The 576716-nt window shown below is 42.8% G+C and overlaps 1 protein-coding gene across 1 annotated transcript; it reads left to right on the plus strand.

Annotated features, from left to right (window-relative positions):
• Positions 1-61261: 61261 nt before the first annotated feature.
• ADAMTS20 (ADAM metallopeptidase with thrombospondin type 1 motif 20) lies at positions 61262-473145 on the plus strand. Its single transcript, XM_075855030.1, has 39 exons — positions 61262-61380; positions 84170-84525; positions 107383-107548; positions 169899-170155; positions 188729-188812; positions 190382-190506; positions 193955-193995; positions 197885-197990; positions 223814-223960; positions 251403-251544; positions 255805-255909; positions 260852-260997; positions 262465-262646; positions 262744-262880; positions 269113-269230; positions 306735-306830; positions 308816-308982; positions 309830-309962; positions 310238-310364; positions 312465-312675; positions 313387-313551; positions 316848-317012; positions 327947-328070; positions 329303-329424; positions 338284-338448; positions 338535-338831; positions 342422-342583; positions 362886-363062; positions 435751-435915; positions 458220-458393; positions 458631-458801; positions 459372-459572; positions 461641-461770; positions 469037-469128; positions 469584-469678; positions 470709-470842; positions 471235-471326; positions 471425-471529; positions 472522-473145. Exons 1-39 carry the CDS (start codon positions 61290-61292, stop codon positions 472615-472617), a joined length of 5769 nt encoding a protein of 1922 aa, XP_075711145.1. The 5' UTR covers positions 61262-61289; the 3' UTR covers positions 472618-473145.
• Positions 473146-576716: the final 103571 nt, after the last annotated feature.

The raw sequence follows: 576716 nt of genomic DNA on the forward strand, positions 1-576716 counted from the left end.
CGGCCACTAATTTTAACCATTTTATTGATAATAAAAAAGCCGTCATCGAAGTAGTCCTCCAATCCGAAGTAATCCAACCTCCGAACCAGTTAAAAAAACCCAAACACACAAAAAAATTAGTAACCTATAACAAAGCAAAGCAATTACATACACACACACACACACACACACACACACACACACATCTTTTTGGGGTTGAAGGTATGTTCGTACAAGGATACTTACTGCTGGGGCCCTGTATCTAAGTATATCATATAAAATGTTTTCATATTCACTGTCTAGTTTGTGCCTTTATACCATGACCGCTCGGGTTGCACCGCAAAGAGGCCCACTAAGGCTCTGTCGCCCGAGGGCCCCACTAAACCTGGAGCCGGCCCTGCTCCCATCACAGTCTCAAGAGCATAGATCAGATACCAGGATACGGGCCGTTACACGAGGAGAGCCGGACAGGGTCGTAGAAGGACATCAACCCATTAGCAGGACCATATCTACTCCTTTGTGCATAGGGGAACAGGGGGAGTAATGCATCTTGCAGCTCAATCAGCATTCACCAGAGAATTCCAAAATTGAAGGGTCCGCCATTGGCATTCCGTTCTCTCCATAGATAAGAGCAGGTTCACACTGAGCACGTGACAGATTTGAAAAACTCTGGACACACCCTGGTGAACGTTATTCTGCCTGCAACATCATCCAGAAAACCAGTTTAGCATATCCTTGGAGGATCGCACAAACCTCCATGTGATAGCCAGACTGCTGTTAGGTCCCGGGGTGAAATCCCCAGAGCTATTGTCAGACCTTTCGCTGGTGAGATGGGCCCCTTGTTTTCTCTTGGTGCAGGACAATGCCTGGCCTCATGTGGCCCAAGTGTGTAGGCACTTCATGGATGATGAAGGCACTGATGCCAGACTGGCCCTCACATTCTCTAGTCCTGAATCCAATTGAGAACCTCTGAGACTTTATGAATCAGTGCATCCGACACCGCCAAGTTGCGCCCTAGACTGTCCAGGAACTCATTGATGCCCTGATCCATCTGTCTCGTTAGGAGCATACCCAAATGTTGTCCGGGGTGCATACAGGCATGTGGTGGCCCATACACACTACTAAGCCACATTATAAGTTAAGCACAGTAGAAGGAAGTCGGCACCACTCTCAATCTTCACAGCATGGAACAGGCAGATAGATGCAAGTGGAGTCAGGGTTTCCTCATTTAAGCAAACTTCGGGCGGTGCTCAGCATAAAAACAGACAGTCTTGTAGTATAATATAGATGAAAGAAATGAAAATGCGGCACTCACCCGTTTGCAAATCTTTTTAACTTTATTGTGTCACCTTGGCGAGGATAAAACCTGGTCAGAAGAAGCGCAATCTCCAGCGCGAAACAGGCTGTAACCTACAACTAGCTGTCCTCCCTGTAATGCTTTTATCCTCGCCAAGGTGACACAATAAAGTTAAAAAGATTTGCAAACGGGTGAGTGCCGCATTTTCATTTCTTTCATCTATATTATACCACATTATAAGTTGCCGTGTAAACAAAGTAAACAAATTTAGCGTGGTGTCCACCATTGAAACAGCCCTGGGCTGTTTCAATGGTGGATGTCACGCTGTATTATTTTATTCTATGTGCCTATTTTTAAAGCTCGCTTGTGAGTATAATAAACCCACTTTGGATGATTTACCTGCTGTGAAGGCGTTATTGCATTATTCCTATATCCCTCTTTACGTCGAACTGCTAGAGCACAATAAATGTTTTGCATTATATATGACTTTTGAAGAATTTGGACACTGGTTCTTTTACCTAATTTACTGCTCCTATTTTATATATATGTTTGTATATTGTGTTATTGGATATAAAACTATTATTGATAAAAAAAACTATAATTACTTATTGTTCAAACATCCAGTGGTGCGAAAACCTCTCAGACCATTAGTGAAAATGCTTATTTTTTTGCATTCTTTTCTCTCATATACTTGACAAGTTTGTTTAAAATCCAGCATAATTTGAGAATGTTCCAAAGAGTATCTTGTGATGTTACTGAATACTTGGTTAAGGTCAGATGACTGTAGAGGGAAGTCCTTGACAGTCAGTGATCCTCACTCTTCTTTGATCTTCAAGCAGTTCTAGCAAAGCTTTGACGTGCGCTTTTGTCATTATCATACTAAAGTATGTATTGTTCTCCATAAAGATCCAAACCAGTGTGATTAGCATCTACAGAATAAAGTGGTCCTTTTGCTTTGTCAATGTGTAGTCGATAAAGTGCAGGTGTCCAATTGCAGAGTAGGCAAAAAATTCAGCAGAGTGGAGTATTACCACCACCATGGTTTCCTGTTGTTTTGATACACTGGTATTGTAAGGTGGTAGAGGTTGGGGCAAGATGGGATGTCATGGAAAAAGATGAAACGAAGCAGGAACTTAGTGTGCCATTAAACTCTACATTGCATTTTAAAATATATACACTTCTTTTGCCGGTGCTTATGGTGCACATGGCCACAAAAATTCCCACTCTTGGAGGTACAAAAATTGGTCACGATATATACTGTATCTTCTCGCTTTTGAGAGGCACAGACTTAGTTACGATTCAGGCAGACCAGATGGTTGGCTTGTTCTGGTGTGACCGGCAGATACAGGGTCAAGGACACCCCTCCTGGATATAAGGGCCATCTGCTTGGGCCGAGGAGGCTAAAAGATGGTGTCTGTGTAGTTCAGTACTCCTAGTGCCCCTTTTTAATTGGGGGTTGCTGGCTAAACGGCACACGGCCCCACAGGTTTCCACATAAATTGACTCCCCCCTCCTTAGTCTTGCACTACTGCTGACCACTGTTGTTACACTTTCCTTTGACTGTCTTGGGGCCACGTCTCCGCTGTGTCCCCTTCACCACCCAGGCAAGTTATCCATACAGTGGTGCCTCACACACCACCCCTGCTCGCTGTTCAGGACCTGTTGTGGAAGGAAGAAGAATACAAACGTAACAACAACAATAACATGTAACAGCGGGTCAATAGCACTTAAAGGCGCGGTACGCCATATATGTACCAAATATATGTATAAGGTTATGGTGGTCAGTTTTAGGCCATGCTGCTTCCCCTTTTATTCTGGGGATTCAATTTGTCTTCTGTTCATTGCCTCAAACTTGGATTAATCTATTAATAGGACTTGTCCAACAACCCCAGCAAGAAATTACACGCAAAGCAATGCAAAGGAACAACATTTGCAACAATTAGAATGATGTTTCTCATGAAAGTTTTTCATGTTTTTCGATGCATTTTTTTTTGCCCGCAGCCATTGAATCTAATGCAAGGACCGTGGGCAAAAATGCAGTAAAAAAATGTTCAGAAACAAGCGCCGCATGTTTTTCTGCCTCCCTTTGATTTCAATAGGAGGTCAGGGTCGGAGTCACGGCAAGAAAGAACATGACCCTTTTTTTCCTTCGAGCGGCCAATATCAATGGGGGGGGGGGTAATTTTAGCAGTTTTTTGGTGCTGATTCCAACAGGGATTGACCTAATAAGCATTGATCGCTGAAATCAGCGTGTCCGTCACTTCATTACACTGCCCTCAGACAAGGCATCATAAATATAGTTAGGTGCAGAATTATTTGGACAGTGACACGTTTTAGCATTTTAGCTGTTCACCAAAACATATTGAATATACAGTTATATAATCAATACGGGCTTAAAGTGCAGACTCTCAGATTTAATTTGAGTGTATTCACATCCTAATTTGAGGAAGGGTTTAGGAACTACACCCCTTTTTTTCAAGGGACCGAAGGTAATTGGACAATTATCTCAAAAGCTATTTAATGGACTGCATGGGCTATCCCCTCGTTAATCCTTCATCAATTAAGCAGGTAAAAGGTCTGGAGTTGATTCCAGGTGTGGCATTTTCATTTGGAAGCTGTTGCTGTGAACCCGCAACATGAGGTCAAAGGAGATCTCAATGCAAGTGAAACAGACCATCGTTAGGCTGAAAAAAATAAAGAAATCCATCAGAGAGATAGCCCAAATGTTAGGAGTGGTCAAATCAACAGTTTAGTACATTCTTGAAAAAAAAGCGCGCTAGTGGATTCGTGGACTCAAAAAGGCCTGGATGTCCACGGAAGACAACAGTGGTGGATGATTGCAGAATCCTTTCCATGGTGAAGAAAATCCCTTCACAACATCTACCCGAGTGAAGAACACTCTCCTGGAAGTAGGTGTATCAGTATCTAATTTTACCATAAAGAGAAGACTTCATAAGCACAAATACAGAGGGTTCACCACAAGTTGCAAACCATTAATCAGCCTCAAAAATAGAAAGACCGGATTAGACTTTGCCAAACAACATTTAGAGAAGCCAGCCCAGTTCTGGAACAGCATTCTTTGGACAGAGTAAACTAAGATCAACCTGTACCAGAATAATGGGAGGAAGAAAGTATGGAGAAGGCTTGGAATGGCTCATGAACACATCCTCTGTAAAACATGGTGGAGGCAGTGTGATAGCATGGGCATGCATTAGCTGCCAAAGGCACTAGGTCACTTGTGTTTATTGATGAATGTGACTGAAGACAGAAGCAGCCGGATGAATTCTGAAGTGTTCAGGGATATACTTTTTGCTCAGATTCAACCAAATGCAACAAGGTGGATTGGATGTCGCTTCACAGTACAGATGGACAATGACCCAAAACATACTGCGAAGGCAACCCAGGAGTTTTTTAAGGCAAAAAAGTGGAATATTCTGTAATGGCCAAGTCAATCACCAGATCTCAACCCGATCGAGCATGCATTTCACTTGCTTAAGACAAAACTTAAGGCAGAAAGGCCCACAAACAATCAACAACTGAAGACAGCTGCAGTAAAGGCCTGGCAAAGCATCACAAAGGAGGAAACCCAGTGTTTGGTGATGTCCATGGGTTCCAGACTTCAGGCAGTCATTGCTTGCAAAGGATTCTCTACAAAATATTAATATTTATTTATAGTAATGTTAATTTGTCCAATTACTTTTGAGCCCCTGAAATGAAGAGGCTGTGTAGAAAAATAATTGCAATTACTAAATGTTTCACAGGATATTTTTGTTCAACCCCTTGAATTAAACCAGAAAGTCTATGTCACGGTCACAGGGTATGTGGACCCACTAGGCCGCTCCGCCGTACCGGAGAGGCAGCTGACCAGATCTCAGTCTATACGAAAGTCTACAGCAGTTTGTAACACTGAACTAGTCCAGACAGTGGCTGTGGCTTCAGCACGGATGGAGGTCGGTGCAGCAGGTTGCACCAGACTTGGCGGGCAGTACAAGACGTGGCAGAAGACACTGGACGTGGCAAACGACAGCAGGTGCAGTAGGACACGACTCCAACACTAATAGGCACAGGAACAAGGACACAGCACGGGATACAGGAACAGGTAACAGGCCACGGGTAACAACTGGAACAGGAAACACTAAGGGACCATTTGCAAGACAGACTTGGGATAAATGAACAACGCTCAGGCAAGGATCAAAAGGGCTGGGGCCTTCTTATAGACCAGGAAATCATGTGTGTTGATGATGATGATTTTAATGTGCGCGCGCTGGCCCTTTAAGAACGGGCACAAGCGTGCGCGCATACACTACGGGACACAGCGGAACGGAGCGGAAGTGAGCGCTGGCGTCTCCTAGGAAGGAGATGGGGACCAGCGCTCACAGATCCATGGCTGCGGGCATAGGGAGGTTAGTGAACCCAACTGCCCGCGGCCATGGACACTACAGTCTACACTTCAATTGCATCTTAGTTGTTTCATTTCAAATCCAATTTGGTGGCATGCAGAGCCAAAATCATAAAGATTGTGCCACTGTCCAAATAATTCTGGACCTAACTGTATATGACAGATCCTCTTTAAGAAGTCGCGCACTGTGCACTGGCTTCTATTATATTCTTGCAGCGATGGTGGCTAGGTGCAGAGGGGTACATTGGCCGCAGCAGCAATATGAGCGGCCTACAGGTGGTGTATATACGCAGCTGACAAAGGATGTCTCAAGTTGCTCCTGACTGATTCCACATTCTGTGGGGCTGTTGAGGAATCTCACGTCACAAGTGTCAGTTATGTAAATTGCATGTGGATTCATGTCCTACATAACCGCAGTTAGTCACATATGACCTCCTAGCAATCACACACTGGACAGTGTGTCAGTCACATATCGTCCCCCTAAATGCCATATACATAAATCACAGGGCCCAGCCAGTACTATATAAATCAACACCAGGCCCCTGTCTGCCATATTTAGGCACCCGTCAGCCAGATTCAGGCTCTTGCCCATCAGATACCTCTCCCCGTCATGTTCACAATGTCTCCCTAGCATGTAGGGTCACTTAACAAACTTCCACCAACCTAGGCACTCTCGGAGGAGTGCCCAGCCTATCTTTTGCAGACAAAGGCTCTGGCTTCTCCTGTAGCAAGCTCCATTCTAGTACTAGACACCAGGATCCAGGAGACATTGCTAGGCTATATTCTACCTGCGGCATCTCAGGCTCGAGGGTTGTGGTTTTCTCTCCAGTGATTGCATAACTCTACCAGTGCTGGCGTCAACCTGGAATCCTCACTCACCCCCTAGTTTTATGCCTAGGGTAACCGCAAGCCCCTGTACTCACAAGTGGAACTAGTGTAACCAGAAAAGTGTTCCGACCAGGAAATGTGAGCCTGAATATTAGTTCCTACACGAAGCCGCACTTTACAGCATTTTACCAACACTTGCTATTGGTCAATAATTATTACCGGCACTGGCCTCTAGGGACCTGCCCCTTCCTGTATTGCCTGAGCGTTGTTGTAGTTTACCTATGTTCGTCTCTGCAAATTGTGCCTTAAGTGTTTTTCAGTTCCCAGTGTTCCCATACCCGCTACCTGTATCCTGTGCTATCCTGGTACTAGTGCCGTTGAGAGTTGGAGTCATGTTGTGCTGAGTACTACACCTGCCTTGTTACACCATGCCTGGTGTCTGCCTGCCGCCGAAGTCCCATCCGAGCCTATCTTGCTACTGTCTGAAGTTACCACAGGTACACCTATTCGAACTATTGACTTTGACTTGTATCCTGTTGGCCAGCTGCCATACCGTCAAGGCGTTACGACCCAGTGGGTCCATGCACCCCACGTGACACTATGTTTGTATTCCCCAGTTTCTTAAACCTTAATGTTGTGATGCTATTTGTAAAATATTAGGATGCTCCAAATTAGAGGCTGATGCAACAATTAAAAAATTCTAACACCACTATTTATGAATAAGAATGATTGAATACACAGTGGCTATTTTGTTAACATGGAAAGATTTACTAAATGACGTGGTCTGCCAACCACTGTAAGTCATGAATTCCATGAAACAAAGAACTTGTGTCATTGCTCTTTCAAGTCACAGTCTCATTGTATGTGCAAGAATGGTTATGTGTTGCTAAACAACTCTAGATCATACAATTACTCACTAAAGTCACTAACAAATAAATTAGATTTATTGGATGATTACAGCAAAGTTTAGCATCAGCACTGGGGTTACTTGTTAGTGGGTTATGATGAAAATCCCTGAATTATGTAACTGTAATACTCATGAGCGCAAAAGCTAGTTATCTAGGGTTATTATTCTAACATTTTTAATTGGAGTAAAAGTAAAAATATATGAGAATCCTAAAATCATACTTTTGGAATTGACCTGCTTAAAATAATTAAAAAAAAGAAACATACTCTTCTCACAGAAGCATCACAGCTTCTGTTCATAAATTAGGCAGCTATGAGGGATCTGTTTTTTGTATTGATCCTAACTAATCATATCTGCAGACTTCACTATTTTTGTCAAAAATACCATAACCCCTGATGGAAAGGGAAAAACTGCAATATGAATAGCGCCTAACTTCCTTTATTTTTCATATTGTTTCACATATCTGAGTTATCCTGATCTGGGGGACAAGAACTAATGTGATGAAATAGCCCAACTTCTCACAGACCATAAAGTGGTTGTCTTATGACAAGAACCCTTTTCCATATGCCTTGATTAGAACATATGAGTGCCATAGAGGCTTGTTTTAATGATTAAGATTTTTAAATATACATAAAATGTACTAAGCCAGGTAAGTGAACCAAATAAAGTAGGAAATTATGGCAAGCACAGTAGTCTATACAAAAACATAACCTTTAATCTGTGAATTCTTATTTCAAGACATCTTTAGTCAGTAGTATAACAGACTAGAATATATAAAGCGATTCTCTATTTTGCAAGTGTTTATAAAAACTTGTCAATTATATAATTTCTGAAGAATGCACATGAATATGCAAACAATTGAATGTCTGAGTGCAGGGGAAGAAATTTGTACTTTTACTAATAGAAAATTCTTGCACATATGACATCTTTCAATAGACATAGCATCGAAGAATGAAGTTCATAGATAAGGCACAGTAGCAGTTATCTCCATAAATGTACACATTTAAATAGGGATGTTTTGGGGTGCAAACTATTGCCTAAATATAATACATGCTGACCAACAATGTGGGGACAAGTCTGTAAGAACAGCTGCAATGAAGAATAGACATCAGAAAAATAGAAACATACCTTAAAACATCTGGAGCACTTTGTGAGTCAACTTTGATCATATAGACTTGACAGGTGGCAGCAATTTTTCTTGAATCACATTTAGATCTATAGTGTTGATGTCATATTTTTGATTGCCACGTATAAAGCAACCCATTTGTTGTTCCATTAGGCACTGTATTTTAGGATAATAGTTTAAATATTTTAACCCCTTAATGACCAGCCTATTTTAAACCTTAATGACCAAGCCATTTTTCATTTTTTACGTTTTTCCATCGTTGCATTCCAAGAGCTATAACTTTTTTATTTTTGTGTCGACATAGCTATATAAGGTCTTGTTTTTTGCGGGACAAGTTGTATTTTTTAATAGCACCATTTTGAGGTACATATTATTTATTGATTAACTTTTATGAACTTTTTTTGTGGAGGAATAGAAAAAAATCTGAAATTTCGCCACTCTTTTTTGCGTCCTAAATCTACGCCATTTGCGTGTGGTATAAATAACACATTAAGTTTATTCAGCGGGTTGTTACGATTGCAACGATACCAAATTTGTATAGATTTTGTATGTTTTACTACTTTTACACCGTAAAAACCCTTTTTTTTTCAAAATTATTAGTTTTTGTGTCTCCATATTTGAAGAGCCATAACTTTTTTATTGTTCCGCCGATGCAGTTGTTTGAGGGCTTTGTTTTTGCGGGAAGACTTGTAGTTTTTATTGGTACAATTTTGGAGTAGATGCGACTTTTTGATCACATTTTTTTAAAGTCAGGATTCACAGAAAACAGCAATTTTTCCATAGTTTTTTATTACATTTTTTACGGCGTTCACCGTGCGGGTTAAATAATGTAATAGATTTGTAGTTTGGGTCATTACGGACGCGGCAATACCAAATATGCGTAACTTTTTTACTTTATTTTGTTTTTTTAATAGTAAAGCAGTTTATATAATGGGAAAAAGTGGGTTTTTCATTTTTTTTCACTTTTTTTTTTTATTAACTTTATTAAACTTTTTTTTTACTTTTTTACTAGTCCCACTAGGGGACTTTAATATGCGATTCTCCGATCGCTATTATAATACACTGCAATACTTTTGCAGGCATCTGCTAGGTCATGCCTCCGGCATGATCTAGCAGGCATTCGCTCCAGGCAGACCTGGGGGCCTTTATTAGGCCCTCGGCTGCCATTAGAGACACAGACACTCGGCGATCGTATCGCCGGGTGTCGGTGGGAGAGAGAGGGAGCTCCCTCCCTCTCTCCAAAACCACTCAGATGCGGTGCACGCTATTGCGCACCGCATCTGAAGGGTTAAACGGGTGAGATCGATACTAATATCGATCTCACCCGGCAGAGCAGGGACGACCCCAGCCCTCAGCTGCCTCTGGCAGCGGAGAGCAGGGAGATTTGACGCTCCCTGCTCTGTTTACTTTATCCTGATGCAGTGCCGTAAAAAGGCTAATGCTTCAGAATAAAGCCCGTTAGTGGCCGCCGTTAAAAGGCGTATTGGCGGTCACAACGGGTTAAATTGTCAACAACATTTTATGCGAAGTTTGCATCAATAAAAATGAGATCCATCTATCTACCTTAAAGAGGCTCTGTCACCACATTATAAGTGCCCTATCTCCTACATAATCTGATCGGGGCTGTAATGTAGATAACAGTGGTTTTTATTTTGAAAAACGATAATTTTTGAGCAAGTTATGAGCAATTTTAGATTTATGCTAATTACTTTCTTAATGACCAACTGGCTGTGTTTTTACTTTTTACCAACTGGGTGTTGTGAAGAGAAGTGTATGACGCTGACCAATCAGTGGCTAATCAGTGTCCTACACTTTGTTCCAGCCCAGCTTCTATCACTGCACAATCACACTGTAACAATGGGCTGGAACAATGAGAAGTGTATGACGCTGATTGGTTACTGATTCGTCAGCGTCATACACTCCTCTGTACAACGCCCAGTTGGTAAAAAGTAAAAACACGCCCAGTTGTCTATTAAGAAATTAATTAGCATAAATCTAAAATTGCTCATAACTTGCTCAAAAATGATAGTTTTTCAAAATAAAAACTACTGTTATCTACATTACAGTGCCGATCAGATTATGTAGAAGATAGGGCACTTATAATGTGGTGACAGAGCCTCTTTAAGAACAAAATGTACAGTGCTATTAGAAACCTAAGGATAGGCCATCAATGTTCTAGTTCTGGAGAACTCCTTTAAAATGGTAATTTTACTTCAGATTCTATTTATATTTGGACACTTCTGAAAATTTTTAGAACCATCGATGCATTGGTTCTAAATCTAATATGGAAAGGTAAATAGTCAAGACTAAAACTATCTTATCTCCAATGTCCGATGAAAAAAAAAAAAGGGGGGCCTTGCGGTTCCGAAGAAAAAGCCGAAAAGAAACTAAGCAGCTGAGCGCTCACACGAGCGCTTCTTTTTTTTATATCTGTTAGTTACCTATACACTTTCATTTGAGTTCAGTAGAGTTTGAGCTCCACGGTCATACTTATTACACAAATAGTATCTTTTACTTATGTTAAAGATTAATCTCCTGTACTTTACGGAGTTGATTCTAGAGGTACAGGATAATGAGAAAATAATGGTTAAACTGCACATGACATTAATCACTAATTAGAGTAGGAAATTCTCCTTGAAGAATTGTGATATATGTCATGAAGATGTTGGGGATACTTTTTACTATCTAGCTGGGATGCAATCTTGAAAATAAACCTCACAAATTACATTCAATGCAACTTGGACTGTTTCTCAGTGGTTTACAGTGTATTGGCTATACTACACACCAACGTTTTTAGAAAGTGAGACATGGAAAATGTGCTAGCTGTTTACTAACTCTGCATTACAGAGTTACTGCACTTGAAGAGATATATCAGAAGTTTTAAATGGTGGTGTCCGGTAACTAAAACCCCCACAATTGCTGAAACAGAGGTGCAGCTGAGTGCTCTGCACCTTTGGTTGTGATCGACGCTCTGCGTCTATAGGGCCCGTCTTCAGCCTAACGAAGAACGATGATCTCAGGATATGTTGAGACAAGAGGAAAGGTAAGAAAGGACACATCTGTTATCCTGCTCAATAATTGCAGCATCAAAATTGCATGACATAGAGAGAGCTCCTGCTGACAGTTCTTTGATGCCCTTGACACAATTCTGGGGTATCAGTGGGTTACCATGTAACTCTGATAATAATAATTAAGCAATAATGCTTAGGATACTAAGTATTCCACACGTGATGGATTGCATTCATGTATAATATCAATCAAGTGGAAGTTCTGCATAAAGTTGAAATAGGGCTCGTAATACTAGTGGGATTCACTGGTTAGTGTCACCCACTATTACTACCTCCTTTATCTTAAGGTTATGCCTAGCTCCCCTACCTTGTCCTTGTATTGACGCTATCTAATCGTTTTTCCGCTAAGTGTGCGTGTGTACGCAGATTCACGACACAATAGTATAATAAAAGCAATATTTATTAATACAAATTATATATACTATTGTACGAATACTACACGTGCCACAGTACCAGCACAATATATTACAATACTATACTAACACCCACCCACTTAACTAAACATACATACAAGTTACAATACACTCATGCTTCTGTGACCAAGCCCCACCTGGCTCTAACTGTCCCTTTTACTAGTGGGTTGAATACTAGGGGAAATCTGTTGAACAGGGAAGGGAAATGGTTACCAAAGAAAGTAGTGGTTTGAGAAGGGTAGGAGAGAGAGGGGGGGGGATACTTAGCAGTGCATGGGGTCCGTGGTATAAAGAGGTCTGTTGGTGTCTGGTGAGCAGGAAGTAAGAGCATGGCTGTCGCCTCACTTATACCTTGTCCGTGCATGTCTGTATGACATCACATGCTCATGCATGTGCAAGAGGGGGGTCATGGGACTGTTAATGGCTCCCCCTATTGAGTGTAAAAGGCAAGGGAAACAAAGGAAATCTTTTGCTTCCCCCAGAATCTCATTACCTGGTGAGGGGGGAGGGAAGGCAGTGGGAATGCATTGGATGTGTACCCGGTCTTCTCACCCCACCCCCGGAGGATAGGAATACAAACCTATTTCTGGAGGAATATCTACACTCACTTGTACATAGATATAAGTATATAAAACACTTCCCTTTACAATCTCCCTGTTGTCGGGAACAGGACAATGAAATTTGTGGATGTTTTTGTCAGTCTGTATTTACACCCTCAACCGCACTTGTTATTGGTAATGGTCAGAGGCAGACAGAGACTACAGAGGGCCCTTGTGCAAAGAATGTGCCTGGGCCCCCCATAACTTCTCCATGCCCGGGCGCATATAAAACTGTACAAAGCTATATTGCACATTTTATTACTAGTTTAAAACACAAGTAACGCACATAAATAATGTGACTGAATAACACCCCCATACTGTTACTGAATAAAAAACACTATACAAAGACCAATATTACCACCATATAGCGACCATATAGTGGTAGATGCCAGTTATACCCAGGAGCTCTACAGACCATATAAGTGATTACAGCACATTTATATCTTGTGACTCACAGGTGATGTTTCCTGTGATCAGAGTCGTTTACTTTCCCTTTTCTTCTCCATACGGCCCAGACCACTGTGGCCGCCTGTATATTGTCACACATTCCCCCTCCCCTTGTATATAGTGCTACACAGCCTCCTTCCCCTTGTATATAGTGATACACAGTCCCCCCTCCCCTTGTATATAGTGCCACGCAGCCCCCCACCCCTTGTAAATAGTGCCACACAGCCCCATCCCCTTGTATATAGTACCACACAGCTCCCTCCCCCTGTATATAGTGTCACACATCTCCCTCCTCTCCTTGTATATAGTGACAGCCCCCCTCCCCTTGTATATAGTGCCACACAGCTCCCTTGCCCTGTATATAGTGTCACACAGCCCCCTCCCCTGTATATAGTGCCACATAGCTCCCTCCCCCTGTATTTAGTGTCACACAGCACCCTCCTCCCCTTCTATATAGTGACACACAGCCACCCTCCTCTTGTATATAGGGCCACACAGTTCCCCCTCCCCTTGTATATAGTGTCACAGCTCTCTTCCTCTTGTATATTGTCGCACACCCCCCTTTCCTTGTATATAGTGCCACACAGCTCCCCCTCCCCTTGTATATAGTGCCACACAGCGATACCCACCCATTTCTGGTAGTTCCACTTAGCTTCGCCCTTCTACTTACCTTGCCCCGTTCTCTTTTCAGGGCATGCACAATCCCGGTAATCTTGTCATGCTTTATTTGGATGGAGGCTCGATTCTCAGACCGTAGATAAAGCTTCTCCACGATATCCTCTTCCTCACTGAAGTCTAGCAGGTTCAGTTTGGTGCCAAACCCAAGAGGGATCATCTGGAGTCTTACAGGAGCATCTGGGCAGATATCGAGCCTCTACTCAGTGGTGGCTGGAGTTCTTCCTTTCTACTACATCGATACCTGGGGCAATACAAAAAAGGTACAATGCTCCTTGGAGGAGTATTTCTCTTCCAGTGCAATTAGTTGCACAGATAGTGTAGTAGAGATATTTCACTCGGTAACAACACCAATACCCTTGACCCATGTATAAGAGGGTATTGGGTTAACCTTCATCTCACAGGACCCCTTGGTATCTCATAACTGGTGTCTAAGCACCTGGTCCTAACTACCTTGGCAGAGGATCGAATCCTCCTTCTTTCAACATCCATCTGTACAGACAGATATGGATGGCTGCCATTATAGGTTAAGATATTTGAGGGGAGCTGTGGATGAAGCACTGTTTTGTGATTCTTCACAATTCTCAGGTTTGTGGAACTATATCTCTGTCTTACCAAACCCAATATCTTAAAATCAAGATATGGGTGTAATGCCAGGGTTACCTCCCCATGTCACACCCAGATAGCATAAATACATATTACTGATAACCAGGGATATATCACAAAAGAATCTGTGAAGGAACCACAAAATGAAAACACAAATGAAAACAAAAGGACAACTGGGGACAAGCACAATAGACCCAGGGCCGTATTTACCACTAGGCACTGGGGGTGCAGTGCCTAGGGCGGCTCCTTGCAGGGGGCGGGCCCAATTGAGTAATGCAATTTATTTATTATTATTTTTTTTTACAACCCCTTCCCTTGCTCCCCGCAGAACTGACAAGTAAAAAGGGGGTTGGGAGGGAGCTCACGTACGGTCCGTAAAACAGAGATTAGAAATGTTCCTTCCTACCCTCTGCTGTGCGAAGTGAGTGCTGTTTGGTGGAGCAGCCGGTGGCTTCTGTCTGCTCCACCAATCAGTAATGTCTGTCCTGCACACAGACTCAGCTCCTCTCTCCTCTGCTGCTGCCACAGTGATACCTCCAGATTCTGGTAACACAGAGGCGTAGCTAGGTTCTCCAGCACCCGGGGAAAAGATTTAGTTTGGCGCCCCCCCAACCTCTTTCCTGACATCTCCTTCCCCCTTGCCATGTTTGTTTTCTCTACCAATCAATGACGTGTCATTTCCACATTTCTTTTTATGTAACTCGAGCATAAAAACATTTGTACATTTTACAAGCAATATAGTTCTATACACAACACCAGAATAGTGCTTAGTACATAAATACAACACCAGCACAAATACAGCTCAATTTAGTGCAACCCCTGCCGTATAGGTTTGCACTAATTTGTTTCCAGCTCCCAGCATGGCCCGAACAATGGTAAGGATATGCTGGGAGTTGCTGTTTCACAAAAAAATAAATCATATCATAATCATACCACCCATCATCTCGCTGCAGATCATACAGTGACTACAGTACTGATTAGAAAAAAGAGAGATCAGCAGCACATCACAGTCCCAGAGAGCATTCGCAGGGAGTTATTAAACGGAAAGGAATTTTTCAGTCGGTGCAGGCAGTGTCGAGTTGCAGCCAAAGCAACTCCAAAACAGGCAAAGAAGGTAGAAAAACCGCAGCACAATGTTATCCAAGTACAAAATAAGGTGTCTTTATTTCACCAAAACAGCGACGTTTCGACCCCAAGGGTCTTTCTCAAGCCTTGGGGTCGAAACGTCGCTGTTTTGGTTAAATAAGGACACCTTATTTTGTACTTGGATAACGTTGTACTGCTGTTTTTCTACCTTCTTTTACAGTACTGATTAGAGGCAGAATAAACATTTATATTAAGTGACTCACCGGTGACATCTCAGATTCTAGTTCTTTTTCTCCATCCAATCCAGACCTCTATGATGACTTCTCCCGGTCACAGCCCATATCTGCAGTTTGCCGCTCAGATGTCTTCAGCTTCTCACTTTTCCAACATTTCTACAACTATAAACAAAGATAAAGCTCTCATTATACCACACACTACACACCTAAATATAATATCGCCATGCACTGCACCTCTAATTATAGCACCATACACTGTGTCCCCCCACACACACCGTGCCTCCTGTAGGTAGTGCCTGCCATAGAGCCCCTGTAGATAGTGCCCCCCCATAGATCCCCCTGTAGATAGTGCCCCCATATAGCCCACCCCTGTATATAGTGTCCCACAAATAGCTCCCCCTATAGTGCTCTACAGATAGCCCACCCCTGTATATAGCCCCCCTGTAGATATAGTCCACCCCTGTATATAGTGCTCCACATATAGTCCACCCCCGTATATAGTACTCCACAGATAGCCTACCCCTGTATATAGCCCCCTGTAGATATATCCCACCTATGCATATAGTGTTCCATAGATAGCCTACCCCTGTATATAGCCCGTTGTAGATATAGCCCACCCCTGTATATAGTGCTCCACAGATAGCCCACCCATGTATATAGCCCCCTGTAGATATATCCCACCTATGCATATAGTGTTCCATAGATAGCCCACCCCTGTACATAGCCCCCTGTAGATATAGCCCACCCCTGTATATAGTGCTCCACAGATAGCCCACCCCTGTATATAGCCCCCCCTGTAGATATAGCCCACCCCTGTATATAGTGCTCCACAGATAGCCCACCCCTATATATAGCACCCCCGTAGATAAAGCCCCCCCAGTAGATAAATCCCCCCTGTAGATAAAGCACCCCCCTGTAGATAAAGCCACACACTTTTTTATTACGATAAAATAACAAACTATTCAAACTCACCTTAATCCCGTTCCAGCGCTGTCCAGCATCAATGGAGACCTGCTCTCTTCTGCTCAGGTCTCCTGGGGTTGAACGAAGCGTCTATGAAAGGCGCTGATGGCAGGGCAGAATGACTTTCCCTGTCATACAGCGCCTTTCAATGACGCAAGCTGCGCAAAGTATCGCGCCGCTTCACTTGTAGAAAGGCGCTGAATGGCCGGGCACGGAACATACCTGGCCATTCATTGCTTCTAATTGTACCTGTGTCCTATAGACGCAGGTACAATTATAGTGCAGGAGAGGGTGGCGCTGGTGCCCCCCTCTAAGTAATAAATAATAGCGCCATACACTGCACCTCTAATTATAATAGCACCATACACTGTGTCCCCCCACACACCGTCCCTCCTGTAGATAGTGCCTGCCATAGAGCCCCTGTAGATAGTGCCCCCATATAGCCCACCCCTGTATATAGTGTCCCACAAATAGCTCCCCCCCCTATAGTGCTCTACAGATAGCCCACCCCTGTATATAGCCCCCCTGTAGATATAGTCCACCCCTGTATATAGTGCTCCACATATAGTCCACCCCCGTATATAGTACTCCACAGATAGCCCACCACTGTATATAGCCCCCTGTAGATATAGCCCACCCCTGTATATAGTGCTCCACAGATAGCCCACCCATGTATATAGCCCCATGTAGATATAGCCCACCCCTGTATATAGTGCTCCACAGATAGCTAACCCATGTATATAGCCCCCTGTAGATATATCCCACCTATGCATATAGTGTTCCATAGATAGCCCACCCATGTATATAGCCCCCTGTAGATATAGCCCCCCGTAGATAAAGCCCCCCGGTAGATAAATCCCCCCGTAGATAAAGCACCCCCCTGTAGATAAAGCCACACACTTTTTTATTATGATAAAATAACAAACTATTCAAACTCACCTTAATCCCGTTCCAGCGCTGACAGCAGCAATGGAGACCTGCTCTCTTCTGCTCAGGTCTCCTGGGGTTGAACGAAGCTTCTATGAAAGGCGCTGATGGCAGGGCATAATGACTTTCCCTGTCATACAGTGCCTTTCAATGATGCAAGCGGCGCAAAGTATCGCGCCGCTTCACTTGTAGAAAGGCGCTGAATGGCCGGGCACGAAACGTACCCGGCCATTCATTGCTTCTAATTGTAACTGTGTCCTATAGACACAGGTACAATTATAGTGCAGGAGAGAGTGGCGCTGGTGCCCCCCTCTAAGTTTCGCCCGGGGCACATGTTCCACCTGCCCCCCTAGCTACGCCCCTGGGTAAGAGCAGCAGCTGTAGTGTAATCCATGTTAGTTTATGTTCTGTGTGAGGGAAGAGGGAGCTATAAATTATATCTATGAGAGGATGGGGTCTTCTGTATAGATCGATTTTGTGGGGCTGGGGAGACTTGGTTATAAGTGTTATGTGTGGGGATTCTGTATAGATCGATTTTGTGGGGGAGAGGACATTGCTCTAAATGTTAGGAGTGTGGGGGGATTCTTTATAAATCTATTTGGGGGGGGGGGGATTTCTGTATAGTTTATGTTGTAGTGTAAGAGCTTATTTGTTAAGGATCTGCCAGGCACAGCTTCTGTATCCACACCCATAGGTAATCAGTCTGCACCTGCTTCTATGTCTGTGAGACTGACTCCATCTTCCACCACTCAGGATGGCAGGCTTAGGAGTGGGAGAGCCTATCACAGCCTGGCCAGTCGGAGCTAGCTCCCGCCCTCTGTCTATTTATACCTGCCTTTCCTGTTCCTCCTTTGCTTGTGATTCTTCTCTGCTGGTTTCCTGGCCCTGCTGCAGCTTCTGTACTATTTGACCCTGCTTCATATGACCCTGGCTTACTGACTACTCTTCTGCTCTGCGTTTGGTACCTCGTACACTCCTGGTTTGACTCGGCTCGTTCACCACTCTTGTTGCTCACGGTGTTGCCGTGGGCAACTGCCCCATTCCCCTTTGTTCTGTGTTTCCTTGTCTGGTTGTCTGTCGTGCACTTACTGAGTGTAGGGACCGTCGCCCAGTTGTACCCCGTCGCCTAGGGCGGGTCGTTGCAAGTAGGCAAGGACTGAGTGGCGGGTAGATTAGGGCTCACTTGTCTGTTTCCCTATCCCTGTCATTACATTATTATAAATTATATGTGGGAGAGGGGAACTTGGCTACAAATGTTATGTATGGGCGAGAAAGGATTCTTTACAGATAATTTTTGTGGGGGAGAGCAACTTGATTATATGGATAGGAAAGCACAGGGCAGAAACACTGCGTAAAACTACACCGCAGGGAATACCACCTGAAAAACCGCACCAAATTTTGGTGCAGTTTTTCGTGTGGCATATCCGCTAAGGAAAGAATGCAGAAATAATTAAAAAAAAAAGGCTTAGACTTACTCCCGGCCATAGTCATAGCGACGCGTATTCTGTTCTGAGCCCTACCCGGCCTCCTGCGCTCAGAACAGAATACGCGTTGCTATGGCCGGGAGTAAGTATAAGCTTTTTTTTTTTCTTACTTGAGATTTTTGTGGCGGAATCGCGTTTTTACTGCAACACATATATGTGTTGCGGGTTTTACCTCCCATTGAATTCAATGGGTAAAACTCACAATACAAGAGCAGCGATTCCACAGCATAAATTTACATGCTGCAGATTTTTTTAAAAACGCACTGCAGGTCAAGTTATAAACGGTTTCTGTGTAACGTGTGAACTGACGCACGTGTTGCAGCCATATTGCAGTTTTTGCTGCATTTAATTTTGTGAAAGTTGCAGCAAAATATGAACGCAACGTGTGAATACATCCTAAATAAAATGTGTGGCGGAGCGGTGCTTAGTTATAGCTTGCTTGTGTGGGGGACGTCATTTTGGCATTAGTACAACATATGCATCAATTTCAATGTTTTCCTATCAGACATTTTGAAATGTTTGCAAGGTTGCGCACAACTTTATTTTCTCATAGCGTTATCTAGTCACTGTATGACGGTATTATTCAGTCACTGTGTGGAGGTGTTATTTAGTTACTTTATGGTGGTTTAATTCAGTCACTGTTTGGAGGTATTAGTTAATGTATGGCGGTGTTATTTAGTCACTGTATGGCGGTGTTATTTTATTTAGTCACTGTATGGCAGTGTTATTTAGTCACTGTATGGAGGTATTATTCAGTCACTGTATGGTGGTGTTATCCAGTCACTATATGGCGGTATTATTTAATCACTGTATGGTGGTATTATTCAATCACTGTATGGTGGTATTATTCAGTCACTGTATGGTGATGTTTTCTAGTCTGGGAATGATGGTATTAACTAGTCACTGTATGGTGGTGTTATCCAGTCATGGTATGTTGGTGTTATTCATTCACAGTATTGTGGTGTTATCTAGTCTTTATGATGTGGTGTTATCTAGTGACAGTATGGTGATATTATTCAGTCAGTGTATGGTGGTATTATTCAGTCAGTGTATGGAGGTATTATTCAGCCACTGTATGGTGGTGTTATCCAGTCAAGGTACACTACCGTTCAAAAGTTTGGGGTCACCCAGACAATTTTGTGTTTTCCATGAAAACTCACACTTATATTTATCAAATGAGTTGCAAAATGACTAGAAAATATAGTCAAGACATTGACAAGGTTAGAAATAATGATTTTTATTTCAAATAATAATTTTCTCCTTCAAACTTTGCTTTCGTCAAAGAATGCTCCATTTGCAGCAATTACAGCATTGTAGACTTTTGGCATTCTAGCTGTTAATTTGCTGAGTTAATCGGGAGAAATTTCACCCCATGCTTCCAGAAGCCCCTCCCACAAGTTGGATTGGCTTGATGGGCACTTCTTGCGTACCATACGGTCAAGCTGCTCCCACAACAGCTCTATGGGGTTGAGATCTGGTGACTGCACTGGCCACTCCATTACAGATAGAATACCAGCTGCCTGCTTCTTCCCTAAATAGTTCTTGCATAATTTGGAGGTGCGCTTTGGGTCATTGTCCTGTTGTAGGATGAAATTGGCTCCAATCAAGCGCTGTCCACAGGGTATGGCATGGCGTTGCAAAATGGAGTGATAGCCTTCCTTATTCAAAATCCCTTTTACTTTTTACAAATCTCCCACTTTACCAGCACCAAAGCAACCCCTGACCATCACATTACTTCCACCATGCTTGACAGATGGCGTCAGGCACTCTTCCAGCATCTTTTCAGTTGTTCTGCGTCTCACAAATGTTCTTCGATTCGTCTGTCCATAACACTTTTTTCCAATCTTCCTCTGTCCAATGTCTGTGTGCTTTTGCCCATATTAATCTTTTCCTTTTATTAGCCAGTCTCAGATATGGCTTTTTCTTTGCCACTCTGCCCTGAAGGCCAGCATCCCGGAGTCGCCTCTTCACTGTAGACGTTGACACTGGCGTTTTGCGGGTACTATTTAATGAAGCTGCCAGTTGAGGACCTGTGAGGCGTCTATTTCTCAAACTAGAGACTCTAATGTACTTGTCTTGTTGCTCAGTTGTGCAACGGGGCCTCCCACTTCTCTTTCTACTCTGGTTAGAGCCTGTTTGTGCTGTCCTCTGAAGGGAGTAGTACACACCGTTGTAGGAAATCTTCAATTTCTTGGCAATTTCTCGCATGGAATAGCCTTCATTTCTAAGAACAAGAATGGACTGTCGAGTTTCACATGAAAGCTCTCTTTTTCTAGCCATTTTGAGAGTTTAATCGAACCCACAAATGTAATGCTCCAGATTCTCAACTAGCTCAAAGGAAGCTCAGTTTTATAGCTCCTCTAAACAGCAAAACTGTTTACAGCGGTGCTAACATAATTGCACAAGGGTTTTCAAGTGTTTTCTAATCATCCATTAGCCTTATAACAGAGTTAGCAAACACAATGTACCATTAGAACACTGGAGTGATGGTTGCTGGAAATGGGCCTCTATACACCTATGTAGATATTGCATTAAAAACCAGACGTTTGCAGCTAGAATAGTCATTTAGCACATTAACAATGTATAGAGTGTATTTCTGATTAATTATATGTTATCTTCATTGAAAAAACTGTGCTTTTCTTGCAAAAATAAGGAAATTTCTAAGTGACCCTAAACTTTTGAACGGTAGTGTATGTTGCTGTTATTCATTCACAGTATCGTGGTGTTATCCAGTCATTATAATGTGGTGTTATCTAGTGTCAGTATGGTGGTATTATTCAGTCAGTGTATGCTGGTATTATTCAGTTAGTGTATGGAGGTATTATTAAGTCACTGTATGGTGGTATTATTCAGTCACTGTATGGAGGTATTATTCAGTCAGTATATGGCGGTATTATCTAGTCACAGGTTAGGGTAGGGATAATCTATGTATGCAAATCCCCGTCTCTTGTACAGCATAGTGTGGCCTGTATTTCCCAGTAGAACTCATGCGTTTTGGGGAACACAGTACTCACCACCTGACACCAGGACCAGGCTGTGCACTAGGCATCAATGCCAAGTGTAAATTTCACTATGAGTGGCATTCACATTTATCAATCGTGTCACTGATAACAAATAGGCCCCATGTACACAAACGTGTTTTTGCAGCCGCTTTAATGTCTATGGACCCATGCACACGACCATGGTTTCCACGGTCCGTGCATTGCCTGGGAGCCTTGACCGCAAAAAGATAGGACATGTCTTATTACGACTGTATTTTACGGTCCAGGCTCATTGAAACTAATGCACACGGCCATGTGCACGGCCCGCGATTTGCGGGTGGCCTGCGGATGACACTCCGCGGCCGTCCGAGCCGCAAATCATGGGCCGTGCACACCACTATGGTCATATGTATGAGCCTTTATATTTACATCACAATTGCAGAGCAACGATAAACAAAGCTTTTATCATTGATCTTCTCCTTTGTTAACAATGAACAAGTATCATTATAATTTAGTCAGAAACTAGCAAATCATGATGATAATTGTCTTAAGTAAATGGGCCTTTAATAGGGGCTGTGAAAGTGATTAGAATATGTTTAAAAGATAACATTTTGCATGGACTCCATTTTGTATGGTAGGCGTCCATTTTGAGTCGTTGGAATCCATCTTTTGGCCTGAAGGAGCCATCTTGAGATTAATAAGTAAAAAGTAAATGTCAGCAGATGTCTTGACGCAATTCTATGTTATGTGTTCTTGAATTGAATGTTTTATTACTCTTGTAAGGAGCAGATCAAATAGCCTTGGCCGAATGAACAATGACATTGTTTACCATGAGGGAAGGGGATTCAGCCCTCTGTTTAAATGATTTAAACTTATCTACAGTCTCCATTCTCTAGTGAGATAAGAAGTAGAGACAAATTAACTTGTGTCTCTGAAATGTGTGTCTTCCCATGGGACAAGGTTCAGGCCTCCTGGGGCTTGGAGGGTGAAGAATTATTATAATGCATTGAAATATTCTCATTGGCTGAATCAGAGTCATTATCATATTGTAGATGATTGGCTGAAACCAAAGCCTACACCTTTCCTGTTATTTATACTTATATACTTGTTTGGATCAATAAAGATCAGAGAAGGATTTTGAGCATACAAGCATGGTCTCTTGTGTCATCTTTTCTCTCAGATATATATATATCTATTACCTATGATTTGGAAACTGGATAAATCACTGGAGGGCGGGTATCGGTTGACATCCCATTACAAATTTCAGTCTAATATATTTTGGCCCATGATTGCGTTAACAGTTTTTGGTGCCGAAACCCGGGAGATTGCTCGTCTGATACGCTGTCGCTGGAGGCCTGACGGCATTTGCATCAGTGAATATCAAAAACCGGCCGGTACGTAAGAAGTTTATTCTTACAAACATGGTTCACTCATTCATTGCCGAGGCCGGAATTAGCGGTCATGACGTCACATCTCCTGATACGCAGTGTTTATTCAGCAGGTATGTTGAAAGCTTTTAGTGTGATGAATGATTGCAGATACGTACGTTATCTTGAGTTGTTGTACAGATGTGTGAATCTTGGAGGTTCACGGTATGGGAGAATTTTTGCCGGCATTGAACATTGAAATTGTAACATTGAAATTGTTAAGATTGTGAGAACAGAAGATGTAAGGAGTGAATGCGTGACCCCCTCCTGTGAAATGTGATGACGTAGGGAAAAAAAAAGAGAAACTTGTGTAGAAGTAGTGTGAATCCATGGCGAACATCTGTCTGTGTAAGATGAGGAAGCTGAATGCTGTGTAGTGAACCTTTAATGAACTGTGAATTGTTATAGGTCTGTTCAAAATTTTATTTTTGATTATTTGGCTGTTGTGTAGAAACTGTTAAGGATCAAAGGGGAATGTTTTCCTGTTGCCTGCTTGATCTACGATAGTGTGACGGGGACGCCTGGCTCGGCGTGGTACTATGTGTCCGTAGGTGACACAATCTGTCCGTAGGTGGCAGAATTTGTCCGTAGGTGACAAAGGTTGGTTGGATATTCGTAGGTAATATCCTGTAGTACTTTTAGTACCACAAGGACTTCTGCGGTTAAGTCCTGATAATGGAGAACGTGGAGAGCAGAGCAACAGGGGAAGCGCCGTAGTGTGACGTACAGCCAAAGATTATTGTGACAAACAGGGGAAGACGCTATAACAACTAAAAGGGGTTCTGTAATAATCAGGTTCTTTGTAATAATAGGTTCTTTGTCAGGATTGTAGTAGTCAAATGAATATATATGAAAGTGCATGTGAGACGTGTTACATAGTTACATAGTTACATAGTTAGTACGGCTGAAAAAAGACACATGTCCATCAAGTGTTATGTGGGTGTATGTACCATTACCCAGTGCAATAGGGGAAACTTTGAATGTTGTTTTGAATAATCATTGATACACTTTTAGCACACACTGCCAGCTTGTAATATTATGTGTAAGGGTCCTTAACAACCAGTTGTATGCATTGTCAGACTGGCATAAATTGGGAATAAGTACAGACTGATTTCTAGCACGCATTTGATAATCTGGTATGGACTTTTGACGTAGTATAACATCCAAGTCAGTCTGTATTATTATGAGACCGCTGGAAATGAATACCGTTGTAACATAACAATCTGTGTTCAAAGCAAAGAATGACCCACATGTGTCGTAGTAGTATAACTACCTACACAATTACTGTGGACATTGGTATTGGCACACACCCGAGGCCCTTAAAGAAATAATCACCAACATACATAGCAAATCCCCAGACTACAGCCCACAGAGTGAATGGCTGAGTGGGGAGGATGAGAAATGTGATCAAATTAGTTGATTGTTCAAAAATATAGGTGGATGTTAATAAATGGCTGCTTGTGAATACATAGAGACAGAAAATGAATCTGGAGTGCTGCATATAAGGAATTGATGATGACAAATATAGATTGTGACGGGGAGGGGCTGTGTGATATAACATGTGTGATATAACGTGTGCAGTGTGAAGTCTGAGAAGCAGACTGATATAAGCTTATATATAGAGCATGGACTGATGAGACAAGTGATTACAATATTGCACTGATTTTAGATCTATATTGTATGTTCTTATTTTTAATAGCAGTACTGTATAAAAGTTTTAGTGTTTTGTGTGTAGGGTTAAATTGGAGTCATTTTAGAAAAGCATTGGCCTGAAGAAAAGGGGGGTTATATGTGAGAGACAGGAGAAAGCTGCTCGCTGGTTGCAGTGGTTAGGAATGTTTCTTATCTTTGCGCATGCTCTGTTGTCCGTAAGTACCGAGTGTGTAAAATATTATGTCAGAATTTGTCTGCATAAAAGATTAAAGTTACGCTGCATATTTATGTGTTATGATGTGATAAGATTTAATGTCGTAATGTTTTTAACTTAATTCAAATGAATTAAAATACAGATATTGTGAGACATGAGGTCTTGAAGATGTATGTACCCCTACTGTTCCCTACTCCCACATATAGTTTATTGGTTTGCAGTAATTAATATTAGCAGATATATTATTTTCTGTTTTATTGGATAAAGAATTATAGTTGTTTTTACATATGCATAGGAAGTGCTATAGTACTGACTAAATGTCATTTTTGAAAATGTATGAGGTTTTAAAAGTAAATGGTTGCAAGGTATCTAAAAGAACATGCTGTTTTGCCAGGAGAAAGTCACTTTTGTTTTAGGCTATTGTGTATTATAGGGGGCCAAACGAGTGCCGCACAGATAGAGTGCCCAACCTTATTAGGTTGAGATATGTAGTTTTGAACCCTGCTACATTACTTTCGCAGAGTCCAAAAAGGGGGAGTAGTGAGGGGACTGATCAGGTACAATTTTATTTTGTTTGGAATTAATGAATTTGGTTTGAGGAGGTCTACAAAATGTATATGAGACCCCAATGAGTAATCCAGATTAAATGTGTATGAGAGTAACCTAAATTTTGAATTTTTTTTGTATGTAGATTTTTCCAGAATGGTAAATATGGCACTGGGTATGCTGTGCTGTAGTCTCCACCCAATATGAGGTATTGTGTAAGAGACCATCCCCCTCCAGCAAATTTACACAGGAGGCGAGGTGACGTCACTCACAGATGAGTCTTTACAGATTTAGTTGGGAAGGAGGTGAAATTTTATGCCAGATTTTTTGTCAAAATATTTTTATTGTGGTATTAATCAGGTATCTATAGGATCTGATGGGGGTGGGATTCTCAAGTGTTCTGGATTATCAGATGAGTGTGGAGAAGTGTATAACATTTGTTTTTATTTTTGAGAATGAAGACGCCACCCCTTTGAAATGTTCTATCTATATGTGATATGGGTTTTTAATGTCAATTTGTAATGTAGAAATACTTCATACAGTATGTACAAGACAGGATACGAGGCACAAGGTAAATTACCCAGAAACCACTCTCACCTTCTTGTTCATCTCAAGGAGCGGAGCTGGAGGTGCTCGCTGAGGCTTGTAACCTGGCAGAAGGTAGGACGGCCGACATTTACACTGACTCTAGGTATGCTTTTGGCATCGCCCACAATTATTGGTCCATTGGTAGTAGGACCTTTGTTGGATCATCGGGTAAGCCAATTGAGAGCGTAAGAGATGACAGACCTGACAACAAGCGTATGTGCAGCCAGGTGTCAGTAAATTGGCTTGTCCCTGGATACAATAATGCCACCACTAGGTTTGTAGCAGCCTGCATGATGTGCGCACGGCATGACATAGGTAAAACAGCAAAGGTACCTGTGAAAAGTGCAGCCCGGCCAGATTACCCGTCCCAGCGACTGCAGAACATACAACTACCCGAGGTAGAAGTGTATGACAATGTGCTCGTGTATGTAGACCTGTTCTCAGGCAGGCCTGAAGCCTGGCCGGTATCTGCCCCACTGCAGACGTTGTGTGTAGTGACAGGGGAATAGTGTTCTCCTAAGTATTGAACTGGTGTTTGTACATTGATAAGATATCAGCAGTTCTCCAGATGATATCCCAAATTATCTGATTAAGATCAATTAATGATTATGCGATGAAAAAGATTGTTCTCCACGGGAAGTGTTCAACTGGGAGCGGAAGGCGTGAAAACCAGATTCTCACAGAATGTGGACGTATAGGGGTAGGTGAACCGGTAGCACCCAAGGCACTCTTGATGGCACTTGTATTGATGGTATGTGGCCTCACATATGCCCCAAGACTGCAAGGATCGACGTGGTAAGATCTAATTGGTATGTCCCAGGCTTTACAGCTGATGCTGCTAAATTCTGTTAGAGCTGTTTGATTTGCCTACAGAACAGTCCTGGCAGACCGGTGCCAACCTTATCATACCCGCCTCCCACATATAGAACAGACCTTGAGAGGCCTTCCCAGGTAGAACAAACCAGAGTAGGAAAAAATTGGTTTGAGACACTTGTCAGATAAAACGTATGGTATCTGTGAATATTTCTGTGAGTTGGAGCTGTTAAAGGTAATCAGCTGAGAATAAGGTATAAATCCTGCTGAAAAGAGTAACACCAAGTGCAAATGCAATGTAGCCAGTAAATACATATTTTCTAGGTGCACTGTCCGGTGGAACAGAGAAGTTTTTCTTAAATAAAGGTGTTTGTTTGATATAATTTAAGGGTATGACATTGTTATTGTATGTACATATGTGATGTTATCACCAGATCAAGCATTTATTTTAACAATTGACAAGGGTTGGGTCCCCAGCAAGTGCCAGTAAACATGAACTAGAAGACTTAATATGATGAACTCCATCACTGAGATGCGGCAGGCGTTGCCTGAGCCAGTACAACACATTTGTCATGAACTGACGGCAGGCTCACAATTCTAAGCAGCCGCCAAGACAAGTAACTTGCCAGAGGAAGAGGACAGATATGGAGGGTTTGTGGTAGTCACAATAAAACTCCACTAATCCGTCTACGTGGGATCTCACCCCAGGCTCACAGCATGCGGTGCTATGTACAGTCCGGTGACGTATACTAAAAGAGACGGTGTCTGACAGATGAGAAGGACCAAACCAAGTCCTGATGACATCAGCAAAGTTCAAAGTAAAGACCAAAGACCTGAGTGAATCCGTTAGCAGTAGCAGAAGACAGAAGAAGAAGAGGACGATGATGTACAGGACTTGCAATGAACTGATCGGACCCAAAACCTGAGGGTGATAGCATGAGATTGGTGATAGCATTATATTATTAATTGAGGCCCTATTGTTTATATTGTCTGAGGTTTATAATGTATGTAAACATGCCACGGTACTGTAAATTACGATCTGTGGAGGTATGAGATGAAGGTCACTGGTTGTTGTCACTCATAAGTAAGGAGTACATGGCAGCAATGAGAGCCCGGAGGTTATGTTACCCGGGTGTCTTTAGGTTTGAGGAAGATGCTGCCCATGACTTGTTATATCTACAGGGGTAAAAGTCATATTAGGACAGTAAGTGACAGTGCGACAATTATGACCAATACAAGTACCGTAGAGGAGAAGTTTGGATTATTGCCAATATTAGTAGGTTTAACAGTAAAAAATGCTCATAATATAGAGAAAGTGGCCGACAGATTGGACACTGTTACAGATTATGTGTTTGATGTTTTGAATGCTGCCCAAGGGGGGATGTGCATGTGCCAAGTAGTTGATACAGCCTGTTGCCATTATATAGACCCTACTGGCATTATGCAGGACAAGTATGACCGTAAATAAAGCTGAGAAAATAAAGGAAGAGTTCAGGAAAGCCAATTCTAAAGATGATTGCAACCTGGAGTGGCCGGATTGGTTGTCATGGCTCAATCCCTCTAACTGGTTTAAGGGTGTTGGGGGATGGGTAATGGGTCTGCTCCAGAGTGTCCTGCAGGTTTATTATGTATTGCATTATATTTGCTTCTGAGGCTCATATTTTGAGGCCTGACAAAACTTTGGCAATGCTTCGCAGCAAAGGTTAAAATTATTACCCGCCATACTGGATCCTTTGATCAAGTGTACCCTATGAGTGAAACAATTATGGGAAGGAATTTTGTTGAAATGACCAGGGGATGAGGTGAAACGGTTAGGTAAGTCCTCAAGGGGGGATAAGCCCTCCTTTAAGTACCTGGCGTGGATGCAAAATTTCCTCATATAAACAAAAGGAGGGAAATGTGAAAGTGATTAGAATATGTTTAAAAGATAACATTTTGCATGGACTCCATTTTGTATGGTAGGCGTCCATTTTGGGTCGTTGGAATCCATCTTTTGGCCTGAAGGAGCCATCTTGAGATTAATAAGTAAAAAGTAAATGTCAGCAGATGTCTTGACGCAATTCTATGTTATGTGTTCTTGAATTGAATGTTTTATTACTCTTGTAAGGAGCAGATCAAATAGCCTTGGCCGAATGAACAATGACATTGTTTACCATGAGGGAAGGGGATTCAGCCCTCTGTTTAAATGATTTAAACTGATCTACAGTCTCCATTCTCTAGTGAGATAAGAAGTAGAGACAAATTAACTTGTGTCTCTGAAATGTGTGTTTTCCCATGGGACAAGGTTCAGGCCACCTGGGGCTTGGAGGGTGAAGAATTATTATAATGCATTGAAATATTCTCATTGGCTGAATCAGAGTCATTATCATATTGTAGATGATTGGCTGAAACCAAAGCCTACACCTTTCCTGTCATTTATACTTATATACTTGTTTGGATCAATAAAGATCAGAGAAGGATTTTGAGCATACAAGCATGGTCTCTTGTGTCATCTTTTCTCTTAGATATATATCTATTACCTATGATTTGGAAACTGGATAAATCACTGGAGGGCGGGTATCGGTTGACATACCCATTACAAATTTCAGTCTAATATATTTTGGCGCATGATTGCATTAACAGGGGTGTATTCCGGTTTAGTGCCTAGGGTAGTGTGAGCTGTAAATACAGCTCTGAATAGATCACAAACAAACAGTACAGACATCAAACAGATAACACCTAACTGTAAACCTGTAATTTAAGGCCTACTTAAAATTCACACCAAAACTCCTCCCCAGTTGTGGTTGGTCATTTTGACCCTTCAGCGCATGGTGAAGCACATAAGGCTGTCATAAGACTCTCATGCAGCCATTTTGTCCTTTCCTAAATCCACCATTTGATGTAATGTGGACATTTTATATTGTCATTTCGCTAGGCTTTCCACGGTTGCTTATGCCGTGGAAGTTCCTAGCAATATGTCCCATCTGACCACATTTAAAACATTTAACAGGACCACATTTCTTTGTACCAAAGACTTGCAGTACTTAGCAATATGGCCTGAGCCAGCACATGAAAAACATTTCATATGACATGCTTTGTTGGACTTAGGGCCGTCAACAGTGCATGATCTTTTAAAGTGCTGCATGGCTAGGGACGCACTTCTAATTATCGTGCGCTTACATTTGCATAACACTTTCATAACCGTGTTACCTTCAGGTCCAAGGGTGTGGTATACATGGCAACATGCACTTGCCCACAAAATTATGTGGGTAAAACAATCCGGGGGTTCAGGAGAAGAGTTTTTGACCATATTGGAAATATTAGACGCAAGGAAGATACATGTCTGGCTAGACATATGCGTGAGATGCATGATAATAGAGAGGAAGAGATAACATTCCAAATCATAGAGGTCATAAAACCATCTGGTCGAGGAGGAGATGTGGATAAACTCCTACTCCAGAAGGAATGTAGATGGATATATAGACTCCACACGTTGCGTCCTAAAGGAATTAATGACTATATGTCATTTACTAGTTTTATATGAACATATTTATTTAACTAGTCAAAGGACTGGTTAAAGACCTATTTCACAGAAAAAATGGAACTAACAGTAGCCAAGGACTTTATACATAAAAGTGGGGGTCATTATGGATCGGATGTGGTTCTCCAATCCAGGGACCTCCATCTATAGGGATGGACCATGTATGTCAAATCTCATCCATCCCCTTTGAAATTGTAGATGTGAAAATATAAAGTTTCTTGATTCGACTTATGCAATCTCTTAACTATACAACTGCGAATTTCTCACACTATTTTTGAGTGGATATTTAAATAAGATAAAAATAAATAATGTGGGAGGAAACACATATGTATCGATATTAAACATATATGCATCGACAGTAAACACATATGCATAGATAAGAAGAACATATGCATCGATAGTCTTTTTTAACAAACAAGTAAACCTGCACACACTAACAAATTAATTGCATCCCTCTTTACATATACAGGAATGTTGAGAATATAGGCACGGTTTGTTCATACCTGGAACGGCGTTGTATGTCTCGGTTTGGTACCGCCCCCAGCCCTTGCGTGGAGGGAGGGGGTGGCATCATTTGCACTGCTTGCCGTGCAGCTCGTCTATCCAATCCACTCCTTACACGTCATCTTGGAGAAGCCGGCCTAGCCGACGTATGATTGGACTAGTCGGACGAGCCCCCCTCTCAGGGGGAAAGGCATACGTAATAAGCTGAGCCTTATGATTGGCTGTGTTATGCTGAGAGGGGTGGACACTTCATCTTTTAAGGTGAAGCATCCTGCCGCCAACTGCGGCTAGCAAACTGGACCCCACGTTAAGGCATGATTCGATGCCTCTAATACATTGAGTATTAACATCATTAAAAAGATCTAAATCTGCAGGCCCCTGATGAATTGCGGCAGATATTAATATAAGTAATGAAACGTGTAGGGCTGACAATTGGTAGCTGAAAGATACAGGAGCTCTTAATAGGGTTACTATATAGTAGCCATTACTAACCATGCTCTAGTTAGCACTGAGCTGTCTGACTCATAAGTAGTGCAGTAAACTTGGATTGAGGAGCTGCACGAACATCTCAGCGTACTAGCTGAAGGGTAGTATACAGAGAACAATATCTCTGACTATACTGGCAGCATATTCGGAGTATAGGAAGAGGGGACACCTATCCCCTCTTGGATTTATTGCCTATGCATATTAGAGGTCTAGTTTGGAGATAAAATAACAATAACAATAAAAATAATAAAATTCTCAAAAATTAAAAATTAAAATATATCGAAACAAAATCCAGACTAGATTCACAAGCCTGTATCGTTTTGATATACCAATTTATCGTTACTTAAAGCATCAATGTAAGTGCAAAAGCACTAGCAGTAAACATTGTTATATCAGCATCAATTATATGCAGATACAATTTATGAATTGGATACATATAGTTACATGGTTACTGGAAATAATTTTGTATCCCTATAGATTAAAAATCAGTGAGCCTTCTGACCACATTTAAAACATTTAACAGGACCACATTTCTTTGTACCAAAGACTTGCAGTACTTAGCAATATGGCCTGAGCCAGCACATGCAAAACATTTAATATTACATGTTCTGTTGCACTTAGGGCCGTCAACAGTGCATGATCTTTTAAAGTGCTGCATGGCTAGGGACCCACTTCTAATTATCATGCGCTTACATTTGCGTAACACTTTCATAACCGTGTTACCTTCAGGTTTCTGGATCACAATTTGGGACATCTGATCCATCACTCTTTCTCCTCCCCCCTAACTTACAGTGGAATCAGGCCTCGACTTTAGTGACAAAGACAAGGCCGGTAACATTTTTGATATTTTGCATACTGGTTACCAATTGTGACCTAGCAGCAAGCTCATCATTCAACTTGGCAATGATCGCATCCGTAGACGCTGCCTTATCCTTTTTTTTTTTATTATTCTTTTATTTATATATTTGCAACATACAATAATATTAATTAATTACTTTACATTTTCATATATAAAACCCTATCCCTCCTTCCCCGAGGAGCATCCCAATAATTCTATACATTTCCAAAAGTCCCTCTTTCTCCTCCTCATTTTTTTTTCTTATCTGAGAGTGTGACGATCCATGGATCCCACATCTTCTTACATTTAGACCTTTTTTTAACCTCAGAACTACTGCTCAATTCATAGTCTATATTCTTCACTATATGATTTTTCCATTTCCATCTCCGGTCCCCCTGCTGCCATCCAATTTCATGCAATTATCAGGCGAACCAGAAACAATAATTTTTCCACCAACTCTTTAATTATGAACGTATTAGAAATCCAATCACATATTCCCAGCAACCAAATGGCTGGAGATCTAGGGATAATAATCTCGAATACCAACTCTATGTTATAAATCACCTCCATCCAAAACTTATGGACTCTTGGACACCAAAAAATTAGGTGGGTAAATCCCTCATCCTCCCTGCCACATCTGGTGCAGTTGGTACTCCCATCCTTATTAAATTTACCTAATTTCTTCAGAGTAAAGTACAATCTATTTATTATAAAAAATTGTGTTATCCTGTGATTATTATTAAGACATACTCTCAAGGATCTATCTCCAATCTCTACCCATTCCTCCTTTTTAATTTCACCCAATTCTCTCACCAATTTATCCTTATTATTCTTTCTATCCATTGTGTCCCTTTGTGCTCTATCTTTGTGTCCCTTCTAACTTTGTGTTCTAACTTCTCATTATTCAAACCGTGGAGAAAATTGTAGTGATCCCCTAATTTTACACCTCTTACGTGTTTTTTTTCCATACTTTACATAACATTTTAATAATTTCTGAGTCTCTTACTTTATACCTCAACATCCCTACTTCCAAGATTTCACAATGATTATAAGGAGCCTTATCACCATCCTCTAAAATTTTTCTTAAATGCGAGAATTTCTTCCACCTAGTAATAAACCAAAGTTGTCCAACCAAGTAGTAAACTCTAAAGGTGGTATCAATAACCCTCCTTCTTTCCTTCTAAAATAAGTAGGCTGAGCTTAGCCCTATGTTTTCTTCCTCCCCATATCAGATCCCTTACCAAACTCTCAATAATTTTAAACCATTTTTCCCACACCCAGATTGGACAGTTATTGAGCACATACAGGATCTGAGGCAGTGCTATCATTTTCAGCAAGGCAATCCTATCCGTCATTGATAATGGGAGCCTTTTCCAAAATTTTAAATCTTCCCCTCAATTTCTTTACCAGCGGAACAAGATTCAAATCAAAGTAACTGGATACATCCTGTGACACCATCACTCCCAAATATTTAAATGCCTCTCCTTTACCCACTACTTTAATTTTATCAAATCACATTTCCTCCTTCTCCAGAGGCATTATTATTGATTTTGTCCAATTAATCTGAAGTCCCGAAAGATCCCCAATTTTTTTAATTAATTGCATTATTCTCCTCAATGTGCGGGCAGGTCTATTTACATAAATTAAAATGTCATCTGCATAGAGAGATATCTTGTCGCTTCTCGCCCCACATCCAAATCCCTCTACTCCCTCATCCTGACGGATTTTACCTTATTTTCAAAGTTTCAATGACCAGAGCAAAGATGACTGGGGAGAGGGGACATCCCTGCCTCGTGCCCCGAGACAAAGAAAAGGATTCCGTTGGAACTCCGTTCACCAGGACCCTGGCTACAGGTTCCCTATATAGGGCCCTTACCCAGCTTATAAACCTACTTCCAAAACCATATTTTACCAACACTTCCCATAGGAAGGACCGGAGACGCTTTCACTGCGTCTAATGACAGGATGGAGCAGTCTCCACGTGTCTTATCTACTCCTAACTCCATATTACCAAACAGTTGGCGGATAATAGTTGATGTTGACTCCCCCGGCATAAAGCCACACTGGTCCTCCTTGACCAATGATGAAATAACTCCCGCCAAACGAAGAGACAGAATTTTGGCCAGGATCTTAACGTCCGTATTCAACAATGAAATCGGATGGTAAGTTCCAGGATCCAAAGCATTCTTCTCAGATTTCAAAATCAATATTATTAACGCCTCCCTCATAGAAGCAGGAAGACCAGGGCCCTCCAAAGTCTAATTAAAAATATCCACCAAGAGTGGAGCCACTATATGTCCATAGTTCTGATATATATCATATGGAAGGCCGTCAGGACCTGGTGTCTTAGATTTTGGTGATTTCCAAATCACCTCCATCACTTCCTCCACTGATATCTCCTTTTCCAATAGTCCTCTTTTTTCCTGTGTTAGAGAAGGTAATGAGATTTCACCCAAGTGTCCTTTAATTATATCCTGATCTGTCTGTGCCTCTGAAGTATACAGATGTTTATAGTGTCTATAAAATGTCCTGCCTTTCTCTTGTGCCCTATTTACCACTTTACCTTCCTGTGTTCTTATAGCTGGAATTATCGTGTGATTTTCCTTCCCCATAATCATATTACTCAGAAGCTTACCTGGTCTACCTCCCTCTACATATATTCTTTTATCCAAAAAATTTACCGACTTTGTGCCTTACGTAACAGCACTAACTCATGCACCCCACATGCCCCTCTCCAATCTTCCTTTGCACTTATATCTTTCCTCCTCTGATATTCCCTCTCAGAATTGTATTCCTCTATACTAGCCTGTTCTTCCTCTTTTCTAAATCTTCTTTTAGCCTGAACAATGTATCTCTTCAATAGCCCCCTCAAAAATGCTTTTAATGTATCCCAGACCACCCCCTTAACTGCTGTCCCCTGATTGAAGTTTAAATATTCCTTCAGTTAACTCTCTATTTCCTCATGTGTTGTTAATATGTCCATCCACTGAGGGTGTATACTTATCCGAGATACCCTAGATATATATTTTCCCAACTTTAGCTTCAACAATAAGGGGGAATGATCGGACACCGATCTAGGTTCGTATGTTATAGAATGTATTAATGAATAGGCTCCGGGGAACCCCAGAACCATATCTATCCTTGACAAAGTACCCCTAGACTTATTGTAACAAGAGTATTGTTCTAAATTGGGGTGCACCTCTCTCCAAAAATCCATCCAACCTATTTCTGTTATATACTTCTTAAGAGGGGTACAAATAGCCCTAGATTTTACGCTTCCAGACCTCACCCTGTCAAGTTCTTCATTAACTACGCAATTATAATCCCCTGCTACCAATAATGGAATCCCCCTTCTATATTCCATAAATTTATATAATATATTTAGCACATCCAATGAAAATGGGGGTGGGATATATATAAATGCTAATACTATTTCCTGGTGTAATGTCTGTGGCTGCGGGCTGTCAGCTCCAGCCTCCCGCTGACAGCCGCAGCCACGAGTTGGCAAGCGCTGGCCCCAGCCTCCTCCTCAGGAGACGCCAGCGCTCGCATCCACTCACCTCCGCCGGAGCCCACAGGGTGCGCGCGCACGCTCGTCCCCGCTCTTAAAGGGGCAGCGCGCGCACCGGACATCTTGAACGACCTTTGACCCGTGAGTACCCTGGGCTATAAGAGGGGTCCAGCCCCCTAGTTCGATGCCTGAGCGTTGTTAGTTTTCACAGTCTGTCTTGCAAATGGTCCCTTAGTGTTTCCCGTTCCTGTTGTTACCCGTACCTTGTTCCCCGTTCCTGTTTCCCGTGATTTGCCCTAGTATCAAGTCGTGCCACGTCCTGTGTCATCTGCCACATCCAGAGGAATCTGCCATGTCCTGTGTCATCTGCCACGTCCAGAGGAATCTGCCACGTCCTGTGTCATCTGCCACGTTTGGAGGAATCCGCCACGTCCTGTGTCGTCTGCCACGTCTGGAGGAATCCGCCACGTCCTGTGTCATCTGCCACGTCTGGAGGAATCCGCCACGTCCTGTGTCATCTGCCACGTCCGGAGGAATCCGCCACATCCTGTGTTATCTGCCACGTCCGGAGGAATCCGCCACGTCTGGCGCAACTTGCGGCTCCTGTGTCATCCGCCACGTTTGGCGCCATCTGCTGCACCCATCTCATCTGTGCCAGAGCTGCGGCCACCATCTGGACTATTCAGGTACCCTTGTGCGGGACATTGTATTTCTGGGGTGTCCTGTTGTTTGGCCAGCTGCCTCACCGCTGCGGCGGTACGGCCTAGTGGGTCCACTAACCCGCTCCGTGACAGTAGCAAGGCAGGCTCGGCTGGGACTAGGCAGCAAGTAGACGTCAGGCGTGGATTAGCAGGACAGGAGTGGAATACAGTACAGCACGACTACAGCTCAGCACGGCACTTGACCAGTATAGCACAGGATACAGGTACGGGGAACACTGGGAACTGGAAAACACTAGGAGACCATTTGCATAGACAAACTTTGGATACGACAAACAACGCTCAGGCATTGCAGGGAGGGGCACAGCCCTTCTTATAGCCCAGGGTGCTCTGGGAGCAATCAGCCCAATCTCCCACCTGCGTGCACTTTGGCTTCTTAAGTCTGGACTGAGCTCGCGAGCGTCACTGTAGAACAGGAGTGCCGTATGTGTAGACATCTCTGGAGAGAAGGGCGTCGACTGGATGGAGGGAGTTTGTGGTCAGCGACCACGGACGTTACAGTATCCCCCCGCTTATGCTCCCTCCTCTTGGGATCATAACGAGAGAGAATCCTCTTAATGTGGGTAGGAGCATTGAGATTCTCTTCTGGCTCCCAGGACCTCTCTTCTGGACCAAATCCCTTCCAATATACTAAGTAAAAGGTTCTTCCTCTTACTTTTTTAGTGTCCAGGATCTCCTTAACCTCAAAGGTGTCTGAAGGACCACAGGGCTAGGAGTATAGCGGTTCAGAACCACCGGCTTCAGAAGGGAGACATGGAAGGAGTTGTGGGTCTTGAGGGTAGGAGGCAGCCGAAGCTTGTAGGCGACAGGGTTGATTTGCTGTAGGATCTCGAAGGGTCCGAGGAACCTGGGAGCAAATTTGTATGATGGCACCCTTAGTCGGATATTCCTAGAGGACAGCCAGACCTTCGTGCCAGGGAGAAATTGAGGAGGTTCTCTTCTCCTTGTGTCAGCCTTCCGTTTCATGCGGTCGAATGGGGGATCGAGTCTGCTGCCAGATCTGCCGGAAGTCTTCTAAAAGTAGAGTCAGCCGCTGGTACCTCGGACGTATCGGGCACCGGGAGAGGAATTTGTGGGTGTTGGCCGTAGACAATGAAGAACGGTGTATTCCTTGTGGACTCGCTGGTGTGATTATTATATGAGAACTCAGCCCACGGAAGCAGCTGCACCCAGTCATCTTGCTGCTTGGAGATGAAGTGGTGTAGGTAGTTCTCCAAGATCTGATTGATCCTCTCGACCTGACCATTGGACTGAGGATGGTAGGCTGAGGAAAAGTCCAACATCACACTGAGGAGTCCGCAGAGGGCTCTCCAGAACTTTGAGGTGAACTGAACCCCCCGATCAGACACATAATGCCTCGGCAAGCAGTGCAGGTGGTAGATGTGTTGGATGAAAAGTTTGCCAGTTGAGGAGCATACGGAAGACCGGTTAGCGGAACGAAGTGGGCCATCTTTGAAAATCGGTCCACCACCACCCAGACAGTACTGCATCCCGCAGAGGGAGGCAGGTCCGTAACAAAGTCCATAGCTATATGCTGCCAGGGCGCATCGGGCACAGGCAATGGCTGGAGAAGGCCAGCAGGTCTGGAGTGAGCGACCTTGTTAGCTGCACACACTGAGCAGGAAGAAACAAAGTCCATAATGTTTTTGGGCAGCGTGGGCCACCAGAAAAGATGGGCAATCAGATCTCGAGTTTTACGGGTCCCCGCGTGACCTGCCAGTCTAGAGGAGTGTCCCCAGTGGAGGATTCTCCTTCTGTCAGCCAGGCGCACAAAGGTCCTCCCTGGAGGAATGTCACCAACTTGCAGGGGGTTTACAGAGACAATGCAAGACGGATCAATAATATTCTGTGGAATTTCCATGGTGTCCTCAGTTTCGAAAGATCTGGACAAGGCATCGGCCCTCACATTCTTGTCAGCCGGGCGATAATGGAGCTCAAACTGTAACCTGGTAAAGAATAGCAACCACCTGGCCTGACGAGGATTCAGCCGTTGGGCCGTCTGGAGATAGGTGAGATTCTTTTGGTCTGTAAAAATTAGGATGGGATGAGCTGCGCCCTCTAGTAGATGTCTCCACTCCTCCAGAGCCAATTTGATGGCCAGTAACTCCCGATCCCCAATCGAGTAGTTGCATTCTGCGTAAGAGAAGAGCTTAGAGAAATATCCACATACCATGTATTTGCCCTTGGAACTTCTCTGCAACAGGAGTGCACCAGCACCGACAGAGGAGGCGTCCACCTCCAACGAGAACTGTAGAGAAACATCTGGATGATGGAGGATAGAGGCTGACATGAAGGCACTCTTCAGGCTATTGAATGCGGACTCTGCCTCAGGAGTCCACACCTTGGTGTTCATGCCCTTCTTGGTGAGGTTAGAGATAGGAGAAGTTTGAGATGAACTACCTGTAAAAATTGGCGAATCCCAGAAAGCGCTGTATGGCCCTCAAGCCTTGAGGGCGTGGCCATTCAAGGACGGACTTTACCTTTTCAGGATCCATTTCGAGACCTCGATTCGAGATGATGTAGCCCATGAAGGGTAGAGCATCTTTCTCAAACACGCACTTCTCCAACTTGGCGTACAGACGATTCTCCCTTAACCGCAGCACAACTTGATGGACATGTCTCTGATGAGTCATAGTATCTGGAGAAATAATCAAGATGTCATCAAGATAGACTACTAATGTCAGACTGATTGGAATACTGGAAAAATCGGAAGGTCTGAAAACGGAATATCTGGAAAAATGGCTGCGTACTTCTTTTGGGGATGACACCTTCACACCATTATTTGCTATTGAGCGGGCTCACCGTGTGCCGACTCGCCCATTTCCACCTGGGCACCCACCGAGGCATATACTGGCTAAGTTACTAAACTATAAAGACCGGGATATTATTCAACGGAAAGCGAGGGAATGACAGGATCTGGTTATAAATGGTGGAAAAATGTCCATATTTACGGATTATTCAGCAGAAGTACAGCGTAAAAGAGCGAGATTTCTAGATGTCAAGAAGAGGCTGAGAAATCTTCAAGTGGCGTATTCTATGCTATACCCAGCGAAGTTGCGTGTCGCAGCTTTGGGAGGAATTCATTTTTTTTAAATCCGCAAGTGGCCATGCAATGGCTTGATGGACACGAGAGGCAACTATGTGTCAAGACGCCCTGAAATATGTTTCATATATCCTATTTTGCTGGTCATATATCCTGTATTTTGATTAATGAAATGTAAAGGAATGAATATGTGATCTAATCTGTTGCTATTTACTGGTCTCTCAGGCAGCACTGATGGGCTTTATTCCCTGCAAGTTTATTGTTATATTTTTAATGCAGGATACGTGTTAAGATAAAATGGTCATACGATCTGTACCATTCTATTGTGGTTTTGTATATTTCATCAGTAGGAATTTCAACGCCCACTCTCTCGGTGTTTATATGTGGGGTTTTCTTTTGGGGGGATTTTGGGAATAAAGTCGGCACCTAGTTGGATTGTACATCGCTGTTTACAGATGAGACATGTACGGCTAAATATTGTGTTTTATTCTAAATATGGCGAATTCAGTCAGATTTATTAGTTGGAATATTAGGGGAATGGCTGATGCCACAAAATGTCAGGCCATTTTTCAACTTATTAGTGAGCACCAGCCGGCGATTGTCTGTCTGCAAGAGACACATATGATAATTGAAAGATTACAACAGCTAAAGAGGAGGTGGGTGGGATTTAGTGGTCACTCTACATACTCAGTATATTCTAGGGGAGTACGTTTTTTAGTACATAAACAGATTCCATTTAATTGTCTGGATATGGAGGTGGACGCAGAAGGTCGATATATTTGTGTACTTTGTACCATATATTCAAAAATGTTTATAATAATATCTATATAAATACCTCCTCCTTTTTGTAATAGAGTCTTATTAAAGGCCATGTCTTTTGTGGCGGATAAACCAGGGATACCTTTGCTCCTACTCGGGGATTTCAATAATATTCTTGATTCCAACTGGGACAAATGTAGAGAGGGGGACAGGAGTGAAGGGAAGGTTGGGACTCCATTTGGTACATTGGTACAAGAAATAGGGTTGTTGGATATATGGAGATTACAACACCCTCGTGAACGGGAGTTTTCCTGCTGTTTATCCACGTATTCTTCTTTATCCCGTATAGATCTGGCCTTGGGGAATGAGGGTATGATGCCCTTAGTTAATCAGGTGGAGTATCTACCTAGAACGTTATCAGATCATTCTCCCATTAGGGTCACGGTTGATATTAATAACCAGAGTCCCCAACGCCCGAGAATCTGGAAGCTGAACCCTTTCTGGCTGACTTTGGTTGATGGGCAAGGTTTCATTGCCCAAAGGCTAGAGTACTATTTTCAAATTAATTATGGCTCTTCCTCTGTTCCCTATGTATGGGATGCAATGAAGGCGTATTCGAGAGGCCTGTTGATGCAGGCAATTAGCAGGCACAAAACAGCTACTAGGGTGGAGGATGCGAGATTACATGAAGAAATGAGTAAGGCCGAAGCGGCATTTATTTTAAATCCTACTGTGGTGCAGCAAATGAGTTTGCGAAGAGCACAAGAGGCACTTAATTTACATCTGTTAGCTGTAGCGAGCAGAAAACGGCAGTTTTTTGCATAGAATACCTTTGAAGAAGGAGAAAAGGATGGTCATATGCTAGCAGTGGTAGCAAAGGCACAACAGGGGGTAACACATATCACTGCTTTAAAAACGGCGGAGGGCCATTTAGTTACAGAGAACTTGGAAGTTGTAAAAGTTTTGAGAGACTTTTATTCAGACCTATATACCTCCAAGGTGCATCCATCTACATCTGATATTTATACATTCTTAAATAAAGCAGAGCTCCCTAAGCTGTCAGGAAGCGCCAAGGCACTTCTGGATTCTCCACTCACCCGTTGGAGGAACTGGAAGAAGCGGTCAAACAGATGGCTAATGATAAGGCACCTGGGGCGGACGGGCTACCAGTTGAAATTTATAAAAAATACTCTGAGGTGCTCTTGCCCAAATTATTAGAAGTATTTCATTATTCATTGGATTGTGGTTCTTTGCCGGCTTCTATTCAAGAAACCATTATTGTGGTCTTGCCGAAACCCGGGAAAGATCCTCAATTAGCTGATTCTTATCGACCGATTTCATTATTAACATCTGCCGTTAAGATTCTGGCAAAGGTATTAGCTCTGCGGTTGAATGGTGTTATTTCTACCATTATACACCCGGATCAGACCGGTTTTATGCCTGCTAGGTCGACAGACATGAATTTGAGACGTTTATTTTTTAATCTTCAGCTGAGTGCAGACAATGTAAGTGGAAGAGCCATTTTTTCACTGGACGCTGCCAAAGCGTTTGACAGTGTGGAATGGCAATATCTTTGGTGCACCTTGGAGGCTATGGGTTTTGGACCATCTTTTATAGCATGGATTAAGGTCTTGTATTCTTGCCCTACAGCCAGAATACAGGCAAATGGAGGATTGTCTCCCCGGTTTGCTCTTGAAAGAGGGACTAGACAGGGATGCCCATTATCGCCCCTCCTGTTTGCCGTGGCAGTAGAGCCCTTGGCAGCGCGCATACGTGTGTCAGACGATATTAAGGGCTTCTTGTATGGCTCGGTGCAAGAAAAGGTAGCGCTTTATGCAGATGATATGCTTCTATACTTGGGGGATGTGGGTAGCTCTCTGGCAGAAACAATATCCCTAATTGAGAAATTTGGGGCATTGTCTGGGTTTAAAATAAATTGGGATAAATCCCATCTGCTCCCTGTGGATTCAATGTGCTCTATACCAGAGGTGCATGAGGTACCTGTAGGACGCGTTAAACATCTTAAATATTTAGGGATCAAGATCTCGACCTCCCCTTCTGAATATGTTTCTCTCAATTTGCAACCCCTTCTGGTCAAATTTAAAATGAAAATAATGGCCTGGTGTAAATTACATCTGACAGTTGTGGGTAGGGTCAATCTTATTAAGATAATCCTAATGCCACAATTATTGTATATTTTACATAACTCCCCTGTATGGATCTCATTACGCAACTTTTATTATATTAATGCACTTTTTAGGGACCTAATATGGCGGAAGGGTCGATCAAGAATTAGATTAGAAATTCTACAGCGCGCAAAGCATGATGGTGGTTTGGCCCTACCCAACCCTTGGATATATTTTCTTGCCTCCCAATGTCAGCACTTTAAGGGGTGGGGGGAAATTTTATCAAAGGGATCCAATGGATCGATTCTACAGGCACAGTTTGGACCATCTGTTTTATTCTCAGTTTTGGAGGCAGGTCACTCTATGTTGGCGGGCAGGAATACGCCCACATATACACTAATGCGTAAAGTATGGGATAAGGTCCGAGCTATTAGAGATATGGGGGTTTGCACAATTTTTACACCTTTATGGGGGAATAAGGCACTTCCGGAATTCTTCTCTCTTGAAGGATTTGAGGGTTGGAAAGCAAGAGGCATCCTTTATGTCTCAACAGATCCAAGAGGAGTTTGAATTAGCTCGAAATTCCCTCTATCAATACTTACAGATAAGACATGCTTTTGATGCCCAGAAGAAGGCGGTGGATTTGGCAATACACGCAGATGGGGTGTTGTCTGTTTTACATACCGGGAGTGTTACATTGGGGGTTATTTCACATATTTATCAGTTGTTGATCAGTAAATTTTTTGATAAATACCCCCTGATGGCTTCTAAAAAATGGGAAAGAGATATGGGTACCATCTCTGAAGAACAATGGATAGATATTATGAAAGCAGTTCCGAATATTTCTCTTAGTGAGGCTGGGCGCCTTTCTCAAATATATATTATCCATAGAGTATACAGGACTCCTAAATTTATTTTTCATATTGGGGTAAGGAGTGATTCGAAATGCCCCAGATGCGCGGAAGAGGGGGCTGACCATATGCATATGTTGTGGTCCTGCCCACAGTTAACCACGTACTGGATGGATGTACTGAAGGTGATTCAGGAGGCCTATGGACCTGTGTTGCAAGGGACTCCTATGGAGTGCGTTTTGGGATGTATTATGGACACCCCACCCTCTACTTTGGAGCGGTTGGCTATTGTAAGGTTGCTATATATAGCTAGAAAACTGATTGCACTACATTGGATTCAAGGCGCCCCGCCGACTAGGAGCGAATTCATTGCAAAAGTGAATAAAATGATTGTATTGGAAAAGGTTGTCTATGTAAAGCGCAAAACGCTTAAAAAATTCGAATCCATATTGGGGCCATGGGTAGGGGTAATGGAATCTGTATTATAAAATTTATTCAGGGACTCTGTATGACCGCCAGCCTTTACACGGTATTGGGGTTATGTATATAGATGTTGGATAAGGAGAAGGGGGGAAATAGAGAGGATTAAATATCTGCCATATATTATATCTGTTTTGTATTATACATGCTTGTAGATGATTAAGCTACTTGACATTTGGAAAATGATCTGTCCCATGTACCTTGTATTTTGTGAATAACGTATTCGATATTTGGTACAATTTCTATTTCATATACTATCTAATTTGGAATTTTGTGATGGTGCCTGGGGGGAGGGTTTGGCATAGGGTTTGTTTAATATGTTTTGTACTATATAATTTTGAAACTTCAATAAAAAATTATCTGATTTAAAAAAAAAGATCGACTACTACACAAACATAGAGGAGGTCACGGAAGATTTCATTAACTAACTCCTAGAAGACTGCGAGAGCATTACACAGGCCGAAGGGCATTACTAGATATTCATAGTGTCCGTCACGGGTGTTAAATGCAGTCTTCCATTCGTCACCCCGGCGAATCCGGATTAGGTTGTAAGCCCCACTCAGGTCTAGTTTGGAAAAAATCTTGGCACCAAGTAGACGATCAAACTGTTCTGAGATTAATGGCAACGAATACTTATTTTTCAACGTGATTTGGATGAGACCCCGGTAGTCGATACAAGGACGCATGGAACCTTCCTTTTCCTTGACGAAGAAGAACCCAGCTTCTGCCGGGGAGAAAGATTTCCGTATGAAGCCCCTCTCCAAGTTCCCTTTAACCTAGGCGGACATGGACAAAGTCTCTGGCAAGGAGAGAGGATATACCCTACCACAGGTAAGGGATGCACCAGGAATCAGCTAGATAGGACAGTCATACGCGCAGTGTGGGGGCAGCGTCTCCGCCTCCCTCTTGTCCGAAAATGCAGCATAATAACCAGGTAATCCTGCCAATGACTGGGACAGAGGAGGCTGAGCCAAACGAATCTGTACCAGGCAACGGTTGTGACACTCGGGGCCCCACTGGAGTACCTCTCAAGAGTTCCAGTCCAGGACTGGGGCATGTAGTCGGAGCCAAGGCAGGCCCAGCAGCACGGTGTTAATGGCTTTGGACAAGACAAAGAACGAGAGGAGCTCGGAGTGGAGAGCTCCTACTTGGAGCCTCAGCGGCTTGGTCACAGCAATAACTGGGTCTGGCAGAGGTAGTCCATTCACAGATGCAACCACCAGCGGCCTCTCCAGAGGGGTAGTGGACAATTGGAGACGATCCACCAGATCTCTACGAATGAAATTAGCAGCGGATCCAGAGTGCAGATACGCAGAGAACCGATGTGTTTTCTCGGCGGACACTATGGTCACGGGGATGGATAATTTAGATGGAAGTCTTTCTTTACCCAAGGTTGTCTCTCCTACCAACCCTAGGCTTTGGGGCTTTTGGGGACACAGACGCACAAGATGGCCTCCGAGGCCGCAATATAGAGTCCCAAAGTGCATCTGCGTTGTCTCTCCTGGGTAGAAAGCTCACACTGGTTCATTCTCACAGAATCCTTAGGAGGGTCGGAATCAGAGGACAGCAGGGGTCGCTGCAAGGTAGAGACCGGACTAGGGAGGCCTCCCTCCCGACAAGCTTCTTGGAGCCGTTCTCGAATCCTTATATAAATCCGGGTGGCCAGAAGGATGAGGTCATCCAGGGTAGACGGTAGATCTTGAGCGGCAAGTTCGTCCTTAATCTTAGGAGACCGTCCCTGCCAGAATGTATCCACCAGGGCCTCATTGTTCCACAACAGTTCTCCCACCAGGGTGCAGAAGTGGATGGCGTACTCGCCCACGGAGGTGTCTCTTTGGTGTAGGTTCAGCAAGGAAGCCACTGCAGACGAGACTCATCCAGGCTCCTCAAACACTGTGCGAAATGTCCGGAGGAACCCCGGGTAGTCACGGGTCTCTGGTCCTTGTCTCTCTCCGATAGGATTCACCCATGCAAGGACCTTGCCAGTGAGGGGAGAGATAATGAATGCGACCCTTGCGCCATAAGACAAAAATGTCCTTGCATACAGGCTGAAGTGGATCTGGCACTGGTTCAAAAATCTAATACAGGTCCCTGCGTACTGTCACGTTGGGTTCGTGGACCCACTGGGCCGTGCCGCCTTGACGGTATGGCAGCTGGCCAACAGGGCGCAGGTCAGTCTATAGTTCATATAGTGTACCTGTGACAGCTCGGACAGTAGCAAGACAGGCTCGGCTGGGACTAGGCAGCAGGTAGACGTCAGGCGTGGATTAGCAGGACAGGCGTGGAATACAGCACAGCACAACTACAGCTCAGCACGGCACTTGACCAGTATAGCACAGGATACAGGTACGGGGTACACTGGGAACTGGAAAATACTAGGAGACCATTTGCACAGACAAACTTTGGATATGACAAACAATGCTCAGGCATTGCAGGGAGGCGCACAGCCCTTCTTATAGCCCAGGGTGCTCTAGGAGCAATCAGCACAATCTCCCACCTGCGTGCGCTTTGGCTTCTTAAGTCTGGACTGAGCTCGCAAGCGCACACTGGTGGTCACTGTGGAACAGGACGGCCGTATGTGCAGACATCTCTGGAGAGAAGGGCGTTGACTGGATGGAAGGAGTTTGTGGTCAGCGACCACGGACGTTACAGCTGCCAGGCCAATGGAGTTGACTTACTGTTGACTTACTGTTCCGACTTACTGAAAGGGGTTTTCCCGTCAGGGACATTTATGACATATCCACTGGATATCACTCTCTGTGATCTGGCTGATTTCCGACCATGAAGAAGAAAACCGCGTTGCTCGCTGCGCTACGCTGTTTCCGTAACTCCCATAGTAGTGAATGGCAGTTACGGAAGCAGCATAGCATGCGAGTTATGCTGTTTTCGTAACTACCATTCAGCTCTATGGGACTTACATAAAAAGCGTAGCTCAGCGAGCTACACTGTTTTCTTCTTCATGGTCAGGAATCACAAGCTTCAGCCACAGCACAAAGAGGTAGAACGGGGTTTAGGGGGCCCCATTCTAGAGATTGATCTGGGAACCGCACCTATCTGACATTTATGACATATCCTGTGGACATAATCCAAAAAATAAAGTATTTGAAGCAGCACAAATCCCGATATCAGGAGCGGTGTCACGCTCTAAAATCAGACAAACCCAGTCTGACATAATGTAATCCTCAGAAAAAGCATGGTTGAACAGCAGCACACGTCTCCCAAATTTCAATCAATATATTATTTTATTGGTCAAACATCCAGTAAAAAATGGCAAAGTTTCGACCCATGATAAGTGGAGGGTCTTTCTCAAGAGAAATTTGGGAGACGTGTGCTGCTGTTCAACCATGCTTTTTCTGAGGATATCCTGTGGATATAACATAAATGTCCTTGATGGGAAAACCCCTTTAAGTCACCTGACCTCACTTCAGACAGGTCTTATGTCTACACTACAGCTAAATTTCTACATTTAGGCCTCAGCTAAGTTAAAAAATTTTGGGTCAGGAGCAGGAGGAGTGCTGATGGAGCCATGTACTGTCATTCACTACTAGTGAATGAGGATGCGGCAGTCTGAGTGAGGAGGTCAGTGCGTGCCGGCCCGGGAGTGGACCAGTCCAGTCACCTGACCTGAGTCACCTGACTTCACGTCAGGTGACTGGACTGGTCCACTCCCGGGCCTGAATGCACTGGCCTCACTCAGATCGCCGCCATACTTGGCTCCATCCGCCTTCCTCCTGTGCCTAAATGTGAGTGAGTAGGGCGTACGGAGCCAAGCACAGAATGGAGGATACCAGTCCAGTCACCTGACCTCACATCACTGACGTGAGGTCAGGTGACTGGACTGTGCCGGCTCGGGAGTGGACCAGTCACCTGACATCATTTCACTGACGTGAGGTCAGGTGATTCAGGTCAGGTGACCGAACTGGTCCACTCTGGGGCCGGCACGCACTGACCTCACTCAGACCGCCGCCGTCATACTTGGCTCCATACGCCCTCCTCCTGCTCCTAAATGTAAATGAGTAGGGCGGACAGAGCGAAGTAGCAAATGACGCTTAGGCAGCGCGGTCTGAGTGAGGTCGGCCCAGACTAAATGATCTTGCGGGCCTTATACGGCCCGCGGGCCGGACGTTCCCCACTCCTGCCCTAGAACAAATACAGTTTGCAGCTCATAGATTCCTGCAAACTGAGTTATCTAATTATATACAAATCAGTAGCTATAGCTTTATATGCACTTATAACTTTAAGTATTATAACAGACAGTTTAAAAAAAAAGGCTTGCATATATCAGTACTATGTATTCTAAGTGTACTCCACTAGTTACTGAAAAACTGTGACCTACATTTCTCGGTGTTGCATTTGTACTGTAGCTGGCATTCTCACTAGCTGATACAACAGCTGCACTGTGCTGATAGAGCACCAGAAAGGGTGAAATCCATTGCTGCAGTTGGTGTTTCAGTCCTGACAGAATGTAAAAGAGTAATGCCAACTCTTGAATCAGATCCTTATTGCTTACTAAATAATTAATTTTTAGAGCACCATCTTTTACAGTTTTAACACGTGCTGAATTACTATAAACCATTTTTAGGTAATTTATAAGGGTTTTATTGTGTGCTTACCCTGTATAAGGAACGACATACAGTCTTGGTCAAGGTCATTTTATCTTTGTTGCTGGCCTTTATCCAGTAGTACTAGTCACAATTAATTTCTATGTAACTGTATTATTTATAAAGTTAATAAAAGTCTTATGCTAAACTGGAAATCCACAGGGTGCTCTTTGCATTATACCTACATTCATATAAAACATGTGATGATTTAATAAAAATCTGTGCGTGTAAGGGTATGTTCACACTGCCTATTTTCAGACGTAATTTGGGCGTTTTATGCCTCAAATTAAGCCTGAACAGACGGCTCCATTACGCCTACAAACATCTGCCCATTGCTTGCAATGGGTTTTACGATGTTCTGTTCAGACGAGGTGTAATTTTACGCGTCGCTGTTAAAAGACGGCGTGTAAAAAGACGCCCGCATCAAAGAAGTGCATGTCACTTCTTTGGACGTTTTAGGAGCCGTTTTTCATTGACTCCACTGAAAAACAGCTCCAATTACGTCTGTAATGGATGCCGCGAAAAAAGCGTGTACTTGCAAAAATGTCTGAAATTCAGGAGCTGTTTTTGCCTGAAAACAGCTCCGTAATTTCAGACGTTTTTGCTCACTGCGTGTGAACATACCCTTAAAGTTCCAACAACTTGTCAAAGATGATGACTTTATGAAACTGGCAACTAGTTTAGCAAGAATTCATAAATGTTAAAGGAAATAAATGGATCAAGGTATAACTCAAAATCAGTTTTGCAATATTACAAAAAACACATTATCAAAAGCTGCAAAATAGTATATCATACATGACCTGTTATAAGAACTTTGCCCTTAAAGAAGGAGTAGAATAGTAGATTTATCAATGTGCTCTAAGGCCCAATTTACACTTTGCAGTTTTAATGCAGTTTTTTCAGGCTATTTCTCTAGTAAGGAAAAGGAGGACTAAAATAAGGGAGACATAATATATAACACGCCTTCCGGACTAAAGGATGCCAATTTTAGCAAGACCAGATCTTGCTAAAAAGCGTGTGTGTCTTTAGTCCAAAAGGCTGATTATGCAAAGCTGGTGACATCACTCAGTCCATACTGGTAAATGTGAAAAATAAAGGTGTTTAAGACACTTAGCCTTTTAATAAACCACATTATGCACATTGTTGATACTGCTTGAGAAAGGCCCTTGCTGCCGGATGAAACGTTGCACTGTTTATCATTTTTTTCACTTGAAGTCGCTTGGTGTGAAGTGCTGCCTACCCTTTGAATTTCTAAATGTTTGGAACCGGAGGTCACGGTCCGGAGGCTTGCACCCTCTAAATCTTTACAAAGGCTTTATTACTTTTTTGTGCTGATCTTCTTTGTATTTTCTATGATCATTGCAGGGCAGTAAGGGGAGGCTTAATGTAATGTGCACACCAGATGCAGCTTCCTGTCAGAAGCTACAAAGGTATCACTGGAGCCTGGGGGAGGTTAGAAAACTACTGATCACCAGTCATAACCCCCTCAATTAACAGTCACTTTAGATATTATGTCAAGACTCACAAGCTATATTCAGCTCCTAAAAACCTTTCCTCAATAGGCTCGCACTTAGAGCGCTTTCATATGTAGTCATGGCAACCACCAGGGAAGCGGTAGTCTGAAAGTCAAGACTTTAGACATTGCTCCACACTGTGCTAACGCCTAAAATTAGACATCAGCACAGGCTAGGGAATGGAGCAGGCCGACAGGCACAGTTGATAACGTCTCTTACCAGCGTTAGTCCACCCACTACATTCTAAAGCGGCATCTAGAAGAAGAGTCATGGGGGGAATAGAGGCTGAGTGTTATTTTTTCTTTAAGCCACTCTTTAGCCCACTACATTGGGGACCCAGAATTACTATGCTGTCCAGGCTCTACACAGTTACTTTGACCTCTTTACTACCCAAGACCACCAGGGTAGTTGGCACTAACTTCTCAATTACCCTAGATTACCAGGGAAGCTGGCATTACCAATTCACTAACCTAAACCACCAGGGAAGTTGGCATGAAACCTTCCAGTGCCCTAGACCACCAGAAAAGATGACATTAAACACTCCAATGCCCTACAACAACAGGTATACTGGCAATAACCCCTTCTCTACCTCTAGAGAAGCTTGTAATAATCCAGTCACTGCCTTAGACCACCAGGGAGCAAGCAACTCACTATACTATACATAAAACATTTTTTTGTAAATCTGTGATTTTTTATTTAAAGCGAACATTACTACTTTGATATACGTTATCGATTGTGTTATATGCCCTTTTTACTAAGCAAAAAAAGAAATTCTAAAGAGCACTTTGTCCTGAGAGAGAGAGAGAAATCTATCGTGAGCATATTACTTACTTCCAGACATGCAGACACTTCTGCAGAAGTAACATGCAGAAAAGCAGCTACCGGAAATGGGTAAACCTTTACATAGGACATAATGTCCTATAAATAAAGCACACAAAATATAGTAAGTAACGTGAAGACAGCTTTCCTTTAATAACACTTGACTTGGCACGCAAGCTCACCCTTCGACCTCTGTTTCCCTCTTTAATCTTTGTACTGTACAATATGCATCTCCATGCACATACTCTGCACTAGATAAAGCAGTGTATGTACCTAGGACAGCAGGGCACACAGATGGCGCTGTGTATTGCGACTGTCACGATCCTTGGGTATCTGGACCCACTATGCCGCACCGCCGTGGCGGAGTAGCAGCTGGCCAAACAACAGTCTATAAAGTCTATGCAAAGTCTTAGCACAAGAGTACCTGTAATAGTCCAGACAGTAGCAGAGGCTTAGGCACAGATGGAACTTGAAGGTAGATGAAGCCACACGTGGTGGATGATATCAAGCATGGCAGATAACACCAGACGTGGTGTATGACAGCCGGCGTGACAGATGACACAACACGACTCAAACACTAGATAAGGCTCAGGAACAAATACAGCATGGGATACAGGTAGCAGATCATAGGAACACTGGGAACAGGATACGACTAAGGATCCATTTGCTAAGACTAACATGGGAATACACAACAATGCTCAGGCAAGAAGTGAAAGGGCAGGGCCCTTTTTATAGTCCAGGGTGATCTGGGGATAATTAATTAATTATTCTGCTTCCCAGGACCTCTCCTCAGGACCAAACCCTCTCCAGTCCACCAAATAGAAAGTCCTTACTCCCACCCTCTTGCAGTCCAGGATCTTCTTTACCTCAAACACATGTTTCAGGAGGGACACATGAAAGGAGTTGGAGATTCTGAGGGTAGGAGGCAGCTAAAGCTTATAGGAGACAGGGTTTATCTGTTGCAGGATCTCAAAGGGTTCCGAGGAACCTGAGAGCAAATTTGTATGAGGCACCTTCAAACTAATGTTCCTTGAGGACTGCCAGACTTTGGTTCCAGGAAGAAACGGAGGCGGCTCTCTTCTTTTTGTATCCACTTTTCCCTTCATGCGATTGACTGCTAGCAGAATAGAGGACCGGGTTCTCTGCCAGATTCGTAGAAAGTCCCCAAATGCAGAGTCAGCTCCGGGTACATGAGATGTAGCAGGAACAGGATGAGGAATTTGTTGATCTTGGCCGTAGACAATATAGAATGGCGTGGAAGTAGTGGACTCACTTGTGTGTTTGTTATACGAGAATTCGGCCCATGGAACAAGCTGTACCCAGTCATCATGCTGCAAGGAGATGAAGTGACGAAGATTATTCTCCATAATTTGGGTAATCCTCTCAACTTGATCATTGAACTGAGGATGGTAGGCCGAAGAAAAGTCCAATTTCATATCTAAGAGTTTAAAGAGGGCACTCCTGAATTTTGAGGTAAACTGAACCCCCCCCCCCCCCCTTGATCAGACACTATATGAGGGGGCAAGCCATGCAAGCGGAAGATGTGCAGAATGAAGAGATTTGCCAGTCGAGGAGCAGAAGGTAGGCCGGTCAGCAGAGTAAAATGTGTCATCTTCGGGAACCGATACACCACCACCCAGACAGTATTGCATCCTACTGAGGGAGGAAGATCTGTGACAAAGTCCATTGTAATACGCTGCCAGGGAACGTTGGGTACAGGCAGAGTTTGGAGCAGGCTTGGAGTAAGCAACCTTATTAGAAGTACATACAGTGCTGGAAGAGACAAAATCCACAATATCTTTGGGAAGCATGGGCCACCAGAAATGGCGAGCTATCATGTCTCGAGTCTTATGAACACCAGTGTGCCCAGCCAGTTTGGAGCTGTGTCCCCAGTGAAGGATTCTCCTCCTGTCTGCCAAACAAACAAAAGTCCTCCCCGGAGGGCTGTATCTAACTTGCAGGGGATTAGCAATAACAATGCAGGACGGGTCTATGATACATTGAGGGGTCTCCACAGTGTCCTCTGTTTCAAATGAGGCGTTCACTCATCCGTCCACCTTGGTACTTGTGCACTGCTTTCCATCATGTCCCAGGGTATGTGGCCTCTTCTTCCTATATATTAATATTAGCTAGGGTTAGGTTGAGTCCCTTGGCCATTAGTGCCTTTATGTATTGTTAGGGCTCTTTTAGTCTAGCTATTCATCACTGTTCACTAGTTAGGCAGCATTTTGATTATATGTGGGGTCTTGGCTATCCTGTGCCCACGTTTATCTTTTCTCCTGTGGGTTATTTTAGCGTGTGCTTTAGCCATTTTTGGATGGTTGACTCTGTGTGTTCATGGTCTGTTCCATCTGACCCTGCTGTATAAACTCTTCCGTGTATGGTTCCTTTTTTATCCTGTATTATGTGATTGTGTACTATATTTAATAAAGATTTTTGTATTCTTGTATATTATTGGTATACTATTTCTTTGAGGGTCATGTAACTTTTCTTTGATTCGCTTTTAGGTTGTCCTCTGTTTCAAATGACCTGGACAGGGCATCGGCCCCCACATTTTTGTCAGCGGGACGGTAGTGGAGCATAAACTGGAAACGGGTGAAGAACAGTGACCACCTGGCTTGACGGAGGTTTAGCCGTTGAGCCGACTGGAGATAGGTAAGATTCTTGTGGTCGGTGTATATCAGGTTCGGATGAACTGTGCCCTCTAGCAGATGTCTCCACTCCTCCAGTGCTAACTTGATGTCCTGTAAATTCCGATCGCCAATAGAGTAATTTCGCTCTACGAGAGAAAAAAGTCTAGAGTAATAGCCACACACTACTGCTTTTCCTTTCAAGCTTCTCTGTAACAGAAGTGAACCTGCACCAACAGAGGAAGCGTCCCTCTCCAACGAGAATTGTCGAGACACGTCAGGATGATGGAGGATAGAAAATGAAGTGAAGACACTCTTGAGGCTATTAAATGCTGATTCTGCCTCTGGAGTCCACACCTTGGCGTTCATACCTTTCTTATCAAGGGTAGAGATGGGAGCCGTCAGTGACGAGAAATTGCTGGTAGAAGTTAGAGAATCCCAAGAAACACTGTATGGACCGCAGGCACTGAGGACATGGTCATTCCAGGACGGACTTCACTTTCTCACGATCCATCTTGAGGCCCTGATCCGAGATGATGTAGCCCAGGAAGGGCAGGAATTTTTTTTTAAAAATGCACTTCTCCAGCTTGACATACAGACGATTTTCCCTTAATCGCAACAGAACTTGACGGACATGCCTCCGATGTGTCGTCGGATCTGGGGAGAAGATCAAAATATCATTGAGATAGACCACAACGCAGACATAGAGGAGATCTCAGAAGATATCATTCACAAATTCTTGGAAGACCGCGGGAGCGTTACACAGACAGAAGGGCATCACCAGGTATTCGTAGTGCCCATCTCGAGTGTTGAATGTCGTCTTCCACTTGTCACCTCGACGGATTTGGATCAAGTTGTAAGCCCCACGCAAGTCCAGTTTAGAGAAAATCCTGGCTCCTCGTATACGGTCAAATAATTCGGATATTAGTGGCAATGGGTATTTATTCTTAAATGTGATCTGGTTGAGACCATGGTAGTCAATGCAGGGTCGAAGAGATCCGTCTTTTGTTTTTAATGAAGAAGAACCCAGCTCTGGCCGAGGAGGAGGATTTTCGTATGAAGCCCCTCTCCAGATTCTCCTTGACATAGGCTGGTATGGACTGGGTCTCCAGCAAAGAGAGAGGGCACATCCGTCCACGGGGAAGGTGAAGCGTCTGGGACCAGTTCAATTGGACAGTTGTAAGACCGGTTTGGAGGAAACATCTCAGCCTCCTTCTTGCTGAAGACATCCGCAAACAGAGCAAAATGAGGAGGTAATCCTGCCTCTGACTGAGGCAGAGAAGGCTGGACAGGATGGATCTGTAACAGGCAAATGTGGAGACATTTGGAGCCCCATTGGAGAACTTCTCCGGAATGTAACCGGAGCCAAGGCAGACCCAGCAAAATAGGATTGACGGCTTTAGGGCAAGACAAAAAATTTAATCAGTTCAGTATGAAGGGCTACAACTTGGAGCTTCAGTGTCTTGGCCTCAGACACGATCGGATCGGGCAGAGGAAGTCCATTCACCGAGGCAACAGCCAGAAACATCTCGAGAAGGACTGTGGGCAACTGGAGATGACCCACTAGGTCTTGTTGGATAAAGTTTGCCGCGGACCCTGAGTCCAGTAGGCAGAGACCCGGTGCGTCTTCTCGCCAGACACTACGGTCACGGGAATGGACAGTTTGGGAGAGAAGTTTTTATTTGGAGCCATTCTGCCTAGGGTTGTCTCTCCAACCAATACTAGGCACTGGAGTTTTTGGGCTTCTGGGGACACAAACGCACAAAATGGCCTCCGAGGCCGAAATACAGACAGAGTCCCGAAGTGCGTCTGCCCTGTCTCTGCCGGGCTGACAATTTAAGCCGGTCCACTTGCATAGGCTCCTCTGGTGGAACAACTCATGAGGGCAGCAGGGGTTGCTGGAAAGTAGGAGCAAGCCCAGGGAATCTTCTGTCCCGGCGAACCTCTTGGGACCGTTCCAGGAACCTCATGTCAATCCGGGTGGCCTGAATAATGAGTCCCTGCCAAAATGCAGCCACCAAGGCCTCGTTGTTCCACGCCAGTTCTGCAGCCAGAGTATGAAACTAAATGGCGTACTCGCCCACGTAGATGTCAGCAGAGGTGCAGCTGCAGAAGAGACTCCCCCAGGTTCCTCAAATACTGTACGGAAAGTCTGTAAGAAACACTGTAAGTCACGGGTCTCTGGTCCCTGATGTTCCCAAATGGGGTTCGCCCATGCCAGGGCCTTGCCAATAAGGAGAGAGATTATGAAGGTGATCCTTGCATCATCAGAAGGAAAGGCCTTTGCATGCAGTCTGAAGTGGATCTGGCATTGGTTCAGAAATCCCCCGCAGGTCCTCGCGTCTCCGTCATAGTGAGGAGGTAGTGGCAGGGAGAATCGGGGATCAGCACTAGTATTGACAGGAGGTGTAGCAGGAGAAACAGTAGGAGCAACAGGAGCAGGTGCCGTGAAGGCTACAACTGGCATCCAGCCGATGCGCAATGGCGTTCACCACCTGGAGGAGTTGGTCCTGTCGTGACCTGAGTTCTCACATATCTACCTGCATGACTTGTGACGTCCTCATGGTCTTGGGTTGACCAGCGGGGTCCATGGCCTGAGCGTACTGTCACGATCTGTGGGTATGTGGACCCACGACGCCGCACCGCTGTAGCTGAGTAGCAGCTGGCCAAACAGTCTAAAAATTCTATACAAATTCCTAGCACAAGAGTACCTGAAATAGTCCAGACAGTGGCAGAGGCTTAGGCACAGATGGAACTTAAAGGTAGATGACGCAACACGTGGCGGATGATATCAGGCGTGTCAGATGACACCAGATGTGGTGTATGACAGCAGGCGTGACAGATGGCACAACACGACTCCAACACTACATAAGGCTCAGGAACAAATACAGCACGGGATACGGGATAGAGGTAGCAGGGCATGGGAACAGGATACTACTAAGGAACCATTTACTAAGACTAACATTGGAATACACAACAACGCTCAGGCAAGGTGTGAAAGGGTAGGGCCCTTTTTATAGACCAGGGAGATCAGAGTACAATTAATTAATATTTACATGTGCGCACGCTAGCCCTTTAAGGCCGGGAACGAGCACGCGCGCACCCTAGTGGTCACAGCAGGGTAGAGCGGATGCACGTGCTGACATCGGCAGGAGGAGAGAGGTCTGCGGTCACGGCTGTCAGCAGGTAAGGGGATGCGGCGGTACGCGACCCGTACAGTGTGCAGTAAAATGCATCATATTTGAACTGAAGGCGGTTACAATATTACCAATCAAGTGCTGCCCAATTTTTGTGGTAAATATTTTCCCAATAACACAGTTATAGCATATTAATAGGATCTAAGATAAATGTTTGAACGGTGGAAGTCCAACTGCTGGGATCCCCACAATCCCGAGAACAGTGGCCTTGAGTTCTCAGTCTGCATTTGTGGCCACCTATGCTTCAAATACTGAATGTAATTGAGTCTCGGAGACTCAAGTGCTCTATTTGAGACCCTCATATTGTGCTAGGTTGACCTCCAGTGAATTAGATGATACCCTATGCAAAACTTTTCATGACACTTCAATTACCCTTGTTAAGAAATCATGTTATTTTAAAGGGAACCTGTCACCAGCATTTCACCTATTAAACCTGGTGGTAGTGGGTGAAAAATCATTTATTTTTAATCTATAATTGTCTTCTTAGTCTGCTCTGTAGCTTTAGTATTTAGTTTTTTAGTGTTCCCACACCGTATGCTAATGAGCATAAAATAGTCATATCTTCGTTTGAAAATAATCAAATCTTCATTTGAAAAGAGTCACATCTTCATTCCTCAAGTCTTTCCGCGTTTACCGGCCTCCTTACTTTTGATTGGCAGCTCCTCGCCTTCCCCCAGGACACAAAATCCTACACTTGTGCATTGATGTCCTATTCTGGTGTGTGCACAAAGGGACACCGGATTATTACGATAAAAGGCGTGAAATGTTTGCAGACCGTTATTTACAGTCGCAGGAGGAGTTTAGGAGAGAGGATAACGGCAATTAACTTTTTATAGCAGTGGCCAGTGAGGGATAAGTAAAGTTCAATAGGTGAAATGCTGGTGACAGGTTTCCTTTAAGGTACCTTTCAGCTTTGCTAGTATATATTGACCAGTGGTACTGTATGTTGAGCATCTTTTAACTGGGGGTAATCCTTTAACTAATAGTAAGGCCGGTTTCCCACAGGAAACATGTTGACATTATTTCCCAGACCGAACACAGTTCAGGGAGGCGGGCTCCTAGCATCATAGTTATCTATGATGCTAGGAGTCCCTGCCTCCCCATGGGAATATTGTCCCGTACTGTAATCATGTTTTCAGTAAGGGACAATAGTCCCATGAGGGGCAGAGACTCCTAGCATCATAGATAACAATGAAGCTAGGAGCCCGCCTTCCTGAACTGTTTGGTCTGGGAAATACTGCCGACATACGGTCCGTATATCACGGACTGAACACGCCCATGTGAAACCGGCCTAAATTATATGATCATTGTTCTGCAGCTAGTACTCAGTGGTAAATTTAGTGTCCTGTAAGTGCTGGACAGTGGTACTATAAGGTGTTACCTTGGGATAAGGGCCAATGCAGATGTATCGAGGCACGAGATTTCGGGGCAACTTAACTGTACTAAGTTCATCTGGCCATAGCAGGAAAAACAAAATGCAGGACCCATAGAATGCAAGAGACTTGCACGAGCATGTTACGTCCGTAAAGGACGGAACATATTTTGTCCGCAAGTCCCGGACTGAACACAGTGCAGGGAGCCGTGCTCCTAGCATTAAAGTTATGTACAATGCTAGGAGTCCCTGCCTCGCTGCAGGACAACTGTCCCGTACTGTAATCATGTTTTCAGTACGGGACAGTATTTCCACGGAGAGGCAGGAACTCCTAGCATCGTACATAACTATGATGCTAGGAGCCCGGATCCCTGCACTGTGTTCGGTCCGGGACTTGCGGCCGAAATACGTTCCGTCCTTTACGGACGTAACATGCTGGTGTGAACCCAGCCTTAGCAGCAGCTCTCTACAACTCACTCTCTCTCCGCCAGCGCTCTCTCTGACACAGCCAGGTACCTCCTCTTTCACCTGAACATAGGTTGGTGGGAAGACTGACGTTTAATAGGTTCACTACGCAGCCATGCTGAAACATCCTGGTGCTGTTTTGGCGTGGCATAATTTAGCCAACATGGCATCTGCGGCGTACAATTTAGACCAAGCCAGTGAGACAACCATCAAACGCTTGTAATAATAAACATTGTTACAGTGCAGTAAACATCAGTAGCATAATATAAATACCAGCGGCCGGTCTTGGCCACTCCTCCCCTTGAACGTCACATAGGGGCTGAACACAGCACAGGAAATAAGGCATAAATAGCACATATTAAAGGCACAGTGCATAAATAAATGTACCGTACTTTGGCAAATGTACAAATATACAATTTAGCCAGCCCCCTTTAAGAGTTTGGGTTCTCCCCCACACTTTGTACAGTAGTATCCTGTAATTTTAGTGGTGACCCTTGTCATAATTGGGAACTCGGTCTAAAATTATGGTCCAGATAGAGACCCAGGTCAATACCCCTGTGCACCATGCCCACATGATAGCAAGTATACCTTACTTTCCTCTTCTTCAATATCATGCATGAATCTAATGCTATACTAGTGGTAGGTCCATGCATGAAGTGGCGGAAAGGTAGGGACACACACAGCGTAAGCACTGCAGATTTTTCGCAACGGATTTCATTGTGGAAAATCCACAGGGTGGTACAGTGGCAGCAGTGTGGATGAGATTTGACCAAATCTCATCCACACACAAAGTAAAATATCCGCTGAAAGCCTGTTCATAAATTGGCATGAGGCAGTTTTTTTTAATCCTTTGCCGTTTCCAGGACGGATGCACTGCGTAATTGTATGTGGCGTATCCGCCGTGTGTGCACTTACCCTTTGGTAGCTGTGGTGCATAAAGAGACCCTGGGCCAGTAGTAACAGCTTTAATAAGAAAGGTACCCTGTGTGACCACATAGGGGGGAATTTATTAAGTCTCAATTCAAAGAAAGTTGGAGGAAAATGCGCCTAATTTAACATGAGGTGCACGCCTCTTAATAAATCGGACGCATCCCTGACGCATAGACTGGAGTAGATTATGATCAATTTGTCAGGCCACAGATGACCCTGTCCCCTTTTGCTAAGCTTTTCCCACTTTTTTTTTTTAAAGAAAAGAGGCATGAGCGGTAGAAATGGATCAAAAATTGCACTTTTTACTGCAAATTGCGACTTGTGCACCGTTTGCAGCTTTTCTATACCAGAAAAATGGCATAAAAAAGTTAATAAATTCCTCCCACTGTTTGAACACTCTAAAGGTCAGCCACATATTTGTACCATGTCAGGATATTTCTATCTTAGGCATTTGTAGAATATCCACAGAACATGCCATACATGCCTGATAGGTCAGCGGCTGCTCTTCCCAAGTGAAATCAATGGAGAACACACTTGGCTCTCTCTGTAACTCCCATAGACCTCAACGAAGAGAGCCACGTGGCAACCTCTTCATTTAATGGATAAAAGTGGATTTGCAAGATAATCCGTGGCAGAAATTTTTGTCTGACCGTTGGAATTCTGCTGTGGATTTGCAGTTTCATTTGCTGCGGATCCAACACGCAGATTAGCGCCATTCAATGAGGCTAATCTGAGTGTCGATACAGACGCGTTTTTGCGCGGATACCGCACAAACAAGTAACATGTCAATTCTTATTTTCCTCAAACGTTTTAAATTCCACGTTCAGAAAATTGTATGATCAACAGGGCGGTTTCCTATTAAAATCTATGGGACGGTATTTGTGTGCGGTTTTCACGTGGATTTAAGTGCAGAATACATTGAAATCTAAATGAAAATCTGCTGTGTGAACATGGCTTTATTTTGCATGGAAATGTAGCATTACATGATGTCCATTCATATGAATGGGCGACCATGGTCCACTTTTTTCAAGGACTCTCCTCTCTCGCTTACAAAAGGATGACAAGAACAGAAACTCCCTTCCACCCTTCATGACAAAGTAACAATTCTGTATATGGAAACTGTCCATGTGAGGTGGTTTAGATGTAGTTATAATATATTATCACACCATGTTTATACAAGCAGGGAGTGAAGGAGCCTTGTGCAGCTGCACTGGTAGGAGTCTGTATGTGGGTCTTCGTGATAGATAGGCTCCCTTCCAGCAAGAGGGGCTATGATGTCGGCTTATGTCAGGGGCTGGCCAAAAGGCGGGCTTTGCTCTTTGATGTAGGGTCCTGGGATGGTCATAGAGGACGGAGGAGAAGTGTTGCTGGCACTCTGCCGCGGGTTCACACACACATGTACTCAGTGCAAGTCCCAGCTGTGGGAGCTGAAGACACTACAAGGAAGGGACAAGGACGAAGCGATGCGAGGGTGGCGGCAGCACTGGCGAGACTTTTGTGAGGGGCAAAAGAGAACGAGAGAGTCCGCACAGGCGCCCGAGCACTTGTGAGGGTTAGCCGGGGAGCCAAGGGGCGCAAGCTGGGGGAGAGCGACCGAGGAAGGGAGGGAAGTGAGGGGAAAAGAGGACCTTAGCCGTGGTCTTCTCTCACACAGACGGGAACATGCTGGGCGCACACTGGTTATCGGGACTCATCTGTCATCTCTGTTTCCTGCACATACGCTCCTGGGAAAACCGGCTTCACCCCAAGCAAGGTAATGCTACAAGTCACTGACAGCATGGGACTAACACCACCGGCCTGCATGTGGAGGCGGGCGACCCCAATGTACTGACCCGGGCCACCAACTACAAATGAATGGGAGTCAATGCCAACAACGCACACTGGGAGGCTGCTCAACGTGTATATAGATATGTGTATATACATAACAGCTACGTATAGAGCATGACATGAAATAACATAAATGATAGGGCTTCATAAATAGATCTGTCCCTTACGTGGTTCTCAAGGCAATTTTCACCTCAGAACATGTCATGTAGCTAAAAGTTTTGACGAGTCCTGTAATAAAGTCACCTGGAACTATGCGTAAAAGTGTCATTTCTGTGTTTGGTTTGCGCATTATACGCTACAACATGGCAGACCACTGACAGAATACGGTACAACTCAGGAAACCGACCCTAATGTGTGAAGTGAATAGGAGCAGTTGTGGTGTTCGTGACTATTCAAGCACCCCCTATTTCTATTATAAAACCCACATCAGATCTCTTGTTAGGTGTCCCAGAAAGTAGCATAATTCATTCATAAATATTGCGCCATTCTTATTCAGGGTGCAATGCATGTGCCCAATGTGTGAATCCAGACTGTGAACAAGGGATCTTAAGGTCAAGTCCATTTTATAAAGTGAAATCATTTGCCATTGATTTTTGCGCCTGGACCGCTGTGTGTGATGGTTTTAGCACCATCTGGAAATGTGCACAAATTTTTGTGAATCTGTTTGTTGTTTCGAAATGACGCTGATTGGGGTTAGAAATGATTTGTGAGAGCAATATTGTAAGGAAATGACCACTTTATTTTGTGGAAATGATTCGTTTATACGACATTAATCTGTCATGTTGGATTCTATGCAACATTGGTCGTCTGTTGGTTATGTCTATAGCCAGCTCTAGCCTTTGAATGAAGAAAGAGATTATTTTTTTAAGTAAGGCTGCGTTCACATCTGCGTCAGGGCTCCGTTCCGACGTTCCGTCAAAATTTTCCTTCGGAACGGACCCCTGTCTGACACAAACGGAAACCAGATCGGCTGCCAATGGTTTCCGTTTGTCTCCGTTGTGCAGGGGTTCTGTCGTTTTGACAGTCAGGGCTCCGTTCCGATGGAAAGCTCAGACGGAACGTCGGAACGGAGCGCTGACGCAGATGTGAACGCAGCCTAAATATGTTCCTCTGTTCTGGTATCATATTGATCTTATATAACATTGTATTCATTTGTGTCTTTTAGGCCTTGTTCACACAATGCAGATTTGCTGTAGATTTTACATGCATTTTTTTAAGCCAAAACCAGAATTAGATCTAGGAGAGGAAACACTTTAGGGCCTCACTTTATATATTTCTTCTGTTTATGCTCCATTTCTGGTTTTGGCTTAAAAAAAAAATACATATTGGCGGAAATATATCAAAACTGGCGCCAAGGAAAAGCAGAGTAGTTGCCCAATGCAGCCAATGAGATTTGACCTTTCATTTTTCAGAGGCCTTTTGGAAAATTAAAGCCGCAACCTACTCAGCTTTTCCTTTGCACCAGTTTTGATATATTTCCTCTATTGTGTAAGAATTAAAGTCAATAACAATGAATAAGTTATTGAAATTCACTCATAGGGAGTTCTTTTATGTATTGATTTGCTGAACATTTTTAACATTTCTTTGTTAGGTAACGGTATCAAAGTAACTATTGTCACATGGCGCTTTAGTAGTAGTACCCTTTGCAACAGCATTGTAATATACTAGGTACAATGCAGACCATCCACAAGCGCTAAAGGGTGAGGGTATGTTCACACGGCCTATTTTCGGCCGTTTTTCGAGCCGTAAACGCCCCAAAAATGGCCGCAAAAATCGGAAGCAGAACGCCTCCAAACATATGCCCATTGATTTCATTGTTCCAATGGGCCGTTTTTTTACGCGGTCGTTTTTAAAAACGGCCGTGTAAAAAAACGGCCGCGAAAAAGAAGTGCAGGTCACTTCTTGGGATGTTTTTGGAGCCGTTTTCCATTGTCTCTATAGAAAACAGCTCCAAAAACGCATCGAAAATCGCGAGTGGCTTAAAAAACGTCTGAAAATCAGGAGCTGTTTCCCTTGAAAACAGCTCCGTGTTTTCAGACGTTTTTTGCTAAGCGTGTGAACATACCCTTAGGCTGAGTTCACACAGAGTTTTTTTACGCGGAACCCGCGCCAAAAAACAGCCAAAAATGCCTCCCACTGATTTCAATGGGAGGCGGAGGCGTTTTTTTCCCGCGATCGGAATAACTGTCTCGCGGGAAAAAGAAGGGACATGCCCTATCTTCGGGCGTTTACGCCTCTGACATCCCATTGACACCAATGGGAGGCAGAGAAAGCGTATTTCAATGGGAGGCAGAGAAAGCGGCGTTTTATGCCCGTAGCGCTCAATGGCCGAGCGCGAAAAACGCAGCGAAAATTGGCGTGCAAGCAGAGGAAAATATGCTTCAAAATTCCAAACGGAATTTCGAGGCAGATTTTCCTCCTGCAAAAAACTCAGTGTGAACCCAGCCTAAGGCCGGATTCACACGAGCGTGTGCGTTTTGCGCGCGCAAAAGGCCCATAACAGCTCCGTGTGTCAACAGCATATGATGCGTAGCAGCCACTGTCATTATGACACTCTGTTTGTATGTTTGTAAACAGAAAAGCACGTGGTGCTTTTCTGTTTTCATTCATAGCTTTGACTACTGTAGCGCATATTGCGCGGCACACAGAAGTGCTTCCGTGTGCCGTGCGCGGTTTTCACGCACCCATTGACTTCAATGGGTGCGTGAGGCGCGAAAAACGGGCAAATATAGGACATGTCATGAGTTTTACGCAGCGGACACACGCTGCGTGAAAATCACAGTCAGTCTGAACGGCCCCATAGACTAATATAGGTCCGTGCGAGGCGCGTGAAAATTATGCGCGTTGCACGGACGTATTATACGTTCGTCTGAATAAGGCTGTGTTCACACAGAGTTTTTTTGCAGGAGGAAAATTCTGCCTCAAAATTCTGTTTGGGATTTTGAGGCAGATTTTGTCCTTCCTGCACGTCGTTTGCATTGAATGCTACGGGCAAATAACTCCATGAAATACGCTCTCTCTGCCTCCCATTGATGTCAATGGGAGGTCAGAGACGTAAACGCGCGAAGATAGGGCATGTCCCTTCTTTCTCGCGGGAGAAAACCGCCCCCGCCTCCCATTGAAATCAATGGTAGGCATTTTCGGCCGGTTTTTGACGAGTTTTGCGGAGCAGTTTCCGTGTGAACAGGCCCTAATTGTTCTTGCTGCATGTTTCTGCAATGCTTGCTTGTTGTTGGGGCTACTCGAAGTGACAGCAGGACTGCTACTGCTCATGTAACAAAACATCTGGTTAAAGTTTTGTGCAGTGGTGTTGAAATGTGTATGACTGATCAGACATACAGTGCCTTGTGAAAGTATTCACCCCCTTGGTGCTTTTCCTGTTTTGTTACATTACAACCTGAAGTTAAAATTAATTTTTTGGGGGGGGGGGGGGGGGGGGGTTTGTGCCATTTGATTTACGTAACACTTTGTAGGTGCAACATATTTTTTATTGTGACACAAACAATAACTGAGACTAAAAAAACCACTTTAATTTCAATACTTTGTGAATCCACCTTTTGCTGATACAAGTCTCTATGCATAAGTCTCTATTACCTTAGCACATCTAGACACTGGTATCTTTGCGCATACTTTCCGGCAAAACTGCTCCAACATAGCCGCCGGATCTCTGCTGTGTTGCATAGCAGGGACCCAGTGGCAATGCTTGCGATCAGAAAAATTTGTAATTGCGAGCATTTAACCCCTCAGATGCCGGTGTCAGATGTGACCACCAGCATCTAGGATTTTTCTGCCCCTTCCACTTTGGTGCCGGTCACCGGCTCCCGCCTTGCGAGCTCGCAAGAGCCATTGTACTCCTCTAGCAGCTGGGAGCCTTGTGAACGCTCCAAGCCCTGCTAGAGGAGGATTGCTATTGAGACCTGTGGCAGGTCTCAATAGCAATGCACTTTTTGCCATAGACTACAACACTGTAATATTACAGTCTATGGCATAAACGATCTAATGATCACAGGTTCAAGCCCCCTAGAGGGGCTAAATAAAAGTAAATTTTTTAAAAAAAAAGTTATTAAAAAAATGTAAAAATATAAAAATTAAAATCATCCCACTTTCCCTAGATCACATATAAAAATAAATAAACAATAATAAACATAAACACATTAGGTCTCCCCACGTCCGAAAATGCCCGAACTATAAAAATATTTATCCAGTACGGTGAACGGCATAGCTGGAAAAAAGGTAAAAATGGCAGACTCGCAGTTTTTTTTCCACTTCAACTCCCCAAAAAAATATAATAAAAAGTTATCGAAATGCCAGACATTCCCCAAAATGGTATTAATAAAAACGACGTCTTTCGACGTACAAAAATACGCCTTACACAGCTCTGTACACAGAAATATAAAAAAGTTACATGGGTCACAATATGGCGATGCAAAAAATCTTTAGTTTCTTGAAAGTGAAACCACAGCTTCCGTTTCAGTCACCATTGATATCAATGGTGACAGAAACCTCGCTAAGGGTTTCCGTTCGTCACCATTCTGGCAGGTTTCCGGTTTTCCGACGGAATCAGTAGCGCAGTCGACTTTGCTATTGATTCCGTCGTTAAAACGGAAACCTGCCAGAATGGTGACGAACGGAAACCATTAGCAATGTTTCCATCACCATTGATATCAATGGTGACTGAAACGGAAGCTGTGGTTTCACTTTCCGTTGCGGGGTTCACCCGACGGAAACCTCCGACGGAAGCCCGAAACAGAAAGCGAACACTGATGTGAATAGGCCCTAAGACTTGAACAACTTTGATTTATTTTTCAATAATTCCAAAAGGCTATACAGTTTTTATTTATTTATTTTTGTCGAAAAGACAGTATTTTCATAATAATGATTTATTTTAGAAAGAGAGTGAAGGTAAAGCCCTCATTGATGCCTTTTGGATTCATGGTATCCAACCTATGGATCCATCTTACTTCTTCTTTCATTAACAAATTGTACAAATTGCTCTTTCTAGGGCTTAGTTTGATTGCTTGTAGCACCCAAAATGTTAAGGTATGAGGCCCCGTGCACACGACCGTAAAATCGCCTGTAATTACGGGCCCATTCGTTTCTATTGCTGACAAACACATTCCCGTATATTTACGGGAAGGAGTCCGTACCATAGAAACTTTACGAAAAATATAGGGCATGTCCTATTTTTTTATTTTACGCACCGTGCTCCCATACCTTATAATGGGAGCACGGCTCTCCTCGGTAGGCCGTGTCTGTATTTAAGGGCCATAATTACGGGCACGGTCATGTGCATGGGGCCTTAGGGTCAACTTGATGATAATTTTTAACATGTCCTGCCAAAGGGGTCTCTTTTTTGGTATTGATAGTACTTATTCTTGTGTAGTTTTTCCTATATATAATTTTTTACAAAGGCACATATGACACCCTTTATACTTCTGTTGGTGGACTGTCTGATGTCATATTTTCTCCTATTTAATGGGCTTGGAAAATATTATTTTGTTCTATGCATGAAAACAACTGCTTTCTTTAGCCAGGTGCCAGTGGTTGTCTCTGGTCTAAGGTCTCTTGAAAAACTATGTGCTAACACATCCTTGAAATGATTTCCTCTCCTCAATGTAATTGTAGGGTTTGATGTTAATACTTCCTTTAATTCATTGTCAGCCAGCAATATGTTCCAGTGTTCTTTTAAGATCCCTTGTACTTTTTTCCCGCTTTCGAATCATATGTACCTATGGATCTTATAACTGTTTTTTTTTTAAAATAAAGTTCTTCTTTTCTTGACATGACGTCAGTCTTTTTACATTTGTTTTTATGAAATTGATGTAGGGCTAACTTCCTAGCAACAAAAATTAGGAGTGGGAGTGAATGAAAGGCCCCTTTGGAGCCATTTATTTTGTATATCAGTAAGAGGGAAAGATGACAAATTAAAAATTTGCAGTTAATTTTTTATTTGACTCTATTTTCCTACTTGGGAAAACCTTTATTTGTCCCTGTTTGAGTTGTATATGGCTGGTTTGGGGTATTCCCTAAAAAAGAGTGTTTTTGTGTCTACAATGTAGTCAATGATTGACTTTGAGGGACCAATTATTGTGAAAATTGTACGTACTATAAGGCCTTCCTTTATACAGTGGAGGAAATAAGTATTTGATCCCTTGCTAAATTTTGTAAGTTTGCCCACTGTCAAAATCATGAACAGTCTAGAATTTTTAGGCTAGGTTAATTTTACCAGTGAGAGATAGATTATATAAAAAAAAAAAAAGAAAATCACATTGTCAAAGTTATATATATTTATTTGCATTGTGCACAGAGAAATAAGTATTTGATCCCCTACAAACCATTAAGAGTTCAGCATCCTCCAGACCAGTTACACGCTCCAAATCAACTTGGTGCCTGCATTAAAGACAGCTGTCTTACATGGTCACCTGTATAAAAGACTCCTGTCCACAGACTCAATTAATCAGTCTGACTCTAACATCTACAACATGGGCAAGACCAAAGAGCTTTCTAAGGATGTCAGGGACAAGATCATAGACCTTCACAAGGCTGGAATGGGCTACAAAACCATAAGTAAGATGCTGGGTGAGAAGGAGACAACTGTTGGTGCAATAGTAAGAAAATGGAAGACATACAAAATGACTGTCAAACGACATAGATCTGGGGCTCCATGCAAAATCTCACCTCGTGGGGTATCCTTGATCCTGAGGAAGGTGAGAGCTCAGCCGAAAACTACACGGGAGGAACTTGTTAATGATCTCAAGGCAGCTGGGGCCACAGTCACCAAGAAAACCATTGGTAACACATTACGCCGTAAGGTTATGTTCACACGGCCTATTTACGGACGTAAATCGGGCGTTTTTGCCCCGAATTACGCCCGAAAATAGCGCCTCAATAGCGCTGACAAACATCTGCCCATTGAAAGCAATGGGCAGACGTTTGTCTGTTCACACGAGGCGTATATTTACGCGCCGCTAAATTGACGCCCGCGTAGAAGAAGTGACCTGTCACTTCTTTGGCCGTAATTGGAGCCGCTATTCATTGACTCCAATGAATAGCAGCGCTAATTACGGCCGTAATTGACGCGGCGTTCAAGCGCCTGCACATGCCGGTACGGCTGAAATTACGGGGATGTTTTCAGGCTGAAACATCCCCGTAATTTCAGCCGTTACGGACCCCCGCCGTGTGAACATACCCTAATGGATTAAAATCCTGCAGTGCCCGCAAGGTCCCCCTGCTCAAGAAGGCACATGTACAGGCCCATCTGAAGTTTGTAAATGAACATCTGGATGATTCTGAGAGTGATTGGGAGAAGGTGCTGTGGTCAGATGAGACTAAAATTGAGCTCTTTGGCATTAACTCAACTCGCCGTTTTTGGAGGAAGAGAAATGCTGCCTATGATCCAAAGAACACCGTCCCCACTGTCAAGCATGGCGGTGGAAACATTATGTTTTGGGGGTGTTTCTCTGCTAAGGGCACAGGACTACTTCACCGCATCAATGGGAGAATGGATGGAGCCATGTACCGTCAAATCCTGAGTGACAACCTCCTTCCCTCCACCAGGACATTAAAAATGGCTCGTGGCTGGGTCTTCCAGCACGACAATTAACCGAAACATACAGCCAAGGCAACAAAGGAGTGGCTCAAAAAGAAGCACATTAAGGTCATGGAGTGGCCTAGCCAGTCTCCAGACCTTAATCCCATCGAAAACTTATGGAGGGAGCTGAAGATCCGAGTTGCCAAGCGACAGCCTCGAAATCTTAATGATTTACAGATGATCTGCAAAGAGGAGTGGGCCAAAATTCCATCTAACATGTGTGCAAACCTCATAATCAACTACAAAAAACATCTGACTTCTGTGCTTGCCAACAAGGGTTTTGCCACCAAGTATTACGTCTTGTTTGCCAAAGGGATCAAATACTTATTTCTCTGTGCACAATGCAAATAAATATATATAATTTTGACAATGTGATTTTTTTTTATTTTTTTATATATAATCTATCTCTCACTGGTAAAATTAACCTAGCCTAAAAATTCTAGACTGTTCATGTCTTTGACAGTGGTACAAACTTACAAAATCAGCAAGGGATCAAATACTTATTTCCTTCACTGTATATTTCTTCTATTTAGGTTCCATTCCTGGCTTTGGCTTAAAAAATACACGCAAAATCTGCAGTAAATCTGCAACGTGTGAACAATGCAGAAATTTCTGCGATTGCCAATCAGTTCCATTCATCTGAATGGAACTTGTGCAAATCCATGCACCTACTGCAGAAACAACTCCATTCAGATGAATGGAACTGATTGGAAATCGCAGAAATTTCTGCAACAAAATGACTCATGTGTTACTGCGCCCTAAACTGTACATATCTGCTGTACCATTTATGGTATTGGGATGGGAATTTAATTATTTATGCTAAAATACAGTTTTTCATTTTTAACAAACAGTTTTTCCTCCTCTGTCCACAGTACATTCTCCTATTATTATTCTGTCTGTTCCAGAAGGTATTTAGCAAAATAACAAAGGGAGCAATGTTCATCTTTGAGAGTAGTATGTTCTCATTGCTATTGTTCCACATACACTGGTTTACCTTTCTTGCTTCAAGAGGTCTCATAAACACTGTCATTGGCCAGGACAACAAAGGCCTCCAGAGTCTTTACCATGAGATTTTTTTTCTGATCTCCTAGATAGTAAGGCCGGGATCCCACGGGACGGATACACTGCGTAAAAATCAGGCAGCCTGTCTGACCTGGAACCCGTAGGACTTTCCGGGCGAAAAATTGCACCACATTGAAATCCCGCTGCGGAGGAAAGAAGTTCATACTTACCCCCTCCCTCCTCTGACGTCCGCTCTGGCCTCCCTGGATGACGTTTCAGGCCATGTGACGCTGCAGCCTGTGATTGGCTGCAGCGGTTACATGGGATACAACGTCATCCCAAGAGGCCTGACTGCACAATGAAGGAGGGCGTTCTGGGTAAATATGATTTTTTTTCTTCCTTCCGTCATTGCGTTTTTTTCGGCGTAACTGCTGTGATTACTCCCCAAAAGTCACAATGCTTGGCTTTCTGTTACGGGTTTTGCGTCCAGATTGAATTCAATGGGGGAAAACCTGCAATGGAAATACATAAAAAAAGCAGCATAAATTGACATGCTGCGGAATTAAATTCTGCACCTCAGATCAATTTATTAACGTTTACGCTGCGTTTTAAAAAAAAAAAAAATCTCTTCCATTTTGCTGCTACTGTAAATACTGCGGAATTTCCTCACAGAATTCCGTTGCAGAAATTCTGCAGCGTTTACGCTACGTGGGAACCCGGCCTAACAGTGACTTTGAATTTTCTAGTTGCCTGACAAAGGATTGGTAAACCCCAAACTCTTGAACCCGAACAACTTCCATTTTTTTTATAAGGCATAACATGCTTTTACATACATCTATACTGCATGCTAGAATTTGGTAAAGAAGACACAAGTCCATGTATTTCATATGGGGCAAGGTCCTCAAACTCCCACTAATCACAAAAATGGATGTGGGTACTCAGGCACTCTCCAAACATGCTGTTCTTTTTAAATGTATTGCCATGTTTTTACTTCTGTTCTTCTGTATATCTGTTTCAGGGATCCCCCAGATATTGCCGTTACAGATTCAACAATTCTTACTAATAATCAAGTGTCATTGAAAAGAAAAATATTCACCTTACAACTACTGTGACACATGCAGAACTGTAGAAGGAGGTTGTAAGTCTACATGACTACCATTTAGGGTATGTGCACACGATAGCAGGCATTTACGTCTGAAAAGACAGATTGTTTTCAGGAGAAAACAGCTGCCTCGTTTCAGACGTAAATGCTCCTCCTCGCATTTTGCGAGGCTTCTCTGACAGCCGTAAATTTTGAGCTGTGCTTCATTGAGTTCAATGAAGAACGGCTCAAATTACGTCTGAAAGAAGTGTCCTGCATATAATGTATATAAGTGTCCTGCACTTCTTTTGACGAGGCTGTATTTTTACGCGTCGTCGTTTGACAGCTGTCAAACGACGACGCGTAAATGACAGGTTGTCTGCACACTACGTTGGCAAACCCATTCAAATGAATGGGCAGATGTTTGCCGACTTATTGTAGCCCTATTTTCAGACGTAAAACGAGGCATAATACGCCTCGTTTACGTCTGAAAATAGGTCGTGTGAACCCAGCCTTAGGGCCTTGGAAAAGCTGACTGCAACCTGTATAGACACTGTAAAAGACAAAATTAGTGGTTTTCATCCAGCATCTATTATCCATTTAACAGACCAAGGCAACTGAGGCAAGGCTGAATAGAATATATATTTTTTATTTTAGACAGAAATTCTCCTTAATGAGGACCTGTCACTAGGTCATATAAGTTGAACTAGTTTACTGACCTGAATAGTGCTTGTCTCCCTGATTACAGAGCTTTTTTTCAGTTTTTTTCCATATATATGGCTCACTGTTGTGTTGGCTCTCTTATGCTAATTTTATGTAGTTAGCTAACAGAGCGTGAACTACCCTCGAGCTGCCTTGTGCTGATTGATAGGAATCTAGCTCCATCCCAACACTAAGTACAGCAAATTAGCATATAGGGAGCCAACACAACAGTGGGCCACATATGTGGAAAAGCGGGGGGGGGGGGGGGGGGGGGTTTTGGGGGGGGGGGAGTAATGGGGTCCAGGAAAATAAAGAAAAACAGTGCTGGAATCAGGGAGACAAGCACTATTCAGGTCAGTTAACCAGTTCAACTTACATGACATAGTGACAGGTCCTCTTTAAAAAGATTTTATTATACATTTGTAGTAGAGGCGCCAAAACACTTATATAAAATATGCCTGCTGATGATTACATTTTGTATGTATGGGTCATGCAGTTGACTAACTAATCATGTCATATAGAATTCCAATATGCAAAAACAATATATTGAATTTTTAAAACATCTCTTAAATGTTGCCTCATACGTTTTTGTTTTTTTTAATAGTGAAATAAATCTTTTGCAAATAATGATCTTTTCACAAAGCTTCCTGGACAGGTTAGTAATAAGAGTTTAATATATCTGTCAGATCAGGTATTTAAACACTTTATTATGACCTCCATTGAACTTCCTTTGGATGTGTAGTCAGTGTTTGGTGTCTGTTGCTGGCACCTTCACTGATACCATAGCTGAACAGTGGAAACTACTGACATGGAGCTCCGCATTTGCTTAAATATGCACACTACTTGAGTTTTTGATTATTAACTTGTTAAACAATTTCAAGAGCTATAAAATCAGAGGCAAAAGCTATTTTTATCATCACATATTGTAAAAAAAAAAAAGTGTCGGGACAAAGATAATTCATATCATGTGATTATAAATAAAAGATATCAAATTGCTTAACCGTGTGCTCAGATCTTTTACAGAGGCAAACAGAGGCCCTGCGGCTTGGTATTACAGAGCCGTATGCATCGTTGGCCATAGTATTACAGAGATATTCTCCCCTATAAGCAATGCAAGGGGTTTTCTCATCACACAAATTGCTATGGAAGATACCGAAACATCCAAATTAGTGAATTCAGCTGTTTCCATATCTTTCATAGACTTTAAATAATTAATGAGGCTCTGTCACCAGATTATAAATGCTCTATCTCCTACATAATCTGATTGGCGCTGTAATGTAGATAACAACAGTGGTTTTTATTTTGAAAAACGATCATTTTTTAGCAAGTTATGAACAATTTTCGGTTTATGCTAATTCGTTTCTTAATAGACAACTGGGCGTTTTTTTACTTTTTACCAACTGGGCGTTGTAAAGAGAAGTGTATGACGCTGACCAATCAGTGACCAATCAGCAACATACTCTTCTCTTCATTCATGATTAGCTGAACTCACAGCACAGTGTGATCTCGCGAGGACCTAGGACTGTACTGCTTGTGATGAGTGGTCAGTGCTGTACCCGCCCATTACAGATAGGTTCACCAAGCTAATATATATATATATATATATATATATATATATTTATTTTATTTTTTTTCATATTTATGTGGCTATAATTCTCCCACATTAGGGTATAGATATTATCTTGTACTTTTGCACTTTATATTCTTGTGTGGTTCAGCATTTGGTCACCTTCCAGGTTTACTAGTTGCACATAATACATTTATACGGCTATTGTATTCTTTTGATATTGGCTCATATTGTCCCATTTGGATTCCTATTTGAGATTTCTGTCTGTGGTTTGCTTCCGGTTTCATTTTTACAGGTTTGCTGATTCTTTCTGTTTTTTTAAATGGTTTTATATTTTGTATGTAGTGTATAATAAAGTTTAGTCTTTTCATTCCCGTTTTTTCGCATCCCTTTCTTATTATTGTGTTCAATTTTGTACATGTGTTTTTTCCTCTCTCCTAGTATGCATATTTTTTGCATGTTACTTCAGCGCCCCATATAGAATTCTTTCCTACATAGTGGTGCCCATACGTCCCCATCTTTTTCACACTTCTCTTTACAACGCCCAGTTGGTATAAAGTAAAATAAACGCCCAGTTGTCTATTAAGAAACTAATTAGCATAAATCTAAAATTGTGCATAACTGTAATGATGGGGGTAGGGAAACGGACAAGTGAGCCCTAATCTACCCGCCACTCTGTCCCTGCCTACTTGCAACGACCCGCCCTAGGCGACGGGGTACAACTGGGCGACGGTCCCTACGCTCAGTAAGTGCACGAGACAAACAGACAAGGGTACACAAAGCTAAGGGAAATGGTGCAGTTGCCCACGGCAACACCGTGAGCAACAAGAGTGGTGAACGAGCCGAGTCAAACCAGGAGTGTACGAGGTACCAAACGCAGAGCAGTAGAGTAGTCAGAAAGCCAGGGTCAGTATGGAGCAGGATCAAATAGTCAGAAGCTGTAGCAGGGCCAGGAAACCACACGGGAAGAATCACAAGCAAAGGAGGAACAGGAAAGGCAGGTATAAATAGACAGAGGGCGGGAGCTAGCTCCGTCTGGCCAGGCTGCGATAGGCTCTCCCACTCCTAAGCCTGCCATCCTGAGTGGTGGAAGAAGGAGTCAGTCTCAAAGACATAGACTCAGGTGCAGACTGATTACCTATGGGCGTATACACAGAAGTTGTGCCTGGCAGATCCTTTACAGTACCCCCCCTTTTATGAGGGGCCACCGGACCCTTTCTAAGTGGACCTGGTTTATTGGGGAAACGAAGGTGGAACTTCCTGACCAATACCCCAGCGTGAACATCCCGGGCGGGTACCCAAGTCCTCTCCTCAGGCCCGTATCCTCTCCAATGGACCAGGTACTGGAGGGAGCCTTGAACCATCTTGCTGTCCACAATCTTGGCCACCTCGAATTCCACCCCCTCAGGGGTGAGAACGGGAACAGGAGGTTTCCTCGAGGGAGCCAAGGACGGGGAGCAGCGTTTAAGGAGGGAGGCATGAAACACGTTGTGTATTCGAAAAGATGGGGGCAACTCCAGTTGGAAGAAGACAGGATTGAGGACTTCAATGACCTTATACGGCCCTATAAACCGGGGAGCAAACTTCTTAGACGGGACCTTAAGGCGCAAGTTCCTAGAAGATAACCACACCAGATCCCCGACCATAAACAAGGGGTTAGCAGAACGTCTTCTATCAGCCTGAGTTTTTTGTACGCTCTGGGACGCCTCTAGGTTCTTCTGAACCTGGGCCCAGACTGTGCACAGTTCCCGATGAACGACCTCTACCTCGGGATTGTTGGAACTACCAGATGAAACGGAGGAGAACCGTGGATTAAACCCAAAATTACAGAAAAAGGGGGAGACCCCTGACGAGTTACTGACCCGGTTATTAAGGGAAAATTCGGCGAGGGGAATGAATGAGACCCAATCATATTGACAGTCAGAGATAAAACACCTTAAATATTGTTCTAGAGATTGATTAGTCCTCTCGGTTTGGCCATTAGTTTCAGGATGGAAGGCAGAGGAGAAGGACAGATCAATCTCCAACTTTTTACAGAAGGCTCTCCAAAACAATGAAACAAATTGTACCCCTCTGTCCGAAACAATATTGACAGGGACCCCATGGAGACGCAGGATGTGTTTGACAAACAAGGTAGCTAACGTCTTGGCATTGGGTAGTTTCTTGATGGGCACAAAGTGGCACATCTTACTGAAGCGGTCTACTACAACCCACACCACCGACTTGCCTTGAGATGGAGGCAAATCGGTGATAAAATCCATGGAGATATAGGTCCAAGGTCTCTGGGGAATGGGCAAAGAACGTAGTAAGCCCGCTGGTCGGGACCTGGGGGTCTTGGACCTAGCACAAACTTCACCTTAACGTCTTTAGGTAACCCAGGCCACCAATAGTTTCTGGCAATGAGGTGTTTGGTACCCAGGACGCCTGGATGACCAGATAGTGCGGAGTCATGATTTTCCCTAAGTACCCTTAGCCGGAATTGCAGGGGAACAAACAGCTTGTCCTCAGGAAGGTTCCCGGGAGCTGAACCTTGATCAGCCGCAATTTCAGAGACTAAATCAGAATCAATAGAAGAAATGATTATACCAGGAGGCAAAATACAAGCAGGATCTTCCTCCGAAGGAGGGCTGGCCATGAAGCTATGCGACAGTGCATCGGCCTTAATATTTTTAGACCCAGCCCTATAGGTAACCAAAAAGTTGAATCTGGTAAAAAATAGCGCCCATCGAGCTTGTCTCGGGTTTAGCCTCCGGGCAGATTCTAGGAAAACCATATTCTTGTGGTCGGTAAGAACCGTTACCTGGTGCCTAGCCCCCTCCAGGAAGTGGCGCCACTCTTCAAATGCCCATTTAATGGCTAAGAGTTCGCGGTTGCCAATATCATAGTTACTCCGAAAACTTCCTGGAGAAGTAGGCACAGGGACGGAGATGGGTGAGGGACCTGGTACCCTGGGACAAGACAGCCCCCACTCCCACCTCGGATGCGTCAACCTCCACGATAAATGGCTCCATTTGGTTGGGCTGAACCAGCACCGGGGCCGAGATAAAGCACTTCTTAAAGGAACAGTGTCATCACAAATTATTTTTTTATATGTTAAAGATGTTAGTGCTTTATTAAAAACATTTATATTCATTTGTGTGTTTGTGTTTTACTTTTTCTTATTTTTACACTTTTTCTTCCTTATGGGGGCTGTCATTTTTTGTTCCATTTCTGTCTGTGTCGATTAACGACACATACAGACATGGAATACGGCAGCCACAGTCCCATAGGGACTGCGAACGGCTCCCGTCCCATTGACTTCCGTGTACGGCGTCTGTGTGGGAACTGCGCATGCGCCGCTCCCACACAGTCCAATTCGAAATTGGCGCCGTCCGGCGCCATTTTCCTGTGGACCGGAAGTCGCGGCCGGACAGTAATATTACTACTTCCGGTCGCGGCTTCCGGATTTGTGCACTTGGACCAGCGGCAGCAAACGGAGCGGACGGGCCGGAGGGAGCCGCGGCGGCAGGAGCAGGTAAGAGATTTCAATGTATGTTCGTGTTTGTGTGTGTTTACTACTGTATGTAAACCTACTACACTGTGTGTTAGCTCAAAAAATGGCGACACACAGTGTAGGAGGTTACACCGTTCAAACCCCTCGTTTATCCCGGCACTAGCCAGGATAAAGGAGGGGGGGATGCTGAGAGCTCACTAGAGCGAGGGCTTTTAACCCAATGTTGCAATGCTGCAATTTTGGGAATAGCTCCATCTAGTGACCAAAAATGGGTAGTATTATAAATTAGAATTAATTTATAATATTTCCTGACTCGTGAAAAAAATAAAAAAAATTTGAACAATGTTTAATCACCCACACACTAAATGTTTAATTTAAAAAAAACAAACATGTTTTTCTGGCAACACATTCCCTTTAAGGACCTCAAAAGCCTGGACAGCCTCAGGAGGCCAGTGGAGGAGATCAGCACCTTTGCGAGTGAGGTCCGTAAGAGGCTTAGCGATGACCGAGAAGTTAGCAATAAATCTCCTGTAATAATTAGCGAACCCCAAGAAACACTGTAACGCCTTCAGGGAGGCAGGTTGGACCCATTCCGCCACAGCCTGGACCTTGGCGGGGTCCATGCGGAATTCATGAGAAGTGAGGATTTGACCCAAAAATGGTATCTCCTGGACCCCAAACACACATTTTTCGGTTTTCGCAAACAGTTTGTTTTCCCGAAGGACCTGGAGCACCTTCCTGACATGCTCAATGTGGGAGGACAGGTCCTTGGAAAACACCAGTATGTCATCAAGGTACACTACAAGAAATACCCCCAGGTAATCTCTTAAAATCTCATTTATGAAATTCTGGAAGACCGCGGGAGCATTACACAACCCAAAGGGCATGACGAGGTATTCGAAATGACCTTCGGGCGTGTTGAACGCAGTCTTCCACTCATCCCCCTCTTTGATGCGGATAAGGTTATACGCCCCCCGTAGATCAAACTTAGAGAACCACTGGGCCCCCTGAACCTGATTAAAGAGATCAGGAATCAAAGGAAGGGGATACTGGTTCCTTACAGTGACCTTATTCAAGTTACGGTAGTCAATGCATGGCCTAAGACCACCATCCTTCTTCCCTACGAAGAAGAAGCCAGCACCTACCGGAGAAGTAGGGGGGCGAATGTAACCCTTGGCCAGGCATTCCTGGATATACTCTCTCATGGCTTCACGTACGGGACAAGAAAGATTAAATATCCTACCCTTAGGGAGCTTAGCTCCTGGTACCCATTCGATAGCGCAATCGTATTCTCTATGAGGAGGTAACACTTCGGAGGCCTCCTTAGAGAAAACATCAGCGAAGTCCTGAACAAACTCAGGTAGCGTGTTCACCTCCTCAGGGGGAGAAATAGAATTAACAGAAAAACATGACGTCAAGCATTCATTACACCATTTGGTAAGCTCCCCAGTATTCCAGTCAAACGTGGGATTATGCAACTGCAACCAGGGAAGGCCTAAAACCAAATCGGACGATAAGCCCTGCATCAACAGTACAGAACACTGCTCCAAATGCATGGAGCCAACAAGGAGTTAAAAAACAGGGGTATGCTGTGTAAAATAACCATTAGCAAGAGGAGTGGAGTCGATACCCACTACCGGGACAGGTTTAGACAAATCAATCAAAGGCATAGCTAGAGACATAGCAAATTCCACAGACATGATATTAGCAGAAGACCCTGAATCCACGAAGGCACTGCCGGTGGCAGACCTACCACCAAAAGAGACCTGAAAGGGAAGCAAGATTTTATTACGTTTCATATTTACGGGAAATACCTGTGCGCCCAAGTGACCTCCCCGATGATCACTTAGGCGCGGAAGTTTTCCGGCTGCTTATTCTTACGCCTAGGACAGGTGTTCACTTGATGCTTGTCATCCCCACAATAGAAGCAGAGACCATTCTTCCTGCGGAACTCTCTACGTTGTCGGGGGGACACGGAGGCCCCGAGTTGCATAGGTACCTCCGAGTCTTCCGTGGAAGAGCGAAGCAACGGGACCTTGGGAGGCATCATGGGGGAGTCAGAGGGGAAAACACAAAAACTTTCAAGTTGTCGTTCCCTGAAACGTCGGTCAAGTCGTACCGCTAAAGCCATAACCTGGTCTAGGGAGTCAGAAGAGGGATAGCTATCTAGCAGGTCTTTCAGGGCGTTCGACAGACCCAACCTAAACTGGCACCTTAAGGCAGGATCATTCCACCGAGAAGCTACGCACCACTTCCTAAAGTCAGAACAATACTCCTCAACAGGTCTCTTACCCTGACGTAAGGTCACCAGCTGACTCTCGGCAAAGGCAGTCCTGTCAGTCTCGTCATAAATGAGTCAGAGAGCAGAAAAGAACAGATCAACGGAGGAAAGTTCAGGGGCGTCAGGAGCCAAGGAGAAGGCCCACTCTTGGGGCCCTTCCTGGAGCCGGGACATAATTATACCCACCCGCTGGCTCTCAGAACCTGAGGAGTGAGGCTTTAAGCGAAAGTAGAGCCTACAACTCTCCCGAAAGGAGAGAAAAGTCTTCCGGTCCCCTGATAACCGGTCAGGCAACTTGAGGTGGGGTTCAAGAGGTGAGGTGAGGGGCACTACCATGGTAGCGTCAGGCTGGTTGACCCTCTGAGCCAGGGCCTGGACCTGTAGGGAGAGACCCTGCATTTGCTGAGCCAGGGTCTCAAGGGGGTCCATAGTAGTGTCAGGGACCAGGGTAGACTAGGTATATGGGCTTGTGATTATGTAAAAATGGGGGTAGGGAAACGGACAAGTGAGCCCTAATCTACCCGCCACTCTGTCCCTGCCTACTTGCAACGACCCGCTCTAGGCGACGGGGTACAACTGGGCGACGGTCCCTACGCTCAGTAAGTGCACTAGACAAACAGACAAGGGTACACAAAGCTAAGGGAAATGGGGCAGTTGCCCACGGCAACACCGTGAGCAACAAGAGTGGTGAACGAGCCGAGTCAAACCAGGAGTGTACGAGGTACCAAACGCAGAGCAGGAGAGTAGTCAGTAAGCCAGGGTCAGTATGGAGCAGGATCAAATAGTCAGAAGCTATAGCAGGGCCAGGAAACCACACGGGAAGAATCACAAGCAAAGGAGGAATAGGAAAGGCAGGTATAAATAGACAGAGGGCGGGAGCTAGCTCCGTCTGGCCAGGCTGCGATAGGCTCTCCCACTCCTAAGCCTGCCATCCTGAGTGGTGGAAGAAGGAGTCAGTCTCAGAGACATAGACTCAGGTGCAGACTGATTACCTATGGGCGTATACACAGAAGTTGTGCCTGGCAGATCCTTTACAATAACTTTCTCAAAATTGATTGTTTTTCAAAATAAAAATCTACATTACAGCGCCGATCAGATTATGTACAATATAGGGCATTTATAATCTGGTGACAGAGCCTCTTTAAACACATAAATACATTTTCATCTTTCGTAAAATGGACCTACTAGGGTCATGTAACATACCAGGGCTGTAAAAGTGGGGCTATGACATTTATGCTGCCCCGTCTAAGGGCAGCCTAAAGAAGTGACAGACACACTGGTTTCAGAGTGCTGTCAGTCATTAATTAAAGAGGTTATCCAGGATTTTAAAATTGATAGCCTATCCTTGGGATAAATCATCAGTATTAGATTAGAGGGGGTCCAACTCTTGGGACTCACGCTAATTAGCTATTTGAAGGGTCTGTGGCACTTTTACATTTTTTTTACATGGATTTCTGTTCATGCTCGCACACGCCGTTACTTTCGTAGTGGCTGTGCAAGGTATTGCAGCACTATCTCATTCACTTGAATTGCACAACACTGCAAGCTTGAGTGCAAGTATATTCTTATATTCATGCCTCTCCCTCCCCCGCCCTTAAGCTGCTGCTTGACACTTTTTATCTTATACAAGGCAGCATAAATATGTGACAGATGCACTTCAATTCTATTATTCTAGTCCTTCACACGGCTATAAGAAATACATAGTAAAGATCTACAGAAAAGGTGACAACCAAGACACTTTTTATAATAGCTACACTAAAAAATGGTCCTGAGATGACTTTCATAAAGAAGGGCCATGTGTATCAATGGCATCATAACAGAAATGTTAGGAGCGAGTCGCGGCTGAATTATAATCGTCACAGTGCCAACTATACTATGCCATGAATTCTGGAGAATTGTCCCACCTCCTATAACTTTAAATGCTTCTACAACTACACTCATACTGTACAAGTTTTGTATTACATTGTGTTTACAGCAAAGATCTAATTTTATAGGTATCTAGTGGTTTTAATTAGGACATTTGGAAGCAATGCTGTTAAAATAATCTTGTAGCTGGAGCATGATTTTGTGTCTGTCATACAGATAACATAACTGTACCTACTGAATCAGAGGCGTAGTTAGGAGTTTAGCATGGGGGGGTGGGACACATCTGATTGGGCCCTAACCCATTGGGCTCCTCACACAGTATAATGACCCTTTAGTGGCCCCCACACAGTATAATGGCCCTATAGCTGCCCCACACAGTATAATGCCCTTATAGCTGCCCCACACAGTATAATGCCCTTATAGCTGCCACACACAGTATAATGCCCCTATAGTGCCTCCCCAAACAGGATAATGCCCCTAAAGCTGCCCCCACACAGTATAATACTCCTACAGGTGCCCCCACACAGTATAATGCCCCCATAATGCCTCCCACACAGTATAATGCCCCTATAGTGCCTCCCACACATTATGATACCCCCATAGCTTCCTTCAAACAGTATAATGCCCTCATTCCTGCTCCATACAGTATAATGCCCCCATAGCTGCCCCTACACATTATGATGCCCCCCAAATCTGCCACCATACAGTATATTTCACAATTGCACCCCCACATACCCAGTATAACGCCCCCTTATCTGCCACCACACACTATAATGCACCATAGTGCCTAATAAAGTAATAATAAAATATTTACCTATCACCGTTCCCATGACGAGTGGAGGAGATCCTTCTGCTCCTTTGCTCTGTGCAGTATGTGGCTCTGCGCAGACATGCGCGATGACATCACTACATCGCGCCTGTCTGCGTCGAGCCGCTCACAGTTGGTATTACATAGTGAATGCTGGAGCAATGAGCCATCAGCTCCCTGCTCCAGCATTGGATGTAACTGTATAATGCCCTCATAGCTGCCCAATACATTCTAATGCCCCCATAGCTGCCCCTACACAGTATAATGCCCCCAAATCTGCCACCATACAGTATATTTCCCATTGCGGCCCCTCATACCCAGTTTAATGCGCCCTTATCTGCCACCACACAGTATAATGCACCATAGTGACTAATAAAATAATAATAGCCGTCAGCTCCATGCTCCAGCATTGGATTCAACTGTATCTACGTCCTCAGGACGCAGATAAGTTGAAACCGGGACATGCCATCTCAGTGGGCCCTGGGCCAATGCCACCCCCAGGCTAGCTACGCCTCTGTACTGAATACATTTGAGTACTGTACAGGTATGGAAATCATTAACTTAAAGGGGTTGTCCACAAGGCCGTCCCTGTTCATATGATCTATTACAGCATATTGATAACATAGATGGGGGTCCCACACTTAGGATCCGTCCTATCCACCAAAATAAACAGCCGCTGCAAACGTCGGTTCTCACTTTGGAGAACTCAATATAACCATGTATTATGTGGTTTATTATGTAAAATGTGTCCTGATAATATGATGGACACACATGACAAGATCTAGACCTATTTATATCCCCTAGAAGTAAACAAGGAAGGTTCCTATTGAATGACTGCAAGCATAGATCTTGAAAAGTGTGAGGAATTGATACACAAAGTATATTGGAAAATTGTATAACCTTTCATTATACAAAGAATAATCATTATTTGATGAAGCCATAATACCACTTTAATGTTGTGGTTAAATTGTGGAGCAACATAATCTTTACGTTTTTAAATTATAAGCCTCTGAAAATGAATGACAAAAACATTTCTGGTGCATGCTGATTTTTATGCACCTTAGAGTTTTTCATGTTTTTATGATCTGTTATATATCCATGAACATACATGAACATATAAAATGTACAATATTTATATCCACTTGTTACACTGAACCTGTCTAAGGCCCAATGCACACGACTGTAAAAACGGCCATAATTCCGGGCCGTAATTATGGCCCGTAATTACGGGCCCATAGACTTCTATTGGCCACAGGTACCTTCCCGTTTGCTTACGGGAAGGTGCCCGGGCCGTTGAAAAATATAGAACATGTCCTATTTCAGGCTGTAATTACGGCACGGTCAGGCCCATAGAAGCCTATGGGGCTGCCGTAATTACGGGTGGCTACGTGTGTACACCCGTAATTACAGGAGCGTTGCTTCGCATGGTACTCACTGTCCAGTGGTAGTCACTGTCCAGGTTGCTGAAAGAGTTAAATGATCAGTGCTGAATAGAGAGAAGGGGCTGCACTGATCGGCAGTAACTCTTTCAGCACCCTGGACAGTGACTACCGCTGGACAGTGAGTACCATGCGTGGTGCTCACAATATAGATTTCTATTATTTCTTCAAAAACCCGCAACAACAAAAAAGTTCATACTTACCCAGAACTAACTGCTTCTTCCTCCAGTCCAGCCTCGTGGGATAACGTTTCATCCCATGTGAACGCTGCAGCCAATCACAAGCTGCAGCGGTCACATAGACTGCCGCGTCATCCAGGGAGGTCGGACTGAATGTCAAAAGAGGGAAGCGTCAACAAGACAATGGCCGGGGTACGTATGGACTTCTTTTTCTTTCCATCGCTGCGTTTCGCTGCGGAAACTCTGCCCGAAAGGGCTGCCCCTTCTCTCTATCCAGCACTGATAGAGCGAAGAGGCTTCCGATAAGAGCTGGATATAGAGAAGAGGCTGGCGATCAGTGCTGGATAGAGAAAAGGGGCTGCCGATTAGTGCAGTGCAATATCTCTACGTGTAAAGAGAAGCAGAGAAAACGGGTCCGTAAATACGGGTGGAATACGGGTAGCTACAGACCCGTATTTACGGGCACGGGCACGTAAATACAGGTTAAATACATGTGACAAAGGACCCGTATTTACGCCAGTATTTACGGGAGGGAAAAAATACGGACGTGTGCATGGGGCCTTAATCCATGTTTTAAAATGTTATAAATTTACTGCATATAATAATAATAATAATAATAATAATACTGTTTTCAATTTACTGCGTATAATAGCTATACAGCAGTTTTATGTTAGATAATTTCTAATTCATTATTCTTATTTTCCAGCAAGTTTTGTGAAAACACTTTCATCATATGAGATTGTCATACCATCTCGAGTAAACAATTTTGGACAAGTGTTCCCTCCCAACCAACATTTCAGAAGAAAGAAAAGAAGTCTAGAACCTCAAACTTTACAACCTGTTGTCAACAGGACATATTATCACATTGCTGCCTATGGCCAGCTCTTCCATTTTAACCTTACCAATGATGCAACCTTTATTGCGGATTCTTACAATGTTATCCATGTTGGAAACCAAAGCCATGTCCAGCTTGACTCCTCGGACCTCAAACATTGTTTCCACAGTGGGCATGTCAATGGTCTGGAGGCACATCTAGCTATATTAAGTCTCTGTGGCGGCATGGTAAGTTTATTAAAAAATATCTGCTTGCTTTTACAATTTATGTAGCAGAAAATGGTTATTGGGAAAGATTGCCTTTTTGTCAAAATACAAAACTTTTTGGGCATTCTTAAAGAGGCTCTGTCACCAGATTTTGCAACCCCTATCTGCGCTGCAATGTAGATTACAGTAAAGTTTTTATTTTTAAAAAACGAGCATTTTTGGCCAAGTTATGACCATTTTTGTATTTATGCAAATGAGGCTTGCAAAAGTACAACTGGGCGTGTTTACAGTAAAAGTACAACTGGGCGTGTATTATGTGCGTACATCGGGGCGTTTTTACTTCTTTTACTAGCTGGGCGTTAGGAATGGGAGTGTATGATGCTGACGAATCAGCATCATCCACTTCTGTTCGTTAACACTCAGCTTCTGGCAGTGCAGACACACAGCGTGTTCTCGAGAGATCACGCTGTGACGTCACTCACTTCCTGCCCCAGGTCCTGCATCGTGTCGGCCACATCGGCACCAGAGGCTACAGTTGATTCTGCAGCAGCATCAGCGTTTGCAGGTAAGTAGCTACATCGACTTACCTGCAAACGCCGATGCTGCTGCAGAATCAACTGTAGCCTCTGGTGCCGATGTGTCCTCGCTTGTCTGACACGATGCAAGACCTGGGGCAGGAAGTGAGTGACGACACAGCGTGATCTCTCGAGAACACGCTGTGTCTGCACTGCCAGAAGCTGGGCGTTCTGAAGAGAAGTGGATGATACTTCTCGTCAGAACGCCCAGCTAGTAAAAGAAGTAAACACGCCCAGATGTAACACACATAATACACGCCCAGTTGGACTTTTACTTTAAACACGCCCAGTTGGACTTTAGCAAGCCTCACTTGCATAAATACAAAAATGGTCATAACTTGGCCAAAAATGCTAGTTTTTAAAAAAATAAAAACGTTACTCTTATCTACATTGCAGCGCCGATCTGCTGCAATAGCAGATAGGGGTTGCAAAATCTGGTGACAGAGCCTCTTTAACTCATGACACTATTTTATTAACATTTGACAACCAAATAGCTAGTCATAGATTTTAGAGCATCGACAATGTATGAATATTTTCTTTCATTATATTTGAGTTAGAATGGATTTGTTTTGTAATATATAAACTTTAGTAATTTATAAACAATTGTTTTGTTCCTCCCTGTGCATCAGTCAAAATCTAAGGTTCCAAAAATAAAGTGAAAATTTCTCCTTTAACCCCTTAACGCTCAGTGACATACTATTCCGTCATGGAAACCGCCCTGTTCGCGCTCCATGACGGAATAGTATGTCACGGGAGTAACGGCCATTTCGGCCGTCCTCCCGACACATGCAGGAGCTGTGACAGCTGCTGTCTCGTACAGCAGCTGTCACAGCTCCTACAGCGGGGACCGATCGCTGTGTCCCCGCTGATTAACCCCTGAAAAGCCATGTTCAATAGCGATCACGGCTTTTTAGGGGTTAAGCTGCCATTGCCGGCCTGCTACACGATAGCGGCCGGCGATGGTGACTATGGCAACCGGACACCAAACAATGGCGTCCGGCTATGCCATCGACGGAAGCCTAGTGGGTCCTGACGAAGTCAGGACCCACTATGCTTGCTGTCAGTGAGTAGCTGACAGCTCTAATACACTGCACTACGCATGTAGTGCAGTGTATTAGATTATCGATGAGGGCCTCCTGCCCTTAAGTCCCCTAGTGGGACAAAGTAAAAAAGTTAAAAAAAGATGTGTAAAAATAAGAAAATAAAAGATTTAAAAGTAATAAAAGTAAAAATCCCCCCTTTTCCTTTATCAGTCCTTTATTATTCAAACCGGACATGGTGCCTAATAAAAAGGAGGGCTCAAAATCTACTAGGTGGTCCTTTGCTTCGGAGGCCGGTGCTTCAGTCCATTACCGCACTAGGGCCACATGTCGGATATTTCTCAAAACAGCAGAATCTGGGCAACAAATATTAAGTTGCGTTTCTCTGGTAAAACCTTTTGTGTTATAAAAAAAGTGATATAAAAAGGATTTTCTGACAAAAAAAAAAGTAGATTTCACCTCTACTTTGCTCTAAATTCCCGTGAAACACCTAAAGGGTTCATAAACTTTCTAAATGCTGTTGTGAATACTTTGAGGGGTCTAGTTTCTAAAATGGGGTGTTTGATAGGGATTTCTAATATATGGGCCCCTCAAAGCAACTTCAGAACTGAACTGGAACCTAAAAAAATAAATAAATTAGGCAATACTTTGCTTCTTACATTATACTGATAATGAGCCGTGCCCACACCGAGATGACCCCAGTTTTGACCGTTTGTATAAATGGAGACCCCTATTAGACCGTTTCAGTGCCCGGTTTTCCCAAGCATACACCCCCGAAAAGTGTATTTCTATTAATGAGTCTTTGGTACATTTTAAAGGGAGGGTTCAATTCCGCCAGTACTTGCCGGGTAAGAGGGCAAGGTATGGCGTAAAGATGTATAAGCTGCGCGAGAGAGCATCAGGGTATACCTACAAATTTAGGATATATGAAGGGAGGGACACCAGTGCTCAGCCCCCAGAATGCCCCCCCCTTACTGGGAGTTAATGCAAAAATTGTGTGGGATTTGGTGCACCCACTGCTGGACCAGGGTTACCACCTCTACCTGGATAATTTTTATACCAGCGTCCCACTCTTCAACTGCCTCGCTCCCAGAAGTCCTGCGGCATGCAGCACTGCTAGAAGAAATCTGAGAGGCCTCCCTAAGACTCTGCAGAGCAAACACTCAGAAGGGGTGAGAGCAGGCCACATTCTAGCAGCAACATGTTGTGTGTCAAGTACAAGGACAAGAGAGATGTCAAACCAGTACCCATGTACCTGTACGAGGTACCAGTACAGAGACCCCCAAACCAGACTGCATCCTGGACTACAATAGGTACATGGGAGGGGTGGACTTGTCAGATCAAGTCCTGAAGCCCTACAGCGCCATGCGGTGTGGTATAAGAAGCTGGCCGGGCACATCATACAGATGGCATTGTACAACGCGTACGTGCTACATCGATGTACAGGCCAGACGGGAACTTTCCTGGAATTTCAAGAGGTGGTTATCAAGAAACTAATTTTTAGGGACCAAGAAGGGGGGGCACCCAGTACTTCTGGAGGCGAGGCCACACGCATCGTACCAGGGCAACACTTTCCAGGAGAAGTTCCCCAAACTGGCAAGAAAGGAAAAAGTCAAAAAAGGTACAAAGTCTGCTATAAGAGGGGGATAAGGAAGGACACAATATATCAATGTGACACGTGTCCCGAAAAACTAAGGCTCCGTATGAAAGAGTGCTTCAAAATGTATCATACATCCCTTGATTTTTAATCTACCCCAGTTTTACTTACCCTGATGTACTCCGCACATCTTATCCCCCCTCGTCTTTCCCCTCTGAGCCTTGCTATGTGCCCAGGCAGCTGATTACAGCCACATGTAGGGAATTGACGTACCCATGAGAACACACATTACAGTTTATGGGGTGTCTGTCTCCGGTCAAAATGCTCACTACACCTCTAGATGAATGCCTTAAGGGTGTCGTTTTTAAAACAGGGTCACTTCTTGGGGGTTTCAACTGTACTGGTACCTCAGGGGCTTCTGCATACATGACTTTGCACCAAAAAATCCCCAGTAGGCCAAATGGTGGTCCTTTCCTTCTGAGCCCTCCCATGGGCCCAAACGGCAGTTTATCACCACAAATGGGGTACTGCCGCACTCAGGACAAATTGAGCAACAGAATGGGGTATTTTATTTCTTGTGAAAATTAGAAATTTTCAGCCAAAACTACATATTATTGGAATAAATAATTTTGTTTTAATTCCCAGCCATATTCAAATAAGTTCTGTGAAAAAACTGTGGGGTCAAAATGGTCACAACATCCATAAATGAATTCCTTGAGGGGTGTAGTTTCCAAAATGGGGTCACTTCTGGTGGGTTTCCATTGCTTTGATACCTCTGGGGCTCTGCAAATGCGACATGGCACCCGAAAACCAATCCAGCAAAATCTGGAGTCCAACAAACACATAGCACTCCTTTGCTTCTGAGCCCTCCCATGGGCCCAAACGGCAGTTTATCACCACAAAAGGGGTATTGCCGCACTAAGGACAAATTGGGCAACAAAATGGGGTATTTTATTCCCTGTGAAAATAAGACATTTTGATAAAAAAATGCCATCTTAATGGAAAAAATGTCATTTTTTTTATTTCACAGACCAATTCAAATAGGTGCTGTGAAAAAACTGTGTCGTCAAAATGATAACAACAACCATAACTGAATTCCTTGAGGGGTGTAGTTTCCAAAATGGGGTCACTTCTGGTGGGTTTCCATTGCTTTGATACCTCTGGGGCTCTGCAAATGCGACTTGGCACCCGAAAGACAATCCAGCAAAATCTGGACTCCAAAGAACAAATAGCGCTCCTTTCCTTCTGAGCCCTCCCGTGGGCCCAAACGACAGTTTATCACCACAAATGGGGTATTTCCGCTCTCAGGACAAATTGGGCAACAAAATGGCGTATTTTGTTCCCTGTGAAAATAGGAAATTTTGATCATAAATTACATCTTATTGGAAAAAATATCATATTTTTAATTTCACAGCCCAATTAAAATAGGTGCTGTGAAAAAACTGTGTGGTCAAAATGATAATAACAACCATAAATGAATTCCTTGAGGGGTGTAGTTTCCAAAATGGGTTCACTATTGGGGGATTCCTACTGTTTTGGCACCTCAACACCTCTTCAAACCTGGCATGCTGCCTAAAATATATTCTAATAAAAAGGAGGCCTCAAAATGCACTAGGTGCTTCTTTGCTTCTGGGGCTTGTGTTTTAGTCCACGAGCGCACTAGAGCCACATGTTGGACATTTCTAAAAACGTCATAATCTGGACAATACATATTTAGAAGTGTTTCTCTGGTAAAACCTTCCGTGTTACACAACAAAAATTGAATAAAATTGAAATTCAGCAAGAAAAATAAAATTTGCAAATTTCACCTCCACTTTGCTTTAATTCCTGTGAAATGCCTGAAGGGTTAAAAAACTTTCTAAATGCTGTTTTGAATACTTTGAGGTGTCTAGTTTTTAAAATGGGGTGTTTTATCGGGGTTTCTAATACATAGGCCCCTCAAAGCCACTTCAGAACTGAACAGGTACCTTAAAAAAAAGGCTTTTGAAATTTTCTTAAAAAAAAGAGAAATTGCTGTTTATGTTCTAAGCCTTGTAACGTCCAAGAAAAATAAAATAATGTTCAAAAAACTATACCAATCTAAAGTAGACATATGGGAAATGTGAACTAGTAACTATTTTGGGTGGTATAACCATCTGTTTTACAAGCAGATGCAGTTAAATTCTGAAAAATGCTATTTTTTATACATTTTCCCTAAATTTTGCAATTTTTCACCAATAAACACTGAATATATCGTCCAAATTTTACCACTAACATAAAGCCCAATGTGTCACGAGAAAACAATCTCAGAATCGCTTGGATAGGTTTAAGCATTCCGATGTTATTACCACACAAAGTGAAATATGTCAGATTTGAAAAATGGGCTCTGAGCCTTAAGGCCAAAACAAGGCTGCGTCCTTAAGGGGTTAAGTAAAAGGCCACTCACCAATCCAACACCCCAATGGGTGAGGTGGCGAGGTTACTTCTTGATTCTCGTACCAAGAAAAACTCAGTAAATGTAAAAATTTAGACACACCAACTCTCAAGACACCACCAAACTGTGAGATAAAATGACCACATGTGACTAAATATCATTTAAATAAACTAATTTAATAGCCTAAATTATTAATTTCTACAATAGATTACCACATCATATATTTAAATTAATTATCATAATACAAACATTAAAATATATCGTACAAAATAAATCCTAATAAATTGCATAGAAATATAATTTAATCAACCTTAGTTTATAGAATAAGAGTAAATGCCGCAGTTGTATGGAGTAACTGCACACACAAGTTGGTCGTATCCATGTTGGTTGAGATGCGCATCAGCGCCCAGATAAATTTGCTGCCCATCGTTGTGCACACTATCAAGTAGAAATAGAAATATTTTGAAGGACTGCGGCACAGCAGCGATTATCAGGACCTTTTTTAAAATTCTTGCGGCATTTACATTTGAACTAGAAATTATGTTTTAATACCATTTGATATAATTTTTCAGATTTTAATTTACATTTTTTCCTCCCCACGTTCCAAAAGCCATAACTTTTACATTTTGGCGTCGATATAGCCCTATGAGGGCTTGATTTTTGCGGGACGAGGTTTTCATGACATTATTATATCATATAATATTCTAGGAAACAGAAAAAAAATTCTTTGTGGAGTGGAAAATAAAAAAAACGATTCCTCCATTGTTTACTGCGCTTCGCTTTTACGGCATTCACCGTGCATTTAAAATGACATGTTAACTTTATTCTGTGTGTCAATTCAAATAGAGCGACACCAAATTTGTATAGTTTTTTTTATATTTTACTACTTTTACAACGAGAAAACGTAACTTTAAAAAATAACATTTATTTTGTGTTGCCAAACTTTTTTTATTTTCCATCGCTTGAGTCGTATGAGGGCATATTTTTTGTGGGACAAGTTTTTAATGGTATTATTTTGGGGTACATGCAAGTTTTTGATTACTTTTTATTCCATTTTTCTGTGGGAGATGAGCTGACCAAAAAACAGTGATTCTTGCGTTTTTACTTTTTTTTTTTTTTACGTTCACCGTGTGTGTTAAATAATGTTTTATTGGAATAGTTCATACTTTTACGGATGCGGAGATACCAATTATGTTTATTACTTTGTTTTTTTTACAATGCTTTAAAGGGAAAATGGGAAAGTTTTTTTTTTTTAACTTTGAATATTTTTTGTACGTATAAAAAAAAACTTTACTGATTGCATCGCGGGGTGGGGTGCACTGTCAGAGGGGGTCACCCCCTCTTTCTAATGCTTTAAATGTCACAGTCGCTCTTGACCGCGGCATCTAAAGGGTTAAACATGCGGGCATGCCGACACCCACATTGTATGGAGCAGGCTAATCCTGTGAGCTCCATACTTCTACCCAGCTATGATGTAAGTATACACCGGGAAGGGGTTAATATTATCACAGAGCCACCTTGTGTCAATACCAATCACCATTTGCATCATTTTCTACACCTACAATAATCCAAAAAATTAGGCCCCATTCACACGACCGTATTTTTCATCCGTAATTACGGACCCATTCATTTCTATGGGCTACGGACACCTTTCCGTATTTTTACGGATGAATGTCCGTGCCATAGAAATGATAAAACATGTCCTTTTTCTGTCCGTAATTACGTCCCGGACTCCCCATAGAAGTCTATGGGCGCTTCCGTAATTACGGACGGCTACGGATGTGCACCCGTAGCCATCCGTAATTACGGAAGCGTTGCTAGGTAACGCCAGGTTTCCAGATGTTGCATATCATTTGTGGTTTTCTTCTTTTTGCGGATCCGTACATGGATGCACTACGGACGGTATTTACGGACACCGTTCCGTATATGCGGATGATTTACGGGTGACTATAAATGACTACGGATCGGTATTTACGGACAGTATTTATGGATAGATGAATTCTACGGTTGTGTGCATGGGCCTTAGCCATTATCCAAGCCACTGTTTATAGCTGGCCTACATCTAATGTATGTTAAGAATTTCTGATTTGCAGACAATTGGGTATAATAGAGCACCCATAGGGATGTTTTATATTTGTAGATGAAAATTTTATCTGTGCATGATCATATATGTTTGTAATGGTACCTTCTAATGACTTTTCGATTATGCATCTTCCTCACAGTTTTCACCTGATGTCTATGGCCAACGTTAGAAGTGACACAAATGCAGAAAAAGGGCCTAAATAAAAAAAATTACTTTTTTAATACTTATTTTACTCAAATGTGTATTTCAGCCTGCAACATTATGGAGTGATGTTCACAGTTTTCAGATTTTGACCCTACCACATTCATTCTGCTTAGCTATGTACACTATATGGATGAAAGTATTGGGACACAGACACTTTACACCTACAGGTGCTTTTATGATATTCCATTCTACATCCATAGGCATTAATATAAAGTTAGTCCTCCCCTTTGCAGCTAAAACAGCTTCCACTCTTCTGGGAAGGCTTTCTACAATATTTTGGAGTGTGTCTTTGGGAATTCTTGCCCATTCATCCAGAAGTGCATTTATAAGGTTAGAAACTGATGTTTATCCCAAAGGTATTCAGTGGGGTTGAGGTCAGGGCTCTGTGCGGGCCAGTCAAGTTCTTCCACACCAAGCTCTCCCAACCATGCTTTTATGGACCTTTCTTTGTGCAGAGGGGCACAGTCATACTGGAACAGAATAGGGTTTTCCCCATACTATTCCCACAAAGTTGGAAGCATACAATTGTCCAAGATGTCTTGGTATGCTGAAGCATTAAGATTTCCCTTCACTGGAACTGAGTGGGCCAACCCCTGAAAAACAACCCCATAGCATTATCCTTCCTCCACCAAATTTTACAGTTGGCACAATGCAGTCAGGCAGGTAATGTTCTTCTGGAATTTGTCATACCCAGACTCGTCCAAATAACTGCCAGATAAAGAACTGTGATTCGTCAATCCACAGAACACGTTTCTACTGCTCCGGAGTCCAGTGGTGGTTCTTTACACCACTCCATCCGACGCTTGGCATTTTACCTGGTGATGTAAGGCTTGCATGCAGCTCCTGGCACACAGTTTTTGTGCAGATGTGCAGAAGTTAATGCCAGAGGAGGTTTGGAACTTTGCTGTTATTGTGTCAGCAGCGACTCTGTGACTTTTATTCACTATGTGCTTCAGCACTTGACGACCCTACTCTGTAACTTTACGTGGTCTTCCACTTTGTACTGGAGTTGCTGTGGTTTCTAAGTGCTTCCACTTTGCAATAATACAGATGAGACTGAAGGAAGCACCCAAATTCAGTGATTAAAGGTGGTTTTCCCATCTTTCCCATCTTGGAAATTTATGGCATATCCACAGGATATGCCATAAATGGGCCATAGATGCAGGTCCCACCTCTGGAACCCGCACCTGTCTCTAGAACGGGGCCCCCTAAACCCCGTTCTAGCTAACTCGGCTTCACTGCCTTCCGGCCACTTCCTGGTTAGGTGGTCGGGAGTTACGGAAACAGCCGAGAGCTCGCCATGCTACGCTGTTTCCGTAACTCCCATAGAAGTGAATGGCAGTTACTAAAACCGCAGAGCACAGCGAGCTACGCTGTTTCCGGAACTCAGTAGCTACGGAAACAGCGTAGCTCGCTGTGCTACGCTGTTTCCGGAACACCCATTCACTTCTATGGGAGTTACCGAAACTTTGTAGCTCAGTGAGCTCGGCTGTTTATGTAACTCCCGGCCACCTAACCAGGATGTGGGCAGGAAGCAGCGGGAGCCGAATAATCTAAAACGGGCTATCGGACCTTTATGGCAAATCCTATGGATATTCCATAAATGTCCAAGATGGGAAAACCCCTTTAAGAGGTGCCCCAATACTTTTGTCTATATAGTGTATGTATGTATATGAATATGTATGCGTATATACAGTGGAGGAAATAAGTATTTGATCCCTTGCTGATTTTGTAAGTTTGCCCACTGTCAAAGTCATGAACAGTCTAGAATTTTTAGGCTAGGTTAATTTCACCAGTGAGAGATAGATTATATATATATATTAAAAAAAAAAGAAAATCACATTGTCAAAATTATATATATTTATTTGCATTGTGCACAGAGAAATAAGTATTTGATCCCCTACCAACCATTAAGAGTTCAGCCTCCTCCAGACCAGTTACACGCTCCAAATCAACTTGGTGCCTGCATTAAAGACAGCTGTCTTACATGGTCACCTGTATAAAAGACTCCTGTCCACAGACTCAATTAATCAGTCTGACTCTAACCTCTACAACATGAGCTTTCTAAGGATGTCAGGGACAAGATCATAGACCTGCACAAGGCTGGAATGGGCTACAAAACCATAAGTAAGGCGCTGGGTGAGAAGGAGACAACTGTTGGTGCAATAGTAAGAAAATGGAAGACATACAAAATGACTGTCAATCGACATCGATCTGGGGCTCCTTGCAAAATCTCACCTCGTGGGGTATCCTTGATCCTGAGGAAGGTGAGAGCTCAGCTGAAAACTACACGGGGGGAACTTGTTAATGATCTCAAGGCAGCTGGGACCACAGTCACCAAGAAAACCATTGGTAACACATTACGCCGTAATGGATTAAAATCCTGCAGTGCCCGCAATGTCCCCCTGCTCAAGAAGGCACATGTACAGGCCCGTCTGAAGTTTGCAAATGAACATCTGGATGATTCTGAGAGTGATTGGGAGAAGGTGCTGTGGTCAGATGAGACTAAAATTGAGCTCTTTGGCATTAACTCAACTCGCCGTTTTTGGAGGAAGAGAAATGCTGCCTATGACCCAAAGAACACCGTCCCCACTGTCAAGCATGGAGGTGGAAACATTATGTTTTGGGGGTGTTTCTCTGCTAAGGGCACAGGACTACTTCACCGCATCAATGGGAGAATGGATGGAGCTATGTACCGTCAAATCCTGAGTGACAACCTCCTTCCCTCCACCAGGACATTAAAAATGGCTCGTGGCTGGGTCTTCCAGCACGACAATTACCCGAAACATACAGCCAAGGCAACAAAGGAGTGGCTCAAAAAGAAGCACATTAAGGTCATGGAGTGGCCTAGCCAGTCTCCAGACCTTAATCCCATCGAAAACTTATGGAGGGAGCTGAAGATCCGAGTTGCCAAGCGACAGCCTCGAAATCTTAATGATTTACAGATGATCTGCAAAGAGGAGTGGGCCAAAATTCCATCTAACATGTGTGCAAACCTCATCATCAACTACTGAAAATATCTGACTGCTGTGCTTGCCAACAAGGGTTTTGCCACCAAGTATTAAGTCTTGTTTGCCAAAGGGAACAAATACTTATTTCTCTGTGCACTATGCAAATAAATATATATAATTTTGACAATGTGATTTTTTTTTATTTTTTTTATATAATCTATCTCTCACTGGTAAAATTAACCTAGCCTAAAAATTCTAGACTGTTCATGTCTTTGACAGTGGGCAAACTTACAAGATCAGCAAGGGATCAAATACTTATTTCCTTCACTGTATGTGTGTGTGTGTGTGTGTGTGTGTGTGTGTGTGTGTGTGTGTGTGTGTGTGTGTGTGTATACATACAATGCTTCCTCTATTGACTGAAAGACTGGACTCAATAGAAAGTGTTTGAGCAAGTACACCGCTACATCGGCTTTCCGGATAAAGCCGAACAGAAACTAAGTGGCTCAGTGAGCGCTTCTGCTGCTTCGTTTTAGCGATTGGTGGGGGTCTCAAACTTCTGACATGTCACTATGAAATATCAGAAGTTTGTTGAACGTTTAGTAACAATTTAAACATTTCTATTTGTTTTATTATCACTTCTTTGTTTTCCAGTTCAGTGTTTTGCTACTACAGTAATCTAAATATAAAATGAAAATTTCAGCATGCACCTTGTTTTTTTAAATTCATTGTTAGGTATTTTTCTTAAAGGGACTCTGTCACCACATTATAAGTGCCCTGTCTCCTACATAAGGAGATGGGCGCTGTAATGTAGGTGACAGTAATGCTTTTTATTTAAAAAAACGATCTTTTTTCACAAAGTTAGCAGCGATTTAAGTTTATGCTAATGAGCTTTCTTAATGCCCAAGTGGGCGTACTTTTACTTTCGACCAAGTGGGCGTTGTACAGAGGAGTGCATGACGCTGACCAATCGGCATCATGCACTCCTCTCCATTCATTTACACTGCACTAGCGATATAGATATATCGCTATGTGCAGCCTCATACACAAGCCCTAACATTACTACAGTGTCCTGATAATGAATACACATGAAATCCAGCCTGGACGTCATGTGTACTCAGAATCCTGACACTTCTGAATCTTTTTTGTGAGATTCCAGCAACGGATACGAAATCTCGCGAGATCTCGGAACTAAACGAGATATGGTTTCACTTGCCGGAATCTCACAAAAAAAGAGTCAGAAGTGTCAGGATTCTGAGTACACATGACGTCGAGGCTGGATGGTCATGTGTATTCATTATCAGGACACTGTAGTAATGTTAGGGCTTGTGTATGAGGCTGCACATAGCGATATATCTATATCGCTAGTGCAGTGTAAATGAATGGAGAGGAGTGCATGATGCTGATTGGTTAGCGTCATGCACTCCTCTGTACAACGCCCACTTGGTCGAAAGTAAAAGTACGCCCACTTGGGCATTAAGAAAGCTCATTAGCATAAACTTAAATCGCTGCTAACTTTGTGAAAAAAGATCGTTTTTTTAAATAAAAAGCATTACTGTCACCTACATTACAGCGCCCATCTCCTTATGTAGGAGACAAGGCACTTATAATGTGGTGACAGAGCCTCTTTAATGTTGTGGTCCCTGCCAAATGATATTGCACCTGATGATTGTTTTGTGAGATGTTAAATAATCTAGCATTTAAAAGCTTAATGATATAAAATCTATAAATATGTTTACCCCGCTTCCTACAAAAGTACGTACCATTACTTCAGATTGCGGTCACCTAACTGCATTAGAATGTAATAGTAAGTCCTAGTGTTCATGCGGACACAGAAGCTGTGCGCGCACAATCGTGTGGGGAGTCTGGCTGTGATTGACATTTGTCACAAGTAGCGTTAGGTTTATTGTCAGGGATGTTCCTAGGTTGTAGGTCACAAAGAAGGGGAGAAGGGGATGTGAGGGGATCTGGATATGCAGGGAATGATTGTTGACGGTTACTACTGTGGGTTCTGTGCGGCCACAGTTGTTTTCTAGAACCAATAAATTTAAATAAAAATGTATCTTTAAATAAAGATATTTTTTTGATATTGGTTAGTGCTTTACTTGTACTATGGTATTTTGTACTTTTAGTATTGTTGTCTATATATGTCTTCATAGGTATTCTATATCCGGTATTGACGTATATGGATGTTATTGCTGAAACAGGTTTTCTGTCTGCCCTGGACTTTATAGGTATTGATATATATTTTGTTTTCTAGAACCAGCCTGTGGAAGGAGCTTTATTGAAATGACATATCTGTGAATTACATAGCAATTTTCACTCTGCACCAACCGTTGCACGTTAATAACAACAACAAAAAAAGACGTGGGGTCAAAAGGCTCACTACCCTCCTAGATGAATGCCGTGAGGGGTGTAATTTCCAAAATGAAATCACTACTTAACTGTACTAGTACCTTAAAAGCTGTTCAAACAAAATATGGCGCTTGAAAACCATTCAGGCAAAATCTGTGCTCCAATTGCAAATGGCGCTCCTTCCCTTCTGAGCCCTGCCATGTGTTCATGCAGCAGATTACGACAACATATGGGGTATTGCCAAAACGGGAGTGCTAGCAAAAGAAATTGCGGGGTGTGATTTTCCGATAACACAAGCGGAGTACAAAATATGGGGTGCTGAAATGGCAAATCTGTGAAAAAAATCTAATTTTCACTCTGCACCATCTTCAGCACATTATTATTTGTAAAACACCTGGTGGGTCAAAATGCTCACTTTACCCCTAGACGATTGCCTTGAGTGGTAAGGTTTCCAATATCCAGTTTATGACCACATGTTTGGTATTTCCGTACTCTGGAGAAGTTGCTTTACAAATGTTGGGGTGCTTTTCCTCATTTATTTGTTGAAAAAATAAAAATTTTGTGGTAAAGCTACATCTTATTGGAAAATAATGTAATTTTTCATTTTCACTGCCCAATTCTAATGAAATCTATGAAACACCTGTGGGGTCAAAATGCTCACTATACCCCTAGATGAATTCGTCAAAGGGTATAGTTTCCCAAATGGAGTCACTTTTGTGGGGTTTCCTTTGTTTCGGCACCACAAGACCTCTTCTAACCTGACATGGTGCCTGAAATATAATTTAAGAAAAGGAAGGCCCAAAAATCCTCTAGGTACTCCTCTGCTTCTGAGGCCGGTGTTTCAGTCCAGTAGCGCACTAGGGCCACATGTGGGATATTTCTAAAAACTTCAGAATCAGGGCAATAAATATTCAGTTGTGTTTCTCTGGTAAAAACCTTCAGTATTACAGGAAAAATGGATTAAAATGGAATTTCTACAAAAAAAAATGAAATTTGCAAATTTCCATTCCACTTTGCTTTAATTCCTGTGAAACGCATAAAGGGTTAAGAAACTTTCTAAATGCTGTTTTGAGTACTTTAAGGGGTGCATTTTTTAAAATGGGGTGATTTGTGGGGGTTCCTAATATATAAGGCCCTCAAAGCCACTTCAGAACTGAACTGGTCCCTAAAAAAAATAGACTTTTGAAATTTTCTTGAAAATTTGAGAAATTGCTGCTAAAATTATAAGCCTTGTAACGTCCTAAAAAAAATAAAAGGATGTTCAAAAAACGATGCCAATCTAAAGTAGACATATGGGAAATGTTAGCTAGTAACTATTTTGTGTGGTATAACTATCTGTCTTACAAGCAGATACATTTGAATTTAGAAAATGCAAATTTTTTGCAAATTTTCTCTAAATTTTGGTGTTTTCCACACAAAAATATTGAATATATCGACCAAGTTTTTTCACTAACTTAACCCCTTGAGTACCCAGCTCATTTTGGCCTTGAGGACCAGACCCATTTTTTCAAATCTGACATGTATCACTTTATGTGGTAATAACTCCGGAATGCTTTTACCTATCCAATTGATTCTGAGATTGTTTTCTCGTGACATATTGTACTTTAGTTTAGTGCAAAAATTTGGTCGATAAATTCATTGCTTATTTGTAAAAAACACCAACATTTAGCAAAAATATGAAGAAATTATGATTTTTCCAATTTTAAATGCATCTGCTTGTAAAACAGATGGTAATACCACACAAAATAGTTACCAATTAACATCTCCCATATGTCTACTTTATGTTTGCATCGTTTTTTGAACGCCCTTTTATTTTTCTATGACCTCACAAGGCTTAGAACTTTAGCAGCAATTTCTCATATTTTTAAGAAAATTTCAAAAAGCGATTTTTTCAGGGACCAGTTCAGTTCTGAAGTGGTTTTGAGTGCCCTATATATTAGAAACCCCCATAAAACACCCCATTTTGAAAACTGCACCCCTCAAAGTATCCAAAACAGCATTCAGAAAGTGTTTCAACCCTTTAGGCGTTTTACAGGAATTGAAGGAAAGTAGAGCTGAAATTTTCAAATTTCATTTTTTTTTACAAAATTCATATGTAATACATTTTTTTCTGTACCACAGAAGGTTTTACCTGAGAAACGCAACTCAATATTTATTGCCCAGATTCTGCAGTTTTTAGAAATATCCCACATGTGGCCCTAGTGCGCTAATGGACTGAAACACAGGCCTCAGAAGCAAAGGAGCACCTCTTGGATTTTGGGACCTCCTTTTTTCAGAATATATTTTACGCACCATGTCAGGTTTGAAGAGGTCTTATGGTGCCAAAACAGTGGAAACCCCCAAAAGTGACACCCATTTTTTAAACTACACCCCTCAGGGAATTTATCTAGGGGTATAGTTAGCATTTTGACCCCACAGGTATTTTGCTATATTTTCTGGAGTTAGTCTGTGAAAATGAAAATCTACTTTTTTTCTGGAAAAACGTAAAAATTTCTAATTTTTGCAAGAAATAAAGGAGAGAAAGCACCCCAACATTTGTAAAGCAATTTCTCGCGATTACGGAAATACCCCATATTTGGTAATAAACTGCTGTTTGGACCCACAGCAGGGCTCAGAAGGGAAGGACCCCCATTTGGATTTTGGAGCTCTGATTTTACTGGAATGGTTTTCAGTGCCGTGTCACGTTTGCAACGAACTGGAGGGACCTAAACAGTGGAATCCCCCCAAAAGTGACCCCATTTTGGAAACTATACCCCTCAAGGAATTTTTCTAGTGGTATAGTTATCATTTTGACCCCACAGGTTTTTTGCTGAATTTATTGGAATTAGTCTGTGAAGATGAAAAGAGACTTTTTTTTTGAAAAAACACAGAATTTTCTAATTTTTATAAGTAATAAAGGAGAAAAAGCACCTCAACATTTGTAAAGCAATTTCTCCTTATTACGGAAATACCCCATTATGTGGTAATAAACTGCTGTTTGGACCAATGGCAGGGCTCAGAAGGGACGGAGCACCATTTGGATTTTGCAGCTCAGATTTTGCTGAATTGGTTTCTGGGGGGCATGTCGCATTTGCAGAGTCCCTAAAGTACCAGTACAGTAGAAATTCCCCAGGTGTGATCCCAATTTGGAGACTATACAAAATTAAATTAGAGGTGTAGTGAGCATTTTGAGCCCTCAGGTGTTTTATAGATTTTATTAGAATTGGTCCGTGAAAATGAAAACATTTTTTTTTCCAATAACCTGTAGCTTTAGCTCAGAATTTTTCATTTCCACAAGGAATACAGGAGAAAAGACACCCCAAAATGTGTTACACAATTTCTCCTGATTACGAAAATACCCCATATGTGGTTGTAAACGGCTATTTGGACATACGGCAAGGGTCTAAACGGAAAAAGTGCAATTTCGTTTTTGGAGTGGAGATTTTACAAAATTAGTTTTTGACGCCATGTTGCATTGCGCTGAGGTACCAGTACAGTGAAAACTCCCGAGAAGTGACCCCATTTATTAAACTACACCCCTCAAGGAATTCATCTAGAAGTGTAGTGAGCATTTTGACCCCCAAAGGTTTTGCAGAAATTAGTGCACAGTGGATGTTGCAGATTGAAAATTGACATTTTCCACATATATGCTATTTCAGTGCCCAATGCGTTGGGCCCAGCTTGTACCACTGGAGACATACGCCCCATAAATTGTTAAGCGGTTCTCCAGAGTACGGTAATACCCCATATGTGGTCATAAACCGCTGTTTGGGCACACTGCCAGGCCCAGAAGGAGCGCCATTTGGCTTTTGGAGCGCAGATTTTGCTTGGTAGTAGTTTTGTTTAGTGTTTTACTGGTGTTTCAGTTTATAATGTGGGGGCATATGTAATCTGTGCGGAGTATATACATTTTTTGCGTGACACACTGTCGTTTTTATTGGTACCATGTTTGGCTACGCGCGACTTTTTGATCACTTTTTATTCCATTTTTTTTAAACAACGTGACCAAAAAAGGAAATTCTGCCATTGTTTTTTATGGTATTTTTTTTACGGTGTTCACCGTGCGGGATAAATAATATGATATTTTTTTAGGTCAGGCCGATACGAACGCGGCGATACCTATTATGTCTAGTTTTTGTCTTTTTTTTCATTTTTTTTCTAATTATAAAGGGCTTGATCAGGGAAACAAGGCGATTATTGTTTTTATTATGTAAAACTTGTATTAATTTATTTATCTAAAACTTTTTTTTTAAACTTTTTTTTCACTTTTTATTTTACACATACTAGGGGACTGGAAGATCTGATCTTCTGATCCCCTGTACAATACACTGCACTACTTCTGTATGTACTGATGTAGTGCAGTGTATTGTAACTGTCACTTTACAACTGACAGTTGAGCCTATTACGTCCTGCCTTGGGCAGGACCTAATAGGCTCCTGTACCTGGCAACCAGGAAGCCGTTGCTAGGCTTCCTGGTTGCCATTGCAACCATCAGAACCCCGCGATTTTTCGCGGGGGGGGGGGGGCAATGGGGTGCAGAGGGAGCCCCCTTCCTCTGTATCAATCACTTAAATGCCGCTGTCGCTATTGACAGCGGCATTTAAGGGGTTAAACTACAGCGATCGGAGAGGACAGTGATCGCTGTAGTTGCAGTGGGATGTCGGCTGTATATTACACAGCTCCTGTGCCCGCTTCATCCTCAGGGCGTTACTATACGCTCATTTTCGGGAAGGGGTTAATAAAAATAGTGTTTGTTTTTTTTACACCGCTTTCTCTGATCTCCTCACGTATCTCACAGAAGTGAGGAGATCAGAGAAAGTGACAGGAGCTTTCTCCTGCAGACGACGTCACAGACGGCTGTGATTGGTCAGTCTTCAGAGACTGACCAATCACAGCAATCGCCGGCATTGGGGACTGCTAATTGGTCCCCAGGACGGTAGCAGAGACGGTTAGCTGTCAATGACAGCTGCCGCCGCTGTTCTGTCACTATGTGATTTCACATAGTGACAGTTTATTCCTGCGCCGTAATAGTACGTCGAAGGTACGCTGGAATAAGCGGCCAGCGACGTACTATTACGTCGAAGGTACGCAAGGGGTTAAAGTACAATATGTCACGAGAAAACAATCTCAGAATCGCTTGGATAGGTAAAAGCATTCCAGAGTTATTACCACATAAAGTGACACATGTCAGATTTAAAAAATTAGATTGTGTCATAAGGTCCAAAAGTGGCTGCGTCCTTAAGGGGTTAAAGACGTCATATGTTACACAATGTACACATATTTGACATCCATAATCACAGGAGAATTAGAGGATTAAATTTTTGGTGTAAATATTTTTCATTGAACTACTATTTTAAAACATAGCATGAAACAAATTAGAGAAAAAATTATTTTTCTTCGTGTTTCTGACCATTTTTCCCTACAAAATGAATTGATATCCACTCCAATTTTAAACGATAAGAAAGCCCTATGTGATCTGCATAGAAGAAGCAAAACATTTTGGGGTAGACAAAGTAACAAAAAATAAATTTACCTTTTAGAATGCAGCATTTCAAAAGGTAAAAACACCTAAAGGGTTAACAAACTTATTAACCCCTTCCCGACATTTGACGTATCCATATGCCAAAGTCGGGTAGCGGAAGTATGGAACGGCTCACAGAGTGAACCCGCTCCATACGATGCCGATGTTGGCTGTATGTCAATAGCGACCGCTGCATTTAAATCGTTAGAAAGAGGGGGGCGACCCCCTCTAAAAGCTCATCGTGCCCCCCACAATGCAATCGCAGGGTGGCGATGGTTGCTATGGCTGCCTGGGGGCGTAATGAAGGCCTAATGAATACCTATTGTGCTCCCATTAAGTGCTGCCTCTGGCAGGGCTTAATAGAAGCTTGTCAGAATCACGATATACTGCAATATATTAGTATTGCAGTATATAGTGCAAGCGATCTAACGATCGCTGGTTGATGTCCCCTAGGGAAACGAATAAAAAAAGTAAAACTGAGTAAAATAAAGTTGTTTTGTTATGTAAAATAAATAAAAAATATTAAAAGTTAAAAAAAAAAATTTTTCCCCCTAGAGCATAGTAAAATAAATAAATAAACATAATTGTTATCGCCGCATCCGTAAAAGTCTGAACTATTACAATATATCATTATTTAACCCGCACGGTGAACGCTGTAAAAAAAAAAAATTGTGAACGCCAGAATCTCTATTTTTTGGTCACTTCATCTCCCACAAAAAATTAAATAAAAAGTGATCAAAACGTCACATTTACCCCAAAATGATGTCATTTAAAACTACAGCTTATCCCGCAAAAAATAAGCCCTTATACCACTTAATCGACGGAAAAATAAAAAAGTTATGCCTCTAAGAATTTGGCGACACAAAATAAATTCTCTTTTTTACACTTAGGTTTTTACTTGCAAAAGTAGTAAAATATAGAAAAAACTATATATATTTGGTATCGCCATAATCGTATTGACCCACAGAATAAAGTTAACATGTTGTTTTAATTGCACAGTGACTTCGGTAAAAACGAAGCGCAAAAAACAACGGAGGAATCGCTGTTTTTTTAATTTTCTACCCCACATATAATTTTTTCCCGTTTCCTAGTACATTATATTGCACAATAAATGGTGCTACGAAAAACTACAACTCGTCCCGCAAAAATCAAGCCTTCATAGGACTATATCAATGGAAAAATAAAAAAGTTATGGTTTTTGGAAGGTAGGGAGGAAAAAACGAAAATGAAAATCTGAAAAATGGCTGCGGCGGGTAGGGGTTAAATTGATTACAATTTGGAAATTTTCTTGAAAATGTAAAAAATTGCTGTTAAACTTATAACATTTCCAAAATAATAAAGACAAGTTCAAAATATTTGGTAAAGGTTATTTACTAATTTGTGTGATATAATTATCTGTTTTAAAACAGAAAATGAAAGTTTGAAAACTATAAATTTGTAAGAATTTTCGGTTGTCTTGTTTTTTTTTTTATAAACACAAAACGTATTAACCAAAATTACTACGAAAATAAAGTACAATGTGACACAAGAAATAATTTCAGAATCGCTTGGATCAATAGATTCATTACAAAATTAGGCTTTCACACCACATTTTTGCATTCTGTTGAAAGGTACGATTTTATTTTTTGGTAATATTTATCTTTAAAAGAGTATGGAAAAGGACACAAAAATTATGCAGGCTCCTGTTTACCTATTCTATTAAATTTGCCTTAGAAATCAATGGCAACAAGATAGGAATCCTGTTGCATGGTGTTGTAAAGCTATCCCTTTTTTTATCTTGGAAAAAAAACAAAACAGTGACTTTCAGCAGGATGCAAAAAACGTGGTGTGAACAGGGCCTTATTTCCACATAGAGTGACAGATGCTTGATTTAAAAAAAGAAAAAGGAGCTACGTCCTGAAGGCCAAAATCGACTGCATTAGGGGTTAATTGTAACATGCTTGGATAAATGTTTCCTGGATGTTTTTCAAAACACTCTTTAGTAGGCTCTGTTCACATCACTTATATGTGAATACTTTCAAAGTACCGTATGCACTGGGACACATACGCTGAACATAACCACATGCCCCCATTCACCCAATGGAGGCCAAAAGCTTTTTAGCCTTTATCTGCGTTATTTTTTTTTTTTAGTAAGCGCAGCCTTGGGCCTTATTCACACGAACGTGTCCATTTTGCGTGCGCAAAAAATGCTGCGTTTTGCGCGCGCAAAAGTTTAGTGTGGCATCTGTATATGGTATGTGGCTGCGTGATTTTCGCGCAGCCGGCATCATTATGATACTCTGTTTTTATGTTACAACAGAGTAAAGAAGGAGGGGCTTTTATGTTTCCCTTCACTTCTTTAACAACTGTAGCACGAATCACGAGCGTCACCCGGAAGTGCTTCCGTCTGCCGTGCAACGGCACCCTCTGACTTCAATGGGTGCGTGCTGCGCGAAACTCGGGCAAGTGTAGGACATGTCGTGAGTTTTACGCAGCGGACACACGCTGGGTGAAAATCACTGACAGTCTGAACGTCCCCATAGCCTAACATAGGTTCTTGCGACAAGTGTGACTTTCACGCGCTTTTCACGGACGTAATACGCGTTCGTGTGAATAAGGCCTTACGCTGAATATATACGTCGGGGAATACTCCACTTCCAATTTGCCCTGCATAGACAAGTTCAGATGTTGCAGAATTGAAAATCTACACAGAAAAATACCTTCAATTCAAATAAAAAACATGTTTTAAAATTCCATTCATGTGATGTAGAACATCTATTTTAGAATGGAGTACGGGAATTTCACATTTGCAGCATCTGTTGCAGATTTCCTGAAGAAATGTTATGTTTTCTGTGTCCCTGCAACCTTGTTGGAGCCCTAGAGGCAGTGAAAGTACCTGGTGATGAGCACCCTCCTGGCCCTGTCCCTGTCCTCCCAGTTATTTCAGCAGTGCCTCAGTCTACTGCTACTTCACAATCCACTGTTATGTAACGATGTAGTGAGACTGAAATGATACAGACACAACTTGGTGGAGAACCAGGATGGCTTTGGGAAAATATTTGAGATACGGAAGTTCTTCTCCCCTCTTCTCAATCCGCTTCTCATGGTTAAGCCCTCATTGCTATTTGTTGTGAAACTTCTGGAAATTAGTGTATTTAAAACAGCAAAGTATGAGAAAACCCAACTTAGTATTGATGTGTTTTTGTATACAATGTAAAACTTCTGTATTTAATAGTATGTGTATAGCATTGTCAGACGATCACTTCTGATCAATCATTAGGCCCCATGTACACGACATCTATCCCGAAATACTGTCCGTAAATACGGTCCGTATTGCATCAGTATTCCATACGTATATATGGATCCGTACAAAAAGAGGGAGGTTGCAAATGATGTCATCAACATGTTGCCTAGCAATGCTTCCGTAAATACGGACGGTTTACAGATGTACATCAGTAGACGTCCGTATTTATGGAACTCCCATAGACTTCTGTGGGAGAGTCCTTGCCGTAATTAGGCCCCATGTATGCGTCCATAAAATCACCCGTAATTACGGGCCCATTCATTTCTACGGCCGACCGACACCTTCCCGTATGTCTACGGGAGGGTGTCCGTGCCGTAGAAACCTGCGGAAAAAAATAGGACATGTCCTATTTTTTTATTTTACGGACCATGCTTATATACTTTATAATGGGAGCACGGGTCGTAAAAACGTCCGGTTGTCCGTGGCTGGCCGTGCCCGTAATTATGGGTCGTCATTATGAGCACGGTCGTGTGCATAAAGCCAAGATAAGGACAGGTTCTATAATTTTTTCAGCATGGACACCCATCAGTAAAAATACTGAAAGGTGTCCGTGGCCAATGGAAATGAATGGGTCCGTAATTACTGATGAAAAATACTGTCGTGTACATTGGGCCTGACTTTCCACCTTTTTACAACTGGATGGATGATTCAGTCTGCCATGTTTTTGAGTGGAACATTTGAATGAATGATTAAACGTTTGACTGATTTGGCAATGTGCCATCTGCTTTTAAAATCATATCCACATGCTAAATATGTTTATTATAGCATTCTAAAATTATTTATACAAAAACATTTTAATAACTAATGCTCTTTTAAACAAAATTATAACTGTATTGTCAGTGTGATTGTAATAAAAACATCAACTTTTTTCGTTGCATAGATTGGCACTTTTAAAGCACATGATGGGGAATATTTTTTAGAACCATTGATGAATTATGATGGTGAGGAGCATGAATATGAGCACAGCAAGCCACATCTTCTCTACAAAAGGAAACAAAAAACTGAGGATGATTCTGGAAAAGCAAATGCAAACTGTGATATATCAGGTACAGTTTTAATGGAGGATTACAATAAAACAAGTAATGGTACAGCCGTGTGAAATATGCACAGAACAATTCTTTCTGTGAATGCAAATAGACACATTTTTGAATAAAGTCTTAAAGTGAAAACCAAAAAGTTTTGTAAAGACCTTGCCTAAATCAGGAAATATAGTAATCTGCTCTAAAGTCTATTCTCTTCTATACAGACAATGCTTAATTCCACAATGATTGTTTTAGGTTTTAAGCTAAATATTATAAATCAACACAGTAAATATTTTACTGTCTTTCTTACTAGCTCTAATTGTAATCTCAATTATTCATTAATATGTTGTCACCATTGTTTACCAATGTATGCATCTTATTAATAAATGCAACACGGGCATGACAAATTTGGTCTCCAAAGTTCACAACTTGGCCACAAATGTAAAACATTATTTGCATAGTTGATCAGGTTGAAAAAAGACACCGGTCCATCAAGTTCAACCTATAATCCTACCGTGTTAATCCAGAGAAAGGCAAAACCCCCATGAGGTTGACGCCAATTGCCACATTATGGGAAAAACTCATCCCTGACTCCAAAATGGAAATCCAGAATAAATCCCAATGGATCAACATCCCATCTGCAGAATCTAGTACTCATAACCTGTAATACTATATTTTTCAAGGAAGGCATCAAGGCCCTTCTTGAATTTATTCAAAGAATCAACCATCACAACATCGTATGGCAGAGAGTGCCACAGTCTCACTGCTCTCACAGTAAAGAATCCCCGTCTGTGATGGTGGTGAAACCTTTTCTCCTCTAGACGTAGAGGATGCCCTCTTGTCCTTCTTACAGGCCTAGGTGTAAAAAAACTCTTTAGAAAAATCTCTGTATTGTCCAATTATACATTTGTACATTGTAATTAGATTGCCCCCTAAAGGGGATTTTACACTGTGCGATTATCATGCACACGAGCGTTCATATAACGCTCGTTGCCGATAATTGCGCTGTGTTAAAAGGGCAGCGATCAGCGGATGAACGAGCAAACTCGATCATCTGCTGGTCGTATCGTTTTAAAACAGTTAAATATTATCGTTATCGGCAGCACATGTTCCTGTGTAAACAGGAAGACGCGCTACCGACATGATAATGTATGGGGACGAGTGATCGGAGTAACGACCGCTAATCCCCATCCATAGCTCCGTGTGACAGGAGCAAACGAGCGCCGATCAACGACGTCTCGTTGATCGGCGCTCGCTGCATCGGCCGAATATCGGCCGGTGTAAAAGGCCCTTAAGCCGTCTTTTTTTTTTTATACTGAATAGCGCCAAGTTTGATAACCTTTCTGGGTACTGCAATCTGCCCATTCCCTTAATTACTTTGGTCGCACTTCTTTTTCACCCATTCTACTTCAGCAATGTCCTTATTATACACAGGTGCCCAAAATTGTACACAATATTCCTTGTGTTTTCTGACTAGTGATTTGTATAGAGGCAGAACTATATTCTTGTCTTGAGCATCTATGCCTCTTTTGATGCATCCCATCATTTTATTTGCCTTGGCAGCAGCTTCCTTGCACTGGTTGCTAATGGTAAATGTACTGTCCACCAATATCCCCAAATCTTTTCCAGTAGTAGTTTTACCAAGTGTTTTACCATTTAATGCATAATTGTAAAATCTGTTGCCTCTGCCCAAGTGCAGAACCTTACATTTATCCACATTAAACTTAATTTGCCATTTCTCTGCCCAAACCTCCAGCTTCCCCAAATCCCTCTGTAGTATTACATTAACCTCCTCTGTGTTGATTACTTTACAGAGCTTAGTATAATCTGCAAATACTGAATTTATACTCGGTAAACCTTCTACAGGGTAATTAATAAACATATTAACCCCTTAATGACCAGGCCATTTTGCGTGTTAATGACCAGGGATTATTTTTTGTTTTCTCACGGTCGCATTCCAAGAGTCGTAACTTTTTTTTTATTCCATCGACTTAGCCGTATAAGGGCTTGTTTTTTGCAGGACGAGTTGTATTTTTCAATTGCATCATTTTTGGATGCATATAATATATCAATTAACTTCTATTAACTTTATTTTAGCAGAGAATTAAAAATAAGCAGCTATTCCAGCATTGATTTTTACACAGTTTACTATGCAGCGTAAATAACCTGTAACCTTTATTCTATGGGTCGGGACAATTACGAGGATACCAATTATATAAAGGTTTTATGTTTTCCTACGTTTGCACAATAAAAACCCTTTCTCCAGTCAATGTGGCTGTACGTGGGCTTGATTTTTGCGGGCCAAGGTGTAGTTTTCATTAGTACTATTTTGGGATACATGGGACTTATTGAGTAACTTTTATTTTCTTTTTTTATTGGGGGTATGGGAGAAAAGAGAGAATTTTATCGTGTTTTTTGCGTTTTTCATCCGGCGGTTTAATCAATGTGTTAATTTTATTGTTTGCGTCGTTACGGTCACAGTGATACCATGTATGTATATGTGTTATTTGTTTTGACAATGTATACTTATTTTATTTTTACTTAATCTTTTTTTTTTTTTTTTTCATAAACTTTATTTAACTGCTTTACATTTTTTTTTTTTAGTCCTACCAGGGGACTTCACCATGCGATCTGCTGATCGCTTATATAATGCTTTGGTATACTTAGTATACCAAAGCATTATTGCCTGTCAGCGTAAAACTGACAGGCAATCTATTAGGCCATGCCTCTGGCAGTTACTGAAGGCAGACCTGGGGGCCTTTGTTAGCCCCCGGCTGCCATGGAAACCCAACGGCACCCCGCAATTTCTTTGCATCCCCCCCAATGTGTGACAGGGGGAGCTCACGCCCTCTGTTAAACACAGTGGATGCCAGTGTCGGTATTGACAGCAGCATCTAATGGGTTAAACTGCCGGAATCAGAGCGTGCTTCGATGGCGGCAGGAGCCATGCTGTGTATAACGACCGTGCTCCTGCCGCTGATCGCGTGGGTACAGTGACAGATATATCCGTCCTTATGCAGGAACTAGCTCCTGCATAGGACGGATATATTCGTCCTTCGTCGTAAAGGGGTTAAAAAGAAGAGGGCCCAATACTTAGCCTTGTGGAGCCCCACTGGTAACTGTGACCCACTCTGAGAATGTACCATTAATAACCACCCTCTGTTTTCTATCACTGAACCAGTTGTTGACCCAATTACACATATTTTCCCCCAGTCTCAGCATTTTCATTTTATATACCAACTTCTTAGTATCTAAACCATCTCTTAGAAAACCCTCAAGTATTTTACCCACAATGGAGGTTAAACTTACAGGCTCACTTTTTCATACAGAGCCCTGGTTTTTCGGGACATGTGTCACATTGATATATTGTGTCCTTCCTTATCCCACTCTTATAGCAGACTTTGCACCTCTTCTGACTTTTTTTTCCCTTCTTGCCAGTTTGGGGAACTTCTCCTGGAAAGTGTTGCCCTGGTACGATGCGTGTGGCCTCGCTTCCAGAAGTACTGGGAGCCCCCCTTCTTGGTCCCTAAATATTAGGTTCTTGATCACCACTTGGTACAATGCCATCTGTATGATGTGCACGGCCAGCTTCTTATACCACACCACATGGCGCTGTAGGGCTTCAGGACTTGCTCTGACAAGTCCACCTCTCCCTGTACCTATTGTAGTCCAGGATGCAGTCTGGTTTGGGGGGTCTCTGTACTGGTACCTCGTACAGGTACATGGGTACTGGTGTGGCCATGTATTGTTGTCAATACAAGGACATCTCTCTTGTCCTTGTACTTGACACACAATATGTTGCTGCTAGAATGTGCCCTGCTCACACCCCTTCTGAGTGTTTGCCCAAGCAGAGTCTTAGGGAGGCCTCTCTTCTAGTAGTGCCGCATGCCGCAGTACTTCTGGATGCGAGGCACTTTCAAGAGTGGGACGCTGGTATAAAAATTATCCAGGTAGAGGAGGTAACCCTGGTCCAGCAGTGGGAGCACCAAATCCCACACAATTTTTGTATAACTCCCAGTAAGGGTGGGGGGGGGCATTCTGGGGGCTGAATACTGGTGTCCTTCCCTTCATATTTCCTAAATTTGTAAGTATACCCTGATGCACTCTCGCACAGCTTATACATCTTCACGCTGTACCTTGCCCTCTTACTCGGCAGGTACTGGCGGAATTGAAGCCTCCCTTTAAAATGTACCAAGGACTCATCAATAGAAATACACTTCTCGGGGGTATATGCTTGGGAAAACAGGGCACTGAAATGGTCTAATAGGGGTCTCCGTTTATACAAACGGTCAAAACTGGGGTCATCTCGGGGTGGGCACTGCTCATTATCAGTATAATGTAAGAAGCAAAGTATTGCCTCATTTTTTATTTTTTTAGGTTCCAGTTCAGTTCTGAAGTTGCTTTGAGGGGCCTATATATTAGAAACCCCTATGAAACACCCCATTTTAGAAACTAGACCCCTCAAAGTATTCACAACAGCATTTAGAAAGTTTATTAACCCTTTAGGTGTTTCACAGGAATTTAGAACAAAGTAGAGGTGAAATTTACATTTATTTATTTTTTTGTCAGAAAATCCTTCTATTCAATTTTTTTCTGTAAAACAGAAGGTTTTACTAGAGAAACGCAACTCAATACTTATTTCCCAGATTCAGCAGTTTTGAGAAATATCCCACATGTGGCCCTAGTGTGGTAATGGACTGAAGAACCGGCCTCCGAAGCAAAGGAGCACCTAGTGGATTTTGAGGCCTCCTTTTTATTAGGCACCATATCCGGTTTGAAGAGGTCTTGTGGTGCCAAAACAGTGGAAACCCCCCAAAAGTGACCCTATTTTGGAAACTAGACCCCTTGAGGAATTCATTGTAGTTTTCATGGGGTGCATGCAACTTTTTGATCAGTTTTTATTCTATTTTTAAGAGGCGTGGTGACTCAAAAACAGCAATTCTACTATTGTTTTTTATTCTATTTTTTTTACAGCGTTCACCGTGCGCTATAAATGACATTCACTTTATTCTGCAGGGCGATACGATTACGGTGATAGCATATGTTTATAGATTTTTTTTATGTCTTATGGCGTTTGCACAACAAAATACTTTTTGTAAAAAATCATGTACTTTTTGTGTTGCCATATTCTAGGAGCCAGAACTTTTTTATTTTTCAATCAAGAAAGTGGACTTGAGGGCATGAGGCCCTGATTGCAATTCTAATACACTGCACTACATGAGTAGTGCAGTGTATTAGAGCTGTCAGCTACTCACTGACAGCAAGCATAGCGTGTCCTGGCTTCCGTAGATGGCATAGCCATTGTTAGGCGTCCGGTTGCCATAGCAACCATCGCTGCCCGCTATCATAGCGAACGGTATAGGACGACAGCTGTCACAGCTCCTGTATGTGTCGGGAAGACGGCCGAAATGGCCATTCCTCCTGTGACGTACTATTCCGTCATGGAGCGCAAACGGGATGGTTACCATGACGGAATAGTACGTCACTGAGCGTTAAGGGGTTAAGGCTGCTCTTCAATTCTTGCTGGGTTAAGCAGGTGACATTTAATGAGAATTTACATAATCCCAATTCATGTCATCTGACATACAGTAGAGAAAACGGCGTTTAATAGATTGGACTTTTCCTCATCCTCCTCCACCATTATACCCATATTATTTTTGAGAGGGCCAACACTTTCAGTTTTCAGTTTCTTATTATTTATGTATTTGAAAAATATTTTTTCAGGTTATTTCTACTTTCTTTGGCAACGAGTCTCTTTTTCAATCTTTGCTGCTTTTATTTGTCATTTACACAACTTATGTTTTTCTTTATAATTATTTGATGCCTCGTCACTACCGTCTTGCTTTAGTAGTTTGAACGCTTTTATCATTTATTGCCCCCTTTATTGTTTTATTTAATCACATCGGTTTCATCCTGTTCCTAGTTTGTTTATTCTGAGGTATATATTTTTCACAGGACCTATTTAAGAGGCTTTTAAAAATGTCCCATTTAGTTTGTGTATTTATATTTTTAAGGACATTGTCCCAGTTAATGCCCGTAAGGTCATCCTTTAGCCCATGAACATTAGCCTTTTTGAAGTTTAGTGTTGTTGTAGGTACTCTACCAAACATCGTATTAAAGGATACATGAAAACGTATTATGTTGGGGTCACTATTACCTAGGTGACCCCCAACCTGTACTCTTTATATCCTGTCTGGCCTATTGGTTAGAATTAGGCCTAGAAGTGCCCCCCCCCCCCTTTATATTAGGCTCAAAAGTAAGAAACCATAATGTATGACAAATTTTTAGTAATGGGAACATCTGGAAGGGATAAATATTATTTTCCAAGTCGTCTCCACAGCAACACACCTGAAATTGCCACCTCCTTATAGGGACAAGAAACAAAACACAGAGAATTTCAAAGCCCTACCCTTTCTTCCATCTGCTTTTTCCTATCAGAGGGCAGGCGTGGCAGAGATGCGCTGGGAGCTCTTTATGGAGCCCCTGATATCTTTATGTACCTGTGGCTATGGTGGGAGCCGGCATCCTGCTCTTCCTCCCGTTATAGGCAGCAGCCAGGTAACTGCAGGGAAGCTCTCCCCAGGAAAGATCCCCCCAGCGGCAGCTCGAAAATGGCTCAATGAGTGGTGGCATATTTGGACGACTATGATGCGCTCCTTCCGGTCATTCCGCTGTGATGCCGGGCGACAGAGCGCTGCAGAGGATCCACACTGCAGTGAGACACTGGCGGCACAATTTAAAAAGACTCTGCTGATCTGAGTTCTGTGGTGCTTCTGTTTTGAGTCCTCTAGTCTTTCAAGCGTGAACCCTCCAGCCAAACCGGGCTCTGAATCTGCAGTGCCCTCTTCTGCTTCTGGTCCAGTGAGTAACTTGTTTTAAGAGGTTCCATTTATGGAATACTTCTGATCGTTCTCTCTGTCATTGTATTTACAAGGAGAGAAGGATCCATCCAATACCGGTAAATCAAAGGTAAAAAAGTGCATAGGGCCTGTATTTCCGTATACTTGCAGTTTGATGGAGAGGCATACGGAGGTTTTTTTCCTGACAAATTATGAATCTGTCTGAAAAAAATGTAGCATGCTCCATTTCATGCTGCACTAGGCTCTGTTCACATCTATACATAGAAGGTTTACATGGAGGGTATTCTCTGGCGTATACTTCCGACGTATACCTCCGATGTATGCCACTGTATAGCCATAAAGTAGCGTACATCGGCCATTGGCCGCAATGTTAAAAATATATTGTGCGGAATACGTTCTTTTGCATTGGCTGATTGTATAGGAAAGTACAGTCTGCTGCACATTCCTATACAATAAAAAAAAATATGCCATCGCATACTACCCCGACGGAGGCCAAAAGGACTTATTTTTTGGCCTCTACTTAGGTGAGGTGCATACGCCAAACTTGTTCATATAGAGAGATGTGAACAGAGCCTAACTAAGTTTTGTTTTTTTCTTCACCTAGTGGCATTGCTGCTAGGGAATAATTTATGGCATACACAGTGATGTAAGTGTCAGGGTGTCTTAGGGGATATAGCACAGAACGTACAGCGTTAGGACGTTATGTGGTGTGTCGCATTTGATGTCCTGACGCTGTCCGGTACCAGGACCTTCTATTCGCCACAGCATCAGGACCTGAAGTGGCAGCCTATTAGGATGCGGGGTAGGCCCCAGAGGTCACAATAACGCCTCTACTGGGGTTATTGACAACTGTAAAGGCTACTAAATGCTTTGAAATCCATCTCATGCGGATTCTTATGCATGAGACTGAGTTAATTTAGAGCGAGAGGGCAGTACAGTACTACAGGTAACCGGCAATCCTGACTACTCCCAGTCTTTTTTTTTTTTTCCCTTTAATAAGCAAATCACAAAAAAGGAAACACAAAAAAAAGGAAGGAAACAGAGCACATCGTACATACATGCAGTGGATTTAAAACGTCTACACACCACTGTTAAAATGGCAGGTTTTTGTCATGTTACAAAGTCAGTACAAGATTAATCATTTCAGAACTTTAATGTGACCCATAATCTGTACAATTCCATTGAAAAATAAACTGAAAAATTTTAGGCTGGAAAAATAAAAACAAAAATAATGTGGTTGCATAAATATGCACACCTTAAACTAATACTTTGTTGAATTACCATTTGACTTTATGACAGCATTCAGTTTTTTTGGGTAGAAGTCTATAAGCATGGCACATCTTGACTTGGCAATTGTTGCCCACTCTTCCTTGCAAAAGCGCTCCAAATCTGTCAGATTGCAAGGGCATCTAGTATGTACAGCCCTCTTCATGTCACCCTGGGCTCTGGCTGGGCAATTCCAAAACTTGGCGCTTCTTCTGGTGAAGCCATTCTTTTGTTGATTTGGAGGAAGGCTTTGGGTCGTTGTCGTGCTGAAAGGTGAAATTCTTCTTCGTCTTCAGCTTTTTAGCAGAGGCCAGCAGGTTTTGTGCCAATATTGACTGATATTTGGAACTGTCCATAATTCCCTTCACCTTGACTAAAGTCCCAGTTCCAGTTGCAGAAAAACAGCTCCAAAGCATAATTCTGCCTCCACTATGCTTCACTGTGGGTAGGGTGTTCTTTTGGTGATGTGCAGTGTTGGCTTTGCGACAAACATACCTTTTGGAATTCTGGCCAAAAAGTTCAACTTTGGACTCATCTGACCATAACACGTTTTCCCACATGCTTTTGGCAGACTTGATGTAGGTCTTTGCTAAACATAGCCGGGCTTGGATGTTTTTCTTTGTTAGAAAAGGCTTCCGTCTTGCCACCCTACCCCACAGCCTAGACATAAGAAGAAAACGGGAGATTGTTGTCACATGCACTACACAACCAGTACTTGCCAGAAAGTCCTTCCCTCTCCTTTAATGTTGCTGTAGGCCTCTTGGTAGCCTCCCGGACCAATTTTCATCTTGACTTTTCATCATTTTTACGTCCAGTTCTTGGTAATGTCACTGTTGTGCCAAATGTAATCCACTTCCTGATTCCCGTCTACACTGTGTTCCATGGTATATCTAATGCCTTGGAAATTCTTTGGTACACTTCTCCTGACTGATGCCTTTCAACAATCCGATCCCTTTGATGTGTTGTAAGCTCTTTACGGACCATGGCTCTTGCTGTCACATGCAACAAAGAAAATGTCAGGAAAATCCTAATAGAACAGCTGAACTTTATATGAAGTTACTCAGTATCATTTTAAATAATGGCAGCTCTGTACTGACTACTATTTAACATGAGTTTGAATGTGGTAGGCTAATTCTGAACCCAACCACATTCCCAATTATAAGAGGGTGTTCACACTTATGCAACCACATTATTTTTGTTTTTTATTTTTATTTTTCCCCTCTAAATGATTTCAGTTTGTTTTTCAATGGAATTGTACAGATTATGGGTCACATTAAAGGTGGAAAAAGTTCTGAAATGATTCATCTTGTACTGACTTTGTAACATGACAAAAACTCGCATTACAACAGGGGTGTGTAGACTTTTTATATCCATGTATGTATGAAAAGTGGACAAGGCAGGACACACCACAGGGAGACACATAAGAACAAGTGTGTATAAGGGTATGTGCACACGAGAACTGTCTTTTACGTCTGAAAAGACAGACTGTTTTCAGGAGAAAACAGCTGCGTCATTTCGGACGTAAAAGCTCCTCCTCGCATTATGCGAGGCGTCTTTGACGCCGGTAATCTTGAGCTGTTCTTCATTGACTTCAATGAAGAACGTCTCAAATTACGTTGCAAAGAAGTGTCCTGCACGTCTGAAAATAGGTTGTGTGAACCCAGCCTTAGGAAGGATCAACAATGCAGTTAGTTATACTATATTAGATAAAGATGTAGAAACCCAAGGTTCCCAACATTTAAGTCTGCCTATGCTTATGATTGGAAGATAAGATTAGTTCACATTGCATATGATTATTGACCTTAGCACAAATTTCTGTTATAGAGGGAAATACAAGGGTACCTCTATAATACAAGGGTTCCTCTATAAGGTCAATATGAAGCAGGGGTAACTCTGGTGAAGGAATAAATGACATAGATGTAATGGTCGATATCATCTGGAAAACCGCAGTCCAGCAAGGTTGGATACGTGGACTGAACCACCAGACATGGGATAAAGTGCCTCTCTCTCCACATTCCCTCCTACACATCGGGGAATAATCAGGATAGATATGACATAACCTATCTAGGGTGAGATACCATCTCATATGCATCTTTTTTATTTGTTCTAAATGATTTATACAACGAGAGGTACGGGCTGACCAAATCAATGCCTTAGGCTTCATTCACATCTGCCTCAGGGCTCCGTTCCGACGTTCCGTTGGAGCTCTCCGTCGGAATGGAGCCCTGACTGGCACAAACTGAAACCATAGGTTTCCGTTTCCATCACCACTGATTTCAATGGTGACCGATCCGGTGCAAATGGTTTCAGTTTGTCTCCGTTGTGCAAGTGTTCCGTCGTTTTAACGGGATGAATACCGTAGACGACTACGGTGTTCATTATATTTGAATACGACTTTTATTATATTTTTAGATTTTTTACAACTTTTTTTACACTTTTTTTTCTTTAGTCCCATTAGGAAACTTGAAGGTCCAACTCGCTGATTTATTTTCTAATACATTTCACTACTTATGTAATGCAATATATTAAATCTGTCAGTCGTTCACTGACATCAAGCCGATTAGGCTCTGCCTCCGGGAGGCTTCCATAATGGCAGACCAGGAGGCCATTTTTAGGCCTCCTGTTGCCATAGCAGCAATCATCAGCCCTGCGATCACATTGCAGGGCTGCAGATTTGCTACAAACGACTAAGATGTCCCTGCTGTTACAGGAGGGTGTCAGCTGTAACATACAGCTGACACCCGCCGCTGATGACACGGGCTCAGCTTCTGAGCCTGCGCCATCTTGCTGTCGGTACCGGAAGCCTTTTGGGCCCAGCCTCCAGCCGGGGCCGGGAAGGCTTCCATACTTGGCAGACCGGGTGGCCAGTACTAGGCCTCCGGTTGCCATTGCAGCCACTGGCACCCCGGCGATTTTGTTGCTGGGGTGGCGATTTGCTGCAAACACCTTAACTGCAGCTATAGTTTTTTACGCTGCATTTAATGGGTTAATGGCGGGGATCGGAGCTAACTTCGATCCCCGCCATTACAGCACAGTGTTAGCTGTAACATTCAGCTAACACCTGGGGATGATCATGCCACCGACTCAGCTTCTGAGCCGGTGTCCTCCAATTGTCGTATGGATACAGCAAATTTCGGGAAGCACTAGCTTTCCAGGACGTATCCATACGACAAATGTCGGGAAGGGGTTATTCTTCAATTTACGTTTACAAAATCAACATCTCATATACCCTTTCTGGACATATCTTTGACTGGGGATGTTCGAAAAAAAATTGTTATTACTTCCTTGTTTCATAAGCCAACAGCAGGCAACACTATTTTAGACGCGTCACATTGCCACCATGTTCACACCATTAAATCCATACTGCAAGGGGAATTTGTCAGAGCAAGAACAGTATGTTCAAATAATGATGCCCTTTTTAAACAATGTCAATACATAGAATTAAAACTAACTAAGGCCCCATGCACACGACCGTAAAAACTCCCGTAATTACGGGCCCATAGACTTCTATTGGCCACGGGTACCTCCCCGTATGCTTACGGTAAGGCTATGGGGCTCCCGTAATTACGGGTGACTACGTGTGTGCACCCGTAATTACGGGAGCGTTGCTAGGCGACGTCAGTAAATAGTCACTGTCCAGGGTGCTGAAAGAGTTAAATGATCGGCAGTAACTATTTCAGCACCCTGGACAGTGGCTACTGATCACAATATAGATAAAGCTGTAAAAAAAAAAAAGACGTTCATACTTACCCAGAACTCCCTGCTTCTTCCTCCAGTCCGGCCTCCTGGGATGACGTTACAGCCCATGTGACCGCTCCAGCCAATCACAGGCCAATCACTGGCTGCAGCGGTCACATGGACTGCCGCGTCATCCAGGGAGGTCGGACTGGATGTCAAGAGAAGGACGCGTCTCCAAGACAACGGCCGGGTAAGTATGAATTTCTTTTACTTTTATTACGGAAAGGGCTGTCCCTTCTCTCTATCCTGCACTGATAGAGAGAAGGGCTGCTGATTAGTGCAGTGCTTTTTGCAACCAAAAACGTGTCCGTAAATACGGGTGGAATACTGGTGACACCGGACCCGTATTTACGGGCACGGGTCCGTAAATACTGGTGCAATACGGGTCGAATACGTGTGACCAAGGACCCGTATGTACACCAGTATTTACGGGTGGACAAAAATATGGTCGTGTGCATGGGGCCTAAGAGAGGCTATAAAAAATGGATGTTGAATAGAGTTGTCCACTATATAAAAAATAAGACCCAAGATTATCTTTTAGCAGAATTGTAATGGCAGGAAGGAGGTGAAGGGAAAGTGAGCCCTAATCTACCCACCGCCCTGTCCCTGCCTACTTGCAACGACCCGCCCTAGGCGACGAGGTACAACTGGGCGGCGGTCCCTACGCTGGCTAAGTGCACAGGAAGACAAACAGGGAACACGCAAGGGAAGGGGCAGTAGCCACGGAACGCCACGAGGAAACGGGGCGGCGAACGAACAGTCAGGACCAGGACGAAGTGAGTACACCCGAGCGGACACGGAGACAGAAGCAAGCCAGGGCAAGCAAAGCAGGTCAAGCAGAACTGCAGCAAGGCAGAAGCACGGCAGAAGCAGGCTGGAGCAAGCAGCAGTGGGGCCAGGAATCCAAAAGAATTACAAGCACTGAGGGAGAGCACAGGGCAGGTAATAAAGGGCAGGGGGCGGAGCTAACTCCGAGAGACCAGGCCGCGATAGGCTCTCCCACTCCTGAGCCTGCCACCCTGGTTGGTGGGAGAAGGTGTCAGTCGAACAGGTCTGGCCTCAGGTGTGGATTGATTAATCCCAGGAGTGTAGCTAGATGAAGTACCTGGCAGATCCCTAACAGTACTCCCCCTTTTATGAGGGGCCACCGGACCCTTACTAAGGGGACCCGGTTTAGTGGGGAAGAGGAGGTGGAACCTCCTGATCAATACCCCAGCGTGAACATCACGGGCAGGTACCCAAGTCCTCTCCTCCGGCCCGTATCCTCTCCAATGGACCAGGTACTGGAGGGAGCCCTGGACCATCCTACTGTCCATAATCTTGGCCACCTCGAATTCCACCCCCTCAGGGGTGAGAACGGGAACAGGAGGTATCCTCGAGGGGGACCAGGACGGGGAGCAGCGTTTAAGGAGGGAGGCATGGAAGACGTCATGTATGCGAAAGGATGGGGGGAGCTCCAGACGGAAGGATACAGGGTTGAGGACTTCAATGATCTTATAAGGTCCAATAAATCGGGGAGCAAACTTCCTGGACGGGACCTTAAGGCGCAAGTTCCTGGACGACAACCAGACCAAATCCCCGACGACAAACCGGGGGTTAGCAGAACGTCTACTATCCGCCTGAATCTTTTGTGCGCTCTGGGACGCCTCTAGGTTCTTCTGAACCTGGGCCCAGACAGTGCACAGTTCCCGATGAACCTCCTCTACCTCAGGATTATTGGAACAACCAGGGGAGACGGAGGAGAACCTAGGGTTAAACCCGAAATTACAGAAAAACGGGGAGACCCCTGACGAGTTACTGACCCGGTTATTCAGGGAAAATTCAGCAAGGGGAAGGAATGAGACCCAATCGAATTGACAGTCAGAGATGAAACACCTTAAATATTGTTCCAGGGATTGGTTGGTCCTTTCCGTTTGGCCATTGGTTTCGGGATGGAAGGCGGAGGAGAAGGACAGATCAATCTCCAACTTTTTACAAAAAGCTCTCCAAAATAAGGAAACAAATTGTACCCCTCTGTCAGAAACGATATTGACTGGGGCCCCATGGAGACGCAGGATGTGTTTCACAAACAAAGAAGCTAACGTCTTGGCGTTAGGTAGCTTCTTAAGGGGCACAAAGTGGCACATCTTGCTGAAGCGGTCGACTACCACCCACACCACCGACTTGCCCTGAGATGGAGGCAAATCGGTGATAAAATCCATGGAGATATGGGTCCAAGGTCTCTGGGGAATGGGCAAGGAACGTAGTAGGCCCGCAGGTCGGGACCTAGGGGTTTTGGACCTAGCGCAAACCTCACAAGCGGCGACGTAAGCCCTAACATCTTTAGGCAACCCAGGCCACCAATAGTTTCTGGTAATGAGGTGTTTGGTGCCCAGGATGCAAGGATGACCGGATAGAGCGGAGTCATGGTTTTCCCTGAGTACCCTCAGCCGGTATTGCAGGGGAACAAACAGTTTGTCCCCAGGGACGTTCCCGGGAGCTGCACCCTGATCAGCCGCGATATCAGAAGCTAAATCAGAATCCGTGGCAGAGACGATTATACCAGGGGGTAAAATACAAGCGGGATCCTTCTCGGAAGGAGGATTGGCCATGAAACTACGTGACAGAGCGTCAGCCTTAATATTCTTGGACCCAGCCCTATAGGTAACCAAGAAATTAAATCTGGTAAAGAATAGTGCCCACCGAGCTTGTCTAGGATTAAGCCTCCGGGCCGATTCTAGGAAAACCAGATTCTTGTGATCCGTAAGGACCGTTACCTGGTGTCTGGCCCCCTCCAGGAAGTGCCGCCACTCCTCAAAAGCCCATTTAATGGCTAGAAGTTCGCGGTTGCCAATATCATAGTTACTCTCCGTGGGCGAAAACTTCCTAGAGAAGTAAGCACAGGGGCGGAGATGGGTGAGGGAGCTGGTACCCTGGGACAGGACGGCCCCCACTCCCACCTCGGAAGCGTCAACCTCCACAATAAATGGCTCCTCTTGGTTGGGCTGAATCAGCACGGGGGCCGAGATAAAGCACTTCTTGAGAGTCTCAAAGGCCTGGACGGCCTCAGGGGGCCAATGGAGGACATCGGCACCCTTGCGGGTAAGGTCCGTAAGAGGCTTAGCGACGACCGAGAAGTTGGCAATAAATCTCCTGTAATAGTTGGCGAACCCTAAAAAACACTGTAACGCCTTAAGGGAGGCAGGTTGGACCCATTCCGCCACAGCTTGAACCTTGGCAGGGTCCATGCGGAATTCATGAGGAGTGAGGATTTGCCCTAAAAATGGTATCTCCTGTACCCCAAAGACACATTTTTCAGTCTTAGCAAACAGATTATTCTCCCGAAGGACCTGGAGCACCTTCCTGACATGCTCCACGTGGGAGGACCAGTCCTTGGAAAACACCAGTATGTCATCAAGGTACACAACAAGAAAATTACCCAGGTACTCTCTCAGGATTTCATTAATAAAATTCTGGAAGACAGCAGGGGCATTACACAACCCAAAGGGCATGACCAGGTATTCGAAATGACCCTCGGGTGTGTTGAACGCAGTTTTCCACTCATCCCCCTCTTTGATGCGGATAAGGTTATATGCCCCCCGTAGATCGAACTTAGAAAACCATTGGGCTCCCTGAACCTGATTAAAAAGATCCGGAATCAAAGGAAGTGGGTACTGGTTCCTTACGGTGACCTTATTCAGGTTACGATAATCAATGCACGGCCTAAGACCACCATCCTTCTTCCCCACGAAGAAGAAGCCAGCACCTACAGGAGAAGTCGAGGGGCGAATGAAACCCTTGGCTAGGCATTCTTGGATATACACCCTCATCGCTTCACTTTCAGGACATGAAAGATTAAATATCCTACCCTTAGGAAGCTTGGCACCAGGCACCAAATCGATGGCGCAATCGTAATCTCTATGGGGGGGCAACACCTCGGAGGCCTCCTTAGAAAACACATCGGCGAAGTCCTGAACAAACTCAGGAAGTGTGTTTACCTCCTCCCGGGGAGAAATAGAGTTAACAGAAAGACATGACATCAGACATTCATTACCCCATTTGGTGAGATCCCCAGTATTCCAATCAAATGTGGGATTATGCAACTGCAACCAGGGAAGGCCTAAAACCAGATCAGACGATAATCCCTGCATCACCAGTACAGAGCACTGCTCCAAATGCATGGAGCCAACCAGGAGTTCAAAAACAGGAGTATGCTGAGTAAAATAACCATTAGCAAGGGGTGTTGAGTCGATTCCTACTACAGGGATAGGATAAGGTAAATCAATACAAGGCATCTTTAGAGACATGGCAAATTCCACAGACATGATATTAGCAGATGAGCCAGAATCCACGAAAGCACTGCCCGTGGCAGACCGGCCAGCAAACGAGACCTGAAAGGGAAGCAAAATTTTATTGCGTTTCACATTAACGGGAAATACCTGTGCGCCCAAGTGACCTCCCCGATGATCACTTAGGCGCGGAAGTTTTCCGGCTTCTTATTCTTGCGCCTTGGACAGGTGTTCAGTAGATGCTTGTCGTCCCCACAGTAGAAGCAGAGACCATTCATTCTGCGAAACTCCCTACGTTGTCGAGGGGACATGGAGGCCCCGAGTTGCATAGGTACCTCCGAGTCCTCCGTGGAGGGGCGAGGAGACGGGACCTCGGGGGGAATCGCAGAAAAGTCAGAGGGGAGCACACTGAAGCGTTCTAGCTGACGTTCCCTGAGACGTCGGTCAAGTCGTACTGCTAGGGCCATAACCTGGTCAAGGGAGTCAGGCGAGGGGTAGCTAACCAGCAGATCCTTCAGGGCGTCAGATAATCCTAACCTAAACTGGCACCTTAGGGCCGGATCGTTCCACTGAGAAGCTACGCACCACTTCCTAAAATCAGAACAGTATTCCTCAACCGGTCTTCTACCCTGACGTAAGGTCACCAGCTGACTCTCGGCTAAAGCAGTCCTGTCAGTCTCGTCGTAAATGAGTCCGAGGGCAGAGAAAAAACGATCAACAGAGGAAAGTTCAGGGGCGTCAGGGGCCAAGGAGAAGGCCCACTCTTGGGGCCCTTCCTGGAGTCGGGATATGATGATACCCACCCGCTGGTTCTCGGAACCTGAGGAGTGGGGCTTTAGGCGGAAATACAGTCTGCAACTCTCCCGGAAGGAGAGAAACGTCTTACGGTCCCCTGAAAACCGGTCAGGTAACTTGAGGTCGGGTTCTAGAGGTGAGGTGAGGGGTACTACTAAAGCAGCGTCACCCTGATTGACCCTTTGGGCCAGGGCCTGGACCTGTAGGGAGAGGCCCTGCATCTGCTGGGTCAGGGTCTCAAGGGGGTCCATGATAGCGTCAGCGTAGGAGAAATGGTAGACTAGGTAAGGGCTTGTAATTATGTAATGGCAGGAAGGAGGTGAAGGGAAAGTGAGCCCTAATCTACCCACCGCCCTGTCCCTGCCTACTTGCAACGACCCGCCCTAGGCGACGAGGTACAACTGGGCGGCGGTCCCTACGCTGGCTAAGTGCACAGGAAGACAAACAGGGAACACGCAAGGGAAGGGGCAGTAGCCACGGAACGCCACGAGGAAACGGGGCGGCGAACGAACAGTCAGGACCAGGACGAAGTGAGTACACCCGAGCGGACACGGAGACAGAAGCAAGCCAGGGCAAGCAAAGCAGGTCAAGCAGAACTGCAGCAAGGCAGAAGCACGGCAGAAGCAGGCTGGAGCAAGCAGCAGTGGGGCCAGGAATCCAAAAGAATTACAAGCACTGAGGGAGAGCACAGGGCAGGTAATAAAGGGCAGGGGGCGGAGCTAACTCCGAGAGACCAGGCCGCGATAGGCTCTCCCACTCCTGAGCCTGCCACCCTGGTTGGTGGGAGAAGGTGTCAGTCGAACAGGTCTGGCCTCAGGTGTGGATTGATTAATCCCAAGAGTGTAGCTAGATGAAGTACCTGGCAGATCCCTAACAAGAATGTAGAAATAAGGATGGATGTCCTCCTGTTTCGTCCCCTGTGGTCTTTTCCATGGCTCACCGCTCCAATTATGAAGAGATTATTAACATTCTTAAAAAATATTTACCAATGTTGCATCAGGATATGATTTTAACATATATTATTGACCAAGGCTGTAGGTATGTTGCCAAAAGGGGGAACACATTAGATGACACCCTTTCCCCTAATGTCTACTCTTCTATCATTGCTAATAAGACGTGGTTGTCTCAAAAAGGATTTTCTAAGTGTGGAGGTAGTAGATGCAATGTGTGCAGATATGGAATTAGATAAAAGGCAAAAAACCACGGCGCCACTTGGTGTGGATCAAAGAAGGTGGATGTGAGACAAAGGAGGATAATAAATGCTCACCGTATAGTTATGAAAGTTGAGTTTGATGGGTTCCACAAGGTAGCTGCTGCCAGATCCGGGCCGGTTACCGAGTTGACCGCTAAGGTATAACGAATGTACGGAGGAAAAAATGGATCTATAATGGCGCCGCTGTGTGGTGAAGACAGGATGAATCCAGATGTCGGGTGATAATATAATAATGGTATTTATTGCTATGCAACGCGTTTCAACGCCGAACTGGCGTCTTCGTCAGGCATGTGGAATACAGAAGAAAAGGGGACACGTATATATACACACAAAGGGGGTCATCTGATTGGAGCCCATTCAGACAGGGCAAAAAAACCGCCAAAAATTCAAGAAGGTCAAAGTTCAAAGGTGCAATACATTAAAATAACAATTCATAGTAATTACACAGTAAAAACACAGTAAGAACAATAGGAAAGGTAAAAAGTGTGTTGTCCCTGTAGGGAACTATCAGTTTATTCATGAAATAAAAGGTATATGTATATATCGGGTGCTACAAACATTATCGGGTGATGAAAAAATTATATGTGTGGGACGGCAATGTTTTGTTGTTGCAAGGTAAGCTGATAATGTCAGAGGGGAATAAATGATGATCAAGTACTGAATGTTTTGTTTTAGGTGGTTTGTTTATTTATTTATTACTTTGATTTCAATCGTGGGATTAGAATGTGAGAAGTTACGTGTGCGGATTGGGTTTGTTATTGGTTGTCAGGGAGACCACCTACGCTACGGTGGCCGATGCGGTCCAACAGGAGATGGAACGCACGGTGAAGCGCAAAACGCCAGGGAAAGCCGGTCTCATGCAGCAAGAACAATAGGACGGGAGAGGAGGATGTGTTGCCGAGAAGGGATCGTAAGATATTGAAAGTAATGTGAGTAAAGAAATCTAATGCTTATAATGGCACAGTCTGACAGTGGTTTGTTTCAATGTTTATTTTAATAATTGATTTTAATAATTAGAAGGGGTTTACGTCTCTTGGGACAGATGGAGGGTTATGGGTGGGGGGGGGGGGGGAGGGGGTTGTGAAGTGGGCATAAAAGAGTGTTCATGGGGGCAATGTTTGAAAGGGTGGTTTCTTGCCTGGATGGACAATGCATACCGTATGTATTGTGTATTAATATTAATATTGACTCTTATGGTTGCTGAGAAGGGCGGAAGCCCTGACAGCATAAATTGCATAAAAGAGTGTTCATGGGGGCAATGTTTGAAAGGGTGGTTTCTTGCCTGGATGGACAATGCATACCGTATATATTGTGTATTAATATTAATATTGACTCTTATGGTTGCTGAGAAGGGCGGAAGCCCTAACAGCATAAATTGCAGTTTAGGGCATGAAGGTGGGTGTTGGTTGGAAATACGGCAACAAATTGTGTCTGCCGGGTCACCTAGTTACATACTTGGATAGTTGTACTGTACCGTATTTTTGGAGAACTTCAAGGTATCCCGAGGTATGTCTGAGGGATGTTTGAGAGTTAGTCTAAAGATGACTCTGTGATGTCGTTTAGACCAAATGGGTGTAGTGTGTTCATTTTAAAAATCCAGAAATTTTCCCTTTGTTTTAATTTGTTAAATCTGTTTGGGACGTCGGGGTGAATGTGTTCAATGGGTGTTACTGTAATTTTATTGGCCTTGCATTCGTGTGTCTGAGAAAAATGTTGAGATACACTATGTTTGAGGTACCCAGTGTTAATATTGAAACGGTGATTATTGATTCGGGTTCTTAAGCATTGGGTGGTTCTACCAATATACTGTAGTTGGCACGGGCATTCTAAGAGGTAAATGACATATGAGCTGCCGCAGTTAAGGAGTGTTTGAATTGTGAATGTCTCGTTAGTGACAGTGGAAGTGTAGTTGTATTTTTTGTGACTTATGGAGTTACAGCAAAGGCAACGTGAATGTCCACATTTGAAAGAGCCTTTGAGGTTAGAAAGAAAGTTTGTATGTGTTGTCAGAGAATTAGGAAGAACTGCAGCACAGACACAGATTTCAACAAAGAATGCGCAATCCTAGAAAAAAGATTCAAAGACAAATACTTTCCAATAAATCTTATAAAAGGTGCTAAATCCAAGGCCTCTGAACTCACACAAAATTCCTGTCTAAACCCACCCACGGTGAAACCCAAGTCTGGCCCTAGTAACTCCAACATCAACTTCATCACTACCTACAATAGAGGCAACAAAATGATCAGAAACATTCTCTCCAAACATTGGCACATCCTAAAAAATGACCCTCACTTGAAAGACACACTATCAGACAAACCTAATATTACATTCAGACGCTCCCTAACCCTCAAAAATATACTTGCTCCAAGCAGAACAAAGAAACATCTGACAACACATACAAACTTTCTTTCTAACCTCAAAGGCTCTTTCAAATGTGGACATTCACGTTGCCTTTGCTGTAACTCCATAAGTCACAAAAAATACAACTACACTTCCACTGTCACTAACGAGACATTCACAATTCAAACACTCCTTAACTGCGGCAGCTCATATGTCATTTACCTCTTAGAATGCCCGTGCCAACTACAGTATATTGGTAGAACCACCCAATGCTTAAGAACCCGAATCAATAATCACCGTTTCAATATTAACACTGGGTACCTCAAACATAGTGTATCTCGACATTTTTCTCAGACACACGAATGCAAGGCCAATAAAATTACAGTAACACCCATTGAACACATTCACCCCGACGTCCCAAACAGATTTAACAAATTAAAACAAAGGGAAAATTTCTGGATTTTTAAAATGAACACACTACACCCATTTGGTCTAAACGACATCACAGAGTCATCTTTAGACTAACTCTCAAACATCCCTCAGACATACCTCGGGATACCTTGAAGTTCTCCAAAAATACGGTACAGTACAACTATCCAAGTATGTAACTAGGTGACCCGGCAGACACAATTTGTTGCCGTATTTCCAACCAACACCCACCTTCATGCCCTAAACTGCAATTTATGCTGTTAGGGCTTCCGCCCTTCTCAGCAACCATAAGAGTCAATATTAATATTAATACACAATATATACGGTATGCATTGTCCATCCAGGCAAGAAACCACCCTTTCAAACATTGCCCCCATGAACACTCTTTTATGCAATTTATGCTGTCAGGGCTTCCGCCCTTCTCAGCAACCATAAGAGTCAATATTAATATTAATACACAATACATACGGTATGCATTGTCCATCCAGGCAAGAAACCACCCTTTCAAACATTGCCCCCATGAACACTCTTTTATGCCCACTTCACAACCCCCTCCCCCCCCCCCCCACCCATAACCCTCCATCTGTCCCAAGAGACGTAAACCCCTTCTAATTATTAAAATCAATTATTAAAATAAACATTGAAACAAACCACTGTCAGACTGTGCCATTATAAGCATTAGATTTCTTTACTCACATTACTTTCAATATCTTACGATCCCTTCTCGGCAACACATCCTCCTCTCCCGTCCTATTGTTCTTGCTGCATGAGACCGGCTTTCCCTGGCGTTTTGCGCTTCACCGTGCGTTCCATCTCCTGTTGGACCGCATCGGCCACCGTAGCGTAGGTGGTCTCCCTGACAACCAATAACAAACCCAATCCGCACACGTAACTTCTCACATTCTAATCCCACGATTGAAATCAAAGTAATAAATAAATAAACAAACCACCTAAAACAAAACATTCAGTACTTGATCATCATTTATTCCCCTCTGACATTATCAGCTTACCTTGCAACAACAAAACATTGCCGTCCCACACATATAATTTTTTCATCACCCGATAATGTTTGTAGCACCCGATATATACATATACCTTTTATTTCATGAATAAACTGATAGTTCCCTACAGGGACAACACACTTTTTACCTTTCCTATTGTTCTTACTGTGTTTTTACTGTGTAATTACTATGAATTGTTATTTTAATGTATTGCACCTTTGAACTTTGACCTTCTTGAATTTTTGGCGGTTTTTTTGCCCTGTCTGAATGGGCTCCAATCAGATGACCCCCTTTGTGTGTATATATACGTGTCCCCTTTTCTTCTGTATTCCACATGCCTGACGAAGACGCCAGTTCGGCGTTGAAACGCGTTGCATAGCAATAAATACCATTATTATATTATCACCCGACATCTGGATTCATCCTGTCTTCACCACACAGCGGCGCCATTATAGATCCATTTTTTCCTCCGTACATCAGATATGGAATTAAAACCAAAGATTTTTTTTTCCCAAAAAACCTAAGTCAAAATATAGTTCATAAATAGTGATATGCATTCTGTGATTTATGCCATCAACGGCATTAACCCCTAGGTGCATCAAGACGCAACTATACGTCCTGGTGGCCAGTGTCTTAGCGCACAACGATGGTTGTGATGGAGGCCAGACAACGGCATCCGGAAGCCAGACAACGGCCTCTGGGTCTGCCATGTATGGAAGCCTATGAGGACTAGCCTCTGGCTGGTCCTCGTGGACTTACTGTCAGAGTGACTACTGGGTAGTGTAATGTATTCTAGCAGCGATCAGTGCTGCAGGTAAAAAAAAGTGTTTTTTTTCCAATAATAAGTCTTTTATTATAGGAAAATAATTAAAACGTTAAAAAAACCGTACACATATTTGGTATCACCGCGTTCGTAACGACCCAAACTCTAAAACTATAATGTTATTTTTCCCGCACGGTGAACACCAAAAAAATAAATAAACTAAAAACAATGCCAGAAAATAGTACCAATAAAAACTACAACCCGTCCCGCAAAAAACAATGCCCTTACACAGCTTTTTTGACTGAAAAATAAAAAAGTTATGGCTCTCAGAATATGGTGACACAGAAAATAAATTATTTTATGAACAAGTGATTTTATTATGCAAACGCTGCAAAACATAAAAAAACTATATAAATATGGTATCGCCATAATCGTACCGACCCGCAGAATAAAGTAAAACTGTCATTTATAGCGCATAATGAACGCCGTAAGAAATAAAGAATTTAAAACGCCCAAATCATTGTTTTTTGGTCACCTTAGCTCTAAATAAAATGTAATAAAAAGTGATCGAAAAGTTGTATGTACCAAAAAATTGTACCAAGAAAAACTACAGCTCGTCCCGCCAATAATAAGCCCTTACAGTGCTCAATCGACTAAAAAATAAAAAAGTTATAGCTCTCAGAATGTGTTGATACAATTTTTTTTTCTTTAACGAATAGTTTTTTCTTTGTAAAAGTAGTAAAATATAAAAAAAAACTGTATACATTTGGTATCACCAAAACCATATTGACCCGCAGAATAAAGTTAAGTAGTTTTTTTTACCACACGGTGAAAGCGGTAAAAACGAAACCCAAAAAACAATGGAGGAATCACAGTTTTTTCCAATTTCACCCCGCAAAAGAATTTTATGTTTTTATGGTTTTCCAGTACATTATATGGTACTTTAAATTTTGTCAATAGAAACTACAACTCTTCCCACAAAAAAATAAGCCCTCCCACCACTCTATTGATGGAAAAATATAAAAGTAATGGCGTTTGGAATGCGGGGAGTGAAAAACTAAAATGGAAAACCAAAAAAGGATCAGTTCTGCAAGGGTTTATTAATTTTTAATAAAAAAACTATTATTACCACATGTGGGGTATTGTCATTCTCGGGAGAGATTGTGTTACAAATGTTGGGGTGCTTTTTCTCCTTTATGCCTTGTGAAAATGAAAAAATGCAACATTTTAGTGGACAAAAATGTTGATATTCATTTTCACGGCCTAATTTCACTAAATTCTGCAAAAAATAATCTGTAGGGTCAAAATGCTAAATATGCCCCTAGAAAAATTCCTTGAGGGGTGTAGTTTCCCAAATGGGGTCACTTTTGGGGTGTTTCCACTGTTTTGGTCCCTCCAGTGCATTGCAAAAACGACATGGCACTGAAAACCAATCCAGCAAAATCTGTGCTCCAAAATCCAAATGCCGCTCCTTCCCTTCTGAGCCCTGTTGTTGCTCCAAACAGCAGTTTATTACCACATATATGGGGTATTTCTGTAATCGGGAGAAGATGCTTTACAATGGTTGGGGTGCATTTTCTTCTTCATTCCTTGTAAATATTACACATTTCTATGTTTTTTCAGAAAAAAGTAGATTTTCATTTTCACAGACTGACTCCAATAAATATATCAAAATATCTGTGGGGTCAAAATGTTAAGTAGTTTCCAAAATGGGGTCACTGATATGGTGCCTAAAATATAATCTAAAAAAAAGCGGGCCCCAAAATCCTGTAGGTGCTCTTTTGCTTCTGAGGCTGGTGTTTCGGTCCATTAGGACACTGGGGCCACATGTGGGATATTTCCAATAAATTTTTATTGTGTTTCTTTGGTAAAACCTTCTGTGATACGGGAAAAAATGTATTACAAATGAATTTCGGCAAAAAAAATTAAAAAATTTAATTTGTCAATTTCCACTCTACGTTGCTTTATTTCCTGTGAAACGCCTAAGGGTTTAAGAAACTCTCTGAACTTTTTGAATACTTTGAGGGGTGCAGTTTTTAAAGTGGGATGATTTATCGGGGGATTCTAATATATAAGGCCCTCAAAGCCACTTCAGAACTAAACTCGTACGTGTAAAAATGGTCTCTTGAAATTTTCTCGAAAATGTAAGAAATTGCTGCTAACGTTCTAAACCTAGTAACGTCCTAGAAAAATAAAAGGACGTTCAAAAAATGATGCAAACATAAAGTAGACATATGGGAAATGTTAACTAGTGACTATTTTGTGTGGTATTACTATGTGTTTTACAAGCAGATCCATTTACATTTTAAAAAAAGTGCTAATTTTTGCAAATTTTCTCTAAATTTTGGTGTTTTTCTCGAATAAATATTGAATTTATCGACCAACTGTTTCCACTAACATAAAGTACAATATGTCATGAGAAAACAATCTCAGAATCGCTTGGATAGGTAGAAGCTTTCCCAAGTTCTTACCACATAAAGTGACACATGTCAGATTTGAAAAAATCGGCTCACAAGTCCAAAACAGGCTGCGTCCTAAAGTGGTTAAATGCAATCTAATTTATATAGGCTGCTCAATTAGAAAATGAAAAATTTGTATAGCGGAACACATATCGGATATAAATAAAAACTCATCCAACTCCACTGGTAATGCTAAACACTTTATAGATTAACATGGTAGTTCCCTTGAATTTTTTAGATTTTATGGATTGGGGCTTGTGAAGAGGCCAACAAGGGGGGTGGGGGGGATTGGAGGAAACACCTTCTTAACAGAGAGGCTTATTGGATCTGACAATTAGAAACTACATTTCCTAAAGGTCTCAATTGGAAAGGGGAGCTGCTTTACCCCTACTAAATCAATCTTAATATAGTCCCGTATCTCTGCATCTAAAATGTCACGTGAACAACCTACATTAATCTAACATTAAAGGGTTTGACCTGTATTCACATTGTATGTAAATGATATATATTTAAGGGCCAGTTCACACTGAGGTTTTTTTTACGCGTTTTTTTAAAATAACGCCAAAAATGCCTCCCATTGATTTCACTGGGAGACGGAGGCTTTTTTTCCCCGCGAGCGGAAAAACCTTCTCGCGGGAAAAAGAAGCAACATGTCCTGCATACAAAAAACTCCATGTGAACATAGCCTAAATGTGGTTTTTCTATACTGACAAGCCAGTACAAAATGTATAAACAGTCTATTTGCTTACTTTTTCATATCATGAAGTGAATAAGCGTTGAGCAATGAAAACTTTCTGTGCATTATCTAAACCTGTGTAGAGTTTAAGACTAGGAGAAGTCAGGATTGGCTAATTATGCTTTTAAAACACATGCATTAGTTGAGTGACTTATGCTATGAGTAAGAACATTTCTATTCGAAACGCGTGAGCATCTACATGCCTAACCTATGCTCTGCTTTGGATTTTAACTGTGATTAACAAATAAACGAAAAAAAATTACGGATGTGATGGAAGATTTCAAAAGTGCAACATGGGGCCCCACACTGTAAAGTTACATCCCTGGCCATACATCATCCGATCTAGCATCACATGGCAACACATAATACAGATCCGAAGGAAACTCCACGTGCTGCCGTAGAGTATTTTGCATGCAACTCTCCTGTGTTAATGAGACCTAACTACTCCTAAAGAGAAGTTTTTACAGAGAACTCTTTATATTAACCCCCTAAAAGTAACATTAAAACCCTACAAAAAATGTCACCTTTTTTTTTGTCCAGATTTTGAATTTATGTCTGAAGTAAATATAGTTGGCTCATAATTCAAAACGGAGTGCATTTTGGGGTAGATATAACGTATTGAAGACTTTTATGTTGTGGAGAATGGGCAAAAAAGCAAGATTTCTGGGTTTATTTTTAAGGCGTTCACTGTGCCGTATGAATAATATGTTAAAAATGGTTTAGTTAAACAAAAGTGTTTTTATTGTGAAAAAGTAGCAAAAAATAACAAAAACTATATATATTTGGTGTTATTATAATAACAACACCAAGTATATATAGTTTTTGTTATGTTTTACTACTTTTGCACAATAAAAACACTTTTGTTTAACGAAACCATTTTTAACATATTATTTATACGGCACAGTGAACGCCTTTTACTAAACCATTTTTTTTTTGTGTCACCGCATTCCAAGACCCATAGCATTTAATTTTTCTGTAGATGGGCCTGTTTTTTGTAGGACGACTTGAAATTTCCATTGGTACAATTTATGGGCACATAATACTTTTTATTCTTGTTAATGCATTGTGAGATTATCATAAAATAACTACTTTGGCATTTTTCTTTCGTTTTTTTATTTATACCCTTAAGGCCCAGTTCATACAGGAAAAAAGTGGCATGTCCTTTCTTGCCGCGGTTCCGACTCTGACCTCCTATTACCCTGAGAACTGCAAGTACTGTATATGCAGCTCCCACTACAACCTGCTCTAGCAACGGCTAAAACAGGCTTATGGCTGCGATCCTGGTCTTGTTTTATATCCAAGATCTAGAGCCTTTAGAGTAGAAGCTCAGTTACACTGCCCGAGCTGTAAGGACCTTTTCTTGCAGCCAGAGCACAGGATTACTGTTAGGAGGTTAAATTAGTGTAGTAGCAGCTATTGAATGGAGGCCTTAAAGGGGTTTTCCAGGTTTAAAAAAAATGGTGGCCTATCCTCTGGTTCCCAGAACCCCGCCGATCAGCTGTTTTGAAGGGGCAGTGGCGCTCTATGATTACTTCTTCCCCTTCATTCCTTATCTGTGTATTATTGACTTCTCCCATTCAAGTGAATTTGAGAAGGCTGTAAACTGTAAACCACCACTACAAGTGTGTCTGCAATTCACAGTAAGAGCAGGTTGAAATGAATGGGAAGCCGCGCTTGTACGAGTGACGTGGCTTCTTCAAAACAGCTGATCAATGGTGGGGCCCGGAGTCGGATCCCCACCAATTAGGTATTGATGGCCTATCCTGAGAATAGGCCATCAGTTTCTTAGGACTGGAAAACCCCTTTAAGAAAGTGCATGCTGTATGTAAAACAGTACATCCCTCTTCGCTGAGTGTCTAAAGCAGTTGTCCCTGTCTTCATGACAGATTAGAACAAACTTTTGCATCTGTTCTAACAGCATTTCCATATCATTCTGAACAGCTAATGAGAAACTATTTTTAGTTGCATTGCTATGCACAGCACAGCTACTTTTTCAGTTAGTTCACTTTTTTTGTCTGTTTTATGTCTACTAGAGAACAGGTTGACCTAGTTCTTTTTCTCCCTTTTATACTTTCAAAGAAAGAAGCAGTTATCAAAAAATGTTGAAATGTATTAAGATGTGGGAGAAATCAAACATGCAAGACTGTAAATAAAGGCCACTTCTTTGTTGTTCTCCTGCAAGCACCTCATAACAATTACTTACTGTGTATAAATAGGCTTTGTATGTGTAGTTCATTCCAATCATCTGATTTTTTTTTCATAAAATACTATAACGTTAGGAGACCCATGTTTAATGAGTAGTAATGTACAGAACTGTGCCTATCTTGTAGATATTTAAAAAAATCTCGTTTTTCATTTAAAAACGTTTCTGTAATGGCCGGAAGGAGGTGAAGGGAAAGTGAGCCCTAATCTACCCACCGCCCTGTCCCTGCCTACTTGCAACGACTCGCCCTAGGCGACGAGGTACAACTGGGCGGCGGTCCCTACGCTGTCTAAGTGCACAGGAAAACAAACAGGGAACATGCAAGGGAAGGGGCAGTAGCCACGGAACGCCACGAGGAAACGGAGCGGCGAACGGACAGTCAGGACCAGGACGAAGTGAGTACACCCAAGCGGGCAAGGAGACAGAAGCAAGCCAGGGGCAAAGCAAAGCAGGTCAAGCAGAACTGCAGCAAGGCAGAAGCACGGCAGAAGCAGGCTGGAGCAAGCAGCAGTGGGGCCAGGAATCCAAAAGAATTACAAGCACTGAGGGAGAGAACAGGGCAGGTAATAAAGGACAGGGGGCGGAGCTAACTCCGACAGACCAGGCCGCGATAGGCTCTCCCACTCCTGAGCCTGCCACCCTGGTTGGTGGGAGATGGTGTCAGTCGAACAGGTCTGGCCTCAGGTGTGGATTGATTAATCCCAGGAGTATACCTAGATGAAGTACCTGGCAGATCCCTAACAGTACTCCCCCTTTTATGAGGGGCCACCGGACCCTTACTAAGGGGACCCGGTTTAGTGGGGAAGAGAAGGTGGAACCTCCTGATCAATACCCCAGCGTGAACATCACGGGCAGGTACCCAAGTCCTCTCCTCCGGCCCGTATCCTCTCCAATGGACAAGGTACTGGAGGGAGCCCTGGACCATCCTACTGTCCATAATCTTGGCCACCTCGAATTCCACCCCCTCAGGGGTGAGAACGGGAACAGGAGGTATCCTCGAGGGGGACCAGGACGGGGAGCAGCGTTTAAGGAGGGAAGCATGGAAGACGTCATGTATGCGAAATGATGGGGGGAGCTCCAGACGGAAGGATACAGGGTTGAGGACTTCAATGATCTTATAAGGTCCAATAAATCGGGGAGCAAACTTCCTGGACGGGACCTTAAGGCGCAAGTTCCTGGACGACAACCAGACCAAATCCCCGACGACAAACCGGGGGTTAGCAGAACGTCTACTATCCGCCTGAATCTTTTGTGCGCTCTGGGACGCCTCTAGGTTCTTCTGAACCTGGGCCCAGACAGTGCACAGTTCCCGATGAACATCCTCTACCTCAGGATTATTGGAACAACCAGGGGAGACGGAGGAGAATCTTGGGTTAAACCCGAAATTACAGAAAAACGGGGAGACCCCTGACGAGTTACTGACCCGGTTATTCAAGGAAAATTCAGCAAGGGGAAGGAATGAGACCCAATCGAATTGACAGTCAGAGATGAAACACCTTAAATATTGTTCCAGGGATTGGTTGGTCCTTTCCGTTTGGCCATTAGTTTCGGGATGGAAGGCGGAGGAGAAGGACAGATCAATCTCCAACTTTTTACAAAAAGCTCTCCAAAATAAGGAAACAAATTGTACCCCTCTGTCAGAAACGATATTGACTGGGGCCCCATGGAGACGCAGAATGTGTTTCACAAACAAAGAAGCTAACGTCTTGGCGTTAGGTAGCTTCTTAAGGGGCACAAAGTGGCACATCTTGCTGAAGCGGTCGACTACCACCCACACCACCGACTTGCCCTGAGATGGAGGCAAATCGGTGATAAAATCCATGGAGATATGGGTCCAAGGTCTCTGGGGAATGGGCAAGGAACGTAGTAGGCCCGCAGGTCGGGACCTAGGGGTTTTGGACCTAGCGCAAACCTCACAAGCGGCGACGTAAGCCCTAACGTCTTTAGGCAACCCAGGCCACCAATAGTTTCTGGTAATGAGGTGTTTGGTGCCCAAGATGCCAGGATGACCAGATAGAGCGGAGTCATGGTTTTCCCTGAGTACCCTCAGCCGGTATTGCAGGGGAACAAACAGTTTGTCCCCAGGGACGTTCCCGGGAGCTGCACCCTGATCAGCCGCGATATCAGAAGCTAAATCAGAATCCGTGGCAGAGACGATTATACCAGGGGGTAAAATACAAGCAGGATCCTTCTCAGAAGGAGGATTGGCCATGAAACTACGTGACAGAGCATCAGCCTTAATATTCTTGGACCCAGCCCTATAGGTAACCAAGAAATTAAATCTGGTAAAGAATAGTGCCCACCGAGCTTGTCTAGGATTAAGCCTCCGGGCCGATTCTAGGAAAACAAGATTCTTGTGATCCGTAAGGACCGTTACCTGGTGTCTGGCCCCCTCCAGGAAGTGCCGCCACTCCTCAAAAGCCCATTTAATGGCTAGAAGTTCGCGGTTGCCAATATCATAGTTACTCTCCGTGGGCGAAAACTTCCTAGAGAAGTAAGCACAGGGGCGGAGATGGGTGAGGGAGCTGGTACCCTGGGACAAGACGGCCCCCACTCCCACCTCGGAAGCGTCAACCTCCACAATAAATGGCTCCTCTTGGTTGGGCTGAATCAGCACGGGGGCCGAGATAAAGCACTTCTTGAGGGTCTCAAAGGCCTGGACGGCCTCAGGGGGCCAATGGAGGACATCAGCACCCTTGCGGGTAAGGTCCGTAAGAGGCTTAGCGACGACCGAGAAGTTGGCAATAAATCTCCTGTAATAGTTGGCGAACCCTAAAAAACACTGTAACGCCTTAAGGGAGGCAGGTTGGACCCATTCCGCCACAGCCTGAACCTTGGCAGGGTCCATGCGGAATTCATGAGGAGTGAGGATTTGCCCTAAAAATGGTATCTCCTGTACCCCAAAGACACATTTTTCAGTCTTAGCAAACAGATTATTCTCCCGAAGGACCTGGAGCACCTTCCTGACATGCTCCACGTGGGAGGACCAGTCCTTGGAAAACACCAGTATGTCATCAAGGTACACAACAAGAAAATTACCCAGGTACTCTCTCAGGATTTCATTAATAAAATTCTGGAAGACAGCAGGGGCATTACACAACCCAAAGGGCATGACCAGGTATTCGAAATGACCCTCGGGTGTGTTGAACGCAGTTTTCCACTCATCCCCCTCTTTGATGCGGATAAGGTTATATGCCCCCCCGTAGATCGAACTTAGAAAACCATTGGGCTCCCTGAACCTGATTAAAAAGATCCGGAATCAAAGGAAGTGGGTACTGGTTCCTTACGGTGACCTTATTCAGGTTACGATAATCAATGCACGGCCTAAGACCACCATCCTTCTTCCCCACGAAGAAGAAGCCAGCACCTACAGGAGAAGTCGAGGGGCGAATGAAACCCTTGGCCAGGCATTCTTGGATATACACCCTCATGGCTTCACGTTCAGGACATGAAAGATTAAATATCCTACCCTTAGGAAGCTTGGCACCAGGCACCAAATCGATAGCGCAATCGTAATCTCTATGGGGGGGCAACACCTCGGAGGCCTCCTTAGAAAACACATCGGCGAAGTCCTGAACAAACTCAGGAAGCGTGTTTACCTCCTCCCGGGGAGAAATAGAGTTAACAGAAAGACATGACATAAGACATTCATTACCCCATTTGGTGAGATCCCCAGTATTCCAATCAAACGTGGGATTATGCAACTGCAACCAGGGAAGGCCTAAAACCAGATCAGACGATAATCCCTGCATCACCAGTACAGAGCACTGCTCCAAATGCATGGAGCCAACCAGGAGTTCAAAAACAGGAGTATGCTGAGTAAAATAACCATTAGCAAGGGGAGTTGAGTCGATTCCTACTACAGGGATAGGATAAGGTAAATCAATACAAGGCATCTTTAGAGACATAGCAAATTCCGCAGACATGATATTAGCAGATGACCCTGAATCCACGAAAGCACTGCCCGTGGCAGCCCGGCCAGCAAACGAGACCTGAAAGGGAAGCAAAATTTTATTGCGTTTCACATTAACGGGAAATACCTGTGCGCCCAAGTGACCTCCCCGATGATCACTTAGGCGCGGAAGTTTTCCGGCTTCTTATTCTTGCGCCTGGGACAGGTGTTCAGTAGATGCTTGTCGTCCCCACAGTAGAAGCAGAGACCATTCATTCTGCGAAACTCCCTACGTCGTCGAGGGGACATGGAGGCCCCGAGTTGCATAGGTACCTCCGAGTCCTCCGTGGAGGGGCGAGGAGACGGGACCTCGGGGGGGATCGCAGAAAAGTCAGAGGGGAGCACACTGAAGCGTTCTAGCTGACGTTCCCTGAGACGACGGTCAAGTCGTACTGCTAGGGCCATAACCTGGTCAAGGGAGTCAGACGAGGGGTAGCTAACCAGCAGATCCTTCAGGGCGTCAGATAATCCTAACCTAAACTGGCACCTTAGGGCCGGATCGTTCCACTGAGAAGCTACGCACCACTTCCTAAAATCAGAACAGTATTCCTCAACCGGTCTCCTACCCTGACGTAAGGTCACCAGCTGACTCTCGGCTAAGGCAGTCCTGTCAGTCTCGTCGTAAATGAGTCCGAGGGCAGAGAAAAAACGATCAACAGAGGAAAGTTCAGGGGCGTCAGGAGCCAAGGAGAAGGCCCACTCTTGGGGCCCTTCCTGGAGTCGGGATATGATGATACCCACCCGCTGGTTCTCGGAACCTGAGGAGTGGGGCTTTAGGCGGAAATACAGTCTGCAACTCTCCCGGAAGGAGAGAAACGTCTTACGGTCCCCTGAGAACCGGTCAGGTAACTTGAGGTCGGGTTCTAGAGGTGAGGTGAGGGGTACTACTAAAGCAGCGTCACCCTGATTGACCCTTTGGGCCAGGGCCTGGACCTGTAGGGAGAGGCCCTGCATCTGCTGGGCCAGGGTCTCAAGGGGGTCCATGATAGCGTCAGCGTAGGAGAAATGGTAGACTAGGTAAGGGCTTGTAATTATGTAATGGCCGGAAGGAGGTGAAGGGAAAGTGAGCCCTAATCTACCCACCGCCCTGTCCCTGCCTACTTGCAACGACTTGCCCTAGGCGACGAGGTACAACTGGGCGGCGGTCCCTACGCTGTCTAAGTGCACAGGAAAACAAACAGGGAACATGCAAGGGAAGGGGCAGTAGCCACGGAACGCCACGAGGAAACGGAGCGGCGAACGGACAGTCAGGACCAGGACGAAGTGAGTACACCCAAGCGGGCAAGGAGACAGAAGCAAGCCAGGGGCAAAGCAAAGCAGGTCAAGCAGAACTGCAGCAAGGCAGAAGCACGGCAGAAGCAGGCTGGAGCAAGCAGCAGTGGGGCCAGGAATCCAAAAGAATTACAAGCACTGAGGGAGAGAACAGGGCAGGTAATAAAGGACAGGGGGCGGAGCTAACTCCGACAGACCAGGCCGCGATAGGCTCTCCCACTCCTGAGCCTGCCACCCTGGTTGGTGGGAGATGGTGTCAGTCGAACAGGTCTGGCCTCAGGTGTGGATTGATTAATCCCAGGAGTATACCTAGATGAAGTACCTGGCAGATCCCTAACAGTTTCATGTCATTATTTATATACCCTTTGAGCTCTAAACACGATAAAAAAAAACTTCTGTTAGGTACATTTTATTACAAATTGGACAAATCATGTTAGAAAACTTGTTATGATTGTTGTGTAGACTTGTGTGCTTCTCTCCCTGCAGATAATCCCAGAGGACCTCATTAATCTTGAGATCAGATGAGGGCTCTGTGGAGACTATACTATCTGTTGCAGAACCTGTGTGTTATGCTCCTCGCCCAGTCCCAGCGGTGCACCCAGCAAGTGGCCTATATTCCACTAGTAGCTTCTTTTGAGCACCCAACGGCATATACAGTGAAGGAAATAAGTATTTGATCCCTTGCTGATTTTGTAAGTTTGCCCACTGTCAAAGTCATGAACAGTCTAGAATTTTTAGGCTAGGTTAATTTTACCAGTGAGAGATAGATTATATAAAAAAAAAAAAAAAAGAAAATCACATAGTCAAAATTATATATATTTATTTGCATTGTGCACAGAGTATTTGATCCCCTACCAACCATTAAGAGTTCAGCCTCCTCCAGACCAGTTACACGCTCCAAATCAACTTGGTGCCTGCATTAACCCCTTCCCTCTTTAGCCACTTTTGACCTTCCTGACCGAGCCTCATTTTTAAAATCTGACATGTGTCACTTTATGTGGTAATAACTCCGGAATGCTTTCACCTATCCAAGCAATTCTGAGATTGTTTTCTCGTGACACATTGGACTTTAAGTTACTGGCAAAATTTGCTCGATATGTTCAGTATTTAATTGTGAAAAACACCAAAATGTAGCGAAAAATTGCAAAAATGAGCATTTTTCTCAATTTAAATGTATCTGCTTGTAAGACAGGCAGTTATAACACACAAAATTGTTGCTAATTAACTTCCCCCATATCTCTACTTTAGATTGGCATTGTTTTTTGAACATCCTTTTATTTTTCTATGACATCACAAGGCTTAGAACTTTAGCAGCAATTTCTCACATTTTCAAGAAAATTTCAAAAGGCCATTTTTACAGGGGCCAGTTCAGTTGTGAAGTGGCTTTGAGGGCCTTATATATTAGAAACCCCCAAAAAGTCACCCCATTTTAAAAACTTCACCCCTCAAAGTATTCAAAACAGCATTTAGAAAATGTCTTAACCCTTTACACATGTCACAGGAATTAAAGCAAAGTAGAGGTGAAATTTACAAATGTCATATTTTTTTGCATAAATAAATTTTTAGTACAATTTTTTTTATAACACAGAAGGTTTTACCAGAGAAATGCAACTCAATATTTGTTGCCCAGTTTCTGCAGTTTTAGGAAATATCCCACATGTGGCCGTAGCGTGCTACTGGACTGAAGCATCGGCCTCAGAAGCAAAGGAACACCTAGTGGATTTTGGGGCTTTATTTTTGTTAGAATAAATTTTAGGCACCATGTCAGGTTTGAAGGGCTCTTGCGGTGCCAAAACAGTCAAAATCCCCCAAAAGTGACCCCATCTGGGAAACTACACACCTCAAGGATATTATCTAGGGGTACAGTGAGCATTTTGACCGCACAGGTTTTTTACAGAAATTATTGGAAGTAGGACGTGAAAATTAAAATTGACATTTTTTCAAAGAAAATGTAGGTTTAGCGATTTTTTTTCTAATTTCCACAAGGACTAAAGGAGAAAAAGCACAGTAAAATTTGTAAAGCAATTTCTCCCGAGTAAAACAATACCCCACATGTGGTAATAAACGGTTGTTTGGAGACACGGCAGGGCTGAGAAGGGAAAGAGCGCTATTTGGCTTTTGGAGCTTAAGTTTAGCAGGAATGGTTTGCGGAGGCCATGTCGCATTTACAAAGCCCCTGAGGGGACAAAACAGTGGAAACCCCCCACAAGTGACCCCATTTTGGAAACTACACCCATTGAGGAAATTATCTAGGGGTATAGTGAGCGTTTTGACCCAACAGGTTTTTTGCATAAATTATTGGAAGTAGGCCCTGAAAATGACAATCTAAATTTTTTCAAAGAAAATGTAGGTTTAGCTAATTTTTTCTCATTTCCACAAGGACTGAAGGAGAAAAAGCACCGTAAAATTTGTAAACCAATCTCTCCCGAATAAAACAATACCCCACATGTGGTAATAAACGGCTGTTTGGACACACGGCAGGGCTACGAAGGGATGGAGTGCCATTTGGCTTTTGGAGTTCACATTTAGCAGGAATGGTTTGCGGAGGCCATGTCACATTTACGAAGTCCCTGAGGAGACAAAACAGTGGAAACCCCCCACAAGTGACCCCATTTTGGAGACTACACCCATTGAGGAAATTATCTAGGGGTATAGTGAGCGATTTGACCCCACAGTTTTTTTGCAGAAATTATTGGAAGTAGGCCCTGAAAATAAAAATCAACATTTTTTCAAAGAAAATGTAGGTTTAGCTTATTTTTACTCATTTCCACAAGGACTGAAGGAGAAAAAGCATCACAAAATTTGTAAAGCAATTTCTCCCGAGTAAAACAATGCCCCACATGTGGTAATAAACGGCTGTTTGGAGACACGGCTTGGCTTAGAAGGGAAAGAGCGCTATTTGGCTTTTGGAGATCACATTGAGCAGGAATGGTTTGCGGCGGCCATGTCACATTTGCAAAGCCCCTGAGGGGAAAAAACAATGAAAACGCCCAAAAAGTGACACCATTTAGGAAACTACACCTCTTGAGGAATTCATCTAGGGGCGTAGTGAGCATTTTGACCCCACAGATGTTTCATAGAATTTATTAGAATTGGGCAGTGAAAATAGAAACAATCCTTTTTCTTCAATAAGACGTAGCTTTAGCGCAAATTTTTTCATTTTCGCAACAAATAAAGGAAAAAAAAGAACCCAACATTTGTAAAGCAATTTCTCCCGAGTACGGCAATACCCCATATCTGGTCATAAACTGCTGTTTGGGCACACGGCAGGGCTCAGAAGGGAAGGACCGCCATTTGGAGTGCAGATGTTGCTGGATTGGTTTCTGGGCGCCTGTGGGCCCAAAACAGTGGAAACCCCCCAGAAGTGACCCAATTTTGGAAACTACACCCCTGAATGCATTTACCTAGGGGTGTAGTGAGCATGTTAACCATGCAGGTGTTTTGTAGAAATTAGTGTGAACTCGATGTTGCAGAGTGAAAATGGGATTTTTTCCACAGATATGTGGACAATATGTGGTGCCCGGCTTGTGCCACCATAACAAGACAGCTCTCTAATTATTATGCTGGGTTTCCTGGTTTTAGAAACACCCTACATGTGGCCCTAATCTCTTGCCTGGACAGTCGACCAGGCTCAGGAGTGAAAGCGTACCATGTAAAATTGAGGCCTAATTTGGCGATTTACAAAGTATTGGTTCACAACTGCAGAGGCTCAGATGTGAAATAATAAAATAAACCCCTGGGAAGTGACCCCATTATGGAAACTGCACCCCTCAAGGCATTTATTAAGGGGTGTAGTGAGCATTTTCACCCCACAGGTCTTTTCCATAAATGAATGCGCTGTGGATGGTGCAAATTAAAAATTTATATTTTTCCCTAGATATGCCATTCAGTGGCAAATATGTCGTGCCCAGCTTATGCCACTGGAGACACACACCCCAAAAATTGCTAAAACGGTTCTCCCGGGTATGACGGTGCCATATATGTGGAAGGAAACTGCTGTTTGGGGACGCTGTAGGGTTCAGATGGGAGGAAACGCCATTTGGCTTTTGGAGCGTGGATTTTGCTTGGTAGTAGTTTTGTTTGGAGTCTTACTGGTGTTTCCGTTTATAATGTAGGGCATATGTAAGCCGGGCGGAGTATATAAGGGGCATAGTCAGGTGGTATAATAATGGGGTAAAAAAAAACAATAAAATGATCCATAGATGTGTGTTACGCTGTGACACAATCATTTCTGCACAGGCTGGTGTCGCACTGATATATGGCGTCCTTTATTATCCCCCTTTTGATCCACACTCCGCGCCTTTGTAGTTTGGGGAATTTTGCTAGGAAGTGTTGTCCTGGTATAATACGGGCACCGTCGCTTCCAGCGGATATGTTTGGTCCCTCCCTTTCCTGGTTCCCTAATTTTAGGTCCTTGATAAATCGCCTCTTCAAACAGAAGAAATGTTCCCCTCGGGCACAACTGCATATTTTTTTATTTCCTGACTTATTGGAGCCATAACTAATTTTATTTTTCATAGAAGTAGCGGTATGAGGGCTGGTTTGTTGCGGGACGACCTGTAGTTATTATTGGTACCATTTTGGGGTACATGCAACTTTTTGATCACCTTTTATCCTATTTTTTGGGATGCCAGGTAAACAAAAAAACGCAATTCTGGCACAGCTTTTTTCGTTTTTTTTTTATACAGCGTTCACCATGCGTTATAAATTACATGTTAACTTTATTCTGCGGGTCAGTACGATTCCGGCGATACCTATTTTATAGGACTTTTTTATGTTTTACAACTTTTTGCACAATAAAATTACTTTTGTAAAAAGAATGTATTTTTTCTGTCGCCAAGTTGTGAGAACCATAACTTTTTAATTTTTTTGTCGACGGAGGTGTATGAGGGCTTGTTTTTTGCGGGACGAGCTATAGTTTTTATAGGTACCATTTTTGGATACGTGCGACTTTTTGATCACTTTTTATTGTAACATTTGTAGGGCAAAGTGACTAAAAAACAGAAACTCTGGTAACGTTTTTTACGTTTTTTTTTACGCTGTTCACCGCGTGCAATAAATAATATAATATTTTGATACCTCAGGTCGTTACGGTCGCGGCGATACCAAATACATATGGTTTATTATTATTTTTCAATAATAAAGGACTTGATAAGAGTAAAAGGGGGATTGTGTTTTATTTGATTACTTGAAACTTTTATTGTTTTCAAACTTTTATTATTTGCACTTTTTTTTACACTTTTTTTACACTTTTTCTCAAGTCCCACTAGAGGACTTGAAGGTCCAACGGTCAGATTTATTTTTTTCTAATACATTGCACTACCTATGTAGTGCAATGTATTAGATCTGTCAGTCATTCACTGACAGCAAGCCGATTAGGCTTCGCCTCCCGGCGGGGCGTAAATCGGCTTCCGTAATGGCAGAGCAGGAGACCATTGTGTCTCCTGTTGCCATAACAGCAGTCGCCAGTCCTGATTGCCTGTCAGGGCTGGCGATCTGCTAGTAACCGCTACGATGAAGCAATCGCTTTCGATTGCTGCATCGAAGGGGTTAATGGCAGGGATCGGAGCTAGCTCCGGTTCCTGCCGTTACAGGTAGATGTCAGCTGTACAGTACAGCTGACTTCCACCGCTGATGACGCCGGATCAGCTCCTGACGCCATCTTGCCGGCAGCTACGGAAGCCGATCAGGCTCTGCCGCCGGGCGGATCTTGACCGGCTTCGGTGCTAGGGGTTCATTACTGGGGTTCCGATGAGCTGCAAACACCTTAAGTGCAGCGATCGCGTTTGAGCGCTGCACTTAAGGGGTTAATGGCGGGGATCGAAGCTAATTTCGGTCCCCGCCGTTACAGCCGGATGTCAGCTGTAAGATACAGCTGAGATCCGGTGATGATGGCACCGGCTCAGCTTCTGAGCCGGTCCCAAACATTCGGCGTAAATGTATGGCAAGATGCGGGAAGTCAATGCTTTCCATGACGTACATTTACGGCAAATGTCGGCTGTCTTAAATGGTCACCTGTATAAAAGACTCCTGTCCACAGACTCAATTAACTCTAACCTCTACAACATGGGCAAGACCAAAGAGCTTTCTAAGGATGTCAGGGACAAGATCAAAGACCTTCACAAGGCTGGAATGGGCTACAAAACCATAAGTAAGACGCTGGGTGAGAAGGAGACAACTGTTGGTGCAATAGTAAGAAAATGGAAGACATACAAAATGACTGTCAATCGACATCGATCTGGGGCTCCATGCAAAATCTCACCTCGTGGGGTATCCTTGATCCTGAGGAAGGTGAGAGCTCAGCCGAAAACTACACGGGGGGAACTTGTTAATGATGTCAAGGCAGCTGGGACCACAGTCACCAAGAAAACCATTGGTAACACATTACGCCGTAATGGATTAAAATCCTGCCAACAAAGGAGTGGCTCAAAAAGAAGCACATTAAGGTCATAAGAGTGGCCTAGCCAGTCTCCAGACCTTAATCCCATCGAAAACTTATGGAGGGAGCTGAAGATCCGAGTTGCCAAGCGACAGCCTCGAAATCTTAATGATTTACAGATGATCTGCAAAGAGAAGTGGGCCAAAATTCCATCTAACATGTGTGCAAACCTCATCATCAACTACAAAAAAGGTCTGACTGCTGTGCTTGCCAACAAGGGTTTTGCCACCAAGTATTAAGTCTTGTTTGGCAAAGGGATCAAATACTTATTTCTCTGTGCACAATGCAAATAAATATATACAGTATAATTTTGACTATGTGATTTTTTGTTTTTTTTTTAAATATAATCTATCTCTCACTGGTAAAATTAACCTAGCCTAAAAATTCTAGACTGTTCATGTCTTTGACAGTGGGCAAACTTACAAAATCAGCAAGGGATCAAATACTTATTTCCTTCGCTGTATCCTATTTTTGCCTCCCTATATCGCTGGAAGTGTTTTATCCCAATGGGAATCAAAATCGCATGTTTTTTGAAGATGTTATCTAAAACACACACATAGTTTATATTGGCCTCCTACATGTCATTTTCTTCTGTTAATACACAGTTAAGTCACATTATTATGACCACCAGCTAATATCCAGAGTAACCGCCGTGTGCAGCATGGACAGCAGCTAGACGGACTGGGAGTGATGCAATAAGATGCTGGTAGGTTGTCTCAGGTATCTGGAGCCATGCTGACTGCAGTGCATCCCACATTTGCTGGAGGGTGCGTGGGGGAGGATACATAGAGCGAACAAGACGATCGAGATGATCCCACAAATGCTCAATTGGGTTCAAGTCTGGTTAATATGGGGGCCAGGGAAATACTTGGAAGTCTTGGTCGTGCTCTTCCAAACACTGTTGGACATTTCTAGCCGTGTGACATGTGCATTGTCTTGCTGGAAGATTCCATCTGTGCCAGGGAAGACAAACAGAATGTATGGGTGGATGTGATCTGCAACGATGGATTCATACGAAAATCGGTTCAGAGTGCCTTCCACATGGATGAGTGGGCCCATAGAATGCCATGAAAAAATTTCCTAGACAATAAAGCTTGTGGTCTTCCAGCAATAGTTGCAGGGTGTTTGTTCTGTGATGTTTCTCGCCCGACATGCCAACGTCCATCCGTTCGATGAAGCAGAAAACGTGGCTCATCGAAGAAGTCAACCCTCTGTATACAGGATGCAAAGCAGCTGAATGTCAAAGAGTAAAATATTTAAATGTTTAGAAAGTTGCACCAAACACACTGATAGACATTTTTATTAAAGAAACAAACAAACAAACAAAAAAAAGCTATTTCAAAGGTGTACATAGCTTTAATACAGTGGAACAATTACATTTTGTTACATCAGATTACTGAACAGTGCCTGGTGTAAAGACTACACTTCCTAGAATAGACATCACCAGAGCAAGCCAGGAAACATTGAGCCAGCAAGGAATGATGAAAGATTTCAAGTGCAAAGATCGCAAAATGCTGCACTAGACTACAATACAGATATTATTCAACATATGTCATGTAATAAAAGTGTAAATTGCTCAACCTTTTATTCTATTTGTGAACAGTAAAATATTTTATTAAAAATGAAAGTACACCTAGTACTTGAGGAAGGATTGTAGACAATCACTTGCCACATGGGATGCTATACGAATCAGTTTGGAAGCTAGTCTCCTAACCTGAGCCTTCCCTATCCAGTATACATGCCCTTAAAAAAATTCAGATGGGTTTTTAAATGTGTTTTTGGCAGTTTGGAATTGTCTTGGTCACTATCAGTAGTTGAATAATGTTTTCTATCTGTAGAATCTGATTTAAACCAAATGTACCAAATATAGGTCCATATGAAGGACCTCTGTTAGTGTTATGTTACAGATATCTCACTTGGAGTACAGTGTGAGGGACAGCGTACAGTGTGAGGGAGGATTTACACGAGCGTGTGCGTTTTGCGTGCACAAAAAACGTGGCGTTTTGCGTGCGCAAAAGGCACTTAACAGCTCCGTGTGTCATCACCATATGATGCGCGGCTGCGTGATTTCCGCGCAGCCGCCATCATTATGACACTCTGTATGTTTGTAAACAGAAAAGCATGTGGTGCTTTTCTGTTTTCAATCATACTTTTTACTGCTATTGCGCGAATCACGCGCGTCCCACGGAAGTGCTTCCGCGTGGTGCGCGTGATTTACACGCACCCATTGACTTCAATGGGTGCGTGATGCGCGAGAAACGCAGAAATATAGGACATGTCGTGAGTTTTACGCAGCGGACACCTGCTGCGTAAAAACCACGGACTGTCTGCACGGCCCCATAGACTAATATAGGACCGTGCGAGGCGCGTGAAAATCACACGCGTTGCACGGACGTATATCACGTTCGTGTAAATCGGACCTAACCCAGAGTGATAGTGGTTAGCTATTTTAATTTTTAAAAACAACAACGACAATAATCAAACTATTATGGAGGCTGACAAGCAAAGATCACAGATTCTGAAATAATTATTTCTTCCTTTAACTTAAAATAATTAAAAATAAATACCTTGAAAAATAACTATAAGCAATCTTCTTTTATACATATGGTTTTTGACTTTGGCTATCTGGCAAAATGTTAATCTTGAGAGTGCTGTTCAGTATATTCATTCAGTAGATCTAGCTTACTATTATACTGCATATTCCTTTCTCTGGGCTTGAATGATCAGAACTATTCATGTAATTTGAAATTGAACTTGGTTGTGACATTTGCTGACCCGATCATTTTCATCCAAGTTCAGTCCTATCATTTTTACAATTTGAACAGGTGGTGCTGTCATAGTATCAGCTATAAAGAGATTGGTCAGGGTTAGTCACTGGTGCATATTACAGTAGATTTAATATGTTTCCTTAGTGGGTACACTTAAAGTATTTTATAATTCATTTTATATCGATCAGCCATAACATTAAAAACCCCTGGCTAATATTGTGTAGGTCCCACTCATGGTGCCAAAATAGCTCTGACCCATAAAGACATGACTCCACAAGCCGGTGAATGTGTCCTGTGGTATCTGACACCAAAATGCTAACAGCAAATTCTGTAAGGCATGTAAGTTGCGAGGTAGGGCCTCCATGGATCAGACTTCTTCCTGGGATGATACTTTGAAATCATCCTGAGACAACGTCATCCCAGTGTTAGGAAACGTCCATCCCTTTAAGATTACCATGACTACTAGTCTATCTTCGCGGCGGTTCTGGTTTTAGTTGTTGAGCCTATCTCACTTTTCTGTCTTTCTTCCTATCAGATTGAAGGGTCTGTTTTCTTTGCTTGTGATTTTCCTTGTTTCCATGTGTTTGCTCAAGCTACTCACTATACCCTCTACCTTTTGACTATTTGCACTTTTTGGACCTGGACTGAAGCTTGTCTCTGGATTACCCTCTGCTTACTGATTTGGACATTCTGCTCCTGGCTGGTTTTGACCTCTGCAATCCCTGATAGTCACAAGCTTTGTGATTTAGACTTTCTGTTTACCCTCTGGCTGTTTTATCTGTACTGGTAATGCCTGCATTGCACCTCTTATCCAACACCAAACACTGTTAACGCAACTTGGGTTCTATGCAGCAAAATCCATCCCGCCTTGCGGTGGGCTCTGGCGAAAACCATAGAGTAGCCTTAGATTCTGTTGATGAGAGTTGTGATGGATTTGGGGTGGCGGATTTATTTGCAAGCTCATTCCTGACAGTCTTCAGCAGCCTTTTGGGAATAGCTCACCTAGCAATTCCATAAAATTCCACCCTGAGAATGGCTCAACTGGTGATTCCATAACACCTAGTGGAGAGCAGCCAATGGGAGCCGGGACGTGACGCTATGGAAGTGCCAGGGGTGGGGAGTATTGCCTTTTTTTTTTTTTTAATTCTCTTTTCTTCTCTGCAGGGGCAAATCTGTCAAGAAATCTGTAACAGATCAAGCACGATTTGGTGCCGGAGTCCCCTGTAGAATCTGGATAAGATTTGCTGCTGAGTTTAATGATCCGTGTGAACTTAACCTTTAAAAATAAATTATAGAATTCTGTCTGCCTGTAGCCACCACAAAGGGGGAACTCATAGTGTACTTATTTATGCAGTACCTGTTGAAGTCAATGAGAGCAATATGAATACATATGCAGAAAACTCCCCCTAGTGACGACTTCTTGCAGCTTTCACTTCTCTATCGGGTGCTTCCATGTTTATGGCAAGTATGCTCTATGTGCAATGGGTGAAAGCAGTATTCTGAACTCTGTTACCACTGTAATAGAGGTAATCTCTCTAGTAGCTTCTCCTGTGATTAATTTACAAATAGAATGTTGTTTTGCCTGGAAATCTGCTTTACGCATGCAGCACTTTTATGCTTTTAGTTGTCACTTGCTCAGTCATAGTGTGTGAGCTATTCCTAAATCCTCAGACAGCATGTCTTGCCTGCACGTGTCCTGTAATGGTATGCTATGCAAGCGGCCAGATATCAGTGTCGTTTGCACGCCGGGAGACACGATACAGCACTTTTCAGTGCTGTCCGGCATTTACTATAAAATACGCAAACTGGGCTTAAGTCCTAAAATATATCAGAGGACCGTCTGTTTGCTTGTGTATCCAGAATTGTGGAATCTCTTTTTTTTTAATTTCATCTGTCAAAAAGAACAAAGAAATTCCCCATAGGCCAGTCTCACTTCATGGGTTTGCATTTCCCTAAATATCTTTAAAATTTGACAGAATTAGCATTTTTCACTTCAGATGTATTTAATGATTTGCGTGAGACACGAGCCACTGCAACGTTCTCCCTGCTCGACTGGCAGTGTGTCAGCCTTTCCAGAGTCGTGGTATACCTCATCTGCTTGAGCTGCACGTTTCCAGCCGCAGGATCAGGACCTGGCACGGCGAACAGCGTCACATCGTCTGGACCTTAAAGGGGTACTGATCCAGTGTTGCAGTGCTTGAATATCATCAACGACATCTGAAGAGAAAAATCTGAAAATGTTTCCTCTCAGACAAAATGCACAATTACTGTATGTACTACAGTGTTTTTTAAAAAAAGTTTCGAATGACAAACAAGTTTATTTGTTTTTGAAAGAATTGATAGTTTGTTTATAAAAACGTTTATTAAATTGACCAGAAATTATAGTCAGTACGCTAAATTCCATAATTTATTATCATGGTTATATCATAACTTTACATTCATTAAAGAATACTCACTTTGCAGCAGAGACAGCTTGACGCTATTCCTTTGGTCTAGTTTTAAAGATATTTCAGCCTTGGTGCTGTTTTGTGGCGTTTGTTACTGTTGTTTCCTGTGACTTTCCTTTGTCAGTCCCGTCTTTCGTATTGACTCGGCTTGATCTGACTTATCCATGTACCGCCTCTGATTCTGCCCTTGATTCCTGATTCTGATTACTGGACCTGATGTTGCCTATCTGTTACCGACCTGGATCTGTTTGACCACAAAACGGCTGAACCCTGCCATCTGCATCCTGAACGTCTATTGGGGACAGTCCTGGGGACTGCGACCTGGGATCTTAGCGGCAAAGTCCATATCTCCTTGTGTGGGTTAAGAGGCAAAGAGCGGGGGGTTCTTTAGACAACGCACCTAAGGTTAGCCTGTGCCAACTCAATAAATATCCCAGTCATTCGTTGTTCCTGCTGGCTGCCAAAATACTCCTGCTCTGTGCGCAACTCTACCAAGTCTGCATGGTGCCACTGAAGTCTCTTCCCACTATGCTGTGCTATTCTGCCTTACAATCTTCGAGACGTCATCCAAGTACTGACTATGTTAGCCAGGGACCAGCAACTAGGTATGGTCCTGAGCTTATAGTCTTATACGGAGCGTTACAGATGAAAATGTATGGTTTTGTTTATAACTGACAGCTGGTTCCAGGCCAGAAATTTCTAGCTGAATTCTTTTCTATACAACACATATGATCTTATGTTATAAAAACAGCACTGTGGGAAAGGGCTACAGCTGTATGTGCATGCCATGAATTTACATACGCTGGTTAAAGCAGAAGTAGTCCATATCGTTTGAAATGTTTCAGCTTTACATAGTTCAGATAAGTCCATTTTACTGAACTCTCTAGAAAGGCAGCAGTGAAATATCTTATCATTAATTAACGTCTGAAAACTTAAAGTATAAATAGGTAGTACCTTCCTTTTCTAATATATTCTATTAGCAAATGGCAGTATTTGGAGAAATAGTGGTAAAAACCCCTATGTAATATGCAAATAGAGGAATTCCTTTGATGATTTTCTCGCTATATTTTGCTTCATGCCATTTACAATTGTCAGTTGTCACACATTATCTGCGATAAATGCAGGCTCAAAATTAGATTAGCAACCTTACAGCAACTCAAATACCCTGCTGACTCTTCTTTATTTTATCTAGCAGGCCAGTTGAGTAACTTAAGGCCGTTTTAAATTTTTCGTACGAACGCTCGTTTCCGACCATTGCCATCGGCTAATCGGATCTTTTATGTAGCCCAAAAAATGGTCGCTAGTCGGTAGCACACTTCCCTGTGTAAATAGAGGGTGTGCTGCCGACTTTCGATTGGCGGTCGTTTAATGGGCAGAATTTCTGCCAGTGTAAAATGACCGTTACAATCATAGATTTCTACTGATCTCTACCCTTCACAACTCAGAATCGTATTTGACTCACTTTGTACAAATCACTTGTCTATTGGGATATGACTTCACCCATGACATTTCAAGGTCATTACACAGGCTGGTTCAGTAATTGTCAGGTTTTGAGTGGGTAGTAGCAGAGATGCCTCTGTCATATTGCCTATTTACCATTTATTTTACAATCTCCTAGATGCCACATTTTGGAGTAATTTAGGTCTACTATGCATATATAACTCATATGAATTCCTTCTTTCTTATATGAAACACTAGTAGTGGGTTAGATCTGATAAAGGTGCCAGTTAGTTAGTTAGTTAGTTAGTTAGTTAGTTAGTTAGTTAGTTAGTACGGCTGAAAAAAAGACACATGTCCATCAAGTTCAACCAAGGGAAGGGAAAAGGGAAGGAAAAATTTCTACACATAGGAGCTAATATTTTTTTGTTCTAGGAAATTATCTAACCCTTTTTTAAAGCCATCTACTGTCCCTGCTGTGACCAGCTCCTGCGGTAGGCTATTCCATAGATTCACAGTTCTCACTGTAAAGAAGCCTTGTCGCCTCTGCAGCTTGAACCTTTTTTTCTCCAGACGGAGGGAGTGCCCCCTTGTTTTTTGAGGGGGTTTTACAAGGAACAGGATTTCACCATATTTTTTGTATGTGCCATTAATATATTTATATAAGTTAATCATGTCCCCCCTTAGTCGTCTTTTTTTCAAGGCTAAATAAGTTTAATTCTTTCAATCTTTCCTCATAACTTAAATTCTCCATGCCCCTAATTAGCTTTGTTGCTCTTCTTTGTATTTTTTCCAACTCCAGGGCATCCTTTCTATGAACTGGAGCCCAGAACTGAACTGCATATTCTAGATGAGGCCTCACTAATGCTTTGTAAAGTGGTAATATTACATCCCTGTCCCGCGAGTCCATGCCTCTTTTAATACACGACAATATCCTGCTGGCCTTTGAAGCAGCTGATTGACACTGCATGCTGTTATTGAGTTTATGATTTACAAGTACACCCAGATCCTTCTCAACAAGTGAATCCGCCAGTGTAGCTCCCCCTAGGACATATGATGCATGCAGGTTGTTGGTACCCAGATGCATAACTTTACATTTATCTACATTAAACTTCATCTGCCAAGTGGACGCCCAAACACTTAGTTTGTTTAAATCTGCCTGTAATTCATGAACATCTTCCATAGTCTGAACTATATTACATAGCTTGGTGTCATCTGCAAAAATAGAAATAGTGCTATTAATCCCATCCTCTATATCATTAATAAATAAGTTGAATAATAGTGGTCCCAGCACTGAACCCTGGGGTACACCACTTATAACCGGTGACCATTCAGAGAAGGAATCATTGACCACAACTCTCTGGATACGGTCCTTGAGCCAATTCTCAATCCAATTACAAACTATATTTTCTAAACCTATAGTCCTTAATTTACCCATTAGGCGTCTATGGGGGACAGTGTCAAATGCCTTTGCAAAGTCCAAAAACACTAAATCCACAGCGGCCCCTCTGTCTAGACTTCTGCTCACCTCTTCATAAAAACAGATTAGGTTAGTTTGACAACTTCTGTCCTTAGTAAAACCGTGCTGGCTGTCACTTATAATGCTATTTATTGTCACATAATCCTGTATATAGTCCCTCAATAGCCCCTCAAACATTTTCCCCACGATGGATGTTAAGCTTACTGGTCTATAATTACCTGGGGAAGACCTAGAGCCCTTTTTGAAAATAGGCACCACATTTGCGCTGCGCCAGTCCCTTGGCACTATACCAGTCACTAGAGATTCTCTGAATATTATGAAAAGGGGGACAGAAATAACTGAACTAAGCTCTTTAAGAATTCTAGGGTGTAACCCATCTGGTCCCGGGGCCTTGTGCACATTTATTTTATTTTATTTAGCTTGGACCATCTCTACATTCATCCAATTCAGTATATCAACTGATATATTAACAGCACTGGCACTGGCTACATCAGCTGCTCTTTCTTCAGTTGTATATACAGAGCTAAAGAACCCATTTAGTAACTCTGCCTTCTCTTGATCCCCTGTGACCAACTCCCCACTACCATTATCTAGGGGTCCTACATGTTCAGACCTGGGCTTTTTTGCATTTATATACTTGAAGATTTTTTTGGGATTTGTTTTACTATCCTTGGCCACCTGCCTTTCATTTTGTATTTTTGCTAATTTTATTACATTTTTACAGATTTTATTAAGCTCTTTATATTTTACAAAGGCTACAGCTGTACCCTCAGATTTGTATTTTTTAAATGCCCTTTTTTTGTCATGTATTGCCCCTTTCACAGAAGGTGTAAGCCATGTGGGGTTTAATTTGAGTCGTTTATACTTGTTACCTATAGGAATAAATTTTGCACTATAATAACTCAAAGTAGATTTGAAAATCTCCCATTTATCATTTGTTCCATTATTTGACATTAGTTCTTCCCAGTCCATATCCTGAATTGCAGCCCTCATCCTGGGGAAATTGGCTTTCTTAAAATTAAATGTTTTTGCCCTCCCAGCCTGCGTTTGTTTTTTACAGTATAGGTAAAATGTAACTATATTATGATCACTGTTACCGAGGTTTTCACGAACATTGACATTCCCAACAAGATCTGCATTATTAGAAATGACCAGATCCAACAGAGCTTCACCTCTAGTCGGGTCTTCCACAAACTGGCCCATAAAATTTTCCTGCAACAGGTTGAGGAAATGTCTCCCCTTTGCAGTTGAAGCCGAACCATGACACCAATTAATATCCCGGAAATTAAAATCTCCCATTATCACTACAGTACAGTACCCGCCTGTGCAGCCTGCTCCATCTGTTTATATAGCTGAACATCCATCTTCTCAGTTATATTGGGGGGTCTATAGATTACACCAAAAGTAATCTTAATAAATACTCCTTAAATACTTAAAGGGAATGTGTTGCCAGAAAAACATGTTTTTTTTTTAAAAATTAAACATTTAGTGTGTGGGTGATTAAACATTGTTCACATTTTATTTATTTTTTTTGCACGAGCCAGGAAATATTATAAATTATTTCTAATTTATAATACTACCCATTTTTGGTCACTAGATGGAGCTGTTCCCAAAATTGCTGCATTGCAACATTGGGTTAAAAGCCCTCGCTCTAGTGAGCTCTCGGCATCCCCCCCTCCTTTATCCTGGCTAGTGCCGGGATAAACGAGGGGTTTGAACCTCCTACACTGTGTGTCGCCATTTTTTGAGCTAACCCACAGTGTAGTAGGTTTACATACAGTAGTAAACACACAAAAACACGAACATACATTGAAATCGCTTACCTGCTCCTGCCGCCGCGGCTCCCTCCGGCCCGTCCGCTCCGTTTGCTGTCGCTGGTGCAAGTGCATAAATCCGGAAGCCGCGACCGGAAGTAGTAATATTACTGTCCGGCCGCGACTTCCGGTCCACAGGAAAATGGCGCCGGACGGCGCCAATTTCGAATAGGACTGTGTGGGAGCGGCGCATGCGCAGTTCCCACACAGACGCCGTACACTGCAGTCAATGGGACGGGAGCCGTTCGCAGTCCCTATGGGACTGTGGCTGCCGTATTCCATGTCTGTATGTGTCGTTAATCGACAAACACAGAAATGGAACAAAAAATGGCAGCCCCCATAGGGAAGAAAAAGTGTAAAAATAAGAAAAAGTAAAACACAAACACACAAATGAATATAAACATTTTTAATAAAGCACTAACATCTTTAACATATAAAAAAATTATTTGTGATGACACTGTTCCTTTAATTAAATTTCTCTCCACCTCTGGATGGAGTAGCGCTTCTTGACTTCCTCTAATATATGTATTTCATATATATATATATATATATATATATATATATATATATATATATATATGTATATATATATGTATATATATATATATATATTTACATTTTTTCCGCACTGATCCATTACCACGCGGTGGAACTATTTTGGTCCCATTGGCTAGGAAGCAGCAACTTCAGCCATTGTGTGCCTTTCAACAGCGTTGTGCCTGGACACTGCACAACTTTCCCAGGTGAGGATAATTCTTAGGGTATGTTCACACGCACTGACCAAAACGTCTGAAAATACGGAGCTGTTTTCAGGCGAAAATAGCTCCTGATTTTCAGACGTTTTTGTAGCAACTCGCGTTTTTCGCGGCGTATTTTACGGCCGTTATTGGAGCTGATTTTCAATGGAGTCAAAGAAAAACACCTCCAAAAACGTCCCAAGTAGTGACATGCACTTCTTTTTCACCGGCGTCTTTTTACGCGCTGTATTTTTACAGCGACGCGTAAAATTAAAGTTTGTGGGAACAGAACACCATAAAACCCATTGAAAGTAATGGGCAGATGTTTGTAGGCGTATTAGGGGTGTTTTTTCCGGCGTAATTCGAAGAGTAAAATGCCCGAATTACGTCTGAAAACACTGCGTGTGAACATACCCTTACACCTGCATTTCTGTTCAGTATTGTTTTGGGATTCCACACCATGAGGTGCTTCTTCCTTTGATTTATTTCAGATATAAAATGAATGAAAGGGCAGCCATAAATTACACATCAACTAAAACCGGTATCCACAAAGCATAGACAAGAGCCTTAACTTTATTCTTTAACCCCTTAGAGAAAGACAGTTTAGGCCTTGTGGACACAGCCCATTTTTTTTTCAAATCAAACGTGTCACTTTGTGGTAATAACTTTGGAATGGTTTTACTTATCCAAGTGATTTTGTGATTATTTTCTCGTGAGACATTGTACTTTATGTTAGTGATAAAACTTGGTCAATACATTAAGTATTTATTTGTGAAAGAAAACCAAAATTTTTCTAAATTTAAATATATCTGCTTGTAAGACAGATAGCATTACCACCCAAAATAGTTACTAGTTAACATTTACCATATGTCCACTTTATGTTTGCATCATTTTTTGAATGTTGTTTTATTTTTCTAGGATGTTTCAAGGCTTATAACGTTAGCAGCAATTTCTCACATTTTCAAGAAAATTGCTAAAACCTATTTTTTAAAGACCAGTTTAGTTTTGAAGTAGCTTTGAGGGGCCTGTTTCCTAAGGGTTTAGGCGTTTCACAGTATTTCAAGCTAACTGGAAGAAATATTTACAAATTAATTTTTTTTTTGTAGAAATTAATTTTGAATCTATTTTTATTTCTGTAACACAGAAGCTTTTACCACAGAAATGGAACTTAATATTTATTGCCCAGATTCTGTAGTTTTTAGAAATGTACCACATGTGGCCCTAGTGTGCTACTGGACTCAAACACAGAAATGAAGGAGCATCTAGTGGATTTTAGGGCCTCCTTTTTATTAGATTATATTTTAGGCACTATGTCAAGTTTGAAGGGGTCTTGTGGTGCCAAAACATAGTAAACACCCCCAAATAGACACCATTTTGTTAACAACACCCCCAAGGAATTAATCTAGGGGTATAGTAAGCATTTTAACCCCACAAGTTTTTTTACTGAAATCACTGGATTAAGGCCTCATGTACACGACTGCATTTGCGTCCGTATACTATACACAATTGCGGATCTACAATTGCAGATAGTATAGAACACAAAAAATAAAAAAAATAGGACATATTATTTTAAGGACCGCAACTGCGGTCCGGGCTCATTGAAGTCAATGCACATCTTGTGTGTGCACGGTCCGTGATTGCGGATGGCCCGCGGATGACACTCTGTGGCTCATCCATGCTGTAATCATCAGAACGGGCATCAGGTAGCACTTTTACGGAAAGTGCTACCTGAAGCACTGTCTGAGCCTTGGTGCCATCCAACATTTTTTGAGCCCTAAGGGCATTCAGTTTCATGCACATAATAGATTTGTGTTATCACTTTTGGAATTTCTGTTAACACATAATTATTTTGCGTTTGATGGGAAATTCTATCACCATCTATTTTTAGGGTGGTGGGAAGACCCCTTTGTTTACACTGAAGATTGACTTATTTTACTTTTCACATTTTATTTTGTGGTAGGTATATTGATGATATTATTATATTATAGGATGGATGCAAGACATTGTTCTCGGAATTCAAGATTATACTCAATAATAACACAGTTGGGATGAAATTCACTCATGCGATTTACGAAAAATAAATTAGTTTTCATGACTTAAACATCTCTCTGGACCCTGGTGGCAGTGTCCATACTGTTATATTTCATAAGGCTACAGCTACAAACAGGTTTCTTTTACACTGGGAGAGCTTCCATCCACCTGCATTGAAGAAGGGAATCCCGATAGGACAATACTTGAGGGCTAAAAGAAACTGCTCAGATGAGCAGACCTTCCAATTAGAATGTGATAGATTATATATAATTTTTTTGGCATAAGGCTACCCCAAAAACAGCTTAGACAGGGCATATGCCAGGGCGAATGACAGAAGAACCTTCTCTATGGCAAGAGTAAAAAATCTATTACGTTTTCTTATAACATCAGATACATAGAGACCTTTGATATCTGTTCTTCTCAGGTTACCAACATCTTCCATGCTGATCCAGACTTAAGTGATGCTATTTCTGCCACCCCAAGCATCACGTATCGTAGAGGGAAAAACCTTCACAAATATTTTGTCCACAGTCCCTATTCTAGACAATCCATTTCACAAAGTACTTGGCTTCAATCTCCGGTTAAAGGGTCCCACCCATGTGGAATCCTTTTGTCCCCTTATGCCTGCCATCAAGAATTTTTGCAAACCTTTGGATGAGAAATCTTATGAAATTAGGCAATTTATCAATTGTCAGAGTAGTGGAGTAATCTATGTGGCAAAATGCCCATGCCCTAAATTATATGTGGGCAAGACTGTCCAAGAATTGAGGAGAAGAATTTCTAAGCACCTCAGCACGATAAATAAAAAAGAAGACACGCCTTTGTCGAGGCATATCAGATCTATACATGATGGTTATACCGGGTTACTCCAGTTTTGGGGTATCACCCAACTAAAACTGGTCCCAAGAGCTGGAAATTTGGATCGAAAACTTCTGCAGGAAGAAGCCTGTTGGATTCACCGACTAAGTACCATCAGTCAAAATGGGCTAAATGAACGCTTCACTTTTGTGACCTTCCTTTAACATAGTTACCCACCTCTGTGGCCCCGTCATAATAGAACATATATTTTTCCAATTATGCTGTAGGCCTTCTATCCTTAGTTTTTCCTGCTACTCACCTTGAGATGACGTTTACATCCAAATCATTAAAATTCTATCTAGTATAAAAATACTGAAAAACAAAATAAACTGTTTCTTTCCTGGTCCTCGTGGACTTAGAATTTAATCAATGTTCTGTGATGGAAAATCCTCCTTCCATCCCTTTTAACTTTCCCTCTTAAATCAGTTCCATCCCCTCCTATGCCTGGCTATCTAAATATACCTCATTCTCACTTGGTGCAATTGGCATATCCAGCATGGTGACAAGATATCACTGTTGCTTTCCAACTATTGGCAATGGCAGGCATATAGGAGTTTGAGTGTTAGACTTAGAACACTCATGTAATCTATTTCCATGATTTGGTAATATAGATAAAAATAGCCTCTAGGGACTAAGTCCCTGGGCATGCGCAGTACATTCTTTTTTTGGAGCATCTAAGTGCTTCAACATTCGCACTTGGCCAAATCTGACACTTATATATTGAATACACCTTTACAAAAGATGCACACATTGATTTGCGGGCTCCTAAGAACTGTGTCCCTGGGTATGCGCTATGCAATCACTTGTCTCTAAGTGTTTTGACATGCATATTTTGATCTATTCTGCTCTTGGGCGGTGAGAGCATCTATCACGATCTGGGCCGTACCGCCTTAGCGGTATAGCAGCTGGCCAAACGGGGTACAAAGTCAATGTCTATTGTTCGGATAAAGGTACCTGTGGCAATTCAGACAGTAGTGATGGTTTAGGCTCGGATGGAACTCTGGCAGCAGGCAGACAACAGGTGCGGATAAACACAGCGGGTGTAGTAGGCGACACAACACGACTCCAACTCAGTATAGCACAGGAACACGGGAAACAGGATACAGGTAGCAGGAACGGGAACACTGGAACTGGAAAACACTCAAGGAAATATTTGCAAGACAGACACTGGTAGATACAAACAGGCTCAGGCAATGCAGGGAGGGTCAGAGACCTTCTTATAGTCCAGGGTGATCTGGGAGCAATCAGCTCAATCTCACACATGTGTGCGCTCTGGCTCCTTAAGGCTGGACTGATCTCGCGAGCGCACCCTAGTGGTCACTGCGGAACAGGACGGCCGCATGTGCAGACATCTCTGGAGAGAAGGGCATCGACAGGATGGGAGGAGTTCGTGGTCAGCGACCACGGACATTGCAGCGTCTCTCACATTCATGCACATGCTCAGGCGGGGGTTCTCTGATTGGACAAACGTAGAGACTTCTGATTCGATGGCTCATATGTCCATCACACTTTACAAGGGCTTGACCCTCTGGACGGACTCCTATTGGCTATCCATAGGGACATATCCACTCACACGTCATTTGAATATTATAAATAGGGTAAGTTTGGAGCACGCCCTCATTAGCCCCAAAAAAAACCTGAGGACGCTACATGTGTAGCAAAACATGTCAGGGGGGCTGACTGTTTTTAATACAGTGCTCTGCTGACAGATTAAATATCATTGGACAGTGAGGGCACAGCGTACTGCAGCCGCTGGTTTAGACACAAACAAACACAAACTTGCTATCAACACAGTATAATTTAGGCATCGTGCCTTATAGGTTACTCACTGTGAGTTTGCATTAACCATCTTAACCCTTCCCGACATCTGCTGTATATATATGGAGCTGTCGCAAAGGGGTTCCCGCAAATCGTAGTACCATTACGTTGCGGTAATAGTGCAGGCTCAGAAGCGGGCCCGCACCAGCAGTATATTACTGCTGACACGCTCTGGTAACAGCCAAGACCGGAGCATTACTCTGATCCATCCGAATAACCCCTCAGATGCTGCGCTTAATAGAGAGCGCAGCATCAGGGGTTTTTACCCGACTGGCACCGCAGCGATGCTATGACAACCGGAGGCCAAATAAAACTATTATGTAATTTATCCCACACAGTGAACGCCGTAAAAAAAATAAATTAAAAACAACAGAATCCCTGTTTTTAGGTCACATCTCCTCCCAAATAATGGAATAAAAAGTGATCGAAAAGTCACATTTACTCCAAAATAGTACCAATAAAAACGAAAACCCGTCCCGCAAAAAAAATCCCTGACACAGCTTTGTTCATGCAAAAACAAAAAATAACGGGTCTTAGAATATGACTACACAAAAAACAAATGATTTTTAAAAAAAAAAAGTGATTTTGTTGTGTAAAAGCTGCAATACATGAAAAAAACGATGTAAATTTGGTATTGCCGTAGTCGTATCGACCTGCAGAATAAAGTTAACATGTAATTTATGGCGCACGGTGAATGCCGAAAAACCCCCAATGAAAAACTATTTCAGAATTGCTCGTTTTTGGTCATTTCCTCCTCCAAAAAATGAAATAAAAACTGATCAAAAAGCCTGTGTGTGCCAAAATTGTACCAATAAAATCGACAGCTTGTCTCGCAAAAAACAAGCCCACACTGCCCCATGAACTGAAAAATGAAACAGTTATGGCACTAGTAATGCTGTGATGAAAAAACATCCCGAAGTGCAGGCCGGAGGGGAACATTCCTTCAGTTTGAGGGCCATAGTATTTAGGAACTTGGAGGGGAAGGGACATAGCACATCTGCTGGAAGCGAGGGCGCCCGTATTATACCAGGGAAAACTTTCCCAGCAAAATTTCCCAAACTACAAAGGAGAAAAAGTCCCCAAAAGGTGCAGAGTGTTACAAAAGGGGATAAGAAAGGACGCGGTTTATCAGTGCGACACTGGCCTGTGCATAACGGATTACTTCACAGCGTATCACACATCCATAGATACTTTTATTATTTACTGGATTATTATACCCATTTATTAATCCCTGATTTACTCCGCACAGATTACATATGCCCCCACATTATAAACGGAAATACCAGTAATACTCAAACAAAACTACTACCAAGCAAAATCCATGTTCCAAATGCACTCCTTCCCTTCTTAGCCCTACAGTGTGCCCAAACAGCAGTTTACGTCCACATGTAAGACATTACCATACCCGGGAGAACCCGCTTAACAATTTATGGGGTAAGATTCTCCAGTGGCACAAGCTGGGCACAACATAGTGTGTGGTGAGTAGGCATATCAGTGGAAAAACTGCAATTTTCACTCTGAATAATCCACTGCGTATTAATTTTTGAAAAAGACCTATGGGGTCTAAATTCTCACTACACCCCTTGATTAATGCCTCGAGGGGTGTAGTTTCTAAAATGGGGTGACTTTTTTTTTTGGTACATCAGGGATTGGTACACCAGGGACATGGCATCCGTGAACCATTCAAGCAAAATCTACACTCCAAAAGTCAAATACCACTCCTTTTCTTCTGAACCCTCCCATATATGTAAACAGCAGTCTATAACCACATAAGTGGTATTACCATACTTGGAAGAAATTGCTTTACAAATGTTGGGGTGCTTTTTCTTCTTTATTCCTTGTGAAAAGGAAAAAATGTTGATCTAAAACGACATCTTATTGAAAAAAAAATGTTTTTGATTTTCACAGCTTAATTCTAATTAATTCAGCAAAAAACCTTTAGAGTCAAAATTCTCACTATACCCCTAGATGATTCCTCAAGGGGCTTAGTTTCTCAAATGGAGTCACTTTTGGGGTATTCCCACTAAAGTAGTACTACATGGGCTCAGCAAATGACCACCATTCCAAAATCCAAATGGCACTCCTACCCTTCTGAGCCCTACCATGTGTCCAAACAGCAGTTTATGACCACATATCAGGTATTGTTTTACACTGGAGAAATCGCTTTATAAATGTTGCAATGCTTTTTATCCTTTTGTCCTTGTGGAAATGAAAGAAAAAATAGCTAGACTTACATTTTCTTCCAATAATTTCTGCAAAAAAACTGTAGGGTCAAAATGCTCACTATACCCCTAAATAAATTCCTTGAGGGGGTGTAGTTTCCCAAATGGGTTAACTTTTAAAGGATTTCAGCAATTTTGGCACGACAGAGCTCTTCAAACATGACATGGTATCTAAAATATATTCTAATAAAAAGGAGGCCCCAAATTCACTAGGTGCACCTTTGCTTCTGAGGCCGGTGTTTCAGTCCATTAGCACACTAAGGCCACATGTGCGATATTTCTAAAAACTGCAGAATCTGGCCAAAAATATTGAGTTGCATTTCTCTGGTAAAACCTTCTGTGTTACAAAAAAATGGGATTAAAAATTAATTTCTGCCAAAAAAAATGAAATTTGTAAATTTCACCTCTAATTTACTTTACTTCCTGTGAAACGTCTTAAGGGTTAAGAAACTTTCTAAATCCTGTTTTGAATACTTTGAGGGGTGAAGTTTTAAAAATGGGGTGACTTATTGGGGATTTCTAATATATAAGGCCCTCTTAGCCACTTCTTAACTGAACTGGCCCCTGTAAAATTAGGCTTTCGAAATTTTCTTGAAAATGTGAGAAATTGCTGCTAAAGTTCTAAGCCTTGTAACATCCTAGAAAAATAAAAGGATGTTCAAAAAAACTATGCCAATCTAAAGTAGACATATGGGGGATGTTAATTAGTAACTATTTTGTGTTGTATAACTGCCTGTCTTACGAGCAGATACATTTAAATTTTGAAAAATGCAAATTCTTGAAATTTTTCGCTTCATGTTGGTGTTTTTCACAATTAAATACTGAATGTAAATGTTGCCGGTAACAAAGTCTAACTTGTCACTAGAAAACAAACTCAGAATCGCTTGCATAGGTAAAAGCATTCCGAAGTTATTACCACATAAAGTGAAACATGTCAGATTTGAGAATTGAGGCTCCGTCAGGAATGTTGGTGTGTGATTCGTTAATGTTGCTTTAAATAGTAAGAATAAATGTTATATATATAGTTTTTTTCTGTATAGGTAGTTGGGAAATAGCGCTTTTTCTTGCCTTTTGGCAAATAGTGTTTAGAATTTGCTCATGTGCCTGCCGACTACCAGGGTCTTTCTAGTGCTCTGTTCGTAATCACGGAGCGTGCACATGGCTACGATTGTGTGCATGAGGCCTTAGATCATGAAAATGAAAATAATTTTTTTTCTCAGAAAATATTTAATATTTATAAGGAATAAAGGAGAAAAAGCACCCCAACATTTGTAAATCAAATTTTCCCAAGTATGGTAATACCCCATATGTGTTCATAAACTGTGTTTGGGCACACAGCAGGTTTCAAAAAAGGAGTGCAATTTGGCTTTTGGAGCTAAAATGTAGCTGGATTGGTTTTTGAGTGCCATTTCAGATTTGCAAAACCAGTGGAAACCACCCAAAAGTGGCTTCATTTAGTAAACATTTTGACCCCACAGGGTTTTTTCTGAATTGAATTTTTTTTTCTTCATTTCCACAAAGGATTAAAGGAGAAAAATCACCCAATGATTTAAAAAGCAATTTCTCCCGAGTATGGCAATACCTCATATGTGGTCATAAACTGCTGTTTGGGCACACAGCAGGGCACAGGAGGGAAGTATCGCCATTGGGCTTTTGGAGCGCAGATTTTGCTGGATAGTGTTCAGGTGCCATGTTAGATTTGCAAACCCCTGAGGTTACACAGTACAGTGGAAAGCCCAGAGAAGTGACCCCGTTTTGGAAACTACAACTCCTCTAGGCATTTATCATTTGCCTGGACATGTGGCAAGGCTCAGGAGTGAAAGAGTACCATGTGCATTTGAGGCCTATTTTAGTGATTTATACAGCATTGGCCCAAATTTGCAGGGCTCTGAGGTCTAACAGTAAAGCAAACCCCATGTAGTGACCCCTATTTTAAAAACTACACCCCTTAAGGTATTTTTTTAAGGAGTGTAATGAGCATTTTGACCCCACAGTTTTGTTTCATTAGAGATGAATGCGCAGTGTATGGTGCAAAGTGAAAATTGCAATTTTCCCCTGATATGCGATTTTATTGCACAATATGTTGTGTCCAGTTTGTGCCACTGAAGGAAAATGCCTCATAAACGGATAACCAAGTTTTTCTGGGTATGGGAAAGACATATATGTGGACGTAAACTCCTGTTTAGGCACACTGAAGGGTTCAGAAGGGAGAGAGCACCATTTGGCTTTTGGAGCGCAGATTTTGCTTGGTAATAGTTCTGTTTGGGGTTTTACTGGTATTTCAGTTTATAATGTGGGTGCATATTTAAGCTGCGCGGAGTACATCAGGGCATAATAAGGTGGTATAATAATGGGGTAAATAAATAATAATTCACAGATATGTGTCCAGTGTCGCACTAATAAATGGTGCCCAATCTTATCCCCCTTTTGGAACACGCACTGCACCTTTTTTGTTGCCATATGCTGAAGGCCATAACTTTTTTATTTTTCACCGACGGAGCTGTGTGAGGGCTTATTTTTTGCGGAACTATCTGTAGTATTCATTGGTACCATTTTGAGGTACATGCGCTTTTTGTGCTCTCCCGGCCACTTAATTACTACATGGTCGAGTTACGGAAACAGCGTATCTCGCTGAGCTACGCTGTTTCCGTAACTCCCATAGTACTGAATGGCAGTTACGGAAGCAGCGTACCATGCGAGCTATGCTGTTTGCATAACTACTATTCACGTCTATGGGCGATATGGAAACAGCGTAACTCACTGAACTACGCTGTCTGCGCAACTCCCATAGTAGTGAATGCCAGTTATGGAAGCAGTGTAGAATGCGAGCGACGCTGTTTCCATAACTACTATTCAGTTCTATGAGAGTTACGGAAAGAGTGTAGCTCAGCGACTTACGCTTTTTCTGTAATTCGACCATGAAATGTGTCCGGGAGAGCACAGAAAGCTAGACCGGGGTTTCCGACCCCGCTATTCAGCACCGCATCTGAGGGGTTAAATATGATCGGAGAACACTGCTAGTGGTCTCCAATCATTGCCCTGAAGCCCGAGGCTGTTACTAACAGCACGGGCTTCAGCAGCACCCCGCACGATGCGGGGAAAGTTCTTCTGAAGTGGCAACGTGGAAACGCGTCGCTTCAGAAGAACTACACTGAACGGCCGACGTAAAAACACTATACGCCGATCGTTAAGGGGTTAAAGATCGTGTAAGAAAATACTTTTAAGAGAACCTTTCACCTGCCCATACATGTGCAGCTGAGTGCAGCATGTAATAGGTAGGACTTCACAAACCCTGTCTCACTTTACATTTTTTTTCCTATTTTCCTCCATTATTTACATATCGGTGCCATTATATTTGGTGCCCGATATGTAAATAAGCCCCTGAACTGTCTATGGGGCATTTCTATCTAACTAAATGGAATGGGGGCGTGATCTCTTCGCTCTGACACTGTCCAATCAGCTACGGAGTGTGTCAGGGTGGCTTGTGCTGTGTTCCCTCCCGCGAGAACACACACAGACTGGTTGTTCTGCAGAGAGCGCTCTCTCTGTCTGTGTGGGTTCTCCCGGCAGGGAACACAGCGCAAGCCTCCCTGACACTGTCCGTAACTGATTGGCCCAGTGTCAGAGCAAAGAGGTAACGCCCCCTTGCCATTTAGTTAGATAGAAACGCCCACAGTTCAAGGGCTTATTTACATATCGGGCGCCAAATATAATGGCACCGATATGTAAATAAAGGAGGAAGATAGGAAAAAAAATGTAAAGTGAGACAGTCTTTGTGAAGCCCTGCCCATTACATGCTGCACATGTATGGGCAGGTGAAAGGTTCCTTTTAAATATTAATTGTAATTTTTTTTTTATTACTTGTAAGTAGAGATAAGCGAACCAGGACAACCGAACCCGGTTTCGGTCCGAACATCGTGAAAAGTTCGGTTCGCAGCGAACCCGAACTTCACCGGGTTCGGCCGAACACGTTTTGACCGAACCCGGCTTATGAGTCACTGATTTTCCGGTACGCGACGTCAGGAGATAGTCACTGTCCAGGGTGCTGAAAGAGTTAAGCGATCGGCAGTAACTGTTTCAGCACCCTGGACAGTGACTTCCGATCACAATATACATTAACGTGTAAAAAAAAATAGAAGTTCCTACTTACCGATAACTCCCTGCTTCTTTCTCCAGTCCGACCTCCCGGGATGACGATTCAGTCCAAGTGACCGCTGCAGCCAATCACAGGCCAATCACAGGCTGCAGCCAATCACATGCCAATCCCAGGCTGCAGCGGTCACATGGACTACCGCGTCATCCAGGGAGGTCGGGCTGGATGCCGAAAGAGGGACGCGTCACCAAGGCAACGGTGACGCGTCCCTCTCTTGACATCCAGCCCGACATCCCTGGATGACGCGACAGTCCAGGTGACCGCGGCAGCATGTGATTGGCCTGTGATTGGCTGCAGTGGTCACATTGGCTGAAACGTCATCCAGGGATGTCGAGAGGGACGCGTCACCAAGGCAACGGCCGGGAGGCTGGACTGGAGGAAGAAGCAGGAAGTTCTCGGTAAGTACGAACGTCTTTTTTTATTTTTTTTTACAGGTTGCTCTAAATTGTGATCGGAATTCACTGTCCAGGGTGCTGAAAGAGTTACTGCCGTTCAGTTAACTCTTTCAGCACCCTGGACAGTGACTATTTACTGACGTCGCCTAGCAACGCTGCCGTAATGCCAGGTGCACACATGTAGCCACCCGTCATTACGGGAGCTCCATACACGATTTTTAATGGCTTTCTTGAATTACAGGTTCGGTCCGAATCGAATTTTTTCAAGAAATTCGGCGAACCAACCGAACCAAACTTATCATAAGTTCGCTCATCTCTACTTGTAAGTGTCACATCAAAACTTGTATTCATTTACCCAAAAAAAAGATCATAGCACATGTCTAATGTATATATTTTTTAGAACATATAAATGTTTGAAAGCTCAGTTCAATGGAAAACTTACAATCACCTGCCCATAACCTATAACTTTTTTTTTTATAGAATCTAAAATGAAGGCGGAGTTAGCATTATTACATGCTTCAAGCAGCTTTGAAGAAGATGTTATGTTTACAAACTCTGCACTTGCTGGAAATTTGCCACACAATGAGACAAAAGATGAAGGAAATATTTCACATATCAGACAAAAACGCTTTATTTCATATCCAAGATATGTAGAACTCATGGTTACAGCAGATGCAAAAATGGTGCGCCATCATGGCAGAAATCTACAGCACTACGTTTTAACTCTAATGTCAATTGTAAGTAATGATGATAACAAAGTCAACTGTGTGAATGTTTATTGAATATAAACACAGAAGCAGCAACCACTTAACAGTCACTAGTCTGTTTCCATCACTGTCCTTTATGACCACTGTTTATCAACATGCTTAAAGTGGTTGTCCTGGCACAGGGTTGGCTTATAATTCTGATGACCTGGATAGGTCATCAGTATATGATCGGTGGGAGTCCAACACCTGGACCCCACACCGATCAGATGCTCTGGCTGCTCTCCTCCTATTCAAGTGAAAAGGAGCAGAGTTGCAGTACTGCAGCACGGCCGGTATACAGTATACGGAGTCACCTGCTTCCGACACCAGCCACTGCATAACATCTGGTGTCCGAAGGCAACCGGAACAGCTGATCTGTGCGGGGTCCGTGTTTCGGACCCCCACTGATCATATACTGATGACCTATCCTGTGGGTAAATCATCAGTATGCAAAACCGCCCTGTGCCCAGACAACACCTTTTTACCAGTTTTCAAATTAGGATATTCATCCTATGAGCAACTTTCCATTTTGCTGTTATCTAATTTTGATTATTATTATTATCCATTAACCCCTTAACCCCTTTAGGACGCAGCCTGTTTTGGCCTTGTGGCACAGACGATTTTTTTCAAATTTGACGTGTCAATTTATGGGGTAATAATGTTTTTACCTATCCAAGCGATTCTGAGATTGTTTTCTCGTGACACATTGTACTTTATGTTAGTGGAAAAATTTGGTCGATAAATTCATTATTTATTCGTGAAAAACACCAAAATTTTTAGAAAATTAGCAAAAATTGTCATTTTTCTAAATGTAAATAGATCTGCTTGTAAAACAGATAGTAATACCACACAAAATAGTAACTAGTTAACATTTCCCATATGTCTACTTTATGTTTGCATCGTTTTTTGAACGTCCTTTTATTTTTCTAGAACGTTACAAGGTTTAGAACTTTATCAACAATTTCTCACATTTTCAAGAAAATTTTAAAAAGCTATTTTTACAGGGACCATTTCAGTTCTGAAGTGGCTTTGAGGGTCTTATATATTAGAAAGTCCCCATAAATCAGCCCATTTTATAAACTGCACCCCTCAAAGTATTCAAAACAGCATTCAGAACATTTCTTAACCCTTTAGGCGTTTCACAGGAAATAAAGCAAAGTAGAGGGGAAATTTACAAACTTTATTTATTTTGTTGCCGAAATTCATTTGTAATAAAAAAAATTCTGTAACACAGAAGGTTTTAACAGAGGAACGCAGTCAATATTTATTGCCCAGATTCTGCAGTTTTTAGAAATATCCCACATGTGGTCCTGAAGCAAATTAAATATACGATATATATAGGATTGTAGCATAAAGGTATGGGTGCTATTCTCAGACGAATCTTGACAAAAAACCTCAGCAGAGTTCAACCACAATCCGAAAGAAGAGGTAGCACTCCAGTGATATAGAAAAAGCCAAATTTTATTCACCTAACATACAAGCAACGTTTCACCTTCCCACTAAAGGGATTTTCAAGCCCAATGTGGTCCTAGTGTCCTAATGGACCAAAACACCGGCCTCAGAAGCAAAGGAGTGCCTACAGGATTTTGGGGTCTGCTTTTTTTTTTTTTTTTAGATTATACACTACCGTTCAAAATTTTAGGGTCACTTAGAAATTTCCTTATTTTTGCAAGAAAAGCACAATTTTTTTCAATGAAGATAACATTAAATTAATCAGAAATACACTCTATACATTGTTTATGTGCTAAATGACTATTCTAGCTGCAAATGTCTGGTTTTTAATGCAATATCTACATAGGTGTATAGAGGCCCATTTCCAGCAACCATCACTCCAGTGTTCTAATGGTACATTGTGTTTGCTAACTGTGTTAGAAGGCTAATGGATGATTAGAAAACACTTGAAAACCCTTGTGCAATTATGTTAGCACCGCTGTAAACAGTTTTGCTGTTTAGAGGAGCTATAAAACTGACCTTCCTTTGAGCTAGTTGAGAATCTGGAGCATTACATTTGTGGGTTCGATTAAACTCTCAAAATGGCTAGAAAAAGAGAACTTTCATGTGAAACTCGACAGTCTATTCTTGTTCTTAGAAATGAAGGCTATTCCATGTGAGAAATTGCCAAGAAACTGAAGATTTCTTAAAATGGTGTGTACTACTCCCTTCAGAGGACAGCACAAACAGGCTCTAACCAGAGTAGAAAGAGAAGTGGGAGGCCCCGCTGCACAACTGAGCAACAAGACAAGTACAGTAGAGTCTCTAGTTTGAGAAATAGACGCCTCACAGGTCCTCAAGTGGCAGCTTCATTAAATAGTACCCACAAAACGCCAGTGTCAACATCTACAGTGAAGAGGCGACTCCGGGATGCTGGCCTTCAGGGCAGAGTGGCAAAGAAAAAGCCATATCTGAGACTGGCTAATAAAAGGAAAAGATTAATATGGGCAAAAGCACACAGACATTGGACAGAGGAAGATTGGAAAAAAGTGTTATGGACAGACGAATCGAAGTTTGAGGTGTTTGGATCACACAGAAGAACATTTGTGAGACGCAGAACAACTGAAAAGATGCTGGAAGAGTGCCTGACGCCATATGTCAAGCATGGTGGAGGTAATGTGATGGTCTGGGGTTGCTTTGGTGCTGGTAAAGTGGGAGATTTGTACAAGGTAAAAGGGATTTTGAATAAGGAAGGCTATCACTGCATTTTGCAACGCCATGCCATACCCTGTGGACAGCGCTTGATTGGAGCCAATTTCATCCTACAACAGGACAATGACCCAAAGCACACCTCCAAATTATGCAAGAACTATTTAGGGAAGAAGCAGGCAGCTGCTATTCAATCTGTAATGGAGTGGCCAGCGCAGTCACCAGATCTCAACCACATAGAGCTGTTGTGGGAGCAGCTTGACCGTATGGTATGCAAGAAGTGCCCATCAAGCCAATCCAACTTGTGGGAGGGGCTTCTGGAAGCATGGGGTAAAATTTCTCCCGATTAACTCAGCAAATTAAAAGCTAGAATGCCAAAGGTCTGCAATGCTGTAATTGCTGCAAATGGAGCATTCTTTGACGAAAGCAAAGTTTGAAGAAGAAAATTATTATTTGAAATAAAAATCATTATTTCTAACCTTGTCAATGTCTTGACTATATTTCCTATTCATTTTGCAACTCATTTGATAAATATAAGTGTGAGTTTTCATGGAAAACACAAAACTGTCTGGGTGACCCCAAACTTTTGAACGGTAGTGTATTTTAGGCACCATGTCAGGTTTGAAGAGGCCTTGTGGTGCCAAAACAGTGGAAACCCCCCAAAAGTGACCTTATTTTGGAAACTACACCCCTCAAGGAATTTATCTAGTTGTATAGTTAACATTTTGACCCCACAGGTATTTTGCTATATTTATTGGAGTTAGTCTGTGAAAATGAAAATCTACTTTTGTTCTGAAAAAACATAGAAATGTGTAATATTTACAAGGAATAAAGAAAATGCACCCCAACATTTGTAAAGCATCTTCTCCCGATTACGGAAATACCCCATATGTGGTAATAAACTGCTGTTGGGATCCACAACAGGTCTCGGAAGGGAAGGAGCGCCATTTGGATTTTGGAGAGCAGATTTTGCTGGATTGGTTTTCAGTGCCATGAAGTCGCGTTTGCAATGCACTGGAGGTACCAAAACAGTGGAAACACCCCAAAAGTGACCCCATTTGGGAAACTACACCCTTTAAGGAATTTTTCTAGGGGTATAGTTAGCATGTTGATCCCACAGGTTTTTTGCAGAATTTAGTGGAATTAGGCCGTGAAAATGAATATCAACATTTTTGTCCACTAAAATGTTGACTTTTTTCATTTTCACAAGTGATAAAGGAGAAAACGCCACCCATCATTTGTAACGCAATCTCTCCCGAGAATGACAATACCCCCCATGTGGTAATAATTTTTTTGTTTTATTAGAAATTAATTAACCTTTGCGGGACTGATCCTTTTTTGCTTTTCCATTTTAGTTTTTCACTCCCCGCCTTCCAAACACCATAAGGGTATGTTCACACGACAGCGTCCGTAATGGCTGAAATTACGGGGATGTTTTCAGGAGGAAACATCCCCGTAATTTCAGCCGTAACGGCATGTGCAGGAGCTTGAACGACGCGTCAGTTACGGACGTAATTGGCGCTGCTATTCATTGGAGTCAATGAATAACGGCTCCAATTACGCCCAAAGAAGTGACAGGTCACTTCTTTGACGCGGGCGTCTATTTACGCGCCGTCATTTGACAGCGGCGCGTAAATATACGCCTCGTGTGAACAGACAAACGTCAGCCCATTGCTTTCAATGGGCAGATGTTTGTCAACGCTATCGAGGCGCATTTTTCGGACGTAATTCGGGGCAAAAACGCCCGAATTACGTCTGTAATTAGTGCGTGTGAACATACCCTAACTTTTGTATTTTTCCATCAATAGAGTGGTGTGGGGGCTTATTTTTTGCGGGAAGAGTTGTAGTTTCTATTGACACCATTTAAAGTACCATATAATGTACTGGGAAACTTAAAATAAAATTATTTGTGGGGTGAAATTGGAAATAACTGCTATTCCTCCATTGTTTTTTGGGTTTCGTTTTATGGCCTTCACCGTGCGGTAAAAAAGACAACTTTTTAGATTAACTTTTATTAACTTTTTTTGGGGGGGAATAGAAAAAAAACTGAAATTTCCCACACTTTTCTTTGCGTCCTAAACTTACGTTGTTTACCGTGTGGTATAAATAACACAATAACTATATTCAGCTGGTTGTTGTGATTACAACGACACCAAATTTGTATCGATTTTGTATGTTTTACTACTTTTAGGCTGGGTTCACACGACCATGTTACGTCCGTAATGTACGGAATGTTTTTCGGCCGGAAGACCCGGACCGAACACAGTGCAGGGAGCCGGGCTCCTAGCATCATAGTGATGTACGATGCTAGGAGTCCCTGCCTCGCTGCAGGACAACTGTCCCGTACTGTAATCATGATGACAGTACGGGACAGTAGTTCCACGCAGAAGCAGGGACTCCTAGCGTCGTACATCACTATGATGCTAGGAGCCCGGCTCCCTGCACTGTGTTCGGTCCGGGTCTTCCGGCCGAATTACGTTCCGTACATTACGGACGTAACATGGTCGTGTGAACCCAGCCTAAAAGTAGTAAAACATACAAAATCTATACAAATTTGGTGTCGTTGTAATCACAACAACCAGCTGAATATAGTTATTGTGTTATTTATACCACACGGTAAACAACGTAAGTTTAGGACGCAAAGAAAAGAGTGGGAAATTTCAGTTTTTTTTCTATTCCCCCCCAAAAAAAGTTAATAAAAGTTAATCTATAAATTCTACGTACCCGAAAATGGTGCTATTAAAAATTACAACTTGTCCCGCAAAAAATAAGGCCTTATATAGCTATGTCGACGCAAAAATAAAAAATTTATAGCTCTTTGAATGAGACGATGGAAAAACGTAAAAAATGGCTTGGTCATTAAGATCTAAAATAGACTGGTCATTAAAGTGTTAAGAACACAGCCTGTTTTGGCCTTAAGGAGACAGGTACGCTTTTTCAAACCTGACGTGTCAGTTTATGTGGTAATAACTCTGGAATGCCTTTATGTATCTAAGCGATTCTGAGATTGTTTTCTCGTGACACAATGTACTTTATGTTAGTTGTAAAATTTGGTCGATATATTCAGTGTTTATTTGTGAAAAACACCAAAATTCTGAGAAAATGTGTAAAAATTTTTATTTTTTAAATTTAAATGTATTTGCTTGTAAGACATAGATAGTAATACCACACAAAATAGTTACTAGTTAACAGTTCCCATATGTTTACTTTATGTTGGCATCGTTTTTTAAAAGTCCTTTTATATTTCTAGGACGTTACAAGGCTTCTAACTTTAGCAGCAATTTCTCACATTTTCAAGAAAATTTCAAAAGACTATATTTTCAGAGACTAGTTACGTTCTGAAGTGGCTTTGAGGGCCTTACATATTAGAAAATCCCCATAAATCACCCCATTTTAAATACTAGGCCCCTCATAGTATTCAAAACATCATTCAGAAAGTTTCTTAACCCTTTAGGCGTTTCACAGGAATTAAAGCAAAGTAGAGGTAAAAGTTAAAATGTTCATGTTTTTTTTGCCAAAATGTATTGGTAATACATTATTTTCTTTAACACAGAAAGTTTTACCAGAGAAACGCAACTCAATATTTATTGCCCAAATTCTGCAGTTTTTAGAAATATCTCACATGTGTCCCTAGTGAACTGAAATTATGGTCTCAGAAGCAAAGGAGCACCTAGTGGATTTTGGTGCCTTCTTTTTTTTAGAATATATTTTAGGCACCATGTCAGGTTTGAAGAGGTCTTGTGGTGCCAAAACAGTGGAAACCTCCCAAAAGTGAGCCCATTTTGGAAACTACACCACTTAAGAAATTTATCTAGTGGTATAGTTAGCATTTTGACCCCACAGCTTTTTTGCTAAACTTATTGGAATTAGTTTGTAAAAATGAAAATCTACTTTTTTCTAAAAAAAAAACGTAGAAATTTGTAATTTTTACAAGGAATAAAATGAGAAAATGCACCCCAACATTTGTAAAGCATCTTCCACCGATTACGGCAATGCCCCATATGTGGTAATAAACTGCTGTTTGGACCCACAGCAGGGCTCACTAGGGATGGAGCACCATTTGGAGCTTGGAGAGCAGATTTTGCTGGAATACTTTTCAGTGCCATTTCGTGTTTGCAACGCCCTGGAGGGACCAAAACTGTGGAAACCCCCCAAAAGTGACCCCATATTTCCCCAAAAATATGTAAGTTTTCTCCCAATTTTTATTTTCACAAGGGGTAATAGGAAAACAAACAACACAGAATTTGTTATACAATTTGTTACCCAAACGAGCGCTCAGTGGATGGTGCAAAGTGAAAATGGTATATGCCATTTTAGTTCACAATATGTTGTGCCCAGTTCGTACCACTGTAGACAAATACCTCAAACTGTTAAGCGGGTTTACCCGGGTATGACGACGCCATATATGTGGACGTAGGGCTGTAGGGACTGTTGTAGGGCACAGAAGGGAGGGAGCGCCATTTGGCTTTTGGAGCACAGATTTTGCTTAGTGGCAGTTGTTCTGTTTGGGGTTTTGCTGGTATTTCAGTTTATGATGTGGGGGCATATGTAAGCTGTGCGGAGTACATCATAGCATATTAAGAGGGTATAATAATGCGGTAAATAAATTATAATTCATAGATATGTGGCCAGTGTCACACTGATAAATAAAAAAATACTTATCCGCTTTTGGACACTCTGCACATTTTGCTTTGCCATATTCTGAGAGCCAGAACTTTTTTTTTTCTCCACCAGAGCTGTGTGAGGGCTTATTTGTTGCGGGACAATCTGTAGTTTTCATTGGTACCATTTTGGGGTACATGTGATTTTTTTGATCAGTTTTCATTTCCTCTTTTGGCAATCAAAGTGTCCATAAACAGCAATTCTGACGTTTTTTGTTTTTTTTTACGGTGTTCACCATGCACTATAAATGACAATTTTACCTTATTCTGCGGGTCAATACGATTACGACGATACCATGTGTATATAGTTTCTTTATGCTATGTAGCTGTCTGCACAATAAAATCACTTTTGTTTAAAATTATTTATTTTTTGTGTCGCCATATTCTGAAAGCCATAACTTTTTTATTTTTCCGTCAAAAATGCTGTGGACGGGTTTGTTTTTTTGCGGGACGGGTTGTAGTTTTTAATCGTATAATTTTGGGGTACATGCAACGTTTAGATAACTTTTTTTTATTCTGTTTTGGGAGGGGTAGTGACTAAAAAACTGAGATTCTGGAATAGTCTTTTATTTTATTTTTTTACGGTGTTCACCGTGCGGGTAAAATAGTGGGATATTTTTATCGTTCGGGTTGTTACGGACGCGATGATACCAAATATGTGTATTTTTTTTTTATGTTTTCTGTTTTTCCCTTTAATAAAAGACTTATTATGGGTAAAATGGCGATTATTGTTTCTTTAACGTGAAACTTTATTTTTTAACTTTTTTACAACATTTTTATTAACTTTTTTTTTGTCCCACTAGGGGACTTGAAGGGATGAAGCCCTGATCGCTGTTCTAATACACTGCACTACCTACATAGTGCAGTGTATTAGAGCTGTCAGCTGTTCACTGACTGCAAGCCTATTAGGTTTTGCCTCCCGTTGGGGCCTAGTAGGCTTCCATACTAGGAGGCCATTATTAGGCCTCCAGTTGCCATAGCAGCCATCTAACCACCTAGATGCAGCGATCGCTTTTGGTCGCAACACCTAAGGGGTTAATCGGCCGGATCAGAGCCTAGCTCTGGTCCTGGCCGTTAGGGCAGGATGTCAGCTGTGACAAACAGCAGACACCCGCGGGCATGGCAACCATCAGGGGTGCCGCCGTGCTTGAAACTACCTAGATGCAGCGATCGCTTTTGATTACTGCATCTAAGGGGTTAATTGGCCGGATTGGAGGCTAGCTCCTGTCCTAGCCGTTACAGCGGGGTGTCGGCTGTAATATACAGCCAACACCCAGCGGTGATGGCGCTGGCTCAGCTTCTGAGCCAGTTCCATCACATACACGTTCTCAAGGAGCTGTGATTGGTGAGTCTACTGTGACTTACCAATCACCGCGATCGCCGGCAGGGGACCAATCACAGCAGTCTTACTGTGCCTGTCACCTTGTGAGCCAGGGCGCACCGGTATGTCCCGGTGCCTTAAAGAACTGCAATACAGGACGTACTGGTACCGGTACCCCCGGCATCCACCTCTTACCGACAGCTGCGACCGCAGGACTGTGCATCCCCGCATGCTTCTACCTTCCCAGGGACACCGGAGCTCTCTGCTCTCTGGCTTCTCCTCCTCCTCCTCCTTGACTGTACCTGTAGTGTGCACCAGTAAAAATGTCCCCAACCTGACCTAAAAATGTATGCCAAATTGTTAGCGAACAGATTGAATAAACATCTCCCTAACTTAGTACATCCAGATCAGGTGGGATTCGTGCCTGGTCGGGAGGCGCGTGATAATACCCTTAAAACCTTTGATATTATCCATCATGCCCAGACTCACCACATCCCCCTCATGATTCTGTCTCTAGATGCCAAAAAGGCGTTTGACAGGATATCTTGGCCCGCCCTTCACCAAACTCTTCAACATATAGGACTCGAACCTTCCTTTGTGAGTAAAGTATGGCCCTTTATCATTTACGATCTGCCCAATTAAAAATAAACGGCTCCCTCTCTGCGCCATTTGCTATTCATAATGACACCAGGCAAGGCTGCCCTTATCCCCTTTGTTGTATGTCCTCGTTATGGAGTATCTCATGGCCTCTATTCGGAACAGCACGGATATTAACGGTATTCTCATAGGCGGGACAGAATATAAGTGCTCTGCATTTGCTGATGACCTATTGGTTTATCTCACGAACCCGTAAATATCTCTTCCCTCGTTGATGTCCGAGCTGTCCAGTTTTGGAACATGGTCCAATTTTAAGATTAACTTCTCCAAGTCTGAGGCTTTGAATGTCTCCCTCCCATCCGCAACACTATCACTCCTCAAAAGTAATTTCCCTTTCTCCTGGCCTGCTAAGGGTATAACATATTTGGGCGCACATATAAACTCTGATCTCTCACAACTGTTTGCCTATAACTTCGCCCCTTTACTAGCCAAATTTCGCACAGATCTCGCCTCTGGGCATAAAAGGGAATTCTCCTGGTTTGGCAGTATCAACATTATTAAAATGTCACTCCTCCCCAGGTTGCTGTACCTCCTGCAGACGATCCCTGTCTCCATCCCATCCTCTTATTGGCTATGTGTCCAACAATGTTTTGGATCCTTCATATGGCCAACGGGTCGTCCCCGTCTGAGTAGGACAATTCTTACTCGCTCCAGGGACGCGGGTGGGGTTGGTCTGCCGGACTGTTGGCTTTATTATCTGGCGTCGACTCTTGCTCGTGTTCTCGACTTCTTTCATAATCCTGACTCTAAACTTTGGGTTCGTCTGGCCGATCAGCTCTGCACTCGTCTACTCTGCCATGGATCTTGCCTGGTAATAGACAGACTCCCGCCTCCTTTGTTGTTCTCCATACCCTCTTTGCACTGCGGTCCTCTGGGGTTGGGGGCTCACTGGTTGACCCACTGGGTCCACTGACCCCTATTACTGACAACCCTGCCTTTCCTGCTGGGGAGGCGCGTCTTTCCTTCCTGGGTAGGTCTCCCGCCAATCCCATATTCTTCACTCAGGTCCTCTCTGATTCCTCTCTACTCCCCTTAGCCACTATCTGCCCAGCTGATACGCCTTCACCACGTCACATATTCGAATACGCCCAGTTAAAACATTTCTATAATGTTGTTAAGCGACAGGCACACCCTCACCGGCCACTTACTGACTTCGAGCGCTTAGGTGTCTCCACTCTGTCCCCTGCGCACGCCATTTCCATGCTCTATAAAATACGACTCTCCCAGCAATCCCCTCATCTCCCATCCTACTGCAGGGCTTGGGAGACAGAATTGAAAGCAACATTCTCCGATGCACAATGGAGACAATGTTTTTCCCTTTCCCAGAAAGCTTCGATAGCCATACGAGCTCAGGAAACTAGCTATAAAATTATTTCTAGGTGGTATCGGGTGCCCACTGCCCTGCATAAATGGTACCTGTCTGTATCCGACACGTGCTAGCGCTGTGGGGCAACAGGGGGAAGCATGTCTCATATTTGATGGAGTTGTCCCTCCTTACAGAGTTTCTGGGAGGCGGTTCTCCAAATTTTATTAGATGTCACTTGGGTCTTGGTCCCTAGCTCACCCGAGGCGGCCCTTCTATTCATGTTCCCTATGCCATTACCCATTTACAAACGCTGTCTACTTAGACACCTCCTCCAAGCTGCCAAATCAGTTATTCCCCGTAGGATGAGTGGTTCCAGGGGGTTGCCTTACTGCAGCGAATGGAGCACCTTCTGGCTCATTCTGCTGCTGCTTCTACCAGATACAAGGACTCTTGGTCTCCATGCCTTATGTTCCTTTCTTCTTCCACCTACTGGAATGTAGTGACTTGAGATGCACTCCATATCCTCTCCCATGGGACTTTCTCGGGGCGGGGACTACATACAGATGTATGGGGGTTTGCTTGTTCCAATCATGTTTCTGCAAGGTGCATAGCTGCTTCTTATTTACTCATGATAATCCGGAACCGGAGTCAAGTCTCACCATGAACCCGCCCCCCTTGTCTCTTCTTTGCCCTTGTTTGTTTCCCATTCTATCTTTTCCTTCTCCTTCCCTTCTTGTGTCTGTCTTAAATGGTCTTTCCATTTTATTTTATCAAAAATTGATGCCAGAGGTTTAGTGCGACGTTTCGGTCGTATATTAGACCTTCATCAGGCACTTGTATCTCCTGGTGTCTGGTTCATCCAGTCGTTGGCGCTGCGTAGATTAGTAGCAGTTCACTGCTTTCTTATGGCGCCATAAGAAAGCAGTAAACTGCTACTAATCTACGCAGCGCTAAACCTCAGGCATCAATTTTTGATAAAATAAAACCGAAAGATTTGCTAAAATCATCACTTTGTGTGCCGAATATTTCTTTACTACGTAATTGGGTTGGGACCCTATTCGTGCACCTACCGGATCTTGTGCGCTCTGAACCACTACATGTCTTAAATGGTCATCGGCTTCCTGTGATTGCGCTCACCCAGTATTGCCATTGCATTCTAGGACGTATGAGAAGCTGAACTGTGGTATTTTTATTCTCTCAAAAGCAATGCTCCTTTCTCCTTAGACTCCTATGGTACTTTGCGCTTTCTATAGGATGTGATGTTCACCCTCATGTTTGGGCTGTGCCCTCATCTGCCATGTTCTCTCTATTGTGGGGACACACTAACTGTGTTTGTACCTGTTTGTATTAAAACCAATAAAAATCTTTGAATATGAAAAAAAAAAAAAATGTCCCCAACCTATCCTTGCACACCCTGGTCCTTATAAGTGACCCTGCCCCTTTTCCCAGTTCCTGAGCAAAGTTTGACAAACCTAGTGCTATCCTGCGAAGGTTCCGTATCCTGTATTCTGAGTCTGTTAACTATTGGTATCCTGTATCCAGAGTCTGTTACCTGTTGGTATCCCGTGCCCTCTGGGTGCTTGCAGCAATCCGGCACCAGCGTGCTTCCAGCAATCCGGCACCAGCGTGCTTCCAGCAATCCAGCACCAGCGTGCTTCCAGCACCATCGTGCTTCTAGCAATTCGGCACCAGCTTGCTTCCAGCAATCTGGCACCAGCATGCTTCCATCAATCCGGCACCATTGTGCTTCCATCAATCCGGCACCAGCGTGCTTTCAGCAATCCGACACCAGCATGCTTCCAGCAATCCGGCACAAGCGTGCTTTCAGCAATCTGGCACCAGCATGCTTCCATCAATCCGGTACCAGCATGCTTCCTTCAATCCAGCACCAGCGTGCTTCCATCATTCCGGCACCAGCGTGCTTCCAGCAATCCGACATCAGCGTGCTTCCAGCAATCCGACACCAGCGTGCTTCCAGCAATCCGGCACCAGCGTGCTTCCAGCAATCCAGGACCAGCGTGCTTCCAGCATTTCGGCACCAGCGTGCTTCCAGCAATACGGCACCAGCCTGCTACCGGTAATCCAATTCCTGTCTACTACCACCAAGATACCATCTGTCTGTCTCTGCCTAGCTTCTTTTTGTCTAGCAGCTACTCCTTCGGGACCACCTCAGGAGCTAGCGACCTGGCAGTCTCCCCGCAGCGAAGACCAGATCCCTGTAGAGGGGTTAAAGGGTGACGACCGGGAGGATGCTTAGACAACTCCCCTAGAGGTGGCCCTACGCCGATCCGTAGCCCAGTGGGTCCAAAAACCTGCTGGTCGTGACACAATCCCCTTTAAAATGTGGTCCCTGGGGCAATCAGCCGATCGCCCGGGTCCTGCTCCCATCACACGGCAAACAGCTGATTTTGCCAGGGGAAGCCGTGGCCAGCCAGGCATTTCCTCTGTAGCGGCCGCTGCAGGGGAACTGTAGTGTTACATGGCAGCCATCCAGATGGATAACCGTCCTTGTAATACAAGGACACCTTGAGTCTGCCAGAATGGGAGCCTTTTGTTCAGAGAGTCTCTCCATTCTAGCTCATAGAGGGTGGTCCTGAGGAGGGAACCCCCATTTATGATGTCCATATGTCCTGATAGCATATAATATAACATCATGACATAATATAATAATCTAGTCCTCATGGGACAACCCCTTTAAATAAAATAAAACAATACATGTACAATTTTTCTAAACAATGATGAAAAAATATCTGCAAATAATGATTCTTATATATATGTATATATACACACACACACACACACACACACACACACACACACACACACACACACAAACATATATATATATATTTGTATATATATATTGCACAAAAAATAAAGGCCTTTAATTTTTAGTTTCATTAAGCAAGAATTCTGAAAAGCTAAGTATTTAGTATTAGTTGTGATAGGGAGGGGCTTCATCATTTGACACAACTAGTATTATTTTATATATTTTTATCAAGGTCTAAATCTGTGTCAAACTGATGTTCACTGAGTCCAAAAGAATGAAATCATCAAATGGAGGGCACACCCTCCATCTATACAGAACATGCGCACATCAACTTATCATTAGGGGGGATTCACACGAGCGTGTATTCGGTCCGTGCGGGCCGCGTTGTTTTCACACGCCACGCACAGACCAATACAAGTCTATGGGGCAGTACAGACAGTCCGTGCTTTTTGCGCAGCGTTTGTCAGCTGCGCAAAAAGCGCGACAGGTTCAATATCTCCGCGTATTTTGCGCATCACACACCCATTGAAGTCAATGGGTGCGTGAAAACCACGCAGGTCGCACGGAAGCACTTCCGTGCGAACCGACTGAAACAGCGCACCAGCTGTCAAAAGGATGAATGTAACCAGAAAAGCACCACGTGCTTTTCTGTTTCCAAACATCCAAATGGAGTGTCTTTGAGATGAGCGAACCTGGACAATCGAACCGAACTTCACCGGGTTCGGCCAAACTCGTTTTGGCCGAACCCGGCAAAAAAATTTCCGGTACGCGACGTCCGGAGATAGTCACTGTCCAGGGTGCTGAAAGAGTTAAACTGTTTCAGCACCATGGACAGTGACTACCGATCCCAATAAACATGAACCTGTAAAAAAAAACTAAGTTCTGACTTACCGATAACTCCCGGCTTCTTCCTCCAGTCTGACCTCCCGGGATGACAATTCAGTCCAAGTGAAAGCTCCAGCCAATTACAGGCCAAGCACAGGCTGCAGCGGTCACATGGACTGGCGCGTCATCCAGGGAGATGGGGCCCGATGTCGAGAGGCGCGTCACCAAGGACGCGTCACCAAGGCAACGGCCGGGAAGTTCTCGGTAAGTACGAACTTTTTCTTTTTTTTCAACAGGTTTTTCGATATTGTGTTCGGCATTCACTGTTGAGGGTGCTGAAATAGTTAGCTCTTTCAGCACCTTGGACAGTGACGGGCGTCGACTAGCCTCATCTCTATGATGGCGGCTGCGCGAAAATCACGCAGCCGCGCATCATACACGGATGACACACGCAGCTGTCAAATGGTTTTTGCACGCGCAAAACTCCGCGTTGTTTGCGCGCGCAAAAACGCAACGTCCGTCTGTATCTGCCCTTACAATGTAAACTTTTTTGTCATTGCACATGCAGGATGCAATAGGATCTAAAAGACTATTTGTGAATGAAACCATAAAAAATAGACCCTAGTGACAAGTGGGAGACAAAAAGTCAGCTCCAAACAGCAACAGCCTGATTCTGATGAATGTTGTAAGCCTTATCATAGGCTTTGTGGTTTCTCCATGTGTAAGCCCACTACATTTGAAATAGAATTCCATGGTTTATTTTCTGATACTAGTATGAGTAAATGGTTTCTATATATGGATGCTATGTTGTGTGCCAAGAGGAATGTTGTGTGATAGTTGATATGATCACTTGTGTTGAGCAGCCTGCACACACCCTCGTTTAAGAGTCTTTAAAAAATAAATAAAAAAAACTTGGTAATCTAAATCTGTTTTCTCTATACAAATAAAAATTACTAAATAATATAGTAAACTCATAAACAAGTTTCTATTCAACTGCATTATTAAAATGTGTCTCACATGTCATTTACAGAAATATGATTTATTTATTTCAAAACTAAAGACTAAGGCTATGTTCACACAGAGTTTTTTTGACGAGTTTTTTGACGCGGAAACAGCGCCAAAAAACTCGTCAAAAACGGCCCAAAAATGCCTCCCGTTGATTTCAATGGGAGGCGGGGGCGGTTTTCTCCCGCGAGCGGTAAAACCGCCTCGCGGGAGAAAGAAGTGACATTCCCTATCTTCGGGCGTTTCCGCCTCTGACCTCCCATTGACTTCAATGGCAGGTAGAGAAAGCGTATTTCGCTGCGTTTTATGCCCGCGGCTCTCAATAGCCGCGGGCGAAAAACGCAGCGAAAATCAGCGTGCAGGCAGAGGAAAATCTGCCTCAAACTTCCAAACGGGATTTTGAGGCAGAAATTCTCCCTGCAAAAAACTCTGTGTGAACATTTTTAGGGATACTTTGCGTATGTATTTTACCTTGGTAGCTGTATATCTTTATGGTCTTTAGGCTGGGTTCACACGACCTATTTTCAGACGTAAACGAGGCGTATTATGCCTCGTTTTACGTCTGAAAATAGGGCTACAATACGTTGGCAAACATCTGCCCATTCACTTGAATGGGTTTGCCGACGTATTGTGCAGACGACCTGTAATTTACGCGTCGTCGTTTGACAGCTGTCAAACGACGACGCGTAAATTGACTGCCTCGGCAAAGAAGTGTAGGACACTTCTTTGCAACGTAATTTGAGCCGTTCTTCATTGAACTCAATGAAGAGCAGCTCAAGATATACGAGCGTCACAGACGCCTCGTATATTACGAGGAGGAGCATTTACGGCTGAAACGACGCAGCTGTTTTCTTCTGAAAACAGGCTGTCATTTCAGCCGTAAAAGCCAGCTAGCGTGTGAACATACCCTCACTCTTTTAGGGTGTGTTCACACATTGTGGTTTTGCCCCGGTTTTTACTGCGTGGCCGAAAACCACAACGAAAAACGTATGCCTAGGTGAAAACGCATGCGTATGAGTAAACCCTTAGGCTGATACGCTGCATAAAAGTATGGAGCGTATCTGACTCTGAACTCGCAGCACATTTCAGCTGCAGAAAGGGGCGCTAAAAAAAACTGTTCATACTTACCCCGGCCCTAGTCATGGCGACGTGTCCCACCATTGATGTGCAGTCCGTTCTCCAGGGATTATGCTGCAGGCCATGTGACCTCTGCAGCCTGAAATGTCATCCCAGGAGACCCGCCCGAAGAAAAAAAGAAGAAAGCGTCGGGGTTGTAAGTATAAGCTTTTTTTTGTTTTCTAAGTTGCGATTTTTGCAGCGGAATCTCTGTGAATCAGCTGTAAAAGTCGCAACACTTGGCTATTTATTTGCAGGTTTTTCATCCCCATTGAATTCAATGGAGAAAACCCGCAACAGAAAAGCAACGAAAACGCAGCAAATATTGACGTGCTGCGGATTTAAAATCCACACAGCAGGTCAATTTATGAATGTTTTCTAAATCTCATTCACTTTGTGTCAACTGTAAATGCTGCGGAATTTCCGCACTGAATTCCATTTTGGGAATTCTGCAGCATTTACGCTATGTGGGAACCTGGCCTTAAGGTCTATTTCATTGCAGCTGAATTGCAGTAATTTGCAGATGTATCACATGTGTAGAGATTCAAATCCCCCTATAGACATAGGGGAAGATTTATTAAGACTGGCATTTCGTACACCAGTTTTAATCTGAAGCGTATTTGAGTAAAATGTGCCAAAGCATGCCTCTTAATAAATTTGGCGCATCTTGGGCTGTGCTCAAGCCAAAAAATAAAATCTATGGCTGCTATTAGCAGACATAGATTTTCTCCATTTTCTGGCTTTAAACAGAATGAATTTGTTGGACAGCTATCGTTCACGCCCCCTCCCGTTAAACCCTGCCCACTTTTCGTGCCACTTTTCAAAAGAGAAAAGTTGTCGATTTTAGCACATATTTACCTCTATGTCTTAACAGGAGATTTGGAGCTGTTTTAGAATAACTGAGCTGACATCTAAAAAAATATATAATGAAATTAATTAGCACAGAATATTGGACGTAAAATGACATGGTGTAAAGTTCCCTTTAACTACTTTAATTGTCATATGTCAAGTTTTTTCAGGTGATCAAATTGTTCACATTTAACAGCATAGCAGATCACCTGGTTTATCTTTATTGCCACCTTTATATACCCTGCACATTTATTATTTGTCTTATGTGTAAACTGTAATAAGTCATTAAGTTGAGATGACTGAGGCAGACAGGAGGGCCATCACAAGGCAAAATCAGATTGCATCAGACTTAAGACTGTAAGGGTATGTTCACACGGCAGGCTCCGTTACGGCTGAAATTACGGAGCTGTTTTCAGGAGAAAACAGCTCCGGCATTTCAGACTTAATGGCAAGTGCAGGCGCTTTTCGCTGCGTCCATTACGGACGTAATTGGAGCTGTTTTTCCATGGTGTCAATGGAAAACGGCTCCAATTACGTCTCAAGAAGTGACAGGCACTTCTTTGACGCGGGCATTAAAAAAAATGACCGTCAGCACAGAACATCGTAAAGCCCATTCAAATGAATGGGCAGATGTTTGCCGACGCTTTGGTGCCGTATTTTCGGACGTAATTCGAGGTTAAAACGCCCGAATTACGTCCGTAAATAGGGTGTGTGAACCCAGCCTCAATGTAATGTTAGAAAGCTAAGTATTTTACTTTGGCAGGCCAGGTCATTAAAGATATTATCCAACGACAACCCCTTTTAAGATTTATAACACATCATTCACACAGGTCATAAAAGTCAGATGGGGGTCCAATCTTTGGAACCCACTGCTGTTAACAAGAATGAGGGTCCCCAATTCCTTGTTCTTATCCAGAGAGCAAGACGAGAAAATCTCTATTCATAAAGCTGAATGGGAGTATCGGTAACAGTTGAGTGCAATCACTTTGTTTGTGTCGCTACCATTTTATGTGTACCATTACTTATAATCTGCCTGATGATTTATAAAAGTAAAATTTGTGTCGTCAGAGGACAATCCATTTTAATGTAAAGGAGTTGTCCATGACCGGACAACTGATGACCTATCCACCGGAAAGGTCTTCAGTATATGATCGGTGGGGGTCCGACACCCGAACACTGACCGACCAGCTGCCTCCAGCCGCCGGATGTTGTAAATGATTTGCAGTTGTTGGAGCTGGGAGCAGATGTCTCCGACCACTGCATAGCAGACGTTTTGAGGAACTTCAGCTCTGCTCCTTTTCACTTGAATAGGAGCATAGTTACCTAATAGTTGACTTGTCTAATGAGACACTTTTGGATTGTGACCAGTTAAGTTAACCATTTATCTAATCCATATTAAATTTTTTACTACTAGGTTGCTGCTATCTATAAAGATCCAAGCATTGGAAATCTCATAAATATCTTGATTATAAAGCTAATAGTAATTCACAATGAACAGGTATGATATTCATAATTGTTTTTGTTTTGAAGTTGTAATGGTGATTCTAAATTTCCCAGCAATAATATAATTGAATAGTAATATATAGTGCTGATTAGGACTGGGCAATTATGACCTAAATCAAAATCACGATTAATTGAACATGTAACCTTGATTACGATTATTGAACGATTATTTGGGCCACACCCCTTTTTTCATACCACTCCGCGTATTTGCATGCTACGCTATTGAATAAAAAATGTATCCCCTGAGCCTGCTGTATATAATATACCCCCTGACATTGCCCCCACACAGTATATTGTCCAATAGCTGCCCCCACACATTATAATGCCCCTACAACTACCCCAACACACAGTATAATACCCCTATAGTTGCCCTCCACACAGTATAATGCCCCCATTGCTGCCGCCACAGAGTATAATGCCCCCATAACGGTCCTCCACACCGTATAATGCCCCCATATCTGCCCTCCACACAGTAAAATGCCCCCATAACTGACCTCTACACAGTATAATGCCCCATAACTGCCCCCCCACAATGCCCATAACTACCCCCCCCCCCACAGTATAATGCCCCCATAGCTGCCTCTACATAGTATAATGCCCCTATAACTGACTTCCACACAATATAATGCCCCTATAGCTGTACCCCACACAGTATAAAGCGGCCCTCAATAGTGCCGGATAAAAATAATAATATACATACTCACCTAACCCCGTTCCAACGGCGAATGGAGATCTGCGTCAGGAGCACACAGTCGCGATGACGTCACTGCCTCGCGTCCGGCGATACATAGTGAATGGTAGAGTCCACTGCTCTACCAATGGATTAAACTGTATCTGCGTCCTGAAGATGCAGATACAGTTTAAACCGGGAAAAAAATAATTGATAAAACCGAAATTCGCAAGATGATGTTGATTAATTGCGCTGAATTTCTATTATTTTTTGATTAATTGCCCAGCCCTAGTGGTGATGTTTGAAAACAATAAATTATCTTCGAGGTTGTGCTAAGTCAAGGGGCCACATAACAAAAAAAACCAAAAAGGAGCCCTTGCTGGTGTCGGTTTGTGCCAACAAGCATTTTAAAAGTGTAAGGGTATGTTCACACGGCTTATTTTCGGCCGTTTTTCGGACCATAAATGTCCAAGAAACAGCCGAAAAATCGGAAGCAGAACGCATCCAAACATCTGCCCATTGATTTCAATGGGAAAAACTGTGTTCTGTTCCAACGGAAGTGCAGGTGACTTCTTGAGCCGTTTTTTGGAGCCGTTTTTCATTGACTCTATAGAAATACAGCTCCAAAGACGGCCGTAAAAAACGCAGCGAAAAACACGAGTGGCTTAAAAAACGTCTGAAAATCAGAAGCTGTTTTCCCTTAAAAACAGCTCTGTATTTTCTGACGTCTTTAATTTTGTGTGTGCACATGCCCTAAAGCCCTTCTACATGCCTTGTCAGAAGTAGTTGCATGATTTTCAGTGTACATGGGCTGCAGAGTAAATCAGAAACAATAATGCACCTGTGCTATATGTAACAGATTTTAAAAAATTTGTTATCTTTTGTATTGTACAGGATGGACCAGTAATCAGCTTCAATGCAGCTACAACACTTCATAATTTTTGTGTCTGGCAAAGAACACAAAATATTCCTGATGACTCTCATCCTTCCCACTATGATACGGCTGTTCTTCTTACCAGGTATCATTTATCAAATTGTGTTACCGATAAATTGTGTCACAATCTTTCCTTTTTGTATCTAAAGACATTTGAAAGTAATAGGTCTAGAAAATGTAAAAAATGCGCCAAATTTGTTTAAGTTTGGCGCAATTTTGATATTTGCACATTATTAGACACTTTAAGGCCGGATTCACACGAGCGTTGCGTTTTTGCGCGCGCAAACAACGCAGCGTTTTGCGCGCGCAAACACTATTTGACAGCTGCGAGTGTCATCCGTGTCTGATGCGCGGCTGCGTGATTTTCGTGCAGCCGGCATCATAGAGATGAGGCTTGTCGACGCCCGTCACTGTCCAAGGTGCTGAAAGAGCTAAATCTTTCAGCACCCTCGACAGTGAATGCCGAACACAACAGCGAAAAACCTGTTCAAAAAAAGATAAAGTTCCTACTTACCGAGAACTTCCCGGCCGTTGCCTTGGTGACGCGTCCTTGGTGACGCGTCCTTGGTGACGCGCCTCTCTTGACATCGAGCCCCACCTCCCTGGATGACGCGGCAGTCCAAGTGACCGCTGCAGCCTGTGATTGGCTGCAGCCTGTGCTTGGCCTGTGATTGGCTGGAGCTGTCACTTGAACTGAAGTGTCATCCCGGGAGGTCGGACTGCAGGAAGGAGACAGGAGTAATCGGTAAGTTAGAACTTCGTTTTTTTTTACATGTTCATGTATTTTGGGATCGCAAGTCACTGTCCATGGTGCTGAAACAGTTTAACTCTTTCAGCACCATGCACAGTGAATGTCTCCCGACGTCGCGGACCGGAATTTTTTTTGCCGGGTTCGGCCAAAACGAGTTTGGCCGAACCCGGTGAAGTTAGCTTCGGTTGTCGGGGTTCGCTAATCGCAAAGACACTCCGTTTGGATGTTCGGAAACAGAAAAGCACGTGGTGCTTTTCTGTTTACATTCATCCTTTTGACAGCTGTTGCGCAAACACGCAGTTCGCACGGAAGTGCTTCCGTGCGACATGCGTGGTTTTCACGCACCCATTGACTTCAATGGGTGCGTGATGCGTTGAAAACGCTGAATCAACGGACATGTCGTGAGTTTTTTGCAACGGAGCAACGCTGCGCAAAAAACGCTGCCATGTCTGCACGGCCCCATTGTCTAATATAGCTACGGGCAACGCACGTGAAAATCACGCGCGTTGCACGCGCGTATTTTACGTTCGTCTGAATAAGCCCTAAAAGTGTTTTACGGAAAGGGGGTGAGGCTTAGCAGGAAAAAAAATGGCACAAAATAAGCCATATCAAAACTTATAAGGAACAGAAAAGTGTCTAGCAGGTCATTCAAGATGCCGCAAAATTATCATGCAGCATCCACCACTACTAGTCTTTGTTTACGCTGTCTATTAGACAACATTAGTAATGTGGGCCAATGGTTTTTCATACTGTGCTTTTTTGTTCTATTGGGAATGTCATTACATGCAGTACATTATTTACTGCAATCATCAAATGACATCAACATCAATTTCTGAAAGTTTTCTTCACACTGTGGCATTTCTCTTCTTTATTATAACAGCATTTGTTGTGGTAATCAAATCTGAACAAATATGTGTATCTTGCATTCATTCTTTATATAGCAAACCCAACAGTATATAGTAACAATAACCAGGAGTACTCAAATGTTTCATTCATGCCTATCCCCATTTGTTCAGGGGTCGTTGCTAGTCCTAGTGGCTGGTAATCCACCTACCCTGTTTTGTAAGTAATGACATAACCTCTGAAATTCCTAGCTATTCCTAAATTTAAAAGGATATGGAGAAAAAAGTTTGAAAAAGCACCATACCTTCAGCATGCTGCGCTTTCATAAAAGTGCCTACATACACAGCATTTTGGTTTGTATTTTCATCAACTTAGATGTGAGTCAGACACACAGGACCCGCTCTAAGCCAAGCCGTCAGCCCAGCTGAACTGATGGAATTGGCTGTGAGAAAACAAAATAGCTACTATGTATACAGGATATATAGAAGCTGTATCATAAAATGTAAAAAATTTTTTTTAATAAAAGTCAATAAAAAAAATGCTTAAAAACACAAAAGACATTGATTTAATAATAATACAAAAAGTGTATATAGCCTTTAAAGAAGCTCTGTCACCAGATTTTGCAACCCCTATCTCCTATTGCAGCAGATCGGCGCTGCAATGGAGATAAGAGTAACGTTTCGTTTTTTTTAAAACAAGCATTTTTGGCCAAGTTATGACCATTTTTATATTTATGTAAATGAGGCTTTCTAAAGTACAACTGGGCGTGTTTACAGTAAAAGTACAACTGGGCGTGTATTGTGTTCGTTACATCGGGGCGTTTTTACTTCTTTTACTAGCTGGGCGTTGTGTATAGAAGTATCATCCACTTCTCTAAACAACGCCCAGCTTCTGACAGTGCAGACACAGCGTGTTCTCGAGAGATCACGCTGTGACGTTACTCACTTCCTGCCCCAGGTCCTGCATCGTGTCGGACGAGCGAGGACACATCGGCACCAGAGGCTACAGTTGATTCTGCAGCATCAGCGTTTGCAGGTAAGTCGATGTAGCTACTTACCTGCAAACGCTGATGCTGCTGCAGAATCAACTGTAGCCTCTGGTGCCGATGTGTCCTCGCTCGTCCGATACGATGCAGGACCTGGGGCAGGAAGTGAGTGACGTCACAGCGTGATCTCTCGAGAACACGCTGTGTCTGCACTGCCAGAAGCTGGGCGATGTTTAGAGAAGTGGATGATACTTCTATACACAACGCCTAGCTAGTAAAAGAAGTAAAAACGCCCCGATGTAACGAACACAATACACGCCCAGTTGTACTTTTACTGTAAACACGCCCAGTTGTACTTTAGAAAGCCTCATTTACATAAATATAAAAATGGTCATAACTTGGCCAAAAATGCTCTTTTTAAAAAAAACAAAAAACGTTACTCATCTCCATTGCAGCGCCGATCTGCTGCAATAGGAGATAGGGGTTGCAAAATCTGGTGACAGAGCCTCTTTAAGCACTTTGCTCTGAACTGGTATGATTTCAAATGGACGGCATAGAAAGATTGTTTGTAATGGTTTTAATGTCCGCTGAACATAAATGTAGCAGGCAGAAGAACTGAAGGCAATTGAGAAGGTAAAATGTATTAAAAACTTGTGATTATGCTATTATTCTAGTTTAAAATGTTGTTTCTAAGATGTAGGAGATTTTTGATTAATCTCAGAATCTACTAACCACTGCTCATAATGATATATTGCTAGTAGTAGGACTTCTGCAGTTATAGTGGAGATCAACTTTTACAGGATGGCAATGACTTTGGTACTATATTTTTTTTTTACTTTGTCCATGATTATGTTTAGACCCTTACTAATCAAGCCAGCAATAGTTTATCATACATATTACCTGTACTGACTACTGATGCATACTTCACTTTCTTTTGAACACTCTTTTCTATAGAGAAGATATATGCAGAGCCAGTAATAAGTGTGATACTTTAGGTAAGTGGTTATGTTTTTATGAGATATTTTATAGTGTTCTGGTTAGCAACTATCTGCTTCAAAAATTTAAAAGTTGGTTTTAGATAAGGCTTGATATAAATATAATAAAATAACCAACGTTTTCTTTTTCTTCTCACTTAGACGTTTCAAAGCGTGTTCTCACAGCCATATTTCCGGTCAATGCAGAGGCGTAGCTAGGTTCTCCAGCACCCGGGGCAAAAATTCAGTTTGGCGCCCCCCCCAACCTCTTTCCCGACATCTCCTTCCCCCTCGCCGTGTTTGTTTTCTCTACCAATCGACGTGTCATTTCTTTTCCACATTTCTTTTTATGTAACGCGAGCATAAAAACATTTGTACATTTTACAAGCAATATAGTTCTCTACACAATACCAGAATAGTGCTCAGTACATAAATACAGCTCCAGAACCAAGCTCATTACATATATACAGCACCAGCACGAATACAGCTCAATTTAGTGCAACCCCTGCCGTATAGGCATATACGGCGTAAAACTACAGCTCCCAACATGGCCCGAACCATGGTAAGGATATGCTGGGAGTTGCTGTTTCACAAAAAATAAATCCTATCATAATCATACCACCCATCATCTCGCTGCAGATCATACATTGACTATATTACTAATTAGAGGCAGAATAAACATTTACATTAAGTGACTCACCGGTGACGTCTCAGATTCTAGTTCTTTTTCTCCATTTGGTCCAGACCTCTATAATAACTTCTCCCGGTCACAGCCCATTTCTGCAGTTTGCCGCTTAGATGTCTTCAGCTTCTCACTTTTCCAACATTTCTACACCTATAAATAAAGATAAAGTTCTCATTATACCACACACTACGCCCCTAAATATAATAGCGCCATACACTGCACCTTTAATTATAATAGCACCATACACCGTGTCCCACACACACACACACACACACACACACTGTGCCCCCTGTAGATAGTGTCTGCCATAGAGCCCCCTGTAGATAGTGCCCCCATAGAGCCCCGTGTAGATAGTGCCCCCATATAGCCCACCCCTGTATATAGTGTCCCACAAATAACTCCCCCTATAGTGCTCTACAGATAGCCCACCCCTGTATATAGCCCCCTGTAGATATAGCCCACCCCTGTATATAGTGCTCCACAGATAGACCACCCCTGTATATAGCCCCCCTGTAGATATAGCCCACCCCTGTATATAGTTCTCCACATGTAGTCCACCCCTGTATATAGTGTTTCACAGATAGCCCACCCCTGTATATAGCCCCCTGTACATATATTCCACCCCTGTATATAGTGCTCCACTAGATAGTCCACCCCTGTATATAGTGCTCCACAGATAGCCCACCCCTGTATATACTATATATAGGGGTGGGCTATCTGTGAAGCACTATATACAGGGGTGGACTATATGTACAAGGGGGCTATATACAGGGGTGGGCTTTCTGTGGAGCACTATAGGGGGAGCTATTTGTGGGATACTATATACAGGGGTGGGCTATATCTACAGGGGGACTATATACAGGGGTGGGCTATATCTACAGGGGGGCTATATACAGGGGTGGGCGATCTATGGAGCACTATATACAGGGGTGGGCTATATCTACAGGGGGGCTATATACTATACTCCATAGATCGCCGACCCCTGTATATAGCCCCCCTGTAGCTATAGCCCACCCCTGTATATGGTGCTCCATAGATAACCCACCCCAGTATATAGCCCCCCCTGTAGAGACACCCCCCATAGATAAAGCCCCCCGCGTGTAGATAAATCCCCCCGTAGATAAAGTCCCCCGTAGATAAAGTCCCCCTTGTAGATAAAGGCCCCCTCGTGTAGACAAAGTCCCCCCTCCGTAGATAAAGTCCCCCCTGTACATACAACCACACACTTTTTTATTACAATAAAAAAAAAAAATTCTAACTCACCTTAATCCCGTTCCCCCGCCGGCCGGCAGCAATGGAGACCTGCTCTATTCTCCGCAGGTCTCCTGGGGGTTGAACGAAGCGTCTATGAAAGGCGCTGATTGGCTGAGCAGGATGACTTTCCCTGTCAATCAGTGCCTTTCCTCGACGGAAGCTTCACTGGTACAAAAGGTACCAGTATCTTCACTGGTGCAAAAGCGCTGAATAGCCGGGCACGGAACGTGCCCTGTCATTCATTGCTTCTAATTGTACCTGTGTCCTATAGACACAGGTACAATTATAGTGCAGGAAGAGGTGGCGCTGGCGCCCCCATCTAAGTTGCGCCCGGGGCACATGCCCCGTCTGCTCCCCCCCTAGCTACGCCCCATGGTCAATGTTTAGTCCATGTGAGCAGGTACCTTTAGAGCAAAGCAGGATAACCTTTCTGCTTTTCTCTAATGGGATTTGCTTCCATTTTTGGCAGGAAATATTTAGACCTAACATGGACTGAAAATATGGTTATGTGAGTGCTCCCTTAGACCTGGGCTACACTGAGACTTTTTGTAATACTATTGATTTTCTGTTAACTATCAAGCTACGGCTGCAGTTCAAAGAAATCCATTGAGTTGTAGGCAATCTTACACACATTAAATAAAAAAAATCAGTAGCACTACAAAAAGTCTCACTGTAGCTCCGGCCTTATCCTGACAATGCTAGAGTGGCTTTTAGCTAGGCACTCTCTGCATTTCATCTCTAATGTAATGTTGACAGCACTGCTATTGAATGTAACAGGACTATGTGACACTTGCACGCTATCATCCGATTACAGTCAGTGGAAGTGTCACTAATAGTAGTTTAAATATCTTTAGAAATACAGAGGTCTCCTAGCTGCACTGTATATGAAGGACATGTGGCAGGCACTGTATATGAGCAGTATGGAGATGGCACTGTGTTTTGGAGCTCTTTGTTTATCACTTTTTGTGGGGGGCAGTTGGCTGTCACTGTATGAGGTGCTGTGACTACCACTTCATTTGCTCTCTGTAGCTGCCACTGTTCGGGTATGTTCACACGGCTTAGCAAAATACGTCTGAAAATACGGAGCTGTTTTCCGGCGAAAACCGCTCCTGAATTTCAGACGTTTTTGTAGCAACTCACGTTTATCGCGGCGTATTTTACGGCCGTTATTGGAGCTGTTTTTCAATGGAGTCAATGAAAAACATCTCCAAAAATGTCCCAAGAAGTGACATGCACTTCTTTTTCGTGGCCATCTTTTTACACGCCGTAATTTGACATCGACACATAAAATTCAGGCTCGTGGGAACAGAACACCGTAAAACCCATTGAAAGCGCAGATGTTTGTAGGCGTATTAGGGGTGTTTTTTAAGGCGTAATTCGAGGCGCAAAACGCCCGAATTACATCTGAAAACACTGCGTGTGAACATACCCTTCGGCAAGCCATGAAAGCACTTAAAAAGACAGGACACAAAAATGTGCTGAAGTGTGCTGTAGGATACTGTCCCTATTTTGTCTATTTGAGAGATATGCTGTCACTTTTCCTATAATAGAGTGCACACGTGTAGCCTCCTCTCCGCTTCAAAGAGTGGACACCGGACATTGAATGTAATGTACTCTATTGGGATCTTAAGGACATGGGGGTTGACTATCACTGCTTTAAAATTACTAAAGGTTTTAGTGATACCCCACCAGCAACCATACAAATAATCTAAATCTCTGTAAATGTCAGAAAATGTACCATACAGTGTTTGTGGTGTACGATTTTGTATTTTATCAGGGTTATTTTATTTTACAAAAGAAAAAATGTGTCGTAAAAGATTGATCAATTCTACATAGTTTTTAAAAGATTCTTACACTCTTAAATGAGCTGTCATTTGTGAAGGACGTTGATTAAAGATAGACAACGATAATGATGTAAACTGGTAGAATAGTCAAATCAAGTATTTAAATATGTTTGCATTTGCATTACAGGATTAGCGGAACTAGGTACAATGTGTGACTCTCAACGGAGTTGCTCTATCAGCGAGGAAAATGGTTTAGGTGCTGCATTCACTATAGCACATGAACTGGGACATGTGTAAGTATTGTTTTCAGTTTCTTAACAAAAGCTACCTTCAATGCACATATGACTTATCAGATTTACTATTACTCTGGTTTCACACAAGCATAATATTTAGGACCACAAAACAAAGCCTGATCGCAGGTCCAAACTAACATTATCACAGGGGTCTATCATTTTGTTATTGTGGGTAATTAGACCTGCGGTTGGGCCAGGATTTGCAGCATTAATACGGAAGAAAAATACACCCATATTAAGCTTGTGTGCGACCAACGTTATTCTTCCTTACTGCTGACATATTAGTGCTTAAAGAGACTCTTTCACCTCGGAAAACCCCCCTAAACTACAGTAATCAGGAATCTAGCCTCAGAAAAAAATAAAGAAATACTGCTGTTTTCACACTGACCACTCAGCCCTCATAATAGGCAAACAGACCTGTTTTATAGAGGTCATCATCAGAGGATAGGATAAGGCTAGGTTCAGACCACGTTTTGAAATGTATGCATTTCTCCCCCCAAATAAGGTATACTGCTATACTGCTATTGACTGCCATTATGAAATACATATACCTGAAATGGGTTGACCAGTCCCTAAGAATTGTTGGCCTATCCTCAGGATATCTGACTCCGACTATCCACGCTGGCTGGTGAGCCTGACTGCCGGCCGTTGTTGCTTGGTACGCTCCCTGCCATTTATTCCCTCTGCCTGGAGTACTGCTGCAGGACCGCTGCGTTGCCTTTCATACTGGCCGGTGTGGCTGATAAACCATTGCCACTGCTGTGGGACACCTCCTCTGACCTCCTAGCTCCCTCGCTCCCGGTGTGGGCGACCATACACTGTGGGCCGGATGCTGCCTGGTTGCCATTGTTTTTGTTGCTGGGCATTGGGTTCTCTGAACCTGATTGCCATTTAATGCTCATGACTGCCATTTAATGTGCAACTCATACCCTCCACGGATCTGGTCATAACTTATATTGAACCATCTTTACGACTGGACACTAGGCCTCCTGGGAAGCTGACCGTGCCAACCAGAGAGGATAAGCAAGTGGATATTCTCCTGACACAGGACAGTTGACATACTACTGGAGAAGATTGGTGAGACACTCTATCTGTTCCTTTATTTTTTTCTACTTTCTGTCTGTTAATTTGGGACATGTTTTGGAGCTATATTTAACGATAGGTCCCATTTTAGGAAATCCGATCCATCTCTTATTTCATTTTTTTCTTTTGCCATGTATAGGCAGCTGTGTTTGCTCTTCTAAATGCATTATACATAAGCTTTAAGTATGGCTGGACAATGCCTGCAAAAAAAAGAAAGATAATGTACAGCAGGGACGCAAATCGTTGAGATCACAGGCAGAACAGGCTAAAAATAAAAATACCCCCTCTAGGATTGATAAATATCTAAATCCTACTCAACAGGACTGTGCCAAAATAATGAATACATCAGGCCTTGCTCCTTGTAAGAAATTTACATCTGAAAATGCAGAATTGGCCGTTAGAGTTGACGGTGATGGAGGAGGGGACATAGTCGGTTTGGACAGTAAAGGGGTTCATATGCATCAAAATATTGATACTATTTCAATGATAACGGTTCCGTGAATTCATGTATGCACAGCTTAGTCTTGTAATACATGTATTTAGTCACTAGCATGAGGGTATGCGGCCGGCTCCTCACTAATGAGCAATAGTGCCGACCCTGAAGTCAGTGAACATGGCGCGCACACTGCAGAGCGCCCAATGGTCTTTGTCTTCAGTGCCTGCCACTCATTAGTGCGGTGCCAGCCACATCACATCATGCTGATCACCTGGGCACAACAGTGGGTCCGCGTGATTAGGAGCGGGGCAATATTTGTAATACACAGTTCCGTTCTAATAGCAGAGATCTGAGAAACCTCTAATCCCTGACATTATCCCATTGAATCCCGCAATCAAAGCTGACTGCGTCATTTAAAGGGAAAATGAGAAAGGGGACCCCCTTTGATCAAATGACACAATCGAGGGACATACCTTATATGGATAGACAGCCCAGGGCTGTCTGACCATGTTTCCTAGGCAAACCAAGGAAAAGAGCTAGCACTCCGAAGTGGATACCAAAGAGTTTATGCACCCATATGTGCAAAGGATGCAACGTTTCAGCTGCTCAATGCAGCCTTTGTCAGGCAATGATACAGAGGTGTTCCAATACATTTATACAGCCCATAGTGGGTGGAGCAAAGAATCAATATTAACATATCATAAATAGCAAATGTAATAAAACTCAATGTTATAATCACAATAAAGTGCTCCAAAATAGACATCTAACATTGCTATGAGTATGAATCAAGACGTGTGTTCGTTTTGAATTTACATTTGTCGTTATTGCCGAAATACTATAAACACAACATGATCCCATGGGGTCTATACTCGGATCTGAAACCTAACCTCTTTCCTACTAATGCTGAATTTTTCTCTAGGTTCGAGGGTTTTGTCAAACAAATAAGTCCTCCATATAATCCTCTTAAATATTGAGCTCCTACAGAGGGAAATTGGGTTGGCAAATGATAAATTGAAGGATAGTGAACAGAAATTGCTGAGTATTATGGAATCAAGTGAATTACTTGGTTAAAAGGAATGGGTAGTCCAGCAGATGTCTAAATTCCAGATGGAACAAGAAGAAGCTAAAATACACAAATGGCACCGAGACTATGAGGACTATAGCACAGGGCATGTATACATTTGGCAAGCCAGTGAACACAAGGGGACTAAACCCAATCCTGATGGTAACAGGAGATCTGCTACAAATAAGAAATATGCTCGTTTGCAAACAACGATTGATTTTTTAAGCACAGATATGCTGAACCTGGAGGAGAAAAACATTGCACCAGAAGGGGCGGGAGACGTCACCCCCGAAAGTCTACGTACAAGAAGTGCAAGAACTATGAAGAATGTGGGACCACTGAGGAAGTAGAGCCAATACAACAGTTATTAGTGGTAAATATTTCCTCAGTTAATTTATCTCCTATACAAATATCATTACTTGGTTTCACGTCTATGGCGAATGTGGACCCACTGGGCCACTCCGCCGTAACGGAGTAGCAGCTGGCCAAACAACTGTCAATAACAGTCATTCTGTCGAGAGTACATGGATAGCTAGCTTGTGCTAATTTAAAGGAAGCTGGCTTTTACTGGATAATCGAAAGCTGGCTTGTACTGGATAATCAGAAGCTGGCTTGTGCCGGATAATTGGAAGCTGGCTTGTGCCGGATAACCGGAAGCTGGCTTGTGCTGGATAACTGGAAGCTGGCTTGTGCCGGACTATCGGAAGCAGGCTTGTGCTGGATAATTGGAAGCTGGCTTGTGCCGAACTATCGGACTTGCCTCGGCTACAGGACTCGGAATCTGTAGTCGTCACAGACACTGTACTTGACACAGTAACCGGACACAGATACTGAAGTGGACACGGACCCTGGACTTGGCACGGACACAGGGCACGGATACAGAAGTCTTCACGGACACTGGACTTGACACGGACACAGATACTGAAGTCGACAAGGACACTGGACTTGGCACGGACACAGATACTGATGTCGACAAGGACACTGGACTTGGCACGGATACAGGGTAATGCTATGGCACCTTTGCAAACTTACACGGGGTTAGACACAACATTGCTCAGGCAATGAGGAAGTTGGCAGAGTTTCGTTTAAAGTCCAGGGTGTGCTGGGATTGGAGCAGGGGCGTAACTAGGAAAGACTGGGCCCCATAGCAAACTTTTGACTGGGGCCCCCCCTCCCCTGGGTGTCACACAACCCCCCCCCCCTTGTAGATAGTGCCTTTTTTACAGCCCCCCCTGTAGATAACGCCATACAGCGCCCCCCGTGTAGATAACGCCATACAGCCCCCCCTGTAGATAACGCCATACAGCCCCCCTGTAGACTGTATGGCGTTATCTACAGGGGGGACTGTATGGCGTTACCTACAGAGGGGGACTGTATGGCGTTATCTACAGGGGGGACTGTGTGGCGTTATCTACAGGGGGACTGTATGGAGTTATCTACAGGGGGGACTGTGTGGCTTTATCTACAGGGGGGACTGTGTGGCGTTATCTACAGGGGGGGCTGTGTGGATTTATCTACAGGGGGGACTGTGTGGCGTTATCTACAAGGGGGACTGTAAGATACTGTAGATAACGCCACACAGTCCCCCCCTGTAGGGAACGCCATACAGCCCCCCCTGCAGGGAACGCCATACAGCGCCCCCCCTGCAGGGAACGCCATACAGCCCCCCCTGCAGGGAACTCCATACAGCCCCCCCTGCAGGGAACGCCATACAGCCCCCCCTGCAGGGAACGCCATACAGCGCCCCCTGCAGGGAACCCCATACAGCCCCCCTCTGCAGGGAACGCCATACAGCCCCCCTCTGCAGGGAACGCCATACAGCCCCCCTCTGCAGGGAACGCCATACAGCCCCCCCTGCAGGGAACGCCATACAGCCCCCCCTGCAGGGAACGCCATACAGCCCCCCCTGCAGGGAATGCCATACAGCCCCCCCCTGCAGGGAACGCCATACAGCCCCCCCTGGATACATGTCTTTTGTTTAATGGCAGAGCGGGGAGATACCTCCCTGCTCTGCTGTAGTGTTCAGTGGCGTCCCGCTGTAGCAGCCATAGCGGCTGCTAGCGGAGCCTGCGGCCATGGTGGGGGCCGCGGGCCCCGTAGCAGTCACTACGGCTGCTACGGCGGTAGTTACGCCACTGGATTGGAGCGATATTCCTAGTGCGTGCTGGCCCTTTAAAACCAGGAACGAGCGCGCGTGCGCACTCCCTATAGACACAAGCCGGAAGAGAGAGCAGTGTGCACCGGCGTCCCTGGGGAATGAGATGCCGGCGAAGTGCAAAACCTGCAGTTGCAGCTGCCAGTAAGATTGGGTAAGCAGGCTTTTCACTTGTTAAAGGGCTTTCTTACTGCCCAGTATCTTCTATGCACTGGTGCCAACTTGATATTGATTTGCATTCTTTTTTTAGGTCTCTTAAACTTAAAGTATGGTTTTCGGAACAGTTGCTACCTATTGCTCCAGTGATGCCTACAACTCATACAACGTGTTCCAAATTATTATGCACATTGGATTTAAGTGTCATAAACATTTAATTATTAGTTTTACAATTAAACTCATGGATGGTATCGTGTATTAGGGCTCTTTGGATCATTTTAATCAATCTCAGACACCTGCGATAATTAGTTTTCCAGGTGTGCCCAATCAAAGGAAAACTACTTAAGAAGGATGTTCCACATTATTAAGCAGGCCACAGGTTTCAAGCTATATGGGAAAGAAAAAGGATCTCTCTGCTGCCGAAAAGCGTGAAATAGTGCAATACCTTGGACAAGGTATGAAAACATTGGATATTTCAAGAAAACGTAGGCGTGATCATTGTACTGTGAAAAGATTTGTGGCTGATTCAGAGCACAGATGGATTCGTTCAGATAAAGGCATAATGAGGAAGGTTTCTGCCAGACAAATTAATAGGATTAGGAGAGCAGCTTCTACAATGCCATTGCAAAGCATCAAACGGGTATTTGAAGCTGCTGGTGCCTCTGGAGTCCCGCAAACCTCAAGGTGTAGGATCCTCCAGAGTTTTGCAAGTGTGCATAAAGCTATTATTCGGCCACCCCTAAACAATTCTCACAAGCAGAAACGGTTGCAGTGGCTCAGAAATCCATGAAGACTAATTTTAAAACCGTGTTGTTTACTGATGAGTGCCGTGAAACCCTGGATGGTCCAGATGGATGGAGAAGTGGATGGTTGGTGAATGGCCACCATGTCCCAACAAGGCTGCGACGTCAGCAAGGAGGTGACGGAGTCATGTTTTGGGCTGGAATCGTGGGTAGAGAGCTGGTAGGCCCCTTTAGGGTCCCTGACGGTGTGAAAATGACCTCTTCAAAGTACGTAGAGTTTATGACTGACCACTTTCTTCCGTGGTACAAAAAGAAGAACCGTGCCTTCCATGGCAAAAATATCTTCATGCATGACAATGCACCATCTCATGCTGCAAAGAATAACTCTGTGTCATTGGCTGCTATGGGCATAAAAGGAGAGAAACTCATGGTGTGGCCCCCATGTTCCCCTGACCTCATCCCTATTGAGAACCTTTGGAGCATCCTCAAGCAAAATATCTCTGAGGGTGGGAGGCAGTTCACATCAAAGCAGAAACTCTGGGAGGCTATTCTGACATCCTGCAAAGATATTCAAGCAGAAACTGTCCAAATAATCAGAAATTCAATGAATGCAAGAATTGTGAAGGTGATATCATAGAAGGGGTCCTATGTTAACATGTAACTTGGCCTGCTAAGTTTTTTTTGATTGAAAGAGCTTTTGATTTCTGTAAATATGACCTCCTGATGCTGCAAATTCAACAAATTACCATTTTAGTTCTCTTTACAACCTTTAAAATATTTGGATCTCTGCTGTGTATAATAATTTGAAACCCTGCATTTTGAGTTTTTTCAATAAAATACGCATACGCAAAATACGCATTATACTCCAACGGTTGATGGCTTGAAGATTATACTGAATGTCATTTGCATTGACTATTTAGGAAAATCAGCGAAAAATAACATTTGCATAATAATTTGGAACGCGGAGTAAGTTATGATGTGCCGGGTCTCTATATACAATTTCAGGAGTTATGTTTGTAGAAATTTGGACTATATAACAAAAAGTGATTTTAACCCCTTCCCGCTCCTTGACGTACTATTACGTCATGGCAGCTGTATCGTTCGCGCTCCATGCCGTAATAGTACGTCTCGGGAGTAACGGCCGTTTCGGCCGTCCTCCCGACACATACAGGAGCTGTGACGCTGCTGTCTTGTTCAGCAGCTGTCACAGCTCCTACAGCGGGGACCGATCGCTGTGTCCCCGCTGATTAACCCCTTAAAAGCCGCGTTCTATAGAGATCGCGGCTTTTTAGGGGTTAAGCTGCCATCGCCGGCCTGCTACGCGATAGCGGCCGGCGATGGTGACTATGGCAACCGGACACCAAACAATGGCGTCCGGCTATGCCATAGACGGAAGCCTAGTGGGTCCTGACAACGTCAGGACCCACTATGCTTGCTGTCAGTGAGTAGCTGACAGTTCTAATACACTGCACTACGCATGTAGTGCAGTGTATTAGAATAGCGATCAGGGCCTCCTGCCCTCATGTCCCCTAGTGGGACAAAGTAATAAAGTTAAAAAAAGATGTGTAAAAATAAGAAAATAAAAGATTTAAAACTATTAAAAGTAAAAATCCCCCTTTTTCCCTTATCAGTCCTTTATTATTAATAAAAATATATAAACAAACAAATAAACTATACATAATTGGTATCGCCGCGTCCGTAACGGCCTGAACTACAAAATTATTTCATTATTTATCCCGCACGGTGAACGCCGGAAAATAAAATAATAATAAACCGAACCACAATCACAATTCTTTGGTCACTTCACCTCCCAAAAAATGGAATAAAAAGAGATCAAAAAGTCGCATGTACCTAAAAATGGTGCTGATCGAAACTACAGTTCGTTACGCAAAAAATAAGTCCTTGCACGGCTTTATTGATTGAAAAATAAAAACGTTCTGGCTCTTAGAATAAGGTAACACAAAAAGTGAATGATTGTTTACAAAACGTATTTTATTGTGCAAACGCCATAAGACATAAAAAAAAACTATAAACATCTGGTATCGCCGTAATCGTATCGCCCCGCAGAATAAAGTGAATATGTCATTTATAGTGCACGGTGAACGCTGTAAAAAAAAACGAAAAAAAAAACAATCATACAATTGCTGTTTTTTAGTCACCACGCCACCTAAAAATAGAATAAAAACTGATCAAAAAGCCGCATGCACCCCAAGAAAACTGCAATGGATTCCTCAAGGGGTCTAGTTTCCAAATTGGGGTCACTTTTGGGGGGTTCCCAATGTTTTGGCACCACAAGACCTCTTCAAACCGGACATGGTGCCTAATAAAAAAGAGGCTTCAAAATCCACTAGGTGCTCCTTTGCTTCGGAGGCCGGTGCTTCAGTCCATTACCGCACTAGGGCCACATGTGGGATATTTCTCAAAACTGCAGAATCTGGGCAATAAGTATTAATTTGCGTTTCACTGATAAATCCTTTTGTGTTATAAAAAAAATGGTAGAAAGAGGATTTTCTGACAAAAAAAAATTTAAATTTCACCTCTACTTTGCTCTAAATTTTTGTGAAACACCTAAAGAGTTCATAAACTTTCTAAATGCTGTTGTGAATACTTTGAGGGGTCTAGTTTCTAAAATGGGGTATTTGATAGGGGTTTCTAATATATGGGCCCCTCAAAGCAACTTCAGAACTGAACTGGAACCTAAAAAAATAAATAAATGAGGCAATACCTCACTTCTTACATTATACTGATAATGAGCTGTGCCCACCCCGAGATGACCCCAGTTTTGACCGTTTGTATAAACGGAGACCCCTATTAGACCGTTCCAGTGCCCGGTTTTCCCAAGCATACACCCCCGAGAAGTGTATTTCTATTGATGAGTCCCTGGTACATTTTAAAGGGAGGGTTCAATTCCGCGAGTACCTGCCGGGTAAGAGGGCAAGGTATGGCGTGAAGATGTATAAGCTGTGAGAGTGCATCAGGGTATACCTACAGGTTTAGGATATATGAAGGAAAGGCCACCCCCAAACCAGACTGCATCCTGGACTACAATAGGTACATGGGAGGGATGGACTTGTAAGATCAAGCCCTGAAGCCCTACAGCGCCATGCGGTGTGGTATCAGAAGCTGGCCGGGCACATCATACAGATGGCATTGTACAATGCGTACATGCTACGTCGATGTGCAGGCCAGACGGGAACTTTCCTGGAATTTCAAGAGGTGATTATCAAGAACCTAATCTTTAGGGACCAAGAAGGGGGGGGGGCACCCAGTACTTCTGGAAGCGAGCCCACACGCATCGTACCAGGGCAACACTTTCCAGGAGAAGTTCCCCAAACTGGCAAGAAGGGAAAAAGTCAAAAGAGGTGCAAAGTCTGCTATAAGAGAGCGATAATGGATGACACAATATATCAATGTGACACATGTCCAGAATAACCAGAACTCTGTATGAAAGTGTTTTAAAATTTATCATACATCCCTTGGTTTAAAATTTACCCCAATTTTACTTACCCTGATGCACTCCACACAGCTTATCCCCCCTCGTCTTTCCCCTCTGAGCCCTGCTGTGTGTCCAGGCAGCTGATAACAGCCACATGTAGGGTATTGCCATACCCGGGAGAACCCACATTACAGTTTATGGGGTGTAGGTCTCCAGTCAAAATGCTCACTACACCTCTAGATGAATGCCTTAAGGGTGTAGTTTTTAAAACGAGGTCACTTCTTGCGGGTTTCAACTGTACTGGTACCTCAGGGGCTTCTGCATACATGACTTCGCACTAGAAAATCCCCAGTAGGCCAAATGGTGGTCCTTTCCTTCTGAGCCCTCCCATGGGCCCAAACGGCAGTTTATCACAACAAATGGTGTATTGCGGCACTCAAAACAAATTGCGCAACAGAATGGGGTATTTTGTTTCTTGTGAAAATAAGAAATTTTCAGCCAAAACTACATATTATTTGAAAAAAATAATTTTGTTTTCATTCCCAGCCCAATTCAAATAAGTTCTGTGAAAAAACTATGGGGTCAAAATGATAACAACAACCATAACTGAATTCCTTGAGGGGTGTAGTTTCCAAAATGGGGTCACTTCTGGTGGGTTTCCATTGCTTTGATACCTCTGGGGCTCTGCAAATGCGACATGGCACCCAAAAACCAAATCAGCAAAATCTGTACTCCAAAGAACACACAGCGCTCCTTCCCTTCTGAGGCCTCCCATGGGCCCAAACGGCAGTTTATTGCCACAAATGGGGTATTGCCACACTAAGGACAAATTGGGCAACAAAATGGGGTATTTTGTTCCCTGTGAAAATAAGAAATTTTGATCACAAATGATATTTTATTGGAAAAAATGAAATTTTTTTCATTTCAGAGCCCAATTCAAATACGTCATGTGAAAAAACTGTGCGGTCAAAATGGTAACAACAACCCTAAATGAATTCCTTGAGGGGTGTAGTTTCCAAAATGGGGTCACTATTGGGGGATTCCTACTGTTTTGACACCTCAACACCTCTTCAAACCTGGCATGCTGCCTAAAATATATTCTAATAAAAAAGAGGACTCAAAATGCACTAGGTGCTTCTTTGCTTCTAGGGCTTGTGTTTTAGTCTACGAGCGCAGTAGGGCCACATGTGGGACATTTCTAAAAACTGCAGAATCTGGACAATACATATTTAGTAGTGTTTCTCTGGTAAAACCTTCTGTGTTACAGAAAAAAAAATGAATAAAATTGAAATTCAGCAAGAAAAATGAAATTTGCAAATTTCACCTCCACTTTGCTTTAATTCCTGTGAAATGCCTGAAGGGTTAAAAAACTTTCTAAATGCTGTTTTTAATACTTTGAGGGGTCTAGTTTTTAAAATGGGGTGTTTTATCAGGGTTTCTAATACATAGGCCCCACAAAGCCACTTCAGAACTCAAGAGGTACCTTAAAAAAAAGGCTTTTGAAATTTTCTTAAAAATATGAGAAATTGCTGTTTATGTTCTAAGCCTTGTAACGTCCAAGAAAAATAAAAGAATGTTCAAAAAACGATGCCAATCTAAAGTAGACATATGGGAAATGTGAACTAGTAACTATTTTGGGTGGTATAACCGTCTGTTTTACAAGCAGATGCATTTAAATTCTGAAAAATTCAATTTTTTCAAAATTTTCTCTACATTTTGCAATTTTTCACCAATAAACACTGAATATATCGACCAAATTTTACCACGAACATGAAGCCCAATGTGTCACGAGAAAACAATCTCAGAATCGCTTGGGTAGCTTTAAGCATTCCGACGTTATTACCACATAAAGTGAAATATGTCAGATTTGAAAAATGGGCTCTGAGCCTTAAGGCCAAAACTAGGCTGCGTCCTTAAGGGGTTAACTCTGAAGCTCTAGAGGTCTTTATTACCTCTGTTTAAAAAAAGATTTATATCTTCAATCTAAGTTGGAAGTTCGGGCATTTGACACATCCCAATATGACAAATGATGAAATGTTGGCATTGCAGGAGTTGGTCCATAGCGACAATCTCGTCATTAAACCCGCTGACAAGGGGGACGCGATCATCGTTATGGACCGACAGATGCATGTTGACGAGATTGAAAGGTGTAACGTCTATGGCCACGGTCCATCCTTCTGACTTAAACCTTGACGGCCGTGGCCATGGACATCTTACCTGCATACAGCGTCGTCCTCCTGTGAGACACCGGCACTAACTTGCTTAGTCTTATAGGGCCAGTGCACGCATTTTGCAGGAAGTCTGCAATCTAGCCCATGATGCCCTGGGCTATAAAAAGTGCTCTGCCCTCTTGCTCTTTGCCAGAGCGTTGTTTGTTACCCATAGTTTGTCGTACTAATGGTCTTCCAGTTTCCCAGTGTACCTTGTTCCTGTATCCCGTATCCTGTTTCCGTGTTACCCAGTTCTAGTGCTGTGCTGTTGCCGTGCTGTGCTACAGTCTACGCTGGATTTGCTACGCCTCATCTGACGTCTTCCCGCCGCCTGGTCCAGGACGTGCCTGCCTCGCTACTGTCTACGTTGCCTCAAGTATCCTCGCTGAACTATTCAACTCTGTACTTACCTGTTTGGCCAGCTGCCATCCCGCTATGCGGTACGGCCCAGTGGTTCCACACCCCGCTTCATGATCGTACGCTTTGGCCATGGACTCCGCTGGTCAATTCAAAGGCTTGGCACCCTCCCAAGCCATGCAGGCGGACCTGCTGGATCTCCGAGCTAGGCAAGATCAGCTCCTTGTGGCAGTGGACTCTATGGCGCAGCAGCTAGGGATGCTAGTTGCTTCTCTTCCTGCCTCTATGCAAGTCCCTCAAGCCGATCCTCCTGTTACTCCTCCTGGCGGTTCCTATCCTGATCCTCGGTTCTCGCTGCCATTGCCCTCTTGGTTTGATGGAGACGCCAGTGCATGTCGGGGGTTTCTGAACCAATGCCACATTCATTTTACCCTGCACTCCTGAGCATTTCCGTCAGACGGAGCCAAGATAGCATTCATCATATCCCTCCTGACTGGCAAGGCCCTGGCATGGGCTAATCCTATCTGGGAACGTCAGGGACCCGAGACCCAAGATTTCCAGGGGTTCGTGCAAATATTCCAAACTGTTTTTGAGGAGCCAAGGGAGAGTCTCATCGGCAGCCACTTCCATCTTCAACCTTCGCCAAGGGGACACCTCCGTGGGCGAGAGCAATCCTGGAATAATGAGGCCTTGGTGGCATCCTTTTGGCATGGCCTGTTGTCTGAGATCAAGGACGAACTGGCCGCTCGAGACCTGCCTCCTGACTTGGACGACTTGATTCTGCTTGCCACTCGGATAGACGTAAGGCTGAGGGAGAGATCTCACAAGGCTTGTCAGGAGCGTCGGCGCCCTAGACTGGCGCCCAACTTCCAGCAACCTGTCTTGTCTGCTTCTATTGCTTTGCCCGAGGTCCCGATGCAAGTTGACCAACTAAAATTATCGGTCCAGGAGAAACAGCGCAGGTGCACCTCTGGACTTTGCTTATATTTCGGCCTCGCTGGCCATGTTGTGCGTCTGTGCCCTCAGAAGCCAAATAACCCCAGCGCCTAGGTTTGGTTGGAGATACAACCCTGGGTGTCAACACATTGAATCAAGAACTGTCTCCCAAACTATTAATTCCCGTAACCATCATTGCTGACGAGAGGTCCCATCCGGTCTCTGCCTTTCTGGACTCCGGCTCTGCAGCCAACTTCATCTGCCAAAACCTTGCGGATCTTCTTCAGTTGCCTACTATCCCGCTTGAAAGGCCGTTGATCGTTGCCTCGGTGGATGGACTACCATTGCCTGACCCAGTTGTGTCCGTAACCAAGCCGTTGAGACTCCAAGTGGGAGCCCTTCATGCTGAACTCATCGGCCCTGTTCGTCCTGTCCAAGGCCGTCAACCCTGTGCTGCTGGGTTTGCCTTGGCTCCGTTTGCACGCCCCTGTCCTGGATTGGAACTCTGGAGAGGCTCTCCAGTGGGGCCCGGGGTGTCTTGACCGCTGTCTGGGCCATGTTCAGTCACCACAGCCTGCCCCTCTTCGACCTTTGACAGGGTTGCCTTCTTGTTTCTCGATGTTCTCCGATGTCTTCAACAAAAAGGAGGGTGAGGCCTTGCCGCCACACCGGGCATATGATTGTCCGATCGACCTGGTTCCTGAATCGTCTCCTCCTCGTGGTGGAGTGTACCCTCTCTCTTTGCCAGAGACCCAGTCCATATCGGCCTACATTAAGGAGAACCTGGAGTGGGGTTTCATTCGTAAATCCTCATCCCCGGCCGGAGCGGGGTTCTTCTTTGTTAAGAAAAAAGATGGATCTCTACGACCTTGCTTTGACTACCGAGGCCTTAACCAGATCACGGTGAAGAACAGGTACCCTCTGCCTTCGATTTTTGAACTGCTTGAGCGCATACGGGGGCGAACATTTTTTCTAAACTGGACCTACAATCTGATCCGGATTAGTCGAGTTGACGATTGGAAGACTGCCTTTAATACGCGTGATGGGCACTACGAATACTTAGTTATGCCCTACGGCCTGTGTAACGCCCCCGCAGTATTTAAAGAATTTGACAATTACATTTTTCGTGATCCCCTTTATGTTTGTGTTGTGGTGTATCTTGATGACATTTTGATTTTTTCTCAAGATCCAGTAACTCATGTCATATCCGCCAGGTGTTGCTCCGTCTAAGAGAGAATCGCCTTTATGCCAAGCTGGAGAAGTGTGTATTTGAAAAGAAGTCTCTATCCTTCCTGGGCTATATTATCTCCGATCAGGGCCTCAAGATGGACCCCCAGAACGTAAAGGCTGTCCTGGAGTGGCCACGCCCCCAAGGCTTAAGGACCATACGACGCTTCCTAGGATTCTCCAACTTCTACCGGCTGTTCATCCCCAACATCTCATCTTTGACTGCTCCTATCTCCACCCTCACGAAAAAGGGTATGAATGCCAAAATGTGGACTCTGGAGGCTGAAGCCGCATTTGAATCCCTAAAAAAAGCTTTTACGTCTGCCTCCATTCTGTACCATCCTGATGTATACCTACAGTTTTCGTTAGAGGTGGACGCTTCCACGGTTGGTGCTGGTGCACTGTTGTTCCAGAGAGGATCGAATGGCAAGGCTGTGGTATGTGGCTACTATTCTAAGCTGTTTTCTTCCGCAGAGCACAACTACTCGATTGGGGATCGGGAGTTACTGGCCATTAAGCTGGCTCTGCAGGAGTGGAGACATCTACTGGAGGGCGCGGTTCATCCTATCCTGATCTTCAGCGATCACAAGAATTTGACCTACCTACAGACGGCCCAGCAGTTGAATGCTCGTCAAGCCAGGTGGTCGTTGTTCTTTGCTCGGTTCCGGTTCGAACTCCACTACCGACCTGCCGACAAGAATGTGAGGGCAGACGCCTTGTCTAGACCTTTTGAAACTGAGGATGCCATGGAATCTCCACAGAATATTATTAACCCATCCTGCATCTTCTCTGTGAATCCCCTGCAAGTTAGAGACATTCCTCTGGGAAGGACTTTTGTGCGTCTGGCTGACCAAGGAAGAATTCTTCACTGGGGTCACAGTTCTAAGCTGGCAGGTCACGTAGGTGCTCGTAAGACCCAAGATCTAATCACCCGTCAGTTCTGGTGGCCCACGCTACCCAAAGACGTTATGGACTTTGTCTCCTCATGCACGGTATGCACCACAAATAAAGTTGCTCACTCCAGACCTGCTGGCCTGCTCCAACCGCTGCCTGTGCCCATTGCCCCCTGGCAACATGTCGCTATGGACTTTGTCACGGATCTTCCTTCTTTTGCGACTTGCAGTGTGATCTGGGTGGTGGTGGATCGATTTTCCAAGATGGCTCATTTCACTCCCTTGACCGGCCTGCCGTCTGCTACGCGATTGGCTGACCTCTTCATACAACACATCTTCCGTCTGCACGGCTTGCCCCTGCATATTGTCTCGGACCGAGGGGTCCAGTTCACCTCGAAGTTTTGGAGAGCCCTCTGCGGCCTCCTCGGTTTAAAATTGGACTTCTCTTCAGCCTATCATCCCCAGTCCAATGGGCAAGTCGAGAGAGTTAACCTGATTATGGAGAACTATCTACGTCACTTTGTTTCCAGGCGCCATGATGATTGGGTGCAGTTGCTCCCGTGGGCAGAGTTCTCTTATAACAACCACACCAGTGAGTCGACCACATCCAGTCCATTCTTTATCGTCTACGGTCAGTATCCTCGTATACCTCTTCCTGTTTCTACTATGTCCCAGGTTCCTGCAGCCGACTCGACCTTCAGGGACTTTCTACAGATTTGAGAAAAAGAGCAAAAACCACGGCGCCACATGGTGTAGGTCAATAATTTAGGCGGGTGAAGGAAAGAAAAACCATGCTCCCAAACACCAGAGGTAAATTCGCATTAGTGGTCCACATATGCTGCTGCCAGATCCGAGCCGGTTTACAAAGGTGTCTGTGTCTCCCATGGCAGCCGGGGGCCTAATAAAGGCCCCCAGGTCTGCCTGTAATGAATGCCTGCTAGATCATGCCGCAGGCATGACGTAGCAGATGCCTGTCCGTTTTAAACGGACAGGCGGTAATACACCGCAATACAAAGTATTGTAGTGTATTATAATAGCGATCGCATAGTGAAGTCCCCTAGTGGGACTTGTAAAAAAGTAAAAAAAGTTTAATAAAGTTAATTTAAAAAAAATGAAAAACCCACTTTTTCCCCTTACAAACTGCTTTACTATTAAAAAAACAAAATAAAGTTAAAAAGTTACACATATTTGGTATTGCCGCGTCCTTGACGACCCCGACTATAAAGCTATGACAATACTTAACCCGCACGGTGAACGCCGTAAAAAATGAAATAAAAAACTATGGAAAAATGTTTTCTGTGAATCCTGACTTTAAAAAGATGTGATTAAAAAGTGATCAAAAAGTCGCATCTACTCCAAAATGGTACCAATAAAAACTACAAGTCTTCCCGCAAAAAAAAAGCCCTCATACAACTGCATCGGCGAAAAAATAAAAACGTTACGGCTCTTCAAATATGGAGACACAAAAACAAATAATTTTGAAAAAAAAGCGTTTTTACTGTGTAAAAGTAGTAAAACATACAAAAACTATACCAATTTGGTATCGTTGCAATCGTAACAATCCGCTGAATAAACTTATTGTGTTATTTATACCACACAGTAAACGGCGTAGATTTAGGACGCAAAAAAGAGTGGCGAAATGTCAGATTTTTTTCTATCCCCCCCCCACAAAAAAGTTAATAAAAGTTAATCAATAAATAATAAGTAACCTCAAAATGGTGCTATTAAAAAATACAACTTGTCCCGAAAAAAACAAGACCTTATACAGCTATGTCGACGCAAAAATAAAAAAGTTATAGCTCTTGGAATGCGACGATGGAAAAACGTAAAAAATAGCCTGGTCATTAAGGTCTAAAATAGGCTGGTCATTAAGGGGTTAAGCACTTTATTGTGATTATCTTTATTCATTGGCAATATGAACAGTATCTTTATGTATTTACACATTGAGTTTTATAACATTTGGTCTTTATGATATGTTAATATTGATTCTTTGCTCCACCCACTTTGGGCTATATTGGAACACCTCTATATCATTGCTTGACAAAGGCTGCATTGAGCAGCTGAGACATTGCATCCTTTGCCAATATGAACAAACCATTTGATATCCACTTTGGAGTGCTGCCTTTTCTCTGGTTTGTCTATGATTTTGGGATCTACAAGTCGGTTTCCTGGAGGCTGGCACCCTAATTGGACCTTCAGAGGTCTAATTTCTACTGTGCTGCTCCTACCTCTGGTGTGTGACCATGTTTCCTGTTGTTACTAAGGTATGCCTTAACAACTGCCTGTGTACTATCAGCACACAGGCTAATGTATTGTCACATAGATATATGCTAGTACATTAAAGTTAAAAATTAAAAATAACAGACTAAATTAATAAAGAAAAGTAATTTTAATTAAAAAAACCTGTAAGAAATATACAAATGCACATTTCTTACAATGAATGCACATTATTAAAATATAAGTCCCAAATAATAAAATAATATACACATATTTGGTATCATCGCAACTGTAATAACATACTGTAATGGCAGGAAGGAGGTGAAGGGAAAGTGAGCCCTAATCTACCCACCGCCCTGTCCCTGCCTACTTGCAACGACCCGCCCTAGGCGACGGGGTACAACTGGGCGGCGGTCCCTACGCTGTCTAAGTGCACGGGAGAACAAACAGGGAACACGCAAGGGAAGGGGCAGTAGCCACGGAACGCCGCGAGGAAACGGAGCGGTGAATGAGTAGTCAGGACCAGGATGAAGTGGAGTATACCAAAGTGAGCATGGAGAAGGAAGCAAGCCAGGGGCAAAGTAAAGCAGGTTAAGCGGAACTGCAGCAAGGCAGAAGCACGGCAGAAGCAGGCAGGAGCAAGCAGCAGTGAGGCCAGGAATCCAGAAGAATTACAAGCACTGAGGAAGAGAACACGGCAGGTAATAAAGGACAGGGGGCGGAGCTAACTCCGACTGACCAGGCCGCGATAGGCTCTCCCACTCCTGAGCCTGCCACCCTGGTTGGTGGGAGATGGTGTCAGTCGAACAGGTCTGGCCTCAGGTGTGGATTGATTAATCCCAGGAGTATACCTAGACGTAGTACCTGGCAGATCCCTAACAGTACTCCCCCTTTTATGAGGGGCCACCGGACCCTTACTAAGAGGACCCGGTTTAGTAGGGAAGAGAAGGTGGAACCTCCTGATCAATACCCCAGCGTGAACATCACGGGCAGGTACCCAAGTCCTCTCCTCCGGCCCATATCCTCTCCAATGGACCAGGTACTGGAGGGAGCCCTGGACCATCCTACTGTCCATAAACTTGGCCACCTCGAATTCCACCCCCTCAGGGGTGAGAACGGGAACAGGAGGTTTCCTCGAGGGGGACCAGGACGGGGAGCAGCGTTTAAGGAGGGAGGCATGGAAGACGTCATGTATGCGAAAGGATGGGGGCAGCTCCAGACGGAAGGATACAGGGTTGAGGACTTCAATGATCTTATAAGGTCCAATAAATCGGGGAGCAAACTTCCTGGACGGGACCTTAAGGCGCAAGTTCCTGGACGACAACCAGACCAAGTCCCCGACGACAAATCGGGGGTTAGCAGAACGTCTACTATCTGAGTCTTTTGTGCGCTCTGGGACGCCTCTAGGTTCTTCTGAACCTGGGCCCAGACAGTGCACAGTTCCCGATGAACATCCTCTACCTCAGGATTATTGGAACAACCAGGGGAAACGGAGGAGAACCTTGGGTTAAACCCGAAATTACAGAAAAACGGGGAGACCCCTGACGAGTTACTTACCCGGTTATTGAGGGAAAATTCAGCAAGGGGAAGGAATGAGACCCAGTCGAATTGACAGTCAGAGATGAAACACCTTAAATATTGTTCCAGGGATTGGTTAGTCCTTTCCGTTTGGCCATTAGTTTAGGGATGGAAGGCGGAGGAGAAGGACAGATCAATCTCCAACTTTTTACAAAAGGCTCTCCAAAATAAGGAAACAAATTGTACCCCTCTGTCAGAAACTATATTGACTGGGGCCCCATGGAGACGCAGGATGTGTTTCACAAACAAAGAAGCTAACGTCTTGGCGTTAGGTAGCTTCTTAAGGGGCACAAAGTGGCACATCTTGCTGAAGCGGTCTACTACCACCCACACCACCGACTTGCCCTGAGATGGACGCAAATCGGTGATAAAATCCATGGAGATATGTGTCCAAGGTCTCTGGGGAATGGGCAAGGAACGTAGTAGGCCCGCAGGTCGGGACCTAGGGGTTTTGGACCTAGCGCAAACCTCACAAGCGGCGACGTAAGCCCTAACGTCTTTAGGCAACCCAGGCCACCAATAGTTTCTGGTAATGAGGTGTTTGATGCCCAAGATGCCAGGATGACCAGATAGAGCGGAGTCATGGTTTTCCCTGAATACCCTTAGCCGGTATTGCAGGGGAACAAACAGTTTGTCCCCAGGGACGTTCCCGGGAGCTGCACCCTGATCAGCCGCGATATCAGAAGCTAAATCAGAATCCGTGGCAGAAACGATTATACCAGGGGGTAAAATACAAGCAGGATCCTTCTCGGAAGGAGGATTGGCCATGAAACTACGTGACAGAGCATCAGCCTTAATATTCTTGGACCCAGCCCTATAGGTAACCAAGAAATTAAATCTGGTAAAGAATAGTGCCCACCGAGCTTGTCTAGGATTAAGCCTCCGGCCCGATTCTAGGAAAACCAGATTCTTGTGATCCGTAAGGACCGTTACCTGGTGTCTGGCCCCCTCCAGGAAGTGCCGCCACTCTTCAAAAGCCCATTTAATGGCTAGAAGTTCGCGGTTGCCAATATCATAGTTACTCTCCGTGGGCGAAAACTTCCTAGAGAAGCACAGGAGCGGAGATGGGTGAGGGAGCTGGTACCCTGGGACAAGACGGCCCCCACTTCCACCTCGGATGCGTCAACCTCCACAATAAATGGCTCCTCTTGGTTGGGCTGAATCAGCACGGGGGCCGAGATAAAGCACTTCTTGAGGGTCTCAAAGGCCTGGACGGCCTCAAGGGGCCAATGGAGGACATCAGCACCCTTGCGAGTAAGGTCCGTAAGAGGCTTAGCGACGACCGAGAAGTTGGCAATAAATCTCCTGTAATAGTTGGCGAACCCTAAAAAACACTGTAACGCCTTAAGGGAGGCAGGTTGGACCCATTCCGCCACAGCCTGAACCTTGGCAGGGTCCATGCGGAATTCATGAGGAGTGAGGATTTGCCCTAAAAATGGTATCTCCTGTACCCCAAAGACACATTTTTCAGTCTTAGCAAACAGATTATTCTCCCGAAGGACCTGGAGCACCTTCCTGACATGCTCCACGTGGGAGGACCAGTCCTTGGAAAACACCAGTATGACATCAAGGTACACAACAAGAAAATTACCCAGGTAATCTCTCAGGATTTCATTAATAAAATTCTGGAAGACAGCAGGGGCATTACACAACCCAAAGGGCATGACCAGGTATTCGAAATGACCCTCGGGTGTGTTGAACACAGTTTTCCACTCATCCCCCTCTTTGATGCGGATAAGGTTATATGCCCGCCGTAGATCGAACTTAGAAAACCATTGGGCTCCCTGAACCTGATTAAAAAGATCCGGAATCAAAGGAAGAGGGTACTGGTTCCTTACGGTGACCTTATTCAGGTTACGATAATCAATGCACGGCCTAAGACCACCATCCTTCTTCCCCACGAAGAAGAAGCCAGCACCTACAGGAGAAGTCGAGGGGCGAATGAAACCCTTGGCCAGGCATTCTTGGATATACACCCTCATAGCTTCACGTTCAGGACATGAAAGATGAAATATCCTACCCTTAGGAAGCTTGGCACCAGGCACCAAATCGATGGCGCAATCGTAATCTCTATGGGGGGGCAACACCTCGGAGGCCTCCTTAGAAAACACATCGGCGAAGTCCTGAACAAACTCAGGAAGCGTGTTTACCTCCTCCCGGGGAGAAATAGAGTTAACAGAAAGACATGACATAAGACATTCACTACCCCATTTGGTGAGATCCCCAGTATTCCAATCAAACGTGGGATTATGCAACTGCAACCAGGGAAGACCTAATACCAGATCAGACGATAATCACCAGTACAGAGCACTGCTCCAAATGCATGGAGCCAACCAGGAGTTCAAAAACAGGAGTATGCTGAGTAAAATAACCATTAGCAAGGGGAGTTGAGTCGATACCTACTACAGGGATAGGATAAGGTAAATCAATAAAAGGCATCTTTAGAGACATAGCAAATTCCACAGACATGATATTAGCAGATGAGCCAGAATCCACGAAAGCACTGCCCGTGGCAGACCGGCCAGCAAACGAGACCTGAAAGGGAAGCAACATTTTATTGCGTTTCACATTAACGGGAAATACCTGTGCGCCCAAGTGACCTCCCCGATGATCACTTAGGCGCGGAAGTTTTCCGGCTTCTTATTCTTGCGCCTGGGACAGGTGTTCAGTAGATGCTTGTCGTCCCCACAGTAGAAGCAGAGACCATTCATTCTGCGAAACTCCCTACGTTGTCGAGGGGACATGGAGGCCCCGAGTTGCATAGGTACCTCCGAGTCCTCCGTGGAGGGGCGAGGAGACGGGACCTCGGGGGGATCGCAAAAAAGTCAGAGGGGAGCACATTGAAGCGTTCAAGCTGACGTTCCCTGAGACGTCGGTCAAGTCGTACTGCTAGGGCCATAACCTGGTCAAGGGAGTCAGAAGAGGGGTAGCTAACCAGCAGATCCTTCAGGGCGTCAGATAATCCTAACCTAAACTGGCACCTTAGGGCCGGATCGTTCCACTGAGAAGCTACGCACCACTTTCTAAAATCAGAACAGTATTCCTCAACCGGTCTCCTACCCTGACGTAAGGTCACCAGCTGACTCTCGGCTAAAGTAGTCCTGTCAGTCTCGTCGTAAATGAGTCCGAGGGCAGAGAAAAAACGATCAACAGAGGAAAGTTCAGGGGCGTCAGGAGCCAAGGAGAAGGCCCACTCTTGGGGCCCTTCCTGGAGTCGGGATATGATGATACCCACCCGCTGGTTCTCGGAACCTGAGGAGTGGGGTTTTAGGCGGAAATACAGTCTGCAACTCTCCCGGAAGGAGAGAAACGTCTTACGGTCCCCTGAGAACCGGTCAGGTAACTTGAGGTCGGGTTCTAGAGGTGAGGTGAGGGGTACTACTAAGGCAGCGTCACCCTGGTTGACCCTCTGGGCCAGGGCCTGGACCTATAGGGAGAGGCCCGGCATCTGCTGGGTGAGGGTCTCAAGGGGGTCCATGATAGCGTCAGCGTAGGAGAAATGGTAGACTAGGTAGGGGCTTGTAATTATTTATGGCAGGAAGGAGGTGAAGGGAAAGTGAGCCCTAATCTACCCACCGCCCTGTCCCTGCCTACTTGCAACGACCCGCCCTAGGCGACGGGGTACAACTGGGCGGCGGTCCCTACGCTGTCTAAGTGCACGGGAGAACAAACAGGGAACACGCAAGGGAAGGGGCAGTAGCCACGGAACGCCGCGAGGAAACGGAGCGGTGAATGAGTAGTCAGGACCAGGATGAAGTGGAGTATACCAAAGTGAGCACGGAGAAGGAAGCAAGCCAGGGGCAAAGCAAAGCAGGTTAAGCGGAACTGCAGCAAGGCAGAAGCACGGCAGAAGCAGGCTGGAGCAAGCAGCAGTGAGGCCAGGAATCCAGAAGAATTACAAGCACTGAGGAAGAGAACACGGCAGGTAATAAAGGACAGGGGGCGGAGCTAACTCTGACTGACCAGGCCGCGATAGGCTCTCCCACTCCTGAGCCTGCCACCCTGGTTGGTGGGAGATGGTGTCAGTCGAACAGGTCTGGCCTCAGGTGTGGATTGATTAATCCCAGGAGTATACCTAGACGTAGTACCTGGCAGATCCCTAACACATACACAACAAATTCATGGCGTTGTTTAAGACGGAATCGTGGACATGTTATTTGTTTTTTGTCCTTACCCACTGCTTCTGTACAAACTGATTAAACCAGTGTCTGTGGGAAGGGAATGGCCTGCCTGGGTGGAGCCAAGACTCATTCCTACCTAGTGTTAGCCTCCTAGGGGCAAGGGCCTATACCCATAGTTCTGCTTCCCTTAATGAATTTAACAAAAATGGATTTTACTTATAGCTCCTGTACTTAAAGAAGCCTAGTGAATACAGCTGGGACTGGAAAAACGCAGACCCCAGCTGTTTAACCCTTTAATCGCCATGTCCGTGACCGCGGCATGATCCAAGGAGACTCCCCTCTTTGATCATGTCACCGGAAACCCGGTGATGCGATAGGAGCCTGGTGGAACCCTCTGTAGTCAGCCCTGGAGACCTAGAAAGGACCCTAGCACTGTTTGTTCAGTATGTCTGCTGTCTGTCATTATTTAGCATAAAATATATTTTATTGCCTATAAAATACATGAAAACAAAAATTTTACACATACAAGGTATCTACATGGCCATAAAATCCTCAAGAATCAATTTAACAGGTTATTTAGCGTGGAACGTGAACGGGATAAAAAAAATATAAATAAAAAAAAAATTGCAAAAATAGTTTTTTAGTCATGCCACAAAAATAAATTACATATCTTACACAGTAAAAAAATTCTGCATAAAACAAGGCCTCATATAGCCACGTCAGTGAAAAAAAAAAAAAAAGTTATGGCTGCTGAAAGGCAAAGAGGCAACAAATAAAAAAGTTAGCAGCTCATTATGACTTTTCAGGCATGGTTATTAAGGGCTTAATATACAGTAGTTTATGAAAATGTACATCTTATATTTGCGCTGGAGTCCAATGATATTCACGCTCCCTCTTCTTCCCCCTGCCCCGCTGATTGGCACATTTCTCCCTATGCACGGTAAAAGGGAGAAATGTGTCAATCAATGGCTGGAGGGCTGGCGTAGCGTAAATATCATGCATATCATTGAACCCCGAGGCCTGCAGTGCTGGCCGCGTTCCGCAAATATAAGATGTAAGTTCCCAGAAACTACTGTACAATAACGAATAAGTGACAGACCTTGGAAATTAGCATGCATGTCACTACTATTGCTGCCCTCAGATAGGGCAACATAAAAATCTGACAAATCCACTTTAAGTTTTAAAGATAAGCCAATCTTCAAGAAATGTATTAATATGTAGTTGTTGGTTTAAAATTTTAAATTGCAGATTTTCATCTATTTATTTGTCTGAATTCAAATAGTGATGTCTTTATCACTTTTATTAGGGTATGTTTACACAAGTCGATATGATGCTGAAAATTCTGCAGCAAATTTGATCTAGATTCCAAAGGCAATCGTGTTTAAGTCTGTGTTGATTTTCAGCCCCCATTTACTGCTATGGATTGCACAGAGGGGATAGTAAAACACCATACTCACTTCCCCTGGCACTCCTGTAGCAACGTGGCCCTGCTTCCCTGGTTCTCTGTGCAGTGCATTGCATTTTATCCATTATGGCCGCTGGAACCTGTGATTGGCGTCAGGGCCGGCCTTTGGGTTGTGCGACCTGTGCCATTGCACAGGGCGCATCACTCCAGCACGTAAAGGGGGGGGGGGGGGGCGCTGTGCTGGCTCCCTTCCCCAGCTTGTGTTTCTGAAGCCCCCGGGCCCGGCGACTCTGCAGCTGCCTTTCCGCCCAGGCACTCCTTCTCTGCTCTCAGCTTAACTACCGCTGTAGCAGCCAGAGTGGCTGCTATGGGGCCGACGGAATACGGGGGCCCGTGCTGCCTACCGGGACAGGCCCGCCATGCCCGGTGGCGCCGCTAAGACTACTACAGTGGTAGCGACGCCACATTCCATAGTATCTGTGTCATCAGGATGCAGATACTATTGAGCACTATGGCAACGCAGGGAGGTATCTCCCTGCTCTGCCATTTACTAGGCTACAGGCCATTCGTGAAGATGTCACTGGATCACGCGGCCTACGCAAGGATCCCGTCGGCATTGTAAGGCAGCTCTGTTCGTCGCGTGAACAGGGCCTAGGTGAGTAACGTTTTTTTTTATTTGTTACGGGGCACTGTCTACAAGGGGGTGGTGGGAGCTGTATGGCACTGTCTGCAAGTGGGAAGTGGTGGGACTGTATGGCACTGTCTTAAAGGGGGAGGTGGGAGGCTGTATGGCGCTGTCTACAAAGGGGAGGTGGGGGCTGTATGGCGCTGTCTACAAGGGGGAGGTGGGGAGCTGTAAATATCTAGAAGGGGCTGTATGGCACAATCTACAGGGGGAACTATCTAAAAGGGGAAGGCTATGTGGCACCCAGGGGAGGGGAAGGGGGACATTATACTATGGGGGGGGGGGGCACTAAGATGGCATTATACTGTGTGAGGGCCAGTAAGGGGACATTATACTGTGTAGGGGCACTACAGGGGCAAAATACTGTGTGTGGCACTTAGGGGGCATTATATTGTGTGGGTACACTTAGAGGACAAAATACTGTGTCCTTAAAGGGGTTATAATATTTTATATTATTAAATATTATTATACTGTATGGGGCAGATATGGGGGCATTAAACTGTATGGGGGCATTATACTGTGGGGGGAACTAAAGGGGCATTAAACTGTGTGGGGGGCACTAAAGGGGGCATTATACTTTTTTATGGGCATTTTTTTATGTTGGGGTGTGCGCCGACAGAAAACTTTGCACGGGGCACCATCTAACCTAAGGATAGCCCTTATTGGCATCATCCCAGGAAACTGGCTGGGGGAGCAGGGGCGCAACGCAATGGGAGCACCAGGTGATGTTATTATTGTGGTTTTTTTTATTTTAAAGTGGAAAGGTGTTTTTTTTCTACTTCCTACTATTTGTAGCGGATTTTGACTTCCTCGTTGAACTCAATGGGGAAAATCTGTGACAAATATGAAAACTTTCCACAACATTCATTGGCATGCTGCAGATTTAAAAATTTGTATCGCAGGTAAATTTCTGCACAAAAGTTTTTTTGCGGTGCGTTGATGCGATTTTTTTAAAATCGAATCCACTTTGCTGCTACTGTAATATGCTGCAGATTTTTTGCTCGCAAATCTGGATCGAAGATCTGCAGCAATTCCGCTACATGTGAACGAGACCAAAGTGTTTATTGTCTTGCAAAATTGCATTTCATTATGTATTATTTATTCTTGTTACTTGCTTTCTAGATTCAACATGCCTCATGATGACAGCTCAAAGTGCAAAGACATAGGAATTAAAAATGAATTTCATGTGATGTCAGCAGTTTTAAGCTATGACACAAGCCCGTGGACCTGGTCTAAATGCAGTCAGAAATATATCACAGAGTTCCTAGAGTGAGTCATTTCACTTATCATATTCTAACAGTACTTATTCCTTTTTGGAATTTTGCTTTTTCTTTGTTGCAACGTCTTGTTTGTGAGTAGTTTATTTTACAAATTTCTATTTCTATTCTCTTGTAAGTTCTACTAAGTTATTTTACATAATTAGGCCCATATTGACAAGTAACCAGATTGAAGATAACATTTAGTTTAGATTCTGTGTAGTTTTCACTTGGTTGCAATTTTCCTTAGTTATGTAATAATAAGAATAAAAGGTTCATGTTCTAAAATTAACCAAGAGAGTGGAGGCCCAAGGCAAGTAACTCCATTGTCTGTTACATTTTTGGCCCAGTTTCTCCTTAAAGAGGCTCTGTCCCCACATTATAAGTGCCCTATCTCCTACATAAGGATATCGGCGCTATAATGTAGATGACAGCAGTGCTTTTTATTTAAAAAACCGATCTATTTTCACCACTTTATTAGTGATTTTAGCTTTATGCCAATGAGTGTTATGGCAGGAAGAAGGGGAAGGGGATAAGTGAGCCCTAATATACCCACCGCCCTGTCCCTGCCTACTTGCAACGACCCGCCCTAGGCGACGGGGTACAACTTGGCGGCGGTCCCTACGCTGACTAAGTGCTAGGGAATACAAACAGGGAACAAGCAAGGGAAGGGGCAGTAGCCCACGGAACACCGTGAGGAAACCAGAGTGGTCAACGAGCAGTCAGAATCAGGATGTCACAAAGTATACGAACGCAGAGCAAGAAGCAGGAAGCAAGCCGGGGTCAGAGCGAAGCAGGATAAGCGGCAACTGTAGCAAGGCTGAAGCAAGGCAGTAGCAGGCTGGAGCAAGGCTGTAGCAGAGCCAGGAAAAAAGGAAGAATCACAAGCAATGAGGAAGAGAAAACGGCAGGTATAAATGGACAGGGGGCGGAGCTAACTCCGACTGACCAGGCCGCGATAGGCTCTCCCACTCCTGAGCCTGCCACCCTGATTGGTGGGAGCCGGAGTCAGTCTAAGAGGTCCGGCCTCAGGTGTCGATTGATTAATCCTGGGAGTATCCACAGACGTAGTGCCTGGCAGATCCTTTACAGTACCCCCCCCCTTTTATGAGGGGCCACCGGACCCTTACTAAAAGGACCTGGTTTAGTGGGGAAGAGAAGATGGAACCTCCTGACCAATACCCTAGCGTGAACATCTCGAGCAGGTACCCAAGTCCTCTCCTCCGGCCCGTATCCTCTCCAATGGACCAGGTACTGGAGGGAGCCCTGGATCATCCTACTGTCCACAATCTTGGCCACCTCGAATTCCACCCCCTCAGGGGTGAGAATGGGAACAGGAGGTTTCCTCGAGGGGGACCAGGACGGGGAGCAGCGTTTAACGAGGGAGGCATGAAAGACGTCGTGTATGCGAAAGGATGGGGGCAGCTCCAGACGGAAGGATACAGGGTTGAGGACTTCAATGACCTTATAAGGCCCAATAAATCGGGGAGCAAACTTCCTGGACGGGACCTTAAGGCGCAAGTTCCTAGACGACAACCACACCAAATCCCCGACGACAAACCGGGGGTTAGCAGAACGTCTTCTATCAGCCTGAATTTTTTGTACGCTCTGGGACGCCTCTAGGTTCTTCTGAACCTGGGCCCAGACAGTGCACAGTTCCCGATGAACGACCTCTACCTCGGGATTATTGGAACTACCAGGAGAAACGGAGGAGAACCGTGGATTAAACCCGAAATTACAGAAAAACGGGGAGACCCCTGGCGAGTTACTGACCCGGTTATTCAGGGAAAATTCGGCGAGGGGAATGAATGAGACCCAATCAAATTGACAGAGATGAAACACCTTAAATATTGTTCCAGGGATTGATTAGTCCTCTCCGTTTGGCCATTAGTTTCGGGATGGAAGGCGGAGGAGAAGGACAGATCAATCTCCAACTTTTTACAAAAGGCTCTCCAAAATAATGAAACAAATTGTACCCCTCGGTCAGAAACTATATTGACTGGGACCCCATGGAGACGTAGAATGTGTTTAACAAACAAAGAAGCTAACGTCTTGGCGTTAGGTAGTTTCTTAAGGGGCACAAAGTGGCACATCTTGCTGAAGCGGTCTACTACCACCCACACCACTGACTTGCCTTGAGATGGAGGCAAATCGGTGATAAAATCCATGGAGATATGGGTCCAAGGTCTCTGGGGAATGGGCAAAGAACGTAGTAAGCCCGCAGGTCGGGACCTGGGGGTCTTAGACCTAGCACAAACCTCACAAGCGGCGACGTAAGCCCTAACGTCTTTAGGCAACCCAGGCCACCAATAGTTTCTGGTAATGAGGTGTTTGGTACCCAAGATGCCAGGATGACCAGATAGTGCGGAGTCATGGTTTTCCCTAGGTACCCTTAGCCGGTATTGCAGGGGGACTAACAACTTGTCCACAGTGAGGTTCCCGGGAGCTGAACCTTGATCAGCCGCAATATCAGACTAAATCAGAATCAGTGGCAGAAACGATTATACCAGGGGGTAAAATACAAGCAGGATCCTTCTCCGAAGGAGGATTGGCCATGAAGCCACGCGACAGTGCATCAGCCTTAATATTTTTGGACCCAGCCCTATAGGTAACCAAAAAATAGAATCTGGTAAAAAATAACGCCCATCGAGCTTGTCTCGGGTTTAGCCTCCGGGCCGATTCTAGGAAAACCAGATTCTTGTGGTCGGTAAGGACCGTTACCTGGTGCCTAGCCCCCTCCAGGAAGTGGCACCACTCTTCAAATGCCCATTTAATGGCTAAGAGTTTGCGGTTGCCAATATCATAGTTACTCTCAGTGGGCGAAAACTTCCTGGAGAAGTAGGCACAGGGACGAAGATGGGTGAGGGACCTGGTACCCTGGGACAAGACAGCCCCCACTCCCACCTCGGACGCGTCAACCTCCACGATAAATGGCTCCATTTGGTTGGGCTGAACCAGCACCGGGGCCGAGATAAAGCACTTCTTGAGGGTCTCAAAAGCCTGGACGGCCTCAGGAGGCCAGTGGAGGACATCAGCACCCTTGCGAGTGAGGTCCGTAAGAGGCTTAGCGACGACCGAGAAGTTGACAATAAATCTCCTGTAATAGTTAGCGAACCCCAAAAAACACTGTAGCGCCTTCAGGGAGGCAGGTTGGACCCATTCCGCCACAGCCTGAACCTTGGCAGGGTCCATGCGGAATTCATGAGGAGTGAGGATTTGACCCAAAAATGGTATCTCCTGTACCCCAAACACACATTTTTCGGTTTTCGCAAACAGATTATTTTCCCGGAGGACCTGGAGCACCTTCCTGACATGCTCCACGTGGGAGGACCAATCCTTGGAAAACACCAGTATGTCATCAAGGTACACTACAAGAAAAATTCCCAGGTAATCTCTCAGAATTTCATTAATAAAATTCTGGAAGACAGCAGGGGCATTACACAACCCAAAGGGCATGACCAGGTATTCGAAATGACCTTCGGGCGTGTTGAACGCAGTCTTCCACTCATCCCCCTCTTTGATGCGGAAAAGGGTATACGCCCCCCGTAGATCAAACTTAGAGAACCATTGGGCTTCCTGAACCTGATTAAAAAGATCCGGAATCAAAGGAAGGGGATACTGGTTCCTTACGGTGACCTTATTCAAGTTACGATAGTCAATGCACGGCCTAAGACCACCATCCTTCTTCCCCACGAAGAAGAAGCCAGCACCTACAGGAGAAGTAGAGGGGCGAATGAAACCCTTGGCCAGGCATTCTTGGATATATTCCCTCATGGCTTCACGTTCAGGACATGAAAGATTAAATATCCTACCCTTAGGAAGCTTAGCACCTGGTACCAAATCAATAGCGCAATCGTAATCTCTATGAGGGGGCAACACCTCGGAGGCCTTCCTTAGAGAAAACATCAGCGAAGTCCTGAACAAACTCAGGTAGCGTGTTTACCTCCTCACGGGGAGAAATAGAGTTAACCAAAAGACATGACGTCAGGCATTCACTACCCCATTTGGTGAGATCCCCAGTATTCCAATCAAACGTGGGATTATGCAACTGTAACCAGGGAAGACCTAATACCAGATCGGACTATAATCCCTGCATCAACAGTACAGAGCACTGCTCCAAATGCATGGAGCCAACAAGGAGTTCAAAAACAGGAGTATGCTGAGTAAAATAACCATTAGCAAGAGGAGTGGAGTCGATACCCACTACCGGGACAGGATTAGGCAAATCAATAAAAGGCATCTTTAGAGACATAGCAAATTCCACAGACATGATATTAGCAGATGAGCCGGAATCAACGAAGGCACTGCCGGTGGCAGACCGACCACCAAACGAGAGTTCCGCAGGAAGAATGGTCTCTGCTTCTATTGTGGGGATGACAAGCGTCAAGTGAACACCTGTCCTAGGCGTAAGAATATGCAGCCGGAAAACTTCCGCGCCTAAGTGATCATCGGGGAGGTCACTTGGGCGCACAGGTATTTCCCGTAAATATGAAACGTAATAAAATCTTCCTTCCCTTTCAGGTCTCTTTTGGTGGTAGGTCTGCTACCGGCAGTGCCTTCGTGGATTCAGGGTCGTCTGCTAATATCATGTCTGTGGAATTTGCTATGTCTCTAGCTATGCCTTTGATTGATTTGCCTAAACCTGTCCCGGTAGTGGGTATTGACTCCACTCCTCTTGCTAATGGTTATTTTACACAGCATACCCCTGTTTTTGAACTCCTTGTTGGCTCCATGCATTTGGAGCAGTGCTCTGTACTGTTGATGCAGGGATTATCGTCCGATTTGGTTTTAGGCCTTCCCTGGTTGCAGTTGCATAATCCCACGTTTGACTGGAATACTGGGGAGCTTACCAAATGGGGTAATGAATGCTTGACGTCATGTTTTTCTGTTAATTCTATTTCTCCCCCTGAGGAGGTGAACACGCTACCTGAGTTTGTTCAGGACTTCGCTGATGTTTTCTCTAAGGAGGCCTCCGAAGTGTTACCTCCTCATAGAGAATACGATTGCGCTATCGATTTGGTACCAGGAGCTAAACTCCCTAAGTGTAGGATATTTAATCTCTCTTGTCCCGAACGTGAAGCCATGAGAGAGTATATCCAGGAATGCCTGGCCAAGGGTTACATTCGCCCCTCTACTTCTCCGGTAGGTGCTGGCTTCTTCTTCGTGGGGAAGAAGGATGGTGGTCTTAGGCCATGCATTGACTACCGTAACTTGAATAAGGTCACTGTAAGGAACCAGTATCCCCTTCCTTTGATTCCTGATCTCTTTAATCAGGTTCAGGGGGCCCAATGGCTCTCTAAGTTTGATCTACGGGGTGCGTATAACCTTATCCGCATCAAAGAGGGGGATGAGTGGAAGACTGCGTTTAACACGCCCGAAGGTCATTTCGAATACCTCGTCATGCCCTTTGGGTTGTGTAATGCTCCCGCGGTCTTCCAGAATTTCATAAATGAGATTTTAAGAGATTATTTGGGGGCATTTCTTGTAGTGTACCTTGATGACATACTTGTGTTTTCCAAGGACTGGTCCTCCCACATTGAGCATGTCAGGAAGGTGCTCCAGGTCCTTCGGGAAAACAAACTGTTTGCGAAGACCGAAAAATGTGTGTTTGGGGTGCAGGAGATACCATTTTTGGGTCAAATCCTCACTCCTCATGAATTCCGCATGGACCCCGCCAAGGTCCAGGCTGTGGCGGAATGGGTCCAACCTGCCTCCCTGAAGGCGTTACAGTGCTTCTTGGGGTTCGCTAATTATTACAGGAGATTTATTGCTAACTTCTCGGTCATCGCTAAGCCTCTTACGGACCTCACTCGCAAGGGTGCTGATCTCCTCCACTGGCCTCCTCAGGCTGTCCAGGCTTTTGAGGCCCTTAAGAAGTGCTTTATTTCGGCCCCGGTGTTGGTTCAGCCCAACCAAATGGAGCCATTTATCGTGGAGGTTGACGCGTCCGAGGTGGGAGTGGGGGCTGTCTTGTCCCAGGGTACCAGGTCCCTCACCCATCTCCGTCCCTGTGCCTACTTTTCCAGGAAGTTTTCGCCCACTGAGAGTAACTATGATATTGGCAACCGCAAACTCTTAGCCATTAAATGGGCATTTAAAGAGTGGCGCCACTTCCTGAAGGGGGCTAGGCACCAGGTAACGGTCCTTACCGACCACAAGAATCTGGTTTTCCTAGAATCGGCCCGGAGGCTAAACCCGAGACAAGCTCGATGGGCGTTATTTTTTACCAGATTCTATTTTTTGGTTACCTATAGGGCTGGGTCTAAAAATATTAAGGCTGATGCACTGTCGCGTAGCTTCATGGCCAGCCCTCCTTCGGAGGAAGATCATGCTTGTATTTTGCCTCCAGGTATAATCATTTCCGCTATTGATTCTGATTGAGTCTCTGAAATTGCGGCTGATCAAGGTTCAGCTCCCGGGAGCCTTCCTGAGAACAAGCTGTTTGTTCCCCTGCAATTCCGGCTAAGGGTACTTAGGGAAAATCATGACTCTGCACTATCTGGCCATCCAGGCATCCTGGGTACCAAGCACCTCATTGCCAGAAACTATTGGTGGCCTGGGTTGCCTAAAGACGTTAAGGCCTACGTCGCCGCTTGTGAAGTTTGTGCTAGGTCCAAGACTCCCAAGTCCCGACCAGTGGGCTTACTATGTTCTTTGCCCATTCCCCAGAGACCTTGGAGTCATATCTCCATGGATTTTATCACCGATTTGCCTCCATCTCAAGGCAAGTCGGTGGTGTGGGTTGTAGTAGACCGCTTCAGTAAGATGTGCCACTTTGTGCCCCTCAAAAAATGACCCAATGCTAAGACGTTAGCTACCTTGTTTGTCAAACACATCCTGCGTCTCCATGGGGTCCCTGTCAATATTGTTTCTGATAGAGGGGTACAATTTGTTTCATTGTTTTGGAGAGCCTTCTGTAAAAAGTTGGAGATTGATCTGTCCTTCTCCTCTGCCTTCCATCCTGAAACTAATGGCCAAACTGAGAGGACTAATCAGTCTCTAGAACAATATTTAAGGTGTTTTATCTCTGACTGTCAATATGATTGGGTCTCATTTATTCCCCTCGCCGAATTTTCCCTTAATAACCGGGTCAGTAACTCGTCAGGGGTCTCCCCCTTTTTCTGTGATTTTGGGTTTAATCCACGGTTCTCTTCCGTTTTACCTGGTAGCTCCAACAATCCCGAGGTAGAGGTCGTTCATCGAGAACTGTGCACAGTCTGGGCTTAGGTTCAGAAGAACCTAGAGGCGTCCGAGAGCATACAAAAAACTCAGGCAGATAGAAAACGTTCTGCTAACCCCTTGTTTATGGTCGGGGATCTGGTGTGGCTATCGTCTAAAAATTTGCGCCTTAAGGTCCCGTCCAAGAAGTTTGCTCCCCGGTTTATAGGGCCGTACAAGGTCATTGAAGTCCTCAATCCTGTCTCCTTCCGACTGGAGTTGCCCCCATCTTTTCGAGTACACGACGTGTTCCATGCCTCCCTCCTTAAACGTTGCTCCCCGTCCTTGGCTCCATCGAGGAAACCTCCGGTCCCTGTTCTCACCGCTCGGGATGTTCACGCTGGGATATTGGTCAGGAGGTTTCACCTTCGTTTCCCCAGTAAACCAGGTCCACTTAGAAAGGGTCCGGTGGCCCCTCATAAAAGGGGGGGTACTGTAAAGGATCAGCCAGGCACAGCTTCGGGGTTAACGCCCATAGATAATCAGTCTGCACCTGCTTCTATGTCTGTGAGACTGACTCCATCTTCCACCACTCAGGGTGGCAGGCTTAGGAGTGGGAGAACCTATCACAGCCTGGCCAGACGGAGCTAGCTCCCGCCCTCTGTCTATTTATACCTGCCTTTCCTGTTCCTCCTTTGATTGTGATTCTTCTCTGCTGGTTTCCTGGCCCTGCTGCAGCTTCTGTACTATTTGACCCTGCTTCATATGACCCTGGCTCACTGACTACTCTTCTGCTCTGCGTTTGGTACCTCGTACACTCCTGGTTTGACTCGGCTCGTTCAACACTCTTGTTGCTCACGGTGTTGCCGTGGGCAACTGCCCCGTTTCCCTTTGTTCTGTGTTTCCTTGTCTGGTTGTCTGTCGTGCACTTACTGAGTGTAGGGACCGTCGCCCAGTTGTACCCCGTCGCCTAGGGCGGGTCGTTGCAAGTAGGCAGGGACTGAGTGGCGGGTAGATTAGGGCTCACTTGTCTGTTTCCCTATCCCTGTCATTACAGTTTCTGTGGTAGTTACAGCAGAGCAAGCGTAATCTCGCTGTAACCTGTCATCTACAGCGTAATCCCGCGAGATTACGCTTGCTCTGCAGAAACTACCACAGAAAAATGTAACGAAGTGCAGGGATTGTGAATAGACATCCCGTGGAATGTCTATTCACTGTCTAAACACTTTAGTGTTAATGTGTTCGTATAATACAGCTCATACTGATCTAAAAGGATCCCTATGCGCTGACTAAATGAATGGAGAGAAGTGTATGATGATGATTAGTTAGCGTCATACACTCCTCTGTACAGCGCCCACTTGGTCAATAGTAAAACACACCCAGTTGTCCATTGAGTAATGCATTAGCATAAAGCTAAAATCGCTAATAACGTAGTGAAAATAGATCGTTTTTTTTAAAATAAAAGCACTGTTGTCACCTACATTACAGCGCCGATCTCCTTATGTAGGAGATAGGACACTTATAATGTGGTGACAGAGCCTCTTTAAGTACTATATTTTTCCAAACTCCATTATTCGTCTCGTTAATATAGTGAATTGTTCAATACCCGGTACTTTATTGCATAACCAAGCTCTTATTATTAATAAACTATTTTTTTTCTCATTATATTTCTAGTTGCAGTGGAACACTTAACATCTGTTAAATCCCCAAGTGTTTCCCTAGTAGGATAGAGATCCACCTCCAATAAATATATTTTACCAATTAAATCATACACTTGTTGTCAGTAAGATTAAATATTGGGGCATTTCCAGAAAATGTGGAAAAAAAGACGCATCCAATTTTGGACAGCATGGACTGCTACAATCCTCTTGTCTACCAATTTTAAACAAAAACTTTAGGAAAAGTATAACCTATGAAGTATATTAAATTGAATAATTTATGATTAGAGACACCTTGGGAGTATTTCTAAAAATGATCCCACCTTTATTATCTCAATATCTCTAATATCTTTAATCCATTGTTGGTAAATCTTAAACATAAATTTGGCTACATTATGTCTTGTAAGCGCTTTATAGCACTTAGACAGCCTTTTTCCTTAAAGCTGTACCGACTAATAACTTTCACACTGCTGTCTACTCTGAACACCTGTTTATCAATTGATTTAATATAACCATGGCATATTTGATAGTAATAAAAATCAATTCTGAGGTATATCAAACTCTGCTCTTATACTCTCAAAACCTCTAATTTTACCATGAACAAACAGCTGCGACAACAACCCAACATCACCTTTTTTTCACCTAACAGTGTCTTCTGTTTTCCAAAATTCTTTATTATTATAATTATATTATTCCAAATATGTAATTATGAACTAGCCCTGAAAAATCCATACAAATTCTTAATCCAATGGCATACTTTATTAAGTGCATAACATAATGTGTATTTCTTAAAGTGCTAAGTGCCTAATTGTCATGATTCTAAAACTTAAAAACATTTTTTGAAGATTACCCACACTCTCTATTCTTAAAATAAACCTTCAAACAAAACAAAATGTTTCCTTTATAATCAAGTATTGAATTTCAGCAGCAATACAATAATATTTGATCTTAGGTAGAGACAAATCCCCTTTCTGTCGAGGTAAATAAAAAAAAATAAAAAATAAAAAGTTTCAAACTCACTCTATGCCCAACATATTATGTATTTAATTTTAGATTAATTAATTAAAGGGACACTCTTGCCATAGCTAAACTTTCCCATGTGTACCATTATGGTATTCCATGTGTCAGTCTCTCATCTGTTATTTTTTCTTGCTGCTTCTATCTCTAAATATCAGACTGGGATGGTTGCTTAGCAGCAGTGTGAATCAGGCTCTGTGACACAATTTCTCTACTTGAGTCTATGGAGGTCTATGTGTTACCCATCACAGTCTTCAGCAGTTCCTGTGCCACACTAGTTTTGTACAGGGGGGGGGGGGGACTTATATCATCAGCTACCACTGATACTAAGACAGGTTCCTGTCACACAGGTGTAACGTAGAAGAATATAGTGCAGCCTCCCTGTCTGTATTCTTGGTTTCTCAGCTTATTTAGGAGAATATAGAGAGAACGATAATCACATTGACCCCCAGCATGCAGAAATGGTATGGTCTTTAGCTTGTCATGTGATGCTGTACTGACTCTACATGGGATTGATAGCAAAGCAGAAAGGAAGAGAAAGCTGAGGAAATCTAAGAATCAAGCTGGAGGTTTTTTTTTTTTTTTTTAAAGCGCAGACAAGGCAGCAGCTCAAAAAGTAAGTACAGTATACATAAAAGAAGTGTAGAGTGTGTAATACAGTCAAGTGGGGAATGCAGACATGGAATGTTGTGTTTCCACTAGAGGTCTTCTTTAAATTTAAATATGTAGAAGACAACTAATGTTTTATTATTTTCTTGAAATGTTGTTGCTGTTTTAAAAAAAAAAAAAAAAAAACTTCCCTGGGGCTGCCAAATTCGAGGCACTTTATGCGTGCTTTATGGCAGTTTAAATGAGGGATTAATAGTCAGAAAAGAGTCAATAGACTAATACAATAGACTAGTCCCCAGTAAGAGAAGGATTACAGTGTGACAAAGGAAATTCCGTGTGTAAAGTGGTATCCTGCATTACCTAGTCCTCCAGCAATATAATAGAGCTTGCATTAACTTGCCCTCTAATAATAATAAGATTAATCTGCTGACCATTTCGTTGTCTACACAGGAATGCCGAAAAGTAAGTTGAAGAAAATAGGAAATGTCAGCCTATTTTGTGTGCTTCAGTTTCTGTGGCAGTGAGAAACCTGGAATTATTCAGATTTTTTTTATATGGATCACATAACAAAATAAACCATATTAAGAAAAATCAGCAAATTAAAAAAAATATATGTTTGTATTAAAATCCTGGTTTAAATTACATGACATTGTCTGATAATGCATTACCGTACTTTTAAACAAGCCAAAATATACACAAAAATATAGGTAGGTACTGTTTAAAAGCACTTACAAGGTGAAAGAGAGACCAGTAAAAAGTAGGGCTGGGAGATTAATTTAATCAGTTTGATTAATTCTCAAATTGGACGCCTCACAATTCTGTTTTTGGACAGAATCATTAAATTGATGCCTTCACAGCAGACTTGTGACGCTGCTGCTAGTGGGTGCATATCTCCAGCGCGCCATGATTCTCCAGGCTATATGGTGTTTATTTAGCCCTCTTGTTCATTAAGAATAATTAGAATTTCGAATGCCCCGCTCTATATAAACGCTACTGTGGCGCTTACGGGCATATTTCGGGGCATTTATGCCTCAAAAAAACCGCAGGTTTTTTATACGCCTCGTTTTCCAAAAACGCCACGTAAAAAGACGCCCGCAAAAAGAAGTGCATGTCACTACTTGAGACGTTTTTCATTGACTCTATAGAAAAACAGCTCCAAAAACGGCCGTAAAAACGCAGTGAAAATCGCGAGTGGCTTAAAAAACGTCTGAAAATCAGGAGTTGTTTTCCCTTGAAAACAGCTCCGTATTTTCAGACGTTTTTGATTTTGTGTGTGCACATACCCTAAGGGGGCCATGTACAAACCTGAGTGTCGCTGCAGTGTTTATGTGGAGCGACCCTCTGGTCAGCGGTTGCTAGAAGGATGGAGGGAGCCTTTTTTTAAACAAAGGAAAGCTGTCTTTTTCTTAAAGGGGTTGTACCAGGATATGTGAGAATTTTCTAATTGCTGGGGTCCCTACCGCTGGTACGCCCACCGATCACTAGTACAGGGGGTCCCGAACCACCTGTTCCTCCTCACTGCTCAACCGCAGTGAGTAGGACATTGAAGGGAGAGATGGTTGGCTGTTTCCATCTTTAACATAAACGTTGAATGAAGTGACAGGCGCATCCTCGACCTCTGGCGGTTCGGGACCCCCGTTTTTACGATCAGTGGGGGTCGCAGCTATGGGAACCCTAGCAATCAGAAAATGATCACCTATCCTGTCGATAGGTGATCATTTTTGCTTCTGAGAATACCCCTTTAATGAATGAGGGTTAAAAATATATAGCCTAGCCTGCTATCCTTGCCGCAGATGACACAGGAGTGAGGTGTGGACCGGTCTTTTACACTCAGCAGCCATTAAGCCACTGCAGTCTGCCAGGGAAATAGTGTAATGTTGGTACATTATGTAGACACATGGTATTATTATCTCCCAGTGGTCCTCAGCCGACACAGGGAGGTAATAGCAGACTTTAATGAACAGAGCTGTTCAGGTAAGTTGTTTTTTTTATCTAGAGTTAGGGTATGTTCACACGTACACGTTCGATACGCCTGAAATTACGGAGCTGTTTTCAGGAGAAAACAGCTCCGGAATTTCAGACGTAAAGGCAAGTGCAGGCGTTTTTCGCAGCGTCCATTACGGACGTAATTGGAGCTGTTCTTCTATGGAGTCAATGGATAACGGCTCCAATTACGTCCCAAGAAGTGACAGGCACTTCTTTGACGCGGGCGTCTTTTTTACGCGCCGTCTTTTGACAACGGCGCGTAAACAAAATGACCATCGGCACAGAACATCGTAAAGCCCATTCAAATGAATGGGCAGATGTTTGCCGGCGCATTGGAGCCGTATTTTCGGACGTAATTCCAGGTTAAAACGCCCGAATTACGTCCGTAAATAGGGTGTGTGAACCCAGCCTTAGTGGTAGCAATCTCTGCAAAGACAGACCAGCAGTACAGCCAGTTCCTTAACCCGTTTCCCGCTTTGGCCACTTTTAACATTCCTGACAGAGCCTTATTTTTCAAATCTGGCAAGTTTCAATTTATGTGGTAATAACTTCGGAATGCTTTTACCTATCCAAGTGATTCTGAGATTGTTTTCTCGTGACACAATGGACTTTATGTTACTGGCAAAATTTGCTTGGTACATTTAGTATTTAATTGTGAAAAAAATTGCATTTTTCTACATTTTAATGTATCTGCTTGTAAGTTAGGCGGTTATAAGACACAAAATTTTTGCTAATTAACATCCCCCATATGTCTACTTTAGATTGGCATAGTTTTTTTTGAACATCCTTTTATTTTTCTAGGACGTTACAAGGCTTAGAACTTTAGCAGCAATTTCTCACATTTTCAAGAAAATTTCAATAGGCTATTTTTTCAGGGACCAGTTCAGTTGTGAAGTGGCTTTTAGGGCCTCATATATTAGAAACCCCCAATAAGGCCCCATGCACACGACCGTAAAAAACGCCTGTAATTACGGACATAGACATCTATTGGCCACGGGTACCTTCCGTTTGCGTACGGCCCGGCCATTGAAAAATATAGAACATGTCCTATTTCAGGCCGTAATTACGGCACGGGCAGGCCCATAGAAGTCTATGGGGCTCCCGTAATTACGGGTGGCTACGTGTGAGCACCCGTCATTACGGGAGCGTTTCTAGGCGACATCAGGGGATTTCAATTTTTGAATAAACTGAAGCAGAGAAAATGGTGTCTGGCGATAATGTGTCCCTATTAAGGGGTTTGGACATGATTGTGACATAATTTCCAGCCCTCCTTTTTTTACGGGTCCGTAAATACGGGTGGAATACGGATGACAACGGACCCGTATTTATGGGCACGGGTCCGTACATATGGGTTAAATACGGGTTAAAAACATGTGACAAAGGACCCGTATTTACGGCCAGTATTTACGGGTGGGAAAAAATACAGTCGTGTGCATGGGTCCTAAGGCCCCATGCACACGAACGTAAAAACGTCCGTAATCACGGGCCGTAATTACGTCCCGTAATTACGGGCCCATAAACTTCTATTGGCCACGGGCACCTCCCCGTATGCTTACGGGAAGGTTACCGGGCCGTTGAAAAATATATAACATGTCCTATTTTAGGCCGTAATTACGGCACAGGCGGGCCCATAGAAGTCTATGGGGCTTCCGTAATTACGGGTGACTACGTGTGTGCACCCGTAATTACGGGAGCGTTGCTAGGCGACGTCAGTGGATAGTGACTGTCCAGGGTGCTGAAAGAGTTAAACGATCGGAAGTAACTCTTTCAGCACCCTGGACAGTGGCTACCGATCACAATATAGATCAACCTGTAAAAAAAAAAAGACGTTCATACTTACCCAGAACTCCCTGCTTCTTCCTCCAGTCCGGCCTCCTGGGATGACGTTACAGCCCATGTGACGGCTGCAGCCAATCACAGGCTGCAGCGGTCACATAGACTGACGCGTAATCCAGGGAGGTCGGGCTGGATGTCGAAAGAGGGACGTGTCACCAAGACAACAGCCGGGTAAGTATGAATTTTTTTTACTTTTACTGCGGAAAGGGCTGTCCCTTCTCTTTAGGCTGGGTTCACACGACCTATTTACGTACGTAATTCGGGCGTTTTAACCTCGAATTACGTCCGAAAATACGGCGCCGAAGCGCCGGCAAACATCTGCCCATTCATTAGAATGGGTTTTATGATGTACTGTACCGACGGTGATTTTTTTTACGTGCCACTGTTAAAAGACGGCACGTAAAAAAGACGCCCGTGTCAAAGAAGTGCATGTCCCTTCTTGGGACGTAATTCGAGCCGTTTTCCATTGACTCCATAGAAAAACAGCTCCAATTACGTCAGTAATGGACGCTGCGAAAAACGCCTGCACATGCCATTACGTCTGAAATTCAGGAGCTGTTTTCTCCTGAAAACAGCTCCGTAATTTCAGCCGTAACGGACGTGCACGTGTGAACCCAGCCTTATCCTGCACTGAGAGAGAGAAGGGCTGCCGATTAGTGCAGTGCAATTTTGCAGCGAAAACGTGCCCGTAAATACGGGTGGAATGTAACCTTTACTCGTAACATGTTTTAAAAAGTGTGCAAAACAAATGACACACTAGGACAAGACTGTTTACAACAAAAAAATCTTCCTTATCATGAAGGAGATATAATGCTCCATGCAATAAAACGTCAATTTTATATTGATGATATTAACATTTTTTGCAGAGTGTAAATGGTGCTCCAAATTATTTCAATGCGTGTGAGTTATCTTTTTCCCAGAAGGATAGATGTTAATATCTGTGGGGTAATGACCGCTCCTACCCTTTCCCTAGTTTGTTAAAGTCCTGTTCCGTTCCTATGACTGGGGACTGAGAAACCTCACTTGTTTCTTTCTTATAATTAGGCAATCAATCCTTGCCTGCTCCCTACGCGTTTCCTTGTGGCCAGAATTCTTCAGGGGAGATAAGGCCAGATAACCTCCTTGACAGGAGGCACGGATTAAGTTGGAGCTGTTTTGAAGTTTCGTTCTTCTGCAGTGGCAGGGATTCCTCATAGCACTTGTTTCCCAGTGTTGGAGTAAACGCTAGTTCCGGCGTATGACGCCATACGCCGGAACTAGCGTTTACTCCAGCAGATGGCCCTATTTTGGAAACTACACCCCTTGAGGAAATTATGTAGGGGTATAGTGAGCATTTTGACCACACAAATTTTTTGCAGAAATTATTGGAAGTAGGCCGTGAAAATTTAAATTTACATTCTTTCAATGAAAATGTAGGTTTAGCTAAAGGAGTAAAGGAGAAAAAGCATGCAACATTTGTAAAGTAATTTCTCCCGAGTAAAACAATACCCCACATGTGGTCATAAACGGCTGTTTAGACACACAGCAGGGCTTAGAAGGGAAAGAGCGCCATTTGGCTTTTGAAGCTCAAATTTAGCAGGAATAGTTTGCAGAGACCATGTCGCATTTGCAAAGCGCTGAGGGACAAAAATAGTGAAAACGCCCAAAAAGTGACTCCATTTAGGAAACTATACCCCTTGAGGAATTCATCTAGGGGTGTAGTGAGGATTTTGACAACACACATGTTTCATAGATTTTATTAGAATTGGGCAGTGAAAATAAAAACAATCCTTTTTCTTCAATAAGACATAGCTTTAGCGCAAAATTTTTTTATATTCCAGTATATCCCTCATGACAGCACTACAGGAGGTTGCCCTCTTGACCTCTGTAGGGACAGGAAGACAGAGAGGTTAAAAGGCCCCTCCCACCACCCACTTGCCAGTGTTCTTCCTGTCCCCACAAGGGTCAGGAGCAGAGAGCGTCGCTCCTGTATTAGTGCAGGAAAGAAACTCGGGCAGGGGGCAAGATCGGGGGGTCCGTGCACTCCCCCTTCTCTTCCCCCTAAAGCCCAGGCTAACACCCCTCATACGACGGGTCCCTTAGCTCCCTCCCTAAGACACCTACCGGAGGAATCCTAGGCAGGGTTCTGGTAGTGTGTGGGGGCTGGGGTTTCCCAAGCAGGCTTCGGCCGGACCGCGGACCAGGCGGGGACCGGCAGCTCCATAGGCATGGACGCACCGGCAGGGATCCTCGCTGCACCGCATAGCAAGCCTTAGCGCCGGCTATGGCGGCTGCACTCCAGGTACACGCTGGACGAATAGCCGACCGGATATGACGTCGGGCTACTTCCGGTCCGCGGCCATCTTGGAAGGCGGGAAATTCAAAACGCCCGCATTTAAAGGGACACGCACAGGTATGTAGTTAGAGCTGATAACTCTAACTTGGATTTATTTTTTGTGGATTGCACATTGCATTGCCTGTTACCTGTCGCGATATGGAACTTCCTCGTCCTGATGGAACTCCAGATATGTCCCAGGGTCACGTGAGTCTCACCCTTGGGGAAGGGTATGACCCCTTATGTATGTACGCCATACTTTACCTACCTTCTGTTTTCTCTAGGAAAAAGATTTCTCTCAGAGACAAACTGATAAAAAGAAGGTTAAAAAATGTGCGACTTGTGCAAAAAAATTGCCAGAGTCCCATAAAAAACAATTGTGTCAGGATTGTATTGCCAAAATACTAAAGGAGGAACAACCAACGTTCATGTCCGAACTTAGGACTATGATTCGTGAGGAAGTGGGTCAGTCAGTAGCCTCCCTCGCCCCTCCGCAAGAAACTCCCTCACACTCCCGGGCAAAAAGACCACAGATTGAAGTGGATCAAAAATATTGGCCTCCTTCTCAGGGGTCGGACTCTGAGCAGGAGTGCTATTACCTATCGGAAGATGAGTTAGAAGAAAGAGACGAACTCTTACCTTGAACTTCTTCCACTCAAGAGAAAAAAAATTTCTTCTCTTCCGAGATGGCGGATACCTTAATTCAAGCAATACGGGAAACTATGGATATTCCCGAAGAGGACCAACCACATACCATAGCGGAAAAGAAAACAAGGGTTTTTCCGGTAAACGAAAATCTTAAAAGAATGGTGACAACTGAATGGGAAGATTCAGAAAAAAGGCTCTTCATTTCAAGAGATTTTAAGAACAGACTTTTCTTTGATCCAGAAGACACTAAGCCTTGGGATGAAATCCCAAAAGTAGATGTCCCAGTCGCCAGGGTTGCTAAAAAAACCGCAATCCCTTTTGAAGATTCCTCTCAGTTGAGGGACGCCATGGACCGAAAGGCAGACGGACTACTGAAAAGAGCGTGGGAATCTTCCTCTGCCTTGATCTCAACTAATATCGCGGCCACATCAGTAGCAAGAGCAATGTTCATATGGCTAAACCAGCTAGAGACCCATTTGATGATGAAGACATCACGACAAGAGCTACTAGAATCTCTACCGTTACTAAAAATGGCAACCGGATTCTTAGTAGACGCTTCAGCGGAATCTATTAGATTTGCTGCCAGGAATGGGGCTCTCTCAAATTCTGCTAGAAGAGCATTATGGCTCAAAATGTGGTCAGGAGATACTAAGTCCAAAAACAAGTTGTGTTCTATCCCATTTACAGGGTCTCTGATGTTCGGTCCTCTCCTTGATAACATACTGGAGAGTGCAACTGATAGGAAAAAGGGGTTTCCTGAAGAGAAACCAAAAAAACCCCCTCAATTTGGAAGATTTCGCCAACAGAGGGATCCTACTTCACAGAACTACAGCGGGAAAGGGAAGTCCGGTCGCTGGAGTTACCCCAAAGGAAAAAGGGGTCGAGGATATCTCCTTAACCCAAATAATTCATTCCAGCCCTCAAAGCAATGACGCCAAGAGTGTGGGGGGAAGACTCCTACAATTTTATCACGAATGGTCGAGAATAACCCAGAACCCCTGGGTTCTAAAGATAATAGAAGAAGGATACAAAATAGAATTTTCCTCCATTCCTCCAGAGAAATTCCTAATAACCCATTACCAAGCAAAAGATCTTCATCAGATACTTATCCAGGACGTCCAGAAACTACTCAGATTGAGAGCCATTTCCCCAGTTCCCCACAACGAGATATGCAAGGGCCACTATTCGAAAATCTTCTTGGTCAAAAAACCAAACGGTTCCTACAGGACCATAATCAACCTGAAGGTCCTAAACAAATGGGTGAATTTTCGGAAATTCAAGATGGAGTCTATCAGATCGACTATTCCTCTAATAAGGGAAGAGGCATCAATGTGTACGATCGATTTAAAGGATGCGTATTATCACGTTCCTATCCAGAGATTCCTCAGATTCGCAATTCAGGACGGTCCTTCCATTCTCCACTTCCAGTTTGTCTGCCTCCCCTTTGGCCTTTCCTCCGCCCCCAGAATTTTTACAAAAATTATGGCAGAGATCATGGCATTCATAAGAAGTCAAGGTATAGTAATTATCCCATATCTAGACGACTTCTTGTTGACAGCAGATACTCCGGCTATCTTAGTCAGTCATCGGTCACAGGTTCTTTCCCTCCTACAAGAATTGGGATGGATAATCAACTTTCAGAAGTCGAGTCTTCCTCCCCAGAAACAGAAGGTCTTCTTAGGAGTACTGCTGGACTCCTCCCTTCAACATTCCTTCCTCCCAAGAGAGAAACAAATACTCCTACTGGCAGAAGTAAGAAAATTTTGGCGGAAAGACACCTGTTCCATAAGGGAATGTATGCGGATATTGAGAATGATGACGTCTTGCATCCAATCTATTCCATGGAGCCAATTTCACTCCAGACCCTTACAGAATCTGATCTTGTCCCGGTGGGATCGAAAACAAAACTCCCTGAATTTAAAAATTCAAATTTCCGAGACGGTGAAATCATCCCTCCTGTGGTGGCTCTGCACAAACAACATAGACAAGGGAGTCCCCTGGAGAACTTCTCCTTATGTAGTGATTACAACAGATGCCAGCAAACACGGCTGGGGGTCAGTAATCCAAGACCAACACTTTCAGGGCACATGGACTGGTCAAGTGAAGATGATGTCCTCAAACTTCAAAGAACTAAGAGCTGTATGGGAGACACTTATAAGAGCTTCACCCACCATAAAAGGGAAGCATATAAGAATTTTATCGGACAACACGACAGCGGTGTCCTTTCTTCGCCATCAAGGGGGAACAAGACACATTCTTCTTCAGGCCCTCTCTGCACAAATTTTCAGTTGGGCAGAAGAAAACGTCCTATCAGTCACGGCAGTCCATCAGCAGATTTCCTGAGTCGGGAAAAAGTAGACCCAGGAGAATGTTCCCAAACAAGGAAGTCTTTCGGTCCCTAACCCGAAATTGGGGTTATCCACAAATAGACCTATTTGCCACGAGGAAAAACACTCAAGTAGAGACATTTTTCTCCCTAAATCTCAGAGACAACCGATTGGGAGTAGATGCATTGTCCCATCACTCGGACATGGATCTGGCCTATGCCTTTCCTCCGTTTCCTCTAATACCAATGGTGTTAAGAAAAATCCAGGAAGATTTGACAAAGCTCATCATTATTCTTCCCTATTGGCCGAAAAGAAGTTGGTTTCCAATCGTACAATACCTAGCGTTGGAAGATCCTATCATGCTCCCAGTCAAGGAGAATCTTCTCTCCCAGGGTCCCTTATTCTTCCAGGGAATAGAGACTCTGAAATTGTCAGCCTGGATCCTGAAAGGCAGATCTTGAGGAACCACGGTCTGTCAGACGAGGTAATTTCAACTATCTTATCAAGTCATAAAGAAGTTACCTCTAAAATCTATCAAAGGATTTGGAAGAAATTCTGTTCCTGGCATGGAATCCCAGGACCAGATCCCTTTTCTCCCAACATTGCGAAAATCCTAGATTTTTTACAATCGGGATTCAAAAAGGACTTAGCCCTAGTACCTTAAAAGTACAGATTTCAGCCTTAGGTAATTTTTTTAACACTCCTCTGGCTGAACATCGGTGGATCAGAAGATTCACCCAAGCGGTCTATAAACTGAAACCTTCCCTAAAGAAGTCAGTTCCTACCTGGGATTTGAATGTGGTGTTAACAACTCTTTGTGAGCCCCCCTTTGAGCCGCTCGACGAAATTAGTATGCATTTTTTAACTCTAAAAGCTGCATTCTTAGTCGCTATTACTTCAGCAAGAAGGATTGGAGAAATCCAGTCTCTGTCAATCATAGAACCGTACCTAAAAGTACAAGAGGATAAGATCATCCTAAAGCTGGATACCTCATTTATCCCAAAGGTATCTACCGCTTTCCATAGAGAACAAGAAATAATTCTACCTTCCTTTTATCCAGATCCAAAAGACCAACAAGAAGAAAAATTCCATTGCCTGGATGTCAGGCGAACAATTCTTCAGTATCTGGATAGAACCTCCTCCTGGAGACAAGATAAAAATCTATTTGTCCTGTTTGGAGGAAAGAATAGAGGAAAGAAAGCCTCAAAAGGCTCTCTAGCGAGATGGGTAAAAACCACCATACAAGAAGCCTACAAGTCCCAAGGACTATGTGCCCCACAAGGCATCAGAGCCCATTCAACAAGGGCAGTAAAGAAGAGAAGCCTCTATGGACCAAATCTGCAGAGCTGCCACTTGGTCAAGCCATCATACGTTTTACAAACATTATAGACTCGATGTGCTGTCCGATACGGATTTAAGTTTTGGACGGAAAGTCCTTCAATCCATAGTCCCGCCCTGAGCATTATAATCTGGTATTGCTCCTGTAGTGCTGTCATGAGGGATGTACTGGAAAATAGCAATTAGACCTACCGGTAATTGTATTTCCAGGAATCCATCATGACAGCACCATTACATCCCTCCCTTATTGAATTCTGATTTGTGCATTTAACATGTCAGTTATTATCCCTAGAAATAAAATAGGGTTGCATCCATCCTGGTGTAGTAATTGAAAAACACTGGCAAGTGGGTGGTGGGAGGGGCCTTTTAACCTCTCTGTCTTCCTGTCCCTACAGAGGTCAAGAGGGCAACCTCCTGTAGTGCTGTCATGATGGATTCCTGGAAATACAATTACCGGTAGGTCTAATTGCTATTTTCTCCCCAAAAAAATAAGAAAAAGCACCACAACATTTGTAAAGCGATGTCTCCAGAGTACGGCAATACCCCATATGTGGTCTTAAACTGCTTTATGGGCACACGGCAGGGCTCAGAATGGAAGAAGCGCCATTTTGCTTTCCGAGTACAGATTTTGCTGGATTGGTTTCTAGTCGCTATGTAGCATTTGCAAAGCTCCTGTGGGACCAAAACAGTGGAAACCCCCCAGAAGTGACCCGATTTTGGAAACTACACCCCTCAAGGTATTCTCTTGGGGGTGTAGTGAGCATGTTAACCCCGCAGGTGTTTTGCTGAAATTAGTGTGCACTCGATGTTGCAGAGTGAAAATGGGATTTTTTTCCACAGATATGCCAATATGTGGTGCTCAGCTTGTGCCACCATAACAAGACAGCTCTCTAATTATTATGCTGTGTTTCCCGGTTTTAGAATCACCCTACATGGGGCACTAATCTTTTGCCTGGACATTCGATAGGGCTCAGGAGTGAAAGAGTACCCTGCAAAATTGAGACCTAATTTGGCGACTTACAAAGTATTGGTTCACAATTGCAGAGGCTCCAACGTGAAATAATAAAAGAAACCATTGAGAAGTGACCCCATTTTGGAAACTACACCCCTCAAAGCATTTATTAAGGGGTGTAGTGAGCATTTTCACCCCACAGGTCTTTTCCATAAATGATTGCGCTGCGGATGCTGCAAAGTAAAAATTTAGGTTTTTCCCCAGATATGCCATTTCAGTGGCAATTATGTCATGCCCAGCTTATGCCACTGGAGACACACACCCCAAAAATTGTTAAAAGGGTTCTCCCGGGTATGGCAATGCCATATATGTGCAGTAAACTGCTGTTTGGGCACGCTGTAGGGCTCAAAAGGGAGGGAGCACCATTTGGCTTTTGAAGCGTAGATTTTGCTTGGTCGTAGTTTTGTTTGGAGTTTTACTGGTATTTCAGTTTATAATGTGGGGGTACATGTAAGCTGCGCAGAGTACATCAGGGGCATAGTCAGGTGGTATAATAATGGGGTAAAAAAAACAATAAAATAATCTATAGATATTTGTTATTATGTGAAGCAATCCTTTATGCACAGGCCAGTGTCGCACTGATAAATGGTGTCCTTTCTTATCCCCCTTTTGGTCTACACTCCGCACCTTTGCCGTTTGGGGAATTTGCTGGGAAGTGTTGTCCTGGTATAATGCGGGCACCCTCGCTTCCAGCAGATATGTTTGGGCCTTCCCCTTCCTGGTTCCCTAATTGTAGGGCCTTGAAAAATCGCCTATTGAAACAGAAGAAATGTTCCCCTCGGGCCTGCACAACCGCATATTTCTGTTTCCTGACTTATTGGAGCCTTAACTAATTAAATTTTTTCATAGTTGTAGTGGTATGAGGGCTGTTTTTTGCTAGATGAGCTGTAGTTATTATTGGTACCAATTTGGGGTACATGCGACTTTTTGATCACTTTTTATCCTATTTTTTGGGAGGCAAGGTGGCCAAAAAACAGCAATTCTGGCACTGCTTTCTTTTTTTCATACACCATTCACCATGCACTATAAATTACATGTAAACGTTATCCTGTGGATCAGTACGATTCCGGCGATACCAAATTTATAGCACTTTTTTTATGTTTTACAACTGTTTGCACAATAAAATAATTTTTGTAAAAATAATGTATTTTTTTCTGTTGCCATGTTGTGAGAACCAGAACTTTTAAATTTTTTTGTCGACGGAGCTGTATGAGGGCTTGTTTTTTGCGAGACGAGCGTTAGTTTTTATAGGTACCATTTTTGGATACATGCGACTTTTTGATCACTTTTTATTTAAATTTTTGTAGGGCAAAGTGACCAAGAAACAGAAATTCTGGCATTGTTTTTTACGTTTTTTTTTACACCGTTCACCCTGTGGAATAAATAACATAATATTTTTATAGTTTAGGCCCATTCGGTCACGAGGATACCAAGTATGTATGGTTTATTTATAGTTTTCAATAATAAAGGACTTGATAGGGAAGAAAGGGCGATTGTGTTTTTTTTTATCACTTGAAACTTTTCTTATATTTTTTAAAACTTTTTTTCACTTTTTACACTTTTAATTTGTACCACTAGGGGACTTGAAGGTCCCACTGTCAGATTTTTTTTCTAATAAATTGCACTGCCCATGTAGTGCAAAGTATTGGATCTGTGAGTCATTGACTGACTACAAGCCGATTAGGCCTCGCCTCCGGGTGGGGCCTAATCGGCTTCCGTAATGGCAGAGCAGGAGGCTATTGTTCAAGAGGCTCTGTCACCAGATTTTGCAACCCCTATCTGCTATTGCAGCAGATAGGCGCTGCAATGTAGATTACAGTAACGTTTTTATTTTTTTAAAACGAGCATTTTTGGCCAAGTTATGACCATTTTTGTAGTTATGCAAATGAGGCTTGCAAAAGTCCAAGTGGGTGTGTTTAAAAGTAAAAGTCCAAGTGGTCGTGTATTATGTGCGTACATCGGGGTGTTTTTAATACTTTTACTAGCTGGGCGTTCTGATGAGAAGTATCATCCACTTCTCTTCAGAACGCCCAGCTTCTGCCAGATCACGCTGTGACGTCACTCACAGGTCCTGCATCGTGTCAGACGAGCGAGGACACATCGGCACCAGAGGCTACAGTTCATTCTGCAGCAGCATCAGCGTTTGCAGCTAAGTAGCTACATCGACTTACCTGCTAACGCCGATGCTGCTGCAGAATCAACTGAAGCCTCTGGTGCCGATGTGTCCTCGCTCGTCTGACACGATGCAGGACCTGTGAGTGACGTCACAGCGTGATCTGGCAGAAGCTAGGCGTTCTGAAGAGAAGTGGATGATACTTCTCGTCAGAGCGCCCAGCTAGTAAAAGTATTAAAAACGCCCCGATGTACGCACATAATACACGCCCACTTGGACTTTTACTTTTAAACACACCCACTTGGACTTTTGCAAGCCTCATTTGCATAACTACAAAAATGGTCATAACTTGGCCAAAAATGCTCGTTTTTTAAAAATAAAAACGTTACTGTAATCTACATTGCAGCGCCTATCTGCTGCAATAGCAGATAGGGGTTGCAAAATCTGGTGACAGAGCTTCTTTAAGCCTCCTGTTGCCATATTAGCAGTCGGCAGCACTGTGATTTCAGGGCAGAGCTGCCAATCTGCTGACAACCACAAAGATGCAGCGATCGCTTCATCTAAGGGGTTAATATCAGGGATTGGAGCTAGCTCCAGTTCCTGCTGTTACAGGTGGATGTCAGCTGTAACATATAGCTGACATCCACCGCTGATGACGCCGGCTCATCTCCTGAGCCCACGCCATCTTGCCGATGGCTACCGAAGCTCTTTAGGCCCCACCTCCGGGCAGGGACTGGAAGTTTTCCGTACTAGGCAGACCGGGAAGCCACTATTAAGCCTCCGGTTGCCATTGCAGCCACCGACATCCCAGCGATTTCATTTCTGGGGTGCCGATGAGCTTCACACACCTTAAATACAGCGATCGCTTTTGACCACTGCATTTAAGGGGTTAATGGCAGGCATCGAAGCTAACTTCGGTCCCTGCCATTACAACAGGCCGTCAGCTTTACGATACAGCTGTCATCCGGGGATGATGGCACCGACTCAGCTTCTGAGACGGTACCATCCATTTCTCGTAAGTATACCACGTTTTGCAGGAAGCACTGGCTTTCCATGACGTATACTTACGACAAATGTTGGGAAGGGGTTAAAGGTATTTTCCCATAAACATCATTTATCACCTATCCACAGCAATATGTATTTTTGGAACATACGATTTTTTGATTACTTTTTATTTCATTTTTTTTTTAGAGGTGACCAAAAAAGAAGATTCTTGTGTTTTAAATTTTATTTTTTTACGCCGTTCACCATGCGAGTTAAATAATGGTATATTGTAATACTTCAGACTTTTACAGACGCAGGGATGCCATTTTTTTAATTTTTTTTAATTTTTTACATTGAGCTTGGGGAAAAAATGGGAAAAGGGGTTTTTGGAATGATTTTTATTTTTTTTACACTCCTGAAAATGTATCTGACTTTTTTACACATTTTATAAGTTCCCCCAGAGCACTTGAACCAGCGATCGTTACATCGCTGGTATAATACACTGCAATGCTAATGTATTGCAGTATATTGTCATTTTTACAGGCTACTGCTATGCCCTGCCGGAGGCAGACAAAAGGCAGAGCTGGGGGCCTTCATTAGGTGATAAACATCGGCACCCCCCAATCGCATTGCGGGGTTGCCCATTGGGCAGTCAGAGGGGGGCCGTCCCTCTCCTAACGGTTTAAATGCTGTGGTCGCTATTGACCAGGGCATGGGTTTTCCCATGAGGGACATTTATGACATATCCACAGGATATCCTCAGAAAAAGCATGGTTGAAAAGCAGCACACGTCTCCCAAGTTTCAATCAATATGTCCTTTTATTGGTCAAACGCAGTATTTGTGCTCACGCTGACTCCCGGCCACTTTCTGATTACATGGTAGGAACATGGTCGGGAGTAATGGAAACAGCGTAACTTGCTGAGCTACGCTGTTTCCGTAACTCCCATAGGAGTGAATGGCAGTTACGGAAGCAGCGCAGCATGCGAGCTACGCTGTTTCCATAACTACTTTTTCAGTTCTATGGGAGTTATGGAAACAGCATAGCTCAGCGAGTTACGCTGTTTCCGTAACTCCTGACCATGAAATCAAATCAGTAAGTGGCCGGGTGTCAGCTTGAGCACAAAAAGCTAGAACGGGGATTAGGGGGCCCTGTTCTAGAGATAGGTGTGGGTCCCAGAGGTGGGACTCGCATCTATCTGACATTTATGACATGTGCTGTGGATATGTCATAAATGTCCCTCATGGGAAAACAGCTTTAACTAGTTAAACGGCCAGGAACAGTGCAATCGCTGTTCCTGGCCATTAGAGCAGCATGTCAGCTGTAAAACACATTCAATATCCTAAGCATGCTCAGCCCATTTAGTTAGGCTGTGCACTATGAGAAGGGTGGGGGATAGTGCTGCTTGCGCTGTAAGCCGTGACAAATCTCCCGGCTAATGCGCAGATACGGTGCCAGGACCAAGCTAAGTACATAAATACACCAGAACCAAGCTCAGTACATATGTACAACACCAGAACCAAGCACAGTACATATATACAACACCAGAACAAAGCTCAGGATATAAATACAGCACCAGAACAAAGCCCAGTACATATATACAATGAAAGAACCAAGCTCAGTACATAAATACAACACCAGGACCAAGCTCAGTACATATATATACAGTACCAGAACCAAGCTCCGTACATACATACAGTACCAGAATCAAGCTAAATAAATTTATACAGCAGCAGAACCAAGCTCAGTACATATATACAGCACAAGCACAAATACAGCTCAGTACATAGATCATTTGCAAATTCAGTTTAACCCCTGCCATATAAGTTTGTACGGCATAATATTACAGCTCGTAGTATAGCCTGAACAATGGTAAGGATATGTTCGGAGATGTTGTTTCACAAAAAATAACAATACACCAATCATCTCGCTGCAGATCATACAGTGACTACAGTGCTTATCAGAGATCTAGAAGCAAAACAATGTCCCTATATATTTTTCTCCTTTTAATTTTTTACAGTCACAGAGAGAATAAACATTTACATTTAGTCACTCACAGCTAGGATAACAAATGCATTCTTGCACAGACTAGCCCTACCAGTATCTATAGGGGCTAGTCTGTGCATAAATACATTTGTTGAACCCGATAGTGGTGGTTTATGGGCTTGAGAGATGAGATCATATATCATCACCATCAGTTTCTATATTGGATATAGGTCTATAAATGTTTCATTTATTATGCTGCATTCTGTCAAACGATGGGGTTCAATAAAGTAATATATACATTCTGTAAATAACCAGTATATATTATTAAGGATTTGCTGTGCATTGTGTTTTGTACTGAGCTGTAATAAGACTGAATAGAAGCCCACGAGGTCTCTTCTGTACCTCCACATCCCTCCAATTCCACATATATTTCTGATGTGTTATTATTTTAATTCAAATTTTCTTTATAGTACTGGTTATGGGGAATGTCTCCTTGATACGCCCAGTGGACGTGTGTATGACTTTTCAAATCAATTACCTGGTGTAATATACGATGCTAACAAGCAATGTGAGCTGATGTTTGGGAAAGGGTCACAAGTTTGTCCATATATGGTAAGTTTTTGATTTTATTTTTTACTTTCAGTTACTGTGGGGCAGCAATCTTATAAGTACGGATCCAAAAGGTTACTAAGACAAACAGCACAGAAACATATTGTGTTATTTGTCTAATACAACTTTCCAAAGAAAGTCTACCAGTCCCTCTAATGAGTCTGGTTTGTTCTTTCTACTCCGTTATTAGACTAATGGCACAATTTTTTGGTGCCCTTTGTCATGATGTAATTTTAATATGCCTTTCTTAACAGAGACAACATCTGAGCAATGACAATTTACGTATGAATGTTGCTTGAGTTTAATAGGTTAGGTATCAACTGGAGCTTCACTTTAATTTATCAGTCTATATTAACCACTTGTTGCAGACTCTAGAATTGATGATTAAAGTGTTTTTCCCCCTTTAAACTCCATATATGTATGTGTATAAAATGTTCAGTAACTTTATAATTGCATTGCATTATTTATATTGTACTAATCTGATAAGTTAGAGCATTTGCTATCTTAGTGTTTCTGGGAAGTGTAGTCTTTACACAATGCACTGTATAGCAATCTGATGAGGGTGAATTGCGGCCGCAAAAACACGTTCATGTGCATGTTTGTCAGCATTAATAAATACAAGCTTACTGAATCTCTGTACCACTATCATTTTTTGTTGCTGTACAGCAGAGTTACTGTAGTGCCTGGGACCTGTGTGGTTTCCATTAGATGAGACAATACAGGCCCCAGTTAATGCAGTAACTTCTCCATTTATTTACCCTCCTTGTTCCCGAGTCCTCTTCACCTCTGACATTACTGCACTGTGTCCTGACGCCATTCAAGTCTGAATTAATTTTGGATTCTGGTGGTCTGGATTTATTTTGGAGTCTGGTCTCGGGTCTGGATTTATTTTAGGAGTCTGAATTATTTTGAGGTCTAGTGTCTGAATTTTTTGGGGGTCTGGTCTGGAGTCTGAATTAATTTTGGTATCTAATTTTGATTAATTCTGGGATCTGGAATTTTGCAAAAATCATGGCAAAACCGTGACATTTTTGCTTTGGTTTTTCAAAAATTGTGTCAGAAAACAAAACGCAAAGAAAGGGCACACTAAAATCGCAGAAAGGCAGAGCTGCTACAACAGCTTTCTAATCTTTGGTACATACGGCATTGTGTTCCAGATTTTTTTTTTCCCCCAAAAGCAAGACTTTTAGGGGAGAACACCTTCGTAATAAAACGGGCAATGAAGCAACCACAATTTTTTTTAACGGATTCATATCTGACCTAAAAACTCTGTATGCCTCCATATGAAGTCAGAGTGCTATGGAAGCCATATTACAGCTTAGGGCCCATTCACCTCAGCGTTGTCTTTCCGTTCATCTGTTCCGGATAACCTTTCCGTCAGAGGAAAAGATGACCGGAAAGCTAAACAGAAACTATCGCTTCCGCTTGTATTACCATAGTTTTCTATGGCATTTTATCTCTTTCAGTTGGTTCCAGTGTGCCTCGGATTAGCTAGGTTTCTGTTTTTTACACACAAACAATAGCGTGGTCGACTACGCTATTGTTTCCATAAAAAGAAAACGGAAACCTAGCGGAACGGAAACAAACAGAAACAACTGAAGGAGAAAAAATACCATGAAATCAATGGTAATGCAAACGGAAGCGATAGTTTCTGTTTGGCTTTTTGTTCCTTTGATAGAAAGGTTGCATGAAAAGATAATTCTGATGTAAATAAGCCCTTAGTATAACTAAGAGCCAGAATATATCTGTGTTTATGAGCTCTTATTCAGTAACAGAAGACGTCTCTAGGCTACTCTTTTCTTCTCGTCCTACTACCTGCCCTAGTGACCCTATCCCCTTACACCTCGTCCAGTCCCTCTCCCTGGCTGTCACTAGTCATCTGACTAAAATATTTAACCTCTCTCTTTCTTCTGGAATCTTTCCCTCCTCTTTTTAAATATGCCGTTATAAACCCATTACTGAAAAAAACAACTCATGACCCATCCAGCGTTGTTAACTGCCAACCTGCCTCCCCTTCATCTACAAACTCCTGGAACGCCTGGACTACTGTCGCCTTATCCTCTATCTCTCTGCTTACTTCATTCTTGACCCCTTACAATCTGGTTTCCGCACACTACACACCACAGAAACTGCCCTTACTAAAGTCTCAAACGATCACTTGGCGGCTAAATCTAACGGCAAATACTTTCTCCTGATACTTCTGGATCTCACTGCAGCCTTTGACACTGTAGACCACCAACTCCTACCTAACCTGCTCCACTCTATTGGACTTAAGCTCTCACTTGTTTTTCCTCTTATCTGACCGCTCATTCAGTGTGTCATTTGCTGGTTCTACTTCTTCTCTTCCCTTTGCTATCAGGGTTCCTCAGGGATCAGTCCTAGGTCCGCTCCTCTTTTCTCTCTACACAACCCCTATTGGACAAACCATCAGCAGATTTCGCTTCCAGTACCATCTCTACGCTGATGACACCCAATTATATGCCTCTTCCCATGTCCGCTGTCTCTAACATCATATCCTCTCTCTATCTGAAACTGAATCTCTCTAAAAATGAGCTCCTTGAGTTCCCAAAATCTACTAACCTACCTAAACCTGATGTCTCCATCTCAGTGTGTGGCATTACCATAACTCCTAGGCAGCACGCCCGCTGTCTTGGTGTTATTTTTGACTGAGATCTTTCCTTTTCTTCACACATTCAATCACTTACACGCTCCTGTCACTTTCACCTCAAAACCATCTCCAGAATCTGCCCTTTTCTTACTATGGAAACAGCCAAAACCCTCATTGTTGCTCTAAATTCACTCTCGTCTTGACCACGGTCACTTATTACTAATTAGTCTTCCCCTCAATAAACTCTCCCCTCTCCAATCTATCCTTATTGCAGCAGCCAGGCTCACCTTTTTGACCAACCGCTACACCAACGCCTCTACCCTGTGCCAGTCACTTGCCCATTCCCTACAGAATTAAATTCAAACTTATTACTCTCACCTATAACGCTCTCCACAGTGCTGCACCTCCTTACTCATTGCTGTCTACCACCCTACTTGTGTTCTACGTTCTGCCAACGACCTTAGATTAACATCCTTCATAATCCAAGATTTTTCTCGTACAGCACCAGTCCTCTGGAATGTGCTACCCCAGACAATCAGATTAATTCCCAACATCCAAGTTTTAAACGTGCCCTGATCTATAACATTACCTAATCTGACTCCTTTCGCTGGCCCCCCTTTTGCATTAGTCATGAGAACCTGACCCCTTTATTCAGCAGTTTCCCCCACACTCCTTGCACCCTAATGCAGTTCATGTCTGTCATACGCAGACACTGGCTGGTGACCGGCTCATGCTTCTTTATGTGTACTACCTCATGTGTATAAAAGATGGCTGGACCATTGTACTGAACAAGCGCTTTTTACATTTTGTGTCTCCCTTATTTCCTCATAGATTGTAAGCTGTTGCGAGCAGGGTCCTCACTCCTCTTGTTTGAATTGTAAATGAGCTTTGTCACTATGTAATGTCTGATATTGTCTGTTCATGTTCCATCTAAATTGTAAAGTGCTGCGGAATATGTTGGCGCTATATAAATAAAGATTATTATTATTATTCATATGATGTATAAACAAATGTATACAGGGTGAGATTTTGGTTTTGTCTTAGCCGAAGAGGCAGAAAGGTGGCCCAAGCCGAATTTTTGCACCAGGGCCCATGCCCCTCTGCACCTCACTATGTAGAGTTGACAAACATGGTGGGAGAAAACATACAGAAAAATACCAGCAGAACCAAAAATACCTAAAATATTCAAGTTCAACATATAATTTTTGGCTGCACTACTCGAAATATACAGATGCCTACGGAATTATTGTGATTTTTTTTGTGATGAGGTACACTTTAAGGCCTAATTCACACGAGCGTGTTAAACGTCCATCGGACGGCCGTTGAAACAGCGGTCGTCCCACGGACTTATGTAATTGAATGTGCCCGGTCACACAGCCGTTGTTTCAACGGCCCGTGTGAAGGGTCCATGGTAAAATAGAACGTGTCCTATCTTTTCACGCATCATGCATCCCTCCATAGACTCTCATCTATGGGGGATGCGAGACATCGCGTTCTGCAGCGCCGAGCACGGATGCACCTCGGACGTGAAAAACTGTCGTTTTTCACGTCGGATTTGCGCATTGCTCGTGTAAATAAGGCCTAAGCATGAATACACTGCAAAATAGGGTAAATCTAAAGAAATGAAATAAATATTACATTTGTTTTTTAAACAGAAACAGTGCAAGCGCTTGTGGTGCACAAGTACAGAAGGAATGCATAAAGGATGTTTAACTCAACATATGCCTTTAGCTGATGGAAGTGATTGTGGTCCCGGAAAGGTATTAATCTTACATTTTCTTTTAGATAACAGAGCTCTTTAGTGACCCGTTAATTAGCACAGGCAGTGGGAGTCTCGCAATATAAAAACTGAAATCTCCGGGTTCTCCCACTTTTTTTTTAATAATTGAAGGGGTTTTCCGATTTTTTTTTTAAATGTAAATAAAGCTTGATGATTGTATAAAGTTGTACAACATTCTATAAAACTTTGTTTTAATTCTTTACTGTTTTTAAGATATCTTTGTTCTGTTAGTGAATGAAAACAACCTTTTGTACATCCAGAGGCTGAAAACCAGAACAGAATCTTGAGAGTTTTGTTACAATTTTATCCAGTATAGACAATTCTCTTCAAAATAAACACTTTGAACTATGGGCTGGCACATTTTGACTGCACTGATACAATGTCGCACACTATCAGGACAGGAGAGATATTTGTACTGCTGATCTGTTTAGCTCAAAGGGGATTGCCTAGAGTGGATACAGTCAACTGTGAGAAGTATTAGACATAGATCTTTTTTTCCATACAGAAAATAAGTGACCCTATTTAGGCCATAAAGTATGCTCTATACTCAGGTTGCTATTTTCACATGATGAATTAGATTTTTCACAAATATACATGTTCCAATCACAATGTAATGGAATTAAATCACAGCATATTTTCATGGAAGAATTAATTTGTTTAAGTAGAGAATAGAATAAAGTACCTTACAATTTACTGGGAAACTGAAAAAAAATATTGTTTGCGGGCTGAAATTGGAAAAAACTGTGATTCCTCCATTGTTATTTTTTTGGTTTCGTTTTTACGGCTTTCACCTTTCGGTGAAAACGACAACTTAACTTTATTCTGCGGCTCAATACAATTACGGTGATACCAAATTGATATTGATTTTTATATATATTACCACTTACAAAGAAAAAAATATTTGTTAAAAAAAATAGTTTTGTTTCACCACGTTCTGAGAGCCATAACTTTTTTATTTTTTCGTCGATTGAGCGGTGTGAGGGCTTATTTTTTGCGGGACAAACTGTAGTTTTTATTGATACAATATTTTGGGTACATACAACTTTTTGACCACTTTTTATAACATTTTTTTTAGATCTACGGTGATCAAAAAACAGCGATTTTGGTGGTTTAAATTTTTTGTTTTTTACGCCGTTCACCGTTTGAGTTAAATAATGGTATATTGTATTAATTCTGACTTTTACAGACGCAGCAATACCATTTTTGTTTATTTCTTTTATTTAAATTTTTTAGATTATTTTAGACATTTTTTTTTTAACCTTCAATATATATTGTTGTTTTTTTTTTCCACTATTAACTATATTTAACTTTTTTTTACGTACTTTATTAGCCCCCCTAGAGGATTTGAACCAGCGATTGTTAGAAACGCGGACACGGACGTGTCGGCGACTCACAGTGTGAGCAAGTAAGGGAAATGAAGGGGAAACAGCGCTCATACGAGCGCTGCACCCCCTTCAAAACAGCTGATTGGCGGGGGTCCCGGGAGTTGGGCCCCGACCCAACAGCTATCGATGGCCTATCCTGAGGATAGGCCATCAATGTTTAGGGACTGGACAACCCCTTTAAGCTTACTATGTGGTAGGCTTAGATACAGGGCCCATGAGACAGGATCCCACATCGCGTCATCCTGTCTGCTGGGCCCTGTATCTAAGCCAACTACATGGTAGACTTTGATACATGGCCCATGTGTGATCCTATCTGATGGGCCCTGTATCGAAGCCTACCACACGGTAGGCTTAGGTACAGGGCCCCAGCAGACAGTCATCTTATACTGTAAGATGACTGTCTGCTGGGTCATTGACTTGTCTGCGTCCTGTTGGGAACTGGTGTCTACCAACCCATTTAGTAAGAAGGACCTTTTTTTGTGTGTTTTTGAGTATATTTATGTCCCCCTTTTTTCTGTGTATTGCTTTTATGTGGGGAACGAAAAGTTCTAGCGTAGGACTCGCAAGACAGTGAGTGACCCTTGGCATTGGGTTTCGAGCTTGCGTATTTTTGGCCAAAATAACAACTAATACCGTCTGTTTTTCATGGATATGTTTACTATGTACATTTTTTTCAGGATGCAGCCAGGTCTTATAATGTGCCATTGTTTGGTGTGGTGGGCAGGGCAGCCCGCCTGATCTAATAGTAGGGGCGTGACAAATAGGCTGTGATCAAGATACGCTGTGTTGGTTGTGTGCAGTGATAACACTGAGCAGCCACTCCCCTCAAGACTAGTGGAAGTGGATATCACTATTTAATGCACCTGAGCTTTCTCCCTCTGTAGCATTTTTTACTTGTCTGCGTCCACATGGTAGGCTTAGGTACAGGGCCCCAGCAGACAGTCATCTTATACTGTAAGAGATTACTGTCTGCTGGGGTCCTGTATCTAAGCATCTTACCATAACCACATAATATCACTAATGCTTTTTTTTTTGCGTTTGTGTTTTTTTACAGTTTCGGTTGTTGGACTACGTCGGATTCGAGGACTACTTCGAATAAGGCTTTTTTTATCATCAATAAAATGGTTGTCGAGGATTTTTTTTATTTCAATAAAATATTTTTTCTATGTCTGTATTTTTTTTAAACTTTATTTCTACCTCCTTAGTAATTGCCGCTGGCTGATTGACAGGGTCCATTACTGAGGCGCGGCTAAGTGTTAGCCGATGCAGAGGCTTACCCCCATTATTACCCCTGTACCCACCACCACCAGGGGTGCCCGGAAAGAGTTGGATCGTACCCGGCTCTTCCCGGCACCCCTGGTGGAGGTGGGTACAGCGGTAATAATGGGGGGTTAGTGTTAGCCTCTTCACCAGCTAACATTAAGCCCCGCCATAGTAATGTACGCTGTCAATCAGCCAGCGGCCATTACTAAGGAGGTAGTAATAAAGTTTAAAAAAATACAAGGACATAGAAATAATATTTTATTGAAATTAAAAAAAAACACAACCCTCATTAATCATTTTATTGAGAATAAAAAAAACGCCGTCATCGAAGTAGTCCTCGAATCCGACGTAGTCCAACAACCGAACCTGTAAAACAACACAAACACACAAAAATTATTAGTAACACATGAAAAAGCAAAACAATTATTATTCTCTCCTTTCCTGGTCCAGCGCTGGAGCCTCAATGTCAGCGAGCTGGGCCCTATATCTAAGCCTATCATATGTGATACTGTCTGCTGAGCCACTGTATCTAATCCTATCCATAGCTATAGGGTTGTAGTGCTATAGATATGCTGTCTTTTATATATATATATATATATATATATATATATATATATATATATATACATACATACAGATGTAGCCGTCTTTATCTTGACTTTTAACGCATTAAATACACAGTGGCAAGATTCTTTATCTTGACTTTTTCAATGACTTTTGTTCTGTGATATCGATGGCTACATCCGTACACATAAACATACACGCATACACATGTTTTTTTGGGGGAGACATATGTATTGGGGCTATTTCCCCTGATGTTTTAAGACCTTAGTGACGCCCCTGGCTGCTAGTGCTGCATCGTTGGGTCACTGAAAGCTGCGGGCCGTTGGCCATGAGAGTTTTTGTTGGGGCCCAAGAAGAACTTTTGCATCGGGGCCGATGATGCTTTAGCTATGCCCCTGGGTAACACCTATATATAGATATCACAGGATCCACCACTGACAATTGGTGATGGATACAGCTCCACTCCTATCTCTTCCTGCACATTGATCTCTGCACAGGTCAGAGAGCATACCTAGAAATCTCTCCCATAGAAGTCAGTGACTCTCCTCTTGTTCACAGGTTCCTATGGTCCATGTGGCGGCTGTAAACCATATCTCTAAATGCTGTTAAAGAGAACTTTCCACTACCCCAGACATATTATAAGTGCTTCATCACAGACCCTGAGGTACTTTGAATTACCTGTCTAGCCTCCGCCATTCTGGAGAGATCGGTACCATTATTATTGGCGACCGATATATAAATTAGCCCCTGTACTGTCAGTGGGGCGTTCCTGGACATGAAAAGGGCAGTGGGGCGTGATAGTTAGCGCTCTGACACTGTGCAAACAGCTGCGGACAGTGTCAGACTGGCTTCTGCTCTGTGATCTCTCCCGTGAGATCACACTGTCTTCTCATCACTGGCTGACAGGAGCTGGAGAAATGGAAAGAGAAGGAGAGCGTGCATGCACACACACACACACACACACACACACAGCAGTGATCCACAGCACAGACGCCACTGCCGTCGCCGGGGAGGAGAGGCTAATGACGGCACTGATATCTCCAGAAAGGCCAGCAGCGCCTATAACCTGGTGCACTCCGCTACACATGTATGGGGGTAGTGAAAAATTCTCTTTAACATCAGTCCAGGCAAAATTGTTGCCCCCATAATCATGTACAGAAAATAGAATTTAAAAAAAATCGACATAAGAAAATAAAAACAGATTAGAAAAAAAGATTAGGTTTTACTATCTAGGTTTTAATTAGGAAATAAAATATAGGTTATACATTCACTTTAAGTTTTCTTTACATAAGCCAAGATATCCCTTAATTTAATCAAACAGGATATATGGATTTTATTGAGGTGGGTTCTTTGCTCGGTACCCTTCTATATTAGCCAAAGTGGAGAGCCACTGCTAAGAGCATTTGAATAGGCAGAATATAATGCAAAATTTTACTTGCAGTGGCCTCCGATAACAGTTGATTGCCTGGTTGTAGTGGCCAAACGGGTAGATATGAGCTGATCTCTGTAGTAAAAAAAACGTTAAAATCTGTTGAATATCCTAGTAAGTGGAAAATACATTTGTCAAATGAATACATTTCAAAAACCTCCAAAGTGAGGCTTGTTATGAGAGGTAAAATGCCATTGTAAATTAAGGGGTTAATAAGCAGCATTTGACAAAATCTTGACAAATCTTTATTACTGCATGTATTTTCTATTTCTTTTGAATAGCATTGCCATCGTGGCCTTTGTGTTGACAAAGTATCGAATAGCCGTCCTGTGGATGGTGAATGGGGACCTTGGGAACCTTACAGTTCATGTTCAAGAAGCTGTGGTGGCGGAATCAAAACATCTGCTAGATATTGCAATCAACCCGAGTAAGCTGTTAAACTATGTATTATTTGTATATAATAATATATTATATGTTTATATAATAATTGTTCTTATCCATAAATTTGGAAAAAAAAAAGATATATGATAAGAACAGCTAAACTTTTTGCCTCAGGGATGATAATGAGGAAAATGGGACTGTACTATTTTATCATCTGTTTTATTTATCTGGAATTCATTGTTATGCCTAATTAAATCATTTTTCATTATTGGGAGGCGAGAAGCAGAAACAGTAAAAAAAAAAAGGCTACAACAGCATAGAATAATCATGTGATGATTGTGCCAAATTAATGTCGACAGTTATGTAAATCTTTATATGAAGGAGAGTTTATCCAACTGATTATAAAAATTGACCAAGATATTAAAGCTAAGAAAAAAATTATTAATGCCTTTAGCAAGATGTAGTCAAATAAGTGCCCATAGTTGTTGAAATATATCAGTTTGGAAAACTTACAAAGACACTGCTGAGGTCTTTTTCACATAGTCATATTATGGCTGCATTTGTACAGAGCCATGATAGATCTATTATAGATGTTCATGAGACCTCTACTGTACATCCGTGTGCCTCTGATTTTTAGGAGTTGATACAGAGGTTTTTCTGTTGGATTCCATATGAATCTGACAGACAAAAAAATTGTGGGTTTTTCTATCGAATGCTGTATGTATAGAGGTATTCTCCCCTGGAATCATTGTTTCTAGGGAAGAATATCTCCGTACATATGGCACTTAACAGTGCCTGTACGGCAGTTCACGGATGCCCTATGGTCTCAATGTTGTACAGGCTCCGTGTAGCTCAGTTACAACTATTATTATTTCCAAATAAAGAAGACTTGGAATAGTGAAGCATTTTGAAAAGCATAACTACTAAAGTGGTTATCCCATTAGGACTTTTATAATGTTGCTTCTCCATACTTCTCCATTTGCCCTATTAGGACATGAGAACATCCACTTGGCAATCCTCTATTAGCCAGAAACAAATGACCACTGCAAAAAGCAGCTCTTGCTCTGGAGGAATTTTTCTGGGGTATTACATGATCACAAATTGGTTTCGGTGGGCACCACACAATGCTACATTTTTCATGCCAACCAGCAGCTTTCCTTAGTGTATCGCCTGGGGAACTGCTTTAGCAAAGGGGGTTTTCTTTATAAATCTTTAACAATGTGGTCATGAAAGCAAAAGATTTTGCATAGTTTAGGAACTTATATTATATTATTATTATTATTATTATTATTATTATTATTATTATTATTATTAGCAGAGGCAGTATTGCTATATCAACATTTGTTTTACTTGAAAGCCGTACATCAAATTCCCAATTCCTATTTTTAATACTAAATAAAGCCTGGAATTTACTTTACCGTTAATATTAACTTTTTCGTTATATACATTAACATTTTGTGGTTAAGTTTGTAGTAAACATTATATTTTTTTTATTACTGCAAATGTTTTGTAGGCCCAAAGATGGGGGAAAATATTGTGTGGGAAGAAGGATGAAGTTTCGATCTTGTAACACTGATTCTTGCCCCAAAGGAAAGAAAGATTTTAGAGATGTGCAGTGTTCTCAATTTGATGGCAAACATTTCAACATCAATGGTCTTACAACCAGTGTACGGTGGATCCCAAAATACAGTGGCAGTAAGAATAAATTGTGTCTTCTTCTGATTCTTAAGTGTAGAAAGGTAATTGAAGCAGAAGCTTCACAGTAACAGAGACTACATTTTTATTTGTACAGTTCTAATGAAAGATCGGTGCAAGCTGTTTTGTCGTGTTTCTGGGACATCGTCCTATTACCAGCTGAAGGACAGAGTTATAGATGGCACAATTTGTGGTCCTGAAACTGATGACCTTTGTGTTCAAGGATTATGCAGGGTATGTAATATTTTTTTTATAGAGACTGTTGTTTCATCTATTTCATACAATTTTATTAAATTGTATATATATATATATATATATATATATATATATATATATATATATAAAAAAGCAGGGGATTGGAGCAGCACTGTGAACAAATGCCTGACTAGGCTGGTGCAAAGCTTCAAAAATAAAGGAGTGACCTCTCCTTATGTGTTAGATATCCAAAAAAGAGAACGTGAAGCAGCACTCAAATAAAGTGAATTTATTCATCCAACATGGAACCACAACGTTTCACCTCCTCTATGAGGAGGTGAAACGTTGTGGTTCCATGTTGGATGAATAAATTCACTTTATTTGAGTATTTTAATTTGTAATATATATATATATATATATATATATATCCAAAAAAGAGAATGTGAAGCAGCACTCAAATAAAGTGAATTTATTCATCCAACATGGAACCACAACGTTTCACCTCCTCTATGAGGAGGTGAAACGTTGTGGTTCCATGTTGGATGAATAAATTCACTTTATTTGAGTGCTGCTTCACATTCTCTTTTTTGGATATATATATATATATATATATATATATATATTACAAATTAAAATACATCTTATCATGTTGATTAATATAATTCTGTGGAGTTTGCCAGTAGATATATTGATATTGTTAGAGAAAATAGAGAAGTAAAGTTACATTTGTGTAATTGTAACGTCCACAGCCGCGGACCGTCTTTCTTACCTGCCCCCCGACGGCCATGGGCGATTGAGTGCCGGGCGGCATCTCCCCCCTGAGGGATGGCGGCACTCCCTTCCGCATCGCCTCACTGGTTCCTGTAGGGTGCGCGCTCTCGCATCCGGCCTTAAAGGGACAGTGCATACACATGAGTAAAATCTGTAATTAGCCCATGATCACCCTGGACTATAAAAAGGGCTCTTCCCTTTCTCTCATTGCCTGAGCGTTGTTGTGTTTACCCATGTTAGTCTTAGGAAATGGTCCTATAGTGTTATCCTGTTCCCGTTGTTCCCGTGCCCTGCTACCTGTATCCCGTGCTATATCTGTTCCTGTGCCTTAACCTGTTGGAGTTGTGTTGTGCCACCAGTCACGCCTGCTGACATACACCATATCTGGTGTCTGCAAGTTCATCTGTGCCGAGCCTCCGTTACTGTCTGGACTATCAAAGGTACTCTTTTACTAGGACTGTTGTTTGGCCAGCTGCTTCTCCGCTACGGCGGTGTGGCCCAGTGGGTCTACATACCCACGGATCGTGACAGTACATTCAGGCTGGCTATGGACCCCGCAGGTCAACCCAAGACCATGACGACGTCTCAAGCCATACAGGCAGACATGCGAGACCTTCAGACACGACAAGGCCAACTCCTCCTGGCAGTGAACTCCATTGCACAGCGTCTGTATGCGCAAGTTGCATCCATCACGGCAACTGTTCCTGTTGGGTCGGCTGTTCCTCCTACTACACCTCCTGTCAGTACCGGTGCCAACTCCCGATTTTCGCTGCCACTACCTCCTCGACACGACAGAGATACAAGTACCTGCAGGGGATTTCTGAACCAGTGCCAGATACACTTTAGTCTGCATGACAGAGCATTTCCGTCCGATGGCGCAAGGATCGCTTTTATCGCCTATCTCCTTACTGGCAAGGCCCTAGCATGGGCAAATCCTATCTGGGAACGTCAGGAACCAGAGTCCCGTGACTTCCAGTGTTTCCTACAGACTTTTCACACAGTATTTGAGGGACCTGGACGAGTCTCGTCAGCAGCTGCATCTCTGTTGACCCTTCGCCAGGGAGACATCTCCGTGGGCGAGTACGCCATTCAGTTTCACACCCTGGCGGCAGAGCTGTCCTGGAACAACGAGGCCTTACTGGCTACCTTCTGGCAGGGACTGTCTTCCGAGATTAAAGACAAACTTGCCGCTCGTGATCTGCCACCTACCCTGGATGATCTCATTCTTCTTGTCACCCTGATTGACATGAGGATCCGGGAGCGATCCCAAGAAGTTCGTCGGAAGAGAAGATTCCCCAGAATGGCTCCTACTTTCCAGCAATCCCTGTTGTCCTCACCAGTTGTTCCACCAGAGTAGCCTATGCAGGTGGACCGGCTCAAATTGGCAGCCCAGAAGAAACAATGCAGACGCTCTTCGGGACTTTGTCTTTATTGCGGCTTTGGAGGCCATGTTGTACATTTGTGTCCTCAGAAGCCAAAAAAACTCCAATGCCTAGGATTAGTTGTAGAGACAACCCTAGGTGGAACAGTGCTGAATAAAAAATTATCTTCAAAACTGTCCATCCGCGTGACCATAGTGTCCGGCGAGAAGACGCACTATCTGGACTCTGGGTCCGCAGCAAACTTTTTCCAAAAAGACCTAGTGGATCTTCTCCAGTTACCCACAGTCCCTCTGGAGACGTCTTTGGCTGTTGCCTCAGTGAATGAACTGCCCCTGCCCGACCCGATTGCATCTGAAACCAAGCCGTTGAAGCTCCAAGTTGGAGCACTTTATACTGAACTTATTTTGTTTCTTGTTTTGCCTAAAGCCGTCAATTCTGTTTTACTGGGTCTGTCTTAGCTCCGATTACATGCCCCAGACCTGGACTGGAATTCCGGAGAGGTTCACCAATGGGGCTCCAAATGTCGCTGCCGCTGTCTGTTGCAGATCCATCCTGTCCAGCCTCCTGTGCCTCAGTCATTGGCAGGATTGCCCCCTCATTTCTCTCAGTTTGCGGATGTCTTCAGCAAGAAGGAGGCTGAGATGCTTCCCCCACACCAGGCTTATGACTGTCCTATTGAACTGGTTCTAAATACGTCCCCTCCCCGTGGACGGGTATAAGCTCTCTCTTTGCCAGAGACTCAGTCTATGCCAGTCTATATCAAGGAGAATCTGGAGAGGGGTTTCATACAAAAATCCTCCTCCAGGGCTGGGTTCTTCTTTGTCAAGAAAAGAGACGGATCTCTACAACCTTGCATTGACTACCATGGTCTCAATCAAATCACGGTCAAGAAAAAATATCCGTTGACACTAATTTCCGAACTATTTGACCGCACACGAGGAGCCAAGATTTTTTCTAAACTAGACTTGCGTGGGGCTTACAATTTGATCCGGATCCACCAGTGTGACGAACGGAAAACGGCATTCAACACTCGAGATGGGCACTATGAATACCTGTTAATGCCCTTCGGTCTGTGTAACGCTACCGCGGTCTTCCAAGAATTCATCTATGATATCTTCCGAGACCTCCTCTATGTCTGTGTTGTTGTCGATCTCGATGATATTCTGATTTTTTTTATCCAGATCCGACGACTCGTCGGAGGCATGTCCTTCAAGTTCTGTTGCGATTAAGGGAGAATCGTCTGTATGCCAAGCTGGAGTAGTGTATTTGTGAGAAGAATTCTCTACCCTTCCTGGGCTACATCATCTCGGATCAAGGCCTCAAGATGGATTATGAGAAGGTAAAGTCCATCCTGGAATCGCCACGTCCTCAAGGCCTGAGGTCCATACAGTGGTTTTTGGGATTCTCCAACATCTACCGGCAGTTTATCCCAAACTTCTCTTCACTGACGGCTCCCATCCCTACCTTCACCAAAAAAGGTATGAACGCCAAGGTGTGAACTCCAGAGGCAGAATCTGCATTCAATAGCCTTAAGAGTGCCTTCACGTCAGCCTCAACCCTCCATCATCCTGACGTATCTCGACAGTTTTCGTTAAAGGTGGACACCTCCTCTGTTGGTGCAGGTGCACTTCTGTTCCAGAGAGGTTCCAAAGGGAAGGCAGTCGTATGTGGCTTTTATTCTAGACTTTTTTCTTTCCCGCAGAGCGCAATTAATCTATTGGGGATCGGGAGTTACTGGCCATCAAATTGGCTCTGGAGGAGTGGAGACATCTACTAGAGGGAGCAGCTCACCCCATCCTGATATATACTGACCACAAGAACCTCACCTATACCCCCGTCAAGCCAGGTAGTCGCTGTTCTTCACCCGGTCCCAATTTGTTCTCCACTACCGTCCCACTTACAAAAATGTGAGGGCCTATGCCCTGTCCAGGTCAATTGAAACTGAGGACACCGTGCAGTCTCCACGAAGTATCATTGATCCATCCTGTATTTTTTCCTGTTAAACCTCTGCAAGTTAGAGACATCCCTCCGGGGAGGACTTTTGTGCGGTTGGCAGACAGGATGAGAATCCTTCGCTATGGGCACAGCTCCAAACTGGCTGGGCACACTGGTGCTCGTAAAACCCGAGATCTGATTGCCCGTCATGTCTGGTGGCCCACGCCGCCCAAAGATATTGTGGACTTTGTGTCGTCCTGCACTGTGTGTGCTTCCAACAAAGTTGCTCACTCCAAGCCTGCCAGTCTGCTCCAACCTCTGCCTGTGCCCAATTCTCCCTGGCAGCATATAGCAATGGACTTTGTCACAGACCTTCCATCCCCTGCAGGATATAATGCGGTCTGGGTGGTGGTGGACCGGTTCTCGACAATGGCTCATTTTTATCCTGCTGACCGGTATACCTTCTGCTCTTCGACTGGCTAACCTCTTCATCCAACACAGCTTCCAGTTGCATGGCTTGCCTCTTCATATCATGCCTGATCGGGGGTTTCAGTTCACGTCAAAATTCTGGAGAGCCCTCTGTAAACTCCTAGATGTGAAGTTGGACTTTTCTTCAGCCTACCTTCCCCAGTCAATGGCCAAGTCGAGAGTATTAACCAAATCATGGAGAATTATCCTCGCCAGTTCATCTCCACACAGCATGATGACTGAGTACAGCTACTTCCATGGGCCGAGTTCTCATACAACAACCACACAAGTGAGTCCACCAATTCCACACCATTCTACATTGTGTACGACCAACATCCAAAATTCTTCTTCTTGTTCTGGTTACATCCCAGGCACCCGCAGCCGACTCTACATTTAGAGACTTTCTACAGGTCTGGCAGCAAACTCGGTCCTCTATTCTGCAGGCAGTCGATCGCATGAAGCGAAAGGCGGATACTAGGAGAAGTGAGCCGCCTCAGTATCTGCCGGGTACCAAAGTCTGGCTGTCCTCAAGGAATATCCGCCTAAAGGTGCCTTCCTACAAGTTTGCTCCCAGGTTTCTCTGACCCTTTGAGATACTACAACAAATAAACCCTGTTTCCTATAACCTTCGGCTGCCTCCTACCCTCAGAATCCCCAACTCCTCTCATGTGTCCCTACTGAAGCCTGTGGTCCAGAACCGCTATAGTAAGACTCGTGGTCCCGCAGTGTTATCCAGCGGTTCATCTGACGTGTTTGAGGTGAAGGAGATCCTGGACTGCAAGAGGGTACGAGGAAGTACTTTTTATTTGGTGGATTTGGGTTTGGTCCAGAGGAGAGGTCCTGGGAGCCAGAGGAGAACCTCAATGCTCCTGCCCTCATTAAGAAGTTCCTCTCTCGCTCTGGTCCCAAGAAGAGCGGGCGTAAGAGGGGGGATACTGTAACGTCCACAGCCGCGGACCGTCGTTCTTACCTGCCCCCCGACGGCCGCCGCCATGGACGAGTGAGTGCCGGGCGGCATCTCCCTCCAGAGAGATGCAGTCACTCACTTACGCATCGCTGCACTGGTTCCCATAGGGTGCGGGCGCAAGCTCGCATCTAGCCTTAAAGGGGCAGTGCACACACATAAGTAAAATCTGTAATTAGCCCATGATCACCCTGGACTATAAAAAGAGCCCTGCCCTTTCACTCATTGCCTGAGCGTTGTTGTGTTTACCCATGTTAGTCTTAGCAAATGGTTCCTTAGTGTTATCCTGTTCCCGTTGTTCCCGTGCCCTGCTACCAGTATCCTGTATCCCGTGCTATATCTGTTCCTGTGCCTTAACCTGTTGGAGTCGTGTTGTACCACCGGTCACGCCTGCTGATATACACCACGTCTGGTGTCTGCAAGTTCATCTGTGCCAAGCCTCCGTTACTGTCTGCACAGAGGTACTCTTGTACTAGGACTGTTGTTTGGCCAGCTGCTGCTCCGCTACGGCGGTGCAACCTAGTGGGTCCACATACCAATGGATCGTGACAGTAATGAATGTAATACAGTTCATTGGCTAACTAAAATAATGATGATAGTAATATAGAGCAGTATATTTTTTTCTTTTTGTGCTTTACAGTTTCTAGACTCATTTAACCATTGATATGATGTATTCTTCTAGAGCGAATAGTCAAAATATGTCGTGTATGTTTTTATGAAAGAATAAAGCTGATTTAAAACTTTCTTTTAGCAAGCGGGCTGTGACCATGTTTTAAATTCCAAAGCAAGAAAAGATAAATGTGGTGTATGTGGGGGTGATAATTCTTCCTGTAAAACTGTAGCAGGTACCTTCACTAAAGCTCAGTATGGTAAGTAGATCAATGTCAATTTGAAAATGAATAACTAATGTCTGAAATACATATTAACTTAGGCTCTGTTCACATCTCCACTACAATTTTCATTATTCTGTTTTGTCAAAGGAACAGAATAACGGGAAAAACTGAAGCGCCAGAACCGTCACATGATGGAAATCAGTGGCGCCCGACAGAACCCATTGACCCATTGGGTTACGGATCTGTGACGGAGCCCCCAACGTAGATGTGATAAGACCCACATAGTGATGTACATGCTATTTCTTTTGATTACTTCCATGACCTGTGCTACATAATGTTCTTTTTTGCTTTAGCAGTGAAAGGGGTGAAGTGTAAAGTGTGGTTTATTTTTGCATCAGTAGTATGTTTAAAAACATAAAACTTTGTATCGTATGTTATTAGGGGAAATGGTGTCTTCCTTTTATTAACAATTTTTCAAATAAGAATACAATACAAAACGACTCTCTATCCCTACTCAACCACCCTCCTCCTCTCCTTCCCCCTCCCACCCTGAACCCTTGAAGATCTGCCTAAAAAAGTCCAGTTCCAATAAAACCTATGAGTCTCTGAAAAAGAGAAATCCAGCAGCAAGACAACAATGTCTGATGGACCACAGGAATTATGCAAAAATAGAAGTACATTTCTATCAAGATCCTACAGTACACTTGTTAAAGTATACATATTTAGACTCAACACAGCAAACAATATATATCCATCTCTTCAGAGACATGACAAAAGAAAAAAACATCAGCCAGTTCAGTCCCGCCACCCCTATGATCTTGGAAAATTTTTATCGAGAAGGAACGACCTTGACACTAGCCCCGGAATATCAAGGCATAAGGCCCAAAAGTCTTCCAATATATTAGTATTGCCTCTCTTTTAAGTTACATATTTAACAATTTTTAGCAAGTTATTCACTGTAAATTTAATCTCAGGCAAGCTAGGAAGATCAAAGATCTTTCAGTGAAAAGCCATAAGCTTCCGAGTCTGATTGTAATGATAGGGGTAGGGAAACGGACAAGTGAGCCCTAATCTACCCGCCACTCTGTCCCTGCCTACTTGCAACGACCCGCCCTAGGCGACGGGGTACAACTGGGCGGCGGTCCCTACGCTCAGTAAGTGCACGAGACAAACAGACAAGGGTACACAAAGCTAAGGGAAATGGGGCAGTTGCCCACGGCAACACCGTGAGCAACAAGAGAGGTGAACGAGCCGAGTCAAACCAGGAGTGTACGAGGTACCAAACGCAGAGCAGGAGAGTAGTCAGTAAGCCAGGGTCAGTATGGAGCAGGATCAAATAGTCAGAAGCTGTAGCTGGGCCAGGAAACCACACGAGAAGAATCACAAGCAAAGGAGGAACAGGAAAGGCAGGTATAAATAGACCGAGGGCGGGAGCTAGCTGAGTCTGGCCAGGCTGCGATAGGCTCTCCCACTGGAGTCAGTCTCAGAGACATAGACTCAGGTGCCGACTGATTACCTATGGGCGTTAACCCCGAAGCTGTGCTTGGCAGATCCTTTACACTGATATTTGAGTTGCAAGATCATTAGCCGTTGGCTCTCTCTTACAGGATTATTGGAAAGTTTTCTCAGTATAGAAGTAACAGGGTGCAAGGCACTAACAAAATACAAAATCAAATTGGAAAAAAAAAAGAATAAATATTCCTCTCTTCATCCCCCCTACTCTCCCACTATACCACATTTGCCATGTACCGAGGTCCATGGGTACCATATTTGCCAGAAATCGCGATTTTATTAGCTTTACACCAGTATATATACTCAAATGGGAGAGCTGAGTTAAAGAGGCTCTGTCACCAGATTTTGCAACCCCTATCTGCTATTGCAGCAGATAGGCGCTGCAATGTAGATTACAGTAACGTTTTTATTTTTAAAAAACGAGCATTTTTGGCCAAGTTATGACCATTTTTGTAGTTATGCAAATGAGGCTTGCAAAGGTCCAAGTGGGTGTGTTTAAAAGTAAAAGTCCAAGTGGGCGTGTATTATGTGCGTACATCGGGGCGTTTTTAATACTTTTACTAGCTGGGCGTTCTGATGAGAAGTATCATCCACTTCTCTTCAGAACGCCCAGCTTCTGCCAGATCACGCTGTGACGTCACTCACAGGCCCTGCATCGTGTCAGACGAGCGAGGACACATCGGCACCAGAGGCTACAGTTGATTCTGCAGCAGCATCGGCGTTTGCAGGTAAGTAGCTACATCGACTTACCTGCTAACGCCGATGCTGCTGCAGAATCAACTGAAGCCTCTGGTGCCGATGTGTCCTCGCTCGTCTGACACGATGCAGGACCTGTGAGTGACGTCACAGCGTGATCTGGCAGAAGCTGGGCGTTCTGAAGAGAAGTGGATGATACTTCTCATCAGAACGCCCAGCTAGTAAAAGTATTAAAAATGCCCCGATGTACGCACATAATACACACCCACTTGGACTTTTACTTTTAAACACACCCACTTGGACTTTTGCAAGCCTCATTTGCATAACTATAAAAATGGTCATAACTTGGCCAAAAATGCTCGTTTTTTAAAAATAAAAACGTTACTGTAATCTACATTGCAGCGCCTATCTGCTGCAATAGCAGATAGGGGTTGCAAAATCTGGTGACAGAGCCTCTTTAAAATATCCCTCCCATTCTGCCATATTAGGAGCTTTAACTCCTATCCCTTAGTCCTTATTACTTTCCTAGAAAAAAACAACAACTTCATTATTGACTGTTTTTCTAGGTCCCTTTAAGTATAAACTCTCCAAATCACTAAGTATACATACCATATAATTTTCCTGAACGATCACCAAACATCATTTTCCAGTATTCTTTAATCTCCCACATTCCCATATCATATGAACATTTTTTCCTTTAACCAGTTTACATTTTGGACATTCAGAGTTCCTATTTTTATTAAATATTGCAGTTCTATGAGGGGAGTAATATGTTCTATACAGTATATAAATTTTGGTAACCCTATATACTGGACTCTTTGACAAGTGGGGAAGACTCTTATAATTTTCTCTCATTGTTCCAATAGGACATCACCGAAATCGCTTTCCCATCTAGCTCTTACACCTCTTGGCAATTCCTGCCTCCTTTCTTTAGTCATCAATCTGTATAGTCTAGAAATTAGCCCTTTCATCTTAGTTTCTTTGAAGATAACGTCAACTTCAGTCAAAATCTGCATTAAGATAGAACGGTTGCTCCTAAAAAGAGATGCTCTGATCTGCAAATATTGTAAAATAACTCGTCGATGACAGCCCATATTCTAGACTTAGTTCTTCATATGAACGAATTACATTTTCCCTGTACAATTGTGAGAGTTTATCAATACCTTATTTAGCCAAAATGAGTATTGTAGATCAAAAAACTTTACCCAAATATTTGTACCTCCATATTAGGGCAATGTTCCATAACCTGTTGTTACCCACTTCATCCTTTAGTGCCCTCCATACTCTTTGTGCCATCAAGGATGTAGGGAACTGTGACAAGTCAGCCAATATTCCTGTTTCTAGTTATTCAATAACACTATACCTCCTCAGAAAAAGGAACTTGGGTGAAGACTGTGAGGAGGTTGAAACCTTGTGGGTGGAACTAGAAAGGGAGGTAAACACTGAAAAAATTACTTTTGGTGTAATCTATAGACCCCCCAATATAACTGAGGAGATGGAAGTTCAGCTATATAAACAGATGGAGCGGGCTGCACAGGCGGGTACTGTAGTAATAATGGGAGATTTTAATTTCCGGGATATTAATTGGTGTCATGGTTCGGCTTCAACTGCAAAGGGGAGACATTTCCTCAACCTGTTGCAGGAAAATTTTATGGGCCAGTTTGTGGAAGACCCGACTAGAGGTGAAGCTCTGTTGGATCTGGTCATTTCTAATAATGCAGATCTTGTTGGGAATGTCAATGTTCGTGAAAACCTCGGTAACAGTGATCACAATATAGTTACATTTTACCTATACTGTAAAAAACAAACGCAGGCTGGGAGGGCAAAAACATTTAATTTTAAGAAAGCCAATTTCCCCAGGATGAGGGCTGCAATTCAGGATATAGACTGGGAAGAACTAATGTCAATTAATGGAACAAATGATAAATGGGAGATTTTCAAATCTACTTTGAGTTATTATAGTGCAAAATTTATTCCTATAGGTAACAAGTATAAACGACTCAAATTAAACCCCACATGGCTTACACCTTCTGTGAAAGGGGCAATACATGACAAAAAAAGGGCATTTAAAAAATACAAATCTGAGGGTACAGATGTAGCCTTTGTAAAATATAAAGAGCTTAATAAAATCTGTAAAAATGTAATAAAATTAGCAAAAATACAAAATGAAAGGCAGGTGGCCAAGGATAGTAAAACAAATCCTAAAAAATTCTTCAAGCATATAAATGCAAAAAAGCCAAGGTCTGAACATGTAGGACCCCTAGATAATGGTAATGGGGAGTTGATCACAGGGGATCAAGAGAAGGCAGAGTTACTAAATGGGTTCTTTAGCTCTGTATATACAACAGAAGAAAGAGCAGCTCATGTAGCCGGTGCCAGTGCTGTTAATATATCGGCTGATATACTGAATTGGATGAATGTAGAGATGGTCCAAGCTAAATTAAATAAAATAAATGTGCACAAGGCTCCGGGACCAGATGGGTTACACCCTAGAATTCTTAAAGAGCTTAGTTCAGTTATTTCTGTCCCCCTTTTCATAATATTCAGAGAATCTCTAGTGACTGGTATAGTGCCAAGGGACTGGCGCAGGGCAAATGTGGTGCCTATTTTCAAAAAGGGCTCTAGGTCTTCCCCGGGTAATTATAGACCAGTAAGCTTAACATCCATCGTGGGGAAAATGTTTGAGGGGCTATTGAGGGACTATATACAGGATTATGTGACAATAAATAGCATTATAAGTGACAGCCAGCACGGTTTTACTAAGGACAGAAGTTGTCAAACTAACCTAATCTGTTTTTATGAAGAGGTGAGCAGAAGTCTAGACAGAATAGAGAGGGTTGGGCCCTTGGTAGTTGGCAGGTCTAATATACAAAATTGAAAACAAATGCCAAAGGCAGAGAAACCCTATTTCCCAACTACCGTTAAATTTGTTTAATAATCTTTATTGTGCTATTGCAGCAAACAGACATACAGACAAAAACAACACATAGGGTTAAAATTTTCAATGCATGGATAGGGATAATAGCCGTGCGTGGCTATGCTAATAAGCACGTGTGCCTGCCGTCTATATCGTCCGTGGTAGCAGTGTACCGTCTGAATAAACAGTAGCTATACCAGTGAACACATATGTCTATCGTCTGTATTTGCACCCAGACAGATTCAGCGGTCACTGAGACCAACAACGGATTGCTAGGTAGTTAGATTTTTAAATTGTTAAATAGTATTGCCCTAATTCCAGCATGTGTTAAAATAAAACAGAGAGCCCCCCCCGACATGTTTCGCTACATATGTAGCGTCCTCAGGGGTTCATGGGGCTACTGGCGGCGCGCCGAGAAACTCACAGTATTATGGGATTCCCAATGACGTATTAGGGGGGTGTGTAAGTAGATTGGACCAATGGCAATGAAGATGGGTGGGAACTGTCCGCCCACCACTTGAGTGGCAGCTATAGCTGCAAATGAACTGATCAGTAGTCCGAACGTCCAGATAAGAACGCCCACGCATGCGCACTAGGGCTTTAATGACTCTTATATTAATAGACCACCCGCAGGAGTCAAGATGTGTGAGTAGTAGTTTCTGTTCACATCTTATTAAAAATGCGAAGTTACTTATATTATTGTGCTAGAGACCAACGTATGAATAGAGAGATATATGAATAAACCGATCTATGTGCCGATCCGTGCTGTTATCAATGTCTAAAAATAGACTGTTGCGGAACAGATGAAGAATGCCGATGCATTCTCACACAACCGCAAAATATTTAGGGCGGAGATATGAAAACTATACAGAATGTACAGTAAAATATTGATGCCATTATAATAAAAAACACTGTAAACATGATTGTAATATCTACATGTGAAATGATTTCAAGCAGGCACATAATAAAGGAAAGAAATTCATATATAGTATACTACATGATACTCAAAAGCACAAACAAATACTTCTCAAAACTCTTGTGGATGGTTCTTTATTCATTGGATTTTAGATTTGAGGATACCCAAGATAAGACAAGGAGAATCGGAGTCCGCCAGAACTCAATAGTTGAACGTTGTCTGTAATTCTGTACAGTGTCTAATGCAGAAAGTGGACAGTATAGGAATAGAATCGTATTATGAACAAGTGCCGCTGCATTAGCGGCACTGAACTTCATATATTGATATAACAATCTCAGAGAAAAGCCGCAAATGTAAAACCTTCGTTAAGACCCAAAGGGCTGAGAGAATGAAAACGATGAATCCATCGTGCTTCCTCTTGCAATAACATGCGGTCTAAATTACCAGCTCTTGGTCCCAATTTCATCTGGGCAACACCCCAGAATTGAAGCAGCTTAGTATCGCCACCGTGTAGCTGGTGCATGTGTCTGGATAGTGTAGTGTCTTCTTTATGGTTGATAGTACTGAGATGTCTAGAAATTCTCCTTCTCAGTTCCTGTACGGTTTTACCCACGTATAGCTTGGGACAGGGGCATTTCACAATATATATTACCCCACTGCTCTGGCAGTTAATAAACTGCTTAATCGTATATACTTTCCCGTCAGATGGATTAGTAAAGGCTTTTGTCATAGGCATAAGAGGACAGAAGGAGCAACGACCACATGGGTGGGAGCCCCTGACTGGGGATTTTAGCCAGGTTTGTTGAGACTTGCGTTTGATAGAATAGTGACTATGCACCAGAAATTCTCGTAGGTTTTTTCCCCTACGATACGTAATACTTGGAGTTGCAGAAATGACCTTTTTAAGATCAGGGTCACTGGTGAGTATTGGCCAATGTTTTTTAAGGATGTCCACAACTTGAGAGGAGCAAACATCATATGTTCCAATGCAGCGTATGGCACTGGATGACTCAGTTCCATCTTGACTCCTGCGGGTGGTCTATTAATATAAGAGTCATTAAAGCCCTAGTGCGCATGCGTGGGCGTTCTTATCTGGACGTTCGGACTACTGATCAGTTCATTTGCAGCTATAGCTGCCACTCAAGTGGTGGGCGGACAGTTCCCACCCATCTTCATTGCCATTGGTCCAATCTACTTACACACCCCCCTAATACGTCATTGGGAATCCCATAATACTGTGAGTTTCTCGGCGCGCCGCCAGTAGCCCCATGAACCCCTGAGGACGCTACATATGTAGCGAAACATGTCGGGGGGGGCTCTCTGTTTTATTTTAACACATGCTGGAATTAGGGCAATACTATTTAACAATTTAAAAATCTAACTACCTAGCAATCCGTTGTTGGTCTCAGTGACCGCTGAATCTGTCTGGGTGCAAATACAGACGATAGACATATGTGTTCACTGGTATAGCTACTGTTTATTCAGACGGTACACTGCTACCACGGACGATATAGACGGCAGGCACACGTGCTTATTAGCATAGCCACGCACGGCTATTATCCCTATCCATGCATTGAAAATTTTAACCCTATGTGTTGTTTTTGTCTGTATGTCTGTTTGCTGCAATAGCACAATAAAGATTATTAACCAAATTTAACGGTAGTTGGGAAATAGGGTTTCTCTGCCTTTGGCATTTGTTTTCAATTTTGTATATTAGACCTGCCAACTACCAAGGGCCCAACCCTCTCTATTTTGTAACATTTGGGGTTAATTACCCTTCTTTCTTCTGGGCCCTGTCCACACTGCTGGGCATTTGATTATCTATTTGATACACCCAGGTTATGGCCGGCTTTTTATCCAAAAAGCCCAATCCAGAGAGCTTCATTGCTGAGGCTGCATATGTATTTACCAAAGAAAAGATTCCTTTACATCAATTCGATATGAACACAGCGTTCAAAGATTTACAAAAAACGTATCAGAAATTTATTCGATCCAGTTGGGAGATAGCAAGTCTAGAAACCTATATACAGCAGAAAATAGTATATAGAGGATTACGAATTAATATTACACCAAATTTATATCGGAATGACAGTACCTTTATTAAAGGCTGGGAAGATTTACTAACGGATAGCTCGCTTCGCATGCTTAGTTACCTCTTAGAATTTGAGAAACGCGATCATAATATAACTGCCGTTCAACTTGAAAAAGAAATTGAGGATATACAGATATTTAAATCCTCTCCAGAGTTCAGTGTATCTGAAATTAAGCTACAAAAAAACATTGAGAAAGTGCAAGGGGAAATAAAAGAACGTAAGCACCGCAAATACATCCGCGACTGCAGGGACTTCGATACAGGACAAGCATATACGTACAAAACACGTTTACAGCCCACATTTAAACAAACTACAGTCTACACAGATTTTTCAGAATCTGATACATCGGGTACTGATGACTCTAGACTACCCAGGGAGAACTTGAGACTGGGTACTAAACGTAAAATCAAGGTTAACAATAAAAACAACAAATATAATTTATCGAAGAGGACCTCCTCTGTATCTAGGTCCCCCACAAGAGACCCCTATCTTAATCAAGACGGGGGATGTACATCTACCAGCTTCCAAGCTACGTCCTCTACCTCTGGTACTTCACGTTCATTACGTTCTCAAAATACACTTCAGATGCCACATACTCTGGATGTGGAACAAGCAATCAGTGGAAACAATCCCAAGTTACCAAGCAGTACAATCACACCTATGACTCCCATTGCCTCTTTTCCTTTTTTAGGACTACCCAACCCGCGGTGGGGTCCGAAATAACAGCAAAAACTGGCTCATGTGACTCTAGGAGTGATAACATGCAGATATTCAATCTATCCTCTTTACACTTAGATCCCCACCAAGAAACCTTATTATGTAGGGGACTGTCATATACACCTGCACCTGCTTTTGATGACTTCGTCTGGTCAAAAGATATTAATCTTTTTGCTAGAAAACTAGCATTACACAAATATTTCAAAAATCTTACTCGAGATGGTACATCATATAGCCATGAGGAACTTAAAACCCTGAGAGATCTTGAAACTCTTTTGGAGGAAAATGAATTTGGAGCTGTGACTGCCACCGGCCCCTTCTCCTCCTTAAGACCAAAATCTAAACTTACTCCGCCATTTTCCCAGTATAGTCACATCGACATCTTTGTCAAAATGGTGTGTACTGACCTGGGGAAACTAAAAAATGAGAGATCTAGGGTCTTTGGGAACCTAAGCGCTAGCGAGAAATTGGCACTGGATGACTTATGTAATAACGAAGAGATAGTTCTAAAACCCTCCGATAAGGGTGGAAATGTGGTTGTGATGAACCGATTAGACTATGCGCAAATGGTTCATAAATTATTAGATGACACTACCACCTATGTCACAATGACAGGTAATCCCACTGATCGTTTTTTGGCCGAGCTACATCTCCTCCTCTCGGAGGCAAAAGATAAGAATCTAATAACAACAGATGAGTTCAAACGACTGTATAGCCCTAGCCCTACTATAGCTACCTTTTATGCCCTGCCCAAAATCCACAAGGCTGTACGTCCACCTCCCGGGAGACAAATCGTGTCGGGAAATGACAATCTCACACAGGGGATAAGCCTCTATGTGGACGAAATTTTGTCTCCGTTTGTCTCCTCTCTACCCTCCTTTTTAAGGGATACCAAGGACACTGTTGCCAGGATCCAGGAGATCCATGTCACACAAACCACTATACTTGCCACCATCGACGTTGAATCACTATACACCAACATTCAGCACCAATTAGGTTTAAACGCAGTTAAACACTTTCTAAGCACAAAAGGCATTCAATTTCATTTACACAATGATTTTGTTTTATCACTATTACAATTCCTTCTTACACACAATTTTTTTACTTTCGATAGGAAGTACTATAAACAAATTAAAGGCACGGCGATGGGGACTGTATGTGCACCCACTTATGCAAATTTATTTCTAGGGTGGTGGGAAGATACTATTGTTTTCACAGATACTTTACTTAATTTCACATCACATATTTTGTTTTGGGGGAGATTCATTGATGACATTCTCATCTTTTGGGATGGTGACACTGACTTATTCAATGATTTCGTTCTGACACTTAACAACAATGACATTGGCATGAGATTTACTCATGAAAAAAATAAGAGCGAGATTAATTTCCTTGACCTTACGATCTCCTTGGACCCTGGCGGCAGTGTCCATACCGACATATTTCGAAAAGCCACTGCCACAAATAGCCTTTTACATTGGCAGAGCCATCATCCATTACCTCTGAAAAGAGGAATACCAATAGGGCAGTATCTGAGAGCCAAAAGAAATTGTTCTGACGAACAATCTTTCCAGATCGAATGTGATACATTATACAACAAATTTGTGGCTCGTGGTTATCCAAAAAAATGGCTGCACAGGGCCTATGCTAGGGCTAGGGCTACCAATAGACAGAATTTGATCCAGAATAACGGGACTAACCCTGCTGGAACTGAGTCATCCAGTGCCATACGCTGCATTGGAACATATGATGTTTGCTCCTCTCAAGTTGTGGACATCCTTAAAAAACATTGGCCAATACTCACCAGTGACCCTGATCTTAAAAAGGTCATTTCTGCAACTCCAAGTATTACGTATCGTAGGGGAAAAAACCTACGAGAATTTCTGGTGCATAGTCACTATTCTATCAAACGCAAGTCTCAACAAACCTGGCTAAAATCCCCAGTCAGGGGCTCCCACCCATGTGGTCGTTGCTCCTTCTGTCCTCTTATGCCTATGACAAAAGCCTTTACTAATCCATCTGACGGGAAAGTATATACGATTAAGCAGTTTATTAACTGCCAGAGCAGTGGGGTAATATATATTGTGAAATGCCCCTGTCCCAAGCTATACGTGGGTAAAACCGTACAGGAACTGAGAAGGAGAATTTCTAGACATCTCAGTACTATCAACCATAAAGAAGACACTACACTATCCAGACACATGCACCAGCTACACGGTGGCGATACTAAGCTGCTTCAATTCTGGGGTGTTGCCCAGATGAAATTGGGACCAAGAGCTGGTAATTTAGACCGCATGTTATTGCAAGAGGAAGCACGATGGATTCATCGTTTTCATTCTCTCAGCCCTTTGGGTCTTAACGAAGGTTTTACATTTGCGGCTTTTCTCTGAGATTGTTATATCAATATATGAAGTTCAGTGCCGCTAATGCAGCGGCACTTGTTCATAATACGATTCTATTCCTATACTGTCCACTTTCTGCATTAGACACTGTACAGAATTACAGACAACGTTCAACTATTGAGTTCTGGCGGACTCCGATTCTCCTTGTCTTATCTTGGGTATCCTCAAATCTAAAATCCAATGAATAAAGAACCATCCACATGAGTTTTGAGAAGTATTTGTTTGTGCTTTTGAGTATCATGTAGTATACTATATATGAATTTCTTTCCTTTATTATGTGCCTGCTTGAAATCATTTCACATGTAGATATTACAATCATGTTTACAGTGTTTTTTATTATAATGGCATCAATATTTTACTGTACATTCTGTATAGTTTTCATATCTCCGCCCTAAATATTTTGCGGTTGTGTGAGAATGCATCGGCATTCTTCATCTGTTCCGCAACAGTCTATTTTTAGACATTGATAACAGCACGGATCGGCACATAGATCGGTTTATTCATATATCTCTCTATTCATGCGTTGGTCTCTAGCACAATAATATAAGTAACTTCGCATTTTTAATAAGATGTGAACAGAAACTACTACTCACACATCTTGACTCCTGCGGGTGGTCTATTAATATAAGAGTCATTAAAGCCCTAGTGCGCATGCGTGGGCGTTCTTATCTGGACGTTCGGACTACTGATCAGTTCATTTGCAGCTATAGCTGCCACTCAAGTGGTGGGCGGACAGTTCCCACCCATCTTCATTGCCATTGGTCCAATCTACTTACACACCCCCCTAATACGTCATTGGGAATCCCATAATACTGTGAGTTTCTCGGCGCGCCGCCAGTAGCCCCATGAACCCCTGAGGACGCTACATATGTAGCGAAACATGTCGGGGGGGGCTCTCTGTTTTATTTTAACACATGCTGGAATTAGGGCAATACTATTTAACAATTTAAAAATCTAACTACCTAGCAATCCGTTGTTGGTCTCAGTGACCGCTGAATCTGTCTGGGTGCAAATACAGACGATAGACATATGTGTTCACTGGTATAGCTACTGTTTATTCAGACGGTACACTGCTACCACGGACGATATAGACGGCAGGCACACGTGCTTATTAGCATAGCCACGCACGGCTATTATCCCTATCCATGCATTGAAAATTTTAACCCTATGTGTTGTTTTTGTCTGTATGTCTGTTTGCTGCAATAGCACAATAAAGATTATTAACCAAATTTAACGGTAGTTGGGAAATAGGGTTTCTCTGCCTTTGGCATTTGTTTTCAAGAAGTCTAGACAGAGGGGCCGCTGTGGATATAGTGTTTTTGGACTTTGCAAAGGCATTTGACACTGTCCCCCATAGACGCCTAATGGGTAAATTAACGACTATAGGTTTAGAAAATATAGTTTGTAATTGGATTGAGAATTGGCTCAAGGACCGTATCCAGAGAGTTGTGGTCAATGATTCCTTCTCTGAATGGTCACCGGTTATAAGTGGTGTACCCCAGGGTTCAGTGCTGGGACCACTATTATTCAACTTATTTATTAATGATATAGAGGAAGGGATTGATAGCACTATTTCTATTTTTGCAGATGACACCAAGCTATGTAATATAGTTCAGACTATGGAAGATGTTCATGAATTACAGGCAGATTTAAACAAACTAAGTGTTTGGGCGTCCACTTGGCAAATGAAGTTTAATGTAGATAAATGTAAAGTTATGCATCTGGGTACCAACAACCTGCATGCATCATATGTCCTAGGGGGCGCTACACTGGCGGATTCACTTGTTGAGAAGGATCTGGGTGTACTTGTAAATCATAAACTCAATAACAGCATGCAGTGTCAATCAGCTGCTTCAAAGGCCAGCAGGATATTGTCGTGTATTAAAAGAGGCATGGACTCGCGGGACAGGGATGTAATAATGCCACTTTACAAAGCATTAGTGAGGCCTCATCTAGAATATGCAGTTCAGTTCTGGGCTCCAGTTCATAGAAAGGATGCCCTGGAGTTGGAAAAAATACAAAGAAGAGCAACGAAGCTAATAAGGGGCATGGAGAATTTAAGTTATGAGGAAATATTGAAAGAATTAAACCTATTTAGCCTTGAAAAAAGACGACTAAGGGGGGACATGATTAACTTATATAAATATATTAATGGCACATACAAAAAATATGGTGATATCCTGTTCCTTGTAAAACCCGCTCAAAAAACAAGGGGGCACTCCCTCCGTCTGGAGAAAAAAAGGTTCAAGCTGCAGAGGCGACAAGGCTTCTTTACTGTGAGAACTGTGAATCTATGGAATAGCCTACCGCAGGAGCTGGTCACAGCAGGGACAGTAGATGGCTTTAAAAAAGGGTTAGATAATTTCCTAGAACAAAAAAATATTAGCTCCTATGTGTAGAAATTTTTCCTTCCCTTTTCCCTTCCCTTGGTTGAACTTGATGGACATGTGTCTTTTTTCAGCCGTACTAACTATGTAACTATGTAACTATGTAACTTACTCACTATAAGCTCTTTATAGACCATATTTTCTCTTCTCTCACAAATCATTTGTACTTGGGCTGCAATATAGAGTGATTTAACTACAGGGATAGCCATCCGCCCCCGAATCCACTGATCTTTGTAAATGACTCAATTTTATTCTCGGTTGTCTTCCTCTCCACACTAAGTCCCTAAATAGGCTTTCTATAATTCGAAATATTTGATCAGGTAACCGGATTGGACAGTTAGACATGACATACGACATAGAAGGTATTAATACAATTTTTAGAAGGGCTACTTTCCCCGCCCTATTCATCCTCAATTTAGACCATATCTTTACCTTGGTTCTCATTTTATGTATAAGTGGGATGATATTGTGTCTGCTATAACTGTCCAAATCCCTTGTAATATTTATACTGGGATATTTAAAAGAGTCATTCTCCTGAATTATCTGAATTCCATTATCATGGTGTAAAGGATCTGCCAGGCACAGCTTCTGTGTATACGCCCATAGGTAATCAGTCTGCACCTGCTTCTATGTCTGTGAGACTGACTCCATCTTCCACCACTCAGGATGGCAGGCTTAGGAGTGGGAGAGCCTATCACAGCCTGGCCAGACGGAGCTAGCTCCCGCCCTCTGTCTATTTATACCTGCCTTTCCTGTTCCTCTTTGCTTGTGATTCTTCTCGTGTGGTTTCCTGGCCCTGCTGCAGCTTCTGAACTATTTGACCCTTCTTCATACTTACCCTGGCTTACTGACTACTCTCCTGCTCTGCGTTTGGTACCTCGTACACTCCTGATTTGACTCGGCTTGTTCCCTACTCTCCTGCTCAGCGTTTGGTACCTCGTACACTCCTGGTTTGACTCGGCTCGTTCATCACTCTTGTTGCTCACGGTTTTGCCGTGGGCAACTGCCCCATTTCCCTTAGCTTTGTGTACCCTTGTCTGTTTGTCTGTCGTGCACTTACTGAGCGTAGGGACCGTTGCCCAGTTGTACCCCGTCGCCTAGGGCGGGTCGTTGCAAGTAGGCAGGGACTGAGTGGCGGGTAGATTAGGGCTCCTTTGTCTGTTTCCCTACCCCCATCATTACACATGGGGTTCAATTTCGGGAATCCAGAGGCAGCATAATTTATTTCCTCCAATTAATTTGTAACCCTGAGACTTCGCCAAACTCCCTCAATGTGTCGAATACCTTCCCAACTGACAGGTGGGTCCCCAAGAATAATAGAATATAATCGAATATCGTCTAAATCCCTCTATTTCCACATCCCCTCTTATTCGAGTGTCCGGTAGCTCTACTCCCAAGGCAAACAATAGGGGAGAAAGGGGACTTCCCTGTCTAATTCCCCTGGCAATCAGGAAGGCCTCCACCACTTTCCCATTAACCTCCAACTTGGCCCTTGGTTCAAAATATAATAATTTTATAATAATTTTATTATATTTACACAATTGATAAAGCAGTTATCAAAACCCATACCTTCCAACACCTCCCACAAATATGACCATTCAAGCGTATCAAAGACCTTGGCTGCATCCAAAGAGATAATCGACCATTGACCAGTATTATCTGGTTTGGACTGTATATTCATAAACAAACTTCTAATATTGGTTGATGTCGATTTTCCTTTAATAAATCCGGTCTGATCTCCATGTCCAGAACGGGCATAACAGCCAAGAGCCGATGTGCTAAAATTTTTGCAAGTAATTTAATATCTATATTTATCAGTGTTAAAGGACGGTATGAGTCAACACTTAAGGGATCTCTCTCTTTTTTAAGGATTAATATAATTAACGCCTCCGTCATATAGAGAGGACGTTTTTCCTCTTTAAATGCCATTTCTAACACCTCTCTGAGCATCCCCAAGCATTGCTCACTTAAGCACTGATAAATCTCAAATAGCAGTCCATCCAGCCCTGGTGACTTTCCTCCTGCAGATGTAGCCAAGGCCCTTTTCACTTCCTCCAGTGATAGCGGAGCATCCAAACTTGCTCTCTGCTCCTCTGAGAGTCTAGAGAATGGATTTTTCCCCAGAAAGGCCCTCGTCCCTTGTATTGGACATTTCAACTTAGTCTGGTAAAGGTCCTTGTAAAAAGATACAAAAATAGAGATTATCTCTGTTAGAGTTGCTCTCATAGGTAGATCAATTTCCAAGTATACATATATGTATTCCAATAAACGGCCGGAGAATAACCCAGACACACACAATGTTTGGTGTATCATGCAGATTTACTGCAAAAACATGAGTTTGAGGTTTATTTATCCCCTTGAGGACCAAGCTCATTTTGGCCTTCAGGACCAGACCCATTTTTTCAAATCTGACATGTCACTTTATGTGGCAATAGCTTGGGAATGCTTAGACCTATCACAGCAATTCTAAGATTGTTTTCTTGTGACTTATTGTACTTTATGATAGTGGAAAAATTTGGTCGATAAATTCAATATTTATTAGTGAACACAAAAATGTTGTGAAAAATTGCAAAAATTAGCATTTTTCTAAATTTAAATGTATCTGCTTGTAAGACAGATAGTAATACAACACAAAATTGTTGCTAATTAACATCCCCATATGTCTACTTTAGATTGGTATCGTGTTTTGAACATCCTTTTATTTTTCTAGGATATTACAAGACTTAGAACTTTAGCAGCAATTTCTCACATTTTCAAGAAAATTTCAAAAGGCTATTTTTACAGGGGCCAGTTCAGGTGTGAAGCGGCTTTTAGTGCTTTATATATTAGTAACCACCAATAACTCACCCCATTTTAAAAACTTCACCCCTCAAAGTATTCAAAACAGCATTTGGAAAGTTTCTTAACCCTTTAGACGTTTCACAGGAATTAAAGCAACGTAGAGGGGAAATTTTCAAATTTCATTTTTTTTTTTTCAGAAATTCATTTTTAATCTAATTTTTGTAACACAAAAGGTTTTACCAGAGAAATGCAACTCAATATTTAGGCAGTATCCCACATGTGGCCCTAGTGTGCTAATGGACTGAAACACCGGCCTCAGAAGCAAAGGAGCACCTAGTGGATTTTGGGCCTCCTTTTTATTAGAAAATATTTTAGGCACCATGTCAGGTTTGAAGGGCTGTTACAGTGCCAAAACAGTGGAAATCCCCCAAAAATGACCCCATTTGGGAAACTACACCCCTTCAGGAAATTATCTAGGGGTATAGTGAGCATTTTGACCCCGCAGGTGTTTTTCAGAAATTATTGAAAGTGGGCCGTGAAAATGAAAATCTACATTCTTTCGAAGAAAACGTAGATTTAGCTAATTTTTTTCTAATTTCCACAAGGACTAAAGGAGAAAAATGACTGCAGCATTTGTAAAGCAATTTCTCCCGAGTAAAACAGTACCCCAAATGTGGTAATAAACGGCTGTTTGGGCACACGGCAGAGCTTAGAATGGAAAGAGCGCCATTTGGCTTTTGGAGCTCAAATTTAGCAGGAATGGTTTGCAGAGGCCATGTCAATTTGCAAAGCCCCTAAGGGACCAAAACCGTGAAAACGCCAAAAAAGTGACTCCATTGAGAAAACTACACCCCTTGAAGAATCCATCTAGGGGTGTAGTGAGCATTTTGACCCCACAGGTGTTTCATAGATTTTATTAGAATTGGGCAGTGAAAATAAAAAAATTCCTTTTTCTTCAATAAGACGTAGTTTTAGCTCAAAATGTTTAATTTTCTCAACAAATAAAGGAAAAAAATAACCCCCAATACTTGTAAAGTAATTTCTCCCGAGCACGGCAGTACCCCACACGTAGTCTTAAACTGCTATTTGGGCACACAGTAGGGCTCAGAAGGGAAGGAGCGCCATTTGCTTTTGGAGTACAGATTTTGCTGCATTTGGTTTCTGTGCCCTATGTCGCATTTGCAAAGTCCCTGTGGGACCAAAACAGTGGATCCCCCCAGAAGTGACCCCAGTTTGGAAACAACACCCCTCAAGGTATTCACCTAGGCGTGTAGTGAGCATGTTAACCCTGCAGGTGTTTGCAACATCGATTGCACACTTATTTCTGCCATAGTGAAAATGGGATTTTTCCCATAGATATGCCAATATGTGGTGCCCGGCTTATGCCACCATAACAAGACTGGTCTCTAATTATTATGCTGTGTTTCCCAGTTTTAGAAACACCCTACATGTGGCCCTAATCTTTTTCCTGGACATTCGACCAGGCTCAGGAGTGAAAGAGTACCATGTAAAATTGAGGCCTGATTTGGCGACTTACAAAGTATTGGTTCACAATTGCAGAGGCTCTGATGTGAAATAATAAAAGAAACCCCTGAAAAGTCAAACCATTTTGGAAACTGCACCCCTCAAAGCATTTATTAAGGGGTGTAGTGAGCATTTTCACCCCACAGGTCTTTTCCATAAATGATTGCGCTGCAGAAGGTGCAAATTGAAATTTTTCCCTAGATATGCCAATTCAGTGTCAAATATGTTGTGCCCAGCTTGTGCCACTGGGGACACACACACCAAAAATTGTTAAAAGGGTTCTCCTGGGTATGGCGATGCCATATATGTGGAAGTAGACAGCTTTTTGTGCACACTGTAGGGCTCAGAAGGGGGGAGCGCCATTTGGCTTTTGGAGCGTGGATTTTGCTTGGTAATAGTTTTGTTTGGAGTCTTACTGGTGTTTCCGTTCATAATATGCACCATATGTGAGCTGGGCAGAGTACATCAGGGGCATAGTCAGGTGGTATAATAATAAGGTAAAAAAAATAATAAAATAATCCATAGATGTGTGTTAAGCTGTGAAGAATCCTTGCTGCGCAGGCCGGTGTCTCACTGATAAATGTCCTTCCTTATCCCCCTTTTGGTCTACACTCCGCACCTTTGCAGTTTGGGGAATTTTGCTGGGAAGGATTGTCCTGGTATAATATGGGCACCCTTGCTTCCAGCAGATATGTTTGGGCCCTCCCCTTCCTGGTTCCCTAATTTTAGGCCCCCGATAAATCGCCTCTTGAAACAGACTAAATGTTATCCTCAGGCTGCACAACTGGATATTTTTCTTTCCTCACTTATTGGAGCCTTAACTTATTTTATTTTTTCATAGAAGTAATGGTATGAGGCCTGCTTTTTTTGTGGGACGAGCTGTGGTTATTATTGGTACCATTTTGGGGTACATGCGACTTTTTGATCACTTTCTATCCTTTTTTTGGGAGGCAAGGTGACAAAAAAACAGCAATTCTGCCATAGTTTTTTAGTTTTTTTATACAGCGTTCACCATGCGTTATAAACTACATGTTACCTTTACTCTGCGGGTCAGTACGATTCCGGTGATATCAAATTTATAGCACTTTTTTATGTTTTACAACTTTTTGCACAATAAAATTACTTTTGTAAAGAGAATTTATTTTTTCTGTTGTGAGAGCCATAACTTTTTAATTTTTTCGTTAATAGAGCTGTATGAGGGCTTTTTTTTGCGAGACGAGTTATAGTTTTTATAGGTACCATTTTTGGATACATGCGACTTTTTGATCACTTTTTATTTCAATTTATGGAAGACAAAGTGACCAAAAAAACAGCAATTATGGCAGTATGTTTTAGTTGTTACACTAACTGTGTAGTGCAATGTATTGGAACTGTCAGTTCTTCACTAACAGCAAGCCGATCAGGCTCCGCCTTGGGCGGGGCATAATCGGCTTCCGTAATGGCAGACAGGAAGCCATTGTTAGGCCTCCTGTTGCCATAGTAGCAGTCGCCAGCCTTGCCATTGCATGGCAGGCTGCCGTTTTGCTGCAAACCGCTAAGATGCAGCGATCGCAATGGATCGCTGCATCGAAGGGGTTAATGGCAGGAATCGGAGCTAGCTCCGGTTCCTGCCGATAGATCGGGGTGTCCGCTGTAACATACAACGGACATCCACTGCTGATGACGCCGGCTCAGCTTCTGCGAGCGGGGCATAGGAGGCTTCCGTTGCTGGCAGACCGGGAGGTAAGTATTGGGCCTCCGATCGCCTTTGCAGCCACCGGCAACCCAGCGATCACGTTGCTGGGGCGCCAGTGGCTAAAAATTCCTCACATGCTGCGATCTCTATTGAACGCAGCATCTGAGGAGTTAATCGGCCGGATCGGATGCTAGCTCCGGTCCTGGCCGATACCTTAGGATGCCAGCTGTAACATACAGCTGGCACCTGGCTGTGAAGGTGCGGGCTCAGCTCCTGAGCTAGCTCCATCTCCATCACGTACAGTTACGTGGAAAGGCGTTAAGACACCAGTTTCCATCACGTTACTGTACGTGATTGGGCAGGAAGGGGTTATAACTTCCTGCTTTCAGTTAACAACCATCAACCAATCAGATAACAGTAGAATATATACATCACTTTTACTTAAAGTAAACTGCTTCACTATGTCTAGACTATCACATGATATTATCTATGTTCTGTATTTCTCAGGACTAAATTTTATGACATACATAACAATGTCATAAATAACAACAATGTTTTCTTATCTGTAGTATCTTAGGATGCCATGTGCATCCTGTTCTGCGTGGTCTTCTGCGTGGTGACTAGAATTATTTTCCTGTTTCACACAGTTTATTTCAAAACTGCTTATACAATGAATAGTCTTTAATTAATAGTTATTTTCATAATTTAAGAAAAAGCTATGATAGTAATAAACCTTAATCTCAATTAATCTTACATTTCCCCTCTTTTTGACAAAATACTGTATTCAACTATTCTGTCCCTATTGGACCCAATACCCCTATGGAAGTTCGGATCTTTCTATCCATTCCTTCATTAGTATAGTGGCCATTAGATGGGTAATCTACCTATCATGGGTTACAGTGGATACTGCAGTATGGCACGGATTAACACAGGTAGCCGTGAAAACTGTGGGATCATTAAACTTGCCTTGAGATCCTTTCCCACAGATCAGCTGTAAATCATTTATCTATAGAACAAATAAAGAATATTTCGGTCACACATGAGTCTATCCCTTCCTAACTCCTTCATACCCTACATAACTAAGTTAAAAAAAACTAGTGAGGTGTCTTATTTTCACAAAAGGTATAGCAATTAAAAGTGAGAAGTATAAGAGTAATTAAAATGACAATAATTGGGTGGAAAATCCAGTTGAAAATTCCTTTTGCTGTTATGGACCATCCCTTGAAGACATCATACCAATGATGTTGAGTATCAGTCTCTATCTTGGTTCCCAAATTGACAAGTCGCTCGCCAACAAAGTAGTGTATATCTGTCTCTCATTCAGCGTCTTATTCCTAATCTGCAAATGTTGCTCAAGCTGCTTTGTACAATTGATTATCTTATCATTTCCTCGAGAGAAAGAGTAATATTAGAATCAGGGTATGAATCAGGATGATAGTACAAGGTTACTTGTTGATTCAAGTTAGAAAGAAAAGAGAATGTTTCATTATTTCAAGTTAGATTAATAACATTAGACAAACATCCATAAAAAGGGTTAGCCAAATGAAACATACTAGTAGTTCTATGATCTGAAGTTACAATACAAACATATTGTGGATATACTTCTAGGAAAAACACAAAATCCATGGATTCAGCTATTGTGTTGTAATTATTACTACTATTTTGTCATCTATGAATTAGAAATAAACCTGTCATTTTCTGTGCTCCCGCTTTGATAACTGGGAGTTGTGAAAAATGCAACATTTTATCCTAGTTTCATTATATAGTGTCACTTGAATCAAGTTCCCTTTGGGTTCTATCAACATCCTTCCTGGAATCGTCTTTATCCCTCTTACAATGACCTTAACTACTTTACATTGGAAATTGGCTGAACATGTAAAATTGACTTGAGTTCGGTCATGTTTGGAGTTTATCCAACCCCATGTTCTTCTGCCAGTATTTGTTAAAGTATATCCTGGTGCATATAAATGTGTGTGTAGAAAGCAAAAACTAATGGTAGAGAGCCATATAATCAACTTCATTATGTTTCTTCACTGAGAGACTTTTTTGAGAAATCTTTTAAAGTGAGATGCGTGGATCCACGTTGGTTTACCTTCCACCTTTACAGACGTAGGTGTGATTAGTTGGACTTGGTAAGGACTGTCAAATGTGGGTTTCAGTGCTTTCCTGACGTGCCTCTTAATCGTCCCCCAATCTCCAGGCTCGAGAAAATGGGTACCTCTCATGTAGTCCGGATCTGGAATAGAACTAAAAATACTATGATGCACCTGTTGTAAATTCTTTTGTAATGCACCCACATATGTAGTCAAATATGAATGTAAATTCTGCAATTGCTGTGGAAAGTATAAGCCTGCCTTTGGTGGTCCACCAAACAACACTTCATAAGGACTCGAGCGCTATGCTGCTAGTTACCCTGAAGTGTCGGCTGTAACAAACAGCTGACACTGGCATCGTATGGAGCGGGTTCACTCCGTGAGCCCGTTTCATACATCCCCTACCCGACTTTGGCCTATGTATACGTCAAATGTCGGGAAGGGGTTAAAGCAGTCAGAGTGTCTTCTGGAAGGGAACCTGCAACTGTCATCCCTTTGGGTCCATAGCGAATGACCGCTTGGACTGCTGACGGTATGTCTGATCCCAGTAGGTTTACTGGGCATGTGTCTGAGACTAAAAGTTGTGCACAGAGGTCTACAGTGTCCTCCAGTCGAATCTTAAGTGGTTTAGTCTGTCTTAACGGATGTGTCACCCCTCTAAGTTCAGTTCCTGGTATTGTTACAGAAGTCACTAATTTTGGTGGCATGTCACGTTTTATGATCATTGTCCGGCTCGCCACAGTCTCTAAAATACATTTAATGTCATCCCCTGTTAGTAATGTCAGTTTCACTACTTGTTGACCTGGTATTGGGGAGACGATTATCACAGGGGACGACTGGTAGCTGCCACTTACCTAGTCTGAATCATTCCCGGCGACCTCAACTGCCTGGACTTGTACTTGAGGTGCTGGTCTGGTCGTCCGTCCCTTGGAGGGACAGTCTCTCTTCATATGTCCCTGTCCCCCACATCCAAAGCAAAGTCCTTTCTTTCTATACTCTTCCACATTTATCCTTGGCCTTTGCCTAAATCCTGTCTTAGGTTGAGTTCCACCCACATCAGCTGATGCTGTTATTTCTGGAGCTGTATTTACTGTCACCATTACAGGGATAGCTGATGGTCTAGCTTTGCTCTGCTTTTTCTTTAGAGCTTGTTCTTCTATTCCCCGTACTACTGCCAGAGTCTGTTCTATTGGGGCATACGTGCATTCTGGTCTTACTTCTAGTAATTTTTGTCTAATCTCTGTTCGGAGTCCGTTAATAAAACACGCTTTCATGATTCTAGCGTCCTGTCCTCTAGTCATATCAAAAGTCCTGGTCAGTAAATGTGCCTGTACATCTAGCATGGTATTTATCTACTGTTTCACCTGGATCTTGGAACTGTTAGGGATCTGCCAGGTACTACGTCTAGGTATACTCCTGGGATTAATCAATCCACACCTGAGGCCAGACCTGTTCGACTGACACCATCTCCCACCAACCAGGGTGGCAGACTCAGGATTGGGAGAGCCTATCGCGGCCTGGTCAGTCGGAGTTAGCTCCGCCCCCTGTCCTTTATTACCTGCCGTGTTCTCTTCCTCAGTGCTTGTAATTCTTCTGGATTCCTGGCCTCACTGCTGCTTGCTCCAGCCTGCTTCTGCCGTGCTTCTGCCTTGCTGCAGTTCCGCTTAACCTGCTTTGCTTTGCTTCCTTCTCCGTGCTCACTTTGGTATACTCCACTTCATCCTGGTCCTGACCACTCATTCACCGCTCCGTTTCCTCGCGGCGTTATGGCCCTAGCAGTACGACTTGACCGACGTCTCAGGGAACGTCCGCTTGAACGCTTCAATGTGCTCCCCTCTGACTTTTCTGCGATCCCCCCCGAGGTCCCGTCTCCTCGCCCCTCCACGGAGGACTCGGAGGTACCTATGCAACTTGGGGCCTCCATGTCCCCTCGACAACGTAGGGAGTTTCGCAGAATGAATGGTCTCTGCTTCTACTGTGGGGACGACAAGCATCTACTGAACACCTGTCCCAGGCGCAAGAATAAGAAGCCGGTAAACTTCCGTGCCTAAGTGATCATCGGGGAGGTCACTTGGGCGCACAGGTATTTCCCGTTAATGTGAAACGCAATAAAATTTTGCTTCCCTTTCAGGTCTCGTTTGCTGGCCGGTCTGCCACGGGCAGCGCTTTCGTGGATTCTGGCTCATCTGCTAATATCATGTCTGTGGAATTTGCTATGTCTCTAAAGATGCCTTTTATTGATTTACCTTATCCTATCCCTGTAGTAGGGATCGACTCAACTCCCCTTGCTAATGGTTATTTTACTCAGCATACTCCTGTTTTTGAACTCCTGGTTGGCTCCATGCATTTGGAGCAGTGCTCTGTACTGGTGATGCAGGGATTATCGTCTGATCTGGTATTAGGTCTTCCCTGGTTGCAGTTGCATAATCCCACGTTTGATTGGAATACTGGGGATCTCACCAAATGGGGTAGTGAATGTCTTATGTCATGTCTTTCTGTTAACTCTATTTCTCCCCGGGAGGAGGTAAACACGCTTCCTGAGTTTGTTCAGGACTTCGCCGATGTGTTTTCTAAGGAGGCCTCCGAGGTGTTGCCCCCGCCATAGAGATTACGATTGCGCCATCGATTTGGTGCCTGGTGCCAAGCTTCCTAAGGGTAGGATATTTAATCTTTCATGTCCTGAACGTGAAGCTATGAGGCTGTATATCCAAGAATGCCTGGCCAAGGGTTTCATTCGCCCCTCGACTGCTCCTGTAGGTGCTGGCTTCTTCTTCGTGGGGAAGAAGGATGGTGGTCTTAGGCCGTGCATTGATTATCGTAACCTGAATAAGGTCACCGTAAGGAACCAGTACCCTCTTCCTTTGATTCCGGATCTTTTTAATCAGGTTCAGGGAGCCCAATGGTTTTCTAAGTTCGATCTACGGGGGGCATATAACCTTATCCGCATCAAAGAGGGGGATGAGTGGAAAACTGCGTTCAACACACCCGAGGGTCATTTCGAATACCTGGTCATGCCCTTTGGGTTGTGTAATGCCCCTGCTGTCTTCCAGAATTTTATTAATGAAATCCTGAGAGATTACCTGGGTAATTTTCTTGTGTACCTTGATGACATACTGGTGTTTTCCAAGGACTGGTCCTCCCACGTGGAGCATGTCAGGAAGGTGCTCCAGGTCCTTCGGGAGAATAATCTGTTTGCTAAGACTGAAAAATGTGTCTTTGGGGTACAGGAGATACCATTTTTAGGGCAAATCCTCACTCCTCATGAATTCCGCATGGACCCTGCCAAGGTTCAGGCTGTGGCGGAATGGGTCCAACCTGCCTCCCTTAAGGCGTTACAGTGTTTTTTAGTGTTCGCCAACTATTACAGGAGATTTATTGCCAACTTCTCGGTCGTCGCTAAGCCTCTTACGGACTTTACTCGCAAGGGTGCTGATGTCCTCCATTGGCCCCTTGAGGCCGTCCAGGCCTTTGAGACCCTCAAGAAGTGCTTTATCTCGGCCCCCGTGCTGATTCAGCCCAACCAAGAGGAGCCATTTATTGTGGAGGTTGACGCATCCGAGGTGGGAGTGGGGGCCGTCTTGTCCCAGGGTACCAGCTCCCTCACCCATCTCCGCCCCTGTGCTTACTTCTCTAGGAAGTTTTCGCCCACGGAGAGTAACTATGATATTGGCAACCGCGAACTTCTAGCCATTAAATGGGCTTTTGAAGAGTGGCGGCACTTCCTGGAGGGGGCCAGACACCAGGTAACGGTCCTTACGGATCACAAGAATCTGGTTTTCCTAGAATCGGCCCGGAGGCTTAATCCTAGACAAGCTCGGTGGGCACTATTCTTTACCAGATTTAATTTCTTGGTTACCTATAGGGCTGGGTCCAAGAATATTAAGGCTGATGCTCTGTCACGTAGTTTCATGGCCAATCCTCCTTCCGAGAAGGATCCTGCTTGTATTTTACCCCCTGGTATTATCGTTTCTGCCACGGATTCTGATTTAGCTTCTGATATCGCGGCTGATCAGGGTGCAGCTCCCGGGAACGTCCCTGGGGACAAACTGTTTGTTCCCCTGCAATACCGGCTGAGGGTACTCAGGGAAAACCATGACTCCGCTCTATCTCGTCATCCTGGCATCTTGGGCACCAAACACCTCATTACCAGAAACGATTGGTGGCCTGGGTTGCCTAAAGACGTTAGGGCTTACGTCGCCGCTTGTGAGGTTTGCGCTAGGTCCAAAACCCCTAGGTCCCGACCTGCGGGCCTACTACATTCCTTGCCCTTTCCCCAGAGACCTTGGACCCATATCTCCATGGATTTTATCACCGATTTGCCTCCATCTCAGGGCAAGTCGGTGGTGTGGGTGGTAGTAGACCGCTTCAGCAAGATGTGCCACTTTGTGCCCCTTAAGAAGCTACCTAACGCCAAGACGTTAGCTTCTTTGTTTGTGAAACACATCCTGCGTCTCCATGGGGCCCCAGTCAATATCGTTTCTGACAGAGGGGTACAATTTGTTTCCTTATTTTGGAGAGCTTTTTGTAAAAAGTTGGAGATTGATCTGTCCTTCTCCTCCGCCTTCCATCCCGAAACTAATGGCCAAACGGAAAGGACTAACCAATCCCTGGAACAATATTTAAGGTGTTTCATCTCTGACTGTCAATTCGATTGGGTCTCATTCCTTCCCCTTGCTGAATTTTCCCTGAATAACCGGGTCAGTAACTCGTCAGGGGTCTCCCCGTTTTTCTGTAATTTCGGGTTTAACCCAAGGTTCTCCTCCGTTTCCCCTGGTTGTTCCAATAATCCTGAGGTAGAGGATGTTCATCGGGAACTGTGCACGGTCTGGGCCCAGGTTCAGAAGAACCTAGAGGCGTCCCAGAGCGCACAAAAGATTCAGGCGGATAGTAGACGTTCTGCTAACCCCCGGTTTGTCGTCGGGGATTTGGTCTGGTTGTCGTCCAGGAACTTGCGCCTTAAGGTCCCGTCCAGGAAGTTTGCTCCCCGATTTATTGGACCTTATAAGATCATTGAAGTCCTCAACCCTGTATCCTTCCGTCTGGAGCTGCCCCCATCCTTTCGCATACATGACGTCTTCCATGCCTCCCTCCTTAAACGCTGCTCCCCGTCCTGGTCCCCCTCGAGGAAACCTCCTGTTCCCGTTCTCACCCCTGAGGGGGTGGAATTCGAGGTGGCCAAGATTATGGACAGTAGGATGGTCCAGGGCTCCCTCCAGTACCTGGTCCATTGGAGAGGATACGGGCCGGAGGAGAGGACTTGGGTACCTGCCCGTGATGTTCACGCTGGGGTATTGATCAGGAGGTTCCACCTTCTCTTCCCTACTAAACCGGGTCCTCTTAGTAAGGGTCCGGTGGCCCCTCATAAAAGGGGGAGTACTGTTAGGGATCTGCCAGGTACTACGTCTAGGTATACTCCTGGGATTAATCAATCCACACCTGAGGCCAGACCTGTTCGACTGACACCATCTCCCACCAACCAGGGTGGCAGGCTCAGGAGTGGGAGAGCCTATCGCGGCCTGGTCAGTCGGAGTTAGCTCCGCCCCCTGTCCTTTATTACCTGCCATGTTCTCTTCCTCAGTGCTTGTAATTCTTCTGGATTCCTGGCCTCACTGCTGCTTGCTCCAGCCTGCTTCTGCCTTGCTTCTGCCTTGCTGCAGTTCCGCTTAACCTGCTTTGCTTTGCCCCTGGCTTGCTTCCTTCTCCGTGCTCACTTTGGTATACTCCACTTCATCCTGGTCCTGACCACTCATTCACCGCTCCGTTTCCTCGCGGTGTTCCGTGGCTACTGCCCCTTCTCTTGCGTGTTCCCTGTTTGTTCTCCCGTGCACTTAGACAGCGTAGGGACCGCCGCCCAGTTGTACCCCGTCGCCTAGGGCGGGTCGTTGCAAGTAGGCAGGGACAGGGCGGTGGGTAGATTAGGGCTCACTTTCCCTTCACCTCCTTCCTGCCATTACAGGAACGCTTCAGGAAATCCAAGTGACATATCATCACTCATCTGTCTGGCTAGGGCATGCAGCCTTTCTATAAAGTTCTGACCTGATTCTCTAGTCTTTTGGTCTCCTGGAGGGGGCTAATTTGCTCGGTTATTATATAACACATTCTGCACCCTGTTGGTAAAGGGCGATCCTGCAGCTATAGTGCAAAGTCTTGCCAAATCACTCCAACTGGCATCATCATTTTCTTGGATCCTGTGGAGCTATCTACAAAATCCTGTAGGATTTTTATAAGGGTCAGCCACTTTATCTGCCATCACAAGCTGCTCACTCTGACTCCAAGCCTTATACCAAGTAGTGGTTTCTATCTTGTCTGCTGCATCACCAGGCTGTGGCACCGTAGTGGTCTGTGTTATTACTGGATATACTGGGGCAGTGGAGGCTAATGCTTGTGGGTTGTACATTAACGATTCCTCATAAGGAGATAATTCCCCAAAATCTCCAACCATAAGGATCTGTGTATACATGGGGTTCTTAGCACCACAATATGGGCAGAATTTAGGACCATATGGTCTAGGCATAGCTGGACTCCTATTTTATAGCGCCTTCATTAGGGTGTCTGCTAGTCTGGTAGTCAGCGCTTTCTGTGGGACTTCATAATCTCTCCCCTGTTTTCCTGTCTGTAAAGTACAATCTGATTCACCCCAAACTCCCAAATCCTGACATTTCACACATACATTTGCATCCTGTTGGTTACAATATCCACTCCCATCCACACTCTCCCTGTCTCTTCTGCTCAGGGGTTATTGGTAAAGAAGGGTACAGAGAAGGTAAGGGACTAGTTATTTCTCCTGTTAGGAACAGGTTTGTAACAGGTTTAGGAGAGGTAATCGGCTTCAGAGAAGTAGCAGGAGGTTGACCTCTTGCTGCTGCAACCACTAGGGCCGGCATTGTGGCAACCAGTGTTGTCACTGTTCTCCCTCTCCTCCAGTATTCCTCCTCTAAATTTTAATGTTGCTTCTGTTGTTCATATTTCTCAGAAGTCTTAATCCATGCTCCTACTTGGTCTCCTAATTTTTTGATTGTCTATCCACCCGTCATTTTGGAGACTAAAGTTGCGCCATCTTTCTGCATCTAGGCATCCCTTAGAGGGCATTCCTGCATTCTTCAGTATTTTATCAGTGTCTATAACTGCCCATTTTCCATGTTCTTCCCTAACCGTGTCTGTGGCTGACATCTTTGGTGGTGTACCCTCAGTATGCTCTATTTCCGGTTGACGTCTTAGGTGGTGAACCCTCAGTCTACTCTATTTCTGGCTGACATCTTGGGTGGTGAACCCTCAGTCTGTTCTAGTTCTGACTTGGTAGGCAAGTTTCCCATAGCGATCAAATACTAGGGGTAGCGATCCCAGTTCTTGATCAATCCGCTATGTAAAATCTTTCGGTTTTGATCAATTACCAGAACCTGTTTCTGGGCTATAAGACACTGCACTGCTTTACGTTCCTGCCTAGCTTTCTTACGTATATACCGTCACAAAAATATGTGAATGTAAAAAAAAATAAAAGGATCCCTATTACAAACAACACACTTCCTGACCCAAGAAGCCCGTACTGGGTTCAACCTGTGAACTGCAGAGATACTATCTCTATACTATCAAAACGCCGGAGGGAGTGGTTACCCATCACTTCAAAAAGCCCCTGGGGTGAGATGGTTATACACAATTTGCCCGGACCTCAGATGAGCAGAGGTTTTAATCTCTTCTCATCTATTGGACGTTCGACTTCACAAGGATGACTATACTACACACAGAGAGCAAATACAATCAATCACTCAGTCAAACGCCTTGGTATTTCAAGCAGAGTTAGTAAAACAGCAATATTCAAAACAAAGGTATATCGACCTACCTTGAGATTCCCGATTCCTCCCTGGACTGACAAGGGACTTCCCACACAGAAAGGTAAGAGAAACAGACAAAGGCTCACTTACCCGGAGTTAGCATTCCCGTTCCGGGGGAAAGTTCCACTCCGTTCAGTCCATGAAGGCGTGACTGGGATATCTCGCTGTGCCTCCAAAGATGTTAGAGTTGCTCTCATAGGTAGATCAATTTCCAAGTATACATATATACATTCCAATATATGGCCGGAGGATAACCCAGACACACACAATGTTTGGTGTATCATGCAGATTTCCTGTAAAACCATGAGTTTGAGGTTTATTTATAACTTCCTGCTTTCAGTTAACAACCATCAACCAATCAGATAATTACATTAGTAGGATATGTACGTCACTTTTACTTAAAGTAAACTGCTTCACTATGTGTGGACTATCACATGATATTATCTATGTTCTGTATTTCTCAAAACTAAATTTTATGACATATAACAATGTCATAAATAACAACAATGTTTTCTTATCTGTTGTATCTTAGGATGCATTGTGCATCCTGTTCTGTGTGGTCTTCTGCGTGGTGACTAGAATTATTTTCCTGTTTCACACAGCTTATTTCAAAACTGCTTATGAGACAATTTTATACAATGAATATTCTTTAATTGATACAGTTATTTTGATAAATAAAGAAAAAGCTATAATCTTAATAAACCTTAATCTCAATTACTCTTACATCTTGTTCAGCTCTGTTACCACTCTATCATCTCTATACCTAATAGTATCAATGGTATTTTCAGGCACTTGGTTTTTAATAATTCCTGCTAACACCTTACCCGGGATACTACCCTCAACTGCAGCTCTATAGTTTATAAAACATTGTATTTTCAGTGCAATTTTCCGCTGATAATTTTCATAGCTTTTAACTGCACTTTGACATTCATCCAATCTAACCTAAGTAGGCTCTTCCACATAGGTTTTTTTCAGGGGTTTTAATTTTATCCTTCATTTCTTCTCCAACTATGTTACCAGTTTTTTTTAATATAAATCTTAATTTCCTTCGATATAATCCCCCTGAGATAGGCTTTAAATGTGTCCCAACTGATTAAGGTATGTGCTGTCGTATGATTGATTTGAAAGAATGCTACTATTTCCTATTTTACCTTATCATGACATTCTAGTAAAGATAACCAGGATAGATGTACCTCAAATCTAGCACGATGGGGACTAGCATCTAGCACACATGTCACAACAAAAGGTGCGTGGTCTGACAACCCTCTTACTTCATAATCATTGTTTTTAAATTTTTCGAACCAGGTATATGCTACCCAAACACATATCTATTCTTGAAGACGTAGTATGCGTCTTAGAGAAACAGGAATATTTCCGACATCGTGCCACCCAAATCTTTGAGCTAATTTATATAATGCTGACTGTTTGCCCTCATTCTTCCTATTCCCTAATTTATCTAACTTTGTGTGACATACATTATTAACCCCTTCCCGCTGCGGGCTTCCTAACAGCTTAATTTTTCAAATCTGACGTGTCACTTTATGTGGTAATAACTTTGGAATGCTATCCAAGCGATTTTGAGATTGTCTTCTCGTGATACATTGGACTTTATATTAGTGGTAAAAGTTGGTCATTACATTTAGTATTTCATTGTGAAAAACACCAAAATGTAGCAAAAATTTCCAAAAATAGGCATTTTTATAAATGCATCTGCTTGAAAAACAGATAGTAATACCACACCAAATAGTTACTAGATAATATTTCCTATATGTCTACTGTAGATTGGCATAGTTTTTTTAACATCCTTTGATTTTTCTAGGATGTTACAAGGCTTATAACTTTAGCAGCGATTTCCCCCGTTTTCCAGAAAATTTCAGTTCTGAAGTGGCTTTGAGGGGCCCATCATTTACAAACCCCCATAATTCACCCTATTTTAAAAACTGAACCCTCAAAGTATTCAAAACAGCATTTCAAAAGTTTATTAACCCTTTAGGCGTTTCACAGGAATTAAAGCAATGTGGAGGTGATATTTACAAATTTCATTTTTTTTTTTTGCAGAAATTCATTTTTTATCAATTTTTTTCAGTAATACAGAAGGTTTTACCAGAGAAATACAACTAAAAATAAATTATGCAGATTCTGCAGTTTTTATAAATATCCCACATGCGGCCCCACTGTGGTACTGAAGCACAGGCCTCAGAAGCAAAGGAGCACCTAGCAGATTTTGGGGCCTTCTTTTTATTGGATTATATTTTAGGCACAATGTCAGGTTTGAAGAGGTCTTGTGGTACCAAAACAAAGGAAACTCCCCAAAAATGTTTTTGGAAACTGAGACCAAAACAGTGAAAACGCCCAAAAAGTGACTCTATTTAGGAATCTACACCCCTTGAGGAATTTATCTAGCTGTATAGTGAGCATTTTGACCCCACAGGTGTTTCAAAAATGTTATTAGAATTGGGCTGTGAAAATAAAAAATTACATTTTTTCCAACATAATGTAGAATTTTTTTATTTCCACAAAAACTAAAGTAGAGAAAGCACCCCAACATTTGTAAAACAATTTCTCAGGAGTACGGCAATACCCCATATGTGGTCATAAACATCTGTTTGGACACACGGCAGGGCTCAGAAGGGAAGGAGCAGATTTGACATTCGGAGCACAAATTTAGCTAGAATGGTTTACGGAGGCCATGTCGCATTTGCAAAGCCCCTGAGGGGCCAAAACACCGGAAACCCAACACAAGTGACCTAATTTGGGAAAATACACCCTTCAAGGAAATTATCTAGGGGTATAGTGAGCATTTTTATCCCACAGGTTTTTTGCAGCAGTTATTGGAACTAGGCTGTGAAAATGAAAACCTAGATTTTTTTTCCAATAAAATGTAGGTTTAACTTTTTTTTTCATTAACACAATAACTAAAGAAGAAAAAGCACCACAAAATTTGTAAAGCAATTTCTTCCGAGTACGGCAATACCCCATATGCGGCCATAAACAGCTGTTTGGACACACGGCAGGGCTCAGAAGGAAAGGAGCGCCATTTGGATTTTCGAATGGTTTCCTGTAGTACTAGTACAGCCATGAAAATGAAAAATTCAATTATTTTCAAATAAGATGTAGTTTTAGATCAACATTTTTCATTTTCACAAGGAAAAAAGAAGAAAAAGCACCCCAACATTTGTAAAGCAATTTCTCCCGATTATGGTAATACCCCATATGTGGTTATAAACTGCTATTTAGACATATGTAACGGTTCAGAAGAAAAGGAGTGTTTTTTTACTTTTGGCGCATAGCTTTTGCTGAAATGGTAATCAGACACCATGTCGCATTCACAAAACCCTTGATGTACCACAAAATAAAAAAGTGACCCCCATATTACAAACTACACACTAAAGGCATTTATCAAGGTGTGTACTTAGCATTTAGACCCCACAGGTGTTTTTCAGAAATTAATACGCAGTAGATGATGCAAAGTGAATATTGCAATTTTCCACTGATCTGTGATTTTACTGCACAATATGTTGTGCTTAGCTTGTGCCACTGAAGAATCTTACCGCATAAATTGTTAAGCAGGTTCTCCCGGGTATGGCGATGCCATATATATGGACATAAACTGCTATTTGGGCACACTGTAGGACTTAGAAGGGAAGGAGTGCCATTTGGAGCAGGGATTTCGCTTGGTAGTAGTTTTGTTTGAGTTTTACTGAAATTTCAGTTTATAATGTGGGGGCATATGTAATCTGTGCGGAATACATCATGGCATAATTAAAGGGTATAATAATGGGGTAAATAATTAAACTATCTGTAAAGGATCTGCCAGACACAGCTTCTGTGTCGACGCCCGTGGTTAGTCAGTCTGCACCTGCTCCTACGTCGGATCGAGTGACCCCTCCTTCTACCAATCAGGCTGGGAGGCTGAGGAGTGGGAGAGCCTATCACAGCCTGGCCAGACGGAGCTAGCTCCTGCCCTCTGTCTATTTATACCTTCACTTCCTGTTCCTCCTTTGCCTGTGATTCTCCTGTTCCCTGGCTCTGCTGCTGCTGCTTGAACTATTTGTCCCTGCTTCATATTGACCCTGGCTTACTGACTACTCTCCTGCTCTGCGTTTGGTACCTCGTACACTCCAGGTTTGACTCGGCTCGTTCACTACTCTCCTGCTCTGCGTTTGGTACCTCGTACACTCCTGGTTTGACTCGGCTCGTTCACTTCTCTTGTTGCTCACGGTGTTGCCGTGGGCAACTGCCCCATTTCCCTTAGCTTCTGTGTACCCATGTCTGTTTGTCTGTCGTGCACTTATTGAGCGTAGGGACCGTCGCCCAGTTGTACGCCGTTGCCTAGGACGGGCCGTTGCAAGTAGGCAGGGACTGAGTGGCGGGTAGATTAGGGCTCACCTGTCTGTCTCCCTTTCCCTGTCATTACACTATCCATAGATGTTTGGTATGCTGTGAAGCAATCCGTTGTGCACAGGCCAGTGTCGCACTGATAAATGGTGTCCAGTCTTATCCCCCTTTTGTAACCCTCTGCACCTTTTGGGGACGTTTCCTCCTTTGTAGTTTGGCAAATTTTGCTGGGAAAGTGTTGCCCTGGTATAATACGGGCGCCCTCGCTTCCAGCAGATGTGCTATGTCCCTTCCCTTCCTAGTTCCTAAATATTAGGGCCCTGAAATTAAAGCAATGTTACCCTCTGTCCTGCACATCAGGATGTTTTTTCATCACTGCATTACTAGTGCTATACCTTTTTTATTTTTCAGTTGATGGAGCTGTGTGCGGGCTTGCTTTTTGCGAGACAAGCTGTAGATTTTAGTGGTACCATTTTGGGACACATACAGTACGACTTTTTGATCACTTTTTATTTCATTTTTTGGAGGAGCAAATGACCAAAAACAATCAATTCTGGAAATGTGTTTTGTTTCGGCATTCACCATGTGCCATAAATTACATGTTAACTTTATTCTGTCGGTCGATACGATTACGACAATACCAAATTTATATTGTTTTTTTCATGCATTGCAGCTTTTGCACAATAAAATCTAATTTTCTTTTTAAAAAAATCATTTGTTTTCTGTATTGCCATATTGTAAGCCCCATCATTTTTTTATTTTTGCGTGGTCAAAGCTGTGTTAGGGATTTTTTTTTTTGTGCGGGACCAGTTGTTTTTATGGGTACTATTTTGGGGTAAATGGGACTTTTTGATCACTCTTTATTCAATTTTTTGGGAGGAGATGTGACCTAAAAATAACCCCTCATACTGCATATCGACGGAAAAATAAAAAAGTTACGGCTCACAAAATAAATTTTATTTTTTTTACACAGCTTTTTCCTTGTTAAAGTGGTAAAATAGAAAAAAAACTATATAAATTTGGTATCACCCTAATTGTATTGAGCCGCAGAATAGAGTCAACATATAGTTTTAAATATACGGTGAATGCCGTAAAAACGAAGCGTAAAAAACTATGGAGGAATCGCTGTTTTTGTCATTTTTCACCCCACAAAGATTGTTTTTTTCCCATTTCTTAGTGCATTATATGGTACAATAAATAGTGCCATGAAAAACTACAAAGCGTCCCGCGAAAGTTAAGCCCTCCAAATTTTACGGCTGTCACCGTGTGGTAAAAATTACAACTTAACTTTATTCTGCTGCTCAATACGATTACGGTTATACCAAATTTATATAGTTTTTTTAAAAAATATTTTACTACTTTTACAAAGAAAAAATTATTTGTTAAAAAAAATGTTTTGGTTTCATCACATTCCGAGAGCCATAACTTTTTTTCTTTTTTTGACGATTGAGTGGTATGAGAGCTAATTTTCTGCTGGATGAGCTGTAGTTTTTATTGGTACCATTTTTTGATACATACGATTTTGGAGGTCTACTTTGTGTGTCAAATAATGTTATATTGTAATAGTTCAGACTTTTATGTATGCAGCAATACCAATTTTGTTTATTTTTTTTAATTTCTTACATTACTTTAGAGGAAACATAAGAAAGTACATTTTTACACTACTAAAAACATTATTCAACTTTTTTTCACATTGTATTAGTCCCCCTAGGGGACTTGAACCAGCGATACTAATGTATTGCAGTATATTGTCATTGGTACAGGCTTCTGTTAAGCTCTGCCAGAGGCATGCTTAACAGAGGCAGAGAGAAGGCAGACCTGGGGGCGTAATACACAGCTGACACCCACATCGTATGGAGCAGACTCAGCGCATGAGCCCACTCCATACATCACCCCCCCCCCCGCACCAGGATGTGCTATTAGGTCGTGGTGCGTGAAGGGGGTTAACATCTGGATCACTAAAGGATTCAGTCCCCACTATCCAGGTGGTATCCACTGATTGTTTCCCTGCTCAGGGAGATCTGTTGAGCAGTTGTCGGTGCCTCTGCTGCAATATTAGCCGGATGACATTCGTCCCAAGACATGATCTTGGCACATTAGGCAACACTAGGTACCTCCCTGCTTGTTTAGGTAGAATACAGTCAACATGTTGTCTGACCGAACCTTCAGATGTGTACCTCTTATTCTGTTCTGGAAGCGTAGCAAGGCCAGTCTCACCGCTTTCAATTCCCTGAAATTGGATGATATTTTGCTGTCCTGAAAGGACCATCGCCCCTGACTCTATACAGTATATCCTGAAGATGGCCATCCCAGCCCAGTTTGGAGCCATCTATAGTTAATATAATCCACTGGAGGGTAGTAAAGGATTTCCCTTTCAGAAGATTCCTGTTCACCAGCCACCATCTGTTTGCAAGCTTTGTTTTGGGAGAGATGAAAAATTCTCTTCACTAATCCGGCAGGGAGTCTGTCCCAAGATCTGAGGATCTCCACTTGAAGTGGTTTGAGATCAGCTTCTGCCCATGTCATTGCATCTATAGAGGCAGTCAGAAGGCCAAGGACCATCATTGCGTTCCTGATGGAGATAACAGGGGAGAATTGAAAATACTGCATGCTGGATGATCAGAATCTTTTCTGTCGGAAGAAAAACATTCATGGTTCTGGTGTCTATTTTAAGCCCCAGAAACGTGAGGGAGCTGCGTAGGGAGAGTAGAGACTTCTCCCAATTGATTATGTAGCCATGGTCTTCGAGATAGCTTGTGACGACTTGACATCAATGGGAGGCAGAGAAAGCTTATTTTGCTGCGTTTCTTGCCCGCAGCGCTCAATGGCCGCGAGCGAAAAACTCAGCGAAAATCGGCGTGCAGGCAGAGCAAAATCTGCCTCAAAATTTCAAACAGAATTTTGAGGTAGATTGTCTGCCTGCAAAAAACTCAGTGTGAACCCAGCCTATTAGTTGCACATAATAAGGAATGGTTTTCAACCTCTGGATATAAACAATATTTTTTCCAATCACTGATGGGAAGTAGAGTTCTTGCAATTTGTTAAAAATAGAAATTAGGAAGAGTAAAATAGAAATTGCAGATGTTTTCATTATACAATAAATAAGTGCATAAAATCAGGAAATCTCTTAACCTCTTTATTTGAGCCTTTTAAATGTGTTGTAGTTTGAAGCCATTCTTGCCATAAAAAATACTCAAACCCAGACATACCCTATTAAAGTAAAAAATGTATTCAGTCACTGTGTCATTAACGTCTTAAGGAAACCTATTCTCAACAGACTATTGAATAGAATAATCGAAAACTGATCCGCAAAAACTGACAGGAATAGGACCTATTCTGAATTTTGTGGATCCGGCACATGGATCCACAAAAGAAATGGATGTGTGCATGGCCCCATAGAAATGAATTGGGTCAGTGTGCTTTCCGTTAAAAAAACGGATAGCACACTGACGAAAATAACTGATGTGTGAATGAGCCGTAATGGTTTTGTGGATAAATAAAAACAAAATCAAGTTATTCTCATTTTATTTGGAAAAAATCCAAACTTAATCTACTATTGTTAATTTCTTGAATTCATGAATAGCAACTCAATATGCATTACCATTTCACAATGTTCAGCTATTAAATTATGGAACAATTTTGCGTTATTTGCTTTTTTAGGGTATAATATTATTGTGAAAATTCCTGCTGGGGCAACAAACATTGATGTACATCAGCATAGCTACTCCGGTCGACCGGATGATGACAACTACCTGGGTAAGTGTAAAAAAACATTTGTATTTGTTTATGTAGCAGTCACTATATGTAAATGTAAATGGTATAGTATTTGCCATAGCTTATCTATATAGAAAAAGCTGCAGGGCTTTTAAAATCTAATGATATGCATTTTAAATATTACCACTTCGTTTTGTACGGATCTGTCATAGGACTTACATACAGGTGAATGAGCCCCCTACTGTACCTCAGTATGGTTCCAATTTCATACGAAGTTATACAGTATATTTTTCTGTCGGATTCCGTTCAAAATCAGCATGTTCCATTGGACAATGCAAAATTGTCAGGTGCAAATCTTTTGTGAGTGCAATGCAATAGCAAAGAAACACAAAGAGCACTCTGCGGGCGTGAAGATATATACAAACATGAACATATGGATTAATTTAAAGAGGCTCTGTCCCCACATCATAAGTGCCCTATCTCCTACATAAGGAGATTGGCACTGTAATGTAGGTGACAGCAGTGCTTTTTATTTAGAAAAACAATATATTTTTACCACGTTAGGAGCGATTTTAGCTTTATTCTAATTCGTTTCTTAATGCCCAAGTGGGCGTGTTTTTACTTTAGACAAAGTGGGCATTGTACAGAGGAGTGTATGACGCTGACCAATCAGCGTCATGCACTTCTCCATTCATTTAGTAACCGCATAGTGACACTGCGTTGTTCACTATGTGCTGTCGTATACTGACATATTAACGTTACTGAAGTGTTTAGACAGTGACTAGACATTCCTTCCAGCCAGGACGGGATGTCTATTCACAATCCCTGCACTTCGTTAACGTTTGTTTGGTACTTACAGCGAAGCAAAGCGTAATCTCACTGTAACCTGTCATTTACAGCGAGATCTCGCGAGATTACGCTTTGCTCTGCTGTAAGTACCACAGAAACGTTAAAAAAGTGCCGGGATTGTGAATAGACATCCCGTCCTGGCTGGAAGGATTGTCTATTCACGGTCTAAACACTTCAGTAACGTTAATATGTCAGTATAAGACAGCACATAGTGAACAACGCAGTGTCACTATGCGCTGACTAAATTAATGGAGAAGTGCATGACGCTGATTGGTCACTGATTGGTCAGCGTCATACACTCCTCTGCACAACGCCCACTTGGTCTAAAGTAAAAACACGCCCACTTGGGCATTAAGAAACTAATTAGCATAAAGCTAAAATTGCTCCTAATGTGGTAAAAACAGATCTTTTTCTAAATAAAAAGCACTGCTGTCATCTACATTATAGCGCTGATCTCCTTATATAGGAGATAGGGCATTTATAATGTGGTGACAGAGTCTCTTTAAATTGCATTACTGCTATATATCTGAAGAACCATATTTATAAATGTGAGGCTCAAAGCGCACATTTTGATCAAAGTGTGTGGGCCCACCTGCCACGACAAGGTGACCTCATAGATGAGCCACTACACTACACATTATACCTGTACAATAAGAGACTCACCTCTCTCTTGGACCTAGGCCTACTAAATGAATTCAGGGTAGGTAGGAACCAGCTTTATTCTGCTCTAATTATAGAGTCCGATGGAGGATTTGTCCACTGCCATACTGGCTTTGTGCCAGTCTACATGAGCCCTTCAACAAAAAAAAAGTACTTTTGTTTTTTAAACATTTATTTTTATTGGGTTCAAATAGTAATTCATACAGTTAGCAATAAGATAGTTGCAGTGTTACATTGACCCATTAGAAGGGGATTACATAAAACAACAGTAACAATAAAAACTTATAAATGACCAAACTATGGTGACATAGTGAGAAAAATTTCCAATAAATATATGGAGTATGGTGCATATACATAAGCAATTATATAAGATCAGTGTTGGGGAGAGTAGCAATACACCGGAATGTACAAAAAAGTACTTTTTTATTGTACTGCTAATATATGGTAAGCAAACTTTGTTTCTAAAGTTGTTTCTACATATGTTACCATGTCTAACATATTGTCATGCTTTGTTTCAGCTCTGTCAGATGGTCAAGGAAATTTTGTTCTCAATGGAAATTTTGTAGTGAGCAGGTTTAAAAGAGAAATAAATGCCGGAGGTGCTGTATTGGAATATAGCGGTTCAGACAATGTAATAGAAAGAATAAATTGCACTGACCGTCTGGAAGAAGATTTAATTCTTCAGGTAAACTGGTTTGTAATTTAATTTGTGAACTAGGAACTGTAATTTGTTCCTTCCTCAGTGCAATTCTGTCATTATAAATATTGGCCCACATTTATTAATAATGGCATAGTGCGTCAATAAAATTGGAGAGGGTATTTGGTGAGAATTGCACCTAATTTATTAAAAGTCAAACACTTATAAATCTGATGTATTTAGAATTGGCTTTACACTTGCTATGAGCAGCCATACACTTTTGCCACTAATTTGCACGTTTTTAACCTTTTGCCTTTAAGAAAACTATAGCAATAATGTTGATTCATTGTAAAATGTGTGTAAAACAGATATTTTCTGCCAGTTAAAACATAATACATAGCATGAAATTAAAATTTAAGAAACCATCTTGATACCAAAATTCCATTCAGGAAGTTAAGGGTTCTGCTGGAGCGATATAGCGTCTAGAGGGCTTTGGAAAGGGCCATCCTTTCCTTTCTTTTGTATATTTTCTCCTCCTAAGGAACCGGTCCAATCTTCATCTTCCCTCTTTCTGGATTACAGGTGATGAAAACTGGTGCTATGAAGAGGGTAAAGGGAGAAAAGGACACTTTCCAAGTCCAATAGAGCCCTTAAGCTTGTGAGTGATTATTTACAGAGAAAACTTTCTTTTAAAGTTTCCAGTTATGCTATGCGTCACATGTTTTGACTAGATTTGTCAAGGCAGACATATCTTAATGTCATCAATATTTTCTTTACACTAAAAATCTATGGAGAATTTATTACCCTTATTGCTGTGATGTATGTGGTACAGTTTCATTTTGTTTTTTGAAGTAAAATATAAACATCAAATATTTACTTGGCAATCTGGTTCCAGATCTTATGCGTTGGCAATTTATACAATCCCGATGTTCGATATACATTCAATATTCCTATTATTGAGGACAAATTCAACCAATTTTCTTGGGGCAAGCATGGGCCATGGCAAGCCTGCAACAATATATGCCAAGGTAAAATACTGCAGAAAAAAATAAACTGTCAATGGAAAAAAACAATAAAACCTTAGTTTGTTTTAATGTTTTATATTTCGAAGTACAGATGGCAGCGAAGGTGGAAAGACAAGGCCAGAAGAAACAAAATACAAAACATTCTTACTTCTTTCATGATATAACATTTTATGGAATAGGATTTTATGCATATTCTTAATTATCTAAAATGTTTTACCATACAGAATCTTGTAATCTAGTATAAATAAAATGTTTGTTTTGGATGTTTCATATGATAGGTGTTCGAAAAAGAAAAGTGACCTGTCAGCGTAAAAGTGACCAATTCGTTGTTTCTGATCAAAGATGTGAATATTTGTCTCGTCCAGAGCCCATTACAGAGTCATGCAACCTAGATTGCCAGTTAAGGTAAATGTGTATTCTATATTCTTTATTCTGATACACAGTAATTGAGATATATATATATATATATGTATATATATATATATGTATATATATATACATATATATATATATATATATATATATATATATATATATATATATATATATATATATAATACACACACACACACACACACACACACACACCTGTAAGGATATTAAATTGTACTCAGTTTTCAATCATCCTAGATTGCAATTCATAAACATTCATGAGCATATTGTATATTCTAAGGAATGAATGCTAATTAGACGCCCTAAAGCAGAACTAATCTATTTTTAATATCTGTTTTTGTAATGATTATAACCAATCTCTATTATCAATATTTTGCATGTTGATCCTATACTATTATATTAGGCATTTTCATAAACAGTAATTTCCTTATATATTTTTATCATGATTGCTACGTTTTGTACAGCTCTGTTCACATAGCATCATGCCTTCTGTTCATAATGGAGCTATGGTAGCTAATGCGGATCCCTTTTCAAAAGGATCCTAAAAGATCCCAAAGACTTACAATGTGGTCCGTCAGGTTTACATCGGGGGTCTGGTATTTTTGACAGCAAGAATAACGCTGCATGTAACCACGTGTTTGCAGTAAAAAAGCAACGGAAACCTGACGCGAATAAAGAAAAGCCTGTGTGTATGTGTATTCCAATAATATGCATGTAAGGCTGTGGGTAATTCCAACTCCCTGCCATTGTCTTATAATCCATTAACCTGTCTAAGAAGTAGCAGGGGCAGACTGTCACAAACTGCTCTGTATGTGCTGATGGACAGAGTAGAAAGTAAACATTTTTACCATTCCCTTTATGTGTCGATTTTTTTTCAACTTGTAAAGTGAATTGTTCCACCAATAGATATATTAGGGAATTACTATTTTTGCAATCCTAGGTGAACATATAAAGAGGTTCTCTGCTTTGGAAATCTCTACTTATTAGAAGCATCCCCTCACAATAAGCAGATCACAGAGTGTCACCCTTCTGGAACTCCAGTGATCAGCTGTAATCAGTGGGGAAACATGTCAGTAAGTGTTCAAGTTCCCTGCAGCGCCACCACAGGAGAAATTACGTATTACACAGTTCCCATTCATATCAAAGGGTTGTCTGTATAATAAAGGACAGGAGAGGACCCTGAACAGATCCCACTCTATTAACTCAGAATTCACTAATAGGGTGAATTAAAACGTTTTTTTCAAACCAGACAACCACTTTAAGTTTTCAGTAGATTTTCTCAAATCTTAGAGGACTGCTAGCCACTGTAATTCATTTAAATATGCTTTCTGCAAGGCCATGTTCAAATGGTGAATTTGAGGAAAAATTTAATGTGGATTTGATCTCGCAGCAGAAATCTGAGGCTGACCCTGCCGTGGTTCTGTGAACAGATTAGCACACATATGCACGCGGTTAGCCGATTCTGTTTTTACGCGTAATACGCTGCTGAAACACGATCAAGTGGTGACATGTCAATGGTAGGTATTTTACAACCGGAATTCACACGAATTCCGATGCGGAAATTGTGTGGGACTCCTCGTCTTTTTCTTTGTATGAACAAGGCCTTAGGATACATTTTTAGCTTTAGGGCATGGCCAGACGTGGCGGAATTGCTGTGGAATTCCTCTGCGGACAGTCCGCAGTGGAATTCTCCAGCGGCCGTTCTTTACAGTTGTTTCAATACATTTTCTGGCAAGTCAGTTCAGACGATGCGGAAAACTCAGCTGCGGACCATAGGCTGCATTGTGGAATTTTCCCTCCGCATCATGCACTGACTGTTGCGGAGAAGAAGCAGAATTTCACTGCGGATTTCAGCCTTTGCAATGCAAAAACTGAAATCTGTGGCAAGTCCGCTGTGATTTCTGCAACGTCTGAATTACCTGTCAAATATGCAAATGCTGGTGCAGATTTGTTGCGTAAATGTCCCAAATCTGCACCAACATTTGCAGCGGAAAACCTCCGCCACGTCTGGTCGTGCCCTTATATTTATATGAATTTGTGTTGATGTTAGCAATGAGAGACAAGCTAACAGAGATAAATAATTCTGTTCTGTCTAATGGTTTTCGCCTAAAGGTGGTATGTTACTGGTAAAGGTGAATGTTCATCACAATGTGGACCTGGACATCGGTCGCTAAATGTGCACTGTATAAAATATTCTTCTGTAAGAGTTCTGACCACACCTGTAGAAGATAAATTTTGTATCAGCCAAACCAAGCCTCCAATCCGTGAACCTTGCCATGGAAACTGTCCTTCAGCCAGATGGCGGTATTCAGAATGGGCCCAGGTGAGGATACATTTGTGTCATATAGTTTTAAATTATAGTTAGCTACTATTCAAAAAATAGTAGAATACAATGCATTGCAGCATTGTGTCTATGCAAAAACAATAAGGGTATGTTCACTCGGCTTATTTTTGGCCGTTTTTCTGGCTGTAAACGCCCGAAAAACGGCAGAAAGATCGGAAGCAGAACGCCTCCAAACATCTGCTCATTGATTTAAAAATGGGAAAAATGGCGTTCTGCTCCGAAGGGCCGTTTTTTTACGCGTAAAAGAAGTGCAGGTCACTTCTTGGGAGGTTTTTGGAGCCATTTTTCATTGACTCTATAGAAAACAGCTCCAAAAACGGGCGTAAAAAACTCAGCGAAAAACGCTGTGAAAATCGCGAGTGGCTTAAAAAAACGTCTGAAAATCAGGAGCTGTTTTCCCTTGAGTTTACGTGTGAACATACCCTAAACGTGTTTTTATACAGCAGGTTTTTTTTTATGTGTGAACAAAATAATGGTGCCAGATATAAGGTATTTTTGTAAACTGCCTAAAAAGTATGCTACAATCGTAAATGCTAGCTACTCAACTAACCTTTATGCTACCTTTTACATTTATTTGACAACTAACATGTCATTATATTTTCTGATTACGGATTATGTTATTGAAAATGTCAATGCAGTACTTTGTCATTAATGAGATTAATATAAATTTGTTATCTGTGTAAATGGCAGTGCACTCAGAGCTGTGGAAGGGGAATGCAGACCAGAGAAGCTTATTGTTTGAACAACTTTGGTCATCGTTTGGCTGATAGAGAATGTGGTGAAGAGCATAAAGTTGTGACCCAGAGCTGTAATGAACATTCTTGCCCTGTTTGGACTACTAGTGAGTGGAGTGAGGTAATTGTAATTCAGATATTTTATATATATATATATATATATATATATATATATATATATATATATATATACTGTATTTTTAATATATTTTTATTTACTTTTAGTATTGCGCTGGTCATTGTATTTATATTTTTATTTGTGTTTTATTGTTCTTTATTGTTAAGTGTTTTTAAATATAACAGTGATATTTGTAATGTTTCTCATGTAATCACTATGTACTGTATGTTTGGTGGAGCTGTTGTCAATAACGAGTTTTTTTCTCAGGATCAATAAAGCAACTATCTATCTAGCTATTGTTGAAAAATCTAATATTTCAAGTCTGTTTACTCATTATTTTAGTATCAATGATTTTGTTCAGGAAAAATAGATATTATTTGGTTCGTTTTGGCTTAATTCACACAATGTCTGTGGTGCACAGTCGGCATATACAGTAAATCTCTTGCCTATATACTGACAGTTCCATAAACTTCAATGGGGTTTTTCATCATTTTTTATTAATGGGCATCAATGGATGATTGGGACTTGGATTCCCACTGATCAGCAGACCGCTTGGTGGCAGCTTGGTGGCAGTTCTGTGGATCATAGGCCATCAATCAAAAATCTTTGAAAATCTTCTTGGTATACGTTTGGCCAGTTTACAGTAGGTTCGGATTCCACAGCCCCAACTTCATTGAAAAGCATAGTATGACTCAGAGGTGGACACAGACTGCATAGGGCCCCTGTGCAAAGAATGTGCCTGGCCCCCCATAACCTAACCATGCCCACGTGCATATAAAACTATACAAATTTATATTACACATTTTAGTACTAGTTTATTGTAGCTGCCGTGCTACGCTGCTTCTGTAACTGCCATTCACTTCTATGGGAGTTACAGAAACAGTGTAGCTCAGCAAGATTTGCTGTTTTCGTAACTCCCGACCATTTTATAAGAAAGTGGCCAGGAGGCAGCAGGAGCCGAGTAAGGCAGAACAGGGTTTAGGGGGCCCCACTCTAGAGATAGGCGCAGGTCCCAGAGGTACGACCCGCATCTATCAGACATTTATGGCATATCCTGTGGATATTCCATGAATGTTGAAGAAGGGCAAACCCCTTTAACTGTCCACTGAGCTCCACTCCACTCCAAAAATTTTCTACAGACAGGGCAGCAACCACTACCTTCTAGTTCTTTTTATTTTCAGTCAGGCCTCTCAGCACACACAGCCACACAGTAAAAGCATCGGCAGGCTCAGGGGGCGGAGCAAGAAGAATTCTAATACTAATTGGCTAAGAAGCTCAGCGAACCAGTATTAGGCTTAATTTCAGCAGTGCCGCTATCCCGTATCAATAACTTGTCCGAAGATAGCGATGCTGCTTGTTAGGTGCGGCACAAAATCTGGTGGTCTTTGTCACCTAGTGAGCGTCTCTGTCAGGTGTTGCACTGCATCTGACAGTGATACTGGTTACTAGGTGACGAAGACCACCAGACAGAGCAAGCCTTGCCAGGCCCCTCCCTTACTAATAGGTTTTCTAAGTAATAGATCGGCGCAGCTGCACAGCAGACAGTGAGGCCCCCCTCCCACCCTGTGCACTTTCGGCAACTCACAGATTGGGCCCACTTCCTTAATATATGTTACTGTGAGTTGCCTAAAGTGCACAGCCGTGCCGATCTATTCACACAGCGTTTCGGTCAGCTGAGCGGGCCCCCACACCCTCCGGGCCCCTGTGCAGCCGAACTGGCTGCACTTGCGATATGTCTGCTCCTTGTATGACTATACATTTTAATAGAAGTGTGTAAAGCAACTGGTATACAATTTTTTTAAAGGCAATCTTTGACTGACGTATGCAACTGTATAGATTGTTTAAAATGATCCCGCTGAACTTAATTGGCGAACATGTTGGGTATTGTCACAAGTGATGACATGCAATATTTGAGCAGTAAAAGTTTGATTTTTCTTGACGTTTGCTAAATTTGATAATCGACAACAAAAGTCGAAGTGGTCTCCAAATCATCCCCAGTTTAGGCCTTATTTTTTTATGTGGAATAGAAGAAAATGTTGCAAATTTGGCAATCAGGTGTGCACCATTTAATAAATTTGGCACATATCACTCCACTTAGAAGAGTGAGGGTATGTTCACACGCACTGTTTTCAGACGTAATCCGGGGGTTTTACTCCTCGAATTACGCCTGAAAAAATGGCTCCATTACGCCTACAAACATCTGCCCATTGCTTTCAATGGGTTTTACGGTGTTCTATTCCCACGAGGTATTATTTTACGCGTCGCTGTCAAAATACAGAGCGTAAAAAGACGCCCGCGAAAAAGAAGTGCATGTAACTTCTCGGAACTTTTTGGAGCCGTTTTTCATTGACTCCATTGAAAAACAGCTCCTATAACGTGTAATGACAGGGTAGGGAGACAGACAGGTGAGCCCTAATCTACCCGCCACCCAGTCCCTGCCTACTTGCAGCGACCCGTCCTAAGCGACGGGGTACAACTGGGCGACGGTCCCTACGCTCAGTAAGTGCAAGACAGACAAACAGACAAGGGTACACAGAAGCTAGGGAAACGGGGCAGCTGCCCACGGAGACACCGTGAGCAACAAGAGTAGTGAACGAGCCGAGTCAAACCAGGAGAGAATGAGGTACAAAACGCTGAGCAGGAGAGTGGTCAGAAAGCCAAGGTCAATAGCAAGCAGAGGATGAGTAGTACAAACAGCAGCAGCAAGCCAGGAAACAAGCATAGAAGAATCACAGGCAAAGAAGGAACAGGAAAGGCAGGTATAAATAGACAGTGGGCGGGAGCTAGCTCCGTCTGGCCAGGCTGTGATAGGCTCTCCCACTCCTAAGCCTGCCATCCTGAGTGGTGGAAGATAGAGTCAGTCTCACAGACATAGGAGCAGGTGCAGACTGATTGCCCACGGGCGTCGACACAGAAGCTGTGTCTGGCAAATCCTTTACATAACGTCAGTAAAATACGCCGCAAAACACGCTACTTGTTACAAAAAACATTTGAAAATCACGAGCTGTTTTCGCCTGAAAACAGCTCCGTATTTTCAGACGTTTTTGGTCACTGCGTGTGAACATACCCTAAGTGTGGGCCATTATATTAATTGTCAATCATTTGGTATATTCTACTTTTTCTGTTTGCCAGCTAAAATGTTATGGTGCAGATTTCTAAAAGTGCACTATTGTCTGTATACCCTCTAATGTAGTAACTGACAACTGAGTCTACTAGTATTCTAGCTGTACTGTAACCATACTAGTAGTTTGGAAACTGCTATATTTACCACTGTATTTTCCCTGTTCCTTTTTTATTAGTGTCTTGTGACATGTGGAAAAGGAATGAGACGTCGACATGTAGCATGCATATTACGTGATGAACATATGAAAGACAATTATTGCAATTCAGACATGAAACCTGAATCTGTCAGCGCTTGTGAGCTTCAGGATTGTGCTTTTTGGCATGTTGGATCTTGGGGACAAGTAAGTATAAATTAAATAAATGTTTTCTAGGATACATTACGTCATTTCAAAAATAGAAACTGTGTATTTAATGCAAACCAGTGTAGCTATTGTTGCAATTTTCTCCCATAATTCATTTAATTATATAAATACATGATGCAATAAGTTCCATCTTCCTCACCTTCCAAATCAGAAATCTATCTTCAGTAATGTGGCAAATAGAAGACAGGGAGGAGGGAGATGCTGCTGCAGTTTTTCACTCAGTGTTTCAATAAAATAACATGTAGTGGTAAATGGCTATTGGATGCTGGAGCTGAGTAGATAATTGTTAGACAAACAGGCATAAACTACAGATAATCTGAATCGGGGACCAAGTCATAAAGTCTCTCAATAGACAATTAAATACTGGAAATACTGTATATTATAATGTATGGGCATGAGCAAAAGATGTCCCAGTGAATTATTAAGAATGTCGGCAAAATAAAATGGCCACTAGAAGTATACACTGCTAAAAGGAAACTATACGTACATAGACATCAGTGTAAATATTGTGTTCTTATAGCAACCTCTACAGATGTGAATTAGTAATTAACACCTTGAAGTCCAAGCCATTTTTTGTTTTGTTTTTTCGTTTTTGTTTTTTACTCCCCGCCTTCAAGAGCCATAACTTTTTTATTTTTCCTTTAATGGAATGGTGTGAAGGCTTATTTTTTGTGGGAGTATTTTGTGCACTATTTAAAGTACCATATAATATTCTGGGAAACTGAAAAAAAAAATGTTTTTGAGGTGAAATTGGAAAAAAAAACTACGATTCCTCCAGATTTTTGGGGGTTACGTTTCTACATCTTTCACCGTGCAGTAAAAACGACAACTTCACTTTATTCTGCTGGTCAATATGATAACAGTGAAAAAACTAATTGTTAAAAGAAAAATTGTGCACACAGCAGGACTCAGAAGTGAAGGAGCGCCATTTGGCTTTTAGAGTACAGATTTTGCTGGATTGGTTTCTGGTCGCTATGTCACATTTGCAAAGCCCCTGTGGGATCAAAACAGTAGAAACCCCCAGAACTGACCCCATTTTGGAAACTACACCCCTCAAGGTATTCACCTAGGGGTGTAGTGAGCATGTTAACTCTGCAGGTGTTTTGCAGAAATTAGTGTGCACTCGATGTTGCGGAGTGAAAATTAGATTTTTTTTTTCCATAGATATGCCAATATGTGGTGCCAAGCTTGTGCCACCATAACAAGACAAGCTCTCTAATTATTATGCTGTGTTTCCCGGTTTTAGAAATACCCTACATGTGGCCCTAATCTTTTGCCTGGACTATCAACAGGGCTCAGGAGTGAAAGAGTACCATGCGAAGTTGAGGACTAATTTCGTAATTTACACAGTATTGGTTCACAATGGCAGAGGCTCTGATGTGAAATAATAAAAAGAAACCCCTGGGAAGTGACCCCATTTTGGAAACTGCACCCCTCAAGGCATTTATTAAGAGGTGTATTTAGCATTTTCACTCCATAGGTCTTTTGCATAAATGATTGCGCTGCGGATGGTGGAAAGTAACATTTTGAATTTTTCCCTAGATGTGCCATTTCAGTGGCAAATATGTCATGCCCAGCTTGTGCCACTGGCGACACACACCCCAAAAATTGTTTAAAGAGTTCTCTCGGGTATGGCGATGCCATATATGTGGAAGTAAACTGCTGTTTAGGCACTCTGTAGGGCTCAAAAGGGAGGGAGCGCCATTTAGCTCTTGGAGCGTAGATTTTGCTTGGTAGCAGTTTTGTTTGAGTATTACTGGTATTTTAGTATGTGGGGGTACATGTTAGCTGGGCAGAGTACGTCAGGGGCATAGTCAGGTGATATAATAATGGGGTACACAATAAAATAATCCATAAATATTTGTTACGCTGTGAAGCAATCTCTTCTGCACAGGCCAGTGTCGCACTGATAAATGGTGTCCTTTCTTATCCCCTTTTGGTCCACACTCCGCACCTTTGCAGTTTGGGGAATTTTGCTGGGAAGTGTTGTCCTGGTAAAATACGGGCATCCTCGTTTGGGCCCTTCCCTTATTTTTAGGGCCTTGATAAATCGCCACTTGAAACAGAAGTGTTCCCTTCAGGCCTGCACAACTGCATATTTTTCCTTCCTGATTTATTGGAGCCTTAACTTATTTTATTTTTTCATAGACGTAGTGGTATGAGGGCTGTTTTTTGGCAGGACGAGCTGTAGTTATTATAGTTACCATTTTGGGGTACCTGCGACTTTTTGATCACTTTTTATCCTTTTTTTTTGGAGGCAAGGTGATCAAAAAAACAGCAATTCTGGAATAGTGTTTTAGTTTTTTTTTATATAGCATTCACCATGCGTTATAAATTACATGTTAACTTTATTCTGTGGGTCAATCCGATTCCGGCAATACCTAATTTATAGCACTTTTTTATGTTTTACAACTTTTTGCACAATAAAAGTACTTTTGTTAAAAGAATGTATTTTTTCTGTCGCCATGTTGTAAGAGCCATAACTGTTACATTTTTTTGTCGATGGAGCTCTATGAGGGCTTTTTTTTTTTTGCGAGACGAGCTATAGTTTATATAGGTACCATTTTTGGATACATGCGACTTTTTAATCACTTTTTATTTCAATGTTTGGAACACAAAGGGACCAGAAAAATTATTTCACTTCACGGGACAAATAACATAATATTTTTATAGTTCAGGTTGTTACGTACGAGGCAATACCAAATATGTATGTTTTTTTAAAATTATTTTTCAATAATAAATTACTTCATAAGGGAAAAAGGGCAATTGTGTTTTATTTCATTACTTGAAACTTTTATTTTTACTTTTTTGACACCTTTTTTGACACTTTCCTTTAGTCCCACTAGGGGACTTGAAAGTCCAACTGTTTGATTGATGTTCCAATACATTGCACTACCTAAGCCTTTCAGTTGTTCACTCCGCCTCCGGTCGGGGCCTTATTGGCTTCCGTAATGGCAGACAGGAGGCCATTGTTAGGCCTCCTGTTGCCATAGTCACAGTCGGCAGCAGGGCTGGCGATTTGCTACAAACCACTAAGATGCAGCGATTGCTTTGGATCGGCTGCATCTAAGGGGTTAATGGCAGGAATCGGAGCTAGGGGGTGCACCCACTGCTGATTACGCCGGCTCAGCTTCTAAACCGAAAGCTGAGCCGGTGCCATCTTGCCGATGGTACTGAAAACCTTTTAGGCCCCGCCTCCAAGCGGGGCATTGGAGGCTTCCATTGCTGGCAGACCAGGAGGCCAGTATTAGGCCTCCGGTTGCCATTGCAGCCACTGGCAACTCAGCGATCAGGTTGCTGGGGTGCCGGTGGCCTAGAGCCCTCACATGCTATGATCTCTATTGAACGCAGCATCTGAGGGGTTAACCGGCCGAATCGGAGGCTAGCTCCGGTCCTGGCCGTAACATCAGAGTGCCAGCTGTAACATACAGCTGGCACACGGCAGTGATGGTGCAGGCTCAGCTCCTGAGCCCGTACTATCACCGTGACATAATAGTACTGTGTTTTGCGGGAAGCCCTGCCCGACAGCGCAGTATATATACGGCAGATGTTGGTAGGGGGTTAAAATTATAAATTTGTGAAAAAATTTAAATTATATTTGTTTACACCTGCTTTGCATGAGTTCTTACAAAAATACTTACAACACCCCTTAATAAATACCTTAAGGGGTGTAGTTTTCAAAATGGGGTCATTTATGGTGGTTTCCATCATTCTGACACCTATGAGAAAACAAAATACTTCAAAATTTATACAATTATTATTACATTTAAGTCTTCTAAATTGCTCAAAATTTTATTTATTTTTTCGTGCTGCCAAAATAAGAGATGGAGTAAAGAGATGGAAATATATATTTATTTATTTTTTAATTGTACAGTATATATGAGGAAATATTACAGTTCAAAATAGGGAAACGTAAATTTTTACAAAACTTCATCAATTTTTGTATTTTTTAATTAATTTACGCAAACTCAAATAAAGTCCAACATGTGACGAAAAACCAATGTCAGAATTGCTTGGATATGCAAAACTATTGCAGAGTTAGGGTATGTGCACACGTAAACTGCATTTACGTTTGAAATTACGGAGCTGTTTTCAGGAGAAAACAGCTCCGTAATTTCAGACGTAATTGCTCGTCCTCGCATTTTGCGAGGCGTCATTGACGGCCGTAATTTAGAGCTGTTCTTCATTGAATTCAATGAAAAACGGCTCAAATTACGTCCAAAGAAGTGTCCTGCACTTCTTTGACGAGGCAGTCATTTTACGCGTCGTCGTTTGACAGCTGTCAAACGACGACGCGTAAATTACAGGTCGTCGGCACAATACGTCGGCAAACCTATTCAAATGAATGGGCAGAAGTTTGCCGACGTATTGGAGTCGTATTTTCAGGCGTAAATCGAGGCATAATACGCCTCGTTTACGCCTGAATATAGGTCGTGTGAACCCAGCCTTATTCTCTGATAAAGTCAGACATACCAGATTTTCCAAATCTGGCTTGGTCATTAAGGGTATGTGCACACACACTAATTACGTCCGTAATTGACGGACGTATTTCGGCCGCAAGTACCGGACCGAACTCAGTGCAGGGAGCCGGGCTCCTAGCATCAAAGTTATGTACGATGCTAGGAGTCCCTGCCTCTCCATGGAACTACTGTCCCGTACTGAAAACATGATTACAGTACGGGACAGTTGTCCTGCAGAGAGGCAGGGACTCCTAGCATCGTACATAACTATGATGCTAGGAGCCCGGCTCCCTGCACTGTGTTCAGTCCGGTACTTGCGGCCGAAATACGGTAAAATCGGCCATTCTGCCCGGCCGGTTTGCATAAAGTTTTGCATCCGTGCCGGGCCGGGCAGATCCAGTCAGTGACATCAGCGGCAACTCCTGAAGGGGAATCCCCATGTGTTCGGGGATTCCGCTTCAGGAGTTTCCCCTGATGTCACTGCCCAGATATGGACAGAGACATCAAGCGCTCTGTCCAGGAGCGGAATCCCCGAAAACACTGGGATTCCGCTCCTTCAAGGAGCTAAAGTGCGGCTAGCACATAGCAGAGCGGGGAGATGCACTCTGCGCTGTGAGGAGGAGGAGATAGAGTGCAAGCGCCGGGAAACCCGGCCATCACTCGGAACACATTCCGGTGATGGCCGTGTAATACCCGGCCCCATAGACTTCTATGGGAGCCGGGCGGCCGGGTACCCGGGCGAAGATAGAGCATGTCCTATTTTTTGACGGCCGGATTTCCCGGCCGTCAAAAAATCGGTCGTGTTAATAGCCCCATTAGGGGTCTATTATTCCTAATGCAGCCGGGTGCCGGCCGATTTATGAACGGCCTGCACCCGGCCGGGAAACCCTGCCGTGTGAATGAGGCCTTACTGTAGTCTGTGAGTCTGTGAACTTTTGCTCACCCAGCCGTTGCTATGGCAACGGATCCGTCAAAAACGGACGGCACACGGAAGCCTTCCGTGTGCCATCCGTTTTTTTCACTGACCCATTGACTTCTATGGGCCACACGGTCACTGAATCACTGAGCAAAGTAGGACATGCTCTACTTTGCACGGAACGGAACAACAGATCCGTTTAAATAACTGAAGTGTGTATGGGGCCATTGAAATGAATGGGTTCAGGGTGCTATCAGTGACAAAAACGGATCTCACCCTGAAGGAAAAAACTGTAGTGTGCATGAGGCCTTATACATGCTGGAGAATGCTATTGCCATGTATCAGATTACAGTTACAGTATATGTATCAGAGCTGTGTCTTCTAATGATCCCAGCACCTGTGTCCATCACATGACCAGGAACAGAATTTTAACAACTGAAAGTAAACAATAAATCTTCCTACTGGATGACAACAAGCAGAGATCTTGAAAACCATGTGGAATTAACATAGAAAGGAAAATTGGAAAATGTTATCTTTTAACCAGTTCAGGACCCAGTTATTTTGAGCCTTCCGGACCAGACACCGTTTAGCCCTTTCTAGCACGTGTTAGTTAAATGGCTATAACTTTTTTATTTGTTGTGCTAACGATGTGATTTTTGCAATGTTTTTTCCTTAGGTAATGCATGTTTCTGTTTTTTATCGTTATTATACACATCCTTTTTGGTATTTTAGAATTTTTATTCTTAAAGTTTGAAAATAATAGTAAAAAAATAAGCTTTTTTACATTTCAGCTATTTTTTTTTTTGGTAATAACATAGTTTTACCCTAAAATAGAACTTTTATTTGTGATCGTCATTGTCTACCGTAAATTTTAATATATTACATGTCTATATTAGGGTAATTGGGTCAGCGCTAGCGTTACAACAATGGTTGGCAGGGGGGGACATTTTTGGGGGGTGGGTATTTTATGTGTATTTATTACTAATTTTTTTTGCACTTTACTTTACTTTTATTTTTTTATTACTATGGTCTGTCCCTCAAAGATCAGAAAAGACCTTTGGGGGACTTTATATATATTTTTTCTTTCTTTTACGCCATGCTTTTCCACTGTAACTGGAGCTGCACAGCAGCCCCAGTTACAGGGGAAATCAGCCCTCTCATAGTGACGATTGACACTAATAGGGCTCTGCTGGGTCTAGTAAGACCCAGCAGCAGTCTGTCACCAACAGCACCCGGGGATCATGTGACCAGTCACATGAACACCGGGAGCAATAGAGTACAAGTGATCAGAGAACATAGAAGCAGCGTCCCCAGCAGTCACTGACATAGGTATTGCAATGTATTAGAACATCAAACAAACAGTTGGACCTTCAAGTCCCCTAGTGGGACTAAAGAAAAGTGTCAAAAAAAAGTGTCAAAAAAGTTAAAATAAAAGTGGTAAAAAAAACAATTGTTTAAAGTAATAAAAAAAAACACAATCGCCCTTTTTCCCTTATCAAGTCATTTATTATATAATAAAGCCATACATATTTGGTATCACTGCGACCGTAACGACCTGAACTATAAAAATATTATGTTATTTATTCCGCACAATGAATGCCGTAAAAAAACAAAACCTAAAAAATACTGACATAATTGCTATTTTTTGGTCACTTTGTCTTCCAAAAATTGAAATAAAAAGTGATCAAAAAGTCGCATGTACCCAAAAATGGTACCTATAAAAACTATACCTCGTCTCGCAAACAATAAGCCATCATACAGCTCCGTCGACGAAAAAATTAAAACGTTATGGCTCTCACAACTTGGCGACAGAAAAAATACATTCTCTTTACAAAAGTTATTTTATTGTGCAAAAAGTTGTATAACATAAAAAAATTGCTATAAATTAGGTGTCGCCAGAATCGGACTGACCCGCAGAATAAAGGTAACATGTAGTTTATAACGTATAGTGAACGCTGTATAAAAAATAAAAACTATGCCAGAATTGCAGTTTTTTTGGTCACCTTGCCTCCCAAAATATAGGATAAAAAGTCATCAAAAAGTCACATGTGCCCCAAAATGGTACTAATAATAACTACAGCTCGTCCCGCAAAAAATCAGCCTTCATACCACTACGTCTATGAAAAAATAAAATTAGTTAAGGCTCCAATAAGTCAGGAAAGAAAAAATATGCAGTTGTGCCGACCGGAGGGGAACATTTCTTCTGTTTCAAGTGGCGAATTATCAAGGCCCCTAAAATTAGGGAACCAGGAAGGGGAGGGCCCAAACATACCTGCTGGAAGCGAGGGTGCCCGTTTTATACCAGGACAACACTTTCCCAGCAAAATTCCCCAAACTGCAAAGGTGCCAAGTGTGGACCAAAAGGGGAATAAGTAAGGACCATGTATCAGTACGACACTGGCTTGTGCAGAAAGGATTGTGTCACAGCGTAACAAATATCTATGGATTATTTTATTGGTATTTTAACCCCATTATTATACCACCTGACTATGCCCCTTATATCCTCCGCCCGGCTTACATGTACCCCCACATTATAAACGAAAACACCAGTAAGACTGCAAACAAAACTACTACCAAGCAAAATCTACGCTCCAAAAGCCAAATGGTGCTCCCTCCCTTCTGAACCCTACAGGGTGCCCATCAGCAGTTTACTTCCACATAAATGGCATCGCCATACCCGGAAGAACCCTTTTAACAATTTTTGGGGTGTGTGTCTCCAGTGGCACAAGCTGGGCACGACATATTTGCCATTGAAATAGCATATCTAGGGAAAAATTGAAATTTTTACTTTGCACCTTCCGGAGTGCAATCATTCATGGAAATGACCTGTGGGGTGAAAATGCACACTACACCCCTTAATAAATGCCTTGAGGGGTGCAGCTTCCAAAATGGGGTCACTTCTCAGCAGTTTCTTTTATTATTTCACATCAGAGCCACTGCAATTGTGATCCAATACTTTGTAAATTCCCAAATTAGGCCTTAATTTTACATGGTACTGTTTCACTCCTGAGCCTGGTTGAATGTCCAGGCAAAAGATTAGTGCCCCATGTAGGGTGTTTCTAAAACCGGGAAACACAGCATAATAATAAGAGAGTGGTCTTGTTATGGTGGCACAAGCTGGGCACCACATATTGGCATATCTATAGAAAAAAATCCAGTTTTCACTCTGCAACATCGAATGCACACCAATTTCTGCCAATCACCTGCGGGGTTAATATGCTCACTACACCCCTAGGTGAATACCTTGACGCGTGTAGTTTCCAAAATGGGGTCACTTCTGGGGGGGATACACTGTTTTGGTCCCACGGGGACTTTGCAAATGCGACATAGCACCCATAAACCAATCCAGCAATATCTGTACTCCAAAAGCAAATGGTGCTCCTTCTCTTCCGAGCCCTACTGTGTGCCCAAACAGCAGTTTATGACCATATATGTGGTATTGCCGTACACAGGAGAAGTTGCTTTACAAGTGTTGTGGTGCTTTTTTTCATTTATTTGTTGAGAAAATGAAACATTTTCAGCTAAAACTACGTCTTATTGAAGAAAAATATTTTTTTTTAATTTTCACTGCCCAATTCTAATAAAATCTATGAAACACCTGTGGGGTCAAAATGCTCACTAAACCCCTAGATGAATTCCTCAAGGGGTGTAGTTTTGTGAATGGAATCACTTTTGGGGAGTTTCCACTGTACTGGTACCTTAGGAGCTTTGCAAAAGTGACATAGTGTCAAGAAACCAATCCAGCAAAATCTGTGCTCCAAAAGCCAAATGGCGCTCCTTCTCTTCAGATCCTTGCCGTGTGCCCAAACAGCAGTTTATGACCACAAATGGGGTATTGCCGTACTCCAGAGAAGTTGCTTTACAAATGTTGTTTTTTTTTTATTCCTTTATTTGTTGAGAAAATGAAAAATGTTGAGCTAAAGCTACGTCTTATTGGAAAAAAAGTATTTTTTTTATCTTCACTGCCAAATTCTAATAAAATCTATGAAACCCCTGTGGGTTCAAAATGCTCACTACACCCCTAGATGGATTCTTCAAGGGGTGTAGTTTCCTAAATGGAGTCACTTTTTTGATGTTTTCACTGTTTTGGTCCCTTAGGGGCTTTGCAAATGCGACGTGGTCTCCGCAAACCATTCCTGCTAAATTTGAGCTGAAAAAAACAAATGTCACTCTTTCCCTTCTAAGCCCTGCCGTGTGTCCAAACAACCGTTTATTACCACATGTGGGGTACTGTTTTACTCGGGAGAAATTGCTTTACAAATGTAGTGGTGCATTTTCTCCTTTTAGCCCTTGTGGAAATTAGAAAAAATTAGCTAAACCTACATTTTCTTTGAAAGAATGTAGATTTTCATTTTCACGGCCTACTTCCAATAATTTCTCCAAAAAACCTGCGGGGTCAAAATGCTCACTATACCCCTAGATAATTTCCTCAAGGGGTATAGTTTCCGAAATGGGGTCACTTTTGGGGGATTTCCACTGTTTTGGCGCCGCAAGAGCCTTTCAGACCCGACATGGTGCCTAAAATATTTTCTAATAAAAAAGGAGGCCCCAAAATCCTCTAGGTGCTCCTTTGCTTCTGAGGCTGGTGCTGCAGTCAATAAGTGCACTAGGGCCACATGTGGGGTATTTCTAAAAACTGCAGAATCTGGGCAATAGATATTGAGTTGCGTTTCTCTGGTAAAACTTTCTGTGTTACAAAAAAAATAGATGAAAAATTAATTTCTGCAAAAAAAAATTAGAAATTTGAAAATGTCACATCTACTTTGCCTTAATTCCTGTGAAACATCTAAAGGGTTAAGAAACTTTCTAAATGCTGTTTTGAATACTTTGAGGGGTGATGTTTTTAAAATGGGGTGACTTATCGAGGGTTTCTAATATATAAGGCCCTAAAATCCACTTCACAACTGAACTGGCCCCTGTAAAAATAGCCTTTTGAAATTTTCTTGAAAATGTGAGAAATTGCTTCTAAAGTTCTATGCCTTGTGATGTCATAGAAAAATAAAAGGATGTTCAAAAAACAATGCCAATCTAAAGTAGACATGTGGGAGATGTTAATTAGCAACAATTTTGTGTGGTATTACCATCTGTTTTACAAGCAGATACATATAAATTTAGAAAAATGCTAATTTTTGCAATTTTTCGCTACATTTTGGTGTTTTTCACAATTAAATACTTAATGTATCGAGCAAATTTTGCCAGTAACATAAAGTCCAATGTGTCACGAGAAAACAGTCTCAGAATCGCTTGGATAGGTAAAAGCATTCCGAAGTTATTACCACATAAAGTGAAACATGTCAGATTTGAAAAAATTGGCTGCGTCCTGAAGGCCAAAACAGGCTGTGTCCTGAAGGGGTTAATTGGATGTGTACCATTTGACTGTCCACATGGATATTCTTGGATATCCAAATTAGACGCCAGTTTGATCATTCGATAGTATATAGATTTAACTGCTGATGTGGAAACCGCTTTAAATGAGACATTTATGTTGTTTGTATAATTACAGTTTTGATACTAATTGTAAAAATATCCTTTAATAGTGTTCAGTTACTTGTGGACATGGCTACCAATTACGCACAGTAAAATGCAGTACAGAAAATTATGGGATTTCTTTGGATGAACGTGATTGCAATGCAGCTACTCGACCTACAGATGGCCAGGAAAGTATATTTTTTGTATTTTTTTTCTACAAAGACATGTAGAGTTACCAATTAATAGTATATATGAGTTCAAATTTGTCTAAATTAGTTTATACCAAATACGTTCTTACTTTTTTAAAAGCCTGTATTATGGTTAAAAAAGGGGTTCATCATTCATTCTTTCTAGAGCCATATGATACTGTGGCTCCCTATCTGCCAGGTGCATCTACTCAAATGCACAGGTGATTAACGCTACATGCACACGACCGTTGTTTTTGTCAGTGTGCTATCAATTTATTTTAACGGATAGCACACTGACCTATTCATTCCTATGGCTCAATGGACACTACCGTGTTTTTCACGTATCCGTTTGGGGTCCGTGGGACCGGGCCGCAGAATTCAGAGCAGCTCCTATTCCTGTCCGTGTTTGCGGCTTGGTCATGCCCATACAAATCTTTGGCAACGTGAAAACCACAGAGGGCACACGGATGTTGTCCGTGTATTGCGCACCTGTCCTTTACGGGTTACAAAATACAAATGGTCGTGTGCATGTTGCCTAAGGGTCTATTCACATGCAAGGGTTTGATGTTTTTGGTTGTTTTTCTTTAGATTGTGGCAAAACAACTGCTGTGGTTGTGCAACAATCATGGCAAATACGCAACAGTTTTGCATAACAGCACCATGCCATGTTTTTACGATGATTGTGGCAAAAAACAGCTACAAAACTGGTACGTGTAACTACGCCTTTAGCAATAAAGTCTGCGTTGTAGAACTAAATTTTGCACCTGCAATAGCACTGCCAATTGGTCTTTTTTTCAAATTTAAATGTTCTCTTTGGTTAGTTAATTTGTTCTTATAAGTAATTAGTTGTAAATTTAACATTTATTTAACTTTTTAACAATAATTTAGACCTTTTTTTTTTTTTTAAATCATTTAAAACTTTAATACTTAAAGGGGTTGTACCGGCATGTACAATTATCCCCTATCCAAAGGATAGGTGAGTATTGTCTGATCGCTGGGGGTACCACCGCTGGGAACCACACAGATCACGAGAACGTGGATCCCGTTCATCTTCACTGCACCCCCCCCCCCCCGCAGTACTTAGGAGCCTAAATGGAGCAGCGGTCAAGCATTCACCTACGGCTCCATTTAATGTCTATGGGACTGACATCAACAGCCGAGCGTTGAACTCTTATTAATTTTTTACTATTGGGATTTATAGTGTTTTTAATATATTATTGTTGTTATTTATGGTAGTCTTGTATCAACAGGACTGTGAAAGACTTCCTTGCCCAACACATTCCCGTGTATACCCAACTATTTCTCCCATAGATCAAATACAAAAGAACGCACAGTGGCGATATGGGTCATGGACGCCAGTAAGTGATATACAGTTTGTATTTAGTCTACAGTGAATACTTTACAGACATGTTTGCTCACTCTTGACATGACAGTCATACTGATTATTTCATGGTTTACATGTATAAATTATTGTCAAAACTAAACAAGTACTCACACTTATAATTTCCCCATTCAATGACATGATAGTTCAAACAGTTTTTTTTTTTAACCTATTGATAATTCATGCTTAAAGTGAATATCCTTTCTTGAATGCCATTTTTTTTTAAATTTAAATAAGTCACAAATTCTGTGCTAATTAATTTTCTAATTTATCTTTCTCAGTTATATAATTGGGGGGCACAGCACTATGGGTATAGGCCCTTGCGACTATTAGGCTGACACTAGGTAGTGTTGGCTCTACTCCAGACAAGCCATACCCCTTCCACAGACACTGGCTAAATCAGTTTTTACCTAGTGTCGGTTGGAGGCAGACTGGCTCTGTTTTCAGTTCTGCTGCTATTTTTTTTATTTTAGTTTTATTTATATATTTATTTTCTCTCCTTTAGCTGCAGGTGGTTTGTCAGCCTGTTCACAGCCTAGTCAACCACCTGTGAGTGCCGGGAAACCAGGCAATTCCCTGCACTGACTTCCACTCACCGCCAGTCACCAAACCTATTTTTTCCGCATCCGTAAAAGCAGTGCCAGTAACCCCACTATCAGTGCAAAGTTACTAAAGAAGTGACCCTGCGAACACACAAAGTCTATGGAGTATGAGTATAAAATTCACTCCACCACACCTCCCCCACTATGGGAATTCTATGAATTTTCCCCTGATGTACAGTATCCCATTAGTATTGATATCTATATACTAATTGCTATTCGTATCCCATAGTAGCCTTACAATGGAAGGTGAACCCTAATCTAGATGGAGGGGGGGGGAATCATTTAATAGGGAGCCGACAACTATCTGGAAAGTTATGGCTGCACAGTCTCCTTGTGAGGAGTTTCTTTCACTTTATGGCACACTAACCAGCTTTACACTGCCATTTTTGTATTTAAGTGTTTCCCATAGATGGGATGAGCGAGCCACATCCTGAGCTGCTCCCTGTATCATTGTGCCGCTCACGCCCTCAGCGCTACAGGCTGGGTTTTTTAATTTAGCATCCAGTCTGCAGCACCAGTTTTCCTTTTAGGAACAATTGATTTCTAAATGCTCAGTTTCCCCCTTTGTGCATCCATCTATTGCTGTGTAAGAACACCACCATTCCAGTATCAGATGTGGCACCCCTCAGTGACCCTCTTGAAAACAAGCGTGACTCCCAGTCCAAGTCTACTTTCGTGTCTGAAGGTTCTGCTCTGTGCCTAGTCTTTGAATCCACTTGGTTGAGTAAGGTTTACTCGGTTTGGAGTAAACAGTGGCGCCGTGGTATCCTGGAAGGTATTCCGCAATAGGTAATAAAAAAAATAATAATGTTTTTTCGTTAGGCTTCCCATGAGTTAGTTTGTTTTAATGCCCGCGTATCCGCTAATCTGATTGCCATGCGGCGTTCCATTAGGCTGAAATTTCAGGGCGGCCAACCAGGCTTCCAAAAAGGCCCTCATTGGCCTTCCTTTTGTTGGTGAAAGACTTTTTGGCAAGTGTCTGGCCGAAATGATTGTCAATGCTATAGACGGTAAGAGTTCTCCTTTGCCCCAGAACGTCTTGCTGGATCTTGACTTTCCAGGCAGTTCCATATACCCAGTTATACTCCGGACCTCTCCAAGGGGCAATTCTGTCGCATTGAAACAAGTCTTCGGCTTCTTTGGACAAATTGATTATCCTGCCCACTGAAATTCGTCAGGAGTTGCGCTGGTGGAAGACATCGGCGGTCATCAAGCTCAGATGGCCTTTCCTTCCCCTTCAGTGGCTTGTCATCTCAATGGATGCCAGTCTGCCTGGGTGAGTTGCAGTCTCCGACCTCATCACAGTCCATGGCACCTGATTGGCGAAATAGTCAAGTCCAAAGATCAATCTTCTGGAACTAAGGGCAATCTTACTGGCTCTTTTCCGTTGAACTCTCCTTCTCCAGGGTCATCCAGTCAGGATCCAGACCAACAACTCCAAGAGTCGGTTGGCTCTGTGGGAGTCTTCTCGGATTCTTCTTTGGGCAGAGAGCCATGTACCAGCGCTGTCAACAGTCCATATACCAGTAGTGGACAACTGGGCCACAGACTTTCTAAGTCGAGAGACCCAGGAGAGTGGTCACTTCCCCTAGATGTCTTTCATCACCTTTAGACGAAGTGTGGCACACCGGATGTGGATCTCTTTGCATTACATCTCAATCGCAAGGTTCCAACCCTACTTGGCCAGAGCAAGAAATCCCAAAGCCATCGTGGTCAATGCCCTCGTCACTCCCTTGGATGAGTTCTCCCTCCAGTATCTGTTCCCTACCCTTCCGCTCTTGCCAAAAGTGCTCAAGAGGAAAGCTGTTCCCGCAATACTTGTGGCGCTGGATTGGCCTCGTCGGGTCTGGTACGTTGATGGGGTCTAACTGCTCCCGGACGCAGCATGGCGCCTTCCCAGTCGAGCAAACCTCCTTTTCCAAGGTCCACTATTACGCTCCGCATTACGTCAGATGCATTTAAAAGCATGGCTGTATATGCCAAAGTTCTGTGGGCCCGATGTCTCTCCGAGCCAGTCATTCAGACGATTTTGAAAGCCAGAAAGCTGTCGTCAGCTAAGGTATACCATTGTACCTTGAAGGCTTATTTTACTTGGCGTAAACAGCGTATTTTCCATCCTACAGTATGTTATACTCTACACTTAGACTCAAGTTTTTTACTGCAATTAGGTCTTGATCTGGAAATTGGATTGTCTTTACTTAAGGGTCAGGTTTCTGCTCTGTCCATCTAATTGAGCAGGCACTGGCTGTCACGGTTTGTGGGTATGTGGGACCACTAGGCCGAACTGCCGTAGCAGGGAGGCAGCTGGCCAAACAACAGGAACCCCAGAAATACAAAGTCCCGCACAAGGGTACCTGGATAGTCCAGACAGTGGCCGCAGCTCTGGCACGGATGGAGGTGGGTGCAACAGGTATTCCTGACGTGGCGGATGACAGTAGGGGCCGCAGGTTGCACCAGATGTGGCGAATCCCTCTGGACGTGGCAGATGACACAGGACGTGGCAAGGCAACAGCAGGTGCAGTAGACACCACTCCAACTAGTATGCACAGGAACAAGAACACAGCACGTGATACAGGAACAGGTAACAGGGCACGGGTAACAACTGGAACGGGAAACACTAAGGGACCATTTGCAAGACAGACTTGGGAATAACTAACAACGCTCAGGCAAGGATCAGAAGGGCTGGGTCCTTCTTATAGACCAGGAAATCATGTGGTTGATAATGATGATTGTTTTACAGGCGCGCGCTGGCCCTTTAAGAACGGGCACGAGCGTGCGCGCGCACCCTTCGGGACACAGCAGATTGGTGCGGAAGTGAGCGCTGGCGTCTCCTAGGAAGGAGATGGGGACCAGCGCTCATGGATCCATGGCTGCGGGCGTCGGGAAGTGAGTAAACCCGACGGCCCATGGCCATGGACGCTACACTGGCCTTTCATTCTTCAATGAAGACTTTCGTGCAAAGAGTGTCTCATGCTGTTCCTTTTTTTCAGACAACCCACTGAGCCGTGTTATCTCAATTTGGTTTTGGAGGCTCTTCAGATTGCTCTCTTTGAACTTTAGCGTGATGTTTCGCTGCATTTACTCTCCTGAAAGGTGGCGTTCATCATAGCCGTCACCTCCATCAGAAGGGTTTTTTCGAATTAGCTGCCCTGTCCTACATGTCCCCCTTTTTGTTCATCCACAAGGGTAAGGTGATTTTCTGATCTGTGCTTTCCTCCCTGCCGAAAGACGTATGTATATCAACAAAGATATTGTTTTCCCTTCATTCTACTCTTCCTCTTCTTGTCCAAGGGAACATGCTTTACATTGCCCTGATGTGGTGAGAGCAGTCCACGTCTGCTTGACAGCAACTTCGTTGTTTCGGCACTCCGATTCTTTTTTTGTTGTTCCCGAGGAGCCACGCAAGGGCGCTGTGGCGTCCAAGGCCACCATTGCGTGTTGGATACGGTCTGTGATCTCGGAAGCCTATCGGTCCGAAGTTTAAGTTTCTCCCCTCCGGGCCCCTGACGATACTAAAAGGGCTGTTGGTCCCTCCTGTGTGGTCAGGCATCAAGCCTGGGTTGCGCAGGTTTGCAAGGCTGCTACCTGGGCTTCAGTGCACACCCTCACCAAGTTTTTCCAGATTCATTTCCTGGCCTCCTCTGATGCCAGTCTGGATCCCAAGGTGCTGCAAGCAGCTGTGCATTAGGCACGTCACATGGCTGCACCTTTTACTTTTTTTTATTCCCTCCTTCTGGGACTGCTTCATGGTGCTGTGTCCCCAATGATATAAATGACAAAATTGGATTTTTGTACTGACCATAAAATACTTCTCTCGTTGTATTTGATTGGGGGGACATAGATCTTGCCCTCTTTTTGGTTTGTTCCAGGCTGTTTGATTTTTTTCCTGGGATATATATGTTGTTGTTTTGTCTTTTCCATTGCTTTCTGTACAAATTGATTTAGCCAGTGTCATTGGGAGGGGTATGGCCTGCCTGAGTGGAGCCAACACTTCTTACCTAGTGTCAGCCTCCTAGAGGCCTATCGCCATGGTGTTGTGTTCCCCAATGAATACAACGATAAAAAGATTTTATGGGAAGTTCAAAAATTCTATTTTATAGCGGTTGAAGCTATTTTTGCTGATACAGAGCTTGAAATCACCTCAAAGACCTACATTTAAAACAAAACATTCAGGCTACCGTCATATGCCACTCAATAGTGCATGGGAGCTAACTGCATACTTTTATACATTGAACTCAATGACGAGGCATTGGAGCTCTGTATCAGAAAAACAGAGCTCAAAACACTTTAAGGTATATTAAAAAAATTAGCACAGAATTTTAGACCTGTAAAATACATGGTGATAAAAAACGGAGATTCACTGTAAATTAACTAAATTTATCACTTCTTTGCATGTATTAAATTGTATCGTTACATTTAAAGAGGCTCTGTCACCACATTATAAGTGCCCTATCTTGTACATAATGTAATCCGCGCTGTAATGTAGATTACAGCAGTCAGGGGCGTAGCTAAAGGCTCATGGGCCCCGATGCAAAAGTTCTTATTGGGGCATCCCCCCGCAAACTTCTCATGGCCAACGGTCCGCAGCTTTCAGCTGCATCGCTGGGTCTCCTAAGTGACCCACCAATGCAGCACTAGCAGCCAGGGGCGTCACTAAGGACTTAAAATGTCAGGGGAAATAGCCCCAATACATATGTTCCCCCCAAGAAAATGTGTGTGTGTATGTGTGTGTGTGTGTGTGTGTGTGTGTATAGGAGACAGCATATCTATAGCACTATGACCCTATAAACTATGGCTAGAATTAGATACAGTGGCTCAGCAGACAGAATCACAAATTATAGGATTAGATATAAGGCCCAGCAGACAGTATCACACATGATAGGATTAAATACAGTGGCCCAGCAGACAGTATCACACATGATAGGATTAGATACAGTGGCTCAGCAGACAGTATCACAAATGATTGGATTAGATATAGGGCCCAGCTCGCTGACATTGCGGCTCCAGCGCTGGACCCAGGAAATGTAAGAATAATAATTGTTTTGCTTTTTTATGTGTTACTAATTCTTTTTGTGTGTTTGTGTTCTTTTACAAGTTCGGTTGTTGGACTACTTCGGATTCGAGGACTACTTCAATGACAGCGTTTTTTTATTCTCAATAAAATGGTTAATGGTGGTTGTTATTTTATTTCAATAAAATATTTTTTCTATGTGCTTGTATTTTTTTAAACGTTATTCTTAACACCTTAGTAATGGCCGCTGGCTGATTGACAACCTCCATTACTAAGGCAGGGCTTAATGTTAGCAGGTGCAGAGGCTAACACTAACCCCCATTATTACCCCGGTACCCATCGCCACCAGGGGTACCGGGAAGAGCCGGGTGCGAAACAGTACCCAACCATCTGTAGTGACGGTCAGCCACCGGGGCGGCCGCAGGCTGGTAGTATTAGGCTGGGGAAGGCCAAAAACAGTGGCACTTCCCACCCTGGTAATGCTGCCTGCTGCTGTGTTGTATCTGGCTGGTTATGAAAATTGGGGGGGACCCACATCGTTCTTTTCAATTATTTTTTCTTTTAGTTTTTTTAAATGATGTAGGGTCCCCCACATTTTTCATAACCAGCCAGATACAATAAAGCAGCAGCAGGCAGCATTACCAGGATGGGAAGGGCTGCTGTTTCTGGGCGTTCCCATCCTGATAATACCAGCCTGCGGCCGCCCCATTGCCCAACCATCACTACAGATGGTCAAGTACTGGATCATACCCGGCTCTTCCCAGCAACCCTGGTGGCGGTGGGTACCGGGGTAATAATGGGGGTTAGTATTCTCCTCTGCACCGGCTAACACTAAGCCCGCCTTAGCAATGGACACTGTCAATCTGCCGGCGGCCATTATTAAGGCGGTAGTAATATAGTTTAAAAAAAACACAAAGACATAGAAAAAATATTTTATTGAAATAAAAAAAAAAACACACAACCCTCATTAACCATTTTATTGATAATAAAAAATGCCGTCATCGAAGTAGTCCTGGAATCCAACGTAGTCCACCGACCGAAACTGTAAGAAAACACAAAAAAAACTATTTACATCTGTTAGGCTTAGATACAGGGCCCATGTGTGATACTGTCTGTGGGACCCTGTATCTAAGCCTACCACAAGGTAGGCTTAGATACAGGGTACAGCAGACAGTAATCTTATACAGTATAAGATTACTGTGTGCTCGTGCCCTGTATCTAAACCTCCCGTTGGTAGGCTTAAATACAGGGCCCATCAGACAGGATCACACATGGGCCCTGTATCTAAGCCTACCATGTGTTTGGCTTAGATACAGGGCCCAGCAGACAGCATCACACAATCTGTGATCCTGTCTCATGGGCCCTCTAAGACTTCTACATTGTAGGCTTAAAGGGGTTGTCCAGTCCCTAAACATTGATGGCCTATCCTCAGGATAGGCCATCAATAGCTGATGGGTCGGGGTCCATCTCCCGGGACCCGCCAATCAGCTGTTTTGAAGGGGCCGCAGCACTCATACGAGAGCTGCTTCCCCTTCATTTCCCTTACTCGCTCACACTGTGAATCGCCGACACGGATTCACAGTGTGAGAAAGTGACCGGAATGAAGTGACCGTAATGAAGGGGAAACAGCTCTCGTACGAGTGCTGCAGCTTCTTCAAAACAGCTGATTGGAGTCGGACCCCGCCAATCAGCTTCAGCAGACAGGGATATTAATTTTACCCTCCTCTTCAGCCCCGGCGGAAGTTCTGTCCTGACTCTATCCAGGATCACGATGTTGTGCGCGGCGCATAGCGGTGTGACGTCATGCGCTGCACACAGCGCTGTGATGTCAGGACCTCTGCTGCGCTCCGAAACCAGGAAGGTAAGTACTGTCAGTTACTATAGTAACAGGGGCCCCCGGCCCGAGTTACTATAGTAACTCTTTATTGATGCTGCGACCCCTATAGCTACGCCACTGACAGCAGTGTTTTTTATTTAGAAAAACAATCATTTTTGACGGAGTTATGACCTATATTAGCTTTATGCCAATGAGTTTCTTAATGAACAACTGGGCGTGTTTTACTTTTTGGCCAAGTGGGTGTTGTACAGAGGAGTGTATGACGCTGACCAATTAGCGTCATACACTTCTCCCCATTCATTTATACAGCGCATAGCGATATAGCTATATTGCTATGTGCAGCCACATAAACACACTATAACGTTACTGCAGTGTCCTGACAATGAATATACATTACTTCCAGCCAGGACATGATGTTTATTCAGAATTTTGACACTTCGCTAACACAATCCCGACACGACACTACAGCACAGCAAGCGTAATCTAATTTGAAATGACAGTTTACAGCGTAATCTCGCGAGATTATGCTTCCTGTGCTGTAGTGTCGGGATTGTGTTAGAGAAGTGTTAGAATTCTGAATACACATCATGTCCTGGCTGGAGGTAATGTATATTCATTGTCAGGACATTGCAGTAACGTTATAGTGTGTTTATGTGGCTGCCCATAGCGATATATGAATGGGGATAAGTGTATGACGCTGATTGGTCACTGATTGGTCAACGTCATACACTCCTCTGTACAACGCCCACTTGGCCAAAAAGTAAAACACGCCCAGTTGTTCATTAAGAAACTCATTAGCATAAAGATAGTATAGGTCATAACTCCGTAAAAAATGATCGTTTTTCTAAATAAAAAAACACTGCTGTAATCTACATTACAGTGCCTATCACATCATGTACAATATAGGCCACTTATAATGTGGTGACAGAGCCTTTTTAAGCAGAAATCATATTGGATGTAATGATCCTGCTTCTCAGAGATCTCTGTACCTCATTTATCAAAAGGTCATAACAGAAAAAATTTCCCTGTTGACCACAGCAAAGAAATCTCTGTGCAGCTTTCTCTGTTCCAGAGCTGTAAAAGCTGCACTGTGATTAGTTGCTATGGGTAACCAGGATAGTTTTTCTGTTAGGCAGTTTTGAGAAATAAGGCCTATTGGGGGAAATTCACTAAGACTGGCGCACCATAGAAGAGGTGTGCCATTCCTCCAGTGCAACGTGTCCCAGATACATCCATCGGTAGGGTCTACCATGAAACTGCATTTAATATGTTAATTTCCACTTCTAATTTTTTATTGTCATTAAAAAAAATTATATACATGCATTTATTGTTTTTAAGACTAGTTTATCTAACTGATGATCATAAAATATTTTGTAACATTTTCAGTGTTCCGCTTCGTGTGGAAGAGGTAATCGTGCTCGCTATGTGAGCTGTAGAGATATGCTTGGTGGTGTGGCTGATGAGACCTTTTGTACCCATTTACCACGTCCACCTGAGGTTTCCAGTTGTTTTACATCCTGTGGAGAATGGAAGTCTGGAGATTGGTCCCCCGTAAGCAAATATAATGGTATAATTTTTCTTTTTTAAATTTTCCTTTACATTTTTCAGTTACATCTGTATAATTCTCTTGTGTCCAGTGCCCAGTGACTTGTGGAAAAGGAACTGTTATAAGACAAGTTGTTTGCACCAGTTACCATGGAAGAATTGATAATGAAAACTGTGATCCTGATACCAAACCTATAAAAGAGCAAGAGTGTAATATTGCACTATGCCAAACATTCAGCCAGTTTCCTGGTAATCATGAACATCCACTGAGATTTCCTTATCCTGAGAGCCCCCATAGATTTAGGGAGCATGATATAAGCAGCAAAGACAACCAGCGAAACAAGCCTACTAGTCACGAAAACCAATGGAGGACTGGACCATGGGGCGCAGTAAGAAATATTTTCCTTTGTAAAACACTTTTTGATGTATGCCTAGCTTACATTATATACAAGTTTTTATGCATATGTAAGTACAGCCACCAATGCAGCAATTTCCTGCAGGTTATGTCAAAATTTAATTATTTCCAGAGACAATGACAACACTGGTGTTTTTAATTATTCATGTATATGTATATATATATATATATATATATATATATATATATATATATATATATATATATATATATATATATATATAAATATATACACTACCATTCAAAAGTTTAGGGTCACTTAGAAATTTCCTTACTTTTGAAAGAAAAGCACAGTTTTTTTCAATGAAGAGAACATTAAATTAATCAGAAATACACTCTATACATTGTTAATGTGCTAAATGACTATTCTAGCTGCAAACGGCTGGTTTTTAATGCAATATCTACATAGGTGTATAGAGGCCCATTTCCAGCAACCATCACTCCAGTGTTCTAATGGTACATTGTGTTTGCTAACTGTGTTAGAAGGCTAATGGATGATTTAGAAAACACTTGAAAACCCTTGTGCAATTATGTTAGCACCGCTGTAAACAGTTTTGCTGTTTAGAGGAGTTATAAAACTGACCTTCCTTTGAGCTAGTTGAGAATCTGGAGCATTACATTTGTGGGTTCGATTAAACTCTCCAAATGGCTAGAAAAAGAGAGCTTTCATGTGAAACTCGGCAGTCTATTCCATGCGAGAAATTGCCAAGAAACTGAAGATTTCCTACAATGGTGTGTACTACTCCCTTCAGAGGACAGCACAAACAGGCTCTAACCAGAGTAGAAAGAGAAGTGGGAGGCCCCGCTGCACAACTGAGCAACAAGACAAGTACATTAGAGTCTCTAGTTTGAGAAATAGACGCCTCACAGGTCCTCAACTGGCAGCTTCATTAAATAGTACCCGCGAAACGCCAGTGTCAACGTCTACAGTGAAGAGGCGACTCCGGGATGATGGCCTTCAGGGCAGAGTGGCAAAGAAAAAGCCATATCTGAGACTGGCTAATAAAAGGAAAAGATTAATATGGGCAAAAGCACACAGACATTGGACAGAGGAAGATTGGAAAAAGTGTTATGGACAGACGAATCGAAGTTTGAGGTGTTTGGATCACACAGAAGAACATTTGTGAGATGCAGAACAACTGAAAAGATGCTGGAAGAGTGCCTGACGCCATCTGTCAAGCATTGTGGAGGTAATGTGATGGTCTGGGGTTGCTTTGGTGCTGGTAAAGTGGGAGATTTGTACAAGGTAAAAGGGATTTTGAATAAGGAAGGCTATTACTGCATTTTGCAACGCCATGCCATACCCTGTGGACAGCGCTTGATTGGAGCCAATTTCATCCTACAACAGGACAATGACCCAAAGCACACCTCCAAATTATGCAAGAACTATTTAGGGAAGAAGCAGGCAGCTGGTATTCTATCTGTAATGGAGTGGCCAGCGCAGTCACCAGATCTCAACCCCATAGAGCTGTTGTGGGAGCAGCTTGACCGTATGGTACGCAAGAAGTGCCCATCAAGCCATTCCAACTTGTGGGAGGGCCTTCTGGAAGCATGGGGTGAAATTTCTCCCGATTACCTCAGCAAATTAACAGCTAGAATCCCAAAGGTCTGCAATGCTGTAATAGCTGCAAATGGAGCATTCTTTGACGAAAGCAAAGTTTGAAGGAGAAAATTATTATTTCAAATAAAAATCATTATTTCTAACCTTGTCAATGTCTTGACTATATTTTCTAGTCATTTTGCAACTCATTTGATAAATACAATTGTGAGTTTTCATGGAAAACACAAAATTGTCTCGGTGACCCCAAACTTTTGAACGGTAGTGTGTGTGTGTGTGTATATATATATATATATATATATATATATATATATATATATATATATATATATATAAACAAAATTGCCTTTTCTCTACATTGAACATAATTGCCACTTTTACATTTGTCTGAAGATGTGAGTTTTTAAGGTTACTTTGGAAAGCATGAAGAGTAGGAGAGAGTCTGATATGTTGGTGTAGTGAATTCCATAGAAGGTAGATACTTGTTATACGTACCTGAGGTGAGAATGAGCAGTGCAGACATTTTGAGAGGAGAGAAGGAGGTTTTGTGCAAACCGGAGGTTACATGTCAGCTGTTATCTGAAGATGAGGGTAGAGATGTATGGAGGGGTCCGGTTGTGAAGCACTTTGTATGCCACTGTGAATTTCACAAAGTATTTGCTGGATGATGAGTAACCAGGAAAGAGATTGGCAGAGAGGAGAGGAAAAGAGGGGAGATGGATTAATCGTTTTATGAACAGTGGACACGTGTTGTATGATTTACTGTAATTGGTGGTTCTGATATGGGAATGGACTGGTATGACAGAAAGATTATTAATTCTGCTTTGTCCATGTTGAGTTTTATTGTGTGGGAGGAGAAAAAGGAGGAACCAGAATCAGAGAGGTAGATTTAAGCATTATCAGGATATTAAAGAGGTATTGCCAACTCAGACATTTATGACATATCCACAGAATATGCCATAAATGTCTGATAGATGTGTCACTGTTCTATGGGACTTAAGTAAGCAGTTAAACATGTATGCTCAGCTTTTTCCGTAACTCCCATCAAAGTGAACGGAGAGAGCAACCCACCTCCTCTGAATTTATTCTCAGCCTAAGGGCTTATTCAGGCGAACGTGATATACGTCCGTGCAACACGCGTGATTTTCACATGTCTCGCAAGGACCTATATTAGTCTATGGGGCCGTGCAGACAGTCCGTGGTTGTCCGCTGCGTAAAACTCACGACATGTCCTATATTTGTGCGTTTTTCGCGCATCACGCACCCATTGAAGTCAATGGGTGCGTGAAAATCACGCGCACCACACGGAAGCACTTCCGTGGGACGCACGTGATTCGCGCAATAGCAGTGAAAAGTATGAATGAAAACAGAAAAGCACCACGTGCTTTTCTGTTTACTAACATCCAAACAGAGTGTCATCATGATGGCGCCTGCGCGAAAAGCACGCAGCCGCGCATCATATGGTGATGACACACGGAGCTGTTAAGTGCCTTTTGCGCACGCAAAACGCAGCGTTCTTTGCGTGCGCAAAACGCACACGCTTGTGTGAATCCGGCCTTAATGCGGTAGTCAGGGGTCACCTCACCAGGTGCGACAGGGTCAGGGGACTGCTGTTCTTGACATAGGGATATGCCATTAATGTCTAAGTTTGAAATACCCCTATAATATCAGGTGTTCATGAGCTTTCCTAAACCAAATGTGTAGGTAGAAAAGGGATCCAGAGACAAAGCCTTGAAAGACAAATTATATTAGTAAATTACATTTATACCTCCAACAAAACTTTTTGCCCACAGTTTTACAATTAATAACAATGGTCATATGTATCATGTATATTATTATTTGATATTCTTGCTCATCCTAAAAAAGGGAAAGAGTATCATGAGCCACATGAGGCATGCAATCTCACATATGTTTGGTTACCAATAGCATAGAGGGTACATATGTTGTTTTCATGCAGTTTAATTGTATATTTTATTTTGCCTTACATTTACTATCATTTTAACTAGTGCTCAAGCACATGTACAGGTGGTTTTGAACGTCGAGTTGTAGTATGTCAAGACAGAGAAGGAAGGATTAGTCATTTTTGTGATGAGGCAACAAAACCTGTTGATTCAAGACACTGTGATTCTGGGCCTTGTCCTCGGTGGAATTTTGGAAGCTGGGGTGAGGTAGGAAAAAAACTTAAGTTTTGCTTTGTTTTCTTACCTATGCCTAATGATAAACCCAGAGAGAAATAATTCCCATGGGACTCACCACTTAGAAGAGTCTCTTCAGGTCACTGGGTGTGAAGTAAAATATATTCTATGGCCATTTTGCGTGTTCCTACGCTTTGACAAGGCCCTAGCGTTTTCTAAAACATTAGCCGCCTTATATACAAAACATAACAACTTTAATGATACAAATAACAAAGAATACATTATTAAAAACACATTCATTGAAAGGGTACAAAGGCCACACAATAATGTGAAAAGATATTTGTAATTCTATGTGGATTATACGCTCTCCTAACAAATACTAAAATTGAACTAAGATCGTTGTGGCCATTCAGACCTCCGTTCTGTAGGTCAACTCCACTGCCTTCTGGAGTAATAAGTTATGTCTATCTTCTCCTGAAAGGGGCTGTTTTACACAAATCACACTTGAAAATTGTACACAACTTGGATTATTATTGTGTCATCTTGCATATGTTGGTTTAAACAGGGAGATCCCTTATCTGTGCTCAATGATCGAACTTGCACACCAAATCTCTTGTACAACGGGCAAATGTTCTTCCTGATGTAGAAGAGACTGCACAGACAGGTCACCACATACACAACAAATTGGGCCTTACAAGTTAGAAGACCATTCACCACTATCGCACAGCCCCCTAAATTAAGGTACTGTACGTACATCTGTATTTGCCTCTTTACGTAAAATCACTTACCCCATACTGTTTGGGTGCCAGCGTTGTAAAATTCCCTTTTATTAAAGTATCTCCCAAATAAAAGAAATGATAGGGTTCCTCATTGCCACTTCCACTAGCAATGGATCAGTTTAAAAAATATGCCAATTCCTTCTTATTATCGCTGATCATATCACGTCACTCATGGGCAGGGGCATAGCTAAAGGCTCATGGGCCCGAGTGCAAGAATTCAGCTTGGGTACCCCTCCCCAAAACCACCATCATCAGACCCCTACGTGCACCTATGCCCAGATGCCTTGCCCAACAGCCTCCATAGTATAATGCCCCCACACAGTATAATGCTCCCATAGCTGCCCCCACACAGTATAATGCCCCATAACGTATAATGCCCCCCCATAACAGCCCATACTGTATAATGCTCCCCATATCAGCCCACACAGTATAATGCCCCACATAGCTGCCCCCATACATTATAGTGCCCCCCATATCAGCCCCATACAGTATAATGCCCCCATATCAGCTCCCCATACAGTAAAATGTCCCCCGTATCAGCTCCCCATACAGTATAATGCCCCCATATGAGCTTCCCATACAGTATAATACCCCCCATATGAGCTCCCCATACAGTATAATGACCCCCACATGTGCTCCCTATACAGTGTAATGCCCCCATATCTGCTCCCCATACAGTAAAATGCCCTCCATATGAGCTCCCCATTCAGTATAATGCCCCCCATATGATCTTCCCATACAGTATAATGCCCCCATATGAGCTTCCCATACAATATAATGCCCCACATATGAGCTCCCCATACAGTAAAAGGCCCTCCATATGAGCTCCCCATACAGTATAATGCCCCCCATATGCGCTTCCCATACAGTATAATGCCCCTCATATGAGCTCCCCATACAGTATAATGCCCCCATATGAGCTCCCCATACAGTATAATGCCCCCATATGAGCTACCCATACAGTATAATGCCCCCCATATCAGCCCCCATGCAGTATAATGCCCCCCCATCTTATCAGCCCCAATGCCATATTAGCCCCCATGCAGTATAATGCCCCCGCCACAATATCAGCCCCCCATGCAGTATAATGCCCCCCCCCCCCCGCAATATCAGCCCCCCATACAGTATAATGCCCCATATGTGTATAATAGAAAAATAGCATAATTACTTACCTATCCACGTTCCCATGCCGGGTGGAGGATCCTTCGCCTCCTCCGGTGTGTGCTATGAGTGACTCGGCGTAGACAGGCGCGAAGATATTGCTACATCCCACCAGCCTGCATCGAGCCGCTCAGGGCACAGTGAATGCTGGATCAAGGAGACGTCTTCTCCTTGCTCCAGCATTGAATGGAACCGGGACCTCGGTGAGTGACTCGCGACCCCCCGGAGGTCTTCACACGAATCCCCAGGGGGACGCGACCCACAGTGTGTAAGGTATTGTGTTGTATTGAGCAGTTTGGGGTGGAGAAAGGAGGCGGGGCTGTAATTTAAAGGGCCCCCAGTCTCCACCGCAAACAGCACAATACAACACAATACATTACAAGCCAACACAATACAATACAACACAACACAACACAATACAATACAGACTCTGCAGCTCACCTGGAGTCCCCCACACCGGCTCTTCCACTGCACTGACTGGAAGACGTGTCACGTGACAACACGGTCACATGGTACACTAAGTGTACCATGTGACCGTAACCAGGAAGTGCCGGCTTCACGGCACAGAAAATTAATTTAACAAGCATGCTGTATGGCAACGGGGGCCCGTGGGCCCCCCAGACTTAGGGGCCCGGTCGCAATTGTGACCGCTTCGACCCTTATAGCTACGCCACTGCTCATGGGAATATATTGGAATAAGAAAAAAATGTGCTATGATTCTGTGCAGCTGCTATGTTCATTAATGCTTTGACAATAAAAATTGTCAGATACCCCATTGTCCTCAATCTTATATTTAGTTCTAGTGCCTGTTTTTGATAGACTATTGATCCTCCTCAATCTTAGAAACTGACTATATTGGAGTGATCTTTTAAAATGAAAGTGAATGATAACTATCATACCTTAACAATGCATTAGTTGCTGTAGGTTTGCATTATCCTCTACTTTGTAGTTGACCGTCCACAATGGTAACTAGTACACACAAAAATAAAATTTCATGACTACCAAATTTACTAGTGAATTTCATATTAATATGATTGTCATTTAGATAGTTCACAATTTTAGAAAAATCCTCAGATGTCCCTGACCAAACAATGAATACATCTGTATATTGTAAGTAGAGCTGTAGGTGGTTAACATGGTTAAAGATATTATAAATAGTGACATCCTCAAAATCAGCTATAAAAATATTTTCGACTGTGGGGAACGCAGTGGTACCCATCACAGTCTATGCTTTTTGGTGATATTGATCTAATGTTAAATTGGAAAGAGGCATGATTAAACACAAAATATAGAGACTCAAATAAACCCAGAAGTATGTTTTACAGATTTCCACAACTCTTTGTAATATGTTCTGCGGGAGTAAGCATTTTTTGGATTTTCTCATTCAAGCTTGCAAAAATTCAGTCATATTAGAACACATTACAACAATCCAGTATAGGAATAAAGTGGCACTCCCCCAAGTAGTTAATTGCTTAAATCTTGTATTTTTATTCAAGGGTGCAATATTTTCAACTTGTAAAATAAGTATCAACATAAATGTAAACCACAGAAATTAAAGATCAGACATTTCAGTGCATCCTGGACCTTTATCAATAATAATCTAAAATGCTAAATAAGGCTTTGTTCACATCTGGGTCAGGGTCCCATTCCGTCGGAGCCTTCCGTCGGAACGGAACCCTGACTGACACAAACTGAGACAAATGGAAACCATTGGGACCGGATCCGTCACCATTGAAATCAATGGTGATGGAAACAGAAACGTATGGTTTCCGTTTGTGTCTGTCAGGGCTCCGTTCCGACGGAAAGCTCAGATGGAACGTCGGAACGGAGCCCTAGCGCAGATGTGAACAAAGCCTAAACTATATATTAGTAATGCTAGTGAAAATATTGAAAAATTGTATACATTGAAAAATTGAGCACATAACAAAAATAAACATTTAAACCCGTGGCTAGATTATAACGTAACATCTTAGCTGTCTACTAGAAGTAGCAACTGTTGCAATGTGAAGCATATATTAAATTGTGAGGCATATGTTAAGACACATGTAAAAGAGAGCACTGGTAATGATGCATATGTTAGGACACATATAAAGGAGAGCACTGGTAATAATAACCTGTGACCCCAGATTCTGCAGAGAATAATGTGCTGTTCTGTAACATCAATAATCAGAGTTCCAAAATGCAGTACTAGCGGAAAATCGCTCAAAGAGATCAAAGTTCTAAATAGTCATAATTTAGTGGCATGGAGAACGTGGGATCGTGTTGGCGTGCTTAAAGGGGTAATCCCACCACAACAATTTAGCACCTTCTTGATTGGTAGGTGTCCCAGCTTTTGGACCCCCAGCGATCAAACGTGAAGGCATAACCCTTTTAATTACTGTCTGTGCCTGTGCCGAGAGGCCACACTGAGTTGGAGAGGTAGTGTGAGCGTCATGACCTTACTGCGGAGCTATGTCTTAGACTTTGGTTGCCTTAGGATCTTGACGGCATGGATACAGTCAATAGTAAGTAATTTAACTATGCTTGAAAAATATAGCCGCTTGAATAGTAATGTTTCTAAAGCGCTCTGTGGCCGGATTTTATCATTGACAGGTCAGAGATATGTGATATTTTGAAGCTATGTCATAAGTATATTCACGAATGACAATAAATGGATATGTTACTATATTATGGAGATTATTTTTACCATGATCTCGTGTGTGTGTGTGTGTAGCTGTAATTGTAAATAGTTCAGCCTGTCGGGAATAGAAAAAAACAACATAATTCACTTAATACACGAGAACTAAGATATTTTAAAGATTTATATGTAAGTCACATTCCCTGTTTAGACCATGGGGAGATATAGACTGGTACTATACCGTTTCGACCAAGCAGGACATACTGTATCACAGTTGATTTTCCAGGATCTTGAGCATGTTCAACAACCCAGGAGAGGCGGTAATAGGGTTCTTCTACTGAAAAAAGAGAGAATCCTCCTTGATTCATATGTTACAGTCTCTAGCTCCCCACGGTCTAAACAGAGAATGTGATTTTCATATCAATCTTTAAAATATCTTGGTTCTCTTCTATTAAATTAATGATGTTGTTTTTTCTATTCTAGACGTGCTGATTGATTTACAATTATGGCTACACACAGCTGTATATTAGTAATGCTAATATTGAAAAATTGTATGCATTGAAAAATTGAGCACGTAACATAAATAAATATTTAAACCCATAGCTAGATTATAAGGTAACATCATGACGCTCGCGCTACATCTCCAACTCATTACGGCCTCTCGACACAGGCGCAGATAGCACTTAAGAATGCCAACACGGTCCCACGTACTCCCTATAGCTATGATCTGTTTGAGCGATTTTCCACTAGTACCGCATTTTGGAACCCTGATTGTTGATGTTACAGAACAGAACATTATTCTCTGCAGAATCTGGGGTTACAGGTTATTACCAGTGCTCTCCTTTATATGTGTCCTAACATATGCCTCATTACCAGTGCTCTCATTTACATGTGTCTTAACATATGCTTTACAATTTCATATATGCTTCACATTGCAACAGTTGCTACTTCTGGTGGACAGCTAAGATGTTACTTTATAATCTAGCTATGGGTTTAAAGTGTACCTGTAAAGATAAAAAACTTTTCTATATGTTTTACTTTTAACATAATAAAAATTTTTCAATATATTATATTTACCTTACTGCAAGTGTTAGCCTGCTATGCTGTAGTCTTCTCCCCTTTTTTGCTTCTCCTCCGTCTCTTCTACTTAGGCAGTCCCCGCTCGTTGTCAGTTGGAATCCGTAGCCAGCAACATCAGATGCTTGCTACGGATTCTATGTAGAACAGAGGCTGAGGGGGCGGCACCACGTTGACGTGCGCGCTCCCGAGCCTCCTCACTCTAGGCCCTATTCACAGCACTGCTCCCGACATCACTGTTCATATATGGATAGTGGTGTCCGAAGCAGAGCTGAAGTCTCGGGCAGAGTGCTAGTAGAGGCTTTGCTCCTGTACATTGGCTCTGTGGAAGCCTCTAACATCACTGTCCATATATAGACAGTGATGTCAGGGGCAGCCCCAGAGCTGGAGTCCCGAAACAGAGCCGCTTCAAGCGCTCTGCCTGGGACTCCTTCTCTCCTCCTGACATCACTGTCAATATATGGACAGTGATGTCAGGGGCAACCCCAGAGCCGGAGTACCGGGCCCTGACTGGAACTCCTGCTCTGCTCCTAACATCACTGTCCATATATGACTCGCTTATAGTGCTCGCTTCAAGTGCTCTCCCTGGGACTCTCTTCAAGTGCTCTGCCTGGGACTCCTTCTCTCCTCCTGACATAACTGTCCATATATGGACAGTGATGTTAGGGGCAACCCCAGAGCCGGAATAGAACCTATACTAGCACTCTGCTCTGGGACTCCGGCTCTGGGGAAACTCCTGACATCACTGTCCATATATGGACAGTGATGTCAGGAGCAGAGCAGGAGTCCCAGGCGGGTTGCCCGGTTGCCAGGCGAGTCTCGGGGTTGCCCATGACATCACTGTCCATATATGTACAGTGATGTCAAGAGGAGAGAAGGAGTCGCAGGAATAGGGCTAGAAGCGACTCTGTTTTGGAACTCTGGCTCTGGGGAAGACCCTGACATCATTGTCCATATATGGATAGTGACGCCAGAAGCTTTCCCAGGGCCGGAGTCCTGGGGCAGAGTCTCTACTAGCGCACCTCTTGGGGATTCCAACTCTGAGGAAGCCCCTGACTTCACTGTGCTTATATGGACATTGATGTCCTGAGCTCCCAGAGGTATACGTTTAATGTATACCTGTGACGGATGCCATACAGTGGCATCCATCACCCATAGCCTCTCATGTTAAAAAAACGTATACCGTGTGGTATACGTTTCTTGATGGGATCCCTCAGGATGGATTAGCGTAGTCTGTTCCATTCTTTTTTTATTTCAGTTTTTTTACAGGTTAGGTTGTTGGACTACTTCAGATTCGAGAACTCCTTCGATGACGCCTTTTTTTTTTATTTTTTATAAAATGGTTAACGAGGGTTGAGTGGGGGGTGTTTCATTTCAATAAAATACTTTTTCTATGTGTCTGTATTTTTTGTAACATTTTATTACCACTGCCTTAGCAATGGCCGCAGTCTGATTGACAGCGTCCATTACTAAGGCGGGGCTTAGTGTTAGCTGGTGAAAATGCTAACACTAACCCCCTATTATTACCCCGTTACCTACCGCCACCAGGGGTACCGGGAAGAGTCGCGTATAATCCAGTACCCGTCCGTCTGAAGTGATGGTCGGGCACTGGGGTGGCCACAGGCCGGTATTATTAGGCTGGGAAGGTCCAAACACCGTGGTCCTTCCCATCCTGTTAATGCTAGGCTACTGCTGCTATGTTGTATCTAGCTGGTTATGAAAATGGAGGGATCCCACATCGTTTGTTTTTTTCAGTAATTTATTTTTATTTATTTGTTAAAACGACGTGGGGTCCCCCATATTTTTCATAACCAGTCAGATACAATGTAGCTGCAGCAGGCTAGCATTACAGTTTTTGGGCTTTCCCAGCCTAATAATACCAGCCTGCGGCTGCCCCAGTGTCCGACAATCACTACAGATGGTCGGGTACTGGATCGTAGCTGGCTCTTCCTGTTACCCCTGGTGGTGGTAGGTACGTGGTTAATAATGGAGGGGTTAGTGTTAGCCTTTCCACCGGCTAACACTAGGCCCCCCTTAGTAATGGACACTGTCAACCAGACTGCAGCCATTACTAAGGCAGTAGTAATAATGTTTTTAAAAAAACACAGACACACAGAAAAAATATTTTATTGAAATAAACCGCCCCACACACAACCCTCGTTAACCATTTTATTAAAAATAAAAAAACAACGCTTTCATCGAAGTAGTTCTCGTATCTGAAGTAGTCCAACAACTGAACCTGTAAAAAAAATCAAACCCAAAAAAAAAAAATATTAGTAACACATAAAAAACTTCTAACACTCTAGCAACGCCCGTGGTTTGTATGTGTGTGTGTGTGTGTGTATATATATATATATATATATATATATATATATATATGTTGTACGGGTGTGTATATATATATATATATATTCAAACATATACATACACGTGTGCGTGTACATATTCATGTACGTGTGTGTGTGTGTGTGTGTGTGTGTGTGTGTGTATATATATATATATATCCCCTTCCCGAGATCCGCCATATATATGGGGGGGGGATGGGGTAACATGGAGCAGGCTCACAGGCATGAACCCGCTCCATAGAACAAGCGTATCGACTGGGTGTTACGGCCGTCACTTCAGCGCGATCCCGCTCGTTTAACTTGTTAAATGCCGGGGTTAATAGCGACCGCGGCATTTAAATAACTATAAACAGGGGAGTGGCCCACTGTAGCTTTCCAATGGCCCCCCCCCACGACATGATTTCGGGGTGCCGTTGGTTAGCATGGCAGCCTGGGGGCCTGATGAAGGCCCCCAAGTCCGCCATCTTTGTACTGTTAGAAGCCCTGCCAGAGACTTTCATGTTTTACTAAAAGTAGTAAACCTTGAAAAATTGTTATAAATCTGGTATCGCTGTAATCGCCTTGACCCGCAGAATCAAGCTAATGCACCCTTTTTACTGCACAGTGAACGCCATAAAAACAAAACCACCCAAAAGATTAAGGAATCGCTGTATTTTTCCTATTTTCACACACAAATATTTTTATTCCAGTTTCCCACTACATTATATGGTACAACAGCACTTGTCTTCACCCTTGCCTTGCAGAGGCTGTCTGTATAGATAATAAATGCTGGGTTGGGAGTGCAGCAGGAGATTTTGTGACCTGAATAGCTTAGCTGATTTGCTCGTGCACGAGTTAAAAGCAAAGCATGCTGGGATATAAGGGCACAAACTCTGGCTTAATTTCCCTTAGCTGATGTCACAATAAGGAAGTGCAAGCGCTTTTCAATATGCAGGAAGATAAGATTTTACATTTACTCTCTGACAAGCATAACAGCTGGATCTTGGGCTAGGTAGTTGCTATCTGCTTAATATAGGTATCATTGGAATTGTAGTGAAAGGCTCTATTGAGCTGTGCAAAAATAATTTTTAGGCCATATAATTGGAGGTACGCTTTAAATTTTTATTTTTGTTTTGTGCTAAATTTTTCAATGCATAACATTTTTCAATATTTTCACTAGCATTACTAATATACAGCTTTTCAGATTATCATTGACAAAGGTCCGGGATGGGCCTCCGTCGCAGATCCGGCAGGGATTACCGGAGACAATAGCGCAGCATGCTGCGCTATTGTGTCCGGTAAAATCATGTACACCCTGACAGAGCAGAATAACAGAATGATGCAACGCAGAGGTGAACCCACCCTGATCTTTAATTTCTGTGGTTAAGGGCTTATTTAGACTAACGTGTAATACGTCCATGTAACGCACGTGATTTTCACGCGCCTCGCACGGACCTATGTTAGTATATGGGGCCGTGCAGACTGTCCGTGAGTTTCACGCAGCGTGTGTCCGCTGCGTAAAACTTACGACATGTCCTATATTTGTGCGTTGCTCGCACATCACGCACCCATTGGAGTCAATGGGTGCGTAAAAGTCACGCGCAGCACACGGAAGCACTACCGTGTGATGTGCGTGATTCGCGCAACAGCAGTAAAAAGCATGAATGAAAACAGAAAAGCACCATGTGCTTTTCTGTTTACATACATACAAACAGAGTGTCATAATGATGGCGGCTGCGCGAAAATCACGCAGCCACGCATCATATGGTGATGACACACGGAGCTAAGTACCTTTTGCGCGTGCAAAACGCAGCGTTTTTTGCGCACGCAAAACGCACACGCTCGTGTAAATCCGGCCTTACATTTATGTTAATACTTGTATTACAAGTTGAAAATATTGTACCATTGATTAAAAATACAAGTTTTAAAGAGGCTCTGTCACCACATTATAAGTGCCCTATCTTGTACATAATGTGATCGCGCTGTAATGTAGATTACAGCAGTAGTTTTTAATTAGAAATACTATCTATTTTCACCAAGTTATGACCTATTTTAGCTTTATGCTAATGACTTTCTTAAGACAACTGGACGTGTTTTTACTTTAGACCAAGTGAGCGTTGTGGAGAGAAGTGTATGACGCTGACCAATCAGCGTCATACACTTCTCCCCATTCATTTACTCTGCATATAGTGATCCTGCGTTGTTCACTATGTGCAGTCACATACACACATATTAACGTTACTGAAGTGTCTTGACAGTAAATAGACATCGTGTCCAACCAGGACGGGATGTCTATTCACAATCCCGACACTTCGAGTACGTTTGTGTGTGATTTATTAAAATGTATTCACAATTATTCACAGTATTATATTTGATGAAGTGTTTCGTTCAATAGAGTCGAAAGTTTATTACAGCCTGAAAGAACGATTAAAAGTATTGATTCCTTAATATTAAAACTGGCTCTTATGCCCAATAGTACCTAAATACAGCCAAAAGCAAGCGGTCAGAGAGCTGAGAAGCGTCAGCAGGTGATAGAACGTACATCCACGCACAGATCGCTAACTCTCCTTGTGATATAAAATTTCTCTGAAACCCTTGCCAATAGTGGAATAATCCTACGCGTTTCTACGAGATCTCTCAGGAACCTGACACAGATTTATCATCATCCGAACAGGAGAAACCCATTAAGAAGAGGCTGGGGAGGGAGCGATCAGAATAGATACCCCACTCGTACGAATCAAAGAGGGAGAGGCAGGGGAAAGTGTCCCAATCGTGGTGTTTTTTTAGCCAAGAATCACCCTATCTCAGATTACCTCCTACGAGACAGGTGGGACATATAAGTTGGAGATCTGTACATCATGAAGATCAGCTACAAATAATACATTTATCGACACAGACTTTGACTGTTGAGGAAATGAATGTTTTGAAAAAGGATCTGTCGTTTGTTCCCACCAACAAATTGAATCTCTTCACATGGGTTAAGGACTTATTTGCACGCAAGTTAAAATGAAAAAAAATATTTAAAACGTACGATCGACGACAATGTCTCGAGTTGGGCATCACGGAAGAGGACCTACCACACCTTAAAATGCTGGAGAGCTTGTGGGAGGAAAGTCATAGAGATGCAGGTGAGGGTCCCTTTACAGATCTGAGGGTATCCTCTACTAAGAATGCACCTTTGAGTGACAACACCCCTATAGATGTATTTATCAAGGTGGTCGAGGATCAACTGAGACTACTGGTGAACCCTGGGGGAGGCAGATGGAATATCACCAAGGGGGAGATGGCAGGTCTACCAAGATGACACAATTATAATCAAACCTTCAGACAAAGTTGGGAACTTCGTGGTATTGGATCGCACTCAGTATAGCAGAATGTGCCATCAAATACTTGGTAACCAAGATTGTTATAGGCTACTTACTTGCGATCCTACCACGACATTCAGAAATAAGTTAAAATGTATCCTTATTCCTGCAAAATCCCTGAACCTAATAAGTGATAAAGAAATTACATTTATGCTTATTGACCACCCACAATGTGGCCACAATTATGGCCTTCCCAAGATACATAAGGGAATTACCCCGTTGAAAGGCCATCCGATTGTGTCGGCAATAGACAGTTTGTCACAAAACGCTAGTCTCTACCTTGACCAAATCCTCAGACCGTTTGTAGTCTCCCTCCCTTTCTATGTGCGGGACACTATGGACGCTTTGAGGAAGCTTGAGGATATACGGTGTGATGCGGATGTTCTCCTGGCCTCACTTGATGTCGAGGCACTGTATAGCTCCATCCCTCATGATCAGGAATGTAGAGCTGTGGAACATTTTTTGATTGGGAAAGGTATAATATCAGGCCCACAATGAATTTGTTATTAACCCACTCAAATTTATCCTGGAACACAACTTTTTCTTATTTGAACAGAAGATTTTCCACCAGCTCAGGGGAGTAGCTATGGGAAGTCCAGTTGCTCCCACTTATGCTAATCTATACCTGGGCTGGTGGGAAAAGAGGATGTCTTCAGTGAGACAATGGATAAATGGACATCCTATATCCTCCTTTGGATCAGATTTATAGATGATGTTCTGGTCCTATGTACAGGAACCAAGGGTGAATTTGATGAGTTTGTTAGCACTTTGAATGTGAATGAATTAAATTTGTTCTTTACGTCCAAAATCCATGAAAATCAGATTACATTTCTAGATGTGATGATTTCCAAGACGGCTTCAGGAGCCATTCAAACAAATATACATCGTAAAAAGACAGCAACCAATAGTCTGCTACGGTGGGAAAGTTGGCATCCGATGGCTCTAAGGCGAGGCATCCCCAAGGGTCAATACCTGAGGGCACATCGTAACCGCTCGAGTATCTCCGATTTGAAAACTTCTGCACGGAAACTGAGAGATAGGTTCAAGCGGAGGGGATATCCCCAGGGGGTTCTCAAGATGGCATATCAGAATGCCCTAGAATGCAACAGAAATGAGTTACTAAATCCTAAACCCAAGGAACCTGTAAAGGATCTGCCAGGCACAACTTCTGTGTATACTCCCATAGGTAATCAGTCTGCACCTGAGTCTATGTCTCTGAGACTGACTTCATCTTCCACCACTCAGGATGGCAGGCTTAGGAGTGAGAGAGCCTATCGCAGCCTGGCCAGACGGAGCTAGCTCCCGCCCTCTGTCTATTTATACCTGCCTTTCCTGTTCCTCCTTTGCTTGTGATTCTTCTCGTGTGGTTTCCTGGCCCAGCTACAGCTTCCAACTATTTGATCCTGCTCCATACTGACCCTGGCTTACTGACTACTCTCCTGCTCTGCGTTTGGTACCTCGCGCACTCCTGGTTTGACTCGGCTCGTTCACCACTCTTGTTGCTCACGGTGTTGCCGTGGGCAACTGCCCCTTTCCCTTTGCTTTGTGTTCCCTTGTCTGTTTGTCTTGTGCACTTACTGAGCGTAGGGACCGCTGCCCAGATGTAGCCCGTCGCCTAGGGCGGGTTGTTGCAAGTAGGCAGGGACAGAGTGGCGGGTAGATTAGGGCTCACTTGTCCGTTTCCCTACCCCCGTCATTACATAATCACAAGCCAGTATACCTTGTACCCTGCTCCCTAACACTACTATGGAACCCCTTGAGACCCTGGCCCAGCAAATGCAGGATCTCTCCCTACAGGTCCAGGCCCTGGCTCAGAGGATCAACCAGCCTGACGCTACCATGGTAGTGCCCCACACCTCACCTCTTGAACCCCCACCTCAAGTTGCCTGACCGGTTCTCAGGGGACCGGAGGACTTTTCTCTCCTTTCGAGAGAGTTGTAGGCTCTACTTTCGCTTAAAGCCTCATTCCTCAGGTTCTGAGAGCCAGCGGGTGGGTATAATTATGTCCCGGCTCCAGGAAGGGCCCCAAGAGTGGGCCTTCTCCTTGGCTCCTGACGCCCCTGAACTTTCCTCCGTTGATCGTTTCTTTACTGCTCTCTGACTCATTTATGACGAGACTGACAGGACTGCCTTTGCCGAGAGTCAGCTGGTGACCTTACGTCAGGGTAAGAGACCTGTTGAGGAGTATTGTTCTGACTTTAGGAAGTGGTGCGTAGCTTCTCGGTGGAATGACCCTGCCTTAAGGTGCCAGTTTAGGTTGGGTCTGTCGAACGCCCTGAAAGACCTGCTAGTTAGCTATCCCTCTTCTGTCTCCCTAGATCAGGTTATGGCTTTAGCGGTACGACTTGACCGACATCTCAGGGAACGACAGCTCGAACGTTTTTGTGTTTTCCCCTCTGACTCCCCCATGATGCCTCCCGAGGTCCCGTTGCTTCGCTCTTCCACGGTAGACTCGGGGGTACCTATGCAACTCGGGGCCTCCGTGTCGCCCCGACAACGTAGAGAGTTCCGCAGGAAGAATGGTCTCTGCTTCTATTGTGGGGATGACAAGCATCAAGTGAACACCTGTCCTAGGCGTAAGAATAAGCAGCCGGAAAACTTCCGCGCCTAAGTGCTCATCGGGGAGGTCACTTGGGCGCACAGGTATTTCCCGTAAATATGAAACGTAATAAAATATTGCTTACCTTTCAGGTCTCTTTTGTTGGTAGGTCTGCTACTGGCAGTGCCTTCGTGGATTCAGGGTCTTCTGCTACTATCATGTCTGTGGAATTTGCGATGTCTCTAGCTATGCCTTTGATTGATTTGCCTAAACCTGTCCCGGTAGTGGGTATCGACTCCACTCCTCTTGCTAATGGTTATTTTACTCAGCATACCCCTGTTTTTAAATTCCTTGTTGGCTCCATGCATTTGGAGCAGTGCTCTGTACTGTTGATGCAGGGATTATCGTCCGATTTGGTTTTAGGCCTTCCCTGGTTGCAGTTGCATAATCCCACGTTTGACTGGAATACTGGGGAGCTTACCAAATGGGGTAATGAATGCTTGACGTCATGTTTTTCTGTTAATTCTATTTCTCCCCCTGAGGAGTTGAACACGCTACCTGAGTTTGTTCAGGACTTCGCTGATGTTTTCTCTAAGGAGGCCTCCGAAGTGTTACCTCCTCGTAGAGAATACGATTGCGCTATCGAATTGGTACCAGGAGCTAAGCTTCCTAAGGGTAGGATATTTAATCTTTCTTGTCCCGAACGTGAAGCCATGAGAGAGTATATCCAGGAATGCCTGGCCAAGGGTTACATTCGCCCCTCTACTTCTCCGGTAGGTGCTGGCTTCTTCTTCGTAGGGAAGAAGGATGGTGGTCTTAGGCCATGCATTGACTACCGTAACTTGAATAAGATCACTGTAAGGAACCAGTATCCCCTTCCTTTGATTCCTGATCTCTTTAATCAGGTTCAGGGGGCCCAATGGTTCTCTAAGTTTGATCTACGGGGGGGGGGGGGGGGCGTATAACCTTATCCGCATCAAAGAGGGGGATGAGTGGAAGACTGCGTTTAACACGCCCGAAGGTCATTTCGAATACCTCGTCATGCCCTTTGGGTTGTGTAATGCTCCTGCGGTCTTCCAGAATTTCATAAATGAGATTTTGAAAGATTACCTGGGGGTATTTCTTGTAGTGTACCTTGATGACATACTGGTGTTTTCCAAGGACTGGTCCTCCCACATTGAGCATGTCAGGAAGGTGCTCCAGGTCCATCGGGAAAACAAACTGGTTGCGAAAACCGAAAAATGTGTGTTTGGGGTACAGGAGATAATTTATGGGTCAAATCCTCACTCCTCATGAATTCCGCATGGACCCCGCCAAGGTCCAGGCTGTGGCGGAATGGGTCCAACCTGCCTCCCTGAAGGCGTTACAGTGTTTTTTGGGGTTCGCTAATTCTTACAGGAGATTTATTGCTAACTTCTCGGTCATCGCTAAGCCTCTTACGGACCTCACTCGCAAAGGTGCTGATCTCCTCCACTGGCCTCCTGAGGCTGTCCAGGCTTTTGAGGTCCTTAAGAAGTGCTTTATCTCGGCCCCGGTGCTGGTTCAGCCCACCAAATGGACCCATTTATCGTGGAAGTTGACGCATCCGAGGTGGGAGTGGGGGCTGTCTTGTCCCAGGGTACCAGGTCCCTCATCCATCTCCGTCCCTGTGCCTACTTCTCCAGGAAGTTTTCGCCCACTGAGAGTAACTATGATATTGGCAACCGCAAACTCTTAGCCATTAAATGGGCATTTGAAGAGTGGCGCCACTTTCTGGAGGGGGCTAGGCACCAGGTAACGGTCCTTACCGACCACAAGAATCTGGTTTTCCTAGAATCTGCCCGGAGGCTAAACCAGAGACAAGTTCGATGGGCGCTGTTTTTTACCAGATTCAACTTTTTGGTTACCTATAGGGCTGGGTCTAAAAATATTAAGGCCGATGCACTGTCGCGTAGCTTCATGGCCAGCCCTCCTTCGGAGGAAGATCCTGCTTGTATTTTGCCTCCTGGTATAATCATTTCTTCTATTGATTCTGATTTAGTCTCTGAAATTGCGGCTGATCAAGGTTCAGCTCCCGGGAACCTTCCTGAGGACAAGCTGTTTGTTCCCCTGCAATACCGGCTAAGGGTACTTAGGGAAAATCATGACTCCGCACTATCTGGTCATCCAGGCATCCTGGGTACCAAACATCTCATTGCCAGAAACTATTGGTGGCCTGAGTTGCCCAAAGACGTTAAAGCCTACGTTGCCGCTTGTGAGGTTTGTGCTAGGTTCAAGACTCCCAGGTCCCGACCAGCAGGCTTACTATATTCTTTACCCATTCCCCAGAGACCTTGGACCCATATCTCCATGGATTTTATCACCGATTTGCCTCCATCTCAAGGCAAGTCGGTGGTGTGGGTGGTAGTAGACCGCTTCAGTAAGATGTGCCACTTTGTGCCCCATAAGAAACTACCCAACGCCAAGACGTTAGCTACTTTGTTTGTCAAACACATCCTGTGTCTCCATGGGGTCCCTGTCAGTATTGTTTCGGACAGAGGGGTACAATTTGTTTCTTTGTTTTGGAGAGCCGTCTGTAAAAAGTTGGAGATTGATCTGTCCTTCTCCTCTGCCTTCCATCCTGAAACTAATGGCCGAACCGAGAGGACTAATCAATCTCTAGAACAATATTTAAGGTGTTTTATCTCTGACTGTCAATATGATTGGGTCTCATTCATTCCCTTCGCCGAATTTTCCCTTAATAACCGGGTCAGTAACTCGTCAGGGGTCTCCCCCTTTTTCTGTAATTTTGGGTTTAATCCACGGTTCTCCTCCATTTCACCTGGTAGTTCCAACAATTCCGAGGTAGAGGTCGTTCAACGGGAACTGTGCACAGTCTGGGCCCAGGTTCAGAAGTACCTAGAGGCGTCCCAGAGCATACAAAAAACTCAGGCTGATAGAAGACGTTCTGCTAACCCCTTGTTTATGGTCAGGGATCTGGTGTGGTTATCGTCTAGGAACTTGCACCTTAAGGTCCCGTCCAAGAAGTTTGCCCTCCGGTTTATTGGGCCGTATAAGGTCATTGAAGTCCTCAATCCTGTCTCCTTCCGACTGGAGTTGCCCCCATCTTTTCGAATACACGACGTGTTTCATGCCTCCCTCCTTAAACGCTGCTCCCCGTCCTTGGCTCCTTCGAGTAAACCTCCTGTTCCCGTTCTCACCCCTGAGGGGGTGGAGTTCAAGGTGGCCAAGATTGTGGACAGCAAGATGGTCCAAGGCTCCCTCCAGTATCTGGTCCATTGGAGAGGATACGGGCCGGAGGAGAGGACTTGGGTACCCGCCCGGGATGTTCACGCTGGGGTATTGGTCAGGAAGTTCCACCTTCGTTTCCCCAATAAACCAGGTCCACTTAGAAAGGGTCCGGTGGCCCCTCATAAAAGGGGGGGTACTGTAAAGTATCTGTCAGGCACAACTTCTGTGTATACTCCCATAGGTAATCAGTCTGCACCTGAGTCTATGTCTCTGAGACTGACTCCATCTTCCACCACTCAGGATGACAGGCTTAGGAGTGGGAGAGCCTATCGCAGCCTGGCCAGACGGAGCTAGCTCCCGCCCTCTGTCTAGTTATACCTGCCTTTCCTGTTCCTCCTTTGCTTGTGATTCTTCTCGTGTGGTTTCCTGGCCCAGCTACAGCTTCCAACTATTTGATCCTGCTCCATACTGTCCCTGGCTTACTGACTACTCTCCTGCTCTGCGTTTGGTACCTCGTGCACTCCTGGTTTGACTTGGCTCGTTCACCACTCTTGTTGCTCACGGTGTTGCCGTGGGCAACTGCCCCTTTCCCTTTGCTTTGTGTTCCCTTGTCTGTCTCGTGCACTTACTGAGCGTAGGGACCGCCGCCCAGTTGTACCCCGTCGCCTAGGGCGGGTCGTTGCAAGTAGGCAGGGACAGAGTGGCGGGTAGATTAGGGCTCACTTGTCCGTTTCCCTACCCCCGTCATTACAGAACCTGTAGAGGATTGTATCCGGGTTATTGGGATCTATGACTCGGCCAACAGTGAGGTTAGGGAAGTCTTTCAACGATACTGGGGGATCTTGAGAGCTGACCCAGATGTAGGTGATTTGGTAGGGGATTATCCTATGATCACATACAGGAGGGGACGCAATCTAAGAGATCGCTTGATACATAGCCACCTGAATCCATAGACCAGATCTACTACATGGTTAAATAGTGGCAAACTAGGTACTTTTAGATGTGGCTTGTGTAGGGCGTGTGCATCTATTTCATGCAGTAAAAATTTCGGTAGTTCCAAGACAGATGAGACTTTTGACAATAGATCGTACATTAGCTGTAAAATCAAAGGTATTGTGTATCTGATCACATGTGGATGCCAGCTACAATATGTCGGGAAGACAAACAGGGAATTCAGGAGAAGGATCCGGGAACATATGGGGGATGTTAGAAGGAAAGACGACACCTCATTGTCACGTCATGTGTGGGAACATCATGGGGGGATGCCATGACCCTCAAATTTCAAGGAATCGAACATATCAGACCATCAGTAAGAGGTGGAGAGGTGGAAATATAGATAAGAAAATATTGCAGAAAGAAGCACAGTGGATATTTTGCCTGCAGACCATTTATCCGTCTGGTCTCAATGAACAAATTTCATACACTTGCTTCATCTAATATTAGTATATTTCTCCGCACCATTATGATGACTCCTGTATCTACTATACTATATATCCTTTCCTCTGCCATATTATTATTCCCTATACTTGCTCCTCCTTTACGTTACTTTATTTTATCCAACCTTAGATTTTTGCATTGCCGATCGTACCTGGTTTAGTATTGGTTATTAGTAGTATTTTACTTTTGTTTGATATGTGCTATGGTCATTAGGGAATTTAATACATGCACAGAGCCTTAGTTACATTCGCTTTATTTACCTTTAGGGCTGTGTTTAATATGATGTGAGTTTTAAACCGCCTGGAGCTCCCCAGGGTTACTAGGGATGCTTTGGTGTCCGGGAGCGCTGATTGGCTGATATAATGGAGGCTTGTCACAATCTGGGACGTCAGCAATAACGTGCTTAAATCGGATTGGCCGGCGAACTGACGTCAGTCGGTGAGAGGGCTTAAGCCTGTAAATATCCGGCATCTCCTCGCCGCGTGTACGCCCAATGTATCAGCCATGCACACGCTGGGAGACTAAATAAGCACAGAAACAGTGCTAACCGGCCTAAATGATTGAAATATAATCCCTGATGACGTACCCCACAAACTAGGGGATACTGAAACGCGTAGGATTATTCCACTATTGGCAAGGGTTTCAGAGAATTTTTATATAATAAGGAGAGTTATCGATCTGTGAATGGATGTACGTTCCATCACCTGCTAACACTTCTCACCTCTCTGACCGCTTGCTTTTGCCTGTATTTAGGTACTATTGGGCGTAAGAGCTAGTTTTAATATTAAGGAATTAATAAAGATCAATACTTTTAATCGTTCTTTCAGGCTGTAATAAACAAAAGTAAAAACACGCCCAGTTGTCTATTAAGAAAGTCATTAGCATAAAGCTAAAATAGGTCATATCTTGGTGAAAATAGATAGTTTTTCTAATTAAAAACTACTGCTGTAATCTACATTACAGCGCGATCACATTATGTAGGAGATAGGGCACTTATAATGTGGTGACAGAGCCTCTTTAAGCAATTAACTACTTGTGGAAGTGCCGCCACTTTATTCCTATACTGGATATCCTTGGCCATAATTGCACTAGGTGTACACCCTAAGGACATCATACGGAGTACCGATCAATTAGGCTTCTTACAAATAATCAACTCTTAGGGTAAGGCCACACGGAGCGGCCCTGACCCGGTCGCAACGCGGCTAACAACCGCGCCGGCACCATGTTCGGTGCGGCTGTCAAACAGCCTGTTAGTGGCCACATGTTAACGCGGGTAAACCGTTCCTTTATCTGCAAAATTGTGCGACCATGATATACTCCCTTTATGACCGCACAATTTTTCAAATTACAACAACTTACCGCCTATTCATTCTCTATGGCAGCGCCGGAAAAGCCGAACACTGCATTCGGCTATCCCCGGCGCTCCCATAGAGAATGAATGGAGCGGCAATGCGCATCTAACTGGAATACTCCTTAACTAGGTATTTGACAACCGCTTCTACTAAGTGCCAGCGCGATTGTTGGCCGTGTTGCGACTGTGTTAGGGCCGCCCCGTGTGGATTTACCCTTATTTCTAATAATGCAACACCACTCTTTCATTTTTTTTTTCATATTAGGGATGTTTTATGAAGATTTTCTTTTATCTCTTTATTAATTATGTATCTTAAATAATGTTATCATTCAGCTCTCATCACTAGTTATTATACCTATGTTCACACCCACTGTGTTCTTAACAAATTTTAAGAAAACTCTCTTTTTATTTAAAAAAAAAATAAATAAATGTTAATATGCCTTTAAAAATTTTAAGTTCTGCCTTTAATCTACAGTGTACCCTGACGTGTGGAGGAGGAATGAGAACAAGATTGGTAATATGCCAGCTGACAAGTGGACAAGTTCTGGATGATCAAAATTGTGAAATCCTCGATAAACCACCAAATATAGCCCAGTGTAACACACACATATGCCCTGCTGATGCTTCATGGCATCCAGGACCATGGAATTCGGTACGATAGCATATTTACATTACTTCTATGGAACATTTAATGCACAGCTTTCCATGAAATAACTGTTGTACCTTATTATTTAAGACAAGTTTATTTAATTTTGAATAATATATAAAAAATTGGGGGCATTCCTTTGTGTAAAAATATATGTATATACTGCTACAAAGAGGTGTTACATACATTTTTAACATTTGTACATTTTATTGATTATTAGCTTAATTTAAGAGACCTGCAAATATTTAATACAGTGTTGGACAGATACAGTGAAATTTCTAATATATGACTCTGTTTCAAAGACATTTAGTTAAAATACAAACTTTAGTTTAATTTAGTCTAAAATCTCAAATTAGTAAACTCAACTCAGCATACCTGTTTATACTAGAGAATAGTTAATTAATGTTTGATGTGGGAAAAAACTGTACTACTGTTTTTTTATGAAACGTTTATAACAACATGGTATGAAAGGACTTTTCTACCTGATTTGAAGTCTGAATAGTACTGCAGCCTGAGATGGGGAATGGCCTGCTGCCGAGCTGCTTCTCTACTTCTCTGCTGTCAGCATAATGCCAATCTGGACAAGCTGAGGCTAGTCTGAAGATCTATTTGCTAGGGATATCAAACACTGCTTAACAACCATAGTTGTCAGAAGGCAGCCTATCTTTCTGCCAGAATACGAAGTTCCTCAGTCAATCTTCATAATTCAGACTTTAGGAGAAAGTTGGGTTGATTTGAGCCAAATTTATTAACAGTGCACGCTAGGTAATAAATTTGGTGCATTTTCACCGTCAGGCAGAGACGGTGATGAATTTTTCCTAACGTAAAAAAAAAATATCCCCACTCATTCTTTGACGAGTGATGAGAAAGTTCACAAATTTGAGGCATGCACTTTACGCCAAAAACTGCATAATCTAAATATTAAGGGCTTGCCCACACGTAGCAGAATTGCTGCGTATTTACCGTCCAGAATCTTGGACGGAAAATACGCAGCAGAATACAGTAGCAGCAAAGTGCGTGAGATTTGACAAATCTCATCCACACGCTGCCTAAACTTTCCGACCAGAAATTCACCTCCGGTGCGTATTTTTTGTACCGCACCATGTCAATTCCTGCTGCGGAAAGTGGACTGAATTGCTGCGTTTTTCAGAAGAGTTGTCACCATCTCCCAACATTCAAAAAAAGGCAGCAAAATCTGCACTATTTTCTGCAGTAAAAAACGCAGGAAATGGTGCGTTTTTTTCCGCAGCAGAATTTCTGCTACTTTCTGCGGAATTGCTGCAGAAATTTTTGCAGCATTTCCATTACGTGTGGACAAGCCCTTAATGTAGGCGGCCATTAAAAAGAAAGGGATGAGGTTTAGGGTTGGTGCTACACTGAGACATATTTACAACTCAGACAGAGAAGCAGGACTCATTCGGATTCTGAGTAGCCCTAAGGTCCTTCAACTTTTTTTTTACAAGTTTGATTTAAATTCATAGAAATATATGCAAAGATCAGATTTTATTTTATGTTAAATATTATCTAGCTGATAAAAAACGACTCATCTTACTTTTCCACCCAAAACTGAGATAGGGCAGTAGCCAAAGTTTGTTTTTTTTACTTGCAGAGACATTTTTGGGAAATAGTTTAAAAAAATATTGTTTTGTTATTGATTGAACAGCATGAATGTTTGTCATCATTTTCTGAGAAGCTAATTCAAAATTGACAACCAATATGGCTGCAATGCCTGTTGTCACTTTTGCAAAATGGCAGTCACATCAGAATAGAGAAATGCTAATTTCCTGGCTGGTCTCCCTTTGTTTACAAGCGGCTAGAATGTGACCGCTGTAGACAGTCAGTTGCCTTAGTGGTCACATGCCATACTGCTTGCATCACCGCTCAGCAATGGGAGCCATGATGCCAACAGTACAGCACATGACTGCTGAGGCCATTGATTGGCTGTGCTAGGTCGGCAGAGGATCAGAAAGGTGAGTATTGGCTTGTTGTTTTTTTTATAACAGCAAATGTTAATCAGATAACCGCTTTAATGACGACATGCTTACTGAACAGTCTGTTCTAAATCTATCATAATGGCCAGCCTAAGGCCTCATGCACACGACCATAGCCATGTGCACGGCCGTGATTTTCGGGTAGGCCGACCACGGAGTGTCAGCAGCGAGCCGCCCGCAAATCATTGGCTGTGCACATGGCCGCAGCCATTATTTTCAATGAGCCCAGACCGCAGAACGCGGGCGTAAGAAGGCTTGCCCGTTCTTTCTGCGGTCCGGGCTCCGGGGGTCATGCACGGACCGTGGAAACCACGGTCGTGTGCATGGCCCCATAGGAATGAATGGGGCCACAGTTCTCCAGTGGATTTTTGGGGGAATTGCGGCCGCAAAAGCACGTTCGTGTGCATGGGGCCTAACATTAGGTGCTTAGGAAATTACTTGAATTACAGTTTTAAACTACAGATTCTATAGAAGATTATTCAAACAATAAAAAATTTATGCACTACAAGTATATTATGTGTTTTCAGCTAGGTTAAATGAATATGCAAAAGTTTCAAAAACTTCCTAGAACTCGAGTCACTAGCATAAAATGCATATTTTCAGAATTACAGAAGAAAATTGAGGGGGACACAGACTGTGGGCATATGCTGTTGCCGCTAGGTGCCTTGACACTATGAAATAAAAAAGTGACTCCTCCTACAGGATATACCCTGCCCACAGACACAGCTATTCATTCTTAGCCTAGTGTTGTAGGAGGCAGACACTTCGGCTATTAGCAGCAGAGTATCTACCAAGAATTTTTTTAATTTTATTGTTTTCATCATAAAGAACTAGGGTCACAGGGTCCCATTCGGTGGGCGCACAGTGTCATATGCAAATGCACTGCTATCCAACCTGCCTACGAAGACAAGTGGGAGAAGAGCATCATCTCCTTTTTCACCCACCAGCCTGAGGAGCACTTCTATCACCTCTCTCACAAGCATCCCCTTGGTAAAGGCGGTAACACTAAGGGGGTGCTCCTGCTGGTCAGTACATATGGGAGATGGAGAGTTGGGTGAGTGTTCCTTAGCCCATCCCCAAATACAGGCCACCGCTTGTGCACTGTCCACTGGAGCATTCCCTTAGCTGTCTCTGAGCTCCATGATTCTTTTGGGTCGACAGCGCTACTTACTTAATGTCCAGCAGAGTCATTTTTCTCTTCACTGCACAGGCGGGGAGGGGGCAGTACCTTCTCTATAGTATGCATCAATAGCGCTCCAGTGCGCATTTTTCCCCATCTCATTATGGGGAATCGTGTCTCTCCTAATGAGTCGGTCTACTCACATGAATCGCGTCTCCGTGGGCAGGGTTTCATCGTTCCGCTCTTCTCCATTTCGTTCGAACGCTGCTGCTGCTCCAGATGCTCCTTTCCCCAGGAGGACTTCTGAGATCTTGGAAGCGGATAGGATCAGGACATGCTTCTCCTATTCCCCTACAGGTGCCCTAGCCCAGAGGCACTGTTAGTTTGTTAAAGGAACGTACTCTTTTTTTTATTTCTGTGCTAGTTACTTCTCTGTTACTTCTCTGCTAAGTGAAGCAGCCATTACTCCCTAAATAGGAGTACTACTTGCTACGCAGTTTAAATGATTTTTTTTCTGTTTCTTCCTTCTCACTGCTTTAGTGTAAAGTTAAGTAACCTTCTCTACTGCCATGTCTGACCCTAAAGTGGAACCCTCACGCCGGACAACCTTTGGCATTTATTTATGCCTCCTCAAAGTGCAATTCTAAATTTCTGTGTGGTCAGTCTGCTTTCTTATGTGATGCATGCCGGCCTCCTAGCCAAATGCTTGCAACCTCTGCTTTGCTCACTGGGGGTGAATAGTCTATTCAGGGTGGCATGTCTGCCCGCTCATCGGATTCTTGTTCTGGCCGTCCCCTTATGGACGCCCCGTCCAGGTCTTCACTTCAAGCGGTTCAGAGATTCTCGCTTGCCTTTTTATTTTCATCATCCTCTTCTGTTTCACCTCCCCCATGTGGGCAAGGTGTTCCTGGTCTTGATGTCAGGTCTGGTTCCCCCTCTTCTCCTAGAAAGGCCTTGTTTGACTGTGAATTTTCAGATTTAGTTGGTAAAGGTTTTCACCTCTTCCCACCTCATTGGAGTTGCTAATTAGACCTGTCCGTGACACACTTTAGGTCACTGATCCTGCACCTTCTCCTTCCACTTACTCCATTTCTTTTCTTCAGCCCCAACATTCTCAGGCTTTTTAGAGCCCATTCGGAACTAGAGGGTATAGTCTTTAAGGGAATGGAAGCATCCGTCCAAGAAGTTTTCCCACCCTAGCTGTCTGGATGTTTTCTACTCTTTTCAGGAGGGCAATTCTTCCGCTTGGGTGTGGACTCTGGCAGTAGATCCTCCTGTTTCTCGACTAGCCAAGACGGCTACCTTGCCGATGCCCGACTCATTTGCTAAAACCAAATTTGTTCGCCCGGGCTATGTCACTGAATGGCCTCACAAACTCCGTCAAGGCCTGCTTTCAGGGCCTCCTCAGGAGGAACTAGTTGATCTGTCTCACCTTATCTCCAATGCGTCCAAGTATATCTGCAAGCTGCTCTTGATGCTGCCCGCCTGGTGGCGCGGGCTCTGCTTCCTCTGTCGCTGTTTGCAGGACCACCTGGCTCAAGGCTTGGCCTACGGATTCAGCCTCCAAGCGCTCCCTGACTGCTCTAGCTTTTTCAGGGCCTTGTCTCTTTGGGCCTAAGTTGGACGGGGCCACTTCTGCCTGAAGGTGCGCCCCCACTCGACTTGCCTTGGGTGGGGGTGGGCTTCTGCACTTCAAAGTCGTTTGGCTCTTTAGGGGGTGTCTGTCACCCCGTACCTGGACGACATCCTAATCAAATCTCTACAGATCACTCTGGACATTCTGAGTCGGTTCGGTTAGATCTTCAACCGGTCCAAGTCTTGCTTATCTCCTACACAGCAGATCATCTTATTGGGGTTCGTCTTCGACACCCGCTCGGAGAAGGTTTTCCTTCCGCCGGAGCATCTCTTCTTTCCTCAGGAAGGGATTCGTTCCTTACAGACGGCTGTGCCGACCTCTTTCCGCCTCTGCATGCGGGTGCTCGAGACCATGGTGGCCTCAATCAAGACAATTCCATTTGTGCAGTGCCACATTCTCTCTCTACACCGGGTGATCCTCTCGCTGGATCTGAAGTTCACCCCCCCTGGATAAGTGATCGCTTTGGTGGTGGATCACTTCTCCAGGGGGGCACTCCTTCCTCCTGCTAAACTGGCTCATCCTCTCCACGGGTGCCAACCTCAAGGGCTGGGGTAGGCACCTGTTTGGAACCTCACGGCTCAGGGACTGCGGTCTCCACAGGAGTCTTACCTTCACATCAATCCTCTGGAATTGCGAGCCATTTTCTGTGTCGCCTGCACTTGACTCAGTCTCTGTCCAATCACCAGGTGAGGGTTTAGATGGACAATGCCATGGCCATGGCTTATCTAAATCACCAGGGCGGCACTCGCAGCGCCGCAGTGATGCCTGAGGCTTCCAGGATCCTGGTCTGGGCGGAAGCTCATGTTTCGGCTCTTACAGCAGTTCACATTCCCAGGGTCGACAATTGGGTCGCGGACTCTCAGTCATGAAACAGTGGATCCCGGGGAGTAGTCTCTTCATCAAGACCTCTTCTACCAAATTTGTCTCAGGTGGGGTCATCCGGATGTCGATTTGATTGCCTCCAGGTTCAATCGACAGGTCCCCTGCTTAATTTTCCAAGCTCGAAATCAAGAGGCCTGCGCCGTGGATGCTCTCATGGCATTCTGGCCAGACTTCAGTCTCCTGTACGTCCTCCCTCCTCTGTCTCTCCTGCATGACTCCTCCCACGGCTCAAGGCAGAAGGGATTCCCGCCATTATGGTAGCCCCGGATTGGCCACGCCGCTGTTGGTCTACAGACCTCGTGTCCCTTGTGGCCGACGTCCTGTGGCCCTTTCCTCTCCATCCTGACCTTCTCGTTCAGGGACCTCTCTTCCACCAGAATTTAAGGTTGCTATGTTTAACTGTGTGGCTGTTGAAGCCACCGTTCCGTGGGATCGTGGTTTTTCGGAGAGTTTTATCTTCACTATGCTTACAGCCAGAAAGTTATCTTCAGCCCGCATTTACCATCATACATGGAAGGCTTATCTTGGTTGGTGTGAGGATCGCAAACTTCCTCCCTTGTGTTTTCCCTTGTCCAGAATTCTATCCTATTTAAAAAGGGGTTTGGATCACCGTATTACCTGAGGGTGTTTGCCCTTTCCATCTTATTTAGTCGCCCATTGGCGTCTAAAGCTGACATTAGACTTTTTTGCATGGGGTGGCTCATGGGGTCCCCCTTATCATCCTCCGATCCCCTCATGGGATCTGAATTTGCTTTTGGATGTCTTACAGTCGACTCCATTTTAACACTTGAGAGAAATCTCTCTTCGATTTCTGTCCTGGAAGGTGGTTTTGCTGGTTGCGTTGACCTCCATCCATAGGGTCTTGGGAGTTGGAGGCTCTCTTTTGACAATCTCAGTTTTTGACTCCTCACCAAGACAAGGCAGTGCTCCGCACGGTAACTTCTTTTTTACCTAAAGTGGTTCCGGCCTCCCACATGAATAAGGATATTGTCTTGCCGTCTTTTTGTCCTCCCAATCATCCGAGGGAGTGTTCACTCCACAACCTGGATGTTGTCCATGCTCTGCGGATTTACCTTTCTATCACTGCTTCCATCCGGCAGACAGATTCCCTCTTCATCCTCCCAGAAGGTACCAGGAAGGGTTTTGGTGGCCTCTAAGGCCACCATTGATCTGTGGATTTGAATGCTTGTTCGCAAGGCTTATCGCGTCCAGTGTGGTTGGAGCTTCCTGGGCTGTGCACCATCAGGCCTCTGCTCTTCAATTGTACCTGGCGGCTATGTGGTCTTCTCTGCATACCTTTGTCAAGTTCTACCAGGTCCATATCTTCTCCTCTGCAGAAGCTTCCCTGGGTTGCAAAGTATTGTAGGCATCTGTAAAAAATAACTGACCATGTCCCGTGTTCTGTTCCTGCCTCTGTGGGCTGCTATGGGACATCCAATGGTCTATGTGCCCCAATGCAATGAACAAGGAAACAGGATTTTTTGAGTACCCACTGTGAAAACCTTTTCTTGTCCAGTTCATTGGGGGACACAGCTCCCACCCAATTGTTTTCACGTTTTTTTTGCATTTAAGGTTGTCAGTTTGAGGGATTCCCCTCTCGTGTTTGGTGTTTGACATACACATCTTACCTTGTATCTGCTTCTCCTACGGCTTGCGGACAGACGGAGCAGCTCAGTGTCTGTAGGCAGGGTATATCCTGTAGAAGGAGTCACTTTTTTTATTTCATAGTGTCAAGCCTCCTAGTGGCAACAGCATATACCCACAGTCTGTGTCCCCCCCCCCCCAATGAACTGGACAAGAAAAGGATTTTACTGTGAGTACTCAAAAAATTCTGTTATTTTACATATATTGAATTCTCATATGGTTTGTACAGTTTATTGATTCAGGAGGAACTGTTGAATAAGCTAGTGTACTTTAACTTAACCTTTTTTCTTAGTTTATCCAAAACTATTCATCTTCATATAATATAAATGTATTGGTGCTGCCTGGGTGCTTATGTTAAATGAAGCTACATTATGGTGCTACAAACACAGATTTTTGTTTTTCTGATTATTATTTTATATTAATTCAATTGGTATGATGGATGAATGACAAATAATGTGTTATTAAATAATATACAAATATTAAAATAAAACATCTTAAATTAAAAGTTCATCCTTTGATACAATTTTGTTTATTTTAATCTAAATAGGTCAAAAATTCTGTGGTGCTAAATATCTGAATTGTCCTGATGAAGACCTTTTTTTTATCAGTACAACCTAAAAAAAAAACAAAAAACTCACATAGCCATAAATAAGTGAGTAATATGTATACTATACCAAAATATAATACTCTTCATATTAGCATTCAAAAGGAAAAGAGGTCCTCCACTCACACTCCACTAATACACTGCAAAACAATCCACCTTAGGGACTGTTTTCGCTTCAACTCCAACTTGTAGTAAAGGTATAAGTGGTCTTACTTAGGCCCCAGGCACACGACCAGGCACACGTAATTACGGACACATTCATTTCTATTGGCCACGGACACCTTTCAGTATTTTTACTGATGGGTGTCCGTGCTAAAAAAAAATATTGAACCTGTCCTATTCTTGTCCGTAATTGCGGCAAGGACTCTCCCATAGAAGACTATGGGAGCTTCCGTAAATACGGACGACTACGGATGTGCATCCGCAAACCGTCCTTATTTACGGAAGCATTGCTATGCTATGCAACATGCTAATGACATCAAGTGCATCCTCCCTGTTTTTTACGGATCAGTATATACGGATGAATTACGAATGACTACGGATCCATATTTACGGACAGTATTTCGGGATAGATGAAATACGGTCGTCTGCATGGGTCCTTACTCTAGCAGTGCAGAGAAATATGTTTTTCAGGCCAAACCTCCTTCCAGTGTTTGCTCAGTTCAGATAAAAAAAACAACCGAATGCTTCCGCTCCACACTGTAGCCTCTCACTGCAACAAAGTTTAGAATGGCCAAAACATAGTGTAACTCCACAACTTCAGATGAACAGTTAAAACAAGGGAGTTTTAAGTATACTCACAAACACAAATAAAAACAGCGCTTATTCATAACCATGCAAGCAGCACTCCTCACATCGCCTTCACAGCTTCTTCCTGGGGCATCTTTATTGGCATTAAATGTAACTGTGCAGAAATAAAAAAAAAAAATACCACAAAACAAGAGTAAAAGCAATATGTAATGGCAGGAAGGAGGTGAAGGGAAAGTGAGCCCTAATCTACCCACCGCCCTGTCCCTGCCTACTTGCAACGACCCGCCCTAGGCGACGGGGTACAACTGGGCGGCGGTCCCTACGCTGTCTAAGTGCACGGGAGAACAAACAGGGAACACGCAAGGGAAGGGGCAGTAGCCCACGGAACGCCGCGAGGAAACGGAGCGGTGAATGAGTAGTCAGGACCAGGATGAAGGGGCAAAGCGAAGCAGGTTAAGCGGAACTGCAGCAAGGCAGAAGCATGGCAGAAGCAGGCTGGAGCAAGCAGCAGTGGGGCCAGGGATCCAGAAGAATTACAAGCACTGAGGAAGAGAACACGGCAGGTAATAAAGGACAGGGGGCGGAGCTAACTCCGACTGACCAGGCCGCGATAGGCTCTCCCACTCCTGAGCCTGCCACCCTGGTTGGTGGGAGACGGTGTCAGTCTAACAGGTCTGGCCTCAGGTGTGGATTGATTAATCTCAGGAGTATACCTAGACATAGTACCTGGCAGATCCCTAACAGTACTCCCCCTTTTATGAGGGGCCACCGGACCCTTACTAAGAGGACCCGGTTTAGTAGGGAAGAGAAGGTGGAGCCTCCTGATCAATACCCCACCGTGAACATCACGGGCAGGTACCCAAGTCCTCTCCTCCGGCCCGTATCCTCTCCAATGGACCAGGTACTGGAGGGAGCCCTGGACCATCCTACTGTCCATAATCTTGGCCACCTCGAATTCCACCCCCTCAGGGGTGAGAACGGGAACAGGAGGTTTCCTCGAGGGGGACCAGGACGGGGAGCAGCGTTTAAGGAGGGAGGCATGGAAGACGTCATGTATGCGAAAGGATGGGGGCAGCTCCAGACGGAAGGATACAGGGTTGAGGACTTCAATGATCTTATAAGGTCCAATAAATCGGGGAGCAAACTTCCTGGACGGGACCTTAGCAGAACGTCTACTATCAGCCTGAATCTTTTGTGCGCTCTGGGACGCCTCTAGGTTCTTCTGAACCTGGGCCCAGACTGTGCACAGTTCCCGATGAACATCCTCTACCTCAGGATTATTGGAACAACCCGGGGAAACGGAGGAGAACCTTGGGTTAAACCCGAAAGTACAGAAAAACGGGGAGACCCCTGACGAGTTACTGACCCGGTTATTCAGGGAAAATTCAGCAAGGGGAAGGAATGAGACCCAATCGAATTGACAGTCAGAGATGAAACACCTTAAATATTGTTCCAGGGATTGGTTAGTCCTTTCCGTTTGGCCATTAGTTTCGGGATGGAAGGCGGAGGAGAAGGACAGATCAATCTCCAACTTTATACAAAAAGCTCTCCAAAATAAGGAAACAAATTGTACCCCTCTGTCAGAAACGATATTGACTGGGGCCCCATGCAGACGCAGGATGTGTTTCACAAACAAAGAAGCTAACGTCTTGGCGTTAGGTAGCTTCTTAAGGGGCACAAAGTGGCACATCTTGCTGAAGCGGTCTACTACCACCCACACCACCAACTTGCCCTGAGATGGGGGCAAATCGGTGATAAAATCCATGGAGATATGGGTCCAAGGTCTCTGGGGAATGGGCAAGGAACGTAGTAGGCCCGCTGCTCGGGACCTAGGGGTTTTGGACCTAGCGCAAACCTCACAAGCGGCGACGTAAGCCCTAACGTCTTTAGGCAACCCAGGCCACCAATAGTTTCTGGTAATGAGGTGTTTGGTGCCCAAGATCCCAGGATGACCAGATAGAGCGGAGTCATGGTTTTCCCTGAGTACCCTTAGCCGGTATTTAAGGGGAACAAACAGTTTGTCCCCAGGGACGTTCCCGGGAGCTGAACCCTGATCAGCCGCGATATCAGAAGCTAAATCAGAATCCGTGGCAGAAACGATTATACCAGGGGGTAAAATACAAGCAGGATCCTTCTCGGAAGGAGGATTGGCCATGAAACTACGTGACAGAGCATCAGCCTTAATATTCTTGGACCCAGCCCTATAGGTAACCAAGAAATTAAATCTGGTAAAGAATAGTGCCCACCGAGCTTGTCTAGGATTAAGCCTCCGGGCCGATTCTAAGAAAACCAGATTCTTGTGATCCGTAAGGACCGTTACCTGGTGTCTGGCCCCCTCCAGGAAGTGCCGCCACTCTTCAAAAGCCCATTTAATGTCTAGAAGTTCGCGGTTGCCAATATCATAGTTACTCTCCGTGGGCGAAAACTTCCTAGAGAAGTAAGCACAGGGGCGGAGATGGGTGAGGGAGCTGGTACCCTGGGACAAGACGGCCCCCACTCCCACCTCGGATGCGTCAACCTCCACAATAAATGGCTCCTCTTGGTTGGGCTGAATCAGCACGGGGGCCGAGATAAAGCATTTCTTGAGGGTCTCAAAGGCCTGGACGGCCTCCGGTGGCCAATGGAGGACATCAGCACCCTTGCGAGTAAGGTCCGTAAGAGGCTTAGCGACGACCGAGAAGTTGGCAATAAATCTCCTGTAATAGTTGGCGAACCCTAAAAAACACTGTAACGCCTTAAGGGAGGCAGGTTGGACCCATTCCGCCACAGCCTGAACCTTGGCAGGGTCCATGCGGAATTCATGAGGAGTGAGGATTTGCCCTAAAAATGGTATCTCCTGTACCCCAAAGACACATTTTTCAGTCTTAGCAAACAGATTATTCTCCCGAAGGACCTGGAGCACCTTCCTGACATGCTCCACGTGGGAGGACCAGTCCTTGGAAAACACCAGTATGTCATCAAGGTACACAACAAGAAAATTACCCAGGTAATCTCTCAGGATTTCATTAATAAAATTCTGGAAGACAGCAGGGGCATTACACAACCCAAAGGGCATGACCAGGTATTCGAAATGACCCTCGGGTGTGTTGAACACAGTTTTCCACTCATCCCCCTCTTTGATGCGGATAAGGTTATATGCCCCCCGTAGATCGAACTTAGAAAACCATTGGGCTCCCTGAACCTGATTAAAAAGATCTGGAATCAAAGGAAGTGGGTACTGGTTCCTTACGGTGACCTTATTCAGGTTACGATAATCAATGCACGGCCTAAGACCACCATCCTTCTTCCTCACGAAGAAGAAGCCAGCACCTACAGGAGAAGTCGAGGGGCGAATGAAACCCTTGGCCAGGTATTCTTGGATATACACCCTCATAGCTTCACGTTCAGGACATGAAAGATTAAATATCCTACCCTTAGGAAGCTTGGCACCAGGCACCAAATCGATGGCGCAATCGTAATCTCTATGGGGGGGCAACACCTCGGAGGCCTCCTTAGAAAACACATCGGCGAAGTCCTGAACAAACTCAGGAAGCGTGTTTACCTCCTCCCGGGGAGAAATAGAGTTAACAGAAAGACATGACATAAGACATTCATTACCCCATTTGGTGAGATCCCCAGTATTCCAATCAAACGTGGGATTATGCAACTGCAACCAGGGAAGGCCTAAAACCAGATCAGACGATAATCCCTGCATCACCAGTACAGAGCACTGCTCCAAATGCATGGAGCCAACCAGGAGTTCAAAAACAGGAGTATGCTGAGTAAAATAACCATTAGCAAGGGGAGTTGAGTCGATTCCTACTACAGGGATAGGATAAGGTAAATCAATAAAAGGCATCTTTCGAGACATAGCAAATTCCACAGACATGATATTAGCAGATGAGCCAGAATCCACGAAAGCACTGCCCGTGGCAGACCGGCCAGCAAACGAGACCTGAAAGGGAAGCAAAATTTTATTGCGTTTCACATTAACGGGAAATACCTGTGCGCCCAAGTGACCTCCCCGATGATCACTTAGGCGCGGAAGTTTTCCGGCTTTTTATTCTTGTGCCTGGGACAGGTGTTCAGTAGATGCTTGTCGTCCCCACAGTAGAAGCAGAGACCATTCATTCTGCGAAATTCCCTACGTTGTCGAGGGGACATGGAGGCCCCGAGTTGCATAGGTACCTCCGAGTCCTCCGTGGAGGGGCGAGGAGACGGGACCTCGGGGGGGATCGCAGAAAAGTCAGAGGGGAGCACATTGAAACGTTCAAGCTGACGTTCCCTGAGACGTCGGTCAAGTCGTACTGCTAGGGCCATAACCTGGTCAAGGGAGTCAGAAGAGGGGTAGCTAACCAGCAGATCCTTCAGGGCGTCAGATAATCCTAACCTAAACTGGCACCTTAGGGCCGGATCGTTCCACCGAGAAGCTACGCACCACTTTCTAAAATCAGAACAGTATTCCTCAACCGGTCTCCTACCCTGATGTAAGGTCACCAGCTGACTCTCGGCTAAAGCAGTCCTGTCAGTCTCGTCGTAAATGAGTCCGAGGGCAGAGAAAAAACGATCAACAGAGGAAAGTTCAGGGGCGTCAGGAGCCAAGGAGAAGGCCCACTCTTGGGGCCCTTCCTGGAGTCGGGATATGATGATACCCACCCGCTGGTTCTCGGAACCTGAGGAGTGGGGTTTTAGGCGGAAATACAGTCTGCAACTCTCCCGGAAGGAGAGAAACGTCTTACGGTCCCCTGAGAACCGGTCAGGTAACTTGAGGTCGGGTTCTAGAGGTGAGGTGAGGGGTACTACTAAGGCAGCGTCACCCTGGTTGACCCTCTGGGCCAGGGCCTGGACCTGTAGGGAGAGGCCCTGCATCTGCTGGGTCAGGGTCTCAAGGGGGTCCATGATAGCGTCAGGGTAGGAGAAATGGAAGACTAGGTATGGGCTTGTAATTATGTAATGGCAGGAAGGAGGTGAAGGGAAAGTGAGCCCTAATCTACACACCGCCCTGTCCCTGCCTACTTGCAACGACCCGCCCTAGGCGACGGGGTACAACTGGGCGGCGGTCCCTACGCTGTCTAAGTGCACGGGAGAACAAACAGGGAACATGCAAGGGAAGGGGCAGTAGCCCACGGAACGCCACGAGGAAACGGAGCGGTGAATGAGTAGTCAGGACCAGGATGAAGTGGAGTATACCAACGTGAGCACGGAGAAGGAAGCAAGCCAGGGGCAAAGCGAAGCAGGTTAAGCGGAACTGCAGCAAGGCAGAAGCACGGCAGAAGCAGGCTGGAGCAAGCAACAGTGGGGCCAGGGATCCAGAAGAATTACAAGCACTGAGGAAGAGAACACGGCAGGTAATAAAGGACAGGGGGCGGAGCTAACTCCGACTGACCAGGCCGCGATAGGCTCTCCCACTCCTGAGCCTGCCACCCTGGTTGGTGGGAGACGGTGTCAGTCTAACAGGTCTGGCCTCAGGTGTGGATTGATTAATCCCAGGAGTATACCTAGACGTAGTACCTGGCAGATCCCTAACACAATATATGTAATGAAGTGGGGGATACAGCAGTCACAGTACACAAACTATCTGAATATACCGTGAAGGAAATAAGTATTTGATCCCTTGCTGATTTTGTAAGTTTGCCCACTGTCAAAGACATGAACAGTCTAGAATTTTTAGGCAAGGTTAATTTTACCAGTGAGAGATAGATTATATTTAAAAAAAAAAAAAAAGAAAATCACATTGTCAAAATTATATATATTTATTTGCATTGTGCACAGAGAAATAAGTATTTGATCCCTTTGGCAAACAAGACTTAATACTTGGTGGCAAAACCCTTGTTGGCAAGCACAGCAGTCAGACGTTTTTAGTAGTTGATGATGAGGTTTGCACACATGTTAGATGGAATTTTGGCCCACTCCTCTTTGCAGATCATCTGTAAATCATTAAGATTTCGAGGCTGTCGCTTGGCAACTCGGATCTTCAGCTCCCTCCATCAGTTTTCGATGGGATTAAGGTCTGGAGACTGGCTAGGCCACTCCATGACCTTAATGTGCTTCTTTTTGAGCCAGTCCTTTGTTGCCTTGGCTGTATGTTTCGGGTCATTGTCGTGCTGGAAGACCCAGCCACGAGCCATTTTTAATGTCCTGGTGGAGGGAAGGAGGTTGTCACTCAGGATTTGACGGTACATGGCTCCATCCATTCTCCCATTGATGCGGTGAAGTAGTCCTGTGCCCTTAGCAGAGAAACACCCCCAAAACATAATGTTTCCACCTCCATGCTTGACAGTGGGGACGGTGTTCTTTGGGTCATAGGCAGCATTTCTCTTCCTCCAAACACGGCGAGTTGAGTTAATGCCAAAGAGCTCAATTTTAGTCTCATCTGACCACAGCACCTTCTCCCAATCACTCTCCGAATCATCCAGATGTTCATTTGCAAACTTCAGACGGGCCTGTACATGTGCCTTCTTGAGCAGGGGGACCTTGCGGGCACTGCAGGATTTTAATCCATTACGGCGTAATGTGATACCAATGGTTTTCTTGGTGACTGTGGTCCCAGCTGCCTTGAGATCATTAACAAGTTCCCCCCGTGTAGTTTTCGGCTGAGCTCTCACCTTCCTCAGGATCAAGGATACCCCACGAGGTGAGATTTTGCATGGAGCCCCAGATCGATGTCGATTGACAGTCATTTTGTATGCCTTCCATTTTCTTACTATTGCACCAACAGTTGTCTCCTTCTCACCCAGTGTCTTACTTATGGTTTTGTAGCCCATTCCAGCCTTGTGCAGGTCTATGGTCTTGTCCCTGACATCCTTAGAAAGCTCTTTGGTCTTGCCCATGTTGTAGAGGTTAGAGTCAGACTGATTAATTGAGTCTGTGGACAGGAGTCTTTTATACAGGTGACCATGTAAGATTTGGAGCGTGTAACTGGTCTGGAGGAGGCTGAACTCTTAATGGTTGGTAGGGGATCAAATACTTATTTCTCTGTGCACAATGCAAATAAATATATATAATTTTGACAATGTGATTTTCAGTTTTTTTTTTTTTTTTTAATATAATCTATCTCTCACTGGTAAAATTAACCTAGCCTAAAAATTCTAGACTGTTCATGACTTTGACAGTGGGCAAACTTACAAAATCAGCAAGGGATCAAATACTTATTTCCTTCACTGTAGGTATCAATGTAAAGGTGGATATAATTTATGCACTTCTCATTGGAACCGTGGTAAAAATAAGTCAGAGAAAAGTTACTAATAAGGTCAAAGTAAACCCACAGAATTAAAGTGCTATAGCTTACGGATACTATAGAATATACATATGCTTGTAAGTTATGCTATTTTAAAACCTGAATTTGCCATGTATCCAGGAATGGGCTTCTGTATGGCTTCACCCCATCGTCCGACGTGCATTTTGCCACATTGGTTCCTCTGGGAATTATACAGCCTGCAACCACAGCTAGAGGGAGTTTAAAGAGGCTCTGTCACCAGATTTTCAAACCCCTATCTCCTATTGCAGCAGATCGGAGCTGCAATGTAGACAACAGTAACAGTGACCATTTTTATATTTATGCAAATGAGCCTTTCTTAAGTACAACTGGGCGTGTTTAAAGTTATGTCCAAGTGGGCGTGTATTGTGTTCGTTACATCTGGGCGTTTTTACTTGTTTTACTAGCTGGGCGTTGTGAATAGAAGTGTATGATGCTGACGCATCAGCATCATCCACTTCTCTTCGTTACCACCCATCTTCTGGCAGTTCAGACACACACCGTGTCCTCGCTCATCCGACGCGATGAAGTTCCTGTGGGAGGACGTGAGTGACGTCACAGCGTGATCTCGCGAGGACACGCTGTGTGTCTGTGCACTGTCAGAAGCTGGGTGGTAACGAAGAGAAGTGGATGATGCTGATTCGTCAGCATCATACACTTCCATTCACAACGCCCAGCTAGTAAAACAAGTAAAAACGCCCAGATTTACACACACAATAAACGCCCAGTTGGACATAACTTTAAACACGCCCAGTTGTACTTAAGAAAGTCTCATTTGCATAAATATAAAAAGGCTCATAACTTGGCCAAAAATGCTCGTTTAAAAAAAAAAAAAAAAACGTTACTGTTATCTACATTGCAGCGCCGATCTGCTGCAATAGGAGATAGGGGTTTGAAAATCTGGTGACAGAGCCTCTTTAAGAGCTTTATTTATCCTGTTATACATTGAACTCATTATTAGCACAGTATAAAGTAAGCTCCCTCTAGTGGTGGCTGCAGGCAGACAGAATTTTATGTTTTAAATTTATATCTAGGCAGAAGATTGGAGCTCTGTTTTTATAATGGTGCTCACACTACTATAAATATATTTTAAGAAAGGAATCAGCACAGAATTTTGGACCAAAAAACAATATAGTGTCAAAATATAGACGTACATTTCAAAAATAAAAATCTCTCAGAATAAGCTCACCTTTCCATGCGCTCCTAGTGGCCAGCTGAGAGCACAAGAGCAGAAACACTTTTGAGGTAATTTTCCTAATTAAAATCAACTGGGTATAATGTGTGGCATTCTGGTACCAAGAAATCCCCCCAAAAATGAGGGGGACACACTGTATAATATATCAGTACTGTAGAAAAAGAGACATGGACAGCACATCTAGAATATATACTTTGATCTATAGCTGCTAAGCTAAAATTTATAAACGTGAATATGAGGTGCTGTTTAACATTTTGATTAAATTGTAGAAGCCCACTTGCTACTTTATGGCGACCTCTTTAATGTGGGTCCCTACTCTATTAGTTGCAGCACTGCATGCCGGCTACCATAACACCGCTCCTGCAGAGGGAGCAACCCAGAGGCCCAAAAGCACCCATGCTGCCAGGTCAAGTCAAGCCACCATGGCTGTGAGCAACGTCCCACCACAACTACAGCATGACAGCAACAGATACCACCACACAGCACCATAACATGTGAACAGATAGAATAAGCTCACCTTTCCATGCGCTCCCAGCTGAGAGTATAAGAGCAGAAATACTTTTGAGGTCATTCTCTAATTAAAATCACCTGGGCCAAATGTGTGGCATTCTGGTACTTTGGGGGGTGTCGTGGAAGTCAATGGCTCAAAATATATTAGACTGAAATTTAGACGAGTGTTCCAACAGACACTCACGCCAGGCACTTTATCCAGCATCCTAATCAGGATATTTAATACCGATATATATCGAGAGAGGAGAAATGACACACAGACGCTGCTGGTATTCTCAAAAATACTCCTCTGGAGGTTTATTTCCAAACTCGTCTATAATAATATCATCCAAATGGGGTGTAGACTTGAAGTTAACCAATCAGAGGCAATGTGACAATAACTCTTATTCAGCCAATAGCAGACCATAAGAATATTTCAAATACATAATTCTAATTCTTCATTAAAATGCCGACATCAGATAACACCTGGAGACTGGCATATAATGGGCAGTTGTTAGTGATTTGTTCTCATGGGGGAGAAATAGTTGCACTTTATGTCTGGGCGTTCAGCCAACGTGCTTCAATGGACTATGAAGGCCACACGATGAACACATAAAGACAAGATGTTTCTTTGAATTATATAGAGGAAAGTTCATTACAAAATAGAGAATACTTATTTTAGTAATTCGGCATCCTGCTTGATAATTCATAATGTAATTTCATACAGAGAATATAAGCAAATAAACCATCCTTCAAAGGGGACACACTGTATAATATATCAGTACTGTAGAAAAAGACATGGACTGCACATTCACAATACTGTATATACTTTGATCTATAGCTGCTAAGCAAAAATTTATAAACGTGAACATGAGGTTCTTTGTTAACATTTTGATCAAATTGTATTCGCCCACTTGCCACATAACAGCGACCTCTTTAAATTCTCCTACAGTTGCAATTTTTATGTTCAGCTCTCATTTTAACATAGTGCATTATAGCAATTTTGGTTGATGTTATTAGAGCCTTATTTTTTTTATTATTAACCAGATTTGACTCCTATGTGTGTTGCAGGAATTACTGCCTCAGATATCCATCCCATGCAGTACATCTGAATAGGGCTGTTTCTTCTGCATGTGCATGGTTTACTCACAAACCGTGTACATATGTATGGCGCAGATTTATACGGCTGAGGTTTTTCTCAAAGAAATATGTAATGTTAATATACTTTTATAATCTTTTTTTTTTTTTGTTGCTTCTTTGCATGCCCGTATGTTGTATAGTAGTTGGTGTCTATCAAAATTAGAATATTCCCTACTACATAAAATATATAACTTTTTTATGTTTGAAATACAATTCACAAATAGCTGTAAATATCATATTGATAGAAAAAGGGATTTAATATCACAGTTATCACTATATTAAAGATTACTGTAAGGGTATGTTCACACCTCGAAAAACGCCTGGAAAAAATGGAAGCAAAACGCCTCCAAACATCTGCCCATTGATTTCAATGGGAAATACGGTGTTCTGTTCAGACAGGGCGTTTTTTTACGCCTCGTTTTACAAAAATGGCACGTAAAAAGACGCCCGCGAAAAAAAAATTCATGTCACTTCTTGGGATGTTTTTGGAGCTGTTTTTCATTGAAACCTCGAAAAACGCCTGGAAAAAATGGAAGCAAAACGCCTCCAAACATCTGCCCATTGATTTCAATGGGAAATACGGTGTTCTGTTCAGACAGGGCGTTTTTTTACGCCTCGTTTTACAAAAATGGCACGTAAAAAGACGCCCGCGAAAAAAAAATTCATGTCACTTCTTGGGATGTTTTTGGAGCTGTTTTTCATTGACTCTATAGAAAAACAGCTCCAAAAACGGCCATAAAAAAACGCAGCGAAAATCATGAGCGGCTTAAAAAGCATCTGAATATCAGGAGCTGTTTTCCCTTCAAAACAGCTCCTTTTTTCTAGATGCTTTTTGCTAAGTGTGTGAACATGCCCTAAGGCTGGTTCCAGATGGCCTTAGGACAGCTGCATTTTAAGGTCTGTTTTACAGGTTTAACTTCCAAGCCCTTCACTTTTCCACTGAACCAAACTTATATGGCCATAGGGCACTATGGTAAGCTAGCCATGTATAGCCATCTGAAACAGCCCTAAAATGTCACATTCTTAATGGAAAAATTTATTTATTTTACTTACAAGATATCGGTCCCTGGCAGCATTGGAGAGATAAAAGGATAAATACCAGAAGCTGAGCCATCAATAGTGGGTGTCAGCTGTAAATTAAACCTGATATTCTGCTGGAACGGCCCTAGTGGAATTTAAAAAAAATGTGGGGTCTGGATGCTCACTGCACCCCTTAGATGCATACCTTAAATGGTGTAGTTTCCAAAATGTGGTCTTTTTAGGGGTTTTTCTTATGTTTTGGCACCTCAAGGCCTCTGCAAACCTTTACTGGTATCTGGCAAACAACCTAGCAAAAACCAGGCCCTGAAATCCACAAGGTGCTCCTTCTTTTCTGAAGCCTGAGTTTGAGTTAAGTAGCACACTAGGACTGCATATAGAATATTCCTGAAAACTGTTGAGAAGGATCTGGGTGTACTTGTAGTTCATAGACTAAATAACATTATGCAATGTCAATCAGCTGCTTCTAAAGCCAGCAAGATATTGTCGTGTATTAAAAGAGGTATGGACTCACGGGACAGGTATATAATATTACCACTTTACAAAGCATTAGTGCGGCCTCATCTAGAATATGCAGTTTAGTTGCGGGCTCTAGTTCATAAAAAGGATGGCGTGGAGTTTAAAAAATACAAAGAAGAGTAACGAAACTAACAAGGGGCATGGAGAATGTAAGTTATGAGGAAAGATTAAAATAATTAAACCTATTTGGCCTTGAAAAGAGATGACTAAGGAGGGCCATGATTAACTTATATAAATATATGAATGACCCATTGAAGAATAAGGGTATGTTCACACGGCCTATTTACGGACGTAATTCGGGCGTTTTTGCCCCGAATTACGTCCGAAAATAGCGCCTCAATAGCGCTGACAAACATCTGCCCATTGAAAGCAATGGGCAGACGTTTGTCTGTTCACACGAGGCGTAATTTACGCGCTGCTGTTAAATGACGGCGCGTAAATAGACGCCCGCGTCAAAGAAGTGACCTGTCACTTCTTTGGCCGTAATTGGAGCCGTTATTCATTGACTCCAATGAATAGCAGCACCAATTACGCCCGTAATTGACGCGGCGTTCAAGCGCCTGCACATGCCGTTACGGCTGATATTACGGGGATGTTTTCAGGCTGAAACATCCCCGTAATTTCAGCCGTAACGGACGCCCTCGTGTGAACATACCCTTATAGTTAAAACCTGTTCCATATAAAACCCCCTCAAAAGACAAGGGGCACTCCCCCTGTCTGGATAAAAAAAGGTTCAATCTCCGGAGGCAACAAGCCTTCTTTACTGTGAGAACTGTGAATCTGTGGAATAGCCTACCACAGGAGCTGGCCACAGCAGCAACAGTAGATGGCTTTAAAAAAGGCTTAGATAATTTCCTAGAACGAAAAAATATCAGCTCCTATGTCAATCTGTAGAATTTTTGTTTTATTCCTTCCCTTTCTCCTATTCCTTGGTTGAACTTGATGGACATATGTTTTTTTTCAACCGTACTAGCTATGTAACTAAGTAACTTCAGAGTCAGGGTAATAAATACTTAGTTGGATTTCTTTGTGTTACTGAAAAAAATTGATTAAACTTGAATATCTGCAAACAAAGTAAAATATTTAACTTTATGAAGGGTTTCTAGTATATATGCCCCTTAAAGGGGACATGTCACCAGTATTTCACTTATTAAACCAGCAATACCTAGTGGAAGTGGGTGAAAAATCATTTTTATGTAACCTATAATTATCTTCTAAGTAGGCTCTGTATGTTTAGTATTCCATTTTTTTAGTGTTCCTGTGCCATATGCGAAAAAAGTCAAATTTTTTAGTTTTCCTGTGCTACGTTCGAAAAAAGTAATATCTTCATTCCTCAAGCCTTTCCGAGTTTACCCCGCCTCCTTATTTGACAGCTCCTCACCTCCCGTCAGCACACACGAAATCCCACGCTTGCACGTCGATGTCCTGTTCTGATGTGTGGGCACAATGGGACACCATAGCGGCACATACGCAGTAACTAGACTTGAGGCCCGGTCGAAGCAGGGTAGGGTATCGGACCATACATAATGGGCACATGCGTGCTAGCTCAGACGAGATTTTGGCATTCATGGCGGGCCCGTTTTCGGCGGTGGGAGGGCGGAATTATCGAGACTGCCGGGCTATTGCCATAAAAGGTGCAAAATGTTTGTAGACCATTATTTACGGTTGGAGGAGGAGTTTAGGAGAGGGAATAACGGCAATGAACATTTGACTGCAGCGGCCAGCGAGGGGTGAGTAGCTGAAACGCTGGTGATAGGTTCCCTTTAAAGCAACTTCAGAACTGAATTTATTCGCTAAAAAATTATGTTTTGGAAATTATCTTTACAATGTGAAAAATTGTTGCTAAACTTTTAAGTCTTCTAATGGCCTAAAAAAAACAAAAAACATTTCAGTAAATGTTGGCAACATAAAGTAGACCTATGCTAAATAATAATCAGTAATTTGGTGTCTTATTACTATCTGTCTTACAAGCAGATAAATTCAAATTTAGAAAAATGCTTGGCGTTTTTCACAAATAGCGCTTCGTTCGCATCTGCGTCCGGGCTCCGTTCATTGGTTCCGGCTGAGCTTTCCTTCAGGGGAACCCATGAACGGAACCCTGACTAAAACAAATGGAAACCATAGGTTTCCGTTTCCTTCACAATTTATTTCAATGAAAAAAATATTACAGTAAAAATAAAACAAAACCACTTTTTTCCCCAAAAAGTGTAAAAAAAATGTAACACATATACATATATGGTATCACCGCAATTGTAACGACTCAAACAATAAAGTTAACACATTAATTAAAGCACCGGGTGAACGGCGTCCAAAAACAAACGCTAAAATCCATGGAAAAATTCCTTTTTTTATCCCATTCCCACCATAAAAAATAAAATAAAAGTTAATCAATAAGTACCATGTACCCCAAAATACTACCAATGAAAACTACACCTTGTCCCGCAAAAAACAAGCGCACATATGGCTACATCGACGGAAAAAAAAAGTTACGGCTCTTGAAATGCGGCGATGCAAAAACAAGCATTTTTTTTTTTTTTTTAAAGTGTAAGGGTATGTGCACACACACTCATTACGTCCGTAATGGACGGACGTATTTCGGCCGCAAGTCCCGGACCGAACACAGTGCAGGGAGCCGGGCTCCTAGCATCATACTTATGTACGATGCTAGGAGTCCCTGCCTCGCTGCAGGACAACTGTCCCGTACTGAAACCATGATTACACTACGGGACAGTTGTCCTGCAGCGAGGCAGGGACTCCTAGCATCGTACATAAGTATGATGCTAGGAGCCCGGCTCCCTGCACTGAGTTCGGTCCGGGACTTGCGGCCAAAATACGTCCGTCAATTACGGACGTAATTAGTGTGTGTGCACATACCCTAAGACGCCCCATATGAACTAAATGCTGTTTTTCCAATTGACTTCAATGGGCAGATGTTTGTAAGCATTCAGCTTCCGTTTTTCCAGGCTGCTTCCGTTTTTCCAGGCGTAAACGCCCCGAAATACACCTGAAACCACTGCGTGTGAACATACCCTTAGAATGCAACAGTGAAAAAAGAACAAATAATCCTTGGTCATTAACGCACAAAATGGCCTGGTCATTAAGGGGTTAAGACCTTGTGCGGATGCAAATCAACAAATACAACTATGTCAGCACATATACACATATTTGATACCATTCAAGACAGATAGTAAGTACACGTTGCTGAAGGCCTGATTTACACGAGCGTGAGCGTTTTGCGCACGCAAAAAACGCAGTGTTTTGCGTGCGCAAAAGGCACTTAACAGCTCCGTGTGTCATCAGCGTATGATCCGCGGCTGCGAGATTTTCTCGCAGCCGCCATCATTATGACACTCCGTTTGGATGTTTGTAAACAGAAAAGCACGTGGTGCTTTTCTGTTTATATTCAGAGTTTGACAGCTGTTGCGCGAATCATGCAGTTCGCACAGAAGTGCTTCCGTGCGGCATGCATGGTTTTCACGCACCCATTGACTTCAATAGGTGCGTGATGCGCGAACAGCGCACAAAGATAGGACATGTCGAGTTTTTTTCAGCGGACTCACGCTGAGCAAAACTCACGGACTGTCTGCATGCCCCCATATTGTAATATAGGGGCGTACGACACGCGTGAAAAGCACGCGCGTCGCACGCACGTATAGCACGCTCGTGTAAACGAGGCCGAAGGGTGATTACAATTCTCGCAAAGGTCTATGAGAGAACTGGAAATGTCATCAGACTCTTTCAGCAGTGCAGCCTCTTGCCACATTTTAATATACATATGACCTGTTTAATTTTTGTTTCTGGTAGGTCTCCATTAATCATGCGTAAACGCATATGTAGAATCTCCATGGTCAGATGCAACAGTGTATTTCTTCATAATGAAAAATCTTATAAGCCTGTAACTTTCTCTAATTTAAAAAAAATGGGTGCCTAGAGAGTCACTCTTGTCTTAAAGGGAGTTTGTCACTAGAAATTTGCCTATCAAACCAGCAACAGAGTAAAATAATGTAGCCTCACCTGAATCTAACGCTTTTTCAATTTTTCAGCTGAGTGCCTCCTTTGCAGCGAAAATCACTTTAATCTTTATATACAAATTAGCTTTTTGGAGCAACAAGGGTGTCAACGTTGTTCCTAACCGCTCTGGCTTCTATCCCCAGTCCGTCCCTCTCTCCCTTCCTTCTTTGATTGACAGGGGCCAGGCACTGTAAAAGCCGTGTACACACCTGACCCCGTATTCTCCTAAACATGCACGCACCTCGGCTTCAGAATTGCCGCATGCGCAGTACATCCCTGAAGTTTCACTGGTCTAATCATCTGTACTGCACATGCACCAATTATGTCACACTGCAGACGGACCTCGGCATCGCAGAGCAGAAGAGGGAGTAAGTGCTAGCGCTGAACCACCTTCCTGGTGACAGACTCCCCTCTACTTTTACTATTTAATTCTAGATTCAAACATATGTTTATCTGTCTGCAAGATTTTCTGAAGACTTATAAATCAAACTGATTTTGTAGAAATCTTGCAGAGGTTTTTATTTCCTTCTGATCTCTTCTATTATCTGCCAGCAGACAGTTATAGTGGCAGGGCTTAGTCTCCTATTGGAGGGGGCTCCTTGGGCAGCTCATTGTCTGTTTTATAACTGTCTTGAAAAAAAAATGGAACTCAGTTTTAGCTAAGCTAGTTGTATCTGTCATATGAGTCCCCACAATACACTGCACTTGGGTAACAGAACTCTGAATAAGTAGTTCATAAACTTAGCATTCAATGCAGATAAACTATTAAATGTACAAAGGGTTTTGAGAAAGTATGTTTTTTCTTTGTTATGTTTTGTTTGTAAAATCTTTGTAAACATACTAGGGAAATCAGTATTCTGGTCACGGGTGACAATATGCATATCATCATAATTTTATATGACTGCTACTGCAGTCACATGGAATGAAAGGTCATCCCAGGAGACCGGGCTGCTGGACGTCAAAGGGGTGCGTCGTCATGACTACTGGTAAGTCTAACTTTTTTTTTTTTCCCCCGTAAAAATCGCAACATCTGCTATTTGTTGCGGGTTTTACCTCCCCATTGAATTCATTGGGGAAAACACGCAACAAAAAAAACAGTGATCCTGCAATATAAATTGACATGCTGCGGATTAAAAAACGCACCGCAAGTCAACTTATGAACAGTTTTTCAGCGGGTTTTTTATGCAGTGTGTGGATGAGATTTATTCAAATCTCATCAACTCTGCTGCTACTGTATCACGCTGCAGAATTTCCGCAACGAAATACGTTGCAGAAAATCCACAGTGGTTACGCTACGTCTGAACATATCCTTAGGAATAAAACTTTTTCAGACCAACCAAGATAATACTTGGATGTATATACAAGGATTTTGATCTTGCTGTTTCCAAATTGGAAACGCAAGATAAGTTCTCAGACTATATTTATTATATATTTGAGGATCTCTATGTAAAAAACGTAGGGGCTTCTACAAATGGGTGAAATCAAAACATCTTCACTGCATAAAGGGGCTTATATATAGTAGAAAAAACACGTATAGTGATGTGATTAGGATGTCAACTGTAAGAGACACAAGATTGTGTGAAGGTAATGGGAAGTAAAATTTCTATTAAATAAAGAAAGGAAAAGTACACTATGTCGGACAGTCAATGACTTTACCATCTATACAGATGCTGCATGTAAGACAGTTACAGATGATTCCATGCATGTAATACCAAATCCCTATGATGGTTTCACTCTTTGCATGTTTCTCTTACGTTCTTATAGAGATAAGCAAAACTCAGGGAACTTGCTTCGCTGATGTTTTGCAGATGGGACAATTTCCTTAAGATAACAGGGGCCGAAATATGGATCCATATTTCAAACTCCATTGTCTTTGAAGTGGCAAATACAGCTCTGCAATAGAAAATGTTCTTGCCAGCTAAATTCAAATGAAGAAAAATTTCAGAGTTTCGATCTACTTTCTTATGACTTGAAAGTTTATCTTTTTTTCATTAGTCTCTAGCAGTGTTTCTCTATGTTTATCGATGGGTACCCCTAAACCAAAGGAATTTTAACCAAGTACTTCCAAGGCTTCTTTCATTAGGATGGCTAATTTAATATAAATTAACTGTTGTTCTGCTACAACCAATGCTGCCATATAGTATTAATAGGTATTTAATTTATACCCCAATACAGTGTTAAATTAATTGCTGAATTTATCCAGCCATTCCGTCTTTCATTAATACCTCTGTTCATTGCTCAATTAATAGTGCTGTTCAGTGCTCAAATAACAGGACAGCACTGGCATTTGAAAGAACACAGGCCTACTTGCTGTGTGGTGAATGTGAAATATGTTTGTGCGCTTTTAGCTTATAAATGATCAGGGTGTATATCACATTTACAGAATACAAACTGGAGTAAACTGCACTCTGTAATCTGTAGACAAAACCGGAGTGACACCATGCGGAATTAGATTTTCCCTCCAGGAACATTTTGATTGCTCTTTACAGGAGCCAGGGCCATATTTCAAATAGAGACCCCTATGTTCTCTCTTACATGCAGTCAAAGAACAATCAAGTACACACTGCCCTTCTCACACCCGCCTCCCTAGATAGGAGTCTCTATTACAGATAGGGCTCTGCCTGCTGTCGGAAGCAATGAAAATTTACAGTAATTTAAATGTAATTCTAAGATGCATGCTAGGCCCCTCTTTTTATTGATAAGCCATACCGGGGTGCATTGTTACAAAGGCAAAATTATGCATTGCATTACTTTAAAACAACCCCTCTAACTAGCATTCCTCCCACACTTTTCATTACCTAAAAACATAAAAATAAATTTTTGACTCCCCAAATCATTGATCTGCAAAGGTTTACACTCTATTTCAGTCTCCCTCCACTGCCAGCTGCACGTCTGGCAGGCTCTGCCTCTCTCCTCCCTAACTTTAGTCCGCTTACACAGTTTCTCAAAATATTGCAAATCTGTTTACTATTGAATCCAGTAAAGAAGCTGCACTTTACTTAAAGAGGCTCTGTCACCAGATTTTGCAACCCCTATCTGCTATTGCAGCAGATAGGCGCTACAATGTAGATTACAGTAAAGTTTTTATTTTTAAAAAACGAGCATTTTTGGCCAAGTTATGACCATTTTTGTATTTATGCAAATGAGGCTTGCAAAAGTACAACTGGGCGTGTTTACAGTAAAAGTACAACTGGGCGTGTATTATGTGTGTACATCGGGGCGTTTTTACTTCTTTTACTAGCTGGGCGTTAGGAATGGGAGTGTATGATGCTGACGAATCAGCATCATCCACTTCTGTTCGTTAACACCCAGCTTCTGGCAGTGCAGACACACAGCGTGTTCTCGAGAGATCACGCTGTGACGTCACTCACTTCCTGCCCCAGGTCCTGCATCGTGTCGGCCACATCGGCACCAGAGGCTACAGTTGATTCTGCAGCAGCATCAGCGTTTGCAGGTAAGTAGCTACATCGATTTACCTGCAAACGCCGATGCTGCTGCAGAATCATCTGTAGCCTCTGGTGCCGATGTGTCCTCGCTCGTCTGACACGATGCAGGACCTGGGGCAGGAAGTGAGTGGCGACACAGCGTGATCTCTCGAGAACACGCTGTGTGTCTGCACTGCCAGAAGCTGGGCGTTCTGAAGAGAAGTGGATGATACTTCTCGTCAGAACGCCCAGCTAGTAAAAGAAGTAAACACGCCCAGATGTAACACACACAATACACGCCCAGTTGGACTTTTACTTTAAACACGCCCAGTTGGACTTTAGCAAGCCTCATTTACATAAATACAAAAATGGTCATAACTTGGCCAAAAATGCTCGTTTTTTAAAAATAAAAACGTTACTCTTATCTACATTGCAGCGCCTATCTGCTGCAATAGCAGATAGGGGTTGCAAAATCTGGTGACAGAGCCTCTTTAACCCCTTAGTGACCACGAATACGCCTTTTTACGTCGGTCACTAATGGGCTTTATGCTAGGCTGACGCCTTTTCACTTCAGCCTAATCTGAGTCCTGCACGGGTCTCCCGTGCAGGCAGGAGCCGGGGCTCTGCTGTCTGATGACAGCTGAGCTCCTGCTCCAACGCCCGCGATCGAAGTTTACTTTGATCGCGGCCGTTTAACCCGTTAAATGCCGCCGTCAATAGCGACTGCGGCATTTAACTTTGTTTACAGAGGGAGTGAGCTCCATCTGTCACCCATCGGCGGCCCGGGAATGAAATCGCGGGTCTCCGATGGGGTGTCATGGCAGCTGGGGGCTTGATAAAAGCCCCCAGGTCTGCCCTGGACATATTCCTGTTAGGACGCGCCGGAGGCACGTCCTAACAGATTGCCTGTCAGATTTACACTGACAGGCAATAATGCTCTGGTATACGAAGTATACCAGAGCATTATAGCAGCGATCGGAACATCGCACAGTAAAGTCCCCTAGTGGGACTAATAAAATAAGGCATCAAAGTGAAATAAAGATTATTAATAAAAAGTACAGTAAAAAAATAAATCCATTTTTTTCCATAAAAAGTGGTTTTATTTAGTAAAAGTGTAAAAAAAAAAAAAAAGTACACATATGTGGTATCGCCGCGACCGTAATGACTCCATTAATAAAGTTAATATGTAATTTAAACCGCAAAGTGAACACCGTAAAAAAAAAACGCAAAAAAACATGGCGAAATTGCAATTTTTTTCCATTGCCCCCCAAAAAAGTCATAATAAAAATGAATCAATAAGTCCCATGTACCCCAAAATAGTACCATTCAAAACTACGTCTTGTCCCGCAGAAAACAAGCCCAAAAAATCACTACATTGATGGAAAAATAAAAAAATTACGGCTCTTGGAAAGCGACGATGCAAAAACAAATAATTTTAGTACAAAAGTGTTTTTATTGTGCAAAAGTCGTAAAACATAAAAAAACCTCTACATATGTGGTATCGCCGTAATCGTACTGACCCATAGAATAAAGGTAACATGTTATTTACGTCGCATAGTGAACGGCGTCAATTTAAAAACGCATAGAACAATGGCGGAATTTCAGGGTTTTTTTATAATCCCCCCCAAAAAGGTTAATAAAAGTTAATATAAAAATTATATGTACCCAAAAATGGTGCTATTAAAAAGCACAACTAATCCCGCAAAAAACAAGTCCTCATACAGCTATGTAGACGAAAAAATAAAAACGTTATAGCTCTTTGAATGCGACTATAGAAAAACGAATAAAATAGCTTGGTCATTAGGGCCTAAAATGGGCTGGTCACTAAGGGGTTAAGTTATTTTCTAGTATGTGATTAATGTGGCTGGTAGGCTGTAAAAAAATTAGACACTATATATATATATATATATATATATATATATGTATATATATATACTAGTATATATATTTATTCTCAAGGACAACTTAGCTATAAGACAGTTTTCTATCTATTATAATATACCTCTAGATAATACAATCATACAGTTACCAAATACCACTATACAAGGAAGGAATATTTTTGTACTTCTAATTCTTACGTGTTATGGAGGGGAGGGGGGGCAACAGTTCATTAAGCTAAGTAAGAAACTGCCACTGTGTGCAATAATTGTGCCCAGAGAGGTTGTCACTTCCCATGCCCCAAACACAGAAGTAAATGAGAAGGGAGTGTGAATACCCTGGATTAAATGTCCCTCCGGACTAGGAGATTTATGATTTTTTTTTTTGTTGTTCTTTTTTTCAGAGTGCCTAGTAGATATATATGGGGATGGTATTTTTTTTAATTGCCCCTAATGTAATCTGTCAACTAGATTTCAAAATACTTATATAATATTTATAAAACATGTTAATAAATATAAGATTATTGTAGTGTTGACAAGTAGACTATGCAAATTCTGCCAAAGGAAAGACACCAATGATTTCCACCCATTTCACTATTTCCATAACTTGTGTCTGATGAGATATCTCAAAAAGGTGCTGTAGGGGAAATTGTTATATAGTTTATATTGAATTTTAGGTAAACAGCATATTTATTAAACAACAATATGTAAAAGGTATTTTTTTTTTTCAAAATGACGTCACAAAAGTTATTGTCTTGCATGTTTAAAACATAGTTAACATTCAAAATATGTGTTTAAAATGAATGTCCTTGTTTTGTACATTTTATTTTGTATTAATTTGTTGTGCTTCATATTCTAACATTTGCTTTTATTGTTAAAATAACCTGATACTGTGAATAAATAACAAACTGACAATACTGGTCTTTAATTGAGTATTGTGAATGCTTAAAGAAATCTATTGTGTAATAAAATGTGCTGCTTTTTGTCATTACTCCTGGATCAAGTATGTTTCCCTAATGAGCTGTTTGTAAGAATAATGTTTACTAATTAAATTGTTGCATTAACTTGTGTCTTTATACAGAGTTCCAGTGCAGTATAGTAAATATATGATCTAATGGCAAGAGTTAAAGACAATTACGTTTTTGATCTTTGAAATTATGTCATACGTGTATGATTGAACATCAGAAATCCTTTAGGCCAGGATCACACACAGAGTTTTGGTGCAGTTTTTGCTCAATTTTTTGAGCCAAACACAAAAGTGGATACAAAAGAAAGGAGATGCATCAGTTGTTTGTTTTTTTATACCTTCCCTCATTTCGTATTCACTTCTGGCTTTGTCTCAAAAAACTCTGTGAAAAACTGCACCACAATTGTGAGTGTGATCCTGTCCTAAACATAATCAAAAGTGGAACATCATACCGTTTTACTACAAATCATTGCGGTGCTACAATGCTCGTATATGTCCATGCAGTGTTTGCAGGTAAACTGCTATTTTGCAGGTAAAGCGTGCCTGCTGTGCTTGGCCTTCCTCGTATTGATGTTTTTACTTTATAAAATTATTGTAAATATATTATAACCGATGCACAGGACAATTTCATGTACAAAACTTACTTTATTGTATAAATAGATCAATAAAAACATACAGTTAATGATAAAATTTGGAGAAGGAAATAGCCCTAAAAAAAGGGTGGTAGGACTGGAATGATATACAGATAATACAAACATACTTGTGTTTAGGGAACAAAAAATTTTCTTGTACATATTTTCACAACCCCCACTGATAACAGGTAAATAGCTGCATAGTAAATGCATAGCTTAGTACAAATATATATCAGAATACTGAAAATGCAGCAACATGATTACATAAGAGAAATATCAGTGGAACAAGGTTCGGAAAGCACTAGGTTTTCACATGGATGCAAACGTAGGGGCCCAACCCAATAAGTAGAAAAGAAGTACTATGCACACCAAATAGGAGTAATAAGTAATAAGATGTTTTTTTATTATTCCAGTGTAAGTGCAACGTTTCGGTCAAACCGTGACCTTCCTCAGGCACTGTAAATTTAATAAATTATATACATATTTTGGACTCCATGTGATACAACCTATATTGTCATAAACAGTATAGAACAGGTAATATTTACATTTGAAATAAACATATTTGAAAGCTCCATCAGTAGAAATATCAAAAGATGGGTAAACATATTCTGATCTAAGTGTCACAAAGACACAGGACAACTTCCTGTATACTGCATCCAGACTAGGTCCTAGATGGCTGTTATAATGAGTCCTAGATAGCTATGCTATATTAGCATATACAAAGCACATATGCTGATTCGTCTGCCAGCTGATGAGCCCTGATAAGGGCTGATACCTCGTTCCAGTCACTGTGTTATATGCCCTACGCGTTTCATTACTATCAATAGAATCCAGCAAACTGGACCCACGTTAGACATCATCTGATGTCTCCTTATACATTGTACGCTTAAGTAAATCTAAATCTTCAGGCCCCTGAAGAATTACAGTAGATTCTATTGATAGTAATGAAACTCGTAGGGCATATAACACAGTGACTGGAACGAGGTATCAGCCCTTATCATTGCTCAATAGCTGGCAGACGAACCAGCATATGTGCTTTGTATATGCTAATATAGCATAGCTATCTAGGACTCATTATAACAGCCATCTAGGACCTAGTCTGGATGCAGTATACAGGAAGGTGTCCTGACTGCATGGACTAGATTTAAACAAATACACCGACGGGGTAATTATCTCTTTTGGTAATAGAGCCTATATAGGTTCAACGCAAGTCCGGATCACATAAAAAATATAACAAATTATACCAAAAATAATAACAAAATAATAAAATAAAAATTTCAAAAAGAATAAAAACTCTATATAAATATATAAAAACAAAAATTAAAAATCAGACATTTTAATAACATCCGGACCAGAGAAACAATAGGCATATCTGGAGCACATACCTCGTTTATTTACCAAGTCATTGAGTTGTTTAGTGGCAATGTAAGTGCAATAGCACTAGAAACAAATATCATCAAAATTTGCATAGTATATTAACACATGCAGATATAATTCACGAACCGAAGACAGTAACATCGCTACCTGACAAACATTCCTTATCCCTATAGACTTGAATCAGTGAGAAACTAAATATATTTTAGGGAAGACAAACAAGAAATCAAAAATAAACAGTGATTTTCAGGTAGGGTTATGTTGTATTACATGGAGTCTAAAATATGTGTACCATATTTTTCGGACTATAAGATGCAGTTTTTAGCAAGAATAAATCTTGCTAAAAAGTCCCTGCGTCTTATAGTCCGCAGTCAAGGGACCCGGCATTGCCGGGCCCCCTGACTGCTTCATTACTTAACCCCTTCCCGACCCATGACGTGCCAGCACATCATGGAGCTGGTAGGGGATGATGTATGGAGCGGGCTCACGCGCTGAGCCCGCTCCATACACTGCAGGTGTCAGCTGTATTTTACAGCGGACAAGCTGCTCTAACGGCCAGGAACAGCAATTTCGTTGTTCCTGGCCGTTTAAAGGGGTTGTGCCATAAAACACATGTATCCTCTATCCACAGGATAGGGGATACATGTGTGATCGATAAGGAGAATGGGTACCGAAAGTCACCAAGAGCGCTGCATTAGAAGCTTTGACTTCCGTGCTCTGTGTTCGGCAGCTTCATAGAGATCAATGGGATTCTTCTGCTCATGCGCGAGCAGCTCTCCATTGATCTCTATGGAGCTGCGGAACAGATATGCCGGACACAGAACCCGGTAGTCCAGGATTCTCATGTAGCGCTTTTGGTGACTTTTAGTCCACTGTTCTCCTTATCACTGTGGGTCCCAGCAGGCGGACCTCCAGCGAAATCACATGTAGCCCCTATCCTGTGGATAGGGGATATATGTGTTTTATGGCAAACCCCTTTAAGTAGTTAAATGCCACGGTCAATAGCGACCGCAGAATTTATAGGAGTTTTTCTATGAAGGACATTTATGACATATCCACGGGATATGTCATAAATATCAGATAGATGCAGGTCCCACCTCTGGGACCCACACCTATCTCTAGAACGGGGCCCCCTAAACCCTGTTCTAGCTTTCTGTGCGGAGAGCGGCCACTTTATTGCATGTGGAGTTACTGAAACAGCGTAACTTGCTGAGCTACGCTGTTTCCGTAACTCCCATAGAACTGAACAGTAGTTACGGAAACAGCGTAGCTCGCATGCTACGCTGCTTCCGTAACTGCCATTCACTACTATGGGGGTAAGGGTAAGTTCAGACGGCCATTTCTCGGGCCGTAAACGCCCGAAAATCGGCCGAAAAATTGGAAGCAGAATGCCTCCAAACTTCTGCTCATTGATTTCAATGTGAAAAACGTTCTGTTTCGATGGGCTGTTTTTTTACGCAGCCGATTTGAAAAACGGCTGCGAAAAAGAAGTGCGGGTCACTTCTTGGGACATTTTTGGAGCCGTTTTTCATTGACTCTATTGAAAACAGCTCCAAAAACGGCCGTAAAAAATGCCACGAAAATCGCGAGTGGCTTAAAAAACGTCTGAAAATCAGGAGCTGTTTTCCCTTGAAAATAGCTCCGTATTTTCATACGTTTTTGAGTTTGCGTGTGAACATACCCTAAGGGAAACAGCGTAGCTCACCAAGTTACGCTGTTTCGGTAACTCCACATGCAACCAAGTGGCCGCTGCTTCAAGTCCCCTTGGGGAACCAATAAAATGTGTCAAGAAAAAAAAACGTTAGATACATTTTCAGTGTAAAAAAAAAAAACTTTTTCCCCAAGGACAATGTAAAAAATAATATGATTTGGTATCGCTGCGTCCGTAAAAGTCCGATCTATAACAATATACCATTATTTAACTCGCACGGTGAGTTTAAAAATTGAAAACCTCAAAATAGTATTTTGGTCACCTTAGCGCTTAAAAAATAAAACTAAAAAAAAAATTGATCAAAAAAATCGTATGTACCAAAAAATGGTGCTAATACAACTACAGCTCGTCCCGCAAAAAATAAGCCCTCACAACGCTCAATTGATGAAAAAAAATAACAAATAATTTTTTTCCTATTGTCTAAAACCTGGGTACGTCTTATGGTCAGGTGCGTCTTATAGTCCGAAAAATACGGTATGTTTATGAAATTTACAGTGCCTGAGGGGTCAAGGTTTGACCGAAACGTTGCACTGGCACTGGAATAATAAAAAAACATCTTGGAAAATTACTCCTATTTGGTGTGAAGAAGTACTTCTTTTCTATAAGAGAAATATCCAACACAGCCTACCACAAGGCCCGTATGTTTCACCCAAAGCTTCGTCCAGGGCATGCCGTGATGGAGGATCACGTGCTGTTTATATAGACACCGGCCAACCACAAAGGACAATGTAGTATAGCACACCTGACTTCTATAGATTTACCTGATGATGCAGTGAATGTTTGTTTCAAACAACGCCATTGGATAGGTTTAGCGGGAGGCGTCGCACATAGAAATGTATGCAGGCGCCATGTGTGTGAGCCGTGCGTGGCTACTTATACGCCATTACATCACGACGCATGTGTTATGCCGCGGAGGACGCATTGCAGTATGGTAAGCGTCGCTGCACTGGCATCATAACGTCATGGCGCAGCAGAACATGGGAGGGGCATACAGAATACTTATAAGTTTAGCTAGTAGCTGTAGAAAGGAGGGATGTATGAATAGGCACTGCACATCAGGGAAAGTACAGTAGGACTGTCAAAGTATATTGCCAATAATAAAATTACTAAAATACAAATATAGTAAGAATATAATTAAATAGCAGATACAAATTTATAGTGAGTACTAAAAAATGTGGCGGAAAACAAAAAGTGCAGGTGCCGACAAACCACTCAAATAATAAGTGAGAGTGATAGAGGCAAAATTATATGATGCAAAGGTACAGAACGTACAAAATACGTACGGTACAATATATATAAAGAAAAGGGTGTGTATATATATATATATATATATATATATATATATATATATATATATATATATATATATATATGATGGGGATCATGATGGGCACATCCATCGGCACAACACAATTGTGTCACGGGGGGGGGGGGGCTTGTTGCAGCATAACAGGGGACATAGATGTTTCTAACGACATAGATGTTGCGGTCGCTATTGATCGCTGCTTCTAAGGAATTAAACGAGCGGTAAGATACAGCCAACATGCTCGTTGTATAGAAATGGGCTCAGCCCATGATCCTGCTCTATACTCCACCACCTGACCTGAGCCGTATATATACGGCGGATGTCGGGAATTGGATATCCACAACATGCCCACACCACCTCTTGTAAAAAGCAATAAGTAGTTTTCTGAATTTGTTTTCTTATGTCCAGGTGCCTGCTATAAATTAAATCGAAACTGCTGAAAATACAGAATTAGAAAATATACACCGAATAGAAAACATAATTTGTTTTTGTACATATATTCTTTAGTGCACAGAAAATGATACACCCCTTTAACCCCTTAAAGCTCTAATGTACATGTACATCATGGAATGCCTTATGTTAAGGCTCCATGCCACACATGTACGTCATGGTGATCGTACGGGCACAGAAGCTGCGTCCGTGTAATCAACAATGGGAGCCTGGCGGTGATTGACAGCCCGACCATTCAACCCTTTAGATGCCGCTGTCAATAGCGACTGTATCATCTAAAGTGTTTGACAGAGGAAGAGGGCTTTGTCTATCAGCAAATCGACGCCACGCAACATGATTTTGGGATGCTGATGGGTTACCATGGCATCGAGGGGGCTGCCAGAGGTATGGCCTAAGAGATTAAATAGGGAAATGTCTTACACAGTGGGGATGTTTTTTTAGTGCTATTTCATTGGGTGTGCACCACCTATACATAGTGTATATTCTCAATAGGGAGGGGGAAAAGAGCAGGTAAAGGCGATGTAATAATGAAAATATAACATATTTTAAGGGGCTGTTCACATTTGCGTTGGAGGCTCCGTTAGGGGCCTCCATCGCAGATCCGGCATAAATTACCGGAAACAATAGTGCCGAATGCTGCACTATTGTTTCTGGTCAAACGACGGACACCCTGAAGAAAAAGCAACGGAACCCATTCAGGTCAATAGGTACCGCCGGGCGCCAATGGTGTCCTGTGTTGCAACGGAAACGTTGCGCCTGGAATTCCCTTGTTATGCTTCTGTAATGGAGCAAAACAACCTAGTTCCCTGACGTAGATGTGAACAGGCCTAATATCCTTCAATACGTTTCCTAAATTACATCAAATATATAGCCATAAAAACCTAGTAGAAGATATGGCTGCTATTATTTTCTATCCATGGGACATTTAGGGTATGTTCACACAGGAATTTTTCAGTCGGAATTCGCGAAAAAATTCTGCCTCCAATTCCTTTCAATGGATGTTGGATGCTTATTTTTCCTGCTATCAGATTATTTAAAGAGGCTCTGTCACCAGATTTTGCAACCCCTATCTGCTATTGCAGCAGATAGGCGCTGCAATGAAGATTACAGTAACGTTTTTATTTTTAAAAAAAGAGTATTTTTGGCCAAGTTATGACCATTTTTGTATTTATGCAAATGAGGCTTGCAAAAGTCCAAGTGGGTGTGTTTAAAGTAAAAGTCCAAGTGGGCGTGTATTATGTGCGTACATCGGGGCGTTTTTACTACTTTTACTAGCTGGGCGTTCTGACGAGAAGTATCATCCACTTCTCTTCAGAACGCCCAGCTTCTGGCAGTGCAGACACACAGCGTGTTCTCGAGAGATCACGCTGTGACGTCACTCACAGGTCCTGCATCGTGTCGGCCACATCTGCACCAGAGGCTACAGTTGATTCTGCAGCAGCATCAGCGTTTGCAGGTAAGTAGCTACATCGACTTACCTGCAAACGCCGATGCTGCTGCAGAATCAACTGTAGCCTCTGGTGCCGATGTGTCCTCGCTCGTCCGACACGATGCAGGACCTGTGAGTGACGTCACAGCGTGATTTCTCGAGAACACGGCTGTGTCTGCACTGCCAGAAGCTGGGTGTTCTGAAGAGAAGTGGATGATACTTCTCGTCAGAACGCCCAGCTAGTAAAAGTAGTAAAAACGCCCCGATGTACGCACATAATACACGCCCACTTGGACTTTTACTTTAAACACACCCACTTGGACTTTTGCAAGCCTCATTTGCATAAATACAAAAATGGTCATAACTTGGCCAAAAATGCTCGTTTTTAAAAAATAAAAACATTACTGTAATCTACATTGCAGCGCCTATCTGCTGCAATAGCAGATAGGGGTTGCAAAATCTGGTGACAGAGCCTCTTTAAGCTAGTGGGAAAAAGAAGAGTCCTGCTCGATCTTCGGGTGGTTTCTGCCCGAACCTCCCATTGATATCAAAGGGAGGGAGGACTCTTCCTGCCGTCGTCATAAATAATTCCGCTGCAAATGATTTAGCCCTTTAGGCTGGATATCACCAATATTTGTTTTTTGTTTAACCCATTCCCTCTTTGGCCACTTTTGACCTTCCTGACAGAGCTTCATTTTTCAAATCTGACATGTTTCACTTTATGTGGTAATAATTCCTGAATGCTTTTACCTATCCAAGTGATTCTAAGACTGTTTTCTCGTGACACATTGGACTTTAAGTTAGTGGTAAAATTTGCTCTATACATTCAGTATTTAATTGTCAGAAACAACAAAAGTTAGCAAAAAATTGCAAAAATTTGTATTTTTCTGAATTTAAATGTATCTGCTTGTAGGACAGGCAGATATACCACACAAAACAGTCGCTAATTAACATCCCCCATATGTCTACTTTAGATTGGCATCGTTTTTTGAACATCCTTTTATTTTTCTAGGACATTATAAGGCTTAGAACTTTAGCAGTAATTTCTCACATTTTCAAAAAAATGTCAAAAGGCTATTTTTACAGTGGCCAGTTCAGTTGTGATGTGGCTTTTAGGGACTTATATATTAGAAACCCCCAAAAAGTCACCCCTTTTTAAAAACTTCACCCCTCTAAGTATTCAAAACAGCATTTAGAAAGTTTCTTAACCCTTTAGACATTTCACAGGAATTAAACCAAAGTAGAGGTGAAATTTACAAATGTTATTTTTTGTTGATGCAGAAATTCATTTTTAATCCATTTTTATGGTAACACAGAAGGTTTTACCAGAGAAACGTAGCTCAATATTTATTGCCCAGGTTCTGCAGTTTTAAGAAATATCCTGCATGTGGCCCTAGTCTGCTACTGGACTGAAGTACAGGCCTCCAAAGCAAAGGAGCACCTAGAGGATTATGGGCCTCCTTTTTATTAAAATATATTTTTGGCACCATGTCGGGTTTGAAGAGCTCTTGCGGTGCCAAAACAGTGGAAATCCACCAAAAGTGACCCCCATTTGGGAAACTACACCCCTTATGGAAATTATCTAGGGGTATAGTGAGCATTTTGATTCTACAGGTTTTTTGCAGAAATTTCAAAGAAAATGTAGGTTTAGCTATTTTTTTCTCATTTCCAAGGACTAAAGGAGAAAAAGCACCACAAGATCTGTAAAGCAATTTCTCCCGAGTAAAACAATACCTCACATGTGGTCATAAACGGCTGTTTGGACACACGGCAGGGCTTAGAAAGGAAAGAGCGCCATTTGGCTTTTGGAGCTCAAATTTAGCAGGAACGGTTTACGGACGTCATGTCGCATTTGCAAAGCCCCTGAGGGACCATAACAGTGAAAACGCCAAAAACGTGACTTCATTTAGGAAACTACTCCCATTGAGGAATTCATCTAGGGGTGTAGTGAGCATTTTGACCCCACAGGTGTTTCATAGAATTTATTAGAATTGGGCAGTGAAAATAAAAACAATGCTTTAGCTCAAAATGTTTAATTTTCTCAACAAATAAAGGAAAAAAAGAACCCCAACATTTGTTAAGCAACTTCTCTGGAGTACGGAAATACCCTATATGTGGTCATAAACTGCTGTTTGGGCACACGGCAAGGATCAGAAGAGAAGGAGCGCCATTTGGCTTTTGGAGCACAGATTTTGCTGGATTGGTTTCTGGACACCATGTCGCTTTTGCAAAGCCCCTAAGGTAGCAGTACATTGGAAACTACCCAAAAGAGACTCCATTTGGAATACTACAACTCTTGAGGAATTAATCTAGGGGTGAAGTGAGCATTTTGACCCCACAGGTGTCTCATAGATTTTATTTGAATTGGGCAGTGAAGATAAAAGTTAAGTTTTTTTCCAATAAGATGTAGATTTAGTGCAAAATGTTTCATTTTCTCAAAAAATGAAGGAGAAAAAGAACCCCAACATATGTTGAGCAATTTCTCCCGAGTACGGCAATACCCCATATGTGGTCTTAAACTGATTTTTGGACACACGGCAGGGCTCAGAAGGGAAGGAGTACAGATTTTGCGGATTGGTTTCTGGTCGTTATTTAGCATTTGCAAAACCCCTGTGGCACCAAAACAGTGGAAACCCCCCAGAGGTGACCCCCATTTTGGAAACTACACCCCTCAAGGGATTCACATAGGGGTGTAGTAAGCATCTTAACTGGGCAGGTGTTTTGCAGAGATTAGTGTGCACTCGATATTGCAGAGGGAAAATGGGATTTTTTTTTCCATAGATATGCCAATATGTGGCGCCCAGCTTGTGCCACCGTAACAAGACAGCTCTCTAATTATTATGCTGTGTTTCCCAGTTTTAGAATCACTCTACGTGGGGCACTAATCTTTTGCCTGGACATTCGACAAGGCTCAGGAGTAAAAGAGTACCATGCGAAATTGAGGCCTAATTTGGCGACATATAAAGTATTGGTTCAAAATTGCAGAGCTCTGATGTGAAATAAGAAAAGAAACCCTTGAGAAGTGACCCTATTTTAGAAACTACACCCGTCAAGGCATTTATTAAGGGGTGTAGTGAGCATTTTCACCCCACAGGTCTTTTCCATAAATGAATGCGCTGCGGATGGTGCAAAGTAAAAATTGCAATTTTTCCCCAGATATGCCAATTCAGTGGCAAATATGTCGTGCCCAGCTTATGCCACTGGAGAGACACACCCCAAAAATTGTTAAAACGGTTCTCCCGGGTATGGCGGTGCCATATATGTGGAAGTAAACTGCTGTTTGGGCACACTGTAGGGCTCAGATGGGTGGGAGCGCCATTTGGCTTTTGGAGCGTAGATTTTGCTTGGTAGTAGTTTTGTTTGGAGTATTACTGGTATTTCAGTTTTTAATGTGGGGGTACATGTAAGCTCTGCGGAGTACTTCAGGGGTAGAGTCAGGTGGTATAATAATGGGGTAAACACAAAATAATCCATAGATGTGTGTTACGCTGTGAAACAATCCTTTCTGCACAGGCCAGTGTCGCACTGATAAACGGTGTCTTTACTTATCCCCCTTTTGGTCCACACTCCGCACCTATGTCGTTTGCGTAATTTTGCTGGGAAGTGTTGTCCTGGTATAATACGGGCACCCTCGCTTCCAGCAGATATGTTTGGGCCCTCCCCTTCCTGGTTCCCTAATTTGAGGGCCCCGATAAATTGCCTCTTGAAACAGACGAAATGTTACCCTCTGATCTGCACAACCGCATATTTTTATTTCCTGACTTATTGGAGCCTTAACTAATTTTATTTTTTCATAGATGTAGTGGATGAGCTGTAGTTATTATTGGTACCATTTTGAGTTAAATGCGACTTTTTGATCACTTTTTATCCTATTTTTTGAGAGTCAAGGTCACCAAAAAAAAGCAATTCTTGCATAGATTTTTTTTAGTTTTTTTTTATACAGCATTCACCGTGTGTTATAAATGACATGTTATCTTTATTCTGCGGGTCAGTACGATTCCAGCGATATCTAATTTATACCACTTTTTTATGTTTTACAACTTTTTGCACAATAAAATTACTTTTGTAAAAATATGTATTTTTTCTGTCGCCATGTTATGAGAACCATAACTTTTACATTTTTTCATCGACGGAGCTGTATGAGGGCTTGTTTTTTGCGAGACGAGCTATAGTTTTTATCGGTACCATTTTTGGATACATGCAACGTTTTGATCACTTTTTATTTCAATTTTTCTAGGGCAAAGTGACCAAAAAACAGAAATTCTGGCATTGTTCTTTCCGTTTTTTTTACGCCGCTCAACGCGTGGAATAAATAGCATAATATTTTTATAGTTTAGGCCGTTATGGTCGCGGCGATACCAAATATGTATGGTTTATTTATTTTTTCAATAATAAAGGACTTGATAAGTGAAAAAGGGCGATTGTGTTTTATTTTATTACTTGAAACTTTTATTATATTTTTTCCAACTTTTTTTCACTTTTCTTTAGTCCCACTAGGCGACTTGAAGGTCCAACTGTCAGATTTTTTTTCGAATTCATTGCACTACCTATGTATGATCTGTAAGTCATTCACTGACAGCAAGCCGATTAGGCTTCACCTCCGGGCAGGGCCTAATCAGCCATTCTTAGGTCTCCTGTTGCCATAATGGCAGTCGGCAGCCGTGCGATTGCAGGGCACAGCTACCGATCTGCTAACAACCACAAAGATGCAGCGATCGCATCCGATCGCTGCATCTAAGGTGTTAATGGCTGTGATCGGAGCTGGCTCCGCTTCCTGCCATTATAGGTGGATGTCAGCTGTAACATACAGGTTTTTTCCACCGCTGATGACGCCGTCTCATCTCCTGAGCCGCTACGGAAGCCTTTCAAGCCCCGCCTCCGGGCGGGGGCTAAAGGTTTGCCCTGCTAGGCACATCGGGAGTCCAGTATTAGGCCTCCGGTTGCCATTGCAGGCACCGACAACCTGGCGATTTAATTGCTGGGGTGTCGATGAGCTGCAAACACCTAAATGCAGCGATCGCTTTTGACGGCTGCATTTAAGGGATTAATGGTGGGTATTGAAGCTAACTTCGGTCCCCGCCATTACAGCAGTATGTCAGCTGTAAGATACAGCTGACATCCGGGGATGATGGCACCGACTCAGCTTCTGAGCCGGTGCCTTGCATTTGTCGTAAGTATACAACATTTTGCGGGAAGCACTGGCTTTCCATGACGTATACTTCGACAAATGTCGGGAAGGGGTTAATAGCCTTGCCACAGAGTTATCATTTATTTTTGATACAATTTTTGTTTGTTATTTATTTGCTTCTTGTCATTTTTATTTCTAAACAGGGTATGTTCACACGGGCTATTTTCGTCTGTTTTTCAACATCTGCCCATTGATTGCAATGGGAAAAATTGTCAGGTCCGTATTTCACACCGAATAACCACCTCTGTAAATTGAAAGCTGAAGGCATGCCTGGAGAGAAGTACACCACACAAATGTCTGAGGTACAGCTTCAATGTCAGCCAGGAGGAACTGAACTTTATTCAGAACAAAGAAACACACACAGAGAAGACACATGCCCCTCCCTATAGATGTGGGACTTGCTTAAATTCTATTCGCTCCTCAGCTATAAGTTTTCCTGTACATTCTTCTGCACACTCCTCTTTGCATTCCAGGGGGCGGTGTCTTCCATAGGTGTGTCCGACATGAACAAAGAACTTGTTATATATATCAGTATATTACACAAAGTACTGAAATGTATATACATATGTGTGAGGATAATATTTTTCAGACAATATACATAGTAATAATCCCTGACAGTCCCCCCTAAAAATATTATTCTATCCCTGAGTCTTGCCTAGCAACCTACCACTGACCACTCGAACCAGGCGGGTAGGGGTTTTGGATTTCTTCACCAGCTTGAGACGAGCTACTCCTGATGAGTAACCCCCCTTTGTACCTGGACTTCCAAGGTGTGGGAGTGGTCCTAACTTTCCTTATTCTCCTCTGGATACAAGATGGTTGTCTTGATATAATCTACAAACCGCTGCTGGTTGTAATATATATATATATAATTAATCCGGTCTACATTTTATTAACAGTAATAATTGTCGCACTGTCACTTACTGTCCTAATGGGACTTTTACCCCTGCAGATATAACAAGTCATGGGCAGCACAGTGACCTTCACCTCACGCCTCCACACAAAACTCCTCAGATTGTAATTTACAGCATCGTGGCATATTTACACACGTTATAATTATAAACCTCAGACATTATAAACAATAGGGCCTCAACTAATAATCATAATGCTATCACCCTCAGGTTTCGGGTCCCATCAGTTCATTGCCAGTCCTGTACACCATCGTCTTCTTCTTCTCCTGTCTTCTGCTCTTCACTGACTGTCACCCTCAGGGTAACCCACACAATTGTGGAGTCAGACTACGTTGGTGTCCAGTGGGGGAGTTATTATTACCCCCTCCTAGTCACTTACTTATGAAAACACTTGATCCTGCTGACGGATTCACTCAGGTCTTTGGTCTTTACTTTGATATTTGCTGACGTCATCAGGACTTGGTTTGGTCCTTCTCATTTGTCCGACACCGTCTCCTTTAGTTTACGTCATCAGGCTGTACATAACACCTCATGTTGTGAGCCTGGGGTGAGATCCCACGTAGGCGGATTAGTGGAGTTGTATTGTGACTATAAAACCCTCCGCATCTGTACTCTTCCTCTGGCAAGTTACTTGTCTGGGCGGCCGCTTAGAATTGTGACACTGCCGTCAGTTCATGATAAACGCGTTGTACTGGCTCAGGCTGTGCCTGCCGCATCTCAGTGATGGAGTTCATTGTGTTAAAAGTCTTTTAGTTCATATTTACTGGCACTTGCTGGGGACCCCCAACTCTTGTCAATTGTTAAAATAAGTACTAATCTGGTGATAACATCATCCGCATACATTATAAACGTTGTTCTAAGTAGATACAATAATGTCAGGCCCTTAAACTACATCAAACACCTTTATATATATATATATATATATATATATATATATATATAAGGAAAAACTTCTCTGTTACAATGGACAGGGCACCTAGAAGATGTGTGATTACTGGGTACATTTCATTTGCACTTGGTGATACTCTTTCAGCAGGATTTGTACCTTGATCTCAGCTGATCGCCTAGAACATCTCCACCTCACAGAAACATACACAGATTCCACATGTTTATCTGACAAGTGTCTCAAACCAATTTTTCTTACTCTAATCTGGTTCGTTCTACCTGGGAAGGCCTCTCAAGGTCTGTTCTCTTCGTGGGAGGCGGGTATGATAAGGTTGGCACCGGTCTGCCAGGACTGTTCTGTAGGCAAATCAAACAGCTCTAACAGAATTTAGCAGCAACAGCTGTAAAACCTGGGACATACCAATTAGATCTTACCAAATCGATCCTTGCAGTCTTGGGGCATATGTGAGGTCATGCACCATCAATGCAAGTGCCATCAAGAGTGCCTTGGGTGTTACCGGTTCATCAACCCTTATCCGTCCACATTCTGTTAGAATCTGGTTCTCACGCCTTCCGCTCTCAGTTGGACTCTTCCTGTGAAGAACAAGCTTTTCATAGCCTAATCAGTAATTGATCTTAATCAGATAATTAACTTGAAGGAGAACATTAACAATGACAGATTTATTTTAAACGTTCACACTGGTCAGTAACTAAAACTTACAAACTGATTCTTCTTCTTTATATACATATCTATACTTACACATATACACTGCACAGAATTCTCTGCTCTAAAATTTCCCTTTCACAACAAAAATAAACAAATAAAAATGTTTTCGAATGGGAATATTCCGCTTCTGTACCTTTTATCTGACGCATGACTCTAATAGCCCAATGCTAAGGCTGGTCTAGAACTTTACATAAAACTTTAACTTCAGAATTTAATATTCCCACAACACTTCTTAAATACAATTATTAAACAAACTAACTTTGGGACAATGTCTAGAGAACTGCTGACATCTTATCATTGTACAAACACCAGTTCAATACTTGGGATAATATTATTCCCCTGTCACTTACACACAACGTCTGCAGTGGGGAAAATACAGGCCGGGCTTCAGGCCCCCCCTGAGAACAGGTCTACACACACGAGCACTTTGTCATACACTTCTACTACCTTGGGTAGTTGTATGTTCTGCAGTGGCTGGGATGGGTAATCTGGCCGGTCTGCACTTTTCACAGGTACCTTTGCAGTTTTATCTATGTCATGCCGTGCGCACATCACGCCGGCTGCTACAAACCTAGTGGTGGCATTATTGTATCCAGGGACAAGCCAATTTACTGACACCTGACCGCACATACCCTTGTTGTCAGGTCTGTCTTTTCTCGCTCTCTCAATTGTCTTACTCGATGATCCAATAAAGTTCCTACTACCAATGGGCCCATAATTGTGGGCGATGCCAAAAGCGTACCTAGAGCCAGTGTAGATGTCGGCCGTCTTACCTTCTGCCAGGTTACAGCCTCAGCGAGCACCTCCAACTCCGCTCCTTGAGATGAACAAGAAGGTGAGAGTGGTTTCTGGATGATTTACCTGGTGCCTCGTATCCTGTCTTGTACATATTGTATAATAAAATATCTCTTTATTACAAATTTACATTAAAAACCCATGTCACATATAGATAGAACATCTCAAAGGGGTGGCGTCTTCATTCTCTAAAATAAAACCAAATGTTATACACTTCTCCACACTCATCTGATAATCCTGAACACTTTGAGAATCTCACTTTTATCAGGTTCTACAAATACTTGATTAATACAAAAACAAATAAAAATAAAACATTCCTAAAAACTTTACATCAAATTAACAATGTCCAGACAATTTTTGTTTTGCCTTCTCCCTCATCTAAATCCATAAAGACTCGTGTGAGTGATGTCACCTCTGCCTCCTGTGTAACTTTGCTGGAGGGGGATGGTCTCTTACACATAAACCAAAATTGTACCTGATCAGTTCCTTCACCCTTCCCCCTTTGTGGACTCTGCGAGAGTAATGTAGCAGAGTTCAAAACTACATCTCAACATAACACTAGTTTAACCCCCTGTAATGTACAACAGCCTGAAACAAAAATGACTTTTTCCTGACAAATACATTTCATCTTTACAATGACATAATTTATATGTGAAATCAAAAATAAAACAATTGTAGTTAGTTATTCAATAAAAACAGAAAATATAATATCTGATAACATTAATTACTGCAAACCAATAAACTGTATATAAAAATAGGGAACGGTGGGGGCACATACATTTTCAAAACCCCGTGTCTCACAGTATCTGTAGTTTAATACATCTGAATTAACATCAAAACACATGAAATCTGATCACATCATAACACATAAATATCGTAACTTTTATAAACAACAGCGCATGCGCAAAGAGAAGAAATTTATTTAGGTTTGTAGACATTACTGATATATATATATCTCTCAGCAGTGCATATTGAAATCCCTTTGTCTCATCAGCCCTGCAGACTGCACCCAGTCAGCCCCCCTTCTCCTCCTCCCAAACACAGCACACTACAGGGGGGAGGGAGGGGGGTCACAAACTCACAGCTTCTCACAGCGTCTAGTCTCACAATCTTAACACTTTCAATGCCGGCAAAACAACATACCTATCTGCAATCATTCATCACACCATTGTATAGGAATTATCTACGTTCAAAACATCAAACATATAATTTGTAACAGTACAATCTGTCGGCCACCATCTCTATATTATGATGACGTGTTGTTTCATCAGTGAACTAGACTGGAACTTCTGTAAATAGAAAAAACACTCCAAATGACAAAATTAACAAGGTGATTATTTCATACTGATTTGGTTGGGCCAGGCGAGGCCACATCAGGGGCAGGGGGGGGGGGGCAGCCTCTCCCATTGGAAACACAGTGTGCAGCTGTGAAGGGGGTGTTGTTTCCCACCCCCAATAAGGACACACTCAACATGAGGTACGGACGCCATTACCGGGCGTCGGCTGGTCCTGTTTTCTAATACATACAATACCTTTCTTATTCCTAACTTCCTCTTCTGCAAATCCCTCTAAAGCACTTTCCATCAACTTTCTACCTTCCAACTTCCCTTTGTTCTCCAGAATACCTTTTGCCCAATCTCCGGCTTGCAGCCGCCCTCCTCTATGGATTCCACACACTTCCATCAATTTCTTCATTTTACTCACATACTGCTTCCCTTCTCTTCGCTTCATTAAATCATATGCCTAACAGTCTATATTATACACGTAATTTCTATAACAATTTTCGGTCAACGACTCCCAGGCCTCGCCGGAAATATTAAAATTCCTCAGTCTACAGCCTCCGGTCCGCCGAAATATAATTTTATTTAGACTCTCCGGCTACGCTGGAAATATTAAAAGTTCACAGTCGATAACTCTCCGGTCGCTTATATAATCTTTATTTAGACTCTCCGGCTACGCTGGAAATATTAAAATTTCACAGTCGATAACTCTCCGGTCGCTTATATAATCTTTATTTAGACTCTCCGGCTACGCTGGAAATATTAAAATTTCACAGTCGATAACTCTCCGGTCGCTTATATAATCTTTATTTAGTCCCTAATTACCCAGAGGATGGTTAGTCGGGCGCGACTAAGGTCTCACAGGTTTTTTTACCTCACAGCGGAAAATATCACCTCTGTCGCCTGAGATAATCCAGGAAATCAACAAAAGGGTTCTACAGATCGCCACAAGACTGCCCACTAACACAGATAAGACGAAGATTTATAAAATCAATTCGCTTACCGTGTTATTGCGGAGGTGATCAAATTCCTTCAGTGGGCAACTTTGAGTCCTCTGTTTCACCCTGTGATTGTCGACTGTCCGGATTTTGATATTTCCTCGAGTGAGGTCCCTGTTCGGGCGCCAAATGTCAGGTCCGTATTTCACACCGAATAACCACCTCTGTAAATTGAAAGCTGAAGGCATGCCTGGAGTGAAGTACACCACACAAATGTCTGAGGTACAGCTTCAATCCCAGCCAGGAGGAACTGAACTTTATTCAGAACAAAGAAACACACACAGAGAAGACACATGCCCCTCCTTATAGATGTGGGACTTGCTTAAATTCTATTCGCTCCTCAGCTATAAGTTTTCCTGTACATTCTTCTGCACACTCCTCTTTGCATTCCAGGGGGCGGTGTCTTCCATAGGTGTGTCCGACATGAACAAAGAACTTGTTATATATATCAGTATATTACACAAAGAACTGAAATGTATATACATATGTGTGAGGATAATATTTTTCAGACAATATACATAGTACTGATCCCTGACAAAATGGCATTCTGTTCCGACGGGCCGTTTTTTTACGCGGCCATTTTTCATTGACTCTATAGAAAACAGCTCCAAAAACGGCCATAAAAAACGCAGCGAAAATCGCGAGTGGCTTAAAAACGTCTGCAAATCAGGAGCTGTTTTCCCTTGAAAACAGCTCCATATTTTCAGACGTTTTTGATTTTATGTGTGAACATACCCTAAGGGTAATGTTACTAATACTGTCAATGTCAACAAGCTTGTTGTCAGACACATCACTCACAGTTTAGGCCTTGTTTACATCTGCGTTGGAGGATCCATTAGGGGCCTCTGCCGCAGATCTGGCCAAGATTACCGGAGACTATTGTCTCTAGTAAAATCAAGGAAACACCCCGACGGAACCTATTAGGGTATGTTCACACGCCCTATTTACGGACGTAATTCAGGCATTTTACGCCTGGAATTACGCCCGAAAAAACGGCTTCAAAGCGTCGGAAAACATCTGCCCATTGAATTCAATGGGTCTTATAGTGTTCTGTGCAGACGGCCTTTTTTTTACGCGCCGCTGTCAAAAGACGGCGCGTACAAAGACGGCCGCCTCAAAGAAGTGCATGTCACTTCTTGGGACGTAATTGGAGCCATTTTTCATTGACTCCATTGAAAAGCAGCTCCAATTAAGTCCGTAATGGACGTTGCGAAAAACGCGAGTACGAGCAATTACGTCTGAAATTCAGGAGCTATATTCGCCTGAGAACAGCTCCATAATTTCAGACGTATTTTACGTTTGCGTGTGAACATACCCTTAAAGTCAATGGGTTCTGTGCGTACCATTATTATAATGTGTGTCATGAGTGTCTTTATGGCATACAATCATTTGGCCAGTTTGTGTCTTTATAACTTTTTTAATTGCATTGAAAAGTATAGTCAACTATGCTTTTCAATACAACTGGGTTCCGCAAAGAATGTATTTCACATAGGATTTTTTTTTTTTTACAATTGTAGTCGATGCATACATCTTGTGCATAAGTTCAGCAGGACACTTCAGATGTGTTCGCCAAACTTATGCCCCAAGCGCTGTATGGACAGAACCAAAGTAATATTTACAGTAAGGCCTTATTCACACAAACGTGTTATATGAAAATCACGCGCGTCGCACGGACCTACTGTATGTTAGTGAATGGGGCCGTTCAGACTGTCAGTGAATTTCACGCAGCATATGTATGTGAAACTCATGACATGTCCTATTCTTGCCCGTGTTTCGCGCAGCACGCACCCATTGAAGTCAATGGGTGCGTGCAAATCACGCTCGGCACACGAAAATCGCTGCAGTAGTAAAAAAAAGTTTGTAAACATAAAACCAGAGTGTCATAATGATGCCGGCTGCGTGAAAATCACGCAGCCACGCACCATATGCTGATGCCACACGGATCTTTGCAAAACGGCACATGTCCGTGTGAATAAGGCCTTATACACACGGACCTGTCAGTTTTGCGCGGGTTTATAAACTTTCTGAATGCTATTTTGAATACTTTGAGGGGTGCAGTTTATAAAATGGGGTGATTTATGGGGTCTATCTAGTACATAAGGCCCTCAAAGCCACTTCAGAACTGAACTGGTCCTTGACAAAATAGCCTTTTGACATTTTCTTGAAAATGGGAGAAATCGCTGCTAAAGTTCTAAGCCTTGTAACGTCCTAGAAAATAAAATAATGTTCAAAAAACAATGCAAATATAAAGTAGACATATGGGGGATGTTAATTAGCAACAATTTTGTGTGGTATTACTATCCGTTTTACAAGTAGATTACATTTAGAAAAATTATAATTTTTGCAAATTTTCTTTACATTTTGGTGTTTTTCACAAATAAGCTATGAATTTATTGACCAAATTTTTCCACTAGCATAAAGTACAAAATGTCACGAGAAAACAATCTCTGAATCGCTTGGATAGGTAAAAGCATTCCAGAGTTATTACCACATAAAATGACACGTCAGATTTGAAAAAATGGGACTGGTCATTGAGGCATTGATGACCCTTGGTCCTGAAAAGGTTAAGCAAGAGGGTCACGGTATGTGCACACGCTAGCTGTCATTTACGTGTGAAAAGACAGACTGTTTTCAAGAGAAAACAGCTGCCTCGTTTCACACATAAAAATGCTCCTCCTCGCATTTTGCGAGCCGTCTGAGACGCTCGTAAATCTTGAGCTGTGCTTCATTGAGTTCAATGAAGAACAGCTCAAATTACGTTTCAAAGAAGTGCCCTGCACTTCTTTGCCGAGGCAGTCCATTTACGCGTCGTCGTTTGACAGCTGTCAAACGACGACGCGTAAATTACAGGTCGTCTGCACAATACGTCGGCAAACCCATTCAAATGAATGGGCAGATGTTTGCCGACGTATTGGAGCCCTATTTTCAGACGTAAAACGAGGCATAATATGCCTCGTTTACGTCTGAAAATAGGTCGTGTGAACCCAGCCTTTCAGAGAAATGACATACGTGTCATTTTGCATGTAACAAAATGGCTAACAGTCCACAAAATAGGAGGGGTTTATATAGGTGAACATTTCTATATGTTACATCACACAATATTTTCATGAGTTTGCAATTTCAAATGATATTCATTAAACATAGTCACCATCTTATCTTTTTTTGCAGAAGGGAATGGAGGGTGTGGTCTTGAGGAGACTTTTATTGTCGAGTAATTTTTGGGTTATTCAGCAGAGTTTTCCCTTACGCACAGCAAAAACATATTTCTCTCAGCATCAATTTTATATTGAAGTTACAATGGAGTATAGAACAAAATGGTGGAGTAAGTTAATTTCTTTCACATTTCTCACCCTAATGATAATTTCATTATCACACATATATATTATGCATTTCACTAAATATCATCCTACCTATCTAGAAACGGCTCCCGAGTCAGACCGTACTTCACATAGTATACAGATAAGCTGCATAGTTCATGAGATGTCAGACATCTATTCTTGACTGCCTCATGGTAGCCATTTCCTCTACTTGTCCACACATTTTGTTGAAAGCACTCACACACACAAACTCTTTTCTATCTATTGTAGATGACAACAGCTGGCTAGAGATGCATCACAACACAAAGACCACCCCGGAGAAATCCCACTCAGAGAATTAACTCTTCTTTAAAAGTGGTGCTCAAACTGCTAGGGTGCATCTGTGGGACCCTCTTCTCAGAGATGATGTTCTCCACCCAACTCTTAAAGAGTTGAAGGGTCTTCAGGAGAGGCGGGTAGTTGAGCTTGGCTGCCAGATGATCAACTCTGTAGCTGTTATGTTTAGAGAATGGATGTATCCACATCTTTACTGCAACGAGAAATACAACACATTAATCATTTCCAGGGAATTAAGAGCATTACAATCTGTCCTATCACTAACACTATGGGTTTCAGCAATCCAGAAAGCATATTGTTAAACCAAACACCAATAGATCCTATCCAGAAAAAGGTATTCCATCCCTCCTTTGATATACTGTATATCTAGCTTTTTGCTGCAATTCCTATACCTTATTCAAGTGTGCCTCTTTGGGGTCATGTGAGTCCTCAATCCAGGTGCAACATTTTTCACCTATAACAGCACAAGTTCCACCTTCTATTGCTAACAGATAATCAAGAGCCATTCTATTTTGGAGGGCAACTTTCCTATCTTGGGCCAACTCTTCATTGGGAGCATGGATAGAACCGGTGGTCTCATTAATTATACCATCCATAATACCAGCACATTTGTTTTAACTTATTTGCTAGTTCGATTCCCCAGCCTGTCCAATATGGAAAACACATCCAAGCTTTATCTGCTTTTGTAACCAACTCTCGTTTATATCTAGTCTCCGTAGAGTACATTTCATAAATGTCAGCAATTGAGATGTTTGGATGTTGTCTGATGGCTGGAACAACTCTTCCTATAGCCCAATTACCCCATGCTACAATAGGAAGCCAAGAGTAGGCTCTGTTACCACAAATATAACATCGCCCTAGTTTTATCACCCTAGGAACTATTTTACCATGATTCCCCAGTCAACTTTGAAACCATCTCATATTGTCATGCACTTTAGTCTTACAGTCCCACACTTCATCATCTCCTTTGTCAGGACGTGAACACCTGGGGGCACAAGAAGCTGTCATAGTTTTATTACAGTTACCGTGTACCTCATCACATTTTGCTGCATCATATTGAATAGTAATGTGGCTTTTTTACAATCTGTTTCTCCAATGAGTACCTTAGGTAAATTGACTTTGTGACCTTTTATCATGGCTATGTGATCAGCATACACTGGCCCTACGCACATAGTGAGGGTATTGAGTAGGCAAGCAATTTCTAAGTATTTCTTGTGGGTCTGGTAAAGAAGACAAAACTAAGCCATGCAAATTAGTCAGCTGCTTATGGAGCTGGACAACATAGTCAGTCAGTTTGAGAAGCCTACTGTCCATGTAATTCCTGTGGAAAGAATAGGCCTGTTAGCAGTGGCCTGCAAAACAGTATTTCAAACTGTGAAAGTCCATGCATTCCCTTTGGTGTATGCCTGATTGCAAATAGGGCTAATGGTAAGGCTTGTACCCAAGTAAGTGTTGTTTGCCCACAGATTTTAGCTATCTTGTTTTTAAGACACCATTTGCTCTCTCAACCTTCCCTGATGACTGTGGGTGATATGGAGTATGTAGGTGTTGGTTAATTTGCAACCCTTTCAACATTTCTGCAAATACCTTCTTAATGAAATGTGTCCCACGGTCAGACTCTACCGTCTCCGGTAGGCCAAATCTGCACACAATCTCAGATATTATTTTCTTAGCTCTCACTACAGCTGTTGCCTTAGCACCAGGCCATGCTTCTACCTAAGAGGAGAAAGTATCTACACATACTAAGACATACTCGTAGACACCACATTTAGGTAGTTGGATGTAGTCTATCTGCAAAATCTGTAATGGGTAGTCAGGTTTTCCAAGGTGTTTCATCTGCACCCCAGTCATTTTGCCTGGATTGTGCTTGGCATAAATGATGCATTTCTTGCACCATTGTATCGCAAATTGTGAGAAGCCTGGTGCAACCCAAAATTTACTTATAATAGCAACCATCCATCCTTTGGAAACATGAGATGGGAGATGAGATAAGTTTGTTAAAATCTGATACAGAGCTGGAGGGGCACACAATGGACCATCCTCATTTTTCCAAACAATCATTATCTGGCTTTTTGGGCGCTTCATCTGCCCTATTATTACCCATAGTTTACACAGAGAGTTGTTCTACCGACAACGGAAATATTTTTGGCATTTAAAACGCTACAATCAGCCGTTCATCAGCTGATCGTTGCCCTGTTTATACAGGGCAATTATCGGGAATGAGCCTCCTGTAAACACTTGTTTGCCCTATAATTGGCCAGTGTAAAAGGGCCCCAACTGGTAACACTGGAAGCCCTCCTCGTCAATTACTCCCATGTCTCCCTTTCCTTGGGGCACTTATGATCTGCAACAAGTCCCTCCAAGTAGGATTGTAACTCACTGCAATATTGTACAGTTCATTTACAAACACATCTGGATTGTGGATTGTTCCACGGTTTAGGGATTCATGAGAGGAATCCTCTCATTTCCCCAGGTGTCCAAGGGACATGTTGAGTGATCCTTCTATCTCCCTGGCCATTTGTACCAGATATCAGTATTTATTTTAGGTATGCCCAGGAGCTCCCCCTGTACTCCGCACAAAACTTTTCCTCCCCCTGGGGCAGATAATTCCTCCCATCGTGTGGCGGTAGAGTGAGGAGTTATAAGTTCAGAGGCAGGGGCCCTGACCTTGGGCTCAATATACACTGTGGACGGAGAGCTATATGTAAGCGACAAGTCTGCAGTGGGGTACACTGCAGTTGAGTTAGTGGGCATTTCAAGTGGGCTTTTAGATCTAGCCCCTGTGTCCACTGTAGTACCCTGTTCTAATGCCTACTGCGAATACACCTTGGGCTTTCTGTTGCTTTCTAAAAGACAGAAGACCAGTTCAAATGTTCCGTTCTTTGGAATACCCAAACCCCTAGTAAGCTTACACCATTTTAATAGGTGCTTGCTAACCCATGCGCCATACCTCATATTTATCTCCTCCTGTGGGGCCAGAGGAGCCTGTGGACGCCCTCTAATCTGATCTGCAGATCAGCCAGATCCTCGTTTGGCGAAAGTGTTGCCCAAAGCCGTGTTACTATGGAGGGGACTCATACCCTTCTCTCTCAGCTTTTATTTTCACTGGCAATAGACTATGGCTATTGGCTGTTAGGGAAAGTCCCACACTACGTATCCCCGCTTTTTATCTAAACAAGTCTTTCAACAGATCCAAAGGACAAACAACAAAACAATAATCCAACAAAGCTTTTGCCCTCTAGATCATCTATGTCAAACAATCTGAGAAAGGTATCTTCTGAGCTAGAAGTATGATTTTTCATGAGAGAGAAAAATGAGCTGCAGGTTCAGGACCAGCCCTTTAGTGTATCTAGATGGAGACCCAACACCAGTGTTACACAAGGCTGTCAAGCAACAGGCCTAGAGGTGATCTCGTTCCTTGGGAATAGCCCTGCATCCAACAGCAACAGTGGACAGAAGCTGAATTTGATCAGCGATGTCCAAAGGCAGAGTGAAGGGGGTAACCAAAGGACCTGTACTGTCAAGCCAAGGCAGATCAGTATGGAAACTACACCCAAACACACTTAGGGTATGTTCACACGCAGTGTTTTCATGCATTTTTTTTAGGCGTAAACAAATGCCTGAAAAAAAGGAAGCTGAATGCCTCCAAACATCTGGGAAAAACCGCGTTTCGTTCAGACGGGGCATTTCACTTCTTGAGCCGTTTTTGGAGACGTTTTTCATTGTGTCAATAGACGCGGCTCAAAATCAGAGGTTGTTTTCCCTTGAAATCAGCTCCGTATTTTACAGTCGTTTTTACTTTAGCGTGTGAACATACCCTTAACCTTCTATCTTACTTTTGTCCTTCTGCTACTCATGCAGTGGTTAATAACAATTTACTTTAGAAACGCAGGAAAATAGAAAAACACTCGTGTCTGAGGACAGTAGGGTCCTCTTACTTATCACTTCACTGCCCCCACCATGCTTTCTCTGTAGAGGTGCGTCTTGAGGCAGTTTTAATCACTCCGCTATAAAGTTCTCTTTCACTCTGATGTGGCGTGCACCAACATCCCCATTCATTCACGCATACATATCAAAAAGAGGTTAGTATAGTTAGCAACTGTTTCAGGTTCTTGGGAAACCATACTCACGGCAGACAACAGAGGGACTGGGGACAAAAGGAAGGGAGAGCGAATGAGAAAAAGGTTTTTCACCTGTTTGACGGTGCCAGTTTGGCCTCATGTCCTTGGTTCCCATCCTGGTTCCGTTCCAGTCGCTTTCGGTTCCCGTGTTTCGGCACCAGAATTGTTGTGGATTTCCAGATTTATGTATATTTATTTGCTTAAGAAAGAGGGTTACAGAGAAATGTTAGAAAATCGCTAAAGCTCCACAAAATAGGAGGGGTTTATATAGCTGAACATTTACATATGTTACATCACACAATATTTTCATGAGCTTGCAATTTCAAATAATATTCATTAAACGCAGTCACTGTCTTAACTTTTGTTACAGAAGGGAATGGAGGGTGTGGTCTTTGGGAGTCTTTTATTCTTGTCATTTTTGGGTTATTCAGCAGACAGCAGAAACATATTTCTCTAAGCATCAATTTTATACTGAAGTTAAAATGGAGTATAGAACAATCAGACAAAATAGTGGAGTTAGTTAATTTCTTTCACATTGTAAACTGTAAAATGGTGGACATACATTTTAAGCATGATGACAACTAGCCCACAACATTTTCATGCATACATATTATTTTCCTAAGATTGCTCAACCTCCTCTACTTAAGCAATCTTTGTTAGTACAGTCATGCTATGAAGATGACCCAGGACTAGTCTATATATTTTTCTTTCTTTAAACTCTTAATAGTACCTGCTACCGAGCATTGAACCAGCCATGTGTTTAGTTCTCTTGGTGATTAGTCAAAACATGTAGCTGGGACAAAGCTAAAGCAAGCACGGCTCTTTGTATCTTTGCAGCCTCTGGTCAAGGCTGCAATGCAAGACTGAAGAGTCCAGAGTTCAAGTCCAGGAAGTTCGGTTCCTGACAGTACTGTTGGTTAGATTGTAGAGTCAAGAGATCAAGTCCAGGAAGCTAAGTTCCTGACAGTAGGTTAGAGGATGTTTTATGTCAAACATTAGGCTACCACATATACAGCAATCCGCTACTGTATTGCTATTAGCATGAAAGAGGTTTTCTGACCTTTATAGAATAACATCCAGTTGGCTCAAAAGATGTAGCTGTGCAGCCAACTGCCATACTGCAGCAGTGGCATGCTGTACATGCTAACAGCAATTTTGCTGCGCTGTCAAGTGTCATCTGGAATTTAAAAGGTTAGTACTGTACTGTTGGTTATATTTTTATAACTTAGAGCCTGCTGTGGGTTATTTTATAAAGATCTGAAAACCCCTTTAAACTGTGGCCAACCGTACAGTTTTTTTTAACCCCTTCCCTACATCTGCCGTGTATATATACGGTGGAAGTCAGGTAAGGGACTATGGAGTGTGCGTGAGGGCTGTATCTTACAGCTGACACTTCAGTGTAATGAGCGGAATCCTGCTCATTTAACCCCTTAGATGCCGCAGTCAACCGCTTCATCTAAACTGTTAGAAATAGGGGGTGCGGCCCCTCCGGTGTGCCATCGGCCCTCCTACGATGCAATCGCAGGGTGCCGATGGTCATCATGACAGCCTGGGGGCCTGATAAAGGCCCTTAGGTCTGCCATCTTTGTACACCTATTAAGGCCCGCTGGAATTGAACCCCGTTAAAAAAAACGTCAAAAAAGCTGTTTTTTGGTCACCTCATCTCCCACAAAAAATGTAAAAGTGATTGAAAAGTCTCAAGTACCCCAAAATGGTACCAATAGAAACGACAGCTCGCCCTGCAAAAATTAAGCCCTCAAGTTAACGTGTTGTTTTTTAGCGCACAGTAAACGCCGTAAAAACAAAACCCACTAAAAATGGAGAAATCACCGTTTTTTTCCCCCCATCACACCCCACAAATAATTTTTTTTCTAACTTCCTAGTGCATTATAGGGTACAGTAAATTGTGCCATGAAAACTACAACTCTCCCCGCAAAAATCAAGCCCTCATACGGCTATATAGGTGGAAGGTGGGGGAGGAAAAAATGAAAATCTGAAAAATGGCTGCAGCGGGAAGGGGTTAAAATGATTGAAACACACACAAATTGAAATATAAATATTTATATTGGGCAGAAACTGAAGTGTATTCTGTTTTCTCTGCTATGATTTATGGTTCAAATTGATATTAAATTGATCTACAAGATTCCTAAGCTGCAGTGCTATGTTAAGTTTAGTGGAAATATATTTAACTCCTTAACACCTTCCCTCAAAAAGTCATGACTGTACGTCGATGCTAAGAATAGCTTAATGCAAATGGGCGTACAGTCACGTTCTGAAGATGAAGCGGGCACAGGAGCTGTGCCCGGGCCATCTCCAGCGGGTGTCAGCTGTAATATACAGCTGGCATCCCGCTGCAATGGCGGAGAATGGAGTTATCTCCTATCGCCGCCACTTAACCCCTTAGAGGCAGCGGTCAATATGTAGATTTAAATTTTCACGGCCCAATTCTAATAAAATCTATATAACACCTGTTGGGTCAAAATACTCACTATGCCCCTAATTTAATTCATTGAGAGGTATAGGCTTGAAAATGGGGTCACATCTGGGCAATTTCTACTGTACAGGTACATAAGGAAACTGCAAATGCGACATGGCTCCCAAGAACCAATTCGGCAAAATAAGCGCTCAAAAAGCCAAATGGCGCTCCTTATCTTCTGAGCCCTGCCATGTGCCCAAACAGCTCTATGCAATCACATATGGGGTATTGCTGTACTCGGGAGAAAATGCCTTACAAACATTGGGGTGCTTTTTCTCTTATAGTCCTTCAAAATGAAACATTTTGAGCTAGAACTACATCTTACTGGAAAAAAATATATATTTTTTGTTTTTCACAGCCCAATTCTAATAAATTCTGCAACAACCTGTGGGGTCAAAATGATCACAATACCCCTAGATTAATTCCTCAAGGGGTGTAGTTTACCAAATGGAGTCATCATTTCGGGGTTTCCACTGTACTGGTTCCTCAGGGGCTCTGCAACACAGCGACTAGGAATTAATCCACCAAAATCTGCACTCCAAAAGCCAAATGGTGCTCCTTCCCTTCTGAGCCCTGCCGTGTATCCAAACAACAGTTTATGACCACATATGGGGCATTTCTGTACTTTGGAAACGTTCCTTTGCAAATATTGGGGTGCTTTTTCTCCTTTATTTGTTTCCTTTATTTAAGAAAATGAAAAATGTTCAGCTAAAGCTACATCTTATTGGAAATAAAATTTATTTTTAATTTTCACTGCCCAATTCTAATAATATCTATGAAACACCTGTGGGGTTAAAATACCCACTACACCCCTAGATTAATTCCTTGTTTCGTGTAGTTTACAAAATGTGGTCTTTTTTGTGGTGTTTCCTTTGTTTTGGCACCACAAAACCTCTTCTAACCTGACATGGTGCCTAAAATATTATCTAATAAGAGGAAGGCCCCAAAATCCACAAGGTGCACCTCTGCTTCTGAGGTCTGTGTTTGAGTCCAGTAACATACTAGGGCCACATGTGGGATATTTCTAAAAACTGCAGAATCTGGGCAATAAATATTAAGTTGTGTTTTTCAGCTAACACTTGCTGTGTTACAGAAAAAAATTGATAAATATTGAATTTATGAAAAAAAAAATTGTGCATTTCACCTCCACTTTTCCTGTAAAACGCCTAAGGGGTTAAGAAACTTTCTAAATGCTGTTTTAAATACTTTGAGTGGCGCCGTTATGGCATTTCTAATATAGGCCCCTCAAAGCTACTTCAGAACTGAACTGATCTGTAAAAAAAAAATAGGCTTTTGAAATATTCTTGAAAATGTGAGAAGTTGCTGCAAAAATTAAAAATGTAAGCCTTGTAACATCCTAGAAAAATAAAATGATGTTCAAAAAATAATGCCAACATAAAGTAGACATATGGGAACTGTTAATTTAGTAACTATTCTGTGTGGTATAAATATAAATTTTACAAGCACATACTTTTAAATTGCAATTTTTCTCCAAATTTTGGTGTTTCCCCCAAATAAGAAATGAATTTATCGACCACATTTTACCCCTGACATAAAGTATAATGTGGAGATCTAGAAGCAAAACAATCCACGGCGCAGATAAACCAAGTAGGAATGTTCGTATAGGTTGAGACAGGATTGTGCTCCTCCAAAGTGGTTGTGTAGATTCAGACACAACTCTGATGGTACAATTTGTAAGACAAGGAATCCTAGGAGTGTGCTGCTGCCAAGTCCTGGAGCCGGTATACAAGAAATGTTACCGCATCAATAGTGCAAAATTAAAAAGAGAAAAATATACAGGGACTATTGGAGGCGCTGCTACACATGAGAGAAAAATAAAGTGTAGATAAAGGTAATTTAATGAAATAAGGTCAGGCTACGTGTTTCAAAGCAGGACCAGCGTCTTCCTCAGGCCATACCAGCGTTGAAACGCATAGCCTGACCTTATTTCATTAAATTACCTCCATCTACATTTTACTTGTCTCTCATGTGTAGCAGCACCTCCAATAGTCCCTGTATATTTTTCTCTTTTTAATTTTGCAATAAAGTATAATGTGTCACGAGAAAGCAATCTCAGAGTCGCTTGGATACGTAAAAGCATTTCAAAGTCATTATCACATAAATTGACACGTCAGATTTGAAAAATGGGACTCGGTCAGGAAGTCCAATTGAGTCTGGAAGGGGTTAAGGACGCGGCCTGTTTTGGACTTCAGGATGCAGCCCCATTTTCAAATCTGACATGTGCCAATTTATGTGGTAATAACTTTGGAATGCTTTTACTTATCCAAATGATTCTGAGATTGTTTTTCATGCCACATTGTACTTGATAGTGGTAAATTTTGGTTGATATGTCCACTCTTTATTTATAAACAATATCCGAATTTTTTTTTAAAAACTGACACAAATTTTTTAATAAATGAAGTTAAACCATGTGTATTCTTTAGGTAGGCATATTTTTTTTTATTACATATTTTTATGACGTTATAAAGCATAAGTTTAATATCAGTTTTTTTAATTCTCAACAGAATTTGCAAAACTACACGCATTTTTTTAGGCACCACTTCAGTTTTGAATTAACTTTAAGGGGCCAATATATTATAAACTCCCCAAAAATCACCCGATTTTAAAAACAGCCCTGCTCAATGTATTAAAAACAGCCTTTAAGCCAGGATCACACAAATATGACCATGTTCATGAGGATTAGTTCCTTTGCTGTTGTCCAAAAGCGACAAGAAATTGCTGCCACATGGACAGTCCCAGTAAGAGCTATAATAGGAGGTATTTGGTCACTTCTTCCTGTGAAAAAGATACAAGTAAGAAACAAGCTAAATTGACAATAGGTTTGAGGTGTACTGTTGGGTTATATGATAGGAGAATTATCTGGTGTATACACCAAAGTGCCTATAGACATTAATAGGCAAATGTAGAGCACATGCAAAAGACAACAAATAATACTCCAGTAGCAAAAACCGTATCAAAGAGGATCTACAGCATGTTGATTAGTTACAGTGTGACCACAAATGTTTTAACTAGAAACATTTTATGTAAAAAAGTTGTAATTCGATTGTATATTACCTCATAGTACCTTCATAGTTATGATCATACACACTGCCTATTAAAGCTCAGCACAAGTACCTCATAGAGACATGACATGTGACCCGTGGGGTACACATACCACAGGTTCGTAACCTAGGACCTAGGGTATGGTTTGGTATACATTTGGCTGGGGTATGTCACTATCCTGCTGCATTACCAATTCTAAAAAGCCTAGCCACCTATGTAGCAACAAAAAGAAAAAGTAAATGTTTTTTTTTATAATAACCAGATCCCTTATTTTATTTTCACATGTGAATCTATGTGATAATAATCTATGTGATAACATTGTAGGGGTTCACTTCTTTCACATAAGAACTGAACCCTTACCATGTTATCACATAGATAGGCAAGTTTACATTTAAAAATAATAATAATTGCTACCACCATAAGAAAATAAGATAACTTCTGTCACGTGAGAGAGATTCAGGTTGAATGTAGCTGAGTAAGGCACTGTTCACATCTGCGTTGGGGTCCCGTTCTGAAGTTCCGGCGGAAGTTTCCGTTAGAACGGGACCCTGAGCAGACACAAACTGACACAGAAGGAAACCAGTGGTTTCCGTTTCCTTCACCATTGATTTCAATGGTAACGGAGCCGGTGCCCGTGGTTTCCGTTTGTCTCTTTTGTGCACCGGACCCGTCATTTTGCTGGACCCAATACACCGGACCCAATGCAGATGTAAACAGAGCCTAAGAAAGTAGTATAGACTAGAAACAGATGTGCACATTATTGCTGCAATATTTTTTTTAATTCATTTTTAGTCAACTGAAATGTGCATTCTTTGTAAAGAAGATGTTTTCTTATTGAAAACTTGACAGTGCTTCTGAACTCTTATTTATAGTTACTGTGTGCAGTATTTCAACTGCAGGAATGGCCTTGTGTGCTCCAGTCGTCCCTTCTCCTGCATTCTGTTTCATACACCTTCTTTTTGTCAGTCATATTAGCTCCCATTGCTCCTAATAATATCCATGTCAGTTGGCCCAACACAGACCCTACAAGTCTATCCTGTATGTAATAATTTCTTGCTTCTCCTCCCCCTCCTTCTGTCAGCTCTTTCTAGCAACCTTCCTGTCCCTCTCACTATGCAGAGCGATTTCTGACTGAATTTATGCCTATAGCTGTGTGCTGTATGCTGTGTAACATTTTTTTTTTACAGTCCATGTAATTCCCTACAGATCTTGCAGTTTTATTTTCTCACTATTGAGAAAAATCCTTAGACTTAAGTCACTGCATGCAGGGGATTGTAGTTTCAGGTTGCAAACGTATGATGTAAACATATAACGTTAAGGGCCCATTCACACGAACGTGAATCTTGTCCGTGTGCTGTGCATGAAAATCACCCACAGCACACGGACCCATCGATTTCAATGGGGCCGTTTACAGATGCAGGAGTTTTCAGGTAGCGAGAGTCCGCTGCGTGAAACTCACTGCATGTCCTATATTGATGCGTTTTCACGCACCTACGCGCCCATTGAAGTCAATGGGGGCTTGAAAACCACGGACAGTACACTGATCCACATCCGTGTGCGGCGCATAATTTGCGCATCAATTCCTTTGAAAAAAAAAACTAAAAATTGCTTTGCGAGTGCGTGAAAAACTAATGGCACTCGCAAAGCACGCTGATGCATAACGCAACGCACACAGACAGATTAGCGCGTAAATCTGTCACGCTCGTGTGAATGTAGTGACCACACAGGGTTAAAAAAGTTTGCGATTTATTATACACAGAAGTAAATGACAACAATCGCAATCCAACAAGGATTAGATCAAATTCTTGTTAACTGTAATACGCCAGAAACCGATGGCTTTTTAATTTTATAATCCACAGGGAATAAATTGCAGTCTTGTAAATTATAATCCGCCAAGAACAGATGGCTTTTTCAATGTAGGAAATGCAAGATAGAAAATGGTGGAAGTCTGTCAGAATTTAACAGATATGTCATATTGCCCACAGGTATTTTTATTCCCTAAGGAGATACTACTTGTAATTGTGTATGCAATATTGGTGTTTACTTACACCAGTTTTATCACTCTTACTTCAATTCCTTTTAATATTCAGTTTTCCTCAACTACTCTCAGTCCGTACCCTCTGTTCCCCGCCATTCTGCATTCAACGAGGCCATGCTCCACTGGAGTCAGGCTCCCCCCACTGTTCCAGCCACACTCTGTCTGTGCACCGATGCGGCCACTGTGACAAATTGTGACCGCAAACATCTGATCGGATGTGTGTTGCCCTCACTGAGTTTAGATACAGTGAAGGGATAGTACTCTTTCTGAGTCAATCCCGTCACTGTTCCAAACCCACTGACGCCGCACTCGTACGCGGGGACTGTCCCAGGACTGCAGGCAGTGTGAACCAGTACCCGCGCTTCTCCTATCGGCGCCGCACTTGAGGAGCCGTGCTCAATTAGGGCGGGTTCACACATGGCGGAATTCCACTTAAATTCCGCTGCGGACACTCCGCAGCGTTAATCCGCAGCGGAGCCGTTTCTCCATTGACTTTCACTTTAATTTAGCAGTGTTCGTTTACACGATGCGTACAATTCCGCTGCGGAGCATAGGCTGCGGAGCGGAATTTGGTGTCCGCAGCATGCTCTGTCTGTTGCGGAGCAGTGGCGGACTCATGGCGGAATTTCTCCATTGACTTCAATGGAGATTCTAAGTTCCGCAATGAAGTCCGCAGCTGTCATGCACATGTCATGTGTGCTGCGGATGCGTCTTGCTTTTTTAACTTGACATTTCTTCATTCTGGCTGGACCTAGGTATTTCTAGGTCTACAGCCAGACTGAGGAAGTCAATGGGGCTCCCGTAATGACGGGAGCGTTGCTAGGAGACGTCTGTAAATAGTCACTGTCCAGGGTGCTGAAAGAGTTAAGCGATCGGCAGTAACTGTTTCTGCACCCGGGACAGTGACTACCGATCCCAATATACATGTATCTGTAAAAAAACATATAAGTTCATACTTACCGAGAACTCCCTGCGTCTGTCTCCAGTCCGGCCTCCCAGGATGACGTTTCAGTGTAAGTGACGGCTGCAGCCAATCACAGGCCAAGCACAGGCTGCAGCGGTCACATGGACTGGCGCGTCATCCAGGGAGGTCGGGCTGGATGCCGAAAGAGGGACGCGTCACCAAGACAACGGCCGGTAAGTATGAAAATCGTTTACTTTCACTAGGGAAAGTGCTGTCCCTTCTCTCTATCCTGCACTGATAGGGAGAAGGGAAGCACTTTTCCCGCAGTCTGCAGCAGCTAGTCCGCATCAATGTACTGCACATTTTGTGCAGATCCGCTGCAGAATCTGCAACGCAGATTCTGTGCGGCATCGATGCGGACAGTTGCGGAGGAATTCCGCCATGTGTGGTCATGCCCTTAGAGCCGGTCTCCTTCTCTTTTCTGTCGCGGCTTCCCACTGGAAGTGCCACTCTGCACTCCACTCCGCCATCTCTACAACCCCAGCAAGACTGTTAAGGGGACTAAGGTAAGTTCCCTTAACCTGTACATGAATGTAGCCTAACTTATAAACAGTTAAATATGTAAGATGCACATAAATATTGCAATTGATTGTTGAAGGCACAAACTGGCCAATATATATATAGACAGCCATTGATAACTGCCTAGTGAACTACCTGGCAACTAAGCTGGAGAATGTAGTTCAGTGATGACATCATCATGAAGGAAGTACTGCTCACTGGACATTCACAAAATGTGCAGCTAATGTGCATTAGTTGTAGAAAAACATATACAACTAGGTATTAAATAATAAAAAATATTAACGAGAAATGTTATTGTAGAACATAAGACACATATCCAGAATGTGTTTGTGCAGATCATTGGAAATGTGCTTTAACGAATAATAATTTATTTCTAATTGCTTCTATAGTGCTATGGGTGTGTTCCCATCAGCTTTCGGTTCCCGTTGATGGATTCCGTTAGACCTCTCCATCGGAGGAACCCATCAGCAGAAAGGCAAACGGAAACTATAGCTTCAGTTTACATTACCATTGATTTCAATGGTAATGCTTCCGTTGCTAATGGTTTCCTTTTGTCTCCGTTCGTTAGGGTTTCCGTTTTTTTGACAGAATCAATAGTGCAGTTGACTTAAACTTTATAACGTCCTAAAAATAAGAAAGGTCTAACAGAATCCATCAATGAAACTAAACAAAGATGTGAACAGGCCCTAACATATTCCGCAGTGCTGTACAAATATCAATCACATCAGTTACTGCCCTCCTGTGAGGCTCACAGTCTATTTCACTATCCTGAACTAATATTAGGGCCAATTTTAAAAGCCAGTTATCTAATCAACATGTGTTTGGAGTGTGGAAAGAAACTGAAAACCCATGTAAGCAAAAAGGGAATATACAAACTCAGTGGCGGATTAAATAGACCATGGGCCCTGGGCTGTTACCCAAACTTGGGCCCCCCTTCCTCACCGCCGCCCTGCCGCGCCGTAACTATTTTTAACACTACCTTTTTGGGCAAGCATTAACAGTGTTACGATTTCCCTTGTCACATGCAAGGTGTCCCTACATACTGACAGTATCACACTGTGCAGGGACACAACCTCCTGACAAGGGGAATTGTCTATCAGTCCTGGACTGCAGAAAGACTTTTTGTGAAATACAAGGATTCCTATAATAAAAGTGTCAGGAGAGGTGACAGATTCTCTATAAATCTAGTGACTCACAGGTGACGACGTCTCAGATTCTAGTAGTTTTTTTCCTCTTTTCTTCTCCATCCGGTCCAGTGCTCATGACGACTTCTCCCAGCCATGACTCATTTCTGCAGAATTTGCCACTCAGACGTCTCCTCACTTTTCCAACATTTCCACACCTATAAACGAAAATAAAGTTATCATGGTGCCACATACTGTGCCCCTAAATATAATAGCACCAAACACTGCGTGCCTGAATATAATAATACCACACACTGTAAAACACCACATACACACAGCCCCCTGTACATAGTGCCACACACAGCCCCCTGTACATAGTGCCACACACAGCCCCTGTAGATATTACACACCACCATAGATATCGCCATACACAGCCCCCTCTATATATCACACATCCCCCCCCCCCCGTAGAGAGCGTTACACACAGCCCCCTATAGATAGTGACATACAGCCCCCTGTAGAGAGCGCCACACAGCCCTCCCCCTCTTGTAAATAGCACCAAAAAGCCCCCCCTATAAAGAGCGCCACACACATACCACTGTGGATAGCACTACACAGCCCCCCCTTGTATATAGTGGCACACAGCGCTCCCCCTTGTATATAGTGGCACACAGCGCTCCCCCTTGTATATAGTGCCACACTGCGCTCCCCCTTGTATATAGTGCCACAAGGTTATGTACACATTTAAAAACTTTATATCAAAATTTTAGATATATATATATATATATATATATATATATATATATATATATATATATACAAAAATGGAAATCTTGCAGCACTCAAAATAGTGAAAATAAAGTGATTTATTACAGCCAACAAACAGCGACGTTTCTGTCCTACAATGGGACCTTTATCAAGCGTGCTGCAAGATAGAGCTGCTTCTGTCTTCTCCTCAGGGTCCCCGGCAGTCACTGACAGCCGGAGACCCGACATTCAGCTGCCCGATCGCGCGGGCAGCAAGTTAAAACCCGAGCCGTAGAAAGTCTATGGCTCGGGTTTTAAGGACCCGTTCCTGACCGCTGGCCGTAAAAATACAGCCAGCGGTCGGGAACCAGTTGGGCAGGAGGATAAGCCAACTAACCTCAGCCCCGGTGACCGCCCGGCTCTTCTCTTCTCTTGCAGCTTTGGAGTAACAGAACAGCCGTCCGTCGCTGTTCTGTTACTCAATGGCGCACTTGTCAGGGAGGCGTGTCCTACCCCTTTCCCCGGCCAATTCCCTGCTCCTCCCCTTCTCATCTTCGGAAGTTAGCAGCGCCAGCGCGCTGAATAGGTTTGGAAGATGATGTACGGTTCGGGCTGCCTTGGGCCCCCTGGGAGCCTCGGGCCCAGGGCGGCCGTCCGAATCGCCCATATGATAATCCGCCACTGTACAAACTCCATGCAGGGTCCAGTGCTGCAAGGCAACGGTACTAACTAAAGAACAAGAGAACTGTCTGAATGACAGCAATCCCGATCGAGGGGACAGCTCCCGCCTCTTGAAGGGGTTGTCAATACTGATATATGTACATTCTACATACCATTTCCAAAAAAACTTATTAATTTATGTTTGTCCATTGGTATAAACCCTAACTGTAATTTTTTAATGTGTGTGCCAGATCATATTTCAATCTGGGTCCATGATACACTCCAGCATAATTCAATAGGGGTTCTTCCCAGAGAGGTAATCACTTTTAGAAGCCCCTCTCCTCTCTAGAAATTAAAAAGCGGCTCTGGTTTGCTCGACCGTTGACTTGCTATCGTTTCAGTTCAATACTTTTTTTTTTATATTTGTGTTAATTACAGTGCTAATGATAAATGTTTTCTGAATGTGCGTATTTGCTACACTAAACGAATATGTTGGTTGCGTGCATATGTGCTACTAGAGCGGTCCCTCAGGTCACAATGACTTCAGGTTATAGTAATTTCAGCTTAAAATGACATTTCCTGCGCCATTGTAATTTAAAACCACATTCAATATGAAATGCTGGTCTCACTGGTAAATTACCTTTCATTGGCTACCATGAACAATCAATCAGCGCATCAGCTCAGGGGCAAGTAGATCAAATTAGTGGACACTGTAGTGAAGTGTAGTATCTCCTCTCTGACGAACAGTAGTTGTACATGTACTCTACCTATGCCAGGACATGCTGCTGCTTTAGACACCAAATGAGGGTGTTGCCATTTTATTTTTACTGCACACAGTATGTAATATACAGAACACTGAAGAAGCTTCTATCCTCAACATTGGAAGAGAATCACAGCTTCCTGGCTTTTTTTATGCAATATCTGTATTAGTTGGGTTGACATTTTGGTAACTTCAAAACCAGTTACCAGTTTCTCTATAGAGAAATTTATGATTTCAAGTTACAATTGTAACCCTGGAATAAATTAATATTGTAGTTTGAGGGAGCACTGTAGTTTCTCTTGGTTCCAGTTGTAGTTGAAGAAATATGTATTTAGTGGACAACTACTGAATCATGGAGTTTTTATGAGTTTTTGTTTATTTTTAATAATGCGGTTGTAAAAACGGGGTAAATCATGGGGACCTTTTGTTTCTCTGCCAGTTTTTCTTTTAATTAGTATTTCCCTGTCACAAATTTCTGCTATTAAGTACTTGAAAGCCAGTGAAGGTTAGTGGCCTGTACCTACCCTTCACTTTTACTATCTTCATACCAGGCAAAGTTATAACTTAAATGGAATTATACAAGTGAACAAAAGGACAACAATAAGGGAAGGGAGCTAGTTTCCCTGAAATATTTTTATTTTTACAGCCAAATGATAGACATAAATAAAAATGGAGAAGTTATTGGTCATAAAATGTTTCCATGGAATTATAGCTTTGAACAGTATTGTTTCCAGCTTGGTCTTTGACTTTGTAGTATGTTTACGTTTGATGTTTCCATATGGTATTTATTAGGTGGTTAATCGAATGTAGCAAGAATTTTCTCATGTCGTAATTAGGCTTAATATACACTAGACTGTAAAGCCTTTAGCTGCCCCAAGTACATAATTGTACATAACAAATAGTAACAAATTACACAAGAGATCACTTTTGATGGATTGTTTATTGATTTTCTTACACTTTCGAATCTTCCCACATATGAAATCCTACAGATGTCCCAAGTGAAATGGCCAATACCCCTTTAGCTCTGATCAGAGATAGTAACTCCAACCAACACCACATGCATAGCGATAACACCATCAGAACTGAAAGGGTCTGGTTGTTTATTGACTGCAAGGATTCCTTTGTTGAGAGCATCAGTGGGGCCCCAGCTTACAAAGTTCCACTCAAATAATCTTCTGCCATATCTAAGTGACATGGCAAAACGAGTGTAAAAAAAAAACCTCTAATTATAATTGCGAAGGGATATTAAAAGAGTACAGTCTTTGAGGGAAAACTGTTATATTGTTCTAAATATGTCTTTGGTAAATATAATGCAAAATGTCAAGTAAAGTGGAACGAAAAGGAGAATATGCATTGCTAAAAATGGTTAAAGTGAAGGTTATGTCATTTTTTGCTTAGCTCTGTGTAATTGTCAAGAGAGAGTTAAGTTAGTGAAAGCAGAGCCTCGTGGATATGCAGTACACTTGTCAATATGATTTATCTTTGCTTATGTTTAATAGTTTAAATAGTTAATATGCTTAGGGAATGTTTCTTCTCAAACAATATTACAGACAAGCCCTGCTGAATCTTCACATAGCTTAAGGTATTCTGTGCCAAGAATTTACAAATTTTCTCCTTGGGAACCATCCAATTCTATTCTTTCTCAATGTTCTAAAACACTGATTAGACTTCTAGAGCAGTATGCCATATTAATTTACTAGAAACATAAAGTATATAGCAGAGAGAAAAATACCTTAGCTGCCCTGAATGTTTCTCTCGGGCATGTTAAAAGTTTCCAAAATAGGAGTTCAAAAATTATTAAAAGATATGTAGAAAATACAACCTGGCTGAAATCCAAAACTGTTACCATCAGATAAACAGTATGGCCTCTTTCACATGGCCACACTAAGATAGAAAAAATCATTCTTGTTTTGGATCTGAAAAAGTGTTTCCACCGTGAGATTACAAGTCAACACTATGGATCTGAAAGGATGTGTAGCTACCAATAAGCCATCACTGAGGAAAGGAAATAGACAAAAAATATCATAGAAACTTGACATCTGAAATGGCAAGCCACAAAGCACACGCCTCTACCTTGTTGCACCCCACAGAGTGATATCTGTAGTAAAACATAATAAATGTGTTTTGCCACTGTGGCCCTGCCCCATTTTGAAAGCCACGTCTCTACTTATAAAGTTAGTGAGGTAGCATAAAAAGCGCAAATTGCGAATTTTGGGCCTTTTTGCGACTTTTCCACGTCAGAAAACTGGCCCCCGTGTCTACAATCATGGGTCAAATATAGTAAAGGGATTGATACTAATTTGCGGAAATAAAACAACATCCCGGTTTTGTTTTTTTTGACTGGAGGTAGTAAAAACACATTTGAATGCATCATGGAATACTCTTTGGAAAATTATTTGAAAAACAAAATTAATAATTTTAAAGCAAGATAGTAACTTCAAAAACAATGCTGTAAAGATCAAGATATATTTGCCAATCAAATCGATTTTCTGCCACAGTGCCCAGATCTCACCATTATTGAATGTATTAGGGATGCCTTAGATCAAGGGTCTCAAACTCGGCCGGGTAAGTGGGCCACATATAGTAAAAACGGGAAGTTGACGGTCCGCATTACTTTAAAATTTGATACAATACAAAATTATTGTTAATCAATTAGTTATTTGAACTACTATAACACTATATTACTATATTAATAATAATAATAATAATACTACATTACTATAATAATACCGCTAGGTTTAAAATTTGAGATATTTCTCCACGTGCTTATTTCAACAATCCAGCTTTCCAGTTTAAGTGTCGCTAAATGCAGATGCTGCCGCAGAGTCCTCTGTAGATGCTGCCGCAGAGTCCTCTGTAGATGCTGCCGCAGAGTCCTCCGTAGATGCTGCCACAGCGTCCTCTGTAGATGCTGCCGCAGAGTGCTCTGTAGATGCTGCCGCAGTGCCCTCCGTAGATGCTGCAGCAGTGCCCTCCGTAGATGTGCAATTTTATGATATGTTTTCTGCTTTTTCACTGAAAAATAAATAGTATGAAAAAAGACATACAGTAAGTCCATCTAGTTCAACTTAAAGAGGTTATCCCGCCAAAACAATTTATTACCTAAATGTTTGATTGCTGGGGGTGACAATCGGACAAAAAAATAAAAAGGCTCACATCAGGCTGCGGCGCATATAATGTACTGATGCTCGGCAGCATCATCAGGACGTTGTATGTGAGGCAATAAGGAGGTTGAGTGCTGCAGCGCAAATAAGTCCCTGTCGCTGCTCGGCGTCAGACCTTGTTACATGCCACAGCTTGTTGTGAAAGCCTAAGGGGATCTGGGGGAGAAGCGGACAGGTGAGTCAAGTAAATCTTTTCATTTAAAGGGAACCTGTCACCAGCATTTCACCTATTGAACTTTACTTATCTCTCACTGGCCAATGCTATAAAAAGTTAATTGCCGTTATCCTCTCTCCTAAACTCCTCCTCCGACTGTAAATAACGGTCTGCAAACATTTGTGCTTTTTATCGTAATAATCCGGTGTCCCTTTGTGCGCACACACCAGAAGGGGACAACAATGCACAAGCGCAGGATTTTGTGTGCTGAGGGAAGGCGAGGAGCTGCCAATCAAAAGTAAGGAGGCGTGGTAAACTCGGAAAGACTTGAGGAATGAAGATTTGACTCTTTTCAAATGAAGATTTGACTCTTTTCAAACAAAGATATGACTCTTTTATGCTCATTAGCATACGGTGTGGGAACACTAAAAAACGGAATACTAAAGCTACAGAGCCGACTAAAAAGACAATTATAGGTTATATAGAAATAATTTTTCACCCACTACCACCTGGTATTGCTGGTTTAATAGGTGAAATGCTGGTGACAGTTTCCCTTTAATGTCTGATCAGGGGGTCAAAGAGTGATGGGGGCTGGCCGTGGTCACACTCCCTGCAGCTGCGATTCCTATGCCACAGTTGTGGCACACGGGCCACCGAAAGATGCAACAAATTTATTATGAGGCGTTTGCCTCTTATTTAATGCGTCACATCTTACTCCAGTGAATTGTTTAATAAGACTGCCGTATAAAACGCCAGTCTTAATAAATCTCCCCCACAGTATATTAGTAAGTTGCAGAAATTTACATTATGATTAGCTTTCTTTAAATAGAAAGGTGAAAAATGTATTTTTAGTGAATGTCCATCTTTTAACATCATGTGCTTTTTAGGGCCAACATTTTGTGCTAAGGGATAGTGGTCTTAGGCTTATGGTCTTTGTTGATAAAATTTAAACTGCAGTGTATTTTTCTTTCTTTCTATGGCTTACACATGCTATATTTTGTGTACAGACTCAAAGTATATGTTGTCATTTTGCTTATTTGTAGTGCTCTGTTACCTGTGGAAAGGGGATTAAAGATCGAGATGTTCGCTGTATTTCAAATGGTCAGCAAGTGGATGTTTTATATTGCAAACACTTGAGGAAGCCTCACATACAGAAGATATGTAGAACTGGCAGATGTGCCGTATGGAAAAGTGAAAAGTGGGAAGAGGTAAGGAATGTCCGGATTTTCATAAGTGTGGCCATATTTATTTCTAGGTTCATATAATTCACCTTCACATTATTCCCTAGTTTGTCACTAGTTGAAATTGTTGCAGTAATTCGTTTATGATTGAAAATGTATATTCTAATAAACTATACAACTTTGAGTTACTAGTTACAAAACCTCAAATACCAGAAAAAGATATCTATCTTCATTTGTATATAATTGTACATTGGCTTCCTTGATAGCCTTCGTTTTGCAGCTCCCTAGTCAAAATAAAGAAGCATGGATTGTAATGATGATCTTGAAGGGCAACTACAGAGAATTTGACTTCAATGCAATATTTTTACCAAATCACTTCTGTCCATAATATGATCAAATAATGTAATAATAGTTTTAGGAAATTGTTGTTGGTAAAATTCCTAACAAAGTGTAAGGTGACCAAAGGATAATGTACTTTAAAGGGAATGTGTCGCTAGAATTTATTTTTTATTTTTTTTCAGTTAAACAATTAGGCTGGGTTCACACGACCTATTTTCAGATGTAAACGAGGCGTATTATGCCTCGTTTTACGTCTGAAAATAGGGCTACAATACGTCGGCAGACATCTGCCCATTCATTTGAATGAGTTTGCCGACGTACTGTGCCGACGACCTGTCATTTATGCGTCGTCGTTTGACAGCTGTCAAACGACGATGCGTAAAATGACTGCCTCGGCAAAGAAGTGCATGACACTTCTTTGCAACGTAATTTGAGCCGTTTTTCATTGAAGTCAATGAAGAGCAGCTCAAGATTTACGAGCGTCAAAGACGCCTCGCATAATGCGAGGAGGAGCTTTTACGTCCTGAAAACAGTCTGTCTTTTCAGACGTAAAAACCACTTCTCGTGTGCACATACCCTTAGTATTTGAGTGATTACACATTGTTTTAATTTTTTAAATTTTTTCACAAGTCAGGAAATATTATAAATTAGATTCTAATTTATAACATTTCCATCTGCTGGCCACTAGAGGGAGCAGTTCCCAAAATTGCAGCATGGTCACTGTGGTAAAGTAACCTCATTGATTTATGCTGCAAATTTGGGGTGGACACACTCTCCTCTAGTGTCCTCACACAATCCCCCCTCCCTTCTTCTGGCTAGTGCCAGGAGAAGGAGGGGTTTGACGGTCTTCAAACCTCCTACACTGTGTGCCGCCATTTTCTGAGCGACTGCACAGTGTAGGAGGATTAGATGAAGGGCTCAGCAGACAGTATCACACGAACATACACAAACATAATACACACATCACATACACGAACATAAATTACCTGCTCCTGCCACCATCGCATCCGCTGGTCTACGCTCCTTGCGCCTTCGCTTCGTTTAACATATGGCCGGAAGCCGTGGCCGAAAGTCGGTGCAGGGTTTCGCTCTACGAACGAGCTTAGTTTTGGTCAGTGTGGGAGCGGCGGCTCCCGTTCGCATTCTCTATGGGGTTGTATGTGCCGTATTCCATCTCTGTATGTGTCGTTAATCGACACATACAGAGATGAAAAAAAAAATGGCAGCCCCCATAGAGAAGTAAAGGTAAGAACACAGTAAAAAGTTTAGTCACAACACTAATAAATCACATTTTTGTTTATATTTTATTAAAAGCAATATAATAATAAATAATAATTTCATGACACCTTCCCTTTAAATCCTTCCCAGAATATCACATATATCTACTTGGTGTAAACCACTATATTACCGCATCCCCACTAGTGTTCCCTATAAGGTGCGCTCACCTTCCCCGGTGTGGCACTATCTACAGGGGGTCTGTGAGGCACTATCTACAGGGGAGTCTGTGTGGCACTATCTACAGGGGGAGTCTATGTGGCACTATCTACAGGGGGGTCTGTGTGGCTCTATCTACAGGGGTCTGTGTGGCGCTATCTACAGGGAGAGGGTGTGACGCTATCTACAGGGACAATGGTGTAATGAGTGGTTCTTTCATTGATGCCTATAATTGGTGTTTATAACTGTCTATATTACTGCTGTACTTAATATAATAGTATTTAAAAAAGTAATTAAAACTAATTTAAAATAAGTTTTCTTATTCTCTTATTTAGTACGCTATATTAGCATTTACTGGGGGTATTACTTTTGGTCATCAGATCGCCCACCATTCATGGAAACTCGCCCTGCTCCCTAACTGCTTTGCTCAGGAGCTGCCAAGGCTTAGAGGGAACATTGATCCCCACATACATGCACTATACAGTGAAGGAAATAATTATTTGATCCCTTGCTGATTTTGTAAGTTTGCCCACTGTCAAAGTCATGAACAGTCTAGAATTTTTAGGCTAGGTTAATTTTACCAGTGAGAGATAGATTATATTAAAAAAAAAAAACTGAAAATCACATAGTCAAAATTATATATATTTATTTGCATTGTGCACAGAGAAATACGTATTTGATCCCCTACCAACCATTAAGAGTTCAGCCTCCTCCAGACCAGTTACACGCTCCAAATCAACTTGGTGCCTGCATTAAAGACAGCTGTCTTAAATGGTCACCTGTATAAAAGACTCCTGTCCACAGACTCAATTAATCAGTCTGACTTTAACCTCTACAACATGGGCAAGACCAAAGAGCTTTCTAAGGATGTCAGGGACAAGATCATAGACCTGCACAAGGCTGGAATGGGCTACAAAACCATAAGTAAGATGCTGGGTGAGAAGGAGACAACTGTTGGTGCAATAGTAAGAAAATGGAAGACATACAAAATGACTGTCAATCGACATCGATCTGGGGCTCCATGCAAAATCTCACCTCGTGGGGTATCCTTGATCCTGAGGAAGGTAAGAGCTCAGCCGAAAACTACACAGGGGGAACTTGTTAATGATCTCAAGGCAGCTGGGACCACAGTCACCAAGAAAACCATTGGTAACACATTACGCCGTAATGGAGTAAAATCCTGCAGTGCCCGCAAGGTCCCCCTGCTCAAGAAGGCACATGTACACGCCCGTCTGAAGTTTGCAAATGAACATTTGGATGATTCTGAGAGTGATTGGGAGAAGGTGCTGTGGTCAGATGAGACTAAAATTTAGCTCTTTGGCATTAACTCAACTCGCCGTGTTTGGAGGAAGAGAAATGCTGCCTATGACCCAAAGAACACCGTCCCCACTGTCAAGCATGGAGGTGGAAACATTATGTTTTGGGGGTGTTTCTCTGCTAAGGGCACAGGACTACTTTACCGCATAAATGGGAGAATAGATGGAGCCATGTACCGTCAAATACTGAGTGACAACCTCCTTCCCTCCACCAGGACATTAAAAATGGCTCGTGGCTGGGTCTTCCAGCACGACAATGACCCGAAACATACAGCCAAGGCATCAAAGGAGTGGCTCAAAAAGAAGCACATTAAGGTCATGGAGTGGCCTAGCCAGTCTCCAGACCTTAATCCCATCGAAAACTTATGGAGGGAGCTGAAGATCCGAGTTGCCAAGCGACAGCCTCGAAATCTTAGTGATTTACAGATGATCTGCAAAGAGGAGTGGGCCAAAATTCCATCTAACATGTGTGCAAACCTCATCATCAACTACAAAAAACATCTGACTCCTGTGCTTGCCAACAAGGTTTTTGCCACCAAGTATTAAGTCTTGTTTGCCAAAGGGATCAAATACTTATTTCTCTGTGCACAATGCAAATAAATATATATAATTTTGACTATGTGATTTTCTGTTTTTTTTTTAAATATAATCTATTTCTCACTGGTAAAATTAACCTAGCCTAAAAATTCTAGACTGTTCATGTCTCTGACAGCGGGCAAACGTACAAAATCAGCAAGGGATCAAATACTTATTTCCTTCACTGTATATGATAGTAGGCTTGCGAAGGTGTGGCTGTGATTTAAGCTGAATAACCCCTTCAATACCATGATCGGTAGGTATTATGGTGCTGTCAAATGGAGGGACAATGCTTAGTGCCCCAGCATTCCATCTTCCGGGGGGCCATTAATCATACACTGCCAGATCAGGGCATAACAAAGGTACTCATTGTTGATGCCTTTTAGAGCATTTCATTGTTGATGCCTGTTCATTGTTGATGCCTGTTCATTGTTGATGCCTGTTAGAGCATTTCTAAGTATGCTCTAGCAGACTGCTACTCTATTGTATATGGATAGGCAGTAGTGTTATACAGATGTATGGCATCACATTACAAGTAAAATTATAAAAGTTAACCCCTTCCCGACATCCGCCGTAAATATACGGTGCACGCCAGGTGGGGGAATATGGAGTCCGCTCCATAGAGCGAGTGTGTCGGCTGTGTGTTACAGCCGACACTTCCGGGTTACGAGCCGGATCGCGCTTTAGCGCGATCCCGCTTGTTTAACCCCTTAAATGCCGCGTTCAATAGAGATCGCAGCATTTAAATTACTAAAAACACGGGGCGACCCCCTGTAACGTCTCAACGGCACCCCCGTGGCGAGATCAGGTTCACACGGCTGCCTGGGGGCTGACGAAGTCCCCCAGGTCCGCCATCTTGGTACTCCTATGAAGCTCTGCCTCCGGCAGGGCTTCATAGGAGACTGTCAGAATCACGATATACTGCAACACATTAGTATTGCAGTATATCGTGCAAGCGATCTAACGATCGCTGGTTGAAGTCCCCTAGGGGGACTAATAAAAAATGTAAAAATTAGTTGAATAAAGTGGGGTTTTTTTTGTGTAAAAAAAATAAAAATTTAAAAGTTCAAAAAACCTCCCTTTTCCCATTTTCCCCCTAGAGCATAGTAAAAAATTAAATAAATAAACATAATTGGTATCGCTGTGTCCGTAAAAGTCTGAACTATCACAATATATTATTATTTAACCCGCACGCCGTAAATAAAAAAAATTGTAAACGCCAGAATCTCTATTTTTTGGTCACCTCATCTCCCACAAAAAATGAAATAAAAAGTGATCAAACCGCCACATTTACACCAAAATGGTATTATTAAAAACTACAGCTTATCCCGCAAAAAAATAAGCCCTTATACAACTTAATCGACTGAAAAATAAAGAAGTTACGGCTCTCGGAATTCTGCGAAACAAAATAAATTTTCTTTTTACACTTAGGTTTTTACTTGTAAAAGTAGTAAAACATAGAAAAAACTACATATATTTGGTATCGACGTAATCATATTGACCCATAGAATAAAATTAACATGTTGTTTTAATTGTACAGTGAATTCCATAAAAATGGCGCGCAAAAAACAATGGCGGAATCGCTGTTTTTTTCATTTTCTACCCCACAAATAATTTTTTTCCCGTTTCCTAGTACATTATACGGCAAAATAAATGGGGCTATGAAAAACTACAACTTGTCCCGCAAAAATCAAGCCCTCATAGTACTATATCGACGGAAAAATAAAGGCGTTATGGCCTTTGGAAGGTGGGGAGGGAAAAATGAAAATGAAAATCTGAAAAAGGGCTGCGGCGTGAAAGGATTAAAGTCCCCGATGGTGACAGACATGTGACTGTTATGGGGCCAGTGGCTAGCAGGGCCTGGCGGTGAGAAGCTGCCCTCTGCCTTCACTGCTTGTGTCAGCAATAGTAATTTCTCTAGCTGGCCTTTTATGCTGCCTCGAGTAGTGCTTATTCACCCGTGATGATACTGAAGATCAAAAGACTCTAATGGCCCATAAGCACATTCCAAAATTTTACCAATAACATATATGCTGTTGAGCCATAACTTTAAAATCACTTGCCTAATATTGTGTAGGCCCCCCTCGTGCCTCCAAATAGCTCTGAACCGATCAAGGCATGTACTCCACATGCAGGGGCGTAGTTAAAGGCCCATGTACACGGTTGCAAGAATTCAGCTTGGGCCCCCCTACCCCTCCCCAACACCACCATCATCATCAGATCCGTGCGCGCGCCTATGCCCAGATGCCTTGCCCAACAGCCCCATAGTATAATGCCCCCACACAGTATAATGCTCCCATAGCTGCCCCCACACAGTATAATGCCCCCCATAACAGCCCCATACTGTATAATGCTCCCCATATCAGCCCCCACAGCATAATGCCCCACATAGCTGCCACAATACAGTAAAATGCCCCCATATGATATAATGCCCCCATATGAGCTTCCCATACAATATAATGCCCCCCATATGAGCTCCCCATACAGTATAATGCCCCCCATATGAGCTCTCCATACAGTATAATGCCCCTCCATATCAGCTCTACATACAGTATAATGCCCCCATATCAGCCCCCACATAAAGTATAATGCCCCCCATATCAGCTCCCCATACAGTATAGTGCCCCCCATATCATCCCCCATACAGTATAATGCCACCCATATCAGCTCCCCATACAGTATAGTGCCCCCCATTTCAGTCCCCATACAGTATAATGCCCCATATCAATTCCCCATACAGTATAATGCCCCTCCATATCAGCCGCCCATACAATATAATGCCCCTCCATATCAGCTCTCATATAGTATAATGCCCCCATATCAGCTCCCCATACAGTATAATGCCCCCCATATGAGCTCCACATACAGTATAATGCCCCCCATATCAGCCCCCCATACAGTATAATTCCCCCATATCAGCCACCATGCAGTATAATGCCCCCATCTTTTCAGCCCCATACCATATCAGCCCCCCATGCAGTATAATGCCCCCCCATATCAGCCCCCTACAGTATAATGCCCCCATATGTGCATAATAGAAAAATAGCATAATTACTTACCTATCCCCGTTCCTTCGCCTATGAGTAACTCGGCGCAGACAGGCGCGATGATGTCGCTACATCCCGCCTGCCTGCGTCGAGCCGCTCAGGGCACAGTGAATGCTGGAGCAAGGAGACGTCAGCTCCTTGCTCCAGAATTGAATGGAACTGGGACCTCGGTGATTGACTCGCGATCCCCCGGAGGTCTTCAGACGACCCCCCAGGGGGACGCGACCCACAGTTTGTATTGTATTGTGCAGTTTTCGGTGGAGAGAGGAGGGGGGGGCTGTAATTTAACAGGCCCCCCCTCTCCACCACAAACAGCACAATACAACACATTAAAAGACAACACAATACATTACAAGGCAACACAAAACATTACATTACAATACATTACATTATAACACAACACAATACATTACAATACAGACTCTGCAGCTCACCTGGAGTCCTTCGCACCGACTCTTCCACTGCACGGGCTGGAAGACGTGTCACGTGACAACACGGTTATATGGTACACTAAGTGTACCGTGTGACCATAACCAGGAAATGCCGGCTTCACGGCACATAAAATATATTTAACAAGCATGCTTAGGGGCCCGGTCGCAACTGAGACCGCTGCGACCCCTATAGCTATGCCACTGTCCACATGACCTCTGAAGTTGTCCTGTGGTATCTGGCACTAAGATGTTTGCAGCAGATCCTTTAAGTCCTGGAAGTTGCATGGTGGTGGCTCCATGAAGTGGGCTTGTCTTTTCCGCACACCCCACAGATTTTCTATCAGATTGAGATCTGGGAATTTGGAGGCCAAGTCAACACCATGGCTCTGTGTCATGTTCCTCAAACCATTCCTAAAAACCATTCTATCATAGACAGACAATAAGTTTTCAGCAATTTGTGCTAAAGTATCTCTTTTATGAGTTCAGAATTAGACAGGCTAGCCCATCGCACATCAATGAGCTTGGTGATTCACCAGTTGTCCTCCCTTGGACCACTTTTGATAGGTACTAACCCCTGCATACTGGGAATATCCCACAAGAACTGCCGTTTTGATGATACTCTGACCCAGTCATCTAGCCGTCACAATTTAGTCCTTGTCAAAGTCACTCAGATCCTTATTCTTGCCTATTTTTCCTGCTTACAACACTAACTTTAACCCCTTCCCGCCGCAGCCCTTTTTCAGATTTTTATTTTCGTCTTTTCCTCCCCACTTTCCAAAAGCCATAACTTTTTTTATATTTCCGTCGATATAGTCCTATGAGGGCTTGATTTTTGCGGGACGAGTTGTAGTTTTTTTTAGCACCATTTATTGTTCCATATAATGAACTAGATTTGTGGGGTAGAAAATGAAAAAAACTGATTCCTCCATTGTTTTTTGCACATCGTTTTTACGGAATTCACTGTGCAATTAAAACAACATAGTTACATAATTACATAGTTAGTACGGCTGAAAAAAGACACATGTCCATCAAGTTCAACCAAAGGACGGGAAAAGGGAAGGAAAAATTTCTACACATAGGAGCTAATATTTTTTTGTTCTAGGAAATTATCTAACCCTTTTTTAAAGCCATCTACTGTCCCTGCTGTGACCAGCTCCTGTGGTAGGCTATTCCATAGATTCACAGTTCTCACAGTAAAGAAGCCTTGTCGCCTCTGCAGCTTGAACCTTTTTTTCTCCAGACGGAGGGAGTGCCCCCTTGTTTTTTGAGGGGGTTTTACAAGGAACAGGATTTCACCATATTTTTTGTATGTGCCATTAATATATTTATATAAGTTAATCATGTCCCCCCTTAGTCGTCTTTTTTCAAGGCTAAATAGGTTTAATTCTTTCAATCTTTCCTCATAACTTAAATTCTCCAAGCCCCTAATTAGTTTCGTTGCTCTTCTTTGTATTTTTTCCAACTCCAGGGCATCCTTTCTATGAACTGGAGCCCAGAACTGAACTGCATATTCTAGATGAGGCCTCACTAATGCTTTGTAAAGTGGCAATATTACATCCCTGTCCCGTGAGTCCATGCCTCTTTTAATACACGACAATATCCTGCTGGCCTTTGAAGCAGCTGATTGACACTGCATGCTGTTATTGAGTTTATGATTTACAAGTACACCCAGATCCTTCTCAACAAGTGAATCCGACAGTGTAACTCCCCCTAGGACATATGATGCATGCAGGTTGTTGGTACCCAGATGCATAACTTTACATTTATCTACATTAAACTTCATCTGCCAAGTGGACGCCCAAACACTTAGTTTGTTTAAATCTGCCTGCAATTCATGAACATCTTCCATAGAATGAACTATATAACATAGCTTGGTGTCATCTGCAAAAATAGAAATAGTGCTATTAATCCCATCTTCTATATCATTAATAAATAAGTTGAATAATAGTGGTCCCAGCACTGAACCCTGGGGTACACCACTTATTACCGGGGACCATTCAGAGTAGGAATCATTGACCACAACTCTCTGGATACGGTCCTTGAGCCAATTCTCAATCCAATTACAAACTATATTTTCTAAACCTATAGTCCTTAATTTACCCATTAGACGTCTATGAGGGACAGTGTCAAATGCCTTTGCAAAGTCCAAAAACACTAAATCCACAGCGGCCCCTCTGTCTAGGCTTCTGCTCACCTCTTCATAAAAACAGATTAGGTTAGTTTGACAACTTCTGTCCTTAGTAAAACCGTGCTGGCTGTCACTTATAATGCTATTTATTGTCACATAATCCTGTATATAGTCCCTCAATAGCCCCTCAAACATTTTCCCCACGATGGATGTTAAGCTTACTGGTCTATAATTACCCGGGGAAGACCTAGAGCCCTTTTTGAAAATAGGCACCACATTTGCGCTGCGCCAGTCCCTTGGCACTATAACAGTCACTAGAGATTCTCTGAATATTATGAAAAGGGGGACAGAAATAACTGAACTAAGCTCTTTAAGAACTCTAGGGTGTAACCCATCTGGTCCCGGGGCCTTGTGCACATTTATTTTATTTAATTTAGCTTGGATCATATCTACATTCATCCAATTCAGTATATCAACTGATATATTAACAGCACTGGCACCGGCTACATCAGCTGCTCTTTCTTCTGTTGTATATAAAGAGATAAAGAACCCATTTAGTAACTCTGCCTTCTCTTGATCCCCTGTGATCAACTCCCCATTACCATTATCTAGGGGTCCTACATGTTCAGACCTTGGCTTTTTAGCATTTATATACTTGAAGAATTTTTTGGGATTTGTTTTACTATCCTTGGCCACCTGCCTTTCATTTTGTATTTTTGCTAATTTTATTACATTTTTACAGATTTTATTAAGCTCTTTATATTTTACAAAGGCTACAGCTGTACCCTCAGATTTGTATTTTTTAAATGCCCTTTTTTTGTCGTGTATTGCCCCTTTCACAGAAGGTGTAAGCCATGTGGGGTTTAATTTGAGTCGTTTATACTTGTTACCTATAGGAATACATTTTGCACTATAATAACTCAAAGTAGATTTGAAAATCTCCCATTTATCATTTGTTCCATTATTTGACATTAGTTCTTCCCAGTCCATATCCTGAATTGCAGCCCTCATCCTGGGAAAATTGGCTTTCTTAAAATTAAATGTGTTTGCCCTCCCAGCCTGCGTTTGTTTTTTATAGTATAGGTAAAATGTAACTATATTATGATCACTGTTACCGAGGTTTTCACGAACATTGACATTCCCAACAAGATCTGCATTATTAGAAATGACCAGATCCAACAGAGCTTCACCTCTAGTCGGGTCTTCCACAAACTGGCCCATAAAATTTTCCTGCAACAGGTTGAGGAAATGTCTCCCCTTTGCAGTTGAAGCTGAACCATGACACCAATTAATATCCCGGAAATTAAAATCTCCCATTATCACTACAGTACCCGCCTGTGCAGCCCGCTCCATCTGTTTATATTGCTGAACTTCCATCTCCTCAGTTATATTGGGGGGTCTATAGATTACACCAAAAGTAATTTTTTCAGTGTTTACCTCCCTTTCTAGTTCCACCCACAAGGTTTCAACCTCCTCACAGTATTCACCCACTATTGTCTCTTTCAGACTCGCCTTCATATCACTTCTCACATACAGACATACACCACCACCTTTCCTATTTGTCCTGTCTTTCCGAAAAAGTGTAAAACCCTGTAGATTTACAGCCCAGTCATGTGAAGAGTCCAGCCATGTTTCAGCAACACCAACTATATCTAAATTTTCTTCCAGTATCAAGGCCTCCAGCTCCCCCATTTTGCTTGCTAGACTTCTGGCATTTGTGAACATACACTTTAACTTGCCTGTCAGTTTTTCACTTTTATTATCAGAAATGTGATTTGACATTAATTGGGCCTTTTTATTTACACTGATGTTTTGTAACGAAAGGATCTCCTTATCTTGTTGTCTAGTCCTCTCCCCACCGTCTGTTTCTCCCCCCACCAATATAGTCTGACCCCTCTCTAACCTGGCTACCCCTTTTTTTTCTACATTGACCTCCCTCCTCAGCCCTAGTTTAAATACTCCACCACCCCAGCTAGAATTCTCTCCCCCAGCACAGCGGACCCCCTTCCATTTAGGTGCAAATCATCTGCAGAATAGAGTTTGTACCCCAATGAAAAGTCAGCCCAGTGCTCTAGGAACCCAAATCCTTCTCCTCTACACCAACACTTCAGCCATGCATTTAACTCCCTGAGCTCCCGCTGTCTTTCCTGTGATGCGCATGGCACAGGCAGTATTCCTGAGAATACTACTTTGGAGGTCCTTCCCTTCAGCATGTTAACTTTATTCTGCGGGTCAATACAATTACGGCGATACCAAATATATATAGTTTTTTCTATATTTTACTACTTTTACAAGTAAAAACCTAAGTGTAAAAAAAGAAAATTTATTTTGTGTCGCCAAATTCTGAGAGCCACAACTTATTTTTTTTATGTCGATTAAGTGGTGTGAGGTCTTATTTTTGGTGAGATAAGCTGTAGTTTTTAACAATATCATTTTGGGATACATGCGACGTTTTGATCACTTTTTATTTCATTTTTTGTGGGAAATGAGGTGAACAAAAAATAGAGATTCTGGCGTTTCAATTTTTTTTTTTACGGCGTACACTGTGCGGGTTAAATAATGATATATTGTAATAGCTCCGACTTTTACGGATGCGGCGATACCAATTATATTTTTATTTTATTTTTTTTACTATGCTCTAGGGGGAAAATGGGAAAAGGAGGGGTTTTTTAACTTTAAATTTTTTTTTACATAAAAGAAACACTTTATTTGACTAATTTTTACTTTTCTTATTAGTCCCCCTAGGGGACTTCAACCAGCGATCGTTAGATCGCTTGCACTATATACTGCAATACTAATGTATTGCAGTATATCGTGATTCTGACAGGCTTCTATTAAGCCCTGCCAGAGGCAAGGCTTAATAGGTGTACAAAGATGGCTGACCTGGGGGTCCTCATTAGGTCCCCAGGCAGCCATAGCAACCATCACCACGCCGCAAGTGCATTGCTGTTAGAGTGGGTTGCCCCCCTCTTTCTAACGATTTAAAGGCCGCGGTCGCTATTGACCGCAGCATTTAACGAGTTACTCTGAAGTGTCGGTTGTAACATATAGCAGACTCCGGCATCGTATGGAGCGGGTTCACTCCATGAGCCTGTTCCATACTTCCCCTACCCGACTTTGGCATATGGATACGTCAAATGTCGAGAAGAGGTTAAGAACTGAATGTTTACTTGCTGCCTAATATATCCAACCCCATGTAGGTGAGATTGTAGCGAGATAATCAATGTTATTCACTTCACATGTCATTGATTGTTATGGCTAAACATTGAATAAGAAAGTTTAATATATTGATATGTACTACACATTTATGCAAAAAATGATGATAGGTGAACTATAAACAGATAATAGAAATCTAACTGCAGTATAATCCAGTGTTCATTTTATAATGTTCATTGGGAGTACAAACTGTATTCTGTAGATTTGCACCTGAATGGAAGGGGGTCTGTGTTGGCAGTGGTGGCGTAGTATTTAAACTAGGGCTGAGAAGGGAGGTCAATGTAGAAAATAAAGGGGTAGATAGGTTAGAGAGGGGTCAGACTATATTGGTTTTTGGAGAAATGGACTGTGGGGGAGGACTAATTAACAGGATAAGGAGATCCATTTGTAACAAAACAACATTAAAGATAAATATGCACACACATTTTTAGAAATGATACTAAATGTGAAAAATTGGAAGGCAACTTATCATGTCTGTTTACAAATGCCAGAAGTACGGATGTGAGGGAATAAAGGCAAAAAAACGGGTGTCTTCCATGCGCTATTGATCGAGGTAGTCAACCATACCATCCAATTTATGTAAAGTCGGAAATAAGTCCGTGGTAAAAAGAATTTATTGAATATAACACTTCGAAATAAATTCGTTTTGTTAAATTATAATTTCACTAATTTCATTTAGACCTTCAGGTTTTAAGGTCTTCAGTTTATAGATCCAATAGATTTCCCTCTTGCATAGTGCATCATATCTGTCCACTCGGTTTACATTTATATGTTCAATAGGTGTAATATTGAAACACTTGAAGTCACTATTATGAGATAGAGTACAGTGTTTAGAGATACTGTGGAGGAGAAATTTTTGCTTACAATTGGAAAGGTGTTTGTTTAGTCGGCAATGTAAGGGTTGAGTGGTTCTTCCTACATATTGAAGACCGCAAATACAATCCATGAGATAGATAACATAGCTTGATAGGCAGTTTAGCTGTATTTCAATTTGATATATCTTTTTTGTTTGATTTGATATAAAGGTATCTGAAATATGTATGCTAGAACAGCATAAGCATCTTTTTTTCTTGCATTGAAAACTTCCCTTTATATATAGACACGGGATCAGAGTACTTTGTTGCAACTTCTTTTGTTTTCCATCAAAATCAATACGGCTCGGTGCCAGAAAATTCTTCATAGTTTTTGCTCTTTTAAAGGTTATTTTTGGTTTTATTGGCAGGCTATTTTTTAAAAACGGGTCGGTATGTAAAATGTGCCAATGTTTATTCATGATATCTTTTATATTTCTGTGTGCTGCATTATATTTTGTTATGAAATTGAGGGAAAAGGAGTTCGTTTGTTTTTTCTCCTTTGCTTTTTTTGTGTCTGTCTTATCCCCTATTTCATTGTCATTCAATGATATGTTTTTAGGAGGTAAGCAATCCTCTTGACTTAGAGTTACTGTTTTTTTATATGCATCCCTAAGTAGTGTCTGTGGGTAATTCTTTTCTTTGAATCTTTTTTGTAATATACGACTCTGATCGTTAAAATCTTTATCCAATGTACAGTTCTTTCGAATTCTTTTGTATTGACTATACGGAATGTTTTTTAACCACTTATGGTAATGGCTACTCTTATAATCTAGATAGCTATTACTATCCACTTTTTTAAAATGTGTACGGGTGATGATTTTGTTTGTAGTTTTTACAACCGTAAGATCCAGAAAATCAATTTCAGTTGATTGAATATTAAAAGTGAAATTTATCCCCCAAATGTTGTTATTTAGAGATTGACAAAATTTTGTCGCTGTCGTAACATCACCTTCCCAGATTAGGAACAGATCATCTATGTATCTTCTGAATAATAAAATATTTGAGGTTGCCCATGAATGTTGCCAGATATGTTCTTCCTCAAACATTCCCATAAAAATGTTTGCATAGCTAGGAGCTACCCGTGTCCCCATAGCTGTGCCTTTTACAAAATATTACAGATTATCATGCAGAAGCTTTGAAAATACCGACCCGTTTTTAAAAAATAGCCTGCCAATAAAACCAAAAATAACCTTTAAAAGAGCAAAAACTATGAAGAATTTTCTGGCACCGAGCCGTATTGATTTTGATGGAAAACAAAAGAAGTTGCAACAAAGTACTCTGATCCCGTGTCTATATATAAAGGGAAGTTTTCAATGCAAGAAAAAAAGATGCTTATGCTGTTCTAGCATACATATTTCAGATACCTTTATATCAAATCAAACAAAAAAGATATATCAAATTGAAATACAGCTAAACTGCCTATCAAGCTATGTTATCTATCTCATGGATTGTATTTGCGGTCTTCAATATGTAGGAAGAACCACTCAACCCTTACATTGCCGACTAAACAAACACCGTTCCAATTGTAAGCAAAAATTTCTCCTGCACAGTATCTCTAAACACTGTACTCTATCTCATAATAGTGACTTCAAGTGTTTCAATATTACACCTATTGAACATATAAATGTAAACCGAGTGGACAGATATGATGCACTATGCAAGAGGGAAATCTATTGGATCTATAAACTGAAAACCTTAAAACCTGAAGGTCTAAATGAAATTAGTGAGATTATAATTTAACAAAACGAATTTATTTCGAAGTGTTATATTCAATAAATTCTTTTTACCACGGACTTATTTCCGACTTTACATAAATTGGATGGTATGGTTGACTACCTCGATCAATAGCGCATGGAAGACACCCGTTTTTTTGCCTTTATTCCCTCATTTCCATATTGAGACTTCACAATCTAAGTTCTCAAATCGGGTCCTATGCTGCAAAATTGATCCTGACACCTGCATTGTGAAGCTGCCCACATCGTGGAGGCTATCGTTTTTTGGATTCTGCTACACTGGATGTTATGCTCCCAGCATAACCGCACCAGGTGAGCCAATTTCAGCTTTTGTTCACACGCTGCAATTCACAGTGTCATGCACTATTGTGCGCTTTGTGTTTTTTCTATCTTCTTCTAGAAGTACGGATGTAGCCAACTTTAATTGACTCTGATAACTTGCTGCAGCGTGATATCACACAACAAAAGCCATTGAAAAGTCATTGAAAAAGTCAAGATAAGAGATCTAGCTATTGTTTATTTAATGCGTTAAAAGTCAAGGTAAAGACGGCTACATCTGTATAGCCAACAAAATGGGGGAGCTGGAGGCCTTGGTACTGGAGGAAAATATAGATATAGTTGGTGTTGCTGAAACATGGCTAGACTCTTCGCACAACTGGTTTAACACTGTTTCGGTGTGAAAGAGACATTAGAGGGTGAAGATTGTGAGGAGGTTGAAACCTTGTGGGTGGAATTACAAAGGGAGGTAAGCACTGAAAAAAATATTTTTTGTATAATCTATAGACCCCCCCCCCCAACATAACTGAGGAGATAAAAGGTCAGCTATATAAACAAATGTAGCGGGCAGCACAGGCGGGTACTGTAGTGATAATGGGAGATTTTAATTACCCAGATATTGAATCTGTTTTTACTACAAAGGGGAGAAACTTCCTCAACTTATTGCAGGATCATTTTATGTACCAGTTTGTGGAAGACCCGACAAGATGTGATGCTCTGTTGGATCTGGCAATTTCTAACAATGCAAAGGTTGTTGGGAATGTCCATGTTCTTAAGCTCTGTCTGTAAAACAGAAGAAAGAGTAGCTGATGAAGGCGGTGCCAGTGCTGTTAATACATCAATTAATGTATTTAATTAGCTGACTGTGGATATGGTCCAAGCTAAGTTAAATTAAATAAATGTGAATAAGACTTTGGGACCAGATGGATTATACCCAAGAGTTCTTAACCCCTTAAGGACCTCGCCTGTTTTGGCCTTGAGGACACAGCCATTTTTTTAAATCTGAAATGTGTCACTTTATGTGGTAATAACTTTGGAATGCTTTTATGTATCCAAGCGATTCTGAGATTGTTTTCTCGTGACACATTGTACTTTATGTTAGGGGTAAAATTTGGTTGATACATTTAGTGTTTATTTGTCAAAAACACCAAAATTCTGAGAAAATTTTTCTAAATTTAAATGTATTTGGTTGTAATACAGATAGTAATACCACACAAAATAGTTACTAGATAACATTTACCATATATAACCAAGATAGAGAAAAGAGTCATGCAACCATAACTATTTATGCCAATAAAAATATTAATTTTATTGAAATACATTAAAAGATATTTCACATGATAAAATAAGTGATGTATCACCAAAAGGAACCAATAGACATACTGAATTATAGTAAAAATCTACAATGACACTTGAATAAGGAGCTATTATATAATAGAACAACAGAAGCAAAGGCTTAGTGGATTTTGGGGCCTCCTTTTTACACCCCTCAAGGAATTCATTGGGGGGTATAAGGAGCATTTTTACCCCACAGATTTTTTACTGAATTTAGTGGAATTAGGCAGTGAAAATTAAAATCGAATTCTTTTTCCAATAAACCGTAGAAATTGTTAATTTTTACAAGGAATAAAGGAGAGAAAGCACACCAATATTTGAAAAGCAATTACTCCCAATTATGGAAACACCCCATATGTGGTAATAAACTGCTGTCTTGACACACGGCAGAGCTCAGAAGGGAAGGAGCACCATTTGGCTTTTGGAGTTCAAATTTTGCTGGATTGGTTTTTGGGTGCCATGTCGCATTTGCAAAGCCCCTGAGGGACCAAAACAGTGTAAACCCCCCAAAAGTGACCCCATTTTGGAAACTACACCCCTCAAGGAAATTATCTAGGGGTATAGTGAGCATTTTGACCTACTGTTTTTTTGCTGAATTTATTGGAATTAGGCAGTGACAATGAAAATCTACATTTTTTCCCACTAAAATGTTACATTTTTTCATAATGATTAAATTGTAAAGCAATTTCTCCTGAGTACGGCAATTCCCTATATGTGGTCATAAACGGCTGTTTGTACATACCGCAGGGCTCAGAATGGCAGGAGTGCTACTTGGCATGCAGAGTTTGCCTGATTGTTTTTTGGACGCCAGGTCGCATTTGCAGAGCCTCTGAGATACCAGTACAGTAGAAACCCATGAGAAGTGACTCCATTTTGGAAACTACACCCCTCAGGGCATTCTTCTAGGGGTGTAGTGAGCATTTTGACCCCACAGGTGTTTTAAAGATTTTATTAGAATTAGGGCTTATTTACACGAGCGTGTTATACGTCCGTGCAACACGTGTGATTTTCACGCACGTCGCACAGACCTATATTAGTCTATGGGGCCGTGCAGACAGGTGCGTGATTTTTACGCAGCGTGAGTCCGCTGCGAAAAACTCACGACATCTTCTATATTTGTGCGCCGTTCGCTCATCACGCACCCATTGAAGTCAATGGGTGCATGAAAACCACGCATGTCACACGGAAGCACTTCCGTGGGACAAGCGTGATTCGCGCAACAGCACTGAAAAGGATGAATGAAAACAGAAAAGCACCACATGCTTTTCTGTTTACAAACATCCAAACGGAGTGTCATAATGATGGCGGCTGCGCGATAATCACGCAGCCGCACATCCTATCTGATGACACACGGAGCTGTTAAGTGCCTTTTGCTCACGCAAAACGCCGCGTTTTTTGCGTGCGCAAAACGCACACGCTCGTGTAAACCCGGCCTTAGGCAGTGAAAATGAAAAAGTTAATTTTTTCCAAAAATATGTAGCTCCCAGTTTTTTTTATTTTCACAAAGGGTTATAGGAGAAAAATGTGTTACTCCCAAGTACGGCAATACCCCATGTGTGGCCCTAAACTGCTGTTTGGGTACATGGCAGAGCTCAAAATGGAAGGAACGCCATTTGACTTTTAGAGCGCAGATTATTTTGGATTGGTGTTCGGGTACCATGTCACATTTGCAGAGCTCACTTAATACCAGAGTACAGTGGAAAACCCTAAGTAACCCCATTTTGGAAACTACACCCCTCAAATCATTTATCATTTGCCTGGACATATGACAGGGCTTAGGAGTGAAAGAGGCCTACTATGGTGATTTTTGAAGCATTGGTCGATAATGGCAAGGCTCTGGTGTCAAATAGTAAAACAAACCCCCAAGTAGTGACCCCACATTATAATTTTTTTATTATTAGAAATGAACGCTCAGTGGATGGTGCAAAGTGAAAATTGCAATTTTCCACTGCCATTTTAGTGCACAATATGTTGTTCCCAGTTCGTTCCACTGAAGACAAATACCTCATAAACTGAGGGATAGGCTGTAGTCTTTATTGGTGCTATTTTGGGTACATGCGACTATTTGATCACTTTTTATTCTGTTTTGGGTGCGGTGGTGACCAAAAAAACAGCGATTCTGGAATTGTTTTTTATTTAGTTACGGTGTTCACCGTGCGGGCAAAATAACGTGATAATTTTTATAGTTCGGGTCGTTATGGACGCGGCGATACCAAATATGTGTACTTTTTTAAATTTTTTCAGTTTTTTCCTATAATAAAAGACTCATTATTGGGAAAAAAGCATTTTTTTTACACCATTTTTATGAAGCCGTGATCACTATTCTAATACACTGCACTACCTACATAGTGCAGTGTATTAGAGCTGCCAGCTATTCACTGACAGCAAGCCTATTAGGCTTTGTCTCCGGGCAGGGCCTAATAGGCTTCCATACTAGGCAGACCATGAGACCATTGTTAGGCCTCTGGTTGCCATAGCAACCATCGGCACCCCGGGGGTGCTGATCATTGCCCTAGCAACCATCAGGTGCAATCTAACCACCTAGATGCAGTGATCACTTTTGATGGCTTCATCTAAGGGGTTAATCGGCAGGATCGGAGGCTAGCTCATGTTCTGGCCATTGCAGCAGGGTTTCAGCTGTGACAAACAGCTGAAACCCGCGACTGAATGCGCAGGCTCAGCTTCTGAGCCTGCACCATCTTGTTGGACCTGATAGGATGCCTTTTAGGCACTTGGTGGGTCCTAAAAGGCTTCCGTATTTGGCAGACCAGGAGGCCATTGTTAGGCCTCCGGTTGCCATGGCAACCATTGGCATCCCTGCCACTACGTCGCAGGTGTGCCGACAGTCTATAAACCACCTAGATACAGCGATCGCTTTTGATCGCTGCATCTAAGGGGTTAATCGCCTGGATGGGAAGTTATCTCCGGTCCTGGCCGTTACAGCGGCCTGTCAGCTGTAATATAAAGCCGATACCCGGCGGTGATGGTGGCGGCTCAGCTTCTGAACCAGCTCCATCACCATTACGTACACTTACGCGGGGGAGCAGTAACACACTAGCGTCCACGACGTTACTGTATGTGATTTTGCGGGAAGGGTTTAAAGAACGAAATTCAGTTATTTCAGTCTCCCTGTTCATAATATTTAGAGATTCTCTAGTGACTGGTATAGTGCCAAGGGACTGGCCCAGGGCACATTTTCAAAAAGAGCTCTAGGTCTTCCCCAGGTAATTATAGACCAGTAAGCTTAATGGTAAAACTTTCATGGGAAAAATATTTGTGGGTCTATTGAGGGACTATATACAGGAGTATGTGACAGAAAATAGTATTATAAGTGACAGCCAGAATGGATTTACAAACGACAGAAGTTGTCAAACCAACCTGATTTGTTTTTATGAAGCAGGGGTGCTGATCATTGCCCTAGCAACCATCGGGTGCAATCTAACCACCTAGATGCAACGATCGCTTTTGATGGCTTCATCTAAGGGGTTAATCTGCTGGATCGGAGGCTAGCTCAGGTTCTGGCCATTACAGCAGAGTGTCAGCTGTGACAAACAGCTGACACCCGCGACTGAATGCGCAGGCTCAGCTTCTGAGCCTGCACCATCTTGTTGGACCTGATAGGATGCCTTTTAGGCACTTGGTGGGTCCTAAAAGGCTTCCGTATTTGGCAGACCAGGAGGCCATTGTTAGGCCTCCGGTTGCCATGGCAACCATTGGCATCCCTGCCACTACGTCGCAGGTGTGCCGACAGTCTAGAAACCACCTAGATACGGCGATCGCTTTTGATCGCTGCATCTAAGGGGTTAATCGCCTGGATGGGAGACTATCTCTGGTCCTGGCCGTTACAGCGGCCTGTCAGCTGTAATATAAAGCCGACACGCGGTGGTGATGGTGGCGGCTCAGCTTCTGAACCAGCTCCATCACCATTACGTACACTTACGCGGGGGAGCAGTAACACACTAGCGTCCATGACGTTACTGGTGATTTTGCGGGAAGGGTTTAAAGAACGAAATTCAGTTATTTCAGTCTCCCTGTTCATAATATTTAGAGATTCTCTAGTGACTGGTATAGTGCCAAGGGACTGGCCCAGGGCACATTTTCAAAAAGAGCGCTAGGTCTTCCACAGGTAATTATAGACCAGTAAGCTTAATGGTAAAACTTTCATGGGAAAAATATTTGTGGGTCTATTGAGGGACTATATACAGGAGTATGTGACAGAAAATAGTATTATAAGTGACAGCCAGAATGGATTTACAAACGACAGAAGTTGTCAAACCAACCTGATTTGTTTTTATGAAGTGGGGAGTAGAAGCCTAGACAGAGGGGCCGCTGTGGATATAGTGTTTTTGGTCTTTGCAAAGGCATTTGACACTGTCCCTAAAAGGTAAATTAAGGTCTATAGGTAAAGAAAGTATAGATTGTAATTGGATTAAAAATTGTCTCAAGGACCGTATCCAGAGAGTTGTGGTTAATGATTCCTACTCTGAATGGTCCCCGGTTATAAGTGGTGTACCCCAGGGTTCCTTGCTGGGACCACTATTATTCAACTTATTTATTAATGATATAGAGGATGGAATTGATAGCACTATTTCTATTTTTGCAGATGAGCCCAAGCTATGTTCAGCCTATGGAAGATGTTCATAAATTACATGCCGACTTGGACACACTAAGTGTTTGGGCTTCCACTTGGCAAATGCAGTTCAATGTAGATAACTGTAGAGTTATACATCTGAGTACTAATAATATGCATGCACCATATGTCCTAAGGGGAGCTATACTGGGAGAGTCACTTTTTGAGAAGGGCATGGGTGTACTTGTAAATCATAAACTAAATAACAGCATGCAGTGTCAATCAGCTGCTTCTAAGACCTGCACGATACTGTCATGTATTAAAAGAGGCATGGACTTAATATTACTACTTTACAAAGCATTAGTGCGTCCTCATCTAGAATATTCCGTTTAGTTCTGGACATCAGTTCTCAGAAAGAATACCCTTTAGTTGGAAAAGAAACAAAGAAGAGCAACTAAACTAATAAAGGGCATGGAAAATCTTAGACTGAGGGGGGACTTACTTAACTTCTATAAGTATATAAATGGCCCGTACAAAAACTATAGTGAAAAGCTGTTCCATATAAAATCCCCTCAAAAGACAAGGGGGCACTCCCTCCGTCTGGAGATAAAAAGGTTCAATCTGCGGAGGCGATAAGCCTTCTTTACTGTGAGAACTGTGAATCTATGGAATATCCTATTTCAGGAGTTGGCCACAGCAGGAATCGTAAATGGCTTCAAAAAATGCTTTAAATAATTTCTTAGAAAAAAAAAATATCAGCTCCTAGAGTACGTCAATGTGTAGATTTTTTTTGTATGTTTACCCACAGCCCTTCCCATTCCTTGGTTGAACTTTTTAACTGTGCTAACTATGTAATGTTCAGGGTCTAGAAATTCAAGGATGGATTCAAGAGGAAGCAATGATAAAAGTCTTCTGAAAGTAAAACGTGATTTGCTTCAAAAAATATCACCCTATATTCCAGCCACCACCATTAGTGCTATTTTACTGTATAGAGATTACTCACACAGTTGTTTTAGGCTATAGCATAATATTTATTTCATTAAATTATATTCATATGAATTTCTTGTTATCTTTAGTGTTCTGCAACCTGTGGAGTAGGAATCCAGTATAGACAGGTGTACTGTAAAGTAAAAGGACAAGGCCGAGTTGATGCAACATTTTGCAGTCCTGCTAATCGGCCAGACAGTCAGAAACCTTGCACTTCACCTGATTGCATCCAGTTCTTGTGGATGGCAGATGAATGGCCAGCTGTGAGTATTGATACTGATTCATGAAATCTATCCTTATTATTTTTAATTACATTATTAATGATAGGACCATAGTTTATGGTTTTCACTTCTTCAAAAGGTGTTTGTAAATATATCAAATATTTTTGCTGTACGCACATATTCTTCCCATAAGTACTGAGAATGTTACTACGTAAATACTGTGTTTAAGAAATCTGTTTTGTATAAACCCTGTGATTATAATAACACTGTATTCTTAAGTGTTCCACAGATTGTAATCAAGAAGAAATTAGGAGGAAAATAAAATGTATGGATATTCGAGGCAGATCTGTGAATGAGTCTTATTGTGAGTCAGCTGCTAAGCCACCTGCCACTAAGAAGTGCATAAATACTGCATGCAAGCATATAGTTGTGACTGAAGATTCCTCTCAGGTATTGTCTTACATCCAATAAACAACTTGCAGGCGGTTGCCTAGTCTTTCTATAGTTAGCCAGAGTAGGCGACAGGACAGATAACTTATGTTCGTGGGTACCTTTTGATTGCCCACTAATTCTGCAGTTCATCATGACACTGATAATATCCACATTTATGTTGTGTATAACATTTTTGTTGTGTTTATGTCTATTGTATGCTTTACTATGCTAGATTTACCATGAAACTGAAATATTAATAGAGAAGCACGGCAGATATTTGGAATGAAATCAAATAACTGGGTTGCAGCTAAATTTCTTGTACAGTATGTACTATGTGGGTGTGCTGAACAAGGATTCAAATAGTCAATACTTCTTTCAAGCTTTTACTGGGTCCAGCCACGAAAGGAAAGAATCAGCAGATTTGTCCTTTCACAATTTTTATAATATTATCTTCAACTAATGTTTATTGTAAATTTAGGCATTGCTTTCTTTATTATAATTTATATTTCCGGTAGCAGGAGTAGGAATATTGATAAACAAATAACAAATTTACATAAAAATAACACATTGCATTTCTTTATTTTGTAGTGTCCTAGGAGCTGTTGGTTTGGCTACAAACCAAGACTATCGAGTTGCAGAAAAGTGCTTTCAAGGCATAATCAGTATGTAGGTGGCTTTAGAACTGCCAGCTACAAAAGCTGTCCTGTACGGCAATATTCATATGATTGGAAATGCAACGGACGAAGTTGTGTCCAAATCCTCGTTTGGAAAGTTGGAGAATGGAGCAAGGTTTGATATAATATTTATATTTATATTTATATTTAAAAGAATGTATGTCTGTGAAAGTAAATGTAGAAATTTTGATATATTTGGAACGTCAGAATCACATGATACCAAGCATAGTTTAGTAGACTTACATCTGTAATTTTCAAATGATTGATATTATCATTTGTAACATGAAAATATCAGCCTTAAAGGGTATGTAAACCTTTGCACTAAATTAATTTTTAATAAAACAATGTATTATGGGATTTTAAGCAAGTTCTAAATAATTTTTTATTAAAACTTTTTTTGCATATTGAGACGCAGTTACTATTTATCCTGTATACATAGAAGCTGTATCTTGCTGCCTGAACCGAATCTGTCAGGTCAGCGGGACTCACGGCACGGGAGAAATCTGTACGTAGGATCCAGCTGTTATCGATCACATCTAAGTTAAACTTAGATGTGATCGATAACAGCTGGATCAAGCGTGTCAGAGACACGCAGGACCAGCTTTCTGCCGAGCCGTCAGTCCTGCTGACCTGACAGATTCTACTTTGACGGAAAGATACATAGAGGCTGTATCACAATACGTAAAAACATATTTTGACTAAAAAAAAACAGTTCAAAACTTGCTTAAAATCCCATAATACATTGTATTATTAAAAAAACTGTGCAAAAAAAGGTTTACATATCCTTTAAAGGGGTTGTCCGGGACATTTAAAAGACAGGTTTCAGGCAGTGGATGTGATAAACTAACAAGTTAAGTAATACTCACCTGATTAATTCCCCACTTCTTCAACGCCACCACTCCGGTAGTCTCCGCTTGTCTGTTTACTTTTGCAAGAAGTGATAACATCCCATTCTAGCTGTTACATTGGGATCGTGGACCCACTGGGCCGTACCGCCTTGGCGGTATGTCAGCTGGCCAACAGGGCGCAGGTCACAGTCTATAGTTCGTATAGTGTACCTGTTACAGCTCGGACAGTAGCAAGGCAAACTCGGCTGGGACTAGGCAGCAGGCAGACGTCAGGCGTGGAGTAGCAGGACAGGCGTGGAATACAGCACAGCACGACTACAGCTCAGCACGGCACATGATATAGCACGGGATACAGGATACAGGTACGGGAAACACTGGGAACTGGAAGACACTAGGAGACCATTTGCATAGACAAACTTAGTGTATGACAACAACACTCAGGCATGGGAGGAAGGGGCTGGGCCCTTCTTACAGTCCAGGGTGCTCATGGGCTAATTAAACATAAAAGTCCCGTGCGCAAGCTGCCCCTTTAAGAGCGTGCACAAGCGTGCGCGCGCACCCTACGGGACCCGGCCGAGGTGAGCAGAAGTGAGCGCTGGCGTCTCCTGAGGAGGAGACTGGGGCCAGCGCTCGCAGAACCATGGCTGCGGCTGTCAGGAGGTGAGTGAGCCTGGCGGCCATGGACACAACACTATCCATGTGATTGCAGCAGTCAATCGTGGCCTCCGCAATAATGCTGGCAAGAATTGCATGTCATTGCTGAGACTATTGATTGGCTGCAGTGGTCACATGGACAAAATAAGACTTCATCACTTCGTGTAAAACCAAACAGACCACTGGAGCAGAGGTGCTGGAACGGTGGGGGATTTACCTAGGTGATTATTCTTATTTTGTTATTTTATCACATCCCCTGCCTGCAGCCAACCTTTTAAATGTCCCTGTCTACGCCTTCAATCATTTTTACTAACTAAATGCATGGTCTTCTTTGCCTCAGCCTTGACAGTTGTGAGTTCAGCCTTGTGAGCAATAATCACATTAGTAGGGAATAGCTCGAAGTGAGATTAAATCTTGTACACATAGATGTCAGCAGACTCTAGTGCAACGAAGTGTGTGGCGCTGTTGGGCAGACTCTAGTGATGTAATTTACATGAGTCGACTTATTGCTCTATAGCGCAGCCTCCAGGAGGACAAGTGGTTATAGGTGCTTTTATTATTTTACCTTGGGTTTTGCATTGAACATACAGTACACATTACTGGAATGATACTTGCATATTTATAACACTAAGAATTCGACTTCAATGTGCAATTAATGCTACTGTCTGCATCCTAAAACAGTGTTCTGCAACATGTGGTATTGGCTTCATGGAAAGAAAAGTAGTATGTGTGACCGAAAACAATATTTCAAGTGACCTGTGTCCATCACATGTGAAACCCCGAGCTAGGAAATCGTGTTTGGCAAAATACTGTAAGTGCTGTTGCTATCATTATCATTTATAAGAAACATACCTAAATTATTGACACTACTGATATTCATTTAAAGTGACCCTCTGGGAAGATGCTGACAATTCTGCATTTTCCCACCTCATGCTCAAAGTCACAATGACACTGCCGGGTTCCTTAACATGCAGATGTGGTGAAGGAGCCTTCAATGTGAAGACCCCCAGGATCTGTGGAATGGCAGGGACCAGATAAGTATAACTTTGAGGGTGGGGTGAAAGTTTTCAGCTTTTTCCTGAGGGGTTAGGTAGACTGGCCATACACTTTAGTTATCTGATGACCTATCAATCCATATGCCGACAGCTATTCCTAATGACTCCCCCATACACATGCACGCTTGGCTCAGGTAAGCGTGCATGTGTTTACAATAGGGAGAAGGGAGAAAGCTGCTGACAGACTCCTCTGGCAGCTGCTTATCTCCTTACAAACAAAAGGATCGGGCATTTTGAAATTCAACAGCTCGATTCTTCTCTCCCCCGACATCATAGATGGCCAGCTAGTCCGGCCGAAATCGGATGGGTTTGCCTGACATACATGTAATGTGTGTGGCCGTCTTAAGTTTTGCGTTCATTTACACATGTGCATTTGAGCTCCATATTGCTTTCCATAATTTGTTTGCTGAAACAGATCCCGCAAAATGTTTTTATTACTCTCCAGGTGGAATCTAAAAAAAAACATGGAAGGCAATATTGAACTCAAATATACTTGTGACTTGTGTAAAGGGCACGTTTAAAAGGGTTTTGTCATCTTAAGTATTTATGACATATTCACATATCCACAGTATATATATATATATATATATATATATATATATATATATATATATATATATATATATATATATATATATATATAGAGGCAGCACTCCAAGGAAATTGGTGAAAAAAAGTGGTGTGTTTATTCACCCCAGGCAGGATGTTTCGATCCGTCTCTATGGGATCTTTGTCTAGGCTTGACAAAGATCCCATAGAGACGGATCGAAACGTTGCCTGCCTGGGGTGAATAAACACACCACTTTTTTTCACCAATTTCCTTGGAGTGCTGCCTCTTCATTTTTATGGATTTCATTTACAAGGGTTCCTAGCCTCAACCTAGGAGGCCTGCACCCACTGCTGTTGCTGTGCTGCTTTACTCTTTTTCTCATTTTATATATATATATATATATATATATATATATATATATATATATATATATATATATATATACATACAGTGAAGGAAATAAGTATTTGATCCCTTGCTGATTTTGTAAGTTTGCCCACTGTCAAAGACATGAATAGTCTAGAATTTTTAGGCTAGGTTAATTTTATCAGTGAGAGATAGATTATATAAAAAAAAGAAAAAGAAAATCACATTGTCAAAATTATATATATTTATTTGCATTGTGCACAGAGAAATAAGTATTTGATCCCTTTGGCAAACAAGACTTAATACTTGGTGGCAAAACCCTTGTTGGCAAGCACAGCAGTCAGACGTTTTTTGTAGCTGATGATGAGGTTTGCACACATGTTAGATGGCATTTTGGCCCACTCCTCTTTGCAGATCATCTGTAAATCATTAAGATTTCGAGGCTGTCGCTTGGCAACTTGGATCTTCAACTCCCTCCATAAGTTTTCGATGGGATTAAGGTCTGGAGACTGGCTAGGCCACTCCATGACCTTAATGTGCTTCTTTTTGAGCCACTCCTTTGTTGCCTTGGCTGTATGTTTCGGGTCATTGTCGTGCTGGAAGACCCAGCCACGAGCCATTTTTAATGTCCTGCTGGAGGGAAGGAGGTTGTCACTCAGGATTTGACGGTACATGGCTCCATCCATTCTCCCATTGATGCGGTGAAGTAGTCCTGTGCCCTTAGCAGAGAAACACCCCCAAAACATAATGGTTTTCTTGGTGACTGTGGTCCCAGCTGCCTTGAGATCATTAACAAGTCCCCCCCGTGTAGTTTTCGGCTGAGCTCTCACCTTCCTCAGGATCAAGGATACCCCACGAGGTGAGATTTTGCATGGAGCCCCAGATCGATGTCGATTGACAGTCATTTTGTATGACTTCCATTTTCTTACTATTGCACCAACAGTTGTCTCCTCACCCAGCGTCTTACTTATGGTTTTGTAGCCCATTCCAGCCTTGTGCAGGTCTATGATCTTGTCCCTGACATCCTTAGAAACCTCTTTGGTCTTGCCCATGTTGTAGAGGTTAGAGTCAGACTGATTAATTGAGTCTGTGGACAGGAGTATTTTATACAGGTGATCATTTAAGACAGCTGTCTTTAATGCAGGCACCAAGTTGATTTGGAGCGTGTAACTGGTCTGGAGGAGGCTGAACTCTTAATGGTTGGTAGAGGATCAAATACTTATTTCTCTGTGCACAATGCAAATAAATATATATAATTTTGACAATGTGATTTTCTTTTTTTTTCTTTATATAATCTATCTCTCACTGGTAAAATTAACCTAGCCTAAAAATTCTAGACTGTTCATGTCTTTGACAGTGGGCAAACGTACAAAATCAGCAAGGGATCAAATACTTATTTCCTTCACTGTATATGTGTATATCTATCTATCTATCTATCTATCTATCTATCTATCTATCTATCTATCTATCTATCTATCTATCTATCTATATATATATATATATATATATATATATATATATATAAATGTCTGATATGTGTGGGTCACACCACTAGGACTTTCACCTGCTTGGAGAAAGGTGTCCGGCTTGTGTCTAACCCCCTCCAGTGAAGAACCGAATGCTGCAAGCCTAACTCTTTCCATAACTTTTTCCTGTAGATATTTAATAAATGCTGGAATGATGGAATACCTCTTTAAACATAGACTCAAACTGTTATTGGGGTTCCAGATGTTTACCCAAATCCTAAAGAATACAGTTAGTACAGTCCATAAAAATATAGTAAGAGGATGTCAAGAATAAGGATATGCCATAAATGTCTGACTGGGCCCCGCACCCCTGGGTGCCACACACAGCCCGCCCTTGTAGATAGTGCCCCCTGTAGATAGTGCCATACAGCTCCCCTGTAGACAGTACTATACAGCCCTCCCTGTAGATAGTGCTATACAGCCCCCTGTATACAGTGCTATACAGCCCCCCCTGTAGACAGTGCTATACAGCCCCCCCCTGTAGACAGTGCTATACAGCCCCCCCTGTAGACCATGCTATACAGCCCACCCTGTAGACCGTGCTATACAGCCCACCCTGTAGACAGTGATATACAGCCCCCCTGTAGACAGTGCTATACAGCCCCCTGTAGACAGTGCTTTACAGCCCCCTGTAGACAGTGATATACAGCCCCCCGTAGACAGTGCTATACAGCCTCCCCGTAGACAGTGCTATACAGCGCCCCCTGTAGACAGTGCTATACAGCGCCCCCTGTAGACAGTGCTATACAGCCCCCTGTAGACAGTGCTATACAGCCCCCCTGTAGACAGTGCTATAAAGCCCCCCATACAGTGCTATACAGCCCCCCATACAGTGCTATACAGCCCCTCCTGTAGACAGTGGTATACAGCCCCCTTGTACACAGTGCAATACAGTCCCCCTGTAGACAGTGCTATACAGGCACCCCTGTAGACAGTGATATAATGCCCCCCCCCATAGACAGTGCTATACAGCCTCCCTGTAGACTGTGCTATACAGCCCCCGCTGTAGACAGTGCTATACAGCCCCCCCCATAGACAGTGCTATGCAGCCCTCTCTGTAGACAGTGCTATACAGCTCCCTGTAGACAGTGCTATACAGCCCCCCCCTGTAGACAGTGCTATACAGCCCCCCTGTAGACACTGCTATACAGCCCCCTGTAGACTGTGCTATACAGCCCCCCTGTAGACTGTGCTATACAGCCCCCCTGTAGACTGTGCTATACAGCCACTCTGTAGACAGTGCTATATAGCCCCCCTGTAGACAGTGCTATACAGACCCCCTGTAGACAGTGCTATACAGCCCCCTGTAGACAGTGCTATACAGCCCCCCTGCAGACAGTGCTATACAGCCCCCCTGTAGAGAGTGCTATGCAGCCCCCTGTAGACAGTGCTATGCAGCCCCCCCTGCAGACAGTGCTATACAGCCCCCTGTAGACAGTGCTATGCAGCCCCCTGTAAACAGTGCTATACAGCCCCCTGTAGACAGTGCTATACAGCCCCCCTGTAGACAGTGCTATACAGCCCCCCTGTAGAGAGTGCTATGCAGCCCCCTGTAGAGAGTGCTATGCAGCCCCCTGTAGACAGTGCTATGCAGCCCCCCTGTAGACCGTGCTCTACAGCCCACCCTGTAGACAGTACTATACAGCCATCCCTGTAGACAGTGCTATACAGCCCCCCTGTAGACAGTGCTATACAGCCCCCCTGTAGACAGTGCTATGCAGCCCCCCTGTAGACAGTGCTATGCAGCCCCCCCTGTAGACCGTGCTATACAGCCCCCTGTAGAGAGTGCTATACAGCCCCCCTGTAGACAGTGCTATACAGCCCGCCTGTAGACAGTGCTATACAGCCCCCTGTAGACAGTGCTATACAGCTCCCCTGTAGACAGTGCTATACAGCCACTCTGTAGACAGTGCTATATAGCCCCCCTGTAGACAGTGCTATACAGACCCCCTGTAGACATTGCTATACAGCCCCCCATACAGGGCTATACAGCCCCCCCTTGTAGATAGCGCCACCACCATCCTTGTATATAGTGCGATATATCGCCCACCCAAACAAACAAAAAATTATAGTCACCTGGGCCTAGTTCCCCTGACGAACGGAACAGCTCCTCAATGCTGACAGGATGCTTGCATGGGCCGGCGTGATCCAGTGACGTCATCACGCCGGCCTGCGCAGGGATCCTGAATGTGGCCTGTAGCCTATAGCAGAGCAGGGAGATACCTCCCTGCTCTGTCATAGTGTTCATTAGTATCTACGTCCTTCGGACACAGAATGTGGCATCGCTACCACTGTAGCAGCCATAGCGGCTGCTAGCGTAGCCTCTGGGCTGTGCCAGCGGTCGTCACGAGCCCCCTTATGCCACGGGCCCCTTAGCAGTCGCTATGGCTGCTACAGCTGTAGTTACGCCACTGGGGTTTCAGCTCTGTTTCCAGAACTCTTATAGAAGTAAATGGGAGTTATTGAAAGAGGATTTCAAAGCAAGCTATGCTGTTTCCATAATTCCGGCCACCTTGCCACTGTGTCCCCACAATGTTCCTCTAAGTCTTAGCAGCTCCTGAGCGGGGCAGTTAGGGAGCAGGGCGAGTCTCCATCAATGGTGGGCGATCTGATGACCAAAAGTAATACCCCCAGTAAACGCTAATATATCATACTACATAAGAGAATAAGAAAACTTATGTTAACTTAGTTTTAATTACTTTTTAAATACTATAATATTACAAGTCCAGCAGTAAAAGAGACGACCGTTATAAACACCAATTATAGGCATCAATGAAAGAATCCCTCATTACACCACTGTCCTTATAGATAGCGCCGACCCCCTGCAGATAGTGCCACACAGACCCCCCCTGTAGATAACGCCACACAGACCCCCCAGTAGATAGCCCCACACAGACCCCCCAGTAGATAGCACCACACAGACCCCCCCAGTAGATAGCGCCACACAGACCCCTGTAGATAGCGCCACACAGACCCCCCTGTAAATAGCGCCACACAGACCCCCAGTAGATAGCACCACACAGACCCCCCTGTAGATAGCGCCAAACAGACCCCCCTGTAGCTAGCACCACACAGACCCCCCAGTAGATAGCGCCACACAGACCCCCAAGTAGATAGCGCCACACAGCCCCATGTAGATACCCCATGTATACTGCCACACAGCCCCCCTCATATATACTGCCACACAGCTCCCCTTGTATTTACTGCCACACAGCCCCCCTTGTATATACTGCCAGACAGACCCCCGTATATACTGCCACACAGCCCCCCTTGTATATACTGCCACACAGCCCCCCTTGTATATACTGCCACACAGCCCCCCTTGTAGATAGCCACACACAGCCCCTCTTGTAAATAGCCACACAGCCCTCCTTGTAGATAGCCACACACAGCCCCCCTTGCAGATAGCTACACACAGCCCCCCTTGTAGATAGCTACACACAGCCCCCCCTTGTAGATAGCCACACATAGCCCTCTTCTAGATAGCGCCCCCCATTCCCTTGTAAGTAGCGCCTCACAACCTCCACCCTTCGTACTTAGTGCAAACAGAGCAGAGAGCGGTAGCCTACCGCTACAACTCTCCGCTCTGCCTGAGATGACTCACCGTCAGGAGGAGGAGGAGGGGGTCATGCGGTGAAGATCTGATCACTTTTGTCTGGGGTTGGTGATGGCACAGGGCTGGACCAGTTCAGTCACCTGAACTCATGTCAGGTGACTGGATTGGTCCACACCCAGCACCGACCTCACTTGTCAGCGGCCGGCCTGCAGATTTTCACTTGTCAGCGGACGGCCTGCATGCTGTCTCTGATACTCTGTGCTATCTCCTCCCTCTCTCACCTTTCTGGAGTTCTTATTGGGCTTTAAAGTTCAGCGAGCGGGGGGCCGTGGAAGGTGCGCGGCCGCGCATCCGCGCACCTTATAGGGAATATTGGTCAACTCACCAGGCAGTCATCTTTTAGACATTTATGGCATATCAGGGGATTCCTCCCATACTCCACAAACATACTGATAGGTAATTTAGATTGTGGGTACCCACTGGGGACAGTGAGTGATGACAACTTCGGTACATTGCTGTGGAATATGTTATAAGCTATATAAGCAACATGAATAAATATTGATGCGTGGCCTTAATAAATTTTAATATATTTTTAATTATTATTATTTTCTTTTAACTGCATAAAAGCATCTATATCGTCATAGTGAACCTCAAGTTGTTAACTATTATATTGTCACATTCTGTAATTTCTAAGGGGCAGGTTATAAAGTACATTATTATAATGCAACCAAACAACTTTTAACTTCACTGAGTAACATTATCATTTGGTATGTCTTATTATCATTTTCCACACTAGCATTGTGTAATGTGTGTTTGCCCAGTGAATCAAGGTACTGCAAAGATGTGCCAAAGAGATGTACAAGTGCTGAATGGTGTAGTGGTGCCTGCTGCAATTGTGCATAATGGAAAACGCAAAAAAAAATATTTCACTGTATTACTTTGTGGTTTCTATCAGGCAGATTCTATGACATATGGCAAGCTAGAAGATGGAATAATCTCTCTATAATGGTATTATTATTCATAGGTGACTATAAGAGCTGCAAAGAACTACGATTGTTGAATAACTCTGAAGTAGATGGTGAATATTCATTGAAAATTACAAACAGAAAAGTAAAGGTAAGTCTAATGTGAATCACATTAAAGGCATTTTCCCGTCTTGGACATTTATCCACAGGATATGCCATAAAAGTCCGATATATGTGGGTCCCATCCCTGGGAACTGCACCTATCCCTGGAACGGGACCCCTAAACCTCGTTCTAGCTTACTTGTCTCCCGCTGCCTTCCGGACACATCCTGGTTAGGTGGTCGGGAGGTATGAAAACAGCCGAGCTCACTAAGCTACGCTGTTTCCGTAACTCCCATAGAAGTAAATGGGAGTTACGGAAGCAGTGTAGCACGGCGAGCCCCGTTATAGACATAGGTGCAGGTCCCAAAGGTGGGACCCGCATCTATTGGACTTTTATGGTATATCCTGTGTATATTCCATAAATGTCCAAAATGGGAAAAACCCCTTGAAATAGTCAAGATTGGAATTGATACTTTGCCTTATGGTCTTGTTTATTTCTTTCAGATTTACTGTTCTGGAATGCAGTCAGATAATCCAAAAGAATACATAACACTGGTTAAAGGTGAAGAGGATAACTTTTCAGAAGTATTTGGATATAGGTATTTAAGAGTTTCCAATAATCTACAACAAGGATAATAAGTACTGATCTCTCAGAAGAGATACTATATTTAGAGAGTTAAACGGTAACTAAACTTTCATATAACCTTTGATATGTCATAGTGACAAGTCCAACGTTTTGATCGTTGGGGTCTGCTTTTTTAGGAAAGCCGAGCAAGTGGTGTACGGGTACAATAGAAAGTCTATGAGACTGTACAGCACTCGCTCGGCTTTCTGAATAAAGCCGATCAAAAACGAAGCAGCACAGCGCTCACCCGAGCGCTTCTACTGGTTCGTTTTAGCGATCGATGTGGGTCTCAGTGCTCGATCAAAACGTCGGACATGTCACTATGACATTTCAAAAGTATTTTACAAGTTGAATTACCTTTTAAAGATCTATTCTGATCTCTGTTGTGAAATCAGTATTGTCTGCAGGAAAGTGTAAAGAAAAATTAGTCCAGAAAGAAGTAAATGATCTGGTATTGGTGGAGATGACCTTTTCATTATCTAAGGGGAGGTAGCAACCGAGAAAGTCGCTTTACTGCATTTAAAACGTCCAACTGTTTTTACACTGGTCTTCTGGATACCTGACAGATGGACTCTTGAAACATATGAACTATCCCAATGAAAATAGAGGATAAGGCTATTACTACAGATTAGATTTTTTTTATTTTACTTACAAAATGAGAGTTACACTTTCTTTCGGATTTTCACTCTGGTTCTATGAGGTATATGGCATATGGAATGAGATTTCCCTGATGGGACAAGCCGTTTTAATCATTTAAGAGATGAAGCTTGTTGTAGAATGACACTTTACAGTTAGAAAACTTTGATGCATTTCTAGGATCAACATTATTGGCATTAAGTGGATACCCATCCATTGGAACGTCGTGATTGCTGACAAACTAAATACTGCAAATGGAAAATGCATTTAAATAAACCACATCCTACTGTACTTGATAATCAGAATAACCAGGTTAAAAGTCTTTAATGGCAGACTATCTTTACTCTACATCTTCTATATTTGTGTAGGCTGAGAAATCCATATGAATGTCCATTCAATGGGAGCAGAAGGCAAGACTGTGCATGCAAAAATGACTATCTTGCAGCCGGACTAACTGTCTTCAACAAAATAAGGCTTGACATCATCTCAATGCAAATCAAAAGTGAGTTTCTGCAAATATGTTTATAAAACGTAGTAAAATGTAATCATATAATTCCTATAATTAAAGGCAGACAACCTCTTATTCTGGGGAGGGCAAAGCATTGTCGAGGTGACACTTAGTGTTATACGTTTTAATACCTGTGATGAAGATGCGATGCAGTTATGGAATGTTAAGTAAATAACAGAGTAGAGTCCAAACAATATGCATATTCTAATACGAATTTAGTATAACAAATAAAAGTTATGTTTTAGAATTCTGTTAGTAGGGGGCAGAGTCTTTATTGGGTAAGCCTATGGTCTATCCTATAGAAACATTTGGAAACGTAATAATGTGAGAAAATAAGTAGGTGAGTCATATGGTTATCTGAATAAATATCCTAAATAACTTTTCAGCGACAGATCTTCTCTACGCTCGCAATCTGCTTGGAAGAGCAGTTCCATTTGCCACAGCAGGTGACTGTTACAGTGCTGCCAAGTGTCCACAGGTAAATGGATGGCTATGTTGTGTGATTGAATTACTACAGTCATCGTGGCATTTGCTACTATTTCTAAATTTGTCAACACATTTTTTTTTCTCTAATAGGGGCAGTTCAGTATCAATCTCTCAGAAACCAGTTTTAAAATATCAGATACTACCAGTTGGATTGCTCAAGGGAATTATGCAAGTGTCAATATTCACAGATCACCGGTATGATATATGCATTATGTTGTAGAAACATTGTCCATAAAGAACACTTAGAACATAAAATTCACCAGGTTGAAGTTCAGCTGACAAATTATTTTCCCACTTCTCAACTTCAACCACCAAATGTCTCCTGCAGGCAAATCTGTAGACACTCTTAGCTGCTTAGGCTACTGGAATGAGAATAGACTTATGGCTTATTTGCACATATTTACTGCTTTGTCACTAATGAGAACTTCATAACATGTACAGTTCTCTTTTAAGGGTATGTTCACACGGCCTATTTTCGTCCATTTTTCGGGGGCGTAAACGCTCTAAAAATGTCCGTAAAAAACTAAAGCAGAATGTTCCGATTGCCAGTTTTTTTACGCGGCCGTTTTTAAAAAGAAGTGCAGGTCACTTCTTGGGACGTTTTTGGATCCGTTTTTCATAGACTCTATAGAAAACAGCTCCAAAAACGTCCGGAAAAAACGCAGCGAAAATTGAGAGTGGCTTAAAAAACGTCTGAAAATAAGGAGCTGTTTTCCCTTGAAAACAGCTCCGTATTTTCAGACGTTTTTAGTCTAGTGTGTGAACATACCCTAAGACTTTTTATTCTGGACAAGGTCAGCCCAGTCTATTCAGCTATTAATTCCAACAACAGACAGTCTCATCTAAGGCGGACTGCACATCAGGTCATTTTGTTTCTGGGGATTCTAACTTTTGTGGGGCTATTTTACACGTAATCTACCAGTCCTTATGAATATGGCCTGTCAAGGCAATGATAACAGCAAATATTACTTCATTTAAAAGAAGACTTGCTCTGAATAGATTGGTAAAGAGCTTTCAGTATGATTTACCATTGTGGATGCAAGTTACTTCAGTATGTGAGGACCTTAGGACTGCTACAATATGGGAACAATAAAATAAAAGTTACAACCCTATAACCTTACTTGTTATGTAAACATCTAAATTGTACTGTCATTTACATATATTTGTTGATCACATCTTTTCTTTAGGATGGGACTAAAATATATGGAAGATGTGGAGGTTATTGCGGAAAATGTGTTCCCCATTCAACTGTTGGTCTCCAGGTTCAAGTGCAAGACCGTTAATGGACTCCTTACCTACATGGAAAAAAAAGGCTGTTGAAAATGATTGCCTGTTTTATTAACATGTTGTTCATAACTTGCAATCATAAAAAACACCAGAACCTGTCAACTATATTATGTAGAAGTAGGCATTTCATAGAATAATTTAAAATTGGCAGGAACGATTGAGGGGGCCTTCACATATGTCGAAAAATCCAGACAAGGAGACTGATGCTAGAACTGATTCAATGCTTTTCTACGGCATCCGATGCGTTAACTGTCATATCAAACATCTTCCTGTGCTGGACAAAGAAAGTGGACAAACTGGGCAACTTTGTCATCAATTGTGTTCGGCTCAGTCATAAAACAGCTGGACAGATACAACTGATATGTGAACCTAGGCTGAGATTGTATCTCCTATCCTATTTATGATGTGCAGTTTCCTTGTACATAGAAAAGCTGCATTTTATGAATATCAGCTCTTAGGGTATGTTCACACACAGAGTCAAAAACGTCTCAAAATACGGAGCTGTATTCAAGAGAAAACAGCTCCTGATTTTCAGACTTTTTTGTGCCACTCGCGATTTTCGCAGCGTTTTTTACGGCCGTTTTTGGAGCTTTTTGGAGTCTATGGAAAACGGCTCAAAAAACTTCCCAAGAAGTGTTCTGCACTTCTTTTTCGCGGCCGTTTTTTTACGCGTAAAAAAACGCAGTGAAAAACGCTCCATCTGCTTTCGATATTTTGGTCATTTTTCGGGCGTTCATGGCCTGAAAAACGGCTGAAAATAGGCTGTGTGAACATACCCTTATCCTAAAATTACTTACTCTTTTAGATGGCTTTTTAAAACTCAAAAACATTCTCAAAAATTTAATAGATTATGTTTTTGGTATGTAGAGTCAGAATGAAAAGTTTAGATTATGCAAACACTAAATTTACTTTAGTTGCGGTTAGTCAATGTTGGGGCGGATTCAGACGCCCGTGATCTTTGTCCGTGCAGCCCGCGTGGTATTCACGCGGGTCGCATGGACCTAATCAAGTCTATGGGGCAGTGCAGATAGTCTGTGAGTTTTGCGCAGCGTGTGTCCGCTGCGTAAAACTCACGACATGTTCTATATTTAGGCGTTTTTCGCGCATCACGCACCCATTGAAGTCAATGGGTGCGTGCAAATCACGCATGCCCCACGGAAGCACTTCCGTGGGACAAGCGTTATTCGCGCAACAGCAGTAAAAGAATGAATGTAAACAGAAAAGCACCACGTGCTTTTCTGTTTACTAACATCCAAACGGAGTGTCATAATGATGGCGGCTGCGCGAAAAGCACGCAGCCGCACATCCATATGAACAGGACACACGGAGCTGACACTCAGCTGCTACGCGCGCAAAACGCAGCGTTTTGTGCGCGCGCTAAACGCTCACTTACGCCTGAATCCGCCCTTATCCTGCCCTATTTTTTTCATTAATTGATTGATTTCAGCTGCACATTATATTTAAAGGGGTTCTCTCATGCTGCAAACCCTTTTCCATGTGTCCTATTAGGGCATATGTATTTCATGGAGGGGGGTCCCCCACTTGAGTGGAGAGCTGATATCAAAGAATAACTCTCTCTCTCTGGCGGCCCCAGCTCGTCTGCATGTAACACTACATTCACTATTTCATAACACTACAAAAAGCTACATAAATGGCCAGCCACAACTTTGCTCAGCAATGTCAGCTATTCGCAGGGGTTTCAGAAGCTAGACCCACGAGAATCAGCTGATTGTTAGACCGGCTTTAATTGACAGAAAACATACCAAACGTTCAACACATAAAGACATTTGTTGTCTGGCATATTGCTAAATTATTCTATGCATGTGACTATCTACACAAAATATTAAAGTTTAGGATTGTGTGGACAGTGGGTGCTGCTCTAGACATAGTTCTTGAATAGACCTTAAAGGCAGGTCAGTCTACATTTTAAGTACAGTGGATCAGTTGACCTGCAGATTGCTGAATGACAGGGCCTTGGCACCTTGAAAGCTTTAAAAGGTACTAAAAGTATATTCTCTCTTATGGGTATATATAATGTATTCACGAACTTCTATATGCATAACATGCTAATGTATTATAAGGTCTATCAGCAGATATTTTTTATGTATTCTATATCAAATATCAGGATTTGTCCTGCCAAGCCTTAGATTCCATTAAATTCTATATGCAGAATTTATTTAAATGCATGATTTTGAATTATAGAAGGCACTATAGGCATGCTAGGCTTCTAGAATCTTATTTGAAGAAAGAACTTTTAGGGCCAGTTCACAGAGTTTTTTTACACGTTTTTTTGACGCGGAAACCGCGTCGGAAAATGTGCCAAAAAACTACGGAAAAAACGGCTCGCGGGAAAAAGAAGGGACATGCCCTATCTTCGGGCGTTTACGCTTCTGACCTCCCATTGACATCAATGGGAGGCAGAAGAAGCGTATTTCGCGGCAAAAAACGCCGCGAAAATCGGCATGCAGGCAGAGCAAAATCTGCCTCAAAATTATAAACTGAATTTTGACACAGATTTTCTGCCTGAAAAAAAACATGTGTGAACCCAGCCTTAAATGGTGCATTATAATTGGAATCATCAGGGCATATTCTCAGGTATTGACATTTTAAATGTGAGTGTCTATTTCTAATATTTAGTAAATATTAGAAAAATCCTTAGAAAAAGTTTTATTTTATTAAAATATTAAATTATTTATATTGTATTAAATGACCTTTTGATCGTATAATAATCCAATGATCATAATGGCAGCTGTAATCTAAGAAAGTCCTATAACCTGCATTTTTTTTTGTAGGATAGCACAACAAAAACAACCTTACTGTCTATTTTTATTAAAAAATATTGTTATGGCAAAATCATTTTTATGTTTTCATGCTGACTTAAAAACAGCGGGTGCCTCAATGAACACTGTGTGTGTGTGTGTGTGTGTGTGTGTGTGTGTGTGTGTGTGTGTGTGTGTGTGTGTGTGTGTGTGTGTGTGTGTGTGTGTGTGTGTGTGTCGGCAGCATGAAAATTAATAACATAGTAAATTCTCACCACCCAGATAAAGAATAATGATTTCATTTTATCAACTTCCTTATCAGACAAATAAATGCAATGTAAATGTTACATTATTATTCTAGTGATCAAAATCTTTTTACAATTTTTTTCCCTTAAAACCTGGTGAATTAAATTTATTTTAAAAGGGGCAGCATAATTATGAAGGTTGAATATGGTGCTTATTTTTTAAGTGTATACATTTTTATATTTTTTTAAAATTATTAATAAGAACTACTTTTGAGCTGTTAGTATACAGTAATGCACTGTATACATTTATATTAAATGTATCTTATTTTGCTGTAGAAAACATTTGCTTTTATATTTGAATGGAGTTCTCTGGGACTTTAATATTGATGGCCTAGGATAGACCATCAATGTTTGATTGGTGTTGATGCGACCTCTGGGAGACCTACGTTCCCCCTTCATTGTTTTCATAGGCACAGCAGTCGTCCATATGAGCAGCTATGTCTTGTACTGCAGCTGGTCCCATTCAGTCCTTCAAACGGCGGTCCCCAATGGATCAAACATTAATGGCTTATCATAACGATCGATCATCAAAGTTAAAGTGCCCCTTTAAATACTACAACTTATTTATTGAATATTTACTTCTATTCATTTAATTAAGGTATAAAAACGTGTATAATGAGATTGACTGTGCTATTAAATTACATACGTTTGCCTTTGTTTAACACTGTAGATGTATATATACATTTTTCATTCATATACCTGGTCACTATAATTTGGCTGTCATTTTGTACTGTAGTGAAACAGTTTATTACATCCAATATTAATGTACATTAATAGGGTATTCACATCCTTAACATTAATTTCATATCCACAGGATGTCTGATAGGTGCAAGTCCCACCTCTGAGACCTGCTTGCTCAGCTCTCTCCATAACTCTCATAGTCTTCAATGAAGAAAACCACGTAGAAGTGTGGCAACCTCTCCATTCAATTCTATGATGATTATGGTCGCCATAAATGGACAAACGGGGTTCCTGTCTTCCAAATAGCTTAGGGTCACAAAGGTGGAACCCGCGCCTATGGATATGACATAAATGTTTAAGATGGTAATACCCCTTTAATATTATATTGGCAATTCACTAATCTTAAATCACTGTTCCAAATTTGTAACTTTGGAAGACCAATGAGTTTTTTTGCCCTCTTTATTTCCTTTTAAATGTATCTCACTAATTAAAGCCTAACATTTTGGTCAACATGGGTGAGTCATATTCTTCAACAGCAAAATGTGCATGCTTATGTTGCTACCTATCTCACTCTTTAAAGTAATTAAAAGAACAATATTTTTAGCCTCTTCAATTGGAAATGGGCAATGACATTACCAAATACCCCAGAAATGTCTGCCTACAGTCTGCTCTATGACAACTGACTACACCCTGTTTACTTTTAGATTAATAGACAAACAATATAGAAAAACACACACAATCCAAATGAGACAAGAAAAAAAATATTGGAACTTTATACTGTCTTCTTACTCTTTGGCTCTCACTGTAATTCAACATCCATTAATCAATCAATCAATCAATCAATCAATCAATCAATCAATCAATCAATCAATCAATCAATCAATCAATCAATCAATCAATCAATCCCATAACTATCAGACATAAATGACAGACTGCTGAAACCAGCATGTCTGTCACTGCTTAATGCTACCCTCAGCGAGTGCAGCCTAAAGTTTCTAACAGCTATAACAGCTTTATCTCCTTTAAAACCCACTGCTGAATTATGTGTATTTTTCTGCCTCATTTGGCCTGTGTACATTTATTGACGCTTAGTGCATGAACATAATAGAAGTTAAACATGCGACGATTGTCAAGCACTACTTATAGTACCTAAACTGTAGAACAACCATATAGGGTATGAGGGTTTGGTAAGCACCTTATCTTTTCACACTTGTTTGTACATCATTAACCTATAAAGTACGGAGCTTGGCTTTTTGATGCCTCCAACACTGCCCAAAAAAAGTCAAAGCTATGCACTCAAACCCAGGTAGAGCTGAACTGAATAATACAGAAATTGTGATTTGCTTATTGCCAACTATTAAACAGCAGATGCTAACAAATGTTTTAAGGTGCCCTTGCTCTAAAAATAAGTTTCTAAGATTCATATGCTAAACAAACCTTTCTCGACGCACGGAAGTTGACCAAGACAAACTGTAAAGTAAACTGGTCTTGTGTGCAACAAATTAGGTTTTACCTACTTCATAATGTCAGTACAATCGTTGTTTCCAATTACAAAAAATATATTTTCAGAAATAAAAAGTGCATTTATAATGCGGTACACCAGTATAGACCATTTGTACTATGGTAGTCCTCTGTATTTCTTTCCTATTTCTTCCTTCTGGATATTTTGATTATATTGATAGAAATTAAACAACTCCAAAAAAATTAAGCTTAAAATTGCAATACAAGACAGATTTTCATGTGAAGGCCAGTCAGAGGCAGCAAAGTTATGGTGTGGTTCTATTAAAAGAACCAAAAAGCCCTCCACTGAAGGGAGGCCAAGCTTGTATGTGATTTCAATGGTGAATAAGGAAAAAGTCGGTGCTAGAGCGCTCTGGCAGCTTATCTCCCTTGGGAACAAAGGATTGGGCACTTTGAAATCCAACATGCCGATTCTTCTTTCTTCTGCCATCTGCCATCTAGGGAGGGTCGGGACATCTCCATACACATTAGCTGAAATATTCATGGGCACACTTTGCCTGGTTATAACATCTGCCCTACTCCACAGAGCAATGGTTTTCATATATTACACTAATGAGAGTTAACAAGTTAGAAACTGTTCTATGCATTTAAAATAAATAGCTGTAAAATATTAGGCTATATTCCTATGGTGGATTCCCCTGTGTAATCCAGTTTCCTCCCACTCTGCAAAAACATACTGCTAGGTTGAATGGCTTTCTATGAAATTAACCTTCGTGAGCGTTGGAGATAGGAAGTTTGATTGTGTGCTACATTGAGGACCTGGACTAGTGAAATAGCATTCTCTGTATTGCTCTGGGAAATATGCTATATATAGATAACAGGTAATAAAAAAATAAATATTACATTTTTAAGTAGTGTGAGCACCTGTAGTTCTTACAGTTTGCGATGTTCACACTGGTAGAATATAGATACTGAAGGCAGGTCTCAGCGACCTTAGTGAGTAGGTAGCAAAAGAGTATAAGCTGCTTACCCAGACACATCCAATTCATAGCTTCTAGGACAAGTTGCTTACATACATTTTTCATCCTGCAATTGTTACTACATGTACCCTCTCCAGTAACATGTCTTATCTGCCTTGGTCTATGTCAGTGCAAACTGACATTATGGTATAACTTCAGGTAAAATTGCATACATTAAACATATATCTGACATTTAAAGGAATCTGAGCAATTGATCACCTTGCCGATCTTGTTTTGTCTGTTCATGTTTTAGTAATAATAAAACCTTTAAACCATGTTAGGTATAAATACTGCATGTTAAGCATTTGATACAATTTGTTCTTGATCAAATTAGGTCCTATCACATATATTCTCTTACATCTAAAGTTAAAGTGGTGTAAAGTGTTACTGGCATTTATGTCATTATTGGTGTTCAAATTGTTTCTTTTTTTCAGTGACCTTTAAAAAATAAAATAAAAAATAAAGCCCCCACCCTAGAACTCAAAATTCAAGTTTTGGAACTTTGGTTGACATTTCAAAATTCAAGATTTGGTGTTTAGGTTGAGTCTTCAGTTACCTTTAACTTGTCCTCTAGGGTCCACACAGCAGAAGTTGACAATAGGCTTTTCTCTTGGCAGTCAACTGTCTTGTTTTCCTGCCATCTGTGACAGGAAATAGAATTGTTGGACCCCACTCCGGTCTACTTTCATTACCTGTCTAAAAATAGTAGGTTCTTCATGATCCTGGACAGCCATGTAGACATTATTGGTTTCTAGGATTTTTTTTATAAAAATAAACAGTATCAGTGATTTTCAAGTTCTCTTCAGTGGTACATTAAAGGGAACGTGTCACGTTCAAAATGCAGTACCATCTGCAGGCAGCATGTTATAGAGCAGGAGGTAGATAAGCAGATTGATATATAGTTTGTCCAAAAGATTCAAGACAGCCTGTAATTCATTCATTTAAATCCCTGCATACTGTGGACTAAAGTCTTCAGCGGCAGAAATTAATTGAGTGCCTTGACTGTATAAGTGCAAAATAGCTGCCAATCACTGAGTAGGACTGCCAACTTGATTCTTAAAGGGGTTTTCTCATAATGATGATTTTACACCTATCCGCAGGATAGGTGATAAATGTCTCATCGATAGGGGTCCGACTGCTGGGAAACCCACTGATCCCGAGAAAAGGGGTCCCCGAGTGTCCTATGTGAATGGACTGGTAGTGTGCATACTTGGCCACCGAACCAGTCACTTACTATAAGACTGGAGGAGAGTGTTAGGTGGGGGCTCAGGTGGTTTACTGCCCTTGCATGTTTGTCGTGGCAAAAATAATATGAAGCAGGAGATTGGTTGTAAACTCACACTTTTCTATGCTATTGTTCTCAGTACAACTGGCCACAGCAGGAAAGATACAAAGCTAGCTTATAAAAGGCACAGTCGTAGACACGATTGAACTAAGTAGATGATGTATGGATGGCTTTAATGCTGTTGCGGACAGGGCCACAGAAGCCCCTCACTGATACAGGGATTGGTCCGGCAGTGTAAGGCCTAGTAGGCCACAACTGGCTTACTGCTTGCTTGCTGTCACACATGGGGAGGACTCCTGACACTACCCACCACTCTTCTCAAGACTTCCCAACAGGGCCTGCTCCAGGCTTATATGGGCCCTTGGGCGACACAGACTTAGTAGGCCCCTTTGCGGAGGAACTCATGACGGCAGTAAAATGGCAGAAAACTTCACATTGTGCCCCTGTATAGACGTTAGGCACTGTTTATGCCCCCATATAGAAGTTTGTACCCACATAAATTTAATGCCACACAGCCCCCCTCCCAGGTAATGCTACACAGCCCCCTGCTCCCAGGTAGTGGCACACAGCCCCCCTTCCTAATAGTGCCACACAGCCCCCTTCCTGTATGTAGCGCCTTTGGGGCTCTGGCTGGGGATTATTCTTCAGGAGAAACCCCTGATGTCACTGTTCATATATGGACAGTGTTGTCAGGAGCAACGCCAGAGCCATAGTCCCAGCAGAGCACTACTAGCACATGGATAGTGGATAGTGATGTCCGTAGCAGAGCTGAAGTCCCGGGCAGAGCTCAAGTAAAGGCTCTGCTCCGGTACTCCGGCTCTGGGGAAGCCCTTGACATCACTGTCCATATATGGATAGTGATATCAGGGGCATCCTAGAGCCAAAGTCCCGGCAGAGTGCTACTAGCACTCTGCCTGGGACACTGCTCTGCTCCTGACATCACTGTCCATATATGGACAGTGATGTCAGGGGCTTCCCCAGAGGCAGTGTTCCGGAGCAGAGCCGCTTCTAGCACTCTCCCGGGGACTCCTCCTCTCCCCCTGACATCACAGATCATATATGGGCTGTGATGTCAGGGGCTTTGCTAGAGACAGAGTTCCGGAGAAGAGGCGCTTCTAGCACTCTGCCTGGGACTCCTTCTCTCCGCCTGACATCACTGTCCAGATACTATTGAATGTGGCATCGCTACCGCTGTAGCAACCATAGCAGCTGCTAGCGGGGTCACTGGGCATGGGAGCTTCCTCTAGAAACAGAATCCCTGGCAAGACCCTGGCCGGGGATTCCACTCCTGGAGGAGCCATGACGGCAGCATCACCACCCGGCAGCCGAGTGGGCCCCCCAAAAGGAAGTGGGCCCTGGTACTTGCCCAGGTTTGCCGGGTGCTGACGCCGTCCCTGCTTCCAAACACAGTCACAGGAAGGCTCCTATATGTCACCCATAACTTGCTAAAGAACCACAGACACATGCCCAGCGACATGCCGTTGTTTCTCTGTACAGCTCCAAACTACTGACACACAGCTGTGCTTTAGCTCTAAACAGCAACTCTCTCGTGACACAGCCTGGGCTCTGCTCTCTCCAATCTTCCACTCGATTATTAAACACCACTTGACGCCGGGAACACCTCCGATTTATAGAGAAATCCTGCCCCCAGCATCAAAACACGGCAAATTCACACTGCAACGTCCTGGCACACATATGGCATGGCAATGCAGTCAAGATGGCATCCAGGCCGTGCATTTAGGTGCCCACAATTTAGGTACCAGCAATGCCGACCATTATCATACTGTATTAATCAAAATATAACGTTACAGTGTGTTAACATATAAGCAGCACATCATAATATACAGGCTTGACTGGCCACATAAGTGCAATAGGCCAGACAGGCATGTCATCCTGTAGAACACCACCTAGGGTGAACAAAACAGCATAACAGCATGCATATGCATCACTAAAAGGCACAGCACAACAAAAAAATATACATGTACTGTAGCATATATACAAATATACCTAAACAACGGCATAACTGGCCAAGTAAACTGTAAACTCCCCAAGAGTACAAATCGAGGGACACTTTACACATTTATGGCATATCCACAGCACTTAATTATGTACATAATTCTCTTAGAATTTAAAGGGCAAGGATGCACACAAGCCCGGCCACCTCTCCACTAAATACTATAGAGACTGTGATGGCAGTGAATCGCCAAATGATGGGTCACCGCTGTGAATATGTCATAAATGTTTGAGATGGAAATGCCCCTTTAGATGCATCTTTATTGGTCTATTGTTGAAGTAAAGCAAAATCCATGCTGCACATTTTGCATAAATATTTACATTCATCTACAATATAGGCAGTGAAGTATTTATAAGAAATCTCCAGTGGTCCAGTCCCTGTTTCTGCTAAGCATTATACAAATACATAGATGTAGGAAAGAGAAACACCAGAGGGGCAATTGAACCAGCCTATCAACAACAGTTTTACTACAGAGTTTGAGGATGCCATTTATTATATGCTACAGCCTCAATAAGCAGCAGATAAAGCTATCATTCAACTAATATAAATATAATGGGAATTTCATGACCGAAAATGAAGCATTTTCTTTGATTAAATATTTTGCACATTTAGTAGGGATATAAGCATGAGCTGGACCAGTTTCAGAACCTAGAGCAGCACAAATTGCAAGTACAGCCACATTAATTTTGTTTCATTTTATTTTATTTTTTTACTTTATTTTGCTTTTCCTTTACACATACTACAAAAATAATCTCTGGGGATTTGGTGCCATCTTAAGGTTTCTCTGAGAATTTCAGAAGAATTTCAGATGGTTGATATTATGTACTGATTATGTTACACATAAACGCTTTTAGAAAATTTAATTTTATCAATATACAAAATATAATTCTGAATAGGGACAATATTTCTATGTGAGTTTCTCTTCAAAGTAGTCCTTGACTATTTTGTTGTTGAAAATTATAACATGGACATTTTGTTCAGAATGGATTTTTGTATCTGCAAAACAGGATGAATTAAATAATTTCTGAAAAATGTGCAGTGCGGTAAATCACATTTCTTTGTGTAGATCTGCAATCTTCCTCAAATATTGTGAGTATTGTGTCATTTTAAGAAAATACTACTCAAAGTAATTGCACACAGGATGGTCCTATTTATAAGGTGCACAAAGTATCAGTATTGTTATTAGCAATGACAAATTTAGGAGAAAGTGTAACCATTCTGCATTTACATTTCCCAACATTTGACAGCTGTGTGTTACTTAGTAAAGCCAAAAATAATATTATTATAATTATTTATTTTAAAGTGCCATTAATTCCAGGGTGCTACACATCATAACGTAAGTGTGGCTGACCTGCTTCTCTGTATTTATGACAAGACACCTGTGGGTGGGTGCCTTGGGTGGTAGGATTTAGAGGGTGGCACTATATTGCCCTATTTTTAGGGCTGTCACCCCTCTGGTCGACACATTCAGTAGGATACCTTGACTATATGCAGTTGGTCTGCTAGTCAGCTAAATTGAATACTGAGCTCCATGATTCAAAGGTCCTTGCAGTGCAATGTTATGGTAGCAGCATGTCCTGTGCTGTGTGTAAAGAATCTGTGTGTTATCTGCTCACTGAGTAGTCCCATCTTACAGAATTCTGTCAAATCTGACTGTTCAATGGGCAAATACCACAGACATTTGTACACATAGCACAATAAATCTATGCAGTTACTGATCTGCAAGTATGTAGAGTGTGTGTATGTACATATATGTGTAACACTCCTTTGTGCCAACCTCCGCAGGCAGGGTGTCGTGTAATTCTCACCTCATTATGCCGCAGTGCCACCACCCAAATCTTGATGGGAGCTCTGTAGGAATTCAGGACGGTCTTCCTCTTCTGCCAGGGGTCGACTCGAGAAACCCTCGCCTAAGCTCAGAATATACTCAGAAGAAATAAGATTAAAAGCACTTGGCAGATTTATTTTGATGTTGGTTAAAGAGAACCTGTCTCTGACTTTATGCTGCCTTCTCTGAGGGCAGCACAAAGTAGGGACAGACACCTGATTTTATCATTCTATCTCACATGTCTGATAGTTTAGTGATTTAAGATAACTTCCATTTTGAAGTTTCAGCATGATGGGCAGGTTGGGAGGAATGAGTCTGACGTATTCATGTGCTGGCCTCTCCCCCACCCAGCTATTACTGTGTATAGGGAGAAAGCTGTCAACCATCGGCGGCGGGGTGAGGGGAGTCGCAGGATTCCTTCCACCCGGCACTCGCATCGTGCTGCAACTTTCAAAATGTAAGTTATCCTAAATCACTAAACTATCAGACATGATTGACAGACCGCTAAAATTAAGGTGTCTGTCACTACTTTATTCTGTGCTGAGAGACAGCAGCACAAAGTCGCTGACAAGAACCCTTCTAACAGTGGTGGGCCAAGTAGAAGGGATGCAAATTCGAGAAAAAGTGCAACAAATCACATAGCATAACACAAGTGCAATCTTGTATACCCAATATGGCTCTAGTATGATTAAACCCCTAGTGCTCAGAACTGGGGCCATGTGCCAGGCCTGGCTGGGGTAAGACTGCACAAAAGTACACTGGATATAATAACCTATGGTGAGTTTAACAGAGGGTTGTAAAACAGTTTCTATCTAACATATATAACTGTGACTCACAGTGGATGAGGATCACACACTCCAATATGCAGGACACAACTAGCACACACCTCCTAACTTGCAGTAGGGAATACACAATTCACAATGGCTGCAGGAATATATTGAACAGAGCCTAACCGTTAAGGCCTAGTTGGCGCGCTTCCCGGAACCGTTGGTGCAATTTAATACATATAATATTATAAAGACAGCAAAATGCGCTTAGCAACAGTTCTCTCATTAACTTATTTTCTCCCTGCTAGCAAGTCTTTGCACCTCTGGATCATTGTATCTTTGGCGTCCTATCACCATTGCAGCTGACCTCTGTTGCCTAACTAGCAGTTGCTTTCATTCTGGCATGTTACATCTGTTGCGGCTGTGTGTGTTTTTTTTTTTTTATAATATCGTACTTCTGCATGTATCAGTCATCTACCACTCCACTTGACATTTTGGTTTGCTTGACCTGTGCTCCTGATGCTTGCCCAGCATACATACATTACCGACTCCTTTACACCACGTCCGTGCCGGGCAGCGGCATTGACACTACTCTGCCTCTGACATCAGGCTTCTGCACTCGGTCTTACTACACTGGTTCTCCCATAGGGCTATTGAGTTTAGTATCCACTTACTAATCTGTCAATTTCACTCTGTTCGTGTTACATTTGTATGTTTTCTGCCGACAGTACCTGCTTTGACTTTTATATTACCCTAGTGTCGTATCTAGGGAGTCAATGATAATTATTTTTATATATATATATATATATATATATATATATATATATATTATTCTAAGGTGCACTACCGCTCATTCTTTTACCCATGCATTCATTTTATTTATCTATATATTTATTTTTTATTTTTTAACCAAGCCGTTCTAGTGGCTGTGCTTAGTGGTTAGATGATCTGTCAGTCAGAGTTTTGCATCCCGTTTCGTCCTGATCTTTTTGCGGAGGTAAATCACACCGACCGGTTTGGGGATTGCTGCAAGTGACTGGACGTTTTACATGTTCTTTTTGTCTACACCATGGTTGTACCTGGATTGGTACAACCTGACAAAGTGAGCAACTTCACTACTATCTTCAAGTAGCTGATTTATCCTAAATTGATTTGCACGATGTCGCGCCGTGTGTCATCTTTTCTCTTTTACATTTGCTTATACATTACACAAGGTACACATATTTGGTATTGCTATGCACAGTAGAATTCATTTTTGGGGTAAATGATATTCATCTAATAAACTACCTTAAAACAGAACGTGTAAAAAAAATGTTTCCACTGTTTCTGGCAATTTTTTCCTAAATAAGACCTGCAAAATTAAATTATACTAGCTCCAATTTAAATAATAAGAAAGCCCTATGTGTTCCTAAAAAAAAAGCAACCAAATTGGGGTAGATTAAGAGATATAAAATGGCATTAGGCCTCCTTCACACAGACACACAGACAGACACACAGACACACAGACACTTCTTTTTTCAGCATCTTTAAATGTTTATAAAAAAAAAAACCACCATGAATTTCTAATGTTTTTAATTCCATTTTTTTTTACAAGCGTTTTTGGCTATTTTTTTTTTTATCTTGTTATATTTGTAATGCACATTTTTTTTCTGGGCTTTTTCAAGCCCTATAAAGATGCCTATGGGAAAAACACCATAAAAAATCCCACAACAAAAGCATGTTGCGTTTATTAAAAAAAAAAAAAAAACACGCAACAAAATACCAGAAAATGTCACAAACAAAAACTGTTTGTTTGTAGTTCATTTTATTTCCCTACAGACTTTAGTGTAACATCTGGCAGTTTTATGGCCAAGAAACACGCCTGAAAAAAGGCCACCAAAATTTTGGTGTTTTTCTGAAAAACGCTATGTGTGACATCAGCCTTAGGGTATGTTCACACGGCAGCGTCCGTTACGGCTGAAATTACGGGGCTGTTTTCAGGAGCAGACAGCTCCGTAATTTCAGCCGTAAAGGCATGTTGAGGCGCCTTTCGCTGCGTCCATTACGGACGTAAATGGAGCTGTTTTTCCATGGAGTCAATGGAAAACGGCTCCATTTACGTCTGAAGAAGTGACAGGCACTTCTTTGACGCGGGCGTCTTTTTTACGCCCCACCTTTTGACAGCGGGGTGTAAAAAAAATGACCGTCGGAACAGAACATCGTAAGACCCATTCAAATGAATGGGCAGATGTGTGCCGACGCTATTGAGCTGCATTTTCGGAAGTAATTCGGGGCTAAAACTCCCGAATTACGTCCGTAAATAGTGTGTGTGAACCCAGCCTTAGAATTCTGCTTTCCAAAAGATAAATTCTTATTTATTTTGGCCATCAAAGCCTTATACACCCCTGGTCATGAAACGATTAGAGATCACATTGTAGTACAGTTTAAATCAATTTCAAATACGCAAGAATGTTTAATCAACTTCTCTGCTGTAAAGGATTTGGGGGAAATGTGGCCTTTATTGGTATTTTACCATCCTGAAATAATTATGTAAGAGAATAGTTGACCATGAACATCTTTAGAACATTTCCCTGATATGGTGAACATTTGTTGTTGAAAATTGAGTACTTAAAGCAACCGGCCAGATGTTAAGGGGATTTGCACATTATTTTTTATTTGAAAAACACAAACGTTTCTGTGAGTGTAAAAATGCAGGTCTGTTTATTTACATAGTTTGTAGGCAACCTGATGGTTGTTTTTTATTTTTGTATTTTTTGTTGTCACATTTTGATTATAATACTAGCAAATTGCTTAAAAGGCACTTACTTCATGTAATGCTGACCGTGGTTTCCTTGCCAGCTACAAATTCTTACTACTAGGGTGTAGTTTGTAAATAGAATTTTGGTGCTGGGTCGCTATGGATTTCCATAATGACTAATTTTGGAATTTTCGAATAATAATTTTCTGTACAGCAAGAACACTCAAGGTTCGGGATGGGTGTATGTGGAATAAATACCCAACAAGCGTGTAATGAAACAAGGTGGAAAAGGGGGCTTAATTATTTTCTGTTAGAGTTCAAAATTGCAGCAAACAAATATGACAAAAAACACTCATGTGTCATGTAGATAGATCCTTATTAGATGGCTAGACTTCCAGAAGAGCTCCTTCTATAGAGATGTGTATACAATGAGTACAGTATCGTGTGACAGAAAATTGTAAGAACTAACTTTCCAAAATTTTTTCAAAGGTATTCACAAAATTAACCCCCTTAGTCTTTGTGTCCAACCAATAAAATATTTCTGAAGCTGCTGAGATAATAATTTAGATTATTTTTTTTTGTTGCAAAGGGAGTGTGAAGCCATGAAAGAATTACACCAGTCAATAATAACATTAAGGCTGGGTTCACACGACCACATTTACGTCCGTAATGGACGGACGTATTTTTGGCCGGAAGTCCCGGACCGAACTCAGTGCAGGGAGCCGGGCGCCTCGCTGCAGGACAACTGTCCTGTACTGTAATCATGTTTTCAGTACGGGACAGTAGTTCCACGGAGAGGCGGGGACTCCTAGCATCGTACATAACTATGATGCTAGGAGCCCGGCTCCCTGCACTGAGTTCAGTCCGGGACTTCCGGCCGAAATACGTCCGTCCATTACGGACGTTAATGTGGTCGTGTGAACCCAGCCTAAAACCACCTGCATATTATTGTGCAGATTCCCCTTGTGCTGCCAAAACCACTCTCACCCATCAAGGCATGGAGTCCACAAGACCTCCGAAGTTGTCCTGTAGTACCTGGAACCAAGATGTTAGCAGCAGATCCTTTTAGTCCTGTCAGTTGCAAGACGAGGCCTCCATTGAGCAGAGTTTTTTTTTCAGGCACATCCCACAGATCGGGAATTTGGTGGCCAAGTCAACACCTTGAACTCTTTCTTTTTCATGTTCCTCAAACACTTCCTGATTTTTTTTTTAATTTGGCAGGGCGCATTATCTTCCTGAAAAAGTCCACTGCCTTTAGGGAATACCATTGCCATGAAGGAGTTTTCTTGGTCTGCAACAATGTTTAGGTAGCTGGTACGTGTCAAAGTAAGGTTCACATGAATGCCAAGACCCAAGGCTTTCAAGCAGAACATAGCCCTGAGCATCACACTGCCTCTACAGGCTTGCCTTCTTCCCATAGTACATCCAGGTACCATCTCTTCCCCAGGTAAACAACCCACACACACTCAGCTGTCCACATGATGTAAATTAACCCCTTCCCGCTTTGGCCACTTTTGACCTTCCTGACAGAGCCTCATTTTTCAAATCTGACATGTTTCACTTTATGTGGAAATAACTTCGGAATGCTTTAACCTATCCAAGCGATTCTGAGAATGTTTTATCGTGACACATTGTACTTGATGTTATTGGCAAAATTTGCTCGATACGTTCAGTATTTAAACGTGAAAAACACCAAAAATTTTGTGAAAAATTGCAAAAATTTGCATTTTTCTAAATTTAAATGTATCTGCTTGTAAGACAGGCAGTTATACCACACAAAAGAGTCGCTAATTAACATCCCCCATATGTCTACATTAGATTGACATAATTTTTGAACATCCTTTAATTTTTCTAGGACGTTACAAGGCTTAGAACTTTAGCAGCAATTTCTCACATTTTCAAGAAAATTTCAAAAGGCTATTTTTGCAGGGGGCAGTTCAGATGTGAAGTGGCTTTTAGGGCCTTATATATTATAAACCTCAAAGTCACCCCATTTTAAAAACTTCACCCCACAAAGTATTCAAAACATCATTTAGAAAGTTTCTTAACCCTTTAGAGATTTCACAGGAATTAAACCAATGTAGAGGTGAAATTTACAAATTTAATTTTTTGATCTTGCAGAAATTCATTTTTAATCCATTTTTTTTGTAACACAAAGGTTTACTAGAGAAACGCAACTCAATATTTATTGCCCAGATTCTGCAGTTTTATCCCACATGTGGCCTTAGTGTGTTTATGGACTGAAGCACCGGCTTCAGAAGCAAAGGAGCACTTAGAGGATTTTGGGCCTCCTTTTTATTAGAATATATTTTAGGCAGCATGTCGGGTTTGAAGGGCTCTTGCGGTGCCAAAACAGTGGAAATCCCCCAAAGGTAACCACATTTGGGAAACTACACACCTTAAGTAAATTATCTAGGGGTATAGTGAGCATTTTGACCCTACAGGTTTATTGCAGAAATTATTGGAAGTAGGCCATGAAATTGGAAATCTACATACTTTCAAAGAAAATGTAGGTTTAGCTAATTTTTTCTAATTTGCACAAGGACTAAAGGAGAAAAAGCATCAAAACATTTGTAAAGCAATTTCTCCCAAGTGAAATAGTACACCGCATGTGGTAATAAACGGCTGTTTGGACATACGGCAGGGCTTCGAGTGGAAAGAGCGCTATTTGGCTTTTGGAGCTCAAATTTAGCAGGAATGGTTTGCGGAGGCTATGTCGCATTTGCTAAGCCCCTGAGGGACCAAAACAGTGGAAACCCCCCACAAGTGGCCCCATTTTGGAAACTACACCCCTTGAGGAAATTATCTAGGGGTATAGTGAGCATTTTGACTCCGCAGGTTTTTTGCAGAAATTCTTGGAAGTAGGCCGTGAAAATGAAAATCCACATTCTTTCGAAGAAAATGTAGGTTTAGCTAATTTTTCCTCATTTCCACAAGGACTAAATGAGAAAAAGCACCACAACATTTGTAAAGCAATTTCTCCCGAGTAAAACAGTACCCCATATGTGGTAATAAACGGCAGTTTGTACACACGGCAGGTCTTAGAAGGGAAAGAGCGCCATTTGGCTTTTGGAGCTCAAATTTAGCAGGAATGGTCACATTTGCAAAGCACCTGAGGGACCAAAACAGAGAAAACGCCAAAAAAGTGAATCCATTTAGGAAATTGAGAAATTGAGAAATTCATCTAGGGGTGTAGTGAGCATTTCAACCCCACAGGTGTTTCATAGATTTTATTAGAATTGGGCAGTGGAAATAAAAACAATCCTTTTTCTTCAATGCTTTAGCTCAATATTTTTAATTTTCTCAACAAATAAAGGAAAAAACGAAGCACAACATTTGTAAAGCAACTTCTCTGGAGTACGGAAATACCCCACATGTGGTCATAAACTGCTGTTTCGGCACACGGCAAGGATCAGAAGAGAAGGAGCGCCATTTGGCTTTTGGAGCACAGATTTTGCTGGATTGGTTTCTTGAAACCATGTCGCTTTTGCAAAGCCCCTAAGGTACCAGTACAGTGAAAACTACCCAAAAGGGACTCCATTAGGCTGGGTTCACACAGAGTTTTTTGCAGGCTGAAATTCTGCCTCAAAATTCAGTTTGGAAGTTTGAGGCATATTTTCCTCTCCCTGCACGCCGATTTTCGTGGCGTTTTTTTTGCTGCGTTTTTCGCCCGTGGCCATTGAGCGCCGCGGGCATAAAACTCTGCGAAATACGCTTTCTCTGCCTCCTATTGATGTCAATGTGAGATCAGAGGCGTAAACGCCCGAAGATAGGGCATGTCCCTTCTGTCTCCCGCGAGACGTTTTTACCACTCGCGGGAAAAAGACGCATCCGCCTCCCATTGAAATCAATGGGAGGCATTTTCGGATGGTTTTTGAAGAGTTTTGCGGCGCCGTTTCCGCGTAAAAAACTAGTAAAATAACTCAGCGTGAACATACCCTTTGGAATACTACACCTCTTGAGGAATTAATCTAGGGGTGGAGTGATCATTTTGAGCCCACAGGCGTTTCATAGATTTTATTTGAATTGGGCAGCGAAAATAAAAGTTTTTTTCCAATAAGACGTAGATTTAGCGCAAAAGTTTTAATTTTCTCAAAAAATAAAGGAGAAAAAGAACCCCAACATTTGTAAAGCAATTTTTCCCGAGTACGGCAATACCCCATATGTGGTCTTAAACTGATTTTTGGACACACGGCAGGGCTCAGAAGGGAAGGAGTACAGATTTTGCGGATTGGTTTCTGGTCGTTATGTAGCATTTGCAAAACCCCTTTGGGACCAAAACAGTGGAAACCCCCCAGAAGTGACCCCATTTTGGAAACTACACCCCTCAAGAGATTCACCTAGGGGTGTAGTTAGCATGTTAACCCTGCAGGTGTTTTGCATAAATTAGTGTGCACTCGATATTGCAGAGTGAAAATGGGATTTTTCAATAAATATGCCACTATGTGGTGCCCAGCTTGTGCCACCATAACAAGACAGCTCTCTAATTATTATGCAGTGTTTCCCAGTTTTAGAATCACCCTACATGGGGCCCTAATCTTTTGCCTGGACATTCAACAGGGCTCAGGAGTAAAAGAGTACCATGCAAAATTGAGGCCTAATTTGGCGACATATAAAGTATTGGTTCACAATTGCAGAGCTCTGATGTGAAATAATAAATGAAACCCCTGAGAAGTGACCCCATTTTAGAAACTACACCCCTCAAGGCATTTATTAAGGGGTGTAGTGAGCATTTTCACCCCACAGGTCTTTTCCATAAATGATTGCGCTGCGGATGGTGCAAAGTAAAATGTAAAATTTTTCCCCAGATATGCCAATTCAGTATCAAATATGTCATGCCCAGCTTATGCCACTGGAGAGACACACCCCAAAAATTGTTAAAAGGGTTCTCCCGGGTATGGCGGTGCCATATATGTGGAAATAAACTGCTGTTTGGGCACACTGTAGGGCTCAGATGGGTGGGATCGCCATTTGGCTTTTGAAGTGTAGATTTTGCTTGGTAGTAGTTTTGTTTGAGTATTACTGGTATTTCAGTTTATAATGTGGCGGCAAGTGTAAGCTGGGCAGAGTACATCAGAGGCAAAGTGAGGTGGTATAATAATGGGTTAAACAATAAAATAATCCATAGATGTGTGTTACGCTGTGAAGCAATCCTTTCTGCACAGGCCGGTGTCGCACTGATAAACGGTGTCTTTACTTATCCCCCTTTTGGTCCACACTCGGCACCTTTGCAGTTTGGGCAATTTTGCTGGGAAGTGTTGACCTGGTATAATACGGGCACCCTCGCTTCCAGCAGATATGTTTGGGCCCTCCCCTTCCTGGTTCCCTAATTTTAGGGCCCCGATAAATCGCCTCTTGAAACGGACAAAATGTTTCCCTCTGATCTACACAACCGCATATTTTTATTTCATGACTTATTGGAGGCTTAACTAATTTTATTTTTTCATAGACGTAGTGGTATAAGGGCTGTTTTTTTGCGGGACGAGCTGTAGTTATTATTGGTACCATTTTGGAGTACATGCAACTTTTTGATCACTTTTTATCCTATTTTTTGAGAGGCAAGGTGACCAAAAACAGCAATTCTGGCATAGTTTTTTTAGTTTTTTTTTATACAACGTTCACCATGCATTATAAATGACATGTTAACTTTATTCTGTGGGTCAGTACGATTCCGGTGATACCTCATTTATAGCACTTTTTTATGTTTTACAACTTTTTGCACAATAAAATTACTTTTGTAAAAATAATGTATTTTTTCTGTCGCCATGTTGTGAGAACAATAACTTAAAAAAATTTTCATCGACAGAGCTGTATGAGGGCTTGTTTTTGCGAGACGAGCTATAGTTTCTATAGGCATCATTTTTGGATACATACGACTTATTGATCACTTTTTATTTCAATTTTTGTAGGGCAAAGTGACCAAAAAACAGAAATTCTGGCATTATTTTTTAAGTTTTGTTTTACGCCGTTAACCGCGTGGAATAAATAACATAATATTTTATAATTTAGGCCGTTACGGTCGCGGCAATACGAAATATGTACGGTTTATTATTTTTTTCAATAATAAAGGACTTGATAAGGGAAAAAGGGCGATTGTGTTTTTATTTTATTACTTAAAACTTTTATTATATCTTTTGCAACTTTTTTTTTTTTTTAACTTTTTTTTACACTTTACTTTAGTCCCACTAGGGGACTTGAAGGTCCAACTGTCAGATTTTTTTTCTAATACATTACACTATGTAGTGCAATGTATTAGATCTGTCAGTCATTCACTGACATTAAGCCGATTAGGCTTCGCCTCCGGGCGGGGCCTAATCGGCTTCTGTAATGGCAGACAGGAGGCCATTGTTAGGTCTTCTGTTGTCATGATGGCAGTCGTGCGATTGCAGGGCACAGCTGGCGATCTGCTAACAACGACAAAGATGCAGCGATCTGATCGCTGAATCTGAGAGGTTAATGGCAGAGATCGGAGCTAGCTATCTCCGCTTCCTGCCGTTACAGGTGGTTGTTAGCTGTAACATACAGCTGACAACCACTGCTGATGACGCCGGCTCATCTCCTGAGCCGGCGCCATCTTGCCGGCTGCTACGGAAGCCCTTCAGGCCCGCCTCCGGGCGGGGGCTGAAAGTTTTCCATGCTAGGCACACCGAGAGGCCAGTATTAGGCTTCCGGTTGCCATTGCAGCCACCGACACCCCGGCAATTTCATTGCTGGGGTGTCGATGAGCTGCAAACACCTTAAATGCAGCGATCGCTTTTGATGGCTGCATTTAAGGGGTTAATGGCGGGGATCGAAGCTAACTTCGGTCCCCGCCGTTACAGCAGTATGTCAGCTGTAAGTTACAGCTGACATCCGGGGATGATGGCACCGACTCAGCTTCTGAGCCAGTGCCATGCATTTGTCGTAAGTATACGACATTTTGCGGGAAGCAATGGCTTTCCATGACGTATACATACGACAAATGTCGGGATGGGGTTAAAATGGGGTTAAAATGTGATTCATCAGATAAGGCTACTTGTTTACGTTGCTCCATGGTACAGTTCTGATCCTCAAATGCCTATTGTAGGTACTTTCAGTGGTGGACAGTGGCTAGCATGGGCACTATGATCGGTCTGTGGCTTTATAGTCCAAAACGCAGCAAGCTGGGATGCACTGTGTGTTGTGACAACTTTCTATCATAGCCAGCATTACTTTTTATGCAATTATAATGGACGACAACTGTCAGAGAGCAAGACACAGACATACAGTGGTTGGTCTGATGTGGAGTCTCTAAGGACATTCTCTAAGCCCCCTTCTTTTATTGTATAGCAAAATGGGAGTACATTTTAGAGCATCATTTCACACAACACCTATCGTTCGACACCAGTTGGGCGTCGATCACCAATCGAAATTTAGCATAACATCTTAAAAGATAAGTAAAGTATGCATACATTACTAGTATGATACATCCACATGTGTAACTGAAATGGACAAAGAGATGCTCCCTATGCCCCCTCCCTTATAAACCAGGCAAAACTAGATTTTACTACTTAATTTTGTGTCTCGGCTAACAAAGCTGAACATTTAATGACCCTTTTAGCACACGGAGTACAATAGAAACACATCTTTACTATAACAACAGGCTGTCCTTCCTTGGACCACTTTTGGTAGGTACTAACTTTTGCATATCTGAAACAACCCACAAGATCTGCCATTTTGGAGATGCTCTGACCCAGTTGACTAATCATCCCAATTCAAGTCGCTAAGATCCTTACGATTGTTCATTTTTGCTGCTACCAACACATTAACTTCAAGAACTGAGTGTTCACTTGCTACCGAATATATTCTCCCCATTGACAGGTGCTAATGTAACAAGATATGCCAAGTTAGGCCCCCTTCACACAGTTTTTGTTTGAAAATTGTAATTACATAAAAAAGCACATGTAAAAACGCCAGCGTTTTTTAAATGTCTAGTTTATTTAATGTCAATTTTACATGCGTTTTTGGTGGCGTTTGATAGGCTGCAGGCTGAACAGCTTGTAGCCAATGCCAGAGCAGGGAAATACCTCCCTGCTCTGTCAAAGTGTTCAATAGTATCTGCATCCTAAGGTCCACATACCCCCCGATCATGTAGATACACAGGCCATGACGGCTTCTCAAGTAATTCAGGCCCCTGTGATACTGCCTGAGGAAGGAGCCGGTACGGCTCCAAAATGCGTCGCCGTATCTGAATGATTTGTCAAAAGGGAACAGCGCCAGTTTAAGGGTTACTTTTTGATATGTCCACCTGACAAGAGGTGCACCATCACAATAACACTGTTGTCTCAAGTAATGTGTAATGACTGGGGGGTAGGGAAACGGACAAGTGAGCCCTAATCTACCCGCCACTCTGTCCCTGCCTACTTGCAACGACCCGCCCTAGGTGACGGGGTACAACTGGGCGGCGGTCCCTGCACTCAGTAAGTGCACGACAAACACGACAAACATACAAGGGAACGAGCCGAGTGGTGAACGAGCCGAGTCAAGCCATGAGTGTGCGAGGTACCAAACGAAGAGCAGAAGAGTAGTCAGTAAGCCAGGGTCTGTATGGAGCAGGAACAAAATAGAAGGAGCTGTAGCTGGGCCAGGAAACCACACGAAAAAGAATAACAAGCAAGGAGGAACAGGAAATGCAGGTATAAATAGACAGAGGGCGGGAGCTAGCTGAGTCTGGCCAGGCTGCGATAGGCTCTCCCACTCCTAAGCCTGCCAGCCTGAGTGGTGGAAGCTGGAGTCAGTCTCAGGGATGTAGATTCAGGTGCTGACTGATTAATTAAGGGAGTTAACCCCGAAGCTGTGCCTGGCAGATCCTTTACAGTACCCCCCCTTTTATGAGGGGCCACCGGACCCTTTCTAAGTGGACCTGGCTTACTGGGGAAACGCAGGTGGAACCTCCTGACCAATACCCCAGCGTGAACATCCCGGGCGGGTACCCAAGTCCTCTCCTCGGGCCCGTAACCTCTCCAATGGACCAGGTACTGGAGGGAGCCTTGGACCATCTTGCTGTCCACAATCCTGGCCACCTCGAATTCCACCCCCTCAGGGGTGAGGACGGGAACAGGAGGTCTCCTCGAGGGAGCCAAGGACGGGGAGCAAAGTTTAAGGAGGGAGGCATGAAACACGTCGTGTATACGAAAAGACGGGGGTAACTCCAGCCGGAAGGAGACAGGATTGAGGACCTCAATGACCTTATACGGCCCAATAAACCGGGGAGCAAATTTCTTGGACGGAACCTTGAGACGCAAGTTCCTAGACGACAACCACACCAGATCCCCGACCATAAACAGGGGGTTCCGTACCCTGGCCACAGAAATGGCCTGGAACAACGAGGCCTTGGTGGCTACCTTCTGGCAAAGAGTGTCCTCTTGCATTAAAGACGAGCTTGCCGCTCGAGATCTACCACCCACCCTAGATTCTTTCATCCTTCTCTCCAACCGGATTGACATAAGGATCCAGGAAGGGGCCCAAGAGGCTGCATGGGACAGAAAATTCCCTCGGCTGGCTCCTGCATTCCAGCGACCCCTGCTGCCATCATCAGTTGTCCCACTGGAGGAACATATGCAGGTGGACCGACTCAAGTTGTCAGTGTCAGTGCTTTAGAAACAACGCAGACGCACTTCAGGACTCTGTCTGTATTGTGGCCTCAGAGGCCGTTTGTGTCCACAGAAGCTGGAAAACTCCAGCGCCTAGGATTGGTTGGAGAGACAACCCTAGGTGGAACGGCGCTAAATAATAAATCCTCTCCCAAACTGTCCATTCCCAGCACCATAGTGTCCGGTGAGAAAACGCACCAGGTCTCTGCCTACCTGGACTCCGAGTCCGTGGCAAACTTTTTCCAACAAGACATAGTGGATCGTCTCTAGTTGCCCATGGTTCCTATGGAGACGCCCCTGGCTGTTGCCTCTGTGAATGGGCTTCCTCTGCCCGATCCTTTCGTGTCTGAGACTAAGCCAGTGATGTTCCAAGTTGGAGCCATTCACAGTGAACAGATTGCATTCCTTGTCTTGCCTAAAGCCATCAATCCGGTTTTGCAGGGTCTGCCTTGGCCCTGGCTGCATTCCCCAGTCCTTGACTGGAATTCCGGAGAAGTTCTCCAATGGGGCTCCAAATGTCTCCACCACTGCCTGTCACAGATCCATCTGGTCCAGCCTCCTCTGTCCCAGTCCTTAGCGGGACTACCCACTCACTATGCACAGTTTGCAGACGTCTTCAGCAAGAAGGAGGCTGGAATGCTTCCCCCGCACCGGTCTTACGACTGTCCGATTGAACTAGTCCCAGACACCTCACCTCCCCATGGATGGGTATATCCTCTGTGCTTGCCAGAGACCCAGGCCATGTTGGACTATGTCAAGGATAATCTTAAATGGGGGTTTATATGAAAGTCCTGCTCTTCTTCTCCGTTAAAAAAAGGGCGGTTCTCTTTAACCATGCATCGACTACCGTGGTCTCAACCAGATCACGGTCAAGAATAAATATCCATTGCCACTGATCCCCAAGGTATTTGACAGTATACGAGGAGTCAAGATTTTCTCTAAGCTGGACTTGCGTGGGACTTGATCCGAATCCGAACAATATCTTCTGAGATCTCCTCTATGTCTGCGTGGTGGTCTATCTAGATGATATCTTGATCTTCACCCCAGACCCGATGGCATGTCCGTCAAGTCCTGTTGCAAATAAGAGAGAATCGCCTGTATGCCAAGCTGGAGAAATGTATTTTTGAGAGGAGTTCTCTGCACTTCCTTGGCTACATTATCTCTAATCAAGGCCTCAAGATGTATCCTGAGAAAGTGAAGTCCGTCTTGGAGTGGCCATGTCCTCAGGGCCTGCGGTCAATACAGCGTTTTCTGGGATTCGCTAACTTCTACCGGCAGTTTATCCTAAATTCCAGAGGCAGAATCAGCATTTAATAGCCTCAAGAGTGCATTCAATTCAGCCTCGATCCTCCATCATCCAGATGTATCTTGACAGTTCTCTTTGGAGGTGGATGCTTCCTCTGTTGGTGTAGAGAAGCTTCAAGGGAAAGGCAGTAGTGTGTGGCTATTACTTAAGACTTTTTTCTTCCTCAGCGTGCAATTACTCTATTGGGGATCTGCAGTTACTGGCCATCAAGCTGGCACTGGAGAAGTGAAGACATCTGCTAGAGGGCGCAGTTCATCCCATCCTGATATGCACTGACCACAAGAATCTCAGGTGGCTCAATGGCTAAACCCCCGCCAAGCCAGGTGGTCGCTGTTTTTCCCCCGTGTTTCCAGTTTGTGCTCCACTTCTGTCCCACTGACAAAAATGTGAGGGCCGATGCCCTGTCCAGGTCATTTGAAATGGAGGACACTGTGGAGACCCCTCAATGTATCATAGACCCATACTGTATTATTGCTGCTAATCCCCTACAAGTTAGAGAAATTCCTACGGGGAGGACTTTTATTTGTATGGCAGATCGGAGGAGAATTCTTCCCTGGGGACACAGCTCCAAACTAGCTGGGCACACTGGTGTCCGTAAGACACCAGACTTGACAGCTCATCATTTTTGGTGGCCCACGCTGCCCAAAGATATTGTGGACTATATTTCTTCCTGCATGGTCTGTGCTTCTAATAAAGTTGTCCATTCCAGACCTGCCGGTCTGCTCCAACCTCTACCTGTGTCTAACGCTCCCTGGCACCATATTTCAATGGATTTTGTCACAGATCTTCCTCCCTCAGCAGGATGCAATACTGTCTGGGTGATAGTGGACCAGTTTTCTAAGATGGCACATTTTATCCCGCTAACCGGCCTACCTTCTGCTCCTCGTCTGACAAACCTCTTTATTCAACATATCTTCCACCTGCATGGCTTGCCTCTTCATATCGTGTCTGATCGGGGGGGGGGGGGGGGGGTTGGTCCATTTCACCCCATAATTTTGGAGAGCCCTCTGTAAAATCCTTGATGTGAGATTGGAATTTTCCTCTGCCTACCATCCTCAGTCTAATGGTCATGTCGAGAGGATTAACCACATTTTTGAGAATTATCTTTGTCACTTTATCTTCGTGAAGCATAACGACTGGGTACGGCTTCTTCCATGGGCTGAATTTTCCTATAACAACCACTCAAGTGAGACCACTACTTCCACTCCATTCTTCATCGTCTATGGCCAACATCCATGAGTTCCCTTTTCCTGTTCCTGCTACATCTCCGGTACCCGCAGCTGACTCTGCATTTGGGGACTTCTGCACGTTTGGTGCTGTGTTTCTTTCTGTGCCTTATCTAGTGTTGGAGTCCTGTTGTGTCATCTGCCATGCCTGATGTCCTATACCACATCTGGTATCATCTGCCACATCTGGCATCTTCTGCCACATCAAGATCCATCCATGCCAAAGCCTCTGCTACTCTCTGGACTCTTACAGGCACTATTGTGCTAAGGACTTTCCATAGACTTTATAGACTATTGTTTGGCCAGCTGCTGCTCCGCCACGGCAGTGCAGACTAGTAGTTCCAAATACCCCCAGATCGTGATATCTTATAGGTTTAGCAGCAATTTCTCACATTTTAAAGAAAATTGACAAAACCTATTTTTTTATGGACCAGTTCAGTTCTGAACTGGCTTTGAGGGCTTTATATATTAGTAAGTCCTTATAAATTACCCCATTTTAAAAACTGCATTCAAAACAGCATGAAACATTTTTTTAACCCTTTCAGGTTTTTCACCAGAATTAAAGCAAAGTAGAGGTAAAATTTACAAATTTCATTTGTAATAAAAAAAAAATTGTATCAGAGAAGGTTTTATCCGAGAAATACAACTCAAGATTTATTGTCCAGATTCTGCAGTTTTTATAAATATCCCACAAGTGGCCCTAGCGTGCTAATAGACTGAAACACAGGCCTCAGAAGTAAAGGAGTACCTAGTGGATTTTGAGGCCTCCTTTTTTTTTTTTTTTTTTTTTTTTTTTATTCACTATGTCAGGTTTGAAGAGGTCTTTTAGTGCCAGAACAGTAGAAACCCGATAAAAGTGACCCCATTTTGGAAACTACACCCCTCAAGGAATTTATCTAGGAGTATAGTTAGTCTGTGAAAATGAAAATCTACTTTTTTTCAGAAAAAACATAGAAATGTTAAATTTTTACAAGGAATAAAGGAGAGTCAGGACCCTCTATGCTTGCTGTCAGTGAGTAGCTGACAGCTCTAATACACTGCACTACGCATGTAGTGCAGTGTATTAGAATTGCTATCAGGGCCTCCTGCCCTCAAGTCCCCTAGTGGGACAAAGTAATAAAGTTAAAAAAAAGTTAAAAAAAGATGTGTAAAAATAAGAAAATAAAAGTTTTAAAAGTAATAAAAGTAAAAATCCCCCTTTTTCCCTTATCAGTCCTTTATTATTAATAAAAATAGATAAATAAACAAATAAACTATACATAATTGGTATTGCCGCGTCCGTAACGGCCTGAACTACACAATTATTTTGTTATTTATCCCGCACGGAGAACGCCGTAAAAGAAAATAATAATAAACCGTACCACAATCACAATTGTTTGGTCACTTCACCTCCCAAAAAATGGAATAAAAAGAGATCAAAAAGTCGCATATACCTACTACAGTTCATTACACAAAAAACAAGTCCTCGCATGGCTTTATTGATGGAAAAATAAAAACGTTCTGGTTCTTAGAATAGGCAAACACAAAAAGTGAATGATTTTTTACAAAAAGTATTTTATTGTGCAAACACCATAAGACATTAAAAAAACTATAAACATATGGTATCGCCGTAATCGTATCGCCCTGCGGAATAAAGTGAATATATCATATATAGCGCGCGGTGAATGCTGTAAAAAAAATGGAATAAAAAAAGAATAGTAGAATTGTTGTTTTTTAGTCACCACGCCACCTAAAAATAGAATAAAAACTAATCAAAAAGCCGCATGCACCTCATGAAAACTACAATGAATTCCTCAAGGGGTCTAGTTTCCAAAATGGGGTCACTTTTTGGGGGTTTCCACTGTTTTGGCACCACAAGACCTCTTCAAACTGGACATGGTGCCTAATAAAAAAGAGGCCTCAAAATCCACTAGGTGCTCCTAGGGCCACATGTGGGATATTCCTCAAAACTGCAGAATCTGGGCAATAAGTATTGAGTTGCGTTTCTCTGGTACTCTTTTAATAGAAAAATATAAAACATTACAAATTAAACGGTATTTACAAAACAAACACAACAAAACAAAACTTATGTACATTTCTGTACAATTTACCCAGCCTGACCCTTCTTACATAAATCCCCATGCATACATAACTATAATCCCATACTGATTCATACACACACCTAAACCCCCCCAACCCCAAGAAAACATAACTATAACACTATATACAACATACTCTTAAAAACCATGTGCCAACCAATGGCCCCCTAAAAAAAAAACACCACATATATAGAACAAAATAAATAATAATCATAATAAAAATAAACAAAATAATAATAATAATAAACTCTAAAAATAAAAGTTACCATCTCATGGTGCACTTACTTCAGTGCACCATGTAAATGAAAAGAAAAGAACAAAACATAAAAAACAACAAAACAAACCCCAAAAAACAAAGATTTTTTTTTTAAATTTTTTTTTTCTTTTTTTTTTTTAAATTTATTTTTATTTTTTTTTACATTTTTTTTTAATATTTTTTTTTTTTTTTTTTTTTTTTTATTAACTTATCCACATTCATACCTAACCCTGTACATACTACCTTATCCATCACCACCCATCACCTCCCCCAACCAGCATCACGCCTCATGTCCTTCCATGTCCGCATAGTTCAGATGCTGGCCCCCACCACCCAACACATCACCCAACCAGCCCGATCCCACGTCTCATGTCCTCCTCACGTCCACGTAGTCCAGAATCAGGCTGGGCACACCCCCAGGCCCCCCACCCCACCTATCTACTGCCCATCTTACCTAAACATTCACACAAACCCATGCATAGACCTATACACCATATCGACACATAACTATAACCAAATACCATACTATATACATAAACCCGAAAACCTAAGTTTGGCTGCTTGTAAGCCCTTTTTCTGTCTCCAAAAAGCTCAAAACAAAAACCTACTTGTGCTTACTCAGCCCATCACCAGAGGAGAGAGAGAGGAAAGCCCCCCTAGAGCACCAGACCAGAGGCCAAAGCCAACCCCCAACCACCACCCCGGTCCCTATCGCTAAACCTATCCTGCTTGCCCTATCTCTATCCCTTATTACTTTATAAACTAATCTGTCCCTCCTGCTGTCTCTCATTCTGTCCCTATCGCTATTTCCCGGTGTCATGGCCAGGTGCAGACCCCCACCTCCAGTCTAATACCCAGGGGCACTCCCTCCCCTCCCCCTGAAGGTTGGTTCCACCTAGGGCACCCTAAAATTGAAGCCCCTCCAAAGTCGAGAGGCCTTGGATGCACCCAGTTTCTCAACCTCCAGAGACCGGACCTTCACCAGGTCACCCATGATATTCCTACACACCTCGTCCTCCAGGAGGATTTTACACTGAGTCGATACTAAGCACCGTGCGTTCCACGTGAAATACCTGATCACTAAACTAACTAAAAAAGAAGTGCAATGATCCCTTCCACCCAGGTCTCCGAATGCCCCATAGGCCCAACCAGCGTAGGAGAGGTTGGTCAGACCGGGCCAACCGATGGAGGCACCCACCCGTTTGTAAACCTCTGCATTGAAGGGACACTGAAGCAAGAAATGGTCCATGCTTTCCAGCGTGTCATCGCACTCCTCCCGAGGACAACCTCTTTCATCGGAGTTTCTAAACTTCAGATTGCCCCTTACATACAGCCTCCCATGGAAGCAGCGCCAAGCCAGATCCCAAAACTTCTGGGGAATCCTCACAGAGTTTAAAAGTTTTAATCCCACCCCGAGGTCGCTACTTGGGCAGTCCCTGAGCGCCAGGGGCTTCTGGAAGCAGGTCAACAAGACCTTTCTGTCAAGAAATTTTCTCGACATGGTCTTGATCTCCCTCGCCTCCAGACCCCACCGACGAACAACCTTCAGAACCGGGGCGGCATAAGCCGGGAGGTGCCCATGGGGTACACGCAGGTCTTTCGCTTGGCCTCCTGTCTCCCATTCCTGGAAGAAAGGCCGAAACCATCCCCTGCAGGAGGATATCCACAGAGGAGCCCTTTCTCTTTCAAAGAGGTTCGCCAAATTAATTTTAATGAAGGTGTTTACTAGAAACACCACTGGGTTAACCATACCTAACCCACCTAGTTTCCTCGGTAGGTAAGTAACCTCCCTCTTGATTAGGTTAAGCCTGTTTCCCCATAACAGTTGGAAGAACAGGCTATAGACCCGAGTCCAGAGAGGCTCTGGCAACATGCACACGCTGCCAAGGTAGAGCAACATGGGCATCAGGTAAGCCTTGGCCAGGTGAACCCTTTCCCTAAGGGACAAAGACCATCCCTTCCATTGGCCAACCTTCTGGGCAGCTATTGATAGCCTACCTTCCCAGTTTTTCTTGGGGTAATCACCCGGGCCAAATTCAATGCCTAAGATTTTAGCAGACCCTTTGGGCTCTGGGAGGGTGTCCGGGAGATCAAAACTAGGATCCCCTCCCCCCAGCCAGAGACTTTCACACTTGTCCCGGTTGATCCTGGACCCAGATGCCCGTGAGTAGCGCTCAACTTCTGACATCACCCACTCTGCCTCCCCTCTCGAGGAGACAAAGATAGTGACGTCATCCGCGTACGCAACCACCCTCTGAGTGGCTTCCGGCTCCTCCAAGTCCATCCCCACCCCCGCCAATGGCCCACGATCGAGCCGCCTAAGAAAGGGGTCGATCGCGAAAACATACAGCAAGGGGCTTAAGGGACAACCCTGGCGGACACCAGACCCAACCTCAAAGGGGGTTCCAGTCCAACCGTTCACCAGTGCAAAAGACTCAGCCCCAGCGTATAGGGTCTGGAGCCAATTAACGAACTCACCCGGTAGGCCATACCTCAGAAGGACTGACCATAGGTACTTGTGATTCACCCGGTCAAAAGCTTTGGCCTGATCCAAGGACAGCATGTACCCCTCCCATCGGCCAGAATGTCCCTGCTCCACTGCCTCTCTGACACTGAGGACAGCACTAAAGGTGCTGCGGCCTGGAACAGAGCAATGCTGGGCCGACGAAAGGAGCCGGGGTGCAAACTTCACCAGCCGATTAAACAGTACTTTTGCGAGAACCTTTCTGTCCGTATTGAGGAGCGCTATGGGACGCCAGTTCTCAATACGGGTCGAATCCTTACCCTTTGACAGAATGATCAAGGCCGACTTGCCCATTGACTTTGGCAGAGCGCCCGAGGAGAGGCACTCATTAAAAACCGCAGTCAAGAGGGGAACTAAGGTTCCCTTAAAAGCCTTATAAAACTCAGATGTTAAGCCATCTGGGCCTGGCGACTTTTTGATGGCCAACCCATCAATCGCCAGCATCACTTCCTCTTCCTTGATCGACTCTGTCAAAACACCAAGCGAGGGGTCTGCTCCTGGCTCAGGGATGGTTTCAGCCAGGAAAGCCGACATTTCGTCTCGGTTTAGATCCTGCTCACCCAAAAGCTGCGAATAAAAGGATCTGATGACCTCCAGGATCCCTGATTTGGATCTCATCAGGGAGCCTGTACTATCTACCAGTCCTGTCACCACCTTACGACTCACTGACATCTTGCAGTTCTTGTAAGGGTCGGGCGAGCGGTACCTCCCGAAATCCCGTTCAAGAACCAAAGACGTGTGCCTATCATATTGGCATCTTTTGAGCAGAGCTTTCACCACGGAGATTTCCTCACGGCTACCTCCGGTTGAGACTAGATGTTCGAGTTTCCTCCTCATGTCTTGATACAGGCGATACCTGCTCATAGACCTGAGGCACGAGATCTGACGGAAAAACTCAGCCACCCGTTCTTTGAACACCTCCCACCACTCAGACTTAGTACCACCTAGATCCAATAACGGTACCTGGCTCTGAAGAAAATCCTCGAAGGCCTGTCTTATCTCTGCTTCTTCCAGGAGAGTAGAATTCAGCCTCCATATACCTCTTCCCATCTGGAGGGACTCTGCAACATTCAAAGAAAAAATAATCATACAGTGATCGGAGAACTCCACCTCAACGACGGACACTGCCGAAGAGATGGCGTCCTCCTTTAAAAAAAACCTGTCTATCCTGGACCTACGACTACCACTATGATAGGTGAACCCCGAGTGGCCTGGGGTATACCGAATGTGGATGTCCTCCAGGCGAGCATCACTAGCTATTCTATTCAACTCGACACTATCATAGGCCAGTACCTTTCTGGAACCTCCTCTGTCTTGGGGCCTAACGACAGTGTTAAAGTCCCCTCCAAAAATGACTTGTCGGCCTGTAAAAAGGAAGGGCTTAATCCTCATGAAGAGACTTTTCCGGTCCCACTTTGTCTGGGGACCGTAGATGTTAATGAGTCTTAGTTCTTGTCCCCTCATGAGAACATCTAAGATCAAGCACCGCCCCATTTCTAACTCGATCATCCGCCGGCATGTGACCGGTGCGGTAAAAAGTACCGCCACCCCGCTATATGGCTCAGCCGCAAGAGACCAGTAGGAGGGCCCACGTCGCCACTCCCTCCTAGCTTTCACGACCTCTGCCAAAAGTGACAGTCTGGTCTCCTGCAAAAACAAAATGTCAGCTTCAACCCGGCCGAGAAAATCAAAGGCTGCAAATCTAGCCATATTCGACTTAATGCTGGCAACGTTAATCGATGCTAGCGTCAACGGAGTGGGTGCCGCCATCATAAATGATTGAGTTAGACGGTTTTCTTCTTCCCACCCCTTGCTTTCTCCTCTGAGGAGGACCCCTCACCCTCTTTACCTCTTTTTTTTGTTGTTGAGGAGTCCATAACCTCCACCACCCCCCTCCCATTCTCATCTCCTGGGTCCGGGCCGACCCCCTCCCCCGGGGACAGTGGCCCCCGCAGAAGAGGAGGCTCAACGACTCCTAGACTCCCTACCGTGCTCTCCCCCCCGGCCTGGGGGTCTGGAATATCCATGAGAACACGGTATCGGTTGGGGGAGCACACCAGGGGGGTGCAGGTTTTGCCTTCCTTGGCCGGGGCAGGGCCAGATGTTTTTAGCCCTGTTTTGATGTTACCCGGTGTCCCCTGTTTTGTTTTAGGCTGTGACCTCCCTTCCTCTTCCACACTTTCATAGTGGGAGGACTGGGAGTCCTCAGCCCTCTGCTCTCTCTCTATCCTCCTTATCTCCTCGTCCAGTACGGCCCCCCCAAGAGCATCAGTATCCTGGGGGGCATCCAGGTCCGAGCCAGAGGAGTCCCCAGTTTCCTGGGTCCTCCTCAGCTCTCGTTCCCTTCTGCGTTTTTCCGCCCTTCTCTGACGAGAAGGGGGTCCCCTCCTGGCGTTCGTCCTTTGCTCTTGGGCTCTATCGTCTCTGTCCGCCCCCTCGCCCACGGAGACCTCCCTCCTTACATTCTCCGTAGGGTTGGAACAGACATTGACGACTGAGCGCGGACACCGACTGAAAGGGTGACCTAGGTCACCACACAGGTTACACCTAATCTGCTCACACGATGCGGCCAGATGGCCTACCCCCCCACAATGAGCGCACTTCTGCACAGTGCAGCTTGCGCTCAAGTGTGAGGGGTCGCCACACCGGTGACACAGCTTCGGCTGCCCCTGGTAGAAGACAAGGATTCGATCTCTTCCCAAGAAAGCAGATGATGGTATGTGGGACACCGTCTGCCCCAGACGCTTAAGTTTGACCATAAACGTCCAGGCTCCCGACCAGATGCCAAACTCATCGCAGTTCTTCCGTGGCATCTCTGCTACCTCACCGTATCTTCCCAACCAGGTCATGATGTCCACACAGGAAAGCGACTCGTTACGGGTAAGAACGGTCACTTTCCTGAGACCATTCTGGCGAGAGATTGCTTGCGCAGCAAACCCTCGCCAGCCGGGCTCGCTTTTCACCAGCTCATAGTTCCCCCAGAAGACCTCAAGGCCCCCCGGCTGAACAAAGCTGATGTCAAACTCAGCCGTACCATGAGGATGTATCAAGGCGTAGATGTCACTCGCCTTGAAGCCCATCTCCAGCAGCAGCTCCACCACCCTCTTACGAGGAGGGCACGCATCATTGCCACGCCACTGGAGACGGACCACATTCCTCCTGGCCACGGCCGGCCCGGTTGTTGGGAGCGACCACTGATCTCCCCGTCTCTCTCGGAAGGCATCCAGACCATACCTATTTATCCAAAAGGATAGGTCCTTCTGCACTCCCCCTACTGTTATCGTCTGCTTCCCCTCCCTTAAGGCTTCTAGGAGGCGCTGTTGCAAACTGCCGTCCCCGGGCCCAGAAGATGAGGATGGGTGGGCCGACGGTCCCCCCACCACAACGCCCGCATACGACCTGCCGGGCGCTCTGGCAGAAGGAGCAACCGGCCCGCCACTGGTTGACACTCCCCCCACAATATTACAACCCACATTAATATCCACAACATTACCACCACCAACAATATTACCAACACTACTAACATTACCATCAATATTTACATTTCCACTTACATTCCTCTCCACAACTTTCATACCGGCCAGGCTGGTTACGGAGTTCTTCCTTTTGTCCACTGGCTTTTTATATGTTGTTTTTGGGGTCTCCACATCATCAGGTGCCGCTACTTCTGGGGCGCCGCCGGATATCTCAGGCGGCAATCCCTCAGCACCCTCCGCTTCACCGACCTCCATTTCTGCTGCGCCACCAATGCAATGTTCGGGAGGAGGGGTGCCGTCACCCCCCGTGCCCGCTAAACCCCTCCCACCGCCTTGCAGCGATGCAGATGGAGGGGCCGCAGGCACAGCTAGAGCCGCTCCCGGCACCAAACCACCCCCCCCTCCCGTCGGGGGATGGCCAGCAGTGCCGAAGCCTCTCCTACCGCCACCGTTCGCTGCCGCAACACTTTCTGGTGCGTCCGCCGGCCGAGTCACATGACCAGCAGACTTCCGGTTTTCCGGCGCCACATCCGGTTTCCGGTTCCCCCCGTCCCCCGGCCTCCGGCTTGCGCCAGAGACCGGCTTCTGAGGTTCCCCATCCGCCGGACACGGGGACACGCCCCCTAGCGCCACGTGGCCATCGACGCCACCTCCTTTACAGGAGACGGCGTCTGGCGCCATCTTGGCCACATTGCTCAAAACCAGCACCATATCTTTCTGCCCACATACCCGCCACGACCCCACTGCAGAGGCCGGAGCTGGGGGATTTGCGGGGTTTGCGTCCCGAACCGAGCTCTCACCCGGTCCGGAACGCAAGGAAGACAGGTAGGAATATTTGTAAGATACTCCACCTGTCTTCCCCTTTGCATTTTTCCGCCTCAACTTCCATAATTTTTTCTTTTTTTTTTTCTCCTCCTCCGGTGGCAACTCATCTCCAAAAGTAAAGTTCTGGAGGGACACTGGGGACTCCTGCAGCCGTATTTGCGTGAGCAACCCCGGGGGGTGCCCACTGCCCGATTCAAAGTTTTGCACAACTTGGCTGCAGGAAAGTTCCCCACTTGCCCCTCCGTTACTGCCTTCCCAGGGGTCCTCCGAGCCCGTCTCCTCCCGGGTTGGCGTCCTCTCCACCTCCACGCTTTCCTCCATTTCTGTGGCCCCCACTTCTGCGGCCTCCACTTTTGCGGCCTCCACTTTTGCGGCCTCCACTTTTGCGGCCTCCACTTTTGCGGCCTCCACTTTTGCGGCCTCCACTTTTGCGGCCTCCACTTTTGCGGCCTCCACTTCTGCGGCCTCCACTTTTGCGGCCTCCACTGCCTCTGCACTTTTAGCAGCCAATGCCTTTACTCCCCTTTTGCAGGGGGTTTCATTACTTTGCGTGGGGGACGCCATCAGGGAAAACCTTTCATCATTCTCCAATTTCTCCCCGAAGGCTCCCCCACCGACCACAATCTCCATCTTCCTCTCCTCCACCATATTAATTTCCTCCAAAATTGTCTTTACCTGTAGATTATACCGGGACCTCTTGGCGCCTGATGTTTTCGCGGCTCGTCCCCTTGCGACCGCCAGATCTTCACGAAGCCGCCGCAGGGACTTACCGAGGTCCCGGTATTCTTCCAGCCGGGCAGCTAGGCGGGAGCTGAAGGTTTCCACCGACTCTCCCGACCGCAGTAGCCCCCATTCCTCTACCGTGCTCTGGTCCTCAGGTCTGGCATCTGGCCTTGCTGGGCCTTCTGGTCCTCCACCTGGATGATCCGCCATGTCTCTCCTCCTGGCTCTTTCCAGAGCCCCAGCATCAGGGGGGGCCGCACAGATCTTTCCACGGGATGACCTTCTCACCCCTGATGCTGGCTGCACGCTCCCAGCAGGTTGGGAAGACCCCCTACCCCCCGCCTGCATGCTCCAGGGGGTAGAGGTCTGAGGCTCCATGTATGAATGGAGCCTCCTTCAGGGAAGCTTCCTTAGCCCAGGCAGGTGATAGAAACCTGGGCTGGTGAAAAAAAGGAAACTCCCTGGATTCCGGGTGTGGTCCACACAGCACACTCACAGCACACACACAGCAGCTCCCAAACACACAACCTCCCTCCTTGCTAGTCACTGCTGGTGTTGCGTTTCTCTGGTAAAACCTTTTGTGTTATAGAAAAAAATGGTATAAAAAGGATTTTGTGACAAAAATAAATATGTAAATTTCACCTCTACATTGCTCTAAATTCCTGTGAAACACCTAAAAAGTTCATAAACTTTCTAAATGCTGTTGTGAATACTTTGAGGGGTCTAGTTTCTAAAATTGGGTGTTTGTTGGGAGTGTCTAATATTTAGGCCCCTCAAAGCAACTTCAGAACTGAACTGGAACCTAAAAAAAATAAAAATGAGGCAATACTTCACTTCTCCTAATGAGCATTGCCTACTCCAAGACGACCCAAGTTTTGACCTTTTGTATAAACGGAGACCCCTATTAGACCGTTTCAGTGCCCGGTTTTCCCAAGCATACACCACCGAGACGTGTATTTCTATTGATCAGTCCCTGGTACATTTTAAAGGGAGGCTTCAATTCCGCCAGTACCTGCCGGGTAGGAGGGCAAGGTATGGTGTGAAGATGTATAAGCTGTGCGAGGCGAGAGTGCATCAGGGTATACCTACAAATTTAGGATATATGAAGGGAAGGACACCAGTGCTCAGCCCCCAGAATGCCCCCCCTTACTGGGAATTAATGCAAAAATTGTGTGGGATTTGGTGCACCCACTGCTGGACCAGGGTTACCACCCCTACCTGGATTATTTTTATACCAGCGTACCAGTACAGAGACCCCCAAACCAGACTGTATCCTGGACTACAATAGGTACATAGGAGGGGTGGACTTGTCAGATCAAGTCCTGAAGCCATACAGCGCCATGCGGTGTGGTATAAGAAGCTGGCCGTGCACATCATACAGATGGCATTGTACAACGCGTACGTGCTACGTCGATGTGCAGGCCAGACGGGAACTTTCCTGGAATTTCAAGAGGTGGTTATCAAGAAACTAATTTTTAGGGACCAAGAAGGGGGGCACCCAGTACTTCTGGAAGCGAGGCCACACGCATCGTACCAGGGCAACATTTTCCAGGAGAAGTTGGAGGACACAATATATCAATGTGACACGTGTCCCGAAAAACTAAGGCTCCGTATGAAAGAGTGCTACAAAATGTATTATACGTCCCTAGATTTTGAATCTACCCCAGTTTTACTTACCCTGATGCACTCTGCACATCTTATCCCCCTCATCTTTCCCTTCTGAGCCCTGCCGTGTGCCCTGGCTGTTGATAACAGCCACATTGAGGGTATTGCCATACCCGTGAGAACCCACATTACAGTTTATGGGGTGTATGTCTCCGGTCAAAATGCTCACTACACCTCTAGATGAATGCCTTAAGGGGTGTAGTTTTTAAAACGGGGTCACTTCTTGGGGGTTTCAACTGTACTGGTACCTCAGGGGCTTCTGCATACATGACTTCGCACCAGAAAATCCCCAGTAGGCCAAATGGTGGTCCTTTCCTTCTGAGCCCTCCCATGGACCCAAACGGCAGTTTATCCCCACAAATTGGGCATTGCCGCACTCAAGACAAATTGGGCAACAAAATGGGGTATTTTATTTCAGCCAAAACTACATATTATTGGAAAAAATTCATTTTGTTTGAATTCCCAGCCCAATTCAAATACGTTATGTGAAAAAACTATGGGGTCAAAATGGTCACAACACCAATAAATGAATTCCTTGAGGGGTGTAATTTCCAAAATGGGGTCACTTCTGGTGGGTTTCCATTGCTTTGATACCTCTGGGGCTCTGCAAATGCGACTTGGCACCCGAAAACCATTCCAGCAAAATCTTGACTCAAAAGAACAAATAGTGCTCCTTTCCTTCTGAGCCCTCCCATGGGCCCAAACGGCAGTTTATCACCACAAATGGGGTATTGCTGCACTCAGGACAAATAGGGCAACAAAATGGAGTATTTTATTTCTTGTGAAAATAAGAAATTTTGAGCTAAAACTACATATTATTGGAAAAAAGTATATTTTTTTAAATTCCCAGCCCAATTCAAATAGGTGCTGTGAAAAAACTGTGCGGTCAAAATGGTAACAACAACCATAAATGAATAGGTTTCCATTGCTTTGATACCTCTGGGGCTCTGCAAATACGACATGGCACCCGAAAACCAATCCAGCAAAATCTGCACTCCAAAGAACACACAGCGCTCCTTCCCTGCTGAGGCCACCCATGGGCCGAAATGGCAGTTTATCGTCACAAATGGGGTATTGCTGCACTCAGGAGAAATTGGGCAACAAAATGGGGTATTTTGTTCCCTGTGAAAATAAGACATTTTTATCAAAAATGACATGTTATTGCAAAAAATATTTTTTTTTCTATTTCACAGCCCAATTCAAATACAACTGAGGGGTCAAAATGGTAACAACAACTATAAATGAATTCCTTGAGGGGTGTAGTTTCTGAAATGGGGTCACTTTTGGGGAATTCCTACTGTTTTGGCAGAGGCGTAGCTAGGTTCTCCAGCACCCGGGGCAAAGGTTCAGTATGTCGCCCCCCCGCAACCTCTTTCCCGACATCTCCTTCCCCCTCGCCGTGTTTGTTTTCTCTACCAATCGACGTGTCATTGCTTTTTATGTAACACATTTGTACATCTTACAAGCAATAGGGTTCTATACACAACACCAGAACCAAGCTCAATACATATATACAGCACCAGAACAAATACAGCTCAATTTAGTGCAACCCCTGCCGTATAGGTGTGTACGGCGTAAAACTACAGCTCCCAGCATGGCCCGAACAATGATAAGGATATGCTGGGAGATGCTGTTTCACAAGAAATAAATCATATTATAATCATACCACCCATCATCTCGCTGCAGATCATACAGTGACTACAGTGCTAATTAGAGGCAGAATAAACATTTACATTAAGTGACTCACCGGTGACGTCTCAAATTCTGGTTATTTTTCTCCATCCGGTCCAGACCTCTATGATGACTTCTCCCGGTCACAGCCCATTTCTGCAGTTTGCCACTCACATGTCTTCAGCTTCTCACTTTACCAACATTTCTACACCTATAAATAAATATAAAGTTATCACTATACCACACACTACGCCCCTAAATATAATAGCGCCATACACTGCACCTCGAATTATAATAGCACCACACACCATGTCACACACACGCACGCACACACACACACACACACACACACACACACACACACACACACACACACACACACACACACTGTGCCCCCTGTAGATAGTGCCTGCCATAGAGCCCCCTGTAGATAGTGCCCCCATATAGCCCACTCCTGTATATAGTGTCCCAAAAATAACTCCCCCTATAGTGCTCTACAGATAGCCCACCTCTGTATATAGTGCTCTACAGATAGCCCACCCCTGTATATAGCCCCCCTGTAGATATAGCCCACCCCTGTATATAGTGCTCCACATATAGTCCACCCCAGTATATAGTGTTTCACAGATAGCCCACCCCTGTATATAGCCCCCCTGTAGATATAGCCTACCCCTGTATATAGTGCTCCACATATAGTCCACCCCTGTATATAGTGCTCTACAGATAGCCCACCACTGTATATAGCCCCCCTGTAGATATAGCCTACCCCTGTATATAGTGCTACACATATAGTCCACCCCAGTATATAGTGTTTCACAGATAGCCCACCCCTGTATATAGCACCCCTGTAGATATAGCCTACCCCTGTATATAGTGCTACACATATAGTCCACCCCTGTATATAGTGTTTCACAGATAGCCCACCCCTGTATATAGCCCCCTTGTACATATAGTCCACCCTTGTATATAGCCCCCTGTAGATATAGCCTACCCCTGTATATAGTGCTCTACAGATAGCCCACCCCTGTATATAGCCCCCCTGTAGATATAGCCTACCCCTGTATATAGTGTTCCACATATAGTCCACCCCTGTATATAGTGCTCTACAGATAGCCCACCACTGTATATAGCCCCCCTGTAGATATAGCCTACCCCTGTATATAGTGCTACACATATAGTCCACCCCTGTATATAGTGTTTCACAGATAGCCCACCCCTGTATATAGCCCCCTTGTACATATAGTCCACCCCTGTATATAGTGCTCCACATATAGTCCACCCCTGTATATAGTGTTTCACAGATAGCCCACCCCTGTATATAGCCCCCTTGTACATATAGTCCACCCCTGTATATAGTGCTCCACTAGATTATACAGGGGTGGACTATCTGTGGAGCATTATATACAGGGGTGGGCTAGATCTACAGGGGGACTATATACAGTGGTGGGCTATATCTACAGGGGGAACATATCTACAGGGGGACCATATCTACAGGGGGACCATATCTACAGGGGGACCATATCTACAGGGGGACCATATCTACAGGGGGACTATATCTACAGGGGGACCATATCTACAGGGGGGCCATATCTACAGGGGGACCATATCTACAGGGCTGGGCTATATACAGGGCTGGGCTATATACAGGGTTGGGCTATATACAGGGCTGGGCTATATATACAGGGCTGGGCTATATATACAGGGCTGGGCTATATACAGGGCTGGGCTATATCTACAGGGGTGGGCTATATACAGGACTGGGCTATATACAGGGGGCTATCTATGGAGCACCATATACAGGGGTGGGCTATATCTACAGGGGGCTATATACTATATAGCCCCCCTGTAGCTATAGCCCACCCCTGTATATGGTGCTCCATAGATAGCCCCCCTGTAGATATAGCCCCCTGTAGATATAGCCCCCTGTAGATATAGCCCCCTGTATATAGCCCACCCCCTGTAGATATAGTCCACCCCCTGTAGATATAGTCCCCCTGTAGATATAGCCCCCCTGTAGATATAGCCCCCCTGTAGATATAGCCCCCCTGTAGATATAGTCCACCCCCTGTAGATATAGTCCCCCTGTATATAGCCCACCCCCTGTAGATATAGTCCCCCTGTATATAGCCCACCCCCTGTAGATATAGTCTCCCTGTATATAGCCCACCCCCTGTAGATATAGTCCCCCTGTATATAGCCCACCCCCTGTAGATATAGTCCCCCTGTGTATAGCCCACCCCTGTAGATATAGTCCCCCTTTATATAGCCCACCCCCTGTAGATATAGTCCCCCTGTAGATAGACACCCCCCCTGTAGATAAAGCCCCCCGCGTGTAGACAAAGTCCCCCCTGCAGATACAGCCACACTTTTATTACAATTAAAAAAATAAAAAAATAAAACTATTCAAACTCACCTTATTCCCGCTCCCACGCTGTCCGGCAGCCATGGAGACCTGCTCTCTTCTGCGCAGGTCTCCAGGGGGTTGAACGCGGCGTTTATGAAAGGCGCTGATTGGCTGGGCAGGATGACTTTCCCTGTCAGTCAGTCAGAGCCTTTCATCGACGAAAGCGTCACTGGTACAAAAGGTACCAGTCGCTTCATTCGTGGAAAGGCGCTGAATGGCCGGGCACGGAACGTACCCGGTCATTCATTGCTTCTAATTGTACCTGTGTCCTTGCGACACAGGTACAATTATAGTGCAGGAGGAGGGGGCGCTGGCGCCCCCTCTAAGCTGCGCCCGGGGCACATGCCCCGCCTGCCCCCCCCCCCTAGCTACGTCCCTGGTTTTGGCACCTCAACACGTCTTCAAACCTGGCATGCTGCATAAAATATATTCTAATAAAAAAGAGGTCTCAAAATTTACTAGGTCCTTCTTTGCTTCTGGGGCTTGTGTTTTAGTCCACGAGCGCACTAGAGCCACATGTGGGACATTTCTAAAAACTGCAGAATCTGGACAATACATATTTAGTAGTGTTTCTCTGGTAAAACCTTCTGTGTTACAGAAAAAAATTCAATACAATTGAAATTCAGCAAGAAAAATTTAATTTGCAAATTTCACCTCTACTTTGCTTTAATTTCTGTGAAATGCCTGAAGGGTTAAATAAACTTTCTAAATGCTGTTTTGAATACTTTGTGGGGTCTAGTTTTTAGAATGGGGTGTTATATCAGGGTTTCTAATACATAGGCCCCTCAAAGCCACTTCGGAACTGAACAGGTACCTTAAAAAAAGGCTTTTGAAATTTTCTTAAAAATATGATAAATTGCTGTTTATGTTCTAAGCCTTGTAACGTCCAAGAAAAATAAAAGAATGTTCAAAAAACAATGCCAATCTAAAGTAGACATATGGAAAATGTGAACTAGTAACTATTTTGGGTGGTATAACCGTCTGTTTTACAAGCAGATGCATTTAAATTCTGAAAAATGCTATTTTTTATAAACTTTCTCTAAATTTTGCAATTTTTCACCAATAAACACTGAATATATCGTCCAAATTTTACCACTAACATAAAGCCCAATGTGTCACGAGAAAACATTCTCAGAATCGCTTGGATAGGTTTAAGCATTCCGACGTTATTACCACATAAAGGGAAATATGTCAGATTTGAAAAATGGGCTCTGAGCCTTAAAGAGGCTCTGTCACCAGATTTTGCAACCCCTATCTGCTATTGCAGCAGATAGGCGCTGCAATGTAGATTACAGTAACGTTTTTATTTTAAAAAAACGAGCATTTTTGGCCAAGTTATGACCATTTTTGTAGTTATGCAAATGAGGCTTGCAAAAGTCCAAGTGGGTGTGTTTAAAAGTAAAAGTCCAAGTGGGCGTGTATTATGTGCGTACATCGGGGCGTTTTTAATACTTTTACTAGCTAGGCGCTCTGAAGAGAAGTAACATCCTCTTCTCTTCAGAACGCCCAGCTTCTGACAGTGCAGATCTGTGACGTCACTCACAGGTCCTGCATCGTGACGGCCACATCGGCACCAGAGGCTACAGTTGATTCTGCAGCAGCATCAGCGTTTGCAGGTAAGTCGATCTTACCTGCAAACGCTGATGCTGCTGCAGAATCAACTGTAGCCTCTGGTGCCGATGTGGCCGTCACGATGCAGGACCTGTGAGTGACGTCACAGATCTGCACTGTCAGAAGCTGGGCGTTCTGAAGAGAAGAGGATGTTACTTCTCTTCAGAGTGCCCAGCTAGTGAAAGTATTAAAAACGCCCCGATGTACGCACATAATACACGCCCACTTGGACTTTTACTTTTAAACACACCCACTTGGACTTTTGCAAGCCTCATTTGCATAACTACAAAAATGGTCATAACTTGGCCAAAAATGCTCGTTTTTTAAAAATAAAAACGTTACTGTAATCTACATTGCAGCGCCTATCTGCTGCAATAGCAGATAGGGGTTGCAAAATCTGGTGACAGAGCCTCTTTAAGGCCTAAACAAGGCTGCGTCCTTAAGGGGTTAAATTCAGAAAGAATGTCTGTGTATCTGGTCTCAGATTCACACAGCTTGTACATTTTGATTCCGTATCTGGCGCGCTTATTGGGCAAATATTGGCGAAACTTCAGCCTACCCTTGAAGTGCACCAGGGATTCATCAATGTAGATTTATTTTTCTGGGTTGTAGATTGATGAAAGATTTTGGTAAAAGATATTAATGAGGGACCTTATTTTAAAAAGTCTGTCAAAATTGGGGTTATCCTGGGGGGGGGGGGCACTGAGAGTTGTCACCAAAGTGATGAAATTTATGAAGGGCCTCAAAGCGGGGTCTGTTCATTGTATTGCTGTACAGGGGACAGTGATACACAATGTCATTGGAAAAGTATTGATCTCATTTCGGGCTTTTTAGTGAGACCCATGTTAAGGACTAACCCCCAATATTTGGGCATTTCTGCACAATTCGTTGGTTGCCACCGATTTGGCTGGGCGTGAAAGGAGTTGGGGTGTTCTGAAATCAATTGGTGGGCATAAATGTTGGATCAAATTGTCTGTAAAGAACAATTTATAAAAGCCAATTACTGGCAGCCCTTCCGTCTGCAAGTGAATTCCTGCTACAGCAGTCAATTCTTGGATTTGTGGGTGTAATTGGTTGGGGGTGACCAATCAATGCTAGCAGTACAAGGGTCAGGCAGAATGGCAGTTCCAGAGTAAGGCAGAAACTGGGCACTAACCCTACTGTGACTATGAGGAGGTTCCTCACTGTCACTGGAGGAGGACTAGAGTATGAACTCTGGTTCAGCATGTCTCGCTGAGTCTGTATCAGATGCGATCATGGCATACGCCTCTTCAGCGGTGTAACGTCTCGCTGACATTTTATAAATGTGTGTGCATATATATGTAGTGTAACAGTTGTAAAACAAAGATTTTTTTGTTTATTTTAGTTTTTTCACATAAAACACTAAAAACACTTACTAACACTAGCTAACGCTAACACTAATCCCATAACCTTTTGGGATTTTTAAAAGCATTTTCACTTAAAACACTAAAACACTAACACTGACAAACACAATTTTTTTTATAGCACTTAGTAACACTTACGACACTTACTAAGGGCCTGTTCACATCACCGTTCACTTTCCATTCCGGGGTTCCGTCGGAGGTTACCGTCGTAGAGCCCCGCAACGGAAAGTCAAACGGAAACCACAGCTTTCGTTTGCATCACTATTGATATGAATGGTGACGGAAACACTGCTAATGGTTTCCGTTTGTCACCGTTCTGGCAGGTTTCCGTTTTTCCGACGGAATCAATAGCGCAGTCGACTGCGCTATTGATTCCGTCGAAAAAATGGAAACCTGCCGGAACGATGACAAGCGGAAACTGGGAGTTGGTAGGTCACACACTGGGAAAAGAGAGCTGGAGATGAGAGGCATGGAAGGTTAAGGTGCTTTTTTTTATTGAGGGGCACACAAAACGACACAGGCTCTGATCTCTACAACTTCTCTTTACCTACTACAAGATCAGAGCCTGTATCAGTTATTTTTCACCCACCCTGGGTGAAAATGCACTGCGATTGGTGGGTCTAAACAGACCCACCAATCACAGCAATCTCTGGCAATGGACAACTGCTACTGGTCCATTGCAGGTCACATGGGTTAGGGGTGGGACACAGTAATTACCATTCCCGGACTTTACTAGAAGTACCGGGAACGGTTTTAAACAGAGGTACAATTTGATCGGTGGATCTGTACAGATGCAATAAGTTTTCTAAGTTGTACGTTTTGTAAGTTTTCTGTACAGATCCACCAATCAAATCGACTGCCGGCATTGGGCCGCTATTATGGGTCCATTGCCGGTGACAGGGGTGTTTCAGCTGCTTGGGACTGTTGATTTCCCGGTGCACAGTGTCACTGACAGTGAGCATCGGGAATGGCCCAGTAACTGTACGTCCTGGTGCAGGAGTAACCCCTCGCAAGGACGTATAGTTGCATCCTCGTGCGGATAGGGGTTAAGCATCGATTTGATATTGAATTTAAAATGAAATATAGAACAATCAGACAAAATGGTTAAGATAGGTAATTTCTTTTACAGCTAGTTGCATCCAGTTTTTTCTAGTGTGCCAACGATCTTATGCTCGAGATGAGGATCCCTTGAGCTAATTTGCCCTTGAGTTGTCACAGGTGGTAATAAAATCAGCAGCCAAGAGTGGAAATGCTTGAAAATAGTCGCTGGAACTGTAGGTGCCTATACATGCTTTTCTAAAACATATGATTTAGATCTTCGCTTACGACTGTCTCAACGTGAAAGTTCTCGGAGACGACTACGTTCAAGGGCCAAAATCGTGATTGCAGATATTCAGGTATGCTAAAAATTATCGTTATCATAAGATCCACAATTCGCTGTGAGTAAATGCAATTGCTTGAAGAGCTGGCAAATAAATACCCGCCTCTGTACCAATTGACTACAATTATAATTTCATTGCAATATGAGGAATTGGCACATGTAAACACATGTTCTATTTTGTTCAAGATTGTAGCAAATAGTTGCACGAGCAATAAATTATAAAATCACATACGTTATCAAAGCGTGTAAACACTTTAAGGCTAGGATTAGACATGTCGTTTTGAATGCAGTTTTTGGCTCAGTTTTTTTTAGCCAAACACAGGACACGAAAGAAAGCAGAATCATTGGTCTATCTTTTATACTTTTCTTTACTTTTGGATCCATTTCTGGCTTTGGCTAAAAAAAAACTGAGCCAAAGACGACACCAAAAATTGCATCAAAACTGCGTGTGTGAAATTGGCCTAAGGGTACTTTCACACATGCCATGTTAATGTAGATTTTTATGCAGTGTTTTAAGCCACTATACTTCACCTATAGCAATCCCAAGGACTACAGTAGAGTAGAATTGTGATTCGACCGGACAGTTGAAGGCAAGGGAATTATCGAGCATGTATCACAATACTGAACAGCAACAGGAAAACAAGAAACGGAAACTCACTGATTGCAGACAGGGATAGTAACAAAATGATGATGTCAGACGGATGATGGGAACAAACAAATGATGGGTGATGATTGTAAAGCTTGGGATTTTCCAAAAGGACAAACCGACCTTGGTTGAAGAAATAATTCAAAGGAGTTTATTTTAAGCATTCCTTCGTTCCAACAAAAAGTAATTACGTGGTGAAAAGTCCATAGTTTGCATAACAGAATCCTTACATATCAGACTGTTGCAAATACGGAGACTCTCCTGGAGTTGCTGCTGGCCTGTCTCTCATAAGGTCAGAGCAGACACACCCGGCTGCAGGTAAGTGAACCAAACAAACATATTTTAAACACATTTACCCATGTTGTTGTTATAGGCATTTTCCTAGGTTTTGGTACATTGTTCCAGGTGGCAAGACCATGAAAGGGGGGAATAAATAGAACATTAGGTGGCCAGCCTAATGAGAAAGAAAGGAATAAGAAGTATACACACATTCACACAGAAGTCTTGCCAGTCCTGGGAAACTCATGCACCATAACAGAGGTTACAAACATATCAGTTGCAAACAATAAAAATTTCACTTCTCCACATACCTCACTCCTTAAGAGGAAGCTTGTCCTTCCTCAGACATCTTTTTTTTACCTTAGCACTATATCTAGATAAATGGTCTGCATTTTGGTGATCCTTTCCTGATCGATGTCTTACCTCAAACTTAAATGGCTGCAATGCAAAATACCACCTTGTAATTCTGGCATTTTTGTCTCTCATGGTATGGATCCAAGTAAGAGGATGATGATCTGTTACTAAAGTAAACACTCTTCCTAGTAAATAATAACGCAACGCCTCCAAGCCCACTTAATTGCTAGCCCTTCTTTCTCTATAGTGGAATACCTTTGTTCATGGGGAAAAAGTTTCCTACTTAAATAAAGAATAGGGTGCTCCTCACCATTAATCTCTTGACTAAGGACGGCACCAAGTCCAACCTCGGACGCATCGGTCTGTACAAGAAATGGTTTGTCAAAGTTTGGACTTTGTAAAACTGTCTCGTTACACAAAATTTCCTTTATTTGCTTAAAAACTAGTTCACATTCTCCTGTCCATACCACGTCCTCTCTCCTGTTTTTTTTTCGTTAGGTCAGTTAGGGGAGCAACTATGGTAGCAAATTCTGGAATAAAACGTCTGTAGTATCCAATGAGACCCAAAAAAGATCGCACTTCTTTTTTTGTGGTTGGAATACTAGCAGATTGAATGGCTCGGACTTTAGAAATTCCTGGCCTTACTTTACTATTACCCACAATAAATCCAACGTACCTTGTTTCCTGAAATCCCAAAGCATATTTACGGGGATTAATAGTGAAGCCGGCCTTCTCAATTTCAGCGATTACCTTTTTTTAGGTGCCGCAAATAATCTTTCCATGATTTGCTAAAAATTACAACATCATCTAAAGAAGCAGAACCGTACTCCACATGGTCCTTTAAGAGTATGTCCTTGGCCTTCTGAAAAGTGGCTGCAGCACCATGAAGCCCAAATGGCATGTTTTTGAACTGATAAAAACCACTCGGCGTTACAAAAGCAGTTTTTTCTTTTGATTTCTCATCAAGAGGAATTTGCCAATAAACCTTACACAAATCTAAGGAATCCCAATCTATCAATGAGATCATCAATGCGAGGCATTCGGTAATTCAAAACGGGATATAGCATTAATTTTATGAAAATCTATGCAAAATCTTATGGTTCCATCCTTTTTCCCGACCATCACTACCGGTGAAGACCAAGGACACTTAGACGGTTCAATAACTCCCAATTTAAGTATTTCCTGAACTTCCTGTTCTGCCAAGTTCTTGAATTTTTCTGGTATTCAATAAGGCCTTTGTCTAATTGGAGCATGATTCCCAGTATTTATTTCAAAACAAACCAAAGACACACAACCAGGTTTACTTCCAAAAACATGTGAACTTGACTCAGTAAGTCTTCTCAAGTCACAATGTTGCTCCTCAGATAACTTGGTATCCAATGCTACACCTGCCCCGTTTGCACCATTTTTCAGCAGATCATAAATCTCTTCAGACATATCCTGTGAAAACTCTGTGGCAATGGTACAAGCCGTGTTACTTTCTTCACTAACCTCTGATTGAAGCCAACGTTTCAATAAATTTACATGGTAGACCTTATTTTTTGTTCTTTTATCCGGGGTTTCAATTTCAAAGTCTACAGGACCTGTTTGTCTAACCACTTTATAGGGTCCTTGTCATCTTGCCAACAACTTATTCTCACTACTAGGAAGTAAGTCGAGAACCTTATCACCTACTTTAAAGGATTTATATCTGGAATGCTGATCATACCATTTTTTTCGGTAGACTTTGGCTTTGTTGACATTATCATGGGCTACCTTGATCAGTTTAGCTAGTTTCTCCCTCATTTGTAACACATGTTCCACAACATTTTTCTGATGACCGGTTTTATCTTCCCATACTTCTCTGACAACATCTAAGAGTCCTCTGCGTCGTCTCCCATACAACAATTCAAATAGGCTAAACCCTGTAGACTCTTGTGGAACCTCACGATAGGCATATAACTGGAAAGGCAACCATTTGTCCCAGTGCTTTGGATCATTGTGAACAAACTTCCTAAGCATATTCTTTAAGGTTTGGTTATACCGTTAAGTCAGCCCGTCTGTTTGTGGATGTTACGGGGTTGTTTTGAGGGGTTGAATACCAAGAAGTTGATATACTTCTGACAGAAAAGAAGAGGTAAATTTACTACATTGATCAGTCAGGATATGCTTAGGTAATCCAACCCTGCTAAACACATTCAAAATTTCCTCAGCAACCCTTTTAGCAGTAACCGTTCGCATAGGAATGGCCTCAGGGTACTTTGTGCAGTAGTCCACTATGTTAAGAATAAAACGGTTACCTTTGGAGCTTTTCTATAGTGGACCAATAATATCCATCCCAATAGCATTAAATTGTTCATCGATTACTGGCATCGGTATAAGTTCTGCTTTAGGAGGGGCAGAAGCAGTGTACTGGCATACTCGACAACTATGACAATAAGTGGTTACCTCATCATAATCTTTGGGCCAAAAGAACCGATAAAGCACCCTGGCCAAAGTTTTTCTATAATAAAAATGGCCCGCAATAGGAACATTATGTGCCAACTTCAAAATTTCTGCTCTGAACCTTTTTGGCACAACCAACTGTTGTACTCATTCTCCTGTCTTTGGATGACTACACAACCTATACAAAATCTTATTTTCAACTAGAAAAAAATGGTCTACCACTTCTCTTAACTACTTTACAGTTAGCCAAACCTTGCTCATACAATGGATACAAATCAATGTCCCGTTTCTGCTCCAATGAGATATCAATGTCCCACAGTCCAGAATTAATATACTTGCCATCCTTGAAAAGTCTTTTCCTGAAGTCATCCTGCTGTTCTGGAACACTCTGACTCTTTGATGATGGTGGCCCCAAGATGTCCTCATGAAATGGCAACATTTCTTCCAGGGTCTCAGTTTTATCCTGAGTCTTTGCTTGAGCTCTGGTAGTCACAGCAGACAGCTGGCCTTTCTCCATTAGCAAGTCCTTGAATCCAGGAGTGGTTCTGCCAAGGATCACAGGTACTTGTAGTTTCGGAACAACGATGGCTGGCATGGTAAAGCATTCTTCATCCCACTGTAGTTCAATATTTCGATGTAGAGTACTCTTTTGTATCTCCATGAACACAAGTAATGGGTATTTTGGGAAACTCAGTCTTATGCACTACTAAGTCCTCCTTTACAAGGCTTAGTTTACTGCCAGAATCCAGCAAAGCATCCACAGTCTGTCCATTAATTTGAATTGGCCGGATAAAGTCACTGCAAGCAAAGAACGATGCAGATGTCGGGCCTTTAGTGCTTTTCCTTGGGCACACGTTAGCTACATGTCCCTTCCCTTGACAAATATAACACATTTTGTCACTGGTGGCTGTTTTCAAAGCTGTCCTGACTTCTTTGCCTCTCCCTCCAGAGATCATTCTGCATGGTCTGTATTGTCCTGCTACAGATCTGCTTATGTCTCTTTTTGCAAGGAGAAAGTCATCTGCCAGAGACATTGTTTTGTCAGCATTTTTGGGTCGATGTTTGGAAGAATTTGTAAAAACTGCTAATGTATGATTACCTCACTGATTTGTTCAGTCGTTTTGGTGTCTGGTTTCATCCATTTCATATATAAATCTTGCAGGTGGGTAAAGATCTCTCTCGGACTATCAGTGTAGCAGTACTTTAGGTCTCTGAACCTCTGCCTGTAGGTTTCCTCACTGATGTCAAACCGCCTTAAAATTGTCTCTTTAACAAAATCATAGATATTTGCGTCCTGTATATTCATGTGACTATTTGGTAGCTGGACTTGCCCAGTAAGATTTGGTGCTAGTCTCACCACCCACTGTTCCTTAGGCCACTGACAGGTAATTGCAATCCTTTCAAATGTAGTTAAATATGCCTCGATATCATCTTGTGGAGTAAGTCTGGTCATGTGAGGGCCTTTCCAAGGAGACACAGTCACAGGTGGAGTATGAGGAGGTGGAAACATTTTCTGTTCTAGTCTTAGCGTCTGGAACAGTTCCCTCCAGCGTTCATCCTGACATTGCAATTCTTCCCTGTTTCTCCTGGCTTCTTCCAATTGCCTTTTGTCTGCTTCCATCTGCTGCACCGCTAGCCATTTCATCAGGTCAGTAATACCCTCAGATAAAGTCTTTCCAGAAGGTTCAGCCGCACTTGCAACTTTTGGAGAACCTGCTCCCTGCACCTCTGCTTCCACATCACTCTGTGCGGTTGGTTTGACTTTAGGCCTGGCACCTTGACTTTCCATTCGTCTGCGCTTACTTGAAGCTGTTCACTTTGCCGGCACAGTTTCTTTCGGTTTAATACGCCAGGAACGGGTCTTGTACATCACTCCTTTGTTTCTTTAAAAAGGGAGTACTTGGAGCAATACTCAAAATCAATGCCACTTCTGACACCATATGTAAAGCTTGGGATTTTCCAAGAGGACAAACAGACCTTGGTTGAAGAAATAATTCAAAGGAGTTTATTTTAAGCAATCCTTCGTTCGAACAAAACGTAATTACGTGGTGAAAAGTCCATAGTTTGTATAACAGAATCCTTACCTATTAGGCTGTTGCAAATACGGAGACTCTCCTCAGGTTAGCAGCACAAATCCACACTCTCCAAAATCATCTACTACCACTGATTACTGTGTAATGATGTCCTTTTATACACTTGAAAACTCCCACAATCCTATGCAATAGGAGTTTCTGCTGGCCTGTCTCTCATAAGGTCAGAGCAGACACACCCTGCTGCAGGTAAGTGAACCAAACAAACATATTTTAACCCGTTAGTGACCGGCCCATCGTGTTTCTACGTCGGTCACTAACGGGCCTTATTCCGATGCCATAGACTTTTTACGTCGCGGCATTGGAATAAGTAAACAGAGCAGGGAGCTGTCAAATCTCCCTGCTCTCAGCTGCCAGAGGCAGCTGAGGGCTGCGAGCGTCCCTGCTCTGCCGGGTGAGATCGATATTAGTATCGATCTCACCCGTTTAACCCCTCAGATGCGGTGCAAAATAGCGTGCACCGCATCTGAGTGGTTTTGGAGAGAGGGAGGGAGTTCCCTCTCATCCCACCGACACCCGGCGATACGATCGCCGAGTGTCTGTGTCTCCAATGGCAGCCGGGGGTCTAATAAAGGCCCCCAGGTCTGCCTGGAGTGAATGCCTGCTAGATCATGCCACAGGCATGACCTAGCAGATGCCTGTCCGTGTTAAACGGACAGGCAGTAATACACTGCAATACAAAAGTATTGCAGTGTATTATAAATGCGATCGCAGAATCGCATATTATAGTCCCCTAGTGGGACTAGTAAAAAAGTGAAAAAAAAGTTTAATAAAGTTAATTAAAAAAAAATTTGAAAAAAAATTAAAAACCCAGCTTTTCCCCTTACAAAATGCTTTACTATTAAAAAAACTAAATAAATTAAAAAAGTTACACATATTTGGTATCGCCGCTTCCGTAACGACCCCGACTATAAATCTATTACATTATTCAACCCGCACGGTAAACGCCGTAAAAAATGTAATAAGAAACTTTGGAAAAATTGCTGTTTTCTGTGAATACTGACTTTAAAAAAATGTGATAAAAAGTGATCAAAAAGTCGCATCTACTCCAAAATGGTACCAATAAAAACTACAAGTCTTCCCGCAAAAAAAAAAGCCCTCATACAACCGCATCGGCGAAAAAATAAAAACGTTACGGCTCTTCAAATATGGAGACACAAAAACAAATAATTTAAAAAAAAAAGCGTTTTTACTGTGTAAAAGTAGTAAAACATACAAAAACTATAAAAATTTGGTATCGTTGCAATCGTAACAACCCGCTGAATAAAGTTATTGTGTTATTTATATCACATGGTAAACAGTGTAGATTTAAGACGCGAAAAAGAGTGCCGAAATTTCAGGTTTTTTTCTATTTCCCCCCAAATAAAAGTTAATAAAAGTTAATCAATAAATAATATGTCCCCCAAAATGGTGCTATTAAAAAATACAACTTGTCCCGCAAAAAACAAGACCTTATACAGCTATGTCGACGCAAAAATATAAAGGTTATAGCTCTTGGAATGCGACGATGGAAAAACGTAAAAAATAGCTTGGTCATTAAGGTTTAAAATAGGCTGGTCATTAAGGGGTTAAACACATTTACCCATGTTGTTGTTATACGCATTTTCCTAGGTTTTGGTACATTGTTCCAGGTGGCAAAACCATGAAAGGGTGGGATAAATAACATTAGGTGGCCAGCCTAATGAGAAACAAAGGAATAAGAAGTATACACACATTCACACAGAAGTCTTGCCAATCCAGGGAAACTCATGCACCATAACAGAGGTTACAAACATTATATCAGTTGCAAACATAAAACATTCCACTTCTCCACAGTGATCGCAATCGGGTGTGGGTAACCACGGACAATGGGTGATGATAACAGACAGCTGATGGAAATCAAATGGATGATGGGCAGTGGCATAACTATAGGGGTCGCAGCGGTCGCAATTGCGACTGGGCCCAGAGGCCAGGGGGGCCGCGGCCACCCGCACCACATAAATAAAAAGTTACTATAGTTACTGGGGCCTATGTAATAAACTACACGGGCCCCTGTTACCATAGTAACTGACAGTACTTACCCCTCCTCTTCCTGGAGCGCATCGGAGGTTCTGACGTCACAGCGCTGTGCGCAGCGCATAAAGTCACGATGCTATGCGCTGCGCACAACATCCCGACACTTGATGGAGTGAGGATCTGCGGCCAAAGAGGAGGTAAGTTTAATTTTAGTGTGTTGCTGAAGCTGATGGGTCGGGGTCCGACACCCTGGACCCCTGCCAATCAGCTGTTTTGAAGGGGTTGCAGCCGCTCGTACGAGCGCTACTTCCCCTTCATTCCGGTCACTTTCTCACACTGAATCGCCGACGCGGGCGTGTCAGCGATTCCCCTTGTGAGCAAGTAAGGGGACGCAGCACTCGTACGAGCTCGGCACCCCCTTCAAGACAGCTGGTCCCGGGAGTCTTACCCCGACCCATCAGCTATTGATGGCCTATACTAAGGATAGGCCATCAATGTTTAGGGACTGGACAACCTTTAAAGCCTACCGTGTGTTAGGCTTAGATACAGGGCCTCAGCTTATACTACATAAGAATACTGTCTGCTGGACCTTGTATCTAAGCCTATCTTAGGCTTAGATACAGGGTCCAACAAACAGTATCACACATGCACATGGGCCCTGTATCTAGGGACCTGTATCTAAGGCCCTCTTCACATCACCGCTGCCCTTCCATTGAGGGGTTCCGTGTGGTGAACCCCTCAACGGAAAGGCAAACGGAAACCTTAGCTTCCGTTTACATCACCATTGATCTCAAAATTCTTTTTTTAAAAGAACTATATTCAAATTTTGAAGAAGAAATTATTAAAAGTACAAACAAAGGCTGTTTTGCCACAATTTTGTGAAAAAAAAGCGGCCAAACGGCACAATCTTGTCGCAAACAAGGGAAGAAAAACATTCTGCGGGAACCCAGCTGTAGAGGTAGTCACATTTCCTGATGATTAACTCATCCTGTGCATTTGATTAGTAACACCTGGCTGCTAATTACTGTCTAAATGATTGTGCAGCGAAGAAGGGTCTACTTATTTTTCCCCTAGGAAATGCTGGTTTACTTTTTGGAAAAAATAGCTACATATTGAAATCTGTCGGGTTTTTGTTGTTATTGTAACTAGTTATTATTTCTTTGTTTATAGAAGTTGGTGAGGATCACACAATTGTTATTTTGCCCCTGATACAAACACATAATTTAAGGAGGGTGTGTTTTCTTGTTCCCATGGTTGTACATTGGGAGATTTACAAGCATTCATGATGACATTACTGTTTTATCAGTTTTTCCCAGAATAAGTAAATGAGTAGGCACAATTTATAGAGCAACCCCCTTAACGCAATAAAAACATGCTTTCTATACAATTGTATATGCACAATATTATGCGGTTATTAGAATTAAGTAAATATATTTTTTTATGCATTCCTTGTGTTGGTCTTGACAAAAAGCTCACTTCAGGTTGGGGACCACCAGCAGAGGCTCTGGTGGGGTCACTGGAAACACTCAGCATGCTTGAGGTTACTGCATAGCTAATAGTTTTCCTTATACCTTTGTGGGTCCATTCATAAAATAGAAACAACCCCTATTGCTTATAAACGTAACACTAATAAGTCAGTGAGGTTTGTGTGAAAACATTGCCATCTGTTTTCAGTCTTATGTTCATAACTAGTAAAACTAGGAAAATCTCAAAATATTATGTTAGGAATAAATAATAATTCAGGACGTTCATGTAATTTATCACAAATGTATTATTTTCCTTGCTTGGAAAAAAACGTTTATTTTATTGAAAAGTTACAACATTTACTTTTTATTATTAGGTATCTTTCTTTTAGTTGATATTTTGATGCATATGTTGTACAAAGCTTCTACCCTGAAATGTAGTAACATTCTATTAAATATGAGTTGTGCTGTGTTCTTGAGATTAGACTCCAGCAACGTATTTTGTACACTAGGGGGCAATACAATGTTACAGAAACGTTTGTTGTTTGTCCAAAACCATATTAGTGAAATTAAGTTGCAAACAACATGGCTCAAACAGATGGTAGATTTACACAAAAATATTGTAAAATATATCCAAAACATTATAAAACATCTGAATTCATGTACCACATAATTTTTACATCTGGTGCCCATTATATAACTATAGAAAACCTAAATCAATCAATCTATCTATCTATCTAATCTATCTACACTACCGTTCAAAAGTTTGGGGTCACCCAGACAATTTTGTGTTTTCCATGAAAACTCACACTTATATTTATCAAATGAGTTGCAAAATGACTAGAAAATATAGTCAAGACATTGACAAGGTTAGAAATAATGATTTTTATTTCAAATAATAATTTTCTCCTTCAAACTTTGCTTTCATCAAAGAATGCTCCATTTGCAGCAATTACAGCATTGCAGACCTTTGCCATTCTAGCTGTTAATTTGCTGAGGTAATCGGGAGAAATTTTACCCCATGCTTCCAGAAGCCCCTCCCACAAGTTGGATTGGCTTGATGGGCACTTCTTGCGTACTATACGGTCAAGCTGCTCCCACAACACCTCTATGGGGTTGAAATCTGGTGACTGCGCTGGCCACTCCATTACAGATAGAATACCAGCTGCCTGCTTCTTCCCTAAATAGTTCTTGCATAATTTGGAGGTGTGCTTTGGGTCATTGTCCGGTTGTAGGATGAAATTGGCTCCAATCAAGCGCTGTCCACAGTGTATGGCATGGCGTTGCAAAATGGAGTGATAGCCTTCCTTATTCAAAATCCCTTTTACCTTGTACAAATCTCCCACTTTACCAGCACCAAAGCAACCCCAGACTATCACATTACCTCCACCATGCTTGACAGATGGCATCAGGCACTCTTCCAGCATCTTTTCAGTTGTTCTGCGTCTCACAAATGTTCTTCTGTGTGATCGAAACACCTCAAACTGTGTGCTTTTGCCCCTATTAATCTTTTCCTTTTATTAGCCAGTCTCAGATATGGCTTTTTCTTTGCCACTCTGCCCTGAAGGCCAGCATCCCGGAGTCGCCTCTTCACTGTAGACGTTGACACTGGCGTTTTGCGGGTACTATTTAATGAAGCTGCCAGTTGAGGACCTGTGAGGCGTCTATTTCTCAAATTAGAGACTCTAATGTACTTGTCTTGTTGCTCAGTTGTGCAGCGGGGCCTCCCACTTCTCTTTCTACTCTGGTTAGAGCCTGTTTGTGCTGTCCTCTGAAGGGAGTAGTACACACCGTTGTGGGAAATCTTCAGTTTCTTGGCAATTTCTCACATGGAATAGCCTTAATTTCTAAGAACAAGAATAGACTGTCGAGTTTCACATGAAAGCTCTCTATTTCTAGTCATTTTAAGAGTTTAATCGGACCCACAAATGTAATGCTCCAGATTCTCAACTAGCTCAAAGGAAGGTCTGTTTTATAGCTCCTCTAAACAGCAAAACAGTTTACAGCGGTGCTAACATAATTGCACAAGGGTTTTCAAGTGTTTTCTAATCATCCATTAGCCTTCTAACACAGTTAGCAAACACAATGTACCATTAGAACACTGGAGTGATGGTTGCTGGAAATGGGCCTCTATACACCTATGTAGATATTGCATTAAAAACCAGACATTTGCAGCTAGAATAGTCATTTAGCACATTAACAATGTATAGAGTGTATTTCTGATTAATTTATTGTTATCCTCATTGAAAAAAACTGTGCTTTTCTTTCAAAAATAAGGACATTTCTAAGTGACCCTTAACTTTTGAACGGTAGTGTATATCCAGAAGATAGGCCGCACTCCACACAAGCTTGTCAAGTGAAAAATTATTTTATTCACCCATATAAATTGCGACGTTTCAGCCCTGATGTGGGCCTTTCTCAAGTTTGATGCATGATTTATAAGTCTGGTTATCTATCTACCTTTCTTGTAAGTGATTTTGTTTGTATGTGATTTAATATTTATAGATGTATTTGGTATATTTGTCTGTTTTGTTTTGCACGTGAATTTGCATATGGAATTACTAAATGCGGGAAATGACATCCCAGCAAACCACAAGTTGCCCTTTGTTTAATGCTTGAGAAAGACCCACATTTGGGTCCAGGGGCGTAGCTAGAGGCTCATGGGCCCCGATGCAAAATTTCTTACTGGCCCCCCCCCCCCCCCCCCCCGCAAACTTCTCATGGTCGACGGTCCGCAGCTTTAAGCTGCATCGCTGGGTCTCCTAAGTGACCCAACAATGCAGCACTAGCAGCCGGGGCGTCACTAAGGCTGGGTTCACACACCCTATTTACGGACGTAATTCGGGTGTTTTAGCATTGAATTACGTCCGAAAATGCGGCTCAAAAGCGTTGGCAAACATCTGCCCATTCATTTGAATGGGTCTTACGATGTTCTGTGCCGACGGTCATTTTTTTTTACGCGCCGCTGTCAAAAGGCGGCGCTTAAAAAAGACGCCCGCGTCAAAGAAGTGCCTGTCACTTCTTCAGACGTAAATGGAGCCGTTTTCCATGGACTCCATAGAAAAACAGCTCCAATTACGTCCGTAATGGACGCAGCGAAAGACGCCTGCACATGCATTACGGCTGAAATTACGGTGCTGTTTTCTCCTGAAAACAGCACCGTAATTTCAGCCGTAACAGACGCTGCCGTGTGAACATACCCTCAGGGCTTAAAATGTCAGGGAAATAGCCCCAATACATGTGTGTCCGCCCCCAAAAAAGTGTGTATATGAGACAGCATAGCATATCTATAGCACTACGACCCTATAAACTATGGCTAGGATTAGATACAGTGGCTGAGCAGACAGTATCACACATGATAGGATTAGATACAGTGGCTGGGCAGACAGTATCACACATGATAGGATTAGATACAGTGGCTGAGCAGACAGTATCACACATGATAGGATTAGATACAGTGGCCCAGCAGACAGTATCACACATGATAGGATTAGATACAGTGGCTCAGCAGACAGTACCACACATGATAGGATTAGATACAGTGGCTCAGAAGGCAGTATCACACATGATAGGATTAGATACAGTGGCTCAGCAGACAGTATCACACATGATCGGATTAGATATAGGGCTCAGCAGACAGTATCACACATGATAGGATTAGATACAGGGTCCAGCAGACAGTATCACACATGATTGGATTAGATACACCGCTCAGCAGACAGTATCACACATGATTGGATTAGATACAGGGCCCAGCTCGCTGACATTGCGGCTCCAGCGCTGGACCCAGGATAGGTAAGAATAATAATTTTGCTTCTTTATGTGTTACTGATTATTTTTGTGTGTTTGTGGTTTTTTTACAGGTTCGGTTGTTGGACTTCGGATTCGAGGACTTCAATGATGGCGTTTTTTTTATTCTCAATAAAATGGTTAATGAGGGTTGTTTTTTTATTCCAATGAAATATTTTTTCTATGTGCTTGTATCTTTTTAAACTTTATTATCACCGCATTAGTAATGGCCGCCGGCTGATTGGCAACCTCCATTACTAAGGCGGGGCTTAATGTTAGCGGGTGCAGAGGCTACACTAACCCCCATTATTACCCCGGTACCCACCGCCACCAGGAGCACTGGGAAGAGCCGGGTACGAACCAGTACCCGACCATCTGTAGTGACGGGCAGGCACCGGGGTGGCCGCAGGCTGGTAGTATTAGGCTGGGCAAGGCCAAAAACAGTGGCCCTTCCCACCCTTGTAATGCTGCCTGCTGCTGCTGTGTTGCATCTGGCTGGTTATGAAAATTGGGGGGGACCCCACATCGTTCTTTCCAATTATTTTTTATTTTATTTTTTTTTAAATGACGTGGGGTCCCCCCCATTTTTCATAACCAGCCAGATACAATAAAGCAGCAGCAGCCTAGCATCACCAGGGTGGGAAGGGCCACTGTTTTTGGCCTTTCCCCTCCTGATAATACCAGCCTGCGGCCACCCCAGTGGCCGACCATCACTACAGATGGTCAAGTACTGGATCGTACCCGGCTCTTCCCAGCACCCCTGGTGGCGGTGGGTACCGGGGTAATAAAGGGGGTTAGTGTTAGCCTCTGCACCGGCTAACACTAAGCCCCGCCTTAGCAATGGATGCTGTCAATCAGCCTGCGGCCATTACTAAGGCGGTAGTAATATAGTTTAAAAAAAACACAAAGACATAGAAAAAATATTTTATTGAAATACAAAAAAACCCACACAACCCTCATTAACCATTTTATTGATAACAAAAAAAAAAGCCGTCATCGGAGTAGTCCTGGAATCCGCCGTAGTCCAACGACCGAACCTGTAAGAAAACACACAAAAAATGATTAGTAACACGTGTGTTAGGCTTAGATACAGGGCCCATGTGTGATACTGTCTCTGGGACCCTGCATCTAAGCCTACCACAACGTAGGCTTAGATACAGGGTCCAGCAGACAGTAATCTTATACAGTATAAGATTACTGTGTGCTGGGGCCCTGTATCTAAACCGACAGTGTGGTAGGCTTATATACAGGGCCCATCAAACAGGATCACACATGGGCCATGTATCTAAGCCTACCATGTGATTGTCTTAGATACAGGGCCCAGCAAACAGGATCACACAATCTGTGATCCTGTCTCATGGGCCCTCTAAGCCTGCTACATCGTAGGCTTAAAGGGGTTGTCCAGTCCCTAAACATTGATGGCCTTTCCTCAGGATAGGCCATGAATAGCTGATGTGTCTGGGTCCGACTTCCGGGACTTTCCTGGTTCCGGATCGCAGCGGAGGTCCTGACGTCACAGCGCTATGCGCCGCGCACAACATCGAGAGGACAGAACTTCCGCTGCGGCTAAAGAGGAAGGTAAGATTAGTTGCTCTGACTGGCGGGGTCCGACTCCCGGGACCCGCCAATCAGCTGTTTTGAAGGGGCCGCAGCTCTCGTACGAGAGCTGCTTCCCCTTCATTTCACTACTCGCTCATACTGTGAATCGCCGACACCGATTCACAGTGTGACCGGAATGAAGGGGAGCAGCTCTCGTACGAGTGCTGCGGCCACTTCAAAACAGCTGATTGGCGGGTCCCGGGAGTCGGACCCCGCCAGTCAGGGCAACCAATCTTACCTTCCCCTTCAGCCGCGGCAGAAGTTCTGTCCTCTTGATGTTGTGCGCGGTACATAGCGCTGTGACATCAGGACCTCCGCTGCGATCCGGAACCAGGAAGGTAAGGTCAGTCTGTTACTATAGTAACAGGGGCCCGCGTCCCGAGTTACTATAGTAACTTTTTATTGATGTGGTGCGGGGGGCTGTGGGCCCCCCTGGCTTCGGGGCCCGGTCGCAATTGTGACCCCTATAGCTACGCCAGTGTAGATATGAGATAAATAGAATAGATAGATAGATAGATAGATATGAGATAGATAGATATGAGATAGATAGATAGATAGATAGATAGATAGATAGATAGATAGATAGATAGATAGATAGATAGATAGATAGATAGATAGATAGATAGATAGATAGATAGATAGATAGATACTTTGTCTGTTATGCTAAACTGTCAGCCCTGAGGTGTGACTGCTCAGCATGACAGACATACATACACACAGTGAAGGGGTTAAGAGCTGGATTACTAGTTGCTACTTACATCTGCTGTGGGGTCAGAGAGCAGCTCGTACTGCAGGGGAGCAGCAGACACGCACACCATCTTCTTGCTGTAGCCATTCCTTTCCCTCTGAACAGGTCACGAGGAAGAGGGAAACAGCAAGAAGTGAGCTGATTGGGTGGACAGTACAGTGGGCGGGCCTGGGTCTCGTAAGATGAGTGGATTCATCTATCATTCATTTTCCACCCTCTTGTTCCCCCTCCGTGCAATGACTCTCTGACAGCTGAGCTGCAATGTAGAGCAATCATTGCAGCGCTAGTGTGGTGAGGGGGGCCTGCGGGCCCCCCTAGCTACGGGGCCCGGTCGCAGTTGCGACCGCTGCGACCCCTATAGCTACGCCACTGTTTGGGTCAAAACGTCGCTGTCTGTTATGGTGACATAAGAGTTGTTGACATTTTTTGATACCTTGAAACAACGTGTGCTGCAGTCTCTCTATTTTCTTGTTTCTACTTTGGAGTTGGATTGACTACGACTCGACACGGTGTGCACCGGTTGGAAACTTTTCCTGACAATGATTTGCATGACTGTTTCTTGGGACTGTGATGTGCTGCTGATCTCTGATTTTCTATCTTTCTATCTAGTCATGATGGTGGCCTACCTGATAGCGCTTTCTTTTCCATTTTGGAATATGACCATTCATTATGCCAAAACATCTGAAACAAACTACATATGTCTTGTTATCAGATTCGATTATGAGTTGTCAGAATCAAATATGTCTTTGATGTTAGTGAAAGTGATGAAGAATAAGCAATGAGCTAGAACTGTCTAGCAAAGAAGCATGGAAAGTAGGACATTTTCTAGATATATCTTTGCATTAACAGACTACTAATTAGGCAGCAACGCTGAAAGCAAATTTATACTAAAGAAACTGCCGGAAGGTTATTCATCCGGACTAATTAGTAATACTTGAAAAATTAAACTGAGATGTGTAATAATGTAAAGCAGAACAAATCAGAAATCATCCTTCTGATTTTACTTCTTTTTCCTGATTACACTGCTCATTACTTATTGCTGTTCACGTCTCTTCTGTCACTTGCCCCTCAGTGTTCACTTCTCATCACTTCTCATTTATCATGTGATGCTTAACACTTATTCCTCATCACTTATGTTAGGGGTTGCTAGTCACTCATCAATACTTAACCCACTCGCTCTTTATAAACCAACTTTTTGATTTTGATGATGAGATTTCAGCAAGACATAGTTTCCTGTGTAAATTTGCTGTTTAATAAATCTAATATTTGAATTGCTAAGACTATCTTTCAAGATAGGTGGCATCATTTTATGTAGATTGTTCCTCTACAAAACCGTGAATGTCCACCTTGAACACCATTTTGTTCTTCTTTAATCTAAATAGATTAAAAATTCTGTGCGGATTAATTTCCTAATATACAAAATCTTTATAGAAGTTAGAGCTCAATTTTTCAGATGCAAAGCAACAAATACCCTGCATGGATATAGATTTACCGTAAATTATACAATTCTGGCTATCTGCAGCAACCACTAGGGGAGGAATAGGACCTTACTGCAAAATAATAATAATATTTTTATGGCACCAACATATTCTGCATTGAGGGCAGAGTGGAGCGGATTTCAAAGTACGCTTAAAAGTATGCTTAAAACTGGGTATGTTAGAGAATGGGTGCAGCATGGGACAAGTCTGGCAGATGGAAGTTAGAGGCTGTAATAAGTGTCGTAGCTTATAAACTAAACTCAATAATAAAGCAGTATGCAGTAAGCTCATAACCTCCTAGCGGTTGCTGCAGGCAGCCAGAACCTGTGTCTATGCAGTGGATTGGATCCCTGTACAGAAAAGGTGCAGCTTCAACCACTATAAAGAAATGTTATGAAATGAATCAGCACAAAAATGTGACTTTAAAACAGACATAGCATTAAAAAGTTTGTTTTTATACTTACAGTGAAGGAAATAAGTATTTGATCCCTTGCTGATTTTGTAAGTTTGCCCACTGTCAAAAACATGAACAGTCTAGAATTTTTAGGCTAGGTTAATTTTACCAGTGTGAGATAGATTATATTTAAAAAAAACAGAAAATCACATAGTCAAAATTATATATATTTATTTGCATTGTGCACAGAGAAATAAGTATTTGATCCCTTTGGCAAACAAGACTTAATACTTGGTAGCAAAACCCTTGTTGGCAAGCACAGCAGTCAGACGTTTTTAGTAGTTGATGATGAGGTTTGCACACATGTTAGATGGAATTTTGGACCACTCCTCTTTGCAGATCATCTGTAAATCATTACGATTTCGAGGCTGTCGCTTGGCAATTCGGATCTTCAGCTCCCTCCATAAGTTTTCGATGGGATTAAGGTCTGGAGACTGGCTAGGCCACTCCATGACCTTAATGTGCTTCTTTTTGAGCCACTCCTTTGTTGCCTTGGCTGTATGTTTCGGGTCATTGTCATGCTGGAAGACCCAACCACGAGCTATTTTTAATGTCCTGGTGGAGGGAAGGAGGTTGTCACTCAGGATTTGACGGTACATGGCTCCATCCATTCTCCCATTGATGCGGTGAAGTAGTCCTGTGCCCTTAGCAGAGAAACACCCCCAAAACATAATGTTTCCACCTCCATGCTTGACAGTGGGGACGGTGTTCTTTGGGTCATAGGCAGCATTTCTCTTCCTCCAAACACGGCGAGTTGAGTTAATGCCAAAGAGCTCAATTTTAGTCTCATCTGACCACAGCACCTTCTCCCAATCACTCTCAGAATCATCCAGATGTTCATTTGCAAACTTCAGACGGGCCTGTACATGTGCCTTCTTGAGCAGGGGGACCTTGTGGGCACTGAAGGATTTTAATCCATTACGGCGTAATGTGTTACCAATGGTTTTCTTGGTGACTGTGGTCCCAGCTGCCTTGAGATCATTAACAAGTTCCCCCCATGTAGTTTTCGGCTGAGCTCTCACCTTCCTCAGGATCAAGGATACCCCACGAGGTGAGATTTTGCATGGAGCCCCAGATCGATGTCGATTGACAGTCATTTTGTATGTCTTCCATTTTCTTACTATTGCACCAACAGTTGTCTCCTTCTCACCGAGCGTCTTACTTATGGTTTTGTAGCCCATTCCAGCTTTGTGCAGGTCTATGATCTTGTCCCTGACATCCTTAGAAAGCTCTTTGGTCTTGCCCATGTTGTAGAGGTTAGAGTCAGACTGATTAATTGAGTCTGTGGACAGGAGTCTTTTATACAGGTGACCATTTAAGACAGCTGTCTTTAATGCAGGCACCAAGTTGATTTGGAGCGTGTAACTGGTCTGGAGGAGGCTGAACTCTTAATGGTTGGTAGGGGATCAAATACTTATTTCTCTGTGCACAATGAAAATAAATATATATAATTTTGACTATGTGATTTTCTGTTTTTTTTTAAATATAATCTATCTCTCACTGGTAAAATTAACCTAGCCTAAAAATTCTAGACTGTTCATGACTTTAACAGTGGGCAAACTTACAAAATCAGCAAGGGATCAAATACTTATTTCCTTCACTGTATGTGCCATTTTACCACATATTGGCTCATACCACAAAAGGACAACCCTAAAATAACATACTCTACAGTAAGCTTGAAACTTTATCTCTTCACCTATTTTTCATGCAGTAAGCATAATTCAAGTTAGACTGGATATTCTATATGTTCACATATTTTTCCATGCAATTGTTTTTACTAGTTTACAAAACAACCATAGTTTTATCTATGTCTTTGGGGATATCAATTTTTAGGAGTATTTAAACAAGTGGCAAAATAGAGAGACAAAAAATTGTTCTGTACCTCTATCTACCTTTAGGAAATAGGTCAGTTAAAAACAAAGTGACAACAAAGAGGTCCTAGCAATACAAAAACTGGGATAGTTGCAACAGCATTGTGGTAGATGAGCATCTGGTACAAATCACCTGGTGGGTTTGGTCCAGCTCACCCAGACCAGCATACAAACTTCCAAAAAATGTTTGTCGACAGCACACAGTTCCACTGTTAGGTTTGTAGCAATATGCTCTTGATTCAAATATGCAACATTTCTGCTTACATTAAGCCTTACTATTTCAAAAAAGCTTAAAGCGTACCTAATTTTTCAGGTGACTTTTCATAATAAACTGTCATATGTGTGTACATTTAAATAGAAATAGTGAGGATGCACTCCAGTGTGTTGGTGCTGTTCAGGTGCGGGTTGTACCCCAATTATAGAATATAAAGAAAACCCAAACGCAGTGCGTTTGGGTTTTCTTTATATTCTATATGTGTGTACATGACATGTATATGGCATTTTTTAGAAGTTTTCCCCTCTGCAGGCTCTAGCTCTAATTCCAATTTTTCTATGAGCTAGTGGGTAGAATCTAACTGCTAGCATGCCTCCCATACACTGCACACTCCTCCTGCTCCCCTCCCCTCTCCATAGACATCTATGGGCAGCAGCATCTGTGTTTGTGTCTCTCTATCCCTCATCCAGTTCCCCTAACCTCTCCATGGACTAATATGGACATCATGTCTGTGTCTCTCTCTGCTCCTGCTTCCTCCTCCTGCTCACCTTTCTATAGACTTAGACAGCATCTGTGTGTCTTTCTCCTCCCTCCACTTGCTCCCCCTCCATTCTCCATAGACTTGTATGGGCATCATCTGTGTTTCTCCCTCTATCCCTGCTTCCTCCTCCTGCTATGCCTTTCCACTCCATAGACTTTTATGGGTAGCAGCAACTGTGTCTCTTTGTCTTCTCTTGCTTCCCGCTCACCTCTCCATAGACTTCTATCGGCAGTGTGTGTGTTTTTCTCTCTCTCTCCCTGCTCCCTCCTCCTGCTCTCTCTACTCTCTCCATAGACTTCTATGGGCAGCGTGTCTGTATCTCCTCTCTCTGCTACAGCCTCCTGCTCCATCCTACCCTCTCAATAGACTTCTAGAGGCAGGCCGTGAAGAGAACCAGACTGACTTCCCGCAGTTCGTCTCCTTTGTACTGTAACTAGAGATGGATTTTTCTTGACAACAGAGACTGGACAGCAGATTATAGAAAAGGAGACACCTAGTAGCATTAACTTCACACAGAATTTGCATGTAAGAATGACTACTTTTTAACAGTAAAATTATTACAAAGTTGATATATACAGTTAAGTCCAGAATTATTTGGACAGTGACACAATCTCCATGATTTGGGCTCTGTTTGCCACCACATTGGATTTAAAATGAAACAACTGAGATGCAATTGAAGTGCAGACTTTCAGGTTTAATTCAAGGAGTTGAGAAAAAATATCCTGTGAAACGTTTAGGAATTGCAATAGTTTTTCTACACAGCCTCCTCATTTGGGTTTCCTCCTTTGTGATGCTTTGCCAGGCCTTTACTGCAGCTGTTTTCAGTTGTTGCTTGTTTGTGGGACTTTCTGCCTTAAGTTTTGTCTTAAGCAAGTGAAATGCAGCTCCATTGGGTTGAGATCTGGAGATTGACTTGGCCATTGCAGAATATTCCACATCTTTGCCTTAACTCCTTAGTGACCAGCCTATTTTAGACCTTAAAGAGACTCTGTCACCAGTTTATAACTGCCCTATCTTCTACCTAATCTAATAGGCGCTTTAAATGTAGATAACAACAGTTTTTGTTTTTTTTAATGTTCTGATAATTTTTAGTTTTATGCTAATTTGTTCTAAATGCCCAACTGAGCGTTTTTTTAAACTTTTCACCAAGTGGGCGTTGTAAAGAAAAGTGTATGACGCTGACTAATCAGCGTCATACACTTTTCTCCATTCATGCCCAGCTTGTTTCATTGCACAGCATGATCTCGCAGGATCACGCTATGACGGGACTTCCTCCCGCAGGTCCTTCACCAGAGCCATGGAAGACTGAACAGACATCGCCTCCAGTCGCTGCAGATTCAGATAAACATTCTGGCACGGCTGGAGACGATGCCTGTTGACTCTTCCGTCGCTCCGGTGAAGGACCTGCGTGTCGAAGTCCCGTCACAGAGTGATCTTGCGAGATCATGCTGTGCAGTGAAACAAGCTGGGAATGAATGAAGAGAAGTGTATGACACTGATTGGTCCCCTTTCAGCATCATTGGTCAGTATCATTCACTTTTTTCTTTACATCACCCACTTGGTGAAAAGTAAAAAAAGCGCCCAGTTGGGCATTTAGAACATATTAGCATAAAACTAAAAATGATCAAAACTTGGTCAAAAATAAACGTTGAAAAAACAACAACAACGTGTTGTTATCGACATTAAAGTGCCTATTAGATTAGGTAGAAGATAGGGCAGTTATAAACTGGTGACAGTCTCTTTAACTCCTTAAGGACGCAGCCACTTTTGGACCTTATGACACAGCCTCATTTTTTAAATCATGTGTCACTTTATGTGGTAATAACTCTGGAATGCTTTTACCTATCCAAGCGATTCTGAGATTGCTTTCTCATGACATATTGTACTTTAAGTTAGTGAAAAAATTTGGTCGATATATTCAATATTTTTGTGTGAAAAACACCAAAATTTAGAGAAAATGTGCAAAAAATTAGCAGTTTCTAAATTCAAATGTATCTGCTTGTAAGACAGAAAGTTATACCACACAAAATAGTTACTAGCTAACATTTCCCATATGTCTACTTTAGATTGGCATCGTTTTTTGAACATCCTTTTATTTTTTTAGGACGTTACAAGGCTTATAAGTTTAGCAGCAATTTCTCACATTTTCAAGAAAATTTCAAAAGCCTATTTTTTTAGGGACCAGTTCAGTTCTGAAGTGGCTTTGAGGGCCTTATATATTAGGAACCCCCACAAATCACCCCATTTTAAAAACTGCACCCCTTAAAGTACTCAAAACAGCATTTAGAAAGTTTCTTAACCCTTTATGCGTTTCACAGGAATTAAAGCAAAGTGGAAGGGAAATTTGCAAATTTCATTTTTTTTTGCAGAAATTCCATTTTTATCCATTTTTCCTGTAATACTGAAGGTTTTTTTACCAGAGAAACACAACTGAATATTTATTGCCCTGATTCTGAAGTTTTTAGAAATATCCCACATGTGGCCCTAGTGCGCTACTGGACTGAAACACCGGCCTCAGAACCAAAGGAGTACCTAGAGGATTTTTTGGCCTTCCTTTTCTTAAATTATATTTCAGGCACCATGTCAGGTTAGAAGAGGTCTTGTGGTGCCAAAACAAAGGAAACCCCCCAAAAGTGACTCCATTTGGGAAACTATACCCTTTGACGAATTGATCTAGGGGTGTAGTGAGCATTTTGACCCCACAGGTGTTTCATAGATTTCATTAGAATTGGGCAGTGAAAATGAAAAATTACATTATTTTCCAATAAGATGTAGCTTTACCTCAAAATTAATATTTTTTTCAACAAATAAATGAGAAAAAGCACCCCAACATTTGTAAAGCAACTTCTCCAGAGTACGGAAATACCCAACATGTGGTCATAAACTGCTGTTTGGGCAAGCGGCAGGACTCGGAAGGGAAGGCACGCCATTTAGCTTTTGGAGCGCTGATTTTGCTGGATTCATTTCTCTGCACCATGTCGCATTTGTAAAGCTCCTAAGGTACCAGAACAGTGGAAACCCCCCAAAAGTGACTCCATTTAGGAAACGACACTCCTTGAGGAATTCATCTAGGGGTGTAGTGAGCATTTTGACCCCACAGGTGTTTCATAGATTTCATTAGAATTGGGCAGTGAAAATGAAAAATTACATTATTTTCCAATAAGATGTAGCTTTACCTCAAAATTATTATTTTTTTCAACAAATAAATGAGGAAAATCACCCCAACATTTGTAAAGCAACTTCTCCAGAGTACGGAAATACCCAACATGTGGTCATAAATAGCTGTTTGGGGAAGCAGCAGGACTCAGAAGGGAAGGCACGCCATTTAGCTTTTGAAGTACAGATTTTGCTGGTTTGATTTCTCGGCACCATGTCGCATTTGTAAAGCTCCTAAAGGTACCAGTACAGTGGAAACCCCCCAAAAGTTACTCCATTTGGGAAACTACAAACCTAGAGGAATTCAACTAGGGGTGTAGTGAGTATTTTGACCCCCCCCCAGGTGTTTCATAGATTATTAGAATTGGGCAGTAAACATGAAAAATTTCATTTTTTTCCACTAAGACATAGCTTTAGGTAAAAATGTTTCATTTTCTCATCAAATAAAGGAGAAAAATCACCGTAACATTTGTAAAGCAACTTCTTCAGAGTACGGAAATACCCCATATGTGGTAATAAAGTACTGTATGAATACACATCAGGGCTCAGAAGGGAAGGAGCACCATTTGGCTTTTGGAGAGCAGATTTTGTTGGATTGGTTTTTCTGCGCCATGTCGCTTTTGCAAAGCCCCTTAGGTAGCAGTACAGTGGAAACTACCCAAAAGTGTCTCCATTTGGCAAACTACACCCATTGAGGAATTCATCTAGGGGTGTAGTGAGCATTTTGACCCCACATGTGTCTCATATATTTTATTAGAAATGGGCAGTGAAAATGAAAAATTACATTATTTTCCAATAAGACGCAGCATTAGTTAAATTTTTTTCATTTTCTCAACAAATAAAGGAGAAAAAGCACCATAACATTTGTAAAGCAACTTCTTCAGAGTAAGGAAATACCCCACACGTGGTCATAAACTGCTATTTGGACACACAGCAAGGCTCTAAAGGGAAGGAGCGCCATTTAGTATTTGGAGTGGGGATTTTATAAGATTCGTTTTTTGACACCATGTTGCATTGAGCTATAGTACCAGTACAGTGGTACCCCCAGAAATATTACCCCATTTTGGAAACTAGATCCCTCAAAGAATTGATCTAGGGGTGTAGTGAGCATTTTGACCGCACAAGTGTTTTGCAAAAATGAGTAAACAATAGATGTTGCAGATTGAAAATTGCTGTTTTCCACAGATATGCCATTTCAGTGTCCAATGAGTTGTGCCCAGCTTGTACCACCGTAGACACACATCCCATAAATTGTTAAGCGAGTTCTCCAGAATACCCCATATGTGGTATCAGGGCATATGTAAGCTGTGAGGAGTAAATCAGGATATATGTAATATGTGCGGGTACATCAGGGTATATGTAATCTGTGAGGAGTACATCAGGGTATATGTAAACTGTGCGGAGTACATCAGGGTATATGTAATCTGTGAGGAGTACATCAGGGTATATGTAAACTGTGCGGAGTACATCAGGGTATATGTAATATGTGCGGGTACATCAGGATATATGTAAGCTGTGCGGAGTACATCAGGGTATATGTAAGCTGTGAGGAGTACATCAGGGTATATGTAATATGTGCGGGTACATCAGGATATATGTAAGCTGTGCGAAGTACATCAGGGTATATGTAATATGTGAGGAGTACATCAGGGTATATGTAATATGTGCGGGTACATCAGGATATATGTAAGCTGTGCGGAGTACATCAGGGTATATGTAAGCTGTGAGGAGTACATCAGGGTATATGTAATATGTGCGGGTACATCAGGATATATGTAAGCTGTGCGAAGTACATCAGGGTATATGTAATCTGTGCGGAGTACATCAGGATATATGTAAGCTGTGCGGGTACATCAGGGTATATGTAATATGTGAGGAGTACATCAGGGTATATGTAAGCTGTGCGAAGTACATCAGGGTATATGTAAGCTGGGCGGAGTGCATCAAGGCATATGTAAGCTGGGCGGAGTACATCAGGGTATATGTAAGCTGGGCGCAGTACATCAGCGTATATGTAAGCTTGGCGGAGTACATCAAGGCATATGTAAGCTGGGCGGAGTGCATCAGGGCATAATAGGATGATGTAATAATGGGGTGAATGAATAATCCATGGGTTGGTGTGGTACGCTTTGAACCAATCCTTTATACACAGGCCGGGTTTATTGGGTATTATACAAAATATCTGCGCTCCAGTGTTGCCTAATATTTGACTTCTTCACTAGCCCTATAAGCCACACAAGGCCCTAAAGTTTCCTCATCACCGCTGCATCTACAGGGTCCACCCGTGGGGTCCAGCAAAAGATAATGTGGGGTATTTAGTGAAATTCTACTGGACCTAAAAATTAGTCTGGGCCGTCATTTAGAATCATTTTGCATCATTGCGTTTTGAGAGTCATAACGTGTTATTTTTCCGGTGACGGAGCTGTGTGAGGGCGCGTTTTTTGTGGAACGAGCTGTAATTTTTGTTGGTTCCATTTTGGGGTAAATGCGATTTTTTTATCACTATTTATTCCATTTTTTGGGAGATGAGGAAACCCAAAAACAGCCATTTCAGCACGTGTCTTTTTTTTTTTTTTTTTTTTTTTTTTTTACAGTGTTCACCGTGCAGTATAAACAACATGTTAACTTCATTCTGTGTGTCGATACGATTACAGCAACACCAAATTTATATAGTTTTTTTAAGTTTCACTACGTTCCCACAATAAAAATACTCTTTTCTAAAAAAATCATGTTTTAGTGTCGCCATTTTCTGACAGCCATAACTTTTCTATTTTTTATTTGATATCGCTGCGGGATGGCTTGTTTTATGCGTGACGAACTGTAGTTTCTATTGGTACCATTTTGCTTTACTTGCAACTTTTTGATCACTTTTTGTTACATTTTTTTTTAGACAAGACGACCAAAAAATAAAATGCTGTCATTGTTTTTTATTAAAAAAATTTACGGTGTTCACCGTGCGGTAAAAATAATGTGATATTTTTATAGATCAGGCCGTTCCGAACGCGGCAATACCTGTTATGTATAGTTATTTTTCATATTTTCATTTTTTTTCTAATAATAAAGGAGTTGATCAGGGAAACAGGGCAAGTGTTGTTTTTATTATTTATTTATTATTTATTAACTTTTATTTATTTATTTTTCTTTCACATTTTTTTTACATTTTTTACTTTTTCTTTTACACTGACCTGGGGACTTGGAGATCTTGGACTTCTGATCCCCGGTACGATGCACTGCACTACTTATGTAACTGTAGTGCCTCGGGCAGGACCTAATAGGCTTCCGTACCTTGGCAAACAGGAAGCCTAGTAACGGCTTCCTGGTTGCCATAGCAACAATCGCCACCCGCGATCCATTGCGGGGGGGGCCGGGGGTTACAGAGGGAGCTCCCTCCCTCTGTCAACCACTTCAATGCGGCGGACATCATTGACAGCCGCATTGAAGGGGTTAAATGGCTGCGATCGGCGGTAACAGCCATCGCAGCCATTGCAGCGGCAATGTATAACAGCTGACAGCCGCTGAAGATAAAGCGCGCACAGCTCCTGTGCTCGCTTTATCTCCAGGGCGTAACTGTACGCCCAAATGCGGGAACTCACTTGGTTTTCGGGCGTACAGTTACGCCCAAATGTGGGAAGGGGTTAATGACCAAGCTATTTTTTATGTTTTTCCATCATCGCTTTAAAAGAGCTATAACTTTTTTATTTTTGCACCAAGGACTTGTTTTTTGCGGGACAAGTTGTATTTTTTAATAGCACCATTTTGGGCTACATGTAATTTATTTATTCAATTTTCTTAACTTTTCTTGGGGCGAATAGAAAAAAAACAGCAATTTTGCCACTCTTAAATTTCCTAAATCTATGCAGGTTACCGTGTGGTAAAAATAACATAATAACTTTATTTAGCGGATCGTTACGATTGTGACGATACCAAATTTATATAATTTTATGTTTTACTGCTTTTACATAGTAAAAACATTTTTTTAAAATAATTATTTGTTTTTTATATCTCCATATTTGAAGAGCCATTACCTTTTCATTTTTCCGCTGATGCAGCTGTATGAGAGCTTTTCTTTTGTGGCACGACTTTTTATTGGTATCATTTTTTGTGTACATGCGACTTTTGGATCACATTGAGGCCTGATTTACACGAGCATGTGCGTTTTGCGCCCGCAAAAAATGCAGCGTTTTGCGTGCGCAAAAGGCACTTGACAGCTCCGTGTGTCATCCGTGTATGATGCCCGGCTGCGTGATTTTCGCGCAGCCGCCATCATAGAGATGAGGCTAGTCGACGTCAGTCACTGTCCATGGTGCTGAAAGAGTTAACTCTTTCAGCACCCTCGACAGTGCATTACGATCACCATATCGAGTAACCTGTTTAAAAAAAAAGAGGTTCGTACTTACCGAGAACTTCCCGGCCGTTGCCTTGGTGACGCGTCCTTGGTGACGCGTCCTTGGTGACGCGCCTCTCTTGACATCTGGCCCCACCTCCCCGGATGACGCAGCAGTCCATGTGACCGCTGCAGCCTGTGCTTGGCTTGTGATTGGCTGCAGCTGTCACTTGGACTGAATTGTCATCCCGGGAGGTCAGACTGGAGGAAGAAGCCGGGAATTATCGGTAAGTCAGAACTTTTTTTTTTTTTTACACGTTCATGTATATTGGAATCGGAAGTCACTGTCCATGGTGCTGAAACAGTTTAAACTCTTTCAGCACCCTGCACAGTGACTGTCTCCTGCCGGGTTCGGTCAAAACTAGTTCGGCCGAGCCCGGTAAAGTTCGGTTCGCTCATGTCTAAGACACTCCGTTCGGATGTTTGTAAACAGAAAAGCACGTGGTGCTTTTCTGTTTACATTCAGTTTGACAGCTCTTGCGCGAATCACGCAGTTCGCACGGAAGTGCTTCCGTGCGACCTTCGTGGTTTTCACGCACCCATTGACTTCAATGGGTGCGTGATGCGCGAAAAACGCAGAATTATAGAACATGTCGTGAGTTTTTTTCAGCGCACTCACGCTGAGCAAAACTCACGGACCGTCTGCATGCCCCCATAGACTTGTATAGGTCCGTGCGACCCGCGTGAAAAGCACGCGCGTCGCACGGACGTATATCACGTTCGTGTAAATGAGGCCTGAATCACATTTTTTGTGAGGCAGGATGAACAGAAAACAGCAATTCTGGCATTGATTTTTATTTTATTTTTTATGGCGTTCGCCGTGCGGGTTAAATAACATAATTTCTTTATAATTGGGGTCGTTACGGACGTGGCGAAACCAAAGATGTGTAACTTTATTTACATTTTTTTTATACTAAAGCATTTTCTAAGGGGAACATTTTTTTTATATGGTATTTTTATTTATTTATTTATTTATTATAAACTTTATTAAACTTTTTTTACATTTTTCAATTTTTTTTTAGCCCCACTTGGGGACTTTACTGCATGATTATTTGATCGGTTTTATATTACACTGCAATACTTCTGTTTTGCAGTGTATTATGTCCAGTCAGCGTTAAACTGATAGGCACCTGTTAGGCCATGCCTCTGGCATGACCTAATAGGCATCCACTACAGGCAGACCTGGGGGTCTTTGTTAGGCCCCCGGCTGACATAGAAGCCACCGCCAACCTGCGATCGCAGTGCCGGTGGGATGAGAGAAAGATCCCTCCAAAACCACTTAGATGCGGCGCTTGCTATTGAGCAGCGCTGCCCTAAGTAGCTGAAAGCATGGAGTTTTAACTGCTCCTGGTGGTGATTCTTTATTCTGATGCAGCGCCGTGAAAAGGCGTATGCATCAGAATAAAGCACGTTAGTGGCCGCCGTGAAAAAGCGTATTGACGGTCATGAATGGGTTAAAAAACTCCTGGGTTGCCTTCGCAGAATGTTTTGGGTGATTGTCCATCTGTACTATGAAGCAATGTTGATTACATTGCTGTATTTGGATGAATCTGAGCAGAAAGTATATCCCTGAACACTTCAGAATTCATCCGGCTGCTTCTGTCTTCAGTCACATCATCAATAAACGCTAGCGACCCAGTGCCTTTGGCAGCCAAGCCTGCCCATGCCATCAAATTGCCTCCACCATGTTTTACAGAGGATGTTGTGCGCTTTGGATCTTGAGCCGTTCCAAGCCTTCCCCATACATTCTTCCTCCCATCATTCTGGTACAGGTTGATCTTAGTTTCATCTGTCCAAAGAATGCTGTTCCAGAACTGGGCTGGCTTCTTTAGATGTTGTTTGGCAAAGTCTAATCTGGGTTGTCTATTTTTGAGGCTGATTAAGGGTTTGCACCCTGTGGTGAACCCTCTATATTTGCTCTCATGAAGTCTTCTCTTTATGGTAGATACTGATACACCTACTTTCAGGAGAGTGTTTTTCACTTGGGTAAATGTTGTGAAGGAGTTTTTTTTCACCATGGAAAGGATTCTGCAATCATCCACCACTGTTGTCTTCCGTGGACGTCCAGGCCTTTTGGAGTTCATGAGATCACCAGTGCGCTCTTCTTTTTCAAGAATTTACCAAACTGTTGATTTGGCCACTCCTAACATTTGTGCTATCTCTCTGATGGATTTCTTCATTTATTTCAGCATAACAATGGTCTGGTTCTCTTGCATTGAGAGCTCCTTTGACCTCATGTTGTGGGTTCACAGCAACAGCTTCCAAATGCAAATGCCACACCTGGAATCAACTCCAGACCTATTACCTGCTTAATTGATGATGCAGCCCATTAGATAGCTTTTGAGATAATTGTCCAATTACCTTTGGTCCCTTGAAAAAGAGGCAGCTACATATTAAAGAGCTGTAATTCCTAAACCCTTCCTCTAATTAGGATGTGAATACCCTCAAATTAAAACTGAGAATCTGCACTTTAAGCCCAGATTGATTATATAACTGTATATTCAATATGTTTTGGTAAACAGCTAAAATGCCAAAACTTGTGTCACTATAGAAATAATTCTGGACCTAACTGTATATAAGGTATACTATTAAATTACCATAAATTGTATAAAAAGTTGTACTATTTGACTTTAAACCCCTGCAGTTGTGGGCACTGCTGTGAAAATCTACAAAATAGGCCTCAAATACCCATGGTTCTTTTTCAAGCCTCCATTTCTGAGCTCTGCTGTGTGTCAAACAGCAATTTATGACCACATATGTGGTATTCAGGATAAATTCCTTTTTCTCCTTTATCCCTTTTGAAAATGAAAAAAATCAAAATTTTAGTGGAAAGAATTAGAAAAATGGATTTGGATTTTCACGACCTAATTCCAATAAGTTTTGCAAAACACCTATGGGGTCTGAATGCTCACTATACTCCTTGTTAGGTTTCTTGAGGAATTTAGTTTACCAGAAGAGTCACTTTTGGGAGGTTTCCACAGTTTTGTCCCCTCAGGGGATTTGCAAATGCGACAATGCACCTGCAAACCATTCCAGCAGAATTTATGCTCCAAAATTCAAATGGTGCTCTGTCCCTTCTATGCCCTGCCGTGTGTCTCAATAGCAGTTTATGACCACATATAGGGTATTGCCATACAAGGGTGAAATAGCTTTAGAGATTTTAGGGTGCTTTTTCTTATTTAACCCTTTTTGTAAATGAAAGAAATTTGAGCTAAAACGACATTTTATCGTAAAAAAATTTAGATTTTAATTTTCCTGTTCGTGGAACTATTGTCCCGTACTGAAAACATGATTACAGTACGGGTCAGTTGTCCCGCAGCGAGACAGTGACACCTAGCGTCGTACATAACTATGATGCTAGGAGCCCGGCTCCCTGCAGTGTATTCGGTCCGGGACTTGCGGTCGAAATACATTCCGTCCTTTACGGACCGAACATGCTTGTGTGAATCCAGCCTAAGAGAAAAAATGGATTAAAATTGAATTTCTGCAAAAAAAATGAACTTTGTAAATTTCATCTCCACATTGCTTTAAATCCTGTGTAAAGCCTTAACGGTGAAGAAACTTTCTAAATTCTGTTTTGAATACTTTGATGGGTGCAGGTTTTTTTTTTTAAAATGGGGTGATTTAGGGAGGGTTTCCAATACATAGACCCCTTAACTGGTTGCCGACACAGGACGAGTATGCTCGTCCTGAGCAGCGAGCACTTCGCGCATTAGGACGAGCATACTCGTCCTGTGTGACAGCCGTCTGTGCCGTCTCTGTGTGTGCGATCGAGAGCGGGGCAACGGCTGTAATACACAGCCACGGCCCTGCTCTGACAGCGGAGAGGAGAGAAACATCTTCTCTCCGCCGTTAACCCTTTGAACGCCGCGATGACAGCTGATCGCTGCGTTCAAGAAGAGGGGACTGCACATTGATCGCGTCACATAAAATAACTGTGATGCGATCAAAGCCAACAACTCATATGGCCAGACATCCCAGGGTCCAGTGAAGGACCCCAGGGCTGTCTGAACATATTTCCTGTTGTTAGGGCATACTGAGGTATGCCCTAACAACTGCCTGTGTACGATCAGTAACAGGCTAATGTACTGGCATATAGATCTATGCCAGTACATTACAGTTACAAAATAAAAATCAAAATGATAAATCCCTTTATGGAATTAAAAAAAAAAGTTAAATGAATGTAAAAAAAAAATAATGGTAAATAAATAAATAAAAAGTAAATAAAATACACAGAAACACACATTTTTTATAATAAATAAACTTTTTAAAATATAAGTCCCAAAACATGAAATAATATAGACATATTTAGTATCGCCACGACCGTAACAACCTGTACAACAAGTGTATAACATTATTTATGATGATCGGTGTATGGTGTAGAAAAAAAAAAATTAAAACTGCTGCACAACTGCTTTTTTTTCTGCATTTTAATCTAATTAAAAATGTATAGAAATGAAACGATAATGTATTTGTACCAAAAAATGGTACGTACATAAAGTACAACTCGTCCCGCAAAAAACAAAGTCTCATACAACTACGTCGTACAAAAAATAAAAGCGTTATGAGCGTCGGGATGCAAAGATTTAAAAAAAATTGCTCTGTCCTCAAGGCTAAAATTGGCCGTGTCCTTAAGGGGTTAAAGAGGCTCTGTCACCAGATTTTGCAACCCCTATCTGCTATTGCAGCAGATAGGTCGCTGCAATGTAGATTACAGTAACGTTTTTATTTTTAAAAAACGAGCATTTTTGGCCAAATTATGACCATTTTTGTATTTATGCAAATGAGGCTTGCAAAAGTACAACTGGGCGTGTTGAAAAGTAAAAGTACAACTGGGCGTGTATTATGTGCGTACATCGGGGCGTGTTTACTACTTTTACTAGCTGGGCTTTCTGACGAGAAGTATCATCCACTTCTCTTCAGAACGCCCAGCTTCTGGCAGTGCAGACACAGCGTGTTCTCGAGAGATCACGCTGTGACGTCACTTCCCCAGGTCCTGCATCGCGTCAGACGAGCGAGGACACATCGGCACCAGAGGCTACAGATGATTCTGCAGTAGCATCGGCGTTTGCAGGTAAATCGATGTAGCTACTTACCTGCAAACGCTGATGCTGCTGCAGAATCAACTGTAGCCTCTGGTGCCGATGTGGCCGACACGATGCAGGACCTGTGAGTGACGTCACAGATCTGCACTGCCAGAAGCTGGGCGTTCTGAAGAGAAGTGGATGATACTTCTCATCAGAACGCCCAGCTAGTAAAAGTAGTAAAAACGCCCCGATGTACGCACATAATACACGCCCAGTTGTACTTTTACTTTTCAACACGCCCAGTTGTACTTTTGCAAGCCTCATTTGCATAAATACAAAAATGGCCATAACTTGGCCAAAAATGCTCGTTTTTTAAAAATAAAAATGTTACTGTAATCTACATTGCAGCGCCGATCTGCTGCAATAGCAGATAGGGGTTGCAAAATCTGGTGACAGAGCCTCTTTAAAGCCACTTCACATCTTTACTGGTCCTTAAAATATAGATTTGGAAATTTTCCTGAAAATGTAAGAAATTGTTGCTAAAGTTCTAAGCCTTGCAATGTCCTAGAAAAAGAAAAGGATGTTCAAAAAGTGATGCCATCATAAAGAAGACATATGGGGGATGTTAATTAGTAACTATTTTGTATTTTAAGTGTCGAAAAATGCAAATTTTTTTTGATGTTTTTGACAAATAAACTCTGTATGTATCGACCAAACTAACAAAACATACAATGTTTTATGAGAAAACTCTGAGTCTCAGAATCGCTTGGATAAGTAAAAGCATTCCATAATTATTACCACATAAAGTGACATATGTCAGATTTGAAAAAAGGGGTTGTATCCATAAGGAGAAAACAGGCTGGGTCCTTAACCCCTTAATACCAAAGGTATTTTAAACCTTTAACCCCTTAATGACCGCCGATAAGCCTTTTCACGGCGGTCATTAGTGGGCTTTATTCTGATGCACAACCTATAGATTGTAGGGTACAATTAACATGTGTTAATTGTACCCTACACTCTATAGGTTGTATATTAGACATTGTGGGCCAATGCACCAAGGTTTACTTGGTTACACTAGGGTCTTGTCCTAGATATGGTCAATAGTATGCACTTTGTTCATGTGCATGCTGGCAAGATCGTCTCCTGAATGTACCAATAGGTTTATGTTTATTCTAATGAAATAGACTTTTCACGGCGCTGCATCAGAATAAATAAAAAAGAGAAGGCCGTTAAATCTCCCTTGCTCTCAGCTACCAGAGGTAGCTGAGGGCTGGGGGCATCCCTGCTCGAACGTGTGAGATCGATATTAGTATCGATCTCACCCGTTTAAACCCTCAGATGCAGCACTCAATAGCGAGCGCCGCATCTGAGTGGTTTTGGAGAGAGGGAGGGAGCTCCCTCTCATCCCACTGACACCCGGCGGTAAAATCTCTGATGTCTCCGATGGCAGCCGGGGGCCTAATAAAGGCCCCCTGGTCTGCCTGTAGTGAATGCCTGCTAGGCTATGCCAGAGGCATGGCCTAGCAGATGCCTGTCCATTTTAAACGGACAGGCAGTAATACACTGCAATACAAAAGTATTGCTGTAAAGGATCTGCCTGACACAGCTTCTGTGTCGACGCCCATGGTTACTCACTCTGCACCTGCTCCTAAGTCTGGTCGAGTGACCCCTTCTTCCACCAATCAGCCTGGGAGGATGAGGAGTGGGAGAGCCTATCACAGCCTGGCCAGACGGAGCTAGCTCCCGCCCTCTGTCTATTTATACCTTCACTTCTTGCTCCTCCTTTGCCTGTGATTCTCCTGTTTCCTGGCTCTGCTGCTTTCAGTCTGTTTCCTGGCCCTGCTGCTGCTGCTTACTACTTGTCTTCTGCTTCATATTGACCCTGGCTTGACTGACTATTCTCCTGCTCTGCGTTTTGTACCTCGTCCACTCCTGGTTTGACTCGGCTCGTTCACTATTCTCCTGCTCTGCGTTTTGTATCTCGTCCACTCCTGGTTTGATTAGACTCGTTCACTACTCTTGTTGCTCACAGCCCCATTTCCCTTAGCTTCTGTTACCCTTGTCTGTTTGTCTGTCGTGCACTTAGTGAGCATAGGGACCGTCGCCCAGTTGTACGCCGTCGCTTAGGAAGGGCCGTTGCAAGTAGGCAGGGACTGAGTGGCGGGTAGATTAGGGCTCACCTGTCTGTCTCCCTACCCCGCCATTACAATTGCAGTGTATTATAAAAGCAATTGGATGATCGCATAGTAATGTCCCCTAGTAGGACTAGTAAAAAAGTAAAAAAAAAATGTGAAAAAAAAAATGAAAAACTCACTTTTTCCCCCTACAAAATGCTTTACTATTAATAATAACCAAAATAAAGCAAAAAAGTTACACATATTTGGTATTGCCGCGTCCGTAACGACCCCGACTATAAAGGTTTTACATTATTTAACCCACACGGTGAACATCGAAAAAATAAAATAAAAAACAATGGAAAAATTGCTGTTTTCTGTGAATAATGACTTAAAATTTTTTTTAATAAAAAGTGATCAAAAAGTCGCATCTACTCCAAAATGGTACCAATAAAAAATACAAGTCGTCCCGCAAAAAAGAGCCCTCATACAACTGCATCGGCGTAACAATAAAAAAGTTATGGCTCTTCAAATATGGAGACACAAAAACAAATAATTTTGAAAAAAAAGTGTTTTTACTGTGTAAGTAGTTAAACATACAAAATCTATACATATTTGGTATCGTTGCAAACATAACAACCCGTTGAATAAAGTTATTGTGTTATTTATACTACACGGCAAACGGAGTAGATTTAGGACGCAAAGAAGATTGGTGAAATTTCAGGTTTTCTTCTACCCCCCCAAAAAAAGTTAATAAAAGTTAATCAATAAATAATATGTACCCCAAAATGGCGCTATGAAAAAATATAACTTGTCTCGCAAAAAACAAGACATATACAGCTATGTCGACGCAAAAATAAAAAAGTTATAGCTCTTCGAATGTCACGATGGAAAAAATGGCTTGGTCATTAGGGCCCAGAATGCAAGCAGGGGGAAGGGGTTAATGACCAAGCTATTTTTTAAGTTTTTCCATTTTTTCCATCATCTCATTCAAAGAGCTATAACTTTTTTTAATATTTTTCCATCAACATGTATAAGGACTTTTTGTGGGATAAGTTGTATTTTTTAATAGCACTATTTTGGGGTACATATAATCTATTAATTAATGTATTAACTGTTTTGGTGGGGTAATGGAAATTTTATTTTCAATTTTGCCATACTTTTTTGCGTCTTACTGTGTGGTATAAAACAACATAATAACTTCATTCTGTGGGTCGTTACAATTGCAACGATACCAAATGTATATAGTGTTTTATGGTTTACTTTTACACACTAAAAACACTTTTTTTTTTCAAAATTATTTGTTTTGGTGTCGCCATATATTAAGAGCTATAACATTGACATTTTTCTGCCGATGCAGCTGTATAAGGGCTTTTATTTGTAGTTTTTATTGGTACCATTTTGAATCAAATTTTTTTGAAGTTAGGATGAACAGAAAACAAAAATTCTGGCATTGTTTTTTATTTTATTTTTTATGGCGTTCACCGTGTGGGTTAAATAATGTAATTGTTTTATAGTTGGGGTCGTTAAGAACGCGGTTGTACCTAATATGTGTACCTTTTTTAGTTTTTTTTTTCATAATAAAGCATTTTGTAAGGGGAAAAAGTGGGTTGTTGTTTTGTCTTACTTGGGATTTTTATTTATTTATTATAAACTTTATTAAACTTTTTTTTTAGTCTCACTAGGGGACTTAACTATGCGATCATTTGATCGCTTTTAAAATACACTGCAATATTTCTGTGAAACTATCAGCACCCCGCGATTGCATGACGGGTTTGCTGGTGGGGGGAGAGAGTGAGCCCCCTCTCTCTAAAACCTCGCTATTGACCGCCGCATCTGAGGTGTTAAACATGATTGAATACCACTGCTATTGGTCTCCGATCGCTGCACTGAAGCTCAAGGCTGTTTGCAACATGAATGGGAAAGAAAAAAAACAAATTTCTCCAGCATATCTGTAAAAAAGTATAAATTTTGTTCGATAAGCAAATTAAAATCCAGAACAGAGCATAGGTTAGAAGTGTAGTCGTTAACAGAACAGTAATGTTCTTACTAATAGCATACGTCGCTAAGCTAATGCATGTGTTTTAAAACCATAATTAGCCAAACCTAACTTCTCTCAATGCAAGGGCTTGTCCGCACGTAATGGAATAGCTGCAGAAAATTTCTGTTAAAACTAGCAAACATTCTGCTGCGGAAAAAATGCACCATTTCCTGCATTTTTTACTGCAGAAAATGGTGCATATTTTGCTGTGTTTTTCTCAATTCTGGGACATGGTGACATCTCCTCTCCAAATCGCAGCAATTCAGTCCACTTTCCGCAGCAGGAATTTACATGCTGCGTTATGAAAAATACACACAGCAGGTCAATTTCCGGTCAGAATTTTCAAGCAGCGCGCGGATGAGATTTGTTAAATCTCACCCACTTTGCTGCTACTGTATTATGCTGCGTATTTTCTGTCTGGAATTGCGGTATGTGTGGACAAGCCCTTGAGATTAACACAGGGTTGAAAGACGCACTTTTTTTTTTTTTAAAGTCAAATTTTATTGAAAACACTAGAATGGCAGCATAGGCACCACACAAAAAAAAGAGAAGTATAGCATATACATAAAGGCAATGGTGTACACACCTATACAGAGATATACAGAATTTTAGATGAAAACATAAATAAAACTAACAGAACAAAAGCAGCTTTCCATTAATTCACAGAATGATAAATGAAATGCATCATATAAAGAGTATGTAGCAAAGGAGCAGGTAAACCACAGGAGACACTCCACAAGCAGCAATGTGTTTTAGGAGGTAGGTGGATTGGCTATCCAGTGTTGCCAGATTTTCAGAAACTTATCCAGGCAACCACGGGCTTAATAAGTAAGTTTGTAAAGAGGGAGAGTGGAATTAATTAGTGCAGTCCACGCTTGTAGTGTAGGGACTTTAGGGTGCTTCCAGTTCAGAAGAATAATCTTTTTGGCATAAAACAGTAGCAATGACATAAGGGATCTGGTAGCAACATTGGGAATAAGGTCCCCCACCAGAAGAAGTAAGCAGACTTTACGGTTCAATATAAGAGGAAGTTCGATTTTAGACACAAAAAATTCCAGGACCTCTGACCAAAAGTTCGATATGATCGAACACTCCTAAAACATGCGCAGGAAGGAGCCGTCCTCCCTCCAGCACCTGGGACATGTAGAAGAAAGCTTCCCCGTTCTAAACAACTTAGACGGGGTGTAGTAAATTTGGTGGAAGAATTTAACTTGAATGAGTCGATCCCCTGCAGAGATCAAGGGACCAGTTAGGGCACCCAGAAGTTCCACATGATCTTCAGTAGAAACACATGGTAGGATCTGGGACCATCTATCTAGAGCTCTGTCAGTTTTACTGGTAAAAACCCGTAATAATTGTTTGTAGAGTGTAGATAACGGCTCAGTCAGTGTCTCCTGTGCGGAAAAGAAAAAGATACAATGTAGTAAATGGAGGCAACATACTAACGAAGGTAATTTACAAATGACATAACATCCATGGATATAAGCAATCCTGCTGATCAGATAGCAGTATACAGATGGGCTTACTAGCAAAGATATACATGTAATGAACCCATAGAGCACATGAATAGATGCAAGAGTATATACTTATCAGTAGGTAGTATATGTGGAAGTCCATAGGGTTCTCTACAGATGAAAACGACCAGGTCACTCCATGAGAAAATAAAGCTCTCGTGTCTCCTCAAAGCTCCAGTGTAAAGTAACTGCAGGCAGCAGATAGAGATCAGTCCACTCCGTGCCGTTCCTCTGTAACCTCCCAGCACAGGGAAAGATAATCATGCAGCAGGTGTGTCGACACTCCAACATGTGAGAGTCCACAGGACCGAATCCCCTCCTGGGACAAGCAAAAGCAGGAAGTGGCAAGTCAGAGCCGTATCCTCCACAGCAGGGCAAGTGCTAGCAATGCGTTTCCCAGTTTTGACAGCTTGTATTGCCAGTAAGGTGTCTCCTGTGCCACCCAGTCTTCCACTGGGGATATGCACAATCGTAGATCATAACCCGCAAACTGCGACCAAAGGGTTGTCGAAGCTGAAAGCAACGGAATTTCAAATGCAGTGGGATCTAATATTTGGTATTGAGTTGCTTAAAGTGACAATCTTATTTTCTATGACCACATCCTCTAAAGTCAATACACCTAATTCTGTCCTAGATGTATCTGAGAGCCTCCGAACATGTGTTACGAGTGGGTTATACCAAAGAGCGGTCCTGGGGGATCAGGACACCTCTTCGGTTAAAAAAAGCAGACGAGACCTCCGCCATACCCTCAAGGTAGTCTGCATCTGTATGGTGAGTAGATAACCTGGTGGAGGTGCCTGTCGGAACAAAGAGTTGTCCGGGGCCTTATATGACCCTTGTAGGGTCGCCTCAATATCCGTAGATGGGTTTGGATGCCTATGAATAAACCACCACCAGACATACACCAGTTGACTAGCCAAAAAATAGAGGTATAAGTTTGGCAAAGCTAAACCTCCCTGCTCAGCATGTTATTGGAGTATAAGCCAATGTAAGTGCGGAAAAATGTTATCAGGTATAAAAGTTTTTGTATCAGGACTAATCACTACACCAAGATATGTAATATTATCCGCCCATTGTAAGGGTGAAGGGAGAGTGGCCCCCCTGGCTCCTGCATCCACCGCCATTATCAAAGACTTCGACCAATTAACTTTCAGACCAGAAAATAGTGTAAATCTATCAAATAATAGAAGCAAGATTTGCAGTGACTGATCAGGATCGTTGAGAAAAACAAGAGTATCAGAGTAAAGTGAAACCTTCTCCTCTCTTCCACCTACAGCATAACCCAGGGGCATAGCAAGGGGGGGCAGGCATGCCCCGGGTGCAACTAGTTGGTAGGAAACGGGGGGGCGCCGAAGAGCAGCTGATCGCAGCTGATAGGCGCCCTGTACGTCGGACACCTGCAGCAGCTTTAGGAAGAGCCAGGAAATTACACAGCGGCGTTCTGACTGGGGTATGTGATGGCCAGGGAGTGGACCAGTCCAGTCACCTTACCTGTCACCTGACCTCACGTCAGTGACATGAGATCAGATGACTTAGGTCAGGGGACAGGTCCACTCCCGTGCTGCACCCTTCCAGCTCTGCCTCTACTCTGTGCTCTGCTGTTACACACAGCCGAGAAGCAGAGGAGGAAGCTCCGCCCACAGCCCGTTCTGACCTGTCAGCAAGGAGACATGGTGAGTGTTTGTGTGTATATGTGTGTGTAGTGAGTGTGTATATAGTGTGTGTCTCTGTCCTTGTATGTGTATATGTTACAGTGTGTGTGTGTGTGTGTGTGTGTGTCTGCATGTGTTTGTCTCTTACATCTACTACATTATCTGTTACCTGTGGTGTTACATAGGACTGCAGGTAACACTACTACATTATCTGTAATCAGAGTGTTATCACTGTGTTATCTGTGGTGTTACATAGGACTGCAGGTAACATCTACATTATCTGTGGTCTTACATAGGACTGCAGGTAACGTCTACTACATTATCTGCACTCAGAGTGTTATCACTGTGTGTTATCTGTGGTGTTACATAGGACTGCAGGTGACATAACTACATTATCTGTACTCAGAGAGTTATCACTGTGTTATCTGTAGTGTTACAGAGGACTGCAGGTAACACTACCATCTGTATTTAGAGAGTTATCACTGTGTTATCTGTGGTGTTACATCGGACTGCAGGTAACATCTACTACATTATCTGTACAGAGAGAATTATCACTGTGTTATCTGTGGTGTTACATAGGACTGCAGGTAACATCTACATTATCTGTGATCTTACATAGGACTGCAGGCAACACTACTACATTACCTGTACTCAGAGAGTTATCACTGTGTTATCTGTGGTGTTACATAGGATAGCAGGTAACATCTACTACATTATCTGTGCTGTGTACATATGTGCTTGTGTGCGTATATATGGGTCTGTTTGTGAATGTGTCTTTGTGCTTGTATATTTGTGCCTTTTATGTATTTGTATATGTTCCTGTCTGTGTATTTATCTGCCGGTGTGTGTGCGTATATGTGTCTGTACGTCTATATATTTACTTGTATGTATACAGTATATTCCAGAATGTGTGTATGTATATTTGCCCGTATGTCTAAATATCTGTCTTTATGTATGTACAGTATATATGTTCCAGCATGTCCATATATGTGGTTAATTTTTGGTTTGTGTAGGGGGCGGCAATAGAGAGTCCCGCACAGGGCGCCATCCAAGCTAAGGACGGCCCTGTCTGTCACCAACCCTAGTCAGAAGGAACTCCGCCGCTGCCTGCACAGCATGACCTCCTCGGCTCCTCCGGTAAGTCACACCAGGCAGAGCGGAGAGTGGTAGCGGTAGGCTACCGCTCACCGGTCTGTTCACAGTGTGGCACTAAGTACAAGGGGGGGAGTGTGGCACTATTTAAAAGGGGGAGAATGTGGCACTATTTACAAGGGGGGGGAATGTGGCACTATTTACAAAGGGGCAGCGGGCTGTGTGTGGCACTATCTACAAGGGGGGGAGCGTGCCGCTATCTACTAGGGGGGAAGCGGGCTGTGTCTGGCACTATCTACAAGGGGGGCTGTGTGGCGCTATTTATAAGGGGAGTTGTGTGTGCGCTATCTATAAGGGACGGGCTGTGTGTGGCCCTATCTACAAGAGGGTCTGTGTGTGGCACTATCTACAGGGGGCTGTGTGTGGCCTCTTTAATTTATTTTCTTTTAATTTATTTTAATGTTAATTACATTATAGAACTATATCGCTTGTAAAATGTAGAGATGCTTTTATACTCCAGTTACATTAAAAAAAAATTGTGAAAAAAAATTACACCTCATTGATTGCTAGAGAAAGCAAATATGGCGAGGGGGAAGGAGATGTCAGGAAATAAGTTGGGGGGGGGGGCGCCAATCTGAATCTTTGCCCCGGGTGCAGGAGAACCTAGCTACGCCTCTGCATAACCCGCTATATCCGGGGAGTTTCTTATGGCTATAGCTGGGGGCTCAATAGCTAGTGCAAATAGAGAGGGTGATAAAGAACATCCCTGTCTAGTTCCTCGCGCCAGGACAAATGAGGGGGAGATATGACAATTAGATTTGACACTCGCTATGGGTTATGAATGTAAGAGATGCACCCATTGGATAAAGCGGTTTCCAAACCCAAATTTACAATGTTTACATTATTTACCACTCATTCAAATTGATAGTATTCATGTGTAAACGGACAGAAAAGTTACTAGTCGATTCAATGAATTTTCGTTACAGAAAAATCACATATAAACACATATAATAAATTCATAATGTAAATGAAGGAAAAAACGTGTTCGTATTATTTAGAGCTCATTTTATATTTATAAGATGAATACAAATATATAGGCAGATAGAAAAAAATGTTAGTTATTATAATGTTCTTTTCGTTGCCGCTAGCAATACAATTTTAGATGCATCTAGCTGCCCCCCTATTCACACCATTAACTCAATACCGCAAGAGGAATATGTTAGAGCTAGAAGAGCTTGTTCTAACAATGACACCCTCTCCATACAATGTCAGTATATAGAAGGTAGACTAACAAAAAGAGGCTAAAAAAAATGGATTTTGAATAGGGGAGTTATATAAAGTACAAAACCCAGGATTCTTTTTATCAGAATGAAAAAATAACGAAAGTTATCCTCCAGTCCCGTCCCCTATGGTCTTTCCACGGTTCACAGTTCCAATTATAAAGATATCAATAATATTTGGAGAAAATACCTACCTATGGTACATCAGGATACGATACTAACACACATTACTGGCAAAGGCTGTACATATGTAGCTAAAAGGGGAAGAACATTGGGAGTGGTTTGAACTGACTAATTATGTTTTTAAAACACATGCATTAGCTTAGTGACATATGCTATGAATAAGAACATTTCTGTTCGAAACGCGTCTATACGCCTAACCTATGCTCTGTTCTGGATTTTAATTTGATTGTCGAATAAAATGTATACTTTTTTACGGATGTGCCAGAGAAATGCGTTCCTTTTCTTTCCCATTCACGGATGATTCTTGCTAGCCTGCAAGCTCCCCTCCATTGCACTCCACTAGAGATGAGCGAACTTATGAAAAGTTCGGTTCGGCTAGTTCGCCGAATTTCACGAAAAAGTTCGATTCGGACCGAACTAGTTCTGACTGAACCTGTAATTTCTGTGCGCCGAGCATGGTACTGTCCAGGGTGCTGAAAGAGTTAATGGGCTGCACAAACTCTTTCAGCAACCTTGACAGTACCATGCACGGCGCGCGGAAAATAAAATTTTAATGTAATAAAAAAATAAAAAAAATACGTTCATACTTACATTCCTCCTGTCCGGCCTCCAGCGATGACGTTTCATCCATGTCGCCGCTGCAGCCAATCACAGGCTGTAGTGGCGGTCACGCACGTCACGTGACCGCCTCTGCAGCTAATCACAGGCTGCAGCGGCCTCTGCAGCCAATCACAGGCTGCCGCGGCCTCCCAGCGTCATACACGCCTCAACATCTGCACGCTCCTGTCCTGAAATATTCTGTGCTGCTGTGAACTCTGCTCTTACTATTACGTAGCTCTCAGTCTGTTACCTCTCCTCCACTCCTGTCCTCAATAACACCTTCACATGATTTGCAAGTCACCACGTAATGGTAAGAGCAGAGTTCACAGCAGCACAGAGTATTTCCAGAGATGAGCGTGCGGATCTTGTGCGGGGTGGTGACTTGCCAATCATGTGAAGGTGTTATTGAGGACAGGAGTGGAGGAGAGGTAACAGACTGAGAGCTACGTAATGGTAAGAGCAGAGTTCACAGCAGCACAGAATCTGCACGCTCCTCTCCTGAAATACTCTGTGCTGCTGTGAACTCTGCTCTTACCATTACGTAGCTCTCAGTCTGTTACCTCTCCTCCACTCCTGTCCTCAATAACACCTTCACATAATTGGCAAGTCACCACGTAATGGTAAGAGCAGAGTTCACAGCAGCACAGAGTATTTCAGGAGATGCGCGTGCAGATTCTGTGCTGCTGTGAACTCTGCAGCACAGGAGTGGAGGAGAGGTAACAGACTGAGAGCGACGTAATGTTAAGAGCAGAGTTCACAGCAGCACAGAATATTTCAGGAGAGGAGCGTGCAGATTCTGTGCTGCTGTGAACTCTGCTCTTACCATTACGTAACTCTCAGTCTGTTACCTCACCTCCACTCCTGTCCTCAATAACACCTTCACATGATTGGTAAGTCACCACCCAGCACAAGATCCGCATGCTCATCTCCTGAAATACTCTGTGCTGCCTTAAACTCTGTGGACAGGTCAGGATCCTGTTTCTCTTAAATGCTGCTGGGGAACCCGCTCGATCCACTATATAAGGCTGCGCCTCCATCCTCTTCTGCCCCAGTCACTTTTTCCCAAGCACTGCAGCGCAGCCTTATATAGTGGATCGAGCGTGTGTTTTTACGGTCGTGTGCATGAGGCCCCGTAATGACGGGTGGCTACATGTGTGCACCCGTCATTACGCCAGCGTTGCTAGGCGACGTCACTAAATAGTCACTGTCCAGGGTGCTGAAAGAGTTAACTGGTCGGCAGTAACTGTTTCAGCACCCTGGACAGTGAATTCCGATCAGAATATAGAGTAACCTGTAAAAAAAAAAGACGTTCATATTTACCGAGAATTTTCTGCTTCCTCCAGTCCGGTCTCCCGGCCGTTGCCTTGGTGACGCGTCCCTCTCGACATCCGGCCCGACATTCCTGGATGACGTTACAGCCCATGTGACTGCTGCAGCCAATCACAGGCTGCCGCGGCCTCTGCAGCCAATCACAGGCTGCAGCGGCCTTTGCAGCCAATTACAGGCTGCCGCGTCAGGAAAGAAGGTCGGACTGGAGGAAGAAGAGGGACTCGTCACCAAGACAACGACCGGGTACGTATGAAATGCTTTTTATTTTATTTTTAATCAGCAGCCTCTTTTCTCTATCAGTGATTGATAGAGACAAGTGGCTGCCGATTTGCATAATATTTTTGACCGGGTTCGGTCAAAACGTGTTCGGCTGAACCCGGTGAAGTTCGGATTCGCTGCGAACCGAACTTTTCCCGATGTTCGGACCGAAACCGGGTTCGGTTTTCCCGGTTCGCTCATCTCTACACTCCACTATTGAGGAGCTACAGATAACATAAGACGCATCTGGTGAGCATACTTTTGTTTTTTGCTGTTTTCCCTGCTCTGTTCGCAACAGCCTGTGCTTCACGAGCAGGGCGCCCGATTCGGGTGCTACATCTTCTGAAGTGCCGCCGTGAAAAGTCGGCGATTCAGAAGAACTACCCTGAACGTAAAAACACTATACAGCGGGGGGTTAAAGGTAGTCTATCACCGGCAATTTGCTTATCAAACCAGCAACAGAGTGTAGCCTCACCTGAATCTAATGCATTTTTCAGCTGAGTGCCTCCTTTGCAGCGAAAATCACTTCATTCAATATAACCAATTACATCACACTACACTCGGAAGAGACAGACCTTGGCATCGCAGAGCAGGAGAGGGAGTAGTCACCAGCGCTGAACCACCTTCTGCTCTGCTATGGCAAGGTCCTTGTCTTCCGGGTGTAGTGTGACAGCCGAATAGACCGTTGAAACTTCAGGGATGTACTGTGCATGCGCCGATTCGGATGCAGAGGCGCGGGCACGTGCAGGAAAATAGGCAGGAACACGGCTTTTACACTGCCTGGCCACTGTCAATCAAAGAAGAAAGGGAGAGACAGACTCGGGATAGAAGTCAGAGCCGTTTGGAGCAACGGTAACGACCCTCGTTGCTCCAAAAAGCTCATTTGCATATATTGAATGTAGTGATTTTTGCTGCAAAGGAGAGGCTACACTATATTATCAGGTGAGGCTACACTATATTACTACACAGGTGAGGCTACACTATATTAGGGCCTGTTTACATCACTGTTCGGCTTCCGTTTGGCTTTTCGTTTATCTCTTCCGTCAGAGGAACAGACAAACGGAAAGTAGACGTTCCGTTTGTATTACCATTGATTTCAATGGAATTTATTAAAGTGTCCGTTGGCATCAGTTTGCATCCGTTCTGTTAGGGATCCGTTTTTTTTGGACAGAAACAATAAGGGCCTGTTCACATCACCGTTTGGCTTCCGTTTTTAACGGATCCGTTAAACTTTAACGGAAACCCTGTTAAAACAGAAGCCCTCATTTGTGTTTTTGACGGATCTGTTTTGACGGATCCGTCAGTAAAACGGATCCTTTACATTCCGTTTGCGTCCGTTCATATCCGTTTACAACGGATCCGTTATTGTTGATACTACTTGTTTTTGTTTCAATTTTTAAAAACTCCTCCTATTGGATGAAGGAAAGAGATGACCAGGAAGATGGAATGTTGCAGACCGCTGCAATACACATATACACCCCAAAACAGCCAAATGCATAGAGAGCCCACAGAGCAGACCGCTTCAATAGCCATATACACCCCAAAATAGCCAAATGCATAGAGACCCTTACAGAGCAGACCGCTGCAATACACATTTACACCCCAAAACAGCCAAATGCATAGAGAGCCCACAGAGCAGACCGCTTCAATACCCATATACACCCCAAAACAGCCAAATGCATAGAAGACTGCGCTATTGATTCCGTCGTTAAAACGGAAACCTGCCGGAATGGTGACGAACGGAAACGTTTCCGTCACCATTCATATCAATGGTGACTGAAAGGGAAGCTGTGGTTTCAGTTTGACTTTCCGTTGCGGGGTTCACCTGACGGAAAACTCAGACGGAACCCTGGAACAGAAAGCCAACGCTGATGTGGGGTGTATATGGCTATTGAAGCGGTCTGCTCTGTGAGCTCTCTATGCATTTGGCTGTTTTGGGGTGTATATGGGTATTGCAGCGGTGTGTAAATATGACTTTTTAAAGGACGCTGCCAAAAATGTTATATTTTCTTTGCACACAGCATATAGGACACTTGTGCAGGCAGCATTTTTAAAGAATTTCTGGCAATATCCAAAGCACAATGATACTCTCCTCTGCAAGGTTTGCATTCAGAATGATTTGGGAACATTCCTTCTTCCTGGTCATCTCTTTCCTTCATCCAATAGGAGAAGATTTTGAAAATTGAAACAAAAACAAGTAGTATCAACAATAACGGATCCGTAGTAAACGGATACGAAGGGACGCAAACGGAATGTAAAGGATCCGTTTTACTGACGGAACCGTCAAAACTGATCCGTCAAAAACACAAATGAGGGCTTCCGTTTGTTTCCGGTTTTAACAGGGTTTCCGTTACAGTTTAACGGATCCATTAAAAATGGAAGCCGAACGGTGATGTGAACAGGCCCTTATTCAAGCAATTATGAGAATATTTTTTATGACACATTGTACTTTATATTAGTGGCAAATTTTGATTGATATATTTGCTTTTTATTTATGAAAAATTAGCATTTTGGTGCATTTGAAATCCTCTGCTTCTAGAATAGATAATGATACCGCACAAATTTTCAAACAAATAAGTTTTACCATGTGACCTCTGTAAGCATAATTTTTTCATTTATATTAAATTTTAAAATACCTTATGAGGCTTATAATTTGCTAGCAGTTTTTCGAATTTTCAACAGAATTTGCAAAACCTAATTCTTGTGGCTTTGAGGAGCCTATATATTAACACCCCCCCCCCCCACAAATACACCAGTTTAAAACCTGCACCCTCAACATATTCAAAGCAGCATTTTTGGAACTTTGTTAATTATTTAGGTATCTCACAGGGATTAAAGCAATATATAGGTCAAATCTGAAGTTAAATTATTATTATTTTTTTGCAAATATTAAATTTTAATGTATTTATTTCCGTAACACAGCAGGTAATAACGTAGAAACACAACTCAATATTGATTACCCAGATTCTGTAGTTTTCATAAATATCCTATATTTAGCCCTAGTTTGCTACTTGACTCAAACACAGGCCTCAGAAACGAAGGAGCACCTTGTGGATTTTGGTTCCTCATTATTATGTTTTCCAGGTACCACTATAGGTGTGCAGAGATCCTTGAGGTACAATGAGATAAGAAACACTCCCAAAAAAAAACTATTTAGGAAACTACACAGCTCAAGGCATATTTTTAGGTGTGGGTATAGAAAGCGTTTTGACCCCACAGATGTTTTCTAGAATTTATAAAATTGAAAAATTATTTTTTTGCACTTTTCAGTTCAGCAATACCCCATATGTGGTAATATTTGGGCACATGGTAGGGTTGAAAAGTGAACTAATGCCATTTGGCTTCTAGAGCACAGATTTCTTTCTGGAAAGATTTTCTGACGCCGAGTCACATTTGCAAAGCCTCTGAGGTACCATTACAGTAGAAACCCCCGAAAAGTGCTGCAATTTAAAAAACTATACCCTGAAATGAATTTTTTGCCAGCCTCGGATCTAACCGATTAACCCCTCTGATGCAGTGATCAAAAGCGATCGCTGCATCTAGGTGGTTTCTAACACATTGACACTCCAGCGACGGGATCAAGGGGGTGCCGATGGTTGCTATGGCAACCAAAGGCCTAACAATGGCCTCCTGGTCTGCCAAATATGGAAGCGTTTTAGGCCCTGCCAAAAGGAGGGGCCTAAATGGCTTGCTGTCAGGGCCAAGAAGATAGCGCATTCTCAGAAGCTGAGCCTCCACCATCAGCTCCAAACCTGGCCGATACAGCTGACACCCTGCTGTAATGGCCAGGACTGGAGCCAGCCTCCGATCCGGCTGATTAACCCCTTAGATGCAGTGATCAAAAGCGATAGCTGCAACCTAGGTGGTTTCTAACACATCGACACTCCAACGATGCGGGTTAACGGGGGGTGCCTATGATTGCTATGGCCTCCTGGTTACGATGGCCTCCTGGTCTGCCAAGTACTGAAGTCTATTAGGCCCCACCCAGAGGTGGAGCCTAATAGGCTTGCCGTCAGTCTTTAACTGACAGCTCTAATACAGTGTAGTGCAGTGTATTAGAATAGCGATCAGGGCTTCATGCCGTCATGTCCCCTAGTGGGACAAAAAAAAAAGTAAATAGAAATGTTGTAAAAAAGTATAAAAATAAAAGTTTCAAGTTAAAAAAGCAATAATCGCCTTTTTTTCCCCCTAAGTCTTTTATTGTAGGAAAAACTGAAAACATTTCAAAAGGTACACCTATTTGGTATCGCCATGTCCACAATGACCCAATCTACAAAAATATTACGTTATTTTTGACGCACAGTAAACACTGTAAAAATAAATAAATGAAAAACAATTCCAGAATTGCTGTTTTTTTGGTCACCATCCCTCCCAAAACATAGACTAAAACTGATCAAAATGTCTCATGTTCACCAAACTACAAGTTGTCCCACAAAAAACAAGACCTCCCACAGCTTTTTTGATGGAAAAATAAAAAAGTTACGGCTCTCAGAATGTGTCACAAAAAAATAAATAATTTTAAAACAAGGTATTTTATTGTGCAAACACTGTAGAACATGAAAAAACTATATACACTTGGTATTGCCATAACTGTATTGAAAAAAGGGAATAAAACATGATCAAAAAGTTGTACCAATAAAAAATAGAGATTGCCCTGCATAAAATAAGCCCTCTCACAGCTCCATTGGAGAAAAAATAAAAAAGTTCTGGCTCTCAGAATATGGCGACACAAAAGCTGCAGTGTGATCCAAAAGGGGGATAAGATCAGGAACCATTTATCAGTGCGACACCGGCCACATATCTGTGGATTATTATTTATTTCCTGCATTATTAAAGCACCTTATTATGCCCTGATGTACTGCGCACAGTGTACCTATGCTCCAACATTATAACAGTAAATCCCCAAACAGAACTACTAGCAAGCAAAATCCACGCTCCAAAAGCCAAATGGCACTCCTTCCCTTCTGAGCCCTACAGTGTGCCAAAACAGCGGTTTACTTCCACATATATGGCATTCCCATACCCGGGAGACCCTGCATAACAGTTTATGAGGTATTTGTCTGCAGTGGCACAAACAGGGCGCAACATATTGTGCACTAAATTGGCATATCAGTAGAAAATTGCAATTTTCACTTTGCACTATCCGATGCGCATTAATTTCTAATAAAAAAACAACAACCCTGTGGGGTCAAAATGCTCACTAGGCCCCTTAGAAAATGCCTTGAGGGTGCAATTTCCAAAATAGGGGTCACTACTTGGGGGTTTGTTTTAGTATTTGACCTCAGAGCCCTGCAATTGTGAGCCAAAGCTGCAAAAGTCACCAAAATAGGCATCAAATGTGCATTGTGGTCTTTCACTCCTAAGGGTATGTGCACACACACTAATTACGTCCGTAATTGACGGACGTATTTCGGCCGCAAGTCCCAGACCGAACACAGTTCAAGGAGCCGGGCTCCTAGCATCATACTTATGTACGATGCTAGAAGTCCCTGCCTCGCTGCAGGACAACTGTCCCGTACTGTAAACATGATTACACTACGGGACAGTTGTCCTGCAGCGAGGCAGGGACTCCTAGCATCGTACATAAGTATGATGCTAGGAGCCCGGCTCCTTGCACTCTGTTCGGTCCGGGACTTGCGGCCGAAATACGTCCGTCAATTACGGACGTAATTAGTGTGTGTGCACATACCCTAATCCCTGTCATATGTCCAGACAAATGATAAATGATGAATGCCTTGAGGGGTGTAGCTTCCAAGATGGGGTCACTTTTCAGGGGATTTCCACTGTATTCTGGTACCTAAGTAAAGCTGTGCAAATGACACATGGCACCCAAACACCAATCCAGCAAAATCTGCGCTCTAAAAGCCAAATAGCTCTGTTTCCAATTTAAGCTCTCCCATGTGCCAAATCAGCAGTTTAATGCCACAAATGGGATATTGCCATACTCTGAAAAAATTGAGTAACAAATTGTGTGGTGTTTTTCTCCTATTATCCCTTGTGAAAATAAAAATTGGGAGATAAAACAACATATTTTTGGAAAAATTTAATTTTTAAATTTCACTGCCTAATTCTAAAAAAATGTGTGAGACACTTATGGGGTCAAATGCTCACTACACCCCTAGATGATTGCTCTGAGGGGTGTAGTTTCCAAAATGGAGTCACTTGTAAAGGGTTTCCCCTGTACTGGTACCTGAGGGGCTCTGCAAATGCGACATGCCATCCAAAAACCAATCAAGCAAAGTCTGCATGCCAAATAGTGCTCCTGCCATCCTGAGCCCTACAGTCTGTCTAAACAGCAGTTTATGACCACATATCGGGTATTGCCATACTCGGGAGAAATTGATTTACAAGTGTTGGGGTGCTTTTTCTCCTTTATTCCTTGTAAAAATGAAAAAATGTCTACGTTTTATAGGAAAAAATTTCACTGCCTAATTCCATGTAATCTCCAAAATGGGGTCACTTCCCTGGGGTTTCCACTGTACTTGTACCTCAGGGGCTCTGCAAATGTGACATGGTGCCCAAAAACCAATACAGCAAAATCTTCATCCTAAAGAGCGCTCCTGTATTTTTGAGCCCTGACGTGTGTTCAAACAGCAGTTTATGACCACATACAGTGAAGGAAATAAGTATTTGATCCCTTGCTGATTTTGTAAGTTTGCCCACTGTCAAAGACATGAACAGTCTAGAATTTTTAGGCTAGGTTAATTTTACCAGTGAGAGATAGATTATATATAAAAAAAAAAAAAAAACAGAAAATCACATAGTCAAAATTATATATATTTATTTGCATTGTGCACAGAGAAATAAGTATTTGATCCCTTTGGCAAACAAGACTTAATATTTGGTGGCAAAACCCTTGTTGGCAAGCACAGCAGTCAGATGTTTTTTGTAGTTGATGATGAGATTTGCACACATGTTAGATGGAATTTTGGCCCACTCCTCTTTACAGATCATCTGTAAATCATTAAGATTTCGAGGCTGTCGCTTGGCAACTCGGATCTTCAGCTCCCTCCATAAGTTTTCGATGGGATTAAGGTCTGGAGACTGGCTAGGCCACTCCATGACCTTAATGTGCTTCTTTTTGAGCCACTCCTTTGTTGCCTTGGCTGTATGTTTTGGGTCATTGTCGTGCTGTAAGACCCAGCCACGAGCCATTTTTAATGTCCTGTGGAGGGAAAGAGGTTGTCACTCAGGATTTGACGGTACATGGCTCCATCCATTCTCCCATTGATGCGGTGAAGTAGTCCTGTGCCCTTAGCAGAGAAACACCGCCAAAACATAATGTTTCCACCTCCATGCTTGACAGTGGGGACGGTGTTCTTTGGGTCATAGGCAGCATTTCTCTTCCTCCAAACAAGGCGAGTTCAGTTAATGCCAAAGAGCTGAATTTTAGTCTCATCTGACCACAGCACCTTCTCCCAATCACTCTCAGAATCATCCAGATGTTCATTTGCAAACTTCAGATGGGCCTGTACATGTGCCTTCTTGAGCAGGGGAACCTTGCGGGCACTGCAGGATTTTAATCCATTACGGCGTAATGTGTTACCAATGGTTTTCTTGGTGACTGTGGTCCCAGCTGCCTTGAGATCATTAACAAGTTCCCCCCGTGTAGTTTTCGGCTGAACTCTCACCTTCCTCAGGATCAAGGATACCCCACGAGGTGAGATTTTGCATGGAGCCCCAGATCGATGTCGATTGACAGTCATTTTGTATGTCTTCCATTTTCTTACTATTGCACCAACAGTAGTCTCCTTCTCACCTAGCGTCTTACTTATGGTTTTGTAGCCCATTCCAGCCTTGTGCAGGTCTATGATCTTGTCCCTGACATCCTTAGAAACCTCTTTGGTCTTGCCCATGTTGTAGAGGTTAGAGTCAGATTGATTAATTGAGTCTGTGGACAGGAGTCTTTTATACAGGTGACCATTTAAGACAGCTGTCTTTAATGCAGGCACCAAGTTGATTTGGAGCGTGTAACTGGTCTGGAGGAGGCTGAACGCTTAATGGTTGGTAGGGGATCAAATACTTATTTCTCTGTGCACAATGCAAATAAATATATATAATTTTGACTATGTGATTTTCTGTTTTTTTTTTAAATATAATCTATCTCTCACTGTTAAAATTAACCTAGCCTAAAAATTCTAGACTGTTCATGACTTTGACAGTGGGCAAACTTACAAAATCAGCAAGGTATCAAATACTTATTTCCTTCACTGTATGTGGTATTCAGGATAAATTGCTTTTTCTCCTTTATCCCTCTTGAAAATGAAAAAATGCAACATTTTAGTGGAAAAACTGTCGATTTTGATTTTCACGACCTAATTCCAATAAATTCCGCAAAAAAGCTGTGGAGTGTGAATGCTCACTGTACTCCTGGTTAGGTTCCTTGAGGGGTTTAGTTACCCAAGAAGAGTCACTTTTAGGAGGCTTCCACAGTTTTGTTCCCTCAGGGGCTTTGTAAATGCAACATTGCACCTGCAAACCATTCCAGCAAAATTTAAGCTCCAAAATCTGGTGCTCCTTCCTTTCTGAGACCTGCCGTGTGTCTCAACAGCAGTTCATGGCATACTCAGGTGAAATTGCTTTAGAAATTTTAGGGTGCTTTTTCTTATTTAACCCTTGTGAAAATTACTAAAACTGCATTTTAGCAGAAAAAAATTTAGATTTTAATTTTCATGTCTTAATTCAAATTCAGCAAAAAAACTGTGGTGTCAAAATGCTCACTATATCCCTAGGTGAATTCCTTGATGGGTGTAGCTTCCCAAATGGTGTCACTTCTGTTTTTTTTCCCACTGTTTTGGTCCCCAAAATGCAAATGTGACATTGCACCCAAAAACCATTACAGCAAATTTTGAGCTGCAAAAGCCAAATGGCGCTCCTTCCCTTCTGAGCCCTGCCGTGTGTCTAAACAGCAGGTTATGACCAGGGGCGTAACTAGGAAAGACTGGGCCCCATAGCAAACTTTTGACTGGGCCCAGCCCTCCCCTGGGTGCCACACAAACCCCCCTTGTAGATAGTGCCTCACAGCCCCCTCCCTGTATAAAGCGCCATACAGCCCCCTCCCTGTATAAAGCGCCATACAGCCCCCTGTAGATAGAGCCATACAGCCCGCCTGTAGATAGCGTCATACAGCCCCCTCCCTGTCAAGTGCGTAGCTAAAGGCTCATAGGCCCCGATACAAAATCCTTCTTGGCCCCCACCAACTTCTCATGACCGACATTCCGCAGCTTTCAGCTGCATGGCTTAGTCTCCTAAGTGACACAACGATGCAGCACTAGCAGCCAGGGGCGTCACTAAGGTCTTATAAAACGTCAGGGGCAATAGCCCCAATACATATACACCCAAAAATGTGTGTGCGTGTATGTATATATATAGGAGACAGCATATCTATAGCATTACGACCCTATAGCTATGGATAGGATTAGATACAATGGCTCAGCAGACAGTATAAGACATGATAGGATTAGATATAGGACTCAGCCCACTGACACTGACATTGGGTCTCCAGCGCTGGACCAGGAAATGTAAGATATGAATTGATTAGCATTTTTATGTGTCACAAATTTTTTTTGTCTTTTTTTTTTTTTTTTTTACAGGTTCGGCTGTTGGACTTCGGATTCAAGTACTACGTCAATGTCGGAAAACGACATGTAAAAAAAAGGACGAAAATGCAAAACAAATGCGGAAACAATGTCGGAAACCGCGGCAAAAAACGGCCGAAAGCACCTCCCATTGATTTCAATAAGAGGTAAAGAAGCGTAATTCCCTTTCTTCGGCCGTTTCTGTCTCTGACCTCCCATTGACATCAATGTCAGGCAGAAAATTAGTTTTTCACTGCTTTTTTCTGCCCACGGGCCAATGGCCGAAAAACACAGCGAAAAACTCAGCGAAAAACGCGAGAAGTTTTCTGCCAGCAGGTCAATATCTGCCTCAAAATCCCTAAAGGGATTTTGAGGCAATTTTTCTACCTAAAAGCTTCTCCCTCCTCCCTTGAACTTTTTAACTTAATCTACCTGTTCTCCGCACGTCCTCCGCCCGTCCTGTGACTGTCCACCGCCCGCCTATGAGACAGTACTCCGGCCGTCCTGACTGTCCTCTGCCCGAAGTAGGACTGTCTTGCGTTGTTCTCTTTAGCTCCGCTTTCTTTCCATAAAAACTTCAACAAGTTCCATCCTACCATCAAACTCACTCTCAACTACTCTACATCTCAAATACATTTCCTGGACATGACCATATACCATATACATGAGAGACAATTCCATACAAACAACAATCTACCATAAACCTACAGGCCGTCCAGAATATCTGAGATGGAACAGCTTCCATCCGAGACACATAAAGAAATCCATCATCTACAGCCAGGCTCTGCGATACATACGGATCTGTTCAGACTGTGAAGACACAAAACAACACCTGCTATCACTGAGGAATACATTCTTACAACAGGGATACCATCCACAGATTATAGATGATCAGATCTACAGAGCAACAAGAATTCCAAGGAGCAATCTTCTGGAGTACAAAAAGAAGGAAGACAACAGCAGGGTTCCCCTAGTGGTCATATACAACCCCCAAATGAACATCTTGAGGAAAATTGCTGCTGATCTCCAACCTATATTTAACAAAGACAATAAACTGAAGGAAATATTCCCAGATTTACCACTCCTTGCCTACAAACAGCCACCAAACCTAAGGAATCTCCTGGTCAGAAGTGCCCTCTCACCACCATCAGAGACTGGCACTTTTCCTTGCAACAGTAGAAAATGCAAGACCTGTACCAACATCTGGTCATCAAACACCATCCAGATACCAAACACACAGCAGGACTATAAAATCACTGGCACGTTCTCCTGTACATCCTCCAATGTAGTTTACATGATCCTGTGTACAAGGTGCATCAATAAAGGAATCTACATTGGAGAAACAATAAAAAAACTACAAACCAGGATGAATCTTCACAGACATACAATAAAACAGGAGGTGGATACACCCGTAGGAAAACATTTCTCTAGACCTGATCACAGTTTGGCAGATTTAAAGGTACTAATTCTGAAGGGTCATTTTAAAAACAACAGAGAAAGAAAAATTTGGGAATTCAAGATGATGATAAAATTCCAGTCATTGACACAAGGCCTCAATCTAACACCAGGATTTATGAGCCACTACATGGACACACTGTCACGTCCCCCATCAGACTGACTCCAGATGCCTCAACTCCTAAGTCATCACCCCTATAACCTCAGTTTTATTGACCCGGCTTATCTTAATGATATATCACTTCATGTACTAATTGTCTTTGTGTAACATCTAAATGTTGTGCTTTTTTCTAAGTCATTCATTTGTAAACTGCCTGAAGAAGGAGCCTCTGCGCTCTGAAAGCTTGCATATAGAACTTTTATGGTTAGCCAATAAAGGTATCATACCTATTATACTTTTGTCTTTTTTGACACAAAAGTATTTAACATTTCATATTGTCTCTGGCTAACACGGTACTACACTATTTTTTACTACCCCTCTGTCAGAAACAATATTGACAGGGACCCCATGGAGACGCAGGATGTGTTTGACAAATAAGGCAGCTAACGTCTTAGCATTGGTTAGTTTTTTGAGGGGCACAAAGTGGCACATCTTACTGAAGCGGTCTACTACAACCCACACCACCGACTTGCCTTGAGATGGAGGCAAATCGGTGATAAAATCCATGGAGATATGGGTCCAAGGTCTCTGGGGAATGGGCAAAGAATGTAGTAAGCCCGCTGGTCGGGACCTGGGAGTCTTGGACCTAGCACAAACCTCACAAGCGGCGACGTAGGCCTTAACGTCTTTAGGCAACCCAGGCCACCAATAGTTTCTGGCAATGAGGTGCTTGGTACCCAGGATGCCTGGATGGCCAGATAGTGCGGAGTCATGATTTTCCCTAAGTACCCTTAGCCGGAATTGCAGGGGAACAAACAGCTTGTTCTCAGGAAGGTTCCTGGGAGCTGAACCTTGATCAGCAGTAATTTCAGAGACTAAATCAGAATCAATAGAGGAAATGATTATACCTGGAGGCAAAATACAAGCAGGATCTTCCTCCGAAGGAGGGCTGGCCATGAAGCTACGCGACAGTGCATCAGCCTTAATATTTTTAGACCCAGCCCTATAGGTAACCAAAAAATTGAATCTGGTAAAAAATAACGCCCATCGAGCTTGTCTCGGGTTTAGCCTCCGGGCAGATTCTAGGAAAACCAGATTCTTGTGGTCGGTAAGGACCGTTACCTGGTGCCTAGCCCCCTCCAGGAAGTGGCGCCACTCTTCAAATGCCCATTTAATGGCTAAGAGTTTGCGGTTGCCAATATCATAGTTACTCTCAGTGGGCAAAAACTTCCTGGAGAAGTAGGCACAGGGACGGAGATGGGTGAGGGACCTGGTACCCTGGGACAAGACAGCCCCCACTCCCACCTCAGACGCGTCAACCTCCACGATAAATGGCTCCATTTGGTTGGGCTGAACCAACACTGGGGCCGAGATAAAGCACTTCTTAAG

The sequence above is a fragment of the Rhinoderma darwinii genome, chromosome 3, assembly GCF_050947455.1.
Source record: "Rhinoderma darwinii isolate aRhiDar2 chromosome 3, aRhiDar2.hap1, whole genome shotgun sequence".
NCBI lineage: Eukaryota > Metazoa > Chordata > Amphibia > Anura > Rhinodermatidae > Rhinoderma > Rhinoderma darwinii.

What these genes read in the sequence shown, in the direction of transcription:
- ADAMTS20 (XM_075855030.1), top strand. Translation starts at nt 61,290, where the DNA reads ATGCTGGGCGCACACTGGTTATCGGGACTCATCTGTCATCTCTGTTTC. An exon ending in GGACTGGACCATGGGGCGCA is followed by an intron (nt 338,832 to 342,421) that starts GTAAGAAATATT and finishes CATTTTAACTAG; the next exon opens with TGCTCAAGCACATGTACAGG. An exon ending in GTGCTGCCAAGTGTCCACAG is followed by an intron (nt 471,327 to 471,424) that starts GTAAATGGATGG and finishes TTTCTCTAATAG; the next exon opens with GGGCAGTTCAGTATCAATCT.